Source organism: Columba livia, chromosome 6, assembly GCF_036013475.1.
Source record: "Columba livia isolate bColLiv1 breed racing homer chromosome 6, bColLiv1.pat.W.v2, whole genome shotgun sequence".
NCBI lineage: Eukaryota > Metazoa > Chordata > Aves > Columbiformes > Columbidae > Columba > Columba livia.
In genome coordinates this window covers 6,062,696-6,639,411 of record NC_088607.1, presented here as the reverse complement: position 1 = coordinate 6,639,411, position 576,716 = coordinate 6,062,696, and the positions used below count along the sequence as shown (strand labels likewise).

Sequence of the window (576,716 nt, the reverse complement as noted above, 5' to 3'; positions counted from 1 at the left end):
ATAGCTGCAAAACCAGGAAAAATTCCATCTGCACCTTTTTAAGCCTTGAATAAGTCCCACAAAAGGCACAGACCTGCAGGAAATTCAGTCACAGTCGTGATGCACACAAACAACTTCTAATCCAACACCTCTATCTCGAGATGCTCTGTCAGCTGAAGCAGCAAACTTCCAGCAAGAATTTTGCTTTCCAAAGCAAATGTGCCAGCCAAAATGGACTGAGGCATAGAGGAAATTAAGACATTTGTATTTGTTTGTTTCTATACAAGCCAGCAATCAAGAAAAAGGCGCTAGTCAAGGTTTTCCTGCCTCATCTTTCCTACCTCGGTCGTGACAGTTCACTGCTGCTCGGTGGGAGCAGGCAAACTGCATCCTCGCCAAGGTCACTGCTGCATCCTGGCAGCCCAAGAGGAGCTCCTGCACCCCAAAAACCTGTCAAAGGGAAAGAGAAAAATCTAAAAAAAATTAAAAAAAATAAAGGAAAAGGAAAGGTATTTTCTGGTGTTCAGCAATGAAGCCTGGAAGAAAACATTTCAAATATGCAAACACACACCATAGCCAGGCAGAGGTAAGACACCAAGCACCTTGATAGATGCCATTCTCCCTATACCACTGTGTCAAGTTCCTCTTATTCTTCCCCCTCAAAAAAACAACACACTGCCTACCCTACAAGCAAATGTCATGATGCACATTGGGAAGAAAGTATTAAATAAATGTGAATGGTTTCTAAGCACCCAGCTTCACACGGGATTAACCTATACAAGATACATTTTGGAGAATGGTTCTTTATATTTATCCACATCCAATCTGAATTGCAGTGGGGAAAAGTATCCTGACCACAAAAGAGCTAGATGGTTTTACAGCTAGGACACACAACACAATAACCATTTAGCCAGATTAAAGCATACTGAGAACTGCATCAAATATTGTTTAGAGCACATAAAAACTGCTTTAATATTTAAATGTATCCCATGGCTGGGCTCTTTAGATTTGCTAGATTCACTGGGGCTGCACAGCTATTAGCTTCTACATTTCATCTTCAATTCCTCTTCACAGTAGGAGAAACATAAAAATGAGGGTCACTGCTTGGTCATTTTATTACCCCTGGCAGAGAAATGTGCTTTGCACAAATGAGGAAATATTTTAGGTGTAGATTGTTGTAATGCTGTTGTGACAAAATAAAACCAGAGTTAAAAATAATAACTATATTATAATGGTTATTTTGTAGAATAACATTAAAATAATATGCACTGTAGCAACCGCTCTCTTATCAAAGGGCATTGTGTATTTCATTGTCATCATTTAAAAGGTCCATTAGCAAGAGCCCTGGAAATGTGTGGCTCAAGGTCACAACCAAACTAAATGAGATTGAGCAGTAATTCAGAAACATTAAACTGTTTATGGTTAGAAGTCCAATAAATAAATCCTGAATGCACACACACACACACAAATCTTAGCAGCAAACTCCCCTACGAGTCTCTCCGAAAACAGAAACTCTGTGAAAGAAATTGATAATGTGCTTAAACCCAGGAATGGATTGGAGGGAATGTCACTTTGGGAGATGTGTGACTTCCTGCCACAGACATGGATTAGGCTGCACAAACTGTTTGGCGACGGATGCACTTGTGAGCCAAACACAAATGGCGTGCTCGCCCAGGTCCAGCAGCTGCTCAAAATGATGGGCAAGAGCCAGGTAGGACACAGGGGCTGTCACAGGCACGGGGCCCACACTGCCACATCACTGGGACAACTTCTGTTGGGCAAGGGGAAAAGATCACTGCTGGTCTCAAGGAGGAGTTCGAGCGCAGAAGAAGCAGGAACACTACTTCTTAATCGTGACTTGTAGGACAAAACCCATCGAAGAATCATAAAAGCGTTTTGGTTGGAAAAGACTTTTAAGAGTCCAACCATAACCTCACACTGCCAAGTCCACCCATGTCCCTAAGAACCTCATCTCCATGTCTGTTAAACCCCTCCAGGGATGGTGACTCCACCACTGCCCTGGGCAGCCTGCTCCAATGCCCGACAACATTTTCCAGGAAGAAATTTTCCCTAATATCCAATCTAAACCTCCCTGGTGCAACTTGAAGCCATTTCCTCTTGTCCTATCACTTGGTACTTGTGAGAAGAGACCAACCCCCTCCATGCTCCAACATCCTTTCAGGTAGTTGTAGACAGCGAGTAGTTCTCCCCTCAGCCTCCTATTCTCCAAGCTAAACAGCCCCAGTTCCCTCAGCCAGCCCTCACTAACGTAGCCCTGAGCTCTGTTTGCACTGCCTACATCATAGCATTTAACCCCTTTTCTAAGTATCTGTATAAAAGGGACTTGCTCTTCAGTTGTACTCTTCTCCCCCCAAAAAAGCACGTGCCTCTGCTTTACCAACTTTAAAAGAAGATGAGAATATGTTACTAGTTTGCAATGACAGCATCCAAGAGAATCACTTCTGGCAATGAATGAGGAATTTTGTCATAAAGAGACACCTCGTATTGCTCCCTGCGAGGCTGTTCCTCGGTCCCTGCTCTGGCCCTGAGCTCTGCCTTAGATCCTCACGCTGGTTGTTTCACCGGTGTCAGGGCATCAGGACGTATTTCTTATTGGGATCATACCCAGAATATCTACATATAAGAATCACTGAAGTTGGACATATTCAGCACAACTAAAGTCACAAAAGTGTGGGGAAAATAATTTAGGTGGTTTTGATGAGAAATACTTTGGTATATTTAGACACATATACCAAAAGGCTCTTCTGTGAGAAACAAGCTCCAGAGTAGCCTCCAGTACAGAGTGTTAGGACCTAAGGATCCAAGCACAGCTGAATATTAACAAAAACAGACAATCTCTTCCAGTTTTATTGTATCTGCCTGAAAAGCATTCTCCTAAACCTCCCCATTTACTATTTCTCACTTTCATAAGCCTTATAAAAATGCCAGAAATGGAAACGAGATTCACATAACACAAATGCAATCAATCACAGAAACTGATTCCTGGGGAAAAAAAATGTGTAAAGTATATTCCGTTGCCACCTGTAAATGGAATTCAGCCTCCAGGTGACTTGCGTGTCTTGCTGACAGCATGTTTTATTGATGTCACAGTGATCTTGTATTTCATTTCCTAAGTGTGGATGAAAGAGAAAAGGCTTTTGCAAGCAATTGTGCTAATGCTTTGCATCTGGCTGTGCTCAACAGTCATTTGAAGTCTGTAAGTGCCTGGAGAGCAGCGGCACACCTCTCTGGAAGTTTAATCCATGGCAGGAGCTGAATGCACATCCAACAAATTATAAGTTACATGCGAGGAAAAACATTATTCTGTTAGCAGTTAAGTCACAGCCCTGCAATAAGTAAATTGCAAAGCAATACAGCTTTGTCTAATGACTATCAGTTGGCCAAAAAGAGCTCAGGGGTATGTAACACAGGCAGAAATAAAACCTCATACATCTTGATTTAGATACGTTGAAAGCATTTCCTCTAATATGGCTCTGTAGTTTCCCACTAAAATATTTCATCACAGCAGCCCTCAGCTCCCCTACATACAAGAGTGGAGCTACTATGGACAAACGCCCTGCCTGCTGGGTCACTTAATTGGGGTTCACATCTTCCTCACACACAGGATGTGATTCAAAAGTGACATAATGCACATTCATCCCAATTTCCCAACAATCCCCTTTCACCACTTGTGGAAATGTTTGGTCAATAAAACATAATGACATTACTGTGGTAAAGTCATTTTCAAGTTAAGTGCCTGGCTCTCTGTCGCCGGGACCCCAGCAACAGTTAGGCTGCATCATGGCAAATAAACAAAGGCTTCAATTTTGATTAAAAGGGGGATAAAAGCTGGGTTTAATGATCTCATTTACTAAAGGCAAATCCAGATTCAATTTAAATCAATGTCAGCCTATTGCCTTTAAAGGCAGTTGGACCAAACCCCACAAATGCGGGACCTTTCCTTTCACACACACTTCTTACACCCTTCTTTCCAGGATTTGTCAAGTCCCTCATGGTGGCAATTCATCCTCGTGTCACAGATTCAGCAGGCAGTCGGGATGAGCTGTGGCAGCCTGCAAGGTTGGTCTGTAGGCAAACTGAGCCATCGGGACACGGGCTGTCCACCAGCTGGCTGTTCTCATGGTGCCTGCTTGGTCCAGCCCCAAACTGTGGACACCATCAGACACAATCTGACACCTCCAGTGCAAAAGCTGTAGCTGCAAGGCTGCAGGCTGTGTTGTCCAGTTAGATCCAGCTCTCTAACCCATCTATTACACTCCTGTCTAACGTCCTTCTTCTCTCCCACGCAACAAGGCAGAGCTCCACGTCATGGGGCAGGGAAGGAACGTGTGACAGACCCCAACTCTGGAGCCCATCATTGCAGCACCAGGCACCGCAGAGTGGTCAGACCCAGGACCTGCAGCCAGCACAGCACTGGGGACACACAAGGCTGGATGCAAGCTCAAGGCCAAAGCGATAAAATAACATCTCATGTGAGATGCGCACATCTCGGCAGACCAGCTTCGTGATGGCTGCCACCAGCTCACTGCTGCATGTTCAGTGAGGAAAAGTAAGGTAGTAACTAAATAACAAGCTTTTGAAGGAAAATATGTCCAGGTTGGGACCTGACAGGGCTTCCTGAAATAGCAGAAGGAATCACTGCTATTTATAAGATGGACATCAATGTTAATGTCAAAAGCACTAAGGGTCTTTTCATGCCTTAGAAAGCTTCTGTCACCAAGGACTACAAGACATCCCTGTTGAATTACCTGCCCTGTAAAGAAAGAAATAATGCTGAAAATAACAACTAACAGGGTAGCTGGGGAGGGAAAGGGGACTTCTCCAAGAAGGGAGAGGAGCAGCAGAAAGTGGTTGCAGGGGAATGAAATCTGTTTGCACTGGGAATGGGAAACAAGCCCCTATGCTCTCATATGAAGCACCCACAACCTCTTGTGATTAACTTCCCGGAAACTCTAACTAACCCTATATGCAGCACCAGCCTTTACATTTCATCCACCCAAATCCACAACCCCTCCAGCACCCTCAGCAAGACACCTGAAAGGAAAAAAAGGTAACTGGAGACTGCCATCCATGTTCTGCATACATCTGCAGGTTCCTGTACATCTGCAGGTTCCAGCTAAAATAAGAAGTTCAGTGGACACCAGCATTCACTGCCCTGTGCCACCACGGGTAGAGAGACACAGCACAAGGCTCACGGTACCTTGAGAGCAACCCATGGACCAGGGCTCCACTTTGACAGAATATTACATATATAATATATATATAGTATATGTAAAATCCATGGATATTGCTGGTATTTCTAATACCTCCTGTTCTGTTGGACCAGGTCCCCACCACCCAGGCAGAGCCAGCTAGCACCATCAACGTTCCCCTTCACCTTCTGCAATTTAGGAAGAGTGCCCAAAGGAGCTCCCAGAGCTAAGTCTGAGGCTGGAACAGAGACACGGCCTAAACCCCAGAGCAAGGATGCGGTGACTTAATGACAGTTCAGCTCATGAATCCAGAATAGTGACGTGTTTATTGTCTGAAGCTGGAATCCACTGTGTGTGATGACAGATAGCTTAGGAGAAGCAGACCTTGCTTGCCAAGAGAACTTCAAAAAGGACAGGGGGCAAGCAAAAATCTGGCTAGAAACCAAATGCTTTGCTAAACCGAGATAACACACTGTTTACCAACAGCAAACTAGATTAGGAAAAAAAATTATTTATGCAAATGTTCTTAATTTAATAACTGTGATCAGATATAGCTTTGTTTCTTCCATGTAATTTGTGTAATACAAATAAAGTACAAGGGTTCTTTTCCACTATAGGAAATGAGAATTATTAAACATTGCACTGAAAAGCAAAGGAATGTGTTTATTGACATGAAAAATGATCCTGCGGATACAAAAGCTTTTGTATGTTAATTGCTAAATGTCAATGCAATTTAGAAAGTGGTTGCAGAAGGAAAGAATTCCTTTCCAAAACAGAAGTGGCTTTTCCTCATCTACCAGCCTGATTCAAGACTGCATCTTGAAAGTATTTATGGCTGTGTTTTGATCGGTGACACTGGGTCAGTACCCAACAACATCCTCACTTCATATTGATGTGGTTACTTGCTAGGAGGCATAAAGGAAGTGAAGGATTTCCTCCCAGTTTTATTACTGAATGCTCAAAATGTTTCCTGGGGTAAACAACACTAAAACCATCTGTTTTTTCCTTTTGTTTTTTCTTTAACAAAAGGAGAACAAAGGTAGCAACCAATGAATGGAAAAATACAGGTCTAGAGCTATGCAATGAAAAAGACTTTTATCTGAAAGAGGGAGGAGGAACAACCACACACATCCTTGGGTGATATTTAAATTCAGCAGCATTGGAAGTCTTTGAACATGGTGTCTCTGGTCTTCTGTCCCACCCTAGAAAGGAGAAGGGAAATACAAAATGTGCAATTCAGCTGCCAGCTAGTTAGAGATGCTTCAGTAAATTAAATTTTGGACTGGCAAATGAAGGAGCTTCTTAAATTCTTTAATCACAGCCTGTTGATTTACTGCTCCAGAGGAAAAAATAAAACAAGCCTTTGCAGCCCTGATGGAGAGAGTTGAGGAAAACTTATGCAAACATGAGTGTATTTGCAGAAGGAAGTGAATACATTCTATCCAAAACCTCTTCTGTGGGGCATGCAAACCCTGCGAGGTACAGAGCAGCCACCAGCAGAGCTGGGTGTGCTAAATGCAAAAAGAGGACATGTTTCGCCAAGTTCCTTCCTCATCCAGCACCACCTGGAGAACCTCTAGTTGTAAATTCTCAAGACAGTTTAACTAATACAGTAGACAGGTCAATGTGTCACAGGATAACTGCCAAGTTTGTCACACACCTTTCTCTGCCAAACCATCTCCAGCCATGCTCATGGAGATCTCACCCTTCCTAAAGTCGCTCCCCAAAGGGGTTGTTTCCACAGCTCTGCAGAAGTGGTCCTCATCGCCATGGGCAACCCATGGCTCTCCCAGGAGTAGGGTCAGAAGCAGCTCATCTTCACCAGCCCTTGTCTAGAAAATCTAAACACAGGATTGGCTCTGGGGGACACAAACGTAAGGAAACCTGACAGGAAAAAGAATCCAAAAACCAGAAATGAAATGTAATGGCTGAGCAGAACTGTTTGCTGCCCCACTCCTGCCTGGAGAAACACAGGAAATCATACAGTTAAATGACTCATCTGGTCAACTGGGCTCATTAATAAAAAGACTTCTATTACAGTTATACAGCAAAAAACAAGGAATGCAGACGATTTCTACAGCCTTACAAGCCTACGTGGGAACAAAGCGCTTCTCCCAGCACCTCTGCAGCTGCAGTCACGCAGCTCAGCAGTTGTGTTTCTATGAAAACTATGGTGGGATTAATGCAGAAAGACTATGCACAACTCTGGGATCTCCACAAGAAACTGAGAAATTTAAGAGCATGAAGAAAACTGCCACCAAAAATGCTGGGGAGGAAGAACTGCTTTCAGTGAGAAATTGGACAGGCAGGATTTGTTTAATCAAAGAGAAGACCAAGGGTGACTTGATTACAGGGTATTAAGCACCTCCATGGAGAGAAAATACCAGTCGTAAAGGCCTCTTTAATCTAGCAGAGAAAGGCTTAACAAGAGCCCATGGCTCAAAGCTAAAGCCAAACAACTTCAAATAGAAAACACAGCTCAGATTTTAAACACTAAGAGCAGGCTGGCAAAGGATTCCTCAATCCATCTTGAGCAACGCTGTGCAGCTGCCTCCATCCATGGCAGGGGCCAGCCCTGCCAGGAGCTGACACCCGTCCCCTCCAAACCCCAGAGCCCCAGCCCCAGGAGATGCTGATGAAGAGGGAGAGACTCCATGTCCCACAGCTGCCCAGCAATAGAGCCCCCGGCTGCGGGTCCCTTCAGCGCAGGGTACGAGATGGGATCTATGGAGCAGGGAATTTAAAGCAAGGAGAAAAATTGATTGCAACTACTTAATAGATAAATTCAAAGTCCACATTCATTAAAGAGAATACGGATTTATTGCAACTGATTTCGACTTTCCACCTGCAGAGCAAGACTCAAAGAATATTCAAAGAAGATTTAAAGAGAGGCTTTTGGGGTATTGTTTTGTAAAGCATTTGGTATCCTAGTAATGTTTGGGATTCTTCCTTCTGTCTGACTAATTACTTCTATTTCCTGTTTTCTTTGGAATTGCTGCTATGTTCTGCATTGCTGGAATCTGAAATATTGTTTCATGGAACATTATTGTATTTATGCATACCACAAACTCCGGAGATGCTGAATTCCTTTTTGCTCTACTGCTCCAGCTTTTGAAAATATATTTCTCATTTGCAACAAATATTAACACCCCCCCAAAAAAAAGCATGACAGCTTCAAACCTGTATAAAAATGTATAAGTACTAACTGTTTTCATTTAAAGCTAGAAGAGAAACAACAACAAAAAAAGAGCGGCTTCAGTTTTCAAATACAAAATAACATGTTGTTGGCAGTATTGAAAAGACCCATTTTGTCATAAAACCTGTTTCTGTTCAATAAACAGTGATGAAAAATTATATTTCTCTGCTTGCACTAGCTGCCTCCCTAATTTTGTGCTCCAGCAATTCGGTGAAAAAGCACTTGGATGGCCAGTTCATGTGCTCATTTCCTTCAGCTGAAAGAAAAGCCTTGGTATATAGCAAAGAACTGGGAAATTGCAAGTTTTTTCCTAACTGTGCCACAGATCAAGTGACAGGTCCATGATCACACACGCAATTTCTCTTTTACTGAGAAAAAAAATAAAGGGGGATATAATATTCAGTTTCAGGAAATACTGTTTTTTGGTGTAGTGCTTTCACATCTGTAAAGGGATGCAGGCTCAGCCAAATGTATTTCAGCTCTTCGTTATGTTCTCTCACACAGCAGCTTGAAGACACACAGGTTTTGTGTATAAAAATCTGGGATTCTGAAAGTAAACATATACAGAACGACACTTTTTAGGTACCTCCCTCTCCCCAGACAGTGCCATACTGTGACCTGTGCATATGTTTTATAGTCTTTGTATCCGGCTCATATTCAGGAAGGTTCTCTGCTGCCTTGCGTCCTTTTCCCCACACACCACTCCTATTCTCATCATTAATGTTTGATAAATAGCTAATGAGTGGATTGGACGTTAGGACCTCCCTTTCCATCTGGGCTGCATGCTATTTTACAGGCCCCGCTAGATCTTTATTAGATTTGGGTGCAGATTATTGATTTAGGTAGATGAGGTCGTTGTAACCTCATCTCAAAGAGAAAGGAAGCAGGAGAGGCCAAATGTAATTCAGCTGTTATGTTCTGTAGCGGTGCGAGTAGACAGGAGGGAAAAAGTCAAAACAAAACCAAAAAGTGTCCATTAAAAAGGGCATAACTGGACCTTATACCAAATGCAGTGTTCTTTCAGGCACTTGAAAGCAAAAGAGCTGAGACAGGATATAAAAGTCATGAGCTTTCCCCAGTTCAGCACTACAGAATAGGTGGTAGGTGCTAGTAAAGAGACAATGTTAATAAAACGCCAGGCTGTTCCTAGGACAAAGTGACATCTATTTATAGAACACAAACACTTTACCTAGGATGTAATGATGGCTTAATAAAAGGACATGTTTTGCTTAAGTTATTTTTATTCCTGTTTAATGGCCATATCAGCACCTGCAGATCTAATAAAAGCAGAGCTCAGACTTTGTACTAAGCACTTTTGGGCACCCTGTCAGAGGTAAATTAAGCACAGAATCTCCCACAAAGTCTGGTACTGAAGGCTAGTCCCTCTAAAAGACTTCAACACAGGCACTATTTACAATCCCATGGATGTGAACACTAAGAGTGTATATGAAGTCAAAAAGAGACCATGTAAACCCATGGAAAAGAGACTAGGGAAGACATCCTGGCATAGATGGGTACAACAGCTGCATATTCATGTTTACCTGAAGCCCAGTCCGTGCGTGGGGAAGCGTGAGCCCATGTGGAGGACAGCACTAATACGGCTGCCATGGTCCTGGCGACTCAATACCAGCTCATGACTCTTTCTCCTCTTCTCCTGATGTTCTCAGGCCAGTCCTGCCATTCCCAGATGGAAGCTCCAAACAGATGTGATCCCAAACTAAACACCTGCCTCTGGGATAGAGGTGCCTGCCTCAGCTCAGCACCCCTTTGGCCATCCCCGCCTGGCGTGTTTATCCCCACAAGCACTTTTCTTATCATTCTGTGTTTTAGGGAATGTAACCCAAGGGTGGCAAATTCCACCAGCAGCACAGCGCTTAAGTCAAGCTCACAAAGGACTTGTGTGTTGTGTGCCTAATCCATGGGCATTTGGGAATTCCCATCCTAAAACCACATACCAAATCACACAAAAGCCGTTTTCACCTGGACACAGGGTTGTTGTTTGCTCCTAATGCACCGTGACAGGCTGCTGGCTGTTTCCAAATCACAGCTCTTTGATCTCCTCATTCTAAAGCAATATGAAATTCAAGACTACCGGTCATATCCAGGGGCTGTCAGGTTGCACTAAGCTCCCTCCCTTTCACATGACACCCAGCTGGTGTTTACCTCTGCAGCCACATTTTGGTGTGGAATTCCAACATCACCGAGCACTGTGGGGAGGAGCCTTGGATTGCTCGCACAGGCTAAACTCCAGTAAGAGTTTGTCCAGCTTAAGAATGGGTCTGCTCAAACCACTCATCCTCTCCAGCAGATGGATTTGGTCACCTGGAAGAACGCCAGGCTGGCAGCACCGCCCAGCAATGGCCAGCAAGGAGACTTGGCAACTCAGCAGTGCCAGATCCAAACTATTTATTCATTCCTGTGTTTTAGCTGATATCACCAATGGTGTTATGAGCACTTGTTTATCTCTTGTCCACAAATTACAACATTAAATGCTCAGCTCATCAGTATGTGATAATAGTCACAGAGGAGTCTCTCTCTGTTTTCTAGTATAAAAAACCATTACAGAGCAACATATTCTGTTTTACTGCACCTGTGACCAGCATACACTGCAGCCTCACAGCCCACCAAGCACAGGCACATCTCTGACCTATCCTGTTTTAAACCAGCCCCGGAGTCAACACACTGGGGACTGATGTGATTTCTAAAACACTGGAGAAGAACTGGGACAGTTCTCAAATTGTACACATGTCCAGGCACTTTTGCAGCCTATCCTGGCTGCACCCAGACTGTTTCGAAGCTCACACCAAAAGATCCAAGCTATGCTGCAATCTGCAGCAGAGCAGTAGATATAACCCTCACTCCCTGGGGCTGTGGGCCCAAAGCTTGGCTACGCTATGGTGCATGTCCTGCCACAGGGAAACATTCTCCAACAGTGATGTCTGGGCCCTTCAAAGGAAAATTTGACCATATCTGTCCAAAATGTAGCTAAGAAATTACTGCCACAGGGGCAGAGCATCTCAACCTTCATTTACCACTTTGTGATTTCACAATTACACTAAAAAGGTCAAGACATCCCTTCACAAAGCTGGTTTGAGTGAGAAATTATGTATGTCTGTCTAGTGAGTGAGATGACTAGCCTGCCTCCAGCTATTACGAGATGTGCAATAAAAGTCTGCCTTGTCTTCTAAAGACTAGAAAGATCCTTGGATCAAAACCACACCAAATTACAGAAGTCACCTTCACCAGAGCTGAATGTGCCTGCCATCCATGCTGGGGGGAGGTGTGAGTTGTATGCCCGTGTGAATGTTTATTTCGTAGATAAGAAGACAGGGAGAAACTGCAAAGTGCAAGATTTTATACGTTTGACCCAGTAAGGGTCTTTCTCCCAGCTCAGCTCCCTCACTCAAGCTTAATCCCAATTCTCTCTCATTGGACTTCACTGCTGCTACAGCCAGAATTGCCTTTTTGCCTCATTAGCCAGAGCAGGAGCTTGCTGTTTTCAGGCTTTGCTAACACTTCCTTCCTTCTCCCCATCCATAATGCTCCATCAGGCATCATCACGCTTCAGTGAGAAAATAATGAAGAAAAATGTACATTCAACAGAGTTTGCTGAGATCACTTGCTTTGCCAGTCTCCATTTTGCTCTTTCCCAAAACATTTCTGCCAGGCAATACCTACTGGACAGCATGAAGTAACAATTCAATACACCCTACCTGGATTCCCCACGGAAATACACCAGTCTCCACCTCACCCTGGGGTGAAAAATCTCCTTCAACCAACTGATTAGAGATTACCCACGTTTTCCTGGGCAAAAGAAACACTGAAATTTTCCTCATTCCTTTTGAGTCTTGCAAATTCTTTGAGAAATCCTTGCTGGAGATGTTTGCAGAGAAAATAAGGACCCATGAGGAGCAGTACAGGGAGCAGGACACTGTAAGGGCCATGAGAGCACCCTCGCCTCTCCTGGAGGTTTGGCTGCTGGATCTTAGTGTCAAACAGGTCTGATTCTGACCCTGACCCATGGGCTGACATCCCAGCCTGTCCCCATGACGTGCCTGGTGCTCTGGTTTGGGGGCTGCCCCTGGCTGCTTTGTCCCCCCCAGCCTGCCCTGCTCCCTCGCTGGGGGAGGCGGGATGAATCTTTGTGGACCTCAGCACCTCAATCCCACCCATTAAAATCTGCTTTTACATCTGGGTGTGAGTTCTGTTCCCCAGTTCTTCCCCAGGACAACAACAGCACTTTCCTGTCTCACAGCACTGGGGTGTTAAGGCAGCACTAAGAGGGGGCCCTGCCTCAGACTGCGGTCCTGGCTGTGACACCAGGACCCTTGTACAGCATGAATGGCCTCGTTTTCTGCACCTATCGCCATTCCCATGAGTGGTCTCCGTTCAGCTGCTCCCATGCTGGTAGCACAGCAAACCCACACCAGAACTGTGCTACTGATAAATTCCAGTGTGAGCTACAAAGCAGGGCTGCACACAGTGATTTAATCAGCCCTTAAAGCAGCAGCTAAGAATGCAAAGCACAAACACCACCAAATACCAAGTGACACAGATCTGAAAAACCAGTCAGCAGGCAAGTCAGCCAAAGCCTGAGTCAGGAGACCAGGCTCCCACAAACACCAGCTGTGGTGACACCCTGCAGTGCTCCTCAGCGAGCTCCTGCAAAGGTGACACTCCTCTACACATCTGGGCTGATGAATGGTTTTGGTGGCTCCTCACATCAACCCCAAGAAATCCTTCAGGAAGTCTGGGCTCTCTGTAGGCTTCTGTGCCTACTTACCACCATAGCTTATTTCTCAGGAATTCACTGAAAATAGCTTTAGCATCACTACCTCACCCTAGATAGCACAAATAAACAATTAAGAAAGCATAGAAACAGTTACTTCATACCACACAAATGGTTCAGTAATACTAAGGGTTGCCCAAACCTTCAGTATCATAATCACAAAAAGAGAACAGGCTCTCCTTTCATGTTCCTTATTTTTTTTCTCTTCATTCTGCCATGATTTCCGTGTCCTAAAAGGGCGAACTACAGTGCTCTTTGCAAGTCCTGTCCAGCACAAATATATTATAGCACAAAAAAAACACAAACTATTTATAAGAAAATAAGAAAATCCAATGTCTGTGTCTGCACAGCAGCAAAGGGAGATGCTGTTTTGGACCTGGCCATCCTGATCCTCAGTGTTCAACCTGGCCACATCTCTGCTCCATATGGATACATATGTGCATGAACATGGAGCTAAGGGCTCCTCAGGCACTTACCAGCAGCTGTGGCAGGGAGCAGCAAGCTATGGAAAGAGACAGTAATTGGTACATCCTATGCGCTCGGGCTGAGCTACACCATGCAGTTAACCATCAATGTTCACAGCATATTTCCTCCCCACCACCATTTATCCAGAGAAATCTTTCGAGTCACTGCTGCCAAGAAAGCAGTGACATTTTAAAGTAGCCACACAGATTAACCAGCATTTATGTTGGCTGCAAAAGAGTCAACACCAGCTGATCTTAGAGCCCCAGACACACCAGGCCTCCTGCTGCCATTTATTTGGCAACAAACAGAGATCAGAGTCTCATGTGCTCATTCCTCACCATTAGGTACTGCAGGTTGGCTCAGTGCTTGGCCCAGGCTCAAAACCAATGTCATCTGCAGCAAAATTGTACTTGTGGCCACCTGGTCTGTGCATCCATTATTGGCTCTCGCTCAGAACACAGTGTTTCCTAAAGAGTTACAAACTGAAGTAAATGAGGGATTACCACATAGCAAACACCAGTAGGTCCTCCTTAATTCAGAAACTGTGCTCTATATTCCTAACCATCATCATCAGACACCTTACCCTTCGATGTATAGATAGCTTTCTCCTGTGGCCCAGGGACACCTGGGAATCCTAGGATGATTCTGCAAAGGGTAATTAAGAAAAGCAAGTCTATTGTTAATGGTCTTAAATTAGCTCTATGGGGATCCACACACTCACTGAAAAGTTTTTTAATAAGAAAAAAAAGAGGCTTATACAGACCTTAACTGCACAAAAGAGTTCCTTCTCCAAGATGGACAGAAGTCAGCTAGAGACACGTTCTTAGCCCTCAGCCCCTCTCCCCCCATGCCCCGTGCCCATGGCCATGCACACTGACCACTTCAGTATCTAATGACCTCCCGCTGTGCTGACCTGAGAAATTTTCAGCCTGTTACTGCTGGATCACAGAATCTCAGACTGGTTGGGGTTGAAGGGACCTCTGGAGATCATCCAGTCCAACCCACCTGCTCACGCAGGGTCACCAGAGCAGATCACACAGGGTCGTGTCCAGGCGGGTTTGAATGTCTCCAGAGAAGGAGACTCCACAGCCTCTCTGGGCAGCCTGGGCCAGGCTCTGGCACCTCACAGGAAAGAAGTTTCTCCTCACATTCAGATGGAACCTCCTGTGCTTCAGTCTGTGCCCGTTGCTGCTCATCCTGTCATTGGGCACCACTGAACAGTCTGGTCCATCCTCTTGACACCCACCCTGGAGATATTTACAAACACTGATGAGATCCCTCTCAGCTTCTCTTCTCCAGGCTGAACAGACGCAGCTCCCTCTTGTCCTTTGCCAAAAACCAGAGTGTTGAGTCTGACATTTAACCCCCATAGCTACGCAGAGAGCATGCCAACAGAGATGGAAAAGACTATCGCAGCTGCAGAAATGCCTTTTATGCACCAAGCAGTTGAGCTCTGATGCAACTAGACTGACGTGATGCAGAGGGGAGGTCTCCAGGTGGTGTCACCCAGAGGCTGCAGAAGGCCGGCACAATGTTCCTTCAGGTCCTCAACTCTGTCCTTGTTTCTTCCTTTACCACATCCAGCTTGTATTCAATATTTCAGGAGACCAAATCCCAGCTCCTTGAACAAGCTGAGGGACATACTTCCAAGCTTGTTTGTACCCAAACACCTACACAGTCACCCAGTCACCTAGATCCCTCCTGTGGCAGTCCTATTGTCTTTATTACTCACAGAACAAACCAAAATATCTATAACGTACAATTCTCTTGCACTTTCGACAGCACTGGATGTAAGCAGTCCACATGGATCTGCAGCTGTGATGAAGCAGGTGATGACAAGTCTACAACTAACATTTGCTACTGTATTTGTCTGAACAGGAGAGCCCTGGGAGTCTGCTCTGCAATCTGAACTCCTATCTGAGGCAAGACCTGACCCTGACAAGTGCCCTTTTCCCCCCTGAGCTCCTGGAGTGACTCATTTTCCACTGTTTCACCAGTTAACTCTTCATTCTGCTGGATCCTGGAAAGCAGATTCTATCTCCTGATTTACAGGAAGAATCCCTGGGTTAAAGTTGCTTTATGTTTAAAAACAACAAGCATAATATTGTACAAAGATGAATAGTTTTTAATGAGCAACACCAACACCTGTAAACCATGAAAAGCCTTCCTGTATAAACTCAACCCAAAAGAACCAAAACCAAACAGCAAAAAGTCACCGGACTGAGAAGTAAACAAGAGTAAACTTATTTCCTAAAAACAATGTTCACAACATTGAAAACAAACTAACATGGTGACTGTAATACAGTATCACTAATCAAATGCTACAACACGTTCACTCTGAAGAGAAGGCACAGGTCTTGCCACATGCATCCAGTCCCTTCTAAACTTCATTAAAGTCTAGCAAAAAATAAATAAGACAGATATCATTTGCATTTATTATACGAATTAGAAAAGCTTGCCAGATGGGGAGCTCTCCTCCAGCAGGGCTGTTGTTTTGGAAGACAGAGAAGCACTAGCACTACCCAGCTGTTTGGGGCCTGTGATGTTCCCACTCTTAGCAAACCATCGCCCCTGGCTTCTCCCTGTAATTAGTCCATGCTAATACCCTTGGTTAGTCTGCGGAAAAGTCACATTCTGAAAGATCACCCTTGCAAACAGCTGTACTCCTGAGACAAAACGTCACCACTCCAAGCTGTCAGCCAATTCATCTCCAGTGAAAGTCAACCAGGCCATAAATTGGGAGTTCTTTATCTCAGGACAGCAGACCGAGCGGGGTTTAATTGCTGAGCTATGCTAATGAGCCTTGTTTGCGACACAAGGTGCTTCATGGTGGCTCTGTTTGAAAACACGGTATTGTCACCCCCCCGCCGAGGGCACATATAATCAGCTTAAAAACACAGCCGTCTGGATACAGAAAAGAAATCGTGTAACAGTCCCTGCAGCATGGCACATTATCAAAGGCATCATTAACAGCTGCTTCGCGGAGTGGCAGGAGCCTCTCCTGGGTCAGCTTAGTTCAGTTCACTCCTATTCTTTCCTCCCTTCTCGTTGTTTTTAAATCACGAGTTCTGTAAACATTGCTGTCAAATCATATGCAGAGGAACAGGGAGATATCAAGAATTAAGTCTTTCCTAGCGGATAAGGGCCGTGTCTGTTTTTGTAAGGAACTTTTAAAAAACGCAAACCAAAGCAAAACATACCCAGGGAAAAGCAAACACACAAAAGAATAGCAGCAAAAGAGTTTCTTGCTGACTTGTTGAGACAAAACCTACTGCAGCCTGGATTTCACTTTGTTCCTTTTAGATTAGGGCCTGCAATGGTGAAGACAGAATTATAACATTCACATTTAGTTAAAGAACAGCCCAGGTGGACACAAGGCTACAGGTTTCCTTGTCCACATATCACATGCTGTTTCTTCTGCACCATTAACGATGAGACTTGCTCGACACAGAAAGCCCAAGTCACATTTCTATGGGGAAGGCCAGCACTCAGCATCTTTAAAAGTCAGTAGTACTTAAATATGCCATTATTATTCTTACTGTACTACCCAGGGACGCGTGACAGGCATCACAGATCCCATGTGCTAGGCACTCTACAAATATCTATTTCCCCAGTCTCTGCGATCTTTTAACCTGGGGGCCCGACCTTGCATACGCTTACACACTCGAGTAACTACCAGCATCGCATGGCCTGACTTGAAATAACAAAACCGATGAATGGAATGAAATTGGTAATTACCCATGTGCTTAATTATTTGCAGAACTGGGGGCTAAGTGCTTCATTTTTAGCTTTTCACTTGAAAATATTAGTTCTAATCTAGCGTTCCTTACTTTGTGCTCAATCCCACAAGGAACAGCATGGTCTGGCCTAATTAAGCAAAAGCACTTAACAAAGTGTTTAACTTTGAGCATGTGAACAAACCCATTGACTGAATGCTACGTCGCATGGGTTAGCAAGCACTCTTGCAGGATGGGACCCTTCGGGCGAAGTCTCAGGGTAACGTAGTTGTGGGTGGGGTCCAGGACTTGACTCCCAGAGGCTGCGTGTGCTGGGTGCTGAGCACCCCGGCGCTCCCCGGGTGCTGCCCAGTGGTGCAGAGCTGAGCCAGGAGCCCTGGCAGAGATGCAGATCCACCGATGGGTCTCCCGTTCCCCCCTGGATGGCATCCGAGTTTCCCTGTGGAAGTGGGTGCAGAAAGGCAGCGCTGGGATTCAAAGAGAAGCTCCGAATGTTCTCTGTAATTAACTGACTGAAAGTCTTCACGCTCAAAAGCACATCACTCATTAACATCGGCCACAACTCCCACTCTGCAGCCACAGCCTGGTTCAGGGAAAGCGAAGAAGCAGCCGGGACTGGAGGGGACTGAGGCTCCCTCGTTGCCACACTGGGAGAAGCATGGGACAGGGCTGGGGGCTGCAGATGGGGACTTGCAGCCAGTACCTCTCTGCACCTCTGTTTCTGTCTCCTTTTTTGCCAGGCTGAGGAGTTCTTGGGACATGGCATGTGCATGAGACCCATCCCTCCCCAGCCTGAGCTGCCTGGGATGAAGCCCCCAATAGAGGCTTGTTTCCATCAAGCACTAATTTTAGGCCTTTAGGACACAAAATAATGATAACACCCTCCCTGGCAAAAAAAAAAAATAATCCCCCTGATCTTGCGTAAAATTAGCAGTGTGCAGACTGTCCCACTTTTGCTCCTGCTATGTGGGGCAGCCTGGCTTATTAATACAGTGGGCTCATTTTGAGATCCTTTGCTTTCCCCCTTGCAAGAGGGGCAGCCAGTTTGATTCTCCTGGCGTTGCTGGGGATGTCCCTGCCCACCCGGATGGCCAAAGCATCCCGCTTGCCGCCCTTGGACGGCGCTGGGAAAGGACAGAGCAGTCCAGGCAGAGGTGGAGCAGCTGCAGCCTGGCTGTTGGAGGGAAGGAAGAGGAGGGACAAGCCCTTCGTTGGCACAAGAGACCCCCCCATCAAAGAGGGATGTGAGGCAGAGGACAAATTGGATTCTCCCAGCGGAAGAAGATAAACTGGAGGTGTCGTCCCCGCTTCGGAGCCCCTGGAAAGGCAGGAGGGACTTCAGTGCCATTCGCTGGTGCTCAGGAAGGGGCTGTCCCTCTGTCTTACACAGGCCTGGAAACAAAGCACAGCTTAACAGGAAAACTCCTCGAAAGTGGCATCATTACCATAATCCAATATTGGTATAAAATGCAGCCTCTACCCGGGAGCTCAGAGGAGATCGGTCCCTTGAGACCTAGTAGCTGCCTAGGTGAAAACCTCCTGTAATGACTCCCCAGGGTGAGGAAACTTCAGAGATGCTGTGAGGTTTCTTCCAGTCTGGAAGAAAAATCCTGGCAAACCTGCAAAAGAGTGATGGGAGGAGAAAAGAAAAGGAGAGGTGACCCCCAAACACATCTACAAGTGATGTCACAGCACATTACAGAACCGTTCGAGAGGAAACCACACCTAAAAGACCGAAGATCTCAGAAATAAGCTTTTTCATAAAGTCACATACCAAACTCCACTCTGCTCCAACATTATTTTATCTCCCACTGTTCATGATGTATGTTGTGAGACTCTTGATCCTGACCCAGATTCCCTGTTAAATACTGATTTAACCTCAACTCAAACAAAACCTCTGAAAATTAGTACTAGACTTGACTCAGATATGAAACATAACAATGCATGAAGGGAGGGATAAAAGGAAAGATATGAGCAAAAGAAATGTCAAGTACCTTAAACAAGAGGAGCAGTGAAACTGCCCTTGCCCCACACAGCAAAGCCCCAAGAGCTAAGCCTAAGCAACAAATTCATTTCAGTAAACAAAAATCTACTGGCATGGCACTGGTTTTCTTTGTGCAGCTTTTTTCCCCCATAGGGACATGAAGTTGTGTTGCCTTTTTTTTTTTTTTCCACGAGGCACATTATTCCATTTAAGTGCTTGTGCATGTTTATTAATAGAGCAAAAAATGAGTGAACAATGAGCTAAGCCGGGGAGGCTGAAAGCCCGCACTGGAGCAGTGAATCAGAGGAGCAAATCCATTTAGCAAAATGCTCATTTTAAGATATGTTCCTTTCACACTTGAGTTATTTGCCTCTACACCCAAAATGTAATTAGACTCCTAGTGACATGCCGGTCCTGCACCAATGGCACCGTGTACATCTGAGCTACCCCAGCCTGCCCTCCCCAGGCACCCCAACAACCAGGCAGGACCCCTGAGCTACATTTGCTCATGTTGCTGATGTTGTGCTGCAAGACAAGCAAAAAGCAATGAATGTCAACTCCAACATGTTGGGAATGGTCACTAGAAGCCTCTAGGACAGGGGTGTCAAACTCATTTTCACCAGGGGCTGCATCAGCCTTGCAGTTGCCCTCAAAGGGCTGAAGGTAATTTTCAGGCAGTATAAATGTAGGAGTAGTTACATTTACTGAGTCCTAAAGTTACATTTGGCCCTTTGAAGGTAACCGTGAGGCTGATGCATCCCCCATCGAAACTGAGTTTGACACCCCTGATCTAGGAAGAGCATCCCTCATTGCAGAGGCCCAAGCCGGACTGTAAATGAACCAACGTAAAACGAGCACCATTCGGAATTATTGCTGCCATGTAGGAGATGGAAGACACGAGAAGCTGAGATGATTCTGTCCCTCTGTCATGTACCCTGTAACTGCATGTGAAACCAAGGGCTGCTAAAAACTCACGGGCTGAGGGGAGACCCTTTACACCTCCTTGCAACCACCACCCTACAAAGGCACAGGTTGCTATCACCAGTTATCACTCTGCTCCAGAGCAGGGAGGAGGCTCCATTGTGCTCAGTGTTGCTGATAAACCCAGCAGAAAGACAGTTGCTGGCATGAAGAAACACACACACAAATATAGACACGAATGTGGGCACAATTCCCAAAGCAGTGGAAAACCAGGTCCCCACAGCTGGGCTTGAAAAAGGAGACAAAAGAAAGTGAGGCACACCGTGAAGATGTGACAGCTCAGGGCACCAGAGAGGGAACAAACCCCACACATTGCTCACTTGCTCTTGAAAGGAATTTAGTAATGTGAGAAGAAATATTTCAAGACTAGCCCATCACTTATCATACCCCCCCTGCTTCGGCAGTGGCACCTGAACTCCTGCTACCTGGGGACCACAAAACTCCCTGAAGATACCAAAGGTCAAATGTATTGTATTCATTTACTGTTTCCAAATGGGATTGTTATTTACCAGCTGTCAGTAGCTGTGTGCTTGGCAGTTTCAGCTCTCTCTTGGCTTTGCTTAAATAGTTTCCCAGCCAGTGGGAAGCCGCTGCTGGCTTCAGCAGAGCCAGGACAGTCCCTCATGTGGCCATGTCCCCAGGCGTACCCCAAGCACCAAACCCCTCTGTTTACAGTATCACAGTTTCTATGTTCGCTCAAACGAGATTAGCTGATTTCAGACAGTGCCTAATGAAAACTGAGGCTTTTCATACCAGCGTTTGCCTTTCCAGCTTGCAAACACAAGGCTGGAAGGCCGGGCTGGCATTCAGTCTGCAGCATGTGACCGTTTAATGAGGGAGGTCTATGAACTGCAGGACTAATGCACACAGGCACAAAAGCAGCTGCCCAACGTGACTTGCTTCACTCGACTGGAAGGATTTTTTTGGTGATTAAGGCCCACAATTGGGGAAGAAACATATTCCTGGCTCTTTCACAGCCTTAGTAGGTGATGATGGGCAAATTCTATAGCCACGTTCTACCTTAGGGGTCCCCCACCATAAAAAGGAGATTAAAATGACCTTTCTCACAGGAGGATGCAGCAGGTTCAGGTATTAGTGGGATGAATGTCAGCGTAACGCTTGCAAAACGTAAAGACAAAAATGAAGAAAGCCCTGCTGTGCTGGCTTTAAAAGCAACGCATGGAATAGCTGGATCACCGTGGTCTTTTGGGTCTCTGAGTAGCACCTGCAGCAAATGCAGTTTCACTGCTTCCCTCAGCCCTGCCATCCTACCCAAGAGCAGTCTGCCTGGAAAACATAGGAAGGAGAAGCCAGCAAGCACAGCAGCTGTTAGCAGCACGGCATGGATGGGTGGAGATATACATGTTGAGCCCACGCAGGGCACAAAGGGACAGGCGTTCCTGCGCTCCCATCTTTCATTTCCACACTGCCAACTGGACCACAGCTTCTCGTGGAGAAGAGCAAAGGGCACCTTGCTCCTGAGCACCCTGCCATGTCCAGAGGTCCCTTCCAAGTGCCTGGTGGCTGGTGTTGGCTCCTGAACCTCATCAAGTCACAGCTTACTCCGCGAGTCTCCAGCGAGGCTGTTCTCTTGGACAACCACAATGAGAATGAAATTACAGCCTTGGACATCCTGGTGCTCCATGACTCAGTCCTGGCTGAGCAGATCAGACCTGGGTTTAATTCTCCCCTCCAGCCTCCAGCTGGACCTCTTGCAAGTGCACATCCATCTTTGTCCTCTCTCCCCACCTTTAGCAGTAAGAAGGGAATAAATACAAGAGGCTGAGATGCTCGGACACTGAGTGTCTTTTTCCCATTTTTCCTCAGTGTTTGCACACTTATGCAGCGGACAGTGCAGGAGCACCTAAAGGTGCTGCTTTCCTCACAGACCGACGGCAGCCCCAGCAACAACGGGGGTTTCCTCGGACTCGGGCAGCATGGAGGCAGCTGCCGAACCCGTCAGCCCCACCGCTGAGCAGCGCCAGGCACAACGCAACCCTCTGGATATTCCTGACAGTGTGTGTCACCTTTATCTATTTTGCCTCTGAAGAAACGGTGAAATAACACTTTCTCTCTGCTGTTGACAGGAGAAAGGCACAAATAAACAAGTAGGGAAACCAAGTAACTAATTAGAAGTTAGTAGAACCAAGACAGTGATCAGGCTGAGGAGATGGCGGCTGGAGTTTGGGTTTTCTCCTCTCATTCCCTCCCAGTGGTCACAGCCTCGCCTCCAGCTGCTGGTACAACACTGCTAGGTGCCTTTTTTTCCCCTCTAAATGATTTGTCAGCCTTCACATCCTGCCTTTAGCCAACATAGCTTAAAAAAACCCACATTTTGGCAATGTCAGTATAAAATGAAATGGCACAGGCCAGGGCTGCATCACCTGGTCCCCATGCTGCCTCATGTTACCATGGCAACAGCAAGTGTGGATGGCCCTGGCAGCCTCTGGTCCTGCCGCCAGACACCCCGCCTGTCCCACAGACACCTCTGGTTGTCACAAGGACACCCCCAGTTGACTCATGGACACCCCTGGTTGTCCCATGGACACCCCTGGCCACCACAGTACCACCAGGGCCTCCCCACACCACCCCTCAAGGCTGTGGGCCCTGAGGAGATGTCCCGCTGCAGGGCTGGACTGCGCTACGTCAGGGAAATCACTATAAAATCAACATCGTCCTGTCCACACAGCTCCACAATTAATGGCGCAGTGTACCCGGTGTATCCTTCAAACACCTCTTGTGCAAGTGTTTTTGCTGTCCTCCCATCATCCTGACTCAGAAAGATTATTCTATCTCCTTTAAATTGCTTCAAATATTTTTTTCTAGCTTCTTATCTCTCTCCCCTCCCTTTTTACACATTATTCCCTGGTTTTCCAGAGAGCGAGTAAATGTCAACCCAGATTTTCATATTTCACCATTAACAATAGACTTGCTTTTCTTAATTACCCTTTGCAGAATCATCCTAGGATTCCCAGGTGTCCCTGGGCCACAGGAGAAAGCTATCTATACATCGAAGGGTAAGGTGTCTGATGATGATGGTTAGGAATATAGAGCACAGTTTCTGAATTAAGGAGGACCTACTGGTGTTTGCTATGTGGTAATCCCTCATTTACTCCAGTTTGTAACTCTTTAGGAAACACTGTGTTCTGAGCGAGAGCCAATAATGGATGCACAGACCAGGTGGCCACAAGTACAATTTTGCTGCAGATGACATCGGTTTTGAGCCTGGGCCAAGCACTGAGCCAACCTGCAGTACCTAATGGTGAGGAATGAGCACATGAGACTCTGATCTCTGTTTGTTGCCAAATAAATGGCAGCAGGAGGCCTGGTGTGTCTGGGGCTGTAAGATCAGCTGGTGTTGACTCTTTTGCAGCCCTTTTTTGGCTTTTTTTTAGAAACCACTTCAGGACTCCCACTGTCCTGGGATTAGCCCTGCTGGATAACTTACACTATTTTTTGCAGCCACAGAACAAAAATGCTATGTTTACATACAAAACCAGGGCTTTCCACGGGCTAGCAGCCCCGGGATGGGAGGAGGGCAGAGTCCAGCCACAGCCAGAGCCGCCGACGTGCTTCAAACCACACTCGACCCGCTGCCAACGTGGGCAGCCCCTGCATTCACTGCCTAAAGCTACAAGAACTTAATGATGAAGTTACAGTTGCAGAAAAATGTATTAAATAATGGCAGTTTGTTATGGGATGGCCGGGAAGAGCAGCGGGGCAGCTGACTCAGACCAACACGGGCAGCATGGCCGGACGGACAGCCGGACCCCCCAACTCTGCTGCCAGGCTCGCTTGCAAGGCTCACCGTCCCTTGTCTCTAAATGCAGGTTGATTTCTGACCTTCAGCTGCTTGACAGGCTTCCCTGGAGTATCCACCGTGGTTTCCATGGAAGTCTCCTTTATACAACGAGATAAAAATGCGTCTGATCTCTTCCTAACATGTTAACAAACAGTGAAGGAAAACAACAGGAGCCTACAGGAGAAAATATTTTAGCTGTTTGGCAAAGACATAAAAACGGGTGATACAAAAAATTCCATAGTAAACATCTTAAAGATCCAAACCACGATCTCTCTTCTCATTATGAAGAATGCTTTACCAAGCAAATGGCATCCTTCAAGTAGGTGCAGCTATCTGCACCTAGTGAGCAAGGGGTGTAAAGCCTGCCCTCAGACAGCACTTCAGGCAGCATTTAATAAAATTCCAAAGATATGGTGTCATTTGCCACACCGTACACTGTTTACAGGAGCAGATCTCTCTAAATAGCAGATTAAAAATGGGCTGGATTTTGTAAACAACTCTGTCCTGTCTAAAAAGCTTGAAACGCTGAAAGTGTGGTTACATTTTATCTGGTGCGAGTCCGAGAGGAATTGGGAAGAGAGGCAGGGATGGAGTGAGACAGTAACATAGAGAAAACCAATCGCTACCACCTATACAGTCCAGCACAGACTATACAGCTCAATTCTGAATTTATACAGATCCTGTATACATTAAAATACGTGTGCTGTCACCAGAAAAGTTGGTTCAAGGTAAGTCAAAGACGACATAACTGCATTCACAGGAGTCCCAGAATTTATGAACAATTAATTCAATTTCTATAGTTCATTTCATAGTAACTTTGACCCTCATACATTATAATATTCCAAAGCACGTCTAACGTCTTTGAATTCCAGTGCTGTGATGTTTTGTAACATTGCTGAACAAAAATGCAGTGGCTCTGTCTGCTGTCTTACTTGGGAATGGTTAAAGAGAAGAGCTCCTGGCACCTGCTAAAACCCCATTAATAATAAGCAACCCTATTGTAGGAAGGATTTCTCATCTCCATTTGCAGATGAATGAAAACCTCTGTCATTCCTGTTCCCTCTTTTGCAGGCGCTGTCATTTCACCAGCGTCCTCCACCCCACAGCCACGGCCATGATAGAAATAACTATCATATCTACTTGAAACCATCTGAATTCTGCATGGGTGAATATATGTTGTGGGGTTTTCATGAGCAACAGCACAACATATCTAGAGCTGAGTGGAACTTGGCATGTGTCAGAATGAAATAGTGACATTTTAAAAATTTCTCACAATTTCTAGAAAAAAAATCAGAACTGTCAGAATGAGTGTTTTTAAATGTTTTGTTTCAACAAGGCCAAGACACTCCAGCTTTAAAGTTTTGACAGCTATAGTTGCTGAAACAATGCTAAGAAGCATTTTGAACTAACCATAAGGTTTTAAAACTGTTGTTCAAATACTGATAAATTCCACGTGTGTGAATTCAGTAAAAGCTTACAAGTATACTCTTTTCAAAGGGATACCCTTAGGTTCCAGTACACATGTAATAAATATCCCAGCTCTCATAAATTTAAAGAAAAATCCAACCAAATCTTAGCACTGTTCATTTTTTATTATCGTGGCTACTTTATAACCTTGCATAAAATCAGTTCCATAATATTGGCTTTCAATAGCATGAGCTTTCAATTTTTATAATATTTGGGTGTTAAACTTAGAGGAAAGTTGTTTATTAGTTTAGGAAAAAATGGTGTTAATTCACATTCTCTTTTTTCAAATGGTAAGAGCATTTGTATTCATCTGGAAAGCTGTAATAATTTGATAACCAGGACAAAGCTGCTGAGAAAGTTAAGACAATCCAGAAATTTGGATGGTAGAAGAATCTCCTTACAACTACACATACATATGAACAAATCGTTTTGATTTCCCCCAACACTGGCTCTATCTTTGAAAATCTTGCTTTTTCCATGGAGGTTTCATGAACAAAATTCTGTGGCACTGAATTATACCTTATTTTAGGTATTTCATACTGGAATGGTCAAAATACCCACCCTTTCATGCTTCCAGCAGCCTGACAGCTGTAGCAAGACAACAACGCATAAAAACACAGGGCGTGTGTTTGCAGCAAGTACATCCTACAGAACCAGCTTGGTGTCTTTTAACTGGAGGATGGTGAAGTCTCTTGATGTATGTACTAACACCGATGCCACAAAATGCTGCGTGACACCCAATCTAATACACTTCTCCGACTGAGACACTAGAACAGTGCAGAACTAACTTGGCACACAGCGAGTAACCTGAAAACCAGCTGACAAATCTCCAAACCAGCAAACAAAGCAGCAAACAAAGAATCATCACCCGATAGTTTCCAAGAAGCTCCACGGTGAGCTATTCTCAGCTATGTAACATCTCCACTGGAAGAAAACATGGAATTATGCTCTAATAAAGTTGCAGATGACACAACACAGCAGAGTGATAACTGAGGGAAAGGATTTATCATAGAATCATTTTGGTTGGAAGAGACCCTGAAGATTATTGAGTTGAAGCATTAACCCAACACTGGCACTGAACCACGTCCCTAAGAACCTCATCTACGTGTCTTTTAAAACCCTCCAGGGATGGTGACTCCACCACTGCCCTGGGCAGCCTGTTCCAACGCCTGACAACACTTTCCATAAAGAATTTTTTCCTAATGTCCAATCTAATCCTCCCCTGGTACAACGTGAAGCCATTTCCTCTCATTCTATCACTTGGTACTTGGGAGAGGAGACCAACCCCCTCCATGCTCCAACCTCCTTTCAGGTAGTTGTAGGGAATGAGAAGGTCTCCCCTCAGCCTCCTCCAGGCTGTTGCTGGGGGCACTGGCCGGGTCGCACAGCAGCGAGGAGGGACAGAAGCCCTGTGTGCTTTGGTGGGTCCAAGTCAAGTGCCCCAGCCCCACACACAGAGGAGACAGGGCTTTGTCTGGGGGGTCATGGCCATCACAGCAGATTTGGGGTTGTTGTATTAACTCCTTCCTTGGCACCCAGGCAGCAGTGGTCAGAGCTCCAGAAGTGCCTGGCAGAGACCCACATCTGCTCCTGCTGCCTTTTCGGGGTGTCAGCCCCCGGCAGGCCCATCAGACACGCGAGCAGTGGGATGAGACGGTCTGCTGATGGGCACCATCCCCAGGGAGCAGTAATGCGCTGTCCCTCCGCCTGCACCGCGGCTCTCGCGCTGCCTCCTCAGGGCCCTGCTGTGATTTAAATAGATCCTTTCCCAGACTCTCAGCAAAAAGACACAGATCCTCTGATTTACAGCTTAACTCCTTGGACAGCACATGATACCAATGCTGGAAACCGACAGGCATTAAGAGACCATTTAGAAACCAAAAACATTAAAATACCAGAGGCTTTGCATGGAATTTCAGATTGTGTCTTTATTTTAAAAAGATAAGGGGAAGCTTATGCATGGAAATGTCACTCTTCAGTATCCACCCACGACAAGCTACTGTCAGAAACAAAATATTGAGCTAGGTGAACCTTTAGCTTGAACCTATTTTTGCGTTCCTGTTCAGATGTACACAATATTTGCGTTGTAGTACTGTAACAAAGAATGAAAAACTTCCCGTGCTCCTGGCATTTCTGGTGTAATTCCCACTGGAGGGCCATGTTAAATTTAGAGCCCAAATTCCGTAAAGGATGTTGACAAGTTGCAGAGAGTTCAGAGAGGAATAGGAAGGATGGAAAAACAGCCTTTACAGTTACAGATCCAGGAGCTCAATCTATTTAGCTTATAAAGGGAGGTTAAGGGATGACTTGGTTAAAGGCCATCAGTGCTTACAGGGTCAAAAATTATCCTAGGAAAAGCTTGACACTGAAAGCAGACAAGTTGTCACAGGAAAGATGGGGCACATGTTTAATGGTGCAAATAATGAATTTATTACTGGAGCCAGAGCAGGATGATTCTTCATTACAGGTTTATTTGGATTTTTTTTCCTAAAAAGCCATGCTAAAATTCAAACAAGTGCCACCAGAAGCAGCCTTGTGACCTGTATCATCCAAGGAAACAAACGGTAATGCTCCCTTTTGCTTTCATAACACCAATAGTCTTCTCTCCCTTCTATCAGCAGTCCTGACAGTATTTCCAAGTGTATAACAGGTGCGCACACCATCCTGATCATAGATCCTCCTGTGTTTGTGCAAGTACCAAGTAGCTCTCTAGCACCTCTGCTAATAGTCTCTCACCTGCATGCACCTTGAACCATAAAATAACGTCGCAGTGGTGCCACCAGCTCCCCATTGCCTAAGCCAGGAGCAATCACACCCATGTCACCTCCACCAGCGCCTCCCTCACCTCCTCCTGGTGCCCATCAACTGCAGACGCACCCTGGTCCAAGCAACATCAACCAGTCCTTAATATCCGTTCTCTGTGTCCCTAATACCCAATGTCCACCGCCCTCGCTGTGCTTTAAGCCCATTCCTCTGTGTCCTGTCCAACAGGATCATGGAGAACAGATTATTCCCTTCTTTGAAGGCATTTAAGAGCATTTTCATGCCTCATTGCAGTCTCCTCCTGACTCGACAGCACCAATTCTTTCTACCTTTCCTGAGAGGTCACAGCTCTCATTAGTTTTGCCGCTGGACTCACTCCAAGTGCACCTCCTCTTGCTCAAAATGTCACCCCCCCCAAACTCGATGCTGGGCTGCAGGCGTTCCACAACACACACCAAAATCCCAAGATCCGTCACGTGTGTCTGAGAGCAGAACTTCGCCCTCATTTAATCCCATCTCATTTATCAGCCATATAACGTTTTGCACATTATCACCCCAATTATAAAGGCTTGTAGGTGATAATGAGATTCCACTGGATATATTCCAGCAAAGCACATTCTAGGTTTTACTAACTTCATTAACCAAGAAAAGCTGGTTAATGGCTGAAAAGTGCAATGATGCACATAATCATACCAGTTGCTTTGCTACTACAATTATATTATTAAGATGGATCTTTGAGGTACAATTTCCATCTATAATTAGTGGTCTATCCCTTCAGGAAAAAGAAAAAATCTAAAGCACCCAAAGGTTTGAACAAAATAGTTCTTACTGAAAGCACAAATGAAGTCATGATCCCAGGGTCAGACTCAAACGGGAATTTGTGAGAAAATATGACCACAGGAATTTGGAAAATTAACACAGGCTCCCAGGGGACGTGAAATGTCAAAATGCAAATTGTGATGCCCTCACACACAGAGATGTGCACACGGGAGCACCCAGTCCCATGTGTCACCCGTGGGCAGGGGGAAGGAGCCACCTACACCCCAACCTCTGTGCAGGAGGGACCGCACAGCCCAGGGAGCGAGGGAGAGCCCTGGGGGAGATGGGGTTTGTGTCCCAGCCTCAGCCGTGAGCATGGCCCTGAGATGAGCTGGGAGAAGGGTGCAGGCGAGGAACGAGGGAGAAGCCCTTTGGAGACACACAGCATGGTGGAGAGCACGGACAGGTGGACGATACCTTCTGCGCACGGGGCCCTGGCCAGGCACTGGGGTGGCTGCACGGGCATCATCTCACATGAATGATAGAATCATAGGATCATTTTGGTTGGAAGAGACCCTTAAGATCATCAAGTCCAGCCATAACCTAAATCTAGCACTAACCCATGTCCCTAAGAGCCTCATCTATGCATCTTTTAAACCCCTTCAGGGATGGTGACTCCATCACTGCCCTGGGCAGCCTGTTCCAATGCCCAACAATGCTTTCTGGGAAGATTTTTTCCCAATATCCAATCTAAACCTCCCGCAGTGCAATTTGAGGCCAGTTCCTCTTATCCTGTCACTTGTTACTTGGGAGAAGAGACCAACCCCCTCCATGCTCCAAGCTCCTTTCAGGCAGTTCAGAGATCAGAAGGTCTCCCCTCAGCTCCTGTTCTCCAGCTGAACCCCCCAGGTCCCTCAGCTGCTCCCATCACACTTGTGCTCCAGCCCCTCACCAGCTCCGTTCCCTTCTCTCAACTTGCTCCAGCACCTCAATATCTTTCTTGCAGTAATGGGTCCAAAACCAAACACAGTATTCAATGTGGGGCCTCACCAGTGCTGAGTACAATGGGTGAAACACCATCCTCTCCACCGCATCAGGGCCTCCCCGGGGAGAGGGCTGTGCACTGGGACCCCCTTTCCCACCCAACACAAGCACCAAGCCTGAGAGCAGCAGGACCCAGGAGCTGCACAGCAGCCCAAGCCCTGACCCTCAGAGCTCTCCAGGAACCCTCCCCAAAGCAAGATGCGTTTGGGCCGACATGTCTACATGAACAGTGTGAGAGGCATTCACCTCCTTCTGCAGCACAAAGCACTCCGAGAGACAAGAGTTTGTGCCTGTTTTCCTGTGAGATCAGAGGAGGTGACACTCCAAACCCCAATCGCCCCTGTTCAGCTGGAGGACACACCCAATGTTCCCAAACGTGTTTGCTGGACATCTCAGGGTGGATGTGTTAAAGCTTCAATGAAGGCCTCCTTCCCCCAAAACCTTAAGTCTCTAAGTTAACTATGACTTCTGATAAGACAAAAGATCCCAGAATATATCCGAAGTGTAGAACTTTTAGACCGATTAAAAATTATTCCCTGTTGTTTTCTTGACTTCAGTGTTCTTCTGTTGTTTCACTATTTTCTCAGACATCACTTTTCTTCCCAACAGAGACAATTTCAATTTCAGATTAAGAAAACCAGCACCACCAAGCAAGCAGAACAATGAAGAACCCACTGTTTAGTCCTTTCACCAAACAACAAAATGGAAAACAAGAGCACTAGTTTTCAAGTGCAAGCCTCATTTTTTCACTTGCTTTACCCTCACATTTATCAGTTTGACAAAAACATGCAACGGCTGTTTTTCACTAAGAATTGTCTTACAAATTTAATCAGGTTGTCAGAAGAAATACTATTATCCTCACCACGTGAAATTAATATATCGGGAACTTATCTGCTGTCTTGCATGTGTGTATGACATTTATATGGATCAGCTAATATATATGTCTTCTGCTTGCTAAAATTTCACACAATAAAAAAATGTTCAGAACTGAATTTGAAGCTGTCTTAAAGTCCTTGACATGGCTGGTGCTGCTTAGGAGCTTAGCAGGAGCCTCTGCTGGATTTAATCAGCCAGGCAGACCCCAGAAATTCTGCTGGAATTCTTGTCACTATTAGAAATATGCAGAAGCATTTGCTAATGCAGGTTCAGAACCGATTCAGAAACTAAAAGCAATAAATCCTCATGCAAGTATCAAGCCCTCTCAAGTATATCCTAGGGCAGTAGTTTTTTGGAGAGGTGGAATACATAAAGGAATGTAGAGTGTCTAGCCAAAATTTTATTTGAAATATTCATTTCAATGAATCCAAAGGCTTGTCCAAAACACAAAGCCTCTGTTTTTTCCCAAATTGGCCTTCCGCTTCCATGACCTTGCACAGGAGACAACTAAGTGTGGGCAGCATGCAATGCGATGGGTACATAAACCCCTGGCCATTCCCCTTTAGGTTAGCAGGAGTTTCATCACCAATATGAACTGAAGAGGATTCTACCCTGCACTGGAAGTCACTGTAACATCCCTCTGTGCTTTAAAATCTCTGCAGTCTCCTGAAACCTGACAGAAACTGCCAACTTTGAGGAAAATGGCAAGTACTGTAGCAAGGCCTCTAATAGTAAACACATACTTAAGCGTTTGCTGAACTGGGTTCTCATTTATTATTACCCTGCAGTTAAAAGAAAGCGTGAAACAGCGTTACACACAGGCAAAGCCGACTGATACTTCCAATTTAGATGTGTGAAACCTCCGAAATACCAGACCCAACGAGGGGCACCAGAGACATGAACCACACAGATGCGGGGGCAGCCTCCGACAGAGGCACACGGTAACAACACCAGCCACAACAGCCTCCAAAGATGAAGCCCCGGCTCCATTGGAGACCAAGGAGCCAGGATTTCAACCTCAGCATTTCAAAACCGACAGGCCAGGTCCTGGGCTGGTGACAGAGGGTGCAGTCACATCAGATCAGAGAGCGGTCGGCCCCCAAACACCATCCTGCCTCGGTCGCTTTACCCAAGTTGGAGATATCCAATAATAATAAAGCCCACTAAAACAGATTTCATTCATTATAAAATTATAAAATGAACATTTTCTGTGTTATTTCAAGTTCAGCGGATATTTACTGAAGAATCTGTTTTCCAGTTTCAATGTGAGTCTGATTTGCTATAAGAAGGAAACCTCATTCGACATTTAGAAAGAGAAATGCTGATAGCATTTATGACACTTCCCTGACATATTTATAAAGTGTATAAACACAAATCGTTCTTAAACAACAAACCCTTTCAGTTTTCATAAAAACTGATTGATTTTCTCATAAACAGTATATATGAATTTCTATGCTACTTTGTCATTCTTTTCCATTAGTTATTAATGTGAGTTACTATATCCTCAGGAAAAATATGCTTCTGCTGATAAACATTTGATTCCTGGCTTGTATTTGTGTTCTGCAGTAGTTTGGATGGGCAAGTCAAATCCCTGGCTGGTCATCTACAACCTTTACATCCTCCTTTAAATTCTATGTATTTGCAAGAGATGATGGAAGAGCCCATAGTGTCTACTGTTCATCCACCATGATCATTAGAGTGGATACATTTCTGATTGTAAAAACAGTCTTGTAATGGATTTTTTTTCCCCGAACAGCTACCATTTCCAAAGGTCTGTGTCCAGAAAAGACTTTGCCTCCTGGAAACTAGTTCAGCTTCAGCTGACAAACTTTTCTGGGGGAGAAGAACATCAGTTTCTCTCCTCTCTGCACTGTCCATCCCTAAAACATGTAGTCTGTTCTCCTCCTGTTTGCTGTCAGCCCCAGGAGCGCTCAGCTGTCCCTCGGCACCCGACGTGTGTCCCCATGAACCCCCATTGCTATTGCCACAGAATCACAGAATGTCAGGGATTGGAAGGGACATCGAAAGCTCATCCAGTGCAATCCCCCCATGGAGCAGGAACACCCAGATGAGGTTACACAGGAAGGTGTCCAGGCAGGTCTTGAATGCCTCCAGAGCAGTAGACTCCACAACCCCCATGGGCAGCCTGTTCCAGGCTCTGTCACCCTCACTGAGAAGTTTCTTCTCAAATTTAAGTGGAATCTCTTGTGTTCCAGTTTGTACCCATTACCCCTTGTCCTACCATTGGTTGTCACAGAGAAGAGCCTGGCTCCATCCTCCTGACACTCACCCTTTATATATCCGTCAGAGTGACACTGCCAGGCTGAAGCCCAAGCTCTGCTGAATGCTCAGGTTCAAACCAGACAGGCTGCAGAAGTCACCATTGCTAGAGATAAGAAGATCTGCTTAAAACAGGGAAAAGGATATAATTTTGCTAGAAAGTCAAGCCTTCAGCAGCCAAGCAGAGTCATATTTAGGTTGCCATATGACTATGATGTGCACATTACCTATGTGATCACGACTTGGATTCTCCTTGGCATCCAAAGCCCAGCTTGTCCAGAGCCCAGGTTATGAGCTAGCTCATCAATATTTTACCCCACATCTTTCAACTTTGTCAAAGTCTGTAGTTAAATAGGATTATCTGATTCTGCGTGGTTCTTTAGGAGCTGGTCTGCACTCACAGCCCTGGTTCTTGCAGCACAATTCCCCACTTGAACCTTGGACAGACATTAATGCCACTGCAGTCACACAGAGCTGGGAGGTCTCCCCAGGTGCCACAGGGGCCACACATCTAGTTCTGCTTCACTGGGACCTACAACCACCTCCTCTGGTTTTGCATCCATGAAATGGAGACTAACATCACGCTATCTCTTCACTGGGCAACAATGTACTCTTGGAAGCACCTTTATTTTTTCCTCTCAACTCTTTCCAGTTGTCTACATGCAAAGAGGTGGAGCAGCAGTTCTTAGAGAGCTGGTGTGCTGCTCTGCATTTTCCATGGTTGAAACAAATTAAAAGACAGCTACAAATACAGGATGCCCCCCAGCAGCTCTGTTTGCCTGGGTAAACATTTTCTGCAGGTGCCTGAGGACCGTCACGTAACTCCAAATCGGCTGAAGATGACGGATCCGGACAGTCACTCCTGGCTTCAGCACGGTGCGTGGAAGTTGTGGTCTGCACCATGGAGATGTTTGATACAGAAACACCTGATGCACTTGGTTCTGCAGGAACAGCCCACTGGGTTCAGGATGGGTTGGGGGAAGCGAGGCCAGCACTGCCTCCTTCGCCATCAAACAGATTTCCATCACCTTGAATCACAAAATTAATTCAGTGGGAAGAGACGCTCTGACTCCAACCGTAACCTAACTCTAGCACTAAACCATGTCCCTAAGAACCTCATCTAAATGCCTTCTAAACCCCTCCAGGGATGGTGACTCCACCACTGCCCTGGGCAGCCTGTTCCAATGCCTGACAACCCTTTCCAGGAAGAATTTTTTCCTAATATCCAATCTAAACCTCCCTGGTGCAACTTGGGGCCATTTCCTCTTGTCCTATCACTTGTTACCTGGGAGAAGAGACCAACCCCCTCCATGCTCCAACCTCCTTTCAGGTAGTTGTAGACAGCAAGAAGTTCTCCCCTCAGCTCCTGTTCTCCAGCTGAACCCCCCAGGTCCCTCAACTGCTCCTCATCACATTTGTGCTCCAGCCCCTCACCATCTCCATTCCCTGCTCTGCAGTCCCTCTAGGACCTCAATGTGTGGGGCCCAAAATTGACCCCAGGATTCAAGGTGCAGTCTCACCAGTGCCGAATACAGTGGCACAATCACTTCTCTAGTCCTGCTGGCCAAGGATCAGCTGCTTCCACAGAACAGAACTTGGGAAAGTGCTGAGCCTGTGGGCACATCTAACATAGCAGACTCCAAGATGAAGCTCTGCCTTCATGACTTGTGTTCATATCCTCTGCTGAAACCAAACTCGCCCTTGTTAGTCCCACCAGCTGCTTCCAATCTCCTGAGCAGAAGGCTCGCTCTGTGCTATAAACTCCAGTTTTCCAAACACAAGCATTATCTGTTAAGCCAAAAGCTTTAGATTGGATCCCCGAACACCAGGCTGGGAGTCCAACCAGCACAGGGCATATCTTTCCCGCATCAGCAGACACCTAATGTATTCTTAGTGCTGTCAGAAACAAACCACTCCTTGATATTCCAGAGGGGGAAAAATATCATCTAAAAGTGGCGGTGAAGCTCATATTTTAAAAGACCCTTTCGAGAACTCGCCAGCCTCCTGGGGGAGCTTGTCAACATCTCCCACGTTAAATGAAAGTCACTTTAACATCCACGGGGGTTTAGAAGAGAAGCTGGAACATATCAAAGCTGCCGGGATGGCAAGCTTCACAACGTGCACAATGCATCAGCACTCACAGACACTAAATCAGCCTCGAGGGAGGTAACAGCCCCCCGGAGTAAGCTCTTCTTCCTAATGTATCTCTCAAATGAACTGCTAATCTCCTCTCTAAACTTGACAGCTGTCCTGTACGCACTCAAACTCCCTGTGCTTAAATCCTTCTATCCTTCTTGTTCAATGACTTGTTAGATCATTTTTCCTTTAACGTGAAGACAGAAATGTTTCCTCCAACCCCATACAAAGACCCCACTGACCTGCTGTTGGCATACACGAGGGCGGCACCACGTTGCTTTGGCCCGTGGCTTTTAGAGGCTTCCTGGGGAGGCAGCGATGTCCAGGGCAAGCAGGGGACACTGGCGTCCACTCCACAGCTACATACTTATATATATGTGTATATATTGTCAGGAGCAACCCTGGGCTCAGTAAACTCCTTGGGTGCTCCCATACCACCCCCAACAAGCAGATTACTCACTCCCAGCAGATCCGATGGCTTCCTGCGCTCAGATGGGCTTAAATCCGTGACATGGCTTCTGGCCGCTCTGAGGGACAGCAGAAAACTTTCCCCTTCACTGGGCAGAGTTCGGCCCGTGGTGCTGAATGCACGGTGCCAACAGTTATTTGTCACGTCTGCTCCAGCCGATAGTTTTCCAGGGCTGCTGTGCAGCCTTGCCACAAAAACCCACACAAGATACCACCGAGACAGCTGTGGCCTCACACTGTCCAAGTCCTTACAACAGTTGCCAAAAGGGTAGTTTGGGATAGAGTCAGAAATAGTCCCAACCTCCAGCTGAGGACAAAGCAGTAGTTTTTCCTGCAGTTCTCAACATTTCAAATGAAAAACATTTTCAAAGATGCCAATGCTGTACCCAGCCTAGAGGCAGCTACTTCTTCAACAGCTCTTCATGACCATATTTTTCTTTACTGTTTGAAAATGTCTGAATAAAAAGTCTCCCTGGGACATGGATCTGTCCCAATGTCAACAGCAGCGTTCCCTGCCCTTGCACCAGCACTGTGACATGTCACCCAACGAGCGAGGTCGGTTGAAGCTGGATGATCCCCAGCAGCTCTGCAGAGACCTACAGCCCGAGTCGAGCTGTCGAGTCTTTGCTCAACACCTGGAACGTGAGGGGCCGTTTGCAAAAGTCTGGACAGGGAAAACTTTCGCAACATACCCTGTACATTTGTATTGCTGGCGCACATGAGCTCTGTCAGAGCTGTTGGTCAAATAGAGGATGGTGTTCCTGCAGTGTTGGTGAAGGGATCTATCTTTCACAGTATTTTTCTAGTGCAGATATTTGTTATGCTGGTCCATGTTCTTCATCACTCCCTACATTAGCAGAGAGAAGAATGGGACCATTTTCCTCTCCGCCTGTGCGACTTAACTGCTGCAGCATGCACTGATTGGAAATTATTTGCTCTCCAAGATTTCCTCTGAAAATGCCTAGAGAAGAAGATGAGCAATTGCCCCAGGATGTGATGCTCGGCCACTGTGACTGATTGCCCTGTGCCATTTCATCTGTCACCTCTGCCATTCCACGCTTGCTCCAGTGCAACCTGCACGTGCTCACCCCTCATGAAAATGGGACCATCCACTTGTGTTCAGAGAGGCAACAGCCCGGTGCCTCACCAGACAAGCCACAAAACAGTCCACTGAGGAGACAAAAGGCCTGTAAAGTACCTGTGTCTCAAGGAAGGGCTTTAGGATGAGCCTGACACTGCACAGCTGAGACATCCCTGTGGTCACCATGAGCAAACCCACATCCCACCACAAGCATGACTCTGGAGCATGATGCCTTTTGCAAATGTTTTCGGTATAGAAAGGAGCCCCGTTTTCCAACCAGAGCATTCACACTCTGAAATGCTGCTTCTAGTTGGTTCTGCCCCCCGCAGCCATCTGCATGGGTCCTTCACACACCCACTTCCAGCCACCTCACGTGCTGGAGATGCGTCTCAAGGCCTTGAGGTGCAGGACGCCAGCCCCTCGGGAGCTATTTCTGACGTTTGAGCTTCAGAATGCTGCCAATTTCAGCTGCAAACAAACCACGTTGTAAAGCTGCTTTACCTGCCAGGGGAGCGTCTGTCAGACCTACAAATCAAGGCCGTGCACATGGGAGACAGATTTACTACTGACAAAACCCCACCCACCGAGCTCAGCCCAGCAGCTCTTACCAGGGGCTGGAAATTAATAGGATTTTTAATTGCGGCTGCATTTTTAACTCCTCTTGCCCAAATGGAAAAGCATGCACATGATGCTTCCGGCAGGAGGATCTGGCTTCTGGGAGAGTTGTTGGGGCAGGAAAGGGAACGTGCATCTCCCCACCATGTCACTGCATCCAGCAGCAGGGTGGCTGCTCTGCAAGCACTGGCCAGAGATCTGAGCCACTGAAACCTGGGCTCACCAGACTCACCGGGCAGGTGCTGTGGGACACCCGTGGGACATCCTGCAGTGCGGGGTCCCTGGCACAGTACCCTCCATGTGCACCCACCGCACACCATGTGCTCACAGATACAGTAGATCAGCCCCCTCCATTTTCAGGGTTGAATCTCCCAGACCAGTTCCACACCCCTGTGCAGCTCCAGTGACCCGTGTACCTCATGAGAGACCCGATCCAAAACTTTATTAGAATCATAGAACAGTTTGGGTTGGAAGGGACCTTCAAAGCTCATCCAGTGCCCCCCCTGCCATGAGCAGGGACATCTTCACCAGCTCAGGCTGCTCAGAGCCCCGTCCAGCCTGGCCTGGGATGTCTCCAGGGATGGTTCATCCACCACCTCTCCGAGCAACCTGGGACAGTGTTTCACCACCTTCAGTGCAAAAACTTCCTTCCTCATGTCCAGCCTGAGTCTCCCTCCTTTAGTTTAAAACCATCACCCCCTTGTCCTGTTGTAACAGGCCCTGCTAAAAAGTCTGTCAGATAATAATAATTAAACCCACTTATTAAGAGGGGTCCAATGAAGAAATCACCTCTACCCCATGCAACTTACTAACACCTATGGGAAGGCATCTGTTGTCCTTAATGATCACAGAATCACAGAATGTCAGGGATTGGAAGGCACCTCAAAAGCTCATCCAGTGCAATCCCCCCATGGAGCAGGAACACCCAGATGAGGTTACACAGGAAGGTGTCCAGGTGGGTTTGAATGTCTGCAGAGCAGGAGACTCCACAACCCCCCTGGGCAGCCTGGGCCAGGCTCTGCCACCCTCACTGAGAAGTTTCTTCTCAAATTTAAATGGAACCTCCTGTTTGAACCCATTGCCCCTTGTCCTATCATTGGTTGTCACCGAGAAAAGCCTGGCTTCATCCTCCTGACACTCACCCTTTACATATTTATAAATATTAAAGAGGCCACCCCTCAGTCTCCTGCAAGCTAAGGAGCCCCAGCTCCCTCAGCCTTTCCTCATACAGGAGATACTCTTACCAGGTACCAATTGCTTTCCGTTTGGGTAGCATATCACCAAACTCGCTCTCTCCTTGCACAGCTCTGCTATAGATGAAGACCCGTCCCGGGGCGGCACTTCGCCCGCTCTGAGCGGCACCGGCGGGCCTGGGCTGTGCCGGGTCCGACCCACATGGGTCCCGTTGGGCCTGTGCTGTGCCGGGTCGGGTGCACACGGGTCCCGCCGGTGCGGAGGCTCCGGAGTCGCTCCGAGTTCGCTCCGCGATCGCTTCGGGACCCTCCGCCCCGCGCCCACGTGCCGCCACACCTGCGCACCCCGCGCGCGCCCCCCTGCCGCGCCCCGCCCCTCAACCAATGAGCGGGAGGGGGCGCTGCCCAGCGGCCAATGGCAGCGCGGCGGCCGCCTCGCCCCGCCCCTCCCGCCACCGCCCCCTATTTGAGGCGCGTCGCGCGGCCGCGCGCTCGCAGAGGCGGCGGGAGCGGCCGCGCTCCGGCAGGTTCGGGCGCGCAGCGCAGCCCCGCGGGCAGCCCCGCCGCGCTCGGCGGAACGGGCGCTCCCCATGGAGGCTTTTCCCGGCGGCAAGCTGGAGCAGCACCGGCACCTCCCGCCCGTGGAGTGCCTGCCGGGTGCCCGCTACGGCGGCCGGAGCCACAGCGCCTGCGGGAACGTCTTCAACTCCTGGAACGACTACCTGGGGCTGGCCACGCTCATCACCAAGGCCGTGCGCCCCGGAAAGGGCTTCGGCTCCGAGCCCCCCTCGGTGGTGGTGGCGGCAGCCGTGCCGCCGGCCGAGGAGGAGGAGGAGGAGGAAGAAGAGGAGGAGGAGGCGGCGGGGCCGTACTTTGAGGGCGCGCTGGACTTGCACGACCTGGACCTGTGCGGGCATCACCACCACCACCACCACGGCGAGGGGCTGCTGGAGGAGCGCTTCGCCGACTTCAGCCCGTTCCCCGGGCGCGGCGGCCCCGCCGCTGTGGTGTTGGACTGCTCGGGGGAGCACCCGGGCCGGGAGGGCTCGGCCCACGCGTGGGGCGGGCTGGTGGTGGCAGGGCGGCTGCCGACCCACCCGCGGGCCTCGTCCCGGCTGCTCAAACCCGAGCTGCAGGTCTGCGTCTTCTGCCGGAACAACAAGGAGGCTGTGGCCCTCTACACCACCCACATCCTCAAGGGACCCGACGGCCGCGTCCTCTGCCCGGTGCTGCGGCGCTACACCTGCCCCCTCTGCGGTGCCAGCGGCGACAATGCCCACACCATCAAGTACTGTCCCCTCTCCAAAATGCAGGCGGCCAGACAGCTCAAACACGCCCGGACCGCCCTGGGGAAGAAGGGCCGTTAAGCGCCAGGGGCGGCCCCGGCCCCCTCCCGTCTGGTTCCTTTGGGGTTTTTGTCTTTTAGAGCGGATGGCGGTTTTGTTCTTTCCCACATTAATATATTAAAGGCGGAGACTGGCGAGCGGGAGCGCCGGGCCGGTGTTGGTGCCGCCGATGGTGCGCGGAGCCCGGCGCCGAGCCGCGGGAATTGCGCAGCTTAGATGCACTGTATTTGTTTATTGTAAGAAATATATATATATATATATATGTGATTTTTACGGAAACGGATTTACGGCGAGATTTAACTGGGACGGGGGGGTTAAAGCAAGCACGGGGGGCGGAGGTCCCCGGGCCCTCGCAGCCAGGCAGCACCGTCCCCTGTCGCCCCCCGGACCCGGCTCTGCCTCCCCCCGGGCGGTGAAGCGGCGGCCGCAGCCGCTCGGTGCCGTCGGGGGGTCCGGCGGGGCTGTTGAGCCCGGGGCTGCACCGCGGGGGCCGGGCGGGAGAGCGATCGTTTCACCTGTTCCTAGCAGGGTGTTTAATTAGCGTGCGACACGCCGCGTTTCGGGTTTCAAAGTAAACATCCGAGCAATTTCCTTCGCCGGTCTTAAAACCGGGAAGTAAATCGTGATCAACCCTGCACTCGCTGGGTAATTAACACCTGTTCCCTGAAAGCGCTGCATCCTTCCAGGCACAGAGAGCAGTGCCCACGGTCACCCTCGAACCGTTCCATACTGAGCGTGGGTGCTCTCGCAGGTCCCCGTGTCTGATCCGTGGCTTTAGGGAAGGTCTGAGAGGAGAAACTGTCAAAAGTACTTGCTTGAAAACATAATGTTTCTTGCTGAAGGAAAGGCAGTAAGTATGGCAGAGAATAAGCTTTGGTGCAGCTTGTGTTTGTGCTGGAGAACGGGGAGGTGACGGGAACCTTTGGAGAGCAAAAAAGAAAGCCGTGACCATAGCAGAACGCTGGAAGGGGCGGTTATGTGTTTTCAAGAGCTCAGAGAATGTGGCTTTAACTCATTGCAAGGTGGGGGCGATCTACCCATGTGGTTAACAAACACTACATAGACTATACAAAACATAAGATTAATGCTGGAGACCTGGAGCCCTGGTGATGGCAGTTCCTTGATACAGAGTATCAGACAGAGCTATACTGCTTCTGGTCCTCGAGAGATCAGAAATGGCTTTTATTGTGACTTGGAGGCAGGACAAGGAGCAGCAGCAGGTCTGGAGTTGGTTTAGGACCCCTCTGGAGCCAAAGGCAGGTGCTCAGGTTCTCACGCTTTAGATGGCTTCACCATCACTTGGGACATGGAGGGGTCCTTGGGCTGCCAAGAGCAGGGAGGTGGGGACAGCCTTGTGCAGGAGATGGGTCCTGACAGAAACAAGGAGGGGTGATGTGCATTTGTGTGGAATCCTTTTGATAATCTGCTCAGGAGGGGTGGGAGAGCAGGACAGTCAGGAGCCAAAACATGCAGGGTGGGCTGGGGAGGAGCGCTCAGGGTTCGCTATCGGTCGCTGCTGTTGTGTCAGGGCTGCAGTAATTAGGAGGGAGAAACTGTTTTTGTGTGGAAGTGTAAAGTCTTCATCAAATGACTACAAAGATGATGTCAGGTGTATTTACCAAATGTCACGCGGCTTGAATTAAATAACACTTGATGGTGGCGGCAGCTGCCCTCCTCCCGCTCAGTGTCAGCTGAATATTCTCAGTCTGTGGGACACCTACAGCTGTTAGATGTGTTGGGTTTTGTGATATCTGCTCCACATAGGTTCGATCTGTATCCACCCCACATTAGAAGCAAGCTGAAGTGTGATGCTATGGGAAGAGTTTTCTTCTGTGCTTTTGTTACCTCCTGGTGGGAAGTTTGAAGATTGGTATGCACATTTCAATGCAGTTGACTGTTACTGGACACAAAAGCAAGAAAGCTCTAAGAAAAACCTTTCTGGGGTGTTCTCTGAGGGGCAGTTCTGGCTGGGCTGGATCTGAGGTGCTTCTCGCAGCATGTGTGATGTGCCCACCCTGCTTGTCAGGTCTGTGCATTAAGCTGCTGTGCAGCAACAGCCCTACAGCAATGTCTGGAAATTCAGCAGGACCCCAGAAGATCCCCAGCCAGCACCTGTTCCTTCCCTCTCTGCCTGTTTGGGAGGAAAACTGTGGGATGGGGGTGTCTGCTGCTGCCTGTCGCTCCGGTTCTGCTCCCATCCTGCGCTCGTACTTGCTGTGGAAAAGCAGAGAGCTGCCCGGCACAGCCACAACACGAAATTAGGCATCTGGTGGGAGTCTTAACAGGTAATAACAGGTAAGGTGGTGGAGTCACAGCTTCAAAAGAGCAGTTATGGGGGGGAACCCCCAAACTATTCCAGAGAGATGAGAAGAGGCAGAACCGAGAGCAAGGCTATTCTGTTACTCTACATGATCATTCAAAGCACAACTTGCCCTTTGAAGCTTTGCATGTCAGTCTCTTATAAAGAATTGAACATCTTAGGACTTTTAAGTAAATGGCTATTTCCTGTGCAGCAGCACACTCCTTGTGGACTGAGTAAGCAGAAACATGCTTGTTCTTCGTCACTCTGAAAAGCCTATAGATAGTGCTTATAGTTTTGATTCCTTAAGTACTGGAAACTATTTACATTAGTAACTTAAATCCTGAGAACAGCAGAAGGTTAATCTGAAAGCAGCCCAGGTTGGAAGCTGTTCCGTGTTCCACAGCAGATGTGCAAGAAAAGGCTGGTACTATTTCATTTATTCTACAGGCACCTGCAAATCAAAAGATTTATGGCCACTGGTTTAAACCAAATATTTTATCTTCAGAGAATCAACTTATTACAGTGAGATGTTCTTAAACGTGTAAGTGATGGGATCTTTTCCATAGTGCTATTTTGGTAAGAGGAATGAACGCAGTGTTGAATACCCTGTGATCATCCTCCGTTACTCTGAGTTACTTCTTATCTAAAACCGTTTTCAGATGCACAGATAACTCGACCCAGCTGAAGTCAGGTAAGTCTGCACACATCTTCAGTGGAAGTCCTCTCTGCACAGTTTGCTCTCAGTCTCAGTGCTGACCAGAGTAGGACTAAACCGTGGTGGCTGTAAAATGTCTGTCCTTCCCATAGACGTGCCAGTTTGACCCACCCAACATATAGGTTAATATATACTGAAGATAGTCTGCTAACACTCACACAGGGAGGAAGATGATTACTTCTCAAATGCCCAGTCTGGGCAAAGAGCGATATGTGAAATCTTCCAATGTGGAACAAGATGTAGCAAAGCCAGTAAATTGTTCTCCTGCTTAAGAGGGGAAGGACTAACAAAGCTTGAATTGCAGTAAGGGAGATTTTGATTAGCAAAAAAACCAATGGAATCACTTGCAGAATATCCATGCTACCATAACTAAATGCATTAATAGTTCTTTTGAAGAGCAGGACCAAACGAAGCGTAGAGCATTTCAGTTCTAGATGCTCCTGCTGTGGCCAGAAAGGAAGGACTGTGTGCTCCCGTTACACCACTCACATACCTGCTGCTTGCACGTCTGCAGGAAACTCCACAGGATGGGACTAGTGCCCGAATAACAGGTGCAGCTTGAATCTTGCATTTCACTGACCTAATACCTTTACTTCGTAGGCTTTCACACAGTTTAACAGCACCTTCTGAAGGAAAACTTATGTGTAGCAGCTCTGTCAATGACAGCAGCCCATGGGTATTATAAAACAAAGATATATTGCAGTGACAGCAAGACCAGGGCTGGTCCTGGAGTGGGAAAGAAACTGAACTGTTCATACCTGACCATCCTTGCAAGATTTGTTTTAACTGAGCAGCATTTGCATCTGTTTAACCAGCAGCAGCCTGAAGTCCTGCCTTCTAAATACAGCATGTGACAGTTTGGATTCTGAGGTTCACTGAACATTTCAGATGTTTAATTGGATATTAATCAATGAATCACAGCCAAAGCTTGGCAGAGAATTCATTTGACTTCAGTGTTTTACAGGTAACCGAACTTTGTGCTCATGTGTAATTACGGCAGTAGATGGAGGTGTCAGCTGGCGGGTTTGGTCAGCAGTGAGTGGTTTTTTCACTGCTGTAGTCAGTATTCTGTCTAAAATGACAAAGCAGTAAAATAAAACCACTGCCATGTCTGTAAAGCTCCCATCTTGCAGATCTTTTCTTGAGCTGCCCAGTCCCGAGAATTTTACACGTGTTGGCAACATCATCACTGTCTCAACTGGAGTTAAGAACACAGATTTGGGAACAGAGATTACGCTGGTGCAATGATCACTAACATTTATCCTTGTGTAGAAATGGCTTTGTTTGGATAAAATAAAAACAGAGAACAGGACTAGAGCCTGCAGGTGAGGGAAGAGATCATCCCCCTCTGCTCTGCGCTCAGTGAACCTCGTCTTGACCACTGCACGCAGTTCTGCTCCCTGTACATGGACATTGCCAAACTGGAGCTAGTTCAGCAGAAGGGCAACAAGACAGGCAGGAGCTGGAGCACCTGCCTGGAGGAAAGACGCTGGGGAGACCAACAGCACCCAGACAAGTACCTACTGGAAAATAAAGTCAGACTGATTTTAAGTCATGGCAGAGCACAGGCAGGAGGATGAGACACAGGGGGTAGAAGCTAAAGGGAGAGTTAAGCTTCTTCAGCTTGGGAGCAGGCAAGTGTTGGCACAGGCTGCTCGGAAAGGTTGTGCAGTCTCCATCCTTGGAGGTTTTCAAGAACCACGCTGGAGAAATGTGGTTCCAGGTAAGACAGCCTGACAGCAGGAAGCTGGACTGGTGAGCTCCAGGGCTCTGATTTCACAGGAAAGATCCTGTGATCCTACAACAGACCAACAGACAGCAAGATGCAGCCTACAGGAGCAGCACCCACCACCCCAAATCCTGAAGCGCTGTGACCGATACGTGCTGTGCTCTGGTTCCATCCTTGATAGGACTGCGTTAGGCACAAAGAAACGTTTCTGTTCGTTTAAAAAACCACTACTGTTCTGAAGGAATTCTGTGACTTAACAAGCAATGAAGTGACAGGCTCCAAAGGCACAAAAATCCAGCCCTCAGAGCATGACGACAACAGCAAGTTTGCCCTGAGAAGTGAACAGGACCCGGAAAGCTCAGAAGAGGCCAGGAAAAGGACAAGAGGAATATTCCAACCTCTGTTCACACACATTAAAATTAAACCAGGTTTCCCAGGAAGAAACCAGCCCAGGTGTTCTCACATCCTCCTTCAGCTGGAACAGAAGCAGGTACCCACACAGGAATTCATTATGCATCTGCTCTGCATTAATGTGCATTGCAGGAATTCACTAAAAAGTCAAGATGCTGAAGCAGCTAATTCCATAAGTTGTTTATTTATCATTGAGGAAACACACAGCAGCAAGTTCTGTGTTGGCTTCAGTAGGACCAGATAGTCAATCGTTGTTACCGCACCCCAAAATTGAAGTCAACGCAGCCATTACTACAAATCACTTTGTTTGGTTGTTTGGTTTTTCTTTTTGAAAAGGGAAAGAATTGACCCTGAAGACAAAGAACTGGAGGAAAATTCAACCATTTCTCCAAAGCCACACATTTTAAATATGACAATATTTATAAATCCTTGAAAGGCATGAATTATCCAATAATGGAAAAAGCAGTTGTGCTATTGGCAACAGAAAATCCATAGGCAGATGCTTACCAGAACACTGAAACTGTAAGAGCTTGAAGGTTTGTGGTTGTACACTGCAGCAGTAGACGTTACTGAACGACTGCAGAACGGCCTCAAAGGCGCCATGTATCCAAGTAAATCTACAGAAAATATCCCAGTGTAGCTAATGCTCATAATGTTTATTGTATTCAATTCAAATTTAAACAACTTAGTGAATTTAGATGGTGATAAAATGTCTCTCGGAAACCGTCTGCCCTCAGAGATACCTATGTAAAGGAGGGCTTTTGTACTTAGAAATTTCTATTTTTCTGGCTAATTATGGAAACTGATGTCGCTCTGCTTTTTCAGTAATTCCACTGTGTGAACAGAGGGGTTTTGAAATGCACATTCTGTGACAATAACACCCCATTCCAAATTAAGAAAGACTAAAAAGGTCAGCCTGTTCTGGTGCAAGATCGAAGCATTACTCAAGACAGCTGTTGGGCTTGCTTCTTTTTACTTTAACAACAAATGGCCCATGAAATAAGCGTCATTTGAAATTTCAAAAACTGGCATTCAATTTCCAACCTTCTGCTGTGAGTTTTGTGCATGATCAATCTATATGAGTAAGTAATTCAAGCTCATGCTTTCATGTTACCTCAAAACATTTGTTAAAGAATTCCAATTCAGAATGTTTATAAGCACAAATACAATCCGTGAATTCGATCAAATCAAAGCTAAAACATTGGTTAAACTCGGTGATTTTCACTTAACGTCGTACAGTGGTCCACCCTTCTTCATCTGTCTCGTTTTTAGTGCGACGAAGGGGCTCCCGCTCCTTTTCAGTTTTCCAGGAACCCTTCTCCTTCTCCCCATCTCTTTCTCGATCTTTTGCTGCTGGTGGGGGAGCAGACGCTGGAGAAGCAGCAGGAGCAGGAGCTGATCGCCGAACTGTTTCACGTTCTTCTCCCCGTTCTTCCCTCCTATCGTCAGCACGCCGCCAGGAGCTTGCTACAAACACAGAAAGACAATAAAACAATGTTTGCCATGCTCCACCAGCAGCCTGCCAGAGTTTAAACAAAGATGTCCAGCACCAACAGCTCATTTACTGATTCGTGGTCCTGCCAAGAGGTAATACGACGATGACAGCCAAATGTACAGTTTAATTTTATAGTGAAGTAATGGACAGGAACTGCTCAAGCCTCTTATAAGATTCAGGATTGTTGTGAGCAACCCAAGTATCATCTTTAAAGCATAATAACTGTAATAAGAATGTTCTGTTGATAGACAGGGTTTATGATGTAAAAAATATTCTTGTATTATCAGAATTAAAAGCACGGAAGTGTCGTCTTAGAAATGACAGAACCCTGAAAACAGAGAAATCCTAGCCTAAGAGCAGTTGTGGAAAATGTTCATGTGCTCGGTATCTCAGAAGACAGCAAATTACTGCTCAGCCTACTGAAATCAGAGGCAGAAGCGGCACCGGAATACACGACTCCAGGGGTAACAGCATTCACAGTGCTCCACTACATGAATTGTTCATTTCCACCAAAAGGGTGTTAAGAATTCAACCCAGGTACGTGAGAACAAAGCTGTGTCAAGTACCAAACCAGACAAATACCAAAAGTTCTCCATATATTAAAAAAACCCACCAATAAATGTCCTCATTGAGAACTCTCAGCCTTCCCACCAGCCTAAGGGCTGACGTGCCTGTTGAGTCCGAGCTCCCACAGCCGGGAGCACCCAAACCCGCACCAGAGACCCAGCGACTTCTGAACTGCACAAATGGAAGACAGGCTATCTCGGGCTATGCATATTTGCTGTTACCGTAGTATTAGAACACAGCAAAAGATGAATAAACATACATAATTAAAACAGGTTAAAGTATGTGGTCAATGTATGTAATTAAAATAGGTTATTAATGAAAATCCATACCATTAATGGTATGAAACCCACAAGGCCTGGTGTGAAAATATTTCCCTTGCATTTTATTTAAGAACTGAGCTAGAAATTACCTTCTGGGATGTCTACCTTGCTAATTTAAGTACAAGAATTTCATTCACCCTTAACATAATGCTACAACAAAAACTGCATACTTCAAATGTTATCCTTCTACTGCAGATGCAAAATGCTGCTATGATAAGAAAGAGTAAAAAAGTTAAGATTAAAGGAAAAATTCTCAGTTGCACTAAAGCTTCTTTCTATTGTTTTCCTTATGCAAAGACAATATTAGTGGCTGAAAATATGACTTATTCCCCTTTTACCAGACCCTAGCGCTGTCGGAATACCGTGCAGGCCCTAGAATGGATGTTTTTAGGAGCACTGTAACAAACGTACGCTCTTCCCGGTCAGATCTGAGCGGTGGTCTTCTGAGGGGTGGCTCTCTGTCATCAGCGCGTCGATCTCTCATGTCACGACCACCTCTGTCCCACTCTTCACGACGACTTGAATCTCTCCAGCTAGAAGTTTCCTCAGCTGGGCCTCTTCTCCAACCAGCGTCATCCCTTCAGCCATTCAAAACAAAAACTAAATGTTAAGATTTCACCTTTGCTATGGAAAGAAGCAGTAATAAATCACACTATGGATATTTTCAGGCCCAGTGGGTCTCAATTTAACATACTGACAGACTTCCAAAAACAGTTTCTGTTCTTCTGGAGCCTAACATGAAGTTCTCTCGATAATGGGTAGAAATAAAAATAAATAAAAGCAGCTGAAGTATTTTGGGATTCCTCTGTAAACAGTTAACATCTTAAAAGTAACAAGCCAGAAAGGCCCCAAAATGCCACTATCCATTTACTGCCTTAAAGTGTTCAATTTAATCCAAACCAACCACTGTTCCTTTCACTGGCGATGTCACATTATTTCTTTAACCGCAGGGTGCTTTTTTCTTGGCTTGTAACAGAAATATTCTAAAGTATTTAAACAGAGAAGTCAAACCTGGGACGCCGGAAACGATCATCTCGATCGAAATCTCTCTCTCTGTCAAATTCACGCTCTTTCTCGTTTTCATCCCGATCTTTGTCTCGATCCCACTCCCGGTCCCCGGGAGCTCTGGACTCGCGGGGAGGTCCCCAGCTGTCCTCACGGGCCTTTTCTCGCTCTCTCCATCCCCCTGCGAGCAAGAAACACGGTCAAAGCAATTTGTGACTGACCTCAGATCTCTCTGTAGACAAAGAATCCTTTAGTTCCCTCACAGAAACTGGTTCTACAAGTTTCGCTCTCCGAGGATCCAACTCAAGATGCTTGTAAGCAGCATGCACGTCTGAGCAGGAGGTGTAGGCAAAACACTGCAGAAACTGCTTAATGTAAAGAGCAATATATACCTCATATATGGGGACTGCCTGTAACAGTTTAGCAGAGCCAATTATACCCTGCAGTTTTCAGTCAGAAACCACAAACTCCTCCAAGTCTCGTGCAAAACAAGTGCCGGAAGAACTAAAGGGGCAGCTCAGACAGCAGATTACTTTGTGAAAATCTACACGTGGAGATTTTAGACAAACAAATTTTCATGAACGTACTCTTTTTTAAATCACTGCTTTAAAATATGGCTGTTTTTTTACGGTGCATCCTGCAATATCATCCAGTTATTTACGAACAGGAGTTCCTTCTCATGCAGCCTAATATAAAAAAATGAACACTTATGAAGTTCAAGTATCAAGATGTATGATAACTCTGCTACAGGCTTGGATTACAGAATTAGTGCCTACTTTATAAAGTTGATGTGCCACATAAATCTGAATAAAAAGAACCAGGAAAACAAAGTCATATCTAACATTTAAATGTCACCAACAGTTCTGAAAAGAACAGTCATAGTAGTCACCATCAACAAGACTTAAAATTAGAAACAAACTATAAAAGAATAAGATGATTTGTATTACAAGGGACCTCACTCAGGTCATCTAGTCCAAGCTCCTGCTCAAAGCAGGATATTCAAGAAGGCAGACACAAAAGCAAAGACGGAATGATAAAAACAGGAGTATCTTTGTGCACATAAAATCAGCCCCACTTGAATGACGTATCAAAATCCTCCTTAGGAGGAGGTTAATTTCAGCACTACAGAGGGGGTAGGGAAGGAGACCAAGGTGTGTGGACCTGGTGAGAATGTTTCTCTCCCATCAGAGCATTCAACTTGTTTATTTTGGTTTTGCACACAGGTAAATTACCAGCATTACTACCTGAGCTTTAGGTGTCTTTCATGCAAGCAACAGACACTGCTGCATTTTATTTTTTTTTTTTTAAATTCAACCAAATTAAAAGGTTTAATTATAGTAAGGAACGTCCACATTAGCCAAATTAATCCAGACATTTTCAGAGCTGATTCTCTCATGTCTGGCACCAAGTGCACTACATCCATTATCTATCAGGTTAACACACACTTTGGAGGGAAGATTATCATATTATATTTTACCTGGTTTACCAAATGGTCTCCAAGGACCTGGCCTTGAATCATCACCACCACGCCATGGACCTCTGTCATCATCTCGTCTGGAGAGCCTGTCATCATCTGCACTGCGCCATGGTCCCCTGTCATCATCACGCCTTGACATCCTGTCATCATCCATCCCGCGCCTGGGACCTCTGTCGTCATCCATCCCGCGCCTGGGACCTCTGTCGTCATCTGCAGCACGCCAGCTGCCCCGGTCATCATCCAGCCCACGCCTGGGTGGCCTGTCGTCATCCAAAGCCCGTCTGGGCGGCCTGTCATCATCCATTCCACGCCTGGGTCCTCTGTCGTCATCTGCCACACGCCAACTGCCCCTGTCGTCATCCAAGCTGCGCCTGGGTGGCCTGTCATCATCCAAAGCACGTCTAGGTGGCCTATCATCATCCAAAGCACGTCTGGGTGGCCTGTCATCATCCATTCCACGCCTGGGTCCTCTGTCGTCATCCATTCCACGCCTGGGTCCTCTGTCGTCATCCATTCCACGCCTGGGACCCCGGTCGTCATCTGCAGCACGCCAGCTGCCTCTGTCATCATCCAAACCACGCCTGGGTGGCCTGTCCTCATCCAAACCACGTCTGGGCGGTCTGTCCTCATCCCCTTCACGTCTAGGTGGCCTGTCCTCATCCCCTTCACGTCTGGGCGGCCTGTCCTCCGTTGATTCCGTAGAAGGACGTTCCTTTTCTTCTGCAGCACCACGTCGTGGCAGATCATCCCCTCGCCGGGGCAGATCATCTCCTCGCCGGGGCAGATCATCCCCTCGGCGGAAAGATCTGTCGTCATCTCTTGGTTCTCCTCGACGCCAATCTCTACAAAACCATAGGAAATGAGCAAAAGGAGAAGCTGTTAGATTGACAGTATCAAACACCTCAAGGCCATTTTGGAATTTAACCACTTGATGTGTGGTTGCAAACACATTTACAGAGCTTGTTGTTTCCAAACGCACATATTGTAATTGCTTTCATTGCTACAGGAAAGTGGCAGGTCACAGACTGACCAGTTCACAACCTCCTTCAAAACTAGTTTGAAGGGGATAACTACAATCCCCTCTTAGTTATCTGCTACAACACAACAGAGAAGAGGTTTGGCTTCTACACCAAGCCTAATTTGACAATCTTGGGCTAAGTCTCAAAGAACCAGTATTAAAAAACCCACAACCATCAAGTAAGTATCCCCCTTTTCAGGGGGATTTTGAGGAAATTTATCTTCCTAAACTACAAAAATCCCAAGCAATAGTACATCACAGAGATGTACTGGTACCTGCTACTTGGCAAGAGAAGAGAAAGCACACTGGAGGTGAAACTCATGGATTAGAAGAAAACAAGCCAAGCAAAAAACACCCCACAGGTTTAAAAATCCACTATGTTACTAAAATGTAAACAAAAGAACAGCAATGACTTGCTACAATACTACAGATGTAGGAACCCTGCATTTGTTTGTCATCCTTCCCCATTCTGTACTTACACAACGGACACCCATGTTTGAGCAGTACAGAGATTTTTAATTTCAAAAAGGAACCAAGTAAGCAACCGGTTTATCAGCTGCGGAAGGCACCTGCCAGCTTTCACATACCTAAGCTAAATAAAATGGGAATGTTATCTGAATGCACCTCTCTAATTCTGAGATCCTTACAAAGCAATTTTTTAATAGAAAGTAACTTTCAGAGGTGTAAAGGCACGAGGTATTACTCAATTAAGTGCAGCTTTATCAGTAACAATAAAGAGGGAGCCTACACATGTTGAGCCCAATACAACCGGTGCTTGGTAACCCAACGATTACCTTTCCAATGGTGCTCGTCGCCACTCAGATTCTGGCTCTCCGCCTCTTCTCCAAGAGCTTTCAGACTCCCTGTCACCCCAACGAGATTCCTGTATGGCAAAAGAAATCCAGAGAGAATGTCTCCAATACTTTAAAATTAAGATTTTCAACAGATTATTTATTCCTTTCAGAACATACTATACCATTAAAAACCTCACTTTTACACTGTAGAGAATACTGAACAATCAGGAGTTTAAATAACTGAAGTGTAGTCTTAACTGACTATTGTTTCTGGCAGAGTTTAAAACCAATATGGTTCCCTTTGGGGCACAAACTTTACTAACAGGTTAGGATACATGCTAACACACTAAAAAGTTTTCGAACAACTGTACAAACAACAGCCACAGTGAACCACAGCTACCACCTCTTAACACAAAAAAGATGTTGCACAGTTTCACTTTCCTGCTGCTTCATAACAGCAGGAATGAATGCAAAATATTACTGGGGTTTGTGCTTTCTAATCAGATCAGAAAATGAAACTAAATAAACTGAAAGCTGTCTATAGCAGGTACCATTTTGTTCCAGGTTTATACAGCACTAACATGGTACCTCAACGCACAGAACAAATTAAGTACTTGTGACTACACAGGTTGCTAAGATGCAGGGCAGAGAAATAATTGATATTTCTTTAAATAAAGGTAAAATGTCTCTCCCCATTGCTAGACAAACCATTTAAACTATTCCTCACACAGTTGTTTATTCCACAATCCCACCACAAGAAGCACATTAGGTAAACCATATCAACTATATGATTTCACATACTCACAAACCCTCTGGTTTTAAACTGCTCTTTGAAAAGTGTTTTTATTTGTCAAAGTCTACACTTCAACCTGGGGAGTACACAGGTTGTGCAGGATCTCGCATATCCACTACTCCATGAGTATCTGTTCAAATGTTTTCAACAACCTGACTGTAGAAACAACCCCAACAAACAAGGGTGGGCAAAGAAACAATCCCAAAACTGCAAATGGCATTTTTCAAGCGGAGCAGGTATCTTTCTCAGAAACTGAGTCAGCTTTTCCCTATATCCAAGTTCCCATGGCTACCAATTCCTCTTATGTGAAAAAGAGTGGTGGGTGATCAAAGCCTACCAGGTAAATAATCAAAACAATTTACTGCAGCTCTTATCACTTCACAGCATTACTCAAAGAAGTTTGCATTAAACAAATACAATGGTTATGGTGGATGAAATTAAAAATAGTTCTCTTATTGATAAGGTTGGAAAAAGTGGGAGCATAGAATGTTTGTGGTACTCAGTTACATTTTTACATCACTAAGCATTTATTTGCAAATAACCTTCACTGTTGGATTGGAATAATGATTTTCCCCAATACTTATATTTGTAAATGGAAAGCTGCACGTACCTCTTGTTTTTATGTTTTATGTTATGGCATATTTCTTATAAAATCTAAATCTATGCTTTTACACTTAGTCTGGGATTTCTTTCAGTGTCTACTCTAATTCCTACCTTTGTGATGAGTCACTATACTTGCTTCCAACATAGCTTTCCTCTTTTGCATGAAAGAAAATTGTATTCAATATTTATTTCAGTCTTTCTTTGGTTTGGTTCTTTTACAGCTTGGAGATCTGAGTAGTTTCTTCATTGTAGTTTATTCCTAAACTACAGACTCCAGATCCTGACAGTGAGCTGAAACTAAGTGACAATCACTGAACTATTAAATTAGCCACTTCCGCTACGACTTAAAAAAAAATAGACTATGATTTTACAATGGTACCATCCTCTTCCAAATAATCTACAGAAGAAGCAGTAGTCAAAAAGAAAGCAAACCTGCAAGTATTTACCCACCTTTCTTGAAAATGGGTCATCCAGACCTCTCCTTTCTTCTTCTCGACGACGCTCCCTTTCTTCTATCTCCATTTCTCTTTGACGTTTTTTCTTCTCCAGTTCTTCCAGCTTTTTGACACGTTCCTGGTATTCACGCTGTTCCTGCTCACGTTTCTCACGCTCAATGCGTTCCTTTTCCTCACGCTCTGCAGTCAGAAAAATAAATAGAATGTATTGCCAAAATAAATTGTGCTGCTGTATCTACAGAAGGGTTACAAAATACAATCTCTCCCCTTTGACTCTTTAGAAAAAAAAAGTCAGTCAGCATTTCGCAGGATGTGTTTAACCACAGAAACTGTTTTCTGGAAGAATCGTAACTCCAAGGCAATAGGAAAAGAAACCTTGATACATTCAGTAACCTGACATCCTGAACAGCTGCTGGTGAGGAAGGAAAGAATCCAATACCTCTGTTTTTATTCAATGTACAGACCACAAATGTGCCAGCTAAAATATCAATAACTACCTCAAGCATGGTACAGGATCCCTTCCTTAGAAAAGGTCAAACAAAACCAAACAAAAATCAGCTAGCAGTATCAGAAACTTGATATTCAGGACCTAGGGCTTTGCTGGTTTGATTTTTAAATATTGCTCGATAATGAACTCTGATACATAAAATCTTCAGCTGACAAGTAGGAAAGAAATTTACCTTACAGGACAGCTACCAGCTCTTCTGTTCTAAAGCCTGGAAACAGGCTACCAGACAAAGCAATTCACAAGCACAGCTGTGTGAGTTGCTAACAATCCTTGTGTTCTTGATCTGACACCATTGTTCCCTTTCCATTCCCTTTAAGATGTGCACAAACAAGTGGAACTCTAACAGACTAAAATCAAAACTCAGTTTTTCATTGGCCTCCCTTCCTCCATCTCCTCTCTTCATGTCCAGGAGAAGGGGAGGGCAGGAAGCACTCGTTTGCTTTCCTGTTCCCTTCCTCCTAAAAAGCTTTACCATCACCTCTGTGCTGCACACATAAGCATTCAGAAGGTGCGTGAGGTAAAACACAAAGGTATGGTATCTTAATACAAATGACCACAGTCTTCACCACTGATGGAAAATGAAGAGACTTCTGCCAATACAGCAAAAACAAGGAAACCAGAAGTCAGCTGAGTACACATCTGGAATGGGTCAGGCAAGCAAAAGACAAAACAATCACGTTCTCAGTTATACCTTTCAGCAGCTGTTCCTCTCGCAATCTTTGCTCTTCTTCCTCCTTTTCTCTGTAGTAAGTAATGCGCCTCTCTTCTTTGCGTTGTTTCTTGCGTTCCTCCAAACGATTCCGCCTCTCTTCTGCCAACCGCTCCTGGAACTGCTTGAGTTTATCCTGAAACACAAATAACAGACATGAAACCACTGCAACTGTAACGTTCAAGAGCTAGACAGTTGCACAAATCACTAAATAAAGCTGCACAGAAACACAAACCAATGGCAACATATCACCTTTGCTCCACTGAAAAACAACTACCTGTTTGCATTTCAACCTTTTCTGAAATAAACTGCACAAAAGGGAATATATTCCTCCTTAGAAGAAAGACAATCAGCATGCACAATTGTAGTCCTTTATCTGCTTTTTCAGGAAAGTAATGACCTGAATAATAATTTACCTGTACCTAAAATACATTAACTAAAATTACCTGTATTTTTGCAAAAAATTATATGCAATTACTTAAATTATTTTATCATAATACCTCTTTTGCCCTTTTTTCCAAACCAGTTCTTCCTGCAACATAGCCAAATAATCAAAGCTACAAACAGCCTCAGCAAATGTGGAATTTTTAAAATGCAGAGCAAGAAACAAAGGCATAGTTCTTTCCCTGCCCTCCTGGCCTAATTTGTTATTGAATTTTGCAAACACAAAACATAACTTGAAGTACTAAATACGTGAACTGTCAAAATAATTTCCAAATTCAAACAAAAATATTAAAAAAATATAGACAAGTATTTCTAGCTATTTCTCGGCTTCAATATCATTGTCTGTTATTCCATCCCCACAGTAAGTGCAGGTTATTGTACAGATACAACTGTTTGCTCACATGCTGCCCATGATCTCTTATTAACAGCTGTATTGAAACAAATAATTTACCTATGTTTTATTTTCTGTATCAGCTATTCCAGATGTTGCCAAAAATTGTAAGCGATAATATAGGAGTGGGTGCAAGATATTTTTTTTAATTGGTCAAAGCAGAAAATAAACAATTCCATAATTCCGAGCCATTCTAGATACTAATTTCTTTCTAATTTTCATGAAGAGTCACTGGGTTACATGTTTAATTCCTCACTTGATGGGAGTATCTTACTACAATCCCAAATCTCATGTACCTCATAAACTGTTCGTCGTGACGCTTTGAGCCTGGCTTCAAATAAGTCTCTGTCCTCCAACATCCTTGAGAGTCTGTTCTTATGCTCAAGGGCTTTCTCACGCTCCAACTGCAAAGTGGTGATCTAAAAGCAGATAATATAAAACATATTACAAAGGAAAATCTTACTATATATTAGCATTCGATCTACCTCAGCCACGGAAAAGAGAAATTATCTTTTCCTCTTTCAGATCCTAGACAGAAGATACTGTTGTGCACAAAGAAATTGCAAACCTAATACTTCATATCAACTTTTTCCCTTCCCCCTTTGGATTCAGCTAGAGAAAAAAGACTAAACCCACTACTTTACATTCACTGCTAATGGTTTTTATCACCTGAGCAGAAGTGTCTTACCCTTTCTTCTTCCTGTTGCTCCCACAGCTCCATATCATGCACTCTTTGCTCTTCATAAGCAGTCTTTATCAAAGGAATTTCTTCTAAGCGCTTCGCTCTTTCAAAATAGTCAATCTGAATAAAGATAACACACCTTTAGCACATCATAATGCAAAGACCAAATCTGGAAGTCTCAAACTTCAGCATTTTCCAAAGAAAACTCTGATACCTGGAGACTTCTCCAATATATCAGACACATTTTGTTTAGTAAGAGCAACCACACTGGACCAGATCAAAGGTCCGCTTAACCAAGAACCTGCCTCTACCACTGGCAAGTAAGTGCCCTTCTAGGCAAGGATGCAAGAACAGAGGCAGGCAGATATACAATACTTGCTCAGCACCATCGATCTATCAGTATTTCCTATGTTTAAGTTTTTTTATGTATTTAGTAGGTACTGGTGGATTTCTCCTCTTGTCCTTTGGAACTCAAAGAAGCTTTTCACATCCATCAGCATACTTGGGAAAGAACTCCTGGGTGTCTGTGGCTCACAGCATGAAGGACCTTCTATCTACAAACAGTTCTGAACATGGCTCCTACCAGCTTCCATCTGATGCTTCGCAGTTCACTATCACTTAAATGCAAGAACAACTACTCCACGTTGTCAGCTGTTACACCAGGTACACTCTCATACTGCTACCACATCCTCTCTTCAGAAGTTTTTTGGACATACGGGTGCTAGTTTACATAGACATTTCCACATCACTGATAATTCTTGTTGCCCTCAAACTTCCAGTCCAACCACATCCTTTTTGAGATAAAGACACCAGAACTGCACACAGTGCTTGAGAAGCAGAACCACCAAGTTCTCAAGTAACACTGTGAAGTTTGAAGCCCATAATTTAATATGTAAAACTAAAGATCGGGGGATTTTTTTTTCCCCTGACTTTCCCTAAATATTTTATATCTATCTAAAGTGAACATCATTCAAAGACCCTTCCTTTTACCCTACAGCTGCTAGTTTTTCTTTGGTGAAGAACCTTGTAAAAAGCTTTTTGGAAAATCCAACTTAGTTAGAACAACCAGATCACCCTTACTCACAGGTTTGTCTTGACAGCTTCAGAGAGCTCTAAGAGGAAGCCCCAGCTTACAATTCATTCACAGAAGCTATGCGGACCTTTCCGGGTAGCCCATATCTACCCAGGTGTGACTTGTAAATAGTGAACCATGAGGCAGTGGTGGCTTGCAAGAGGCTGTACGTCTCAAACAGTGATAAGGTGGAACGGCTGTGGCAGCAGGGGAACTCTGTGGAGGCTAAGCAGCCAGTGACCCCTCTCTCCCTCCTCTGTCTCTAGACAGAAGCCCCCCCAATGCAGTAAGCATTTTTGCACATCTTGACTTAAACAGATATTGTGTATTTGGGGACCTTGGGTGCTGACTCACCTTAATTCCAACCAAGGGAAATCGGTGAATCTGAGTCACCCTTTCCCGCCTGTGCTGGTGGGACATGACACCAGGTGACTACTAATTCTACTGTTTTAATTCTCTGCTACTTTGCTCAGCATAAGCATCACATTTGCAGGCCTGCAGCATGAGAGATCTTCATTGCAATCTTTTTAAGTAACTTGCCACTTTCTAGTATCAAGCCAGTTTTAAGTGTTACCAACAGTTACCAACTGTATCATATAATCTCTGTTTCATTCTTGAATATAGTTGGAAGTCCCGAGTGAGTTTCACCTTGCCCATGTTATGTATTTCCATTTAACTACGACAACATGTTCCTCATGCTTTTATAGCCAACCAAGTTTCAGGGAGATCCTATTTACCATCTAGAAGGACTAACAGAGTTAATTAATTTAGCTTCTCTGTAATAGCCTCACCTTTTTTGAACATTTAATCTTCTCTGAACGTTTTCCAATTACAAGCGTTCCCAACTAAGACTCAGTTCACAGCTTAAGGGCCCTTTTTCAAATCAAGTTCATTAATTAGAACAGATTTGTATACTGTTACTAGAAACTCAGATGGTTTATAACACATTTACCCTTTTTTTTTAGTTTCATACAGTAACATTTTCAACACCAGTATCTTTTCTCTCTCAAAAAAAAGAAGTTCACAATCACTAACTAAACTCTTGTATTAACATAGTTTTTTACGCTTCCTCCTTGGTACCTTTTTCTCCTGATTCTTCAGACGTTCCTGAAGTTCCTTCTTTTCTTTTTCCAGCTGTTCAACTTGTTTAGCCATAATGAAGTCAGGATCCAGTTCTTCAAGATCCTACAACAAAGTACAGCTTTCAATACAAAATTAAGCAAACACTTTTCTGTTAAAAATATGGTTGGTTTATTTAAACTTCTCTGCAGTTTTCCCTCTAACTTTTAAACTACTTTGCTTCAGAAACACTCTCTCCTCTGGGTAGCTTGTATTTTATTTTTCAAGATCTCTAAAGCATTTGTATCTCAATTTTTACTTGAGACACAGTCCAGGTACTACAAATGGAAACTGGGGGTTTATTCTGTATTTCAGGTATAATTTAACAACAAAGGGAAAAACCCAGCTGGACTTAATTCCTCCAGGTAAAAACAGTCCTATCCAAACACAATATTAAGGTTTACTTACACTGGTAAGCAAATTAAATATTTAAGTGACATACTGTCTCACTTTTAAGAGACTGTTCAAGACTAGTTACTGTATAAAAATAAGAAAAACCATGACATTCAGGCAGCCTAACAATGTAACAGCAAAAGCATTAAAAAAGTAACTCAAAACTGCAAATAAGAAGTTGTCTACCTCAATATCAATATCTTTAAACGCTTTGGCTCCCAGTTCAGTCTTCTTAATCTGCTCCAAGCGCTCACGAACTGTCTTCTTTTTGATCTGCTCATGCTCTTGCAGAATCCGCTCCTTCTCTCTTTCCTTCGCCTCCTGGCGCAGTCTCTCTTCCTCAGCTTTCCGGACTTTTTGTAATTCTGCTTCACGCTGTTCCAGTTCTTCTTTTTCACGCTGAATGTTCAAACTTTCAAGGCGCTCTTTTCTTTCCTCTATAGTTTGACGACGTGCAAGAATACGCTGATGCTCCTTCCTTGAATTTTTTAAGAAGGCAGTGACTGCCTGTTGGTGCTGTTCTTCCTTCTCTTGCTGAATTTAAATTAAGGATAAGACAACGATGGTTACAGGGTCTCTTTAAAAAGGCTTTCAGAAAGCACAGCAAACACTTTTCAAAGAAAACTCTAAGTTAGTTTTACTCTCAAAACTTTCCAACTGTGTGGAACTACAACTGGAACGGCAAATCTAATCACTCATGCAAGTGAGATAACATGGTAGTATCAACTGACTAGAACTGCGTGCACGTGGAGAACGTTGTCGGTATCAGACGCACCTTAGGTATGATATTTTCACACTTCTTCTGTCAAAAAATATTGCATACCTGCATGTTAGTGATATTTAAGACTCTAACTGAAAGAGGGGTAGAGTGTCAATCTTGTTTGTCTCTGCAAGTGTTAGCAAAAGTAGCACCACACGTACTGTGTTTCACCAAAGCTCCCTTGCTTTTAAAGTTCTCCGTTTTTCCAAACACACTAACATAAGAGAAAAACATCCTAAGTGACACAAAACACTATCTGTGAGATGATAAAAAACCTGATGATTGTCTCTCAACAATTTAGGTATAAACTCTCTATATAAAACGATTTTAATTAAACAATAAAAAGCACTAGACGTCTAAACACTAGCATATAGAGTATTTAAGCAGCCTTCTCACTCCCCCACCATTCTCCTCCAGAGCACCTACACAGTTCTTTGTAGAGATTCACGCTGCACACATTAAGAGGTGTAATTGTGCCCGTTTTAATCACTTCAGCAAGCAGCAAAACACTCCAGCCCAATCAGCTCCCTACGCTCCCTCAGTCACGCTGCTCTCGAAATGTGAGCTGGCTCGGAGGTATTTTTAGTCATCTGTCACTTCTAGGGCACTCAACAAAAACAGTGAAACATCCATTCTTTGCTGCGGATCTGCAAGCACTTAAAGATAAGTGGAGGTGCCAGAAACACAAAAATGAAAAGCTTCAGATAAATTTAACAAATTTGTGAATTATGACAAATTAACAGAAATTAAGCTTTTAAGCACACGAAAAAAGTGAGAAGTTTTGATCTGAATAATGAAAGAAAAATTATATCAACTTGCTTTATAGCTCCTCTAACCACACAGATTGGTATTAAGCTTCCTACTGTATTCTAATTTTATAAGTGTAATTACTACCATTTATGTCTTATTCACCTAATTGTACTGACACCTCAAATATAAAACTATTTGTCATTTCCATCTACGATGACAGTTTTTTCTTTCAAAACAATCAATCAATAATAAAAGCTTTTTAGAGTAAAATCTACATGCAACTATTTTGACCTTAAACACTATAAAACAGCTAATGTACGTTCAAGCTAACATAAGTAAGCTACCATTAGGTGTCACGACAGTCCCACTTTGTGTGTTTATATTTTAAGCATATTACTTAATATTTCAACCCAGATAAAGAGTCTACATGGTATCTTGCTATCAGCTTTTTTTCCATAAGCACAGATTATTTGATATGTTCAGTATGAAATCCTTCTTTCAGAAACATACAGTAAAAGAAAAAATTACCACTCTCTTTTGAGAGAAGTGAAGGTTTAACTTGCCACAACCAAAGCACGCTGGGAATGCGAGAGTGATTTACACCTTGTTCCAAAGGCTCTGGAGAACCTGAAATGTGAGCTCATCAGGGAGTCCGACCTTGAAGCCAACAGCCCCAGCAAGGAGGACGGGAGGGACAAGGACAGGTCAGGTCTTGAGCTGTGGGATCTTTTGTTCATGTCTTTAGATTCCACTACGAAGTTACATTTCAGGTTCCTCACCACAGCAGTTTCTCCAGGAAAAATAAAGCAAGCAGGCTCCTGGATTTTCAAAAATGCATGCATAATTTGAAACAAATCCTAGCTCTCTAGGCCCACCTATGGGTAAGCTATTACTAGGTATATCCTAAACCTGATACATGCCAGACCCAGCAATTTAAACTCAGGCCTCTGGTGTACATTTTTACATCACTTTAGTCAAGACATAACACTAATTAGTTGAGTGCGTTAAGAACAGCACAAAGAGCTGACTACCACCAATTTAATCCGCAAGTATATAAATGCAGCCCACCATTACTGTCAAATTATATCAGAGATCTGAAAAACAGAGCAACACATTTCTGAAAATAAATATATGTTCAAAAGCACTCATCTGTACCTAACTCAAATCCTTGCAATGTCATGTTAATCATTAGACAGCTCAATACCTCTCCTATGTCAAGGAAAGGTAAACCAAGTAACTCCGTGGTGTATATGACCTCACAACTTCAAAAAAATCTCGTCCTGCTAAACCAGAAAATATAGATCTATTAGAACAGGTGAGCATGTAACAGATGCAGAAGGACACTTTGTCATTAATAAATACATTAATGCTACACTACATTTGCATGTATTAACACCTCAAGGATCAATTATCTGTTCTGCAATAACACTATTGACTACCACTGCACCGAAAACAGATTACTGGAAGGTCAAACAAGTAAAAAGTAACAAAAGGCTGCATAAGGTCAACAAATAATCATCCCATAACGCACATGTCAGAATTTGTCAACATTCTCAGAAGACTTAAAATGACTTACCAGTAAGTGAGGAGGCTTAATGACTGCAAGAGCCTTAGCCAGGGCTGAGGACATAGCAGTCAATTGATTTCTAATTTGCTCAGAAGGCATGCTTTGGAGTTGAGGGCCCAGCGGAGCATCTTCTCTAGTACAGTAATTCAAATCTGAGCCAAAACTCAGTGTCCGGGTAGTATGATCAAGGCGAACCTTTGGGAAAAAAATGAGAAAAAGGATTGTATTATTTACTAAGCAACTTCTCTGTTGCTCTGCCTATGACCAATATGAGCCAACAGAAGCTCTAAGCAGAAATTACTCTTTAAAAAAAAAACAAACTATGAGAAATGCCAAATCAGGAGAAGAAAAATAGAACCATGAATAAAAGCTTGTTTAATTTTCATGGTTTATTTAAATAAATAAATAAATAAATAATCAGTAGAAGAGGCTGAACTTTCAACGACTCCATGAAATGAGCACTGCTAGAGAAATCATTCTTTCCTCTTCCTCCACGTTAGGAATATGCGAAACGAGAATCCTGACTTTGATATAATTGCAACACATCTAATCCCTAAGCTAAAGTTGTGTGTTAACCTAAATTAATTAACTCAGCTTTTTCTAAAAACCTAAATGGATGATTACTGAGCAACCTCAACCGAGAACTACTTATATCTCATCAACAGCTTAAACATTTAACTACAGGTTGTGATTAATTCTATACAGACATCTTTACCAACGATGGAGAAACAGCCCAGCCACTGATGCACCTCTCAGACCTTGGTGTTTTACTTCAGTCACTCAGTTAGACAAAACCCAACAGCAGCGACTGCTGGCTCTTCAGTCTTGCACAACTAATTCAGCACACTCAGAAATTTGCATCCCTGTTTGTTAGACTTGCTTCAGAATATTCTGGACTAAATGACTGGGCTCACAGAGCTAGTTTCATCAAATTTCTTTTCAACTTCTACTGCACTTATATTAATGCTTGTTGACCTAAATCAGAAATACACAACAGAATGTCAATAATTGTCAGTTCTTAATATATTATCACTCACATCTTTTACTCTAGTTTATCTCCACCCATCAGAATCAATTGTCTTTCTTGCCTTCAATGTCAAAGCGTTAGTTTTCATCTAACATAATCCATGAATCCACACATCACGAAGTCTTTTTACAGCACTTACTTGTAAGTCACAATGTCTGGCTGCATCAACGATACAACGTTCCAGCTGGAAAGCATCAACAAAAGGAACCAGGGTACACAGACGAGAAAATTCAATGCTTTGATAAATCTGGGCCACCTGTATGTGAGAGCAGAAACATTAGGTATTTTTCCTCATTAAAAAGAGATCAGAAATAAAAGTTGTTGTATGGGCGATAAAGCTAACTTACTAAATTGTCAAGAAATGAGTGTATGCATATTAATATAACTGCAAATACTCTTTCAGGATTTTCTTTGTGAATTGTGTTCAAACTTGAACTAAGATAAAATGCCATTCCTGAATGGCTTCTTTGTATGAAGGAGACTGGCAGCAGTAACTACATACAGCTATGCTGCTAATTAGCCTTCAGCAATTTTTTAGCACATCAGAAATAACACTGCTCGTCACTTGTAATGAAAGCAGGTCAATGAAATGTGCATTTTATAAAACACCTAAACACACAAACACAAAAAACCACACACACAAAACATCCCACCCAAACCTTACTCCAAAAAGCTTTAAGAAACAACGAATTACCTTATGTAAGACAACACAGATCCGTAATGAAGAAAATCTAGGTAAGACATTATGCCACTGTGTGCAGCCACTATTAACTATAGATACTACGGTTGTACTTAAAATCATATACAAACCTGAAGATACAGGTTATATACTGAAAAGAATGATTTCAAAATCATAGTGGTCTTCTATCTGACAGATAATAATTACTGCAACATAAAAGTTTCCGATTTAACATTCTTCCAAAGCATTTTCTAATTTATGTATACCTAGGAACATACATTTTCTTTATTCATACCTGCTGCAGAAGGCGAAGAATGGTATTGTTTTGCAGGTGTGGAACATACAGCTGCAGTTCAGGTTCCTTTTCAGCTTGGTCCTTGACCCAGTTCAGAACCTATCAAAATTCTGGAAAGTTACTCCGTCTGCATCAACCCTTAAAAACTTCAACATTAAAGTACAAAGTGCAGTTCTTAAATACTTCTGGTTTACAGCTCAGGAAACAACAGCACTTCTGCCCAGATACTACACTGTTTTCCTGAAGTGTACCTTTTGATCAAAACACTTACAATGAATAACTAACATTTTTGTATGAAGGCGACTGACAGTGCTGGCAACATTTACCACACTGCTAATTTACCTTCAAGTTCTTTTTAGCACCTCAAATATCTTTATTCCCACTATCAAAGAAAAAGAACATGATGTGCTTTGTCAGTTGCAGAATTTACATACTCTGCACCTTTATAGAGGCTCCCTGAATAGCACCCAAGAGACCTGAATTAATTTTTGTTCTGTTCCAATAATCGGGTGTGCTATGTGTATCAGATTATATGTACGTGTCATCATAATGGAATTTGACCAAATAAAGCCAACTACCGGAAATCCTGGCAACAGAAAAAGCTAGCTGGTATTTACCACAAACCAATATTCAAATAATAGACTATAAATCAATTACTATATACACAGAGCTATGAAACTTACCTTACTGACACGGCTACATAACTTGAGTGGGTGAAAGTCTACTTCAAGCCAATTGTAAAGTTCTTTCACCTCTGGAACAACATATTGCACTACGTTGAACCTCACCTACAGTCAACAAAAAAACCCCAAAGATTTCAAGATAAATACAATATTAACAAATAGTTATGCTCTAAGAATTTTATATTGAAGAAGTTAAATAGGCACCACATGTACCTTTTCATATGGAAGACTAGTTATTTTTTATTACAGCATTCTTAATTGCAGTGACAATAACTCTATCTACACCACCTAACTGTTTGCATTTCTAAAAACGGGAAAGTAGACAAAAACATAGAAAAAAGATAAACACTAAGATTAGAGTACCACCTTCAACTTGAGTATTAGCCATTTCTAAGACACAAGTCCTGCTACACAGATGTATGCCCACATCCAAACTAAAACCACACATCTCAGTTCGTGAGTAACCTTCTGAAGTTTTAAATTGTGGGTTTAAGGCAAACTGGAAAGATATCAGAAGAATTAATGCAAATTGTAAAATGGACCTTGAATGTAAGTTTTAGGCATACAAGCAAATGACTGTAAGAAATACAGATGTCCTCAGAAAATACCTAACTATGATTGAATGCCTAATTTTTTTATGAGTATCTGGGAAGGTCTGAAGATAAATAAATCTAGCCTCTCTTCAAATTAAACACATGGAAGTTTTCATAATCACTTAGGTCCTCACAGTCTGCTATTTGATATTTGAAATACATTTAAAATAGAAAAATGAATACTTGGTTCAGTTAATTATATTGCACCTTGGAGCAGGGAAAAAAGCAAGTTCTTGTTTGCAACCCCTTTTAAACATTTGTTGCTTGGTTGACATAAAGGACAATATTGAATCTCACTCTTTAGTGCACACAGACATTCACGTCTCCCATTACTGCTGCCATTTCCAAACAGTCCTTCTTGTGAATCTGAAATTTTAACGCTATGCTGTAAAGTCATAAAATTAACCATAAAGCTGTTTTAATTTTTAAATTGCTGTCCCATAACTAAGCACAGTGCTCTAGAAGGAAAACAGTCCAAAAAGAGGGCTCAGTGTTTGAAAGCTGCTCCACTGAATACCACTACCTACCATATCATTAATGAGACTGGCACGGGTCGGTGGAGCCTGCAGACCCAGCAGCGTTGCCAGACGTCGCTGTTTCTCAACAATGATGCCATCCATGTCCAGAAGACGAGCAATATCGGTTCTCTCAGGAGTTATAGGAATTGACAGAGTGGCCAGAAGGACTCGAGTAGACATCCTGTTGACAAAGGATAACCCCAAAAGATAAACTGCAAGAGAACACTAGTTAATTCCTTTTCATGTATGTGCCAATTCAAGAGTAGGAATGAGTAGCATTCATGGTGCAAAACTGTGTAAAAATGCCAGCAATAACAGAAAAGACACCGAATGCACAAGAAAAGAACCAAATGCAGCATTCTTCTGTAACCAGGGGAAAGAATTTTGAACATCTTGTCATTACTTACATATGCGTGCATATATGTATGTATATATACACAGAAATTACAAAGAAAATTAAGCCACCTCTGTAAATATCAAAATACTATAAAATGAAAACACCAGAGAGCAGCACCTTTAAGAAACTTATTTTAGCTGCAAATCCACACCAGTCATTTTGACTGCACTGATTTTTAAAATTTACTGTTTGAGCCAGATGTCTCTTTTGATGAAACAGTATGAATGCCACTAATTATTTACATACTGACCATAGAACCCAGATGAAAAGGAATATATATAAGAATTTCCATAGAGTATTTCTTTCCACCAGATTCTGATTCTATAAAGGCCTGGCCAAGAACTTTTTGGGTTAATGCACTCAATGACTCTGTGTGCCTCAAAAGCCTCGCCAATATCAAACTTATTATCAAAAAAATAAAGGCAATTTGGATACACAGACTTTTATATATTAAGGAAAATTTTATACTGGTTATAACAAAATCTTGTGAAGTAAATACCACCACTCAGACAAGAAAATGTAAGGAAAACACAGATACTTATTAACTTGTTTAGCTTCTCAGTCACTAACATAGGAGGAAGCTTAATTAAGGTGATCCCGATGTTTACATCATTTACACCGTACCTATGTAAAATACCCTTTCTGCTCTAGGTTTCCTTTGAGGTAGTTAGTACTGGCCACCTGAAGCAGAGCTGCTCATAGCCATACATATCATCTGCTTCTTTTGGGGTACAATTCAGTGTATTTTTGTAGCTACAGGTTTAGAAAAAGAATCTAAGATCACATTAAATATCATTCCCCACCTCTGCATCTCCTCTTGTGTGAGATTCTTCCGCATTTCTCTTGATAAGTGATAAAGTCGGTGAAGTGTGGATGCATGAAAAAGAGCATTTCCTGATTTCCAGAAGACGGTTGAGACTTTGTGATAGTAATTTGCCATCAGTTGTGGTTTGGGTGGTTTCTTAGACAGTGCAAATAGCCCATGAATATCCTCCACTGCTTTGAAAGCTTCCTGAAAAAACCCCAAATACACTACTTTTAGAAAGTTTTTTGCAACCCCTAAGAAAGAGAAAAATATACATTCACTAAAGGTTATAAAGACTATAACATAATTAATACCACAGAATGCTGTGATCTTCAGTTTCACCAGCTACACAAAACAAAATACTTCTTTCCTAGTAATGGACTTATTATTTGGATATACCGCAAATCCATTAACTATCTGCTTAGCATTTCATAGTTAATGATTAGTTAGTGTAATTTTTTGAAAACTGGTTTCTCTCAGATTTAAGCTACAAACCAAGCGGGGAAGAGTAAGCCAAATCAGAGTAACAAAAATTCCACTATTTTACCATTATACCAATTCTCCTATTCACTGATTTTGTCATTCTTCATTATTTTTGTGATCAAAAATGGATACAGTTTCCCTAAAAATATGTATAACCTTACATAACCAAAAAGGAAACAACAGAGAACATTCTCCAAATTCACAAAACCAAAAAATGTCAACATTGGCTTTTTTAAGGAAAACTGGACATGAGAAAGGCTGGAAAAGCAAGGCACTCCTTTGAAAAATTTGCTTTGACAGTGCCCTCACTGGCTGGACAACCAGCAGTGCTGTGGCCCAGGGCTTTAACGTTGACCAACCACTGCCCAGTGGTCTTGTCCCCGAGAATACGAGAAGGCAGGGGGGAAGGTGTCATCCCCAACTTCTCATTTTCACAACTCAGAACAACTTCAGCCACTTCAGCACTAACTTCTACCAGCAGAAGCTTGATTTGAAATGCTACATGAAACAGCAATCCCAAGAACAACAGCCTAAGTATTCAATATCCGTATTATCCGTAGATATTAAAACTTTCTTCTTTTGCTATTATTCTGTCTTTACCTTGGAGAATATACCACAAAACACAATTTGCATGGAACAGATTCCAGAAAGGTTGAAAACTACAGTGAATCCAGGCGCCTGCTGCCTACCTGCCAGAGCTCCATGCTGATAGCGCTGTCGAGCTGCACCAGCCTGGTCTCCAGGTGCATCGACTGACTTTCGGGATTGTTGAGGTTGATCGCTGTGCTTTGGTTGTGATGGCGCTGGATCTGCCCCAAATGCATGCGCAGGTTATCGCAGAGTTTGCGGAACTCAGCTTTTCGCGTGTACTGCAGGCAGAACTTAAAAGCTGCAAAAATTAACGATATAGATGAAGAATGCTCACCAATGTTGACTTCATGGTAGTTCTAAATGGGATTCAAAGATGTAAATCAGGACGTTTAAAGAATCTTCATTTACAGTCCAAAGACATACCAATAAGATGCAATCTAACTGCCATGCACAATGAATAAGTGACAACACAGAGCACCTTCATCTTGACCTCAAAAACTGAAGAAGCTTAAGAGAGTACTTTGAATCTCTTAAAAATGTTGTAATATAAGCAGTGATTCTAGCTTTGATGTTGAACTAAGTGCAAACAAAAGTCTGTGAGTGGCATTAATTCAGGTTTGGGCTTTATAAAATGTGGGAAAAAATTCTCAAGTCATCTAAATATGGTAAAGTTAAATGAAGCTTTTAAGTGACTAGAAATGACACAGAAAAAAATTGCCTTTGATCCCATAGTTCCTTTCAAAAATCACTGTTGCTCTGAAAATTCTAAAGCATCTCTACCAGAAACAGGCAAAAAAGGAAGTCTCGACACTGTAGCGCAAAGACTCAAACACACTGAAACACCTAGAACCCATCTGCCAGCCTTCTTTCCTAAGGTACTCACAATTTAAATACAGAGTTAAAAATCTAATGGACTCATTTTTCAAAAATACAGAGCCTTAAGTTATACATACAAAGGAAAACATTCCTCTGTCTCTCACCTTTCAGCTTAACATGTAAATATTCATTCTTATATATTCAATTTGTGCAGAATAACACCAGAAAGAATCAGATTAGACTTTTTCCTATTACCTTCTGCATAATATTTTGCTAAGTTATGTCTGTGTCAAAATCGATAGCACATCAGAATTTTACAGTATCATGTGATGTACACTAGTTTTTGAAGTTAGCTGACATACAATACTGTAATGGAACACACATTTGCCATTCTGGGTAATTTTGATCAGTAAGTTAGAAAAAATAAAAACACAGCACCAGTAATTCTCATCGTTACTCTCAGTATGTCCAGGAAAATACAACATTTTCCTTACAGGTTCTGTTACAAGAAAAGATCAGTGTCCAGAAACCTCAGTAATTTTAAGGAATCTCTGTAATTATAAGAACAGTATGTGTGTACCTACATATGTTAAAGAGATTATCGTATTTCCAACTCTAAACCAATTTCCAAATAGAAATAACCTAGTGAGTCCTAGATCTCACTGTTTCCATCTTTTCAACTTACCTTGCTGTGCGATATCATGGTACAGGCGTTCCACTCGAGAATTATTTCGTAGAAGATCCAAACACTGTCTATAGGATTCCCACAAAAATTTAACCCAGGGTGTCAAAAGCAGTCGGTCAGTACGATCCTGAGTGTCTTCTCCACTCACAGCACTCAAGAGAACACTATAGTCGGGGCAGGGGGTGAGGAAAATGAAAGAGTGGTTTATTCTCCACAATGCTCACCAATTTTTCTTATCAAGATCTAAAATGAGACTGGACAAAACTGAACAGCTAATTGCTGCTCAACAGTCTACTGCTTATTTTCAACTTCTTTCCCCTCAGACTTCTCTCTTTCCTTTCACAGATATAGATAAATTTTCCTGCTGTTAAGTTTCAAACTTTGGCCCCTGCATACATGACTGACACGCACAAGCTCCAGAGATAAGAGACATTGGGAGTTTTTCTATCCTTCACATGAGTAATCCAAAGGAAACTAATTCCAGGATTTTCACCTTCCCTCTTCTAGCAGGGAGCTGTGCGCTGTACTTCTGCTAGAATGAAATATCACTGTCTACTCAGATAGTTTCCAAGTTGCTGAAACTTCCTTTTTAGCCACCATCCATGTGCCAGAGAGCTCACTTCATGTTGACACAGAAGCAAAATGTGCCTTACAACCTGCAGACATCAAAAACTAGAATTCTCACATTAAAGTATCAAATCCTTTAAAAATTCTAACATGAAAAAGATGCTTAACAATGCAGAAGATACAATAACCTTGCATTTAGTGGCTGTAACTGCATTCCCTCATTCACAAAAATACAAAACTGGACAGGATTCTCAAGACACTGAGACAATGCTATGGCCTACACAATCTGCTCTGCCAAACAGTCTGCACAGCATGACAAACTTACAAAGAATCACCTTCCCCAAGTCTTCATTTTAAAAATCCTTTTTGAATTGTGCTTCTAATATAAAGTCTGAACTCTTGTAATCCTCTCGTACTGCACTGCTTCCAGTTCTAATTTCCTTGAGTGCTAGTACTACATTCAATATTAAAGGTGACAACTCGCCAGTGTCTTCTCCAACAGATCAGGCAGTGAATCCAGCAAAAAAGTACAGGAATTCTAGAAAACAGGACCTAAAAACACTAAAAAAACTGTGGTTGTTCAGATAAAGAAGTGTGACTGAAAGGACACATTTTCTAGCCCTCAGTTATACAAAAGAGAGCAAAGAAAAGAGCAGTCAGTCAATCTTCCATGTCTATTAGTGGGATTCCTCTGTAACAAAGTATTTCAGGCAGTGGAAGTCACAGGAATAGCACTGCCATCCTGGAACAACCACTGCAGACAGGTCTATAACCTTCTTGTTTTTTGCAAACAACAACCTCCAAAGTTCTACCAGAAAGCCTTGCTGTTGATGTGCAAATCCACAGCCTTCTACTCCACATCTTTGTGAGCTTTCTTTGACCACTATAATGCCATTCCTCAGTCGCCTACACAAGACAAACTGTCCTCTACCTTGAGAATTTCTTCCATTTTTTTGTCTTCACTAAATATGGTTTCAACTTATTTAGTTTCTGTGCCAAAATTTTAATTGAAACAATTCCCATGATCTCCTTTTGTCATTACAAGTAATCAGTTTCTCACTGGGCGATGTCTTAGTCGCCTTCCAATTTGACTGCAAACATCCCTTCTGCATCAACAGCTTTACTTTCCCCCAGGTTATATCTCTGGCATTTCCTGAATCTAAAAAATTAAATTACCAAATAAAATTCTAACATAATCAGGTGTCACCTACCCTTTGGCATGCCCATACTGAGTGTTACCATATTTTTAACTGTTTTTTCCCTACTTCAGAACACTACTAGTACTCCATTTCTAATCCACCATTTCTATATCTCAGTTCTCTGAATTGCCATTATCCTTCATGAAAATAAGGATACTTTACTGTGCATTGGTATATTTTTAAGACAGGCCACCTACCTTTCTGGAGTTTGAATGTTATCTAAGTCTTCTATGTCCAGTACCATCTGCTGGGATTCTTCCTTAGCTGCTTCTGTTTTTTCTTCAGCTAATTTTAAATAAGCCCGAACAACATCCTCTAAAGATTTGATGTTCACCTACATCAAAGGCAGAAAATGGGAAGATGTTTCCACCCACAACTGGCAGCAAATATTTAAAATGTAAATGCTACAGAACCAGGAACACCTAAAACACAGATGAATTCTAACTCAAGACCAATCAGTTACTTTTAGATCAGATCAGCTGATATATACCATGCTTGCCACAAATAAAAAAAAAATCAAAAGCCACACCTGCTGGCAAATATTCTTGTACTGGTACAGTCCTTCTTTCGCCAGATGACTCTTGCGGAGATCCACACAGAGTTCCAGGTACTTCAGCATAATCGGCTCGTGGATCTTCTGCCATGTTCGGTGTTTTTTACTTTTCATAACATCGTAGAGAACATCTAGGGCAGGCTGCTTTTTGCCGACCTCAAGGAATTCTGAAAGTAAAATCCAATTAGCAAAAGACTTGCAAACCAGAAGATGCAGTGTTTTTATGCTTAACGCTGTAAGCTTTTAGAATTTAATCCACTCTAACCACAGCTCATCGATGGTTTGATTTAGCTGGCCATACCATAACTGCTGGCAGATGCAACTGCAGTGGCAGCCTTTCCATAACATAACCGGCAAATGAACGCAGATGTCTCCATTAACATGAAACTTTCAGGATGGCAGAGATGTCTCTCCATCCATCAAGGCACAACTGAGCGCTTCATACATATTAATAAAACATATACATCCAGTTTTAAAGCTAGTTTCATCAAGGACAACGAATACACACCACGAGGCTTGTGGTACAACCCCTACCAGTCCCATTAAACAAGATGCAAACCATCCAGTGAATGTGACTCAAACAAAAGTCCTGCCCTCAAGCCCAGAAAGAAAGAAACTTCACTCAGAAAAGCTGTTTGGATTTTTTTTTTCAACTTAGAGGAGCCTAGAGATGCGGTTTATAGAACAGTCACACTAAAAGCTGCTACAGCACAACTGAAGGGTCAGACATTTTTAAAACAGCTTTGCTGCTGAAACCAGTGTTGCGTTTATTCCTTTCCTAAGCTGTTACTAACAGCATCTCTCAGCATCACAGCAACTCCCATCTATGACATACTGCATGCTCTGCTCAGTACAAAACACAGTAAATCACCCACAAACAAACACCGAAGCAGCACTGCCAGCCACCAGCACACACACAGGCCCTACACTTAACATACCCTTAACTGCAGAAAAGCAAGACAAAAGAATGCTGAGAATGGGGAGTAAACAGGCCTCTTAAAGGCTGAGGGGTGACATCAGTACTTCTCATGAAGCACTTTGGAAAACCCTATATTCCTAAAGAAATAAAGGCAGAAAAGATTAGTATGGGCCTGCTCCAGGTGCTCAGACATCACACAGACCTCTTAAGTTTTTTAATCTTAGAATCAAAGCTAAACACGGCTAAAAGATGTATTTTCAAAGTAGCAGTGCTGTTTTAATTTAAGGACTTGGGGCTTAGTTTCTGTAAATAACAACCTCGCATAAGATGAGCAAGTTACTTTTTATCAAAAATGTACTGTTACATTTAAAGATAGTTAATGTTACAATGTGACAACATTCAGCAGTATTTTTTAACTCATGAAGGTACTTCTAATTAAGCTATGCTCCATCCAATAATTTACACTGTTATTCTATCTCAGCACTGCTTTTGAGGCAATTACTGCTCAGCTTTACAATTTTTATTTATGAAAATAAACTTGAAAGGCAAGTTTAATCCTGCAATAATGCCAGGCCACTCCAACCAGAGCTCTCAGTGGTCGATAACCAACTGGACAAAGCACAAAATTAATTAATATTGTTTTGAAACTTTTAATTAACTCTGGTCAAGCAAGTTTGTACCAGTAAGCCAAATAATTAAAGCTCATTTAATAGACACTGCAGTAAAAGCACATGCAAAGTGAACATGAAGCATTAAATCCAGCACACATCACCATGCCTTGCAGCAGAAACTCTGTTACAGAAACAAAGGCTTGTAACAGACAAAACCAAAGCCTTAGCCCCTGAATAAGCTGTAAGAATCACATTTCTTCCATTTTCCTCTGTTATACCACTTAAAATGTTAAAAGGTATCCAAAACAGCAACTGATGCTCTGAGAGGACACGAACTAGCTGACACACATTGACAACTCATCTACTGCTAACCCAAAATCCCAAATTAAACTAAATTTTCATCTGAGGAAATGCACATCATTAGAGAAGGTGACAAAGATGTCAAGCATTAGTCAACATCTCTCACAGAGAACAAACTCAATATCTGCAACAATAAAATGCTTCCAGAAGTTGCATTAGACCCTTGCCTACAAAGTGATGCCAGATACTAACAATAGCTATGGGTTGGCTTTGACCTACATTTATTGTTTATAAGGAAAAAATAGCCTTTCTTACATATCTGCACATTTATAATAATTCAAGCTCTTCTTATTTCCAAACATTTTCTATGTATGCTGAGGTCACTGAGAACCTGAAGTATAGAGTGGTCTTAAATGCTCACTTAAGCCTCACATATAAAATGCAAACACTGAAACTCTGGAAACTGCACCAAATGTTCCAATTTGAAACGTCAGTTTAAAATCAAACTGCTTCCTGCAACATACAACCTGCCTTAGATACAACTTCTCACCCTTTATTACACTTGACCACAGAGGAACTGAGCCCCTGCAGTTTGCAAGACTTGACACTGTTTGTCACGTTTCCCATTCAGTCTCCTGAGCCTTAGGACTGTGTTTGTCTAGAGAACGCTCCCTTCAGTTCCAGTCCCTCAGCTCCACTCTACTCCTTCAGTTCATCAGAATTCAGTAGACTCGCAGCAATGCAAGAGATGTGAATTTGAAGCTGCTCTTCAATACCAGGAGAGCAACAAGAAAATGTCCAATTTAAACAGTTTAAGATCAATATTCCAGGAAAGTGACTTGCTCAACAAGCAATCACCCAAAAATTCAAAAGTTTAATTAAAGTTTATATAGTATGGTATGTGCACCTTTCCCAATAAAAGAACTGGAAAATACAACTTCCATCTTTGGAAGCTGACTGAAGTTGATTGTATCTTTCATCTTTTTATCTTTCTGGGACTGATTTTTCAGGTTGGACTAGATGATCTCCAGAGGTCCCTTCCAACCCCAACCGTTCTGTCATTCTGTGATTTTATAATGAATTTCAGGTTACAAATCTCGAGGATGTGCAGTACTTCATTTCACATTTTCTTTTTAAAATACCAAGTACTTGAATTATGTATAGTCCCCAGACAACACAGCCTCTTCAGCTGTCATTTCAAGACCCGTACATCATCTGTAATTTTTCGATGTCTTTAAGTGTCATCCTGCAATCAGCCCTGTGACAATGAAGGGTCTAAATGGTCTTGCTAAGTGCTTAAAATAGGATGCTATAAAAAAAAAGAAGTGTCCAAGCCATATATTTAGCCTGAAAGGAGAAAGCTGATAATCAGTCCACCTTTGTACGTGTTTGTCACTGATAAACAGCTACAGTGCACTCCTCCTTGGTTTCCATTCCAGGGGTGAACTTATAGAAATGTATACATTGCCTGTGCAACATTGAAAGAGTTTAATCATTTGCATTCTCACCAGAGTCACGTGAAGGATGGGACTAAATACGAAGCCCACATGAAAAAACAGGTTTGGAAATCACCCCGGAGCGGGTGCGAGATGTAGGCCAGACACTCCACGCCAAGCTCCGGGCCGGCCGAGAGCCCCTTCCCGCGGGCGGGCACGGCGGCTGTTCCGGGCGCTGGGCCGCATGCTGAGCCGCCGCGGAGCCCGGGCCGCGCTGCGCAACAGGCGCCCGCCGCCGCGACCCCCAGCACAAGCCCAGCGCCTCCGCCCGCGGGCGGCCGGGGGCCCCCGCCGGGGCCGGGAAGGCGGAGCCGGGCAGGGCGCTCTCCCCGCGACCGCCCGGGCCTCGCGTCCGCCATGCGGCGCGGCGCACGCCGCCAGGCCCCGGCATTTCCCTCCGACGAGGCGGCGCCGCGCCGCTCCCGGGCGGCCTCTCCTCAGCGCCAGGGAGGCGCCGGCTGAGGCCCCGCGCACCGAGAGGCCGGCAGAGGGGCTGTGGGGGAGAGCACGGCACAGCGTGGCCGGGGGAGAAGAGCGGCGCACGCTGCTCGCCAGGGCGGGGGGGGCAAAAGGCGAACCGGCGGTGAGGGGGAGGCGGGCGGCCCGCACTGACCGTTCGCCCGCTTCAGGGCGTTCTCGGGCCGCTGGAAGTACACCGGCATGATGGCGGCGGCCTCTCCTCACAGGGCGGCGGCGGCTCCGTGCTCCAGCCAGGCAGCCTGCGAGGCCGGAAAGAGAGGGCGGCCCGTCACCCGCGCGCGCTGACGTCGCCGGAAGCGGAAACCCCTCCCGGCGCGCGGGCGGGGAGGGTGGTGGCGGCGGGGACGGGGCAGCCAGCGGGAGGCGGACCTGGGGGCCGAGCCGAGCCGAACAGAACCGGACCGAACCGAGCCGAACAGAACCGAGCCGAACAGAACCGGACCGCGCAGCTTCGCCGTCCGTCTTAGCCCGGAGCCTGTCCGAGCGGGAGGCGCGAAGACCCGAGCCCCGGGATGCTCCGTGAGCCGGGTTGTGGTGGAGTCACCATCCCTGAAGATGTTTAAAAGGCGTTTAGACGAGGTTCCTAGGGAGGCCACGAAGACGGTTAAGGGAGTGGGGCATCTCCTTTATGAGGAAAGGCTGAGGGGGCTGGGTCTCTTTAGTTTGGAGGAGACTGAGGGGTGACCTCATTAATGTTTGTAAATATGTAAAGGGTGAGTGTCAGGAGGATGGAGCCAGGCTCTTCTCTGTGATAACCAATGATAGGACAAGGGGCAATGGGTACAAACTGGAACACAAGAGGTTCCACTTAAATATGAGAAGAAACTTCTTCTCAGTGAGGGTGGCAGAGCCTGGCCCAGGCTGCCCAGGGGGTTGTGGAGTCTCCTTCTCTGCAGACATTCCAACCCGCCTGGACACCTTCCTGTGTAACCTCATCTGGGTGTTCCTGCTCCATGGGGGGATTGCACTGGATGAGCTTTCCAGGTCTCTTCCAACCCCTGACATTCTGTGATTCTGTGATGTGGGTTAGTGCTAGAGTTAGGTCATGTTTGGACTCGATGATCCTGAGGGTTTCTTCCAACCAAAACGATCCTGGGAAGCTGTTTGGATAACTCAGCCTTAAGATTTTGAATCAGCTAAATTAAATGCAGAAGAACTCATGGCCAAGGAAGTCATTGTGAATGCTGAGACTTTGCTCTTCACAACTTGTTCAGCTGGTTTGGAAATTGTGCTTTGAGGCAGTTAAGACCTTGAGAGCAAGGCCATTCTGTGTGCACATAGTCATCAGCTGCAGATTTCATTCTTAATCTTAAAATTTGGGCAAGTATTTCAGAGGAACTCAGCTCTTAAGTGCAGTAGTAATAGCAATATTCATATGAGTGTACATGTGATAACTACTAGTGCCAGCGTGTATTTTTCAAAACCAATTATAGGAAAATTTCTGTTGGCGTACAGGGAGACAATGGATGATCTATAGAAGTGCGTGAATTACTCCCAAAAGTCTGTAACAGCAGCAACAAAAGCAGTAAAACAGCAGCAAGTGCATGTGTGACTAATGGGATATTTTAGGTGAGTAAACAGCAGGACAGTACATCTGTCTCAGCTGAACATCATCTGATTTTCAGACTTTCAGCAGGAACACGAACCTCTGCATGCCATGATCTAGTAAACGGACTAGAGTTGGACCAAGGGTTGGACTCTGAGGTCTTTTCCAACCCAGGCGATTCTGTGATTCTGTGATTATTGATCTCATCACGCCTAGCGATGATCCTCTGTAGAGCCAGCTGTCTTGCACTGGATTCTTAAGTATATCTAAGTATGATTTTTCAAAAAATATGTAGGTAGGTGGAGAGGAAGTTTGTTTGGGATGACTAAAGACAGCCTGTTCTTGTCTTTTGATTTTCTGTTTTAGCACATTTTGTTCTGTATATGTGGTATTTCGTTTCTTTTTGCGTGCTGTTCACATTAACCATCTTGCATGGCGACCAGAAGGTTATAAAACACATTTATTTATTATAAAACACATTTAAAAACTAACTTTTAAAGTTGGTTTGCAATCATAGATTATTGCTAAACAGAAAAATAGTTTAAAAACAAGACACAATCACTGTATGGAAGCTTTAGCACCAACAGTGTATCCATGTAACACTGATCCACTTTGATTCTATTGCATGAACTTCCATTCTAGAGTGAAAAACAAAAAGGCAAATGTTTTCTTCCCAACTGTCTTCACATTGGAGTTTCTCTGTGCCCGTGTGTCCTTGGTACCTCTCTGAGATCCGGTGACTGATATTGTACACAGTGTTTTCCATCTACTATTGATTTACGCAACAGTATTTTAGTACGGCCTGCACTCTGAACTGTCTCTGGCAGCCTGGCTGTTTCTGTTTCAAACTGTGGTTATACATTCAGTAGAGTCCTCATTAAGCTATTTGTAGTGCTGAACAAGCCCTTTTCTTGTCTTCGTAAAATTAAAGTCTGTCAGATGAGTCACAGAGGTGCACCAGGTGTGGTGGCAGCTCTGTAGCATCCACCACCCGCCTGTGCCCGTGTCTCAAGCCAGGATTTGTAGCTGTCTCTGGAGACATCTGTGCCCTGGCTGGGGACCACGGGTGTGCTGCTGCAGGACATTGCGGGTTTATAGCAGCATTTGCTGTTCCGGAGCCTATTCCACCTCTTTGAATCTCTCAGAAGTTTCTAAAGCCCTCGAGGCTTGAATCGGACAATTTTGTGTCAGGAGCAGGTTTTATGATCTGACTCCTCATGTCTCTTTCTACACAGTGGCTAAGTATATTAAATGTGTGTGCTTTAATTTTATACCTTTGTGAAAATAACATGCTAGACCGCCCCTAGTGTATTTCCCACCCATCCTTGTCAGGCCTGGCCTCTCTCCCAGGACTGTACATTGTCTTTAGCAGCTTCCAGTGCTCCTGCAGATATCGCATTTATTCTGGAAATTTCTTCTTCCTAATCTGTTTCTTCCTAATTAGCGCCTGCTCTGTGCTATTAGGCGAGTTTGTGCACTATGGCTCCCATATGTGGTATTCAGGTACCATTGTTCATCCAAACTTGAAAATGAGATCTTTTAATTTTCAAATAAACACATTGATATGTGGAGTTATTAATGAATAGCTGTTGTGTTTTATGAATATCTTCTTCCTGCTGGCCAGTGTGGCTGCTCTGGGGGGGCTGTGTTTGTTGGGGGGTTCATCTGGCCATGAGTTTGGCAGCAATTGCCAGCAGGGCCACCTGCTCTCAGGTAACATTCCATATAAATCGTGCCCTGTGACTTACAAAGTGAGATAATGCAGGCAATGAAAAAACCTGCATTTTTTCCAAAAGTAAGTTTGTTTGTTTTTTATTTCCCCAGTTGGAAAACAGGCTGGTGGGTAACATTTAGAAGGACAAGGAATTACTGGAGGGAGTCCAGCCGAGAGTTATGAAGATGATGAGGGGTCTGGAGCATCTTATGTGGAGAGACTGGGAGAGCTGGGGCTGTTCAGCCTGGAGAAGAGAAGCTGGGAGGGATCTCATCAGTGCTTATAAATATCTCAGGGTGGGTGCCAAGAGGATGGACCAGACTCTGTTCAGTGGTGCCCAGTGACAGGATGAGGGGCAACGGGCACAGACTGAAGCACAGGAGGTTCCATCTGAATTTGAGGAGAAACTTCTTTCCTGTGAGGTGCCAGAGCCTGGCCCAGGCTGCCCAGAGAGGCTGTGGAGTCTCCTTCTCTGAGACATTCAAACCCGCCTGGACACGACCCTGTGTGATCTGCTCTGGTGACCCTGCGTGAGCAGGTGGGTTGGACTGGGGGATCTCCAGAGGCCCCTTCAACCCCAACCAGTCTGGGATTCTGTGATTTTGGGTAACATTTCACATGAATTGCGCCCTGTGACTTACAAAGCCACATGATACTGACAATGAAAAATCGATATTTTTTTCAACAGTTTGTTGAGTTTTTTTTTCCCCAAGTTGGAAAACAGACCGGCGAGTACAAGGGAAGCGGCACCACCAGCACGGCGGCTACAGATAGAGGAGGGAGGGCTGAAAAATGGCGGCGGGGGCTGAGGGGACACAGCCCGGGGGGCGGGGCTTTGCTGCGGGGGCGGGGCTTGATGCGGGGGCGGGGCTGGCGGGGGCGGCGGGCTGGGGTAGGAAGATGGCGGAGCCGGAGGCGCAGCTGCTGCTGGCCCTGGGGCTGATCGGTAAGGGCCCTGCCGCCCCGGGGGAAGGGCGGGCCGCGGGGGGTTGCAGGGAGGGCCGGTCCGGGGCTCGGGGCCAGCGGGAGGTGCTGGTTAGCGCTGCTCCGCCGTGATGCGGCCGCAGGGCCTGTCCCGGCCTGAGGCGGTGCCGGGCGGTGCCTGAGGCCGGTGGCTCTGTCCGCCTGGTCCAGAGCGAAACCGTGCACAGCTCGGCCCAAGTGTCTTAAATTCACGGCTTCTGAGGTTTCTGTTATGAAATCAGAAATAAGGACAAGCAGGGGAGGTCGGAAATCAGCTGGTGTGGGGGCTCGTTGGTCGATGCCTTGATCATATGGGTGTGTGTGGAGGGGGTCGGTCTCCCAAGTGACAGGATGAGAGGAAACGGCCTCAAGTTGCACCAGGGGAGGTTTAATTGGATATTAGGGAAAATTTATTCAGGGAAAGGGTTGTCGGGCATTGGAACAGGCTGCCCAGGGAAGTGATGGGGTCACCATCCCTGGGGGGGTTTAAAAGGTGTTTAGACGAGGTTCTTAGGGACATGGTTTAGTGCTAGAGTTTGGTTATGGTTGGACTCGATGATCTTGAGGGTCTCTTCCAACCAAAATGATTCTATGATTCTCTTCAAATTCCTGGTGCTTTTTTGACGTGTCAAAGCAGGTCAAGAGCGTGTATTTGTTACCATTTAAAAAATAAAATCTGTAGCACAAGTGCTGCCCAACGACTTAAACCATAGTGGTGGAACTGGTTGTCTAGGGGTCAGGGTGAGGTGGAATTTTAATCTGATTCCAGGAAACAAACCTGATTAACCCATCGATTTACTTCCTTGCTGCTGTTTGGCATTCTCACAGTGAACATCTTTCCACCATAGAAAAAGACACCAACGGAGATGCTTTGTGGGTTTGGTGTTATCCCTCCGTAACAGCTGAACTGAGGAGTCTGTTGCTGCGGAAATGCTGCCTTACAGATGAAAATAAACTGCTTCATACGTTTGTATTTGGCCAGTATAAGAGGTCATGGTTCTACATCACGACTGCGGAAGTTCAGGATTCTCCAGCCTTGAAAAAGGTAGGAAAATTTCTGCAGAGCTTCCTCTGGCAGTTGAAGCAGTGTTTTCCCATTGTGTGCTATGAGGAGGGGATTTGAGGTTTTGTGTGCACAGATGCAGCTCTTACCCAGCTGTCTAACCAGTCCACACATTTTGTTTTTCACCAAGACGTATATTGGATGGAATTGCAGAGGGATTGAGATACTTATTAACTAATTTAGATTATCTGTATTAAAATGGAAATGCTATTTCATGCCATTATTTCTAGTTACTTTGCACTTCAAGTTCCACAATTTCTTTCCTCTTTTTGTTGCCAAGGAAGCTCTACAGAGGATCTTTCATAGTGTCCAAAATCTTGTTCATGTAGAACTTGATGTTTTTTTTTTTCCGAAGGGTTGACTTATATAGGTACGTTTTTTTTCTGCTGCATTGATAACTGGAAGGCTGCCAATATGCTTGAATCTTCTATACTTTTCCTGTTGTGAAGATCATTCAACTCTCTGTTGAGTTTATTCAATGTTCATATTTCATGCTATATGATGAAGTAGAAAGGTAATGTGGTAATTTTGCACGCCCACAGCAAAATGTTGTTTGCTTTTCCTCTCTGCAAGCTTGTATCTCTTCTGAGCCTTAAAGGTGTAAAGAAAAAGAAAGTAAAATAAAATAACATGTCCCCGTGCTGTCTCTGCCAGTGGCACTGGGAGATGCTATTTAAGGAGGACAAGTGAGCTTCATTACTGTCTGCAGACTTTCAGCCTTATACTGTCCCAGCCCACAGTCATTTGATTCAGGAAGTTAAAGAGTATTTCTATTGTGGGACAGCTAGTCATGATCTTTTTTCTAGTCTTTCTAAATATGTTGATGCTGGTTTCCAACCTGCTGTGGGGAATTAAAACGCCTTTCTCTCTTTTAAACTGATCTCATGGTATTAAAGGAAAACAACTCTTATAGATTAGATTTGATTAAGCAAAAGATGGTACATACTAGATCTGACTCAGTGGAAATGAGTCACATCAGAAACCTGTTGACCAGACCTCTTCTGCAGTTAGAAATGTGGATCTGCTGCTATTGGCTCACTTGAAACACCTTGTCAGAGTACTGCGGTAAGTTCAATAATGTGGAAAAGACTGTTCATACAAGGTCATTAAATAAACTGTGTGGTTTTGTGTTTGTGTGTCTTTTCCAGGTGACCCACTTCTCCATCGTCCTGACGGCCAAAGACTTCAACCCAGAGAAATACGCCGCCTTCACGAGGATACTGTGTAGGTCTGTACAAAAGCTGGTCTGAGGTGCCACTGGGTGCGTGTTTGCGTCTTGCCAAGGCAAAGGATTAAATTTCATTGTGTTATGTTTGCATTGGGTCTAACAATCCACTGGAAACTCCATTCTGCAAACTGAATCAGATTATATAAATCCTTGATTTGAGCTTTTTGTCTTCATGCAGTAAGTGCTGGGTGAATGTCAGGTCCCCCCAGTAGGTTTTAACGTGTCCTCTCCAGACACACCCCACCACCCCACACACACTCATTTTTTTTCTCTCGTATTTTTAAAAAGTATAAAATTTGTGAAGAGGTCAGTGCTGTGTAGTCAAAGGTCACTGTGTGTATGGGGGACAACTTGCGTCCCTCCACACCGCCGCTCCTACAGACGTTTCCTGCAGCTCTGGAGCAGGCACAGCACCCAGCGCCTTTTTGCTTTTCCTCTCAGAAAACGAGAGCTCTCTGTCTTCTCCCTCCTTTGAACCAGACTGCCATCTTCTCTTTCCTTCATCCCATTTACTCACCTTCCTCCACCTCCCCATTCTCATCATCCCCCTCAGCATCTTCCTTTGCTTTTCTTTCACATCCCAAATTGGTTGGGTCCAAGTTCTCGATACCAAGAGTATTCCCTGATATTTTGCTGCTAATGGGATGCAGCTGTGATGTTGTTATATCACAGCCTTAGGGATGTCATCAGGCAGTTCTGCAGGGTGTTGAAAACCTGAAGCTGTTCTTTTTCACGGATATATGAAATATCTAGATTGGCTTTGGATCACATAAACGCTGATTTATAAAGTAAAACGTCTTTTCAATCCAGGGTGGATTCCTCTAGACGTGATAATTGAGTTTCAAATGTGACACAGCCTTGTACCGTAGCTACTATGGCACACGGGTAGTTGAGCTTCAGCACTAGTCCTGAAGTACCTTAACCTGTAAAATAGGTTATGATGTCTCTCTGCTGTCTAGAAGACAGCTAAAAGTGTGTGGTTTTAATAGTAATAGTAGGAGTTACCGTAATAGTTGCTTTTTCATATAGCAGGCACCTTCAAAGTCTGCAAAGAATCCTTAGTCTGGACATGTGCTTACACCTCGTGCTCTGTTTCTATGTTGGTAAATGTTGCTTCTTTCATAAAATAGGAAACTAAAAAATACAAAGTAGGGGTTTCTTATCCTAAAAGACAAACCTGTTTTTGTGAGCATGTTGAAAGACTTCTGGTTTAGTATTTATTAATAAAACCTCAACCAGGTGTCCAAAGTAAGAATTCTTGCCGATAATATTGCTATTTGTGATGTTGTGAGGTTTTTTTTCCATGTCTGCTGTTGCTGATTGCGGTCAAAATATCAGACTCGCTTCTTCTCACGCAGAATCTACTTGAAGCACGGAAGTCCAGTTAAAATGATGGAGAGTTACATTGCAGTCCTGACCAAGGGGATCTGCCAAAGTGAAGAAAATGGGTCTTTCCTCAGCAAAGATTTTGATGCTCGGAAGGCTTATCTTGCCGGTTCCATCAAAGGTTAATTAATACCAGAAGTCTCTATTCTGATTTATTTTGTGCAGTATAAAATACAATCTGGTTTTCATGCGTACTTCAATTAAATAGTGTTAACAGCATAATCTGTGCTGTTATTATTAAGCTTCTTCAAAAAATAAATTGTAATATCAGCATGTTTATCTTCTATGAAGTAATTTTCCTCTCTTTTCTAGATATAGTATCTCAGTTTGGAATGGAAACAGTTATCTTATATACAGCACTGATGTTGAAAAAGAGAATTGTAGTGTACCATCCGAGAATAGAAGCTGTCCAGGAGTTTACCAGGTACTTTGCTAACCCCTGTATCCCCAAAAGTCCAACAAATTTTGAACCTTCATTGAGAGAAACAATCAGATTTTAGGGAAAAAATATTTCTTAAACCTGTTTATTGAAATCCTGCTGAATCCCTCTTAGGTTTTAGCCATATGTTTGTCACCTCTAGAATTTAGCCGTAGAATGAGTGATAAACTCTGCTTGAGCTGATAGTAGAAATCCCTGTGGTTTGTGTATATACATGCCAAATCTTGTCCTACTAGTTCTTCATGACATTTTGTACTGTTAAATTTTAATTAGTTCAAGTGAAATTCTGTGTGTCAAATACCCATCTAATTTCCCTAGGACTTTGCCTGCTTTAGTGTGGCATCGACAAGACTGGTCAATTCTTCATTCATACGTACATCTAAATGAGGAGGAACTGGAAGCCTTAAAAGCCTGCACAGGTAGTGATAATTTATTAATTAAAAATATAAAGAAAATTTGATTCCAGTTTCTGTTGCTGCAAGGTCTTGCACCAGTGCTCTTTGGGGAGAAAAATAAGTGCTATGTTGTTATTTATACTATTGTTCAAAGTTAAAGAGCATCATTTTCTTTAGAAAAGTCAAATAGGCAAATCAACTAAACAAGTATGTTACAAGAGAACTAGTTGTTCTGGTGTTTCTGGGTGGATCTGCATCACTCTGCCCCTAATCACAGATGCAAAGCAGCCTTGGGATTGTTTTGATGTTCTGATCGGAGGGACTGAAAGTCTTAGTGTTGTGCAGAAGCAACTCACTTTACAGAAGCTACTTTTTTTTCCTCAACTTCTACACATAGTTAGTAACTCAATTTTTAGGATTTTCCTTTTCTTTTTTTTTTTTTTCAGTCCCTAACTGAGGTTCCAAATTTTTATTGTGAGTGCTGCTCGTGAAATCTTTGGCCTCTAATCACAGGTAGACTTTACCACCTATGTAGGAGTTCGATCTGTGTGACACATTCCTGTGTGCACATCGGACTTAACGCATAATCGAGGAAGAGGCCCTTGGTTTGTGCAGAGGTTGGCGTGACACGTAACGTGGCAGTTCAGAGGCTTCTCTGTACAGAATCATGAGCAAGAAGACTACTCATCTTTCAGTATTTCTCCTGCATTACCAGCGGTGCTCGTTGCGGCTCCCTAGACGTCTTCCACGGAGAAAAGCTGCTCTAAGCTTGCTCACCTGGCACACTATAAATAAGAAAATCTGCTGGTTTTCTTCCTCTGTTCCAATCTGATAGTGACTCAGACAAGGGGCTCCAGGGTGGAGATTCTATTAAAGAGGAACTTCAGTGGCTTTTTCATTAGCAAATGAGAGATTTTAGTAGCAAGGTAGGAAGAGAATTTAAAAGTTCACATTGATAACCTTTTTATATTGCATTTAGTGTTAGTGGTTCATCCATGTTCAAGGCAGTTATAGAGGTTGATTTTTAAGCTCCTTGAAGTGCAGCATTCTGCTGGATCTGCTTCTTAAGTGCCTGATAATATCAAGAGAGCAGCCTCCTGGCTCCAAGAAGTATTGTGTCAAATACTCTTAGAACAGACTTTAGGACTGCAGTTTTCCACAATATCTTGGTTTTGTTCTGGTTTTGTTTATGAAGAGCCTAATCTTGCCCAAATTCTGCTTTCTAGGTTACATTGCTGGATTTACAGATTCTGAAGTGAACAGTAGACCGGACCTCTACGATGTGCACGTGAATTTGGCAGAGAGTGAGATCACTATTTCCCCTGTAGTAAAAGGTTGGCTGCTTTTTATATTTTGGATTTAGAGGCCACTTATTCCAGAGTTGACAGAAATTGCTGAGCCTTGCTGTAGCTCAAGCAATCTTGATCCTTCTTCCATCCAGATTCTCAAAAGTCAATGTTGAAGCTTCTGCCTTTCCATTTTATTGAGACTCTGGAAGACTGATGGAAGTTGGAATTTGGAAAGTTGTGCTTTTCTTCCAAAAAATGTACAGCTGAGATTTCAAAACATCCATGTTAGACAAGTACATGGAAGAGAAATTCTGCTGAATGCAGAGATATCACATGAGTTGTTATAAGAACGTTACACTAAATACTTGGAGGTTGGGGACTGTTTGAAAGGAAAATTTGCGTGTCATCTCTGTTGGGCCAGTTTAGAGGCAGACAGTTGGCTTGACTGATAGATTTCAAGTGACTGTCATGAAGAGAACTCCTTGCTTTTGCTTGTTATTCATATGCATTTCTAGATACCACAGAAATGGTCATTTTATGTGAATGTGTGCTTTTTATTTTCTCACTCAGAGGCAATGACAATGGGAAAACTTCACAAAGAAATTGGCCAACTGATCGTTCAATCTGCAGAAGATCCAGATAAATCAGACAGCCAAGTCATTAAGGTTAATATTTTATTTTTAAATCTAGTCAATTGACTTCTATTGTGAAATCTTGGCAGAAAGGCAGGGGTGAGGTAGGTAGGAGATTGTCCCTGAGAATCAGTCAATCTCTTCTACCCTCTGTCTTTTTACAAATGAGCGTTTTTATTCTTCATAGAGGTTTTTGAAGATGACACACTTGGTTTATGTAACCACATTGCTGAATAAGCTTCAGAAATTGTATTGATTATAAGACTTCCAGTAAAATTAATTTCCCAGTTTTATTCTACAAAGCATGTATTTTGCTCAATGCCTTGTCAATAGTATTATCAATACCTTTGAAATAGTCCTGGTGAGAAATGGCTTCTCAGCTGTAGAGCCTGATTTTTGTGATGATGGTTTTTTTCACTTCCTCCTCTATCTAATGATGAGCCATTTCACAACTGAGCAACTGTTCAGTTCTGGGCCCCTCAGTTCAGGAAAGAGATTGAAGTGCTGGAGCGGGTCCAGAGAAGAGCAACACGACTGGTGAAGGGACTTGAACACAAGCCCTATGGGGAGAGGCTGAGGGAGCTGGGCTTGTTTAGTCTGGAGAAGAGGAGGCTTAGAGGTGAGCTCAGCACTCTCTAGAACTACCTGAAGGGCAGTTCTAGCCAGGTGGGGATTGGTCTCTTCTCCCAGGCAGTCAGCAATAGGACAAGGGGGCATGGGCTTCAACTCTGCCAGGGGAAATTTAGGCTGGATATTAGAAGGAAATTCTTCACAGAGAGAGTGGTCAGGCATTGGAATGGCTGCCCAGGGAGGTGCTGGACTCACCGGCCCTGGAGGTTTTTAAGCTGAGATTGGACATGGCACTTAGTCCATTTACTAGATCATGGCACTGGAGTTGGACCAAGGGTTGGACTTGATGATCTCTGAGGTCTTTTCCAACCCAGTCGATTCTGTGACTTGGTCAGATGAGCTCAGTTAGGCCAGCGAGAGGAGGCTGTGAAGGAGCTGTGTGCATTTATCCAACATTGCACAATAGCAGGCTGAAGAGCTGTTGCAAGTTTGCCTTAAAATAAATAGGATCTTTTTTTTGAAATTAATTATCATTATTTTATTTTTTTTCTTTAATAAGTGTATGTTAAAACATTATAATATCGAACACTATATTCATGGTTACTTGTTTTTCTCTTCTCCCAGGATATTTCTCTGAAGACAAAAGAAATCTTGGCTACTTTGGCCTCCCTTGCCGAAGTTTCCGATGGCAATGAAAAACCAACCCTTAACTCTGAGGCCCTGAAACAGAAACGATTTCCACCAGCTACAGAAAACTTTCTTTTTCATTTAGCAGCTGCTGAACAAATGCTCAGAATCTGATTTTGATGCACTGCAACAAGATGGACCAATTCAAAAACACTGTCTTTGCCATACAGATAGGTATAACTGATATTTTATATGGAAAAATTAAAGATAGAAGAGTGAATGTTATACTTACCGTGAAATAATGCAGAATATCGGAGCTTGACCGGGAATATAAGGACGCATATTTGGGAACATTCCTGGTGTCATTATCTTTCCCCAAGTATAATTTTGTGTATATGGCTCCTGTGTTTCATATCACAACATGGGTGTACAGACAAACAGCATGAGCCCGTGTGTCCAGGCTGTGCCAGACATTATTAGAGTGGCTGTTTGTCCTATGGGTTCCAGATGTCGGGCAGCTCTGCTCTTGCTCCGATTTGTCTTCCTGGGGTTCGGGGCAGGGGCTGCAGCACATGTGCTGTCAAACCAGCACAGGAACACACCGAGCGCGCAGTTGCTCGTTCTGGGCTTCCAGGTACATCAGCCCCTCTGATATCACTCTTGCTCTGGGCTGCGTGATACCAGGAAATCCCAAATAAACGGACAAGTTCTCTTCTTTCTACTTGAAAGTGTTGCGGTGTGAAAAAGATGTCTGGCAAAATCGGATGTGTGTAAAGAAGGAGGTATTTTGAAGCTCGTGTGGGAGCTGAGTCTTGTGGACTCTTGCCTTAGGTTTTCCCGCATTTCACTCCATCCTGTGCCTCTGACGGAGGGAAAAGAGGACAGGACACTGTTTAACATGAGGCTTGCTGGGGGTCACAGACAAGTGCTGCTTTACAGCTGGAGTCAGTGAAGAAGCTGTTGCGCTTCTCTGCTGAGAGGACACCTGCCCATTCATTCCTGATCCATTTGGTAGAAAACCGGATAAGTTAAAGCCTTAAAGGACTAGAAATGTTGCAATGGCCAGTCACCGCAGGTCGAGCATCAACCGCTTGCACTGCTCGAGCTGTAACACGGGTACTGTCTGGTGGTGCTCTGTGTAGACTAAATGGAGATGAAAACTTCTTAAATAATAGCAAAACCTGGGAAATAGAGAAAATTGAGATTTGCCTACTTGTTTGGTTGCACAGCCATAACTCGAGATTTTCTTATTTGTTTTTTTCATTGATCCGCCTGAAACTAACTGCTTTATAATCTTCTGAGAAGAGCTTGGATTCTTTGTAGGGAAATACTGTGAGCCAAACGGTCTGTATTTCTTCAGAAATGCGCGCAGCAAATCAGTCACATCTGCAGTAGCACTTTGTTATAAGAAAAAATACCTTTTTTCCTGGCCTTTGTACAGATAGGCTGTAGCATGTGGTTTTACATAGAGGTTTTATACTTACGATTAAAACTTTAGTAATCAATATTTATATTGTTAAATAATTGGATGTTTCCTATACTGAAACTGGTAGAGCTCATCAATAACCGTGTGCAAGCAATATTGGTTTGAAGAAGGGTTGTTCTTTTCCTTCACATCACACGTTAAGGAAATCTATTTTAGAATGTGGGTAAGGAATGCAGCATCCATGTATAAAACATCTCGTTATTACAGTCAGTCTGAAAGTGCTTCAGAATAATCCCCTATTTTCAGGGGTGTAAAATTCCACTTTAAACACTCAACTCTGCAGTTTCAATTCTGAACACTGAAGTGTGTTGTGTTTTTTTAACTCCTGCGAAAAATACTACATTGGCCTTCATTTACCTGTAAGTGTTCTGCATTTTTTGCCCCGTTTACTCATTAATGTTTTTTCTCAACGGTTCCTTAGTATTGCTGCTTCTGTTTGGGACTTTTACAACAGTCAGAATAGCAGAACTGCAAAATGATGCCGAAAATTCCACTTTAAAGTCCATTGAAACAGAAGTCTTTCTCAAAGTAAAACATGAACATGCTTTCCATCAGCTGTCTTAACACCACATTAGAACTGTGAAGAAATTCACGCAGTTTCTTACTAACAAAAAGCCTTAAGGTTTATCATCAAGGTAGTTATGGGTGTTAGAGGTGACCACAAGAAGCAGAGCAGCTCGGTTACAAACTAAATATCGAATGCTGGCTTTGCTTTCTGGTTTGGAAATGTTCAAGTTGAAAATGTTGGTGTTGTGTTAGATCTCGTATTCTGACATTGGTGTGAAACAAATGAAATATAATTTTGCACTTAAGGAACTGGACTCATAGCATGCTTATGTCTATTAAAAAAATCCTGAGCAGTCTACCCTTTAATTTCCGTTAATGTGTTCCTGAACGGTTGTGATCACTGAGTCACAGGCCTTGGCTCTTAGTTTCGCAGTACGGGGACTGAGCTGCAACTCGATGTTTCGGTCAGAAACGTAGCACTACAAATTCCAACAGTTCCGTCACCTGTGGGGATTCTTTAATCAGCACTGAGAAAAATGCATTAACCTCCCTCAGCTTCAGGGCTTTCAGAAGATTGTCCTGGTGTTCTTGCATTGTCTTGGTGACTTTGACACAGTTTCCTCTCCAAAAGGTTTAGAATGAAACAGAAAAATCTGGAAGGTCAGGAAAGGGAAAGATTTCTGCTTATTTCTCACTTCCCTTTCCCCAGGATGTGTACACGCACTTGCTGATTTTGCAAAGTCTGGTGAGCTCCTTTTCTTCTTCCTCTTAGAAGCAAAGACCGTGTAAAATTAATGTTTCATTCAGACCTCCTCATCTTACTGCCTGGGTATATATAAAATGGTGAATGATGGTTCCTGTTGACTTGCTGAGAGACACAGGTGGCGTGTAGAGTAATGGAAAGCCTTCAATTCAGATGAAACTCACTGGAGGCGGGAGGTGCTCCCCGCGCACTCGGCCTCTCACTGCCCACATGGACTATTAAGGCGATGGCAGCTGTAGCGTGACATCCTGGAGGGCAGGTGGGGAGCAGAGCGAAGGGGAGCGGGATGAACACTCCTTTCAGTTGTGATTTTGCTGAGTGAATGAGCCTGGCTCCTTAAGGTTAATGCTGTGTTTTCTCTAACGCTGACATCCCTGGGGTTTTAGTCCCAGCTCTGAGCTGGCCTGCTCTGTTTCTTTTGCAGGCAAGTGTGGGGGGGAATGTTCTGGTTGAGAGCAATATAGTGGTGTGACCTGGAAACAAATAATGCAGGACAGCTGACAGCATCCATCTTAAGGCTGCTTCTAAATTCAACCTTGCACTGCTCCAGTTCCCAAAAGGGCTCGTGAGGATTTGTGAACAGCATGTTGTGAGATATCACTTGAAGTAGCTGAATTTCTAAATAAAAACAAGCCGTAAAGCTCCATGTGGGAAGCTCAGAGCTGCTCTGCACCGCTCACCCTCAGGATTTCCTAACATGGAGAGGGGCTAATTTAATTTTATATATTTTTTAAGCTACATCAAAGGGACACAGATGCCTCAGTGTCTATTCCTAAATTTCAAGATGAGAAGCAAGACAAACTGCTACCGTATTGTGCTGTGCTGACGCTTGGGTTTTCCTCGAAGCCAAAGCTTCCGTGTGTTGTAGCTCACCACACCTTCAACTGGTTCCACCACTAACGCGCTGTCACCAGGCGTCACACCTGCCTTGGGCCGGGTGTTGTTCATCTGTTCCATGTTATAATACAAAGGGAAAGGTTCTCCTGTAGGTGCTGACTCTCAGGTCCTTCAAATATGGTGCTTTTCTGCTTGTCCCAGTCTTGTTCCCCTCGTGTAGACCTCTGGACTTGCAGGTGCCTGGTCCCGGCCGCTCTACTGTCACTATGACTTTATTTCAAGACCAGGGATGTCAGGGCCTCTTTAGCAACACCTTTTCCCTGCCCTCATTTGGGAAGAGAATTTCTGAGAAGGGGGGAAAGGAAAGAAGTCTTGAATAACCCTGAGGGGGCTGTGTTTAATGTGTCAAATTTCAACTCCAGTATTAAGAAGCTGGTAGAGTTTGAAACTGGGCAGCTGTAATAACAGACCCCATGACCAGACCTATTCCATAAGCCTTACTCAGACTTGTAATGACATCAATTTGCTTAAAACATCCAACTGTGGTGCCAGAGAATTTATAGCTTGTCTAGTTACCATGACAATGCGAAGTTCATGAATGTGTTGCTTCCATTTGTTTGCTTTGCTCTACTGTTGTTTTGGTTTGTTTTTTCCAAGCTCCCACTGTGGTTCTTGTAACCAGCATTTATTATACTTCAGCCATTCTTAAATTACGTTAGAACAAGGAGTGGAGGATGCTGTGGGTCTTCATTGGAGTGCCAATTAATGTTTATTGAGCGGAATTAGACTCCATCTGAGTTTGCCTTTGGTATGTTATTGAAATGGGATTAATGGAGAAGCAGGGGTTTAGAGGATTTAGCTGCAGGATGTTAGCTGAGCCACCATTACCAAAGATTTGGAAGGAGACAAACACTTAAGGGAAAGAGTCTACAAGCCTCTTCTACCTCCCTGCAGTCAGTTGTTGGGGATTGGACTGGATGATCTTTCGAGATCCCTTCCAATCCCCAACATTCTGTGATTCTCTGAAGGCTCAGAGAACTTACACAAGAAACTAAGCTCGACCCCCTGCTTCCTGTTTTGTTCAGTACCAAAAGCACCGCAGGAGCTGTTTTCCTGCAAGAGCCCAGCCTGCTGGTTTTCCGGGCTTTGCTCTACACTGCTGTGTTCCAGCGGGAACGCAGCAGAACTGGGAAACCACTGGCTCCCTCCCACCGTGAAAAGAAATCTCGTCCTCCAGCAACAGGAGAGCAGCGACCTGTGTGTTGTGCTCTAGGGAGGTTAAATTATGGCAGCCTTTGGAGGCTGAACTTGTAGAATTTTTTCTGTGGAAGTGATGATTACATTATTTAGTGTGTATTTATTCTTGTCCTATGCAGCCTTAGCAGCACCTCACAGAACACCTTTGATGATCTTTGAGCCATCTCTCCTATGACCCCACCTATATTTAACACAACCTCGGGGGCTCCTACAGCATTTGTGGAGCTTCTGTCTGCCCTGTTCTGCCAGAAGATCTGACCTTGATTTTGTGGCAGGGCAGCAAACCATATGAAAGCAGCTGTGCTGGGCCAGACCAAAGGTCCCTTCAGCCAAATGTCATCTCCCAGTGGCCACCAAGTCTCCAGAGAAGGAGACTCCACGGCCTCTCTGGGCAGCCTGGGCCAGGCTCTGGCACCTCACAGGAAAGAAGTTTCTCCTCATGTTCAGATGGAACCTCCTGTGCTTCAGTCTGTGCCCATTGCCCCTCATCCTGTCGTTGGGCACCACTGAACAGAGTCTGGTCCATCCTCTTGACACCCACCCTGGAGATATTTACAAACACTGATGAGATCCCTCTCAGCATCTCTTCTCCAGGCTGAACAGCCCCAGCTCTCTCCATCCACTTACCCTCTTGTTACTTCACTTGTTTTTACATCCAGTGTTATAAGCTCTTTCTGCAGCTCTTCACAGACAGCCCTGGTCCCCTGAATAACTTCATATGATCCGCTCAACTTGCCACCGCATTGATCAACAGATGCTGCATCTCAAAATGACATTGTTTGGATAAAACACCAACCTGCAAAAGTGGGGATTCCTCATTGTCCACCACAAGGTCTGAAAGCCACAGCATTTCCCAGGGCCTGTGGGCTTTAAAAAAAATGGTTTCTAAAGCTCAAGAGGCATCAGGCCTCACAGCTCCTTCAGGATGGAGAAAAAGTCAGAAATCACTTTGTAGCCAAGTTTGACACCCACTGCCTGAAAATTGCTTAAACAACTAAATTTAACCAATATTGCATTGCCATCAGGGTCGCTTTGTCTCATGTCACTGCAATGGCCACCTCACTCGGGTCTCACCCTTGAAATGAGTGGTGTTAAGTACAATGAAACACAACAAGTAAGGATTCCGAGAAGAACTGCTTTACCTTGGGCTTTACCCACAGGACTAGTGCTGCCCCTACCTGTCGTGTTCCTGGAAAGCATCACGTCAAAAGCTGCAGCAACAGTAGAACAACCTTTTGTATCTGGTCGTCTTTTAATTAAAAAATCAGTCACTTGAGGAAGCATACAGAACAGAGTCTGCGACAAACGCTGAGTTACGGTGCTTTCTGATAGAAATATGTACAGCATTGAGTCATGTGTACATCTCTGCCTGTGCTGGCAAAGCCATTTTGCAAAGTCTGCCTCTTCATAAACACACGATTCGATCAGTCATATATGCCAATTGAGTTTGTTGATAAATTAAATCAGAGCACACATTTACATTTTAAAGCCAATCTCTAAATTCCCCTATTGTAGAATAACTCTGTTTCTTCTGTAGCCGACTGAATTTCCGGTTCAAGGTCTGCTCGTTTGATCTGAAACGTATAGAAAAAGGGAATCACCACCACCATATACCGTAAAGTATACATTAAGTCCTCTTTACTGCACTGAACTTTGCACAAATTGAAATACTGTATTCAGAAGCAAGACTCTATGGTCGGTTGTTCGTGGGATTGTTTTGTTTTGGGGCTTTGGTTTTTTTTGCTTCTAGGTGTGGACACATAAGGGAATAAATATGTTTTATTTTAAATGAGACATACTCCCAAGAACCAAACAGAGCACTAGTGATGTTGTCTCCATTCGCTATATTTGGGTGATTCACCCTGGAGAACTTCAAAGGGAACCAACCAGCCACCCGCTCCGTACATAATTTCTCCCAGCTCCCATCGTCTATGTTTAATTAATCTCTAATGGCAATAAGGGCCAAGAAATGTAAAAAAAAAAAGAAATTCCAATGCCAAAAAGCTCAAGCAAATAAAATAAACCACTGAAAATTGCAACAGATTTTTCTGAGAATATTCACAGAGTGTTGATAAGGGAGACGAAATAAATGCAGAAAGGAGCCCCAGGCTCCTCTCTCACTTGTCCTTCTCCAAAGCTCAAGGTCCGAGGGCTCCATCCTGTGTCTGAAACCTGCCAGGAAGGTGTGTGTCCCCAGGGACAGGTGACAGCTCACGGGTCAGTCAGGCAGCGAGAACAGACGTCGCATGGGAGCTGGTTGATCTGTCCCATGAGCTCACACTGACTTTGCACGAGGGAGAAAAATTCTCATCTACATCCTTCCTCTCTCCAGCAGGACTGAAAACAGCGCTGGAAGAGCCTTGCTTTTAATCTTTAAGACAATTCCCCCGGCCTTGCTTCAGACTGTTGTGAAAATTCGACAAATTTACATTGAAAAGTGTAAATATAAATAACACACAATGCAACCTAGACCTAGAAAGCCCTGTAAGCCTCTGCCTAGCACACCGGCCTTCACGAGCAGCCTCTTCGCTGCCCCGTTTCAGATGCACAACCACGTCAATCCTATTGATGTGTTTCTCTGTGCCCTTAAGACTGCTGGCCGTAGTTCTGGACTATTTGATATAACAATAATCCTAAATTAACTCCTATGACACGACTCACCTCCCCACACTGCGGGAACATGCTCAGCGAGACCGGCAGCATCCCTGCTAGTACCGACGTAATCATGAACATCCTCACTGACGCCAAAGCACGTGGAGTTTTTGCAAATTTTGCTCTGTCCAAGACATTGAAAAGGCAATTATATCAGCTGGGGCTTGAAAAATAATCTGACAGTGAGACAAAGAGGATTAGCTGCTATTTCAGTGGTTGAAATTGCATTGAAGTTAGTAATAACCGAGGCTTACGAATCCTGAAGACACTATTTTATTTCCTATGTTCTTCCTCCTAACTCCCTAGTCTTTCCCTTTGTTTTGTATTTAACTGCAACATTTTCCAGGCCCGGACTGTCAATACAAGATTAAGAAAATAAGCAGCAAGATCAAACTGACAAGAGAAGGGGCATTAGTGCTTTAAAGTGCCTCAGACCTTTGACAGGGGTTTTTCTTGTGTTACCCTCTTTCCTTTCAGATTGACTTCCTCTTGGCAGCCCTGCTTTGCCTTGTGCAAAATTTATTACTTGATATATTTTCAAAATTTCATCTTACATGTGCATTTATGTCTTCTGATAACAGGAGTCCCTTAAGCTAAGGGATGGATTTAGGCAGTACCAAATTATCTGTGTTATTTACATGACACAGAAGATGCCTACCAAAAGCTCAGGGCAGGCTAAGAATTCCCTGATGAAGCAAACAATTAATTCTTCTTATGATACAGGGTGAAAGCAATAAAATGTTTTACAATCTATGGAAAGCTATTTGGAAGCTGGGATTCAGTTTTAGCTGCAAATTCAAGTAGGGTATTATCTCTTCAGGAATAACAAATGTAAGCTGGGTGCTGTGAACAACCTCAACACCAGACACAGGGGCTGAAATCACAGCTGGAAAACAGCCTGTCAGGAGAGTAAAAGCACATTTCCCGCGTGGGAGAAGAGAGGAAATCCTCGTGGTTTTACACAACCTCCTGCATGGATGTGGACACAACCAGATTCATTTCCTTACCTAAATGAATCACAGCAGCTGAACAGAAACTTCCCAGGTTATCACTTCTACAAAGGCAAGTAATACCGCAAACCCAAGATAAAATTGGCAGGTGGTAACAGGCAGGCTGAGAACCTGAACAGACGGGGCCCTGCTGCAGCAGCTCCTACCTTTCCACAAAGTGCATCAGCACAGCGGGCAGGAAGAACGTTGTCCCGAACAAGGCTGCTCTGGACAAGGCTGTTTCTTTAACAGCCTCCAGGGAGAGAGAAAAATAAATGTTAGAGTGGCGCTCTGCGCAGCTTCAAATACCGCACGCTTCTGTGGGCAATTTTTGTCTAATACTCCGCAGTTTTAACGAACAGGTTAATGAGAGATAAGAACATTTGTTAGAGGAATTCTTTCTTAGATGGAAACTTATCTCCTACAAGTGGCAAATACTCAACTTGTGACTAAGAAATTCCTTAAAAGGGATTGTAATACTACCAATGACATATCGAGTTTTCCTACCGTGATAATAATTTTGCCAAGACTTGCTTTTTTTTTAAGTTATGCTGAACTCCTCCCAAATGCTTGTACCTGCTGGGTACCCAAACTATCCTGTATAAAATCTGAAGTTCTCTCTCCAGCTGTCTATAAATCTTCACGCTCCTCGAGGTGTTTGCTCCCCTCTGGACAGCAGCATAGAAAAGGAGCGTCACCAACAGCGCATAAAGCACAACTCCTTGCTCTGGTTGCTGTGCCAGGCTCTGCAGTGGATGTCTGAGCAAGGAAAGGAGTAAACACAGAGTCGGCATCTGGAGCCCAAGGATAAAATGCACCAGCACAGCGTAGGCCAGGGCATTACCCTTGGGGAGGCACAGCCTTTAAATAATACTCCTACAACAGATGGTGCCTGTGATATGTACAATAAATGGCTTTTCTCTGAGGTTTCCCATCAGAAGAAGGTCCAGGAGTCTTGTCTCCTGAGGTGGCCAGGCAAAGCAGAAATACCCGTGTTGGTGTCTCTGTGGCTCAACTCGGGCACTCGGTGTGTTGTTCTGGGGAGTCTGCCAAGCCTTGAAGACACAAGGGTGGTGGAACCCCGTTCCAGAGACCTAGTCCAAGCCTGCCCAAAGGTTCAGCACCTGATCTGGGATTCCTCATTTCAATGCATCCAACTCTTAGCGTCACATTCAGCTCTTAGCAGGGAATGAAAGGCAAACCAAGAGAGGCCTCCACCTCCTCACCCACCTTCTCACCAGCTTTCTGTGACACTCCCACGACCTTGCCGTTCCTGTCCATCACTTCAATTCCATTCTCGAATTCTGGGCTTCTCACCACTGCCACAGTAAATGCACTCATCAAGCCTGCAGAGTTAAGGAGAATTTTGCTGTAAAAGATCCAAAAGGACTATCTTAACAGTACCATTCATAATTATGTGCATTTTACATTTCCAGTTCAACAGTTCACAACTGCATAACCTGACAGCTTTAGAAGACACAGCCCCATAAAAACCTACTTGGGATCTTCATTTTTGTTTCAGAAGCTTCAGCAATATTTTAAGGCCTCAATTCTAAAAAGTGCTTTATCATTATATACTCAGAGCTTTCAATCATTGCCATCTAGATTGAACCACGAGCACTTTGTTCTAAAGAAAGTGGGGTGAGATTCGTGTTGCGGGTCTGTTTTCTACCAGTCAGCGCAAAATCCAGCACAGAAGAAAAGACCCTGAAGGGAACACACTTAAGTAGAAGCTGCATCTCTGATTTGAAAGGAAGGGCCAAGCGAGCATGGGCTCTCCCATGTTCTCTGACAGCAGTTGTCCCCCAGCTGTGTGTCTGTCACAAGCAGATCCTGGATGAGAATGTTTCGGTCTCCTCCAGACCCAGCTTTACAAGGTACCTGAAAACATCCATCCCACAGCCTGTCACTGTAAAGACGAGCCTAAACCACTGGCGCTTATAAAAGCCATATCAAATTAAGCTAGTAACCTAGCTGGTGTTCTCCTTTCTCTTGAGCATAGTCTGGCAAATAGACCGTGCTTGAAATAGTAGATTTCTCTTTTTGTTACTTTTTGGCAGGGTTGTTCAATAAAGACATCAGGGTAACAGGTGACACTTGTCAGTTAATCAGTTACCCTCAGGCTTTTTCTACCTTTAAGAAAATGGAAAGCACATTTTAACACCTGCTGCGAAAGAAACAAGTCAGAAAGATCTAATGCATATCCTCAGAAAGATCTGGGTAGCCATCTCACATAACTTGGGACAGAGGAGATCATGTTTGGTTTAATTTTACCCGTTTCCCCCTACGAAAGGCCAAAAATTTCTTTAAAGGCATAAGAAAATCAATTAAAGACATGAAATAGTGAAACATGTCCTCGTGCAACTTCACCCTGTCAGCAGAGTGAACTGAGTCCCACTGCCTTGCAAGGTTAATGACATTCTGCTGTAACATATCTCATTTTCTACACTGTCAGCGGTTGCTGTAGGGAGCAGGAGCCCCAGCCTGAGCAAGGAACGATGTCAGTGCACACGCAGAGCTGTGTCGCGCTCTGGTGTCACGTATGTGACTGTCCTGATGGTGTCAGGTAAAACACGCAAGCCAAAGAAAAACGCCGACGGTATCTTTGGAGAACCAGTTGCACATGGTGCGTGCAAAGGGCAGAAGAGTGGTCTGCAGCTCTAAAACTAAAAACCAGCAGGAATCAAACAGAGGTCAGCCACGCTCGGCTTTAACTCTGGCGTGGGAAGGACAGGACCCAGCACAGGCAGCCAGAGACGCCTGGAAACAGCAAGACCACGTCTGTGCAAGGGCAGGGAAATTCTACAGTCAGATGGGGGCAGCAAGTGGCCTCTCAGAGCAGCTGCACGATTCACAGTTTCTTTTTACTCACCAAGAATAGGAGCGGGTAGAAGTTTTTTGATGACTAGTTCCATTACCGGACTCTTCAACGTGTAACGATTCATGAAGACAAGAGGAAGAGCCTAAGGCATTGGGAGGAAACAGGCACCTTTTAGTAAAAAAAATGTGCAGCATTTCGGTATGTGCAACAGGTTAGGAAAATAAAGCTGTGATTTAGTACATAGTTCCACCTATAAACAAATGTCTCGGTTTAACATTCCAACAAAATACAGGTGTTCTCTAGTTACTGAAGGTATTTGTAATCACTCTTTTAGACAGGAGTACAAAATATTATGATAAAAAGCACTAAACATTATTATGTAGAGGACAGCAGCAGTATGAATACGAAGACAGAAAGACAATTACCTCTGACCAATATTCCTTGGACATCCGTCCAACTGCCTCTTGTCACACACCACTCTCTTCCCCAAACAGGAAACCTGCTTTACTTGTGTATTTTTTTTTTCCTGATTCTCTGCAGTTTCAGCCCAATTCTATATTCCCATAATACACCTGCAGGAAGTTTCATTTAGGAATAAATGGCTGGAACAGCAGGCAGTGCTCAGAGTCTTTCTCAGAGGACAAAGGGTAAGAACTGCCCCCATTCACCCACAGGCACAGCTGCCTCCCCAGAGCTCTGTAAGTCCCGACTGCCACCAGCCAAACTGCTTTGCCGAGCGGACAGGGGTGAAAGTCCCTTTAACAAAAGCAGGAACAGTTGTATTTTCCTGTCAGAAGGCTTATAAATATCACTGTTCAGTGTGGAGAGTGAGGAAACGCACTACAGGGGCATCTACACTTGCAATGAGCATCATGAGGACAACCAGAGCTCATTCTGACGTAGCAAATTCCAAGAACCACAAATTCCCATTCCAGCCCTCCTGGAAGGTGAATTTACCTGCACTCAGTGCAGTATTTTCACGGCTCTGCTCTTTCTGGGATCTGAGCTAACTCCAGCCAGTACAGACACCTGCAGATTTCACCACTTGTTTAGAGCAAGACAGATGTCCTTCCACAGCACCACACCAAAAGTCAACTATGACAAGCCAGTGCCTGACTCCATGTTTGTAAACCCTGGCCATTTCTTCTCGCTACTTGTCTTCTAAGCTTGTAGAATAATAAAGAAAAGGACAGAGGAGGAAGCACCAGAGGAAGCCAAGCAAGGTGTTGGCTGAGAGACACTCAGGAGAATTCTTATTCTGGATAATTCTGGGGCAAAAGGTCAGAGCAGAGCAACAGAGCACAATCCTGACAGTGTGAGTATCTCAGCGCTTGTTCCTTGTCAGGAGACCTTATCAGGAAACAATCACTGAGCAAATACATACACCAATACATGCTGCATAGGAAATGGCTCCCAAGCCATAGAAGATTTGCTTTTGCTCCAGCGAGTACTCCTAAGGAGGACAGAAGAAACACACTATGTAAGTACAGTTGTAAACGGCTTGTAAATCATGTTCAAAACGGTCTTGTACAATTGAGTTCAAAAATAAAAACTGACACATACTTCAGACTTGGCGGTGCCATTTCCATTTATGAGGGTGAATGCTGTGGTATACGTGTGAAACACAAACTGCAGAAACAAAGAGATTATCAGCAAAAAATGAATTGGGGATTGAGACCTGAAGACTTGTGAATGCAGAAAGAAAGAGGCAATTACCTGAAAAAAAAAAGTGTGCTTGGCCTGGTGCTGAGCAGATGAAACAATAACCTAGGAGGGAAAACCCCACAAGAAAATTAGGTTTGATGAGTCTAGAAGTTTCTGGCTGGCCAGAGCGTGAACAGAACTGCGGTGTCACTGTTGCCGGCAGCGCCAAAGGCTCCGCTCAGCACCCGGAGCCATTTCCTTGATTCCAGACTAACACATTTCCTTGCTATGGGTGTGACACACTCACTTCTTCTGCCCAATATCAAAACACAGAGACACAGTCATTAAAAGAGCACACAAGAATATTTGAGACAATTAAATTAAAAATCAAGACAATTAAATTAAACAGTATTCCCTGCAAAGAAAACAAACAGTTTCAGAACAAATATGATGCCTTGGTACTTATTTTAAAAATATTCTTTAAGCTCCAATGATTGTTTGCTGCTACATTTATCTATAGTCAGGCTGAATAAAGCTATAGCTAAATGGAAAGTTAAATGTATTCACGAGGTGTTAATGTCTACATCTTATTATTTGCAGTCTCTCAGAGAAAGCAAAAGTAACTACAAATAGAGCTATGCCAGTAACTGGTTTCTTGACCAACAGTGTTGCTTCAGCATGCAATGAACTGGTTCATTCTAAAGTGGTCACAGCTGTTGACAAGAGGCTTTGTGTTTGAATATGGCACGTCTTTTGGTCCATGTGAAAACAAGTTTGAATATTAAATATTTTCTGACACTTTGGAGTTAGTGTTGCTCTCCCTATTTTCTTTAGGGATTTGAGATGCTTTCTTAGCCAAAATTAAAAAAAAAATGCATTTTGCACCTGTGAAGTTTAAATAGATGCAAATAAAATAACTACAGTAATAAAAATGTAATTAAATAAGTGAATGAGAGAGGGTCAGATTGTTTTGACTAGTGGGGATATAAATACTAGATCTAACTGATCTACAATCAAAGGTCTTAGGAGTTACTTCCCAACTCCTTCTCAAATTGAAGCAGTGAATAAGAACCCCAGTTTTAACAAACCACAGCCTGTGTGGAGGTCTGACCCGCTGAATTCAAGGTGTGGAGCACTCTCCAAGAATGGAGTCAATCGAGATAAGGCAAATATTGAATGAGAGGAGGGCAGGGATTGTCTAAAGCCTCAGAGGAGGAGCAGTAATTAATTTATATTAGTGGATCAACTACCTTTATTAAGAATGCCAGTGCTGAATCTAACCACATCTATGAAAGAGCACTAAGCTGTAAGTATAAAAAAAGGAATATTTCTGGTAATTCTGTTACTGCTCTTAACGAATTTCACAGCCATCAAGACTTCCATTATACTTTCTAGTAGCGCAGTATAAGGCTGTAATCTCTACATGGAATGACATACATATCTCAGTACGTATACTCATAGGCCAAAACCAAAGGCAAAAACATCTAAAGGAATAAACATGCCTATAATTACAGCTGCAAATTTTATGAAACAAAACGGTGCAATTTTTTAGCGCTATTACAAGAGTTTATTTCTATATCTTTTGTAATTTCTTGACACCATCATTTCTTACTGGCAAGTGCACAATCTACGTAAGAAAAAAAATCACATTCTGGGTCTGAAACACACAACACAGGGTCTGACTCCTTCCTGCTGCAGTTCCATTGTTTTGAGGTTAAACAGACCCAAACCAGGCCTTGCTCTCAGTGCTGAGTGCATTTCACCTTGCATCAGAAAGCTGAGCTCTGAATAGTGCTGAAGGATGGCAGCAAACAGGTTTGGGCTTCCAGTGGGATTCCTCAAGGGCTCAATTTCCAGGGTACTGAGCACTTCCTACAATGCAGATGTCTTTAAGAAAGCTTGTGCTAAGCCTAAAACCTTCTATTCCCCCCCACCAACCCGTTGCTTTGGAAAAACATAAGCCATGCGGTACACAAGCATCTTTCATGATCACTCACCAATGGAAGAGATAAGGGCAGGAAGGCTAAAAAGAAAGAAAACTCTTTCAGTAAAAATAACTGCTGTGAGTCTAGATGGATGGTTTTGAGCAGAAAATTCCCCTAACTTCCCCCCTCTAGTTTCAGCTCTAAGTAGAACCCTGCCCACTCTCTAACTGAGTTTTGAACAGAAATTCAACTCTCTATTCCAAAAGAGAGAGGTAGCAACAAAGGCTGCCACAGCTGTGGGTGGTTATATGAGATAAGGAGTTAATAGCCTAAAGTAGTTATATCTGATTAACAATCTTTGCTGTCCCGGCTTCTTAAACATCAGCCCAAGCAGACTTTATCTGTCCCCACAGCAAGTAAATTCATACAGTATTTGTGTGTAAATTCATACATCCTTCAAGTGCGATCTTAGCCTATAGTTAACTGTTGTACATCTGGAGGGATCTGGGAACTCATTCTGCAGTGACAAGAAGCACAGACTGCTCAGGCTGTTTCCATCTACATGAGCAGATAAACTGTGGGAAAAATTCCCTAAGAGGACTGTAGGAATAAATAAATCTGCAACAGATACGACATTGCAACTAACAAGAAGTGAAAGTCTACGTGCTTTTCTATATGGAAAACAGTACCACTGTAGTATCACGGTGGCTCTTTACTATGAGCTATTGCCCTTCGATGTTTCAGCCACACACACAAAACGTCTCTTAAGGGAACTTACCTGGAGCTCTAAACAAAACAGGAATTATCTTGTCTGAATCAGGATGTACACTGGACTTAAAAGAAAAAAGGCATATGAGACCACCTTTGCCATGCTTGAATAAGAAAGAAAAAATTAAAAAATAAAGATTTTGTAAACTTACCAGGCTTAGCAGGAAGGCTTTTTTTGTCTGAACAATTTGAAAATCAGGTTAGTAATCAAGTTTCAGATTAGAGTGTGTAAAATTTTCTTTCTAAATGTATTTTTTCCCCAATAACTTTCGTATGGAGTGCTATACACGTACACAACTCTTCACTTATTTTTCCCTTAAAATGTCTCTCCTCATCCTCCTTGTTGAACGTACATCTCGTGTGCTGTGTAACAGCACCAAAGCACACGCTACCACAGAACGGAAAGTTAGTTTTAAAAAATTAAGCTAGTAGGCATTTTAAAACAAAACCCCAACAACTTAAATATGGCTAAAAGCCTAAACACTTATGCTAAGGCTTTAGGGTAGTAGGTTTCCCACCCAATACTGCTACTGCTCATATTATGGGATGTGAAACCCAACCAACCTGCCTTCTGTGTGGTGATGCAACATCTAAGATTCATAATGAGCTCACTAAACATTTTGCGTATTTATATATCTATCTATATCATCCCAGCTGAGGACAGACAAGCGTGGAGCAATGGTTCCCAAAGTGATCTGAGAGCATTGTCTAAACTCAGCTATATGACACATAAACCAGCATTCTTCAGGATAATACTGCAATTTAGTATTAAAGTCAGTAGCGATTCAAATAAATTCATGCAAAATTTATGTATTAGAAAAATCTCTGTAGCAACAAGTTTTTCTTGTGTTATCTCTGTATCTTAACCTCAGTATTCTGTCTGTGAGATCCTATACTAATATCAGCTATTTCAGCCATGAACAAAGACACCCAACCGCTCTCCAAAATACCTCATCATTCTGTATGGGCTCACTTGGGGTCTTCCCACTGTTTTGTATTAATAACCTGGTTCTTCTTATTTCATCCTATATTAGACAAACAAACAAACAGAAAAAAAATTCTCATGTTTCAATATTCTGAAGTGCAATGTATCAGTTATAAGACAATACTAGAATATCGGGCTAATAATGCACCTGTCTCACACCGGAGCACTGAGAGCAAAAACACAACTAGACACACAACCAATTCCCAATCATAGAAACTTTTCAATTATTCAGGCTCCCTTGGTCCCTTAAAGTATCAATTCCTCAACCCATCATACAAATACACTGGAAGTTCAAGCATATAAAATACCTCACTAAAATCAGAGTGTTAATCTTGTACTTAAAGTTTCCCATGAGTGCTGGCAAAGCAACCACCCGATATCCTCACAGGCATCCAGATGACTATTTTGAAATGAAATTCCAAACCAGACTTTTAGCACTACCAGAAACTAGTCATAACAACACTAGATGTTCCTGCATCTTCACAAATGTGTGTTCAAGTTCTGCATCTTACACTCTGCCTTCAAACTTGTCTTGAAATGTTAATTACGCAAAACAGATACATGTAAAGAGAATAAAACTGTAACTTCATGTAGTTATTCATGGTTTGCAAAAAAACACACTTCTCTTAGGAGAATTTATGAGATGATTTGACTTTTCTTCAACAGGGACATCTCTATTTGCAACAGTGTATCCTGTTTCAAGAAGGTGTGAACTAATCCCTGCACATACTATAAAATTTTCTTGTTGGCATTTACACGTATATAAGGTATATTTACTATTTTTTTATTTACTAAATTATTATTTGTACATGTAAATATATGTAGAGATATATATTCATACAATATTTACAGATAGATAGATAGATACACACATACACTAACGCTGCAAGTGACAAGGAAATACGCAACGTACGCACGTTTTGAAAGTGTTCTTTTTCTTTAATGGAGATTTCTCTTAAAAACAAAATAATTAAACCCAAATTCCCCTGACATACCAGTCAACCAGGTGACTCTCATACAACGTGCTGCGTTTTTTCCTCCATCATCCCTGACAAAACTATACAGAATTGGAACTACAGAAGTTTGCTGTCATGACTTCCCAAAATTTAGATGCTGGACATCATGGCCAACAATGTGTTTAGTGTCACATGTTTAATAAGTAATGTTAAAATAGTAATAATCATTCTCTGGTATAAAAAGGCCCTAAAACTCAAGTGTGCTGCCTCTCAGGGGAGGATTCCTTCTATATAGACACTTGAAGGAGAACCAAAGAGCTTCATGAGCTTCAGATGAAGCTGCACCCCAAGGATGGGTATGTGGATTAGCCTGCAGGGATCTGGGGTGCCAGGGGTGCAGTCCTGCAAACCCGTGTTCCCCGAATCTGCGTCAGCTCTGTGTGTCCATCCTCCAGCAGCAGACACAGCTCGGAACAGCATGGCCGGCTGCTCGCCGCCTCGCTTGTATTTGGGACCCTCCTGGTTCTTAACGGGGCTCATTAAACCCTCGGCAGAGCAGCCACAGCCTGAACAGGATTGCTGAAATGGTAGTGCCTAGAAAAGCCTTTTGTTTTATGTAGTTGCATATAGAAATACATGTGCATATATATCTGTTTCTTATATATCATAGAATCATTTCAGTTGGAAAAGACCCTCAGGATCATCAAGTCCAACCATGACCTAACTCTAGCACTAACCCATGTCCCTAAGAGCCTCTTCTATACATCTTTTAAACCCCTCCGGGGATGGTGACTCCACCACTGCCCTGGGCAGCCTGTTCCAATGCCCAACAACTCTTTCCGGGAAGAATTTTTCCCTGATATCCAATGTAAACCTCCCTGGTGCAACTTGAGGCCAGTTCCTCTCATCCCGTCACTTGTTACCTGGGAGAACAGACCAACCCCCTCCATGCCACCTCTTTCCAGGCAGTTGCAGACAGCGATAAGCTCTCCCCCCAGCTCCCTCATAAATGTGTTTTAATTTTCCTCAGGAGCCTCACAACGATATTATTTTACACTTCAGCAAAGTCCCCCAAGCCCATCGCTAATTTTGGTGTCCCCGGGCAGGTTTGGGAGCAGGAGCGGGGTGGCCGCGAATCGCTGGATCTGAGGCGACCGACGCCGCCCCGGGCCAGGGGGTGAGTCCGCTCCCGGTCCCCGAGCCCCGCACGGCCCGTCCCTCCTGTCACCAGCCCCCGCGGCACTCACGGAGGATTTCAGCAGCAGCAGCGGGTCCAGGACGTCTGCCCAGAGAAGAAACCTCTGGAAAAAAGACTGCGGGAGACAGGTTTCAGGCGTTATTTTGGAAGCAGCCCGCCCGAGCCGCTCTGTCCCCCCTCAGCCCCTCCGGCTCGCCGACCTGCCCCTCCGTCCTCCAGAACCGCAGGTTGGCGTCCATGGGGCCGCGGCGGCGGGAAGGAGCCGCCGGGGAGCGGTCCGGCAGCTGCACGTTCCGCCCGGGCACGGCGCCGCCGCTACGGGATCCGCCCGCCCGGGCCGTGAGGCTTCATGCCCCCGCCCCGGAGAAGCGGGGAGGCAGCCGGCGGGGGTCGCAGCCCCCGGAGCGGATCGTGGTTGGGAACGGCCCGATCGCCCTTTCCCCTTCCCGCAGGTTCCCCCTGCGGCACCCGGGGAGCGGGACCGCAGAGAAACCCCCCGCGCCCGCCACATTGACCCGAAGCGACCGAGGTGAGAGAAAGGCGCGGTCAAGTGAAAGATGTGACACCGCCCGGGGTTTCACACGCACAAACAGCTGCCCCAAGCTGTTACTTTGCATCACTGAGGGGGACTGGACCAGATGATCTTTCAAGGTCTCTTCCAGTTCCTAACATTCTGTCATTCTGTGAGCTGGTCAGGGGTTTCACTTCACACATCATAGGTCCAGGAGATCAGGTTTATTGGAAAAAAAATGCACGTGTACTAGTTGATTTAACCCAAACAGAACTAAACTGCTGGAAGTGAAAAGAGATTTGCAAGTACTGAAGCCTGCAGCAGCACATTAGGCTCACTTTTTCATCCTTTCCTTACATTACAGCTGTTGATAGCAGCTACAAAGCCACCTTAGGACAGAACAGCCACTTTGTCAAGGTGGTTCCCTCGTGCTGCTGTTCACCTGAAGCCCTTTCCCCTGCTCAGAAGGGCAGAGATGAAAAATACAAACCCATTCAGTATTGTATGGACACATCCACCCCTTCGGCAGCACCAGCTGTTATCTGCTGGCTGTGAACAAAGCTACAGAAGGTCCTTTCTAAGGCAACGCAACACACCTAACTCCTTCAAAATACAGGAATCTTGGGGGAAAAAGTGAAAGAAAAGCAAAGCAACACACCCACTGCTAGCCAATGTTAAGATTTATTATTTTAACTAGAGACATACTACATTGTTTTCAAGCAGTACAACAGATTCAAGCAAATAAGCAAGGCTTTCAGTGATAGAATTCTCATAAAGCTCCAGTAAGTACAGCTATAGGGGTTCAAGTTTTTGCCATCTCCCAAGCAGAAATTTCTCCATGCTTGTCAATGCTCTGGTGTACCTGTGGCTATACGCAGGATTAAAAGGGCACATATTTACATTCATTGCAAGTTATAGTGCATTTACCCACAAAAAGAGGGATTTTTATTTTTTGTTACATTCATCTTTTTCTGTGCAAAATTAATCAAAGCCAAACCCTGTGTCAAAATTCTATTTTCCGTATTGCCCCCATTGTTACAGAATTTCGCTCTTCATGTGAGGAAAAAAAGAGACACTTTCTGGCCCAAAGCGAGCCAAAGAAAGGAGAAAACCCAGTGAAGACAACTGTATTTTGTGTACCTGTCGTATTGGGGAAGAAGACAAGGGGTCACGGAAATTCATGACATCGAAGTTGCAAAAGGGGCAGGGAGGAAAGCCTTCATTTTTACCCTTCTTTTTAAAACAAGACAAGGGACTCGGTAAATATTTCAGCATTTAATTTCTTCTTAAACATGAGAAAATAAGAACTTTGATTATTTTTTTTTTTTAATAATCACAGCTGCTTTCCTAATATCTTCATTTTATGGTAACTAGGAGTCTTGTCCACATATTTCAGTGTTTATTTATTCACTTTCTCAAAATATTCTTTAGAGCCTTCTGGGCTTGGTTTGATCTGTCAAGAAAAGAAAGCTTAGTTATTATATGCTATAACAAAGGTTACAAAAATGCAGATTTGACACTAGGAAAAAAACATGCATACTTGATAAAAACCAACAGGTTGTTTCTGCATTTGGTTGAAAGACGAAAGCTCCTAAAAGATAAGCTCCTAAAGTATTCAATGCATTTTTCCTGCTACACATCAAGCAGGTCATTATATAAGTAAAGTATCTGAAGACAATTGGTAGAGAGCAGAAGTCAAATTTAGAGTTTTAAATACAATTTGTGTCTTCTAAAAGAAAATTGCTGACTTTCTTCACAGAAATCACACATTTAGTATCATACAAATCGACTGAATTGGTCCAACCGATAAAAGCCTCAGATTTAGACAACAGGCACAGGTTCAGTCAAGCACCTCACGTTGAACTGGTTCTCAGCCCTTCAGACGTGCAAAAATAAGCCAGTGTCTATATTTAGAAGAGTGTTATTTAGCAGACACTCACCGTAGGGGAGTCTGGAGTCCAGTTTGCCGGACAAACCTCTCCGTGCGTCTCCACGAACTGGAATGCTTTCACCAACCGGAGCGTCTCCTCCACACTGCGACCGACGGGGAGGTCATTGATACTCAGGTGCTTGACGATCCCGTTTGGATCGATGATGAAGAGACCTCTGTAATGCAGCAAGAGTTCAGGGAATGCAAATGATGTTCCAAGAGCAAACACAAGAAAGTGGATCATCTGTTTCAGCAAGGTCATTATTCTTAGATGCAGATATCAGAGTTAGGAGTAGCAATGCAGCATTTCATATATTGTTTGTTAGCACAGTGATCAAATCGACACAGATTTATAACAAATGTAGAACTATTTCCACCTATATTTCCAAGTTGATAGCTGACATCCTTCCCATGTCTTTTTGATACGAAAAGCCAAAGGTACCGAGTGAAGAGGTGCTTACGCATTAAGCTACCAAATTAAATCCTGTTGCATATGAACAATATGTCAATTTGTGAAAACCAAAGTCCCAGCCTTACCATACTAATAAACTTAATTTGTCAACAAATGTCAGAAGTTCCTGATCCAAAGAGATCAGGAACCAAAGGTCTCCAGAAGACTCCTACCCAGTCCAATAGATCTCAGGGACTGCTATTTGCTTTTAATAAGTATTCCTACGGTGGAAAAGTGTCATTTTTAAAAAATCCTAGATAATTATGGGATTGACTGTAGTGGCTACCACTTTAGAAACTTCTCACATGGAAGTTAAGGCAGTCTCTTCTCCCTTCAGAAGGAAGGAAAATTAAAGACAGACCCAAATTTTGAAAAATAAATTGTAAAATGCTCTTCTATGCTACTCTTGTCTTCCTTAGTGACACGGAGTTCTCCCAGTCACTTGGATCAGAACAGCTGGCTTTGCTCTGCGTGCATTCTCAGAGAGGCCCAGAACCATTCTCAATGGCCATAACGGCCACACGCCCTTTTCCTAGGGTGGGATCCAGAAGTTCTGCAGAAAAAATGACACCTCACAGTTGTCATTAGATCCCTGTGCAGTTTCCTCTGCAGGGGGAGACAGTATGGCTCACACTGGTTTAGACTGGGTTGTGTCATAACCGAGCTATCAGCAATCATGCCTCACCTCAGCGCTATGCCGGGTCCTTCTAGCAGCACACCGTAATCACGGGAGATTTGTTTTGTGAGGTCTGACAGAATTGGAATATTCATTTTGCCCAAACCGCCGCTCTAGAGAAAAGAATAAGATTCCATTTTGTTACAAAACACATTTTAGGATTATCCTTCATCCTTGGATTCAGTTCTCTTTAAGCTATACTGACAACAAAACACACTCATGACGTTTGCTCCATGAAAGGAACCACTTACGTGTCTGGCGTTGTTTGGTTTGGCTTGTTTTGTTTGTTTCTTTTTTTACAGTAGTCAGGAACATTTGGTTTCTTTGGAACATGAAACCTGCTTTTGCACCGAGCATTTTAGAATTGCTTATTTTGGTGGTGAAAGGCTACCTCTGACAACGGTTATAAATCTTCAGAAAGATTCCCCTTGTACCCTACGCAGGAGCTTTGAATACAAAAATTTCTACTCCCTGTTTAAGTGTTCAAAATGAAAGACGATTAACATGGTAGGGAGGGAAGGGAAAATAAACCTGCATACTATGAACAGACAACACAAGGTTTCTGACAGCCACACTAGGTACATCAAAGTTCTGCTGCTCTATTTAGTCCATATATGAATTTTTTTTCCCCTCCCCAAATCAATTTAACTATTATTTGGAGAGTCAATGAAGATTTATTTCAGTTTTGCAACATATTGGAACTGCAAGAGAGATAAGCTCTCTAGCCTTGAAACAAGCCCAGAGTTTGTTAGGTTTTCTATTCCTGGTATCATCAGTGGTTCATTGTGCAATCTCAGTCACTCAGACCCTGACCTGCAAGTGCTCATCTGCAATGGAGTTCTTGCACGTGGAGCTTTGAGTGCAGATGTCAGAGAAACCAAGGCTTTTGCTTCTCCGGGTGTCAAGGTCCTGTCCGCACAACCCTGGAATTCTTTCTGCCCTTTCCAGGGCGTTTTGCTACATGTGCACAGAGCAGTGCCAAAGCAGCTTCCGCATAAAGCGCGGAAGTCAGCCCATAATCACATTTTAGTGCTCTGAACAAAGCATGCAGAAAATGAAACTCTCTCAATAGGTTCAGCCAAGCTGTATTAAATCTAAGAAACTCTCTTCCCTCCCCTGTGTAACGGCAACAAAGCCACACACCTGGAAGCAGCCCACTCTGTGAGCACCACTGCTCGATGGCACAGGAGCTTCTGCACCTTCCTACCACGCTCCTCATTCTCTGCAACTAACCACAGTATCGAGGTGCTGCCTCTGATCAAAAATGGGCATTTTTATAGACATCTGAACAAAGATCCTCTCCAGTAAAAGGCCACCTTCATCGCTTTCTTTCCCTGAAGAAAGCTGAGGAGCACCGCTTGTATTGCAGAAGAGGAACCATTTCAGCAAGTGAAAGTCAATAACACAAGTGCTCCGATAAACTGGCTGTTCTGCTTCCATTGCAAAGCCACCACCGTTAGATACTGATTAACAGTAAGGACTACACAGCATCTCTTCATTTTCTGTGATGATTCACAGAAACCATCAGTTTAGGACAGTAACACGGATATTGAGTATTTGCCTTTCAAGAAAAATGTATAAGGTTATGATGCAACCTATAGGACTAGCACGAGTGCAAATCAAAGATGAAAAAAGCCCCGAATCTTTAAGGAAAAGATAAAGAAAACAAAGACCGAGGTCAGAATTATGTCATCCAATGTAGAAGTTAATCCCATAGCATATCACGACAGGCAGTCTACTTCTTGAAATCAGTGTTCACACAATTGTTTATGCAGTTTTTCTGCTCAGGAGCTCCTGTGAAAAGAAAACAACCAACAGAGAAAGCCCCAAACAACCGCTCAATTCATACCTTTCGTGGTGTATTTATCCAGGCCAGATGACAAAAATGAGAATCCACAGAAACTGCCAGAACTTCACAGTTCACATCACGAAATTCCTTTGCTTTGTTGCTGAAAGCCACAATTTCTGTTGGGCAGACAAAGGTGCTGGGTGGGAAGAGAGAACAGGCTGCAATGATTCTGCAATCTTTTCAGAGAGTTGTTTAGAAAATACTCTTATGCCTGTTTCTGGGCACTAAAGCAGTAGCACCATTTCTTTAACCTGATAATTTTAACCATGTTTCCTGCTCAAGATTAGTTTCAGCCAGTTCAAAGCAATGGCTGTAGCCACCTTGCTGGCACACGAGTTTTCAACTCCCAGTTCTAAACAGATTTTTTTTGCAGACATGGAGAAACTGTCCCTGCTAGACACTCTCTAGACAGAGAGTTTTTGGAATCTATAACAGAAGGAACCACAGGTTAAATTCTCCTCCACGTGCCCACATACACTAAACTTCATCAGAACTGCCCAGGATGCTCCTGATGATTGAAGCCTCCTGGGCAGGCCCAGCCTATCCACAGTTCGCTCTGGAGCTGTCTTGCTGCAGTTCTGCTGCTTAAAAGCAAAGAGTCTCCAAGGTGAACCCCAACTGCAAGGCAATGCCTGCGCCCCGGGGTCTGACTGTGAGAAGAACCACCCTTGCAAGGCCACCTCTGCCTCCTGAAGCAGTCCTGGCAGCTGCAAGATGCTCTCCAGACCCATTGCTTTAGCATAAAATGGCCATTTCCCCCCAAGTCCTGTCACTACATTGAAACACTAGAGAGAGTGCAGAGGAGGTGACGAAGCTGGTGAGCGGCCTGGAGCACAAGAGTGATGAGGAGCGGCTGAGGGACCTGGGGCTGTTCAGCCTGGAGAACAGGAGCTGAGGGGATAATTTATCACTGTCTGCAACTGCCTGAAAGGAGGTTGGAACACAGAGGGTGTTGGTCTCTTCTCCCAAGTAGCAAGTGACAGGATGAGAGCAAAAGGCCTCAAGTTGTTCCAGCGGAGGTTTAGACTGGGTATTAGGGAAAAATTCTTCCTGGAAAGGGTTGTCAGGCATTGGAACAGGCTGCCCAGGGCAGTGGTGGAGTCGCCATCCCTGGAGGGGTTTAAAAGGCATTTAGATGAGGTTCTCAGGGACATGGTTTAGTGCTAGAGCTTGGTTATGGTTGGACTCGATGATCCTGAGGGTCTCTTCCAACCAAAATGATTCTATAATTCTATAAACATACATCTGCTGGACGGGACCAGCCCAGAGAAGGTAAAACCATCTCCTTTAGGCAGCAAAGATCTGCAGCAGCTCTGATGACCTTCAGCGAGGCAGGAGGCTCGTATGAAAGGGGAAAACCCGCACTCACAAGTCCAGGGGGTAGAAGAAGAGCACCAGGTATTTCCCCTTGAAGTCATCCAGGCTCAGCTCCTTGAACTCTCCGTTAACAACGGCCGTTCCCTTGAAGAACGGGGCGTGTTGCGTGACCGCCGGGGCCAACCGCGAGCAGCCTGCGGGCAGAACACACGAGCTGCGGGCCGGGCCGGGCCGGGCCCCGGGGCCGCCGCCGCCTCCTCCCCGGCGCAGCCGCACGGGCAGCCGGGGCCGAGAGGCCGCAGGGGCCGCTCCCGCCGCCTCCCCCCGTGGGGCTGCATGTGTCTGCGTTCCCGCCGCCCTCCCCGCACTTACCCAGGCTGAGCTGTCGGCGGGCGCAGGGCAGGGGCTGCGCCGTCAGCCTCCTCCCGACAGCGGGCACCTGCGGGGGGACACGGACAGTCAGAGCCGCCATGGCGGGGGCCGCGGCGCGGCCGGGGAAGTCGGGCGCTCACTCACCACGCTCCGCAGGAGCCTTCCCAGCGCGGCAGCCATCTTGACCGGGGCGGGCCTGCGGGGCGGGGGGACGGGCCGGCCCGGGCCCGCCCAGCGGGGAGCGCAGCCGGGCGGGACGTGTCCCAGGGCCGGCCGTGCCCCCCGGCCCTGCCCGCCGGTTGCTGTGTGTGCTGCGGGTTCCCGCTGGCGGGTTAGGCGGTGGGACCCGGTTTTGGTGTGTGGTGACACAGGCTGAAATGGAGCGAACAGGGTGGCTTGTGCTCGGAAACCTTCCAGATACAAATTTTTCTAATGCCCTTGGCTCTGGCGTTATGGAACTCGCTCAGATTATAGTTTTTTTAATAATAATTGAGACTGAGAGAGCTGGGGCTGTTCAGCCTGGAGAAGAGATGCTGAGAGGGATCTCATCAGTGCTTATAAATACCTCAGGGTGGGTGTCAAGAGGATGGACCAGACTCTGTTCAGTGGTGCCCAGGGACAGGATGAGGGGCAACGGGCACAGACTGAAGCACAGGAGGTTCCATCTGAACATGAGGAGAAACTTCTTTCCTGTGAGGTGCCAGAGCCTGGCCCAGGCTGCCCAGAGAGGCTGTGGAGTCTCCTCTGGAGACATTCAAACCCGCCTGGACACGATCCTGTGTGATCTGCTCTGGTGACCCTGCGTGAGCAGGTGGGTTGGACTGGGTGATCTCCAGAGGCCCCTTCAACCCCAACCAGTCTGGGATTCTGTGATTTAACATCATCACCAGTTTCACTCTCTGGTACCTTTCTGTGGAACTCCTGAATTTATTAGTCCAAATGTAGCCAATGAGAGATGGAAATGTGGCTCTGATAATCTCAAAAACTGTAGTGCCCAGCAGAACTGCCAGAATAACATTATGTGTGCACAGAGGTAGTGGATTGCTGGCTGGGCTGTGTGATGATGATGGTGATGGAGATCCCCAAAAGGAGATGATGAAGAAAGAGGAGTCCTGTACAAGGGTGCAAACTGTATAGTCAAGGTGGGACGAGGGGGAAGAAAATGCGGACACTAAAGGATAGAGATACCGCAGTATGGGGTCCAACAGCGGGGTCTGACTGCTTCCTGCACCCGCTGATTTCCTTGACTTCAAACAGACATCACTACTGCTTTTGAAGCTGTTCACTTCAGGCGTAACACCCTCTAACAAGCTCTGCATGTGCACTGGAGCATGTGTGCATAAGCACATGCAAGTGCCGTGCTGGGTCGCTGATCTGGCAGATTTGGAGTTAAGGCACCTTATGTACCCTTTGCTCCTCATAGCGCTTCGTGAAGGGAAACCTGAAGCTGTGTGAGAGAGAAAAGTTCAGTTTTGACTCCTGATGATGAACCAGTGCTGCTTGAAAGTGCTGGCCGGATGGAGACTCTGCTGGGAAGGCCACAGGCTGGGTGAGGAGAGCTGGCTGGCTGAGCTACTCGCCTTATTTGCATGTCTGTTACCTAAAAGTTAGGGGCATTCTTGCTTAAAAAACCCCTCGGAGCCTAAAAGTGGAAGCGAGTAAACTCTTTTTGTGTTAGAGAAGACGTTGGACACAGTGTGGGTGAGCTGTACTGTAGCCTGCAGCCGTGGGAGATGGAGAGGGAAGGTTGTTGAGAGATGTGTCTGCAGTGGAGGTCGGCAGGTCCTGGTGCCGCTGCTGAGGGTGCCAGGCGAGCGGCGAGAGCTGAGCGGAGCCCAGGACACCCGCAGAGCAGTGACTGTCAGTGAAGAGCAGCAAAGGCACGTCAGCCGTTCCCTGGGCCGATTCTGAAGGACAGAGCAGACCAGCAGGTCTACACTTGCACCTGCCAGCCCAGCACATCCCCTCGAACAGAGTCCCCACAGCAGCAAACGTGCCCCAGGTGCCAGCTGGGCCACAGCGGCTCCTTCCCCTCAGCTGTGGGAGCTGCATTGTGGCAGCAAGGAAAGGGCTGTCATTGGGATTTCCTCAGGATGGTTGTCTCACCCACAGGTGATTATTTACAACTTCTAAGTTGATGTATTCTAAACCGACGTCCTTCCCCCCTCCCTGGAAAGTTGTATTTGTTTAAACACTTGGCTTGCAGGTGGGGAAATATTGCTCATGCTTTGTTATGAAGGCGGCTTAATTCAGCTTCTCGGACTTCTGGCAAGAGCTTGAACTACTGCCATTTGACAGGGGCTTTGTTTTCCATTTTGCTTTTTACTGAACATCCCTACAATTTGAAGATGGATAATGTACCTGCCAGAATACACCTGGCAAAGGAGTTGTTCCTTTTTTGCTCAGCTCTGGCTCTCGCACAGGCTGGAACAGCTGCTAAACTAGGTTCTTCTTGCCATCCAAAGTTCAAAACAGATCTACTAAGTGGTAGCATATACACATCTTTCTCCTAGTCTTGTTGGTTGTCTACTTTGCTGTCTCCCACGGGCCTTTAGAGTCTTTAAGCCTGATTCATATTGGGAAATCTGAAGTTGGTGAAGGACTCTCCAGGGACTTCACCAGGATTTAGGGAGACATTTGTGTTGTTACAAGGTGCAGTGGATAAGGTACTTGAGCGGATGATGGGAGATGCAAATTGGTTTTTTGTTTAGGATACTTACCTGCCTGTTCTCACTTCGTGCCTCTTTTTTTCCTATTAGGAATAATTAAATATGCCTTTCTGGTGAAAAACTTCGAGCTCTGTTGATACAAACTGGTAGGTAACGCTTGTGTGTTGTTATCATTGTTTTGTGAGAGTTAGTTTTCAAAGAGCTCTTTGAAAAATTAGCATTAGCACAACAAAGTATTAGCGAAAAAGTAGCTGCTTCTCCCTAAACTTGATGAAAGGGGAAAGCAAATCCCAAATCAGATCTCTGGCTGCTGTGGGTCGTCAAATGGCAGACTCTGTGCACAATGTGGTATGCGTACATCTGGTTGTTTAAAAAACAAAATCTGCTTATCTTCTAGAAGGTTATTTTATTCCATGTGCTCAAATGCTGTAACAATAATTTGTCCTCTACCTTGAGGAAATAGATAACTGAAGAAAAGGTTTAGAAATGGAAAGAAACAACAGAAGCATAACCATTTTTATCTAAACCAAAGCAAATAGCTCCGTTTAGACAACACGGTGCATCACCCCACGGCTGTTGGTAGATGGCAGCCTCTGTCCTTATGCAGGGCGCTCTGTAAAAGGTTACAGCTGCCTGCAAAAGCTTTTCAGAGGCCTGTGTGCTCCCACCTGCTGATCCTGAACCTCAGCAGGAGGCAAAAGAATGTGCCGGTTTTGTAGGAATAAGTTTCAGAAGCCATTCTGAACGCAATCCAGCTTAAAGCTATAATGAACAGGTTTTACTGCATTAATTGCATATTGTAACATGGATCAAGGAGATAGCCGCCGTTAAGGTGTGTTTCCAATTGATAAGTATAGGCAAAAGAAAAGCGCCTTTTTGACATCTGATTCACTGGGGGGTCTTATCATGACGTTTCAAGCAGGTTGTGCAGAGGCCAAGTGGTTTTTCTGTGGTGGCAGCATCAAACTGGGTGTGTTGCTGCTGTGCTTCTGGCTGGAGCTGCCTGCGCCCACCCTGCCGATGACTCATCCCTGCGAGCGGCTCAGAATATCACACTCTGCCCTGCTGCTTTCCTATTCTTATTGCGCTGATGTGTTTGGGTCTCGCACGGCGTTGGCGTTTCATTTACAAACCGCCCTTTCCCCACCAAGGAAAGATGGCTGCCAGCCCTGCTTTGTCCTGGTGTTCAGCACTCTAAAAGGTGTCTTTTTTTTCTAGATCTTTCCTGAATGCCTTTGGATGAAGATGTTTTGCTTGAAAGCAAAACAACCAAACACATCAAGCACCTTAGAAAGCACATTTTTCAGAGTTTAACTGGTTGGGGGTTTTTTATGTAACCTCTCATTTTTTGTTTATTTCCTTCCAAAATTGGCTATTTCTGCATATGATTCAGACTAAATTTTCCCTTTTCTCCCAGCAAGCACTGGATCAGAATCTTTAGGACAGCAAAAAAGACCTATGTTCTTTCCCTGCCACCCTGTCTTTGCTTGAGTATTTCAGCACCAGAGTTTACAAGAGTGAATAGAATAAGTAGGGAAACAGACTTACAGGTCTCCTCTTTCTCCCTTACTCACAGAAAACCTGACTGCTCCATTTAATCAGGGGTGGATATACCTTGAAATCAAAAGGACTTTGTCATCACAAGAGAAAAATGGGTATAAAAAAATCTACCTGTTCCTAATATATTTATTTTTTGTTGTTTTTGTGAACCAGGTCTTCCAGGTGACACAAACCTGAAGATCCTGACAGCTGGGAAGAAGTCATGAGGTAAGACTCCAGACGCTGCAGTGGGTTTTGCAAAGACCAGCTGATGGGCTTTAGGACAAGTCAGTCTGTGCAGTGGCACTTGCTCTGGCAGTCCCTGGGGAGCCATGTCCATGGAAGGGACCATCCATCTGAGGCCTGTGCTGAAGCAGACCCTTGTCACGTGACAGTGGTATATTCAGGCTTAAAAGACTGTAGTAGAAAAGAGAGATGCAGTGAGGACTAATTATCTTGGTTTTGTTTTTCAAAATAGACATTGTGCTAGTGAACACACCTCCTAGGGCACCACACTGACTCAGATTTATTGGAAACAAGTTTGATTTTGTTAAATGATGTAAGAATCGTTAAGAAAACGCACTCCGTTATTACTGGTAAACATGAAGAATGTTGCAGAATCTCAGCGGTCTGATGGCAGAGCTCAGCTTTCCAGTCCCTGCACTCAGCCGTGTTTACATTATGCGACTGCTCCTTGTCCCCTTCAATGCAAAGTCAAACAGCTTAGTTGAAATAACCACTCTGGCAGCAGCACAACGCTCTGTTTGATTGCTGTTTCCGAAGGGACTGTGTAACTCTGCCTTTGGCTGCCGAGAACGTGAAGTGCTTCAGAGATGCACCGTTCACGAACACTAGGTAGCTCCATGGGATTTACAAACACCATATAGATCTGTTCTGTTTCGATAAATCTGCTTACCCTTTCAAGAACTACATAAGCATTCACAGAGTATACAGAACAACATCAGCCTGCTGGAGTCATGCTTCTGTCCCAGGGGGACACTGCAGATGACCGTCTGTGCCTATGACTCGCGTATGTAGATGTACATATACATATAAATATTCAATAAAAGAGGAGCAGTAGAGCCATCTGGTGCACGTGGTGATTTCCAAGTGCATCTCAAGATCTTAAAGATCTTTATTCAGGCACCTGTATAAAAGTTACACACCAAACACGGTCAATACTCAGTGTGGAGTGTCCCAGGAAAGTAAATCCCTCCCCACTGGACAGCTTGGTATGGGATGCAGCAAACCTACTGACACCCACTGGTGCCAGCAGACGTTGAGCTTGCAGCTACACAAAACGGGGACTAAGGCACCCATGTTCCTATTTCCGTTGGAGAGAAGCGTTGCTTGTAGCATTAAAAACATATGTAAAAGGTGTAACTCTGTCTTCCAACATCATCCCTGTATGTTGTGGTGCTGGTGTTGCCCTTGTGATGACCATTAGTGGGAGGCTGGACAGGGACGTGAAATGCACTTATAACCTGAGCATAATTTGCTCTGTTCAGAAGTGAGTCCTTGCACTGAAGTGGTCAAACAACAAGTAGGGCAGACACTCCTGAGAAGCCTCATCTCTGTGCTAAGGCTCTGGTTTCCAGGAAGCAATTTTTCCCTTAAGAATTATTTAATCAGAGAAAAATCTTCCGGTACTTACAGACACAACTGCTGCTATATGGAACTTGCCATTACAAAGAAAGTAACAGCAACATGGCACGTCTTCTGGACGCTGAACATTTTCTCAGGCAATAGGAAAAAGGACATGGAAGATTGTACATAGCAGTGCCACCTGCTATGCACAATAATGTTCAAAATTAGTGGTTTAAAAGGCATTTAAATGAGGTTCTTAGTGACATGGTTTAGTGCTAGAGTTAGGTTATGGTTGGACTTGATGATCCTGAGGGTCTCTTCCAATTGAAATGATTCTATGAAAATTCTAACCTTTGACACTTAATTTGGTATAAAAGGCCTTTATTATAGGTATTTTATCCTAATGCCCAAGGTATTATTAATTAAATGCGTTTCTCATTTATTTCTTATGTTCAGAAAAAGTGTTCTAAGCAGTCTGCAAGTCCTGGTATTGCAAGTAATTTCTGCCTGGCTGTAGAACTAAATATGATCGGTACAATTAAAAGAAGAAGGAAAAAGTAGTGTCTATACTCCACTGACAAGAAGGTGCATGCTAATTTGATTTGCTTCACCTGGATTTAATCAATGCAAACACAGATGGGGGAAGAGTGTTAGTGAGAGTAACGGCTCGGTTTTATTCCTCTTTCTTTGCTTGACCTCCTGAATCTATCTCCTCTGTTGCTAGGAAAATCAGAATCATGCTGACATGAGCATCTGTCCTATACAGACAGAAGAGAATTTATGTTGTACCATAGCCCTTAAAATTCACAAATTTTCCACAAGTGGCTGCTGTCTCATACAACAGTGTAAAAACAACAACAACAAAAAAAGTGTGACAGAGAAGACGGGATTCCCTAGGGTGCTTCTTTGGGGGACTTCTAAGATCTCCACAAAGTCGAGAAGCCCGTAACTCGACCCCGGGGTGTGCATCGCATAGCAGAGGATGGAGCAGTCGGTTGTCGGGGCCTCTTTCGCTCGGGTGTGAGCACCTGGGAGGCGTGGGCGAGCACCGAGACCCTCCGTGCCCTGGGCAGGGGAGTTCTGGGGAGCCCCGGGCAGGGGAGTTCTGGGGAGCCCCGGGCAGGGGAGCCCCTGCCCTGGCTGGGGCCGCCGACGCGGGGTGGCGCCCGGCACCAGGGCTGCGCCGCCGCTGGGAACCCCGCGCCCCGCTCCGCGCATCGCCCCGCGGCCTCCCCCGCGCTCCCCGCCCCGCCGCCCGGGACGCTCCGTCCGGCCCGTGTCCGCGGGCTTCCTCCGCAGGGACACTGCGTGGCCGCGGGGTCAGCGCCAGGTGCGGCGGGACCGCCCCAGAACTACACGTCCCGGCGTGCCCGGCCCCGCGGAGCCGGCGGCGGGGATGGCGCCTGCGCGGGGCTGCGGGGCCGCTCCGCGGTGCCACACCCCCGGGGGAGGGAGACAGGAGCGCCCGAGCCCTCAAACCAGCGGGGAGCCCGCGGGGCGGAGGATGGAGTAGCGGGGCGAGGCGCCGCGGGAGCAGATAGCGCGGGGAGCGCCGCCTCCGCCCGGGGGAGAAGGGAGGAAGGCGGAGATCATGCACGGGGGGACACCGCGCTAGGGGCAGGAGGCGGGTGGTCGCCCGGAGGCTCCGCACCTCGGGAGTGACGTCCTGCTGCAGTGCCGCTGCTGCCGACGCTGCCCGAGCTCGTCAATGGAGCTGGAAAACATCGTTGCCAACACCGTCTTGTTGAAAGCCAGGGAAGGTGAGAGAGCGGCGGGAGGGGAGGGGAGGAGAGCGGGGGGCTGGAGCATCCTTGTCGCAGTCGCCCCTCCGCGGAGCGATGCCCAGCGGGGCTGCGCGCCGGTCCCGCCGGCGGCGGCTTTTGGGGTGCCATGTGGCCGACCTGGCATTGGAAACGGCTTGAGATAGAGCCCTGGTTATAGGGAAAATATCGCTTTTTCCCTGTGCGCGGAGGTTTGGGAAAGGAAGTGAATGAGATTGCAGAGATTACGATATTCACCCATTTCTTCCTTCCCTCTTCCCGTCTCCCCCCGCCCCCCCCCCTCAAACCTGGTCCCACAGATTGTGCTATTTCAGCGTCTATTGTTAAAGGTCAGCTGCAGATGCATTCATTCAAAAGGGCTTAGCAAATCTGCAAATAGCTTTCCGCGCCGTGTGGTGAGAGCGGCAGGGTCGTATCGCTTCAGCGTACAGTCATTGCCTTATTCGGCGTTATTAGGTGATATCATGTTGCTGCAAACATGCCCATTGTTGAGAGGATGTTTGTCCCCAGCCGGAGCCGGGCAGAGGGGCCGGGGGCTCAGCCCGGGGATGCCCTGGCGAGCCCCGCTCGGGCGGCCGTGCAGCTGGATGCTCTGGGAGATGCCGGTGGCGCCCGCACGAAGCAGCCGCCGCTCGGTGCGCCTTAAAAGCCCGCTCTGGACCATCTTCTCTCCCGCCCCCAAGGACCCGCAAAGCCGAACCCCGGCACCGCCAGCAGATCGGGCCCCCAGAGCTTTTTTTCCCCCTCCATTCGGTAGCGGACGTGGTTCCCTCTCTGTGCCCGAGGGAGGAGAGCGTTCCGCGGGCGCGGAGCTTGCCCTGGCTCCCCGCGGAGGTCCCGGAGCATCCCCCGGCTGGAGGACGAGCAACACGTCTCCCGGTTTGCAGCATCCCTGTCAAGACGTGATCTTTTTCTGCTGGTTGCAACCCGGTTTTATATATGTATTTATTTACTCGCTTCCTGCTTAAAAGAAGAACATTTTCCAAGCCTTTATTCGAACTTGTGTTCCGTGAAAATACTTGCTAGACGTTTTTAGGTGCAGTACAACCTGCAGCCTTTTTTCTTCTGTTCTCTGAAGTGCTGGAGCTGCCAGCTGGCGAGGCCGGGTCTGCTCGGGTGGACTTCAGCTTTGGTCACTCTGAAGCTACATGACTACGAGTAAAGCAATATTAGTTTTGCAAAAGAAGTCATTCAAATAGTCCTCCCCTGGAATGACCTTTTTGCTGGGAAAATAGTTCAGATAGTAAAATGATGTTTATATAACTCATGGGCTATTGAACTTGTGAGGCTGAGCTAAAGAGTAAAGTCCTGAGATCCTCCCAAAAAAGCTCTATAAATAATAAGGGCAAAGGTGTTATTCCATTCAGCAGATCAGTGGATTATAGATTTCTTACTTCTGATGGGGAATTTTTCTTTTCTGTTGTCATTTTTAACATTGTTTAGGATGCAACCAGCAACACAGTACTGGTTTAAGATTGCAGTAGACTTGAGGAGTACTTTAAAGGGCTGGTATTAATTACAGTTATTGTGTGATGTTTTCAGAGAGCCAATATTTTGCAAGTAATTTTAGATGTGGCACTCAGTTTTACAGTCTTTTTCTACCATCTTCAGTAAGATAGTAACAGTACTGTTCTTTTATTGTGTCAAAGTTGTGTTAAAGAAGCTGTTAGCTATAATCCAAATGGCAGAACTTAATGAAGATTTACTCCAAACTATATTCCAACTTTTCTTTTAACCATATATGAAGCTCCAACAACTTTTTTTTTTTTGAGGCCTGATGTTTTTTATTCTTAAAGCTTTTTTTGGAGGGGATGTAAAATATCTTGACATTAAGAATAAAGGGCAAGTTATGTACCTGACATCATAGCCACAAGTGTTACATCTGTATTGTGCACCCTTCAGTGCTTTCAGTTACCATCGCAAGCTGCTGTGAGAAGTGTTTTTAAGATTTGCAGGGAGTAATGCAGGTGAATGTCATTGCAGGTGAAGAGGACAAACAGTGTATGGAAGACCAAGAGTAAAAACAAATTAATATATTGAGGATTATGGTATCTAACAATAAGTTTGTTCCAGGTCCTGAAGGCCCCATGAATAGATTTAGTTGGGTGAACGTGTAGGCAAAGCCAAGTACGTGCATGTGTGTTTCCACTTGTTAAGTCAAAAGTAAAGCTACTTTAGCTCAGTTACATGGTGGTTGGTGCTTGCAATGTGGTACTTAATGGCAGAAGAAAGCAAACGATGGGATCCACTTTGTAGACATTAGTAAAACCAGAGGATGCAAACCCAGTATCAGCCGCAAAAGGGAAATTTCAGATGTGTTTCAAAGGGAGGTTTAGGCAGACCTGCAACTTTAAGTCCAAGGGTGAGGACTTTTGTCAGGGACTCTGAAGTAGGGCTGAGTGACCACCACAAACATTTTCTAGCAAATATTGGTTTAAATTTTGCAACTCATTTGCGTTGGCCTTGCTAGTGGTTTTTCTGTGGTCCCTTGTGTGAGTTCGTTTGTGACTAAGTTGTACTAAAGCAACCCCCGGTGCAAAGTGAATTTTTTAGTGGAAATACCAGGAAACAAGTTTTATAACTGTTATACAAATACTTGCACTTGAATAGTGATGATCACAATGAGAAGCACACCCTGATGCCACGTGATTAATGAGTAATCTCATTAGAGCAACAAAAAGAGTAAAGGCAGTTCACATACATAAATATATTTCACTGAATGATTTTGAATGGAGAAGAAATTTCAGGAAGTCTTTTTTTCCAGACTATGAAGCTTTTGATACAAAATTACACGTAAGTTACTTGTTACACTCAGAAATCTACCAGTGCAAACATGTAAAAAATGGAGTTTTATTGCATTTGAAAGTTTGTTTGTAATGTATTAGGAACAAATTTATGCTGTTTCTTCAATTATCATTTCTCATTTCTCACATGCAAAATCCCATTTCACAAATCACTAGTCCCTTTTAGGACTGAATAGAAAATACATCTGGTTTCATTATAGAAACCAAATTAGGTATTTGAGACCATCTTGTATTGCCTGGGGAAAAGAATAAGCAGAGCAGGGAAGACAAGAAAGATAAGAATCATAAAGAGAAAAGCCAAATAATAACAGTTGCAATCATTTCAGGTTGAGTAAAAGTCCCAGATTACGAGGTGGTGAAACATTTATCTGGATCTCTTCATTATTCTTCTTGTTTTCTGGGTCTCAGCAGTCATGTCTGAACCCCAGAACCATCAGGGATGGAGATCCACCAGCAGCGAATCTGGCTGGTGAGGGAATCCTGGTTCATTTTCCCAGTTTCAGGTTGTTTGGCAGAACCAAAGGGTCCAGGAGAGACCAAGGACTGAGTCTCCCAGCATTTCAGAGGAACTTTTAACAGCCCCAACCCAGCGAGGCTCTAAAACATCCACAGAGTCATGAATCTACCCCTGCCCGGCAGAAGCAGCAGCCTGATAAAAGCCAAGTTTTGAGAGAGGCTGATGATTAAACATCATGTTTATTTTTCATACTAACATCATGGTCAGATAGGCATGGCCGGGATACGGTGGATACCTGGATACTCTTCACCATGATCCCTTCCCAGCCATAACATCAGCCTTCCCTCGTGTTACCTGCAGCTTCTGCTCAGGAGCTTCCTGAAACACACTAAAAACCTAAATACAATTTGACTCTGAAATTGCAAAATCCTTTACAAATTTGTACAGGCAGACAGACAATTCCCACCAGTTTAAAGTTTTAGCAATAACTAAATTAATCATCGCAGTTACTAGTTTTAAAGCAGCCAGTTTGGAAGATAAACTATTGTTATTCTCAGATCTGGAGTTTCTAAAGTGCGAAGTTTACCATGTAAACCTGGTAAAATGGAAAAGAAACCCTTCAACCGCTAAAACAAAATATAAATGCTTTTTTTTTTTTTTTTTCCTTTTTAGGTAGACTCTCATTCTAAAATAAACTTATTTATGGGCTGCAAGCACAGCCTTTGATCAGCCCAGCCAAAAAGGATGAGCTTCTTTTATATATCTCAGAGTTTTCTCAGTGCACACTGATGCTATATAACATGCAAAATGTGCCCGTTCACAAATTGTTGTATTTTTAGCTTGCTTTTGCAGGATGATCACAGGAGAGATTTGTGCATGTCCTTGTTGGCAAAAGACTAGTCATAAATCCTAAAGAAGAAGCGTGATTGCTTTCCAAGAACTTGGCTGCAGAGCAATTGGAAAAAGGGCAGTAGAACAATGAAAAGCATATTTTGAAGGAAAGAAGGTGACTATAGTGACAGCCAAAACCCCATGGAGAATATGATTATTGCAACTGAACTTTAGCAACTTCATTAACTGGTGCTTTTGAATACAGAATCTAAGGTCTTGTCCTCTATCCCATGATATAAAAACAAAGTACTTTGTGAGGAAAATGTTGTCTTTATAAGCAGAGAAAGCTTGCATGCAGTGACTCAGTCTAGTTTTCTTTTTGAAGAGGAGCTCTCACCACTGCAACAGCTTGAAAAAATATTCCAAGAATGGAATCAGCCTTTAGTTCAGATGCAACAGAGTGCTTTTGAGCAGTACTTTAAGAAAATAAAATCCCTTTTCAAGCCTGTAACCACTTTTTTTTTTTGGAAAAAGAGAGATCCCAAAGAGTCCACAATATTTCATTATATTCTAATGGAGGAAAATTGGAAATTGGAATTCTTCAGGCCTTTTTGAAAAGAATGTGGAAGTCTGAATGACTTCAAGATCTCCTTTTACAGAAGGACCTTATTTCTGTAGCCATGCCTGGCTTAGAGCAAGTGTGGCTGTGTGTGTAGAATTGGCCTGAAGTTCCTTTCTGTGTGTTGTGTTTTGATTTTTTTTGATATAGCAGAGCCGATGCACAGCAAGTTAGGGCCACTGTAGCTGTGCCATTGGTGGGCATTCTGTTCTTCTGGCCTTCTCTCTGTGGTCCTCATCACCAGTTTCTAATCATGGCCATCAAGTCTTGGGAGGTGGCAACACTGGAGAAACCAAGAGCTCTTCCACCCAAACCTCTGTACCGAAGAGACAGGGCTATGCTCTTCCATATGTGGTGTTGCTGTGGAACTCTGATTTTTATACCCTAGTTGCTCTCTAGCTTGTTGGGTTTGTAGGCACTTAACAAAAATTTAGTACTGAGCTGTGATGGTCTCTCAGGTTATTAAAATGTAGAGGCTATTAGCTGGTAAAACTTCTAGATCAAATGTTAACTGTGGAGGTTTGAATAGAGCTACTTACCTCTGCTCCATTAATCTCATGTGCTTGCTTTCCTCCAGTGCAAAATCATAAATCTGGGAAGAGATTGCCTGTGTTTAATACCAATATATAATTTTTGTGAGAAGGTTTTAACTTAGTGGTGCTGAAATTGTCCACTCAGAAAAGGATTTTCAGCATTTATACAAGACATAAGAATAATTTTGTGACTGTATCTAGCTTTTTGTGTTCATTAAGAATATTGAGATAACTCAGGCAAAAATGCCTGAAAGAGGTGGTTCTAGGGATGCTCTACGGAGAGTGTTACCAGGCCAGCAGCGCTGGGACCAAACTAACGCACGTCTTTGTGGTAAATAGCTCCAGAATGAAAACTTCAACCACAGTCTTGCCCTGAGATGGGTCCTACCATGAGTGTCCCACCTTTGTCACCAGCAAGCTGGTGGATGGGTGTGCGCTGCCCCATTTTGAAGGCAATGGAGAAGCAGCAGCTCAAGAGGAATGGGACAGCTCTGACTTTGCTGTTTCTAGGCCCTGGGGGTATGTTATACCAGTTGGGTGGCTGATCTTGCTGCTTCTTTTCCTTTACACCTGTGGTGAGTACCATGAGTTACTACTGGGGTGGGGTGGAAAGCACCCCTGCATCATTTCAGTCTTACTTCTTAACAGATGAGCTCCCTTTGATCTGCTGACAATCTCTCTTTCCCAACTCAAGAGATGGACATCCCACTGAGGACTTTGCTTGCAGTGAAGGGTCTGAAGCCCCGATCGCATATTTGGATTTATGAATCCAGACGTGCTCTGATTCTCATAAAGCCCCACGCTGGCCGCTGGGGTGTAGCAGGGTCCCTGCTGCATGTGCAGAGACAGAAGTTATATTTCTGTTGCTTGGCTGACTTTGTGTTTAGGCACGTAGCTGATTCTTCTCCTATGCTATTTTTACGCTGGTGTTACTCTGAGTGACTTCTGGTTTGTATTGATCCAAAGAGAGCTACTGAAGCTTTAATTTAAGTGCAAGTAGTGGTGCTAACCTCAATGGGATTTTTTCCATGGCTAAAATATGCACGAAATCACATCAGGACCCATATCAGTGCATTAAAAAAGTTTAAAAGCAAATTATTTTATCCAAACAGTTACTATCTTTAAAATGTTAGTCAAAACCAACAAGATAAACAAGGGTTCCTCTTCCTTTACAGCTGGATAGGAAATACTACCCTTCCATGCTTTTTTTTGTCAATGAAATAAGGATCTAACTTGTGCTCATCTATGAGATCTTTCCCTGGATCTCTATTTAAAAAATATTCTATGTGCTATTATATATGAGTTTTCTGTGTGGCAGTAAGAAGAGAATCTGTTGCTCCTTATTTTTACAGGCCCATAACCTAAACAATATCAAGATGCTATAATCCTAATATTTCTCCAAGACCACAGGATGTGAAATTAAATTAAAAGGCCAGGAAAATAAAGAACCCTGCAGTTTGATTACACTCAGCTGGATTATCTTTGTAATTATTTTGCTTGGAGGATTTAGAAACGCATACTGCTTTGTGAGAAAGATTAGGCAGGGAAACCAAAATTAAAGTAAACATTCTAAGGAAAATATTGCGAAGCTGAGTATTTTATTTCATTAAAAAAAAAAAAAATCCATAGACTTGCCTGTTAAAATGAAAGGATGGAACAAAACACAGGTGAGGGGAAGATGGATGAGGCTGTGAAGTCTGTAGAACTGGCTCAGCTGCTCCTCGTTCATATTATGTCTTTCTAGATATACCCTATTTCCCCCAAAATGAGACAGGGTCTTATACAATTTTTGCTCCCAAAGCTGCTTACTTTTTTACGTGTGTAGCTGCCTGGACACTACTTAAATTTACTTTTTTTTATGGACTGTAACTAGGGCTTATTTTTGGACTAGGGCTTGTATTTCGAGCATCCTCAAAAATCCTGACTAATCATGCTAGGGCTTATTTTCAGGATAGGTCTTAATTTTGAGGAAACAAGGTAGCTGAGAGAGCTCTCACAAGCATTTACTTGGAGAAAAAAGGCAGGTTGAAAGGAGTAGAAATACACACAAGGACTCAAGACTCAATTTGGACCTGGGAGTGAATAATGCAAATAATATTAATGAAGGAAGGGCGGCTATCCGCGCTGTAGGATGAAAATAGCTATTCACAGCAAAGGCTGAAAAATTTGTATATCCATCATTTCCCTTTTTTCATTCTCCAGGTACTTTCTGTTTCTCAGCAGTTGTCGTCTTGCCACGTTGAACAGCTTTTGTCCTTTCCTCCTTCCAGCCTGTCCGCTTGGACGGTTGACCTCACATTTCGTGCAGTGAGCACTCAGGCCGCGTTCTCTCCCTGCGGTGGGTTCCTGGGGACGGAGCTGGTCCTGACCCCACTCCCCATCCTGGCCCGCCTCAGCATCAGCTGAAAGAGCTGGTCAGATGGGGAGGGACCGTGGGGCAGAGACAGCACCAAAAAGGGAGTACATCAGGGTATTTAGGTGACTTCCAGCGGTGAGGTTGCTTATGGAGTTCCCTGTTGCCCTGGGGATGCCGGACAGGCAGTTCATGAGCAGTAGCAGCTATTTTTGCATAGGTTGACTATTTTTAGGGTCCCATTAAGTGCGTGATTTCACTATGAGCCTGGCTTTTCCTGGTAGGCTGAAGCTGTATTACAATTTCTAGAAGTTATCTTATTTTTGGTACAGTACCTCTTTGGCTTAACTATTGGAAGAGTCAATCTCTACCTTGCATGGACATGCAGCGCAGTGACTTCTGGGGTGCTGTTCGCTAGGCTGCAGTGCTCTGGACCATTCCCATTTTCACAGAATCTCAGACTGGTTGGGGTTGAAGGGACCTCTGGAGATCACCCAGTCCAACCCACCTGCTCACGCAGGGTCACCAGAGCAGATCACACAGGATCGTGTCCAGGCGGGTTTGAATGTCTCCAGAGAAGGAGACTCCACGGCCTCTCTGGGCAGCCTGGGCCAGGCTCTGGCACCTCACAGGAAAGAAGTTTCTCCTCAAATTCAGATGGAGCCTCCTGTGCTTCAGTCTGTGCCCGTTGCCCCTCATCCTGTCACTGGGCACCACTGAACAGAGTCTGGTCCATCCTCTTGACACCCACCCTTGAGATATTTATAAACACTGATGAGATCCCTCTCAGCTTCTCTTCTCCAGGCTGAACAAACCTAGCTCTCTGAGTCTCTCCTTACACAAAAGGTGCTCTAACATAGTTTTCCCAGTGAATAAATTTGGATGGTTTTGTTTCTTCTCTCTGCTGCAGAGTCTAAATTTTTCTAAACCAAAGTTCCCATATTTATTCCTCCCATTTTTCTCATCTTTTTAGTTTATTTCCCCTGTCCTCTGTTTCTGAGACCACCTTTGAATTTGAGAAGTCTTTGATGTACTGTTTAAAACATAATTAGATTGGATTAAATGTCAGCTTACTGGACACATCTAAGGCTTTATGTATTTTCTCTTGTATTAGCCTCGGTTGTTCTTTGCTCAGTGTTTAGTCTGTGTGACAAAGCTCCTATCTAAAATGACTGCAACTGTCTATTTTGTTCCCCCGTAGATGTGTTACGGGAGATGTTCACAATTCTATAGGAAGTCTTTATTTACAGTGGAAGCTTTGGACTCTGCCTGGCTGAGCGTGCTCCATCATTTCTATCTGGTTATCTGCTGTGTCCCAGGAAAGGGACGACCTGCCAGGAGAATGGAGAAACTGAGATGTTACAGTTGCGTTCACTTGGCAGCATCTGCAGAAGGTGTGGATGGAGATCTCATCTTGTGGGGGGAAAAAAGTAAGAAAGAGAGAAACACAGCTGGAAGGAGAATCAGAAATAAAGGGAGTATGTCAGTGATGCCAAGTGAAAACACCACCAGAGTCCTTGGTGACATTTCTGTCTAAATACCCCCATAGGCAGTGCAAGAGAACTGATGTCTGTTGCAGGCAGATGAGTTGGGAAGAGTTCTGGATCTTTTTTTGAAATGGGTGACCAAAAGTGCACGGCGCGTGTGTGCACGGTGGGCAGTGGCACAGTGATGCTGACCGCTTCGGCCTTTGTCCTTGTCACAGTCTTAACTTGCTATTTGTTTGCTTTTTTCCCCGCTGCCATAAGCATTCATTACTGGGCCTACTGTTAGTGACCTCAGAAATTTGTCTCCTGAGCTGCAGTCTTTAATTTAGAGCCCATCGTTTAGTGTATATAGCAAGAGTTGTTTTCCTTCACATGCAATGCTGTGCTGCCTGACACAGAATTTAATCTTTTTTTTGTTTCCTTTTCCTATCTCTAAGTGATCTGATACTGCAACATACTCCTGCAACTCTTCACAGGCTGTTTTTGTTACAACTCTCCTGAAGAAATTCATCTTGGCAGCAAATATCATCTTACTATTTATCTCTTTTTTATACCATTTATGAATACACTGGATAGTCCTGAGTCCTATCACAGATCTTGCTCCCCTGTAAAATTCTTATCTCTGATTTCCTGTCTTGTCAACTGCTGCTCACTCACAGTAAGGTCTCCTCTCCTGAAACACTTTAAGAATTGTTGGCGAAGATCGCTGGTAAAAAATCACTGTTCTAAAAACATCCAAAGCCAGCTGCCCAAGGAGCTTTGGCTATAGACAACTTGTTCCAGAGGTGGAGGAGAAAACTGAAACGCTGTGAATAAGAAATGTTGGAGTTTGCCAGCTGATGGCAGTATTTGAAGGAGCCATCCCTGTGACATCTGGCGATTGGCAATACAACCAGGGTTGCCCCAAGGGCTGGAAGATGAGGCCCCAGGTGAACACTATTAGAATGGGCTCTGGTGGAATCTGCCCATCGCATCTCTGAGCAGCTGAGGCTGTTGTAAGGTCAGGGATTGCTTTTGATGCCTTGGAGGAGCACGGTACATGCCAGTAGGCCACTGGGCACAACATGCTTAAAAACTAAACCCAGCCCAAATCTCCCATCCTGCTGCCAAACCCTGGGGAAAAAAAGGAAAAGGTGGTTTCAGGTAATTTTGCTTCAGGACCTGTATGCTAAATACTTGCCTCTGCCCACGAATACGTGCCCAGGATCAAGCTCTTCTACCAGGCAGCCTGATCTGAAATCTCTAGCAGGTCTTGGGATGTTTGTTATTCTGGCTCATGCAGACCTCCAGCTGGAAAATGTTTATTTGGATGTGAAAGGTCTATGAAGTAACAAGCTTTGATGGATTCAGCATATTGTTTTCTCTTCCTTTTTTGGGATGCTGTTTGCCTCCTGATCTCATGGGGAACACATCTTTTTTTTCCTTTGTCTGTATATCTGAAATATCAGACACCTCGAGTGAGTGTGTAGCCCAGGTATGAGCCAGGCTGTGCTTGCACTGCAAGCAGATTGCCTAAAAATAATGATACAATATGACTGTACAACACTTCAATGTTTAACCTTGCTATGATTTCAAGTTGCTAATAGTTTAATCTTGCTCATTAGCAGCTTATAGGTTGAATAATACCCTGACGCTGGGTTTATTCGTGGAGTCAAGTGAAGGAACTAAACTTTGGCTTCGTGAGCATAGCTGGGAAAGGAGATAGAGGAAATATATTATTTCTTAAGTGACCTCTCTAAGACCTCCCTGTGGTGGTTGTACAAACAAACTGGTGATTGGAAAATTTAGAATAAATAGAAGGCAGCCTTTTAAAACTTAGGGATGTAAATGACCCTTCCACAATGAAGCTCAGTTCTATATGTTACAAATCCTTTGCAAGGGGATTGTTTGAGTGTATTTTTAAGCAAAGGTCTCCCAGCTGTGTGAAGGCATGATGCTTGTTTAGAAGCCCAGAAATATTTTACAAGGTGAGGACAGCACATGCTTTTTATTGTTTTCCAGACTCTCTGGCCTAAATTTTCAAAGATACCTTTTGTACTTTGATTTTTAGCTACAATGAGTTGAGAAGGAATTAAAATTGGGAATGAAATACTGGATATGAAACTCTGCTAAAATGTATATTTTGTGCGGGGAACAGCCAAATGTGGGAGGTCTGGCACGTTTCTAGGGGCAGGCAGCAAACTTTGATCTCTGCTCTTTGTGAATCGAGGTTATCTCTCAGATATTGGGATGCAGCATCACATTTCGAAATCGAGTGCAACAGGCTGCGATGCTGCTGGTGTGAATGTGCTAGTGCAGGTGCAAGCTGAAGGTGCCATCCCATAAATGCTAAAGCAGGTAGACATGTTTCACATGTGAACATTCCCATAAGGTGAATGATTTGTTGACAGAGGCAATTTGGGCAATTGCTGATCAGTGAAGGTAAATGCTTCACATCCCAGGTTACTGCCCGCTTGTGTTTGTATTTAAAAAAATAATTACATTTGTATAAGCACTTGGAGGGTCTGGCGCCTAATTCTGGCAAATAATTGTGAGATGGCTGGTTTTTAAGGAGCTTTTGCTTGTTTCATTAAAAGTGCACTGAGATTTGCAGACACTTCTCTTTGCTAATGCAGATCTTTTAATCTGGATTGATTGCAAATCACGATGCGTGTGTGTTTTACAACACACAACAGGTGATGTGGTAACTTCTCTAAATATCTCCTTGCAGATGAAGTTTCATTTGATCTCAGCAGATGAAGTTCAGCTGGAGGATAAAGCTAAATTTTTAGGGTTGCATAATTTTGCGCAGGAGTGAATTAAGCTCTTTATAAGTTGTACTGTTTTCCTCTGGGGAGGGAGAAAAGGAGAGGAACAGCTTGACAGGGGTCGGTTGTTTTGATTTAAGAGAATGTGGGGAAATGACATCTTCCAATAAATACAGATTTTATTAAAGTTGAATACTGTGACAAATAGTTCAGACTTAGAACTTCAGATTTGGTATGTAAGCAAGGCAACTCCGCTGAGACTTGTGTGCATTGCTAAGATTAATGAAATATAATTTGTAAAGAAGGGCAATGATTCATTGAGTAAAAATAGGCAGCATCTTAAAGAGCTTGTAAACACAGCTATTAATTTTAAGACTAGAATCTCATACTCTTTGTCTTAGTCTGAGAATAATGTCACTGCACTCCATGACACTATTCAGTGGGTACAAATTCAGCTCTTGAATAGATTTTAAAAGTGGCCACAGTTGCATTTTTGTTTGCATCTTTTGTCCATCCTTTGAAATATTTGTGATACTTTTCCTGTATAAAATATTTATCTCTTCCATTTTAAGCCATCCTCTACACCACAAACCCTGCTGGATACATTTGCTGCAGTTGGTCAGTGATAATTATAAAAGGAGCCAGAGCTGATGTGCTCCTCCTTTTCTACCTACTTACCTCAGGGTTTTACAGCCTAGAAATTACTCCTTGGTGTGAGTCACTAAAAAGATCTTGTGATTATTTTTTCCACCCCAGTGTTGATTGTGCTTAAGGCTTAGTCTGATGCTGCACTTCACTCTTGATTGGAAGGATGGGGAATGACTTTCTTTTTCTCTTTCATAACCTCAGGTCTTGTAATTTTTATTCATTCTTTTTGGTACCAGAGAGCAGCTTTCTCTGGCTTGATGCAACTTTGTGGTGATCTTCCCAACAGCTTCTGTCTTATTCCACTGTCTTTATCTTCTGTGTGAGGCATGTATTTGTTTTCTTTCAAAAGAAGGAAGCCTCAAAATTTGGGCAGGAGCTGACAGCTGAATTCAAGCTCAGTAGTATTAAACTTTATTTAACGCAACACAGCAAAATCGCCATAATTTTCTATTGGACCCACTGCCCATGGGTGTCTTTAAGCTGAAAACACCAGAAAACATATTTGTGTGCCAGCTCCTTTCACTTTTGACAAATAAGCCATTTTATGACTTATACAGGAATATTGGTGATGGCATTGTGTCCACGGGGTGAGCACAGAGATCAAACACGCGGTTTGCTGTGGTCTGTCGGCATTGGAGCCCTTTCCGTGCCGGAGCAAGCAGGTGGAGCGGCAGCCTGGGCGCAGAGTCTCGCCTGCAAGGAGGTTGTCAAGAGCTGGGAGTCATGAACAACATGAAGGTCATCGCAATTCTTCTGTCCTGGGCTGGACCTGGTGATGTGCACTGGCACAGATTTGAGCCTCGGCCACTCGCAGCCTCTGGGCTCTCATGAAGCCCTGGCTTTTTGGCCTTGTGTACCTGATGTTCTTCAAACTGCTAAATACACCCTTTTTTTTTCCTTAGGAAAAAGGAAGGTCTGTGAAGTCTGTAGGTTTTTTGAATTTTCTCGTCAATTTTTCCATTTACTGTTTTTGCCATTCTTGCAGGGTTCTGAACAGCTATTTTTAGACTAAAGACAAGAATCCATTAACTCATCTCTATACAGTAACCTGCGTATAGCAAGAATCAGTCCAGTTAACCAGGCTGGTATCTGGATATTTAAAACATAACCAAATGCCTAGACTTCTGTGACAAAATCTGTAACAACTGGCATAGACCTGATGGTAATTTGTGCTCTGACCCTACCTTATTTCTAAAACAAAGCACTGTTATTTGACAAGCAGCTCTTTCTGGCCAAGGATGTTCCACACACCAACCTTTACAAGATAGCGAGGACTGACAGGAATTTCCATCAGAAGGTGATTTGTGATTATGAACGTGCTACAATGTATAAATGTTCCTGTCTGTAGCTACCTACATCTGCCTGAGGTGTTATTCTACATGTTTTTCATTAAGAGATAATAATATTGGATGTCTTCTGGTATTGCAGAGGCTTATTCCTTTGCCTAGCTGTGCTCTGTTTAGAAATTGTTTGGAAATGGTCTTCTCCCTCATAACTATTTAATGAGAATTGAAAGATGAATCACGCAGCCGTGCAGCCATGCAGGGGCTGTAAGGTGTTCTGAGTGCTGTGTACCCATAACCTTTGCAGTCCCTTGCAGAGAAGGAAGATGAATGTGGATTCCTGTGTAACCTCATCTGGGCGTTCCTGCTCCAGCAGGGGAGATTGGACTGGATGAGCTTTGGAGGTCCCTTCCAACCCCTGACATTCTGGGATTCTGTAACTCACTGCCTGGCAAAGAAAATAGAGTTTCAGGTGAGCCCCTGTTGCTGCTGTCAGGCTTAGTAAAGACCAGGCCATGCTGCAGGGCTTGTCTTCCTGCTGTTCAGCTTTTTTTCTTTGTTCTTGTCCTGGCCATGTCTGCAAGGCACACGGAGCTTCCTGGGGATTCTCTGGTGCCTTGACTTGTGTGAGTGTTTGCAGCCCTCTACAATTTTGAGTCAAGCCACCCCAAAGGATGCTGTAGTGCTGTGCTGCAGCACCAGGTACCCGCTGGCACAGGCTCTGCACCCTTTGCTGCCAGGGTGAGGGGCAACGGGCACAGACTGAAGCACAGGAGGTTCCATCTGAATGTGAGGAGAAACTTCTTTCCTGTGAGGTGCCAGAGCCTGGCCCAGGCTGCCCAGAGAGGCTGTGGAGTCTCCTCTGGAGACATTCAAACCCGCCTGGACACGACCCTGTGTGATCTGCTCTGGTGACCCTGCGTGAGCAGGTGGGTTGGACTGGGTGATCTCCAGAGGTCCCTCCAACCCCAGCCAGCCTGTGAAGGTGAGAGGGCTCAGGGGTATGGCCCCAGAGCACAAAACTTCCAGGTCTGGGATACACAGCAAGGGCTGGTTCAGAGGGGCTGGAGTCAATAAGAAGTGAGGAAATTTCTCACCGGGAGCAAATCCTGCACCTAGAAGGAGGAAAGGACTTAGGAGACTGAAAAACAGAGTGGGAGCAGACTGCCAACTTCCATTTTGAGTTGTGTATCCCAACACTGCCATTATAAGACTTTATTTTTTCATCTTGTAAGTCATGATAGATGAGGCTAGAGAACAGGAGAATGGTCTCCACCACCAGTTAGCTTTGTGCATCTGAGTCAACTGTTCAGTCTTTCATGATCAAAATCTCTCTGCAACATACCCGGATTCTGTAAAGCTGCTGAAATCAAGGATCTAATAAAGGGGGTATTAATGCAGGTGTTGCTGTTGCGTGGAAAGCATAGGACATGCAGTCAAGTTCCCTTTTGATGGAGAGCTGCGTGTGGTTTTTTATTTTCTGTATATAAATCAGCATATTTTATTTGTTTTGGAGTAACTTGTAATACAGTGGATCAGTGCATTCTGCAGTAACTTACCCTAATTATTCAGGAATCATCCCCTATTTAATTGTTCTGACTAATTTTTCAGGCTGTTTTTTCTATTACCTGTGTCATGTATGAAAGTAAAAAAAATGCATGTCAACATTAATTATCTTATTAAGCAATCATGATTAATGCCATACTAATGTCCCAGCAGATGAAGGGACATTCCTATAGCTGGCACTCAGGTAAACTTCCCTTCCCACCTTCTCAAAATTAGGTGATCCAGGTGAATTCTTTTGCTTCTCCATGGTATTTTTTTGAGATGGCTGCTTGCTTTGTTGTAGCATATCGGGTTTATTCCAAGGCACTGAAAGCAAGGACGCCTCACATTTTGATGATCAAATAAAGAAACTGAAGAAAACTTGTACTTTTTTTTATAGGAATGGCTTAAATATTGCAAATTTTCCTGAAGTGTTTGAAAATCCTATTTTTTTCTGTGTTTCTGGCTGATCTGTGCTTACCAGTGAAAGGGAATGTGCACACACCTTAAAGTGGATATTATCTTCCTGCGAAGTTTATAACCTTACCATAAACTCATATATTTTGCTTTCAGCAGTAGTTAAAAGCCACCTAGGTATGAAAATCCTTATGTAGGCACTTAACCTTCTCCTGCAGAGGCAGCCGCCAGCAGCTGTGCCGCCAGCTCAGTCATTTCACAGAAGCAGCCATTAGTGTTTCCTGTCCTCCTTATGAACTTCACAAATATTCATTGTTTACTCGCGGTGACAGCAGCGCTGCGGATGCAGAGCCCTTCAGCGCCGCTCGGGACTGGCGAGCGCAGCAAGAGGTGGTGCAGTCCCTTCTCTGAGCAACGTAAAGCTTAACGGACATAAAGCTTAACGAACCTACACCCTGGGGTGAGGAGAGAACCTTGCGTGTGGTCGCACGGGGGGTCTGGAGAAGAGATGGCAGCAGAACTCGGGTCCCTTGAGACCTGCCAAGTGTCATCCTCGCTGCCCTCAGCTCCCTCTAGCAGCAGGTGCTTGCAGCCCATGAGGTTAATTCATTATGTCACCTCATCTCTTGGCTATAGCTTGCAGAGAAAGTTGTTCTCCGGTGCAGCAAGCTTCTGCTTGTTGAATTCTTGCAAATATTTCTGCAACTGCAAAAGCGTTTTACCATAGTTGCCATGACATGTTGTAGGAAAAAAGGAGTGTGCTTGCTGTAGAGAGCTGCTTGTTTCCTGCAGACAATTTACTGAACAGATTAAGGTCTCAGATTTTTCTGAAATACAAATATGATAAACTGCAGTGGAAAACAAGAGCTCCTGCTACTGTAGCTACGTATTGAGCTCACACCTAAATTGAGATGGAATGTGCTGGCCTCTCCATATTAAAGCAGTGGGATTCAAATGCTTGTTGATGAAAAACAGTCATTTACATGAAAAACAAAATAACTTATATGGCAAGCACTGAAGAAGTCACTGTGATGTGGGAACCCACAGCTTCGTAGGACCCTTTTAAAAATGTCTCTTATCCATATTTAAAAATTCATCCAAGTATATTATTCATCAGTGATATTATGCTCCAAACAATTAAGCTGCTTCCTTCCCATCAAACTAAGATTAAATATTTGGGCTCTGTAGGCGATGTACAAGTAAAATGTTATCTTGACTTTTTAGAGTAGCAGAATTAGTAGTCTTGAGACACTGGTGCTAGATGGGAGGCTGAGGGAAATATCTCTGATATACACCTTGTTTAAAACAAATTATTTCAAAGCTGAACTTATTAATTGGATGTGCATGCGTTCCAGCAACACAAGTCACACACTGAACTAGTAATGTAGGCTTTTGCTATTGTCTGGTTTAAAACTTTAGATGTATAAGCTGGCTTCATGCTTATAAATATCTCAAGGTTTGGTGTCAAGATGGACCAGACTCTGTTCAGTGGTGCCCAGTGACAGGATGAGCGGCAACGGGCACAGACTGAAGCACAGGAGGTTCCATCTGAACATGAGGAGAAACTTCTTTCCTGTGAGGTGCCAGAGCCTGGCCCAGGCTGCCCAGAGAGGCTGTGGAGTCTCCTCTGGAGACATTCAAACCCGCCTGGACACGACCCTGTGTGATCTGCTCTGGTGACCCTGTGTGAGCAGGTGGGTTGGACTGGGTGATCTCCAGAGGCCCCTTCAACCCCAACCAGTCTGGGATTCATGCTGCATAAATTGGCATTTATAAATTGTAAGCAAAATATTTGGTGGCAAGGTTAATATGCTGAAGATTAATAAAGCAGAAGCCAATCACACTTGTGACATGGCATATTTTTTTTGCTCCTGGTCACAGCACATGAGCAATTGCTCAAAATGCTTGGATTGAATTCAGTGATGACCCTTTGGTCAGGCACGGAAGGTACAGGAGGAAACAGAGAACAGTTTGGGATCATTGACAGCATCTTCTCTCATGAGGGGCTTTGGGGGGCACTAGAAAAAGCCAGGACTCCACAAGTCCTGAGGGAAAGCTTTTGCACAAACAACATAACCTCTGCCACAGCTGGCTCAAGCCGTTGTGACAAGTTCTTCACTTTCGTCAGGCATTATGCTATTTCCCAGAGTCCATGGAGCAATCACTGTATGGCTGGTCACACACTTAGAGGGCATCAAAAGCCTAGAGATGGGCAATATAGTCCTGACACTGTATGGCTCCAACTAAATATGCCCAGTGTGGCCAGGCTGGGCCTTTGCCTTCCCTTGCAGTAGGATCGTAGAATGGTTTGGGTTGGAAGGGACCTTCAAAGGTCACCCTGCCATGAGCAGTAACATCTTCACCCATCTCAGGTTGCTCGGAGCTCACAGGTGTGGAACAAGGTGTTTGCACTGAGCTTACAGGTCACAGCTCCCCAGAGAGCTGGATTTGCCACCTCAAGGGGAGGGTGTAGAAAGAAGACAGAAAGAAAGTTTGGGTCCCTTTGTTCCCAAAAGAGAAAACTCAAGACTCTGCTTGTTCCCAGTCTGGGAGGTTTAATGGTGTCCCAGTATTTGGTGGGTTGTGCCTGTGCTCTGAGCAGCCAGTGGGGTTCCCCCTCTTTAAGTACAGCTACAACTCATTACTAGTTACAGCTCGTTACCACATGGGCTGTGGTGAGGCCGTATCAAATGCTGGCACGTAATCACACAAAGAAGTGCTGATACTAAGTTTTATTTGCAACCTGCTCTTTTAAATGGATTGGATGTTTTCAGGCAGAGTTTAGTAATGTCAGGGTTAGCTAAGCTTTAAATCCACACAGGTGCCTCCCTGTGATCTCTACAGATTGTGAATGTATGGTTCCCAGCAATAATTACTGCTAGTGAAATATGGGACTAATAAATGTCTCCAGTTAGCGGCAAGTTGAAGAACATAGTTTAAACAGTATGAATATTGTTTGAACTCCCATAAGAGTAACAGCATGTATGTGTGGACTTGGTTGATAAATAATTACGGTGTAAAATTAAACATATGGAAAATATTTCCTTTTCTGCTTTCTGATTTATAACTTAATTTAAACTTTTAGGGACAGTGCTCTTTACTACAAAGGAAAATAACTTGTGTGTGGGCAGGTTATTAGAGATATTTGGTTTTCATATATGAATTTGTTCCCCAAACCCTCATGCGTGGGGAAACTCAGACATAGCGATGGTTCATCTGGCTGCAAAGTAGAACGCCTGAGATTTCAAACTTCAACCTCTGAAAGGTGACTTGCAAAGAAAATTTTGAAGAGTTTCAAGAATTCATCTTACATCATTGTTCCATGAGCAAATCAGTCTGCTTTAAGGACTAGTCTGGGACCTGGTTCCAAAGTATATGAACACCAGTAGGTTTTGCCAGTTGGCAGCCTGGGACCCAAAATGTCTGTTATTTCTTAGTATGAGTACACCACACTACTGTCTGATTTACAAGTTAGTGTTTGCAAATCATTTATGAAAACTTGCTTTTGTTTCATCTTGTAAAACTTTGTAATTCAGCTGCTGCCCAGAGTGTTGTGAAGCTCGAGGGTATTAAGTGCTGCAATGCTTTTGTTTTAAAAGCACTGTTTTAATGTGTTTTAGGTGTTTTGAACTATAAAAGCATTTTCAGAATATTGAAAATTTATCATTTTCAAAACTGAGGCTGAAATAAACTGTGAGGGTAGTTTTTTTTAAAGTAAGTATCACAGCTCAGGCTATGGATGGCTATAAAATACTTGAAGTTGAGGGGATGTAACTGGCTTCCATATTTAGGACAAAATGTTTTGATGCTGAAGAGGGAATTCTTTCTTAAATACTTTAACATCTGTTTAACTGGCATTCTGGCATCGTTTCCGTACATTGCTCCACATCAAGTCAGGGTATTATTTTATTTGATCTGTTATATGTCTTTGTGCAGGTCATTGCACCTCCTGTTTATGAATGGTGCCATAGACTGGGTTTCTGAGCCAAAGCATGGTGAAGACAAATACCAGTGGAGTTGGATGGAAAATGTACAGCCTTAATAGATGTGCTGTTATGCCCTGTTGAATTTTGTTGTTGTATTTATTTTGCTCAGAAAGAGAAAACAAGTAATTAGCCAAGAAAGCTCACAGCTGCATAGCGTACTCCCCTCTCTCCTGTATACATACAGTCTATTGCTATATACAAAACGAGCACTAATGAAACATAAATAGATCCTTTTCCTGTATGGAGATGATTTTTAGCACTGAATGGGAAAGAAAGCAATAGGATTCCTTGAAAATCCCAGTTATTAGGGTACCCAGTTTGGATTTTGAGCTCTGAAGCTGTTTCCAGTTCCGTACATGGTGTTATGTTTCCATGGTTTCCTGGGGTTTTTTTGTTTTATGTGTTTGTTTAAACCTGTTGGGAGATGGGATCCTGTTTCTGGATGTTATTCGCCGCAAAAATCTAAGCTTGCGTGGAAGTTCGTGTTTCTAGGCAGCTACGCTCATAAAACCCAAACCTGAGTCTTCTCAAACCTCGCTCAGAGGCATGCGATCCAGCGCTTGCCTGATGTTATTATGGAAATCCTGAAATCATCGTTCTGGGATGAATCAGTTGCCTCTGGGTTGTTCCAGGAGGTCCTTTGTTCCTGTGCCCAGGAATGGTGGTTCAAAGAGCCCTTGGTGCCACCACTGGGCTGGCTGGAGATGGCACCACCGTTCCCTGGGTGGGATGGGACCCTTGGACCAGCCCTTTGGCCGGGCCCTGGGGAAGCTGGCTGAGCTCTGAGCAACGCAGAATCACACAGGATCACAGAATGTCAGGGATTGGAAGGAACCTTGAAAGATCTTCTAGTCCAATCCCCCCGATGGAGCAGGAACACCTAGATGAGGTTACAACAGTCTGGCTTGTGACACGGGCTGGAGAAGTGCTGTGACTCAGCCAGCTGCTAAATATGAAAGGAATTTTATCTTCTTTCTGAAAGCACTCTACCCAAAAAACTCCAGGAGAAACCTTTATTTGCGCAGATGCTTGAAGAGGCAGCTGCAGCCCCTCCACGAGCCAAACCTCCTTCTCCTCCCATGCATTTCAGGCCACATCTCCAGTGTCCTCTCCTCCCAGCAACCACCCCGTGTTCTAGAGTCAAAGCTCCTCTTGCCCCAGCAGCCACAGGAGCCTCTGTCTGCAAATCGTGACTTTCCACCTCTGAGATCAAAGCCATCTCCCAGCTTCTTTTGCTGTTATCTCCCGCATTTTAACTTCTCGCCTCGGTTCCTAACCCCAGTGTTGCAGGAGAGGCTCGGCAGGCTCCGACTGGTGCCTTTCAACACCGGGCTGTCACCCGTGTGCCGCTCCATAGCACCCACAGCTCTCTCTTTCTAACACTACAACAGCCCCAACTTGCAGACCTGGCCGTACACCAGCTCTCAGCTGCTGTCACTCAGGTCTATTCTTGTTCTCTCCTGCTTTGCTGTGAAAAATGCCATCACACGCTGGGTCCTTTCTTCACCTACGGTCACTCTCAAGTTTATCATTTTGATATTAGTGAGCAATGTGGTGAAGCCATGGCATTTGTGTCTCTGCCTCCATAGCATTTCTGGGCAGAGATGCTTCATGTTCCAGGCACAGCAGGATCACATCTTCCCCGCGGCACCCTGTGCTCTTCAAGACCTTGTATAACATTCAAGTAAACTTTCTGCATTTTATTTTAAACGAGGAAAAGATGATTTGGCTTCAGATAAGACAGGATGCATTGGCTTACAGAGGTGGCAGAATCCTGCCCTTCAGTACGTTCCCAGTAGGAACAAGCCAATGACTTCCCTGTTCCTGTTCTCGCAGAGCAACTCAGAAAATAGTTTTCTTGTTTAGTGAAACGTTTCCTTTCTAATTCTTCTGTGTTATTTTAACAATTGCCTTTCTGTTCAGGCGGTCCCTTGGAAACCTATTGGAACACCTTTGAGACGTTCACACAAGTGCTTAGGGAAGCACCAGCCCCAGCTCAGCCACATCTCTCCTGTTATCTAGCAGAAACCCCTCCTCCAGACTTTCTGTACGCTGCCTGGAATTTCCTTTTCTGTCTGGCTGGGTTTTTTGGAGAGCCTTAAACACTGGCAGTGGCCCTGCAAAATTTTTCTGGGGAACTTGGTAGAAGTTGAGCTGAAATGGTGAGTTATAATGAAAGTAAAGAACGTAGCATCGCGTCATTCCCCGTGAGACTCGGTTTCTGCTGTCACTTTGCCAGCTTTGTGGCTCTGTGTTTGTACCTGGGGCTGCTGGACCCCCAGCTCCACAGAGCTGCTCTCTGCAAGTCCCTAAAGAATTGGGCTCTAGAAGCTTAAACAAAATGCCCTTGTTTAGGAAAGCTTTGCTTTTGCAGGATGTATACTAGTAGACTGCAGCAGGGGGGTGAAGGGTGGCTTATAAACAATGATAAATCTTCAAGAGATCTCTTCTTCCTATAGGCAGGGCTATCATATACAGGAATCATTAAACTGGCCCCCAGACTGCTTGCATGTAGTTGTGACAAGCCTGAAAGGTACCGGTGACTAAGTTAGATAAACTTTGAAATGCCTAATTGTTCTGTTTTTCAAATGCGCCCTCACAGTAATGTTCAGTGCTTTAATAACAGTTTCCTTAGAAAGTTCAAAATGTTTTGCATGTCACAATGCCAGAAAAAATAACTTGTAGGGAAACAAAACAAATATGCAATTCTTAATGGGAAAGGTCACTTTTCTATCCCTTCCTCCTACCTGCTGGAAACAGTTATTTAACTGTGTATGTTTGGCCATCTGAAGTGGTTCCCCCCTCAAGCTTTTCTGTCTGCATCTCCCTTCTGGCGTGGAGAATTTTGGTCTCTTATCATAGCCCTTGGTTCCTTTGTGGATGTGGAAACAGCTGTTGCCACATATTTATCGTGGAGTCCTGAGCAGCCGCGACGTGCAGCCAGCAGCAGCACGGAAAACCTCGCTGGCCACCGCAGATAGTGGAACCGCCAGGGCGACGGTGGGTGCATCGGGTGCACCCAAAGTGCGGCAGGCGGGCACGTAAGAAAAAACATCAAGGAAACGTCGGATGGGGGATAAGATGAGGACATAGGCTGGTGTTGAGATCTTAATTGTGCGTGCTTGGCGAGCTGATAAGGTAGCTGGAGCCTAATCAGAGGGTGGCCAGTCGGCTGTTCTGGGGGACAATCGATGTCCCTGGGACACAATGGGAGGGGAATGACGTTCTCGCCTGCACACAGAGAGAGGAAGTGTCCACTCAACAAAGTGGATGTTTTTCGCATGGAGCTATTTTCTTCCAGTTTCACTGTTGGGTATTGACGGAGAGACTGCAGATCTCTTTAAAAGTAGTCGTGGGAAGTGAAGGTTCGGAAAGGATTCAAAATGGCTTGTGGCTGAATAACTCTTAATTCCATACTGTCTCTGTATGACACATACGTGTTATACACACACAGAGGAATATGCAGTCACCTGTCTAACAGATCAGTGCAGAGAATTGATCCCCTTGCACTAATGGCTGAAACCACTTGAAATTCCTGGGGGATGCACCAATAGTTTGTTTCTAGCTGTGATTTCTCTGCTGCAGCCTTTCCTGGGGCTCTGGGCTGGCCTTACTGCAGTAAACTCCAGTTCTTTCTTCTTTGTCTCAAGGTCTACGAGCTCTTCTCCTGGTGCCATCACCTCTCATTTGCCTCACGGTACAGTCTGACATGTGCATAACCTTCTTCTTTGCTTTGTGCCTTTTCTAACGCTTGATTCCTGTACAAAACCCCTTTCCTTATTTTCCTCACAGGCCTCTCTTCAAGGAGGGTGACCTATTTTATCTCCTGCAACTTTGTATGTTCACAACTTAAAAAAAAAAGTGATGTTTTGCAGAATGCTACGAAAGACCACAAAGCTTTAGGACCTCTTGTAAATGTTTTATGATAAACACTGCTCAGGAATCTTTAGAGCACACCTGCACTACATCTGGCTCTCCAGTGAAGGCTTAACTTGTTTTCCTGGAGTGTTTTAATTTTTAATTATATGTATAATGTAGACTCTGTATTGTATTAGGCACATGAGAATTATTGGCAGTTGTGCCTAAAAAGAAGTTGCGTCTTGGACTGTACTAATGACCTCTATAATCTGGATTTTTTCCTGTTTTTTTTGGTGACGATAACCAGAGGCAGATGGCACAGAGAAAGGTGCAATGCTTTGGCTGTCCCATGATTTGGGAAAGTGTTTTTTTGTTGTTTGTTTTTTGTTGCACTACCCAGGGATCACTGGACAGATGAAGTCTGATGCTTCACACTGATTTTTGACCCCAACACCCACGCACGCTTCCCCATGCTTGCTAATAATTTGCCAGAGATACAGCCCAGCCCTGCGTTGTCCCTCTGAGAAGCTGAGCGGCCACACCAAGTGACCTTCTGCAGGCACCTGGACAAAGCAGCTAGACAAGCAGCTCATCCTATTCTTAGCTCGGCACGCCAGTTATCTGTGAGAGGAGAGCCTGCCAGAAATGTCTGGTGACATATTTGTCCAAGGGAGGGAGGTTTCTGCCAAGATGCTGTGGGTACTGCTGGATGGAGTTGAGTTTAAAAGGAGAAAAATCTGTGAAATGTGGATTCAAAAACACAGCTGTTGTTAAAGAAATAAGGAGCTGTTCCCAGTAACACAGATATATTCAAGATACAGATATTTTTAAAAAATTATTTTTTAAGTATCAGGAAATTAAACAGTAAATGCTGCGGTGTCAGCCAAAGTTAACTCTACCTAATACTTTTGGCTTGGCCACCAGAGGTGGTAGCGACCTGTATGTGCAGTTAAATGCTGGTTTTATTTCGTTTCATTTTAAACTTAAAGCCCTTTATGCAGATTTAACATTCTGGGACTTGTGCTTGCCTGTCACCCAGCAGTTTCGGCTGTGTATGCATAACCCGGCGGTGAGTACGTGTTACAGTTGTCCCTCTGTGCCTGGTCTGGAGCAGTTATAAATTCGCTCCCACCTTCAGGATGGCAGCTGCTTGCAGATGCCCATCAGGTGTTTGTGAGACACTAAGGAAAAAAACCAAAACCAGCCAAAACCAAGAAAGCAGCAATTTAAGAGTAGTTGCAATACCTGGCAAACAGCTACTCTGTGTTATCTGGAATCAGGAGTATTTGGTGCCCAGGCTCTGCCAGGCACCCCCCGAGGTCCTCTGGAGCACCCAGCCCACCCCGCTGGGGACTCGTACCAGAAACTCCCCAACGGGACATCCAGCTTGTTCTCTCAGCATGTTTCCAAACTGAGAAGCTTAAATCAGGTGGGGTGAAGCCTCCTGAGCCCATTTCTGCCCACCTGCCCTCGGCTGGGTGTTTGTTTGGTTTTTTTCTCTCCTATATATTTTAACAGTGGATGCCAGTCAGAATTTAGGCTGAGCCTGTAGTGGTCAGGATGACCCCAGTGGGCACAGGACGGGGTTTGGGTGTGGAAGTCCCTCAGTGGCAGCACTGTCTGGGCTGGGGCTGGGGCTGGTGCTGGGAGGATCCATCGTGCTGGAGCTCCTGGAGGTCCTCAGCCCCTAGTGCTTGAGCTTCAAATCTTCAGGTGCTCCTGCTGCAAACCAGGTGCGGTTCTGGTGCCAAAGGTAACAGGTATTTGCATGTGGTGCCATCTGAAAGAACACGAGGTGACTGTGGCTTCTTTTTAGCAAGGCCTATTACAACAGGACAAGGGGTGATGGTTTTAAACTAAAAGAGAGAAGATTCAGGCTGGACGTGAGAAAGAAATTTTGGGCACTGAGGGTGGTGAGAGCCTGGCCCAGGTTGGCCAGAGAGGTGGTAGATGAACCATCCCTGGAGACATCCCAGGCCAGGCTGGACGGGGCTCTGAGCAACCTGAGCTGGTGAAGATGTCCCTGCTCATGGCAGGGGGGGCACTGGGGGAGCTTTGGAGGTCCCTTTAACCCAAACCATTCTTCACTGCTTGCTCTAACCATAAGCAACAGTGGAAGCTGATCCCTGTGGACAGGTTTTCACTGTGCTCCTCTGTGCCCTGAAGAATGAATGCAGGCTATTATTGCTTTGGATTCTTAAAGCCATGGATTTAATGTGTGGATAAAATATAAAAAGTCACTTTAGTTCAGCAGAAAAATATTTGGACCCACCAGACAAGGAATTGTGTTTTGTTATCTGCATCTTGGGTAACAAATCCGTTCTGATAAATGCAGACAATATCAAGTCCATTGTTGTTGGCACCCAAAAATAATAGATAAGTTGTCTTGGGCAGTTCTAGTGGATAATGTCCAAAGATGACAGGCTTTTGCTGCTGATAAGTTCAAAGTAAATGTAGTTTTTTAGGTATATAGGAGAATTGTTGTTAGTGCTAAGTACAGAGTGTTCCTAGTCTAGTTACGTAAGAACAAACAGTGACGAAGTTGGCTTGGAGCCTTCTTCAAGGTTTATTTGGATCACAAAGAGAGTTCCCTGCTCTGCAAAGAGAGAAAACTGGGTTGATTTCACACTTGAAGCCATTCACTATGAATGTCTGTAGCAACACCTGGCAGAGGTCCCACTATCACTGAATGAAGGCACCAAACTGTGTATCAGAAATACAGGGAGAGCGAAGCAGCAGGGCAGGACATCGCTGTCCGGGAAAGCGATGCCCATTCATCCAGCCCTGCAGCGTGTTCTCCTTAGACATCCTGTGCCTCCTTCAGGGCTTTAAAATGAACCAAAACAACTTGTTCCCACAGGCAAAGCCTGGTGCTCGTTTGTACTTGCCAGGTCGAATCTTCATTTCCGTGCAGGCAGAGACCCTCTGCTGAATCAGCTTATTGCATGGGGAGATTCTCAAATTAAAGCAAGATTAAAAAATTGCACTCCTGCTCGTGCATAAATATGAAGTTAAAAGCAGAGTGATTAGGCTTTAGAAGTCATGGTTTGGGCTTATAGATGAGATAAGCTTTCAGGCAACTGACGTTTTTGCGGTTATGTACCTTAGAGCTGGGTCTCACCCAGGGAGGTGTTATGGGATGTAGTGGAGCGGCTGGGGAGATTCTAGTTCTGCTTCATGTCCAGAGTGCATCAGTGCCCTGCTGAGCCTGCAGCAAGGCTTTTGTCACCTTTGCCTTTTCCCTGTTGATAAAATTATCATTAACCCAGTTTCCCGCCAGGATGGATGCATCATAAGACATTTTAGAAGTGCTTTAAGATCTTTGTAGGAAAACTAAGAATAATAAAAGATGTTTACTTCTCTGTGTGGTTGTTGCTGTGATACATTCTTCAGCTTTGTGTACCTCTCTCATGTTTTTTACAGCCGTCCCTGCTCGTAGCTTTTCTCCTGCTCCCGTCCTTGCAGGGAACAGGGCTGTTGTACATTTGACAGTCATTGCTTCACCCTAGAGTTGAAATGCAGTTTAATTCAAATTCAGTTGTGCGTGATCTTCACTTCCACTCCGCACTGGTAAGGTGGAGGGGGATAATTGGAAGGTGTCTTTGCATAGACATATGGATGGAGGGTTCCGAAAGTGATGGGGTCAGGAGTAGGTTTGAATACAACAGGAGCTCGAAGGCTGTTTTTGACAACTCAGTACCACTAGTTAAAAGGTATTTTTGCTTCAGCCTTTCAATTTGCTTAACTAATACGACTTCACTGATCTGCTGCGTGAGTGCTACAGTATTTGTGGCCAGTTCTGGTATCCACAGCATCATCCCTCGTTCCGCTGCTGTGAACGTTTTCTGTGATTAACTGGCAGAGGGAGCCCTGGCCAGTCTGAGAGCTTTCTCTTGCTGTTTACTATCTTTATAATAAGATATTTGACCCATACAATAACAGCATTAACACTGGGTCCAAACCAACATCTTTGAATTCAAAATGCCCTGAACTTTGGGAAATGGTCTGACCTAAATTTTGTGGCTTGGCTCAAGCTCTAAATGAAGCAAACCCAAACATGCCTAGGATTAAAACTCCTTTGGAGTCAGAAGCTTTGCTTTCTTTTGAAAGAGTTTAATTTTTTTAATCTCTATTGTTCGCGATGCTTCTTAAGACTTTGCAAATGCAAGTCAGGTTTCTCTACAGATTTTTTTTCCCCAGATCCTTTCATGTATGTGGATTAGTTTCATAGACTTCTAATACAGAGGAAAACAATGTTTTCGCCTTTAATTTTTGGTTATAGTTTCACTTCTGTAGTGAGAAGAAGAACTAACATGGTTGTAGACTTGAAGTTTATGGGCTTCAAGCCTTTTTTGTTGTGCTGCATAGACTAATGCACAATTTTATATGCCGTTCTTGGAAAAAATACTGGTGGTATGGTTTTAATTTTAAATTGGTCTGACATCTGAAGCTAAATATCTCAAGTGTCCATCTAATGCTTTCCCTTTGGAGATTTGTGTGCTATTAAATCTTTGATACACAAGGTCCACTGCATGCCAGACTCTGTATTTTATAGAGAAATCCCTGGCGTATGTGCGTTGTTTAGGGAAAGCATTAAATGCTACCAAATAACTAAGAAGGACTTGAGGGTCCTGGGTTGAACTTTTTTCGTAGAATCGTAGAACGTCCTGAGCTGGGGGTGAACCACAAGGATCATCGAGTTCAACTCCTTTCCCCGCACAGGACAACCCCACAATATTGAACTTTAGTTTTGATACTAGTTTGTTTTTCTTGAACTAGTTTGTTTTGACACTAGTTTGTTTCTTGACAGATGACAGCCTAATTTTCCTGATTGTTTATTTTTGAGAAGACTGTGAGTGGTTTCAGCACTCCTCCGCAGCAACTAACTTCTGCCCTTCCAAAAAGTCAGATCACAGGCATTTCTCTTAACCTTTCTGTTTACCCCCTTTATAAACAAAGATTAAAGGGACCTCCCCGGGACATTGATGTTTAAGTCCTTCAAGGACCTCAGCGGCTGGATGTGTGCGAGGGGGAGGTGGGACATGCTGACACATCTCTGGGACACACGAGGCGGGCTCAGGCAAAGAAATGTGGGGTTCACTTTCCTTTCTCCTGCCTGCTGCTGCAGCCCTGCTCATGGCTGCCACTTAGAACCACAGAGTCATAGAACAGTTTGGGCTGAAGGGACCTTCAGAGCTCATCCAGTGCCACCCCTGCCATGAGCAGGGACATCTTCACCAGCTCAGGTTGCTCAGAGCCCCGTCCAGCCTGGCCTGGGATGTCTCCAGGGATGGTTCATCCACCACCTCTCTGGCCAACCTGGGCCAGGTTCTCACCACCCTCAGTGTCAAAAATTTCTACCTGATGTCCAGCCTGAATCTTCTCTCTTTTAGTTTAAAACCATCACTCCTTGTCCTATTTGCAACAAGCCCATCTTTCTTATTGGCCCCTTTTAAGTACGGAAAGGCCGCAATAAGGGGTCCCCGGAGCTTCTCTTCTCCAGCTGAACACCCCAGCTCTCTCAGCCGGTCCTCCAAGAGCTGTTCCAGCCTCGGGTCATCTTGGTGGCTCTTGTGACCCCTCTCCAACAGGTCCGTGTCTGTCCTGTCCTGAGGGCTACATCTCCCTGCCCAGAGCCTCCCGCTCAGCCTGTCTGTCCACAAAGCCACTCACAACCACCGCGTACCCTGAGCTTCAGCGCTGCCCCTTTGCTGCACCTTCCAGAGCCGTGGTGGCCACGGGGCTGGTGCAGCCTGGCCCCGTGCTGGGCTCTGCTCTGCGGGCAGCCCGGCTGCCTCCCCGCTGGGACGGCAAGAAGCTCGGCAGAGAGTCTGGCGAATGCTCCGCGGTCGGGAGAGACCTCAGAGCTGCAGCTGGCGGCTTGTGGGCTGGAGCTGCCCCGCGGTGGGGCCTGGCTCGCCGCCTTTTGCTTGGAGAGGACGGGGAACAGGAGCTTGGGCATGGCAACCCTACTGCTGCTTATTTGCAGCAGCTGAAAACCTGGCCTCGGTAACTGGAAGGAGCACAAAACATTCCTGAGCTTGGAGGGGATCCGTAGCTCAATTTTGGGCTTAGAATCCTTTCCATATTCTTTATTTCACTGTTTGTGAGGTTCATATTTGTATTAACTTTAAAGGGCTGTCAGGAAGAAGCCAGATCAACTCAGAGAGATCATGGTTAGAGCTTCTTGTAATGCTGAGCCCAAGTGCGCCAATTCCTTGATGTTATCACCACGGGGGCTGGGGGGGGCAAAGTAAAAAGAAGGAAAAAGCAGAGTTTGGTACATTGTCTTGGTAATGTGAGAGTGGTAGACATCCATAGCTATATATTCCAGACATACCTTTACATGTCGTGCCTGAGGAAAAATTATTTCAAAAATGTCCTTGATGCGTCATCCAGACCTTACGCTCCGAACAAAACAGCAAAGGCTTAGTCAACTAATCTTCTCCTAAAGATAATACCATGATATTTCACATGGTTTTGGGGTGGTTTTTTTAGTAAGCTCTGTATGCATTGCTTAACATCAAAAGGCTAAGCTAACTTATTTTCTTCTAGAAATGCCAGCTGCATTTTCCACTGGCATTCAAGGGGGTGTCTTAACACTTAGAGCTACTCTGGCACCCCAACTAGAATCTGCCACGTTAAATTTCTCTCTGTGATTATCTGTAGCCCCTCACAAACCTCCTTCCAGCTGAAGGGCGCACGTTTTAGGTGCGGGATGTGCCGTTCCTTGTGGGTGCACTGGCGTTTGTGCACCTTGTGGTGTGTGCTGATGGAGCTCAGCACAGCTGCTCTCCCGTACTGCTTTATAACGGTGGATTCATTTGCTTGTGCACAATATCAAATCCTAGTTGTTGTGTTTATTCTATGGCCGCTGTTGCTGGTGGGATTCAGGCTGTACCCACAGGGGGCTTTTATGTATTTGTACGTTTTAAAAACTGAGTGCGCCTCACTGTTTGTCCCCATTCCTAGGTCTCTGTACTCGTAGTTCCCTTACACCCTGCTGCCTTGCAGTCCAGGATCATATTTTTTTCTCCAGATTGGAAACAAAACACCCTTTCTGTGAGCTACTCGCCCGGCTTCCCTCGCTGCACTGGGTGAGGGCTCGGTAGTTCTTCACGAACTCGCCCTCTCAGCTCTGGCTGGTAGGGATGTTCAGTATTATTTACAAAAAAATTATTAAAAAAAAGAGTGGAAGACACTCAAGTTGTGTGGAGTGATGCTGAACCGGCAGTATTAAACACAAATAAGTGCTTTCTTCTGTGTCACCGATACTGTGAGGCTGGAGGGTGCGAGGGGGAGCAGCCTCGAGCTGCAGCTGCAGGCACCGGTGACGCTGGAGGTGCCGGTGGCTTGGCCACCACCAGCCACACGTCCCATCAGGGGCAGCTGGCCCTGGGTTAATTCTATTGCCACCAGACTTCGGTGAAAGTAAATACGCAAAGCGTTATATAGCCTGAGGGGGAGAAGGAGGATGAAAATTATGGTGCCCACAGACTGAGTGGGGAGGGTTACGCGTGTCAGTAATGAGTAATTTAGAACATCTGCAGGCTTTTTATGATTTTTTTTTTTCTTTAGTATTTTCCATTTCCCTGCTTTGTGGTAGAGCCTTTTTTAAAAGACATGAAGGCAATGTTGTATCCAGCAATAGGTGAATTTAAAGGCTTGGATGCCTTTCCTTTAGGTCAGCACTGAGATCCAGCATTTAAAATCAGAATCCAAATTTTCCTTGGATGATCTCAGTTTGCCAAGTCTATATACATAAGGAAACTCACTCTGCCTCCTTCCACCACCGCCACAAAAACTGGAGAGAGTATATATAGGGAGAGACCCACCGTTTCTTGTGTTAGCGTTACCTTGTGTGGCGTTACCTGTTGCTCCATGGAGGAACCACGGTGCAGTCCCCAGGGTGAAAACACCTTCTACAGGCTGGTGTATTGGCTCTGCCTTTCCGTTTGGACACGCAGAACCCCCAATTTCACTCTCTGCTGACACTTCTCTCTTCCATCCCCACAAGCACAGTAACACCTGTAGCACTTACAGTGTCCTCCCCATCCAGGAATGTTTTAGGATTTTAGGAAAGCTTTTAAAAAAAAATCCTCTGATTGCACAAATAGATCTTCAGGCCATTCTGGAGCGTAGCAGATCCCCTGCTTGGGACAGGGCCAGCTGGACCTGTTTAGTGTTCAGCTTTCCTGTTTCTTTTTGAAGAACTGATCCATATTAGATATCTGAGCATTTCATTCCTTGGTTGTAATTTTTCAAGAGAGGAGACACTTCTTCTTCAACATCCTCCATTTAATCAAAAGGTATTTGGGGATTCCGGTGTTATTTATTTTTCCCTATTAGATAATGAGTCATGAGTAAGTGACAACACTGTCTCCAATCAGAGGGAGTGAAAGCTTGTGGATGCCAAGCGCTTGTCTGCTAATTATGGCTTTTAACTGTGCAGTCTTACAGCCATTCTCTGAACCTCACCCACTTTCAGGGCTTGCTTTCACCATTTTTTATATTACTTCCGAGCAAGCTGAAAAGAGCATTTCATCCTTGTCAGTGAGGACACATCCTGAGAGGTCCTGAGCGCTCTCCCATCCCAGGAAGGCGAGGGGGTGTTGCAGGTGGCCGGCATCGCTCAGCGCTCCCTCCAGCCGACACCTCGTAGGAGCGTCTCTTAGCAGAAGCACTCATACAATTACCCATCAATAAGTCTGCGTTTCAGCTGCCACATGCTCATCGTGCTGATAAAAAGTCACGTGCGTGGGCCAGGCTGGGATGGCTTTACTGGAAATACGGCTGAAAAGTCATTTATCTCCCCTGGGAGACAGGGAGTGCTCGGGGTTCTGTTTCATGCAGTGCCACTTACAGCCAGGCCGTTAATCCTGTTAAGTTTAGCATACTTACACAAGACTGAGTAGTGCCTTAAGGTGCTAAATATTAAAGTGAAATATAAAAATCAACTCTGATATTTTATGTGTTGCTCAGGACCTTTGCCTCAGCACTGTAGTCCTTTTTTGTTATGTTACCGCCCTGATAAGAAGTTGTTTGTTCTCCCTTCAGTGCTGAAAATTAATTATTTTTAAGAGCAGAATGAACTTCATGTTAAAAAAACATTTGCTTTCTGCATTCCCCAGTTCTTGGGGAAAGTTATGTTGGTTTTAAGGGAAAAGAAAAGTAATTACTAATAACTGTGTGTGAAGCCAGATGAGATTGGCTGGACCTTGAGGAAAATGCATCTTAATCCCTTGATCTGACAGTCGCCTGGCAGTCAGAGCAGGAAAAGAAAGTCACTGGGGGGTTTTTCCATCTCTGGGAGGTAGGAAATGCACATCCTACTTCAGAGGTGGAAAATGAACAAATAAGTCTACTGGGCAGTGTGACAATCACACACACATTCTTTTCTTGAGAAACTGCACATAGTCAGGATATTCTCGTTTTCCGGTGATATGAGTATCACAGGCTCTGCCTGACTCCCCTCTGGATCTCACATTTGTGTTTACATAAGTGCTGTGTTACTAAACGATGGAGGTTTTTGTTTGGTGTAGTGTGTTCATCAGAGCTGTCACTCCAAGACCCAAACAAAGCTGGAGCGCTGCCCTCCTGCTGCTCTGCAAAAACAGAGGAACAAACCGGTTATGACCAAATAGTTTGCAGTCTGAGGCAATGAAAAGAAAAAAAGGTAGAGGAGAGGGATAAGATCTGTCCAAGCATCCATATGTCTGTGCTTTATGTGCGTATGTGCGTGCTTTGTTTGTGTAGAGGAGGAACGGATGTGTCGTAAATATCATATTTTCCCATTTTAAAAAATTTTCTAACATTCTCATCATCCAAGGGTTTGCAACCATAGCAGGGAAAGGTGAGACATTGTCATCTCTTCTTTTTAAATCCCAAAGCATTCCTTACCATTCTTGTTTTAGACCAGAGTTCCTTCCTTTCCCTCCCTACCCCCAAATGGGGGCTGGAACTGCATCCCCCCGTACAGGCTCACAGTATCACAGTATGTTTGGGATTGGAAGGGACCTCAAAAGCTCATCCAGTCCAATCCCCCTGCTGGAGCAGGAATGCCCAGGTGAGGTCACACAGGAACATGTCCAGGCGGGTTTTGAATGTCTCCAGAGAAGGAGACTCCACAACCCCCCTGGGCAGCCTGGGCCAGTGTCTGTCACCCTCACTGAGAAGAAGTTTCTTCTCAAATTTAAGCGGAACCTCTTGTGTTCCAGCTTGATCCCATTACCCCTTGTCCTATCATTGTTTGCCACCGAGAAGAGCCTGGCTCCATCCTCATGGCACTCACCCTTTATGTATTTATAAACATTGATAAGGTCCCCCCTTAGTCTCCTCTTCTCCAAACTAAAGAGACCCAGCTCCCTCAGCCTTTCTTCTTAAGGGAGGTGCTCCACTCCCTTAATCATCTTCATTGCCCTACGCTGGACCCTCTCCAGCAGTTCCCTGTCCTGCTGGAACTGAGGGGCCCAGAACTGGACACAATATTCCAGATGTGGTCTCACCAGGGAGGAGTAGAGGGGAAGGAGTATCTCTCTCGATCTACTAGCCACCCCACTTCTAATACACCCCAGGATGCCATTGGCCTTCCTGGCCACAAGGGCCCAGTGCTGGCTCATGGTCATCCTGTTGTCCACCAGGACCCCCAGGTCCCTTTCCCCTACACTGCTCTCTAAAATGTAATTTCCCAACCTATACTGGAACCTGGGGTTGTTCCTGCCCAGATGCAGGACTCTACACTTTCCCTTGTTAAATTTCATTAGGTTATTCCCCACCCAACTCTCCAGCCTGTCCAGGTCTCTGGATGGCAGCACAGCCTCTGGTGTGTCAGCCATACCTCCCAGCTTAGTGTCATCAGCAAACTTGCTGATAGTGCACTCTATTCCCTCGTCTAAATCGTTAATGAATATATTGAATAATATTGGCCCCAGTACTGACCCCTGAGGCACTCCACTAGATACTGGCTCCTGGCATTTCCAGATCATGGAGAGCTGCCACAAAAATACCGCGTGTCTTGGGGCTACAGAGCTAATTGCCACCTTCTGAAGCTTTGCTTCCTCTTGTAAAGAGCTGTCAAATCCAACAGCAGCTTGAACGAACAAGTTTGAAGCTTCTGTTGCTCCCAGTAGTTGCGTGTAGAAATACACCTAAGGAAGACACAGGTTTCTAAAAATCAGGGTAACTTATCTGGAGCCCTTTCCTGTGTACCTCAGCTGCACAACAGCCTGACAAAGGAGCACTTTGACAAAGCTGCAGGTTTATGTGGGTTGTTGGTGTTGTTTTCTTGCTGCACTGCTGCTTTCACTAATGGATTTTGAGGTAGACTCTGTGAAAAGGAATGCTGGTGCAAAATCTCCATGCAAAAATATGGTTTATGAAATAAAATACGTTAGAACTGTGGGTAGTACCAGGTACCTGCTTGCAGAGGAGCAGTCCTGAGGTGGAGGGATTTCAATTGTATTTTTAAGTGCTTGGGTTTTGCCCCATTTCTATGTTATAATAGCTCCTGTGGCTCCTCATATTATGCAGAATATATAAAGCTCCAAACAGTACATGAAAAATCATCCAGGTTAGGGGGTTAAATCGTTACTTCCACTCTGTAGATGTTTTGTGAAAACTGGTCTTTGGTTCCCCATCTCTCCTGAATCAGTAAGCCTGGAGGAGCCTTCCCCCCAGCACCGTGTCCAGTCCATGCCATGGACACGTAATGTCCAGACGCTCCCTTTCCAGCCTGCCGGCAATCCATCTTAAAACTATTTTTTGCCTTCACTGCTCTTACATTTCCAGATCCTAAGTGCTTTTCTTCTTTTTCTAACCTGAATTCATCCACGGCCACTTCACATCCGTGTGTTCCTGTGTCAGAACTGTCTTCTGACAGACCATCCTCTGACTGTTTTCAGTGGTGCCCAGTGACAGGATGAGGGGTAACGGGCACAGACTGAAGCACAGGAGGTTCCATCTGAACATGAGGAGAAACTTCTTTCCTGTGAGGTGCCAGAGCCTGGCCCAGGCTGCCCAGAGAGGCTGTGGAGTCTCCTCTGGAGACATTCAAACCCGCCTGGACACGACCCTGTGTGATCTGCTCTGGTGACCCTGCGTGAGCAGGTGGGTTGGACTGGGTGATCTCCAGAGGTCCCTTCAGCCTCAACCAGCCTGTGATTCTGTGATCCTCCTCTCCCCTCTTGCTGGCCCCACTGGTACACCAGGGCAGGACTCATGTTCCCAAATGCTTCACTACCTGGGCTGGCCTAATAAATGCACGTCCTCTGCACTGAGTTTGCAGGGCCTCAGGACAGAGGCTTGTCAGGCTTGCTCTGTCTGAACTTTCCTTGACCTGCCCACAGCTTTCTTCTTCTTGCTTTAGTCGTAACAGCGATTTTTCGTATGGGCCACATGTCTATGGCTAATTTGTTTTGCTTTTGTTTATCTTCGTGTGATACCACTGTGGTTTTATGACTCTAGCATAAGGATGTAGTGTAGAGAAATACAGTTCTGGTGTGATAATGGGGTCTTGGGAAGCGGAGACGGAGGATGTGGTGCAGGGGAGTGCAGGCGGGGTGATAAGTGGCAGGGCATGGGACTGGCACCGGTGGCCCCACAGACATTAAAAACTCACCCATGGTCAGTCAAAGAAAAGCAGACCTAGGGCTGGATAAAGCTGGGTTTAGGGGTAACAAAGGAATGGTATCTAGCACACAGAAAAACCATCATATTTAGTGAATGCAGATGTAACACAGAAATACACTCAAAGCAGCAAGAGTGAAGTGTAGTAACATGTTAGCAACACATACAAATGACCCCAAGTGGATCCTAGTGTGAGAAAGAAGAAAACGTGGAAGTGAACATTGTATTCCTGCTGCAGGAGGACTCCAGGTGATGGAGATTCACTGAAACACCCCTGCACCCCCAAATGCCAGAATGAAACCTCTGGTTTTGGGACCCAGAGAGACTGGAAAAGGGAGAAGAGAGCACTAAGAAACAGAGTAGAAATTCATTGTTCTCACCATGCTAATATTCATTCATTTCTGTAAGTAAAACAGAAAAATAGATCTGCGTGAATACTGATTAAAGTCTTAAAACTTCAGTTATTCTAACAATACATCTTCGGCCTTTTGTATATATATGAATATACATATACCCATTTGTGTATGTGGTGTGCTTCCTCTTTACTGACAAAACAAGATTTTGAATGTAACAAAACAATCGATCAGTCATGTGGCATCACCTTTCAAAGTAGGACTTGGTCTGTAGGCTTACAGCCTGGAGACTATAAAGGTCCATGGTCCAGTGTCACACACATCCCACCTAAATAATTCACACGCCCTTCAGCCTGGCCTTGGCTGGCCCTGGGGCCCTGGGCTGTGAATACATGTGCTGGGTCTTGGGCTGGGATTACGTATGTGACGGCTGTTTGGGGTGCAGTGGAGGAAGCGTAAAAACAAAAGACCCTTGAGTGGCTTCCAAGGAGGCCCTGGGACCACGCTGGGGAAGCCTCAGTGCTCAGGGAAAACAACCAGGGAGAAGGAGCTGTAGAAGAATTAAAGTTGCCCTGCTTGTAGCGATCAGAATAAAAACCAATGTAAGACGTCTGGTAGGTGAGAGCTAGGCAATCTGCTTGTGCTTTTGTAGCAGATGGATTCAATATTCCCTGCATAGCAAAGCCCAGCCTAAGGGCTAGTCTGTCAAAAGGGCAGGTGGCACACGGGAGGGTGGAGATCTGCTCGGTAGCTCTTAAATGAAAGTGAGCAATTGCAAAGCAAGCTCTCTTTGGAACACACATGAATTGGTCACATTTTTCTCATTCCTCCTCTGAAGAACCTTGTGTCAATAGTGGGGATGATTACAGTGAGAGGGAGGAGAGGCATTGATCTGGGTAGACTATCTGCATCATCTTAGGTAGCAGAACAGAACACATGGTGCTTGGCCAAGGTGCTGGGGCCCTCCAGGCGAGCAGGTCAGATAGGAACTAGTCTCCTTTCAAAGTGATTGAAGGGTCTCCATTAACTTCACGGTCATCTCACATCTTCAGAACATGCCTCCTTGTTGAGAGCAGCTCAACCCTCATCTTCAGGGGCAACCTGAAGTGCCTCAGCAAAGCATCTGTGCAGACCTGGGACACCGGAGAGTCCCCGTCTTCAGCTTCTCCCGCTCTTGCAGTTGAGCAGAAAGGTGAAGCTCCTGCTGTAGTCTGTGGGGCAACATCAGTGCAGCTTCTTGAGATTCTCTGAGGTCTTCACTTGGCCAAGTTTTGTCCTAAATGGCCATAAAATGTCCATGTTTGATTTTGTGTTTGGTTTTATGACTTTTGCTGTACCGTGGACTGCCAGACAACATGGCCTGAGGTGATTTGTCTTCACTTGCTGTGTTGAACGTTAAAAGGAAATAAAAATTCATGTATTTCAGGCTTCAAAATGTCCTTTAATGCAGGAGGAGAACCTTGGGTACATTTAATGCATTTCATCTGCAAGAAGTGCTTTTAAATAATGGCTGCATTAAAAATATTTCCTAAAAATGCCAGAGAGAGCACTGGATATTTATCAACAAATAAAAGTGCAAATGAAAGAGGCATCTTGTTCGAGGTTTATATCTGAAAATTACTGAAGCGTTTACAGAAAGGTTTTGTCAGGTAATTTGTGTATTCATGAGCTGTAATTTCTCCAGTTGCTGTATTTAGTTGATAATGCCTTTTTTAATACTGTAATTAAAAAAAAAATCTAGGTTACACTTGGATTGTTTGCTCAGATGCACCGAAACAATTGGTGTTTTGTTTACTTGGTTTAAATACAGCTATTACATGTTAAAACATCAGTTGTAAGAAAAACGTTCTTACCTGACAAATTTCTTGATGGACACCCCAGGCAATTAGACTCTTGACCTTAAGAGAAGCCCACAGCTCCAGAGATGTTCAGCTTTCATCTGCCCAGACTGGCGCTTGCACGCCCAAGACACCGTGAAGAAAACAGAGGCACTAAAGGTTAATGGAGCAGGACGTGGGTGCCTATAAATCTCTTTTAGATGAAAATTCTTAGAAGCTGTTAGAGAGACTGTAAATATCCTCTGGAGGGTCAGAGAGTGCCCTCTGAAGATGTAGAGAATTTGCAAAATGGATGTAGAGAGGTGAAATTAGAAGTGAAAGCCGATGAAGGAGGAGTGCAGTTAAATGCCTGGCACTCACTGAGCCAAGCGTGTGACTGTGCGAGTGTCCGCTCTTCACTTGCCTGGGATAAGACAAACACGGCACAACCGCAAACCCCATTGCAAGACCCCCGGCACGCTTCTCAACTGGAAAAGGGCAAAGTGATCCAGTACAGAATTGTGGCTTCTAGGATAGAAAAGGGAAGGGTAGAATTATAGAAATGTTTTGGTTGGATGAGACACTCGAGGTCATAGAGTCAAACCATTAACCCAACACTGTCACTAAACTATGTCCCCAAGAACCTCATCTACACACCTTTTAAACCCCTCCAGGGATGGTGACTCCAGCACTGCCCTGGGCAGCCTGTTCCAATGCCTGACAGCCCTTTCCAGGAAGAAATTTTTTCTAATATCTAATCTAAAGGATGGTGAGGGAGATGGATGAGGAGACAAAAGGATGAGAGCAGCAGGGCACCAGGCAAGGTGGCTGCACCGTTAGAGTCCATCCATTCTTCTTTTGCCTTGCAGCAATGAAGAGTCACATCTATGCGTGAGGGCAACAGGAGAGAAGTTTGTTCAGCAATCCGTTCTGCAAGTATCCCTGTCCAGTAATCCCATGCTCAGGACTTCTGTGATCCAGCTGGGACATGGAAATTCTATTCCATGGGCAGTATTGAAGCAAATGAAATTCCAGTGAGAACAAATACTGAAAACTGTGAAATTCCCCGTGGACACAAATTGTGTTCTTTTTCTCAAAGGTTTCTCCTCTCTCACATTTTGTCATTGGTTAGTGTTTCAGTGAAATATTTTGATGAGACCCAGATATTAGCTGATGTTCAGTTATATGACTTTACAATTACGTAGAAATCTAAATGATGAAGCTAGGATGATGCATTTTGACCTTATCGAATTGCGGTATTCCAGACCAGTCAAGTCTGAATTGTTTTGATCATTTTTAGTGAAAACATTGACAAAATGTGCACTTTCTTATGGAACACTTGGGTTTAGTGGAAACACTATTTCCCAGTGGGAAAATGTGCCATTAAACAAAATGTCAGCAGCTGCTGGGCTGGAGAACATGCTAGTGGACAATGGAAGGGCTGGAAGAAAAGACACGTGTCATTGACACACACACACACACAGTTGATGAAACCAATTCCCATTTACTCAAGTTGTTCTAGCATCACTTTCAATTACATGTGCCAAGTAGAAAACTACAGCATCCAGCTGTGAGAATCGACGAGACAATTGCGCAGCGGTCGTGAAAAGAACAGTCAGCAGAGAGAAATGATTCGCGTTTGCTTTTCTTGACAGCTGATATTTTCCTGATAAATTGCTGCCCTTTGTTGTTCTGGTTGCTTTGAAGAATCAACCCACTTAAGGGGGTGGTAGCATTGCCCACGTTCCTGGCTTTCCAGCGCTGGCACAGGTTGGGGATGAAAACAGGAGGCTGAGGCAGGAGGAGGAGGTAAAAGAGGTTGGCACGGTGATTGAAGGTGCGATGTAGAATTGGTGCTGCTCTGATGATGGAGTCCTCTAGAGCCGTGAGTGCTTAGGGTCGCAGTTTGTCACCCAGAATCAGCAGATTAAGGGGCAGATTGATGGTAGGAAAGAGACTTCGTGGCTTGACGTATGATGATGACCATCCAAATAGGCCTGTGAGGCTGCAGGCTGCCGTGAGACACAGAGGAGCTATGAAGTTAGATATCTTCTTCCTATGGAGTGTGGGTTTGTGCCAGTGAGAGAAGAGGACAAGAGGCTGTCAAGGCATTTCCCATTTAAACTCTAAACCATGGGATTTCCTTCCTTAGTGAACCCCAGGAAGGAGAATGTAGAGGGAAACATCAGCAGCAGGATATGCAAAAGGTGCCTGTATCAAATATGCAAAATTGTTCCCCCAGGATTTCCATTCAGTGGGGTCATATTGTTGTTAAATGGCTTGTTAAATAGGATTTAAATGGCTCATTAAACGGGTCCCCAGCTGGGTGGCTTTTAGTGGGCAGACTGGTCCAATTATTCTGGATTTACCCTCTTCCTGCAGCAGCCCTGTCCTGTCTAATACCAATATTTCAGCAAAATTCACTTTTACAAGAATGTTATTCTAGCCTAGGATCTGGGCCAGACCTTTATTTCTGTTAATTACAGATCAGTCATTCTTTTTCTTTTCTAAATGTTGAAAAAAAGGGTTTTATGTGCAAGAATGGCTGATAAGTGATACACCTACAGGAACATTATATTTTTCTAACATCCGCCTCTGTGTTCTTTCTCTAATTTGCCTGCCACTGTCTTTGTAGAGGATCTGTCTCCTTCCCCTAGTGCTGTTCCCTGCCTTTTAGATGTTTTCTTCCTCTTCAGCCACCCTTAGTTCCTTCCACTGGCACATCACGGTTTATTGCTTTTTTGTGCTTTACCCAGTTGGTGAGTGTGAATTTTGTATTTATTTCAGTCATTCTGTGAAAATCATCACTAGAGGTTTAACTGTAAAACCTCCCTCCCCTTTCTGCTGCCCGAGTGGGCTCATGAAGGGCACTGGTGGTCCTGGTGGGACCAGAGCGGGGCCAAGAGTGACACACCAGGAGCACCACAAGTGCCATCGGCCCCGTTTCAACAGGTAATCCTATTCTTAAAGCCTGTTTAGGGTGTTTTCTATATAGCATCTTCATGATATTTCCTGTTCATTTCAAAATAATATCTTCGGGTATTGAATAAGAGTCTTGTGAGTGCTGAAGTTATTGCCTGGGTTTTCTAAATTACAATGAGACAACAGCAGGAACCTCTCTGCTTTAAAATGATGGTCGGCCAGTCCAAACGGGGTTTATACTGGTGTAGATGTTGTGTGTTAGCACTGGTGGCCCTGATTCATTCAGTCCTCTTAAGAATAAGCTTTGAGGCTTTGGGCACAACCTTTCCAAAGTGCCTCTGTAGGCAGAGAGCCTGTATCCCCTCCTCGTCACCGAGATTTGAACTTCAAAGTGCTGAGGTCACCCCACACAATGACTGTGCTACACAAGTCACAGCATATGAAGTACTTGTTGCCCTTTCCCCGTGATTGTGTATTTGCTGTGGTGCGTGGGCTCTCCTAAAACATGTGCCTTTGGTTCAGGAATGCGATGCTGGAAGCTCAGCAGGTGTCGAAGGCAGCAGGACAGGAGAAAAGCGTTTCCTTTGTCTGGTACCTCTTCCTGCTGCCATAGAGCTGAATGGGGGACCAGCAGCCAAACGCTCCCCTTGAAGTGCTGAGTCTGTCAGCAGAGGTTGAGCTGGTTCAGCACAACACAAAGGACCCATTTTCCCCTCAGACCCAGGGATGAAAACAGACCTGGAGGGATCTGGGGCATTCAGTGCTGCTTGGCACACGTGAACTTTTCAGGTGGGAGCACCGTTTCATTCCTTAGGCTCACCAAATGGGCAGAAGCGGTGTTCCCTCCCTGAGACAGCTGCTGAGGAAGAGCCTAATAGCCTGTGTTCTTCAGTCTCGTGTCTGGTATCCTTTGTACACCAACAGCATTTCCCTTCAAAATAACCCCTGTAATCTCTGTGGTGTAATCATTGTCCTCCCTGAAGAGACAAATCCCTGGACAGTTTTAGCAGGTTGAGCTGGTCCTTGTTTGCTCCACTTCATAACCAGTCTGAAACCTCCTCAGAGAAGTGAGGTCCACCTGCATTCATCCTGCCTGCCATTTCAGCCCTGAGACATTTGAAAACCCCATTGCCAGCTGTCCTGGGAGATCTGAAGACACGTCTTTGCCTGGGATGATGTACATTTGCTGCATGTGTGTGGTGGGAAGAAGGGCCGTTGCCGTGCTGTGGATGAGGAGCTGTCTGAGATGAGCAGTCACATCCGACTTGGCACGTCTGGCTGGGGACAGGCCTGGAGCCAGCTCCTGACCAGGCACCTTGCCCTTCTCGCCAACAGACCTCAGCACAGGCTGCCAAAAACCCACTGAACAGCATAAAATCTGTTTTCTGGGGAAAGAGCTCACACCTGGGGTAGAAATGCATCTCTCCTTCTTGGTCCATCATGTGTCTGTTGGAACTTGCTGCCATCCAGCAATGGCTTTGCAAGTTACTTCTTCTCCCCTGGTTTATCTGGGCTGCGATGGGGAGCTCTCATAAATTCTTCACTGGGCTCCTGGAGCTTGCTGTGGGAAGTCTCCCTTGGATCTTGAGTTGTGCTGCTGTGGCCTGGCTGAGTGTGGTGTGAAGGGATCAGCAGGGTGTGGAAAACTCCTGAGAGCTCCTGGGGGGGGGTGGGACACCACTGCTTAACATAATGTGTGAACAGAGCCCCAAAGAGCTTCCAGCTTCTCTGTTGTCTGTGTGTGGTACCCAGGTCTCAGGTGAGGACATGCTGGGGATGAATCCACCCTGACCATCACCTGGACGAGGTGAGAGTGGCACCAGAGATGAATACGACATATAGTGTCATCTCCACATTCAATAACGGTCAATACCACACAGGTTTTTGAAATAGCCCTCCTTGGCTTTGTGTCAGGGCATTCGGGAGAGTCTCAGCCAGGGGTGGATTAAGGCAGCCTGGGAGATTCCTCACTTCACTGACCAACATCCTGCCTACGGGGTATGAAGAGCTCTCTGCGGGACACAAGATGCTAATGAGTGATGAACAGGAAATTAACGGGAGTGCAATTATGTTGCCCTGCAGGGTTTCACATAAACATGCTATGAGAAGCCTACTTGTGTGACTGGGGAAAGGTATTGCAGATGAGAGGTTTCAGAGGTACACCTCTGTGCTGGACCTTCAGGTGTTGTCCCCTGAACCAAGCCCAAAGGGTGTGGAAGGGGCACCACCACCTGGAAATCAAGCCCCGGGACAGGGAGCAACTGATGGACTGTCTTTTGCTTTGAGCTTTCCAGCAAAGTCACCACCTCAAATATACTTTCTCCTTTTGCCTTTCTGGCCATCACACTTACAGACATGCTGCTCTGGGGTCCATCCCAATGGCTGCATCCCACCTTCTTGGTGGTATTTGAAGGGTTGTGCTTCTCAGGGTGTCCTGGACAAAGTGAATTAAGAGAATGCTTGGGAATACCCAATACATGCAGATTTGATTCTCTAGACAGGTACATCTTGAAGTGCTATAACTCCCAATATGTGAAAGAGTTGTTTCTTGGCTGCACAGTGCTACACTTCACTCTCTGATTTATGGCAACAGGGGACAATGAGTCTTAATTTAAGCATCTGGCTTTTGAAGGCCTCAGAAGTTCATGTGGTTCACAGAAAGGATTTTCATGGTCAGTACCTGCTAGCCCCTGACCAGGGTGGGGTGGCCAGCTCTGCCGTTTGAAACTTTATCTTCTGCATAGCAGGTATTTGAATGTGGTCCTCACTCTGCAGCAGGCACATAGAATCATAGAACAGTTTGGGTTGAAGGGACCTCCAAAGCTCCCCCAGTGCCACCCCTGCCATGAGCAGGGACATCTTCACCAGCTCAGGCTGCTCAGAGCCCCGTCCAGCCTGGTCTGGGATGTCTCCAGGGATGGTTCATCCACCACCTCTCTGGCCAACCTGGGCCAGGATTTTACCACCTTAATTATAGAAAATATCTTCCTCATGTCTGGCCTGAATCTCCCCTCTTCTCATTTAAAACCATCACCCCTTGTCCTGTTGTAACAGGCCCTTCTAAAAAGTCTGTCCTACTCTTTCTTATCGGCTCCTTTTAAGTACTGAAAGGCTTCAATAAGGTCTCATGGCGTGGACCAGTGTGTCAGGAGAGAAGCTGGGGAAGCCCGATGGGGAATGTCTGACCCTGCTAAGAGTTGCAGTGCTTGGAATGCAAAGAGAAGAGAACTGGAATAGAAAAAGTGTAACCTGGTGAATCATGTTACTTATGGGATTTCCTTAAATCAAGGAGGAACCCGTTTGACACCCTGTCCCTTCAGCTGTCACTGTCTGCTTGGGAAACATGGTCTTACCTATGGCTGAGGTGCTTTTAAAGCAGAAGAAAAATGCGGAGATGGGTACAACATGGATTCAAAGCTTTGCATCCCTGGATCTGTGCTGTGTTGGTCCAGTCCCAAGGAACAAATCAGAGAAGCCGCAGGGCTGCTCTGCTGCAGTGTGCCGGGAGCAGAGGTTTCTAATGGCTGAGGTGCAAGAAGATCAAGTGTGGAAGAGATGATGCTGTGCTGCTGTGGAGGCTCCGTGCCCTCCTAAGATCTCCGTATGTGAGGGAGATTTTTCCGTGGGGAGGCAAGCCAGGTTTTGGGCAGCTCCTTCCCATGCAGCGGGGCTGGCCCTGGATTTCAAAATATTAAAAACATTCGTCTTTTATTTCTGTCGCTGTTCAATATTATGGGAAAAGATGTTATCACAGCTAATCCGTGCGGTGTCTGTGGAATTTCTTGGCCTGTGAGGGTTTATATTGCATTCATGTATTCCATGAATTGGGCACAGGTTTTGCTTCCGAAAGCAGCAGTTTTTTTCAAGGGCATCCCAATGAGATGAAAGTGTGGTCGCTGACAGAAACCGCAGCGTCAGACTACGGTCTTGAGGATGTTTTGGATGGCTCTATATTTTAATTCTTGATTTCCCCTGGCATCTAGACAACCAGCAATTTATGTGAGATCCTAAGGGGAGGGAAAAAAAGGAGAACTTGAGGAAATGCCTTAATTTAATTGATCGGAATATTTTGGAAATTCATATGCGCTCTTTTTTTAAAAAAAAGAGGTAACTAGAGAGTAGAAAAAATACTGCATAAAATCATACTGAAGCTTTAACATCACATTTTTCCTTCTTGTTTCAGCCTTTTAAACATATTCCAATATGCTGAAAAGGAAAAAGCAATACTTAATGGTTGAAAAAAATGAATACATAAGAGCAGTCAACTGGGGAAACTCACTGCTGCAGCTTTTTGTCAGGAAGTCATATTTCCTTAGGAAGATTTTGAAAAACCTTGGTGCTATCACGACTTATAAAGTTTGTGCTTTTGCGTAGGAAGAGTAAGAAAATGAAAATGAGATCTTGTACTTCAGGTTATGATCTATCATTTATCTCTTCCCCAGCTTCATATTAAACACTTCAGTAGGAATTTTCAGACTGTTTTCTGAAGTATCAAACAGAAACACTGAACGAATGTTGTGATTGAGGCTGAGAAACCTTAACCAATAACTTGCAGCTGGGTACATGAGTCATCTGAAAACCACACTGGCATTGTCTTACACATATCAGAGCTGATCATTTACTATCTTTTTCTAACATACCTGCCCCACTCTGTTTGGGCTGGAGGAAAACAGGAACAGGGAGACTCTCAGTGGTCAATGAGTATCTTGTTCCTTCCTTTGCAATGCCAAAACATTTATGAAGGAGCTTTGACCCTGAAGTAGGCTGAGCTGCGAAGGACCTCATTGATGTTTATCAATATATAAAGGGTGAGTGTCAGGAGGATGGAGCCAGGCTCTTCTCGGTGACAAACAATGGTAGGACAAGAGGCAATGGGTACAAACTGGAACACAAGAGGTTCCACTTAAATTTGAGAAGAAACTTCTTCTCAGTGAGGGTGGCAGAGCCTGGCCCAGGCTGCCCAGGGGGTTGTGGAGTCTCCTTCTGTGCAGACATTCCAACCCGCCTGGACACCTTCCTGTGTAACCTCATCTGGGTGTTCCTGCTCCATGGGGGGATTGCACTGGATGAGCTTTCCAGGTCCCTTCCAATCCCTGACATTCTGTGATTCTGTGACCTTTATAAGTTTCTGTCTATTCATATTTCATTCATAGTGTTCACCTTATCTAAGGTGTGGGGTTTTTTTTCGCTTTGTGGAATATAGTTAATCCATGAGCCCATAAACCAGCCGTATGCCCTGGTCCCTACAGATTCTGACAACACGTGGCAGGTTCACTGTGCTGGTTGTAACATCAGAAAGTCCAGGAGGTCAGACTGAACATTCACCTTTTGTCTGGGCCTCCTCACTCAAGCTTTAAGTGTACAGTCACTAATATTCCTTAAATTCTGTAATGTGATATGCCATGTATGCAGACGAGCATCACTTTCTTCAGGGTTCCTACCTGGGCCTCATGTACAGAAGTTTCTAGTACAATGTTGCACCAGCTATAGCAGTCCAGCCATGAAAATCACTGACTGTACCTACTGGCTTACTGACAGCATTCCTTCCCTGCAGATTTTGCTACAGGAACTGGCATTTAGCTATTATACATCCATCTTTTCAAAGCTATGTTGTCTCTTGTTTGCAATCAAAACTCTCTAGTGATGTGCAGCCATTAATACTTTACAACACCTGTAAGGGTAGAATGTACTAAAGTGAAGATAAAACATACCTGACTGATGCTACAAAGCAGCACGAAAGTAAATGTGACACAGCATTGTGTGTGAGAGTACGGGGAAGCTTACACACAAACTTAACTTCAGATGATCCTGGTTAAATGCACACCATGGTGCAATCAGATCGTGCCACTGGTTGATGTGATGAAGTTTGTAATAACCAGCTTTTCTCCAAAAAAACTGGTGTTTGTGCAGAGTGCTGTATTCCCTGCATTTCTGAGGGTGCTGGGGAATGTCTAACCTGGGCGACTCAGCGTTGCCTCCCAGTTCTTGGGTCCCAGAAGAACCAGGAGCAGACGAAGCGAGGCGGAGAAGCTCGGCTGCAGAGGGGAACATGCTGGCAGGAGAGGCCGTTCTCCCTTCACTGTCTCTGGGCACGTCTGCACATGGAGCAGAGCATCATGCAAAGATCCCTGGCCCTGCACAGGCCATGTTTGCTGCAGACACATCCACAGCAGAGCCTCATCAGGGTGGCGTCGTGCCAGGCTAATTAGCGGGGCTCTTATCTGGTGCAGCTCCGCTCCCGGGGAGCCCCCGCGCTGTGCCTGCCCTGTGCTGCGCTCTGTCCTTAGGTTATGGCTCACATCGGGCTCATCTGCAGCACTATGCTGAGCCCCATACACATGCCCATTTTTTTTCTCAGTAAAGCAATGGTTAAGACTTGATATAACCCACCCTAATTTAACCCACCAGTCCATATTGCTTAAAATCTGCATCACAATCAGGATGCAGGTTCTTTAAGAGCTCCTCGGAGCTCACAGGTGTGACACTCCATCCAGAGAGCTGGCAGCGACCCCCTTCCGACACGACCCTTTTTACGGCTGACCCGCTTTTTTCAGATGACGGTGGTTTTTGTCTTGCCCAAACAATCAGGATGGGCTAGCAGCAGAGAGCCTGGCGTGAGGCAGCTTTCCAATAGCCAGAACTCAGCAGCCAAATTTGTGTAATAATCCCAGCGGCTTTAATCAAGAGAGGAGACTGCAAGAGGCTTGTAAATTCCTACAGCAGAATTCTCCATTCTCACTCACAGAGCAGATCTTGCCTCCAATATGCTTATCTCCCTCCCTCCGTGTGCAGAGCCCTTGACGTCAATGGAAGATACGCTCTTTCAGGAGAGCAGAAGACTGAGGTCACACTCCGCCCTGCAAACGGGAGAATTATATCCCTGGCATTGAGGCGAGAAGGCTTTTGCACAAAAGCAAAAAAGACCTGGAACAATGGCATGCATAGAAAAATAAAAAGGTAGGCTGCTTGCAGGAGAGATATTTGGAGCCGTATCAGCAGGCTGTAGAAGGATGCAACTCTCAGTTGCATTTAAAAACGTGCTGCTTGGCAGCCATGAATGGTGTGGAGGCTTTTCATTTGTTCCCCCTGTAGAGACGTGGAAGGGACGTGTGTCAGCGCTGTGCCCGAGCAGCGCTCGCTGGCTGCAGCTCCCTGTGCTCCTCACCCAGGGCGCTGAATTCACAAACCCACAGGTCAAACTCCGCAGCTCAGCCCTCGGTGGCTTCAGTGGTATTTATAGATTGCATTACATTTACTGCAGCTTTTACGAGTAAAAGGTCCTGCACATGGTTATGTTGTCAGAGGTTAAGTGTGACCAATTGTATTTAACCTAATGATGGATGTTGCTATTTTTTTTTGCTTGTATTTGAGAGGACCGTGTATATAGGCTTAAGAATCTCCGAAGAAAATATTAGATTTATTGTTATTATCAAATTCCATTTACAAAGCTGCTTTTGTTAAGGAAGCACTTTGCAGAAATTAACATTTTCCCGAGCATAAACTTTGGAACAGCATCCAGCTCATCTAAATGAAATATCACCATTTACCTCAAAGAACTGTTTATTCCTCCTTCGCAGTAAAGGAAGTGAGTTCCTAACTCTGTGGGAAACTTATCACTCTGGAGATGAGGTTTGTAGTTGTACGGACATATACCATGGTTTGCCAAGGCCAAAAGCCACATGAGGTGACCCAAGGCAAAGGGGTGTCCCTGGGTGCTCCCTGCAAGGGACCATTTCTTCTGCCGGACACTTATCTCCTGGGGCTGGAAGTCAATCGGTGTGTGGCTTACACCACGAAGCCTAGAGTGTAAAATGGGTAGTTTGTATCGCTTTCATCCTGTCTCACGTTGCTGTTAATATTCACCATTTACCTTCTCAAAATATTGAGCCAATTAGAAAACACAAATCTCTCTTTTGGTGAATGCCCGGGGGTGAAGTTGTAAGGATGTGAGTTCCCCGCGAGCCCTCATGACCGGTGTTGCAGTTGTGCTTGGGACTCTGGGATAAGCAAAACCAAATTCCTCTCTGCTATATTTTACAGCTCAACCGAGCCACACCGAGTGGCTGCTTTTGTCCAGCATCACAAACTGGGCAACTGAGACTGGGCAGCACTGGGGCGGGAAAAGCAGCACCCGGGAAGGAAGGGATGTTGGAGAATGTCCCCCCGGCAGATGGCGAATAAAGGTCCTGGCTGTTGCATCAGCCTCCGTTGCTTACAAACCGCTAGTTCATTTATTGGAATGGTGGCTGTAATTCTGAGTGCGAGATACAAACAGATGTTTCTGGGCTTTTTTCCTTGTTAATTGTCAGACAGGTGAGTCATGGGAATTATTAAGAATAACTGAGACAGGACTGCTCCTGGGTGCTGCCAGTTAAATTAAGTATTAATCTAAGGTCCTTCTGTTGAAATTCTACATTTTTATTGTTTGTGTTTTCTGCTCTGTGGTAAATTAAGTGACATACTCTAAAAGTTTGCATGCATGAGGGTGTATATGTTGGGTGAGGTATATGAAGCATGTGGAGGTTTTCATATCAAAAGTCAAATAATCTGCTATAATTTCATTTCTATGCCATGATTTTCAATCCCATGAGTAATGAGAGTGCATCACTAACTTCAGTGAAGCCCTTTATTAAACTCATCTGATGCCTCAGTCCACCTGCTATTAGTACCGTTTCATACATGATAAGTGGTCTTGCTAAGCCTTCTAAAATAAGTATAACAATCTAACTGGTGCCGATGGGAAATCCATCTTGTGTCTGACTATGAGGAATAAATTATGCTCTTATACTGATAATTGCTCATGCCTGGATTTGAGGATTACCGTCCCACGATGGTGATTAGAACCCGTCTCCATCTTTGTGCACAGATGCTCCCTGTGATCCGCTCCAGCGTCTGCCTCAGCTTTGCCAAATTGATTCTTTTTGCCAAAGAAGGTAGACACAGTCTCCAGTTCTGCAGAAGCATTGCAAATGGCTAAGACCTGATTTTAATTCTGTACAAGACAGAGGACTGGAGAATGTATCTTCTGATGTCCTCTAAGTAGTTTAAAGAAGTATTCTTGAGCATTCTTGGTCGTTCTGAAAATTAAGTGCGTCTTAGAAAAGCAGTACGCAGAAAGAAATAGTTTCAGAAAATTCAGAATTATTAAAAAATGTATTAAAAAATCCATAAAAATTAAAAATAAGTATTGTGTGCTGAAGAAACAGAGATAGCTACACTTTTTTAGTTCCCCTGTGCTTCTTAACAAGAATGGTGACAAAGCAACGTAAGAAGTTGTGCTCTACGCCTCACTGCCTATTTTCTCACCCTCAGCTTAAAAATAACAGCTCTGTAGCACCTTCTGTTTTCTAGTGACGTCTACACGTACTTTATGAATAATCTTTAGGGGGAACACTGTGCTTGGTCTCTGATTGGGATTTTCCCGTCTTACCCAGTGTTGACTTAACCCCGCTCGCGCAGAAGTCAAGAGTAAAACGCCCGTTGATTTCAGCGTGAGCAGATTTTGACTTTTCAGAAATGCTCAGCCATATGTGTTCTCGTTTTGGAAGTGTCATGTGGTTGCATTTGGCCCATGTCGTGTTTTAGTCACTCAGAAAGAACACGCGGAGTTCCAGCCTGTCCTCACCTGCCCTCGCGATTGCGAGAGCCGGGGGCCTTAGGGAGGTTTTGAGGGCCAAAAGTTTTGCTGTTGTCCTGTTTTGGGGGTTTGTTTGTTTGTTTTTCTTCTCATGTTTCAAGAAAACATATTTCTATTCTAAGACAAAGGGAATGCAAACATTTCCAATTGGCTGTGAAAAATAAATCAGCCTATATGTTTCATTCGGTGTGGTATAATGCAGTATTTTTAAAGGGATGAAAAATAGTTTGGAATCAAAAGTTAAACCAGTCTATTTTAACTTTATCGGAAACCTTTTTATTTTTCTTTAAAAAATAGTCATCAGAATTGACACATCTATGAAACATTTACTTATGGCTGAGTGGTATTTTCTGAGGGAAAAATGTTGCACTGAAAATTTCCTTTTGCTTTTAGGGCTTCCTTGTCTTTAATGTGCTTAGACCCATCAATACCAAAAGGCAGCTTAGGAAATACTCTTGGTTCGTGTCCTGTGCTTGCTTGAGGGCAAGATGAAGGGCTCTCACTTGAGATCGTAGGTAGCTTTAACTGGGATATGTATATGCAGTGACAGTTCATAGCCTCATATGATAATGTGAATTTCAGCAGCTATGAATTAGGAGCACAGCCCATTAAATATTGTGCTCCTCAAGGGTAACGACACCTGGCAGAGGGGCTGGGAGAACAGACCCGTATCTGCTTCATCCATCTCACCTGAGCCCATCTGTGATCACGAGCCGGAGCCTTTAGTTGCGCAAAGTATTTATACAGCCTAACGCTTTGCCTAAAATCACATGAGAAATCAGTGCTAGAAGAAGGATTTAAAACTAATCCTCTCTGGATCTGAGCTTAATGTCCTTTCCTCTGGATTATCTTTCCTAGTAGCATCCCTGTCCTCCCATCTGCTTAGTCATCTGTAAGGTAAGCCGAGCCTGCTAGGCAGAGCTTTTCTAGCAAAGTCTATAAGCAAATTAAGGAGACAAATGCAGTTAATCTGCGCTTTCTCCCACATTCCTTGTGTCCTGCCGTCACCACGTGTTCTCCACTGTAGTCAATGGGGGCTTCGCTCTGGATGTGCTACAGCCCTTAAGCATGTGTCCTCATCTAGATATGCCGGTTAAAGGATTTGCTGTCCCCCTAATGTGACTGCACATTAAGATTTTCTGTGACTTTGTGAAAAATGAATTGCTGTCTTCGTGTCACATGGTTGTCCTGGTTTAAACACAGTGGTTTGAGCAATGTGAGTTGGAAGGAGAGTCAGCTTGTGACTTTGAAAATGTGCAAATCACCCAAAAGAAATTTTTCTCAGACATGTTTATGGTGTTTCAGCTGAGGTTCCATGAAAAGTGCAAAAAATAACACTCCTGTGCCTAAAAACAAAGTCCCAAAACAAACAAACCCATAATAAAGAAATGCTTGCCAGGAGTCATAAAAATCTTAAACTGTGATTTAATATCCTGTCTCCCTTTTGTTTTAGTGGAAAAGGTCATATAGATGAAAGACATCTGCTGTTGTATCTCTCTTGGATTTCAGGACAAGACTAACTCCTATTCTTGGCTATTTTTTGTGTCAGCAAATTGCCATGCATTCCTTCTATTCAGTTGTCTTAATGTGTCAGCTCTTGAAGAGACTGAACAGCCCTGTGGACAGTGATTTCAAATGCCGGGCTGCATCCCTTATGTTTTATTCTTCAGGGATGGATGCACGCGTGGGTCAGCGGTGGGTGAAAGACGTGTCTGGGTTGATCGGATTGAGCTGGTTGGCCAGAGCCAGGTCCTGGTGGCATCTTGTGGTGAAACTTTGGCCATGATCAAGTCAACCAACGAAGGTTTTCTTCTGTGTATCACAGAGGACATCATCCTAGTGAACTAAGCATAGCCATAGCAGGAGGGTTGAGAACTGACACGCAGTTGTCCACACCATATATTGTTAGGATATTTTTTGGCGCAGTTTTAGCCTACACCAACTCCATACAGATCTTAGTCACAACTTGGTACATGGACGGTTTAATACAGGCTAGGAACTGTTTCCAAAACCCCCATACTTACGTATCCTAGTTGTTGGAGACCCGATGAGAGGCCTGGATGTCCTAGACACCACACAGCTGAGTAGGCTGGTGGTGCTGGTTGTGAGGGTTTCCTGCTTGTTGGAGGTGGGCAAGTACGCAGGAGAGGGTTTAGTGTTCACAGACCAGAGAAAGAGAGAAGTGAGGGGGAACAGGACATTGCAGTCCACTGCTAGAGGCATTGCGCTGAAATGAAGGAAGAGAAGAGCAACAGCTCCAGGCCCTTATTCATAGGATTGCTTTCAGGAGTCAGAAGGATGTGGAGGGGTAGCAGTTCAGCTTGCAACAGGTCAGAGACAGAAGGTGGCATCAAAGGCTGGTGGATGTTGATAGTCAACAAGCGTTTTAAGGTGGAAAGAGGATAAACCTGGAAAATAGAAGCAAGTAGTTAATGCTTGATATGCTAGAGGTGGACAGAACTGGGGAAGACAGAAAGAGGTGGCAGGGCAAAAGTAAAGGAAAACAACTGCCCTGACTCGTCCTTACTCTTCAATGTTCTTACCATCTTTGTGTTTTTTATTAAATCTATTTGAAATGTAGCCAGCTCTGGACAACAGTGCATTAACAGTCTTTGATTTTTCCTGGCAACTTCTGTTTTTTTTCAGTAGTACCACCCCATTTTGAAAAATGGGTCTTTCTCAGAAAGCAGTTGCGTTGACGAGCAGGAAAATTGTGAGCAGGGGATGAAACTCTATCCCTTGCTGAAAGCCATGGCAGCATCCCCAGTGAGAGCGGTGGGCTCGGGGTGTCACAGGGAGAGCTGTTGGCTGCTGTACTGTGAGCTGGAAGCTCCCTGGGGATGGGATCTGTGTTCTTGAATTGCCTTGTACAAAGAAGTCTTGACTTTGTTGGCCTTCAGGCATTGCGAAAAACACAAATGTTACACAAGTTGTCCTGTGAGCACTGGAAGTAATGAAACATTGGCGCCATTGGATTCTCTGGTGTCTGGTAAAAGGTGTCAGCCTTTTTTCTCACCAGGTCTCTTTGCTCTCTCCAGCTGCTTGTTCTCCTCCCGGTGGCAGGCAGGGTCTTGGCAAACCCATGACAAGTCACCGACTGTTCGGTTGGTGGTGGGGTCCACACCACAACTTCTTGTCCATGGTGCACACGGCAGCAACCTGCGCTTTTTGTCTGCAGAGCCGGCCTGATTAAATCAAACTGAGTAAATGGAAAATAAAACATACTTTTCCCTCTAGCGTCTAGAAGTCCTAGTTATCTTAGGTCCTCTGACAATATCAACTAGGAAATTTTTCAAGAAGAATAGGTCTGATTTTACTTATTTATTTATTTATTTATTCTAATTAAAGCTGTGCATTTAAACCGTCTGTGATAATTTCTTTTCCCAGTTGTACGTGCGGAGTGTCTCAACAGGACCGTAAAAGCCATGCTAATTTATGTGAGGGCAAAATTCATCTTTAAGATGGAAAAGCTTTTGCTATTTTTTGGTTTGCAAAATGCTTTTGGGTCTCTAAGTAGAAGGCACTGCTGAAAAGCCAAGGGATGCGTTGGTTTTATTGTTTTTATTAATGCACTTTCAAAGCAACTCAGAGATATTTTACTTGATACCTGAATCCGAGGGAGTGAAGTGCAAACCACTTTGTCATTTACTAACACAGAAAATGTGAAACAGAGTGGATGCACCTTCTACTTTTTTCCCCTGTCGTTGCTTCTCTGCTTCTGGGAGATAAAGATTTATTTTTTTAATAGTTCAGAACACTGCCTTTTTAAGCACAAAATACAAAGAATTTATATTTATTTTTGCTGTGACTGTAAGCGCTCTTCCAAATCTCGCACATTATACTCCCATGAAAAACTTCCATACCAGGAAGCTCTGGAAACCAGCACTAACTCCAGAAACAATCTGCGCTTATATTTTTGTGCAGAAGGGACTTCTAAATTGTGATCCTTATCTCTGCCTCTCTCAAGGGGCCGGTTCGAGGGCTTGCTGGCATGTGTGGCTCCCGACGGAATCAGCTGGAGCTGTAGGTGCTTGACATAGCAGGACTTGAAGCTGTTGCGGCTGAGAACCAGTTCTGCTCTTGAGACACTAGTCAGGCTGCAGGGCAATCACCGCCTGCATTTCAAGAGGGTTAAATATACAAAAACATGGAAAATAACTGGAATTCCTGGTGTGGGAAGGCTGAAAGTCTAGCCCTTAGCTTGAAAAATAAATACCGTGTCTTCATGCTCATGAGCCACTTGTGTGTTTACTGGAGATGGAGGGAGGCTGTTAAGTCCTGTCATTGCATCAAAGACAGAAAAGACAACCAGGGTGACCCTGTTTCTCCTTCCACCCCGACACCCGCTGTCCCCGGTTGCTGTGGCGCAGGCCAAGTGCCGAGCCGTGCTGGTGCCCCATGTCACAGAGTCACAGAATCATTTCAGTTGGAAGAGACCCTCATTGAGCGCAACCATAACCTAACCTAGCACTGAACCATGTCCCTGAGAACCTCGTCTAAACACCTTTTAAACCTCTCCAGGGATGGTGACTCCACCACTGCCCTGGGCAGCCTGTTCCAATGCCTGACAGCCCTTTATGTGAAGAATTTTTCCTTTTGTCCAATCTGAACATCCCCTGGCACAACTTGGGGCCATTTCCTCTCATCCCATCACTTGCTACCTGGGAGAAGAGACCAACCCCCTCCATGCTCCAAGCTCCTTTCAGGCAGTTCAGAGATCAGAAGGTCTCCCCTCAGCTCCTGGTCTCCAGCTGAACCCCCAGGTCCCTCAGCCGCTCCATCACACTTGTGCTCCATGTCGGCAGGAGCCCCGAGCAAAGGGCAGCCTGGACTTGAGGCTTCCTGCCGCCTGTTGTTTCTGTGACTCTTTCCCATAAGGACTGTTTTCGGACGGGGTCCTGTTTTTGTTGTAATTTTTAAACGTAATTTGGGACGTTAACTTCAGCCAGCTGAAATTATTTCCTTTTTGCCCCCCTTACTGAGAAGGTTTATAAATATCGAGTTACGCAGGAAGCAAATTCTCTCGTTATCAGATTGTCCTGTAGTCACTTTTCTTTTCCTCAAAAGCATAATGGCGAGCTTTATCAGTGCTCAGTCATTTGTTTCCTATTAAACACAAGTGATTAAGATACTGTTTGGCTCACTGGGAAGAGTTACTGACCTGTTTTGTCTGTAAACCTAGCTTTAAATTAGGAGACACCTGAAACTGGTAGGAAGCGAATATGAACTGGGTTCAAGTTCCATAAGTAGACATCGCAGTTTCCCAGTGGGATGTGGTAAATAGCTGTCACCAAAATAATATTAATTACATTATCATCTCCCAGAGCAGTCGCAAGAGATGCTAAAATAGCACATGTGCCGCTTGGGATTAAATGCTCAGACACCAAGATCAGCGTTTGCTGCTGCCTTGCTTTGCCCTGTGCGGAGCACACTGTGTTACTGGGGGAGCTGCGTGAGATAAGGAGGCTTCGATTTTCTGTGTAATTGCTTGGGGGTTTGCTCTCGTGAGTTTAAGAATCAGAATACCATCTAAAGCAATAGCTAAATTTTGTTTTTCTGCCCCGACACCCTGAAAGGAATGATAATAACAACTCAAAATATGGGTTTTGTAAAACACCTGAACAGAAAATGTTTCTTGCAGCAGAGGTTGTGTCTTCCCTCAAGGTTTGTTCAGTCCAGAGTGACTCTCAGTGCCACACAAGCAGTGTGTAGACCTCATTTATCAAAATCACACCCTGTGCAACTGAATTTATACCTAGTGGTGCCCCTGGCGTTGAGGTGCTGCACTGCTCTGCGCTACCGGCACTGTCACAGGTGCCACGGGCTGCACCACAACTGCTGCCCCTTCTGAAGCAGCACCTTATCAACTTCTGCTGCAAGAAACTCTCTGTTAATTTTGGTCGGCTGGCAGGAGATGGGCTCTGGGTGCCCGGGTGGGCAGGGACGTCCAGGCAGGTCAGACCACTCTCACCCCAGGACTTGCTCTGCAGCAGATCAGGCAAGCTGGAACTAAACTGGAACTGCTGAGCCAGAGCCTCTCTTAGTCCTTTCAGACCATGTTAAGTCTTCAGGGAGACTGTTTGGCCCCATAGACCCAGCAGCCTTCCTCCCTTGGGTATTATTGATGAGCAGCAGAAGCAAGAAGCAAGCAAATGCACAGTTCAATCACAGCTCATCATTAACTTCTCCACTGTTAACTGAAGCTCAGCAAGCCGGATACACGTGGCATTAAAATACACCAGCCTTGGAGCTAGAATTGAATCTGACCTGATAATCAGACTTTTCTGTCTGGGCTAGAAAGACGTGAACCTGGTGGTTTGTTAGGGACATGCTGGCAGACATTTAAAGACAGCAATACTGCAGACACCGTTATAATTAGCTCAGTCAGAGACTGAGCACATAGATTTACTTGAAAACCAGTGTGTCTGTTCCTTGGTTGACGTGACCTCTGTGGAAATACTCTGCTGAAAGAATATTTAGACTTTAGTCAACTGTTTCGATGTTACACATCCTCGTTGACAGTGTTATGTATTACCGCTATTAATTAAAGATATCAGCGTGTACCATAATGAGGGGAATGACTTATGACATATGAAGTCACTTTACCAGTCTCAGAAACTGACTGGTAGGTTGTTACTGTGTTTTAAAAATCAGAAAGTGCTCGTTCTTGTTTAGGTAGCTTAAATTAGACACCAGAGGGGTTCACATCCATTCGGATGAACAGGAAAGATGTGCCATTCACTGCTTCAAAACAGCTCAAAACTAATATAACTGCCTTAAAACAAAGGGCAGCTTTCTTCCTCGATCCTACAACTCCGCACAAAAATCTGAATTGAAATGGGATTGCGCAACAAGAAGAAAAGAAGTAAGTAGACCTCATTCTTAACCGTGGAAGAAGTTGTTTCAATAGAAAAGTGTTAGCCAGCTTCACAAAATGTCACTAGCTGGATGAAACTGGTCCCCTAGTATTTCCTGGTTTTGTTACTGCTGAACAGGGGTGATACAGACAATGAAAGAGAAACATTTTCTGGAGAGGGAAACATAAAGAAAATGTTTGCTTTTTATAATATATTTTGGGTTTGTTTTGTTTGTTTGTTTGTTGGGTTTTTTATTTGTGTTTGTTTGTTTTTGTGTTGCTCTCGATTTTTCTTCAAAACAAGAAGAAACAAGCTCAGACTGGTTTTTATGGTGCAACTCACGCTACTCCAATTTAACGTTGTTTGGGTTTTTTTACACTTGTTACATCCAAAGATCTGGATCTGATTTTTTCATTTTTTTAATACAGCAGACAATCTTTGTTTCCAAAGCGAGCAGGATAATCCATGGCTGCTCGACTGGGCCCAAAAGGTTCTGTTTAGTGCTGGAGTCAGCAGTGGTTTCCTACAATGACTGGGTTTGACCCGCGCTGCTCTGACGGGCTGGGGCTGGCAACAGTCTCAGCTTCTGCCATCAAAACATCCCTTTGTGGCCAAGTGCCCTCCTGCTTTCTCTGAAATATCTGGTGTCAGTTTTAACAAGAGGGGAAACAGACGTTCGTCACCATTAATTCGTCGGACAATTAAACTGGTGATCTCTGACCTCCTGCCATTATTGGCTTTCAGACCCAGGGTAAGGACCCCACAGATATCTGTTCTCTGTCACTCCCTGTGAGCTGCCCTAGTGTTTTATTTACTCAGAGGCTTAGCTTTTGCCCACCACCAGCCAAATGTATATGCTTTGTAATAAAAATTGCTAATAAGCTGTCCCAAACAGTGACATTAATCTCAGAGCGAGGATAACAGAAAGCAAAGGGAACAGCTGGCTGTCAGGAAAGCATGTGAGTGGGAATTATACATTTATTTAGATTTATGTACATATTAGAAGTGTCTGTCCCTGCCTGCCGCTGCTTTGGGTGCTTTGGACTAACTTGGGCATCCGGCATCTCTCTGAACCGTGGTCAGGGTCTTCACACTGGGTGGTGTGGGATCGCTGCATGGTGATGCTGTTGTCTTCTTGCTTCATCTGCCAGGCTGTGACAGCACCCAGGTTTTGCCCTCTCCTGGAGCGTGGTAGGGTCATTGTTCCTGTTCGCCTGTTTCCACGCTGCACTGGCTGAAATCAACACCTTGTTTGAATTCTGGCCCAAAGGGTTGCAGGGAGAGCAAGTGGAAGTGCAGGACTTTGTGAGCAATGAGGAAATAGTTAATCCGTCCCTGGCACAAAGCTGCTGTTTAGTGTTTGCTGAGGTGCTGCTCACCACCACCAGCTCTCGGGGTGGGAGGGAGAGGCGAGATGGGAACGGGCCAGCTCCTTGCATCATCTGACGCTTACGCCATGCAGCCTTCAAGCCTCATTTTTCAGTCGCTGCTTTTGAAGCACTTCATCAGCTAATCAGAGGAACCTTCTGCCTTTGCTTTATGATGAGTTTCCTCTTTTTTGTCTTCTACCTTCTAATTTTCTCTTATTTCTGCTTTTCTTGTTGAGTCCTTCCACTGGTAGCTATAGTAACATCCATGGATGAGTGACTGTAGTACACTGCTCCGACCCACTCCCCTCAATAAAGCTCTGCCGGGCTTTCAGACGCCTGCAGTGGTTTGGCATCCTCTGTTACAGGGGTTTCTCCAAACAGCAGGGACAGGCTTCCTTAGCTTGGGAGCCGGCTCCATCCTGCTCACTATTCGCAGCTGCAACCCGCGATATATTGTGGCAGAAGGAATGAGTCACTGCCAGAGCAATCTGTTACATCAGATAATCACAGATTACCTCCATTAACCTGAATCCCTTCTGTAACCTTTTACAATAATGATCCTAGATGCTGACGCATACAGTTGTGTTACCATCATGTCTTGGGCTGTCAGTGATTTTTGAGGATATTGTTTTCATGGGTTCCAGGGGTGATTTAGCAGGGTGCGACAGTGAGATCCGCAGAAAAGAACTGTTGGTACATTGATGGTGGGCAAGATGATGGAGGCAAAGCCAGGCTTTATAGCTAAGTAAGGGGGAGAATTTGTGTGAAATGCAGAGTCAAGCCTCTTTGCTTGTTTTTGCCCCCACTTTTTCCTTCCCCCCGTGGTCTTAACCCTTTCATCCTCCTGGCACTGGTCACACCACAAACTCCCACAATGCTGCAACCTCAGTCTCCCACAAATCTGTCCATGGCTATTCGCATCAGCCCTGTGCACCCTCTTCCACCCCTGCTGTACTATTTACTAGCTACTTTTTTCTTCCAAAGCTGAAACATGTGCCAGCACCTTTTCCTCTCTGCCAGCCAGTCACTGCAGCTGTAACCAGGCATTTCAAGGTGCTTTCACCCTCCTCTCCACATTTCCTCCATGGCGTGTGTCATATAGCTGGGATTAATCTTTGCTTTACGCACACATCTGCAGGTGAGAATCTGGCATGGCGATCAGCCAAGGAGAGCCAAAACAATGGGTAGGGTCTTTATCTGTTTTTGTGTTGAAGAAAGACGTGGCAGATCTCAAACAGAAAGTAACCCAATCTAAGACACTTTACAGTGATGGGGCTTTTTCCTGGCTGGCTCTGGAAGCAAAAGGGCTGAAGTGTCACAGAAGCGATGTTCCTCTAAAACTGTTCTGCAAGCATAGCCCATACACTCATTCGCAGGAGGTTCCTAGCATAATTTACACAATTTTTAGCTTCTTTACATCAACTGTCTGAAAAGTGTTGAGAGAAAAGCATTGATCCAGCCAGGCATCACTGAAGGACATGTTTTATGGCTGTTGATCTATCATCATGCACTGTGAGACCGAGGTAATAATCCTCTAGACCACTGCAAACATACAGAAGTGCCACAAGATAAAAATGTACTGGACACCTGAAAACACTTCTGCAGTGCCCTCCTACTCCAGCATTTGCATCAACACCTTTGCTGGGCTGGGATCTCTGGTGGGATTAAATGTGGGAGGAGATACTGTGGTGGTGCAGCGATTTGGTAGAGAATTTGCATTAACAGGCGGCACAAAGGGCTGTAGAGTCACTTCACATCAGGCTCTGTGCAGCTGAGACCCATGTGTTGCATCTCTAAACATTTGGAGTCTGCCTGCCAGACGGCAGGACTGAGTTCCCAGGTGGACTCTCTAGATGCTTGAGGGACTTGACTTGCTCTTCTGCTTCCTCTGTGGGGACTCTATGCTGTTTCTGTCTTGCTTTTCCAGTGGCTCTTTTCCTGACTCAGACGTAAACCATCTCAACGGAAAGAGTGTGCTGTTATTTATGCACGGAAAACAAAACACATCTGGATTTCTGGGTTCTTATCAGAGCATCTCAAAGCTTTACCGGTTCTACCAGTTAGGTGGAACTAATAAATCAGTCAGGCCTAATAAAACAGCCTGTCTCAAATCATTAATTTTTCATGACGTTTACTAAAATTCTTTTCTTTAGCCCTGTTGGCAAGTTTATTTAGGTGAGGGCACAAAAACAGCAAAGAACATAACTCTCAGAGCTTGGCTACAGACTGCTGATAGGAACACACTTGAATTTTCACCTCCCATCCAGCTGGATCTCCTCCCCATAGTTCAGAAATACCCCGTATAAAACTCAAATGTCAGGAGCACAGAGGCTAAGTTCTTTTTTTAGAGACTGCAGAACTATTTGCGGGAGAAAAAGCCCACACAGCTCTTTGATGAGGAAAGAGCGAACCCACATCATTCCCCGATCAGGGCTGGGTTTTTTTGTGTGTTCTCCCTGTAGAACTGGCACCGGAGTTTTCGGAACAGCCGAGCCTCATGAATTTGCCTGTACCAGGGCCAGGTTTCCTTGTGTGTTCCTTCTGCCTCTTGTGCCGTTGTGTCGCCAAACATCGGAATTGCACCATGTGGCACAGCAAATCGACAGAGCCTTCTGAGACTTCTGATTGTTTCTTTCAGTGTCTAACTAGGACCCACAAGTCACTTGAAGGTATTTTGGCCTTAGATGTCAGCCCTGAGAACATTTGGGTTGCTTGAGGAATGCCACGGAATCCAGGAGCACTACTCGTGCTACATGGGCAATGGGTGATACATGGACTGTATGTGGGTGTTGAGTTGCATTTGCAAGTCTGGGCTTGGAGGTGTTGGTTAGCAGCTTGCAAATGTCTTACTAAACCAGGTAATAAATATATAAGTTTAAAAAGCCATTGCTTAAAGAAGAGTTAATATCTGGAAAGATGTTATCAAGTCCTATTTGAGCAGGATTTCTGGAGCAGGGATTTGCGTTCTTTCTCTGGAAGAATGGGAAGCAGATCTCCTACGGTCAATGTAAATTGCAGCTGTGCAAATTAACTTAAGGGAACCGGTAAGGAATGTGGGAATTTAGATTCACTTGAACATTCAGCTGTGGGGAGGCCACGTTCCTTGTTTAATTCTTGTGTGCGTCAAAGCATGTGATGGTTGAGAACATTTCTGACAAAAGAATCTTCCTTTCTGAGAATGAACTTTTGTCAAAAATGAAAGGGTTTGCAGCAAAGTGTCTACTTAAAAGAAAAAAGGATTTGGTTTTTCTAGCTTCTTTTTGACAATATAGAAGCATCATTTTAACCGAGTAAAGAATGTCAATTTACTGTACCCATTTTGTTCCAATGATATAATATATCTTAATACCCTATTTGATATGTTCTATGATAATGTTTTGACATTAGATAACTGAGATGACTCAAATGTTATCAAAATGAAATGGTTTAATGTCTTTAAATCAGAATTTTCTAGAACTTTGAAATACTGACTCTCAGCTCCAGTTTGGAGGAAAACTCCACAGAGATATTTAGCATTCCTAGCAGGGTTGGTAATCATCCATACTGAAGTGTTACAGACAAATGTTGTCTGTTATCTACATCACTGATGGACAGAATCTCTTCATACTCTCCAGGTTCATACATCATCGTCTCTCTGTGTTCCTCCAAGAGACCTTAGAGGTCCAGAAACAGCTTCTAAAGGAGCGTAGTGGCTCCAGGTTAATTTGTTGCCTTATCTCTTCTGCTCTTGTTGCCAACTACAATGTCAAACACTATCCAGACACCCTTCAATTGAAGCCATCAACACAGTTCATCTCAACAGCGTGTTGGACCATTGAATACTTGGTAGCGCATTCCAAACACAACTGAACTGCCTGGATTGGTGCCAGTGGCCTAGTTTATTTTGAGATCAAGAATAAGAAGTTAAAATTTTGGCCTGTGCCTAGTTTTACTATTTTAGATGATAGCTGGTTTTATTTTTATAAGATTTACTGTTTGTTTTTCTAATAGATTGTAAATCTTCAGTATACTTTGCATCTTCTGCATTATTTTTGTTTGTGGTATAATAGCCAATAATCTGTTGTGGTTTTTTTTCCTCACTCATCAGCTGCAGATAAGCACAATGCAGTTAAAATACAAGGCATAAATGTGAGAGATGCCATAACAGACAAATTAAAGGTGATTACACAAGGGAAAATTAAACTGCATCCAGGGAAATCACATCACCAAACAACTCCTCTTAACACGCGTAGCAGCGAAACGTACACCCAGCATATGTGAACTGGTCCCCAAAACCCAAAGGCAACTTGTTGAAATAATCTATAAAGTGCATTAAAAATACCCAATGGAGGATGTAGGCAGACTTGCGTAGAGAATGCCACAATTTGATGCTCACTGGAGACCAACAGCAAAGATGAAAGGCTTGTTTTGGCAGTTTAGTTAAGATCCTTTCAGTGTGCCCTGACTAGACATAAAGGTAGCTTATGTAAAGGCTTCTTTATATTCCTAGACTAGTACCAAAGTGGCCTTGACATATGATAGCTGAGCCCTCAGGATCAGTCTTCAAAGACTAATCACAACTTCTTCTGTCCCTTTGGGGCGGTAGATGTTATTAAAGCATATTATTAACATATACATTATTATTAACGTATAAAATGTGTTATTGAAGTTGTGTTTCAGTCACTCATCAGTATTTACAGTACTACTTGACCTCTTTTTTAAATAATAGGTAGATATTCCTGCAATAAATATTTGTTTATGAACGGTGACTTCTGTAAGACAACATTAAGATGACTTTAGATGCCAGTTGTATATCAAATGTTTTGCCCTCTGGTGCTCTGGTAACCAGATTGCAAGGCCAGGCTGACTTTATTGGGGAAAAGCTTGAATTTTGCTTATATTGGGGAAGAGCTTGAATTTTGCTTATGAAATTCTCATCTCTGTGGTTCTGGAGGCTTAAATGTGAAATAAATCTGCTGTTCATTTTCAAAAAGCAATGAGATGGTTTACACAGCGGTTGTTTGGCTTATGTATTTGCAGCAACATGCAGATGATTTATGTGCAAACGTGCCGCCACAGCAGGGAAGACGGGCACAAAACCCTTATCATGGTGTCACATTCTGAGTGTCACATTCATCAAAAAAGGCTGCAGGAGATAAAGACAGATTAGCATCGATACGAGGAGCTATGTAACGTGATTCTCTTTTGAGGGCATGTTGTGGACTTTTTGTTGTATCTTTGAAACCAGAGCCTCTAGGGACTGCTTTGTGGAAGCATTGCATCCAGGTGGAGGGTTGACACCTACCTGCTTTTGAAAATCCAGCCCTCATTCCCTGTTCCTTGAGGTGATGCTCCATAAAAGGGGTTCTTAATGGTCTCGTAAGTGCTTGTTTTAAGCACAGGTTAGTCAAGAGTATCATCTAAAGTCTCATAAGGGTAAAACAGGGGTTTTTTTCTGCTTTCCCAGATGAGAAGGGCAGAGACTGAGCAGTGTCTTTCATTCTTTGAAAACACTTTTTATTTGCTAGTACAGCTGAGTGTAGGTGGGACTGATATGAAACAAGAATGGTGAACCTGGGTGAATTTCCATGTGAAGCCGGTCTAAGGAGGGTGGAACTCTTTGCCTTAAAGGGTGGATGAGTTAGATATTAAAATGTCTTAAGGAAAAATGGTGGGCTGATAAGTTTCATTCATGCTGTCTCATTAGGAAGAGACGCTCCAGGAAAATAAGCAGTTCCGTGTTTAAAATTTATATTCTTTTCCTTCACAAATACGTGGTTAATCTCTGGAACTCACACCCACATGAAGGAAAAGGGCATTCAACAGTCCAGGCATTTACCAGGAGCGTAAGAACAGCATGAATTTAAATAGCATAGATTCTAAAAAAGAAGACATTTTTGGAAGCAATACACCTTCATGTCTTGTTAGCCATATCTAATTAATAGGATATGGAAAAAGCTCCTGATTTCCAGATACTGTAGAATTAGTTTTCTGAGATGTTCCTCTGAAGCTGCCTACGGTCTGTCCTGTACTAGACGGACCATTTGTTTAATCTAAAGTGGCAATTCTATATGTACCATGTAGCTGCATGCTACATTCTCTCCCATTTCATGGGAGAGAGTAAAGGAAGGCTGGCAAGAGGAAGAGGAGAAAAAATGTAAACTTAATTTGAGTGGAAATAGGGCGCTAACCATGACTTTTGGACTTTTTATATGTTTTGGAGTTTGTTTCACTGCTTTCCCGTGCCGTGTAATCAAGGCCTCGCAATCAGAGCGTGCAGAGCTCTGTTTTCTGTTGGGAAGGTCTTGGATGAGCGCCGAGCTACTCTTGCGAAATGGAAAGACACAAACTCTAGTCGTCCTTCAGTGGTCTGTGTATAGTTTACCTAAACTGTGGGTTAACTCAATTGCAGACAGTACAGTTGAAGGCAATGAAATGTTTGGCCATCTCGTGTTAGCCAGGCCTGGCAGCGTGTGGTATGATGGAGGCTTATCAGCTCAGGCAAGGACGGAGCAGAAGTCTGAAGCCAGCTTAGCTGGGATGAAAAGCCACTTTGCATGGTGGCAGGAGACACGAAGGGAATACACTGCAGGCGAGATGCTGGGATGAATTCACCCATCATTACGTTTTACTCTGTGTTATGAAATATCTTGAATCAGCAGAGCAGGAGCATGGCTTGATCCTGTTGTTAGCAGGATTAACACGCTTCTTGGCTTCAGCTCATTCCACTATCTTTGATTTCTTGTGTCATTTTGGACAAGTCAATTAATATCTCACTGGCTTAACAACATACAGGTGCTTTCCTACCTCATTTAGATGTTAAGAGAGTAAGTATATCCCGAATAACGAAGGCAAAAAAGTAGGCATCTTAGGTTAAGAGTGACTCCTGCTCACAAAGGTTTAATGTGTGTGCCTCTGGTTATGTCTCTCTCCTTGCACACAGGGATCAGAGCTGGATTTTCCATCTGGCGTTACAAGATGATATGGAAAATGACATGTATTTTTCAGTAGGTAGGATGTCAAGCAAATACCTTTGTTTCCTGTAGGACTGGTTGACAGCTTAGAGAATTGGCTTCAATCCCCAGTTTGCAATTGCTGAGTAGTTAAGTGGATGCAGGGGAGTGAAGCTGAGATTTCCCACTGTTGCTGGGAGCTCACCTTTTGTCATCATCAGCAAACCAAGATTTTAAAGCAGTCAGACCCTCCAAGACCACATGATGGAACTCACATCTAAAACACGGCACGTCTGCCTGAGAAGCTGCCTTGAAGATTGCAAATCCTCCTGTCCTGAACAAATGGTGCAAGGGCAGCAATCAAGGCAAAGTGTGAAAAGCTTCCCTCTGCAACCTGCACAATTACTGACCTATTCAGAGAAACGTCCCCTTTTAGCTTTTAGCTCCGCTAGACAATTTACCCTGTCTCAGCTGTCTCAGTGCATTAAGTCCTTCAAAACCCCTGGAATTAACATTTGGAGCCAGCAAACACTGCTGGCTCCACAAGAAAAGCTGAGAGCGGAAAGGTCAGGTCGATTAAAGCAGTTGATCAGAATCTTTAACATAAAGACGTCACAGGCAAAACGGTAACGCTACTTCACGCTCAGCTAAGAGCAAATGATTCATCAGGCAAGGCTGCTTATTTTTGGAGAATGGCCACAAAAAAGGAGGAGAGGAGAGGAGAGGAGAGGAGAGGAGAGGAGAGGAGAGGAGAGGAGAGGAGAGGAGAGGAGAGGAGAGGAGAGGAGAGGAGAGGAGAGGAGAGGAGAGGAGAGGAGAGGAGAGGAGAGGAGAGGAGAGGAGAGGAGAGGAGAGGAGAGGAGAGGAGAGGAGAGGAGAGGAGAGGAGAGGAGAGGAGAGGAGAGGAGAGGAGAGGAGAGGAGAGGAGAGGAGAGGAGAGGAGAGGAGAGGAGAGGAGAGGAGAGGAGAGGAGAGGAGAGGAGAGGAGAGGAGAGGAGAGGAGAGGAGAGGAGAGGAGAGGAGAGGAGATGCTGGCCGTAGCAATCATGGTTGTAACAGGGGACCACTGAGCCCTTCTCCAGTTTTGATGAAAATTTAGTATCAGAAATACATCATCCAGTGTAAATATATCCATATATATTTTACATTGAATGGATTTTTAAAACATTCTGGCCCAGCTTAGCAGGATCATTTCATCTCTGCTCAAATCTTAGAGCTGTCATTCAGAGCAAAGGGCTATTTTACAACGCTCCACACTGCTTGATACTGCTAAAGATGTGACCATTTTGTGAGGTGGCTGGAGAAGCTGCTGTGCTCCGAAATCTCCAGTGCCTTGGCCTGGAGGATAGACCTTCAATGGGTGAAGATGCACTGGTGCTGAGCAGATGCAACCTAAAGGATGCTTTCAGCTGGCTTACTCCTGCTGCCTCCTGTGTCCAGAAATGACTGGAAATTGTGTTCCAGCAGCTGCCCAAGCAGCTCCATACTCCTTGTGGTGCCTGCAGTGCCCACTCGTACCTTAAAGGATCCAGAAATCCAGATGCAAACCCTGTGGCTGTCGAAGGGGGATCATTCTGCTTTGACACCAGCCCAGCTGCTTCCCTCCCTCCCTGCCCTCCCTTTCCTTCCCATCTCTTTCCCAGTGCTAATCAATCTATACTTAATTAATTTAATTCCCATAGATGTTTGGCATCAGGGCATAGAACTCAAAGTTTACAAGATAAATGAGTGTGAGGAAAAACATGAAGCAGTAGTTCAGGAAAGAAAATGCAGCCAAGGAGAATGAGTGGTGAAGAAAAAGAAGCTGGAATTCCTGGGGAAAGGATCATGCACCAGAGGAGGGTGTGAAGGGAGGGGACAGAGAAGTGTAAGTACGGTGTGATGGGGCGGAAGGGCAGGAGCACCAAGGAGTGTGCAGAGGGCTCCTGGAAGAGGAGAAGAGTGGGGAGTGGAGATGTCAGCCTGGCGAGAGGGAGTAGCTGTGCAGGATTGCAGGAGGGGGCTTCATGGAGGAAAAAGCCAATGGAGGACCCTTGGAGTTGCTGAATCCAACCCCTGCAGCCGCTGGTGAGCAGAGCAGAGCTTTGTGCTCCAGGAGTTGGTGAACAGATGGTCTCAGTGTCCACTCCAACTTGCAAAATGCTTCTCAGCACCTTGTAACATACCTGGGACCTTCAGCATGCAAGAGCAAATGTTATATGCTGTGAGAGGGGACTAGACTGCTTTCAGTGGTGCCCAGTGACAGGGTGAGGGGCAACGGGCACAGACTGAAGCACAGGAGGTTCCATCTGAACATGAGGAGAAACTTCTTTCCTGTGAGGTGCCAGAGCCTGGCCCAGGCTGCCCAGAGAGGCTGTGGAGTCTCCTCTGGAGACATTCAAACCCGCCTGGACACGACCCTGTGTGATCTGCTCTGGTGACCCTGCGTGAGCAGGTGGGTTGGGCTGGATGATCTCCAGAGGTCCCTTCAACCCCATCCAGCCTGTGATTCTGTGAAGAGAGCAAGACAGTATCTCTGATGCTGTGGCTAGAGGGATGGGAGAAGAAATGATTTCAGCAATGATGTTTGGGATGCGCTCTGCTTAGAGTTCTTTATAGAGTTCATGTATAGGGTGCATCTGCGTTGCATAATACTGCCTAGTGTGGAGGCGGTCACAGCGCTCCGTGCTTTGCTGGAGACTAATTCCTGGAAAGGGTAACATAGCTGTGCTCCCAGTAGTCTAAACAAGCTAGTTCCTCTGCAGGTCCTGCAGATATCTCTGCTCTACATTGCATAATGTAGACATACAATAAATTCCTGTCAATAAGGAGTTTAAAATAATTCAAGGCGAGCTCTGCAATGATGAAACCACTGGCCACCAAAAGCGAAAGAATAAAAGGTGAGATGCAGAAGGAGCACTCCTGCGTCAAAGGTTTTACCGTGTGATCAGAAGCTCCCCAGAGAGTGCAATGCTTCCCAATTTTTTCCAAGACTCAAGTTTTCTCTGTAACATCTGCTACCTTTTAAGTCAACGCTCTCCTTATTTAGCCTGCAATACCATGTAGTACCCAGCACACCTTCAATCTGCAGTTGTGACTCTACCAGCCCCTCTACAGAATTATCTCAGCTCTGAATTAGTCATTCGACGTGCCAGCGCATGTAAAGTAGACTCAAGTGAATCAGATTTTGTGTGCAGAGGCTGAATTATAGTAACTACAGTGACTGGGAGAATCTCAGTCTGAATCTGGGCTTTCACATGCAGAGGGATGCTCTTTCTCCCTTGGCTGTGCAGCATCTCCGAGTGGGACAGGCAGACACAGGAGCCAGGGATGAACCCCCCCTAAATCTAAAACTATCCTCTTAGGCTGAACTGCTTCGGATGTGAGTGCCCATCTATTACATGTGCAAGCTCAGATGTGGCGCCTAGAGATGCCAGCGGTGCCTGGAGCAGGGTGTTCATGAAGCAACATTGATGAGGGACATTCATCAGCATGGGAAGGCTGAGGGGCTCCGATGTTGTTGTTCAGCCGGAGCTGGAGGAAGCCAGCCAGGCTGTTCACCCTGAGGACAGCCCCATTCAAGAAACCTCAGGGAAGAGTGAGAAGGGGCAAAAAGAACCAAAACGAGATTTTCTCTTCATGAGGGTATTATGTTAAATTTCTCCCATTGTTCTCCTCCTGTGCAAGCGGCAGTGACCAGCATCTATATCATTGGTGGTAACGCTGTGTTGGCAGAATATGTGATGTGAGGGACGGATGGTGATAACTGAATTTTGGCCTTCAGTTTCTGGCACTTGTTTTGAGGTGGAATCAAGGTTCATCCCAAAAACAGAAAGGGGAGATCCATGTTGAAAAGATGTGAGCTGTAATTTTACAAGGTTATTTGACTCGTGTGAAATGGCTGTTGGTCAGGGCAGAGGTGATGTTGGAGATGCTCGTGAGTTTAGCACTGTCACCTGAACTGGACCTGGTGGACCCATCTGAGCTCCCAACCTTTACCAACCTGGTCTTCTGTGAGATGCCGCCTCCTTGGTCTGTGTCAGCCCAGACAAGCTCAGACTTGATCTGTACATCTACCCACAATGTCTTGGCTTTAATTATAAATTATATCCATAAGAACTGTGAGCGGGATGCTAAACTCTGGATGGTACTAAGTCCCCAAAGCAATCTAATCCTGATATTTCTTTCTCTGCAGGGGGTGGAGGGAAACGCAAAGGCAAAAGCAAGAAGTGGAAGGAAATCTTGAAATTCCCTCACATTAGCCAGTGTGAAGATCTCCGGAAAACAATAGGTAAGAGCTTTTTCCTTTCTTTGGAAGTATTGCCTAAATAAAATGCTCTATCAAAACTGGTTCAGCAGAACGGCATTAAAGGTACTCATCATTGAGTGAAATCAGTTCAGAGGTGGGCATGCAATGCAAAACATCTCCCAGGCCCTTTGCTTGGTGTTCCTGGGCTCTGGGGGACAGGGACTTCACTGTTAATACCTGGCATGTGTGGTGGATGCTTTGACTTGGTACCTACCAACGTGGCTGTAAAAGGACATTCAGAAGTGAATCCCCTCATCACATCCTGCTTTCCCTGGTAATAACGAGCTCTTTATCAGGGAGGAAATGAGACCTGATGAAAGTAGAGAGATTACTGATGTAGTGGAAGGTTAATATTAATTATACTCTGGATACGATGTTCGAAGCAGCAGCCGCTGTCCTCAGCCTGCCAGGTTTGCTCAGCATTATCATCCTCTGTTCACAACACCACTTCATGTAGTTTTTTTCATAGGATGTGTACATTTTTTTAAAAAAAATAGCTTTGTTTTACTGATGTGGGCCAAACACAGATTAGGAAGGGAGCTTGCAGCTGCCATTTCCGTAACACATAATTTCTCTTGCTCGTACCTGCCAAAACGCAGCATTCTTTTGACCACTGCCTTGGCAGACAAGTCTAGCAGCTATCTCCTTGTCAATTCTCCACTGGAAAGGCAGTATTATTGGTCTCACCACAAAAGGTTAACTCCAGCAGCTGAGGCTCCTTTTCTCCCCTACACTGACATAAAATCCAGCCACTGGCAATGGATGAATGAAAGGCAAGAAACTGCAGCAACTGAGATAACGAGCAGCATAATTTGTCTAACTCGAGTGAACTCCTGGGGTCTGAGTGACAGTGCCCTGGCACTGCCTATGTTCAAAATTCACAGTGTGTTTTCACAGAGAAAATATGTGGAATATTTTGAAAATCTTTTAATGGTCTCCTCATCTGCTGTAGAGCTACAAGGAGGTAAAGAAAGGAGGGGGAGGCGGGAGAAAAGAGTGTGGGTTCTCCCAGTTTATGGCCACTCGACAGACACACAAACCTTGGAACAATTTCAGAAGGTAGGGAACCTGCTGGAGGCAGATCTGACTTAATATAATGTAATTTGCATAGGGAATTCTCTCTGTTGTTCCATCAGCCTTGAGGGGGAAACAGCACCAGATAAAATGCTTGCTCTTTGCAAATATGTAATATCCTAAAAGGAGTAGTCTTAAAAAAAAATAAGTCTGGCAGTGATTTCTCTTTCTGAAATGCTGTTTCTGGCTTTTATTTTTGTGTCAGCTTTGTCCTAAGTGTAATTTGGTTTGCATTTTTTTGTGAATGACTTGGTCAAGTAACAGGGCAAGAGCCCTTGTGATGCTCTTGGTGGATTTGGCTTCACTGCAAAGACTCCCTGTTGACCGGGAACTGTAGCGACTGACTTTTAGACCATGGGAAATTAGGCCAAATCCTTCTTCTGTGACTCTCATTTTTATTGAGTAGCCTTCCCGCTGAGCTGGATGTAATTACACAAGGCATGAGGAACTGCTCAGCCTGAGGAAGGTCATCCGTCCTTGCTGGCTCTTCCATTTTTCAGTTAATCTAGCTGAGGTTGAGACATCTCAGACAAACAGTCGCTGTTTATAAACTTCTCCTTGCTCATACACGGGATCTGACGCCTCTTGGATGAGCCAGACTCTCTGGTTCTTTGGCATTAAGTCATTTGCACGTGTGTGGTTGATCCGAGGCACTTGGGATGGACCTGTTGCACGTACAGATCCATTGCACTGGGCCCAGTGTGGCTCATGGACATCCAGGGACAAGTCACCACAGGTCATCGATGACAAAGGCCATAGCAGCCTGGCCTTTAACTGCTTCTTTTATTGTCTCTGCTGAGGAAAAACAACCCCCATGGCTTTAACCCATCTTCATTTGTTATTACCTGCAAGTCCTTTAAAAGGATCTCAGGATTTTGGTTGACGAGGTGTCTCCGCAGGTGATTTTGTGAGGGAATGTACTGAAACATCTTTCTCGAACCATCAGCTGAACTGCTCTATGATTTTCAGGGGATCCAACTGCTCGGTGTGTCTCCCCATCAGCCCCTCCCCCAACAACTTCTTAGCCCACTGGTCAGGGCCAATTAAATTTGAGAACGAAGCAGAGACCCCAGAGAGGCTTTTTCCTCCAGTCTCTATGGGAACAGGCAACCAGTGGAGAAAAAACACTTTACACAAAGGCTACAGCTTCAGTTCAAGGTGTTCAGAGATCCAGACAAATTTTGGTAGGTTCTGCTCATCACAGACCTCTTTACCGTGTGTCAGCCTCCCAGCACTTTTGGTCAGACACAGTCTTGCCGCTTTATGTTAAAAAACCCCAAAACATCTTGCAGAGACTTAGAGGGTTGTGGGAACTGGAGGACTGGGCTGCTGAGGTTTCGTTGTGCTCCTCTTCTCTGGATGCTTCCCAAGAGCCTCCATGGAAAAGCTGGAGGCAGGGATGGGGTGGACCTGATTTAGAGCGGGCATGGGCTGCTGTGAAGCAAGGCTCGGCTTAGTTCAGTGCAGCCATAAGCCACGGGTGGAAAATGCTGCTGTTGTAATTGTGGCAATACAGCCTACGTGTGTGCGTGTAAACACCTGCCTTTTGGTGTAAAAACGTGTGTGCTTTTGCACCCCGCTAAGGTGTACTGAAAAGAGGCTGTGTCTCAAAAAAAAATAGCGTAGTGTGAAAAGTAATCTGTGAAAAACAGGAAGGCTGAAGTAAACCAAGGGTCTGCGACCTGTGTTGACACAATTATGAGTCAGTTCATACCTTTTGGTTCCCTCTGTGTTTACAGGAGGCTCTGTGTTTGACTATCCATCATCTGGTGTCTTACTGAAAGCCTTGCTTAGTAAAGCCCTTCTTCCCCCTTTTTCTTGTGCTCAGAAACAAAAATCAAAACACCCGAGAGAAACACTGTTTTTGGGTAAATAAACAAACACTGGAAACATCTTTATTAAAAGTACCGTTTCGCCAAGGAGCTATTTTTTTGGATTACACTTAAAAGCAACTTTTCTCCTCTGTTTTTTGTCCAAAGTACGCAACACCTTTTGCAGGGAAATTCTGTTGTGTGCTAATTAAATGGGAAAGTGGAACAGCAGGAGTGTTCAGAGGGATGCTACACTAAAGCCTTTGCTGGGCTCTGAGAGAGGCTTGTATATGTGCTACAAATGGCTAATATATGTCTCTATTTGCACCCCTCTTCTCAGCTGTATTAAACTTTATTAAAAGAGATGACCCTTTCCAGGTTCATATTGGCATTGGCAGCCCTTTCAATCGATGAAAACTGCTGTTTGAGACACCGGTGACAATGACTCATATGATGGATGCTGCTAGTAGATGGTGTTCTGCTATCTACAATTCAGAGATGATAGCTTAGCAAAAGAGAGATGTTTCAAGGGAAGGGAAAAAATAACAAGCACAGCTTTAAGAATTCCTACATTTGACACCACAGCATGAAGAGATGCCACAGGTTAGGGATACCTACTAGTTTAAAGGCCATCAATAAACAAAAATATAAGAAAAAGTTGTAATTTTAGAGGCCAGAGTGTCCTTTTGATGATAAAGGATTCTGCATGTCTGTAAATATTCCTGAATGACGCAAAAGGTTCTGTTGGTTAAAAGTGTGGAATTTTTATTTCTTTTGCTCAGCCCCATTCTGTGCTTTTTTCTCCCATAAAAAAGCTGCTTGGGTGAAAGAGTTGATTATTCAGATCTTTGGCAAATTTTCTTTCGCAACTGTCCAAATGCTATATAATAAATCAAGATTTTTTTTCCCCCTAGATTGAAGTTTGTGGGGAAACAGCCACAGAATGTGTCTGCTGTTTGTTGCATAGAGTGATTTGTTGCATTATTGCAGAAAACTTTAACTCCTTCAGTAAAGCAGTTTCTGGTTGTGCATTGTACTCGGGTAGATGGAGAACTCTAGTGATTTTTCTTCTTAAATATTTCTATTCAGTGAGATTTCACAGTCAGAACGATCAGCCCCATTAATGCTAATTTTTCCGTGCTTGGTTTAAAAGAGAAACAAAAAATCCTCCTTGTGCCATTTAACCTCTTACGTGACATTTGCAGCCCATTTATCCAGAGTAAAAGTAGCTTGAGCTTCCAGTTCTGGCAGGTTCTTTTCAGTATTGTTAAAAATACTCTTCTGTGTGCGAAACGCTTTGTAGAGACGCTGAACAGAATAAGTGGGACAAAATCAAAACCACAGAGTTCACATGCTCACTTTGTAGAAAAGCTGGCTCTTTTCCCCCCCGCTTTTTTGTATTGTACTTTTTCAAATGCACTCAAGACCTTCACCTACTTTTTGTGTTGGTGCAGGCTCTCTAATGGCTTTCAGACCCACCTAAATGAGGTTTCTTGAGCTGCCAGCCTGGATGCTGATAACAATCAAGCAGCAGCAGTGTGAACATCAGTGTAGGAGAGATGCTTGAGTATGTATCCAGCTTCCAGCTTCCAGTGCAGCCAGCACTGAGCTCCATCCTGTGGTAGAAAAACTGCTGCTATACCCTGGTTATCTCATTTAAAGGTAGCGTGGGCACCTCTGATCTGCTCCACAGTGCTGGGACATCTTTTCTGAATTCCCACCAGCGGTTCTGAGGTTCCTTGTCTTCAGAGGTTTGCCAGATAAACGCTTGGGGAAGGGGTCTCAGGAAACAAAAATGTGAGTTTCCAGGCTTACTCCTGGGGGAAACTGCCTTGGAGATACCAAGTGACATGGCATATCGATGTCCATGATGGGATAACGTGCCTTTGTGGCACCTGAGGGGGGTATCTGCTCAGGGAACAGAGATGAGAGGTCGCATCTGGAGTGCGGCATCAAGTTTTGGGCTTCTCAGTTTAGGAAGGACAAGCAGCGGACTGTGAAGATGATACAAGGCCTAGGGCAACTTTCTTATGAGGAGAGACTGAGAGAGCTGTGTCTGTTCAGCCTGGAGAAGAGAAGCTGAGAGGGATCTCATCAGTGTTTGTAAATATCTCCAGGGTGGGTGTCAAGAGGACGGACCAGACTCTGTTCAGTGGTGCCCAGTGACAGGGTGAGGGGCAATGGGCACAGACTGAAGCACAGGAGGTTCCATCTGAACATGAGGAGAAACTTCTTTCCTGTGAGGTGCCAGAGCCTGGCCCAGGCTGCCCAGAGAGGCCGTGGAGTCTCCTCTGGAGACATTCAAACCCGCCTGGACACGATCCTGTGTGATCTGCTCTGGTGACCCTGCGTGAGCAGGTGGGTTGGACTGGGTGATCTCCAGAGGTCCCTTCAACCCCAACCAGTCTGGGATTCCATGATTCAGTGAAATGCAGCGCATGTCCCCATCCCCAAGCGTGAGACTGTGGTGGTGTCGCTCGTAAAGCTCAGGCACTGGAACTGGGAAAGAAAAGGCATCAAAAGCCCCGTCTGATCAAAACCACAAAGAAGTAGCCAATTTTCTCTCCACCAAATTCTTCAGCTGTAATGTTTACAGTGATTAAAACCCCAAGATTTAGAAATGTAATTCCGAAGCCAACAAGTAGATCAAAGGAAGGAATCGCAGCTTGCTTTTCACTGTAAATAACCAAGCACAACTGGCTATAACTCCTGCGATTGGCTTATACTGTTGGTCTGAATACTACAGCTAAGGCTGGTCTCATGTTTCTGACTAAAACTAGAGTTTGAGTCTTTGAGATTTTTTTTTTAGAAAGCATCAGCTTTCCTTGCTAAAAAGCTTGCATTTTAATAAAAATAGTGTTTCAACAAGTCATCGGGGTTCCATGGCATGAAATAACAGTGAGGGGGATTGTGTCCTGTTATCTTTCTAAATGTGTAGGCATAGGGGTTGCTCTGGATACAGCCAGAGCTGAGTACCCAGCACGGAGCTCTGCAGCACCTCTGGAAGGCTCTGGGCTGTCTGCAAACCGGGGGGAATGGAATCAATGGAGTAAAAAACCCCAAAACCACCAACACCCCCCCTCCTCTCCAAAAAAAGGTAAAAAAATAAAGAAAATTTTTTAAAAAGGAAAAAAAAGACCAACAGGCAACATACCGTATCATTGTTATACTGTTCACTGAAATATGTTTCCAGACAAATTCAGATCACTTAAGGCCCAAGCTGATAAACACGTAGGGTCACAAATAACTTTTTATTCACACAGGGAGTCCCTTTAAATTGAGTTGACACCAGATGGGGTTATTTTTTCAGCCATCGGAATTGTGCTCTGTGTGAAAATAAATGTTCCCACATCGGTGCGCTTAGGTGGCTGCAGCATAAGATACATTCCAGTCGCTGTCAGCAATAGCAAAGCGATTTCTTGCAGGTGTTCTTGCAGCAGCCAGTTCCTGAGCCAGGTGTGCCAGGGCAGGGACGCTGCAGTGGGGATGGTCCCTGTGATGCTGGAGTGGGTTTAATAACGCTAATAGAGAAAAAAGCCCTCAAACTGATTTATTTCTAAAGAAGAAATGAAGCCCTTCACTCTCGTTTTCTTTTTCCCTGTGTTCTACAGTAGACACAACTTTCCTCTCTCTTCCTTGAGCCAAAAGGTCCCTGTTGCTCCTTCAAAGTACGACTTACACAAACTTCCCAGCACAGACCTTGCCCTCAGCAGTACCTTGTAGTTTCTTGGATGTGACGTGCTGTCCCATATCATGAATACATCTAAATTAAATTAGATATTCTTCAGGGGCAGAAACTGGCTGCATGATAGAAGCTGTTCCAGCGCACAAAGTGATATGGCTGACGTCAAAACCATATTGTTTGTTTACAAACCCACAATTGGTTCATCTCCTTTCTTTAAAATCCTCAGCTTCAACTATAATTCTATCATAAACATAGGTTTGTAGTGCTCTAATGATGGACAAACACAGCGGTGTTTGGTGCGCTTGCAAGATTAGCTGTATCCAGTTTATAGCGATGGGTGGAATTGAAAAGGTTGGTTTTTTCTCGCACTTTTATTTTTCTTTATAATGCCATCACAGAAAGTATGTGAAAAACAAGCTGTTTTATGCATCTAGTGAGACTCAAGACTAACACTGGGAAAACAGGCTGCTTACAGGCTGCTTGTGCTTGACAGCTTCCAGGACGGGAAGGGGACGCGGGGGAAATGAGTTGAAATGATCTCAGCCCACATTCTATTTACAGAATTTATTTCACAAGACTTAATCCATTAAGCATTACCTTGGCAGGGGCAACCCGGAAAGAAAGAAAGGCGCTGCTATTCTCCATAAAGAACAGGCAGCAAATCCACATCTCCTTACCCAAAGTGAGTCCACATCAGTCATCATTCAATAGAAAACCTCCTAAGGAAGAAACGTTATCACTGAACCTCTGTATTTTGTGGCAAAAGACCATATTTGGTGCAATAAACTAGCCTTTGCAAATTAAGAGGAAAAAAATAAATGCCACAACACACTTTGAGTTGTTTTCAGAAGTTATTACAGGGATGTGCAGAAAAAGAATTAGAAGAAAATATATCCTTTTAAAAGATCCATTTCATCTCTCACTGAAAACAGAAGTAGATAGTGTGAGCTGCAGGGTTTTTCATTATCTTATTAGGTAATATGAGTCATTAAGGCTAATTAATACTTAGGCAGTGATTTGGAATTGTAAAATGCTATAGAAGTGCTCACGGGTCCTGTTAAATAGTAGTACTTGGTTGTTAAGGAAATTTATTTTAAAACCAATTTAGCATTTCCTGGCTATGGAGAATGAGAGGTAGGGCTACAGTTCTGCTAAAAACTCACTCTTCTCCCTGCTGAACTCACTGGTAACTTTGCTACTGATAGCGCTGAGAAAGTGGCAAAGTAAGGCAAACCTTAGGTTTGGTGGCCGTTCAGCTCTGCTGGAGCCAGAGAGGAAGTTTCCCTTAAATTAGGTTGTACGGGAAATAATGAAAGGAGAGAACTGTGGGGAGGGAAAGGAGAGAAAAGGTCCACCAGATCCACACCATCCATGGGGATGCTGTGAAGTGTGGTCACGGGATGAGCAGCCCGGACCCCTCGCGTTTGGGGATGTGTTCAGGAGGGATGGGATTAACCTAAATTAATGCTTGTCGAGGAAAATAATTCATTGGGGCAGTTGGGAGAGGAAACAGTATTTCAATTTGACTTCTGCTGGTTATAGTCCTCTAGGCTTGTGGTTGGGCTTTGTTTTAGGCTTTGCTAGGAGTGTGGGACACTGAAATGCTGCAGGTCAGTGTAGATGAACGTGAGAGGCTGAGCCCTTGGTTGGAACACTTTGTAACAAAAGTGGCTTTTTGAATAAAATGTGTGCAGTAGAAAAGTGGAGTAGTTATTCTGGTAAATACCTGAAACCCAACATCTTTTGCTCTATTATTTCCTCCTACCATAGCCATTCTTTACTTAAAACCAGAAAATAAGTGTTAGTCTTTATTTATATGAAAGTCCCCCAGAGTAAATGAATGCAAATACAATATTTCAGTTTTAAATATAAGGCACTGCAAATTGTTTTATGGGTTAACAGGGTTGGGATTCCTACTCCTTGTAAATCTGTGTCTGAGGTGAGACCCCAGATAAAGTGTCTTCGTGCAAATCTGGCCCATTATTGTGCTGGTGCTCCTGATTTCTGTCTTTCCAGGAAAAGAGAGGTTGAGAGTTTTTAGGATAATCCCACACATAACTTTTAATTCTGGTTTTAAGTAATAGTGAGGGGGAATTCACGTGGGGAATGTTAAAAACCTGACTTTTTTTTGTGATATGGCTGAATCCCTGAAGTCATTGAGAGATTCCATTTGTTTTTCAAGTAATCACTATACGCTGCTTTGAAAACACTTTGGAGGTGATAATTGGAAATATTTCTCTGTGCTCTGTAGATCAGAAATTTTGGCATGGCCACGAATTCTGCTAAATATTGATATTGATATTCTGCTAAATATTGATATTGAAATAGAATCTCCACTTGGCAGGGTCAAAGCAGCAGTTGTGACATGATTTCTGAATAAAGTTCCTGGTTATGCCAGTACTTTAATTTACTTATTAATCATATTTTACCATACTAAACCAATGCCAGGGAATTCTAAGACAAGGAAAATAAAAATACTCTCTACCCTAAACTGTTGTCTCTTAGCTGAAGTAATGGAAAGGATGAGTGAAAGTCCAGTGTAGGGAAGGGAAGGGAAGGGAAACAAAATTGCAGAGCAACATGGTGTAATGTGAACTGGGAAAAATCTCCTGAGTTTGGGCAAGAAGGTAGGTTGGTATTTGATTTTGTTGAAGAACAAAAGGGATGAGGTTCAACAAGGCCAAGTGCCGGGTCCTGCCCTTTGATCACAACAACCCCCTGCAGCGCTCCAGGCTGGGCACAGAGTGGCTGGAGAGCAGTCAGACAGAAAGGGACCTGGGGGTACTAATGGACAGGAAGCTCAACATGAGCCAACAGTGTGCCCAGGTGGCCAAGAAGGCCAACGGTATCCTGTCCTGTATCCAAAATAGCGTGGTCAGCAGGACAAGGGCAGTGATCCTTCCCCTGTACTCTGCATTGGTGAGGCCACACCTGGAGTATTGTGTTCAGTTCTGGGCCCCTCAGTTCAGGAAAGACATTGAAGTGCTGGAGCGGGTCCAGAGAAGAGCAACGAGACTGGTGAAGGGACTTGAACACAAGCCCTATGGGGAGAGGCTGAGGGAGCTGGGCTTGTTTAGTCTGGAGAAGAGGAGGCTTAGAGGTGAGCTCATCACTCTCTAGAACTACCTGAAGGGCAGTTCTAGCCAGGTGGGGATTGGTCTCTTCTCCCAGGCAGTCAGCAATAGGACAAGGGGGCATGGGCTTCAACTCTGCCAGGGGAAATTTAGGCTGGATATTAGAAAGCAATTCTTTGCAGAGAGAGTGGTCAGGCATTGGAATGGCTGCCCAGGGAGGTGCTGGACTCACCGCCCCTGGAGGTTTTTAAACTGAGATTGGACATGGCACTTAGTGCCATGATCTAGTAAATGGACTGGAGTTGGACCAAGGGTTGGACTTGATGATCTCTGAGGTCTTTTCCAACCCAGTCGATTCTGTGATTCTGTGAACTCCCTGTTGTCCTGAAACTGGTAAAGTTCAGTGTAAAAATGGCTCAACAAAAAATCTGAACTCATAATCCTTAAAAAATATGTTATGGACCAGGACATTTAAGTCACAATTAAATTTAGTGTATTAAGAAAAAATGTGAAGCTTTTTACCTTTCCAGAAGAGTAATTGATTCATCCCAAAATACAGGAAGTCTCTATGATATTAAATGACCTATAAAAAATATAATCTGTGCAGAGTTCTGAACTTCTTTGTACCTCCAGATTAACCACCTGCCTGCCCCGCACCAGCATTATATTTACACAGTGGCACCTTGAGGGTCTCTTCACATCACACTGATTTTCTGAGCTCTCGCTTGGACACGTTAGGACAGGGCAGTGTTGACAGATTGGTGAAGGCTGTTCTCATGAGCAACAGGACCTGGCTCAACTACATATAAGTATTTGCAATGTTGAAACAGCCTCTATAAGTAAGTGCTTTCAGGCTTTCATAACTCCTGGTTCAAAATATTTTTGGCATTTGTAAACATGGCTTATGGAGAAAAATGGTTTTGAGCGCAGGAAGAATTTGGCGTAAGTCACTTCAGAAATATTCTGATCAGTCCAAACAAACAGTATTCGGCGCTTGAGTATCATGTTTATCGCATTTGACCTTTCAGCATAGGTATAGTTTGTCTTACGAGCCGTGACTTCAACACACTGAGCCTCAAGTGAGGCCTAAGAAGTAAGGACGGACACCCTGCAGAGGTACAACAGTGACTCTAAAACACCAATGAGAGAAACCTATGGTGAGGAACTTACTGAATAGCGTGTAATGTTTGATTTAATGTAGGAAAGTATGACATATTCCTGCTGATCAGCTCTCCAATAGCCAAAGCCAAGTGGCACTTCAAGCAAGATCCTTGTCAGATCTCTTTGGTGGAATCTGCTCACACTGAGCATGAGGAACTAGGTGGGATGTTTTTGCAAAAGAACTCTGTGCTGGCGACAGGTTGGGTGCCATGTGGGGTGGGAATGGCTCCCTGGGGTGGGAATGGGCCGGCACTGTTGGCTTCTGAAAGCCTCTGTGTGCCCAAGGAGGATGGAGAATGGAAGATAGGAGAGCAGGTGGGCTGGGGGTGGACAACTCTGTAAGTAAATAAGGGTACATCACTTTTGCATAGTCAGTGGATGTTCCTGGGGCTTGTACTGCTTGGGAGAGGAGAAAAAAGCCAGCATGAAAAGCTGCTACTAAGCAGCCATTGTGTTGGGGTGGACCTCATGATTACCCTTAGCTCCATGGAGGCTTCGTCCTCCAAGGTGGAGACTCTTCCCTTCTGAGACTGCTTTCATCCCTGCCCAGGAGACCTCCTTATCTTTTATGGAAAACAAAACAAAACAAAAAACCAACCAACCAATCAACCAAAACCAAACAAAACAAACAAAAAAACCCACCAAAAAAACCCAACCAGCACCACCAAATACAAACAAACAAAACAAAAAAACCCCAACCAAACCCAGAACAACAATGACAAATCCCAAACTTCTAAAAATATTGTGTATGCCAGTATTGTCTGTGCCAGTGTGACTATGAATCAGTGGTCAGAGCTGCGAGGGACAGTTAGAGCCTGTTCTTTGCCATGGACAACCCCTAGTCCTGTGACTAGGACTAATGTCTTTTTCAGAATCTACTTCAAAGCCTCCTCGAGGGCCAGAGCCTTTCTTTTGAGTTAAAAATCGACTTGTTTAGGTAAGATCTGAAGGAGTGGAAGGTGGCAACGCCACGTTTCAAACTCTGCGGAGGAGCTGCCAACGCAAAGGTCACACCAGGCTGTGGTCCCTCCCAGTGTGTGCTGCAATGGGCTTTGTGCTTCAGCAAGGCTGGGATTACAGCAGGGCCAGCCCGGAGAGAGGGAGGACGTGGATCCACCCTGCAGCCTGTGGTTTTCACAAGTGTTTTGGCACTCTGTTCCTCTGTTCCCAATCCTAAAGGAGCTCTGATGGAGACCTGCCATCCTGGTTCAAAACCAGGGACAGGATTTTATTCTCAATAGCACATGGAAAGTTACCATCACCCACAGTCACTTACTAGTGAATGCCTATAGACCGCTTGAAATCTATGAGGAGCTCTTTAAGTGCTCACTGTAACTCATAGTGTAGGTAGGATATTCCTTTATTTTCTCTTTTCTCATGTGATATGAGACCAGTCAAAAACCTGTCCTTGTCCATCCCCAAGGGGAGATTATGGGTTTTTTCCTAAGTCCCAGTGATTTTCGCCTTCTGTCTCACTGGTTGCTGGGAGGTGATGATGCTAAATCACATCTCCCAAAAAGCCTTTATCCTTTGTGTAAATTAGCTGATAGCTTTCTTCTAGTGATGCAAGTCAAAACAATGTTTTAGCTGGCAGAATTATGTGGAATTCTGCCTCATCTGTTTTTTCCCTCCCATCAGCAAACTAGTATTTCCCTAACGAGTCCCCAGATCTGGCAGTTTTCCAGGGTTTCCCTTTCTGGTAGGCAGAAGTAAGGAAGGGAATCTCATCTTGCTGCCAACACACCCACTTACAACATGCATCGGGGAGGGATCAGAAACCCTTCCCTTCGACTGCCTTGGAGCAGGAGGCTCTGCCTGTGAGATATGGGTCATCAAGGCTTGAATTAGAGAGCAAATACATCCCTTGGCTTTTCCTCCTCCCTTTTTTCCCCTTCATTTAGGTGAATTTAAGTCCTGATGACAGGTAGTGCACAGACAGCCCTTGAAAGGGAGATGTACTTATCTCCCAGACAGGTGCAGTCTGATTTCCCTCTCTCAGCTCCAGTCTCTTCCAGGGTGGAGGTGCAAGACCAAGAGAAGAATTCAGCGCCCATGATCGCTCGCTCTTGGCTGGCTCTGCCCATTGTGGTGCTGGGGTTTGCATAGCTGTGGATCTGATACCAGTTTCGCTTGCCAGCTGCCAGCGTAAGCTGTGCAACTGGCAACTCCACAAACGCCGTGCCAGCATCTGTTTCTCATCCTACAGCATTTAAAATAATGCACTTTTCCAGCTGCCTTCCCCTTCCTTCCCCATTTCAAAGCGCAGTTTGTTGGCTCCGAGATGCATTTCCAGGCCGCGCGGTCTGTGTGCGAGCAAAGCTGGTCCAGGGGCTGCAGGATTTGACACGAACTGTCTGTGCCCTCGTCCTCCAGCACGATCGTGCGTCAAAGCAGAAGAAACCCTCAGCTGCGAGGAGCCCTGCAGCGTGTGGAATGCGTTAATTAAACAAGCGTCTCTGGAAGAGGTAAAATGGTAGAGGACCTCTGCAGATAACTTGGCAGCTCCCTAAAACAGTATTCACAGCTTCAGGTCTCTCAGGAAAAAAAACTCAACAGCCCTTACAGAGGGTTTTTCAAAGCCCTGCTTTCCAGTAGGAATGTAATTGAAGAACGCTGTGAAGGCCATGGAAGCACGCTGCCCGCAAGCAGAGGAGAGATTAAATTCCAGTGCTTTGTTTGGGGTAAATTGCTGACCTTTGTCTTCAGCGCTAAAGCCATCTGAAGAAAACCATTCCTAGCACACAGCAAGATGAGTTGCTTTTACCGGCTTCTTTCCTACATACAGTGTAACAGTTTAATATGAATATAACAGGAAACAAAGCAAATTGAAAGCATAATGAATTTTGAATGGTGTGATGTAAGAGGTGATTTCTTTTAAGGAACTAGAATGCAATAGGATCAGTATTAAATATTTTAAGTGAGCTCTTGGAACAATCCCTTAATGGAATTTTTTCTCCGCTTCTTCATTTTACGACTCTGAGATCTGTGTTCCCTGGTAGCTTTTTTAATTTATAGACTTTAAAACCTTAAGCAGAATAATTTTAATTATCAGGTTGTAAAAATCCTCTATCTTCTGTTCCACAATGTCAATAAGTGTTTCTTCGGCACAGTGACAGTTTCCCATTCTGCTCTGGCAGATTTACTCGATATCAGGACAATTCCTACCCCCTGAGTCAATGTCTCAAGGCACAACATCTTCCTGCTGTGCTACAACTAAGCATTTCCTATAGGAGCCTTATAATTTCCCAAATTTCTCCTCCCCCTTCGGAGCCTGGGAAAGCAGATGGACCCTACAGGGTGACCTGCAGGTCACGAAATCCAGGCAGTTAGCGCTGAAGTGGGGAAGTGCATTCCAGAGGAGACAACCCTTGCACCAGGAGTGTCTGCAGCCCGGGCTGCTCTCCAGCCCCCGGCGCGGAGCTGATACGGAGCTCTTCAAGTGATTGTGAGTGACACGGCCTGGGGCACGGAGACAGCAGATGTCTGGTATTTAGGTTGTTATGGCTCAGTGTTTTCCACTCAAGCTGGAACTCAACTGCTAGCTAATGACAGTCACGGGGACCCTGTGCAGCACACGTCTCAAACAGGGCACCGGGGAAGAAAAATCCATTGAAAAGATGTCGTGCTGCTCTCAGTCATTTGAAAGGGGAGATGGCGCGTGGGGAAGCGGCAGAGGTATGAATCACCGGAGAGAGGTCCACATTCAAATGTCAAGCCCACAGTTTTCTCATCAGTCGTAAGAAGAAAACCACTTGGCAAATCCAACTGAGCCTTGTGCCTCAGTGGCAAAACAGCCCCCTTCAATCTGGCCTCTCATAAGTACTGGCTTTTTCATTATGTTTAAGTAAATCAGTTTTATTTCTCACTCCAGGCTTATAAACTTCAGTTATGTCCCTGAATCATACTGGATTGACCTGTCATTCAGCCGCCCTAGAGCATATCCAGTGCTGTCTAGATCATAGAATCATAGAATTGTTTAGGTTGGAAAAGACCTTTAAGATCATTAAGTCCAACCATTAGTCCAGCACTGCCAAGTCCACCACTAAACCACGTCCCCAAGAACCTCATCTACACGTCTTTTAAACTCCTCCAGGGATGGTGACTCCACCAACCTCCATGGGCAGCCTGTTCCAATGCCTGACAACCCTTTCCATTCAGACATTTTTCCTAATATCCAATCTAAACCTCCCCTGACGCAACTTGAGGCTGTTTTCTCCTGTCCTGTCGTTACTTGGGAGAAGAAACCAACCCCCTCCATGCTCCAAGCTCCTTTCAGGCAGTTCAGAGATCAGAAGGTCTCCCCTCAGCTCCTGTTCTCCAGGCTGAACCCCCACTTCCAATAAGACTTGCTCTCCAGGCCCTTCACAAGCTTCGTTGCCATTCTTTGGACACACTCCAGCTCCTCAGTGTCCCTGTAGTGCACATGTGATGAACCTTCTGTCCCATCAAGGCTTTACATGTTCAAGAGATCTAAGAATGACATGGATCTCCCATAGAAGTCCCTGGGGCCGGAGAATCTGAACTTGGCATTGCTCTGTTGTTGATGAAGGGGAAGGCTATGAGGTCAATGTGCTGTAATAAATAAAACTGACCTATCTGAAAGGATTGCTGTGGACAAATAGTTATCTGTGGCCTAGAGGAGGTTATCAGTCAACACAAGGAATGTGTCCTCTGGGTCGTATTCAGACCTGGAAACAAACAGATCAGGGCTAAAGAGTCTGAGGGCAACAGAACTATGTCCATGGTAACAGATCATGCTCTAATTCAAGGCAATGGAAAGTGCGTACAAAAGCTGTAATCTCTCAATGGTTAAAAATTAGTGCCACCGTGGAAACACATCATCAAAAGGCAAAACCAAATCAAGAACAAAACCAGCACCACAACAGGCACTCTGGTTTTGTACCGGTGGGAGCTCTCATGATCTCTTGGCTGGGTAAACAGAAGCCATTTGTCCAAAGCACTCCCCAAGCAGTCCATGAATTGCAGGTGGCTTAATGCCCTGTGCATGGGATTAGCCAGAAAAGAGTGGCAGCACAGGCTCGTTAAGAAGCAACAGGAGCAATTAAGGTTTCTGAAGGGTTTCACCCAAACTGAAGACATGCCCTGGTGTTTCATGCTGTTGCCCATTGCAGCTGTGGTAGCCTGGTAGCCATTTACTATCTCAAAGTGTATTTGCACAGTCGTTTCATGGTGCTGATTTACTTACAGTGCTACCAAGTAGATATTACTTGGACCTCTTGATCTTTAATTTGCAGCATGTGACTTATGCCCCTACTAATTTTAGACAAAGGATATTTTAAGGCTTCATTTCGGGCATTTCTTGTTATTAATGACCTCTTTGAAACTGTTACTCTTACCCAGAACTCAGCTGCTAACTACTCACAGATGTTGAGAATGGTGGGATCCAAAACTGAAGTCAATGCCCTCGGTGTAGCTGGGCTGGTGCAGAGCTGTACAGCTGTGATGTGCTACCGGACACAAGAAACAGAAAGTGGTCTCTGTCTTAGCTGTGGGAAGTAACAAACTCAGAGCTTGTTAATCAGTGATTTCTTACCGTTTTCCTTGATTTGAGGAACACAGATATATTCCAACTGAAATGTGGATACCCCCATGGGATATTTAAAGCTCAGTAAGCAAGGCCCTGTGCTTTTAGGAGTCTTTGGGCCCCTCTGAGTACAGACTGAAAGACATGGTGTGTTTCAGGTGATTTCAGTTCTTTAATCAGAAAATTATGTGAAGGCTGGAGCGAAGAATACGAGAAAAATGATAATAAACTGAGATCACAAGTTAAAATGCCACACAGGAATGCCGAATTATGAAAAATTGAAGCAAGCCATTTAAATTAGATAAATTGTCTGATCTGGAGAACTGCACAGTAAAGAAATCAATGAACTTTGTATGAATTCCTGGAATATGTGTAAAACTTTTCACAATGATGGATGGAGAAGGGAATTATCTGAATACAGAAATGTGGGTATTTTAATACCTTCAGTGAGGCTGTGCCAAGGGTAGGACCAGGCGACAGAATGGATGAAATCAGACTATGTCAACACAGCACCTAAGGCAAAGCGAATGGGTCTGTTCAGTGGAAATACCGTTTGTGAGAGACACATGCAGATTATTCCATATTAGAGCCAGGTCTTGCCACCCTTACTGGTCTTGATTGATCAGAGTAACCAACACCAGTTTTCTTGATCGTGCTGGAAATTTTACATCTTTGTTCTGTCACATCTTTGCTAATTTGCTGCCTGGACTTGGACAAGCTGTTTTTGTTGAACACTGTAACTTGATGCTGGGAAAATAAGTAAAAGAAATAGCCTATGATATAGTTTAACCTCACTCCTGCATCCTGAATGAGGTTACTGTTGGGCAATTGGCACTTGGAGAAGCTATCCTCATGACCGTTAGTCCTTATCATACAGTTATGGAAAGAATTGTCCCATCCTATCCTGTTGAATCGCAGAGTCCATGCTTCCTCCAAAGACCTCACAGGATCCAGCAGTTTGCTAGAAGCAGAGCCATATTCACGGCTGCGTGGATCTCAGCAATGTTGCTTTAAAGCAAGGATGTGATAAATGTATAAATGTAGGAGTAGTTTCATTTATAAAGTCCTAAAATTACACATGGCCCTTTGAAGGCAACCGTGAGGCTGATGGCAGCCCCAGTGAAAATGAGTTTGACACCGCTGAATGGAGCCACACTGGTGATTTTTTCTTCTTGAACATGTATCAGCAAACCCAAGAGTTTACTACTTAAAACTCTTCTGTTCCTCACTTTAAATGAATTAAAATGTAAAGGCATATTTAAATGTTTTACTTATATTTGACTTTTGAGGCTGGCTCTCCATGATCTCTTTGGTCAGCTAGCAGCAGATAGGAAGACTCTCGAAGCGTGTTCTGGAAATACATCCACCACCTTTTTTCACATTGTCTTTTGTACTGATTGAAGCTCATGGTTTGAACCTTAGTTTTCCCTAAGGGGTAAACCTACTTACCTATGCTCAAAAGAGCAAAATATATTGATAACTAAATGTAAATGGTGTAGAATGCATCTACATGCATCCTCAATGAATGTAGGATGCTGACCAGCATCTAACCTTGTCCATTGTTGCTTTCTGTTTTCACTCTACTGACAGCCTTTTCAAACACATTTTGTTTGCTAATTCAGTACATGACAGAAAGCAGTTGGAGTGTTGATAACACTTCTGCTGTTTTTTGCTTCCTAACACCGCACTGTGAACCCGATGCATCATGCAGGCATGTTCACTATAAAATAAGTAACATCAGGACATGACAACTTGTCTTCCTTTCTCCACGGACCAGTCCTTTGACATTAAGAGTGGTGGATACAGCGGTATGATGCCTTCAATTCTTACTCCACAATTCAGATATTTTTATTTTCCAAGGCATTGATCATAGTTCTGTTGGTATTTAAGGCTTGTAAGTAGTGTACCTGTTGAAAGTGCTGCTTGATGCCATCGTGTCAAATAGAGAAGCATAACAAGAGTATGTGGCTTCATTTGTAATTCTCCTGCTAAGGTGTCTTCTGCTAATAGTGGTCTGAAATAACTGGGGACTGGATTTTTGGAGGGCCCTGGCAAGACAATTATGGGTAGTAACAGTCTAAATCGTGTGTTACTTGCAACAGTAACAAATTAATTATATAGCTTAAACATTTTTAATAGTAGTTTTAAATGTAGATTGTTAATATTTACAACAAAATGATGTATTTCTTATGAGTTTCTCCATTAGATATAATTCCACAGTCTATCCTCAGCAGATGTGGAATAGTGTCTCCAGATGCTCTTAATATTTTCCATTCCAACTTCGCTGATAAATTGAACATTCCCTTGTACAATATAGTGCTACATCTGTTTGGCTACCAGTGTTGATATGGGCTATGAGAGACAGAAGTTAAAGGACTCTTTCTTACTAAATGCTTCGCTACGATTACAATGATTAATATTTTTATATTCTTCTGAGAATTAAAAGTATTAAATAAGTCAATGATATGGCAGAGTCACTGACCTTGCCTGCAGAGTGTCTTGCAGTCATTTCTGCGAGGTTTTTCAAGTCTACTTAGTCTCTCTTTAACTTGTATCTGTGGATGGGCTATTTAAGGAAGATTGTTGTCTAGATACCAAACTTCAAGATCAGTGAACTTCCTTGAGCTTAAGCAGCACAAGAGATTTACAGCTAATTTCAGATAGTGACGTTCAGAATAGCAATAGGATTCTTGTTAGAGACCTTCAACAGTTATCAATGGAAAATAAACAGTTTGGCTGCTCCCTGTGGGTTCACAGATAGAACAGGATGGGGTTATCATGGTATGAATAAAAACAGGCACACACAAGGCATGTCTACACTAGTTTGAAAATGCCTGTGGGGTTCTGTCTGGAATAGTGGAGGTCACACAGAAAAAAATGAAAGCCCCAGGGTATGTTCAGTTTTCGCATCTTTCTGGTCGTTGCACCTCTGCTGAATTCAATGGAGTTAGACTATCAAAATTGAAGTAAATGCCATGATGAGCCCAGCATTCAAATTTGTCTTTTTAAATATAATCTCTGTGTTGGTTGGTGAATTGTTGTAAGGCACAGAAGTATCATAACATTAAGGTTCGAAGCAGCCAACCTGCATTCCTATTTGCACAGGAAATATGAAAAGGAAATATGAGCAAAGGAAGAAAGAGGAGAGATTAGACTGGATTGGATTGGATTGGATTGGATTGGATTGGAGTAGATTGGAGTAGATTAGAGGAGGAGAGAGTGGCATGCAAGAAAAGTAAAGATAGAGGCAGATAGATAGACAAGATCAGAAACAGTATGGCCTGAGCATGTAAAGCAATAGCACAGGAAGGCAGCAGAAAAAAAGGATGGGTAGAAAAAGGAAAACGAATAGACAATTATGAAATTCAGTAAATGTGCAGCAAATGTGTTTAGTTTTGTTTTAAGGCCAGTCAGCCATACTCACCATGTTGACTATGTGATTCAGAAGTGGTTTGGCCACTCCTGAAAAAAAAAAGGAAAGAAAATTCTCTTTGGCAGGGGATAAGGTGACAACCTTCCAACCACCCTAATTTCCTTTCATTTAAAGTCTGGCATCCAAAAAATGGAGAGGTTGTCGTCACATTATGAGTGAGTTCATCTGAGAGCACGGCGGTGCACACGAGGGCAGCCGGCCAGCGGGACGGGGAGAACAGACGCCTGCTGCAGACACACGTTTTTCCTATGGGACATACCTGGGACCCTCCAAGGCAAAATACTCTTGTGTTCGTCCACAACAAATGTTCTCCAAGTGCCATACCACATCTGGCCATCACAGCCAGGGTCAGCTCAACACTTTGTGTTGCCCAGGGCTGTAAATTCGGGTTGATGTAGTTTGCCCTGCATGGGACTATCAGATGAGAACTTTTAATTAAGCTCATGTCTGCTCCGCTTAGGTATTGCAGCCTATATGACATTTCTTATTAGGAGTAGGATGTTAAATGTCGTATCCTGGCCAAATTCCAGCCTGGGTGTTTATATTCTGCTCACTTAAATGCTGCTGTTGGATCATTATATGAGAGCAACTGTGGAGCTTGTCCTTTGCTAGTAATGAATATGGCCCTAAGACCTGCTTTATTGGGAGGGACATCAGCTCTCCTTGGAGGCCCATGAATTCATGATTCACATTTATAACGATAGCATGCACCAGACCTTGTGGATTTCTCAAGGTTTATTTGCTTACTCTTGCAGTATCGTTGATTTTTCTACAGTGTTAGTGTCCCTGAATTATCACATGATGTATCTCCAGCATGCTGCTGTGCCATGGGTCCACATAATGGGTGAAGGATAAAAAACATATCTTTTAAATCAGGACAGTTTCTCAAATGCGTATTTCTTCAAGAGGCTTGTTTAGTCTGTTTCTGTTTTTCTAGAACCTGTATTTTTAGGGACTCTCCTCCTTTACGCAAATAAATCATGAATCTCTTTTGCTACATCAATAGTAGTGGTTGAACCTAAGACTTGGAAAGTATCTCCTACAGGCATCCAAAAGCAATGAATGGTTATTCTCTAAATCTTTCCACTCACTGGGGCAGGACTGCCTTGTTTTTCTGTGTTTATTCAGTGCCTAGCACCATACTCCCCCTGATGCGATCTTGGTCCTCTGCCATGATTAGGCATTAACACAGTAAAATAATCTTTATTAGTAATAATGTTACAAATTAATAACAGGAAGAGTGAATGAGGAGGCAGGACTTTGCTTTCCCTGCTGTGCTCCTCTGGGAGATTTGTCAGGCAGATCCCTGTTCCAGCAAGGCCATTCTGCAAGGATGGAGCAGAGGTCTACTCCTCTCTTAAGTCTTGTACCAGTGAAGTAGCTACTGATTTCACGCCATGAAGAGGCTGAGCGGGGTACCCAGTTTGCTATACCCACTGCTCACACTGCTTTCAATGCTAAAATACATATGTAGGAGCACTGGAGTGTTCTCACTGCAGTTCCCCACTTAAAGCTGATAGATAACCCAAACCACACCTTGATGAGTTACGGAGTTCTTCCTCCATAGAGTCTGCTTTGCTAACACTTCCCTCTTTGCAGGACAAACCCAGGTATTTATTTAATTTTTAAAACTGTTGATTGAATTCTCTGATTTTCTAAGTGCAAAGAATAGCAGAAATTACTGAGCTGTATAATGGTGGCCTGAATGGGCCACGTGAAGCATACTGACCTATTGAAAGGCTGCAGCATTCTGGGTTTCACATAAAAGAGATGTGTGCCATGGGGTGGAGAAGCAGTTATAGGTCTCATTAAGGCCAAGCACATGGGCATGCCATTTTATATTTTAGGTTTATTTTAACCAGAACATAATTCAATAAGCTAGTTCCACAGGTATGTTTTTAGATAGTCCTGAGCCCAGCTGAGAAAAGGAAAACTCATAATTTCCTCAATAGTTGGGTTGCAGCGGACAGAACAAGAACAATAGTTTCTAAGGGGAGAACTGAAGACTCCAGTATAACTGGATGCTGGAGTTCGTACATGAAGAACACGTCTTTATATTATGTATTCTGAAATAATATGTATTCTGAAAATAACACAACAGAAATATTGTGTTGTAACTTGCCTACCATGGAACTCTGTTTCCCCCGTGAGTTTAGTGCACCCTATTACCAGCAGAATGCAACACCAGAGCTTTAGTACTGAATCAATTCTGTGAATTAAACACACCTAACAAAGCTTAAGTTGCCTCCCTATCCCATGACCGACAAACAGTAGAGCTGAACGTCTGTTTTTCACAAGGGAATGATCCCATTGAGAGGGTCAATGTTGAGGCTGATGTTGTTCCTGCAACAGGCAGTAAAATGATCTTATCCTGCAAGTGCTGCTTCCCTCTTCAAGGCCAGGCTGGACGGGGCTCGGAGCAACCTGAGCTGGTGAAGATGTCCCTGCTCATGGCAGGGGTTGGACTAGATGACCTTTGAAGGTCCCTTCCAACCCAAACTGTTCTATGATGCTATGATTCTACATTTTCTTCTTGACTTCATCTCCACAGATGAGATCAGTGGAAAGGGAGATGGGGAGGGAACAGCATGGAGATTGCAAAACATGCTGGGAGAAATGTACTTTTCCATGCATGTCTTGCTTGCTGGACTGCACATTCCTCTTTCCCTGATGACAGTATTATGTGCTGGGTTTTGCTGGTAGCTAGGCAGCTTCCCAGAGCAACAAATCCAGGTGCCAATGAAACTTTCCATTGACTGAAGTGGGTTCAAGGGCAGCAGCAACAACTCTCAATTCAGTCTCTTCTGAGGCCACAACACAAGGTCCCATACAATATTTTTAACTGCAAATTATTCCAAAATCTCTCTCAAAACATAATCTGTACTTCATGCTGCATATCTGTACCAAGGATTTAGAAGGAAAATGGGTTATGAGTACCTAATTTACATTTTATGCCTTATCCTTCCTGGCAAGTTAAAGCTGTGGTCAATGGTTCGGCCCCAAATGGCCTTTCATTACTCAGGCTGTCCAGACATTCATAACCTTATGAGTCCTTACCAAAGAGGCTCATATTTGTGCCAGAAATGAGAGGAGAGCTCATGTGGAATATGCATAATGTAAGAACTAAATGCAGTTCAAGGAAAGTAAGGTAATATTAATCCCTGATAAGCAGACAGAGATGCTTTATTATTACAAATCATAAAATTGTACAAAACATTGCAAAAATCTAACAAAGTCTCCCTTTTTTTTTTTTTTTTCCTCATATTCTGGTGTTTCATGTTTATCTATTTAGGCTGAAAAAATATCTGCAAAAAAGAAGCTGCTGATGTTTTGATTCCTGTATCCCCTCAAAGATAGCATCCCCTTTGAATTTTCCAGTTAAACCTTCTGAATTCAGTGAGACTGCTTGCAGGTCAAGGTCCCAAAACATCAGCAGGCAGGACAGAACTGGCTCTGTAATACATCTTAAACAATTAAGATGCTCCCCCCAAAGCCAAACCTTCTGAGTAAGTGTTGCTGTTACCAGTGGACCGGGTAGCACCATCCATTATTAAGGTTGCCTAATACTGGCACATTTTAAGATTAAGCTTTTGCCAGAGCTACATAGACTGAAGTTTTCTATGCTGGACATTTTCCGCACTTTATTTATTCATTCATATATTTATTTATTTATTTAGATTAAAAGCAACAGACTGAAAGTAGGAGCCAGGATTGATCAGAAAGAGAAAGCAGTAGCATCAGCCCACCGAGAGAACGAGCTCTGGCGATTTAACATCACCATAGCTATCCCCTTAAATATTCAGGCTAAGTGCGAGACAGTTTATTCCACTTTCAGATGAGGTTGGTCACATTGCATATCACAGAGGGAGTTCACAAAGGTTAACTGTATTTTGCTGCAACTCATCTACGCAGTCAAAAAGGAAAGGGGCCATCTAGAGTGCATTTCAGGGAAGGATCCCATCTTGAGAATCTCTGAAGGCTTTTGCCTCCAGTGAAAGAAACTACCCACTTCAGACTGAGGTGCGAAGCCTTAGCAGATGTCTCCCAAAGGATGTCCACTTGGAGAGCTCCTGCAGAGCTGCTGGGACGCAGCAAGTTCATATCGCACTTGTACTGCTGCGGATTATCTGGCTGGTGTAGGACAATCCTGGGATCAGATGGGGTGAGGATTTGGGATCATTATTTAGAAAGACTGGGATAAAATATAAGGAGTGGAGGGAAGCAGTGCTGCTGGGAAAGATGGTGAGAAGTTAGGGAGGGAAGGTGAAAGAAGAAAAATGAGGAATCATGGTTCAGAGAGACCCTAGAACTGAGGATGATCAGCTAGCACTATTTACAGCTCCTTTCCCAGCTCCCAGCAGCACAAGTGGATACAGCAACATCCCTGGTTCAGCTCTGCTGGTATGGGTATTGGAATGGGTGTCAACATGATGGAGTTTCTGTTTTGAAGAAAACTTAGGAAAGAGCTCAGGAAAATCTGTAATAAAAGAACATTCTTCAAGTTGCCAAGTTGAAAGTTCCCGGCCTTTTGTGTGAGCTCTTCTTAACAATCAACGGCTTCTCTGTTGGTCTACAACATATTTTTTTCTCCAGTTTTCCAGTTCCTTAAAAGCTTAGGATATTAAACATGCAAAAATGTGTGTTAAAACAATGAGCACCTAAAATGGATATTGAATTAACGCTGCCTATGCAGTTTAAATTAATCTCTCGGTGTGTATCACATGCTTGGTTTTCTTCCCAGGAGCCCTAATGCAGTCAGTTGAAAAGACTGAGTTAGTCTGGGGATGAAACTGGGTTGTCTAATAAAGGAGGATGGAATGACTGACTCATTTATTGCTTGAGGCAAAAGGTGTGTGATAAATTTAAATAGGGATTTGCAGCATCAAAGGAAATGGCCAAAGCAGTTGAATAACACGCTAGGGAACTGGACAGGATACTGGTCAAACCAGGTCTTACGTGATGACAGGCAGGTCACTTAAAACAGATTTTGCACAGTTGGCCTCTAATTGTGCATTTTTCATTTTCTGAGTAGCTGCCTTGAGACTTTTGGGTCTCAGTAGCAACATCTGAAACTAAAGCAAATGGGAGAGTAGTTGTGAACAGAGAGAACGACATATAAGGTTAAATACACGAAAATCAAGTTGGTGGATACTTTTTCTCTGAATCTTCATGTGTTTAAGTTTCTCGTCTGTAAAACTGGACTAATGACATCCTCGTTGTCTCCCAGAGGTGGTGTGAAACTAGATCCATGAGGACGTGTGAAGTATTCAAAGGCTACAGTGGAGAATGCCGCAGAAAGGTCCGTGGGGAGATGAATCACTGTGTCTTCAGAGCAGGCCTGACTGCTGTGCAGTAAATAAAGTCTAGGGCCACACACTGAACCAGGGGAGAAAACAAAATGCTGAATAGCTGCTCATTAAGTAAGCACTGTCCGTTCTGTGTGTTGAATGAGGCAAAGGTCTTGTGGGAAAAACAGTTCGCAGTGATGTAATTACAAGTCTTTAATTACAAGACTGTACCAGAACACACGCACAGTCAGGAATGGCATTCGGGCTACATGAGCAACAGCAATTTAGGTTTTTCCTAGGTTTTGAGGCTTAGCTTTGCAACCTCAATCACGTTCCTTTAATAATTTGGAGTGTGTCAATGTAAGACTACAGCTGAATATGTGGAATATTATGTCTTATTAAAAAAAAAATCTCTAATCAAAAGTGAATGTGTTGCATTACTTCCTGTTTGCTCCCCATGCTGCTACGGTTAATTGCTGCTTTCCTGCGGGTGGAATGAAGACTGTTGAAGTCCAATGGCCTCAACCATGGGCTGCTTATTCAATGTGGCATGTAAGCAGCAGGGATTTCCTGGTCCCTGGCTAGAGACCTGCATACTTTACCTCTTCCATGCAAGTAGGATGGAATTAATCAGTGTTGGTTTTCTCAGCAAGCAATGAAATTTCAACCGCCGCAGTGTCGGAGGAGGAAGACTCATCAAAGGGGACCAGGAGAAAGTGCATGAATGAGAAGTTCCTGCCAAGACATGAACACTACACTTGAGTGTGTCTGAAATGTTGGGCGCAGAGAGTAAATAAGCCCCGTGACAGGTCTAGCCTAAATACCCAGCACTTCCATGGCAGATAGCCCATACTTTCACCGACCTTGGCATTGCGACGAGGATAATATTTTTGCAAGGATGAACTGCACTTGAACAATGTCTCTAATGTTTCAGTGTCGTTGCAAACATGCTTTCCTTTCAGATCGGACATGTGGCTCTTCTTTTCCATCCCTTTTTTTCCCTTTTCCTTTCATAGAAGTACATTTTATGTGTCTGCCGAAGAGGAAATCCCTGTCTTCTGTGCAATTCCTGGGCTAACCTGGGGACTCAGAAGACAGTGCACCTCAGTCCTGGCCATGGAGGTGTTAGCCCTTAGCTGATGGTTCTCTTCCAGCCGAGCTCACTGTACTTGGTGTTCCCATATCTGCATATCTCTAAGGGTATAATTTCACAGGGCAATCTTGACTTCTGTATTTGGTGAACTCCTTCCACTCCTTGCACTCATTCCTGAAGTAACAGGAGCAGTCTAGCTATGCAGACAGGCCACAGAATATTGCTGGTGAGGTGACAGCTTGCTCTAAACATCCAAGCACCAAAAAACACATACAGCTTCTGCCCTACACATTCTGGAGGTCAGCAGGAAGGTACAAGCACAAGAGGCTACTGGTTTTGGAGGGCAACCAGAATCTAAGAGGCAGCCACGTAAGTGATCCTTTCCCTCAGGAAAAGGGTCCTATGAGCACTTTATCTCAGAGCATCACTTCATATTTATGGACACAGAGCTGATGCTTCACACAGAGAGAAGGTGGTGTCACCCAACCAGTAAAAGTCAGCGTGAGCTGTTGCAGAGTTTCCTCAGGTGGAGATAATCCCATGATCATTTCTTGCCTGATCCACTCGTCTCCCTCTATTTTCTTGGCCGGAATAACTCGGGAACAGGTTTCTCAAAGGACTAATGACATCTAGTTGTGATGCTGCTCTTACCACACCAGTGCTGTTCCTCGCCATGTGATGGTCTGGTATAGAAGTTTAGATTAGGTTTCAGTGCGCTTTTTTAATACTATTTGCCTGGAAAGCCACTGGAGAACACTTGAGGCATGCATGGGGACCTCAGTTATTAATCTGGTTCTTCAGATCAAACACATAGTACTAAGGCAGGTTGAAGTGTCGTCTTCCAAGTGAGAAGCAAACCATCTAAATATGTTTTCAGCACCTAAATACCAGAGCACTATTTATAAGGCAGGCAACACTAGTTGCAGTTCTTGTTAATTTTATCTTCTGTCTGCTGAAATTCTTTCTGTAATTTTGGAGGCGATGGTCTGGGCTTCTTGTTTTGCAGATCTGAACACCATTATTTTGTGTTGCTGAACATTTGTGGTTGTATGTTGAAATTTAGGAAACCAAATATTATGGGTAAAAGAACACTTTATAAGGGTAAGACATTATTCATATTACAGCGTGAAACTAAACCAAGAAATGACAGGAAAAAATGAAGAGATAAACTGAAAAAATACAACTGGAATAACTTTTAAGATGGTTAAAGTTCTCACTTATTTTCCCTATGACAACCCCATTTTCATAAGAATGAAGACAAAGTTCTCTCTAAAACTGCATTTTTTTAGTTCATGGTTCTTGTGTCTGGACACTCTCTACATCCATCTCAATAATTTGATTTGAAGAGATCCTTACCACTGCAGACTTCAGTCAAGAAGGACAAAAACCATACTTTCCGTTGGCAGTCCCCTCTCGCACAAGTTCCTTTTAGTGTATTTGGGGTTTCTAAATGACTTTAAAATCTCTTTTCCATTTTCAGATCGATTTTACTCAGCAGCTCAGCTCCTTCACGCCCGCTCGGGGGGCTGTCACTCCTCAGGCAGCAAACCAGCCTGTGACTATAAACCGAGCTAAAGGCGGTGTTGGCATCATTTCACTTGTAGTTGGACAAAAGCTTCAGTTAAGTGGTAATTTAGCAGCATTGTCAAAGGTCAGTGATACCCCTTAAAATTATTGAAGATAGATTCTTTTTTTCCCAGTGTATTATTGTCTCTGATTATTTAGGTTGATGGTTGAGCTTATTTTGCAATTTTTTAAAGGCTGGGATTGACAAACACTTAGAAAAATAACTTACTAGCCTAAGATTGTGGAGTTTTGTTATACTTGAAGTTTGGGGTTTCAAAACATCAGGAGAAAAACTGAAAGGAAAAGAAAAATTTAGGGATGAAGCACCAACTAATAGCATCTAGTATTTCATTAAAGGAATCACTAATAAAATGGGCGAGATGTTTAGAACTTGCAGTGACTATCAAACATCATGCAGAGTCAGTAATCCCCATGAATAGTTTTATTATGTGCCCGCCGCAACGTGTGCTACTTAAATATGTGTTTGCAGAATGACAGTGCTGGTGTCCCTGTGCATCCTGCTATTTTATTGAGCTGCTGAAGGTTTAGTCTTGATGGCCGCTTTGGTTTCTACCCAGCCTGGTTTTGAAGTCACAGAGTAGTTTTGCAGAAGTCTTTTGGTGTTAAGGACGCGATTCACAAGATGTCTCCTTTAGTTTCCTGGAATCGAGGTGTTTATTTTGTGCTATGTACAACAGCAACAGTTCTGTAGATTTCAAAACCTTAAACATTCAAATTACAACTTTTACTGAAATTTTCTTTCAGCACATATTACTCAGAATATTAGCAGGCAAGAGTGTCTAAATAACAGCACTGGATAGAAAATAAGTTTGGTATTTGTGTTAAAATCTTTAAGATTGGACATAAAAGTTGTCTCCTCCCCTTCCAAAAAAAAATCACAGTAGCTACCTTCTTTGAGGACAAATTATCCAGTTCTGTCATCCCAATCCAATGCAGAACAAAATGAGAACAACCAAGTGTTTGTTCTCCAAATTTCCCAGGGCGCTTCTGAGGTGAGCTTTCGTATTTATTTGGGGGATTTTTTCCATTCCTCTGGCCTTGCCGCAGAGACATTGTTGAAAGTTGTTGAAGAAGATTAAAAAACTCCTTTTCCAGGCAGAGCGGTGGTCACGGTTATGGTGTGGGCAACCCTTCCCCTGGGGCTGTAAACCAACCACCACAGTCAAGTCTTGGGGAATCTTGGTGATGGTGTGTCATGTGTGATCAGTGTGGAGCAGTTCGAGCACACCATGCCCTGAATGGCTTTGGGACCAGCCGTGAAGACAGCAGTTCAGACACTGTGCTCAGGAAAGCTCATCAAAGCCATTGACTCAGTGCCAGCTTACTACTAGTCATCTGAATTTTTTAACTAGCAGAATTGTCCTGTCCATCTGTCTATCAGTCAGTCCGTCTCCCTGCTCTTACTTACTTTCTGTTCCCTTTCTGTGCACTGTTATTCTAACTGGTAGCCAAGTGCAAAAGAAAGCATGTGTTTAAGAACCTGGTACCTAATAATTTCAGTTCGAAAAAGGTTGTAAAGGATTCCTGTTGCACATTCACAATCCAGATTTCCTGATGCTCTCGTTGACTGTGGAGTGAAGAGACAGACTGAGTTTTGTTCACATAAGTTGTGCATGACAGAGTTGGGAAACCGAGGCTTGATCAAAGACCCGCTGTAACTGATGGGAATCTTTCCATCCATTTCATCGGGCTTAAAGATCACCTTCATTATTTGTATGAGTTATTTGTCGCCTTTCCCTGCACTCCCTATTTCAAGCAACAGTATACATTTTTGCTTCTATAAATTAAAGGGGCTCAGACTTTAATGGCAAGCTCCATCTTCTCAAGGTAAACCGCTTGACCCTGCGGTATCTGCCATCTGCTTTTGAACTCAGGGCTTGACCAGTGACCCACGTGCAAAGGATGCAGTTGCCTGGGCAAGTAGCTTTGAGAAGAAATCAGAAGCTTTGAAGGAGGGCTGGAATAACTCAGCAGAGAAACGTGGATTTTGTTAGAATGAGAGTTTGTCCTCCACCGGTGAACAGTCTCGTTTCTGGGCAGAGCATTCGCTCCTCGGCATTTCCCTGTGCTCTTGGCACAAGGCTGGGTGACCAAATGTCTCCCCTGAGACACCCGAGGGTCCCTCTCCTGGCTCTGGACCCCACTCCTGTTTTTCTGTGTGGTGACCGTATTGAGCTCACAGGGTCTCGTTTGATCCTCCCGCTGCTGCTACAAAAAGGGTGAGTGGGTTGTTATCCCTCCTGCCAAAATCTTTGTCCAAAATCAACAAAGCTACATACGTGTTCTGGTTCAAATACCCGTGCAAATGTATTTATGCAACTGTTTGTGGGATCTGACTTTCAAAGAAAATTCTAGGAGCAAAGCTTCAGCACAGCTGCTTTCAAAAAAAAAAGGACAAGATCCATATATATCACTGAAGTGTATCTAACTGTGAATTTATTACAATATTCTCCAAACATTTTTTCCGTATTGGTCCAGCTTTAAGGTTTGGACAGTTTCCATCTTCAGTGTAATGCTGCTGTGATGTGTGGAGTTTATCCCTGTAGCCTAATGCCATGAAAAGAGTGGAAATAAGGGAAGTTATACAAAGTAAACACTGTCTGCATCTGAATATCTGAATAATTACATTAGATGTTTGGAGATCAGGAGATTAAATTTTGTTTGTTTTTAAGAGACAGCTGACAAGCAGAGAAAATTAAGTTGGCAGGACTTGAAACCGGTTAGGGGTGATTCCGTTGTCTCAAGTAAGCTTGATTGCATTTGTAAGTTTAATTCATTAAACTTGGGTAGCCGGTGCCAAAGCAGCACTCACTGTAACAGCATAGATGGGGATCTCCCGAGTTTTTTTGTAGTAAATCCTAAATTCAAGAGGAAAAAATCAACCAAGACTGAAAAATGTGTTCTTCCCCAGGGCTTCATACGCACGGCCTAGAGCTTTCCCCAGCCATGAAGTGCTGGTTTTAACAGACCAAGACGAGCTGCTGTTTAAAATCAGGAATCTGTCAAGCCATTATCCTGTCATAGATCGTAACAATTCCCGTATTTTATTAAAAATAAAGAAAACAGATGAAATATTTATTGTTCGAGGGAGTGTGCTTTTGCCACGAGCAACACAACTTCATCGCAGCCCTTGGCTTCGGCGGTTCTATCCTGCACCTGCACAGCTCCGGCCCTGCCAAGAGAAACACTCTCCAAGACAGGGGCTGCGGCGTCATTTTTAACCTCTGTGAAGTGCCAGGTGGAGTTATGGAGCAGTATAGCGGTTAATGTATAAAAAGACTCTGTTGTGCTCCCTTGAACTAAATTTCCATTCCGGGCGTTTGCGTCGCAAGCAAATAGCGAGGAGCCGCAGGGCTATCCAGGAGCACTTTGGGCTCGCATGCTTTAATATACTTATTCTGGCCATGCTGCTTTGAGGTCGGGCGGTGCTGTTAGCCCCGTGGTATAAATCCAGCGTGCCGCTGGGGTCTGCAGGATGCACAGCATTAGTTATACTGGTAACTGCATTCCCACGGGAGCCGAGCTGCTTTCCTTAGGCTTTTGTAATGTGACTTACTGCCACGGTTCCTGGGAATTTTTGCATGAACTGCAATGAGGCATTTTTGTTCCTATCTCATATCTCTAACCAGCTGGCTTGCCTCATTTTGTAAATGCGTTGCTGGAGACGGGGCAAATGGAAAGTCCTCAGCATCTCAACAATACGTTTCCGTATCGAAGAAAAAAAATAAAAATAAATTAAATAAAATTAAAAACAACAAACCAAACCAAACAAACCCCCAAACAGAGAAAAAACAGACAAAAAGAACGAGAAACTTCCCATCTGTTGCTTTCTCCCATTCCTGCAGCATTCTCGAGTAGTCACCATGAAAAGGAGATCCCTCACCATCTTATGGTACATATACTTGGCCAGGTTCTACAGTTTAAACACCAATATCCATGTTTCTCCATCAGAAGGGTGCCTGTATTTTCAGATTCTCAAAGAGAGAAACCTGCTGTGTTTTTAACTGCAAGTACATGGGTTTCCAGCAAAGTTTATGAAGTTCTGACTGGCTTTGCCATCTCCAGTACTGAAGGCCATCAAAAAATCAGAGGGTAATAAGTGGGTCTGCAGAAGTGTTAAAATAGCCAATCTTGGGATCTTGCTTTTGGACACAGGGATTATCTTTTGTATTAAAGCATATTTATTAGAGATGGAAAATGGCCTTTTGTGGAGTGCAAGAGCTAATGTTCCAGCTTTTCAGATTATTTTGAAATAAAAGAGCAACACAGACACTGTTAATAATGCAATCAAAGCAATTTAAATCCTTTTAAAGCATCCACAAAGGAGCCTTTGATAAGAAGCAACTTTCATCAGGCTCAAAGACTGGGCGGTTTAGTATGTACTGTTTATTAAGTTTGTATGTAGACAGTGGTAAATCTACTTTTGGCTGGAGAAGAGCAGCAGTGAATTACAAGACATATTTATAAGCAACAGTGTTAGACTTGCTGGTTTTAAATGAAAAATGTATTTATATGAATATAGCTCTAAAGGGGGTTATTCAGTGTTTAAAGATGCAATTTGTTTTCCATTAGTATCCTGGCTGGACACAAAACAACTCCATAAACTTTAAAGGCTTTGGTCTTCTTTTTTTGACAAAAAGAAGGAAATTGCTACAAGTGCACACTGTATGGTGGGTTGTGAGAGTCTATTTAGTTCAATCAGGCTGCATAATTTTTATCTTGCTTTTAGTTCCTGCTTTTGTCCTCCTTTTTACTGTGTGCCTTTTCAAGAAAGCTTATATGTAGAAAGCAAAGATGAGCCAAAAAACCCCAGAAGTGGTGTTAGATTTGGGCTGGGCTGGTTAGAATCTCTTTTAGCAGCATTGTCCCCAAGTTTGGGTGAGGAGGGAGGCGTGCAGTTTTGGGACATCTCTAGCTGAAGTTTCCATCCATCCCAGGGCTGGTGGGAACCACTTTGACAGGCCTCAGCCCCTTGGAAGAATCATGTTTTACTTCTTGTGTGCCAACATTCTTACAAACATCTGGCTCTGATGCTGCTCCCAATTGTCCAGCTTGAGAGAATGGACTGAGCGTTCCCTTGTATTCAAATTCTTTCTTCCATGGGTTTGGTGTGTTTTCTGTTGTTCTGAACTAGAGAAGGCTAGAGGAAGAGAGCAGCAGATAAATAATATATGTCAAAAACCATCTGTTTGAAAGATTTTGCTTCACCTTAAAGAAAAAAACAAAGGAAAGGGAAGGTGAGTTCTCATCTTGGGTCATTGAGCATGAGCAGGAAAAGAACAACTGATTCTTCCTACATCCACTTTGGGGTTTCCAGGCATCAAGGAGGGCTTATTTGGTGTGTTTGGGGTTCTTTGATGGTGATGGTGGTTGGCTGTTGGTTTGCTTTGTTTTGTTTTTCCAGGCAGCAAAATTACATTGCATTTGGATCTAACTCAGTTTTAATCTAGGCTGATTTAATGCCAAGGAGAGCAGAGATCCAGAGGCCAAGTCCAGATTTTCCTGTGCAGCAGCGTGGTACATGTCTTGGTGATTCTGCATGCATTTATTTGAAATGTCTTCTCTTGGTATTCCAGCATTTTAAAAAGGAAAATAAAATGCTACTTAATAGATAGTCCATACGTGCAGTTGTTGACCATACCAGCAATGACCAAAAAGCTGAAAAGGTGTTCCTGGCTTTTGTAGACTTGAAAAGTCTAAACTGAGCTCATCCCTCCCCACAGACACGTACAGGAGGAAACCTCTCCAGCTGATCACAGGTGGTGGATTAGTAGCCCTTCAAAACAACAACAAAAGCCCAGAAATAGAATTAGAACTTTCCATAGCAGTCTTTCTTAGACACCTGCAGTTTACACTGCATGAAGCAGTATCAGAAAAGACTGGTTTCTGAGCCAAAAGTCCTCACCCAGTTCTGTAGCTCAACACTAACCCGTCAAAACCCACAAGGATATTGCAAATGTGAAAGAGGCGGGGAACCTCATCTCTCAGCCTCAATTTCTCTCCAAAATTGCTAAGGTGATATTTTGCAAAAAAAATACCAAGTATTTAAACGCGAAATTAAGATGAAAAAGTCTTCACAAGGCACAGTGAGGCTTTTATCTAATTGAAATATTAATTTTTTCCCTTTTACTTGAAGATTGGAGATATAAATGGCAGCAGTTCTCTTTCTTATCTTGTTTTGTGTTTTCACTTCATCGATAGCATATTTGGATCAGTATGAAATTTTACTAATAGAACTGTTTTTCCTAGGCCTGTCCTTAGACATTTTTCAGAACCTTACTAGAATATCTGTGGGGGAACAAATTTGGCCATAGACTTTGAGTGGTGATGGCATTTGCTGTTTGCAGGCGTAACTATTTTGGTATGTTCTGTGTGCTGGGTGCTCTTTAAAGGAGTATTTTAATACGTAAGGTATGAAGTAAATGGGAAAACTATTAAGTAGAATTTCGAATAGATGTCATTTATCTTAAGAATGTTTATGATGGGCTTTTATATAATACCTTTTCATTTTAATCTGTAAGTCGTTACTCTGTTAGAAAGATAATTCGTTTGCAGTATTGACATTTTGTAAATTAGGATTCTGGTGTCAGGGAGGAGTGACTGCTTTCCTGGGGCTTTGACCCACCCAGCTTTTCACCCCTGTTTTGAGTGACTTTGCAGGTGTTAAACACGATTGCACTGAAGCAGGAGGGTCTGACTACCAAAGATATCACTCTCAGAGCTGTTTTAGTTACACTTCATCATCACCAGCATATGGTTTCACTTCCAAGTGTTTAACATTTCCATTTCCTCAGGAAATCGTTCTTTCTGTTTTTTAAACTTTTGAAACTGGATGGATATTTTTACTGGCAGGCGAAGCGAGAGTGACACGAGGAGCAGGCCCAGGAGCCCCGGGCTGTGGTACCCGCCTGGTCCCCATCCCCTCCCCTCAGCTCGGGGTGCCGCAGCCAGGCCTCCAGGGTGCCACATGCTGTTAAAACACTTCTCCTTTCCTTGCTGTAATAAAACACTTCACTCCTTTTCTTGGTCCTTTCTGTGTTTTTCTTTCTTAGTCCTCTCCATGGCCCGTGCACCCCGAGTTGAGAGCAGGCTCCTTTAGCTGACTAAGTGAGGCCAATGGCAACATCAGGGCCTAAGAAAATATTTTGTGTCACCTACAAGGAATGAAAGCAGTTGCATCATGTGTTTATCGTCCACATTGGTATACCGAGCACTTAAACGAACATGACCGAGGAGTGGATGGCTCCAGGGAACAGCTCTGGCTCTTGTGTTTGCTGAGATTATTTCTGGTATTTCCTTTTTCCTCATTATGAACAGGTCGCCCTTCTCACATGTTGACCAAGTTATGTACCATAGGAGGAAGTCTGTGCTCGTGTCTTCTTTATGTTTCATTTATCCACATATGCAATAGTGTTCAGCTGCTTGTTTTCTTTTCATGCTATACTACAACGTAGTTATGGGACGTGTCATTTGAATGCTTATTTAGCTGATATCACTAGCCCTTTTGTTAGAAGAGCATCCTCTGCTATGACAAGTGTCACCCTACCATAACAACTTTGATAAAATAACTGCATTTTGTACAACAAGGGTTGTCACTGTGCAACAAATAGTGCTGTACGAGAGAAAATATAGGGCAAGGCAGCAGATTAATGCATTTGTTCCTGTGTGTTTTATTTTGTTACAAGTTCATACAGCCACATTTTTTGCACTGCTTATTTAACGTGAGGAATCTTGCTGTGGGTTTGGGCTGTTGGAGGGGTTGAGTTCTGCCATCAAGCAGGTTGTGTGCTACCAGTATTCACGGTGTATGTTTTATTCATACCCTCAGAAGAGTGGGTTAGTCAAGGTAGCAGAAAGCAGCATCAGGCAGATGTAGTTCAACCTGCAGACCTCCCAGGAGAGCTCGCCTGAGCTACACAGCCCTCGTGCCGCCTCTGGGACAATGAGAGTTGCCGGTTAGATCCACTCAGGCACTACAAAACCCCTTTCCTTACCTTAGCACTCTGCATGTCTGCACATCAGTTACCTTCCCACTTAAAAAGCGACTTGGTGAAGCAGCACAAGCTTGTACCACTCTCACAGACACCCCCAAGGTTGCTCAGCATCCAAGCGAGCCCCATGGCTTTCTCACCAAATGTCTGTGTCGTGATGTTCCATGCTGGAGGCTCCAGCTCATGCAAACAGACCGGTGCCACGGGCTTGCTGCTGATAGACTGGAGGTTGAGTTAGGATTTACACAGTGATTTCAATCCAGATTTATTTGCAGGGCACGGTCCCCAGGCCATGACCTGGGAAGAACGAGCCTTTTGGCTGGGAGCCTTCGCTGCAAAGACGAGCTCCATTGCAGCCGTGTGCCTGCCTGGTGTTCCCCTTGGGGTGGATGAAGCTGAGGGATGCAGGGGGACAAAGCAAAGGAGGAATAAAAGACATTGCAGGAGAGAGAGAAGAAACCAAGGCACTGACAACTTGTGTGGGTTTCGGATGTCTGTTTGCAGTGCTGTGTTATGTGTTTAGAATCTGGTTGTTTCCATAATAACAGCAAGTGCCATATGGCAGCGAGGAGGGTGGTGAGAGGAACGCTCAAGGAAACACAGTATGTTGTTTGACATGTGTGTACTTCTAGAGGAATAACGTGTCTCGAGCGAGTACTGCTGCTCCAAACAGGCGGGGGGATTTGCTGCTCTCACCAGAAAAACATATCCAAAGCCCTCAGCATTTGTACTGGTGCAATTCCAGTTGGCAATGCCTGCCCTTCTCCCATGTTTTCCTGCAGGTAGTCCCTGTGATGGGTAAAGGACCTTTTGCTTTACTAGGAATGATGGTTCTGGATGCATTAAATGCATTAAATATGGCATTTAAGGGGAAATACAGTTCTGTAAAGGAGTGCTGTGTGAAGGAGAAACCAGCTAGATGCCTTATGCTCCATCCATTCATTAATGCTCAAGGAGTAAATAGCAGAAATTTTGAAAACTTTGGAAACACAGTATCTGTAATATTTGTTTAGCAGTGAGTGAGCTGAGCATTTCCAGAGATGAGGGGCACTGTAGTGCATATCCAGGGGGCATCCAGGAAGGTCTCCACAGATTCCAGCTTTCCCTACCCTTTAATGTCTGACTCCCATCTCAAGGACTTGTACTTTTCTCCCCGCATACCAACAACCACCACCCGTCTGAGCAGTACGTTTGCAGAGTGCACTTATTTCCACCGCAGAAAAATGTGACATTATTTTTTCAAAATAGCTAGATGGGTTTTGCGGAACATTTTTGTTATCAAATTGAGCCTATATTTACTGAGCCTTAAAACCATTAATTACATTTGTATTTGGATACCTGGAACATGGTGGTGGGGAGAAGACGGCAGTTCTGATCTAAACTCCTAATCAACCCAAAAGGCAAAGCTCTTCTCATTTTCATGCTTCTCTTCCTCTCTTTATTGCCTCTAGACAGAGATTACTGCAGCATATGCGAAAAGCAACCGATCGGAAGGCTTCTCTTTCGGCAGTTCTGTGAAACTCGACCCGAGCTTGAGTGCTGCATTAGGTTCCTTGACTCGGTGGTAAGTCAATTCTTGTGATATTTTGAGGTGTTTTGCAGTGCTCTCCTGGCAGAGGAGACTCCCCTGAGTGCAAGAAATCTCTATTTCATGGGATGTGTTTTTGTGTCCAGCACACCTGAGCAAGCAGCAGATGGAGCTGACCCCATCAGCATCCCAGCATCATTGCTGGTAGAGGGTGAGCGCTGCGTGAGGGGTCAGTACCAGCCTTGGGGAGTGTGGCCCACCAGAGCAGGAGAAGGACAGGCACCCCAGCATGGTGCTGGTGTAACCTCCGCTCATGTCAACACCGAAACATCTGAGCTGCAGTGAGTGATGTCTTTAGATGCGGGTGAAGCCTGCAGTGCTGGAAGGAAAGGGAAGATGATGAATCAACTGACAAGGATGAGGAGTATGACAATACTAATATCTGTCTCTTAACCAAGCCTTTTCATTGGTAGACTTCAGGGTGATTTACAAAAGACATCCTCGTTGTTACCTTGGTTTTTCAAATAGGAAAACAGAGGCACAAGGCATAGAACTGACTTGGCTGAGGTCACCAAGAAACAAATCTGCTCTATTTTCCACCCCAGTGAGCCATCAGTTAACCTGGCCACTGAGCAAAAACCCCCAGCCCCGGGGAACCTGATGCTCTTTCCCATTCTGGCAGCACTTGTTCGTGTGTAGTGCCAGCAGAAGCTGTTCACAGAGGAAAAGTCTCTCACAGAATCACAGGCTGGCTGGGGTTGGGAGGAACCTCTGGAGATCATCCAGTCCAACCCACCTGCTCACGCAGGGTCACCAGAGCAGATCACACAGGATCGTGTCCAGGCGGGTTTGAATGTCTCCAGAGAAGGAGACTCCACAGCCTTTCTGGGCAGCCTGTTTCAGGACTCACAAGAAAGAAGTTTCTTCTCATGTTCAGATGGAACCTCCTGTGCTTCAGTCTGTGCCCATTGCCCCTCACCCTGTCACTGGGCACCACTGAAAGGAGTCTGGTCCATCCTCTAGACACCCACCCTCTCAGTGGCTTCCTTGGTGAGAGCCTGTGGAAGGGCCAGGTGTTGATGAGCCAAAAGGCTGATTTGTACCGGAGATAAGATGAACTTGTCACTGCTGACTGTGAGTGTCCAGGGGGATTTGCTCTCCGGCTGGCACTAACTGCCAAATGCAAAACGATGCATACCAACAGTAATAAAGGGGTTTTGTTTGTACCATGGTGGAGATATTCTGAAGTATAGGGAGATGTGAGGATTGCACTGAAGTTGTAAAGGTAAGGGACTGGGAGAGGACATATGGCCTCTTAAAGTTTGTGCTAGTACTGCAGTATCTAGGGCATCAGAGAAAGTGTTGGATAAAGTCCTCTTCAAATCAGTTGTAGCTGGTTACAACTTCCACCTGATGTTTCTAGGCCTGGTCCTGATTTTCCCCAGTGGAAGGTTTAGCCATCAAGGTACATGAAACCACTACAACTGACAAACATTCTGTGCATCTGTGTTCAAGGCCAGCAAACAGGAGGCCATTTTGGGTACCCTGGATGTGTTTGTCCTGCACTGAACTGGCATCTCCTAGTGAGGTATTTGCCACTGACAAAATGCCATGTGCTCGTCCGCGGGGAGACACCGCCACAGAAATGCCACATCAGGTGTGATGCCCATGGCCCCGAGGAGATGGGCGATGGCCATCCCTCTTGGCAGCCGCAGAAATCCTTTGGGAGACAGCCACGAAAGTTTGCTTCTGTGTGGTTTTTAACTTCAGACAGAAGAGACAGAGCCGTCCTCAGTTTGGAGCAAGTTAGTGAGGCTCCGTTCTTTTCTCACGCCCCGGTTCAGCAGCAGACACCACATTTTGGCTTGAGCAGCACCCAGGGGCTGCGGAGAACAAGCTCGCATTGTGCGGCCCTGCACACGCCCAGTGGTGGGTGCTCAGGGTGGACGGCTTGAGCTGACACTGGTGACAACATCTGGGCAAAAGAAAACACGTGTCACAGCCCCAGAGCACCGTGAGATAACCTTGACAGCACTGCCCACCAGCCTCTCCCAGTCTCTCCCAGTAGGGCCAGGCTGCCCAGGCAACCTCCGGCTGCTGGAGTTGATGGCACTGTGTCATTTCGTTCTCCTGATGCCCTGGAGAGCAGTACCCAGCGCTGAGACTGTCTCCTCCCAGCACCCACGCAGCGCAGAAAACACCTGTCCTGTAGAAGCTGGTGGTGGGACTGGCTTTGTTTTAAAATTGCCGAGAGCCATCCCACACTGATATCCCTAAATCCCTTTACGAGGGTGTGATTAGCACCCACGTCCGCATTGCTTTTGCAGACTGGAGCTGCCCTGTGCACATTCACCAGGGCAGTGATCCATTCCCAGTCAAGCTCAGACTGGTGGTACAAGGATTTAATGAACAAAATGCCTGGCTGTGTGGAGGTCTGAATTTTCACTCCTCCTCTCTTCTTTTTAACGCTAATTAACAGCAGTCTGCTTTGTTTATTGATTTCAAATTCTGTACAAGTTTGCTCCCAGCCCATGAAAATCCCTGTATTAGGCAACAGTAAGGTCTCGCAACACAGCCCATAGCCATTAAATTGGATGATTGCTACTGAAATTCGCCCAGCAGGGTCACACTGTGTTGAGTGAGCAGTGGGACTCAGGCCAAGTCCTACGTTAGGCAAAAAAAAGTCCTATAATGAGACCAGAAGTTTGACTTTACAGCCCTATTCTTGAGACCACCAGGAATGTGAAACCTTTTGGAGACCACCTGCTGTAACAAGCCCCGAGCAGAAAAAGCCAAGACTCTGCATTTTCTTTTGACTTAATTATTCTTCTACCATGAGATGCAAAACCTGGCTTTTGTGTAATAGCAAATAAAAAGGGAAGAAATAATAGAGGAAAATATTTAGCTGCTCATGAGAGGCTCACAGAGCTTTTTGCACATCGAGAGGTAGGACCACCTCTCTTTTACAGAGCACGGCTAAGTGGCTTTACCAGGTCACACAGTAAGTTATTGGCTGAAGCCAGTAATTGATGCCTCCCAATTTGTAATCCATTTTTTTTTTAACCAGTGCACTCAACTGTCTGCAAAGAAAGCAGCAATTGGGGCTCCTTGGAGGAAACCAGAACTTGAGTCAGACACTCAACAACCTACCAACAGCCTCCATTCCCATACTTATGTGAGAATAAGTTTTGCAAGCTCTCTCTCACACCTTTCCTTCCAAAGACTGGTAAAAGCAACTAGACCTTGCAGATCGGAATAGGTAAAGAGAAAAAAAATCCCCTTTTTGCTGGACATTTATTTCAGCTTGTCGTGGTTTAACCCCAGCTGATAACTAAGGCCAAAAGAGCCGCTTGCTCACCCTCTCCAGTGGGATGGGGGAGACAATGAGAAGGGTAAAAGTGAGAAAACTTGTGGGTGGAGATAAAGGCAGTTTAACAGGTAAAGCAAAAGATGTGCATGCAAGCAAAGCAAACATCCCTGGGTTATCAACACTGTTCTCAGCACAAATCCAAACCAGACCCTCATACTAGCTACTACGGAAAAAATTCACCCTATCCCAGTCAAAACCAGCACACAGCTGTTGAGTAAAATAACTAACCTGGTCTGGTGTAGCTTCCTGCCAATCTAATTATAGCAGCATCTGGGGGGGGGGGGTTGGGTTGTCTGTGCAGTTAAACAGTTGTTAGACTGCTTTCTGAAGAAAAAAGGATTTGTATCATTAAATTCTGCATGCGTGTAGATATGTGTCTGTCATACCCCTCTGAAACCTGAGAATACCTTGGTCAGTTTCAACCAATAATCAAGGTTAAAGTGCTCAGAAACATAAGGGTTCTACATGTTTTCTGAGACCAGTGTTTGAGTAGTTACTCACAATCCATCAGTTGTAAAACAGAATGCAAAGATATGTGGTTTGTAAGCAGTAGACCCTAAAATTAAATCATAAAAGTGATAAAAATGAAGAGATGCAGAGCGTTGCAATGCAGCACTGGTGGAGCTGTGGGCCATTGGTTCCTATCACTGCTGTGGGACCAGCAAGTGGCCATCAGTGCAGCTGTCTGTCTGTCTGTCTGGGAAACGGGGCAGCAGCCACCCCTTCTAGCTGATATGGTAAGGCTGTAAGGACAGAGAGACATCTCTTATTGCAGATATTGTGCGAACAATTTACATGACAAGAGTCCTGACTTGACTAGATAAAATATCTGGTAAGAAGCACCAATAGCTGGAACTTGTGCCTGTGAATGCCTTGCATGCTTATCTGTGTGCACATAAATACAAAGATCTCTTATGAACAGTTCACCAGACCCTTATGTAGTCATTCAGATGAAGGAACTATGCAAACATAAACTATTATCATTAAATGGAGATGGTTTATGATTAAATCAGCTCTCCTATAAGCCCTTAACAAAGAATTCATACACAGCCCTCAAGCATGCTTTGCTATGCTCACAAATATTTTAGCAACATCATACAACTTTGGAGCTGTTGAAAGACAACAATTCAAATAAGCATATGGGGATACGTTTCCTGTGGTGAAAGGCAGATTGATGGACAGGGAATCTGCTAGCAAGCCTTTCCCTCCCCCAGCCTGTGTCTCCAGCACAACGAAGACATTTTTGACACTGAGGGTGGTGAGAGCCTGGCCCAGGTTGCCCAGAGAGGTGGTGGATGAACCATCCCTGGAGACATCCCAGGCCAGGCTGGATGGAGCTCTGAGCAACCTGAGCTGGTGAAGATGTCCCTGCTCATGGCAGGGGTGGCACTGGCTGAGCATTGAATGTCCCTTCAACCCAAACCTTTCTATGGTTCTGTGATTCTAAGACGGTGGCAATTCGGTGGGGACCTCTTGCCTGTGTCCCCTTGTAAACAGCACATCCCCAAGGTGCCGGCTCCTGATTATTTCCCTCTTCTCTCCTCTCCTCTGATATTTGTGTGCCATTATAATGAAGACTGTAGCTTCTGGACTCCCTTTCCTGCTTTGTCTACTCACATTCTTGTTTGGTTTTTTTTCTTCAAAATTTTAATGTGGACCAGATTTTGACTGACTGGAGGCAAACATGGCTAACTCTGGTCAAGGGGAAAATAACCTGACATTATTTTCTCTCTGCCCTGTATGATGTTACTTCTTTGCACTGGAGTCACACAGAAATACATCTTCTGGAGGAAAATAGCCCCACTGCCTCTCCAGGTTGCTTCTGCTTGTGCTATCTGGGCACAGGGGCTGGGGGGGAGACGTACGATCTCCTGGGATGGACTTTTCAGGTGAACGCTTCACTAGACATTACACTTACCTGGGGTAAAAGGATGAGTGAGCATCCGTTTAATGCCACTTGTAAAAAGCCTGTCTTGCTGTTAGGGAGATTTCATTTGGTTAAGTCCCCTACATGGTATATAAACCATCTGTGTATGTGTGTCTTAAAGCTGTTCAAGGCTTTTTCCATCAGAAATGCCAGTTTGTTGATATCAACAAACTCATTAACTCAAAACGTGTTTTTAAACAGTCAAAAGGGCTCCTTTTGCCCTGTGCTTAAATACGAAAAATGTGGTTTCAAGTTCGCTTTTCATTTAGAAATGTGAGTTATTATGAATCCCAGCTGTTTGGGTTTTGCCTTCCAGTTTTCGGTCACAGATTTTAAATCTCAAGCAGAGGCAAGTGCAGGGGCTGGTGTGGAGCACAGAGCAACAACGGGGCAGAGCCTGGAGCTGGAGCAGGGAGCGAGCAGGAGCTGGAGCGCAGAGGGATGCTGGGAATGACACAGAGGGGAGCTGAGAAAGCAGAGGTGTAAAATTGGGACTGGAACTCCAGTAACCTCCTGCAGATGCTCAGAAGGTGACTCCACTGCTCCTGACTTCTACTGAGATGCCAAAACGGCTCTAGTGGGAGCGCATGTTCCCATCTCCATCTCCTGGTGGGTACGAGGCACCGGCTCCAGTGGCCATGCCATGCTCCCGCAGGCAACCAGCAGCTACCTGCCATGGGAGAGAGTCCTCCCTTGGGCTCTTTCCTTCAATTTTTTAAGCCATACAGTTTCAGAAGCTCAAAGAATATTAAGAGGAAAATCAGACATTAGATAAAACGATGTGTGAATTAAGGTGGCTGAGGCGAGCCCCAGCTGGGTCACTGTGCTGTTGCCCGGGTGATGCTCCTCACCAGTCACAGGCACCTTCCAAGCCCTGAACCTCTTGCTCAGCCATCCCTGAGCCTACGGCCCCATCCCATAGCCTGCCACAAGCTGGACATTGCTCCCTTTCCCAGTGGAAATGTGATTTCCCGTCCAGTCTTGCTCAGCCCATCCCAAGAGCTGCTCCAAAGGGAAGGACACTTCAGAGCCCTGTGCCCTCATTCAGCCAGGGTTGCTTCTAGGGAAGCAGGAGCCACTGAAGTAACTACTACCTCCGAAACAGCAGCCAAAAGAAAAGCTAGCAACCAACGGCGGCCAGCCCACATCCTCTCACCATTTGGACTGAAGGATCCAGAAGGAGCCTTCCCTGCAGCTCGTCCCATGCAGTCAGGGTGATCGTAAATCCTCCCCTCATTTATGAGTTATGAATAGGGCCCTGTCTGACCTAAGTAGGGCATGGAGAAGCTATTAGACTTCAGAGCAGGAGCCTTGAAACACATGCCTGGATTCATCAAAGCAATAATGGAAAATATTCTGTTCCACATGGATTTTAAGTAATGATGTTATTTCTAGCAATTAGGGATTTGCAAACTGTAGCGGTGCTTTTGAGTGTTGTGAAAGAAGGGATGTATCTTGTGATTTAAACACAAGATTGAGAGTTGAGGACCTTGGGACACTTCCCAGGCATGCAGCAGCGTGAGCATGGGGAAGTCATTCTGTCTGTCTCCATGGGCAGTTCTTCCTGTGGTAACAGCCCATGGCTGAAAAAGTACCAGTATCTGTCGCTGAATAGGTTGCAAGTGTCACTGAAGGAAGAAATAATAGTGAACTTAGAAACAGAATGAAACAGGATTCTAGTACTTGAGCTGCAGTGAAATCAACACTGTTCACAGTTGGAGCTTATGGTTCCTTCTCACATCTTCACTTGTCTGTCACTTCCTACCTTCACCGCCAGTGTTGTGTTTTCCGAGAATGTCAAATGTAAGTATAATTAAACTTTCCTTTTATTCCTTCCCAACTATCTTGCGATAGAATTAGATGCTCTGTATACGTGTGTGTGTTCATTTAGCTCTGCATGTGTTGGATCCCATCAGGAACCACATTTTGAAACTGTGATCCAATTCCTGCTAAACTTCTGTCTTCTTCTGGTCTGTCCCGATTTGCTGCTTCTTGTAGCAGCATATCAAATGGGATATAAATGTAATAGGATAGCTGTGGCAAAAGAACACTGAATTTTTTGACCAGCCCTGGTGCACTTCAGATGGCAGATGATGACTTTGAATCAGGTTTTATTTACTAGGGAGCTAATATGCTACCAGGATCCAGAATCTAAAAGCAAAGCAAAGAGAGACAAATGGTCATTCTTGGATAAATTGTAAATAAGATTGAATGGAGGACTCAGAAGATCTAGCTGTTTCCATGCTGAGGCAATGCCAAGAAGTTCTCCTTTCTTTGTAGCATTCTACACAGACATTTACATCTAAGTACAATTATTTTCTTTTATTAACATACATGGTTTCTGTTTTCTTTTATGTGAAAAACAACTAGTTTGCCTGTGAACCTGACCATAAACGGTAAGGTCCAAATAAGATGCAACTTTGACCTTTTAAAAAATTGATCCTTCTGTTGCTCTTGCCGTTGCTTTATCTCCTAGCAAGGACTCATGGAGAAAAATGCTGTTAAGATGCTGTAAACATTCGAGAGTGTCTGTGCATTAAGAGCTGAAATGACCCATACCCAGATACCATCTAAAAGGATAGGAAATTGGATGAAAGATTTTTTTAAAACCTTGTGTTAAGTTTTATGAGAACATAATCAGTTCATCCCCAAAATGGTCACTAAAAGAGAAGTCCTGCACCTGTGGATTTTAGCTTTCAGTGTATTTTTCATCAGCAATCCAGGTTTCTCTGTTATTTGCAGTCATCGGCATTTCCCAAACCAAACCAGATCGTAATTCTAGATTGTTAAAGCAACTCGCTGGGTATGTGCATATATATGTAGCTTCAGACTTAAGCTGCAATGGCTAAATGAGCACTGACCAGATAGATGGGTAATAACTTCATAACTGCCTTGTGGTTTTCGTGTCATCCCTGGGTCTGTGCAGCGAGGGGATCCATCGCAGCCCGCCTGTGGATTTATTGCATGGGGCTGGGAGCAGTGCATACGGCTTCCAGTGGGCAATAGTTCTGAAATTTGTTCCGTTCACTCTGATCTAACTGGGGTTTTTTTGTAGCTTCCTCCTCCTTTATCATCGCAGACAGCTTGTATTGGACCTGGTTACTTCATTGGTTTGGCAGGATTTTCTGGGATCCTTTTTCTAATATGAGCAGTCATGAAAACCATTAGGCTTTTTGATTATTATTATTATTTCTGGAATCTCTTTTGACCCTAAGACTAAAGCTTCGGATCCTGGGCAGTGCCGAGTGGGAATGTCTCTAAGAACTTGTCGTTGTCATTTAGCCACTGAGGTCGCCCGCGTGTTTCCTTCAAATACCTGCCATGGTTCCAAAGCTCCAACAAAAGTGAGGAATGTCTTCATGGTGCACAAGTAATGCTGCCTTTGTTTCTTATATAAATGTTGTCCTAAAACTCATCCAAAGTCAGTAATGCTGCAATACAAAGAATAGTCAGAATTTTAAAATGTAAGTTTTTCTGGGGGAATGTGGTGAAGTCAAAGAGAATTTTGCCCGCAGTGTCTATTCCTCTAAATGGTCTCTCTTGTTTTATTTTGGTCCTAAGAAATCAGCTCTTAGACCTGCCATCTGGAGGGCCTGGGTCAAGGATCTCTAAAAGTGATGGGCAAATCTCTCCGCTTTGCAGGAGTTTTAGACCAAGGGGAAGATGTAAATAAATAGGAAGGATACATGTGACCAAAAAGTCTGAAGGAGTGTACCTGCTGCTTGAAATACCACTGTAGCAAGAATTAACAAATATTCACTTTCTCTGCTATTCAGAGGAATAATTTTGGCTCCTGTGTCCACCTTCCCTTTGGGCAAAACCAAGTAAAGTTGCCATCTCCAGTCACTGAACGCTTTCTGAAAACTGGCTTGGCAAGGCTATGAAATATAAATGAATTACATTTTATTGGTGTTAATTAAGAGGCATCATCTCAGAAAATGCACCACTACAGTTTAGTCAAAATATAGTGGAAGGTTTCTAATAGGATCGTGTGTGCAGGTTTTACTTCCATCAGAAAATGGTATTTATCCTCCAGATTTTTCAGACAGAGCGTTCCATTAAGGCCACATGCAAAATGAAGTTATAATGGTGAAATATGAGTGCAAATATTGACTTTTTTTTTTTTTTTTAATATCTGTTCCAGGCAGAATATGAAATTGCTCCAGATGAAAAGCTGGGAGAGAAAGGAAAGGAAATCATGATGAAATACCTCACCCCAGAGGTAAGGGGCAGCCAAAGTGGCATTACGGAAGGAACGCTGCAAGGCACACCTTTGCTAAACAAGGTTGTTATAGACTTTGTAAGCCAGACTCCTAAAATTTATGGTGGCAATCTCCAGTGAATAAACCTGCAAGTCTTATACAAACAGTCAGGGAGAAAAAAAAGTTATAATCCAATCCAGAAATTGACTTCTAAGGATGAACTTGAGTTTACTGGGGCTTAATTCATCTGGGGATGAGCAAGGGACTTCTTTGGTCTCGTGCAAAACTCTGCATCTGTGGTGCAAGACAAGAGACCCCAGCTGTTACCAACAGACACCACAATTATTTCCTATCCAGCTCAAAATTTATTTCAGATACTTTTTTTTTGTAGAAAGCACCGGCAAAAATGGTCTTTAGTATGAAAATTGGTATGAAAATTCCCACTGCTCCCCCCTCACCATTTACCCCCCAGAGTATCCAGGGACATGCAAGGCTGATGTGGGACAGGGTGTTCTGGAGCTGGGAGCTGCTGTCACCCGTTCTCGTTTCCACCGCTGTCGGTTCCTGAGTGTTTTCCACAGGGTGGCACTCCAAACAGAACTGCAAAGCTGCTGCTGGAATTTTTGGACAGGCTGCACTGGGACTAACCCTTTTTTTGGGGGGGGGGGGGCGGTTTCAATCATTTACTGACTCCATTTAACCTTTGCAACAAAAGTCACTGCCAGTAAGCAATAAACATGCGACTTCAAACAGAAGAACAATCCTAGGATCTTTCCTAAGTTGCTTGCATAAGAGTAATCAAGATGCACAATTGCTGCTTTAACTGTTTTATGGGAGAAATACGTTTGACCTTTGGGAGAATTAATTGCATTTTTGGCAGATGTCTTTTTAAAGCCTTTAAATGGTACAATATGTTTTGGAGGTGCAGGGGCAGAGCAGACCATTTTTTTTTTCCTAGTCTGTCATTTTCCTACAATAAATTTCAATGCATACTTTGGGTTATCTCAGGCTGCATTTTGGGATCTGGTTTCACTTACTGAGCCTGGCTAGTGTCATGTGCAGCCATTGAGCAGCGCCAGTCCGAGTTCCCGCTGCCCGTTCATTAGGGGCATGAAGTTCCACCCACCAAAATGACCATTTGTCTTAAATTTTCTGTCAACAGAGGAACAAGGGACAAATACTAAGGGAAAAGATTTCCCACTGCCCTAGTTCTTATCTGGAGATGGTGATAGGCATTTTGCTGATAGTGAGGCTAGTGAAGTGAGAGAGGGATAGTGCTGCTTTGTTTCAGATGGTCTTGGTGCAGGTTTCCAGACACCAAATCCCTTCCCTGGTGTCCCTTGGCACTCCTGCCATCCTTGTCCATTTGTCATCAGCCCCATAGTGCAGCAGAAACACGTGGCATAATTCAGTGGGGTAAGTGAATGTGCCGTGAAGACCAATCTGGGAGCAGTCGCTTCTTCATCAAGAAAAAATGGTGGTGTTAGAGAAAGGGAAATTATTTGGTCTCCAGAGCTGGAGTCTATGCTCCCCACTTCATATTTGATGTGTGTACCTGGTTTCTCAGTAGGTAAAATGGGCACAGGATATTTACAGTCTGTTCTGAAACTTTTCTGCTATTTGCAAGTTCCCTTAACATCTTTGGGCAGAAGGAAACACAAAGTTGTGCTCCTCCACTTGTCATTTAAAACTGCCTCCCTGGTGGTGATGCTTTAACGTCTGCATTGGCCTTGCCACACTTTGTTATTTTTTAATGGGAAACTTCTGCCTCTTGCCAGCGGGATGTTGAAGCCCTGGGTAGCAGAAAATACTTCCTAGAGGTGAGGTTGACTGTGCCATAGCAATGGGCTGAATGCTCGATTCTCCAACAGGTCTCCCACAAAAAAAGACTTGAAAAACTAGAGCAAGGCCTAGGTTAATTTTCATTTCTTTTTAGATACTAAGGTACTCAGGTCAGGAGTTCAGATGGCCTACTGGCCTTTCTTGTGAAGAAAGAGAAATGAGAACCTACAAAGGACAGATCTGAAGCTGTTAGAAGTCAGTGATTCAAAGCCAGGTTAGATGCTTGCAGTCAAGAGGAATGAATCTGGACCCAAATGCCCTAATGGAATATCGTCCTGGCCAGCAAAGAAGCCTTCTTTTTATTAGAAGCAACATTTCTCCATTTAGTTATCAGTCCCTTGAAAGTCAGAAATTGCCACTGATTCCAAAGGCTTCTGCTTTCATAGGAACATTCCTTTTAAGTAGGCGTGTGTCTGTTCTTCAAAGAACCTGATTGTCTTGATATAAAAATAGTGTGACATACAGCTTGACTGATAGAATAAAATTACAGGTTTAGTTCTTGGACAGATAATTCAGTCTTATAATGTATTTTTACCAGAGCACATGATCAGAAGCAAAATGAAAACAAAAAGTAGACCTCACGCTCTTTAATATTTATAAATGATTTTTTGTTTCTTGCTTAGATTTTTAAATTTCATACATATTTAGCATACAATGTGTCAGTATATCATCCCTCCAAAGTGCACTCATTTGCATAGGGAACGTGCACTTTATTTAATAAAACATATACTACTTGCTCAGCAGAAAGGAAGAGACTTTCCCAGATGAACAGACATCACACCAGTACAGACGCAGGCGGCCGCTGTCTGCAGGATGGTGCCGCACCGCACGGTTATTATCGCAAACTCAAACGTGTGGGAGCAGCGAATTCGCGTGTGGAGAACATTCAGCATCAGTCCCGAGGCTGCTAAACAAACTCAGCGTTTGCCAGGATTGCCGAGTGGGGAGGCACTTTTTCAAGTAATCCCAGTCCAGGCTCCTCACAACCTTAACATTTTGAACAGCCCCTTCGTGCTCACAGGGGAAGTTGAGGTCTAACAGCCTTTTGTCGTGGTTGACACCAGGGGTGGCATGAGCAGGTCAGGATTCCACCATCTCCCTGGCCTACAGGCAACAGCGATGACACATTCTAAATGTGTACTTGGAAGGGAAAACAGGTGGTTTGGGCCTCTCAAAGAAGTGTCACGTAGGAACATCCCTAGGGGTGTGGTAGAGTCCTCATCACTGGTGGTTTTCAAGATGCTGTTGAACAGGGTGCTAGAGAATCTCATCTAACTCCCTTTCCCATGAAAGGTTGGACCAGATGGTCTTGAAAGGTCCCTTCTGACCTGAGCTTTTCTATGATTCTATGTGCTCGGGTCCTCACCTAGGAAGACATTAGTATTTCCTCTCTCTTGCCTAAAGTTTGTTGAAACGTTTGTATCCATCAGGCCATTCTGAACTATTTGATGCGAGTGACATGTAAGGCGTACCTGTGATCCTCACGCCGAGGATGCCGAAATACAGATGTTTTCCTGGCTTCCTCAGCAGCTTCACTTGAGCGGTGAGCAGGAGAGTGAAAGCCCACGGGAGAGGTGTCCTGTAGCTGAAGACATCTCCCATCCTCAAAACATGCTCTGAAGAATTGTTACCCTGCTCCTCCAAGGAGGTCCAGCTGTGAGCTGGCTACTCCTCAGGGGCTAAGTGAGGGTGAGCACTGGTGGGAGAGACTTGTTCATTAAGAGGAAGGGACCTAACGAGGCATGTGCCACCTCGACCGTTAAGAGGAAGAGACCCAACAAGACGTGTACCACGTCAGAACTGTAAACTGAAGGGAGCTCCACCTGCAGTTGCCTTTGCTTAACAGGAGCAGCGCAATAGTTCTTGACTAGACTCTTGCTTCTTCAAGAGGGGCTTTAAAAGTTTCCGTGAAAAAGGCACTTAAAGCTGCCTTCTTGACTTAATAAGCCTGTAGGGCAAAAGTCCAACCCACAGGAAGTCTGAAATTTCTGAGGTTGTGAAATATGATGGTAAAACTGCTAAAATGAATTGGTCACAAATATTTCTTTCCTGGCGTTTCCTAATCTCAACAGTTGAGTGGGAATGTTTCAGCTTTGTGTTCCAGTTCTGTCTGTAAATGGAAAAGGCCTCAGTGCTCTGTGGAACAGTTGAGTTAAGCTGAACCCAGCCTGGCTTCTTTACCTGGCTTCTTCTTTTACTGGAAGAGCAGAGAGATGTGTTTACCTTTTTACAGCTTTGAAATTGGAGTTTTGCACATCCATGCAGCATTTTTGCCTTCCTGCCTGCCAGCTGCCATGCCATACTCTACTAAATCACTAGCCCATTATTTTCTTTTTCACTGTAAATCACCTTGAGATACTTTGAGAGACGATATATAAAACTAAATTGATTTGAAATGGCTCTTAAGACAGACTCCATATGCCATTATAGTTTATATTTGGACTCAGCTGGGTACTAAAAATGTTACTGAATAGGATGTCTAATGTGTATTGTTGTCCCCATTAATATACTTCACAGAATATGAAGAACCGCAACAGCATTAGTTTTGTTATCTGAATTCCTGCTCGGTTTCCTTTCCTCCAGGAAACGCACAGAATAAAGGCCGTGGTTGCAATTTCTTTCTTTGCTGCAAGAGGTTTGCCGGACACAGGAATAACCTCCTCACTCCAGTCTAGGGCTAGCAATGGGTATTTTGCCAAATGAAAATATGTCTTTGTTTTTATGAACAATTATAGGATAAGGAAGGGAGGGAAAAGCCCCATGAAAGGGAAACTGGCTGATCAGCAGTGCCTGGCCTTCCACTTGTCTACCAGCTAAAGCATACTCTTCTGTCAAATATCTATGTAATACGGGTGAGATGAAATTAAAATGATATATGAGCCCTTCTGCTGGACAAAGCTGTGCAGCTGAGTCCCAGCTCCTGCTCACAAACACCCTCACTCAGCTCTGGGCATTGGCAAAGAGTAGTTTTCTTTTTGCACACCATTGCTTTCATCTTGATGCCAAGGATCTTTGCCTTCTTCCTATTTTCACCACCAAAATAAATGCAAACTTCAGCACTTGCGCTTCTGAGTGAGTCATCTGCGCTGATCACTAAAGCCTTCCATCTCCCGTAAGGAAAGTTTCATGTATAACTTTTTAGTGATTCTGGCTGAACCCTGGAAGGGCAGGTCGCACCGTACTGCGAATTGGATTCAAGTACTGAGCCCTCGTCCTTTAACTGTTTAGTTTCACTTAATGGCTTCTAAGGAACGCGTTATAATTAGGTTTTGGAATGGCCAAAACAAAAGCTGAATGTCACTATAAGGGAAGCTCTGAAAGAACGAACCATTAAGCTTCTGTAAAGCAATCTGCAGAGTTTAATGCAAGACAGAGGCTTTCTGTTGTGAAAGGTGAGCCTTCAGGGACTGCTTTCTACATTGTTACCTTCCTCGTACAATTCAGCTTATATCACTTACATCCAGAGAGTCATCTCCGTCTCCCTGTAAGCTTATTATCTTGCTGACAAAAGGCCAACACAATATTGCTTTTCACCAGCTACAGCGGATGGGCCCTTAAGGCTTGGTCCAAGAGTTATCTCCACAGCTAGTTTTCAAATTTTTCTAAAGCGTACACATTTAATTAATGACCCAATTGAAGTGAGCAATGAATGAAGTGCCTGTCTGAACAGAGTGTGTTACATGGATTCAGGATGGGTGAGAATTATTTACTTGCTCAAAGCGTTATTCACTGTGTCCTTTGGGTTCCTACTAGGAGACTTCTTCAGGATGCTAAATACTTAAGTAGAAATCCTGGCCTTACTTGAGCCAAGGGGAGTTTTGCCATTTAATTAATTGCCCTGGGACTTTACCCTTTGACTCAATGGATTTCTCATCTCCCCTTTCTATTGACTTCGCTACTCTACGGGCACCATTTTAAGCAGAGATGATAGCATTACTTAGGCCTGTGCTTTGCAGCTAGCATAATCGATACATAATCCAGTCTCTAGAGAAATCAATATATAATTCTTGTTGTTCCAGAGACAGCCGATCAATATCTCTGCTGATCACTATGTCTTAGTCCAGGAAAGTACCTTCTCAGCGTACTTTCTGCATCGGCTCATCTTTCCCAAGTTCAATTCTGGGAAAATATCTGAGCAGCAGAACAGCAACCTTGTTACTCAAATGAATGCTTTCTAATCGGAATATATTTTAGTAAGCATTCTTCCGTCAGGGGCCAGGCTATCATATAGTGTGGCAGAAGAATCTGAAAAATCACAGTGTTGCCTTGATTAGGAGTCACTTTGCTGTGGTCTCAGACTAAAAGGCATTTTCTCACGGTTGGGTCAAGTCCTATTTCCTCATCCTTTACACACTGTTTATAATATAAACGTTAGTTAACTAAACACTGAGGGGTTTTGTCTTTTGCAGTGGTGCCAAATGGCATGAGAGCCTATGGAATCAGCATGAAGTCTGCTCTTTCCTCGTGATGCAGGTCCTGGGGCAGTCCTGTGTCCCATGCTTTAGACTTAAGGAGGGCTACGTTTGCAATGCTATTGCCCAGACTTCTTGAAATTTTGGGCTGGACTCATTAACTACACTGGTTTTATGTTATGTGCTATTAGTTGAAGCCCTGCTTTTCCTTCCTTCTTGTTTTGGAGAGGTTACACTCCCAAGTTCACATGCTTGTTAGCTGTTTGTCATTTGTGGTCAGAAAACCATTTGGATGATCTGGTCAGTGGGCAAAAGCCTTCTAGCTTCCCTGAGTTTGCCAGAATGACTCTGACTTGACCCTTTGGAACATGGAAACTTGCTTCAGCTAATTGAAGTCAACCACACATGTAAAGCTGGCTGACATCTGCCTGCTGGGGCAGGGCAGCCCCCCCAGGCTGCTCTGACTCTTCTCGGACACCAGCCAGGCCACCAGAAAAGGCTGAGGACACTGTGAAAATACAGAGACATCTGCTCAGGGTTATCTGACAACAGGAAGGATGCACTTGCCTGCCCTTGTCTAATGAATATGCTCATTATGGTTTCCTCCTCTTGTTTTCAGGGGGGGGTCATGTTTTTATCCCCTCTGCATACCCCTCATTACTTATCTTCAGTTCATATGGATTGTCCAATGGCCAGGGAAGTTAATTCTGAGCTTTTAAGGTTCATTCAGCTTCCCCAGAAATAGCCTCTTCTGCCTGAAAATTTTGCCCACATGGGAAACGAAGGAATCAGCCTTTTCCGACTGGCTTGCATGGTATCCAGAAATCTGCGAGAGATGGGTTTTGTGCATTTGTGCAGAATGACATTAAAATAGACATTAAAATTGAGTCCAGGCTCTTACACTCCCAACACACACACTGTAGCCTTGGTTGTCCAGACACAGGGAGATCAGCACATAGGAGATGAGATAGATGAGGAGACTCCTTCTGTACACTGACTATACAGGGAGACCAGGGAGACTTTACATGTCTCTGTTTTGGGGTGATTATAGTGCAATGAGGTGAATTCCATGCTAGGTGTAATGCAGAACATGTGAAATTACATTGCCTGGCATATCCGCACAGGTTTCTGTGCATGTTTTCTCAATATGCTTTGAACACCCGACCTCCATGGCCCTTCTACCCACCCACTGCGACTTGCAGCAGCTTTCCTGCTTGGTTCGGCTCTGGATTTCTGAAGCTAAAAGAGTAAAGGGTCAACAAATGTCTCTCTGAGCTCAGAGTGCATTGTGCTAAACTTGGGAACCGTATGCTTGATCGTAACAAAGGAGAGAATGAAGAGGCTCATGATGAACATGGAAGTTAAAAATTCCTTATTTCTCTTATTTCTCCCACTTAATAGGAAATTAGGACTCTAGAAAAACATTTAGAGACCTCAGCAGCTGAGTAGCCTCACAAGGACTGGCCAGGCAAATTCAGATGAGGTGCCTGGGTCTGGCACCTTTGGCTGGGATGATGTAACTATTAATAATAGAAGAATATAACAGAAGAATCACGAAATAAATAGTGTTAGAATGTGTTATTTTAGATTGGAACCGGGAATCACAGCATTACAATAAGAAATGTTTTAAATTTAACAGAAAACACATTTATTTGGATTCATTAAAATATCACTAGATAAGTGTAAAAAATAAGAAAGTAAGAATTATTTTAAAATAACCAACATGTGTAAGTTGTGGAAATGTGGCACTTCAAACTATTAAAGTTTTTTGGGTTTTTTTCTCAGTAATGCAACTACACTTAGAAAACTCACTTAACCAGCAAGCCAAGCCTCAGCTTGTATGTTAATTTATTATTTTTTGATCAAGCCAGACTCTGACCTGAGCCAAAGATCAAGTGTATAGCAAGTTTATTATCCTGGCACAGATGCTGTTTGTCCAAAAGCAAAGCTGAGGAAGAGAGGAATAGGCCACTGCAAACACTGTGTCATCTCCTGCAGTAAATATCTCCCCTCTCGTTTTTTTGCTGATGGCTATTACCGCACGATCGTTAATGGATCGTGTGACAGAGGTGATTAGGGAATGCCCCGTTTCAGCCGTGCCAGGTAGTGATTTTGTTTGCTCTTGTGGGTGTTTCCAGTCTTTCTGTGAGTGGGCTGCTGCTTCCTGCCTAATGTTTATTTAATTCACTTCCTAATCCTTTTCAAGGCTTTTCCAAACTATCTTTTGGTTTTGCATTTCTTCATTCAAGTGTTTCCTCAGGATTTTGACCTGATAGTGGCCAGAGATGAAGGCAAATTCTGCACAATCCCCACTCCACGACAGCCATTGACTGGAGAGCAGCCTGGATCAGGTCTTCACACATGAGCTCCCTTTGCACAAAGCAAACAGCTCGTGGACCTCAGTGTGAGGATGGCTTGCAAGGGAAGGGTTACTCGTGTGTACAGGTTTATGTCTCAGAGGAGAGAATTCAAGGAGGGATCTGTTTGTTTTCCTGCAAGAAAGCCATTTGATAACGTTGAGGTTGTAAATGAGTGTTTATAGATTTAGGGATTCTTTTTTTTTATTTTAATGGAACAAATGACGTTTGCTTTACCAGAGGAAGCCAAGCTATGACTATTGCAACATAAGGTTGCTTGCTAATGTTTTGGTTATCCATCAGTGCGGGAGGACATTAAAAGGTAGAAAGGTTCTGATAAGAGGCTGGACACTGGATGCTATCCAAACCTATTAAGTACATGTGATGACAGAAAAAAAGTCCTTCTGAGAACAGAAGCTTTCAAAATTATCCTGTCATCTTTGTTGCCACTAATGGTGAGAACACTGTTCTTGTCCTCAAATGCTTTATCAAACATCTGGCTGCTGTAGTAATGTACTACAGCAATGACTCCGTTGACTTGCTAACAAAAGAGGTTACCTTTTCAACTAGTGATGCTCCAACGATTGTGTGAGTTCCCTAACTTTTGAGTAGCTAAAAAAATCCTGGTTATTATTAATTAGTCTTCTTTTCTATTCTGTTTCATAAGCTGCCTCTGTCATCCTGCTGACAGCTACTGATACTGGTTATTTCATCTGTGCTTTCATTCTTTAACCTGTGTACAAATTGCTTTTAAAGCAGAAAAAAGGCAACAAGTAAAACATAATTTCCCTTCCACTACTTTAGAGCAATTTTAGGTCGCTAGTTTATGAGCACCCCTACACCAATTGACCTGTGTGTCTATAGAAAGGAGGAAAAATTTGTTTCTTCGGTAAAGAGGTCTCTATAAGCAGGTTTCTAAAGAATTATTTAAACAGTACGAGTGGGGAAGGACTAGTGTTTAAAGATAGTGCAAAATGTCTTGTCAAGGACTTTTCATGAGGCCCAGTTTCTCACTAATTGAAGTCAAAAGCATAGCTTCCATACTGACCAGTTTAGGTTCTTAATCTAAACTGTACCAAAAACCCCACAGCTGGTTGGGATTGCAGGGAGTGTTTTGACTTAACTGAAGAGTATAAATTCTGCAGCTGATTCACTGCACTTGCAAAAGAAGCTGATGAAACAACTCAATTTTGTCTGATGGGACATTTTATTATTTCAAAATTGCTTTCTGCGGGGCTTTGAGTGTTTAAGATTTATTCTGGTCACCTGTAGGAGCCAGGAAGAAATATCTCCTTCTTGATCTAGCCAATCTTTTCCTTTGTTGCTCCGAAACTCATGTTGTGATTACATGCCCAGATTTTTCTGAATCAAATAATAAAACATTCCAGGGAAACCACACTTGGATCGAAGATATTTATGGAGGAAATGTTTTGACTCACAGCATTTGCCTGGCAGTTGCTTGTTTGCCACCATCAGGAACAGAAATGCAGTTTCTAGAAAGGAGCATTTTCCTTTCAGTGGTAGCAGCTACAAAAACGTCTACTGAGAACAGGAAAAACAAGGCATAGCTGGGTAGCAGATCCTATTGCTGATCAACAGGAGAGCCATGAAAAATGCTTCATATTCTTTCTGTGCTCTTGTCAGAAAGGAAACCTCAGATTTTGCTGCGTTTCTCCAAGGAAGGGCATAGTTCAGGACTACAACCAGTACCCCAGCACCAAAAAGGAAGGGTGATGGAAACCAGAGGAACTTCTCCTTTTCCTACCAGTGAGCTTGCCAAGGCCCAAGATGCAGCCCAGCAAGTCTGGAGCAAGCAAGTCAGCCTGAAGCGACATCAGATCTACTGCAGTAAATGAGTTCATGAACGAAGGTCGTTAGCATCGCCTGTTATGATGGATTAGTACAACCTCTCCAGGCAGAAGAACATGTTCAGCTGTTTGCTGAGGGCTCTGTTGTCTTCAGTCATTGTATTTTTCTGTGTCAACATGTTTTGATGGTTTAGTGGAATATGAAGGAAAACAGATTCATTGTGACTCCAGATCAGCTTGCAGCTACAAAACAAGCCCCACAGTTGATAGGCCCTGCTGATTTTCTTCATTTAGCTACCAGCAAGTGATCCTGCCCTCAGTACTGTAAATACCATTTGATCAGAGAACAGGATGGGGTTCAATTTTTTTCCCCTGTCACTAACCCACTCTGTAATCCTGGGTGAGGCATTTCATGTCTTTGGCCCCTATTCCCACTCCCAGGGCTGGTGTGATCAGTTTTCTTTGGAAGCTTTAGCTCTCATGACATGTGCATGTAGTGCCTGGCATTACACTCTCAGGTACAATGTCTACATGCTGTCGTAACAGATAAATTGCTACTAATAACCCAGCTGCTCTCCATGCTCCCCGTCCACCTCACTGCCAGTTCCTACATCTGTCATCTCAAAGCAAATATCCTGGAATTATGAAGCCTTGTGCTTTACTGGTTTGCCTCATACAGACCCAGATGACTTTGTGGTAGGAAAAAAAAAATAAAAAGAAAATGCAGAAGTTGATTGCTTAAAATGTTGCAGCTGCTCCTGATGTAGAATTGGCTGTTTACTACGTATACAGCTAAAACTGAGCAGACAAGATCAGACACGGGGCAAGCAAAAAGAACGCTCCAACATTTTTGTGCATAACAACAAAAGCGTCAGGAGGCTGCGTGTGCTGTGGCAGTGCTGGGGACCATTCCCTCACCAGCTTGAAAAACACACCTAGCCTGGGCTTCCCAAAATCGGAGTGCCACTGAGACATTTCTCCTCCATTGCTGTCCTCTGCGTTTCTCACCATCAGCGCCTTCTCCCTTCCCCTCCATCAGTCACCAGCTGCCTGGTCAGTACTTTCCAGTCCCAGTGCCATTGGCCTGCCCAAAGTGCGAGGAGGGGGGACAGCAGAGTCACCTGAAGTGGCTCCAGATGTCTCCCTGCGGTGGGGCAAGCAGAGCCTGAGCTGACGTGTTCCTGCTCTGAGGGCAGCGGAGACACCACAGGCCAGGTCTTAGCGTGAATCTCTAGCCACAAGCATCAGATCAGCCTTGGGGGCACAAAGAGGCAGCATTTCATGGTCTGTCTTTTGCATTCCATTACCTTTCCCCTTTGAAAATGTGTTACCTGAGCACATAAGCTTGACTTTCCCTGGTTTTGCATCTACAAGCAAGACTTGCACTGCACATCTACCTGCTCTTCCTTTTCCTAGTAGCTGCTCAGATTACAGTCCTTATGAGTGCTGACCTCACAGGACTGAGGACAGTCACCACTGGGTGTCATGCCATTGCTACCTGTCCTGGTAACGGCTGCGCTGCTGGCTGAGCCTTCCTCAAACATCTGGAGAAGGATGTGACTCTGCAAAAGCACCAGCAGTGCTGGCACTGCATGTGGCAGGTTTCCCACCCCGCCACAAGCCGTTGCTCTCCTTGCTGGCCTTGGGTCGCGGCCGTGTGAGAGCAAAGCAAATGCAGCAACTTAACAACTGGATGAAGCCAATATTTCCAGGGTTTTGTGTATGAGCTCTTCTCATCCCATCATGCACCGTCTCACACCGAAGTTCATTTTAGCCTGTTCCTTGCATAGTTTTGAGGTCTCTACTAGTAGCAAGTCTGTGGAGATTTGCAAATAGATTATATGTGGAAAGTTACTGTCAACATCTGAAAATACACATAAGACAGAAGTGCTTGGAACCGCAGGCAGCTCAAGAAAAGTTATGGCTTGAACTTTTGTCCATTGACTGAAACATTTTTAATTGTTTTAAGCTAGTTTGTTGTGGAATGTTTTCATAACCTGAGACATAACATATGCTGCACATTATTTGTTTTATGCAAGTGACTTTTAAAATAACTCATCGCGTTTCAATATGATGGCTGCAAGTCTGAAACTTGCCAGGAAAGCAGTTGTGTTTATGACAAAAGTTTGCATGAAATCTATTCATTCTAAAAAATGTGGTATCTTTCCGGTTCATATAATTTTTGTAGTGATGAACAGTCTTGCTTTAAGACACCGTGATGACTCACATCCACTGGCAAGAGTTGGTATAAACCGAAAGCCTATATTTCTAGGTTTCTGTTCTTTATTCACTAATTGCAAGCTACAAATGGACTGATTTGAGAAACCTGAGCATCTCCAGCTTTCATTTATCTCAGTGAGACTTCTTTGATTTCAGGCACAGCCGATGATCAACTCTTGTACCTCCCTGTTGACTGTTCTGTAAAATATTGTGAGATTACCACCTAGCTCATGAAGACTTAAGCATGCAGTGAAGCTTTAATATTTCAAGTTTCTTAGATGAAAGGTGCTGTGTAAGGATAAAGAACTGCCTCCAGACTAAGGACCTGCCCCGTTTCTTGCAAAGTCAACCTGACCAAAGTCAATGCTATCACTTTTTCTGATCTGAAACTCAGGGTTCTACAAGCTATTTCATTTTTTTGTAGGAGACAATGGTGATTGAGACAAGTGTCTTTCAAGTGGGAGTGTTAATTTGCAAAGACGATACTAACTCCTTTGCTCACAGCTCCAGGTTTCCTTTGGTGAGCAGTCAGCACACAAACTCCCTTCCTCATCTGTTCTTGGGCCACGCTGTGTGCCTGTGTTTTACAGAGTCCAGGCTTTTGCAAAATCATTGGTACAAAGCACTGGGAGAGTGCTCAAGAGCCTCTTGCATTGAGGAGAGATCAAATACACTTAGATCATCAGCAGATGTCTGTCTGCCCTCGGAGGACTTTCAAACCTCCGAGAACAGATTCCACAACGTTCATGTGCCTGTTCTTGTGCTTCCCTGTGTGGAAAATTAGAAAAAAAGGCTTCATATCTAATTAAGTGGATTCCTTCTCATCATTCCCCCAGTGTAGAGCAGAATATGCAGAATAATTGATCCTTGCCCTCTTTATTAAAAACATCTCTACATTTAAAGACCTTTATCATGTTTCACTCTTACTTTTCCAGACTAAACAAATCTAGTTCCTCAACGTTTCCCTTTGGCATTTTTTCCCAGGCATGTTTCTCAACCCTCCAGCCCTCATCAGCTCTCCATAGCTTTCTCAAACAGCGATGACCACAACGGGATACATGTGTCTAGCTGGAGTCTCAGCACATCCCTCTCAGTTCCCATTCTTCTTTGGGCACGTTTCCCACAGAAACAGCAATGCTGCACACGATAAACCAACCCTGCACACACAGGCTCGTCTTGTGTGTGCATCTGCTCTGGGCTGCATCCAGCTATTGGAAATAATCGTTATACAGTTACACAGAGACACCTGCTACTCACCCCACCCCGGTTTCAGAAGTTCTAACCCAAACTGCCAGGTTCTCAGGAAAATGCTTTTACTTGTTGAAGTTGCGAATCTCTGCTATCTGTCTGCCTGCTTTCACTGCCGCAGGCTTCAGGGCAACACCTATAGCGCATCACACCTTGACTGAAGTCGGCCATTCTGAAGTTCTGTCTGCAGGAAAACTAAAACAAATAACATGTTTTAAAGAACAACTAAGATTATCAGGGGTCTTCCAAATGCTTCCCTTGGTACTGCGGGCATTTCAGCTTGTTTTACAAAGAATTTGATTAGCTGATAGATGGACAAAAGGTCGGGTGTCCTCCACACAGTCACAGGGGAAACACCATCAGAGACATATTGGACGTGCCACGGCAAATGAATAAAGATAATTTTATGAGAAGGTTTATTTGTTCGCTGTCCTGTTCAGTGAAGGTCGACAAATACTGTGTCTTGAAGGGCTGAGTGAAGTAGCCTGTAGCAAAACTTACAGAGCTGTCAAAAAAGGAGAGTTTACATCTTAAAGTATAGTGATGCAACACGACATTCAAAACAGCAGATAATGGGGATTTACACAGCCTGGAAGCGTTCAAGTGATCTGAATCCAATTTCACCTGTTTTTGGTACTTTGGGAGAGGAAGGGGGAGAAGCTGCATTCAGCTTCTCAGCAAAATATAAAAAGTATCTTGCAGGCCCAGAGACTTAACTGGGAAGGACCAATGATCTTCCAATTTTTGCGAACACGAACACAACTAACCTTGAACAAGCCTCTGACATCTCAGCTGTTTTCCTGCCATTTATTGAAGTGGAAGAGCAGCTGGGAGGATCTCTCTTGTCTTTTAATTTATAAACAAACAAACAGAATTTGCAAGTGGAGACATTTTTCTCTAACATGTTAAAGACACTCAGAAATAACTGAATATCCATTTCTTGCTTCTCAGATAATCACTAATGCGATTCCTCATTGTGTTCTTTTCTTAAAAATTAAACAAGAGGGCATCATAAAACTGAGATGCTGCTTTGCCAGCAAAATATTTATAAGAAGGTTTTCAGTTTGTGGCCATACATGAGAAGATACAGAAGACAGGAGATTTGGCTTAAAACTTGGTGAAAGTAGTTTGAACTTTTGGACTCTTATTAAGCTGTCTGGTCAAAACGGATAACGTGATTTTGTTGATGGATCAATTTAAGCACCTTTTGCATTGCCACAGTCTGGGGCCATGAATCTGGTTTCAGTAGCATCAGCTTTACCTTAGCGTTACTCTGTTGACTTGTCTGGCATAATTTCTGATTTACATTATTGTGAGATCAAGGATCACTTTCTTTGCCTTCAGGAAACAGGAGATCCATGAGGGAAAATACAAGACTGTACTTGTTAAAACTACCCAGAGTTTTGCTTTGAATACAGGAAAATGTAACAGGTTTCTGCAGGTGTTTACAAAGAGTTAGAAGAGTGTTCTTTGTCACACACTCAGATGCCATGATCCTGATCACGATGTGTAACTCTTCCAGCTGCCACAGGAGATGTAATATGTCCAAAAAGGTGTCTCTGTTCCCCTGTAAAACCCGAATTTGCTTTTACAGCCACTACCCATAATGCAGTGGAAGAACAGTGTTAATGACCATTTCATCAGGGCAGCAGAAATCTCTTGCACCTCTCCAGGGAAAAAGCAACTTTTTGTTCCATAAGTGGCCAAAGCGTCACCTTTGGAAGATTTCGCTCTTGGGATCCAAATGCTTTCTTGCACTCGTAACCTGTGCTACCTAATTGTTCACTGGGGGAGCAAAAGTAGGTTGGTGGGTTGGGTTTTGGCTTGTAATTGTTTCTGGCTTTGTTTGGACATTGGGAGGCTGTAGGTATGCGCAGTACTCAGACAGAGGAAATGGCAGTCATGGGTATTTAATAGGAGCGGTGGGAGCTATGAAGTCTTGAGGAAAACCTCGAGAAAGATCACACAATAGCTCCCTAGACTGGTCTGCAGGGCTGGAAAGTGTTGGGTATGTTCCTCCTGTACACGTGGTGCAGCTGCTCTGCCCTGAACTCTATCAAGGGCTGCATAATGACACAACGTGTTTCACTGGTCCTACAAAACCTTTAATCAGCCTGTGAAAACAAGTGGCATTTTTGTTACAGAAGGTGAAGTCTAGTAAAATATTTGCAATACACTCTAAAGCTTTAGTCCATGTACAGATGTCAGTGTATTTATGTCTTTACCTACCTTGATATTGTTAGCTTGCTCGCAATTTGTCCAGAAGAAGAAAGATTCAAAGGTCAGCAATGAGTGGTTTGGAAAACCCAAGTGGTGACTGTATCTCCCGCAAACTTAAAGAGAGGAATCGCAGTTCATGCCATTTCTAAATACTTCTCACATTGTCTTACAGTTTCTTTTGCTCACTCTTCTCCTCTTTCTCTATAAGAATTTTGTTTCTTCTTTATTAAAAAGTTTTAGCTGATGCTTACAATTTATTTTTCAGATGTACTTTGATCCCAGACAAAATGTAATGGAATTATTACTATAATAATGCATCACGTGCATGATCTGAATTCAACACTAATGTCAAGGCATCTTACCTCTCATTGGTGGTGCTTGGTGTGAGCAAGAATCAGGTCACTTGGTCTAAATGCCTAATTATGGGGTTTAGAACTTAGCTTTTGGATCCCAATTTTGGCCTATAAATGTTGAACAAATCCTAGATTTATTTAGTAGTAACTTCAGTTAGAAGCCCTAGTATGAATTTTACATACATGCAGTTCCATTCACATCAGAATAGACTCTCCTGATTCACAGCAGTACAGAGACCGTGGAGTTCAGTGGTGTTTCTGTACCCTGTAAATCAGAGATGTTTGAGACAAGCAGTGGGCTCTCGCAGCCACATACAAGCTTAGGTTGCCAATGGGCTCATGTAGCACACCCCACTGAGTATGCAACATATAAACATGCAGGCAATAATTCATATGGTTCAACCAAAATACTGCTGATCATTAGGCTTTGGTTCTTACCTGAATATTCCTTTAAAAGTTTTGTTGTTAATTTTGGTTTGGTTTTGCCTTTTTTTTCCTCTTCCCCACTTTTTTTTTCCCTCTGTAGAATCAATGCAGCAGGTGTAAGACTGGAAAACGGGACTTTTTGGGTTTTTCCCTACTTCTTTCACTGCTTCTCTCTTGCCTCTACTTACTGTCTTGAACTAAAACTGGGACATGACATCTAGAGTTAGGAAATTCTGTTAGTTGTCCTATTTACTAAGACTTGTTCTACAGTTCTTGGTTCCTTTCAAAATCAGTGGCCAATCAAGTTGAGAAAATCTGGCTTTGCCTCACTTTCTTTTAGATGGTAATATGGAGGTTCATCTAGCTCCCAAGAAACCGATACTTCTTAATTATTAGCAGTATATTCTGTCTGTAATTAAACGTGGGTGTTCCCTAGATATCTTTTGCTGAGGATATGGAGGAATATACGGAGGAACTGAGGGAATATTTCAGTGAGGTCAAAGATATCCAGCACATCGTCTGTCAAGGCTGAATTGTGAGACTGTGTTACGCGGTGTGCACAGACAGTTCAGTAAACCGTGTTCCTTTTTAAAAACATTCAAGTAGAACGAACTTACTTTTTCACGTCACAACCAGGATCACATTCACATTTCAGCAGTTGGAAGGAAAAGATAAAAGACTTAATTTCAGCTTTCACCATGCTGGAGATTTTCTCTGGCTCCACCTCTGCCCCCTCCTCTGTCCTCATTCCCAGGGGTTTTGTCCTCTGCCCGCAATGTGTGTCCATGCTTGCCAAGACATCCCCAGCAAAGGGGGAGTTAATGAGAACATCTGGCCAGGAATGAGTGATGCTGCTCTGTGACCCACCCACCCAGCACATCTGGCGGTCATGGCCATGGATGGGGAACCTCACCGAGTGTTAAGGATTCTGCAAGGAAAGAGGATTTTGTCATCTATGGCCGGATTTATTGAAAATACCCAAATCCGATTGGTTATATAAAGAGGCTTTCATGTCCATGGGAGAAAACTCTAGAAATAGGTGCACATACACACACACACATACACACTTTTTAATGTAATTGCATTATACTGCCTATGAGTAAGAATGTGGACAGCCTAAAAACTGTCTTTATAGATAATTAGTCCCAAAGGTCCTAAACTGGTTAACCATCAGGGCATATTGCAAAAGACCTCTCTTTGGTAAGGGCGCTTTGAAGGGGCTGAATGTACATTCTCTCCAAAGGGTGAAAAGAGTCTATGTGCTTGGTTGGCAGAGTTCCTTTTCAAAATTATTATTTTAAAACTGCTGGATTATTTTTGTCCTTCTAATGATGAACTAAAGTGTCCAGACACATCTTCTTATATTATTTGTATATACATCAAGAAATACCAATGCTCTGCTTTTGTTTTCCTTTGCTGGTAAAAAAAATATAATAAAAGGACTTTTCAGCCGGCACAATGAATCATCAATGAAGTGAAAACACTGGGCAAATTCTCTTTTGTTTAAGAGAATGGCCTGCACACAGTTCAGGCCGGCACATTTTTCATGGGATGCAAGGGAGCGGTTCAAAGCACTGGCACGGAGCGGGTCCTGCATATTCATGAGGCTGGGCAAGGAGGTGAAGGTACAGGAGAAGGCAAAAACGCGATGTGAGGAGAGAGTGGAATGTGGAGCAAGTTACCACAGTATCCTATTTTACTGCTGTTTGACGTAAAGCTCCTTTGCTTTTACACAACCACTGGAATTGAATGGAAGCAGCTCAGGGCATAAATAATGAATGTGTCTTTGACACGTTGAGAGAGGAGAATCTGCACCTCGTCACAGAGATAACGTGCCCTTCTCTTCTCTCCCCAGTCTCCAGCCTTCGTTCCTGAAGTCAGTCAAGATCTTATCCAACAGACAGAGGAGAAACTCAAAAACAGCCCCTGCAAAGAGCTGTTTTCTCTCTGTACAAAGTAAGTATAACTCAATACCCAAAGATCGCAGGGTTGCAGTCAGCAGCTTGCAAGGAATGTGTCAGGTAAAGAGAGACATTTCCATTTGAACCTGAAGCATGTATCTTCGGTTTCTGTTCGTAGTCCTGGGGGCCTTGCTGACAAGCAGTGAAGTCACTTCATCTGAACAAAATATAATAAATATTTCCATGCCATTATATACACTACACACAGGCACTTAGTGTTTCAGGTATTTGACAGAGTGTTCTAGCCAAGTAAACCAGCCATGGATTTCATGCTGTGTGAAAAGAGCTACAATGATAATGTATCCAAAGAAAACATCTCTGTTTCAAAGTGAATAAAAATTAAGTGGCTATACAGTCCATTTAGACAGAGGAATGTGCAAACTTGCTCTGCGTGGCGTTTCCAGAAAATCTTCACCAGGAGAATGAGGCTTTTTTAAACGCTTTCTGTCTGGCTGTGGCGATCAAACAAACGTGCATTATTTCATCCTTTGTCTGGGAAAAGGCTTATCAGTTTTTGCAGCAGCGAGGCGATTTGTACTGTTATGCGCTAAAGCTCCAGGTATGCAATCTGCATTCGCAAACACTGACCCGAGTACGTTCATGCCAGTAGATCATAAACCAATAAAAATATGAAAAGAAGGGATCATCACAAGCTGCCCCATGTGGTTTCTGGCTGAACATTGTTTGTTTTCCCTGGATGATGTAATGGGGATTTGTAAAATTCACTCTGCTGTCATTCATTGTTTTGACTCATTTCATTGACCTTTTCTGTTTTCAGTTATTCTTTGCTTTGGTTGGAGATGTGGGTTATTTCTGGCCTTCTCTTATAACATAACCAGTTTCCTTGCATTGGCCGGGTGTCATGTAGAGATGCTCGTATAACTCACACCAGTTGTGTGCCAGTCCCAGGGACAAAGGCAGAGCTGTGCTCAACACAAACCCCCCTGATGCCCGTTTCCAGTTCTCAAATCGGTTTGAAAGCTGACAGTTCCCTCTAAAATGTACTTTGTTGTTGCCAAAGAGAGGAACTAAAAAGCAAACAAGTGGTGAAAGGCAGCTATTTTTCTTTAAAAGACGTGCAGCTTTTAATTAATTGAATGGAATAGGCGAGCGTTGGACACCACTTAATTCAGGCTGGTATTCACCGACAGCCATTCCTTCATCTCAGCTGAAGCAGATAAATGAGCCAGGTTTGAGACCTTGTTAATAAATATGCTGATCATTTCACATGGACTGAAATGGGGTCAAAAGGAAGTTTTAAGAACCCGCTGTTGGTATTTACTAAAGGTACTGAATAATGTTAATTTTGGAAGAGTTCACAGTCAGACCAAGAAAGGGAGGCATACATACAAATATGAAGCTTGCTATCCTGTAGGAGCAGGAACGGGGATGAGTTTCAGACAGGTCCTCATAGATAAGATCAGTCTGCGGGAGAAATGCATGTATAACTCTGACTTTTGCTTTGACTTTTAATATTTTGTCTGTCGTCTTCTGCCTCCCTCCAATTTCCCCTATAATTTTGGCTTTGAATTTGGACATGTGTTAAAGCTCATTAAGACTTACTTTTTATTTTATTTTGTGAGCTTGAATCCACTTAGGGGAAACTGTATGATCTGTGTCCAATCAAAGCTAACGAAGACAACAACAATTTGACTTCTGAATACTGAATATGTGCAATTATCTGCCTGTTCCAAAGTGATGGTGCAAGAATTATAAAAAAAAATAAAAATCAAACAGCTGAGAAATGCCAAAAACTTATTGAGTAGTAGCTCATGGACAGGGAGGAGCTAAACTGGAGAAACACGTTATTGTGGTGAATTGTTTGCTCAGGACTAGCTAGAACTGCCCCAGGATAAGACCTAGAACCCTTGGTCTTCCTTATGGGATACGTGTTGGTCTCTGGCTGCTTGTTGCCTGTCACAAGCAACATGCTTATTTCTCTCATTTGCAGACTGGCCTTTTTATTTCTTTATTCCTTTGATTATGCAAAAAACTTTGCATCAGCTGTGTGAACCCTAGAACTCTTTTCTTGATCCAGAAAAAAATCCTCATCCCTGTTCAGACTTACTTTCCTCTTTGACTTTGATCACGGTTATTCCTTCTTCTGTATAGCAGGAATTGAAATTGATTTTTTTCTCTCAAAATAACACCTTTGCTGGTCCCTCTTTCGCAGAAATAGGCTTTAGCCAGAAATTTTCAATCCAGATATAAACATCCCTCAAAGTTTAGGCTCTCAGTTCCTGAGGGTGTTGTGTTAAGCCAGTCTTAATTTACTAACAGAAACAAAGATATTTGTTGTCCAGTGACTAACAGCCTTTGTAATAGTCCATTGCAGCCAGTTGGAGACGCCCTGTTAATTTGCAGCAAGCATAACAAGTACATATTACTATTCAGCTTGTATAAGGCCTCCTGTTATGAAATCCATCAAGCATATTACTTTGTTCCTAGACTGAAACTGTGAGTAAAATAAAGTACAAAACAAAGCAGAGGTAAAGTGATCCTACCATAGAAGAAGTCTGGATTTTCTCCTCTGGTTTTGTTTCTCTTTTGCTCCAAGTTCAGGATTATAAAATACTTATATATCCTTTTCATCTGAGATAGATCTGTCCTTGACCACCTCAGTGGGGAACCATTCCAAGAATACCTAAGCAGCATGTACTTCGACAGGTTTCTCCAGTGGAAGTGGTTGGAAAGGTAAGTGTCACTTTGGGGTTTTTTTATTACAAATGAGTACAAAAGGTTTATTTTTACTTTCCATGCAAAGACTTTAGAAGATGGTCAAAATCTGACAGTTGAGATAGTATATTTGCTCTGTGTGCCTTCAAGAGACAGACAGTTTGGCCTTTCTACAGTGTTACTGTACCTCATCCTACTGTTTGCCATTTATGGCCCTCTCTGTGCAGCGATTCTCTCCCTCTTTTCACTGTTCTCCTTCAAGAAGGTCCATTAAGACTCATTCCCCATTTCCCTGAGCCGTACTCAAGGGAAGCTCTCCCAGAGAGCTCCAGGAAAGCTTTCCTAACTTTAGCCTTTGTTTGTGTTTATTGTTAGAAGGTTCAAGAAGAGGTAATGGCTTTAGCCACAGGAAGATGGTGTATAGAAAACTCATGGTTATGTTGGCATTAGACTCAATTTAACCATGAATGGAGTCTCCAGCTGTGACCATCCAACGAGCGTGACTGGGTCTGGGATATGTATAGTTCTCCATCCTCCGTGAATGTGCTCACACCCATAAACACCCTCCAGCCGCTCCCTTCTCTCTTAGGGACACCGCACTCCCGAAGGTGACGTGCTCCAGCGAGTAGCTCGCACACCTGTTTTGTACAGTATGCCCGTGCACGGCAAATGAATAAAGAAAGACCTACTGTCTATTAAAAAAATAGGAATCCAAATCTCCTTTAGTCTGAGAAATGTCTGTGGCAAATTTCATTGTATGGCCTGTCACAACAAGCTTGAACGACACATTGCAATTTTTTATAACCTACCCTTGTGCATCTCGAGTGCTAAGTGTAAGATATAGATGCAGTCTCTGGCTTGTGCATTTGCAAACACTGAGCCCAAGCAAGACTGAAACAGATGCTGCTCGCTAGAGAAGTAAAGAATAAAACAGAAATCCACCCCAAAATACCAGGGAGACAGTTCTGGCTTCTAAAGCTCAAGTGTTAGGCTGTTTAATGGTATGAGGTTCATTAGGCATGATTAAAATACACTCAGCACTTTCAGTCGTCTTTCTGTTTAGTCAAGCTCTGAATATGGTAACTTTTTCATCTGGATCGGTTACTACAATTATTGAATCACTGTAAACAGACAAAAATGTGGCATATAGGTCCTCACACCATATTTATTTGCTATACATTTCTGAGCACATTTAATAACCAGGCAGGCTTAGTGGGTATTAATTTGCAAGGAAAGGGGCCTTTGCCTTCTCTTTGTCGGTGCAGGTTGTAGCAGACGTACACTGCCGGGTAACAGTGACCTTGGGTGGAGAGAAGCCCCGGGTTCCACAAATGGAATTAATTAGGGCAGATGAGTTAGGGCCAGCTCCGTGAGCGGCGTGCATCAGCGGGATGCCTTGAGATCAAAGGAGCCGTGCCAGCTCCTCTCCCTGGAAAGCTGCAGAGAGGGAGGGGAGGCAGTGGGCAGAGCCATTCCATGCCAAGACATGCTCCACATGCCATCTTGACGGAATCCAGCATTTACTCTTCCATGTCAATTAAAAAAAAAAGCCCAAAACATTAGATGATTCATCTTCGGCCAGGCTATTTCCTATCTGTTTTCACATTTGGGATAAGGAATTTTCTGAAATGCTTTGGGGATTTTTTTTCTTCCATTCCCCCAACAAATGCGACAAGCTATTGGACTTGCCTGGCTTAAGAAGCCAGGAGAACTGCTTTTAGGATTAGCAAAGGGACGTTAGTAGCACAGAGTGATCAATAGCTCCTTATGACAGCCTGCTGGGTCCAGCGGGGGAGACATACAGTCCATTTATTCCAGGGAAATTGCTGAGCAAGTCGTTATCACTGCTAATTGTTGCTTTTAACCCCAATAGCCTTTGCAGTGTCCTCACAGAAGCCTGAAAATAGCATCGTTTCCTCTCCTAGTTTTGGCCTTCTGCGTATTTTTTCTCTCCCCACTTTTAAAAACAATAATGAACATAAATGAAACGGTTCAGTTTAACATTTATTCCTTATTGTCATCAACCTCATCATCACTGTTGTGGGAACAGCCACATTCTTGTGCTCCCCCTGCCAGCTGGCTGCCCGCCAGGGGAAAACAAAAGCTGGTAGGAATATTCATATCAGCTGCTAATGTAATCGTAAAACTTTGGGGATGGAGCAGTGGATACAAAATTGGATCTCTCTGAATCTAGAGTTATTCTTCTGTCACGTTACAAAACTTTTGTGGTAAAAAAGGTCTAAGTTATGTGTAGGGCTGGAGACATTTTGGTAGAGCAGAATTTTGTGGGAATCCTTGCGAGATCATGTAGTGATCATGTCTAGTGATCATTAAGGAGCACTCTGCCCTCATAAAGCAAGACTTATTGAACCCTTAAAAGGAAAGAGATGTTTTTCCTCCCTCCTTGCCCATGATGCTCTCACAGGTACCCTCAGCACCCTCGGCAGGGCCTGATGGGCTTGGGGCTCATCCTGCTCTCCCCTCCTGCCAGCAGCACCAAACCTGCCTCTCTGGTACCCAGGATTGCTTCTTTCCTCCTTCCACGTCAGATTCCTGTTTTCTTTAAGGTCAAAACACCAGAAATATTTTCTGGTGAACTGGATTTTGAATCTCTTTTTCTCATCTTGAAGACCAAGCAAAGCAACAAAGTGTTAGCTCAGCACTGCCCTTAACAAATTCCTGTATATCATGACAATAAATATCTTGTGGGAAGCTCTCAGGCCTCCTCTTTGCTTACAAAAGCCAAGGCTATATAATGGAGATTCAGAACCCTCCTTGGCCCTAAGATGCTAGCAGAAATTATACGGATGACTCACTAATGTGTTGTATTTTATTACAGCTTAATATGTTGGAATTGAAAAGTTCAAGCCATACATAGTATTGAAGTAATGTAATTACATAATTATATATTATATAATCTAATATTATTACCTTGAAATAATGTGATTATATAATATTTATCTATTTTGCTTCTCAAAGGTATGCTCTGAAATAAATAAATCATAGAGAGTGCATTAAATGTAGTGTATCTCTTATTTTTTTTTTCCTTTATTTCCTCTTCTTCCAGGCAACCAGTAACGAAAAACACGTTTCGGCAGTACAGGGTACTAGGGAAAGGCGGCTTTGGGGAGGTGAGTAATTGTGAAAGTGTCTGTTAAGAGCGTTTCTGACTTCTTAGGCACTGCAGGTTACAGGAGCCTGATGTGACAGAGGCTGATTTTCATTAATTGCTGACAGTTCTCCTTAAACTCTCATGACACTGTAATCTCGAAAGAACACTTTTGAGAGTTATTTTGTATTTGACTGTTGCGTTCACAGTGGAATTAGGGTCACACCCTTACTTGTATTTTACTGATGGCCGGAGGTCAGAGGAGGTGCAGACAGGCTGTAGCGCAGCAGATTACAATCTGCACAGACAAAAGGAGGTGGGATAGGAAGCGGGCGGAGGAAAGTGAAATAATTAAACCAATATTACACAGCAGATTTGGAAACGGTAGTCGGTTCCCCAGCTCTCCCTGCCTGTGCTGCCGTCTCTAACCTTAAAAGGACTAAATCAGATCAGATCACGAGGAGTAAAGCGCAGCCCAGGCACAGTGTTTGCTTCGACTTAACGCAGCAATTGTTCTCTTTCATTCGCAGGTCTGCGCTTGCCAAGTCCGCGCGACGGGGAAGATGTACGCCTGCAAGAGACTAGAGAAGAAGAGAATAAAAAAGAGGAAAGGCGAATCCATGGCGCTAAATGAAAAGCAGATTTTAGAAAAAGTCAATAGTCAGTTTGTAGTGAGTATTGGACTCCCGAACGCCCAGCTCCCAGCTCACCTGCTGAGCACTGTCTCTTGTTGAATCTGATGTCTCTCCCAACTCCTGCTATGGGAAAGGTGCCAGGAGCTGCCTCCCTTTGCTTTGCACCTATTCCTGCTCCAGGCACCTTTGCTGAGTCTCATTTTAATCTCTGGTCTGTGAGAAATGCACCAACCAAGGTGTCTGTTCCTACCATGGGCACATGATGCTTTTTACGGCTTTGACTTGTAGCAGGGCTGCATCAGGCTGAGCTATTTTTATCCAATGTGATTACCTGAATTCCCAGTATCTAGGAGAGAGGAGCTTGGAGGAGACTGAAGGAGAATCAAACCAAATAGATCAGAAGAGACTGGCTAGTAGAAGCATCTAGCCAGTGACATGGAGCTGGTCTGCCTGATGTAGCATTGTCCTGAGTCGTGTCAGCTCTTGTGTCTCTTACAAAACTTGCCTTAGATCCAGTAAAAAAAAAAAAAAAGGTGTTATCTCAGCATCTGTCATGTTCTTAATACTTAATTTAGGAAACACAGTGAATATAACAGATGCAAGATGTTTATTTACCTCTGGCAGAAGCAGAGCTGATGGCACATATTTAAAAGTGATGGGGAGCTTTTGGCTTGTCTGGTGGTTCCTGGGGCACCCACCAGAGCCTTACGGTGTGATGCTGACCATGTGGTGATGGTCTCTCTGGGCCTTCATGGGGACCTACTGAGATGATAGTTTTTTGACAGCTATCCAGCAAAACAGTGCAGATTTCTCTTACATGGAAAAGTATGCCTGGAATTAGTATGTTTGTCCAGCCTGTGATGCTATCTGAGCATTAACCTTGAGGGTTTCTGATGATGAATAGGCTGGACTCAACAAATTCATCTATACAATCCTAACATTTGATTTTTCTGTACTTTTAAAATGAATGTTTCCTATTGTAGGAAGGCTCATAACAAATTCAGTCAATGTATTTTTTTTCCTTTTCTAGAGAAAATCTATAAAGAAAAGTTAGTGCTTTCTTCTGTCACAACTATGCTACAAATGTTTTTCTAGGTCAATTTAGCCTATGCCTATGAAACAAAGGATGCACTATGCTTAGTTCTGACCATAATGAATGGAGGTGACCTGAAGTTTCATATCTACAACATGGGAAACCCAGGCTTTGAGGAGGAAAGAGCTTTGTTTTACGCAGCAGAGATTCTTTGTGGCTTAGAAGACCTACACAGAGAAAATACCGTGTACAGGTAAGCACTCTGTAGGGTCTTAGGACATGTTTTCTGGGTGGAAAAGAATTGACTGCATCCTTCCTACTCGCTGTGGTGCTGTACAGCTTAGATGCCCAGCGCTTTGGCTGGGATTTCACAGAGCCCTGTACAAATACAGTATGGTTCAGTAATAATGGAAGGAAGCAGTTGCTTCCCTAAATACATCCTGTCTCAATTATACAGAACTAACATAAAGCTCCCCAAACCCCACCTCAGCATGCACTGGGTGACATAAGAAAATTATACAAGTTCCTTCAAGGGGTTTCATTAAGAAATCTTGTTTCTAGTTGGTATGACGTGGAGATCATTCTATTTAAGCCTCTATTTTAATTAGTTAGATTATAATGTGTTAGCGGCTGCGGCATGTTAGATGTAGAGAAAATCATCTCTCCTATCCCAGAAAGAGGACAATTAGTGCAAGAGGGTGTTTGAGACACAGGGCACGGATTTCCACCCTAGGACATGGATTAGTTGGATGAGCTAGGCTGGATCGTGCTGGTGGCCGTAGCATTCCAGCCATGGCAGGAGGCACATCCATGGCCATGGGATGGAGGTGTCCTGCTGGATGTCCCACCTACCGCTGCCCAGCTGGCAGCCAGCTTCGAGAAGGACAGATTTTAAGTTCTCAGCTTCCAGTCTGGCTTACAGCTCTACATGAGCAATTTTGCAGGACGTCATAGGGTTTACTTGCTGGACAAGCAGGGCGATTGCAGACAGAGTTCTTGTGACTCCATGAAGATTTATTTTCTTTAATCAACGACCAACGTAGTTGTAAACAACACTTAATGTTTATCTTCGTCATCCCAGCTTGTGAAATCATTATTGCTGGCATTCACAGCAGAAGTCGTCTTGTAAATTGATGAAAGAACTTCCAAGGACAATGATTAATAGACAATAATGTGTTATTGTTAAAAACTAATCCACGCTTTAAATCATTGGCTATGCCCATGTATAATAAGCATTATGCACATGCTTGTATACGTAGACATGACAATATTGTTGTTCCTTGGAGGAGATCTCTAGCAAGCTGCTGCTTGGTTGCCTCCCTGTGACTCCGATGTTGCTCGCTGGCAGGAGGGCAGACAGATAACATGCGGCTTTCACTGATGCCAACCCAAGAAGGAGATGATTTTTTTTCCCCAAATAACAAAATGGAATTAAGTATTTAATGTCAATTGAAAAATCAAATAATGAATTATGTGTCTGGCTTCCCTTTTCTTTAAAAAACATCCTACCGTACTGAAAAAAAGTTTTAGGAGGTATTATAGGGTTTCTTTAAAAAGTACTAGGTCACAAGTATACTTCATTGATGAAAATGACTGGTACATTCATAACATGGCTGGTAAAATGCCATACTATGCCACTTTCTAATAAACCAGCATATGGCTCTGAGAAAAATGGCATCCTGCTTCCTTAAGCGGTTGTTTCACATGACTCTTAAAAGAGCTGCTAGTTTGCACCTCAAATGGCAAATTCACTTTGGTGATGAATGACATTATATTCTTACAGGTGACATTTTCTAGCAGTATTTTAGGAGCATCTGCAGAGACCCCTAATTTGTAATGATGCAGCGTGTTTTGGGACCCGTGAGAAGTGCTATCTAGGTCGATAAAATATAGCAGCTAAATGCTACCGCTTTCTCAAGGTGAATAATTCATCTCAAAACACTTATTCCTCAGACTTAATTTAATTTTCTATGAACAAAATGCTTCTGAGTAAAACACAGCATCAGAAAACACATCCCCATCTCATGGGCTGGTGACGCACGCTGCGGACGTGCCCCGAGAGAACAACCGGGCCAGGTTTCAGGCTCAGAATCAGTTTTATCTAATTCAGAATTCCCTTGCCAAACATGGTGCTTACATTACATTTCTCAACTGCATCGTGTTAGTAAATGTCAACGGGTCAGTAGTTCGTGGAAAGCAAACATAAAAAGCCGCTGGTTCTCCTTAAGTTCTTTATATATATATATTTGCTTATTTTGTTATATATTATATATATAAACTGTTTATATATATAATTTAGCCATGCCTGGAAGCTCCAGTCAGCATCAAGATCACATTGTCCTAGGTGTTACACAAATATACAGCAAAGCCTCGTCCACCATGGTAAATTTAGTTGTTGATGCTGTCCTGTACAGCCAAATAACGTACCATTACCTTTCTAGTGTGGGCGCAGTGCCAGCAGTTTATGTTTCAATATATTTAGGCAAGACTACATATGGGAAGCTATACTATTGGGAAGTATCATTACATGTAACTGTGACCGCCAGGGAGTTTTATTTCTCCTACACATTTCAGTACAAAAATGATATTCCTCCCTGGCTCTTGGAAGTGTTGGCCATGCAAAGGAATCCAGCCTTGATCCTAAGGAATGAGAAGTCTGAAAACAGAAACGACAAGTGGTGCGTGGGATGAAGGAAAGCGGGCTCTGATTGCCCCAAATCGCAGGGGACTGTAAGGACCAAACTAGTGTTCTCAAGAGTCCTCGTGGACCCTCGCATTTTCTCATTCAAAGACTCTATTTTCCAAGTTGCACACAGGATTCTTGTCATTTAGCCACAGTTACAGCTTTAAGTGAGACTAATAAGTGCTGGAGCGGAAGATGAAGTAATAATGAAGTCTGAGTTCTTCATGGAAATAGTTCTTAACAGATCCGGAATAAATTTTTTAAAATGAAGAGGAAATGCTCCTGACCGTGTTGCTCCAGCATTGGAAACCTTCTGCCAATAGGCAGGGAAAGCCCACGGTGGTATGTTAAACAAAATCACAGCTTCTCCTCAGCATTTGGCTACACTTCACATATTTCAGTATTGTTTATTTGAAAAGTAGTCTTGGTACCACCGGGTACCCGGTGAAGTTTATCTTGAGGGGTCAAGAGGGTCTGAAGCAAGCAAGAAGAGGAGATTGTTCACAGCGCTCTATGTTCTTGCTTGAAATAATAAATAAAAACGAGACTAGTTTTGGCATTTTAATCTCAGCACTGTCAAAAACATAAAATACCCCTCTCCATTCACAGGAAAATTCACGACACTGAAGTGGTACAGCTGAAACGCAGGGTGGGCTCCTGCACGGACTCTCTGCAATGCCCTGGTCTCCTGGTGTGAGGGTTTCTCTCGTTCTCCCCCCTCTCTCTGCTCTTTGAAAAGAACTATCTCTTGCTGGGAAGCTAACACAACCAAGCTGGTTCACAAATGCAAGGAGGCCTTTAACAAAAGACGAGGCCAAGCACTTCTTGGAGTTGCACCAGGCTAAACGTTGTATTTCAGTAGGAGTCGATCAGATAAAATTCAGGGGATGATGTGAGTTGCAGCAATACCTCACCTGGCTGCGGAGCCAGCAGAGCCCACTCCCATTGCACAGCCCTTGTGGGACGCTCCCTGCCCAGCACATCCCCATCGCTCTGCCACCTCCAGGTCCCATCCCATGAAGGCTGGCTTCATTCCCGCTCTGGGGAGGACAGGACAGAGTCCCCCTGGCTCCCACCCCGACACAGCCCACCCACCACATCCAGGAACGGCCGCAGCAAAGTCACGCTCAGCTCCCAGGTTTGGGAATTGGCCTCGGTGGAGTGTGGCTGGTCTAGAAACAGCAGCTGGAGGAGCAGGTTTGGTGCAGAGAAACCTTTCAGAAGAATGACCCACCAAGGCTCTGCTAAATATATGAAAACTGAGATGATTTTTTTCAGAAGTTTCTAACTTGGCCCGATTTGGGATTTTTTTTTCACAGGAGCGCGAAAGGCACATCTTTGACATCAGAGTGGCCACCTTGCCAATTTTCATGGCGTTGCTCCAAACCGCATAGGCACTAGACTGTCAGAAATGTTTGTAAGGAAAATTTCAATCTGGGCACAGCATTCCCTCCTCTACCCCTTGTTTTCCAAACTAGCCAAAACTCTTCCACATGTACACAAGCGCGTTTACACACATTCACATATTTGGCCTGAGTCAGATGCCAGACACAGAAGATTTAAGCCCAGCAGATTGCTATTTCCATTTTCATGTGCAAACAAAATATTTAAAAATTTTGAATATTTTTCTTTTTAACAAAAATTTTATAACAGAAAATGTTGCAGAGATTTAAAAACACACAGGGCTTGCAGGACTAGATGGATGAGTCCATTATAGAGTGGATTAGGAACTAAAAGCTTGGCTTAGTGAAAAAATGTAACTCCAGTTTAGAAGAAGACATATGGTTTCAGTCTATCTGTGAAGTGAGTTGTAGAAAGTTGTATTGGTTTCATCAGTTCCTTGCTGTTTGAGTTGACACTCAACTGGTTTAGTACTAGTAATAAATGCATTCACACACTGTCGTATGGTTATGTTATCAAAACCAGCTTCACACAAATAACTGCTCTCTTTCATTTTCAGAGATTTGAAGCCAGAAAATATCCTGCTAGATGATTATGGTAAGTCTCAGAGGTTTACAGAGATGCTTTCACAGTAAAGTAGATTAAGTTAGTTTTAGGATATGTATTGCACAAAGACAAATAATGCTCGGAAGTGACTAAGAGGCTCAGCAGACACTAATACTCCTGTCTTGGGGTGAGTGAAGTGCTGGAGCTCACCACACGGATGGAACAAAGCAGCTGTGCTGCTCAGCAGGGTCTGCTCTCGAGATATGGCGGTTTCTGCCTTTTTTCATTGTTTTTCCATCCATATTGTTGCAAGGCTGACACAACACAAAGGAAGTTGTGATTTCTGAATCTGTGCTTCCCGCTTCATTTTCAAAAGTACGTTCATCCTTTGCTGAGCCAACTCTTGTTCTGTGCAAACCCAGGTGCCCATTTGTTGCTGAAGGCAGTGATAATCGAATCTCACGCTGACTTACAGACCAGACGTGGCCCCTTCAGCCGTCAGAGAGTTACAGAATTATATCAGCCCATCCATCCCCTGTCATCAGTTCAAGATACTTCCCTGCAGCATGCTTCTCATTGCCTTTTTTAGTTGGTTTTAAAATATCTAACACAATCCACTCTAGTCTGTAGCCTCACTGTTAAAATTAATTTCACTGCATTGTAATGTCCTTAATAATTCCTCTTTTCCTTATCAATGAAACTGCTCTGATTCAGCAGTTCAGTACATTCCTTTCTTAAAACGCCTGAACAATAAATTGCAGGAGAGTTGCAGCAATCACAACAGTTGTGGTTTTAGACTAACTTGGATCATATTATAATATTTGGTTTGTGTTGTTTCTTTTTCCCTTCCAGGCCATATTAGAATATCTGATTTGGGTCTAGCTGTTAAAATCCCTGAGGGTGAATCAATCCGTGGAAGAGTAGGAACAGTAGGATATATGGGTAAGTCTTCAGTAGCTCATCTTTTTTTATAACTTGCTGAGGTTACTTGAGTTTTCAAGATCTTTGTGCCATGTAGGCTTAAGAAAAAGGATTTTAAAAGCTTCACATTCAGCTGGGTCCAGTTCCCCCCAGCAACCCACCAAGAGGTCAAGCCAGTGGAAATCAGAACTGGGCAAAAGGACGGACCACAGCAGCTCTTAATGAGCCTGGTCTATACTCTTAAATCAGCAAAGAAAATTAAAAGGGGAGATAACAACTGAGAATCTACTGATTTTAGCACAGATTTATTTTAGGAGGGTTATGTGCCTAAAATAAAGGTTTATTTCTAGTTGCTACTTTTATAATAGTTAAAATGTCTTTGTATGTTTATGATAAAATGGGTGAGGCCACACCTACAGTCATCTTGAACATGGTCATCTTGAATCCTCCCCTACGTGCAGGAGAGGCTGCACAAAAGAAGAGTTTTGTACATTGGTAAAAAACACACTCCTCGATTTAACTTAATCAGTTTTCTAAACTCAGTTTAAGTATTTTCTTGCATTGTCTGGGTGGGCATATTTCTTGGAATAAAAATTGCGTATGTATATTTGACTAAATAGAAACTAGCTGATACGAGCCACTGTTACACCACGTGGAGAATGTAATGAAAGCAAGCAAATCAGTTTTCATTTCTAAATTTTGTTATCCCAGTGTAAGGTTGTGCAGACACTAAGAGTCTGTGCTTGTAAGTACATGTGTTTGTACCCACGTGTGGAAATGAGGATGAGTGTAAGACAGTGACCAAATGCCCAGAGCACACTGGATGGCTGCAACACAAAATAAATTGATTTGGTTTTCAAAGGGAAGAAAAAATAAGTCATAAATTGACTGAAAAGACAGGATTTGCTTTTGAAGAAATGTCACTGTTGTTTACAGGGTGTTTGTTTGTATGTCATTTCTTCCCTAAATGGAGAAGTCTTCAAGGACTATTAAGACTGGGCCTCTGCTTGATACTTAGTTTCAACTTCATTTTGTTTTTTAATTGGTCTGATTTGATAGACAAGTCAGAACACAGCATGTACATGGCATGTAGCGTGTAGAGAAAAAAACACAGCATGTAGCATGCTGCATTTTCTGTAATGCTGTCAAAATAAATCAGGAGGTATTTTTCTATTTTACCTGCCATTCTCTGTGCATGTGTATTCAGTCACCAACTTTTAGAAATTTAGGGATTTTGCTTATGTAAATATCAAGCATTTCCACATGACACATCTTTCTCCTCCACAGCTCCAGAAGTGCTGAACAACCAGAGATACACGCTCAGCCCTGACTACTGGGGGCTAGGCTGTCTCATTTATGAAATGATTGCTGGGCAATCACCATTTCGTGGAAGGAAAGAGAAGGTGAAGAGGGAAGAAGTGGACAGACGAGTGCTGGAGACAGAAGAGGTGTACTCCCACAAGTTTTCTGAGGAGGCCAAGTCCATCTGTAAAATGGTAAGGGGCTTGAAAGCCCAGTGTGGGAGCTTCGTTAGCAAGCTGTATCTGACACGATTTGAGCAATAACACGGTACCACAGAGGGGCTGCAGAGGAGTAAACAATCTCATCTGTTGATGGGATGACTGCATTCTCTGTTCATTCAAATTGTGTTTATTTGGGCTGGCTTCTCCGTGAGATTCATCACGGTCATCTTGAGTCCTCTCCAAAGTTTTGTGGCCAAGGGAGCGGTGTCTATTCTCGTGAGACTTTGAATGTTAGTTTGCAGTCAAGAATGCATTTCTGTCTTTTATAATCTTGTAGAAAAAAAATAAAAAGGACTTGATGATGCAAGACTCTGATTGTCTCCTGCAAGGAACTGAAAACCCCATGCTTCCATTGTCTTTGGTGAGAGCTGGGGGTAAGCAGGACAAAGATTATGCAATGAAATTATTGTGACACTCAAATGTTGTCCCACCCCATCTCACTAACTTTGTTAGCAGCTCTTCCCCTGGGGTGCCAGGATATCCAGCTTTTTTTAATACTGTTGAACTGTCCTTTAAAATGTTTTCTCACTTGTTCAGCTGGGAGTCATTTTCCTAGCACAATAGCCACGTCTGACAATGGAAATCCTCAACCCCTCTGAGAAATCTCAAAGCTGTGTCTGAATTCATCAGTGGCTTGTCAACATCCATCTTTAGAAGGCTGAATTGTAGTTTGGAAAGGGATGTGGCCTTTTTCTTGATGTTGTTTGCTAAAGAGTGAAGTCTCCTTTGGAGACAATGACATATCTGTGAATACTGGTAGAGAGAGGATGAAGGGAAAGAAAGGTCAACAAATAGGTAGTGAGAGTTTCACCAGTATCTTGTGCAACAGGCAAGCTAACAGCAGATCAACAACATTCTAGTTGGCTGGCTTCATGAATAGACATTGAAGTCTCCTTGCAAAATAATAATGGTAGCATTGCCAAGTATCATGCCTGGAAGTCATTAACTCACAGTGCACCAACTCATTGCTGAATCCCAGGGGTAGTAATTAACTGACATCACTCTTGATAGACACTCTAGGCCACTCAATGCCCTTAACTTGCGATTCAGAGCCCCTAGTGAAGTTGTTGTGGGAGGATCTAGGGCAGCCACAGTCTCTTACAGACCATTTCATGTGCTCAAACAGCCTGCCACCTCTTTAGCAGCATCTCAACTCCCACCAGGTGAGGAGCAGCATCTGCTGGAGGGGCAAAGAGTTTGTGAGTGTCCTGTTGTTACCATGCAATGAAAATGTCATGAGGCCAAAGTTATATTATTGTTTCTTGTTCCGTAGTTAGTCGCAGGCATGATGCATAACAGAATGAAAGTCTACTTCGGAAATAACTAAGCCCGTGAGAACTTAAAGCTGAGAAGTATTAAATGTATCATTGATGGGATAGTGCTGGAGATGACCTACTGCTCCCAGAGGAGAAGACAGTGAAAGTCATTATACTATCATGGTCATTCTCATCTTCAAGGCATTGAGTCTCTGGCTTCAGGGAGCCTGGGACCTCAGGAAGTCATCTAGTTCATTCCCTTGCCTCAGGGAACCACGAGCTATACATAAATAAATCCTGACAAATTCCTCATTACTTCTTCACTGTCCCATCACGTGGCATGTTTATTTAGGTGGTTTGTGCAAACTCTTAATGGATCCAAATATGACCCAGTCATTTTTGAGCATTAATGCATTAAAATTACTGTGCATTAAGGCTGGAAGCGCCTTAGTTTTGATACTGAGCAAGATAGCGTTCATGGTTTTCCATCCAAAAGTCATTTATTTTATCAAGTGATATTTTTAAAAATCCATTACTCAAATAGATTTCCTCAGATACTTTTTGTTTCCTATGTTGAAAACCAGAACTGTGTTGCTTATGTCAGCATCTTAACAAGGAAACAAAAAAGTGATACTTAAGTACCCATCATACCTGCAAAATGAAGCATAAAGTTGCAGTACGTAAATCCAACTTGAGCCTTCAACAAAGATCCAACACAAAAGGCTTTCCTGTAGTGGGCTCTTCAAGACAGGCATGAGGAACAACAGGTTTCCCGCCATGTCTCCTAACCTTCTCTTCAAAGCTTACTCCATGAGCTAATAGCATCTCCATCAGGAAATATATTATCTCTATTAATTTACTCATAGTGTCACCCATGTCAGCTTCCCCTCCTGGATGTTTATGCCCTTTGCATTTTTGCAGGCACATATCATAGCTCCCATTAATCATCATCCATCCCATATTTCCATGTTTCATTTTGTAAGTCATTTCCCATAAATCTGCCCTCATTTTGGACTGAAACAGAGATGAATAATAAATAATTAGGAACAGGGGCAGCTGGCTTTCTGGGAAGCTCCTCAGCCCATAGTTCCCATATAATATAACTGCTTCATGGTGTGTTTTTTCTGTTAAAAAATACGGTCTTTCTAGGAAATGCTCCCTGTTTGTTGTTATGACTTGTGCTCATTGATGTACATGCGTGTTTTCCCTGACAAGTGCCATCTTGCATCCAAAGATGTGACTTGAAGTGCATTCAAGTCAACAGCATTGGACGGGCCCGTACTGCTGTGCTCTCCTGTCACTCTGTCAGTGTTCTGTTGGTCTGTGTTTCTCACAGACTATCTTCCCTGCTGCTTCTTATTCCTGCAGCTCCCATTTGACTCTGCAAAAGGGATCTCTGTTTGGAGGGCACAAAGAAGATGGACCCAAACTTTTGGTTTGGTGCCCGGTGACAGGAAGCAATAGGCACAAAGTGAAACATGGGAGGGTCCCTGCTGCCATCTCCAGAGCTGGCTGCAGCTACACCTTACCAAATGCCATTAATTCGTTATTTTTTTCTCCATTGGGACTCTCCTCAAGAGGCAGGCAGCTGCTCCCCTGCAACAGGGCTTTGCAGGAGAATCTTTGCCTTTCTGTGGTCTCTCAGTCCCAGCCTATTCCCAGTGGTGAGTTCCCTTTTGTGTCTTTCAGCCTGCACTGGCCAGCCACCCACAACCAACTGCATTCAAGCTCCGGAGATTTCCTTATTGCATCTGAGGTTACTGAATACTCCCTTGTTTATTGTGGAGGAGCCCTAGACAGCCTTTCTCTATCCTCAACTACCCTATGCTCTGACCACACACTCCAAATAACTTCTAACATTTACAGCCTGGTGAGGGTAAATTCCCAGATTAGCCTGGTCTTCCCACCTAGTCCAGAGGCAGGAGAATTACTGGCTGCACACACAGGAAAGTAATCCCCTTGCTTCCCTTCACAGTTGACTTGTAGACCAGAAACTGCAGAGGTCTCCTTTATCATCTACAGGCAAATCCAATTCTACTCCTTCTTCCCAAAAATTGCTCCTCAGCAGCACTGTTCCTGAGAGCTTCAAGGTATCATTTCCAAAAGTACATCAGACCCATGGGTAGTAAAAGTGGTGCCTCTGCCTTCAGGTTCTTCTTTCCACCTGTGAGGAAAGTCTGCTCAACATGAGAGTAGAGGATCAAAAGAACTTCAGTCTTCTCTGCCCAGCCACAATAGAGCAAACCAATCAGAACATCTCTTCTTCCTCGTAGCCAGGGAAAGCAAGCTCCAGAGAAGTGCCCTGAGAAAGATCTTTTTCTGTGAGCTCAATCAGCATGGTGCTGTATCACATGAATCTATGTGCTCAGAGGACAGCAAGGCATAGAGGTGTTTCTTCAGGTCTTTATGAACCAGCCAGTTGTGGTTACCAGTCACACCTAGAAAGCCGCGGAGGAAACTGTAAGGAAGGGAGAGACATTGCTATCTAGAAGTTGCTGTTGTGGCCAGAACCACTAGCTTTTCCCCTTCCCTCAGTCTATGCAGTTTCCTCTGGCTGTTGCTGCTGTTGAAGCAGAAAGAGATGAGCAAAAGGCTCATCTTGTCCCACAACCCACATCACCGCCTCTTCTGGCTGCTTGGCCTCTGCCATTGTAGCTTGCTCAGGGCTGGCTGGAGGATGGTCTCTGCGTATGTTATGGGGCACACTGATTGCTGAAGCCGTTTGCTGTCTCTGGCTGGAAATGAGGCTCCTAGAAAAAAAGGGGGGAAAAAAAAAAAAAAAAGGCAGAACTGAGGAGGCTGTGGAGGTCAGATAAGAAAACCACTGATACCCAGCAGGTAGCAGAGCATTCAGAGAAGCCTCAAGAGCTGCAACCCTGTAAACCTGTGATAAGGACAAGAAAACCCAGCTGTAGCCAGACACCAGAGGAAAGATTACCAGCCTCACATTAGCAACAGACAGCTCTTTCAAGGTTCCTCCTCATTGAGATGATGTGGCTGAGACAGCAACACAAGCAAAAGGTACTGGGGCATACCCTGAGCTGGAAAACCTACAAACCTGCCTTAGTGGGAACTGCCTTGCTCACTGCTCACAACCTCCTGCAGGGCTGCACCTGATTGTCTACCTGCTCTCCCAAAACATTTCTTTTCCTCTCCAACCCTCCCAAACCTATTTGCCTTCTGCTTTCCAAAGTGAGCCCCAAGGTACAGCTCAGCTTGCTGACTGCCCTGGCTGTGGGTACAGCCAGTAAGATTCTCGGAGACTGAAATCCAGAGGGGCTCCTAAGAGCTCGGTTTCTTTACGGACTCAGGTGCTCTAAGAACCCAAACCCGTCCTGCGTGGGCGGTCCTAGGGAGTTTTGCTAATCATTTGCTAATTAGCGCGATTGGTCTACACAGCCCACCTGGGGATGATGGGGCAAGGAGAGATCGCTGCTCCTTAGCTCCCACTTCGGAGCAGCAAAGCTGGAGACAAGGTGAGGTGTGAACCTTTTCTCCCTCGGGCACCCAGCACCCGTCCCCTCCTGCCGCGGGGAAAAGCCCCCGACGCAGCTCTAAAGTCGCGTACTGGCCGGGATCCCTTCCCGCGGAGCGCGGAACGACCCACCAAGCCGGGCCCGGCCCCGCCGCCGCTCCGCGCCGCCCCGCAGCCCGCCCGGCCGCGCCGCGCTGCCCGGGTCGCTGCTCTTTCCTCTGCTGCCCCCGGGCGGCCCCGCCGCGCCCGGCAGCCGCGCTCCCCTCCGCTGGGTTCGCGCGGAGATTCCCTCCTGCCTCCTCTCCCTTCCCTTCCCTTCCCCAGCCGGCGCTGCCTTGACTGTTTTTAGTGCGTGTTTAGTTTTCTGTTGTACTAAGGCCTATGTTGTTTAACATGCAGTTGAAATCTCTAGGCAGATTATGGTGAGTTCAGAGTTATATTTTCCCTCCTCTATCTAAGAGAGCATTATGCAGGGTTCCTCAAAGATGCATGGAAGGAAAAAAAAGGAAACAAATTTGTGAGCCTATTGCCTGAAGTCAGTGGTACATTTAGAAAGGTTCCTGTCCCAAGTGATGGTCTTCTTGCACCAGACATTTGCATGCCAAGCTCTGCCTCTCTTCAACTGTTTAGATGTGATCTCTTAAGATGTTGATTTAGCCTGCTTGATACTACACATATAATTAAAAGCAAGATGCATTTTGATGAAGGTTTGGCTACATGTTCAGTCTCCTCATCCACCAACTAGTCTGTGCCAGAATTGCTCTTCCACTGAACTGTTCTCTTCCAGATCAATTAGTCCATCCACACAAGGTCTTCCAGGACCTACAGCCCCTGTGTCTGTATCCATGGACTCGCTTATCTCACAGACCAAGCCTACTGAGCTCAGTTAGTGTCCGTTGCTCTGTGACAGGTACCCAGGAATCAGGCAGGACTTGCTGTAGCAGGTAGATGTGGTGCATTGACCTCCTCTGAAACCTAACAAGGCTGAACCGAGGATGGTTACTGATACTGGCTCCACAGACAAAAGTCGCCCTGAATTCAGGAGACAAACCTGTGAGCACAAAGGGTCGGTTCAATGTGTCACGTGATGTACTGGAATATACTGCAACTGGTGGAAGGAAATACAATCCAATCGTGAAATCATTCAGCCTAAGCAATGTGAGAAAAGTATTCTTCCGAGAGTAACAAGAAAAAGAAATGAGAAAAAGCACATGGGACTTTTGAATATGCATCTACCTATGTTATTAGGGTAGGCCAGACCTCTTCTTGAAAGTGCTCACTGAAAGGAAGCAGAAGCAACCATCCCTATTTTGACTGCAAACACTTCACAGCAGGTAATTTTGAAAGGGTTTCACCAGCCTGTAGAACAGTGCACTCCTAATCCATTTGACTTTGGCCATTAAGTAACAACAATTACAGATCCCCTCTGTACTTCCCTCTGGGCACATTCAGAACCAACAGGAGGTAAAAATATCTTTGTGGAGCTCTTGCTTTTCTGACATGCTTTCTGACATGTGTTTCAGCTCCTCGCCAAAGACGTGAAGCAGCGGCTGGGGTGTCAAGGGGAAGGCACGGCAGAGGTGAAGAGGCACCCCTTTTTCAAGAGCATGAATTTCAAGCGGTTAGAAGCAGGAATGCTGGATCCTCCCTTTGTCCCTGATGTAAGTACGATAGCAAGAACCCCCAGTGGCTTCTTTTGAGAGATTTGTTTCTAAAATAACTTGTCTCTCTTAGAGCTGTCGTCGCTGTCTGCATGGGCAGCTGCCCTAGGAAGATGTGATAAGTGGCAGGGCTGGAGTGGGGAGGCTGGGAGGAAGAGAGCTGCTCTGTGGACGTGTGCATGCTGGCTGGGTGGGCCTCCACGCAGGGTGGTGACCTGGGGCTTGATTCATTCCCACTCAGTTTACCACAGTCTTCCTATGTGACACTGGAGGCACCAGTGCATCTGTACATGCCTCGCTTCCCAAACTTCAGACTGAGAACCTTTGTGTTCACTTATCCATGGTAGTGGTGTGAGAATAAGTACGCTCAGGACCAGGTGGTGCTCGGAACAGTCAGCAATGAAAGCCACATGTATGCATACAGATATAGAGATATATATGCTGAGGTGAAACCAGAACCACAAAGTCCAAAGCTCCGTGGAACTGTGGAATGGGCGGGATCATCAGGAAAACAGTCATTGATTACAGAGTCTGAACCAGGTTCAGATATCAAGTGTCACCTCAAGCAGAGGAGGTGACTTGGACCTGAGAGAGCATTTTGAACTTGTTAGTATTCATGGGGCACAGAACCCAGCATTGAGTCCTTACTCAGGTTTATACACCAGTCCTACACATACTGCAAGTCTTTGTTGCATTGGCAATAACAAAACTTTTTCCACTCTTCTGTGGTATCGGCCTCTACCCCAGCGCACAGAGTTATCTGATTATTTTCCTCCTGCAGGGCTCTCTTTCTGGCTAGACCTTCTATCCTTAAAGTTCCCATATGGTTCTAAGTAAACACTGCCATTTTAACATATTAAGGAAAGTAACATCTTGGCAGCTCTCATTCACATCACTGCAAACTCAACCAAACCAAAGTGGTTTGAACACTACAACAGTTTACTTTAGCTGCTCTGGTTTTGCTTTACATTTTACTATGTGGCCTAGTTATTTTTGCCAATTAGCCCGTGGTGTTACGACCTGCTTTAGTGGGAAGAAATAGGAGACAAGCTACTATTTCTTTCTGATGTAGAAAATTGGAAAATTCTGGGCTGAAATTTGGGATCCACCAGAGTGTTTTAAAAGCTTCACTGTAGCATGTAAGGCCCAGAAGGCACCTCTTATAGACATATTTGCTAAAGCAGAGGCACATAAATTTTTATGGCTATTTATTGGGAACTCAAGAGCTGCCCCTAATTTAATTTATTTGGCACTTCATCCATAGATTTCCAAGTCTTTACTGAAGTCAGCTGAATAGCCCAAAGCTATATAGCCAATGGCAGAGCTTGTAATCCAGCCCATATCTCTTCATCCTCTTCTAGACCAATCTCTCCCCACAAAAATGTCGTGGCTTGCAGCTATCAGGAATGTGGAGGGATGCAGCCTCCAGCAAATAGGACTTCTGTCAGCAACCAGCTTGATTTGTTTGGTCACACTGCTCGGATCTAGAGAAAATACCGCACGGGCTGTGCAGTCGTGATACCACATGTAGACAGTGGGATTCTTGAGTTCAGCAGGTCAGGCTGGTCCCACAAACCACCATTCCAGTGCATCAAAGGGTAATTGTGCTCTTGATGGGAGCTGTCTAGGCGTGCAGATGGCCACACTAACTGTGACAGGTAGCCAGGGATGACTGTTTCTGCTTTCTGCAGCTGACTGCTGGAATACAAGCTAAAAGCAACGTCACTGCAAAGAGTCATGTCTCTGTCATCCCCCAAGATTAAGTAGTTAGAAAAGGCATTTGACTATTTGTTTGAAGAAATGCAGCCGAGTTAATAGAGGTGATTCTGGACAGCTTCCAGCAGCTGAGCTATTAATAAAAACAATGGAAAAATGCCAAACCTCTTCTGTTTTCTTTAGCAATTAGTATACGTTCCTTTAAACTTTTAAGCTGCAAACTCCACGGGTATCTGAGCAGAGGGAGGGACACTTCTATTTGAGGTTCCTTTCCAGAGCTGTCTCCAGTGTGTCACTCACAAACATTCTGGTTTTCTGTTGTTCCCTCTCTAAAAAAAAAAAAGCCTACGGAAGATATTTTTTAATTCTCTCTTTCTGGCCTTTTCCCCTCACCTCTTAACCATATGGAACGTGGATGACTAAAACCCACTGTGGCTGTTCTGATGATTTAAGGACTTCAAAGTGGGAAGCTTAACATGCTCAAAGCAAAGTCAGCCTTTGATGATAAATGTGCCGGTAGAGCAAATCTAGAGAAGCAGGATGCAGATAGTCACTTGTCGTTAGGGATTCTCACTTGACTGAACTTGTGAATGAAAGCACATGGTCAGACTCATAAATATTTTTTCTCTTGTTGTTTTTCCTGCTGAGACAGCCCAGAGCAGTGTACTGCAAGGATGTGTTAGACATCGAGCAGTTCTCCACAGTGAAAGGAGTTAACCTGGACCAAACAGATGATGATTTCTATTCCAAGTTTTCCACAGGATCGGTATCTATTCCATGGCAAAATGAGGTAAGGATGTATCATAGTAAAATTACTCCAAGAAAACCACTAGCACAGATGGTTTAAGAGGACTTGTATATTTCCAGTAATATATAGCTTCTGGCTAACTTGCCAGACTCTAATGCTTTCATAAGTTACAAATGGCCTCTTTCAAGATCCATAATGTACCACAGATGTCAGGTTCAGGTGACTGTATCTGTTGGCTCTGTGTATTTGTGTAAATTGGCAAGGATCCTACTGTACTTCCTTCTCCTGGATTTCTACAGAGGTGTTTGAGCCACAGTTCTGAGGAGCTTCCATGGGAGGCTCCTCCGTGATCCTGATCTCATCCATTGTCCTGTACCTGCAGTGGGTCCCAGCTTCAGCACTTGACTCTGGGCCTTGAACTGCTTCAGGATTTCAACATCTGGGTCTTTGTTACTGTTTGATATCAAAACACATCCAGTAGTGGATTTTGTAATCCAACACTGGATCGAACAGCAGATCCACTTGGGCAGAGGGGTGCTAGTAACTGGGATTTTGTGAGTGTGCCTGTCTTCATCCAATGTTATCCCCAGCGCTAAAGAACAGAGTCGAAAGCTTTAAGGCGCAATTTCTACTGAGACTGATGTGCAACCATGCAGAGAGCACTCAGCCTCTCTTTTTCATACATCTGTTTGCCTTCTATAGCCACCAGCAGGAATTCAGCTGGTAACTCTCCTAAGATAGTGCTCAAGCTGCTGGTCCTGACCCGACTTTGAACAACCAAGCTCTACTGGAATATATTTAATGTAGATGTTTGTTTGTTTGTTTTTTAATTTATTCCACTAGATGATAGAAACAGAGTGTTTCAAAGAGCTGAATGTATTTGGACCAAATGGTACTATTTCACCAGACCTAAACAGAAGTTACCCTCCAGAGCCACCCAAGAAAGGATTGCTACAGAGAATATTTAAGCGACAGGTGAGATGTTTTATGACTAAGACAAGGAACCTCCCATAGATGCCCAGTGTCACAGCCACTTTCTGGTGATATTTTTGTAGGAAAAAGATAGTATGTCTTAGAGAGAGCTTGCTGTCACAGTTTTCTGGTAACTTCCTAACTAATACTGACTATCTCAGGTTTCCCATCTATGTCTTGTGATTTGTTTTTTACCACCAGAAGTTCCAGCATTTTTCATCAGCTTTGTTTCCAGTGGTTGAAAACTTCTTACCCAAACTATCTTTCAGTGATAGGTTGAAATGCCTTTTGAAGTGGTTATATAGTTTTTATAAGTTCCTCGTGAAAAGCTTTAATTCATGTATTTATTAAGAGAAAAAAGTGCAAATGTTGAGTGAGGTGGCCATGGCAGGAAACCAAAACACTAGAGGAGAGAGCAGACCAGAGCATGAGTGATATACAGCTTTCATGAGGCACCATGGCACCTCTTGCAAAGCTAAATAACATTCCCAGACCGATCTGTTTCTGTAGGGTTAAAACCTTGTGTGAGCACTAGCAGGTCTCCTCTGTATTAGTCAGATTTAGCAGATACTGACATTTTGCAGTGAATTGATTTGACTCCTGGAGCTCGAGTGAGACTTCTTTGCTGCATTCCTCAAGAACTGCCACGGTCCTCCTGACCTAGAGAGAATGCAGGTAAGAAAGTGAAGAATAGTTTACATCCAAAGATCTTCAAACAAAATCTTGCAGTCCAGTCAGTACATTATCATCATAAAATGAACAATATTGGCCTAAAAGAAAGCACAGCGTGTTTTGGGGATCTAATTGTCGTTGTCTTCCTCCTTCTACAGCATCAGAACAATTCAAAGAGTTCTCCAAATTCAAAGGCCAGTTTAAATCACCACATAAATTCAAATCATGTAAGTTCAAACTCCACTGGAAGCAGCTAGTTCCAACTCAGTTTTGTGAAACAACATGTTGCATCCTTCCACTATAATCTATGGAGCTTCTATGGATGAGAGCGCCTCCACCGTTGAGTGAAAAAATAGAAATAAAATAAAGAAATCTCCCCCAAATGGAGATTTTTCTATCCATTCCTTCCAGTGGAGCCTCGCATTTTAAGAAGAATTTTCCACTCAGGTCTGTTTTTGGAGGTGGCACTCAAGACTGTGTGAATCCGATTTGTCTATTTAGAACATTGCAATAGAAATTCAATGAACATGACTACTTGCACGTATTTAAATAGCATCATACTAGAACTGAATTTTGTCTTTATTATTTTTAAAGAAAAGTTTTGTAAATTTCTCTATTGTCTCAGTTTACATTTTGTACATTTGTATTTAAATGAAAGTCAGACTTTGGAGGTGTATATTTTCCAAGCAGCAGCTGTAAAGCCATGTGTTTTAAGACATTTTTTTAAAAGAAAAAAAAATGTGACTCAAGACTTCCAGAGCCTCAAAAGAGAAATCATTCTTTTTAGTAAATCTAGAAAAATATTCATAAATCACTTTATCAGACTGGGTTTTATTTACATGCATTTTAATGGAACAGTTTCTTCTTAATTATTTTACATTTGTATATTTGGTTTACAGCAACACTGCATACATTTCTTCATTAGTTCATAATGTCTCGCATAAAATGCTAAAAGACAAGATTTTGACACATTCAAGAATGCTACTTGCTATGCCTAAGGTGTGTGATGTCGTGGGACCAGCACAGCTGAGATTTGCACTTATTTAGATTAGAAAGGGAACTGTATTTCAAGCCCTTTGCTACTTTTTGTGCCATTTCTAATGACAGCAAGAACAGAACTGAGTGAGAGGTGACGAGGAAAGCAAACAACGGTTTGTTTTTCGAGAGCTTGAAACCTGCACCTACTGAAATGAGGGCAAAACTCTGTGTTCTCCCTGCTGCAGTCAAAAGTCCAAGGCCTTTCCACAGTTGCAAGGTAGCAAGAGAGAAAGTCAATAGTCTGGTTTGTGCTGACCATGAGATGCAGAACAGCTTTCTGGAGCTGAGCGGTGGAGGTTTGGAGTAGGATCTGAGCTCCTTTTGAGCAGCAGCAGAACCTGCAGGTTGTGTCTGTGCTTGGAGTCCTTTCATGTGTCACACCAAACACGCCGTGAATCATCTCCACAATTAGGTCTTCAGCTTAATTGTATAAAACTTCAGTTATGAAATAATACGTCCCACCTTTGGTTCCATCATTCTTTGTCCAGGATCCTTTAACCATTAACAGAAAGATTGTTCCCACTGATACTAGGAACACCAAATAAAAAAGTATGGTTACTTCCCTTCAACAGGAATTGGAAAACCTTTGTCCCCCCAAGCGTGGGCAGGACCTCTGTAGCCCAATGTGTTCAGGTTGGTTCTCCAAGCCCTCGCAATGTTGGCTAGCGCAGACTGATGGTTTTACACCTTTTTGTCATCATGGCCAGCTGAAGGTCAGCCTGGTGTGTCTAAAAGCCTGTTGGCTGGTAGTGTGGTTATCCCAGGGTACAAGGAAGTAATGTTGCAGTGGAAGTTTTCATAGCCAAAATTCTTTAGACTATCATCTGTATGTTCTATTTGGCCAATGCAGAAGGGAAGAAGATGCAGGTTATCAGTGAGAAAGCTCTGAGTGAGAAAGTCACAGGAATTGCATACTAAAACAGCTTGAGGCCATGAAGAAGAGAGGCAGAACAGGGCCAGGATTTGCATGAAGCAGCTGACAGAGAAACGTCAAGAAAGGGGGATGGGGCTTGGGCACCTTTGTCAAGAGTAAAGTATGTTAAGATGCAACGCCACATCATTTCAGAAGCCTCCAGTTTTCCCGATTGCTAGTACATGTGCAGTGAATCTGTGTAAGTGTGCCATAATGTCATCAAGAAGTTGTTCTTTTTCTCCTTCAGATCAGTGTGACCCACAAATTCCTTTTCCCTGTCTTGGTGGTGCTCAGGGAGAGCTTTAACCACTCTCCCATCTCAGATGAGGGCATTGCAGATCATATGGAAGATGCAAGATTTTAGAGAGATGGTAATAGATCAGAATTTTGAGTAATTTTCTCTCTGTGTATAAGCTATAAACTAAATCTATGATGGTTTCAGCTCTCTGAAAGGAGGGGAATTAAATATTGTAGAGGTGGAAGTCACTACGCACAGATAGGGCTGTTACCTCCAGTTCTGTTCTCATGGCCTGATGTAAAACTACTTATGGCAACAGGAATCTGATCGGTCACTTGAACACGTTCTGCAGGAAGACATACTTGCTCTGGGAGATTTTTCACTTATGGGATTTCACTTGATTTCGATAAAAGTAGGTGATTTGATCTGTTTCTGTGACTCTAAGACATCCCTTTTCAATGGTATGGTGTACAATAGGCTTGTGCACCCCCAGCTGATTTCACCCCATGCACAGGTGCTGGGGGACAGGATGCTGCATGGGGGCTAGAGGGAAAGACTAAGCTCTTTTTTTTTTTTCCACGACTGCCATTATCTCACTTTGCAACAACAGACAAGTATATTTCCCCATCAGAAAAACATGTCTGATAATATCTACCTGCCACCATGAGGAAGGGAAAAAGATGGTTGGAGGAAGGCTTAGAGATTAATATTTCATTGGGTAATTCTGGTAAAACTGATAAAACTGCAGCTATGAGCCCAAGGGCTTCATCTCCTCCGTGTTACCAGTTTAGCACACAAAGACTGAATTTTCTTTCTTTACCCTCTCCCACTTGGGAAATAAAACCCTAATAACCACAAACCCCTTCCTGAAAGCTGGTGAACAAATTGCAAATATATTGTAGATGGCCTTATACGTCTTAGATGCTATTAGCCTTAACTAGCGGTGGGTGACTTTCTTCTATGACATCAGTGAATGATTGACAGCAGATGTGCCTTCTGCTGCTCTCCTTTCAGCTGGGATGGTTTGTTACTCAGCACCTTTAGGACTTTAGTGGCGGAGACACAGGGATAGAGCAAAGTCCTTGAATGACGAGAGCTGTGTTCAGTGAGTCTGGATACTTGGAGGACGATATGCGGGGGTTAGATATCCCGCATCCTCAGGATGGTGTGGAGGAAGGATGCTTAGATGCACTTCAAGCCTGGGATGAAGTTCCTCTGGATCCCACACCCTTGGGAGCAGTGAGTGAGTAAGGGAAGAGACAGAAACCAAAAACCAGTTGAGGTGTTGCTATCCTGGCTGACAGGCTTTAAACAGTTTTACGATGCTGGGGCAGCAGAATTGTGGCATTCTTTCCGTGTCCAAGCCCTGAGAGACTCAATCTGTATCATACATCAGTAGCGATGATGAGCAGTCCTAGGAATCTTCTAGTCAGGGTTCACCTACAATCTTGGGAGAGCATTTGCAGTGGGATTTTTAGTGCTTTGATTCAAAGTGAATAGTTTTTAGGGTGGGTTTGCACATAACAAAGGAACAGAAAGAAGTAATTAGTTAATGGTTTTCCAGACTGACTAGTTTTCTGTGTCTCCTTTCCAGTTACAATACAAATTCTTTCAAAAAAAAACACAGAAGTTCAGATCTGGTTGCTTGTTTTAAATAGACAGATGAGCAAATTTAGCTCTTTTTAAGAATCAGAAACCTTTTGCAATCTGATCCTGAATTTTGCAAGCATGGTTGTTATTTTTTGAATCTTTACTAAGTAGTCTGATTAACACTAATGAGTTTACAGGTTTTTTTTGATCCAGATGTTTGTTACTCATTTTCTGCAGTGTCTCAAGGTTCATTTAAGTCTTGTAGCATTTTTTCTCCGTCTGGTTGGATGAGAGGCTTTTTTAAACAAAGGTGCGATGAAGGGAAAAATAACAAATAATGTACTCTTGACTTGGATTATCTAAAATGAGATTTTTTTTACAAGGATGGCCATGACTCAGGTGTTTTTTTTCTGAGCAAAAAACCTGCTTGTGAAGCTTGAAAAGGTGTGAAGATAATCAAACCGAACAGGTAATGGAGATCAAACTGAGCATTAGGGAGATACAGAATTCAATACTGCAGTGTTAGTCTGGCCCTACTGATTAGGGATGCTGGTTACTGGCAGTTCAGAGACAATACCAGGTATCTGTAAGAACAGTTTGATACCATCTCAGTTTGCAGTCACCCCCTGCTGCAGAAGCAACGGGTAAGAGTGCCGTCAGCAGTGGGGAATCCAACTGGGCCGACCCAGTAAAGCGGCTGATTCAAAGATGCTGGTTCTTGATGTGGTTCAGCCAGACCTCAGGATCCAGCTGGAATTCCTTGCTTTGTCTGTCGCAGCCTCGCATTTCAATTCTGGTTTCTGTCAATCTTTTAGAGATGCCTCAGCTAAAAAGAAAACCAGGAAACCAATCTGTAATACTGATAAACCCACGGGCAGGACGAGGAAGACAGACAAGCTGTGAGCTCTGGAGGACGGTGTGAAAACTGCCATAATGTGTGTGTCATCTTCAGCAAGTGTCCAATGGCACTTGTTATCACACATTCTTCCTTGGTTCAGCGTATTGCTCACAGCTTTTTGAGTAACCTTGACACAAGGTCATATTAAGCACAGGGTCTGGGCCGTGGCTCAAAGATAATGTCCCTGTGAGGGTTGGGTGTAACAGGTTGACCAGGGAAGTAGGGACCCACTTGGCCTGCACAAAGAGCCATCACACAGGGACTTTTCTAGAAGAGCAATAAATGCACACCCTTATAGCACAGCTGCTTCTCCTTATGGACACCCATGGAACAGGTGGCTGCAGGAACCAGCTTCATTGTGGCCAAGATACGGGTGTTTCAACCTCTGCTTCACAGCTGTGATTTTTTTTTTTTCACTTCAGATCTGTAGTGCTCACTTGTTAAATATCTCAGTGCAGATGAGATCACCCATCAGACATATCTAGCCATTTCCCGTACAAGCTTTGAAAAGACTGGACTTCACTTTGAAAGGCCATCCTTGGGTTATTCTGCCCTTTGGGATGTAGAGCACCTTCATGTGCGTAGCATGAGCACAAAGTAGCCTGCAGGAGCTCTAGCAGCCCAGACTAAAACTGATAATGCTTCAGAAACAGGTGCCAGTTTCATGAAAGCACCACTTGTTTTGTCTGTCCTTGCATCAAAGAAGTCCAGTGATGAATGGAGTGGGACCCAGAGACTTCAAGGCTCTCCTGCCCGAGGGTGCTTCTCGCCTGTCTTGGGATGGTGGGAGGTACATTTGGCAGTGAAGTTTGTGAGAATCTGTCTGTTCAGTGTCTCCAGAGGGTTCCAGAGCTGTCTATGGCAAGCCTTTCACAAATATGACCTGCAATTTAAATACTACCCGTTATTTAGAGTAAGAATAATAATGACTAACACCCTCCTGCTAAAACTGAGAGAACGACTGCGTAAGTTTAAAACAATTCTTCACTTCTGTGTGCTAGGCAGGACACAATCTCTTTTTGTACTAAATTATATTGTTTATGCAGTGCTGGCTGGTAATAACTTCAAAAAGAAAAGAGAAAGAAATTGGTTCAGAGAATTTTGCAAATTATTTCCTTTAGGGACGCGACCAAAGAAGGTGAAAGCCAACAGTATTGTACACTCACCTCCCCAAACGTCCCTGTGACAATACAAATACAAGCTGCTGCAGCTGGATCAGCTAAGCCCCTGTACTGACAAATGGGCTTTGTGAAGAAACAATTTTAAATGGATTGCTGCCTATTCACTGAAATGAATTTTACTGCTGGCGCAGATGTATTCTCCTTGGTTTATGTCCTGGAGCCAGAAGCAGTGGTTTGAATTCCTATTCTGCCCGCGTTTTTCTTCACTGCCCTGGGCAAACCTCTGCGCAATTTTGTTTTCCCATTCTTAAACAAGGAGGGCTGTTCTCTGCCTATCAATAGAAAACACTTTGGAGTCCGTGCATAGAAGAGATCAATATCAGCTCTTTGTATTATTATTTAATTGAAATAGGCTTAATATAGCTGCTCTTATTTACATGACTGGGGAGATGACGCGTGTACATTAGGGTTCTTTTTTACCATTGGTTTGTCTTAGTTCCTTGGAGATATTGAAACAGAACGCACTGCGCTTCTGTTAAGACATCTCCAAAAGAAGGTAAGAGGACAGTGCAAATGCTAAACTATTCATTTCTTAAGAGCTAGCTAGTAATTGCAGTGTTCACACAAACCTTTCCTCTTGTTTTACATTGGAAAGAAATAGTTATGGGGAAGGGAACAAAACAACATTCATTGGTTCCGCTCTTTTGGCCAAGCCTGCAGATGAAATCCTAGGTACCAATTAAGAGAGATGCTGCGTGAAGTCACAGAGATGTGAGTGTGGCAAACGTTGGGTCAACCATGGAGACGTTGGGTCAACCATGGAGACGTTGGCCCAGCTGTGGAAAGAAAAGAGGCGACCACGTACCTGGCACCAATGGGCTCCAAGGGGAGCTCCGGGTTTTCTGGAGAATCAGTGGCCCTGTAGAGAAGATTCGCTCTCAGAGAAGCAGCATTTCAGGTAGTGGCAGGATGACAAATGTGTTTTCCTTTCTCATCGCCCCACACGCAGCTGTTAGATGTGTTTATTAGCGAGCTCGAACACGTTACCTTTCATGCGTATTGAATGCGGTCTCCCTTAATTGCATTCCTTTTAAACACTGGACACTCTTCTAAAAGACTTAACATTTTAGCCTTTTGAAGGTGAAAGTTGTAAAAACTTTATTTTGTGTTTCTAAGCAATGTAGATAGACCTAAAGATTTCATGAACTATCATGTGGTTGCCCTTATCTGACTAATAATTAAATTGTAAAATTGCGGTTTCATATTAGGGTTAGTCTTTTCACCTGCTTTAAAAAACAAAAATCATATTTGGTATATAAACACACACAGAATATCCTTCTGACTGAGTTTCAAGAGCATATCCAAGATTAAATGTTTTTAAGCACTTCTAATACTGTAGTCTATAAGAGGAGCAGACACTTCTAAAGCAATGTTAAAAGTTGTCTTTCATAACTGAGTCAACAGATCATTTTTGTAATAAATCAAAGCAAGTGTTCTCAATTAGAAGAGCTAGTGGCTGTTGGTATTGTACAAAACAAAACTCATTCTAGTATCCAAAGGGTTAGGGGTGGGAGGGTCTATTTGGTTTTGTTTCTCTTTCCAGGGAGATCTTTAACATTGTTTGATGAAGCTAGTTTCATTTTGGGATTGTTACTGAAGATAAAGGCTTCTGTGTTCTATGGCTGCTTGGATTCTTCGTACATAATGTCCTAGTAATGTCACAGTGCTGCTGTATCTAGATCAAACCACTGTTTTGATTGTTTTTTTGGCTTTCTTTTTTAATAAATTCCTTAATTTAAATATACGAAAACTGTATGTTTTGCTTTAATGAGGTGTGTGATCAAACTGGGCATCCTCAAGTCCTTGGGATCTTGAAGGTGATTGCAGTGAGCGTGGGATGCAGCCCGTACCTTGCTAGATGCCTTTGTAGCTTCATGTTTCAATATCACTGCCTTTCCTATTTTCCGTCGCACCACATGTTCACAGGGACTGAGGGAACCGAAAACCAAACTGAGGTTGTGTATCACTTTGTGGAGGTTCAGATTGTCACCCCAGAGCAGGTTGTGTGGGGATTCCCCCGGGAATCCTTCCTCTGCCTTCCACCCTCACACCCCCAGCCCCTCTGCACTGCAAACCCGCAACCAACACAGCTCCTCATGACCTTAAACACAAGTCCAATGGAAGGATGGCGATGTCACTGGCAGAGGTGCAGGCTTCAGAACACACAAGCTATTCTTTTTTAAATTGAGCACTGTCTGATCTATGAGGCCCTACAGAGGACTTTGCCTGAGCTACAAATAGGCAGATGAATGTGGTGCGGTGCTTTTTCTTTAAGAGGAGAAAGAAGAATTTCTCAAAGAGGCAAAAAGAACATTTTTATGAGACTGCTAATAGCAAACAATGTTTGCATCAAGTTTCATGAAAGAACATTGCAAAAACAGATTATCTGCATGAAAGCAGCAGCTACGTCCAACAGCTAAAAACCTAAGGTAACAGACTGCATAAATTCAGGTCATATGTATTATCACTTTCCAAACAAACCCAAGCCATTTTTCACAAGATTTTAACAATGTGAGAAGATGTGAGATGACATTTTATTCCTTCTCTAACAGTTCTTGGTGGTTTTGTTCTCTCTGTAACTTGATGTCCTCTCTGTACAGCAACATCTAGATATATTCCCTCTTGGGAGATGTAATCTTCCTTAGACTTTTCCAGTATCTCCAGCGTGAGACATGCAGCCTCTCAGAGGAGCGTTATTACACTGCTTTGAATGAAATCCAATTAAAAAAAACATGACAACTTTTTAAATCCCTTAGGGTGCTTTACAGCTGAAAAATACCATAAATGGGCCTGACTGTGCAACTTCAGGTCTATGGAGGGCCTTCTGAGGGAGGAGACAATACAAGTTTCTGCCGAGGCAGGGTGCGATCTGTTGGCTTTTGTAATTCCATTTCATATTTTGCATACGGTAGAAGTAAAAAAAACAATATTAAACTAGGGCCTATTAAAAATTGGTGCTTTGACTTGTCCTGAGCGGAGGAAAGTAACTCTGCTGCAGAGGCTGAGCAGTATCAATAGCCCATTTACAGGCGCTTGGGTAAATTTTACCCGATTTTCGTTGGGTTTTTTTTTTAATAATTACAGTTTATCACTGCCAATTCTTTTCTTAATTAAAGGAAGGTTTGTTCCTGTGCTGTCAGCAAACGTCGGTAGCACCCTAACAGTGCGAGGCTCCATGCCCCATGCCCCCCATTGGTCCCATGGCAGAGCTCTGCAGAGAGGCTCAGATGCTCCGACCTGCCGATGTGGGCTCGTTGCAGTGTGATAATGATTAAACACCAGGCACTTTGCCTTTTTCAAAAGCCTGTGGGTAGGAAGTGACTTGCGAAACTAAACTTCAAAAGCACATGTTTAAGGGTGCAAAGCCACACGCTTAAGAAAAGAAAGAATTATGGTTGCCTGTGTTCCATTAATATTGTTCCCTTGTCCTTATGCACTGTTATTATTATGCCCTCCCATAATAGCATGTTATTATTATGCGTTCACTCCTAGAGGAGAAACTAACCTCTGGCAGATTTGCAATGGAAACCAGATGCATCCCCTCTATGACATCTGCTAATACATTATGTGTTTCAGACTTTTATTTAAATCTCAAAAAATATTTTCCTTCAGGGAAAATCTCACCTAATTGGCTGCTCCCCTCCATTTGCAGCAGTAAGGCAGCCCTGAATGCTCAAAAATCCATTTAGCCTAAGTATATAATGCTTTCTCCCACACACAAAGGACTGAGAGCTCTCAGTATTCCATTAGATGCTATGGATCCCAGATTGGGAAAGGAACATGGAATGAGTCTTATCTGTTTTGCTTCCCTTTCTGGGGGAGAAACTCGTAGTTGGTGATGCCTTAAGCTGCCCTTTCCTCTCCGCATTCACTCACACACTCTGAAAGTCAAAATATAATGCCCAAGAGCTGCGTGCAGTACAATAAACATTCCTGTAAATAGGTGAGTGTTGGGGAGAAGGAAAGTATGAACTGCAGAAGGGACAAGACACACCTGGGGCCAGTTTCACCAGGGCTGGAGAAATGGGAGGAGCAGGGAGGTAAAAGTGATGGAGAGAAGCCAGGACTGGGAGGGATGAGGTCTCACCAGGGCTTAGAGAGAAACATCAACTCGAACCAGCGCTCTAATGAGGAGTTTATTGCCAATGATACCACAGGCGGTCACAGCTCTTTCTGGAAGCTTAAAATGATTGCCCTGCTTTGGGTCTGCTATTCAGTTGGTGTGCCGTGGAATTAAACATTGACATTCACATAATAAAAGGGTTCAGCTGCAGCTGACATTGTATACTCAGATAACCACGATAAACACTAAAATACAATAAACAATTTGAAGTTCAGATTACATTGGGAATTTTCTATGTTGTCATATTTACAGTAGGAAAGAGAGAAGGAGCCTTTCAAACTTAATTCCACCATTCTCACTTAAATCTAGCACTTTTGCCTCTTTGCCCTTGTAATCCTTTATAAGTGAAAGATTTTTGAGTTTGCAAATGAAACCATAATGGCTGATCATATTTAAAAGTAAAACTTACGTCTCTGTTTGCTTCCTCAAGCATCAAACACTTAAAGTGATCCACCTGGTGATTATATGTGCCAATGAGTGAAAATCAGTCATTTCTCGTTAACTATTTGCATCTGTGCAAAGCATCACTGTAAATGATCTGGGCCAAAGTGACGTGATAAAAACCAAGAGGCTTAAAACAAGCAGAGTAACTAGGTGGAACACAACAGTCTGTTTCCAGATTAGCTGATACAAGCTGCACATTAGGAAAACAAGGTGCTCCCCTGACAGTAATCACCTTTTTTTTAAGGCAACTTTAGGATTCAAGTCATAGGCGCATATATTTAGAACATCGCTCTCTAACAAGTCGCAACTACATCTCAATTATACTGAAACTTCAAGGAAAATAATTGAAAACAAAGACATGCAATGTTAATCGAGAACACAGAATGAGAGAATATTTTCCCCCACAAACAAGCACGTTTCTGTGTCAGAGCGGACGGACACACATGAACGACCAAAGCCAGAATGGTGCTGAACAGGAACGATTCTTCCTGGCTTTCAGGACTGCACGAAAAGCTGCAACCAGCTCCAGTATCATTTTTTTTGCACAAATGCTTCTAGGGGAGCGGCAATGTGCATTGTCAAAACGTCCAACAAGTCACCCTTGTAGAGGTCCAGCACATCCTGACTTTCCTCTGGATGGTTCTGCTCCGTCATTCTTTGGTTGTCTTGACTGGTGGAGCTGCAGGACTCTTCGCCGTCCTTGCCGTGCCCGACCATCACCACGGCGCCGCAGCTGCTCCTGCGCCGGGATCCTCGGCGGCTGACGAAGGGGTTCTGGTTCTTATCAGCGAATACTTTCGTCTTCCTGTTAGACCTCTTACTTTCGTAGTTCCGGAGCTCCATCAGCCTCTCGTTGAAATACTCCTGCAATGGCTTGTCGTGGAAGCCGCTGCCGGTTGTGGGGTGGCCTTTCAAGTGGCCTCTTGAAGAGCTCCCCAGGCAATGGACTAACGAAGCTCTGTTAGGAAAATTACTCGGCCGTGATGAGGAGCTCTTGCCTCTTTCCAAATCCTGGAAAAGTCGGTTGAAGGCTGGAGTTTCCAAATAATTTCTTGATAGCTATTTAAAAGAGAGCCAGGGAGGGAGAGGCAGGGTTGGGGGCAGAAGGGAGAAGAGAATCTGAATTAAAAGATGCTGGTTTAAGTAGCAAAAGGACCTGAAGTATATGGTTCCATACTGTAAACAGCTGTTAGTGAAAATTTTAGGTTCTTAACCCAAATTCCGTGAAGACCCAGTGGCTTGGTACCAATCTGTCTCTGGAACAGCAGTCCTTTGGGCCGAGGTTAATGCTGAGCGCTTTCACCTCCCACCGACTGATGTTCTGCCACAATGTCGTGTAGCCTCCCTAAAAAATCTAATATTCTGAAAGAACCTCCCACCTGGCTGTATTAACACAACATCAGGTTCATTCTTTTCAAATCTCACTGGCCTGTAGCTGCTGTTCCCCATGGTAAAACCAGATCCCACTTGTAAGACAATTTTTCTTCTTTTCCCCATTCCTTACTCCCAGCTAAATCCGCTCTGCAGCCTATTATTAAAAGAATTGCAATTTTCACATACAATGTATTTCTACATCTTAAAACTACGAAGTTTATTATTATTACCCCACAGCATATTGTAGATGCCCATGGAGTTTCCTCCTCCTTTCCCATCATAAGATGCCCATCTCCTTGCTAACCAGCCAAATTGATACTTGAGTTACTTGAACAGTCAAAGAAAGGCCTGATCCAGCCCCCACTGACATGAGTGGGTGTCTTTAGGTTGATTTCAGAGAAGCATCCATGCTGCAAGCCCTTTTATTGGCTGCAAGAGAAAATGTTGCTAGAAATTCACCATGCAAAATATTGCCTTCCGATGTCCACGGTTAAATGCCCCGTGGGGTTTGGAAGTTACTGCTCGGCCATTTCCACCTTTCTCACCAGTATTTCAAGACACCCCGGCCTGTCCCAGCTCACCAGGAGCAACAGCAGGTTTCTGTGCACTAAGTTACACTGGACTGTGGCTTTTTCTCTGATAAACCTTAGCAGCTCGACTTGAAACAAGAACTGGTTTATATTATATTAATGCTCCAAATCAATAAAAGGATTATACTGTATGCAGACGACAGCCGCAGCAGGATCATGGAACATTTTGCAATCGTTTATTATGCCTGACAATGCCTTTGGTATTAAAAAAAGCCATCGTTCATGCAGTTTTTGACAATTGCTAATTAAGTCTAAGGGTCCAGCCACAAATCTGGTTTCAGAGCCCAGCAATCTCTCAGCAGGGCACTTCATCAGCAGCTCTTGGCATGTTGCCTACCAGTAATGAATGAAAAGCATTGAGCGCAAAGGAGAAATAGCGGGTTGGACATGCCATGTAAACCGAAGAGTAATCAAGATTTTGATCTCTCACTATTCCATCACACTTCATTCTGGAAGAGACCCAGCAAATCTAATGACCCTGCCTAGAGTGCTTGTACTTGTGGAATATGTTAGGTAATTGAAGAACACTAAAACTTGACTAACAAGTAGTCTCTCCTTCCTACCTCAACATTTTAAAAAAATGTTCAAAAATTAATAATCAACTTAAAATGTAATAACTAACTTAATAATGCAGCAGAATAAATGTCTTTCAAGTTGAGCTTTTCTATACCAAAACACAACCCAAAACTTACTATCATATCAAATACCAACTTAGCAGGAAGTGGGGGGATTATTCTAGCAAAATAATAGGTAGTAGTTAGATATTGCAAAGTGAGTTTTTTCATACACACCTTAATGTCCTGGAAGCCTGGATACTCCGGGATGATGGGCAAGGTGCACATGCTGACGCTGTTTGACCGCCGTTGTCTCATTGCCCTGCGGGCGCCGCTGCAGCTCCTGGGGAGGTGGGGATGTCCCAGCTCGGGTGGGTTTTCAGCGAAATTGAGCGGCCCAGCGTCTTTTATGCAGCAAGTTCTCAGGCATATCACTGAGGCAGGTCCCTCCATTTCAGCGCGGTGCAGGAGAATTTGGAAGCGATGTGTATTCTGCAATAATCCTTCTAGTTTTCCTCTAATGCACCATCCCGTGAGTCCCTTGGCGATCTGTGGTGCTGAGTGCCAGCGCACACAACAGTCTAACACCTCTGAGCAGGACGGCTCTCGCTAAACTGGATTCCTGGAGATCACCGGCAGGTGATGCCTTCACTGAGGTCTGAAACCCTCAAGCCCTTAATGCCGCTTTTATCCCCTGAGAGCTCTTCACAGGAGGTCGGTAAATCCGAGCCATGAACGCAAAGGGTTCAGGTGAGGGGGGATTTTGCAGGGATTACCAAATCTCATCACGTCATCTCAGACAGTCTAATGACACTGCTGACGCGGCAGCAATTAGAGGAGATCATCGGGCCTGGTGCTGGAGTTGTCACCGGGCTCACGCCGGAGCCGATCCCTGAACAGGGATCCCGACAGCAAAATGTTGCGGACTAAATGATCTTTCGAGGTCCCTTCCAATCCCTAACATTCTGTGATTCTGTGATTCTGCCCAGCAAGGCAAACGGTGAGTAAGTCAACACAATTAACCGACAAGTCAAGAAAGACAGTGCAGACAGCTGTAATGAAAAATCATTTCCAAGCAAGCCCAAGCCACCAGGCTTCCTCGGTGTGGTTGGGATGGGCTACGGGCCTGGAGAGCAAAGGACACCTCACCTGCTTTGCTGGTTTTATTTGGAGAGGGATGCGCTGCCTTCAAACAGCCCAGCACCAGCACCGGTTTGGGAAGGAACCATGGTAAGAGCAAGATTCCCCTCAGCCAAAGCTGCAAAAATGTTCACAGTAAGAAACAACTGCCCTGAACAGCTTACAATCTAAATACTGTGCATGAAGGGCAGTGAGGGAAACAGCTCCATGGTTTTGATCTAAAGATACGTTAGTGGTATCATCTGCTCACAACAGATAAGTGTATGTAGTTGCAATAGCTGGTATGTCATGAACTTTAGCAGCATGGGCTCCTTGCTGTCCCCAGCACCAGTGGATGTCCTCCAGTGTTGAGATGGCAGCATCTCCACCCTCTGCCCCACCACCACCAGTCTGCATGCAGAGCACTGGTCGTGGGGATGAACCACCACAGTAATTACCCCATCACATGCCATGGGGTAATTACTGTGCTCACTGCTGCTTGTGGAAGGTAGCTAGAGGGGTTTACAATCCCCTCAACCTCCAGGGCTTCTAGCTTGTCCAACAGATCTGTAAATATTTGCATGATCTGAATATGTGTGTGCAAAAATTTATGAACTAGAAATGATGAACTAGAAATCCATATCTATCCAGGGTGTCCATAGGTATTTGCATGCGCGTATCCAAAGGACTGACCGTGAACTGTAAAGAGCTTTGGATTTGATCCACGCGACCATCAGCTGGGTTGGGGTTAGTGCTCTGCACGGTCGGGCACATGGCAGCTGGCGGGCTCAGGGCCGCTGCACAAAAGCAGGTCAGGCAAAAGTAAAGAACTCACGTAAACGGTGACATCCAGTTCTTTGCTACCCAAATGCAATGCCGCTTTTTACCAGCTCTAGCATTTTTTCATTTGAGGGTAATACAATCCTCAGGCGGACGGCAGAGCCCTCGTGACGAGTGACCATCTCAGCTGCACCCACCCTGGGTCAGGGTCTGTGTCCACAGCTCTGTATGAGCCACACACATATTCACATACGAGGCTGATGGCAACAATTTGCATGTAGAGATGTCATGATGCTCACAAAGTAGTAGAACTGTGAGTCATCCCTGATGCAGCCCTGATTAGTTGCATTGTTGTTTTACACGTAATGGTACCTTAATGCAGAAGTACAATGTGACCTTGCTAGTAGTACCTGAGAAAACTTAGCAAAGCATTAGCAAGACTTATTGGCACCCAATATCCCTCTAAAAGACTCTCCTGGTTCAATTTAGCAGGAAAAAACCCCACCCTATATGTATTTATTTATTTACTACTCCTCCTTCCCAAATCTTTCAGATATTGTCTGAGCCAAAGTTGTCTTGGCGATGTGTTCCAGGCAAACCTGGACCAACAAGTAACTGTGGACAGGCAGGACATGGGTCCTGTCTGTAACTCTTTAGGCCAGGTCACTCCATCCAGGTCTGAACTGCTCCAGCCACGCAGAGACAAGCAGGGGTGGCAGAATTTGCCTTATACACTGTCACGAGAAGAGGGAGAAAGAAAACGCAGCAGCAGCAGGAGTCCAGCTAATTTCACTGGCAATGGAGAGCTTTTATTGTGTCACAGACCCAGGTATTCACGGTGCTGCCCACAGTTGTCATCTGGTTCAGTGAAATAAGAGCTGTGCAAAATCACTGCTGTTGACTCTTTAGGGGACGGAACCTATTGTGAGTGCAGGGGCTTTGCAGGGGACCTGCCAACGTACCCTTATCGTCAACACAGTGAAGAGTTCCCTCTTTCCATATAACCTTGCAGCCTGAAAACCTCTCATTAGCAAAATTCATTCCCTCTTCTCCCCTGAAAGCGTTTTCCTGGTTAAAGTGAGACACCAGCAGCTTTCAATCTGTAATTGCTCGCTGTGCTTAATGAATATGCGAGTGCTACATACAATGTGCGACTCGCATGGAGATTTTAAAAGAAAGGTCCCACGTTTCTGTGTTAATGGGAGGTTCTGATTCTACTCCCACAGTCCAAAATTGGGGCTCATGGAGTCTGCTCTTTCATAATCCCATGCTCCTTCTCGTACCATGTCATTAATGCATCCCATGGGGCCAAGGTAACTCTCTCTTCAGTAAAGCTCTCTATCCTGTTTAACATGAAACTTTACATTATCCCAGTGAAAAGAAACATGACTTTCAGCAGTGCGTAGGCTTTGTTAGTTGCCCACCTTATATCCAAACCTTTAGACTCTTTTAAAAAGCACTTTTTTTCATTTTTTTTATTTTTTTTTTAATGGAGAGGCACATTATTATACCATTCCCCATGTCAGAAAAGCCATCATTGTTTATAGTAGTTTGCATGAACAGGTTGTGGCCACAAATTGCAGTTCTTCTGCCCTGGGAGTTAATCATTCAAAAGAAACATCATGCAAGGAATTATTTAGGTTTCTACAACCCTTGCTGTCACCAACCACTGGCATTTTCCCCAAAACCCCTTCAACGAATAAGAACTGGTCTATTTATATATCCAACCTTTAAGTATCATACATAAGGTGAATGATTGATAGCATTCCAAATTAATCACAAATCACAAAACAGAAATGCTTTGTTTTTCAAAGTACCACTGAATGACACATGTTAATAAAAGTCCAAATCCAAAACCGGACCTGGGGTCCAAAATCAGATCCAAACCCAAGTAATAAATAGATCGTGTAACACTTTTTATATAAATTATTAAAAGCCTTGCAGCAAAAAAATAAAGCTATGCTAATTTAATGATAATTTATTTCAAGGTGAGGAATATTTTCCCTAGTTAAAGATACCTCATTTGTGTTAGGAAAGTGTGGATTCCCTTCCATAGTAAAGCTTCCTTCAGGAAGCTGTGATGCTTTGAAGACTAAGTATTTTTATGCAACTATGGAAGCAAAGTCTGTCAGGAAAAGGAGCAACGAGCTGTTCCTTGCCCAGATGTGAGCGGCGGGGGGTGCGGGCAGAAGCAGAATTGTAAAAGGCTGAGCCAAAATGTTGGTGTTCTGAGGTTACTGGGTTCCTCGTTCAGAAAAGGCTTTGGTCTGACCCTCAACACAAGTCTCAGACTTCCCCCAAATCTGGACGGTGTGACTTTGTTCCAAGTATCTCCCCTCCACTTGCAGAACAAAAGCAGAGGCTGTGGGGGTGTGAAGCTCTACACTGTTTTACTTGGCAATCCAACCCCTGATCTCACTCGCACTCTTTTGACCTCAGACCAAGTTTCGTGCATCTCTTTTCCTTTCTTAGATAGCTAATACTCTTAAAAGAAGAAACAGATGGCACCCGTTTGCAGATGTCAAATGCTTGCCTCACGTGGCGTGTTTACTATTGGATTTTCACCAGAGACTCCTGGCCCAGATAGAGAGATTTTTGTCATAATCACCAGCTTTAAACCCGGAGCAAACATTCACTCGCTAGGCTGAGCCACAATTACATTTATATCTCCCAGTGCTTCTGATTCTTTTTAAAATTGACTGTAGATTGGAGTACAGGAAAGGGATTAGGGGTGCTTAGAGTTCAGGAAGTAGAGTATTAGAAGGGAATGTTAAATAAGAGACGGAAAAAAAGAATAAAAAATGTAATTCCTGCTCTCCAAGGGGGCGAAGGGCAATTTAAGAGCAGAGCTACATGAGGAGAAACCTCACGATTCTCAGTACATGTAAAGCTGACTTGGGAGCGATGCTTTGGGCGCTTATGATGAATATTCTGATTTATACTCTGCTGTCCTTCTGCACAAACTTTCCCAAGTGGAGCAGACAGGTGGACCCTTTGTGTCAGGAATAAAGCAGCTGTGGAGCTGTGAACTTTGCCACTGAGTTCCCCAGAACGAGACCCTCGGGACTTTTCATTCTTTGTTTCTTTTCCTGTTTTTGAATACGGGTTTCTGAGCTTCCTGGCTGGGTGTCTGGAAGCAGCTGGTCCCTTGGGGACAGCCCTGTTCAGCGTGCCATGTCCTTGTCCCTGCTTCCAGCTGCTCCGCCTTGAGAATTCATTCACCCGAACCTGTTGACGCCAGTGGTGGTTTTTTAGCGCATTTACAGCGCTGCGCATCTTCAAGAAAAGCGCTCTAAATGGTATTAATATAAAAGCAGCCTCCTCCCTCCACAAGGGATTAGTTCTGGAGACTAAAGGTGGACACTTAATGGCAGCACTGACGCTGCCAGGTGTTGCAGACGCATTAAGCTAATGTGCTTATTCCACAAGCCCAAAGTGCCTCATCTGCCCACCGTCATCCCCTGGCAACTTCAAAGCATAAGGCGGCATTAGCAAAGCTACAGCTGAGTAAAATCCAGGGGAGAGGGGAAAACAGAGCAAAAGTCATATTAAAAGTTATAAACAAGGTGACTGTCGCAGATACAGCTCTGGTGTGATTTGGTCCATCAGATGCATTAATTTTGTCTGTGTTCAGCACCTGAACTGTGTTGAGCTATTATACAACCTGTGCGCAGGTTAACCGGTGTCAGTGAGGGACCTTCCCACACTCCACCGGGCACCTCAACAGGCTCAGGACCACTGTATGCCTGTTCTTCTGCCCTCTTCGGGTGTTACTTCCTGGGGACAAACTGAGCTGCGAAAGCATGAGGGCAAGGAAGAGCTGACAGGTTTGTCAGCAACACAGAGCCCAAGGTGCAGCTCCTGGGGTCCCGGCCCCTTCAACTGGGGTCGTTTCTCCTCTTTTGGACAAGTACATAATAACCCCCTAAACACACGGGATTTCTCATCTCACAGATATCCTGGTTCCCTGTCTGCTTTTTGTCTCGGTGGTATTTACTTGATTTTTCCTGACACTTGCATGCTGCGCTTGGTAACAAGTTCAGATATGAACCAGCTCTGTTCCCCTTGACTTCCCCAACATCTTCCCTCCATGCTCTGCCTCCAATTCCCTCTCTCCTCACACAGAGACAAACAAACTGGCCTCCCCACCTCAGTCTCTGCTGCTTTCACAACCACTCCATCCCATACACCTTTGCTATAGGTGGCCAAGACACCTGTGGAAATGATGGCAAAGAAGTTGACAGTAAAGCTGAGTAAAGCTCAGCTTTAACTCTCCACATCTCTGTCTGCAGAACTTGCTTGTATGGAGAGGAAAGCACAGAGAAGTATTGATGCATAAGTCACGTCAGTGATAACAGGTTGATATTCTAACAGGTGATGCCCTCTGCCGACATGCATTGAGTCCCTGGTATTCTACTCATCCTGCACTTTCTGGAAACAGCTCTGTTTGCAACTCTCCAGATATATTAAAACATATCTCCAGTAGCAGGACAGTATTTGCAAGTGAATGAAAAACCCATCCATGATGTCACGTTTGTCAGTGCTACCAAAAATACCACAGGCAGAGAATGAGAGTGAAGAGCACGATTAGAAAGCCCAGGTTGTTTTCCCTGGGACTGCTCCCTTGGTGGCCAGAGAAAATGTCATTGCTGGGACAATGTTGCTGCAAGTGCATCCTGCCCAAGGAGGAAGGCTTGGGTTCTGCCTGTGTTCTGTGTTGGGGCAGGAGGGCAGTTTCAGAGAAGACCCTCAGGACTGTTCTCTCTTCGTTTCTCAGAGGACCCTAAGACCTCCAGATAGTTTTCCATGGAAAGCAGAAGATCCCCTGTGCTAAATCATCTTGGAAAGAAGGAGTGATAAAAAGGTAGTTTGAAGTTAGCAAGCGAGTGTTAAAAATAAGGTAGCTCCTCAAATCCATGTGGCCTCTGCTCTGTTTGAGACTTTGGAGACTGTATGGATAATACCTGAACACAGTCAAAATCCTCCAGAAACGCCCTGTTTTGGTGCTCTGCTTTCCTTCCAGCCGTCCCCTTGCTGCAGTGTCACCTTGCCTTGTCTCTTGCCACCTCAGCTGGCACTGTGGGATCCTTCCACCAGCTACAAGCCTTGGAGCAGGAGCAGGGGGAAGGTGGTGTTCCCTACTCCAAGCACCAAGCGGAGCCCGGGGATGCCTCAGCTGTGTCCCCTTCCCCTCACAAGTGGGGACCCCCACTGCCCAGCTCAGCCAGAGGTGAAGCTCTGCCTGCAGCCCAAAGGGTGAAAAGCACTTTCAGACATCACCTCCTGCCAGCCAGCACTCAGCAAGCCACCCCCCGGCTGACACACAGTGCTCGGAGCAGCCCTGTGCCGGCAGGGCAGGACGCAGCACCCGCTTGGGGTTTACATGTTGGGGGGAGTCAGTCCGGATCCCACAGGCCAGGGCTGCCACAGCTCCATGCCCTCCGGTTCAACCAGGAGCAAGGCTGAGCAGGTGCTCCCAGCACACACAGAACACACATATACACTGTATGTACACATACGTGCATATAGAAACACACCAAAGTCTGGCCATATAGATCTCCAGACTCCATGGTTTCTCAGACAGGGCTGGGACTCCCCGCCGTGTCCCTCCGGCAGCCACCTTGTCCCATGGGCTCCCCCTTACAGACTCACACACCCCGCGCTCAGAGGCAACTTCACCCACTTTCCGGCTTGATGGGCACTAGAACCCACTCGCCTGCTCGCACTCGCCCCACTGCTGGCACCACCAGCTCCTGTCAGCCCAGTGTCACTCCAGTTGGTGGCACATATGTCCACAAACCCTGTTCTCACCTGTTGCTGCCACCACAGGCACACAGGACCTCCAACCATGCACAGGGCATGGCCAGTGCACCAACAAGGGAACTATTTAGATGAGACCAGCCCTTTTTACCTCCTTTTCCTTCTGCTTCCCCACGATGACCTACAGTCCCTGCAGTTCCCTGCTTTTGGTTCCTCTCCTGCACATCCCATGAAATAACTCCTCTCAGTCCAAAAGGTGCTCTGGCATTGACTCATCCCGATGGATTTCACACCTGGACAACAGGGCTGATGCCTTTTCCGGGACAGACCCAAGAGGGGCCCAGGACACAGTGTCCCTTCTGCTGACCCCTTACTTGCCTTCCCCACCTGCTGTTCTGCCCCTGAGCTCCTCTGGGCTTGTGGGGATGGACCCTGGACATGCTGGTGGCTCCGGGATGAGCCTGGGAGGAGCAGGGGATGAGCTGGATTGTCCCCCCACCGCCATCACTTTGTGTTCCTTTGAGGACATATAACAAAAATCCGACCCCAAACGCCCGTGATTCCACCTCAGACTGTCCGGGAACAACACACAGCAACCGGTAAAGCCAAAATACCCCCTCTCCCCCCAAAAAAGAAAGCAAAAGCCAATCGCCGCCTGCAGGATCCGAACCGGGATCCAAGCACACGGCGCCAGGGCGCCCCCTGCCGGCCCCGCCCAGAGCAGGGGGTGCCACGGGAAGGCAACGGCAGATTATTAAAAATTATAGGGTTTTATTTTCCTTCTTCCTTCCTTTCCCTTTCCCTTTCCCTTTCCCTTTCCCTTTCCCTTTTCCTTTCCCTTTCCCTTTCCCTTTCCCTTTCCCTTTCCCTCTCCCTTTCCCTTTCCCTCTCCCTTTCCCTTTCCTTTCTTTCCCCCCCATTGATTACCAGGCAGTGTCACCCTCCTGCCACGATTCTGTCTGAGATTTGAGCACCGTTCTCTTACGACAGGTTTTCCACGACATTAAATCTAAAAGCTGACTCTACCTTCCCTCCTGCAGCGGGGCAAGGAGAGCATTGAGCAAAATCCCTCTCTGGCTCCAGCTGCAAATTTTAGGTACTTTTTAAGCACATGAAAATCCCAGAATTAATGTAGTGGTGGAGGTTGTATCTCTGGCTCTGTCAATTCTAACAAGCATCTAAGACAGGACTCCAAAATGTAAACCTATTAATGGTGTTAATTTAATGCAACCTGCAGCAGATCAAAAAGCTGTCACCTGATTAAATCACCATTAAATTAGTGCTGTTATCTGTAGAAATAAAGGGGATTGCAGCCTTGGTGGTACCTGCATTTGGAAAGCATATTGAGCAGATACAGCCACGGCAATGCCAACCCGCAGCAGGCATGTCCAGGCCCCCATAAATAACTTGCTGCAAGGTATAGCCAGATGATTTAGGGTGGACATGAGGAAAAGCTTCTTCACCCAGGGGGTGCTGGACACTGAACAGGCTCCCCAGGGAGGTGTCACGGCCCCAACCTGACAGTGTTCAAGAACAAACTGAACAACGTCCACAGACACACGGTGTGAACTGTGGGGTTGTCTGCGCAGGGACAGGAGTTGGACTCAATGGCCCTTGTGGGTCCCTTCCAACCCAGGACATTCTGTGATTCCATGACCCACCCGTCCTGTAACTTCTTATATATCTCTGAAGAACAAGGAGTGCTTTTAAAAGCAACTTTTCTATACGGCTTCTATACATTACCAAATAGAAAAACTGGTCATACCTTGGTCAAGGGTGTTGTAACTTTCTCCTCTGTGCTCCTGTTCCTGCTCCACGTTGCCACGTGCCGGCTCTGCAGGCCAGGGGATGGCCAGCAACACCCCCACTGCTGGCTGCCACGGAGGTACACGAGTGCACCAGAACTGTGCGATACAGCTAAGCGGTAGGGAAAAAAATAATCCTGACACGTTATAGAACAGGTTACACATTGTAACAAGTTAACGTACTTTTGAATGGAAAACAGCGATGCTCACATTACTGTGAGCCGCGATTTTCCTTGTTTTAGAAAAGCTCAGTAACAATTACTTATTTTTCCCATCACTGTCTTTTTTTCCTGTGATGATAAATGGTCATTTTTAAAGGGTATTTAGGAATGCCTGTGATCCATCAGCCCTCCAGAGGTACAAGCACCCACACACACTGTATTTATAAGCTTTGAAAGAGAGCATGAAGGAGAAAAATAAAGCAATAATCCTGGTGTGGGTTATGCCTACGCAAAATTGAAGGGGTGAAGGAGCAGGGCAAAGACCACAGAGAGTGAAGAGAGGGTGGGTGTGAGGAATTCACACCCTCTTGGAAGCGGGTGCTTCGTTCTGCTGCAGTCCAGATGCTCATGCATCTCCCAACCTGCTGGAACAAGATGTGCCTTGAAGCAAGATGCTGCTTAATACGAGATTGCTGCCACACAAGTGAAATTAAAGTGAGCAGGACGTACCCACATTGTTCTTTTGGAGACCTTAGTGTGAAACTCAACTCATCCATAGGCACAAAGAAGAAACGATGGAGAAGCGAATCAGGGTTTTCACAGCACAGCTGCAGCCGCACTGCTCTCAGCCTTGGTCTCACCGCAGTTATCTCACACGGGGCCAAACCCCAAACGGGTCCGAATGCAGACTAACGCCCTTCTTCTTCATTTACATCACTTCAGTTGCTGCTTGGGCTGTCTCAGCTTTATTTAGCAGATCATGAAGGTGTTTTTTGCACATAGACTGATTCCCCCCACTTTTTGCTATCCAGCTGCAGAGCTTTGCTGGGACGCCAGTTACGCACACAAGGACAGCTGAATTTTAACAGCATGACTTTGCACACAAGCCCGGCTGTGCCGTTTCCCTTTCCCTCCGCCCCATCCCGCCCTGCTGGGGGTCTGTCAGGGCGCAGCCACATCCTCAGACATCCCTCTTTGAAAACGCTGAGCCCTGAAAAGCCGCAGCGCTTCAAGTTCTATTTCTCCAGCTTGTAGCCTCTCTTCTGAAGCTGGGGGGGTGGGGAGGGAAATGAAAGAAGAAGCAAAAAAGACTGCATCAGGCTTTGGCAGCTGTCCTCTCGCAGAGGAACATTCCACACTTGCACATGAAAGGGATATTTTAGCAAATCAGAGCAAAGAGTCAAAATAACGAACACAAACAATTACCCAAAAAATCGCCGCACTCGGTGGTTTTTCTGACTGCTGCTTGTGGCTTAGCGAGAGGTCGGTTCATTGCCTAATCTCGAGCTCAGAAACAGACAGTTCAGCTTTAAGTTTACAGAGTTATTGGCCCAACTACAGAGGAGAAGATTTCCATGAAATCTTTGCCCGAGGCCTAATGATGACTCCAAAAATAACAAGTCGCCTTGAGGTTGGAAATTTTGCTTCAGAGAGATTTTGTTCGTGTCCCGTAAACGATACACAAACATTCACCCAAGTGGATGGAAAATGCTTAAGAGCTACATAACATAGTGAATGAGAGCAGTCCCGAGATGGAAATAATTTACTTAATTGTTTGCAGCGCTGCTGTCACTTCCAGCCATCTGTTAGCGGGGACGCCGCTGATAATCTATTAAGCAGCTTGGGAGGTGAAACCTTCCAAAAGCCGAGATCACAAAGAGTTCACTTATTTCTCTGTGGTAGGAAAGGAAGTGGGTGGGGAAAAGGGATGAAAGGATGAAACACACAGCTCGTCCTCTTCTGGCTTCAGGATGAAAGCTTTGCGCTAAAAAAACTTGGTAATTTCATACTTCCTTAACGAGATTGGGAGTCAAAGACGTGGAGCGAGCAGCAGCTGGAGGGGTTGTGTGAGTCCCATTATCTTCATTACACGCTGGTTTGTAGTTTTAATCCCAAGAGGTCTCCTCTAGACCCGCGGATTTGCCAACTGGCCTGGTCAGGATGTTGAAAATCCTGGTTTTTAATAAGTGGCAAATAGAATAGCGCAAGAAAAGCCACAGAAAGGGATTTCCCGTCCATTCTGGGAGCCACTCGCTCCTGCAGGAAACACCAAACTCTGCCCCTGTGATCTGGTCGTGTCCTGAGGTCCCAGTGACGGCCGTAGCAGCGTTGCCATTGTCCTTCAGTTTTTAGGGTTTCACATCATTCAGTATCGCTTTGCAGACTAAAAGAGGGGCATTGAACGTGCCCTTTATACTCTTTGTCGCCTGGTCAATCGCTGTAGCATTTCAGATATGCAAAAAGGACATTTTTGTGTTGTATGTACTGTGGATGGGAAAGAATGTCTAAACCCAGTATGCAAACCATGGAAAAATTACAAAGTCAGTAAATACAGAACAGGAACTGAGGAGAAAAAAAGGTCAGGCTGTTCCTCTGGACTGGAGCTTGAACAAGAACCTGAAAGGTTTTAACTTACCTCTAAATTAGTGCATTTTTTGTAACTTTGGGAGAGCTTTAGTGCTGCAATTGTTAGCATAAAATGTTCAACTATTTCAAGTTCACACCTCTTTTTATTAATGACATGGAAAAACACTTGGAATCTATCTAATCAAAGGCTCCCAAGCAGTCACACCCCGCGGGCGGCTGAAACAGGCCCGATGGAAGCAGAAACCACATGTGTTAATGCTGATAGAGCTGGAGCTCTGGCGCAGCTGCAGGCGGCACCGCGCTCCCAATCCCCAAATCCCCCTGACCCCCACGATTCCTCGGGTCTGGGATTCCTTCGGGAAATTGGTATCACAAAGCAAATAAAAAGCCCCCGCGCATTTATCACCCGGTGTCAGAACGTGCCATCGGTGGCAATTTCAGACATGAAACGGTGGGTAACGCTCCCCATCCCCACCCATGCGGCATCACTTTGCTCAGCAAACTGATTTTCTTTAGGTTTGCACGTTTGTGTGTAAAGTGAAACAAGGTTTACAAAGCCAAAGGGTAGCACAGGATTACAGGTAGACAATGTTTTTGACTTTTAGGTACGGTACCTCTGGAAAAGCTCAAGCAATGGAGAAGTACGGCAGACACCAGCGTGTAACAGCATGCCAGCTTTCTAAGCAATTTAAACAATATTCTTATACACAGGGATCCCCTAATGTTTTCAGTAAGTTCTGATCAGAGTAGCACCAACCACCTTCAATGAAAACCAGAGCCATTTTGTTATTTTAGTGTGGTATTTAACTGCATTTATTGCCTACGAAGAGTTCAGCAAGTCCATCATGTCTGAGGAAACAAACGGCTGCAACTGTTCTGTATTTGCAGGCTTGCTTTCAAGATGAACATCCCTACCTGTTGTTCTACCAAGAACCAGGAGAGGGTGCTGTTAAATTTGGCTGTTATTTTATTTATCCAGAGAGCACCCACATCCTGCAAAATGCCTTTCCCCATTTCTTCCCCCACCACCCCAAGCCCCTCAATATCAGGCGCTTTTTATCTCCTGACTGAAATGGATTTATGTGCCACACTGATCAGCCAAGATTCAGCACTGATGAAAAGCATCTTTCACCTAATTATAGTAAAGCTCCTAGATTGGAGGGATCAGAAGTCACGCAGCAGCACCGCAGTGAAGTTCCACAGATGCTTTGGATACGGGATGCCCCGCAGCTTGGGTTTGACTGTGGCTCTGCCAAAAGAGCCCTTGAAGCCCTTGGACATCAGGATTTCAAACCAGAGGGGCTGCCCTGGGGCAGGGTAACGGGCACTGACACGGAAACAATCCTCCTGCTGTGGCGGGGGGCAGGTACTTGGCAAAACTGCGTGGCTTTGGAAGACTTGCTGCTCTGTTTCAGGATTTTACAAGTTATGAACAACTTATAAATGGAATAGATTCCTTTTCAGCTTTGAACCACAGCCATAGAATCAGAAGAATTTGGGTCCTCTCTTTGCATCACAGACCTAATTAGTTTTTAACCCAAATGCAAATTCTACCACTTGAAATCAACCTGAATCTTCAGTAAAGATATAAATATGTTCTGAACTGTTATCCAACCCTGAATATTCCAACATTTTTCTCTCCCTCCCTATGATTTTTCAAACCCTCCTTCTCCCCACCTCTGTGTTAGTGTGTCTGTTAGTGTGACAGAAGAAATGCAACGGGAACAGAGAAGCGGGAGGAGATGAAGAAGGTACAAGCAGCATCTTCTGCTGTTTAGTGACTTTGTGTGATTTGTTCAGACAACAGCTCACTGCGAAGTGAAACCCACCGTGTCATCCCACCTTCCTGCCCTCCAAGGACAAACAGGCCGTGACAGAGCATCAGCAACTGTGTTAACAGGGACAGAAAGCAGAAAATGGCATGACTATGGGATATGAAATGATCTTGGCCCAAACTGTGTTCGAAACATAAAACAACTGTCAGCACATGGATTGGGTGTATTTGCAGAATATTTTAATTTTCAGCTGAGAAACACACAACAGGACAGAGTTTAAGGCAGGCAATCAGGCATCAAACTTCTCTTGCTTGCCTTTTGTGCTCACACCTTCAGCCTAATTTCTACAAAAAGGAGCAGATCCCATCTTAACGTCTATGCAAAGCAGCTCCACGTACCCACTGAAAGCCTGAGGTTCAATGCAATGTTTGCAGTTGTTCCTGGGATGCAGGATTTACTTACAGGGAAATTCAGTTCTTCTGTCTGTGCACATTTGTTCTATGCCACATAGAAAAATGTCATATATTTCACAAACTAAGTTTGATCAGTGATAACATCAACAGAAGCAAAATAACCCTCTCCACATACATACATGCTGCAATGACAAACCTCTGCTTGCATGGTTTTACTTTGCTCTTTGACTGGAAAATACAGATAATCTAATGGATAGGAAAAAAACCTTTTATTTCTGCACCTTACAAGTCTAGTTGTTGGTTTTCTTCTAAAAAACAAACCAAAACCAAACACCACAAATGAGACAGGGAGTGGGACAACGAGTTCTTTACTGGTAAGGCAAAAGAGCAAGTCAAAGGTTAAGATGTTGTGGATTTAGATATATTATCTTAGAAATATCACAGGTATTGAAATAAACATCACAGGCACTGAGATGCTGATAAGAAACACGTTTCCATTTGAGTATCTTTTGGTTGGCAGTAGCGTAAAAAGCACCTTTGTGTCTACTCCTACGGGGCATTTGCTCTTAACAAGCAAATAGTACAGTGCCTGATGAGGAGCATAATGCCAAGGAAAATGTTGTTTATAAGCAGCTACAAATGAGTATTCTGGTTTTATTTTTTACTAGTATCATTATTTTAAAACATGATAGTCAAAGACTCTGCTCCCTTACTCATGCATTTTTAAAATCAATATGATTAAAAATGAATCTACTGTGCATCCATATGATGAATGTGGTGAGAGCTCATTCTGCATTTCTTTCATGAAGGTTCCCATCCTGGATTTTTCACTATCACTAAGACTTCAGCTGCAATTACTGGGAAGAGACAAATCCCAACTCCTAAATATGTTCAAGCTGCCCACTCCCAAGGACTTCAGAAGTATCACAAGTTCCATCCTCTGCTGCGGCAGGTGTTACGAGTTCGTTATTACAGTGAAGTTTCAAAAGAGGTAATTCTGAGATTACAAACAGTTGCCAAATCCAGAACTGGATGGTCTCATCTCATAGGACCCATCATGACAAAAGGGTTCACACACGTGCTCACTTCGTTCCTATCCAGTAAAACACTGAAATGCAACTTAAGCATGAGGTCAAATACCACTGAAAGGATGACTTCACCATTAGATCTTTAGAGAATGCTCAGTGCCTAAGAATTACTTTTAAAAACACGCATATTGAGGCACTGACCTCCCCTTTGATTTCCTAAAAATGAACAGGCCATTTAGCTCTGTGGGGAGAATCTGAACTCCTGTTCCTGCTCTTACATCTAACTAGGGAAGAGCCCATGGAAACTGTTTTCTTTACACATTACCTGCAAGAGTGGCTCAGAGTTAAAGAAATAATCAAGTCTACCAAGGGAGTTTGCAATGACAACCTAGACCTAGTTTTAAACATCGATAGTGACAGTAATGTATAAAAGATATCTGGCCTTCTCCACAAAAGGAACTATAAAGCAACCAAAAGCTAACTGTGCATTTAGGTTAGCCAGCACATCAACAAAAGTTCAAGAAAAGCCATCTAAAAAATGAAAGAGTAAACAACGAGATAATGTGAAACAGCAGAAGCTGCAAAGCTTGTAAACAGAGCATGTAGCTAATATGCCTTCCCAGTTTAAACTGTAATTTAGTAATGTTGCAGAGAATTCAAAAACATATGAACACAGGAAAAATTGTATGCCAAAATGTGCTTTTCAGCTCTGACGTAGTCCCAGGATGATATGAGAGGCTCATTGGGAGCGTCTTCCTTTATCACCCTGACATTTCATCTTTATTGCTCTGGGCAGAAATAAAACCCCCTTCCTCTCAAGCTTAACATGAGAATGGCTAAAACACAACATCAACCTCCCGTTCCACTGCAGCTATCAAAAGTTACCATTAGGAAACCCTGAAATACTTCTCTTGGGCAAACAAAATTAGGCAGGATGATTTTAGTAGAAAGATTTTAGCAATGCAAAAGACTTTGTTGGTTGGTTCTTCGTCGAAATATTCATGCCACACAGAGCAGGATCCCTCAGGAGACACAGGGAAGACCAGATGCTTCCCAATACCGGTATCTGACCCTGATGTTACCCTGACAGGCAGGACAAGCCCTAGTCAAGCTTTGCCAAAATCAGCGTGCCCAGAGAGAGATATTAACATCAGGTTTCCTAATGGCTGTTCTTCAGAGATTCTCTCATCTTAGAGCTTTTGTTCCCAAGGGAATACAGGTTATTCCATACTCTGAAGAAAGTGATTGTCTACTGCAAAAAAAAATAGGGGAAATTTAAGAGATACAGAAATGAAAATCATGGCTAGAGAAGTGTTTTGACACAATAACAAAGGCAAAGCAAAAAAGAAATTATCTTGAAAGAACAAAGTTCCATAGGAAGGGATTGGATTCTATTGAGTTTAACCCTGAAAAGATGCTGTCCCTTCATGATTCAGTTTGTACCGATGACCCATCCACAAAGTAACATGAAACATACTCCTCAATAGCTTCTCCCAGCAACCCAGGTTGTGGAAGCTGGTCACAAACGAAAATTACAAGGCAAATTAAAATTAAAAAACCCAACACCCTATCTCCCATTTCTCATCATGATGATGCCTCTCAAAAGAAAATACAAAAACTGAAAGCATTTTAACTTGTGAAATATGCAATTCATACCTCAGCCTTCAAGCTAGGAAACAGTCTTTCCACGGGTGCTTTGTTATTAGCTATCATGCAAAAACAATTAGTCATTCAAGCAATTAAGAAGGTAAGTATCTCCTAAAAAAGGTTTTGAGCTTTTCAAGCCCTAAATGCAACTGCTATAAACCTAGACTGTTCCTGAGTGTAATTTAGTTACTGTATTGCCTCTCCTGGAGAGATTGATTGTATCATGTGTTGTAAATTCTTGATGCTCTTTTAGCTGCAGTCTGAGCCTCTGGTGAATTCTCCTCTTGCTCCTCAGACTTCTTATGGTTTAGGAATATGTCTGATTTTAAGAAGCGGCTGTAGCTGTCGTATTTCATGAGATTGAATATCTGGTAGGAGGGAAAAAAAACACAAAACAATGACTTAAGGAAACAAGTAATTAAGAAAAGCCTCTAAATAATTTACACAAATTCTGAAACTAGAAACTGGATCTAGACAGAACTGGTTTTACCAATGTTTCTTAAACTTACGCCAATCCTCCCATCCTTTTTAGACTGCTACACAACCAAATGCCGAGACCAAATCAGAAATGTCACAGGTACCTGCCACAAAGAGCTGATCCGGTACAGATGTAATTTGCCAGGTAAAATGTAGCTTAACATTGGTGATCAAAGCTGTGCCATTAGGCTTTTCACTAGCACAAGCCCTGCCCTTCTTGCCACAGCCAGCACGGTTTTTCTCTCCCAAGGCCTGAGTTCAGGCTCATCCCCCAACTGCTTTCTCTTCTATTTATACTCATTTCAGACAGAAAAAAAAACACAAAAAAAAAAAAAACAAAAAAAAAAAAACAAAACTAGCACTTATTTGGAGTCTTCTGAAAACAAAAGGGCTTGTGTGAGGAGCCTGGAATCTGTTCAGGTGTCAAGGTCAGGAATATATTTTGCTTGGTCTTGAAACAAAGGGGAAGGAAAAAAGGAAACCTCGAAACTGCAATTAAGGCAAAACCAAAGCCTACATCACTCTCTGCCTATTATTTCACTGGCAGAGCCTCTCTGAGTCATGCTTCATGACTGATTACATTTTATGATACTCAGAGTAACTACATTTCCAATAGGAATTTCTGGATTCTGACCTGCATGTGTGGATAATCCATGTGTGGATAAATGGGGCTTTACCTTTACAGGCCTCATTTCTAACTGATAATACAACCAGGTAATACAACTCTTTGTTAGGAGGAAAAAGAAAAGTAATAATTTCAAAATGCTTTTTCATTTCACATCCTCAAGGAACTTGTACAAAGGCAAACACACAAAACTTGACTGTTCTTGTCTGTACATTTGCTGTAATATCCCCCTTGCAAATAAATTACATGAAGCATTTTACTAACCACTGTTTGTTTACATAGTTAAGTTCATGTTTAAAACTGTGGAACTCTTGCTTTATAAACTGCATGTTGGAAGACTAAAAATCCCAAAGCGTCCTCTCAGTGTAGACCCAAATCAATGCAGTTAAGCAAAGTCAAATTACACCTCCTGGCTTTGGTTAACTACAATACAATTAAATATATCCAACTAGCTCGAGGGAAAACAAATTGTAAGGAAGACATCGCCTGTTAAAATGTCCTAAGAACTTAGAAACTTCTTGTTCCTGGTATCATTTAAAGCATCTCCCAGAGAGAAGGAGCACTGTAAGATCCGAGTCTGCTGGAGTCTCTTCAGCCAAATGCGCAGGACCGATTTTATAAACATGTGCAAAAGCAGAATTATGTTTTTCCTTCCCCACCTCTCATCGCCTCGTTGGAGTAGGAACATTTACCCCACGAGTATTTTGAAATCTACAGATTTCTATGAACCACTCTACCACCACTCCATTCAGCACCAACAACTGCCTCCAAGCCATTTGTTTAAGGCCATGAGCACAAAACCACGCTCCACAAGTAGCCCCAGTTAAACCAGTGGGTCTCTGGAGAACTGAAGTGCTAGTAACACCGTAGACCAGACTGCAGCTTCCAAGCTGTGCCTTTTTATACTTCAGACACACGGTGCCAGCAGGAGTTAACACTGTTCTTCTTCATAACTTTATAAGGACTGAAAACTAGAGAAGACCGTAACTCTTCCTGAACTAGCATCTAAAGGCAATAAACTGAAGCTTCAAGCAGTGCAAACCTGCAACAACCCATAAACGCTCTGCATCGAGTTTTAAAAGTTCACAGACCTCCTTCCCACACCAGTAGGACTCCTCTATCACTGGTCCAGCATGTTTTCAGTTCAGGTATTACTAACCCTTGGCTGCTCACATGGATGCTCATTTGTAAAGCTGCCAACCGTTTTTAACTCCAGTAGCCTCTCCAGCTTCGCCCTCATGATCACCCCCCCTGAACCACAACGCTTAGATTCACCAGAACAGTTTTCTTTCCCTTCCCCCAAGTCTGAAGTTCTCCCATGAAAAAAACTGCTTCCTCACATGGAAACTGAGTTTCAGAAATTTCCACCGCTAATAAGTTGGAACATGCTTAAAAGGCAGCAGAGCCTTTGGTCCTCAGATCACTTCAACTAGCCCAGCCAATGCCCAACTAACGTATTCAGCACCTGATGTGAAATGGCTTGAAAACACTATTTAAATCACTGTGCTGTTTCTCCATAAAAGAAAACAACCAAATGGAAAATACAGGTAGTACTGAGGATGGTACAGAAATTAAAAACAGTACAGACTGCTAGTGCTGGAAAGCTGCAGATAAGAATGACTCACTCCATAAGCTATGCTTTAAAATAAGCTAAATATTAAGAAAATTTACCACCAAAGGACATGCCTGCAAAATGTCACCTAATTACTACCAACCCTCCCAAGATCTATAGGCAAGGCAAATACCAACTCCTCTTTTAAGCTTTGTGTGTTACAGAAGAGGAGGCTTTTCAGGAAATTGCATTATATTCATATCAATATAAATAATAAAACAAAGGAAAGTGAAAAATCTTGAGCTCTTGGGGAAACCAGTGGCAACTACAGAAACAAACACCAGCAGTGAGTCAGCACAAGAGAACACACAGGAAAACGTAGGCACAAAGTCTGTCAGCTGGGTGATTCTCAAGCTAGCAGCAGAGGAATCCAGGAGAAAACTTCAACCAATTTTCCAGGAAAGTCCTGAACTGGGATTAGTGCCCACCTATTCAATCCACACCACAGGAAGCAGCAGGCAGATCCCTAATTTTCCTACCCTAGCTTATGCATCAAAAGCAGAGTCAATTTAAAGCACAAAAAACCTACAGAAACTGTGTTCTTGAAGAAAACAGCTTTACCTGATCCTGGAGCTTCTGAAACATGAGGGGGTGAGGTGTCTCCAAAATGGTCTCATTCAACCGGGACTGCCCTTCAACATTGACTTGGGAGGAAGCTTTACTGGACAGGAAAGTCATGTAGATTTCTTTTGCTTTTTCTTGCATCTGCAAAAGGACATATTTTTTCAAATAATTATTTGCTGTGGGAATATTCTTTGTATTTGTTGATGTTTTGTTGAAGAATGCTCTGGATCACTTACTTCTTGAGGTTCACATCTTGAAACCAAAACATAGTCTGAATTAAAAATGAAAACAAGTAACAAAACAAATATAAACAAATACACATAGATTAGCTTATTTGTGTATATTCACTTGTACAGGAGGAAAAACATCTCTGCAGGCCAGCTCCTGCACTGACATTAGTGGAAGCTACTGGTATTAGGCACTTAGGTTACTAACAGAAGGTTGCGATGTTTGAATCTGAGAATCCAGTGTAAAATTGCTCAGCATCATCAACTACGCTGTGTCTTCACTACTTAAAACACTATTTTTCCTAACAGGTAACCAGCATGTGCAAGGAACCCGGGGGGAAAAACACCGTGGAAACCTATTGCAAGATGAAACTAAGGAAAATCAATGTATAATGTGAGCTACTTCCAGATAACCTTGTCATACTACATGCTTTGTCATAACTATGTTTTTACCTCAGAGCGGCTCACATGCAAAACTAATTACATGATTAAAAAGAATGAAAAACCAACAGACATTTTTTTGGCTAACAGTAAAGCTAAGACTCTCAAGAGCCTCTAAAAGCTGAAAAATAAGGGTAGATGTGACTCACATAAAGCAGTTTGTTGGTGTTTGCCCTGATTTCTGCAATCCAGTGCTCTTCTCTTGATAAATCAGTAACAGCGATAACATTTTGACCCTACCTAGCATCTTTGAGCTTCAAAGTAGTAAACGAACGGCCACAATCCTCCAAAATTAAATACTAGCTCCCTCTTGATCAGAAGGTCAGATAAGAGAAAGCCAGGAAGGAAAAGAGAGCCAAGGCCAGGCAGCAGGCAAGCCTCCCTGCTGCAATCTGAATTCTGAACGCTGAAAGCAAAGCCCGTGCAGCAGCGGGCACTGCCCAGTCCCCAGATGTGGGTACTTGTTGGTGTTCCACATCACACATCTCACGAGCAACCATAACCCAAACCACGTTGTTAATAGGAAGTGGGCTTGAACAAGGAAGCATTTAAACCCCTGCCCATGAAGGAGTCACAGAACTTCTTTCATGTTTTACAGCTGAGACTCAACATTTGGGGATAATTAGAAGAAAAGCTACATGTGTCTGACAATTCCCAAAGGCTAAGGAGTTAACTCTCTCACTGCTGAAGGGGACACACGTTTTCCAGGAGTATTCTTTTTTAAAACAGATTATTCATCTGGTGGTTAAAACATCATGTGTCAGGTGCATTAGGTCACACTGAAGTGTTTTTAACAATTTCCTGTCTTTCCAGTTTCACAGATCAGGTGGGACTGCTCCAGCGATGTCTGTTTTCAATGAGCAATTAATCCAATTGATCAGAGAGGTGACTGTTTTAACAGGTAAAGTTAATGCCCTAATGCAGACACAGTAAAGGCACCTTTAGCTATTATCAAATGAGCAGGTATAAGTGATGGTACTGTCTGTTTGTCCTACCTAAATAACTTTTGAAACTGCTGTCCAATTTCAACCACATTTAAAAGAGAGGCAAGGGACTGCGAAATAACTACCCTCCCGCTGACCCAATGGAGAAGAGTGGCAAGGGAGAGGAAAGAGAGAGAAAAAGCAGCACGTTCATCAAGGGGAAAAGCTGCAGTATATGTTCAGAAGTTATCTACTTAAACTGCCAGCATGTAATTAGCTGTTGGCTAATTAATACAGAGCTCTACATCAGCCACAACTCAAGGTGCTGCTTGCCCAAGGAACACGGGACAGAGCTGGGCACTGTGGAAAAGGAGCAGAGGAAGGTTTGCAGGGGAACATGAAACTAGAAGTAATGTGAGGAAGTTTAAAGAACTTCAGAGGAACATGAGGCTTGTGTGGGAGGTTGGCAAAACAGGGAGGATCTCCGGATTTTGTGGGGAAGAATGACAAAGGAAGAGCTGTGGTATGGAGAGGGGGTCGTTGGGGAGATGCAGGGGACCTGACTCTATAGTAATGGGGAAATATGGAAATGCATAGCTAAACGTTACAAGTTCTGCACGTGGAACAACTGTTATGCTACATCTATGCTTCAGTAGTAGAGCATCAGTTTAACTGCAATAATTCAAAAAATAAAAGGAGAGTACAGTTAAAGCCGCCAGTATATTTATACACCGCCAAATGACATCCAGGGAGAGCCAGGTTCAGGCGGAGGAGACAGTGATGTTCCCTGTTCAGTGGGTGGCATTCTCTGTTCTGTGTCAGCCTGAAACTAATGCCTCTGCACAGGGGACTCTACTTTGGAATTTAAACAACACTTAAACTGGGATCTTATTCACAGGTGGTTATTAAAGGACTTCTGGCACTTTCCTCTTATATCCGTGCGCTCACCCCAGCATCCATGCCAAATTCCCACTTGGAGTCCAAAGTTTTGTCTACAGAAAACCCCCTCACTATTTCAAGTGGATAAAATATTCCTTCCCACTTCCTTTCCTAAGGTCAGATTCAGCTCTCAAGCATGTGTGACTCCCAAATGAGGTGAATGGGAGTCCCAGATGCTCATCAGAACAGGCTCCAGCAGTGAGCAGCTGTGCAGCATTACCCAGTCCTGCTTAACCACTGCCACGTTCCACATGGGAAGTCACAGAAGAAACTCTTGACTAGGTATACTTTGTTCTGAAATTGTTCTCTATAAAACTTCCTGACATGGGTATTTTGGCAGGTTTCAGCAATATCTGAAAAGATTCCCTGTTGTTTGAAGCATTTATTATAATCTGTAATTTATTTTTAAAGCTCAGCTGCAAGAGAAGAAACATTTAAACCTTGGGAAGTAGCACAATGGATATGTTGTGTATTTCATTAACAGTCACAAATGCAACAGCATAGGAATAACTCAAATGAAATATTTAAAGTTAAATTTTTTTCACTTATCCCCACCACTCCCATTTCAGTAATTAAATGTGTCCTAAGACGAAGGCCACAAGGGTGGCAGCAGAGCTCACTGCTACAAGTAGACTTAATTCCTTCTTCAAACTTTGCTAAAAATTACATTTCTATGTTAACTTCAATTTTAAAGGAATGATAAAGAAAGAATATCAATTCTTTCAAATGTCTTATGCTAAGGGGCAGAGTAACATAGACTTCTTGCTGCCTGGCTCTGTGGATGCTGAAAATCTCCCCTGCTCCCTGAAACACACACATTTGGTACTAGCTCAAAAAGGAAAACAAATTCATAGAGAAACTCCATTTCTGTCTTCTGATAAGCGTTCCCACCACTTGCCTAGAGCCAACACAAGAGCCAAGAGCCTGGGTTCTCCCCGCCAGCGCTCCCTCTGCTCCTGTGATCTGGGGCTGCACAGTGCTTCATGTTCACGAGGAAGGGACGGAAAAGACGTATCTCCATATCTCCAGAGCATCTGGCAAGATCTGCCTGTGTTGTCTTGATATAAGTCAGCTGCTAGGCAGAGCCCATATGACTGTGGTTAGAGTAACGACTGAACCAAACTTCATAAGCCTTGAGAAAAGGCCCAGAACCTTTCCTTAGAATGGCAATAATGCAGTTAGTTTGCAAACAAAAAAGCAGGAGCAGGGTGAGCCTGCATCTACCTGCGAAGAGCAGAAAGGACAGGAGGGAAGGACACATTCACTGAGCTAACCAGCCTATGGGTTTTCCAGCCTATACAAAACCAAACACAGCTCCAGGCTGATGCAGAAGGGATGACAACAACACAAGGCACAATGGATACTAAATCCACTGACCAGGTGGTAACCACCTCTGTGCAAGTTTAAACTCACCAAGAAAAACCCCATGCTAACACTCCCATGGCAAATAATGAAAAGTTTATCTGATACTTTAAAAATAGGAAAGAAAAAAAAAATAACAAACAAAAAAACCAAACACTCAATCTGGGTTAAATTGAAATCAGCTTCATCTGACCAAAAGTCTAAGTGTCTAAGAGCTAGTTTCTGTGGTAAACCAGTTTTAATGAGGAACAGGTTATAAAATAAGCAAAAAGTTCTTTTTAGAATACTGTGCTCACAGTAGATATAAAGTGATTTCTGCAAGAGTCACTTTCAGAAGACGAATTCATGCTATTATAAACACTAGAAAGATTTCTATTTTTAGTGCTTTTTCTAGCTTTGCAAAATATCTAAACAAAGCCATCCATAAGCAGTAGCTTTACTGTAAGTCTGTGTCATTCTAAAGCACATTTATTTGAGCCAGCTGTAATAGCTCTGGCAGTCCCAGCCTCCAGATTGACCACACTGTGTAATGATTGGTACTAAATAATTAAGCTAAATGGAACCCAGTCAACTCTCTGTCCATTCATTTAGCAATTCATTCAAAAATTCACTAAGTTACTATCTCTATACATCAATTTACCGTTTCCTGTAGTAGCACGCGCAATCCTAAAATAGCTAAAAAGATAGAAATTATTTAGCAAGGGAAAATATTATTATAATCCTATTGCAAAATGTGGGACCTTACAGAAGGATTTTCCACTTTCATTTCCATTTTAAAATGCAGTTCGACACCTCCCAAGGACCATCAGGAAAAGGCTACGTACCCCTTGGTAAGGGCACTGTATGAGGTATGAAGGAAAATATCTGCTCTGTACAAAGCAAAGGGTTCTTCCCATTTGGTCGTGGACTGCGATGCTGGTTTTTGCTTCACCAGCTCAGAAAGCAATTATTTTAACGGAGTAGGGAGAGAGATCAAGAATACCCAGCCCAACATATCACACATTTCTGGCCTCACTCCAGCTACTTCTTGCAAAAATTATTAGTTTTGCATTTTTTATGGATTTATCAATACAAAAAAAAAATTCACAAGTGAAACAAGCAAATTGTTTCAAGGAGAATGCTTTTTCAGTGCAAAATAGAAAGTATTTACAGAAATAGACCGTCCTCTCAAAAATTTGTGTTGCTGAAAATTGAGTGCTCTGCTGGAAACCAGTTGGAGCTGATAATACTTGCCTAACCTTAAGAGAAGAATCCTGCCATCCAGATGCAGAGCTGCCCTCTTACACCTGCAATTTATAACCCCCCAGGAGCTCAGTTCCCCACCTGATTCCTGTTCCCTGATGTTTCTGACACTATTCATAGCACATACAGTCCCATTTGAGGCAGGTTTAAATGGTATTTTCCCAGTCTCACCTCACGTTACTCCATTTTCTTTGGCCAGAAGAGTGCAAAATGGGCTGTACATTGGCACCTGTTGCCTTCTAAAATGCTCCCTTTGGCAACAAGAGCTGCACATGTGAAAAGCATAAAGGTGGGATAGCAAAAAAGGGCTTATGGGATTCAGGAGCCTGACTCACGGACAGTGATGCTCAGCTGGAGTTTTGGTACTACTTCATTTCTTGCTCATAGAATCCTCATCTCAAAAATCAAATAAATTTGGAATGTATCATTTAAAAAAAAAACCCAGAAAGTCACAAAAACTTTTTCAGAAACAAGCAAACAAAACATGGTAGGTATTTTAGGCCTGACTCTATAAGCTTCAAAGCTTAAATGTGAAAGTGGATCCTGTGTTCCTCGTGGATCTAAAGTTCCAGTTGGTGGAAAAAAATTACTGGAGGTGTCTGGCTGAAAAATTTCCAACAGAATATTTTCTACTAGAAAAATACAGCTTTGACGAAAATGAAAACTGCAGGTATATATCCATTTAAAAAAATATTTACACAAAAAGCCCACATGGACCCTCAATTTATTTTGCAACTTGTCATTTGATATGCAAAACTTTTCATTTTGGTGTTATAAAACATACTCCAGGCCACACCTGGAGTATTGTGTTCAGTTCTGGGCCCCTCAGTTCAGGAAAGAGATTGAAGTGCTGGAGCGGGTCCAGAGAAGAGCAACACGACTGGTGAAGGGACTTGAACACAAGCCCTATGGGGAGAGGCTGAGGGAGCTGGGCTTGTTTAGTCTGGAGAAGAGGAGGCTTAGAGGTGAGCTCAGCACTCTCTAGAACTACCTGAAGGGCAGTTCTAGCCAGGTGGGGATTGGTCTCTTCTCCCAGGCAGTCAGCAATAGGACAAGGGGGCATGGGCTTAAGCTCTGCCAGAGGAAATTTAGGCTGAATATTAGAAAGCAATTCTTTGCAGAGAGAGTGGTCAGGCATTGGAATGGCTGCCCAGGGAGGTGCTGGACTCACCGCCCCTGGAGGTTTTTAAACTGAGATTGGACATGGCACTTAGTGCCATGATCTAGTCAATGGACTGGAGTTGGACCAAGGGTTGGACTTGATGATCTCTGAGGTCTTTTCCAACCCAGTCGATTCTGTGATTTTGTTTGCACTGTTTGTTACTTTGATGTTCCACTAAAATATTATAATGGTTTATATTTTCATGGAATAGCCACTATACTTTTAAAAACATTGCTGAAACATCATTATATTTTCAAGCAAGATGATGCAACATTGCTGAATTAAACCTTTTGCTATTCCCAAGCAACAACAAATGTTCAGAGTTTTCAAAATATGGGAAACTTGACGATTTCAGCATTTTGGTTTGATCTTAAGTGGAACCGGCTTTGTTTCCAAACAATTCCACCACCGTGATTCCAGTGCAATTCCTTGAAATATATTTATTTGCACTCACATGAAGCACGTTATGCAACAGAAACATTATAGCTCCAGCTCTGCTATGGAAGTTTTGTTGACAAGTCATATTTATCTAGGAAACATACCTGTTTTGTTCCCTGTGTTTTCTTAAATTCTTCACATGCTAGCCAGAACAAAACGTTTTCTTCACTAAATTCTTTCTTTAAAAATTCCTAGGGAAAAGAAAAACAAACAAACAAACATCAGGATCTCATTTCTCAATTGCTTTTCTCTCTTCCTACTACAACTATTAAAACGAGAAGCTGCCTAGGGCCAGCCTTACCACAAAACACAGCGTAACAGAACCACTGCGTTAGTGCATCCACACACCATCAAGGCACAAATAAACAACCATATATTCAGCACTTAAAAGCACATTCCAGTAGGATGACGAGCTACTTTTAATCTCAGACAATATCAGTAACTAGCGGGAGTTTCTTCTTAAGTCTCCCATAAATAACTTGAGCAATTTCACAATCATTACACAAAGAGAAATGAAAAAATACATGAATTAATTTGCAGGTAAGCATAATGAACTATTTTAGTAAGAGCCACAGATCACTTGAGATTCTTACCATCTAGTATCTTTCTGATTTTTAATGAGTAAAATTTCTACGCATAAAAGTGTTTCTAAACATGCTCATTAGTGGCAATAAATTAACTTAAGTAAACTAAAGCAGAAGATGTATTTGCATTCTCTAGACAGTGTTTAAACTAAGCACATTCCTCCAAAAGTGAGGCATGCTTTAAAATGGCGAAAAATGTACATTAAATTTCTTTATAAAAATAATGACTTAAACATTTATAGCTCTGAGATCATCCATTTTCACTTTGAAGTGCTAGAAAATAGAGATTAAGTAATGCCAAGAATTAAACAGAACCAAGATTACTTTAAAAAAACCCAATAATTTGGAATCACAGTGTTTTGTAATTTCAGTTTACATCACTTTTCCAACCAGTCTGGCAGGAAACTATCTCATTGCATTTTATCAGTGCTTGGTACAGCAAAACCATCCTCAAGTAAGTAATTCCTGTTCCTATAGGAAATGCCACAGCTCCAGCTCTGCCACCTCTGCTCGGGGGACACATCTAGGACACGTGTCTCTGTGCTCACGGCACTGCACCATTTAGGCTGAGACTCATTCAGCTTTAAATCCTAATTTCAGTTTACATAAATAGCCAGAATTGATATCGCAACCCTAAATCGTTTCACTCCTTCTGGATCTTCCAGGAGGTTCTCCAGTGACGTAGCCCATTTTGAGGTTCCTTTCAAGGTCTGGTGGCTGCTGCTTGGGTGACACTCGCCATCATTTATCTCTGGAAAAAATGGGAAAAAAATGACATCTTCATAAGAAATGATTAATGTCTCATGCATTTCTTTTCCATTGCCCTCTGCACCCTTGTACTACAGCTGCTGTCTTTAAAGGAAACACCATAAAACTGAAAATAAACACACACACATTTGAATTCTGTTTTGCCTGTAAGGAGGTAAAAATGCCTTGCAGTTAGATAACTCATGAGCATATAAGCAGGCACTGTCACTGTTTTATAGGAGTTCAGGCACCTTTTGCATGTGGAACACAATGACCTCAGTCTGTGTAGTAAAAGGACCGTTTGCCTTTTGTTCTGGCACTGTCAACTCCATTGGCTTCTATAAAGCAAATCCTGGACAGTCGCACACATGAAATTTATTTTTAAGGAAAGAGTCATCACTGAAGGTTGAGAAAATGCACAGAGTGTAAGAAAAAGAATGCTTTGTCTAGCAGGAGAACAAGCCCAATATGTTAACCCAGGGTAACAGGAGGAAAGGCAGCTGGCAGAAGAGCCTCATTCCAGCCCAGTTGACCTGCTCATTGGGCAAGGGGTATTTGGGTGTTTTTTCTGTTTGCTTGTTTCTTTTCAAGCCCACTGAAATTCTGCTTTCCCAAGGTGTTCTGGATTATGCCCACACCTTACCTGCCACCCGGTCTTCTCACAGATAGGAGACATGGTGTACATTTTTGAATTTTTCTGTCCCAGGGACAAGTACGTTACATCCAAGGCTGGTGATGCCAAAAAAATTGTTTGCTGGCTACCCATCAGAACACCTATTACTTGGGAAGACTCCAGGAATTTTACTGCTCGTCTGAAAAATTCTAAAGCAGGCATGGAGCGCTTGGCCTCTCTTCTTCTCCCACCTGGAACACGTGGGAAAGGCAGCAGGAGTTGGGTGACAAAATCCGCTGCAGGTCACTACACACTGGAAATGTGCACAGAACTCCTGCTCTCATCAACACACCTTCTCTATATTTTATAGTCACTTCATTTCTCCCTACCAGCTCACTGGAAATCTGGACCTCAGTAACTTCTGCTTAAGCTCTGCTAAAAACCCCTTCCTCTACCACAAAGATAAACCTTAGTATCTCCAAAGAGCATCTGTGCAGAGCTATATACCATCAGATGCTCTTTCCAGCTGGTAGCTAGAACGATAAATGCGAAGGTTAAAGCCCTACAAAATACTGGCACGACAGCAAAGCCTACTGAGTTTTGGTTGGTAGGGACCTGCAGAGTCTATCTGTTTTTCTAACAGTGAGATGGACCACTGTTTTAAATGAACCAACACCTCCTCTTCTCCATTAATTGAGGTTTTTTTTGTTTGGTTGAGGGTTTTTTTAATATAACAGGAGGACAGTAACAGGAAAAGAGTTTAACATTCTGGAGCTGTGGATTCCATACCCATTGCCTAATACTGAAAGATCTACATTAATGTCCCAAGTAAATACAGACATAAAAGAAAGGAATGTATCTAAAATGATCAAGCAAATGGTCACTGCAGGCTATATTTTTCATGTGTGAATCCCGTCTCTCCTTTGCCTGTCCTGCTTTCACTCTATGATGCTGTCACAGCACCAACCTGAAATTTCTTACACAACAAACGCACAAAACCTTTCAGGATGTAAGATCATAACCAATTTGGGTAAAGACTGTGACAGACTGGTCTCCAAAGCAGCAAGTGTACCTACAGCTCTGGATAAGAAGCACACATTCTGCTAATTCGAGGTCAGGAGTCAGAACCTGAGGATTGTCCCCAAAACACCACTGCAGACTTCAGACATGACACAAGAGTACAGCAACCCTGCCTCAGTTTCCTCTCCCTTCATGCAAAAAGATGTGGCTCTTGATTATCACTTGCAAAATTTATTTTAGGAATTTGACTCAAAGTATCTGAGCATCTAATCTCAGTAAAATCTGTGAGATTTAAGTGGGAATAGCCAAGTACACTGGAGCAGAACACGATTACATCTGAGGAGCCTGAATGTCTTGTTATGATGACTCTCACCTGCCAGCAGAATGGCAGCTCTGTGTGTACAGCTGCTAATGGCCCGCAGAACCAGGCCACTCCCTTATTTAATATACTATTTAGCAAAGAACACATGGGAGTGAGATTTTATTCCTAGTGTTCCTTTCCAGCCGAATTTTAAGTGGACTTTAATGATTACGTTGAGAAGCATGTATTTCAATGAGCCAATGCAATACAGGGCAGGCCTAGTGCCACAAGAACCTAAAAAAAAGAATTCTGGTGAGCAGACACAGGCTGGAACAAGTGGTTCCACTACCCAGGATACACCAATCTGCTGCCCCTCTAGCTGCTTTGGCTGCTGTCTCGTTTTGTCTCTGTCCTCCCAACCACCATTCACCCCAGTTTCCTCCCACTTCCAGCCTACCCAGCACACCCCAGCTCCATCCTCCATTCATGTTCCCCCCGTTCTTCTTCACCACCCTCCAAACCCTGCGCTCTCCTACGACCCTGCTCCCCTTCTCTCCACCTCCAACAGCCTTAAATCTTGGCTTTGAAGGGAGGACTTACACAGCTCCTTCCAAACACCCATTCTGCTGAGCCTCCTCGTCCAGGCCTCTGTTACTCAGTTATTTTCCTCATTTAACCAGCACACCGCAACCCCCAAAGTACTGTGGCACTGAGATGACACTTGCCTGTCCATCAGAACCCTTTCATACATCCTTTGCCTCTGTTATTCAAGCCAGCAGCTCCCCAGGGCAGAGGCTCTGGAGCGTCGCAGGTGAGCTCTGCGGGTGCCACCAGCAATCCCGGTGCAGCACAGGCTACAGCTCCCAGCATTGGCCCACAATGGGGACACCAGCTGCGGTGTCACGATGGCCCCTTGGACCACTGGTATGTAATAAACACGAGAGGCCAGAGAACACTCGTGGGTCCTGCCGGCAGGTGCTGCAGCACAGCTCTCGTCCTGAGCAGTCCCCAAAAAAACACAGTAATGGCACCCTAAGAGCCTCTGGGGACATAGCCTGGATGGTACCACCCCACCAGCTGTGCTGGGGACAATACAGCTGGCAGGGGCCACGGCCACACCAGGGAATGCGCCACCAGCTCTGGAGGGCCCAGGCCTGCACTGGGCACCGGTGGAGCTTTCTCCCTCCCCATTCCCAGTGTTCCTTTGCAAACACCATAAAACATGAACATTCCCCTTCAGTGCAAATGTAAATAGGCTGCACGTGATAAATGACAATAGGAAACACCCCGAAATTCTGTGAGGATATTAAAACTGCTGGGTATTTTTCTTATACACCATTAAATATGCCATCACAAACACTTTTTCCTAATACAAAAGTGACCCCCGCGATTAGCATCATAACTTCCTACTCCAAATGTTGGTTTAATTTAGCAGATTTGATGTGCGATTTCTAGAATTTTTTAAAGAACTTAAAAGATAAAGAGGTTTTCCCCACAAATGACTCAAGAAGCTAATCCCCAAATCCATATCCCATAACACATTACTAAATTACCTTAGAAACGATACTTCTGCTGAAGTACAATTTAATGAAAGTCTGAAACAATTTATTTCAGAAGGCAATACAGCAATAAGTGTAATTATATGAATGATCCTCCTGAAACCTAATTATCTCTGTTTGCTATTTATAGCAAACTTTCTCCTGTTGACATCATCTAGTGACAAAGTTACATAATATACAGTTGGAAATGAGAAGCTCAATACCAATGTTTAACAACTCAAATGTATACATTAGAATGATCATTTAAATGAGGAAGGCAGACATTTGCTGTTACTGAAAACTGGGAGATAATTTTGTGCATCAAAAGGGGTATTAAAAAATGGCAGTTCTCCCACCAGTATTTCTGTAGAAGTGACACACAGAATGTACAGCAGACAATAAATGCGTTAAATACATTTCCTACTGTCGTAGGAGCGCGTTTGCTATCTTTTGCAGGGGTTGGAAATCACGAGGCAGAGAAAGCCGACAAAACAGGCACAGCGGAGCAGTTACGGAGTCTCTGCTGGAGCAAACTTTCCACTGAGTGTACGACCATAACACAAGCCTTCGCGTCATGTGCACGGCCCAGCTGCTTCTACAAACAGTAAATGATCAAGCACTTTAACAGCACCGTTATTTTGGAGAAGAACCCTATACTAAGCCAACAAAGAGGTGGTTACGTTAGCTAGAGCATTATTTTAGAAAAGAATCTTACAGAAGCTGCCTTCTCCCATCAGACAATAGTGCTGCCGCATTAGCCTGGGGTGAAAGGCTCTTTGTAAGCGATGGAAATAAGGGTAAGTGTAGCACTAATAATGCTGTAATTATCAGCTGAAGTGCGGGATCAAAAATGGCAAACATTTGCGTTCTCCAAACAGGAACTGGGACCGAAACCACAGAATGTGTCAATAACATCAGTGCATAGAACTTTGCACATCAAACCTCATGGTTCTGGCCCTCGCTTTCGACGGGCACAAAAAAACATGGAAACTCAAAACTTGCAGAGATTCAGAAGCAGCTAATTGAGTCAGACATGCTAATCCATCTGCCTTCCAGAAGGGCTACGCGCTGCCAGGGTTTCCCAAGCTGCCGTCAGTCCCAAGCTGTTGACACAGTGGCCTGTGTGGCACCGGGTCAGACACCACAGACTCACACGCTTCGCAGAATCCCGCTGAGCGCAGCCTGTACCTAAATGCCCCTTCTAACCGCCTCTTGCAAACCCCTTAAAAAACGCGGCACACGAACAGCACATATAACAAAACCACCGTATAAATAACTTATACCTTATTCATAGAATCACAGAATCATTTCAGTTGGAAGAGACCCTCAGGATCACCGAGTCCAACCATAACCAAACTCTAGCACCAACCCATGTCCCTAAGAACCTCGTCTAAACGTCTTCTAAACCCCTCCAGGGATGGCGACTCCACCACTGCCCTGGGCAGCCTGTTCCAATGTCTGACAACAAACTTCTTCTATATTTAAACAGTAATATACAACATTAAGAAAGGCCTTTGCAATTTCTTCTTGAAGAACTTCTTATCACACCACCTGCATTTTCCCTGTTTTCACCCAGATCATGAAGCTGCAAGCCACAAACCTTTATTATTAATTTAAAAGCACTCTGAACACCTTATCTTTTCCTATGGTCACCAGAATGCCTATCCAGCAACAATCATCAGTCTGGAATTAATAAGTCCAAGGTTATGAAACACGGGGAAGCTTCATAAGTAGGCAGCTGAAAGGGGAAAATTCCCTTACTTTCCATGTATCCAAGCACCACTGGATGAATCCTCAAATAATATTTTCCTAGTAGCAGCTGAATTTTAGACCTTTTCAGTACAGAAGTGCTGTCCTTCCCACACTTGGGTTGTTCAAAGCATGATCTTCAACATCCTCTTTTGACGGTTTCTGACAACAGATGGCTACTGGATTCCACTTTTAACTATAAGGAAGGAAACTAAAGGGACGTTCCGCTTCTGCAGCATCTCTGGAAGTGTTCACCAGACATATATCCTTTTAACAAACCACCCAAACAGACAAACAAAAATAAACCACCTCTAGACAAACACTGTGTTGGGCTTTTCTTAGAAAGATTGTAACTTCTTACTACACACTGTAAAACATAGTAATGTTTTCTGGGATTCTGAGTTTGTAACTTTCACCCCAATTGTTTCAGCAATGATACGGATTTTCCCCTTCGACTCAGAGCATCACAGATGTCCCTTAACAGCACAACGACGTTACGAGGTCTGTCTGCAGAGGGAACCGCCAAGTCCCACATTTATTATGCCTTAGTAACTTCCACTTCGGTTTAAGACGCTCCCTCCAAAAGCAAACTCTTCAAAGTCAATTTAGAGCTTGAACAATCGCTCTGTGATGTTGCGGGCTATCGCCTCACTACCGATAGCAGCCACAGGCAAGAGTCTGCAATTAAAATGTGGCTGATGAGGCACAAACCCCAGCAGAATCCAGTTCCCTCTTCGGCGCAGCAGCCGGAGCGGGAAGAACGGCGCTTCGTCCCCAGGCGGGGGGTTAATGCCCCTCACCAGGCTGCCGACACAGCGTCCCTGCCCCCCCCGAGCCCCGGCAGGGCCACCCCGCGATGTGAAAACCGAGGGACAGCTCACAGCACCGTGACCCGCCCCGCGGAGGAGCCGGAGCCCGCTCAGCCCGGCTGGGCTCGGGTACCGGGAACCGGGCGGAGGAGCCGGCGCGGCCCAGGTCGAGCAACAAGCGGTGCGGGGTGCGGGCTCCCCGGGCTCCCCGCAGCGGGGTGGGAGCCGCCGAAAAGGCGGGAGCCGCGCTCCGGGCCAGCGCCGCCGGGAGGGGGCTCGGCCACGCTCTCCCTCCCCGGCGCTGGGTCGGAAGAGGAGCGCAGCCCTTCCCCTGCCGCCGCCGCTTCCTCAGCCGGCAGCGGCTGCCGCCGGGTCGCCGCCCCCACTCTCCCCGTTACCTGACGGCGGGCGCTTCCTGCTGAGCCGGCTGACGGCCCGGTTAAACATCGCCGCTGCCCGGAGCCGGCGGGGGCGGCCGCGCCTTCCCCGCTCCCCTCAGGGAGCCGCCCCGCCCCGCCCCGCCCCAGCGCGGCCCCTCAGCCGCGGGGCGCCCCCCAACCGCCGCCTCCTCACAGGCGCCGCGGCCGCGCCCTGCGCGCCAACCGGCCTGAGGGCGCTGTCCGGGCCCGCCGCCTGTGCCCGCCGGGGGCCGCCCCACCGCCCGGCCGGGGTGCTGTCTGTGCCCTCGGCCTGCAGACGGGGCTCGCACGGTCGGCGGGCCGGGCCTGGCTCCCCCGCGGGTGAGGGGAGTGGCAGCGTTTCCATATTACCGCGATGAACACGGACTGTCAAAGGCCTTCCCGACCTGAGCCCCGCGGCTGCGGGCAGCAGGTGGAGGGGGCGATTCTGCCCCTGGGCTCTGGTGAGACCCCACCCGGAGTCCTGGGTCCAGCTCTGGGTCCGCAGCACAGGACAGACACGGACCTGCTGGAGAGGGGCCAGAGGAGCCACCAAGACGATCAGAGGCTGGAACAGCTCTGGGAGGACAGGCTGAGAGAGCTGCGGTGTTCAACGTGGTGACGAGAAGCTCCGGGGAAACATTATTGCAGCCTTTCAGTGCTTAAGAGGGGCCTGTAAGAAAGAGGGGGACAGACTTTTTAGCAGGGCCTGTTGCAAATAGGTCAAGGGGTGATTCAGGCTGGACATGAGGAAGACATTTTTGACACTGAGGGTGGTGAGAGCCTGGCCCAGGTTGGCCAGAGAGGTGGTGGATGAACCATCCCTGGAGACATCCCAGGCCAGGCTGGACGGGGCTCTGAGCAACCTGAGCTGGTGAAGATGTCCCTGCCCATGGCAGGGGTGGCACTGGATGAGCTTGGAAGGTCCCTTCAACCCAAACTATTCTATGGTTCTAATCTATGATTTTGTTCCACTTCCAGCGTTCTCCACTTTCATCCCCCTGCCCCACCTTTCCAAACAGCACTGGTATTTCAATTCACCCCATCCATCTCTTCCTCTTCCCAGGCTCCTACTCCCCAGCCTGCTCCCTTCCTGGCACTCTCAGACATCACCTTTGTGATGTTTGTGTAATTCTGACAAACTTGTAAGCCATTGACAATTCCTTCAGGAAGCACAGGACAACAGCAGCAGGAGGCAATGGGAGTGCTTAAATCCCACTGGAAATAGCACAGGTACATTAAAAGCCACCGAAATCACCACTAGCAGTCAAGTCAACACTTGTTTTATTTCCACCTAAGCCAAATCCCATCCTGAACACACAGTAATGCATTTATAACTAGCTCTGTTCACCAAAATGTATGGATATTTTCCACTTACATCAGGCCAAGATTTAATTCCTGGGAACTGGTGACACCCAAACGCTGAACGCAAGAATATATTGCATCTGCGCTTCCAAAATAAACAGCAGCACAATACCTTCCAGCTGAAGTGATTTGGCCTGCGCACCCCTGGACTCCTGCCTTCGGTACCAGGGCCAAAAGCTGTGTTAGCCGGTAAAGATTCCCTGGCTCTTGGTGTAGATTAAAAAAAAATAAAAACAACAAAAGTAAAGTTTGCTATGCTGCTGAGGGAACGGCTCAACAGCTGCATGTGGCATTTCCAAGCAGATGTGCGACGGGCACGATGATATTTGGAGCACAACTGGCATTTCTCTGTGAGCATGAGGAGTGTGTGGGGTAAAACCACACCGGCAGCACCCAGGGGGCACAGGCAGGAGAGACAGCAGACAGCACAGCGACAGGAACCCGCACCACGCCAGGCTCACGAGAAATCCACCTCCGCACGCGCTCCGAAAGATTCTCGGAGTCATATCCATTAACACCAGGTATTTCGGGGCAGTCCATTTACACTGAAGCAATACATACACCACCTGATTGTTGTTTTAAGAATCAGGTCACGAAACACACAGGTTTTAGTTTTAAAAGTTAAGAGCTAGTGCTCCTAGGACAACTGAATAATCTTCAAGCTAAGGTACCGACAACAGGTTATGGGAGTAGTTTTAAGACTTAATTTCATAGATTTGGAGATGGGGGTACATATGAAATATGAGAATGCTCAAAGATTGTGCCCAGGGCCCATTTGCTGAATCTGACCTTCAAGTTTGCCACATTTGTTGGGCATTTTTTTCTTTTTCCACAAATAATCTGCAATACCTGTACACAGCCACATGAAACCTAACTATGCCTCGATTCATACTGTCCTGTTGTCCACGTGCCAAATCTATACGTTCTTACATTGAATTTTCGACCTTGCATCACAACTCTTGCCAGCTTTTCCTTAGTACCATTAAAACTGTACTGAAATTTAGAGATACAGTCAATGAAATCACAGGATCTGATTATATTTTACATTCAGCTTTTCTGCTTTGAGCCTTACTGCTCAGTAATGTTGAAATAGTAAAGTTCACCTAAAACCGAACATAAAAGCTTCCAGGTGCAGGTTTAACGGTTTGGGTAAAATTCAGCAAGTTTCCCATAGGAACAGGCTGAGGGAGAAAATGAAAATGTGCAAGACACCCAAAAAGGCAGAAATACACTTGATAAATCTGTGATTTGGGGGCAAAGATATTAAAATACTCTATTTTTAAAATTACTTGTATCCTGACGAGTAATCTGTGGACTTACATTTAAATAGCTGGCTTTGAAAATAAATGGAAGCAGTTGTGTGGCCACTGCAAGAATCTATTCTGGAACATAGTGAACTATGAATAACATCACAGAAAATGTGTAAAACATGCAGCTCATTTCAATGTTAAATTGCAGCTGACAGACTCAAGACTGATCAACAGATTATGAGAAACCTGATGTCATGATTTAAGGCCCTCATTTCATTCACATCAACACAACTGATTTCAGTAGAGGTACTTATTTACACAACTGTAAGAACTGGGCCCCAAACTTATAATCTGCAATTATAACAATGAGGAGAAGCCTTCAAAGTAGCAAACTGTGTGCTACACACAAAAAAGAACCCATTTAGAATCTAATTTTAGACTTGCAAAGTTTATTTTCCAGTTCTACCACACTTGTTTCTACGGCACCCCTAGAACACAGCACTGTGTGGGTGTCACTATATACATTAAAGACCAGATTCACAGACCTTGGTGTACATTCCAGCCTGTCGTGGAGGTGACGCTCACAGCAGTAAATCGTGTTGCTTCGCACACAACTTGCAGCACCACCATCCCCAGCACCGTTTGCTTTGCCAGGGCACGTGGTAGAACAGACGTGATGAAAAAACAGAGCTCAGGGGAGAAGTTTGACTAGACCATTGTGATTCAGAGCCCCACACACCGGGATTTCTACTCCCAGTTTCCTGCTTGTGCTACTAAAGCCAGAGCATCCTTGGGAGAATTTTTTAATTATTTTTTTTCCTTCTAACAATATTGGCTTATAATTGGCAATGAGGTTTTACGAGCTGGGAAGAAAGAGGATAAGATGTTTAAGTAAATCTCTAAAGGAAATGAACATACTTTGGACTGCATTGATTTCTAAGAAAATCTGTTTTGAACTTAAACCCAAGGACTAACCACTTCATCCTCACTTCTAGAAGAGATTCAGAAAGCAAAACCAAACATTAACTATAATTTTATGACCTTCAAAGGCTTTTTTGAATATAGCTACCAGTTCAACATTTTGTCCAAGTGTGTGTTCACATGAATTTTAACAGTGATAGGTTCATATACGTTCTGTAGATGGGCAAACGTTGCCACATACAACATGACATTACAGTCAACAGTAGAAATTAAGACTAGATGCCACACTGCAAAGCATATTCCGGCTAGAAAACACAAAGCATTTTAATCCATACATATAAATCATACACTGTTCAGAGTATCATAGGTTCAATTAAAAAAAACAGGTTTCAAACTTCAAGAACATTCATCTTTGTGTCCATGAGAGGCTGGCAAACCTCTCAAGTTTATCTTTGCATTTCAGCATTGGCTGATTTGGATCGAGTATCATGTACCCAGAGGGACTCAGACATCTATATCTAGATATAGATATAAATCTATGTATTTTAGCTCGTGTTTTCACAGTTTAAACACAAAGCAATCAGTGACAAGCTCACTCCTAGAATAGACTAGAGTGTTGTTAAAGCTGCTCCTTTTGGAGAAAGCAACGTGACTTGATATTGTTAAATCTGGTTTTGTTTGGTGCGGGGTTTTTTTGTTGCGGTTTTATTTGTTGTTTGTTTAGTTCAAAGCCAAAAGTCACATTTTAGTTCTATTAGCATTAAACCAGCAAGCCATTTTTGAAAGTCTTAGCTAAATGCAATTACTAATCTGAAGATTCATAAATACCAGGGTAAAAGAACAGATAATAAACCATGTTTTTCATCTTCTAATGAGATACAGAGAAAATATAAACATATCCTTCCTGTAAGGTACACAGCATAAAACAGCTTTGATGAGAATTCTGATAGAGAACTGTATTCTATTTCAGGCTTGCCTAAATATATCAGAGGAATTTGTCCAGCTCCCCTCACTTTGAGCTTAGAGAAAGCTCCAGCTCACTGCTTTGTAATACTTTCTAGTACAAGGAGGTTCACAGGGTCAACTTTATCCTCAGTCTTGTGGAACATTCCTCAATACTCCAATTCCAGCAGCTTTACATGTGCCAAAATAGAGACCACCAAACTCCACTTGAACGTGCAGAAACTGCATTACAGGCTAAGTAATTCCAGTAGTGTTCCTACCTTACATTACAGCTATACCTACTACGAAGCTATACGCTTCATAAATTGCACTAGTTAAAAAAAAAAGGGCAAGTGTTCCAAAACTTGCAATTTAAATAGGTGATTTTTTTAAAAAACAAGTTTATGTTCTTCACATCTGACAGAGAAGCAGCAAAACTGTTTCATTAGTTTAGTATTAAATGCATATTAGCAGTAAGGTTTATATCAAATCTTATTTCTTGCATTTCTTCAACTTCGCTCCATATATAAAGGAGAATGAATTAAGGTAAAGGAAATTCATTTTCCTTTTATATTGCCCTAAATTGCAAAAAAATTTGCAAATTTTGTCAGTATTTTACGCTCACGGTACCTGCAGGACTTCAAACCAGCTTTCAGAAAATAAAGCAGCACCATGAATTAAAATCTGAGGTTAAGAAATATCTTTCCAACAACTAAGATTACAGCAATGCAAAATATTTCCCTCAGTAAAACCATATTCATATATTCAACTAGAAATGAATTATGAAATCATAACCAAAACCTCAGAAGCATTTTAAGCCCCTCTGGACTATATGTAGTCAGGACTCATGGGGGGTGCAGTAAAGAAATCTCAGATTTTATGATTTATGTCCAGTCTGGTACGAACCTAAAAATACAAAAAAAAAAAGGTATTTAACACATGCTTTCAACATAAACCTGTTAATATTGAAACATGCATAAAGAAATTGCAGTACAGGAGAACATTAAAATGATACCTGAGGTCAGTGTGTGTTTCTACTAAGAACCAGGTGGAAATGCAAGAGATTGGCTCCTTGTGCATGAAAACAAAGCACAACTGTTAACTAGGAATATACATAATTAATATGAGAAACACAGCAAAGGCGGGTATGACGGATATATAGCCTTAACAACAAGGGAATCCCAGTCCACAATTTAGGTATTGAATTGTATTTTCTACAATGAAATTAGTTATGAAGCAATGTCTGTTTCTGCAGCTTCAGTAAACGAAGACTTTGACAGACCTGGATACTTGTAATGAGACAGTTTCTTCCCTTCCATTTCTTTAGAAGTCATACAGACAGAAAAAGCTGCAGAAACACCTTCCAGGTAAGATTCAATGCATAAAATCACATACTTTGCCAAATTTCCGTTTATACTTCTTGGTAGACAGGCTGGATACTGTTTCTTAAAAGGCCATAAAGCAAAAGGATGCTGGAAGGAATGCTCTGACAAAGTAAATGTCAACACAGCATCGCCTTGGATGCTGGCCATAAATCTTCAAAATGCAGCATGTACTAGCAATATATGCTGGTCCTCTAACCTCAGGAACCGACCATTTCAAAATACATTAGCAATACATATGGACAGCTGTTACACTTCTAGGATAAAGTCTTGTTATATACATACTGCAAGTTCATAGTAATTTGCTTGTTTCTGAAAACGTCCCTTTTAAGTGATCTGAGAGACATTTCATGGACTTCTGTATCCTTATACCACAGAGTACGTAAATCCAAGTGGGAGGAAGATTAAGTATGCTATAAACGTATTTTATTTTCTTTAAAGTCCACCTGAAATTAGCCATATTTTTAGATAACTAGTCACAAATACGAAAAAAAAACTCTCCTACAACACGACAGCACATACCTGTAAAAGGAAAAAGCTCTAAAAGTCATACTAAGAGAGCAGGAGTTCAGAAAACAATGTTGGACCTCAGCCTTCCCTGGATACTTGCAAACACACAGCACAGATTTATTCTCTAAAGAACACAAGGTTTGCACTTAAATCAAGCAGCAAGGCATCAGTGCTTCCAGCATCTGACTCTACAACAGTGATGCGGTACAGGAGCTGTAACAGCAGCTCCAAGAGGTTGATTCCATCTTTATGGGTTAAGGTGTAGCCGTGTAGCCTCCTTGTGCTTCCAGGTGCAAGTAAAACACAAGTAGAAATGGTTCAACAAAGCTATATTGCAAAATCAAATGGTCTTTTTAATAACTAAGGGGATTATTTTCCCCACAGTCAGTACTCGAGTTGAAAGACTTAAACTAAGCAATTGTATCAACTGGTCTTTCCCATCACGCTTGATAACCCAACATTAAAGGAAAAAAAAGTCCATTTGTGGAATGAAATATTTCTGCTCCATTGAAAGGACCAAAGAAACAAATAAAAGCATTTTTCATTAAACAGCACCCCAACAATTATTCTGTTTATTACAAAGAACTCGCTACTGAAACGGAGGATGGCAGATTTCTATCATCACACGTGATGAAATTTAAACTTCTACAGGGTTGGGTCTAGTAAGTCAATTTCCACCTAGGAAATAGAATTATTCAGCATTTCATGTGGCAGACTTGTGATTCTTATTCAATTCATACCCAGTCCTGCTCCAGAAATTACACATTTAAAGAATGGGCAGACATTCAACAAGCAGCTGTGTTTATCTCAAACTACATCAATTACATAAACACAATGGTCCCTACAGGCAAACAGAATGCCCAGCTAAGGGGTCTAAATTAAGCAAAGGTCTACAAATTTGGACACAATTTACTCCTTTAAGTTTTCTTTACTTGTTTTGTCACCTCAGGTATTCTAATTGGGCTGATTAATGTGCACCTGTTTTCTTAAGAACCAAAAAGAAAATGGCCAGAGGTTATGTGTTTTTCACCTTTGTAACTTTAAAGCAACATTATTTTAAGGAAGGAGATAACCCAAGTTTGTGTCTGAGTGGTCACAATCCTTTGGATGCCGCTGCAGTGTCTGTGTTCGCCTGCCAGGATTTTAAATGTGTTGGACAACATGACTCGGCACTGCTGCTGCTGGCGTGTGCACCAGCCAGGAGCACCAGCACTGCCCCTTCTCCTCCTCATCCGCTCCCTGCAGGCAGCTGGGAAAGACACTGCCCAGTAGCTGGGATCAGTCATCACCCGAGTTTAGGCAAAGAACAGCGACAGATTCCTTATTTTCAAAGCGCAGTATTCAAACGCTGTCACTCATCAGTACAGAGAAGTCGGCTTACACTGAATTCCCTGACAGCTCCATTAAGCGTTTTTCTTCTGAACAAATAAAAGACCATCTGCGCAACTCTGATGTCTTATTGACAGCTTGAATACTAAGATCCAAGGTAGAGCAATGTTTCTTCCACAGCATATCAGGAATACTGTAACAACCAAGAAGAATCACATCAGCTTTAATCAAAGCATGAGTGGCTGTGTATTTAAGCAATAACAACTTGTATTGAAATACTCATTACTGGTGTCAAATTAACTTTCTGAGTCATTACCCTTTAAATGTCAGTGAGCAGAGCATGTCATTCACATCCATCATCTCCATCAGCAGACGTCCCCAGAATGATGACAGAATCAGTGTTCACTCATCAACACAAAGTCCTGTTTCTTTTTGAAGTAAAACATCCAGTAAACACTTCAGCATTCTCTTTGATATAAAGTGATGGTAAAGGTGGGGGAATGATTTTATCCATGTGATACTGAAAAAACAAGTATTTTTTTAATTTATTTCTTTTTCCAAGCAATCAACTGGATTCAGGAAAGTTGGCTGAAATGAAATACAACAAAGACCTTCCCAGCAGCTATTGTCTTGCATTTGCCTTTTTATGAACAGAAACATCATTACATCGTGAAACCCTTACATCTACCAACATTAAGCAGGCACCATGTACCACCAGAACAATTAAATTCTCAGTTTCAAAGGAACTTCCTTTCGCTACTACAATCCAGATCACAAACTCTATCTCTAAAGGAAGATTCAAGTCAGACCAAGGCAGTTCTTTCCAAACCCCACCCATTTTGTCAAGTATACCGAATAAAAGAGTGCCTGTATCTGGCAATGTAAGAACAGTGCAACAAAATCTTTTATTGCTGACCAGGAAACAGTTCCACGTGATTAAAACAAAGACTTATGCCCTTGTTCAAAAACAGTCAGATAATTAAGCAGTATCAGACACTAACCATGTCCATACAGTTTAAGTCTGCTTCCTTGTGTACAAACACAAGAAAAACAAGTCACTAATTTTCTGCAAAACTAAACCTTATCCACTGTGAGACATTTTTGGCGAGTGAAATGAAGGAAATGGTTCAGAGACAGCAAGTAGCTGTCTTGTGACATTATCTTAGTAAGGAAGGTGGTTCTGCAGAAGAGTACGTCTGAGAACTGTTAACAAATATACACAAGGAGGCAGGACTGATGAAAAGCTACATGTAACCTTAGATTCACAGCCTTGCTACTGCAACTCTGCAAAATACAAAATGTTTTTGTATGAAATACTTTAAATAAAACATCTTTTACAGGACTGCAAGTGCATAGTTTACAAGTACAGCCTTGTACGCCTGTTGTCGGTTTTACAGCAAAGAGGGACAATGTTTTGACAGATGACAATACAGGATAAGCCCTTTATCATGTTTCACTTTTATTGAACACTTTCTGCAAATGCAGATTACAACCTTGCTTCAGGTTGCACGCATCAACTTCAGCCACGATAAATCAATTACTTTTTGAAACCCAAATCCTAGAGGTGAGGGGTTAGGTAGTGGTTGGTTTCTGTAGTTAGAGAACTCACAGCAGTGTAACAGTCACTCGTAAAAGCAGAATGGTGCACGAGGCTCTTTGGTGCCAAAAAACTGTCAGTGACACACTTGTGAACGCTACTGAGTAGAAAGCAATCCAAATTACAGCTCTTCCTCGCAGTGCTATAAAACATTAAAGAACACTGGAGACTCCCATACCTTGAGCAGTCTGTGAAGAAATATCACCATTAAAGAAAGCTATATAAAAATCAATGACAAATGAGAAAGTATATCCTATCTTTCATCCTGAAATACAGGTCAAGTATGGCCCAGCTCTACAGCAGGCATATTAAATTATCAGATTTAAGGTGATCTACACATTGAGACCCAAAAGATCACTGCCTTCATCTTACACCCATTTATATGGGCATTTATACAGCATCATCTACTCTCCAGTAGTGCCTATACTGCTTATATACCAGCATGCATCCAGAACAGAGTCATGTGTCAAACACCCAGAATTACGTAGAAACCCCAGATTTCAAGTGAAGTCTAAGAAAAACTAAAGTAACTTGCAATTCATATATCTACTGACTCGTGGTTTGGGTTTTTTTTAAACCAGATAAGTGTAACAAAAACACAGACTTACTTGTGATTTCTTTTTTCCAAACTACAATGTATAGGCCGATCCTCGCGTAGATATACACATATATACAAAATTTATAGAAAACCAGAAGTCCTGTAGACAAGATTCCTAACTTGAGTGGAAAAACACTACGTATATAGCATAAAGGAGAAACAGAGATAAAGGGCCAATTCTGTCATCACAAGCACTTATGGTTCCGCGCTGACTTCAGTCGTTATTGCGTGCACAAGATGCCCAGAGTACGAGTATCTCTGGGCACAGTTGAGCCAACTGACTAAATTGCTCTTCCAGTATATCGCACTCTCAACCTCATCGAAAAGTCAAGGTACTATTTACCACGTCAAGTAGAAGAGGAGGAAAAAAACCTCACGTGATTTGCTACAGCATCAAATGTAGTTACCTGCACAGCCTGGCTGGGTTTAACAAAACTGCAGGTTTCCATTGCAAAACCTATTCTGATTTGCTCCACTTGCACTTTCTGTGAGAAACACAAAAGGTAAAATACGCAGCTTCTTGGACACTCATTTAGAACTATCATCCCTAAAACCAAACGCTCAGTTTCTTTTAAAATGCAAGTTTGTTTCACTGAACTATCACTGCAACTCCTACTTTTCTTTTTCTTTACTTGTGCCTGCCTCGGCGTATTTCAGCGTAGAGCTGAAACATCTGCACCCCCTAGCTGTCACAGGTAAGACACAGTACTTATATCTAACTTACATTCATTTTCAACTTCAAATTTATTGAGGCAGTTTATATCAGTGTATCCATAAAATAATTCAGAAATAACCCAAGTTGACCATTTAAACATCTTCATGATTTATCCATTTACACACTCAGTACACAAATAACCCAGCCTCTGTACAGGTTCATCACATGCAAACCACCCAGAAAGACAAAAACTTGAATTAAAAATAAGTCACAACTCAGTGTACTGTTTCAACTGCATCTCCATTTACCAAATGGCACATTGAATATTCTCTAAAATAAGATGTTTTTAACAATCTTGTTAAAAAATTCTTGGGCAAAATATTTCTAGACTTAAAAAACATCAAGATTTTTCAAAACACTCAAGATACTATACAACTTATAATAACCTTGAAATAGGTTTACAAGGTTGTTAACCAAGGTATTTACATACCAAATAATGTAAAGCAAAAAAATCGTCTTTCTAATGACAAAAAGGTGATGCATTAAAGATTTATGAAATTAAAATTAAGGCTCTTTGTTATAGTTCTTTATGTATCTTTACATAATAGCCAACTTTGGAAATGTCAGTCTTGCACATTCTTGTCAATCTACTGCATTCAAAGCAGTAGAGTATATTAAGTATTACTTTGTATAATTACATTGCTACTTCTATGTTTGAGCATGCTTTTGAAACACTGTATTCATGAAATATTTACAATGTGTAGCCTTCAAACTTTATGTAAAAGCACAAGTATGACTGTCTGATTGGAACACAAACACCATACTTGCAAAAATGTTTTTACTTCTCAAAATTAAATGCAAATTACTACAGTCTTAATAAGCAAACCGGCTCTGAAAAGTTCCTGTGTGCCTGAATGTGGACAGTAGAAGTTATGTGAAATCATTCTGACAGTACTGTTTTTCATTTGAGACTGAACTATTCGTGTCAGACTGTTTTCTTTAAGCATGTAGAAAAATTAAATATATTTTAAAAAATTATTCCAAGACCTACATACACTTTCTGAGCTATGCCCGTAAGTTTCTTGAAAAATCAATACTGTCTAGCAGGTTGTAATGATTGGTCCACAGTTTATTTCAGGATGTGTGTTCAACTAAAAGCAACTTGCTGTTTTTCAACGTCATATCTCTTAAAAAGCACAGTGATATAAAACACTGAAGACAGAACAAAAAAAATGGAATGGTAACCTAAAGATCAAATTCATTAGCCATTTCTCCTACTATATCAAAATTTGTAGTCAGAATTGTCTTTATTGACTTTATTTTTAATTTTTGTACACAAAGAAAAACATGTTCATATCCATCATGAACAAAAACTTAAAAAGGCAGAACTAGAAGACATTTGTGTCCTTCACCAAAGCAAAGCTGTGCTAAAGGTTCCAAACATTTCCATTTTTAAAATAAATATTTTCTTTTTTTTTTTCGTCGTCTACATTCCAGTCTTCAGAATGTCACTGGAAACTGCAGCCTATCATGAAATACACACTTTTAAACAGAGTCCCAGCTCACTGCGTTTGGTAGCTTGCCATACCATATCCAGCTTGGTTAGGTATTACAGGAGCACCTTGTCCCTGGGCAGGTTGAGCACCAAATCCACCCATCCAGGCAGCAGATGGAGATTGGCTTAAAAAGAAACAAGGTGGTTAATAAAAGAAAAAAGGAAAATAATCATCCAAGCTAGTCAAGCTATTTACAAGACAACATACCAAAAAAAGAGCATAAAAATATACTTCCCACACTACTATGCCTACCAAAATAGAACAATTTCTTCTTCTCTTCAACAAGTAATTCAGGTGAAGTGCTACAGCGTGATTCTTGAAAATGAGCTTTTGAAGAACAAAGGGGGAAAAAAAAGCCCTACAAACCTTGGCTACCAGTTGCACAGGACAACCACCTCCAAAGGCACGTACGCACACAGCTGGCTGGAAGCCAACATCAGTGATGCAGAAATGCAAAAATTCCCCAATGCCCAATAGGCATGAATACCAGTGACAGGTTTATCAGGGCTTAATATGTTTAATTGGAGAGAGACAATGAAGAATTACATGAGTGATTTTAAAGAGGTGATTTTAAAAGTACGTTCAAAACAAAAAGTCGTTGTGAAGACTCGCCTTCAAGAGATGAAGTACTACAGGCCCACCCAAATTCTGACACCGCACAAGCTGAGATGTCAGGATGGAGTTTCTTCTCTTCAGGGTTATGAACCCTTCAGGTAAATACCTGGACTCCCTGGTTCAGAGTCTCCAGTACTCACCACCTCAAGTCAGAAGCCAGAAAGTTTCTAGATATCAGACAAGACCACCATAGAAGTCTTTGTGCCTGGAGTCTCAAAGCATCCATATGCATAAAATGAGTGATCGAGTGCAAGTCAGCGTGACTCACCCCATTATTTGGTCCAAAACCATTGAACATAAGATTTAAGCATGCAGGAGTCCACCTAACACTTGAAACTTTGTGCAATCCTTGAATCAAATGAGCCTGAAACTCAGATATAACATTCTAGGAATATTCTAAAAAATTAAATACAATTACTTACTCTACTCCAAAACCCTGTTGATTCCATGCTTGGCCATACATTCCATATGATGGTACTTGCCACCCGTTAGCCATATATTGCCCATACTGTTGTGGATTTCCATATACTTGGCTCCATTGCCCCCACTGACTGTAATCCACCTAAGGAGAGAATAATTCAGAATACTTCTGGTTCCAGAGATGGATTGAGTTCCTTTTGGCAACATTTTTTGCTACACTGATCACGGGGCTAAAACTACTTAGCAATAATGAGATCAGAAAAATAAATAAGACATCACTGCGACTTAATTAGTTCCTTGTACAGAAAAATGTATCTGTGTGTGTTGGAAATACCACAGAGTATCTGGTTGGATAGTCACCTAGCCTACAGTTCGCAAACAAGCAAGTATCAGGATCACCTCAAAGCTTCTCCCTATATTGAATCATATCCAGAAGACAGTAACAGATATTCCATCAAAATCACTAGCCCAGTTTGATGAACAACTGGATCATAACTTGAGACAGAACATGGAATTCCATATGACCTCTACTACAAAATGTAGCTGTTGTAAACAGGAAGGCATTACAGCTATGTACACAATTGCTTCTGCAATACAATGCAAAGGTTCAAGTGCAGTTACCTGTTGGAAGTTTTTAGTCATATCAGGGGATTCTTTACCCCAATAACATTTAACAACATGTCCTTCAATTGTGGTTCCATTAACTGAAACAATAGCGTGTGCTGCACTTTCATGGGTTGAAAATCTAAAAAAAAAAAATGTAAAAACAAACTAATGTTATGGTTTATAGTACTTTCACCGGACTGTTAAAAACCAGTGACTCCATACATACAGGAAATCCAGAGAAAAAGATCTGCTTTCACAGACATTCATCTTCTCAGGTAAAAAGATTGGTGGTCACTTTTAAAAGTTCCAAACTTTTCTATGAACATACAGTGACAACTTTTAATGTACCAGGAGAAGTTCAATCAAATGAAATTACAGAAAGGTGAAACATTACTACATGAAAAGGAAAAAAAAATCACAGTTTCTATTTTTCTATGTCCATACCTGACAAATGAGTAACCTTTTTCCGGAAACACTCTTATTTCCATAATCTGTCCAAATGGTGAAAACGTCTGTCTCATAAGTTGATCTGCAACATATGTTTTTGAATTATTAACCATCTTGGTGTCCAAAATGATTCAATAATAAAAAAGTAATAAAACATATCATACCTGTTAGCCCAGAGGCAATTCCTCCACAGTACACAGTACAATTTTTTGGACTTGATTGATTTACTACATCTTCAAATCTCAATTGTTTTGTATTATCTATAAAGAGAAAAGGCTGGTTTTAAGCAGTAGGCTCACAGAGTCCCAGATACTTACCTTGTACATAAACATTAACAAAAACATTCAATATTATTATGATAGACCAGCAGTGCCACCACTACATTAACAGAATACCTAAAAATATATTATTTAAGATCTGGAAAGTCATGCTAGATATGTAATTAAGTGACATAATTTTGGCAACATTATGTTTTATTCCTCCATCGAACACTGACGCGCAAGAGAGCAAACACAGCACGGCATTACACGAGGGTCTTACTTTCTTGTGTACTTTTGGGGGCTGGTGGTTTCCGTGTTGCCCAGTTAGTTCTGATCTGGCGGCCTCCCAACCACTGGCCTCCCATGTGTACAATAGCATTTTCTGCATCCTAAAAAGATTAAAATAAAGATTATAACACATCCAAACAAGAAGTATGTACAAGTCTACTTCTAAAAAAACATCTGCTTGCCAGTTAATTCTGTTGGCAAAACCAGTAACAGTACCAAAAAGTATGTGAAATTCTGAACAACCCCAGCAAACAGTCAAAAAGTAACATGAAGCCAATTGGTTACAGAGAAGGCCCTCCAGTGACTTGAGAAAACCGCCTTCCCACCCCCATTTTCTACAGTTTCAAAGCCAACTACAATCATACATGTGCCACCTCTACACAACAAGCATCTGCATTAGAATACTTCAAGGCTTCCCAAAAAAGTACAAAGGTCACACAGATGTCAGAAGCAATTACTGAAATAAAACAACTATAACTTCAGTTATTAAAAAAAAATCCAAATTATTTGACCGACTGTATTAAAAGATACTAAAGTATATTTAACAGTAAAAGATGAAAAGTCAAGAAAGACTTTTTAATCATCAAAACCCCTCAATGAAAAATTTCTCAGATGTAACCCAAGTAACATTTACACCATGAATTACACGCTTGCAAAGTCATTGTAAAAGATAATCTGAATGTGTTTTTTCAGAATCTTAATATGCACTCAGCATAACTGGCCAAGTTTAGGTAGAAAAATTTTAAGTTCTGGGAAGGCTGAATGGTAGTTACTAAAACTGTAACGCTGAGCTACAAACAGACTGAGCCTCTAAGTTCCCTTTTATTTATTATTCTCACACACCTCCTGTCCCATCCTCTATTCTGCCCTCTGGAGACATACATTGTATGTCTGAGCACACACTGCTTGCTAAGTTCTCTAAATATTAAAGTCATTGTATGAACACACACAGAAGAGTCCGTGGCCCACGTGGTTTCACTTCTTGTCCCGAGCACGAACTAGAAGACAATCTTCTAAGTTCATTGTAATCAGAAACACCTAGTAGGCAAGGGATAAGTTTGCTAACACTTGTAAGAAGCAATTTTTCCCCAGTTGTTTTGAAAGAAGAGAGGCAGAGTGAACAAACAGTACATGTTTGAAACACTTTCCCAAGGGCACAAAGCTTAAGAAAGAAAACGCCAAGCACAAGGTACAAGGAGAACACAGGGACAAGTGGCAGGTGAGCAGCTGCCACTGTCCTGCCTCACACTGAAGGATTCCAGCTGTAACAGGCTCCCCTCAAACTCAAGTCACTCAGGACCTTGATCCTCCCAAGTTTTAATTACAGAGTGCTCATTTTGAAGACAATACATAAATACAAAAAAAGAAATTATGAGAGATAACCATTAAAAAAAAAACAAACAAACCACAAACTAAAAGACAAAAACGAACCACGATAAACCAAAAAGCAGCTTATTCAAGCACCCTCGCTCCCAAAACATAATGAATAAGTTACAAACCGACTAGGAAAGCTCTAATGAATCTTGCTGCCAGTCTTGAGAATCACAGCTATAACAAAACTGCACCTGAGCCCACGCCAGAACCATTCCAGTTTAATTTTCTTGTAATGCGTGTGCATTAAGACCTCAGGCTGGAGCCCCCCAAGTCTGGGAACATGTCCTGCTTCCCTAGGTCTAGCAGGATAATAGTAAATTCAGGTCTTAAACTACCAGCTCAGGATGGTCTTGTCATAAGCCTATAGGTACAGCTGCTGCTTGAACGAACAGCGATCAGGATAGACATTTTAAAAGTACTTTTTAGTATTACATTTAGAATTCATCCATTGTAGAATGAATACTGATTTTTAAATGGAGATCTTATGGCTCAGTCTTCAAATAACCCAACAACTTGCATTCCATAAGACTGTTACAGCATCTTCCCTACAGTCACAGAAACCAAACCCAACCTTATAATAAGGGAAGAGGGATACAAGAAAATAAGACATCTATTCCTCTTGCCTGTTTCAGCCGCAACACAAAATAAATGGAGTGTAAGTGGAAAAATACACTAAATCAAGGCATTCAATTGTAATATCTTATGGCATTTGCAAATCTGAAGAAATTCCAACTCTTTCTTCTGATTTAGATTCAGCTCCACATAACTGTTAGAGAAGATAGAAAGAGCCTTTACATGTAGGACTTGTGACCACACCAACACGCTTATATGCCCAAAACCTTTAACTGTCTTTTTCCTCTACAAAATACTGAAGGAAAATGGTTTAGAATTTCCCCTTGTTGTCCTAAACATACCTATAGACACACAGAGCTAGATTTTCCAAATAATTTCCACAAATTTCTTACACTGTCAAACATTTAACTTCCAAATTGCCAAGAGATCTTCGTTGAGTCAATTGTATAGCTATAAATAGCAAGTCACTGCACTATTCTTATCAGCACTACACTGATTAAATTCTACAAATAACATCTTTAACGCCTGTATCAGAAAGGGATATGTGTCACTTGTTGGAAGTATGTTTTCCTAAGCATACATAACATAACCCATTATGTAACGACACCCAAAACAAAATCAAGAACAACCTTCAGATTTACAATATTCATAAGAATATACTTTACAAGTCCAGAATCAAGCCTTCGCTGCAAATTAATAACTAAAGAACCCTCTTAGATTTTGAAATATTCTAACAATTCAAGCAAAGAGCTTTCCCAGGACGCAGAGCTCAAGCAAGTCAATCCAGCCACGCCTCAGTGTATGAGACCCTTGATTGCATTAGATCCCAAGAAAGATGGAGGTTGGGCAGGAACCTGAGCCTGGCAAACCCCAAACCGTGCTGCGCTCCTTGGGAGGCAGCTTCACAGGGGCTCCCACCTTATGCTGACCCAAACCAGCCCAGGTTGGACCTGGCACCCACCTCGCTGGAGAAGATGGTTCCACTGACTAAGCTGAACTACCCCAACACACCCCGACCAGCTTTCTGTGTCCTGTAATCTTCTTTCATAATCTTCTCCCATCCTTTTTTGGAATGTTCTCGTAGCATCGCTGTCATCTGAATGGCTTCAACCCTTCACCACAAGTAACAGAAGTTTTTGACCAAAGTAAATTTGTCCCGTGCATGTAAATTAATTCCCTTGGCAAAGTCTGATACACAGTGAATACACAAACAAGGACACAAAACCAGAAGTGGAAACAGGCGATTATTTTCAATCCACATTGTGATTACTCACCAGTTTGTTATAAAAAGATACAAAACCATAGCCTTTTGACTTTCCAGTTGCCATATCTTTAACTACCCGTGCATCCCTGTGAAAAGAAGCACAGCTATATGAGGGTAATATTAATAACCAGCAAAATAAAAACTAAAAGGAACCACACACACTGTATTGTGAGCATAATTTTTTCTTATAAATTCAGTTAGCCCTAAAACTACAGTCATTCCTGAACTCTCCCTATTGCTTCTTTACCTGTTAGAAAAAAGCAGTAGGACAAAAAAAAATAACATGTAATAAACATGCAACCTATCCACATAACCTATACTGGCTAAAACTAGAATGTTCAAATTTGAAGTATAAGAGAAACAAAGTTTCCTTTTCTAATATTCTATTGGCTAGGGTCCTCTAAGGTTTACTGTTCTATAAATTACTGTAACAATTCTATCTAATTTACCATGCATTCTCTAAATAGTTAAATGTCTTCTGCCTAGTGATACAAAATATATGAAATATTAAAAAATCGAAAAAGAGGAAAAAATAGGAATTAAAAGGCATACATGGCCTGTTAACAGATTTCTTTATTTTTCTTGGTCAATTCTCTACCATCATTTTGGAGTTTGGGTAGCTGTAAATTTTGAAAAATTGACATTTTCAGAAATTTAAGAAAGGAGAATAAAACTAACAACAATGCTAAGCACACCAGTACGAAAACAACAAATTTACACAGAAATTTTAGTGAGTAAGTTAAAATGATTGGAAATATAGAACTGCACTGAATATAGAATGTTAAAATGTAAATACTAAAATATGTATATATAAATAATGTATAATAAGAATAAATAGAAATGAGAAAAAATCTACAACTGAGTTCCAGTGTGCACAGTTCCTTGCAGTTAGCCTTCAAGATCCTGTCCATTCTTATGAGCAATTCTGCAAAATAACCAGAATGCTATTACTTTTAATTGTGACTTGGACTTTAGAAAAACTGCAGGTCTCAGGTATAAATATAGATTGAGAAACAGAAACCTGAATCATTCTCTTTAAATTGATTTTTAAAACAGTACTACTTACCACATTAAGAGACAAAAAGCAAAGTAAACAAAATAGCAGAGGTAAGAAATAAGATTTATGATTCATTTAAAAATATGCGTACAGAACAAGAGAAAAGTAAGAATCTTTTTTCTTAGAAATATATTCCTGTAGAGTAGTACAAAAACGTTCATGTGCAACTCTGAATGATAGTTATAAACTGATAGAAGATTAACAGACTTGTTTTTAGCAGTACTCTTAAGGACATAAGGATTCTTGTAATGATAAATATGTTCGATTACAACATCAGGTGATTTAGTATCACCTGAATTATCTATGAGAAGTTTAAAGAAATATTCTCTTAACTGGCAGAAATGTGCACATATTGTAAATCCACCATTCTTTCATTTAAATATCAGAATCTTAATTCACCCCCTGTTATCATCCAAAACCTCATAACAATTAGCTTTTTTCAGAATGTTCCCGAGTTATTCAACTAACCGCTTCATAAAATAATTGCCCAGTTTTCTATACTGCCTATGAAATGCAGTATGAATGCACACAAAATACACTGCGGATGCAACATATACCCCTTGTCAAGTCACTATTCTGTACACATTCTGAACACCAAAAAGTCACACTTAGGAACAGTAATTACATTTTAATAAAAAGTTGAAGGACATTAGCATATAAACGAGGTTAAAAGCACATCGCTTTCAGCAAAACCAGAGCACAATTACATTACTGTATTTACAATCATGACAGATACTGAAACAACAACCCCTCTTTACTGCCCACCCACCACAGGCAAATTAACATCAGAAAAATTATCTAAAAAAGATAAGATACAACATTTCAACTCAAACAAATTTTCTATCATATTTTCTAAGTGATATTGGAAATGTTTATTATGATACTTACGATATTTTACCAAAAGGAGCAAATGCTGACTTGATGTCTTCTGTTGTTATTTCTGGACTTAAATCCCCAACAAACACATGGAAGTGATCTGAAAATAAATAATTTACTAATCAAATATTTAACTGCTATCTAAGATTTCAACTCCTGCGAAAGTGATGCTCTGCACACAGCACTGGGAACCAGGAACGCCCAGGATTCCATCTGATGAGCAGCAGCAATTTAATCTGTCCACTCCAGTTTCCCCAGGTGCAAAGCAGAAACAGAAGAATTAGTTTGCAAAATTCTATTAAACACAAGATGGGAAGGAGAAAAGTTATGTTTAAATGCATTTATGACAAATTATTACCACGCTGTCAAGTATTTGTGCAGAAGTGATACTGCGGCATTACTTTACTTACTGGATGTATCTTTTTTCTGGCTACTTGGTGTTGTTGCCCAGTTTACTTTGACCTCCTGAAAATAAGTATAAGATTTAGTATAGATTCACAAAATCCTTACATTTCACAAGTTCATTCAAGGGTGGGTTACAACTGTCAATGTTTACAAGTCATCATTCAATATAAAACACTGCCACAATCAGAACATCACAAACGATCTCCTTCCTAAGCAAGACTTACTTTTGTAAATCAATATTTTTAAAATATTCTAACAATTTTAGCCTTGGTAAACATCAACAAAATGAATGCCCCAGAGTTTTAATAATGTTTTTACACAAACCTACAATCCTTAAATCTAAGGTTACAATGTAAGTGACTTACCTTTCCCAAAATTTTTCTCCCATTCATAGCAGCTAATGCAGCAGCTGCATCTCTGTGTTCATAAAATTCCACAAAGCAATAAGGGTCATTGCTTGTATGCTGCAAAACAGAAAATCCAACAGAAGAGTTGACCCTTCTGCTATCGGGTTGCTGAGAAGAAAATCCAGGAAAATATATTACTTATAGCTAGAAACTTTAAGAATGATTTGCATTAGATTTATGAAATAGCCTTTGACATTACAGTTAAATGCAAGAATTTTAAAGATGGACTTTCTATTAAAGGTCTAGCAATTCCTGAAGTATAGTTTACTTTCTATGTGGGCTCAGTACTAAACTAAAAATAATTCAAATACCAGAGAAGCAATCTGCACACTGGATGGAAGGGGGAAAAAAGCAAGAATGGAAAGAACAGCAAAAAAAAAAAACATCTTCTGCCTCATATATAGACTCCAAGCTTGAAACTTTTGTTTCCTGGATATATTTTCACCAATTTTCTCTCTCCTCCTACTTAAGAACTCTTCACTTGCCTGGAAATCACTAGCAGACAGCAACCTAGAAGTTGCATATTTTCAGTCTGAAGTGAAAAATATTATGCTCAGCGACTGGGAAATATCTCTTTAAAAGGGCTCAAAATAGCCTCACTGAGGGAAAAAACATATTAATCAACTATTACTCTGTTAAATCTTGGGTATAACCTGTTTCTTTAGGATGGCCTATTAAATCACCTTTGAATATACCGACAAACAACACTCACTGAAGAATTAAATTAGTATTAAGTGCAAAGAACGTAAAAGTTTTCTGAGAAGTTGAGCAAGTGGAAATAGTGATCAGAACGCCAACTTTAACACTGCATTTAATCTGCCTAAAAGATGTAATGAGTGCGAAAACTGGAGCCTTGCACCAAAAGATCAACATTAATTATTCTGCATGTACACAGACCAAACGATGATAAAACACTACTGTTAAACTGATTATTTCTTGCACAGACAGTGAAGGGTCTAGCACAAAAAGGAACTGCTTTGGCATCAGTATTCCTGCCTACCAGCCTTTCTCAGGTCAGGTAGAGCACAGCTCTAACACAAGTTAAGAGTCAGCCTTACTATTTAACTTCTAAAAATTCATACACGCTTACATAGAAAAATTCTAATTCTGCCCTGTAAAACTGGATTGTACCTCTTCAAACATAGTTCTGCCTACACCTGAACAAGGGAAGCTAACTGATGGCAAAGCCAACAGCTTAATTGATGGCAAAGCCCTTATCTACCTAAAAAGACCAAGTAGTCTGTAGTCATCCTTCTGAACACTGCCAGTATGAGGGGTCTAACTGATGCAGAATAAACAGATGAGAGAAAATATACCTAAGAACATAAAAAGAGTTTAAGTCATAAGAGTAATGAAGAGCTTTAAAAGCACATTCACCCCAGATGCCCCAAAACAGGAAGCCTTAATTCACCCCTCTGCCTATACAATGTCCTGATGCAAAGAAAACAAGATTTGGGAAACCCACTTAAGGCCTTAGCAGATGCAGCGCAGTTTATGCTTCAACTGAAGTGCAATTTTAGGTTGAGATTGTGAGAAAGTTGTCTTTAGCGATGAGAACCTGTGTGAACATCGGAAGAGCCTCTTTTGGAGATGCCCAGGTCTTTAGGTGTTCAAGATACTTGTCAATACTAATCACATCACACCCTGAGGTTATATACCTCCCAAACGAACACTTGAAATCTCTCAATACTCGACATGCTCATGTCACATTTTACAAATGAAAAAGAGAGTGAGCTGAAGTAGGGCCGGTGGTGGGGGAGAAATCACAGAAGTTTTGCAAACATTCAGGTATAAACTCAACCGATGATGGGAAGAACAACGGACAGGGAAGAACCACTTTTATGTAACTCAGTGCCTATGTCAAGTTTACAACACCTCGATCAGAAGGACGGATAGTATGGACGGGTACTCAGAGTTAGAAGCGCTGTAGCTGCAGGCCAGTTCCAGACTAGAATCCAACCTGCCCTTGCTGACTGCTCGGTGACAGGTGCTAAGGTCAGCCCAGTGCAGTCACCTCCCTGCGACTCAATATAGCTGCAAGTAGCTTTTTGTTTATCCACTTATTGCATAAAGATGACTCCCTTGTTATTTCTATGGTTATGCAGAATCTTAAAAACACAAAGATTAAACCAAGGTATCAAAATGAATGTAAAGCGATAAAATGAGTGATGGACTTTCTCATGACGGCCTCAAGAAATCAAATAGATGCTAACATCCCTCCATCAGCTGGAGGCTGGAGCAGCACTACCTTATTTCTGAAGAGCATATGACAGTCAAAACTGTTTCTTCAGAGAAAAAATTGACAACTGTGCTCTGTTATCCTTCTGTTTACTTATCTTTCTCCAATAAACTTACAGAAAATGTGGCTGAGATCTTACAGTCACCAAAAGTTTTAAGGAAGTGTCATATGGGAAATTAGTTAAGACAAAAATGAGAGTGATTAAACAAGCATCAGATGGATAATAAGCAGCTAAAAACCACACAAGCAGCGTGTCATATTGAAAAGACTGCAGTGGAATTACTAGTAGTGCTCCTAAAGAAGTTTGGTTGCAAGACTTGGCTTTTAATACTTCCATTACTGACCTTGACAAAAAATAACTTGACTGTACTCAGAAAATCAGTAATTACAAGTCAGTATGAACAATAAGTAGCAGTAAAAAGTAGGAAGAGCATACAGAAAGCCAGAGTTGGAAAACAAAGATTAAACCTAGCAAAAATTCTGATTAGTCCCTGCCTGCTAGAAACTTATCAGTTATAAATGCAGAAGGAAAGAAAAATATTAGGGAGTAAGTAGTTGCCTAGGATTTGTCAGCAAGATCACAGAAATGGCTACCAACCCTAAATACGTCAGAGTATTTGTAAGAGAGAGGAGAATGTATTAATACTTACCAATGGTATGTACAAAATACCTTATCTGGAATGCTATGGAAATTTTGTCACTTTGTTTCAAGAAAAAATGAATTTAAGAACAGAGAGGTGCAGACAAGAGCCGTTTGCACTGGCACAGAAGAGACTCAGGAAGAGCAAAACTTATTTTGAAGGATTTTTTTTACTTTTAATCCATAGTGAAATAGCATTTATTAGAGAGGGAAAGATTTACTGAGGTTCATGTTCAAGTGAAAAACATACAAACCAGCTACAAATAACATTTGAAACAATAAGGTTCCGATCACCAGAACAATGTGGTTCTGGAAAGAGGAGGCAACAACCCTTTAAATAAAGCAGAATCTCATCATCAGCTACAGCAAAAGCACAGGTCTGTACACAACAACAGGTCTCTTAAGCAAAAATTATGCCAAAAACCAACACTAAAAAAAACCCACTACCAGTAATATCAAAAGCAGCCCCAAACTCCATTTGTTTTGCACAACTTTATCTCAAGCTAGGCTACATGTGCTACCCCCCAGATGCGGAAGGCCTTACCTCTGTTATCATTTTACAGCTTTTGCATGGTCCAATCTGGCTGAATAACTGAAGTATAAGAACTTCAGTCACATCTCTGGAGAGGTTTCCTACATAGCTACAGAAGGAAATAAAAAAACAACATTTAAACCAGAAATTTTCATCTTTTCGAATGTCATTATGAATTTTAAATCTTAAATTACTATGAAAAAATCTCCCTTTAAATATCCGTAGTATCTTAAAGACAGTATTTCCAGATTATTTCATTATACAGTTTTAATCCAACATTCATGTAGTTTCTAAATTAAAAAGCTGGCCACACAACTGAGAAGGTGAAGCTTGATTCAGACATGATACTGAGCACTGATACCTAGTGCCAGTCATTTCCTTGGCAGCGAAATGTCAAAAGCATGAAGAATATTGCTCAAGAATATTGGGTAGAACGAGCAACCAGCTGGGCAAAGATGTTTTAAGTTTCACTTCCCACTGAACATCTCATCAAGACTATTTCTGAATTTGGGTATGAACCCACACCTCACTCCTGACAGTTCAGGAGCAGCTCTCAGACATAAATTGTGCTGCCCTGCAAGTGACCCAACTCCACTTTTCCATTTTCCTGAACATTTGGAAACCCAGCCCACTCACCAATAGGCAATTTATGCAGCATTATGCTACAGGGATGCTCCACACTGCATCTATCTCAACAGCCACCACCTCTGTAAAAACCCCCCCAAATTTTGGCAGTTATTTTAATATCCCACATACTTCCTTATTTTTTTAATTTATAAAACCATAGAAATAACTCCAAATTTTGAAATACCTATCAAGTTTAGATAGAGTCTTAGATTTAGCCAAAAATCTGAAAGCAGAGTTTTAGAACTACTTCTAGGTTCTCTGCTACGTTACACTCACAAGAAGTAAAAGCAGGTCAGAGAGATGACTGAGAAAGAGTCATGCACGCAAAACTGAATTCTTTAAAAAAAAGTGACTAATTTGTAATCAAACTGTAAACAAAGTGACCAGTTAAGAGAAAGGCTTGTCACAGCAACAGAACTCAGAAGTCATCAGCACAGGAACATTCATTATCTCTACAAATAAGCCTGTCAAGACAAAGTATTCAAATGCAACCAAAAACACAAGCAGAACTTTTGTGATTTAGCTGTTGAAACAATATCCAGTTTATTTATTTTATTCTGATCTACTATAGAATGTAATAATCCAGTAAACTGAAGTCAGTCTGAGCTGTTAAATACACTTCGGTGAACACAAATGTGAACCAGCATTTCTTAGTCTAAGCATAGGCCAAATTCTCTTGAGCACAGCAATTTAAGTGCACGCTTTTGCTTAATGGGCATCCCTTTAAAAATTGTTAAAAGCGCTATCTGTGTTTGACAACAGCACCCTCATCTAGCTTCAGCAAAATTAAACTGAACACCATCTGAACACCATACAATGACACCAAGAGATTTTTGTTTATGTTGTTATCCTTTCAAGAACTAAGAAACAGTTCTGCACTGTCTCAGTCAGGACTTAAATGTTACAGAGGATCCTGAGTGAGCTACCTATATAGCACATTAACTAAATACAGAAACATCCATTAAAACCTTTCAGGTACTCACTACTTTCTTACTAAATACATATGAATTAAGTTACATTTGCGGCCTGTATTGTATGAAGCATTTCAGTAAATACATTAAAAACTGCAAAATTCTAATACCCATCAGAAGACAAATTGCCCATCCCATTGACTTTTTAATTCTCTAGGCTGTTAAACATTTATCCATAGCGTATTTCCAAAACCTCAACTAAATTTTTGTTAATCATTCACCAAGATTAAATTCTAAGTCACTAATAGTTTTAAATGGAAATATTAACCTTTGCAAGCAGATACTACTAAAATCAAATGGAAAATATAATTACAAGTAGGAATTCCCACATAAAGTGTAAGTGCTGCTGTGAACTTATTACTAGTACTTGCTTCCTTTGTATGTTGTAGCACACTGTTAGGACCATACCTTAACAGCATACTGGTATCAGCACCTGTACGGCAGCAGTAATGTGAAATTAAACGCAGTGATGTCTTATTAATGTTATTTCTACTGCAAAATCAGATACAGTAAGAAGGACAACTAACACTATCTTAAAAAAAAAAAAAAATATCTCAGCCTCTTCTGCATAATATTAATACAGATATTGGAAATGTAAGAACACTGACAAGCAATCTGAAGAATTCCTCTTGGTCTGACCAAAAAAAAAAAAAGGCAAACGCTAGGAAAAGCCATTCCCTGGAAATCTATTCAATTAAGGCAAGATAAATTACACTAACTGCTAGAAGAGATACGAGGTGGTTCTCCAATACCACTATGTCTTCATCAAGATGGTTAAGTGAGAAGGCTGCATCATAAACTTTAACTATGAACCAGGTTGCCTCTTCATAAAAATCAGCAGTGTAATTCTGAACCAACTGATCGCAAGATTCAAATGGGATGAGAAGTCCTAATGGTCCATTAATTCTCTAAATGGAGATGATAAATACAGCCTCCATATTTAGTACTTCCATAGTCAGAAGGCATCAATAACTTCCACAAGTTGCTAACACTCAGAAACTTAAGTAATACACATGCTGAGAATACTTCACAATAAAAGGTTCATGTAACAAGGACAACACCCAGAGACCCAATCTCTTGAACTGTATGTAAAATACAGGAATACAAACCTCTACAAATTTGGAACAACACACTAAAAGAAAGACTTAATGGTTACTTTCATGTCTTTACGTAAAGTAGGTTGTAGTAACATCACCTCCTTCAGTACAGTTAAAGATGACTTAAAAACAAAATCATACAAGTAAATATCTTCAGTGTACAATGTTTGAATACAATATAACTAAGGAAATAAATATATTCAGCACATTAGGAACAGAAACCTTACCTTTCTGGAAACACAAAACTCTCCTCAGCTGATGTTAATCACCCACCACACATCACCAGCCTATTAATGCACCCAGTTCTCCCCTTTCTAGCTCAATTTATACACGATATAACATAACACAGTAATTTCTATTCTACTTTATGAAATCAAAAGAAGCAGAACCACACCAAAGAAAACATTAGGTTTTTAACATGCTATTGCATGGTATTTCGATTTTGTTTGTTACATTCTAGAAGATATACTATTCAAACTTTTAAAAAACTATAAAACCCAATAGAGAAGAAGCACTTACTATACTTTTATAGGCTGTTGTCTTGGTTAATGTGACAGGGCAGCAAAAGTTCTGGCTTTTTGCATACAGGCAATAGTGTTTGTTCCCTTCTGAAAGTCTGAAGCACTTAAATACCAATTAATAAGCACATTAAAAAAAACCCAAACCACATACATATCTATCTATATATATCTCCTGATATAAATGTCAATATATTACACTTTGAATGCTGACAACACAAAGAATAAGAAACCATATCTGAAACTCAGAGACCTTGTAGAATTATCTAAAGAACAGAAGAACGTATCAGCAAGTAACGAGCTTTAGAATAAAACTCTTTGGCTTGAACAGAAAATCTTCTTTATCAAGATAAACAAGTTTCAATCGTTTCCTAGACAAGTGGGGAAGAAATGGACATTTACAGTCACTACTTTTAGATCCACAAGACTCCCCTACATACTACTTGGAGGAAAGCAGTAAACACATTTTGACAATCATGCAGACAACACACAAGAAATGGCAGATTCCATATTTAAATGAAGAAAACACAAGCAATAATGTAACTGATGAAGTGAAAAGCCCATAGAAATTCTAGTGGCATCTCTGCCTAGTGCTACCAAGCTACTGGAAATAAAATACCATGAAAAACCCACTCTGTAGACTCCACTGGCAGCCAATATTCTACAAGTGTCGTGTTGTATCTTCTGCACCCCATCCAAATTCCACAACACTTGGGATATACCACAGCAGGGCCAAGCATACAGCAACTTAGAAAAAAATGTTGATAAAGCTTGTGATAAAAGGAGATCTGACAGCACTCACAGAAAAAGGAACTTTCAAGTGTTTATATATTAAAAAAAAATCAGAAGCCCACAGTTCATTTTATGACCAGCTACCAAAATTAAACGTTGTGCATTTTCTATCTCACATTTGAATTGAGGGGTGTGACAAATCCCACAAAAAGGCTGCCCTTTCTCAAGTTATCTTCAAACTGTTCAGAGCAGTAAGGAAAACTTTTTGGCAGAAAATACTGGACCCTATTCTTCACATTTCCATAAAGGCCTGCTAGTTATGAAACGTGAGAAATAAAAATGCAAATGGTGTTGATTTCCTCTATTAAGCCTCAGAAAATATTTTGAATTCTTAGAGGTTCACAACTGACCTATCATGACTGAAAACAGCATAAAAGCCCTGTAAGTACTGAAAATGGAAATAATTTTTATTCCTGAGATATTTAAGATGGGCATATTAGGTGAACAGTGGTTACGGGGGTTTTCTCTTTTGTAATTAAAAAAATTGCATGCAAGCATTAAAAAAAAGAAAATCCCTTCCTAACCTACAGGTTTAGTTTTTCCTTCCTGAAGGAATATAAACAAAATAGTAAAGACAATCATAAAGTATCACTTGAACTATCAAGCAAATGCTTATGCACATGCTTAAATAGCTACTGAAACAATTTGGTCTTGACTTACTTCCCCCCACCCCCCTCAACAAACAAACAAACAAAAACATGGGGTTCAACTGAAAATATTATTAGTTTTATTTGTGTAATCATAACTGCTCTACATGAAAAGAATTACCCAGGATAATCATCTTGAAAACACAACTTGCAATTCCAAAGTTAAACACAATTCAGATAAAAGTAGGGACAAAAGGGAGATATAAGAAATGCTACAGCAGAACTTTTGTGTTCTATGAAAAAAAGCCCTCAAATATTTACAGGAAAGTAACCCCACATGATTGTGGTTACTAGAAAACTGCCAGGAAATTAATGTATACACTGTTTATTAGTTTGACAAATTAAACAGACAGATGTGTACAACGAAACATCTTGGGCAGCTGTAAAGATGCTATTTCAGACATCTTTGTACAAACGTCAGTGACTATGGGCTATGGCAGGTCATCAATGGATGCATTCCTAAGAACCCACTCCCAATGTGGGACCAAAACTTGTCAGCAGTAAAAGAATATTTTGAGATTTAGTCTACATATTAAAGAACATCTTAAAACTTAGTCTAGATATAGCACTTATTAAAAAAAGAAAAAAAAAAAAAGGAGCCAATCAGCAAGAGAGGAACCTTGAAAACAAAACTGAGCAAAACACCGTGTAACTCTGCCCTTCTCCCTCCTCTTATTTAAAGTAACTCTCTGAAAAAACTGTCCACTATCAGGGCCAAGCAAACTCAGACCATTCGGGCAGCCAACACAAAAAGCATTTCAGATATGCTTATTTGAACTCTGCATCTCAGGGATCGAGGACTAAGTACGCACTTACACTAAACTATAAGCAAGTTAAAAAACTTCTGCGGACATAAAAAGAAGAAAGACCACAAGTTGCCTGGAAAAGCCTTAAATGCCAAGTCATCACTTTGGTAGTGGAAAGAAAACTCAGAGACATATTCTACTCTGTTTCAAGCAGTTTCTTTCAAGCGGACTTCAATCCAGATTATCTCTGGAAGCCTTTCTGTCCCACAAACTACACAAAGATTTCATGTGCGCTGTTCTTGAGCTGCATTTCTGATACGGGCAGCCCAAACATTAGACTTTCGCCTCGGCCTTTCTGATGTGGGCACCCGAACACTGACCTGTCTATACAGCACCTCACAGCCTCTGGCAACTGGAAAACCGAAAAAAAATCTGTGAACCGGTTAAAACAATCTACAACACAATTCTGTGTGGTAAGCATAGGTACTAGTCCCCCTCATGTAAGTCAGCAGGACAAAGAAAACTCATCAAAACCACACCTGCAGAGTTGAACAGAACTCAACAGACCCTAAAAAGGCTCGAATTTCGATTTTCAAAGGGAAAATAGATAACAACCACCAACTGATTAAACAGTGACTAGAGACGCGGCCAAAATACAGTTATTTATTTTGCCCGGGCCCAAGAGACTGTTATTGAACCACACTGTAAAACACTGGGGGGAAAAGCATTTTTTTTCCTTTTTCCCTACCCTGCCCGCTATAAAGAGCCTCGTTTTACGGCGCTCCCCATCCCACCCACCGCAGGCACAGCACAAAGAACTTTCCCCACGCCGGGCCCGGAGGGGACCCGAGCACGGGCCGCCCCGTCCCGCTCCTCCAGCGCCGGCCCGGGGGGGGATGTGCCCGCGGGCCGAGCAGCGGGACTGCCCCCCCACCGCAGCAGACCCGCTTCAAGCCCCAGTCACCACGGCGCCAGCTCCGCTTTCCCCCGTCTTCTCCCCGAATCCGCCCGCCCGGTCCCTCCGCTCCACGGCCGCCCCCCCGGCCCCGCGGCCAGGCCCGGACCCGCTCCCCTCAGCGCCCTCCCGGCCCCGCTCGCTCTCCCCGCGCTCCCCGCCCCCACCGCGGCCCGGCCGCGCACCCCGGGCGCGCAGCGCCCTGCCCGCCTCGCCCGGCCCTCTGCGCTCCCCACCCTCGCGGTTCCCCGCGGTCCCCTCCTCACTCACAGGGTCCTGGGCTGCCCGTCGTCTTCCATAATGGTGGGCGAGCGCCGCTCTCAGCCGCAGCCGCGGGCAGCGCCGGAGAGGGGGGCTCCGCCGCGCAGGGAAGCGAAGGGGAGGTGAGGGTGAGGGCCCCGGCTTCCCCCCGCTCCGTCTCGCCCCCTCGCCAGGTCCCGACACCGCAGCCCCGAACAGGAGAGGGAAGAAGCACCACAAAATGGCCGCCGCCACCAGACACTCAGGAAGCCGCGCTCTGCGCAGCCGCGCCCCGCCGGCCCGCTCCCTCTGCCACCGGATCCTCCTTCCCGGGCCCCGCCGCCGCGCCGCGGAGCGCGCTGGGCATCGTAGGCGCTGACGGGGACAGCGCGGCGGGACGGCGAGCGGGGCCCACCCGCCTTCTGGGTGCTGTAGTTCTCCGGCCGCGCACGGCGCCGCAAACCCGCGGGCAGCCGGGCTGGGGAGAAACTACAACTCCCGGCATGCCCCGCGGGAGGAGGCAGCGGGCGCGTCCGCCTGCACGCCGTAGGGCCGGGCCCGGGCGGCGCGGATTGGCCGCCAGCAGCCCGGGAAGATTCGCTTCTCGGCGCCGCCGGGCCCGGCTCCGGCTCCGGCTCCGGCTCCAGGCCCAGGCCCGGTCCCAGGCCCAGGCTCAGCCTTGGGGCGCTGCCTTGAGACTAGCTGGGGAAAGCCCGTGTTGAGCCACAGGCTCCCGGGGGGCTCTGTCCGGTGCGGGCTGACATTCAAAGGCTGCGCTGAAGCGTGGCGGTGTGTGCGTAAACACAGCGATCGATACACCTCGTCCAGTAAATATTTATTGTATGGCCGTGTGCTTGCCTGAGGGGAGTCCGGTTTATGCTGGAATATGTTCCCGCATGGCAAAGACCATGATTTTATATACTGTGCATATATGCTGCCAACAGCACGGCCCGCCTGCCCTCAGGCAGCACAGTGCCTCAGTCCAGCATCAACAGTAATCGTTATTATCATTATTATGAAATGTGTGATGCTGAGGGGCTCACCAAGAGCAGAGACAATGAAGAAAGGCCTGTCCGTCTTATTTTGTTCCATATACACCATAACGAGGTGTTTTATAGGAATCATGGGACCACGAAACCAACCTCTATCACAGGCACAGAAACAAGCACCATTAATTAGCACTTATAACCCCAAAAACAGTTGGGATCGCAAAGCAGAACTCAGTGCCAGCGAATGAGGCTCAGGACAAACTACAACAACAACAAAGTTTACTAGAAGACTGTTTGCCTTCTGTGGTGTTGGAGCTTGGAGCTTTTATTTTCCTTTAGTTAGTGAGGAGTTGAGTTAGGACTTGTCAACGAGGAAACAGATCAGAATAGCTCTGCATAGGCCGAGCACGAGTATCCTCACGTGCAGCTACTACAGAATAATCACAACGCTCTTACTCTGGAAGAAATTCAATTTGTATGCATATTGAATACGCAAGTACTTTTGATACTCTCCTCCTTCCCAACATCATGGAAAAAAGCTGCCCATATACTTATCAAACTAGATATTTTCATGCCTCCTGTTCACAAAGTAATGTTTTCCTATCTCAAACACACAAGACTCTTGCCAGGCTTATATTTCTGGAAGAAGCTATTCTAGCTCGGAGACACAGATATAGATGGCTTAAGTTACTTTTAAAATGCATTAAAAACACAGAAGGTTGAATATACAAGGAATTATTGGAGTACTCCAATCACCCCGCATGTGCCCGAGTCTGAGACCTGATATAAGACACATATTACTGTAGCACGGACAAAAGCGCTTCCTGCTGCAAACCGTTCAGGAGTGCACGGGGAGCTGCAAATTAACCAGCTGCTCTGCAGGAGTTTGCTCAGTAGGTCCCATAAAATTCGCTGCCGGATCTGTGTGACCCGTACCTGGCAGACTGAGGTCTTGGCGCCTCCTGGTAAAGTCTGTGTGCTAAGAAAGTGAACGAAACTAGAGTGCACATCCACACAAACAACTTTATTCCATATACTGCTCTGAGAAGAGTCCCAAACCAGCCACCTTCTCTTTCAAAGAGACATGTAGTTTTGTAAAGAGCATGTTACCAAAATATTTTAAATATTCTGCCGTATACAAAATGACCATCTATTCCAAAACCCAATCAAAACAGCATGAAATGTCATTCTCCTCTTCCCTTAAAAGAAAAAATAAAGTTACAGTGAAGCTTTAATAAAGTTTCACATGAACCATCCTTATTTCATGCACTTTAATCTTTTTTCTCTGTTGTTTTGTTTGGTTGGTTGGTTGGGTTTTTTTTTCCCCAGGAAACTTTAACAAACTCTTTTAAAAGTAGCAAGTGAGAAAGGTCATGTCTGGAAATAGATAGATAGATAGATAGATAGATAGATAGATAGATAGAGAGATAGATACACACACATATACACATATATATGTATTTATATTTTATATATCTCTCTGAGATTCATAAGTGCAATTATTTCTCTCCAGTATTTACTTATTTGGCCTATAGGCAGTAAATCCCAGGCGTTCCCTGGGTGTTGGGGTACTTTGCAGTGCTTACAGCTGCAAGACATGATGCAGCGTGACAGACAAGATGCTGCAAGACAGAAATGGCATCATAGTGCACATTACGGACCAGCATCAATAATGTGCATCACTGTCATAACTGTAAAGTCCCTGACAGTGCATGTATTTTTGTTTAATGCAGCAATATATGTATAATTTTTTAATGCAGGAAGAAGTATTTCCTGACTTGAAGCTTCCCAGATTGTATTAATCAAAACTTACATCACTGATGATTCTATTTTAATTTGTTAGTGATTTGGGAGTGGAGGAATGGTATGAAGAGATGATAATGGACATAATGTGTGCCAAAGGACTCCAAAATGAATGACTACAAAAATGGCTTAAGAAGTTTCTTAAAGCACATCGTGCTTTTCCATCCATGAAACCAAAGAGGCCTTTGGTAGGAACCCAGTATTGTTTCCTTCCACCAGTCCCGGAAAACCTTCACCAAACTTGAGGACAAGGTCAAGGGAATGGCTGGACAATTTACTAGGAAATGGAACATCAGTTGACACAAAAATTGTCTTCTTGACATGATTTAAAAACCAACTAAGGTTCTTTTCAGCTTTGGAGATACGTAAGGTCCTGCAACTTGTAGGCAAAAAGTATGTGTAGCACTAGACTTAATTACATCAACATCCAGGGAGTGAAACACTTTGTAAAGCAATTACACACTGACTTAGAAACCTTCTCAAAGTATGTACTGAAAGATAAGTTTTTCTACTAGGTTTAAAGCCTGACAAATTTGCAGTATTTAAAGTGTTGGATAGTGCTGATCCCAGGAGAACGTCTCCGGGAACACCGCTATGCAATTACGTTTTTCCATTAATAAGTACCTTTTTGAGATTTGTTAATTAGCATCTGTCCAATAGGTACCTTGATGCCTTTCTATAGCTCTAATTTTGCCAAACAGAATGTCATTTAGTGTTATGGAAAGACAGTAATTAATTAAGTACAATTTATTAAGCCTATTTATTGTCTGCAGATATTTTTATCAATCAAAGCAGCAATTTCCTTCAAAAATGCCATAACAACTATTGACTAGGCTTATGTTCCATGCAACCACTTTTTAGGCACTGAATCCTATGTGGCCTTTTTGGCCTTTTTGTGAATTTATTTAGAGCTGGTTAAAGTTACATTATTATTATTATTATTATTATTATTATTATTATTATTATTATGCCACAATATTTGTGTTTAATCCATTTTCTGGAATTTCCCTACTATTTCAAAATGTATTATGAATACTAGAGGGATGAGAAACCTCAGCCCATCCCTTGAAGATCCTCGTGTAAAAATTGTCCAGGTTGACTGTGTTTAAAATGTTTCTTTCTAATCAATACCCTACTTGTCCAAAAGTTCGCCAACAAATTTGTCAGTTGTTTGTAACCAGAGCTCCCCATTGATTCAAACATATTGTTCTACCTAAGAATTGGTGCCAGAGTATTGACCACAGGCACTAGATCCCACTTGTCGGAGGTAAATGATTATTTTGGCTTAAGCAAAAAGTTTTGAGAGTCCATGTGCACAGAGAACAACGTGAGCTAAATGATACCTCATAGCTGCTTTATTACCTGAGAATGAGGTCAAAATAAATGGAAATGATTTTTGGACAAACCTGGTCAAGACCTTGCGCTGTAGTGAAACGATCAGCTTTTCAGCTCCATTTGGTCAGTTTTCTCTACTGAGACAGAGACACTTGGGGACATTTGTTGATTGTGCAAGAGACTTTTCAAGCAGCTACGTGTAGCATTTAATGAGAGATAACACAACATTCATGGGGTGCTTTGCCTCTTTTAAGCACTGCTTTATTGCTTTTTTGTGAAGCTTTCCTTAATAAGAACCTTCAGCAAATTTGTATTTCATTAAATTTGTGTTATAAATAGAAAACGGAAACTTAAGTCTATGGAGAAATTTAAAGTCTCCCATCTCCTGACAAACCATATTTTCAGTAAGATACAGCAATTCTCATCTGAAACTGCCGGCAAACAGAGTCTCTCAGATGCTCCAAGTCAGCAGCCCCGTTTCAACACATCTATGACTGACAAAGAAGTCAGAAAGCATTAGGAACAAAATGAATACGTTATTGAATGACAAAGGTGTTAAATGAGAAATTAAAACAACATTATAATCTGTGGTGACTCAGTTATCTCTGTTTTCCAGTGCCACTCTACTTACTCCAGTGGGCAGCTGACGGTGCAACAACATTCCCACAAATGGTTTTCACTAACTATAGACTCTAGAAATTAAATTCTTTTCGACTAACCTCTTGATTTATCTCTTTGTCAGAGCAGCTTATCTAATGTCAGCTTGCATACCTTATTAATTACATACGGCGACTCTGGAAGCCGTACTGCGGCAGGGAAATCTTGCAGAGATGGTTTGCCAACTTGTCTTCACCTCAGCTCTAAAATCAAAACACTTTTTTTGGTTGTTGTTTATTCTACAGAACCTGCATTTTATGGATTAATGGAGGATTATCAAGACACAACAAAGGTTCAAGTTCCAAATCATTACCTTAGGCCACTGATATTACCTGGAAGGCAGCGCCAATTGCCCTAGGAGGGCAACATGGAATTAGGAACAGGGACACCCTGGTGAGAAGGAAAGTACAGGGCAGGAGGAGGGAAACTTGGGGTGCAGCACACTTGTGTGAGTTCATCCCGCACAGCACAGAGCGGGGACGATGCTGTGAGATGCAGGAGAGCCGGGTCAGAGCCCGATGAGAAGCAGGGGGAAGGAAACCAGACTGAGTACAATCTTTTCTTGCTCTCTGTCACCCTCACTTCAACAGCAAGGGGGTTATTCTTCATGTCCAGCCTCTTTTAAATCTGATTACTCTAATTTGTCTTCCTTTACAGACCAAATTATCCTTCCAAAGAACAGCAGGTGGAGTGAGACTTAAAATAACTGAAAACTGAAAGCTCTCTGATGTGTCATAGAAACACCTGGGGCAAAATTCAGAGGTTTCCTCATGGCTGTCACCCAGCCCTTGGTCACTCCTGTGACCTAACTGGGATTTAGCACGGAATTATGGAGCACAACCAGGAAAGGAGTCTGAACTTAAACCCTCTTCTGAGAACGTGCTTTTCGTTCCTGAGCTTTTGGTGGTTGGTTGGTTTTTGTGTGTGTTGGTTTGTGTTTTGTGTGTGTTTGTTTTGTTTTGGTTGGTTTGCTCTGTTTTGGTCCTTCGTTTTGGTTTTTTAATTCTTCCCTAAAATCTTCATGCTTTGTCTAAATCAAATATATATATGTTTTATCTGACTAAGCTAAAGGCTGGTATTTGCGAGGATGCAGGGCCTATAGTCTGAGCTCTTTGAATTTTGCAGCTGTCAAATACACACATACAGACATGCTCAGGCCTCACAGCAGACAGGTAGGAGACCAGAGCTGGGTCAGGATGGGAGCCGAGCAATGAAAACTAATTAACAATGGTACACAAGTAAATGGAAAAGGAATAGTAAAATGATTAAAAAAATTAAAAACGAGAAAACCCAAAGAAGGCTCAGTTTGCTGTGTTAAAATGGTCTTTTATTTTAGCTGCGCTGGAATGTTCTTTTTTTATTTTAACATCAGTTACATTCTTCTAAGTGGAATAAATCTTACCTACAGGTCAAAACCGGAAGAGTCAGTTCTGCTTTTTCATGTAGCTCATCAACCCCATTGACTCTTCTAAAACACCTGGTTGTAATGACAGAGCACTAGGAACTGCGACTAAGAAAAAGCAAATTACTTCTCAACTTTGTGTTTCAGGTAAATGTTCGCCCACCCCCCCAGTTATCGTCGAGTTTGAGCAGGAGGCTGTGAGAGAGCCAAGACACCTTCGTCAATTGTTCCCACGTAATTCCTCTGGGCTGAAAGTGTTTCTCACATGGAAGTATAACTTAATCAGGAAGCATCTAGGGCCTTTACACATCAAAAGGTCATTCCACCAAAAATAAACGTAACGACGCTGCCAGCTTAATGAAAGTTTACTTCAAATGCCATCCAGAATTTGTCATCTATTTGTCAACTCTTAGTTTGCAACAAGAAAACACACACACATATCCTAAAATAAAATAAACCCTTCTGTTATGCCACACTGTTCCTATTTGATCATAGTCTAAACTCTGAATAAAAACATTGGATGCGATCCCACAGGGGTAAGAGGAGCAAAATGTGGTCTGACAAAACCAGTGAGCTAAACACACAAAAGGGCCGAGGCGGTTTTGCTTTCCTGAAGCTAACAAAAAGACGCTTCGAAGACCACGTATCTGTCTTAAATGGAGTTGCTTTCAAATGCCAGGGTGCTCACAGTGTCTTCATTTCCATCCTTAAACTGAGCAAAAATAATCTGAGAATATATGATTCCCTGGACACCTTAACAGATGACATCTGCTTGATGTGCAGTGAATGGAAAATGGACCAGGTCCCAATATCCCTTTTGTTCATCTGCAGCTCTGAACCAGCAGAGACAATCCCATACACTTTTTTCCTCAGAATTTAACTGAACATGAGGTTACAGGACTTAACTTCCAGCAAATTCTTGCCAGATGTACTGACAACTGTTATATTATTTTTCCAAACCAAACTGTAAAACATATAGCGGCTGCAACTTCAATATATTGAAAATTTCCCACCACCTGGGCTACGCAATAATTTTCTTAAATCTGCTTATCATAATTATCCCAGTGTTGATTCTTGCATTTTGAGAGATTATTGTACCAATACCAAGATGCAGAACTGTATTATATACACCTTTATTTGCCTCTTCAGAACCAAAGGAGATGTTACTTCAAACTACCGACATAAGGCTTATTTTATTTTAAAAATTATTTCTGTCCATTATGCATATTTCATAATGACTCAACATTTTTGTTAATTATGATAAATGACGATGAACAAGAATATTGTACGAGGTTCCTGTGTCTTCTTTACACTTTGATTGATTGTGCAGTTCAAACGTAATTTCCTGTCACATGAATACACTGCGCTATGAATGTACAACCTTGCATCAAAAACTCTTACGAAGATTTTGTTTCTAAGACCTTAGTCCTGGAACAAGCGAAAAGAGGAACCGTGTGCGTGGCAACTTGGTATTATAGAAACAGGATAGGGATTCTGTGCAAAATTCACCTGGTTATTCTTTGACTAGTGAGCATGTAAACCCGAAACTTGGAATTCTCTTAATGCATTTTCTTTAGGGAAATCTTCTAGGGCTCAGTCATGCAAGAGTGTTTCTTTTAAGCTGTTTATTACTCTGCTGAGCCTTATGTGAGCTTAGTGTGCTCGGTTCCCTCTCTTGCGAGTTCTTCCTGCATGTTCAGACTCGGCATTTCTCCCACTGAAGATGTGGAGCTAAAAAGCGCGGTGAAACCCGCAGAACTTCAGCCTCAGAACTCGGTTCTGCTCCTGTTGATTAAAGCGGCGGAGAGGAAAGGCCTAATACAAAATTTTCAAAGCAAAAACATTTGTGCCTAATCCAGGATGGACTTCAGCAAACGCGGATGTAGCACTAAGCTTTTACATATATTTCCATGTTTTGATGACTTGAAAATAAACTCATCAAACACATATGCATGGAGTGCACTCATCTTATAGGCAGTAACTTTTACAAATGCTATTAGCATAAAAACATGGCTGTGCTTATCCTGAGAAGGATTATTTGGTAGTTTCCAGTCTCATTTCTCTCCGTGCCCGTGTGAGCAGCTGGGGAGCAGCTGGGTTCCTCTGCTCTCTCCTTTGCGGGAGATATTCCTGCACCTTTCTCTCCTCTGCCCAGCTGTTGATTTCCAGGGAGTGTATTGGGACACGACCGCTTTTGAAACGTTCTTCCTGCTCAAATTTACATGCAGGTGGGCACAGGTTCAAAGGAGCGACTGACAGGCAGCAGGGCTGCATAAACACCTTCTCGTTAGGACCAGGCTAAAAATGAAGAAGCCATTCATAAGGGTCCAAGGAAGTTTTCAGATAAATATTTGCTCATCAGGACCTGCTGACTTCCTGAGATTAAACTTTGCTCAGGACTATGAGCTTTGATAGTAAAGTTTTCAGACATGAGAAAAGACAGAAAAAGCACGTGCAAAGGTCTTGTGGTATAGAGCTCAACCAGGCTGTAGGAAATAAAGGTTAAAGTCTCTGATTTGGGTAAGAGCCAAGAGACTTGAACCACAAGCGTGGGATTACTCTGGGGTGATATCCTAATTTTTCTACACAAAGACCAAAAGGAGTGAAGATTTCCTTCCCAGTGAAGATCACCGACAAGCTAAGAAATCTCAAAAGGTTTTGTGGGATGGACAGAGAGACCAGGGACAGAGAGACCAGGAGGACCAGCTGTCTGGTCCTCTGGCTCGCTCACCTTGCCAAGACAAACTATTTTGGCAACTCTGGAGCTGCTGAAGCCTGGGAGGGATCTGCCCCAGCCAACTGCCAGGCCACGTTCTCAGCAACGGGGAACAAAAGGAGCGCTGTGCTGTCCTGAGCTTTCCATGCCAGCATAACCCTCTGGAAATCAGATCCACCAGGGTGGTGTTTTGCACCATCGGTAAATTTGGGGTTTAATAGAGGTGATATATATAAACAAAAGAAGAATACAGAATAGGTGATGTTCAGCCAAAAATAAAATAAAATACGAGAATATAGAAAGATTCTGAGAAAAATAACAAAAATCTTGTTTTTTCAGCACCTTGGACTAGAAATATAAACACTGGGAAAGGAAAACAGCCTTATTCTGGTTAAAATGAGCTAAAGATTGGAAACAATCTTTTTAGCTACTACAAACCAGAATTTCAAGGGCAGAAAGACTGTTACCACCACTTATAACAACAGCAGTTCTGCAAACTAAGATAAGCATCATCTAATCTTCTGTTTCAGAGAATTGATTAGGTTTGGAAATTATTGCCCTGCTGCTGCAATGAACTACAAGTGCATTATCCTGGCTTCAGTCTTCCTCTGAAACCCTGGAGATGCAGTTCTGACTCAGTTAGAGCAGAAGTGGAGTCCAAGATTTCCAACCTCTCTGCAGATCAGGCATTACTGAGCCTGGAGCAGGGGTGGCAGAAGGTGGCATGTGATCGAGAGCTACAGATTACAGCCCTCTGTTCTAATTTAAGAAGGAAATTAGTGACGGTTCAGATTAATCTGCAGTTTGTGGACTGCAGCGTGGTGGGGATGTTTCATTCCGTGTCCCTGTAGCAGGGGTAGGATGCTGCAGGAGACAAAGCTGACAGGTATAAGCAGAAATCACTGAGCTGTCCTACCCAAATTCACACTGAATGTGAGTCAGAGCCACTGCTGGAGATGGGATGTTTACTCAACTCCATTAGCAAGGAAATTAGAGGAAAAATATTATAATGAGTAGGATTCACTCCTCTGATCAGGAGAAGTTTATAAGCGCCTCCTCTGAATGTTTTGGTTTTTTCAGGTGTGTGCAGATCTTCTGTTTGGATTTCCTCACTGCTGAAGTCTCTCTGAAAATTCACCCTGGCAAAACTCACTTTTTCATGAGTACACCTATAAGCATGGGTTTGTACAGAATTCCATCTCCTGAAGGTTATTGTACAAGTGACGATTTGTCCTGACTTCTTGGCTAATTCAAAGCTCAGCACAGACAAGGTTCTCCATCAAAATAACGTGTATGTTCTGTTCCGCCCAGGAGTTTGAGTTTTGCCTCCTCACTTGTTTGCAGCATTGAGTAGATGTGTAAATGATCAGATAGATGATGCAATTAGCAACACTGTCCAGAAACTCTCCACCTCACATGTGCTTATCCTGCTGGTACAAGTGTCAAATGCGTGAATGATGGGTTTGCTATGTAGGTAAATAGTTATAATAGTAGTGCAGCCGTGGTGTGGCTTTGGTGGGGGCCTGGAGGGCTCGGAGGAAGGAGGGGGAGGCACTAACGCTTCTCCCAGCTCTTCTCAACCGCTCTTATCAGTGAGGCAGCCTGGAGCAGCCAGCTCCACTCCTAGAAGTGGAGGGGTTGCATTCCTGGCATAGACCCAGAGAGCTCTTTATATGGCAAGGAAACGCGAGCGCTTCCAAAGCCGAATTCCCAGGCAGAGGCTGCTCCAGGAGGGAGAGCCAGAAGGAGCAGAGACTGAGGGACACGCATGTGTTTCTCTTTCCCTCTTAGTCCGCTGCCTCCTTTGAGACTCCGGTGTGCCAGAGAAAGAGGCAGAGATGCTATCAGCTGCGCATCTGCTGCTTCAATTCAAGTGAATAAAAAATATTTTGAAGGGATGATTAAGGATAGAGCATCGATATAATTAGATCAGTCGCAGTGCCCACAGAAACTGGAGAAATACTTCTGCCTCCACATGTGCCATATTCTGCTACTGCTTATAGAAGGATCAATTTACTCATGAAAGAGGGTTTTCAAGATCCCTTTCCAGTTGTTTTTCACTGTGCCTGCTATTGGGCACGCTCAGCACTGGAAATGGTTCTTTTTGGACTGAGATTGGCTAGTAAACCTTGAAAAAGTAATCCAGATGTCCCCAGGTACACTTGGGTCACTGCAGCCTTGAGCAGTTTACCCACTAGGTGGAGGCCTGTAAATGCTGATGGATGATGAATGACCCCTGCAGTGATTAAAAAAGCTGTCTTGATATTGCCTCTAATTCATTTTCCTGATTTCTAAGGAGTAAAACAAGGTCATCCCGCTCCCTGGGCAGACCCAGGCGCCTCTTGCACCAACGAGCTGTCTCCTTGGGCTCCTGCCAACCAACATCCCTATTTTGTATTTTGTAGATATTCATTTAGCTTACGCGCACCATTCACAACACGTGAGGAAAATGCAGAGTTCTAAAAATCCAAGTTGTCTTCTGCTGCCCGTGTTCTGGATTTAATTTTGCTTTCTCTGCACAGGGGTCACAGAAATGGAAGCTGGTTTTGCTGTGTTTACAGCCAGATTCACTCCTGATTTCAGACAGGTTGTATTCCAGGTGGAAATAAAAAGACAAAAGGAAAAGAAAAATGTACTGGATTTAGCTTCTGGAGTATTTTTTGAGTTCAAAAAATCTGAAATTTGGAAAATCGGTCTGTGTGCTTTGTGGACACTCGGATTTAGCACAATTACACTGTGATTGCAACAGGTGTGTTTAAAAAGCTTTTTTCCATTTTGGCAGTACACATAGCCCTCTATTTTCTCACTAACACTTTGCATTTTCTATTGAAGTTCATAGGAACTATATTTCTCTGTCAAATAATTTGCATGTTACTACTGTAACTCCAACAAGCAGATGATACGATCAAGCTCTATGAACCATACAACGTCTGCACCAGTACAGCAGTCAGCACGAGATGGTACCATTTGTGGATGGACCTTGATCTACTACACTGAAAATCAAGTCAAAGGTGGTCTGTGGCACGTCAGGTTAGTACAAGACTATCAATCACTTTGCATCTTTAATTTTCTGAAATATGGGGCCCAGTTGTATCAGTGGGTCTTTTTTTACACGGTTGATACAAATAACTCCACAATTCTGAACAAACTGTGAAGCCAAACATCTCTGCTTCTCTGGTTATGGTCAGCAGAGAATCTGTAGTTGAGAGGTTTTTTGCTTTTAGCTGAAATGATTTGTACACCTGGAGTAGGATATCCAAAATGCAGCCACTGAAGTTCTGAGCTATTCAGTATTGATACTTTGGATTTGGATGGAACATCAGGCAATGGAAGTCATGCTGGACGATTCATCATGTCTCTCAAACCTGAAGACTGAGAAACTCTGTGTGCTTGCTGCACTTATTAACAGAGCTTTCATATGACTTAATCTGAAATGCATCCAGCAGAGAACTTGGACTGATGCCTGCTTAGACACGTGCCATATGCAACACTTACCCACAGGTTCATCAATAACAGCTTTCTGCAATACCTGATGTAGAACAAACACCTCAACTCACAGTCCTAATTAACAGTGCCCTTTCTGTTCAGGCGATCTGCTAAATTGCCACCGGTACGCAGGAGGTAGAAAGCCAATTCAGAGCTTACTGCAAGACATGTTGTTTCCTGACACACCAGAGATATCTACCTGTTTATACAACAACTATATTAGATTGTTAGAAGGGTGCTGCTTCCAATAACCTGAACTAGAGCCGGGAGGGAGCTCTCTGCAGCAGGACAGGCCACACAAACATGCCCCACTGTCTCAGACACATCTGTCACCACAGTCCTCCTGTGAGCAGTAGATGGAGCAGATGATCTCTGCAGACATTCACTGATCCATCCACCAAGAACTGGTGGCATGCAGTGGCTCCCCAGGGTGGTCCATCTACCTAAGACACTGTCCTGAGGTTTGTCATGGAGGCAACCCAGGAATCAATGTGATAAGCTCCAAACAGATGTTATTCCAACCAGAACTGTTTGGCAGGGAAACCAACTAGAAATGGGGTTTATCCAAAATCATTCAGCACTCAGGCACCATTTATAAACTGCAGGTTCAATGTACCAGTTGAGGATATTATTACTGTATGACCACAAAAGAATGATGCACAACCTGCACACCCTCACTCACCAAAGAAGAGGCCTCTTTCACCCAAGGGTACCCAGAGGAAATAATCACTTGCCCAGAGTGGGCCAGGGCTCACTCGAAGATATATCCAGAAGAAAATCACTCCCCGAGGAGAAGGTGAGGGCTCTGCTCACAGCGGGCACAGAAGGTGCTCAAGAGTCATGAGCTGCACTATTGACAGCTCGGATCTCATGCACCGGATGTGCAACTGCCACAAGGTGTTGGGAAAGCAGCCGAACCCAACGACTCAAGTCACCACAGACCATTGTGTAACTCAGCAGCCGAGGCCCATTCTCTCTGCAGTTCTGAGTAAGGTCAAAATTGAGCAATGATACAATTGATGGCTTGGGGAAGGAATGGCTTTGCTTTGATTTGGGGTCCCGAGTTATTGCTTGGAAATCCGACTGTGCATACAAGCCTAATAATTTTCTAGCTGGTTTACCTAGAATCAGCCCATTATCAAGACAAAGAAACATGTGAAGAGTCTGTAGGGTTTATTAGCTCTGAGTAACTACAATTACACAGTTTCTAGTTGTATTGGAACACCCTGGAGCAAACGCTTAGACTGGTACTCCCGGGTATGCAAAGCACCACACCGATATGGACTTGGAGAACTGGAGAAGTCAGGAGTGCTGTGTTTGCACCTATATGAAGAAAACAAAAAATGGCAAATGCTTCTTGATTTTTTCCCCTTCTGATACCTTGAGCCTGGAGACTCAACTGAGATTAGCCAGACACTACAGAAACATACTTATCTTAGTAACAAATTTTCCTGAACCCAAGATTTTTGCTTGGCAGCATTCATTACATGAACATTTCCATAAATCATTCTGATCTGAACTATGACTAATGACAATATAAATTAGAAGCCATATTGCACCAGCACTGCAGTTATGGCCCAGCGACAGCACAGCACCAGAGAACAAAAAGTGAATCACTGATCACATATAACCTACCGAGCACGGAGTCCCTTCATCTTCACAAGAATCCAGGCTAAAACCTACCTGTCAGGGAGGACAATTGAATTAACAGAAAAAGCATGAGGTCCAGCCATCTACATTCAGTCTCTAAAATGTTTCTCCTTCTGAGCCCACACTGCTCTGTGTCCAGCTGGATGCTTGTCCACCCATGGGCTTCTCTCCTGCAGGAGCTCAAGCAAATCCTGAACCCCTCACCCATGCCAATTTCTGTGAAACACAATCTCCTCCGTTTCTCAGCAGGGCGTGCCCTCACAAAAAATATTTAATTTAAGCCTGTTAGATAACCCTTTGAATTTTCCTTTTATTACTTTTTACCTACTTGCTGACCTTATTCATTACTTCTGCTGAGTATATGGCTAGCTGCCAGCTGCAACAAAAGAAAGAAACACCATTCTTCATGTCTCTGTTTACATTCTATCAGCTACAAACCCCATCTGTATCACTTCCTGGACTTACAAGAGTGATTTTCCTGCAAGACCTTTTAACATCCATGTCTCCTGTGTCTGAATCAGCTGCTTTTGTTGATTTGGCAAACACTCTGGCATATGCTACATAGAACATATGGTCTAAGCATGCCTTTCTGTTACGAGACAGAGAGTGAAATTCCTCTGCAGATGTCTACAGATTGGAAGCAGAATAAATCTCTGATGTTACATGTTTTGAGGCAACTGCTGACATTAGTGAGGCTGAGCAGAGGTTTTATGTCATGGAGGGAGCACAGGAGGGAGGAGATATGACCAGGGACAGGCACCACAAGGCTGATCGTGAGATACACAAGGTATGGGACTTGTTGCTGTAGGAAACAGATTAGTCAGTAGTAGTGATAATACAGACATATGAAAGTAAATGCTCTGTGAAAAAAAGCAAAAAATTTGTTTACAATACTCATGAGTCAAAGGCACACAACAATGAGGACAGAAAACCAGGTCTATGATGGACCACAGCGTGGTTCTGAAGGCAAGGGATGTGCAGGATGTAAATCTGCAGGAATGAAGGAGCAAGTTTGAGCAATTATTAGGTTTGTCAGCCTGACAAAAACCCCTCCCTTTGTCAAAAGATGAATGACTATCAGCGTCAAGCAGCATCGAGGGATCTTTGACCCTGCGCAGAGCAGGAGGAGATCCCGACTGTCCCCAGGGCTGTGAACAGGCAGGTTTTTCTGAAGTTAAAGAGATACTTTGGTAATGAGCATCTATCTCCGAGAAATGCATACTTTTAATTCCGAGAAGCAAACAGCTTTGCAGCAGGTACCGTCTGCACTTGAAGGACACTGTGCGTCCAGAAAGTAACTATCAACCGGCACCTGTGGCTGTTGGTGTGACTGTCAGATGACCACGGGTGGTGTAATTGTGAAGTAGTTACCGCAAACTAAACACATTGAGTGCATAACACGCTGACACAGCACCCGTGGAGAAAGATGATTTTAAAGCTCACATTTTTTGCCTTTAGATGCGTTTCTAAGTGAAACAGACACATATCCACAAACAGCGGAGAAAGTTTAAACCAGTTGAATCTGAAGAACAACCCCTGCCCGCACCCTTCTTTGGGAAGAAACATTATTTTTGCTATTTGTTCATAATAATTACCAGTCACGGAGGAAGGAGCTTTTGGGGAGGAGCTTTGTGCTTTTGCCCAATACACGGGGCAGTAGGAAGGAATTGACAGGTGACCGTGTCCCCGCCAAAGGACACGGTGAGGTGCGGGAGGGCTGTGGATTCTCCACGGACACCCATTGCCCAGCACGCAGGGTACGAGGTGCCAGCCCCGGATCTGCGGCAGGCGCTGGGCACAGCAGCAAAGCAGCTCTGTGCCGCACATGCACTTCCCCACGCGTGTTCCCGCTGAGCGGCCCTGCAGAGCGACTGCGCTGCCGCTGGGGCAAAGGGAACCGGGGCCGCCCGCGTTTGAGGTGGCACGACCCGGCCCCGGGGAGACGCGTCCGGTCACCCGCGGGCCAGCCGAGCCGTGCTGGAGACAACCAGAAGTTTCCAGCCCGGCCAGCTCCTCCGCGTTCCTCCTCCTCCGCGTCCCTCCCCCCGGTCCCTCGTCCCTCCTCCGCCACCGCCCCCAGCGCCGCCGTTTCCAGACACTTCCAGCCCCGCGCCTCCGCCCCCCCGCCCCGCGGCGGATAAAGCCGCCGGCCCGGCGCCCCCGCCCGCCATTGGGAACCCCGCACGGTCCGGTCCCCGTCCCGGTCCCGGCCCCGGCCCGCCATGAGCGCCGCCGCGCACTCCCCGCCGCCGCCGCAGATGGAGGGCAGCGCCGAGCCGCTGCCCCCCGGCTGGGAGATCAAGATCGACCCGCAGACGGGCTGGCCCTTCTTCGTGGATCACAACAGCCGCACCACCACCTGGAGCGACCCGCGGGTGCGGGCAGCGGCGCCGCAGGTACGGCAAGCGGGACCGTCCCGGCTCCGCGTCCCGGCTCCGTGTCCCGGCCCGGAGGGGCGCGGCGGGAGGGGGCGGCCCGGGGTGGGGGGGATCGGGCGCTGCCCCCAGCGGATGGCAATGCAGTGAGGGCAAGAGCTGCCTTTTGTCTCTGACGCACTGCAGTCCCTTTTTTGTGCATTAAATCATTTGATACCTCGGCCCTGTAATGTTTATTTAAAGTTGGTTAAGTCCACCCGGCCTGCCAGGGAAGACGCGAACCTTGATTTATTTTGCAGCTGTGAGCAGCCCAAACAGTGAGTGCCCTTAAAAAACAAGAAACTCAACCTACTTTAAAAGTTTTGCTTTTTTTTTTCCTGGTCACAAACTATCTCAGTAGCTGTCTGGTCTGGTTTTGTTCTCAAGCATGCTCAGAGAAAAGCCCTATCTTAGTCCAAATATGTCCATGGAAGGAGAGGCGCGGAGGGGAGCGCGGTTGTGATTTTGTCGGGGCCCTGAGGCTTTCAGGTTAAACTCTCTCGATTTGGGGGAATTCAGCCCTTTGACCTGCGCTGCTGTTTTCCCAGCGTAGGCAGAAAGTGCTGGAAACTTGAGCTGAACTAGAAGTTGTCTGGTGTGGAAGAGGATTCTCGCGGGGTTTTAATGCGAGCAGCATCGCTCCGTGCCGGCCCGGCTGGGCTTGGCCTGGGGTGCCCGCCGGGGCCGGCGCCGGGAGAGGCGGGGGCGGCTGGCAGGGGGCCCGGAGCCGCCTGTCACGGGAAACGGGGACACGGGCCCGGGAGCCGGCGGGGGGGACGGGACACGGGCCCGGGAGAACGGGACACGGGCTCGGGAGCCGGCGGCTCCCCCTGCCCGGGCAGTGCCCGCCTCAGCGCGCTCGGGGCCTGCAAGGGAAACGCTGCTGGGCGCCGCTTGGAGCAGCACTCCCCAAATTGTGTGCTAAACATATAAAAAATGACACCACTTGGGAGATACGTGCTGTCTTCTTCATGTATCCTCAGCGTACTTTCTGTGTTCTCAATGTATCTGCGGCGTACTCGCTGCAGATTTTCTCCTGTAGCCTTACATAAAACGTAAGGATCAAAGCACTCAGTAAGTGTTATTATTTTAAGAACTGAATGTTGCTTAAAATAGTAATTGCCCGTGAGTGCGGGCCGTGACTGAGGGCTCGGTGTGGGAGCAGCCGGGTGTTGAAAGGGACGTTCTTGTCTATGGCACCGCAACCAAATCCCGGAACCCGCTGGAGCTGCATTCATAAAGTGTTTTAATGAATCGTAATTGACAAAACGTATCCTTTCAGCCCCTTTTCAACTTTTCAAGGGCTGTTTATTTTGATGTAGAAATAAATGACATGATTCTAGTAATAATACAAAGAAGTCGTAGAAAAATGTATAATGTGAATATTGAGACTGGCATAGGAAAAAGTGCTTTCTAACGCCGTTTTGGAGGCACCACCTTCCTGGTATAATGAGGCACCTGTTAACAGTGTTTGTTTTGGCAAAACAATAATAAATAGGATTTTTTTCATAACCATAAAACATACTTGAGAAGGGAAGTGGGCTGTTTACTCAAAGGCTTTTGTTACGGAAATACCACTTGAACCCATTTGACAGAAAAGTCACATTTAAGCCACTTTTGATAATTGTGTGAAAAGAGTCTGAAGTGCTCGGATGGATCCGTCCTCTGCCTGAGTGGGTGCCTGAAACAAAACACATTTTCAGCCCTATCTGATGTGAAATCTGTGGTAATGCAAAGTGCCTCCTCTGCTGCCAACTGGGAAGGGTTATTGCAGATGGAGAAAGTTGCACCTGCTTTTGAGTGGCTTTTGTGGGACGCGCTTTTTTCCAAATGGGAAAATGTGTTGCTGCTTGCTGTCAGCGGGAATGTGGGCTTGCTGTGGGATCCCTCGTTGAGAGACGGGGAAATGCTTTCGGAGCTGAAAATAGAGAATGGGATTTTGGGGAGTTCCAGTCAGATATTGCTCAATGAAAAAACCCTCCAGTTTATGGAGGTAGAAGTGGTCAGTGGTCAGTTGTCAGAGCCTTGCTTTTAGAATATCTGCTGGAGTTCATGGACAGCTTCTGAAATAGTTTGTTAATTGCCAGTGTGTTTCACATGGACAGGTACTATTTAACAAAAGAATCTCAGACCCAAGGAAAGTATTTTTAAAGTAATATTTTCTTGGTTAAACGATGCCAAAGAAGACGGATTGCCTACTGACATTGAATTTCAAATCCAGCAGTGATTTTTGAAGGCATTGGACTTCTTTTCTTTTCAACCTAAACAGGTAGGAAGGACAAAATGACAGATGTAGGCAGAAAGGGAGACTAGATATGAACAGCTTTCTGATTTCCCTCATTCTTGGTCTAGCTCCAATGAGAACTTTGGGGGTTTAGGAGTGATCTGTGAACTGCAAAAGCTGACTGCGTTGTCAGACTTAACGCATCTTTCCAAGGATGATTATACAAAGAGCAAACTTGTCGCTGCCTTGCTGTCATTGAATTCAGCCTGTGAAACTAATGATTGTTTTGATCACTTCTATGATGGTCTTTACCCTTACAATATACCTACCAATATTCTCTTTCAGTATTTGTTCCCCTTTGAAGAGACCTAGACAACAAAATGAGATATTACACAGTCAGTGGACAACAAACAGACTATGCTGACTGCAGCGAGCTGTACCGCATGTACCATCAGGTGAAATAAGAAATGGCTCTTTAAAAATTTTAACCACAACAGAGCCATTTTAAATTGTTGGAACCAGACCTTGATTTTGCATTTAACTATGTATTTTAGATTTTAGATCAACTCAGGTGGCTTTATGTTATTCTCTCATTCAGCCTGGCCTTTTTTCTACCCACATGAAGGATGTGTGTCCTTCCTCTGCATGTTCAGCTCTGTTACTTGTTTGGAATCACTGCAGTATAAGGCTGGACTGGGAAGACCTTTCCGAGAAAGAACAGCAAATCTCTTGCTGTGCTCCAGTGAGAAACAAGCCATGACTTTGCAGATGACTGAAAAACATTAACGAAACCATCAAAACCTCTTGGTAGCCTAATGATTTTTTTCAAGTGTCTAATTTGTTGATAGTAAATCATTCAGAGTTCAAGGTACAATCAATATAATGAAGCGTGTGTATGCATACTTCTATAAAAAAAGCCTTTACTAGCGATGTTTTCATGTGTTGACATATGCTTGGCATACTTTCCGCACGACTGTCTTACAATGTTAAATTATTTACTTGGTATTCCCCAAAGTGTTGATAAAATAGATTACATTTAAAGAAGAAAACAGAAACAAGGCTTGTATAAGTGTATATTGATGCCCCCTCCATATGTTTCCACATGCAGTAAACCCAGTGGGAAATACTGCAACTAAAAATAGACAAAAGGAATTGACTCTGCTGAGCTTCTCTGAACTAATATCACAGTGATCAATAGCTCGCTAATGCCTTGGGTTTGAGATAAAAGCTGTACCAGCCAGCCACAAAGTCTGGGAGCAGTAATAAAAGTGATATAATTGGTCTAAACAAAGGAAGAAGAAGCCGTCTTACCCTGGTACTGATGGCTTTGGCGGTATTTGGGGAACAACTAACAGCACCTCAGCTCCCATCCTCACCCTTCCTGCTAGTTACTCTATGACTGTTGCATCTCTTTTCTCTCTGTGTCCCCAAATAAGTCTTGAGTCACTCAATTCCCATCTCTTTAGCAGTGAACTTATTTTCATGCACTGACTTCTCACGTTCAGGTTAACTAAAAAAAATCTTGGTAAACCAAATTAGAAATTGCATTGAAAGTTTGATCCGATCTCTCTGAAAGTCTGTGTCTTTTGCAGTGGTTCACATCTGTGGAAGGGAATGCAAGACTAGAGAACAACTTAGGTCTCTTTCACCTGCCATGTTTTTTAGATTAATTACCTGCATTCTGCCAGGTGTACAGTTCGATTGTCCCATAACAAGTTAGTTATTGATTTATAAAGGTACTATATATGCTGTAAAATACCAGTAGGGGATTTTTGGAGGGTTGTGTACTGGCTTTGTCCAGATCCCCTGAAGCTGCTTTGTGTAGGTATTTAAAGCCCCCGCCTTGATAGAACATAGGGAGTTAATTTATGGGATATCAATTAATCTGAAAACAAGGGGTGGACCAAATTAGAAATAAGAAAAAGAACACAGAGACGTGATGCTGGTAATAACGTGGTGGTGTCTGGGCAGTCATGCAAGAGGAAAAGCAAGGAAGGTCTTGCATGGTTCTGTGTCTCCTGACACAGCGCATCTCTTATCTAAAGGAGGAAGAATACTTGTGCCAGGTGGCAGTGTTCTTAGCCAGGAATCGCATTTTTAACACCTACAGCTTATACACAGGCAGGACTTTCCCATAACCACATGGCAAAAATAGAATTGTTCCCACTTGAGCTGTGATAAGCTGTGATCCAATACACTTCAGGGTATTTAGACAGTATCACTCTAGGTGAGCTCTGTCTCCACTTTTCCTGTGGAGGCTATGCCCCCTCTTCATGCCAAGTTAGATATAAAATAGAAGAAATCGCTTGTTCTCACAAATTACATTAATTACAGACAAAAATGCTGTATCTTCAAATATGCTGCAGAAGCTGTTGGTTCGATTCTTGTTATTTTTTCCTTCTTGGTTTTTACAGGCAGGCAAATGAGACATGGGGTGGTGAAGTGACTTGTCTAACATCACCCAGTAGGTCAGGTGGCGCAGAAGTACGTTTTTATGGCTGATGGCAAAGCCTTATAATGGATAAAAAGGGTGCAGCGTAGCAAGTGTTTTTATAGTGTTGGAAAATTGCTGCTTAAGGAAGTGAACTCAGAAGACTGCTGTGTGCAACGTGAAGTTTAGATGAAAATGTAGACCCTGGCTATAACTTGCAGGATTCACAGTTGACTCTTGAATTGTTAGCTACCTATTCTCCTTTTTATGGGGGGTGTTGTTTTGCTCATTCCTGAGGTTTGTGCTTTCTTCTGTGTTTCAAATTTCTGGCTCAGTGCTAAGAGCAGGAAAGCAACATGTTGACCACCTGGATATTGGGTAAGCAGGCAGCGAACAGAAATAACTGCATGAGGTTTGTCATTCTCATCACCTTTGACAAGGAGATTCCTGTTAGCATTCTGAAGGGCTTTTCTTTAACCCCATCTGTTAAAGCTGACAGGATACCAGCTCTCTCCTAAGGGCAACTGAACACGTTCAGTTTGGCCCATCGGACGCTCTCTGTGCGTGCACCAACTTCCACTCGCGAGCATAGAGGACAAGTGTCTTCATGCCTGCGCCAAAGCATTTGGGCTTAAGAAAGAATCAGTGATAGAAAGAACAGTTTTAGTTCCTGAAACAAGATTAGTCTGCAAGATAACCAACATGTTTGCTCCAGTAAGGCTCTCCATTCTGGAAAGTCGAGTATTGGATTTCTCCTTCAGTTTCTCAGTGTTTGTTCTAATGATGTCATTGCGCTCCATCAGAGCATACCTTAATGGAATACTTGTATAATACAACGTGGTAATTATAAGAGAGAACAAAAGGCCTATTTGCCTACACATGTGTGTTAGGAAATAAAAACTCAGCATTCAAAATGTAAAACATCAAACACAGCTTGGTGTATAAATGGGTTACATGATGTGACGGACACGAAGTTCCACTGACACAGCTCATGCGACGGAGCTTATTCACGGTTTCCATCGGTCATTAGCTAATGATATCTTGCTCAAATGCCTATGTGCTCAGTCTATATATTTAAGTGCAAATTGTGAGTAAAAGAGTGAGAATGTAGAAACCTTCAGTGGCTGGAGCACAGTGGTAGGAAGCCCTTTCCAACTCACTTTCCACCTTCTCTCCTGTATATGTATGGAACCTACTTTATGATAATGTTGTGTTATGGTTAAACTCAAAGCACTGTTGAGAAATTTTTTAGAAGTACTTGCGTATGCTGATTTCTGTTGGTAGCAAAGCCAGTGTCGTAGTGTTGATTTATCTAGTTTCTGCTATAGAAAAGGGAAAAAAAAAAGTCTGGGCAAAAGTAAAATACAAGTGGATATGGAATCCAGTTCTAATGGTGAACGGTTTTGCCTTTCCATGCCATAAAATGTTGTTTGTATTTTTTTAATTAGAATTTTTACATCATTCTTAAATTTGAATATTAGGTACTACTGCCGTGCCACTTTCTGATGAAAAATAGATTTATGTGCAAAGAAAACTTAGCTGTATTTCAATCACTCCTTTTAGTTATCTTGTATTCTATTGTGACAGAACAGGATCATACTGCTCCCTTCTTCCTAAATATATAGGCTTGAAATATATACAGGCTTAAATACACAGGCTTGAAATAATGGGAAGTGTGCTCTCTAGTCAGCTTTTGTCAGATACTGGCACTTTCTCAGTCACTTGAGCAACCAGAATACTTATATTTGTGTGCTACTTTTTACAGCAGCAGCTTGAAAGTTCAGAACCATACTGAGGTCAGTAGACCTTCTGTTTGTGTACAGAGAGAGATATTTAATCTTTTGGTAATGCTCTAAATAGTTGCATTACTTTGCTATATAATACTTACAAAACAATTATAATTTCAAAATTGACACTGTGAGAGCTGCAGAGGTGCTATATGTGTGTATAATATACATACATGCTTTAGAGAACTCAACTCACTGTACTATAAATAATATCAGTACAGGTCAAGAAAAACGCAAGAATGTGATGGCAGCAAAACTTGCTTTTTACCTTTTTCTGTAGACCAGTATAAGAGGAATGAAAAATGTATTATGCAACCAGTCTCAGAAGGGAGATTCCAAGTTTGATACAACTATTCAAGTAATCTAATGTGCATACAGAATATTTTGACAAATGTAATTCTATTGGTACAGCCATCTGGATGACTTCAGTGGCAATTTGCTGGTATCAGCAGTGACTGGATTTGCAGGTTTCTGTGTTTTGGTGTGGAATAACACTGGGCACGTTACGCTGTTGTCCGCTCCAGACAGATGCCACAGCTGTGAATTTCATTGCAAGGCTGCATTTTGCTGTCACTTTTTAAAGATTATTATTCCATTGGCACTCAGTGTCAGAACTCATTTAAAATCTGAGCAAGTTTGAGGGTTTTAGCATCACTCCTGACAGTGCCCTTCCCAGGGGAAGCCAAAAGTAGGATGTGGGGGGTATGAAGTGTTTTTTTCCAGTTGCACAACGTGTGCTGGCTGCACCTTTATTTATCGTGGTGATGGTCTCACAACAGAAACGCGTGTCCTCGTCCCCAGAGGTGGGAGCGCTGGCACCTACTGAGAGGGTGGATTTGGGCCGAATTTCTGGTGTTGGTTCAGGCCACCTGCAGTGTGTAGGCCGGGACTGTTGTTGAAACTTCTGGGCTGCTCCAGTGGGTTTTTTTTGCATCTTCGTGTTCCTCCTCCTTTTAGGGATTCTGTCCCTTCAATCCAAAATGTGTGATCACAGCCGGGTTTCCTGCAGTGCTGATTGTCAATGCTACTTATGGGAAAATTAATCAATATTCTGTTGTGTATAATTACTCTCAATTTTAGTGTCAAAGAACTTGTTTCCTTGGATGAGGGCAGGAGAAATGGACTTCATTTTTTTTAATATCGAAATCTGAGTTGGGTTACTGTTTCTTATACTTAAACTGGGAAGGGTGATGGACTAAAGCTTGTAATTAATTTATTGGTTTTATCTCGTTGTGCAGATTTGTGTTAAATGTGAACTCTGGGCTTTTTCAGATCAGATGTTTGTTAATATAATGAGCAAGACCTGTATTTGATAGAAGGCAAGTAAAACCAAAAACCAGACATTTTTGGTCTCCTGGTTGGCTGGCTGGTGAAACTTAGGAATGAAAGCGTTCAGAGGGAAACCATGAATCTTCTCCATAGCGTTACGACAGATATTTTTCAGAGCTCGATTCCATTCCTCTCTCCTTGCCCGTGTCCCCAGGCACACCTGCGCTTCTCCTGACGTCTTCCAGAACCTGTTTGTCCAGGCTGGAAACACAGGTCTCCCCTGCACACCTTGTGCATGTCATGGACATAGGACTAGCAAATGTAAGAAACTGTTGATAGAGTTAAATATGAATTAAGTGTTGAAGAGAGCAGTGTGGATTAGGAAGGGCAGTTGTGGGAGCACCTTTCCTAAATCTCATCTCTGCCTCAGAGCTACTAGTGGTGGAAAATAAAAGGGACATTGCATTTGTTCCTCTGCTCCCATATGACTGCACTGGTAAGAGACACACATACACAAGTCCTCTGTGGTTATCCCACCTGAATACAGGGTTAAAAAACCCCTGGTGCAAAGAACCAGATTGAAATGCTAACTTTCTGCAGCTGTCAGAATAAATGACAAATTATGAGAGTGTAGTTTGTGCTGTGGCTCTTAGAGAGGGGGGCTAGTGTTTCCATTAAAAAGAGTATTAAACTTGCCGAAAGTTGCACTTCAGATATAGACTGAGTTGTTTGAAAAAGCAGTTGAACCTGATTTTTCTGGTTTTGGGCTGTTGTTTTTGTATTTCTTACCAGGCGGATTTCTCAGGTTGCTAAGGTGGTTCAAAACAAGGGCAGCCTAAGGGTCTGAAAATGAAGACAAGGGAGGGGAAGCCTGTGGTCAGACTCCTAGGAAGGGGTTCATGGAACGTGGGGCAGTGGGACACTGTGCGTATCGAAGCCTTGGCAAGGATTTATCGCTGTGGATTCCTCCAGAAGGCTGAAGGGCTTTATCCCCAAGTGGAGCAGTTCAAAACATTGCAGAGTCCTAAAATGCCCAGAGAGAGGAGCTGGCAACTAATCCCTTAGGGCATAGAATCATTTCGGTTGGAAGAGACCCTCAGGATCATCAAGTCCAACTATAACGTAACCTAACTCTATCACTAAACCATGCCCCTAAGAGCCTTGTCTAAAGGTCTTCTAAACCCCTCCAGGGATGGTGACTCCACCACTGCCCTGGGCAGCCTGTTCCAATGCCTGACAGCCCTTTCCAGGAAGAATTTGTTCCTAATATCCAATCTAAACCTCCCTGGTGCAACTTGAGGTCATTTCCTGTTGTCCTATAACTTGCTACTTGGGAGAAGAGATCAACCCCCTCCATGCTCCAGCCTCCTTGCAGATGGGTCACATACCCAGGTGGAGTGGAGTGGAGCCCCCGTGGCTGAGGATCCATCTCATGTCAGGGCATCTGTAGGTGCTGCTCGGCCCACCCAGCTCCTAAACCCTTCCCAGCATCAAGCCTTCCTGCAGCAGGTCTGACAGTGCTGGAAGTGAGTGAATCTCCTTTTTATAGCGGTGGGAGCCGTGCCTGAGGTGGGGTGGCTGGCTGTGAGCTCTCGGGTTACACCGCTCCCTTGGCCAGGGAGACTGCGGAGCAGCTGGTGCGCGCCGGGCGCAGAAATGCCCGGAGTCAGCGCCGGGCGGCAAGGTGCTTCTTCCGACTGTCGAATCATCAGTTTCCCTCCCCGCCCGGCAGCCCGCGCGGCTCCGCTTGCCCAGCAGACATTTGGCTCTGACGTGGCCTCGCATTGTTGCTGGCTGAGCGCACCTCCAATTTATTTTCCAGCAGACGCAGTTCGCTGGCGTAACTGTACGTCCCTCCGGGTCCCTGGGGGGTGGCTGCCAGCAGAGCTGCGTTCAGGGCTGTGCTGGTAGAAGGTGAACTGGTCAGCGCTAGTTGGTCCCCGGGCTCCTGGAGCCCCTGGATGTTGAGCAGAGCCGTGTGCTTTCCTGGTAGGGTGAATTTAAAATGACTCTGTTGGCGGTGGATCCGGTGCAGACCTTGGCGTGAGATCATCCTTGTTCTGCAGCTGGAAATGCCAACTTCAAATTACTGCTCTGCGCAGACTTTTTGAGCCTGGCTCGCCTCTCTGCTGCTTTCAGAATTTTTCCTTTGTGGAGGGTTTTTTTTTAAGGAATAAAAGGAAATGGAACATCAGGTCTCTGACTTTGAACTTATTCCTTTCATTACATATTATTTTATTAACTCACCTAAATAATAGCCTTTATTCTCTGCAGTTTCATTGCTTGTAGGAATTCTGAGAAATTACTTTATGAGGGGATACTTTCATATAGGAAGAACACTCAAAATCTGGTTGGTAAAGTAGTCAATTCTTGATAAATTAGAATATTAATGTGTACAGAAGCGACATGAAATATTTTTGCAGCTTAAACACCTCTTTTAAAAATAGGGTTTCCAACACTTGCACCATATGTCCCCTTATTAAATTCTCCTCTTACTGAATAATGACATTACCCTCTGAATGACAGAGGTGCTTGTTATATGATCTGACTTAGAGATACATCTGGAACTTGGCCCTCGCAGGGCCTCAAAATAGAATGACCGATGCAGGAAGAACTTACTAGAGCACTTGCGAGGGCTCTTAGTACAAACTGCTTCCACCTTTGCCAGAGCTTTGACATTGTCCAGTGAGCGTACTCAGACAACACAGAGATTTCTTTTATCTTCCTTTTCAGCCTTTTCCTCTTCGTTGTGCTATGCTGTCTTGTCCTCCCCGCTCTCTCAATATTTACTGAGCCAGATCCTCCCCTAGCTGAAAGTGAATACATTCTTTAGTATACAGCATCAGTCACTCTTTAAAGAGCCAGTGGGATGAACAATATCAACAAACATTGTGCTTCTGATGGGATTAGGCTTCCTTGAAAGCATCTTTTCAGCTGTTATCTGTAGCACGGGGTGGGTGGGTTCTGAGAGGTGCTGAGGAAATGTCTCTGGTCCCAGGGACACTTGTTTGAATTGGAAGAGCCCCATCTGAAGGGGGTGGGCTGGTGGCTAAATATGAGTAACGCATGCTAAATAGGAAATCCTGTTGTCATTAGGTGTTTTAAATCCCAAATTGGCATTTATGAGAATAAGCAGATCATCAAGCTTCCTCTTTTCTCTGGCCTGCAGATCTGGGCTGTTAGCTCCTGCTGTTAGCTGCCCCCCGTGGACCCAAGAGGGTCTGAACTTGTGCATAAGCTGATACTGCTCTTAGGACAGACCTTTAGGGTAGTTTTCTCTTATTAAATGCATTGATCCGAGTTACCAGCAAGTGCTATGTGGTGTTTTTAACTCCTAGGAAGGCCAGTCATCAGCAAACGGTCCATCTCCCAAGCAGCCAGCAGCAAGAGAAGGAAACATGGGATACCCCAAGCTCCGGGCTGGCTACATCCCCATCCCCGTCATCCACGAGGGCATCGACGGCAGGCAGCAGCACCCCTGCTTTGCTGCTCCGCAGCGATACAAGACAGAAGCTGTGCCCCCCACGGTGCAGGCACAGCCACCTCCAAGGGGACCGGCGGAGGCTTCTCAACCAGATAAACAATGTGGACAGACAACGGCAGCTGCAGCAGCCCCAGCGCCGGCCACACACGGACCCGAGGTAACTTGTCAGTGTTGCTGGGGTGTGGTCTTTGCAGCATTTGTGACCCGAATGTCACACGGGTGGTTCATCCCTCAGAAAAGCCACACTTACCACAGGATTACATTTTCCCCAATACCCCCAAAGTATGAAAATGCGAAAGTGCACAGTCATGGCAGCATAAATATGTAATGTTTTTCTAGCATCGCTCGCTTTCATTAGGGAATGATTCTGCAGAAACAAATGCGTGTAAATGGCTTCTGTAAAAAGAGGAGCCTCTGAGCCCCGCAGGTCCTGCAGCAGGGCTGGGTTGTTTTGGGGTTTGTGCTGGTTCCCCCACAAGCAGAGGATACAGACACGTCTCTTGTGTTCTGCACCATGAGTCAGAAGCTGAAGAGAACAAAGTGGGAGAGAAGAAAATAAAAGTGGTCAGTTAGCTAATAACTCAGGCTGGCTTAGAAGTTGTAGTGCTGTGATCTTTGCTTTCCAATTGAATGCTTCGGTTGTTGTAAGTGTATAGATTTACGTATACACAGCTTTAAAATTGAATTGTAAAGTATTTTTATCCCTCAGTGGCATGTTAAAATACTTCCAGACTATGAGCTTTAGAAAAAAAATATAGCCACCCTGCTTGCTTTGTGTTTCAAAATGCAGGAATTTGGTTTGCCTGTTTCTAGACAATTAGCAGAATTGGTATTCTTGTAAATATGGAAATATCAACCTCATTTTTAGTCAAAGATAAGCAGGAAATTCAGCCTTCACCAAGCTGAAAATACATCACCAGGTCTGTAATTCTGCAGTGGTGGCTCTGAAACCTGTTTGGAGTCTGAACAATGTAATTAAAATTCTGTTAGCAGGTTTCTCAGCTGACTGGACTAACAATGCAGTGCCAGGACAAGAGGCTCAGCTTTTCCTTCTCCAGCACTGTACAGTTGGGAACATGCTTTATTTTGTACGCAGAGTGCCTTCAGGAGCATGTTTTCTGTGCCTCTCACTGAAGTCCTCTGGAATAACTACTGAGGACCTCAGAACTTGCTGTTACAAACTCAGGCAGCAACAGTGTGGGCATCAACTGACCAGAGCCTGTGATTGTGCCTTTAAACCCCCTGTTGACAAGGCCACCAGTAGTGGCAGTGGTGGGTACCAGCATTTACTTATTTAAAGTCACTTTTTTTGTGGGCAGCTGAGCCATTCACCAGCACCAAAAGGAGGGGTCTTGTCGCCCTTCCTTGCCTGCACTTCTCTTGCCTCTGTCCTGCTCCAGTCTGACCTGACCTTTCACTGGGCTGTGTAATCATTTCCTCACGGTTTTGCTGGGGTTTTTTCCTCTTTCTTAGTGAAACTGGTGAGAGAATAGCCTGATAACTGCTGGAGCTGGTGCAAAGTTGGTGAGGGGATGGATTGGCATAGCAGGAGGAGGGATGGAGCTATGAGCAGATAATCTACCTGTCCCCAAACTGCAGCCCCACAACCATGTCTAAGCTGGTGCAGCTCTCAGTGCTGGTGACAAGGGGCCGAGGTGCTGGAAGGTCTTAGGAGGGTAAAAGGGGGCATTAGCCATATGTGCATTGTTATAGCCTGCTACCAAATTCCATGCTTTAAAAAAAGCCAATATCTGTTAGTCTGACCTGGATCAGAAGTCTAAATGTTGTGTGCCTCTGTTAGGGGGTTGTTTTTGTCTCCAGCATATAATTTGTTTGCTTAACTTTAGTTTGCCTCAAATTTAACAGGTTTAGACAGGAACAGCCATGCAAAAGCAGCAAACATTCTGACTGGGCATCCACTCCCTGCTCATTTGAGGGCTGGGAATGCTGTAACTCAAGTTTCTACTTGTTATAATGATGCTCTCTCACAACTTCTGTGGTTTGTCTTGTGAGGCCCTTGGCCAAAAAAACAAGGAAGTGGATCCTTTGCTGGAAACATGAGCCCAGTTTCTAGGTCCATCTCCTCTTTTTCTCTTTGGAAATGGAAAAGTACTGTGAGCATCAAACTGTTAACATTTAATAATGGGTTTTGTTTTCATGGCAGCCTCAATCTCCTGGAGCTTCTGATTCTCCAACGGTTTCCCCCCAGCCCTCTGGCAGACCCAACGCAGGAAGCCATCAGCTTCCTCGTGGTTATATTCCAATTCCCGTGATCCACGAAAACATCCAGCGGCAACCAACGCAAGTCTACCATCAGGCACAGAAAACACACTACCCGGCCCAGCAGAGCGAATACCAAGCCCACCAGCCCGTGTTTCACAAAATCCAGCCGGACGAGCGGGAGCCCAAGCCCATGCGAGCGCAGTCCCCGTTCAGAGTGGCTCAGAGGGGCTCGTCGAGCCGCGAAAGTTCACCGGCCAGAGTCACCACCCAGATCCAGCCCCCGGCTCCCATCAGGGTGCAGACAGTTGTGGACAGACCCCAGGTATGTAGAATGGGGAAGGGAATGACCTGCCAGGTATTTCATGTCGTGTGGCTGGAGCTGAAAACTTGGCTCATGCTAACATGAAAGTATGTAGAGCCGTCTCCATTTCTGTATTTAAACAAATTGGGAGATACTGAGGCAATTTACTAGCATCAAGCTGCCTTTCCACCTATCAGGATTGTGGAGTCATTGGATCACTGAAATGTGATTTAACACACAATTTGATTTTCCTCTTGTCAGAGTGTAATTTGGTGTAATTACACTGAGGTCACTGATGTTGCATTATGTTTGTGAGAAGAAAATCAGGTCTGCGGGATTTGTGGCATCTATGTAAATAGACCTCATTGATGTCTCAGAACCATTTAGGATAGCATCAGATGCACAAAGTAATTTTAGTTATGAAGAAAGAGGATCAGCAAAATCTAGTTTTGGAGCTTTTATTCTTCCAGAACTTGCTGATAGAACATAGTGGTCATTGAACATTTCTTCCATTTTAAAATTCTTAACAGTTAAAGGCTACTGGGAACTTGATAACTGTGAGTCTGTAGAAGGGGTTATGTATAGAAACAAGCTTTGATTTGCTCTCTGGAGACATTTCACATAGAAAATGACAGGAGCGGAATTAGATTAATATTTTTGAAAACAAGTGCTAGGACAAAACAATGAAGCCTTCAGATTTGATGGTATATTTTAGGTTATAATGTTAATTTATTTTGACGGGTGAGAATTTGAGGTCCCTAATCAAATTTTAGATGTAATAGGTAAAGCTGCAACAGATTGTCAGTGCAGGCCATTATTTGCTTGAAATACAAATATAGGTATTTTGCTTCAGCCATCTAAATCCATGAGAGCTGGATCCCAGTACCATTCCAAGATGACTGTATATGTGTAGAAATAAGTGAAGGAAATGCAGATCTCATGAATTCCAGTTATCTGGTAAGATTTCAAAACTAATCTTGATATCAAGAGATTACAGATTTGATGACTTAGATCTGTGGTAATCCCAGGGTTTGTCTCTAACTGCTACAGTGTAATAAGATTGACTTAGTAGCCTCTGCATGTAAATGCTCTAAAGGTAAAAACAGGAAAAATAAACACTAGTGAAAAAAGGAATGTCCTGAAAACAGGAAGGGGATGAGAATGGCCCAAAATGTGATTAAAACTCAAAGTAGTGAGCTTTTCCAGAAACAGCAGCTCTCAGTTAGTGACACACTGAGGATGAAATCTTGACCATGCTGCAGTGAGCTGCACCAGATCTTACTGACTTGGATCAGTGAGGGTTTTACTCTGAGTTCCTCCCTTGTAGAACTGCTTGTAGGGCTGGTTTTAGTGAGCATGGGTAGGATTTGGTGGGTTGAAGTTCAATGTCTTTGAGAGTCGATTGATGCTTGTAATCTGCAATAGCTTGAAAACAATAACTGAACTCCTCAGCTCAGTGGTTTTTATTTTAAACCAGTACAATTCAGCAATGCACAAGAAAGAATAATCATCTGGTTTGTGTGAAAAATGCACTTCTAGAAGTACAGAGAACTGGTTGTTCGTTAGGTTACTTGTTCTTTAGAAGGAAATGAGGAGCATTGTTCATTGTATCTCAACACACATTTGCCTTGCTCACCAGGTTTCTCAGCAACAAGTCCCACCTCAAGAGCCACCAAGACCATCCCCACCTCCTGAAATCAAACCTGAAAACAAGGCAGTCCCACCACCTGCAAATGAGGCCCCATCACCGTATATCCCAATTCAGGTCACCCACCAAGAACCAGATACTAAACTGCCACCCCAGAAGCCTCCAGCCACGGCAGAGAAAGCTGATAAAAAGGTTCCCTGCCCAGCTAAGATTGTTCCCCCACAGGAAAAGCCTCCGCCTGAAGAAGCGGCGACACCCAAGACAATGGAGACAGGAGAACCTCAAAAGCATCCTGGTGTTTTGAAAGTGGAGGCAATTCTGGAGAAAGTACAAATGCTCGAGCAGGCAGTCGACTCTTTTGAAGGCAAGAAAACTGACAAAAAATACTTGATGATAGAAGAGTATTTGACCAAAGAGTTGCTAGCCCTAGACTCAGTGGACCCTGAGGGCCGCGCGGATGTGCGCCAGGCCAGGAGAGATGGTGTAAGGAAGGTCCAGAACATTTTGGAAAGACTTGAACAGAAAGCAGAAGATGTCCCAGAACCAGTTCAGGTTGATGGACTTCAGCCAAATTTGCCAGAGCCTAAACCACCACAGGAGATCATGGAGATCGAACCTGTGGTAGTCAAGAGCAAGGGAGATACCACTAATAAAGATGCTAAAGAGGAAACCAAAACGGAAAGACATCAGCCTGAAACTAAGGAAGAAGTGTTTACCAATCTCACCACCACGACAAACACATCTAATAATCCAACTGAACCGTAGCCCCATGCTGAAATTAAAATCTCTCAGACTTTATAACTTAAAGTGTGGTTAAGTGAGTTTTAAGTTGCATGCATTTCCAGAGCTCTTTTCAATTGGTTTTTAATCAACATAGCAGCTTGGGACACAGTAAACACTTTGTGGGGGAAGGAGGGAGCTAGAAAGAAAGTAATGCATTTATCCTTTATTCTTACACTATGTAAAAGACACGTTTCAAAACAAACCCTGTATATTAATCACTTTTAGATCAGCTGAGCGGAAAAAAAAAAAGGCAACTACTTCAGGGTTAATATTGATGCGTGTTGTTTAGGATGTATTCTTTGGCAGGTGATTTTTGTAAAATCAGTAGCCTGCATTGTCAGAATACCAGTCCTTCTATAAGTGTAGCCACTCTTAACAGTAATGTTTTTATTTTTAATGTTCACAGTTGGGCACTTTAAGTAATGATGGATAGAAAATGTGTAAGAAACTGTAAGGATATTTATATGTGTGCAGGACTTCAATGCTATACTTTAAGAGGGAAATAAAATAATATAGAAGCCTAATTTAGTCTTGTGATTTTATGGAAATGTAATGGCAGTAACTGGTTTCAAATACACTCTTCTAACCTGAGATTTCTTTTAGTTACACCACTGTAGTTGAAGTCTGACAGCTGCTTTCTCATCAAAACCAAAATGTGCCTTTCTCCATTCACTTGCTCCCTTTGAATGTCATTGCTGTATCACACTTGTGATTAAGGAAATAATTTGGCTTAGCATTTTTTTTCTTTCTCCTTCTACCCTGGGAGCCACCATTTAACAGAAATGTTTATAAAATTCAGAAATCTGTATCTACTGCTGTTGTCTTACAGAAATTTACAGCATCTTGTTCTGCGAAGTCATTAGCCTTTTATTAGCAAGTGCTGCTGAGTTTCCAGCCAAACACACTTTGAATTCATAGAGCAAATATGATTAAGAGGCAGTTCTCTCGTTTTATGAACAGTTTAAGCAATACTTCATGGTTGTTCTAAGTGAGTTAGCAACTCACGCTTAAACAAGGCACATAAAACACAACTACATCTGTGTAAAATGAAAGCTGCAGAGCCAGACCAGTGCGGAACAAGTGCAAAGGAGGAAGGAGTCTTGACCAAACTCAAGAAGTCACCTTTACCTTGCAGTTGTAAAACAAATCTTTTTTACCTGATAGCATATGGGAAAAACTTTAATATAGCTGTTCAAGGCAATTGATTGCTTATTGAATTAATTATACTCTTGAGTTATGAGATTAGATTGGAAATCGGGTTTAAACCCACCTGAAAACCTGGTTTTAGGAGGCAGGTTGAGAGTGGTCATCTAGAACTGTCACTCTTTATTTAAAAAACCCAATATGGTATGTAATTTTTAATGCAACGAATGTTTTAAAATAACAGTTGGCCTGTGAACTGTCTGCTTAGTTGTAGGTAGAAGGTTGATGCTGCTTTTAGTTTCATTTTGATGGTCAACACCGCCCTGTAAGGATACACAATGTCTTGTAACTATTTGGATACTGCAGCTCTTGGAGCAGCATTGTGGGCATTCCAGCAGCAGAGGTGTGAAAGTTAATCTGCCTGCGTAATTCTTGGATGAACTCACTTCAGTGCCATTTCTTCTGCAGGATTACATTTCAGTTGACACACATGTTATGATGTCACAGAACAAAAATACTTAAAATCGAGGAAAATCAGCTATGGCTTCTTAAAACTGAGCTATAAAGCAAGGTCTGTGGGAGGTGTGAGGCCCTGTCTCTTTCTAGTTTTTCTTAGTAGCCCACTAAAGTAATTTGGATCAAAACCACCTCCTTAGCTGAGATGGCAATGTGGAAATGCAGATTACAGTCATAAAAACATGGTATTTACAGGAAGTTAAACAGGTGCTATCCTTTTAAAACATGTCATCCACTCTTAATGGGGCCTGATTCATGTTCTACTATTCAATATTTGTCAGTAGGTGGAGTAAAATGTAATGACAAGTTGTGGGGTTTTAAGAAGCAGAGCTAGGGATAAACTGATATTCTGCTAAGCAGTACTTGAAAAGTTGATTATTAAAGTCAGTGATACTACTGCAGAATTGGGTACCACTCGAAGCAAGGTTTCATGATCTGGCCTAATAAGGGAAAGTACATTTGGCTGCCCTGGAGCTGCCTGGCTGGAAGACGGTTGCTCTGAGTCATAGTCTCTCTTTGTTTCCTCTCTTGCTCAAGATTAAACTACACCCAGTCCAGCATATATGTCTTCACACATCAGCGTGGCTACATGTTCTTCATATGGGCTGGGAGGAGGGAGTAGCAAGGGAGGAAGCAGATGAAGATTCCTGCTTGTTCCCTATAAGCTTCTGACCTCTTTTGCAGAGCCTGCTTGCTTCCTTGCATTGGTGCCAATGATATGGGCACCTGGCAGCGCAGAGGAAAAAGGTTCTTCATTAAGCTGCATTTCTGCAGTGCGGTATGAGCTGGTCTGTGGCTTGAACCTTAGCTGGGGAAACTGGGCTTTGAAACTCAAGTAGAAAGCGATTAGGGTTTTAATACTAGCGATAAGAATGACATTACGTTGCATTACTGTTCAAATACTGCCATGCCCAACAAATAGCCACTGCACTGTGGGATACAAGGTGTTCAAATACATACATGCTGCATTTGGAGCAGCCATTTAAAATAAGTATCACAAAGGTTTTCAATAAGAAAAAAAAAGCTGCCTGTTACTCATTTTGATTCTATGTCAAAGCGTTTAATTTACTCAAGAAGCAAATAATGCTCAAGACAGTGAAAGACACTGTTTCAACTAATCTAAAAGTAGCAAGAGGGCTATGAAAAGCCTGCACACAGAATCACAGTAAAAGCTTAGGCTATTTTCTGATTGCACTATCTTGTCCAGCTAATGATGTTTTAAATGCCAGTAGTGGTCTCTATATTTAAACTATCACAGCAGTGAGGCATTGTGTTTCCTATAAATATAGCATTTTGACTATTTACACATGGCCAAATGACACCATACCCTGCGGAAGGGGCAGCAGATAGTGACATTGCCCCCAAGAGCACGCTGAGATACAATCAGGCCACTCTCTGGTGTCCCATTCCTCCCGTTCTCTGGTGGGAGGTACAAGCCCTGTATCAGAGATGTGCTTTACTTCCAGCTTTGTTAGCTCAGCTGTGTTTGCAGACAAGTTGGGGAAGGGAAGTGAAACAGTGAAACAGCCCAGAAGGCAGGGAAGCAACACAGCACAGTTTGGAGGGGCGGGTCGTTCCCCTGCACTCCAGTAGCAATATCAGTCAGCCCAGGAAAGCCCTCGTCTCAGTGTCACTATTCTCAGAATATCATGTGGCACTTTTAAAAATTATAGTTGAAATAATAATAAAAAAGCTGCTGGTGGCTGGCGTATAGCTGCCAAAGAGGATAAAGATTAATCACAGTATGCTTATGAGAAGACTTTATTTGCTGGGTTTTTAATCTCCCTCCTTAGATGTGCATGTATTGATCTTTTAAAATACGCAAGTAACCAAATAAAAGACATTACTGCATCATGAACTTCCATAAGACGCACACAAACATGAGGGTAAAATGGGTTTAGACTGAAGGAGCAGTTACGGGCCGTAACTTCAGTGCTTTTGGTCCTGTTGTGTCCAAGTAGTCAAGTGCAGGTGTCTTAAGAAACTGAAATCTAAATCGTGACCTGTAAATGTTTAATATCAGATCAGTCTTTGGTTTTGCTACAAAAGCTAATATTGATCAGTAACAGTTTTTCTGACAGACAAATCCAGGCCTCTTGGGCCACTTGGGTAAAGGAGGCTTTTAGAAAAAGCTAATTGGAGCTCTGTAGTGCTGGATGTAGAATACAGGTTGAAGCCATAAGTTAACCATACAACAAATTATTTCCTGGAGCATTAACATAAATATTAGGACTCAAAATCCAAAATTTGCTGGCTATATATAGTATTGTCATTAATGAAATATTGACACAAACATTTTAGCAATAGATACAACAATCTTATTGGCACTTTCATCTTCTATTGATGTGACTTAAGAGGATCTCATAATAGTACACAGGAGATCCAAATGAACTAGTCTGTTTAAACTCTTTTTCTCCTAAGACACAGCATTTGCTTAAGGATAAATGGATGACACTAGGACACATTAGCCTTGCTGCACAAAGAGCCTTTTGTACTGGATAATTTGGATTTCCCAGCTCTACACAAACAACACACAGTATTGTATATGGTATCAGTCTACACTCCCGTGAACGACACTGCAAATGTGAACAGTCTGTCCGCTCTTTGTAATGCTAGATATTAATACAAATGTAATCGTATGCCAGCCAATGTAATCCACAGCAAGAGTTATTTTAAGATGGGCAAGAAGGTGGTTACAAAGCAGTGGAATGTACCAATTCCCAAGCAAACACCTTTACAGAATTTATAAATGGGCAACTTTAAAATATTAAGAGTGTAAAAATTACAGGCTAGTTCAGTTGTTGCCTACCAGAATTTTCATTGCTGTCTGCAGAAGCTGGGAATCTGCACAGATGGAAGGAAGAGGTCCAGCCTTCGGTATCCATAGGCTCCCGCACCAGCTAACTGCAGGGTAAGCAGAAGTACAGGATCACAGGTTAAACTTCAGTTTATAGAAAGAAAAGTGCATTTGCCACGCATATTTCAGAAAATAATGCTGAAGGGCACCGATCTGTAAAGACACATTTCACATTTCAGAATTAAAGCATTGAATATGGAGTTCTTTATCTATGGTCCTTTACATTTGACATCTATCCAAGGCCTGTGCAGTATTCTGTGACGTGTTCCACACAAAGAAATCACTATCAGAATTTTCACTAATTGATAACATTGTTGGAAGTCTTGATAAAAAGGCTGAAGACTGAACAACCTGAAAATTAGCAACTTCTCTTAATGAGAAAGGCACCTTTTCTAGGAAAGAGGTGAGCAGGTAAGAAAATGTAACGAGCTTCCAAGTGTTGCTACTCCCATTACATCTCCTCAGTGGACAGAGGATCTGCCTGCAGGGCTGTTCAGCTGCCTTCACAAATATAAAATGATTTCTTTTTAAATGGGGGGGTATTTTAGTTTTAAAACAGTAAAAGAATTTAGCAAGAAAGGGGTACTGAACTTTGCTTGGCTTCACTGGCTTCTGCAGCACCTGACAGTGAACAGATTAGATCTGCAAAATCATCTACGTGCATTACTTGAAACCCTGATTTATTGCTTTCCATCATGTGATGAACTCTGAGTTCCCATCCATGTCTTTCTTGTCAGGAAAGCTCAGCTCCTTCCGTTTGCAGAAATAAGCAATATCTGGAATAATTCTCTTGCCTCAGGGTTGGCAGGCAGACGATGTACGTTTTCTGCAGCCCATATAGATCTGTGGCAAAGAATGAGGGGTCAGTAGTCTCGTCTCTCAGGCGCACAGCTCAGAGTGTAAAATCTGTTAATAAGAGCCATAACATTAACCCAGTGGGCATTTTTATATTTTATTTAAATAAAATTGAGATCAAACCATGAAAAACCTAAACAGCATTGTCCAGCTTCCAAAAATAGACAGATTTTTACTTTCAAAGGATTGATGAAATGATAACACATATCCCTAGTGAAGCATTTCAGCAGATGTTGGTGAATACTTAGTCCCCAGGACGCTCATCTCATCTCATCTCATCTCATCTCATCTCATCTCATCTCATCTCATCTCATCTCATCTCATCTCATGTCCATTCCTGCTCTCAAACTGCCTGTCCAACTACCCTGAAACCTCTTTCCTTCTCCTGGCCCATTACCCCTTAGTAAAGAGTGAGACACAGCAGATTTGCATCTGAAGATTCAACAATTTAGAGAGCTTAGTCAAAACAAAGTTAGTAGTTCAACTCTATCTCTCCAATGAAAGGTGATCTCGATCCTCAGCCATTAAATTAAAAAATTTATCAAAATTTCTGCATGCCTGCATACCAGCTAGGAAGCCAATTCACAGCATGGAACGTGCCTGGAAGCGTGAGGCCAACCATTAAGGTAACTGTAATTCTATCCTAACTGGGCTTCTCTCCACCCAAAATACTGAAGTTGTGTGATTTACTTTAAGACTTCTGAATTTTGTACTTTTGAAACATGTAAGCATCTGCAATAGCTGCTGAAAGTGCACGGGAGCACTACCAACTTATAAATGGCCTTTGTTAAGTGTTTTATTACTTTTTTAAGATTGGACAAAGAAAGGAAAAAATGCTGGCAGTGCATCCTGACACAGAATCAATCTTCTACATCAGAGATATTTTCTAATTCACTTCAGTAGTTACTTCAATATGCTACACTGTGAAAAAAAAGTATCAGGACTGAAATTTAACTGTATGGATTATTTGATTACACTGAATAAAGGATATAAGGTAGAAAGGGTTGTATAACAATATCATAAACAAATATTGCTGCCTAGAAACAGCAGGCATAGACACATTAAAATATTTAAGGTACCTTAAATATTAACTACCTAGCAACAAGTCCCTGATTACTCCAAGGAAAATATGCACTACTAGGAAAGGCAGAAATCATAGCAATCATTATTATTATTATTATCTTTTTTTTTTTTACAGTAACAATTAGACACATCACTCCTGTTACAAAACATACAATTAAATGCACAGACAATCCCTGCCTTAAATAGTTTAGGCTTGACTACACTAAGAAGCAATGTATGGCTATGACATTACAGAATCTGTATTTGATAGGATTGGCTCTTTGCATCACTGAGTTCTAGCTCCTCCTCTACCTCTGACCTACAGTGTGACCATACCAACGCATTTACGTCCACACTTTCCTAATTTGGTGCTTGCATTTATAATGTAGTTGTGCCGTAGCATGGGTAAACATAATCTGAAGCATGTTACGTGACATCATTTCACAAGAGAACCAGGGTAAGCTGTGAGTCTTATTTCCTGTGACATTGCTCATGTCACTCAATATTCCCGTACGTTACTTTCACAGTGAGGTGCGGTTGGCAGCATGAGGAGCTCCCCGTGTCACAGCTTGGCAGGGCTGTGTCTTCCTGCACCACCGCTGCGCGTTCCGAACGTATGAGCCCAAAGGCAGAATTTCCTGCTGCACCATTTGCAAAACAGCTGAAAGGGCTGTGATGGAAAATGGTTTCCAGTAATAGTTAAACAAACTTTCTAATCTTGCATGTGTTCATTACAGCAGAGAATAAACATGTTGGCAGGATGCTCATGCGCGGTGGTGGCAGGCTCTAGTGATTTTTTTTAAAGCTTAGAAAAGGTGTCAGGTTAATACAGGTTTGCAGGGTGTTGGAGGCCTTGGGTTCCCGCAGTTCTAGTTATAACAAACAACATTGACATATCTAGCATTTTAAAAGCTGCGATACTTTCAGATTTGGCTTCCAAAGTAGGTTTTGTAGAACCCTACTTGCACATGACATTCTCAAGCTTCTCATAAACCCAATAACCATTTCCAGTCTGGGATCTACATGAAGACAGGAATCCCCTAGCAGAGGGATTAGAGTTTGGTTTATAGTCTATAAACCAAAAATAAAGCCATTGGCTCATTTCTGCTCTTCTTTATTCCATAACCACAACACCTATCCTCATTGCAAAATTTAACTCTACTAACAATCCTCATCCATCGGTCTCTACCTGCCTCAAGAGAAATATGAACCTGAAGACTCTGGTAGAACAAGCCTTGACTGTTTCTAGCAGCACTCCAAGCAAGTTACTCTAGAATGTCTTAATTCTGTTAAAATAAAACGTGTGTCCTCAGATTTTTAAAGGGAGGTATAAAGCATTTATTTCTATAATTGATTCAGATTTTGTATCATCCAAGCTCCTTCATCTAGAGCAGGGGTGTCAAACTCATTTTCATGGGGGGCCACATCAGCCTCGCAGTTGCCTTCAAAGGGCCAACTGTAATTTTAGGACTGTATAACTGTAACCACTACATTTATCGAGCCCTAAAATTACATTCGGCCCTTCGAGGGCAACTGTGAGGCTGATGTGGCCCCCGGTGAAATTGAGTTTGACACCCCTGCTCTAGAGGGTGAAATTCTCCCAGTGTCACATAGTGCTATTTTTGCCTTTTGTCCAGAAGTTTTCCATTGGGAACTCTGCATGAGTCTACAGTAGTTGTTGCCAGAACCTGATCCACCAGTGTAATCCACTCCTGATGCATCCTTTCCTGTGACACTCCTCTCACACAGGGGCAGCAAAGTCAGGGAGCTTTGTGTGCTTTGGATTTTCCCTGTTCTCCCTGGTGACTTTTTTGCCTTCAAGATTGCACAGTCGAAGCTCCCCTTTGTTGCCAGAAGTTGGAACAGAATCTGGGTACATTTATGCAAACGGTTGAGGAAGAGCAATTTTTGCGTTAGTTCATGTGGACATTTCAGGTGTGATTCAAACAGGTCATGTGCAGAAGGCACGTTTTATCAAAGCCAAGCTCTGAGAATCCTTCAGTCTTAAAATCTAAAAAACTGAAGTTATTGGGCTTGAGCCAAGAAACATGTTTCTAAGTAACTTTATTTGCCACGTGGTGCTCTGGTAAAGGCAAAATCCAATCATTGGAAGAAACTAATAATGTCAGTAAATAGTAATTTAGCATTCATCACACAGCCAGCAGTTACATAAAGAAAATTGGCTAATTATAGCATTATTATTAAAACCAGCAAATACCGTGTAATTTTGCACCATGACAAAACTATGAGGTGTACGTGAGGAAGGGCCACCTCATGCAGTCGCATGACTGCAAGTGGAAAATACGGCCCAGTTGTTCATCCCAGCCGAATGTCGCCATCATACACGCTTCTGAGCTCCATGTATGACGTCAACAGCACCGTGACGTCGATGTCGGGATGGACACGGTTCCCAGCGACCAGCAGAGGGCGGCGGAGCCCAAGGATGGAGCCGGACGCGCCTCCTCCGGAGCAGCCGGAGCAAATCCGGAGCGAACCCGGCGCTCCGCCCGGGCCCTTCCTTGGAAATCAGGGGCTTGGGGGGATGTACGGGCTCGGCGTCTCCTAAAGCAGCCACTTTAAAGTGTGCTTGGAATTTAGCACTAGGGTTGAGCGTGGAATGATGAGCAGAGAGAAGATGACGAGCGATTTGTGCCACAGCGGCTCGTGGCTCGTGTTGCAGAAACCCACCAGCAGTCCCTGGACTGACTGTGGGTTCTTTTCCCTTACAATATCTACTGTCATTATTGAAAAAAAATCATATGAAAGAAATGAAGCTTCTTAATTTCCTTGGTCTCTTCTCCCAGGTAGTGATAGGATGAGAGGAAATGGCCTCAAGTTGTGCCAGGGGAGGTTTACATTGGATATTAGGAAAAAATTCTTCTTGGAAAGGGCTGTGGGGCATTGGAACAGGCTGCCCAGGGCAGTGGTGGAGTCACCATCCCTGGAGGGGTTTAAAAGGCGTTTAGACGAGGTTCTTAGGGACATGGATTAGTGCTAGAGTTAGGTCATGGTTGGACTCTGTGATCCTGAGGGTCTCTTCCAACTGAAATGATTCTATGATTCTATGATTCTATTTTATGATTCTATTCCTTGATTTTATCCAGGTAATCTACATTTTGATTTCTGAAAGAGTCATTTTAAAAGAACAAGATACTAAAATCACGATCAATTGCTCAGTAGACATTTGGGTGTTTTGTTGAGGGTGCTATTTCTCGAAGCCAGGCCAGGCCAGAACTCATATAAGCCACTTTTTCCCTGAGACAGAGTGATTGCGTATCCTATTTTAGAGTGACTTAGGTCAGCAACAAAAGCTGCCAAGAAGTCACAATCATCTGACTCTAAGGGCTGGGCTACTCTTTTTGATATGATAGCTGATGCAACCTCCTCTTGAACAGATTGGACTGTAAGAAGAGGACATGTAAAACATAGAGCAAAAACTGCTCTTTGCATAATGGAGTACTGTCCAGAGAAATTAATCCTATTATCACAATAGTTGGGGATTATTTTTTACCCAAGTTCCATCCCAGGGAACTTTGAATGCTCTTATGTGTACTTATCTAATATTTTAATTATATGATTCCAAAGTGCTTTCCAGTCATAAAATACTCCACGGGGAGAGGTCATATGCCTATTATTCCAGCCTACAAGTAGCACAGTAAATTATTTGCAGTATCAGTAGTATAAGCCAGGCGTGTTGATTCCCAGTCCTTCCAGGATCTCTTTCCCATAGGCATTATACTGCTGTGGCGGGACATGATTTTTTATTTTATGTTCCATAAGCTGAACCCAAATACACCAAACAAAACTGAAAGATACATTGCTACTTAACACAACATACTCTAGCTGAGAATTGAATCTCTGACCACATCTGGTTTTGTTAGTGTTAAATTGTATTTGCCTGTGGATGCTGTATTTGATTGAGAGCAGGGTAGTGGCATCTATTTTAAAGACTGTTATAAAATTTAAATAGAGAGATTGTATTTATCTTTTCCACTATAATTAACATTGAGGCTTGAGGCAAATCAAATCAGCCAAAAAGAACAACTGCATGCATAATGCATGAGTTGGTCTCAGAAACCTTGTTTCAAACATTTAGTTGAGCAGGAAAGTTATTTGAGGACTTGAACATGTTTGTTTTCTCTTTTTCTGGGGTTGGGTTTTTTCGGCACATCCAGAGATACCACTTCTGTAAAAGGCAAGCATGGCTGAGTGGGGATAAATGGAACGCCAGCCTTTTTTTCTCTCTTTTTCCCTCTTCTCTATGTGAACCTTTATCTTTACATTGTTTATTCACTGTTTTTTTTGAAAACATTGAAAAATCATCCCTCAGGTTTTAAGGTACATTTGGAGAATGGATGTGTCGAAAGAAAGCATTGGTAAACAGCACAGAAAGCAACAAAACTCTGGTGAAGAAGGTATTTTTCCTTAATTAAAACAATGATTTGGCAGACTACAGCCCAAGCTTTCTGACAAAGTATCTCCAGCCTTAAGGAAGTGCTAGAATCCATTGGCCTGAAATTTGAAAATCCTACCGTTTCTCAAGTTAAGTTCAATTTGCACATTATTTATAATGAGGCAGGTATAAATTAAATAACCTCATAAGACCTGAGCACAGGACATGACACTAAGGGCATCATTCTGAAGACTCAGAACCTAACTGGAAGAAACACAACAAGTGAAAGGGATGAATGTTGCCTTTTCTGGTTAGCTAGCAAGTACTTCCAGTTCTGTGGTGCTGCTATGCTTTGACAGCAGCTTCTGCTACTACTTGATAGATATATATGCACAAAAGAAGAAAGACAGAAAGGAATCGATGAAAAGAAGGTCAAGGAAATGTGGAGAAGGACTAAGATTCAAAAGAATAACATTGCAACAAAGCATCATAGCTTGTGAATAGGAAGAGATCACTTTAGTTAATTCCTGTCTTGCCCAACAGCTCCTTAAAAAACACTAGAGGTGGGTATTGCTCAGCTAATTTCAGTGAGCAGTCTATTCCCTTGCTTATTTATCCAAATTCTTTGTCACTGTCTAATCTAACTAATTCTTCCTGCAGTTATGACCACTACTTTGTTTCTTATCTAGGATAAGACCTGGAATTGTTTAACCTTCAAAACAAAAGGCTCAGGGGGGGATCTTATCGATGTGTATAAATGCCTGATGGAAGAAAAGATGGGGCCAGGCTCTTCTCAGTATTATCCAGTGACAGGACGAGAGGAAATGGGCACAAAATGAAATACAGGAAATTCCACTTAAGAAAGAACTTTAATTGTGAGGGTGGTCAAATGCTGGCACAGGTTGCCCAGAGCAGCTATGGAGTCACCATCTTTGGAGATACTCAAAACCCCACTGGACATGGTCTTGGGCAACCTGCTCTAGCAGACCCCACGATGACCAGGGGCGCTGGGCCACAGGTACCTTTCCACATCAACCATCCTGTGATTCAGTGACAGGGAGCAAAGAAACCAGTTATTCTTGATCTCTTTCCAGCCATTTTGATACGTTTCAAGACTGTTTCCCATGAGAAACTAGTCTAAAGAATCCTAGTTCTGCAAATCGTAGATCACTGCTTCTAAAATTCAGAATATCCCTGATTTCTTTTGGCTCATTTTCAGCTGATAATTCTTGAAGTGGTTGTATCAAACTGAATATAGTATTCCCACTGAGGTCTTACTCATAGTAGAGTAAAAGGATTACTGCATAGGTCTTACGTATACTGCTCCTGTGTATTCATTTTAGTACAACTGGATTTTTTTTACGTTTTTGTTACTGGTTAGTTGATCAATTTATGATCTAGGATTACCCCAAATCTTCCAATTAACCAGCTGTTCCTGAGCTTGTATTTATACAGATGATCATTACTCTTGGAAATACTTCTTTTGCCAGTCATTTCATTCATTTCAGATAATTTATTCAACTTGCCACAATAATCTCATAATGGAATCCTGATACCCAGTGGGCTTTCCGGCCCTCATACCTTGATAATTTACTAAGAACACTGTTATTCTATTGAGACATCGCTAAAGATATGGGATAATCCAGACTCGTGAGTTAACCCTGAGTAACCACTCCACAAGAGAAACTTCCCAACTATCTGGGACTGTGGAGGTGTCCTAACTGGACCACATTTCATTAGATAATTATGGGAATATCACAAGACACAGGATCAAAGTTCAGATAAAGTGCAGATACACACTATTGCCAGGACTGTTAGACTGTCATAAGAATAAAGGGTATTGATTCAATCTTAAATTTATTATGTTAACTGATTCTTAACACTTTGTTGTCTTGCAGGTACTTGAAAGTACATACTTTGACTGTTTTTTTTCTATTTTTTTTTGTTTGTTTAAGAAAAGGGTGTGACTGATGTAAAATTCCCTGAGTCTTCCTTTTTTCCCCCTTTTAAGACTCAGGATGCTGGCACAGATTCATCGATATATATATAAAGCTATAACCTCCCACTGGTTTCACAGACAGCAAAATACAATGGTAAAGTAGAAGCCCAAATACTCCTCTCTGGAGTCTCGCTCATCCTCTGTTAGTTTTCAAACATCAGAACTTCCCTGTCCAAGGTTGTCACATCTCTACCTGGTCCTACCAGACTGATGACATAGTGTAGACTCTTGCAATAACACATGCTTGTAATTTTTCCCTTCAATAATGACTCAGAGATAGATCTACTTCCTCCCACATTCTATAAGGTGCAATGGTGTATATGACAAGCCTACAATGCAATTATAAATGAAATGGTGCTTTGCAATTCTTTGTGTGTCTCTTTCTCCAAACAGGTAATCGACTATTTATGCTTCTAGGATATTTAAAAACTGTTCATGAATGGATTTGACCTTTTCTCAGAAACATCTTCTAGTAAAGCTGAGTTATCTGTGTAGCTACATATCAGTCATAGTGTTATAGCTCTCTGATTTATCACACATAGTCATAGATCTACATACAAAGCTATTATAGATACGCAGTATACATATATTGCTCAAATATATGTATCTATTATATATGTTGTAATATAATTAAAATGTCAAAGTCAAAAGCATGTTCATAATTGCCAAGTGTTACACGTTGCTGTGATTGCACCTTGGCTTCTCACTGGCGTTCCCGTTCACAAATCCAAACCCTGACTGACTCCAATGACAATACAGAACTTCCCTGATTTCTCTGAGGTATAGTCTTATATCATGGGGATTTTTTTCTTATTTCGTAAAATATAGAGCTGGCTTTCATTTATCTGCATATAAATATGATTGTAGAGATTAAGTTACTTAACCAAGGCCAGGCAGACAGGACAAGGATTCAGATTTTTCTCATTTTTAGCCCTCTTTTTCAATCTGCTGTCTGTCTTCTTTCCCTGGGTTTTACAATGACCTACATATCACTGCTGAGAAATGCAAAGCCAGCAATAAACATTTTTAGCCTTTATGTAGCAATGATCATCTATCCTAGTTATTCAAGTATAGAACTTACAATCTCACAGGAAAATAAAGTTATTTTAATCTTCTGGTTCAGCCCTCTGAGAGTCATAAGAATTCTAATTACCAGTACAGCACTGAACTGCACATCCAGAGCTTGAGGACTGCAAATTCTCTACATGACTTTTTTACTCACAAGCCACAGATGAAGGAAAAGCTGGTAGTATTGTTTGACCTAATTTATTGCAAAGCAGCTAGAGATTCTGCTCTCAGGAGAAAAGGATTCAGGGTTAGTCTTAGAACTTTATACATCCTTGCTCTTCTCTTAAATACTGTTGTGTTTATCTGCAGTTTAACTGAAGCTTTACATTGAGGTTCTGTAAACATGAGATCTTTCAGAGAGAAGTGGGTGTGTATGTCAATAAGGTTTTCTTATGGCTCTGTATGCCTATTAGAATAACTACACTAGCAGAGTTAGAAATAATCACCTCTTTAGCCAGCACATCTGTGCTAGTGACTGTGGTTGAGCTACAGCAAGACTTACAGGAGACCTCTCGTACTGTTCCAGCTCATGTCATTTGGGAAGGTGATGCAATGGTCCCTGGAAAAGCTCCTTTGGATGGCACCCTCTGCGTCTCATCACCGGGCTCTGCTGCTCTAGGTACAGATGAGCACATGAACTGGATTCCTTGCTGTCGAAACAAGACCAGAAGATGCACTCCAGGACTGCATCTATTGTGCTCCAGTTCCTAAAGAGTCTGGAGGACAAAACTAGATCTAATCTTAAATGAAGCTCTCGCAACGTGCAGAGTGCAGAAGCTGGATCCTCAGCGCCAGCTGTTTTGTTCTCCAAATCCCTTCCTGTTGTCCCACACTGCTTGCTGATGTCGGCACGGTTGGCATTAGTGCATTTATAATATCGACATGATCTGATTCTGCATTGCTCGGTGACTGAGAATGAATTTACAAGTGAGTGACTGGTAAATCCTGACCCTAAAAAATCAGGCTGCTTCCGTCCAGTAAGGGCTGGCTGGGTTTACTGTGACTCTGTTTTCTGTTATTTGGAGTCCAGTTTCACAAACAATATTTTAGTAGTTTATTCTGCGTCTGCATGAGTTCCCTGAATTCAGCTCACAACATGCTGCACATGCTTGTGGCGATGGTACAGGAATAGAAACACACAGCTGGGGAGGAGGAAATGATTATTTAAGATGGCTTTAGCACTGTTGTTGCTGAATGTCACAGCATGTCAAACCTTACTCTGAAAAGTTCCCTCTGGAACATATTTTGGGGTAAGAAAAGGAGAATTTGACCCTAAGTTAATTTATTGCATAGGTTTTTGCTGCAACTGTACAAGTACACATGCCATTTTAAAAGCATGTTAGTCACAATATAGAAAATGAAGTCAACCAGAGTGATAGAATAGAAATATTTTGTATTAAAATTGCAACAACTGAACTAAGTACTACAGTATCCTTTCCATCACAACTTGGCAATGCTTAAATCTGGAGTGCTGAGACCACTGGTTTCCAGGCTGGTCAATGATGTCACGTTATCTCATGTTCCACCCCTTAAACATCTAATTCTCTTCTTGTTCCTTGTCTTCCGTAATGGTTCTAAACCTCCGGAACCTGAATAGATATTACGCTCTGGCTTTGAACAGTCCCTATTACAGCCGGGGTCCTTAGCCACAACTAGAGTTCTCCGGCATGACAGTACTGTAAACAACGCATAGTAATTCATAAATATCTTATAAAATAATAAGTGCCATGAGAAAGGGGAGCAAGAGGAAAGTGATTAACAAAAAAGCCCAGGGAGGGTTAGGCTTGTCCTGTGGTCATTTCCATGCCATCCAACTGACAGAGATCTTGTCACTGCATAGCTAATGCATCTCTTTTTCATAGGATAGCCAAAAATGGTGAAAAGTGACTAAAAGAAATGTATAACACTTCGGTACTTGGCAACTATTGCTATTATTCAGGTGCTATTTGATGTTCAGCCTCAACAGTATTCATAGAACATAAAATCATGTTATGTCAAGAATGAAACACATTTACTTCGCAGGTTTTGCTATTTTACTGTCAAATCACCACAATACTAAGAAACTGAGTAGTCCTATTCATAAATAGAGACAGAAAGTATGATAAACCCCCAGCAAAAAGCTAGATTCAATGAACCCTAATAACATGACAAATATAACTGGATGTTTTTGTTTCTATAATATTAAAAAAAACCCCAAACAAAACCAAAACCACACCAAAAAACCCCAAAAAACACACAAGGAAAATAAAGAAACTTCCAAGAAAGCTACTTACAAAATTGATTCAAATTGGCTAAATGGTATCAGATAAAAATAGACTTACTTTTTTTTTCTAAAAGACTTAAATTCCAGCGATCCTTTTCATTCTTTCTAAAAGCAAAGTCTGGCTTTTGGTTTGAAATGTGAACCATTTTGCTCTTAAAAAACACCAAACCTAAATTAAAAGGAAAGAACGTGAGGCAAGCTTTTCCAAAGGTTAATAAAACCATTCAACTCGCTCAGACTGTTTTTATATCTTATTTTGCTGAATATATTCTGCTCAACTCCCTGGACACCGAGTTAAATACTGTTTTGTAGTTAAAACCACCAACAAGACGAACTTGTCTTTGAAACATTTCCACTAAAGTCCAAATTATGACCTCATGCCACCTTAATAAAGACATCTATGGTTGTGAGGAAGCCTGTTTTAGAAACACCTCGACCGAAACTTTCTTTGATGAAATGTAGGTCTAGAAAGGAAAGTCTCTTGTGAGGCAAATGTGCCAAAGCCTGCACTTGGGAAAAATGAGTCTCTTGTGTAGATCTCCCTCGATGCCTTCTGGCAAATGGGATTAATGCTCAATCAGCCCTTAATAAAGCAACAGACTGAAATGGGGCAAAATACAAAATGTACTCAGTGAAGGACCTTCTGTGTCTCAGCTGGTCTGCCCTGTACACTCCCAAAGCCACTGGAAAAGCAACATGCCTGGTGATCGGCTTAGGAATAGCAAGTAGAATCTGTTTTAAATTAGCTGTGAATTTTATTACAATGGCCATGAAGAGCAGTCCGTCATTTACCTTGGAGAAATTACAAATTAAATACTATAAATAGTATTTTAACTGATAAAGGCAGACCGACCGCACAGTAAAGAATCTCTTCATGCATGATCACATTAGTCTGCAAAGTGAAATTTGTAATTGTAGAAGAAAAGAATCGCAGGCAGACAAAACATTCTCATTTATTTTTGCAAATGGTCTCATTGATTTGATCTTAACAGTAAGCACAACAGTGGGAAATCAATACATTACCCATAAGCCATGTAGTATATTGCAGATGTTAACCCCATACACATTGCTTTGAAGGGAAAATGTTGTTGTTTTCCTGTGTGCTCAGTGAAACTTGGTGAAGTCAATGGAAATATTCCCATTGTCAAGCAAGAGGTTTTCATGGGGAAGGAGGAAATACCAGAGTCACTCTTGCTTTAGAGATAACAGCTGCAGCTGCCATGTGAAAAAGTGATTTCAGTGGAATGAAAGCTGAAAATAAAGTCAGGCAAAAACTTATGCTGAACTGCTTTCTCTGCTTTTGAGAAAGTTTTCATTTTCTTGCCAAAAACTAATATTCATGCCAGTGGTTTTGTATTTTTATGTTATAAAACACAACATACAAGTATCTTTCAGAGTATTTGATATTAAAATACAGGTTATTGTAAAGTGTTCCGGTGGCAAGTGTTGGCTGTCACAAACAAATCTCTTTTTTATCTGCTCTGTTGCCAATCAGAAGGGCTTGTTGTTTTGCTTTTGTTCTGAGGAGGTACCTTCTCAAAGCAGGCTTTTCAGAGTGTCTGTTTAATGCATAATATATGCAATATATACAATGCATATAACCTCTCCGAAAAGCACACAAAAGCCTTTTAAAAAAATATATTACAGAAGAGGAAAGTAACTCAAGAGCCCCTCTTGCATCATAGTTTATTAACCACCTCACACAGCTGGGGTGCTGTCAGCTTAGTAGATATGTGGTGAAGGATTAAATAAATTAAAGAATCTGATTGGAATATTGTAAACCCCTTATCCATGATGTCAAGACAGTACGGGTATAGCATCATGGATTTATTATTCATATTCCTGTATTAGTAGGAACACATTAGAACCATCTGAGTTACAGAAACAGGCAAACCAGTTTGTCTTGTCTGCAAAAAAGAACAGTTTGCAAGAAAACTAGCAGGCATAACAGGAGGCTGGTGTGGCTGAATGGGGAAAACCTGACCCAGCTCAAATGCAGAAAGGGAGCACATGGAAAGCACAAGTAGGTAGGGACTACCAAGGAGGAAAACAGGTGCATTGCCTGGGCACACAGGGATGCTAACAGGAAAGACAGAGCACAGCTAGGCTAAAAACTGGCAAGGAGTATGAAGGGTAACAAGAAAATCTAAGTGCATTGCTGAGTGCGGTAGGCAACCCTGTGACGAAGGGTGTTTAAAAGGCAAAGGCCATTTTTGCGTCAGACTTTACTGGAGGATCTGCTTTCAGGCCTCCCATTCCTCTGTGCCCAATAGCAAAGTTGGGGTATAGAAGTCCTGCCCGTGGTAGAAGCCCGAGTTAGGCATTACTTAAATAAGCTGACATACAAAATTTCCATAGGACCTGATGGGATGCATCCAGAAACTGGCTGGTGTCACTGCAAGGCTGCTTTTTATCATCTTTATCATAGTACTTGATACTCCTGTAAACAACTAGACTGAATATACCTTGAATAAACCATTAGGCAGCAAAAATTGTTTCTGCTGGTCGTCAGATACCTAAATAAGTGATGGCTCAGCCTGTGAGTCAAAAACAAAGCAGAAAAAGTCCATACTATAAATTTTCCACCAACTGCACCTATGAACTGGTATCTCTAATAGCAAAAGAGGAACGAGCTGGCTAAAATATCATGCAGACAAATAGGAGCGCTTCAAATGTTATAAGTGCATTCACTACCAAAGAGCATTTTTCTGATGTTTGTGTGGAAGCTACCAGGAGCAAAAGACAAAAAACCAGTAAAGTGTTCCACAACTTCTTAACCACAGACATTTAGAAATAAAGATCCTTACACTCTCTACAGCGTCATTTTCAAAACTGGCGTCATTAATCCCAGGAAGAGCTGTGCATTTGTCCAATCTATGCAATCAATCCAGACTATTGCTAAACCACCTCACTTCCCATTAATCAACATTTAAAGTTGAAATCAAGCTCTGGGCAAACAGGTAATCCTGCGAGTGAGCATGGATAACGAATTGTCAGCCTGCGCTATTCACAACAAATTGCAAAAATGCAAAATTCCTTTTCCACTTTTTTCTTTCCTAACTAAAGCTGACAGGCTCAAAAAACACTGCCCAGCTGTGAAACTACAGAAAACACGCGGAATGTACACAGAAAACTACCCAAGGGGAAAAACATCCTGACCAAAGGGTGAACAAGGACAAAACAAAGTCTGTCCTTGAATCCCTGCAAGGAGCTCTGTATTATTTTAATGACAACCTCATGCACTGCACTACAACACTGAACTATTTGGGAAACGCATGCAGAATAGAGATGATACTGCAAGGGGCGATGACAAATATTTAGCAAATGATAGTGCAGATTGCCCAGAAACAGAGGAAAGAGGTGGGAGGAAAAGTAAAGGGTTATGTTTTGATCCATTGAGATGTTCAGCTCTTAGTTTAAAACCAGAAAAGTTCTGAAGCACATGCTCATCTTAAAATATCTTAACGTCCAATCAAGCATATTTAATTTATACAACTAAAGCCATGCATACACTTAAATGCTTTTCTAGGCTGGATGCTCAGTACCTTCCAAAACCAAGCTCGTGCCTGGGTCTTGAATATTAACATTTAATGAGGAGATTTCTCAGTTCTTAATGTCCTATACGTTTTGTAGCATAACTAATTTATATATATTTGAGTACACTAATGGAGAAATGCTGTATGGAAGAGATACCAATCTTTTCAAAAAGTGGTTTTAAAGTAGTGCTGTTCGATCAGTTTAATAATAATCGGTAATTTTTTTTAATTTGTGTGATGGAGAGGCTAACCTCCCCCATAGTCCATCCCGCTCTGTCCGCAGGGACTTCAGTCCTTCCAGGTAGAGTGTGTGTGAAGGAACCCTTGATTCAGCCTGTCAAAGGGAAGCGGAGGCCTCTGGCAGGGGAGGGAAATTCCTAAAATGGATCTGCCACTGACAGAACAGACTCATTCTGGAAACCTCTGCCCTCTGCTGCCAGTTCCCAAGCCCCAGCTGGAGATTCCCACTCTCTTGTTGCGTGACAAATACCACATCAACTGTTCACAGAGCCACTCTGAGTGGGTGGAGTCTGTAGCAGGACATCTTTCTTACCGTCATTTTCATATTGATCATCATTTGTTCTTACGAGACAGTATTAATCATCTCAGTTAAAAGTCTTTATGAGTTTTTCAGATAATTAATTCAATGTGCATGTAAAAGCCAAATGCTTACATTTACACAATGAAATGAACAAATGGTGCCACCGAATACGGTGTTTATTTGCACTGTTCAGAACAAAGTATTTCAAGCAGGCAGGTGTATACAACTGACAGCTAAAACAGATTATTTCACCTACAGAGAGCTGACTTCTCAAAAGTCTGGCTCATCTCATTTTAGCAAATCTCAGCTCCAATTAATTCTCAAATTTTTTTATTCCTTAAGGCTTCACACATTTCCGTGTGAGAAGGGGAACGCTGCAGCTACTGACGCTAAGATGTCTGCTGCCTGTGACTCATCATCTAACTAAACTACTGTCCCGCTGCTCTCCTCATAGAGCAAGGCAGGGAAGAGAGAGAGGAAAGGAGCAAAACTCAAGAATCTCTTCCAGCTGTCAATTGGCAGCTTCCTTGCAGGGTCACAGAGCGACTTCTCTCCAGGAGAAGCTGCAGTGTGGATTTTACTGAGCTGAGCACTTGAGAAACCTGAGGATCTTGCTGCTCCTCACCCTTCCCTTAAGGCAGCTAAAACTGAAAGCCAGACACAGCTTTCGGTTAGAGACACAAAATGCATCCCATTGCAGTCACAGCTCTGCTGACCATTCATCCCACCTGAAATTTCACAAAGCCTTCTCTACTTGAGCTAGACTTCATTTTATGACACTACAAATGCATTTCATTTACACATGGGAAAACAGCACTACGTTCTGCTAGGAAACAAGCCGTGGACCAACCCATCCCTGTTACTTCATTTCTTTGTATGTTTGAAAATATATCACATTGTGCTTATGGGAAAATCAAGAAACTAACTCAAAAGAGATACATTTATTAAAAGGCTGAGAAGTCATTTAAACCCTTCTCTTGCCCAGTATCTGCAGGATTGATCTGAATTACCAGCATTACAAGCATTCTGCCAACAGCATTGACTGCTGCACACAAGAATTAGGCTACTCTGAACGTTGTGGGGCATTCCCAAAGCACAGCATTTCCAAAATTGAGATCTGTAGCCAAGAAAGAACAGTGTGTCATTTTGCATACCTGCCCCAGGGAATATGTTAAGAGATACTAGCATCTATTATCAAGTTCAGTTCCATTCATATCGTTCCTCTATTATTTAAGTGCACTTAAAAGAAAAGAGCGACAACATTAGAGGTCAGACCTTATATTTGAAAGAAAAATCTTAAACTGCATTAGAAATACTATAAATCCCATCTAGAGACTTTTCAAAAAGAAATTGTTCATTGTCTTTATTCTCTTAAGAAAGAAGGGTAGATGGAAATAAATAAAAGAGAAAAATCTTATTTCCAATACTATGTAAAACTACTTACTTAAATGTGCCGTTAATTTCCGAGATACACTGAAGATGTTCTTTCAACAAATGTTCCCAAATGTCTGCATGCATGATGGGACACTTTTTGTTCATGTCCATTCCTACTTCAGTTTTGTAGGGAGTGGGACTTCAGCTTCTGTAAACAAACTGTCCAATAAGGGTCTGTAGCAGTGATGTTTGCTCGTACTTTTTCCAGCATTAATTACCCTTGTATCAGGAGGTGTCCCTTTCAGTATAAATATTTAAAATCATAATAAGTCCCCACCGTGGCGTCTCAGCCCAGTTCCCTTCCCCACTGTCTCTGTGGGGTCCGGGTGCCTCCTTTGCAGGGGGCGGCTGGGGGGCCTGGGCTGAGGGGCTGGAGCACAAGTGTGATGGAGCGGCTGAGGGACCTGGGGGTTCAGCTGGAGAACAGGAGCTGAGGGGAGACCTTCTGATCTCTGAACTGCCTGAAAGGAGCTTGGAGCATGGAGGGGGTTGGGCTCTTCTCCCAGGTAGCAAGTGATGGGATGAGAGGAAACAGCCTCAAGTTGTGCCAGGGGAGGTTTAGATTGGATATTAGCAAACATTTCTTCCCAGAAAGGGTTGTCAGGCATTGAAACAGGCTGCCCAGGGCAGTGGTGGAGTCACCATCCCTGGAGGGGTTTAAAAGGTGTTTAGACGAGGTCCTTAGGAACATGGTTTAGTGCTAGAGTTAGGTTATGGTTGGACTCGGTGATCCTGAGGGTCTCTTCCAACCTAAATGATTCTGTGCCCTAAGGGATTAGTTGCCAGCTCCTCTCTCTGGGCATTTTAGGACTCTGCAATGTTTTGAACTGCTCCACTTGGGGATAAAGCCCTTCAGCCTTCTGGAGGAATCCACAGCGATAAATCCTTGCCAAGGCTTCGATACGGACAGTGTCCCACTGCCCCACGTTCCATGAACCCCTTCCTAGGAGTCTGACCACAGGCTTCCCCTCCCTTCAGAGGAAACGCATTTAGACGAGGTTCTCAGGACATGGTTTAGTGCCAGAGTTCCGTTATGGCTGGACTCGCTGATCCCCACCGCCTGTTCCAATCGACACGGCTCTGTGACTGACTCTGAGGGACCGGCGGCGGGAGCGGCAGCCCCGCCCCTCGCGCTCCCCAAGCCCCGCCCACCGCGGCTGCTGCGCCTTTAAGCGCGAGGCGGGGGCGCTGACGGGTCGCGTCACGTGCGGGCGGCGGGGCCGGAACCCGAACCGGAGCTCGTGCCCGGCTGAGGAAGCGCCGCGAGCCGGCGGGCGGTCTGCGGGAGCGCGCGTCTCGGGAGCGCGCCCGGCCCTCCCTCTTCCGTGCGCGGGAGCGGCGGGAGCGCCGGAGCGCCCCGCTCTGCCGCCCGCCCTCCGTCCCTGCCGGCGGCGTGCGAGCATGGAGCTGTTCCAAGCCAAGGACCACTACATCCTCCAGAGCGGCGAGCGGGCGCTGTGGTGCAGCCGGAGGGACGGCAGCCTGCAGCTGAGAGCCGGTGAGCCCCCCGCCGCCGCGGGGCCGGGGCGCCTCCCTGCCCGCTTCCTGCGCGGGGAAGGGACCCGCCCGCGGTGCCCTCGCCGTGCGGCGACAATGGCCGGGGAGGGGGCGCGGAGGGGAAGGGCGGTGGCGGGGTGTGGGGGGAGCGCCCGGTGGAGCTGCCGAGCCCTGGGCTGGTCGGTCCGGGGGTTCAGCGCTCCGCGGGCTCCGTCGCCCTGGCCCGGGCGGCGGGTCCGGCGTGTGCTGGAGCTGGTGGCCCGAGGAGAAACGTCCCTTCCCGGGGCTGAGGGATGGTTTTGTCTGGCACGGAGCGTTGGCTTCTCTGCAGAAATGAAGTCGCGCTGCCCCCGCCAACTCCCCGGAGTAGTTTAATGTGTTGATATGCATCTGGTCACCTTCACCGGAGCATCGTTGAATGGGAAAGGGCCATCTTGTGTTGGGTGTCAGCCTTATATAATTGATGCTTGCCAGCGCTGGTGACAAATGGTGATCACGTCCTTGAACACATGTACTTCGTGGTCTCTTCTTTTAGGAGGAACTGAGCAGGTGTCTACGCTTGTAAATTGCTCTCAAATTGTTTTAGTGACTATTAGGGACCCTACATGTATTAATATGAGGCCGCAGACAAGGTAGTGGGAACAAACATTGTAGGTACAGTGGAGTTGTGTTAGTGGAAATTTTGAGATAGTGGTGATTGTAACATCCTATCTTAGAGATTAGTAAAGGTGCCTGCAAAATGGAATACTATCCTTAGAAATTAGCTTTCCTTGAGTAATGTGTGTAGCCTAGATGTCAAGGACACTAGTGTGCCTGCTCGTAAGTTAAAAATACTCTTAAATAGCTGGATGTTTCACCAAACATGTGGCAGGCTGCACAGATGTTACCTGCAGCATTCAAAAGAATGGGATCCATGTTATGCTGAAAAAGCCAGTTAAGTGTATGTACGACCAGGTTGGCTATCTGAGTACAGTACACTTCATCAGCTTCTTTAAAAAGCTGGAAAAACTTTATATATGTAAACAGCAAATTCCAGAGTTATCTGTGTTTATACAAGCAACTTTCATACTGGCCTTTCTTGTGTTATATTTTCATACTTGGCTCATGCTAATGCTTTCGTGTTGTCAGTGCAATTGGTTTACATCTCTTAGATAAAATTACAGTTTGTCTCAAGTTAAGGTGACTTATTCTTGTCCAGCCGCTTCACTTATGGTTGAAAGTCCAGTAATACTTTGATTTATAGATCACCTTACAAAATACTTGATGTTAAGCTAGCAAATGAAACTGCTAGTCATTGAAATGCATGTTTTTGCAGGGAAAAAAATTCTTCAGTTTTAGATTGGTGATAGTTGTAATCGTCTGCATAGCTGTAAAGACTCTTAGTTGAACCAGAGTAATAAAAGCACAAACTAGTGAACTGTAGTTTTGGAAACTGGTGTTTGAAAGCTTTCATTTCAAAAGCATCAGTCACTTGTTTTCATGTAGCCAGTGCTGTGATTTGTTTGTTTTTAATTGTTTTTTCCCCTACGCCCCCTTCCTGCAGTTCATTGACTTCACTGAGACTTTGTCACCGCCCAGCAGTTTGTCCTTAGCCTAGCTTTAAATTTTCAGCCAGTATGCATGTGATCCCTATTGTGTGTGACCTACAGATTAGTGAGAGGTAATATGATATTGGAGTCTCTTGGTCTGCTTGAAACTCTGGATTGTTAGTCACTCTTTCCCATTGTGTTTGTAGTTTTGTTTTTCCAATCGTGTCTGTTGATGACCTTACTGAAAGTGGGCTGTGAAATCAAATACCTTAGTATGTTGAAAGAATCAGTTTTCTCACAAGAGGTATTTCTTGCATCAATAGCTCTTGCTTGTATTAAGACCAAGATGGATATCCTTAAGTTTACAATTTTATTACATTTGATCATTTATAATCAAGGCTGCTGACCGGACATGAGTAGATGGATTACTGTGTGATGAGTCACTGCCATATTAAAAAAAAACAGTCATAACTTGTGTTCATTGACATGTTTAATAATCTGTCAAAAGGCTGTAATCTAACTATGTGTCTCTTACTTGTTTTTGGAGGCCTTGGTTTTATTCTGTACCACAGAGGCTGCTTTTAGTTAATCTTTATACGTTCGTGGATTGAAACAGATAATACTGGCAAACCTTGCAAAGTGTTGCGTTATATGATAGGTCTGAATCTGAAGAGCTGATGCTGAGCTTTATAATATTCTCCTCCCTCAATTGTAAAGGCATGTTAAGAAATTTGCTAGTCTTGAAAGCTGTATTTCTGACCTCTTTGAATCATGGAGAGAACAGCTTGAATTAAAGGCAAAAAGCCTCGGTAAATATTTGCTATAAGCAAAGTCTGAGGTTGGCCCTAGTTTGAAGGATGTCAGCCTGTGTTTACAGGATGTTTCTGGTGTGTTTTTTCTCTGAAGTGAAAGCACTGATGAGTCACCTGCTGGAAATCCATGAATCACTGTGGCATCAGAGATTTTGTTTGGAATTTAACTGTGCAGTTTTTTTATTTTCAGCATAGTGAAGAACCCTGTGTTGTTCAGCCAGGCTTTAAATATCTTTCATTAGGTCTTGATCAGGATTTCACTCTTGGTTTACTCTGTTTACACTCTGCTTGGCTGCTCCTGCCTGGTACTTCTACACAGATTGCAAACATTGTTTTATTGATGTTGTTGGTATAAATTATGTATTTATGTAGGCATGTGTATGCATATATAGAAAAAAGCAAAAGTTTTGAAGACACTGAATTCTTCTCAGCATTTTCTTATCAGCAGAAGAAGGGATGAGACTGTTTTATTGGGTGAAACCTTCTGTTATCATTGTGTTGGCCTTGATAATAGTCTGGGCAGTAATGCCAGACTAAACAAGATTGGGAATGTTTGAGTGTAGTAGCGCTTGTTCCCACCACCTTGGAGAGGGAATCTACTAGGTATTTTGAGAGAGACACAGATTGGAATTATTTTAACACGACTTTTGGGGACTTCATGCTCCAGGACTCCATCACCTCTGCCTGTAAGAGTGTCTTACCTCTGGAGCTATAACTAGAGGCAAACGAGCATTTATTTGTTTTGAATGCTTTAGGAAATTAATGTTACAGTACTGATCTTCATCTGTCAAAAATGGTTGTGAATCAGCAACTGAAGCAATGCTTCTTAAATATTTTCCTTTTAATGAGAGACATATTACCAGACATTATTTTCAGAGTATCAGGGGAGAGCTTTCAGGTGAGGTGTCCTCATCTGACAGTGCGAGATTTTTCTCTGAATCACAAATCATAGCATCTAATATTATAGGAATGTGTGCTAGCCTTACTCCTCAAAGATGTTACAGGAGTCATTACTTGTCAGGATTCCTGAACAGTTGTTCATGATTGTAGTTTGGAGGAGACAGTGGTTCCTTTGTTTGAAGTACAGTGGCTGTAAATGCACAAGTGAAGGCCTCGATCTGATGAGTGTTTTAAGGAGCAATGGATGTCTGCCTAAGTGTAAAGCCACAGGATAGTCCAGAGCATGGCTCTGAGCGGTGGTGGCCTGCGTGCCCATTCATGTTGCTGAATTAGATCTTTCATATAAAACAGACTTCCTGAATTTCAGTAGTTTGTATTGGAAACTGCCTGTCTGTTCTGGAAAATGTTCCAGAGGAGGTAGCTGTAGCTTTAGGAAATCTCTCTCCATATTTCAAGTTAACTTCATAAGGGACCTCAAGCTGTTTTTTGACACTTTTCTAGCTGCGGTGGTTATGAACTGTTTCTCACCCTTGCCTGCTCATTCTGGTCCCTCTTCCCCATACCCGTTCTTAGCTGTCAGCACAACATACTTGTGGCGTATGTGACAAACTGGATGTCAGAACTGATCTGTATCAGCTGCAACCCAGCAAGAATAGATGCTTAAAAATCTTGAGCAGTTAGTTCACTGTTGCTGCTTTTTCCTTCTCACCAAAGAGAACGAGAAGGGACTAGGAGAGAGGGCTGGGCTGCTCTACATCCTCCATCTGATCGCGTATTACATACATCTGTCAATTTTGTAGCTTCTGAATGTGAAGTGAGATCTTCAAATATATTTACCAGAGATAATCTTCTGCTTTCATTAAATAAGATCTACTTTGTAATTCTATCCATGATTCTTTTTAGAGCATAGTAAACCTAAACCTGAGGCTTACATAGGTTGATGGTATGCTACATCCTAATCTGGTGAGACTTAAATCTAGAGGTGAGCTGTTTCTTTATTTTCCTGTTGGGTCTCAGTAGCAGAAGACAAGTTGAATATAAGACTGTTACTGTCTCTTTTCTTCTCCTCTTTCCTTATATTAAGAGGTCTGGAAATGCCAAACCTGTCCCAACTCAGATGCATAGGTGTTCTGGAACCTCCTCCCCATGCTGAAATTACTTTAGGTTTTAAAGAAATGCATGAGAAACCTCTCAAGCTTGGTATGCTGTGTGTAATGTGGGGTTCTTATTTTTTTGTGATTTGTGATCTGAAAGTTTCTTGCTTGGTGAAGAAAAAAAAAGCCTTTTTTGTTTTTTTTTTTGGGTGCCAGAATTAAAATGAATCTGTAACTCGGGTGGATTTTTGTGGCTTGTGTTTTGCTGTCAGGGGTTAGACTCATGTTTGATCTCTAATGGGTTAGTATTAACTAAATAGTAGTGAATAGGAAATTATAGACTAACTGCAACTAAAATATTTAGTGCAAAAGGCACTGACAGGTAGCAGCCTTTCAATTAAGAAAGATCTACATCTGTAGCACAGGCTTGTGGTTTTTTCACTCTGTGAATACTGTTCTTATTAGGTTCTTTTGCAGTTTAACAGTGTGGGCTATATTTCAGCTCTATGTGTAAGGAAACATTAAGACTTTAAGTACTTAAGTTTGAAATTGGCTGGATGGTAGTAAAAGGTGACTATTTATTTGATATGCCACTTATGTTCTTTCAAAACAACTATTGTAGATTGGAATGTGATTTTTATGGTTAATTGATGCTATTAAGGAGAGAGACAAGTTATCTCAAGTTATGTCCCCGAAAGAATAGTTAATGCTGTAGCTTCTGAAGCTGAGAGGCTTTTTAAGACACTTAGCTGAAGGGTTTGGGTGACTTCAGGAGGTGATTGGGTGGGCAGTGCAGCTTTTGCTGCTGATGAAATAGTGAGACTCACAACAAGAAAACATTTTCTCTTGCTTTTCCTCTAAAGAGCTTGTGCTGCAACAGGAGCCGTGAGATGTCCAGGGACACTGCAGTGACTTCCACTAAATATTCCCCTCAAACTGTGAGACTTTTCAGATGGTGGTTTAGAATTTTCTGCAGTGCAGTATCAAGCAGGTCTCAAATACAGCTTAATTAAACATTGAATGTGTGTTTCAGAAGTTCATTGTTAGGGTTGTGTATTGAGACTCAGGGCTCAGAATTTGACAGACTGTAATTTTTTTCCCCTCAAATGTCTCAAATATTTGAGACTACTGACAAAAGCTTTTTTTTGGGTCAGTGTTTAGAGGTTTCATGATGAATGTCACAAAGAACATGAATTTTTAATATATCTAGAAGTTTTTGGAGGATAATATACAGATTTAGTTACTCAAAACTTGCTTCTCATTAAACTTGCTAAAAACTTGTGGTTTTTAAAAAAGTGCTTCTGTTCATTGAATGTTCTGGATTTGTTATAAAAATGCATGTGATTGTTCTAATGGAGAAATTCACATGTGCAACTGAATTGTTTTTCTTGAAAACATTGTTCTGGTATGGTAACCTGACTTGATCTAGGATGATTTAACTATTTAAACAAACAACAGCAATAACAACAAAACTTTCCCTAGTTTATTTTCAGTTGTCTTTTGGCCATATCACATACCCTTGCAAGAATCATTAGTGGAAGTTCTAGCCAGGCAGTAACACAAGTTGTGAGATAGAATATGGAAGTTGAGCTCACCAAGGAGGAGTGTGCCTGTGGGTACGTGCAGGTTTCTCTTCTCCCTCCATCCATTTAAACCTTTTGTGAAGTGCTCCGATTGCTGCCTCTGGGGTTAACGCTTCCAGCTGATGGTCTTCAGTTCTATCAGCTGATCTGATTATATCCTTATCTGTTAAAATCATTGCATTTCTCATGTTTTCATAGGAAACAATAGGAATAGAATATTGAGAAGAAGTTGGACAGATTTCTACAGAAGGAATTTGGAAGTAGTGCAAAAGCTTTTTTTTTTAATGAAAGCTCTGGTTTAGTAAATGGGAATATTAATACTCCACGATCAGTTGTATATTCTCACTCTAAATGTCTTTAATTCCTCCCCAGTAAAAACTGGGAGAAGATTTTTTGTTTTCTTGAAAAGCTGAACTGAAATGAATGGAATTCCACTTGATCACTTAGGTTTTCCTTTTAAGGAAGAAATATTACTTGAATAGAAGCCCTGAAACAGTGTTCATTGTGTCTTTGGAAAACTGAAAACAAAGTGTTCGGACTTACTTTGAGCTCAAACTTTATGTTCTATTTTGAGTAACATAGCAAGTCTTTATCTGTGCTAAAATGTTAAAGATAGTAGGCAAGATCATACTGAGATGCTGAAGTAAACCACATAAAAGATGCCAGCATTGTGAGAAGCAGAATACTGAGCCACATCTGCAAGTATATGACCTTGTCTAAGAGGCAGTTGCAAAATATAAATGACGTATGTGCTGGCCTGTCATTAATTGTTAACTTGCAGTTTGTTTTTCTCCTTGTCTGTTTCTCAGGCTGGGAAAAACGGCAACTTTCCCACATAGAGCTGATGCTGGAGTTTTTCCATATACTGGCATGTCTTCCAGCAGTGTTTAAATGATATATTGCTTGCTGTAATTCGATTAAATAGTTGATTTGTGCCCAGTGTTTTAAAAAGAGAGGAGGGGTGGAGGAGAGGGAGAGTGTGTTATGTGGTGTATGTGGCATCAAATCCTTTACTTTCTGTTCCTGAAACACGTGTGTCAAGTTTGAGTGTAACTCCCTTATTTAGTGTTTGCAATGGTTGTTCCCAATCCATAATTGTTTTTCTGTGTCGAGTTTGGTTATTTGGGCAGTCAAGGAGGAAAGTTAATTACGGAGTAAGAAGAAAAGGTGACCGTAAGGGAAAACCTGACCTGACTTAGGCTTGGCTCACCAGAGCTGGACCAGTATTTCTTTCATGGCTCTTAAGCATTAACATAGGTCAGTTCAGTGATGAACTATTTTTCATAATAGTGAAGTCCTTCTGCTCAATGCTTATGTTTAAATCTTTTCAGGATGGGATAACTTCCTTGCATTCTCTTTTGAGCACATCTGTAACTGTTGAGCGAACTTTAAACCAGCTTCTTTAAGTGTCTAAACTGTTTTGTAAGTAGATTTGAATAAAATGTTTCTTCTTCCTTTCTAATAGTTTCCCTCTTACAAAATATATAGGATTAAAAAAATGCAGACAAATGTACTGCTTTCCTAGCTTTAAGGATATACCCACAAACAACTTGAGCTTTGAAATACCAGCTGGAAATGGGAATGTGCGCTAGTCTGTAATAATATTAATTCATACAGTGTTGATAGTTTTGGTAGGATAAAAGATATTTCCTTACTTGTATAATGTCTGAGAAAGTATGTGTTTACTAGCAGAGTTCAGGAGTGTAGAAGAAGAATAAAGGGAAATTCCAAAGTAAAAAAACCCCAACAAAACACAAAGCCAAAACCAAGCAAACCAACCCCAAAACAACAACAAAAAACCCAACCCACGGAGCTTCAGTGGCTTAGTGCCTATTCACATTTTCAGAGAGTCACCGTTGGCCACTTATCTGAATGGTATTTACAGGTTGTGGAAGGGGTGAGGAGATTATTCTTATTTAAAGCAGTTGAAATGCATCTACATAATTTACAAATAAATATACAAACACTTGGGTGCATGCTAAGATATTTTTTTACTGATGTGATATGTGATAAAGTTTGGAGACCGCTGGTCTATAGGTTCAGATTCTGTTTGGAGGGAAGATGTTTTACCTGGTAACAACCAGTATTAATAACAGCAGTTTGTTACCACTTTTAGTACAGGAGTGTCTTGTAATACTGGATACTCTCCAGACAACTGAGCATTTTCCGTATGTTTTCAAGTTACCTGAGCATTGCCTGATGACTTGGGGGTTTTATAACTGCAACAGAATACAAGGAAGTATTCTTCATCAAAATGAGTATAAAAGATTCATTTTTGTTGGGTACTTTCTCTGGGACTTGCATCCTGCTTTGTGGTAGTCAATGGTGCGGAGTCTAGTTGGAGGCCAGTATCTAGTGGAGTGCCTCAGGGGTCAATACTGGGGCCAATATTATTCAATATATTAATTAACGATTTAGATGAGGGAATAGAGTGTACTATCAGCAAGTTTGCTGATGACACTAAGCTGGGAGGGGTGGCTGACACGCCAGAGGCTGTGCTGCCATCCAGAGACCTGGACAGGCTGGAGAGTTGGGCGGGGAATAACCTGATGAAATTTAACAAGGGCAAGTGTAGAGTCCTGCATCTGGGCAGGAACAACCCCAGGTTCCAGTATAGGTTGGGAAATTACATATTAGAGAGCAGTGTAGGGGAAAGGGACCTGGGGGTCCTGGTGGACAACAGGATGACCATGAGCCAGCACTGTGCCCTTGTGGCCAGGAAGGCCAATGGCATCCTGGGGTGTATTAGAAGGGGGTGGTTAGTAGATCGAGAGAGATCCTCCTTCCCCTCTACTCTGCCCTGGTGAGACCACATCTGGAATATTGTGTCCAGTTCTGGGCCCCTCAGTTCCAGCAGGACAGGGAACTGCTGGAGAGGGTCCAGCATAGGGCAACGAAGATGATTAAGGGAGTGGAGCATCTCCCTTATGAAGAAAGGCTGAGGGAGCTGGGTCTCTTTAGTTTGGAGAAGAGGAGACTAAGGGGGGACCTCATTAATGTTTATAAATATATAAAGGGTGAGTGCCATGAGGATGGAGCCAGGCTCTTCTCGGTGGCAAACAATGATAGGACAAGGGGTAATGGGATCAAGCTGGAACGCAAGAGGTTCCGCTTAAATTTGAGAAGAAACTTCTTCTCAGTGAGGGTGACAGACACTGGCCCAGGCTGCCCAGGGAGGTTGTGGAGTCTCCTTCTCTGGAGACATTCAAAACCCGCCTGGACATGTTCCTGTGTGACCTCACCTGGGCGTTCCTGCTCCAGCAGGGGGATTGGACTGGATGAGCTTTTGAGGTCCCTTCCAATCCCAAACATACTGTGATACTGTGATACTGCTTTTGCACCAATAATCCAAGCCTATATTATGTACTCCCATCCCCTCTGCTTTACATCTGTCACTATACGACCCGAGTTGTACTTGGACTGTTCTTCTCATCTCGTCTGAGATACTGAAGTGTCCAAGGAAACTAAATTGCTGTTTGATTTTCCTGGACACGAGCGGGTTGATGTGCACTGTGCTGTGTGCTGTGCTGCAGCTGAGACAGGCGCCCCGTCAAAACATGCACTGAGTTACTGTTTGAAAACATGCTTTTCCTTGTTGGAAACTGGCTTTCTAGCAAGGCTGTAAGGTCTAGGAGAAGACTGAGTTTTCAGAAATCCTCCTTAATATGGGCTTCTGGAGGTGGGGGCCAGAATGGGGTGTAGTGATGATTTAATTCTTTTTCATAAAGCAAAGCATTTCAGTTCTGAGTGACTGGGGCCTCTCAAGACTATAACACAGTGCTATAAATGACAAAGATAATAAAGGCAGGTGAGTAGCTGAAGGGATAACTTGTTTAAAGTTTGGGAGAAAATATGCAAGTAAATACAGTTAATACAAGTACAAGATCTTAATTGTTATAATACTGCATGTCTTAATACTCTTCCATCTTTTTGCAATTATAGTAGCTTAAATATAGGGATCTGTGCTCAAAGAAAAACTTAATTAGCCTGTTTGTTTGCATAAGCAGTGCTTTATTTCATACAAGAGAAAGAAGTTCATACTCTTAAGTCTTCCCAGTTAATTTGTAATCTCTTAATCCTGGCTAATATTTCAGAAATTGATCAAAGATGAACAGGAGCTTGGAAACAGTCTTGGTTTTGAAAAGCCACAAGAGGTCATAAAGGTCAGATAGTGCTAATAATGAGGTCTTGTGGTTGTTTTTGATCTAAACTGGACTCGATTTAAAGAAAATCTCAGATCTATGTAGGAAGGGTATTGAAGTTTGTTTCATAGAGCTAACACATCAGGTGTCAAATGTCATGTTAGCAGAGCTGAAAGACTTACTTTATTTATTATGAGTTACTTGGCTTTTACATTTTGTATATAAATGTCTATTGCTTGTGCTGAATGGTGAGAATGGTTGTGAGAATTGCTACTCTGTCAGGCTACGGAAAGAATTTTTGAGAAATGGTGTGTGTTTATATCTGTGTTTATACACTTATAAACTGAGCTTGAAGTTCAATGGTGTTTTGAATGTTTTTATACTGAGGACACTGACAGCAAACACTTCCTAGCCAAGGTGCATTCCTAAAAAGCAGCCGAGTTTGAGGAAGATAGGAGGAGTGTACTCCCTGGACTACAGCAAGGTTGCAAGATTAGTTATAGGTATATGATGGATTGAATAAGGCAGCAGCTCAGCAGTAAGGGTTGGATTCAAGTGATTACAAATGAAATATTTTTTCTCCCCAAATGAAGCTGACAGGCCACCTCTGTGAACTCTCCAGACTTGCCTGGAGCCATTCAGTGGTGAGCAAGTGGCTTATCTCAAAGCAGCAGTTTGTTTTCTGACCAGAATTTGTGCCTGACCCCGGATCAACCCTGGTGGTAGACTAGAGAAAGAAAGCAGTTTGGGATTTTGATGCTTTTCCAAGTTGCTTTTGTATCACCCGTTTCAGGGTTATGTTTGTATAAACAAAGAATTTAAGAAGCTTTATCTGGCATCGCCTGGCCCCGCGTTGCTACTGGTGAGCTCTGAGGGGTGGTGCTGGAAGCAATCACATCAAAGCTGGTTTTGTTCTGAAATTGTGACCCAAGTTCTGTTGTGCTGGGACTACAATGCTGATCACAGTCACTGTGAATGGTGAATGTATTGTCGGTGATCTCTGACAGGAATCGGCAAAAAGAGGCAATCCTTATTTCAATAGCTTGAATAAAGGAGGGAATGAACAATTTTGTACTTTGGGATCGTAACTTGGTAAGCAAGTACACACCTCAGAGTACTAGGAGTGTGTGTTGTGGCCTGTCAAACCCTGGCAATTCTCAAACTGAAACACACTGAGGACACCAGAGAACTCCCCAAGTTGGGGAAGATCTTCCATGGGGCTCAGCTTGCTGCTCATACTGCTTTCTGTACACAGCTTCCTACTTTCTGCTTTGAAGAACAATGACTTTGACAGTGCTTGTTTTCACCAGCACAATACTGTAAAAAGTCTGAACAACATTGTGTTGCAGTTTCAGGTTGATAGGTCTTGATTTCTGTCTTGAGTTTCAAGAGTTCACCAGGTGACTGGTGTGACATCTATAGGAAGGGAAGTTTGTGCGGGGAAACGAGTAACTGCGTTGATAAACTGTACTTCATATTATATGTCAAAGCATTCAGTCTGGATTGGGTGTACAGTCCAGTGTTTCTTTTGGTAGAGCCCTGTGGTAGTTAATAATTCTATTGCTAAGGCATTTATTTTAAAAATAAAATTCAAACTTGCCATGTGTTTCAACATTCAGAAATGCAGCCACATGTCTCTTATGTATGCGATCCCAAAACTTTTAACTGATTTTTAGTCTTGTTTTCTATGGCTTTAAAAATATGTAAATATATTCTTTAACCTGTATCATTTGTCTACCAATTTGTGTTAACCTCTTGAATTCTGCTGTGTTTTAGAATTAACTGCAAGCCTGTAGGAGATTAGTCTTTAACTTTCTTGGATCTCTGTATGTTTAAAATTGTTACATGTATAAAGATTAGGTTGGTTATCATTTTCAAAGATACAAGGTGGTGGCTGAAGACAGCTGCTGCCAGAAGTGCCAGACAGGCTAAACGGCTGCAAACAATCAGCCTCAAACAATTTTACAGTATTAGACAAACTGGAAAGAGCTCCTTCCAAAAAACAAGTGGATAGGACTGCACTCAATATCAAAGCCTGTGTTCTTTGGGAGTGGGTGGGGGAAGGATAGTTAAACCTTTTAATTTGGTTCATCCATTTCCAGAGTGTACTCCTCAAGACCAAGAGGTTCATATCAATATTTACTGCAGTGATATTTATTCAGCATGACTGGGTGTTGGCTCAGAGTTAAGATACGACTGTCCTGCAGGAAACAGAGCTATAACCAGCAGTGAAATTCTAATCAGGTGGTCAGAAACAGATGTGTTTTGTTTTATTTAAAGCAACTTGCTTCTATGCTGTCATGGATACTTTCCTATAGAAGTTATCTAGAAATAGTGTAATAAACAGCCTTGTGATACTGTCACCAAAGTCAGCGTGATTCCACAACTGGCATTTTTTTTCCACAGCCTACAGGCATTTCTTCTGTAAGATGACTTTGCATCTAGGTTTTTCTTTGACACTGAAAAATGTCAATCTCCTTGAATGTTACTAAAAGTGTCATTTTTCTTGGGGCAGGCAGGACATAGGGAAATTTTAAAACAGCCTTCACTGTTAGTAGCTTGATGATCACACTTATCTCAAGAAGCAGTGCTGCCTGGCTGGGAGATCTGTGTTTGCTGTTGTTCAACTCTTAAAGCAGAGGTGTCACTGGGGCCACGTTGGTTGCCTTCAAAGGGCCGACTGTAATTTTAAGACTGTAGAAATGTAACTACTCCTACATTGATACAGTCCTAAAATTACATTGGGCCCTTTGAAGGCAATCACAAGGCTGATGTGGCCATTGGTGACAATGAGTTTGACACCCCCGTCTGAAAGTATAACAGGCATTTCATTCCAAATGCATTCTGTATTTTTCAAAAGCTCCTCTATAATTTAAGTGAACATAAAGTCAAAGTTTAGAGTCAATCATTGTGTCTCTGTGCTGTTAGGGAGGAGTATCCCTGTAGAGGTCTTGGACATTGTTTATGGTTATGTCTAGGGCTCTGTATGTTAGAGCAACACACAAAACTAATAAAATAGCTACATAAGACCCATGTGTCCTACAGTCCCTGATATCACTTTTCTTATGGCCTTTTGCAGGAAAGTCTAAACTGTTGTTCCCTTATCTGTAACTAAAACAACATCTTTTTGCATTTTTATCTCTTGTAAGGAACAACTTGTAAGGCACTAGAATTAAGGTGCTACTAGTATCTTATAGCAGGAAATCAGTGGTTTAAAAAGGCTTAGATTATATTCTAGACTACTAAGTTTGTAGTAGCTTTGGCAGACCTTCAGTGGTTTGGTTCTTCAGATTCCACCTGTCCCTGGCCTTTTTTGGCTGCTTGGTGTATTGCTGGTTTATAGCTGCCACAGTGGAGTATGAATGTGGAAGTCAATTGCAGAGGTGGCAAAACGTAGGTGAAGTCTGAGACAATACAGGTCCCAAAAATTCCCAGGGGTGAAGACAAGACCCTGGGATTGTGTGGCTGAACTGGGAAAGGTAGAAGATTTGGGAGTGAGGAAGGCTGCCTGTGTTCTTCTTTCCTGTAAGTCTGATAGTGCAGATTTCCCACTTGGCATACAGATGCTCTTGCATGTCACTTGGACTGAAACTCTGAGCTCAGGCTGGCCTAGAACTTGTTTTGAATGAGCGCCAGTCTTTGGCATATGGATGCAGAAAGAGTTCAGGTACTCTAGCAAGGTTTGAGGGTAAATCAGACTGTTTGCACTGTTATAGCCACTGTCGCTCATTTCCTGGTACTCATCTGTGTTAGTTTCCTTGAACTTCATTTAATTAAGGCATGATTCCTACTGGGTTCTGTATAGAGCAAGTAGCAGTCTGTGTTGCTCTTGCAGTGTAAGAGGAAGAACCAGGAGTCTCTCTGCAGTTACTGAACATTAAATGTCACAGCCCAGTGACACACATTAGTTGTAGCTCTGTTCTGCCTCCTGCAAACAGCTTTAAATTCTGCTACTATGTGCTGTTGGTTCATGCTTGTCTGCATACAAGCACATGTGATATATCTCGTTTAAATGAGGTCAGTTTAGCTCTATCCTGACTTAAACCATTTCTTTTGTATCTCATGTAAGTGCTTGTATTTAAAGATGAAGTTAGAGTTCAGTTTGCTATTAAAAGTTATGCTGAAAGCTAGGATTAAATCTGCATTCTTGGAACAGCAAAGTCTCAACTACAGATGTCTCAAGGAGGACACAGTGTTTGAAAACGTGTATGTAAAAAGTATCAGACTTATCAGTTGTCACCTGCAGGCCTCAGACTTCCAGGAAGAAACTAAAGTCTTGTAAATAAAATGTACATAGGTGGATGATGTGTATTATTCTCTATCTTAAGGTATTGTGTGAGTTTGTTCTTTCCAATGTTCATCTGCTTACACTGGCAGCCAAGATATTTAATTTGTCTGGATGTTGAAACTGGAGAAATTCTTCTCTGTTGGAACAAGTGAGTTTTGATAGATAACAAGCTTCTTGTCCTTCTTGGTATAGAAAAACCTTCTCTGCCTTTGAGTTTGTTCTTTCCTACACAGATATTAACTGGTTTTAAGGATTTTTCTTCCCTTAAAAGGTTTGACTTAAGAAACTTGTTATTTCTGAGAGTCTTGACCTCTTGAGCAGGTCCTACACCACTACTAGAAACTCTTACTGAATATTGACAATGCGTGTCGGTGCCCATGGGATATTCTTCATGTTTATACCATCTTACTGGTTGAATGTGTGTGGAGAGGAGTTCATGGGCTGGAAAACCCATAGTGCAGCCTTCCTGCTTTCTCTTCTGCTTCCATGATGTTCACTGGGGTTTCTGAACAGTAGGAGAACCAGAAACCTAAACTTAACTTTGTGTACTTCAGTATTCCATGTAGATTTGTTGAGAGTTTTTAGAAAAGAGGAAAGGGTGTGTGTGTATGTGTATAGAAAGAAGATACGAAACTAATGGTAGTTGGATTGGTGTGGGAGGGAGCTGGGACTGAAAGTTGACATCTGCTAGGTTTTTGAAGCTGTTTTGTTGACTTAATGACGTGTATTCAGTTTCACTACAGCCATGTAATATTTTAGTTAAGTTACAAATTCTAATGGATATTAGAAGAATTATGCCTCCATTAAACTGAATTACTGTAGCCCAAAACTATTATTATTTTTTTCTGAAACATCTGGGGTGACTTTAACTTGAACACACTAATTTGGTCATAGCTGCCTGGTAACAAGCAAAAATTGAACAGCATATGTATCTTATTGTGGGAATCAGGTGCATTTTCTGTGTTCTGGGGTGGGGAAGTAGAGAGAATGCCCATCACTGGATTCATTGTTGTGTTGAGTTTACTTTAAAAAAAACAAACAGCTTTTATTTTTATTTTTTCAGCCACTGATCTTCTCTTGGCTTGGAATCCCATTTGTCTGGGCCTGGTGGAGGGAGTCATCGGTAAAGTTCAGCTTCATACAGGTACGTGGTTGTTGTTTGTTTTGTGTGGTGTGTTTTGGGGGTTGGATTAGGTGACCTTTGAAGGTCCCTTCCAACCTGAATTATTCTGATTTTTTTTCTTTTTTGTTATGGCTAATGCACTTTGTTTTAAGGTCAGTGATACTACAAATAATACTGTGTAGCTCAAAAGGAGTTAGGTAGTGTTCTTTGCAGCTGAGGAGTACTCCCCAACTATGTGAACTTGTCCAAGTGGTTATAATTTAGCTGCAGGTGCAAATTCCCTCTGCTTGCCAGTATATACACTTTGGTCCATCACTGTCTTGTAAAGGTGCAGAACTGCATTCAAAGTTTGGTTTTGATGTTTTAGCTGAGACTTCATGTGAGATGCATCAAATTCTTGCACCTTTTTGAGAAATTACTTCAAGCAGTTTTTCCTTGTTCTCCTGTGGTACAGTGGCACAACTAATGATGGAAGCTTTCACAAAAATATAAGGCTTAAATTTTCAATGCTATATGAAAACCTGAAGAATAATTACTGCCTTAGTTGACTGTTTAACAGTAAAAGGAATGTCTTGTATTTAACTATAAAGAAATTTAAGCATATCTATAAAATGAAAGCAGGTGTAGAATACATTGGGATTTGATGTTAAGCCTGTCTCTTAACTGATTCCAGTAACTTTCCCTGTAAAACAAGGTAAATACTCTTTTAGATTTAGTCAGCTGCAAAATCCTGTAGCCGTAATAAATACTTACGTTGGTATGTACCAGCTTTGTCTAGAAAGATTATTTTGCCAGTAGATCTCTGGATATGTATTTACTGACAGCTAGGAAAGCTGAACAGAAACTCTGCCTCACGTAGGGTGTGCTGTTCTTTTTGTGAATGCTTAGACCCTGCATTTAAATTAGTGCCTGGCAATGTGATCAACACAGGTAAAGTTTCAAGTGTGTTCCGGGACAGCAGGACGGGTTAAATGCTGAAATGGAGCAGGTGTTTGTGGTTCATTGAATAGAAACAGATTAGTCAGGGTGGCACTGGTGTACACGCAATAGGGGAGGAAGGAAAATGGGTTCTGGTGCACCAGTGTATGATGGATCTAGTTCTAGGAAATGCTTGGCTCTGTAGTTACTGCAACCCCAAGGTCTTGTTTCTGAGATTAGCAGTTCAGAGACCATCTCTCCATGAACTTCCTATCGTGTCCTCCTTCCAACTGCATCACTTCATTTTGTATTTCACCCGATGCTTTTTTCTGCTCATTCTGCAGATCTATTCAGCCGTCGTTTTTCAGAGCTGATGATACGAAGTGGCTCAGACTCTGCCATCTCACTTTCTCTTCTCCTCCTCCAGGCTCTCTGTGCTGTTCAGCACGTGCTGTTCATGATGAATGATGGCTGAAATCCAGTAATGGCCTCTTTCTGCTATGGGGACAATACTCAGTTATTGTTTATAGCATGTTATTTTTTAATGTTTTGTTTTTTTAAACCAAGTGCTTAGGTAGACAAAGGCCTTTTCCCTCTCTCTAGGGAGTATAACAGGCTTTGAAGTGGGAGACCTTGTCAGGTGCTTTCTGGAAGGTCTAATATGTTATGGCAACTGAATATCCTTGTGTGTGCTCATTGTGAGGCGCTTCCTCTGCTGGTGAAAGCTGAGTTAAAACTCCCTAGTGTGTGACACTTCAACAGGTGCCAGCTTGCTATTAAGTACATCAGGATGGTTGGGTAATAAGCCTGATACCTGGTCATCTTTCTATGTGTCCTGTAGAGCTCCTGAATCAATGGTGCTGATCCAGGCACTCGGTTCAAATGCAGCTTAGGTCAGTGGAAGAGTTTTGTTTCTTTTCTGCCTTGTTCAGAAAAGACATCAAACTGTCCATAGACTATCCTTGGTGTGGATAGTCAGGTATTTAGTCATGCAACTGTCCCATAAAAAGATGTTTTTCTATCATTAAATGGCTGAAGAAAGATACAACCTCCAGCTATTTATTGTTTTCGGCTGGGGAATTGAATTTGCTGACAGCTGTTGAGTGTCCTCCATGGGGCAGACTGAGATGTCTTGCGTAGGTCTCTTGGAACATGTTATTGTCAATGGACTCACACTTGATCATATTCAAGTGTGGTTTTATGTAATCATCTAGTGCTCTGTAACAGTAACCTGTCTTCATTACTTATTCTTCTATCAATCTTTGTCACCTGGAAACTTTATCAGCAGAAGTCATATAAATATTTAACATTGCTGGACCATGATCTCCAGGCTTGGTAAGAGTCCTCTGCAGCCCCAGCTGGGTGAAATGTTTTTCTATCGGAGCTGATCTGGAACAGGACGACTTGCTGCTCTGATTTCTTCTCCCCTGCCCACAGACTATAAAGATCAGAAAAATTAATCTGAAGATCTTTTGGCCAGCTACTCCTAAATGGGCTTTTCCTGCTCAGAACCTTGTTATTAGCTCTTGTTGGAAAGAAGTACTGGTGTGTTTTGAAAATGCTTAGTGCATACTAATACTGGAAACTATCTTTTTATGCATTGAAGTTCTTACTAGTGCACTATAAAGCTGTCACTAAGCCTATATGCACTTTAATGTCTTGGGCATAGATCCTTATGTGTTCTTGAAAGATTTGGTTAATGCAAGAATGCTGGAGCCGTCCAAGATGACCTTGAAACGTCCCTGTAGTCAGTCTTGGGCTGTCTTTAATTTAGGATTGAAATACCCTTGCCAAATTGCTGTGACTAAGGATGGGATTTAATTAATCTTTCTGGTGCTATTGCTGGCCACATACAGGGGAGTGTGTAGGAAAGCTTTTGTGGAAGGGAAGCAGTCTCATAGAAACCAGCTAGCCAATATTACATGGCTTATTTCCTAATTCTTTAAAGAATTTTTGCTACGAGAGGGTCAGTCGTACATCTAGACATAACTGTACACTGACATTGGAGATGAAAGTCTGCTTAAAGTATCATTTGGTTCGTCTCAAATACTGAATTTTCTTAAACCTAAAGATGCTTTATTTGGGAGGGGAGGAAAAAGCCCAACTGAATCAAGAAAAAACAAAACTTTAATTGAGTATTGGAATGTAAAGATATGGTCTCTTTTTTTTGGCCAATCTCAAGATAACTTGGAAGAAAATGCAGAGTACAAGTAGGAATAGAAGGAAAAGGATTTTAGGATGTGTTGTAGAGATGAGTTACTGAAAGAACATTGCATGCTTTCTTGGTACGGATGCATGATTAAAATTGTCTCTGCATGGTCTTCCAAGGACACATCTTGCATCAAGTGTCTTATAGAATATTAATTTTGTATGGTCCAGTGAGTGTGCATACATACAAAATATAAACATAGCCACTCCATTTTCTTTTGCCAAAATCCTAATACAGAAGTAGGGGGTGGTAGAAAGTAGATACTTAATGGTGGTAACCTGAAAGTGAGTTCTGAGCTGAGGTTTACTGATCAGCTTTAACAACTTTAATTTTACTTTACTTTGTAGAAGACTCTGGCTCCTGATGTATTGAAGTTGTTGCTAGCAGTACAGTTTGCTAGTTGATGTATATTTTTTAATAGTGTAAGTTCTCATTTAGAAGCTTTCAAATCCCTTTTGATCAGTCTATTTAGCAAGTTGATTGAACACAGTATTAATCCTGAGCATATTCATGTATCTAACTATAACCAAAGCTGGATTCCTTAACTAGTTCCAGCAGCTTTCACGTAAGTCCTTCATTGCCACCATGTTTATCTGTTTCTTGGTCAAAGGACACTCTTACGCAGTTCAATGTCTGTACTTCCATCAGTTTGATGTGCTCTCCCATTGCTGGTTAATTAAGACCCAAATTAAATGCTGCTGGCAAGGTTTCACAGACTCACTGAACAGGAGGAGTTCTTCCTTCCCTGTCCCCAGGAAAGGAAAGCTTTTTTGTTGGCATGTTTCTGAATGTTGAGAGAAACAATGAGCGGTTGGTTCAGTATCTGAAATATCTTCAGTGAGATGTAACTGCTGCCATTTCTGGCTTCATCCAGTCAACAACTTAAAACGTTCTTTTTGTGTGTAATTTATTTTAAGTTATTCATGCAAGGAAAATAAAAGGTATTTCTTGGCTAAAATCAAAATACTTGCAAAAACCCTGGTAAACTTATACAGAGTTTAAGAAAAGTTACTTCAAAAGCATTTGGGGAAACAAAATGCTGGATGGTTTGGGAAGTGTTAGGGGAAAATAAACAGCAACAGTGTGCTGATGGTGTTGATGCAAAAGAGCAGCTAAATTCCTGTTGTAGTGAGGAGGTTTACTTCAGATACAGTGCTTAAATTGGCTGTTGCCATCAACTCTGCCATAGTTTGAGACACTTAAAATGAATGTTAGTTCTGATGAGATGGGTGATTTAAAACATGCACTTTTCTGGAATGGCAGGTAGCTGTAGTGGTTTTCTGTGCACACCATAACTCCCACACTGAGTAGACAATTGCTTTGTTTGGGGATTCAGTTATTTAGATTTTGCTGGCAATTATAATATGCTTCATCTGTGGCTATTGTTGAAGCTTTTACTTTAGGGCATTCTTTATCTGCCTAATTACTTCCTGACTCTCTTCTTTTGATCTGCTGGGGAATCCCTGTTTCCTTTCAATGTTTTGTGGATCTGGCTGTAATACAAATAAAGTTTTGAAGTGCACGCTGGGAGAACTTTGCATTTTTAAAAACGCCAAAATGATACGGAACTCACTTGGCTCTATTAAGCTCTTAAGTTCTTATTTACTGCTACTGGGGTTTGTTAATACGAGGTAAACTGAAGAGCAGCCAGAGACTTTCTTTTCCAGTTTTCACTAAGGTGTATCTGCTTAGAAATGCGTTTACATTATACTTTTAAGGTGGAGGCATATTGATTATTTCACCAGAGCTCTAGATGGTATCCTTTCTTAAAAGAGGATCTGTTTGGTGACGTACATTGTGATTTCTTAATCTCTGAATTCTTAAACACTTGGAGGATAAAATACTGTTTAGAATTTACTGAGCAAGGAAAAGACTTTGTATTTGCCATAAAACCTCTAAATAGATTTTATTCAGAGGCTGTATTGTATTCAAAGGCATAATACATGACCCATCTACTGTCACGAGTGTGGAAGCATATTTAAGTCTACCATAGTAGGCTTTTAATGTTTGTGTATGACCTCTTCAGTTAAACTCAGTTGCTTCTCAGCTGTACGTGTGTCTCCAAGGCTTTCTGTGCCTTTTCCATCTCTCTTAGCAGAACATTGACTTTTGACTTGTGAAAGCCCAGCATACTATGGCTTGGTATCGATCTAACCAAGGGATCAAAAACCAGGACACTCATACCCAGGCACTGTTGAGCAGTCAGTGGGAATGTTAGTTTTGTTTCCCTTTCTCTTTAGAGTGCTGAAGCTCTAATTGCAAATATTGTAGGTTGAATGTATGTATGGCATGCACGTTACCAATGTCTTCTTTAATTCTTTGGCTTGTTAATTTCTCTACCACTTAGCATATGCTTCAGGGACGACATTGTGAAGCTTTACATGTAAGATGCTCTACAGTGCAGTCCATGTTTGCTCAACAGAACTCTTACTCCTGGATTTTGCCATCATGTGTTATCCATGTCTGTCTTGTTTGCTGTTTTGTACACAATGTAAGGTACAAAGGGAAAATCTTAGCTTGCTGTGTCATGGGCTCCAGGTGTTCTTTTCACATGGTGCTGCCATTAGTGACACTGGTGGGAATGTGCATCATCCTAGAGATTGCCTGATTGCTATAGATGAAGCAGTGCTAACTTTACCTCTAATGGATAAGCCTATGAAATAGTTAACTGTATTATATTAGAGACTGAATATTGTTTTTTGTTTTTTTAAAATTTTATGATGGCAATGAATAATAACAAACCATAGCAATAGTGATTCATTGTTCACTGGAGTTTTCTAGTCAAATGGTTCCTGGCAGGGGTTTTACACTGGGGAGAAGCTTCTGGCAGACTAATCAGAGTAAATGCCTGACAAATAAATCAAAGCATCTAATCTTTTTCCAGATTTACCGTGGTGGCTGCTTTTAATTCGTCAGAAAGCATTGATTGGCAAACTTCCAGGAGACCATGAGGTTTGCAAAATAACAAAGATTGCAGTGATTCCGCTTTCTGAAACAGAACCTCAGGATCTGGAGTTGGAGGTATGACTGTCTTCAGTGAATTCCAGCTTTCCCCTTTCTGCTTCATTAAAACTTAAATGTGAAATTTGGGTGGGAACTTGAGGTGGGTCTGGTTGCTCAGGTCACATCAAATTGTGGGTGACATTTGCGCAACCACAGGAGAAAATGCTTTCTATAAAAAAAGGAGAGAAATATACCCGCATGTTCGCCCTATATCTTCAGTGTCTCCCCTAGGTTTGTGGACATTGTAGTCTTGCTTTTGTAGATATTAATTAAAATTTCCTTGAACTTGTTTAAGAGTATTTAAGTATTTGCTTTAATTCAATATCATTATTTAGCTTTGTAAAAAGCACCATTTTGGGATAAACAAGCCAGAGAAGATTACACAGTCCCCAGATGACACCAAATTTCTGCTGAAGACTCTTACTCAGATTAAATCAAATGTATCTGCTCCAAATAAAAAGAAGGTAAATCTCTCTACTGTTTCTTTTTTTTCCCAAAATTGTTTAGTTGATGCTTCAAAGGTTGTGGATGATCAATTAGAGAACTGACACCTAAAAAGAGAACTAGGGGAAAACTGCAGAATGTGCAACTATTGTCTTGAAGTTCAATTTAATTCTTGATTATTTACCTTTTATGACTTTCATTTTGTAACTATATAATTTAGTCAGAATTACTTAGAGCACCTTCTTACCAGGATTCGTTTGTAGTGGGATTCTAAACTCCTACAAATTGCTCATACCATATAGAATTGGAGACAAAACTTGGTGCACATTTCCTCAGAGGACACCATACAATCTTATCCAAACACTTATTACGTGGTAATGGCTTGGGTTTGAAAGCCCAACAATATTACAATTAGAACAAGTAGATGCAATGTTTAACAAAAACTCTTGAGACTGGAACTTCTGGATCTCACGTTCAAGCAGAGAGTTTCAGGATCTGGCTGCTCTGAATGCCTGTACTGCTAAAAGTAACAGCGTGGTATTTCTGAAGATGCTGGCCCTTGTTCATCTCTGCCAGGTGTTTTAAGATCATGCTCTTCAATGAGAAAATGTTTGTCCTACAAGGTTAGAAATGGCATTTAGGAAATAATGTTGGAGTCTTCAATCAAAGAATAAGATGTAATAAAGCCATTCCTTTTCTTTCAGATTAAAGAAAGCAAAGAAAAAGAGAAGCTGGAGAAGAGATTATTGGAGGAGTTGTTTAAAATGTTCATGGATTCAGACTCCTTTTACTACAGCCTGACCTATGACCTAACAAATTCTGTGCAGAGGCAGAGTGCGTGTGAGAAAACTAACTTACCACTGTGGCGAAAAGTAAGTGGGGTGTGGTTTTGTGTATTTTTCTTCCCTTTTTGAAGATTGCCTTTCAATAATGTCACCAGTCAAGTTTGGACCACATACATTATTTGCTGGGATAAAGTACAGCAACTGTAGATCTTGCCCTGTAACCAGCTTCAGAGCAAGGAAATGAAACAAGAGTCTATGGCAGCATGTCTTGAGCTGTTATATTCAAAACCAGGGAATGCTAGATTTCTCTGTACAGGTGTAGTGAATAACACTGACGTATTGACCTGAGATATTGCAAAACCTGCCCATTTTGTTTTAAACAGGTTGATGACAGATTCTTTTGGAACAAGCACATGATTGAAGATCTCATCAGCATTGATGTGAGTCTTATTTCTTGCAATAGCATGTGTTTTATGAGAACTGTTCTTTACTTTTGGTTGAAATGTTTACTTAAGGCCTCATCGAAGATTTCTGAAGAACCTGTTTGGCAGACAGGTGAGGATCAGGGCTGTGCCCTTGGCAGCTGAGCAGCTGGTATTACCCTCTTCCCGCAGCCACCCTTCCAGCAGCCTCCTAGTTCACTTGTGGTCATTGCTAATGCTAACTTAAAATTTTATTACAATAAAGCAATGCAGAATGACTTGATGTAGGATGCATTTATGCTGATTTATGACTGTAAACTTAATGTATTTATCTGTGAAACAGACTATCCCTGGACAGAGCTGAGTATTTGGTAAGGAGGGAAGAGCCAGAAAATAAACTTTGATTTCCATAATTTTCATGAGACAAGATTTTTGTCTTCCTGGGTAGAGAATACTGTTTTTCTCCTTTAACAGAGTCACTGATCAATTTAACAATAGTGTAGAACAAGTTATTCTGAATAGCTGTTCAGAGTAGCAGAGAAAGCATTTTCTTAGCTATTGGGCACAGAAATGTAGAACTACTACTGTTTTCTTCAATATATAACCTCCTAAACAAAGCACTGAGTTACTAACTACTGTATGACAGTTTAGGTTAAATCTGAGGTTCTTTTTGAGTTCACAGTGGACATTTTGCCTTTGCCCTGCATCTCTCATTGGTTATTTTATATACTCTAATGCTTATAGAATCAGAGTAGGGTAAACCTAGATGCTCTGTGAAAGATTGTACATGATGTGCATGTTTAACTAGTTGTATTTTTCATTTTATAAGTGGATAACTTTGAATTAGTATGCAACTGAAATCCAAATTCTGTTCAAGAAATTGGGGTTTTAGGGTGGCAAAGCACTAATGTGCAGAGCCTGGAACCAGGTCACTTGGGTACTAAGTCAGGCCATATAAACCTTATGCCAATATGTTTTGCTGGAAACAGGCTAACAACATTATGCTTTGAAATTTTAATCTACCTATACAATGTAATATGCTGTATGTCCACATAAGGGTTGTAAAATTGCCTTAAAGCAGAAACTAAAATTACCAATACTTGATGCTCTGTCTGAACTGACTTTGACAGGATGAGTTACTACTAATGTGTTTAAACATGAGATGTAACATCCTATGAAAATTCCCTTTGGGGAAAGGGGAAAAGAAGCTTTTGACTATTGCAGGGTTCTTTTCCTTCCATAGCTGGGAGTCAAGGAAGGTGCTTGGCCTTGCCTTGCGTCAGCTTGCTTCAACTTCACAGAAAAATCATAAGTTGCTTTGTTTTCCTGATGTAAAAGCCCCACAACTAATGGAAGAAAAACGCTGGTACCCCTTACAGAAATAAGACAAGAATATAGTAAAAATTTCTTAAAATCTGACAAGCATACAAAGCAGCAGTTTATAAACATGAGAAATGGCAGAAATAACTGTTGGTAATGTAGAACCAACAAGAATGTAAATGTTTTTTGTAACCTTCAGAATACTGAAGTGGACTTCTGGATTATACCCATCATACAAGGATTCGTGCAAATTGAAGAGCTTGTAGTAAACTATAGTGAATCTTCTGATGATGATAAGAGCAGTCCTGAAACTCCTCCTCAGGAATCAACTTGTGTAGATGATGTTCATCCAGCCTTTCTGGTGGCGCTTATTTCACGCCGGAGTCGGCACAGAGCTGGTAGGTGAACAAAGTTCAGGGTGTTGGGATTGTTCCTGAGCACTGGAGGGGGTGGAAGATAAAACTCGGGTGTGATGTTGTTCAACAGATGGTCAGCTCTTGTCCAAGTATGTGCTACAGCCTTTGCTGCTCATAGGAAGAAATTAAAGGCTGTAGTGCATACAGCTGTTACTTGGAGCAGTTACTAAGTGAGCTTCCCTAGTCTCCTCTTGGGCACTGAATGTATTTTTGGAGGTCACGGTTCTGAGATAAAAGTTCTGTCTTTGCAAAGAACACCTTGATTAGAACCTTGTGTACAGCTCTGCCCTGGTGTATTTCAGTAAGCCTGGGTGGGAGTTGAATTTTCAAAGGTCTTTGAGGGCTTAGCAGCAGCTGAGTAGAGACTGGAAAAGGTGTGTTTGTGCCTGCGTCCTGAGAGACGTTTGTGTAGGGCCAGGGTGTGAAATAAGAACTGTGCTTTTGTCTTGCCCCTTGTTTGACTTGCTCTGATAATAGCAAAGCGAACTATTATTCCCTGTCCATGGGAGCACAGAAAGATTGAATCGCTTTACTTTAGTAGGTCCTGTACAACTCTGAGCCTTTTAAATCTATCATATCTTTAAGATTCTTCACTGTGTTCAACTCCTTTCCTACAGAGTCAGGTTTTTAACATCACAAAACAAGAAAAATCCTGCTTAGCTTACCCTGATATGGGACTGGCCTTTGGACTGCAGTTCACCTCAATGTATCCAGTTCAGTTCCCAGGAAAATTGTGTGTCAGAACAACTCAGAGTAAATAGTTGAGGGTTTCAGGGTGGTATTTAGTTTGTAGTATGCCTTACTTGTACTGAATCATACAAATAAAAATATCTTACAAATACAGAAACTGAATTCCCTCACACTATTAGTGACATTATGCTCATCTGATTGCTAGTGCAGAGCATGGACTGTGTTGAACTTTCTCCCTAGACACAATAAGATTATTTCAGTAAACTGATGCAATATTTTGAAGAATAAGTGTGGGTTTGCGTTTATTTCATTCTGTAATATGTAATTTTAGCTGTTTTCTGAACTGTTAGCTAAAAAAAATCCAAGCCCTTGAAAAACACTGATATGAAAGCCCAAGACACTTCAATGTTAAATATGTGGATTCTTTATTAGTCAGGCAGCTTGTTTGTGATTTATAAAAAGTTAAATAACCACTGCACTAAATTATAAACCTGCCCAGGACCTTAAGGAGAGGTATCATGAGAAAGGAATACAGCTGTTCTTAAGAGAGTAAGAGCCCAGTGTCTGCAAAAACAGATATCAAAAGCAAGGGAGCTGAAATTTCCTGTGCAATGATTGAGCTTGGGTTTTGATGTAAGAGCCACGATTGGTGCCAGGATGTAAGTAAATGGTGTCTGATACTTTGGTCTACAAGCCCCTCTCTGATGAAAGGATGTGAAATTGCTTTAACACTTTGTCCCTATAGCATAGATCCCTGCAATAGGTATTTTGTTTTGACATAAATCCCTGTGATAGGTATTTTACATTTCTTTCACTTCCTTGTTTCTAACCTTTTCCCTTCTTTCCCACAGTCCTCAGCTAGTGCTGTTGAGGTTCAATTTGAAAGTTTGGTCCAGTGCTCCTTCAGGGCTTGGAACAGAGTTGTTCCAGTTCTGTAGAACTGAATTTCCATGCTATAAACCGTGGCCTTGAATACTTCTCCAACCCTGTTTACTTATTCCTTCCCCATCCTTTGCTACCACCTGCATCTATTCTGAAACAGTAATGTACTGTCCTTTGAGTAAAGGATGTGCAAACACTTATCTATTCTGTTTCATGATCAGATAGAGATGGCTAGGCAAAAAACCCCATGTAGTTGGAATAGCAGTATCTGTTCTTAATGTGCAGAATTAGTTACAGGTGGGGTGGAAGTCAGTCTTCTATTCTGTGAAAATCTTCTTGGGCTGCTTGTGGAATCTCTTATTGCAAAAAGTGAAGCATCTGTCAGTAAAAGTGGCTTTTAGGTTCGTGCAAAATATTGAGCACTGAAGTAAAACTTTCTGCTAAACTTGACAGAAGAGGAGGTAACGTATCCTTTAGGGTGCACTAGGTGTATCTTATACTTCATAGTGCCAATAAATTGCGTTGCCCTGTCAACTTACTTTCTGCTGCCTGTAGTATATCAGTAAATAAACTTTAATCCCCAAGTTATGTTGACTATATGGATAGATTAGGGTAGGAGTGATCATGGCTTTTATCTAGAACTCTCCTTGTGTTACTGTTGTCAAAATGGTAACAAAAATTATTAATATCCAAGTGTTAGTCTTAAACATTGATTCTCATTCCTCCTAGGAATGCGGTATAAGCGAAGAGGTGTTGATAAAAATGGAAATGTGGCAAATTATGTTGAGACGGAACAACTGATTCACGTTCATAACCATACTCTGTCATTTATACAAACAAGAGGCTCCGTGCCAGTTTTCTGGAGCCAAGTTGGATATAGATACAACCCACGGCCCCGGCTGGACAGGAGTGAGTATTTGAGTAGAACACCTGAAGATCAGAGTTCCCTTAAAAGCAGGTTCTTTGGGGTGTTGCCTCACCACTACTGTTTCTGTGTCACTTTTTAAAAGCCAAGAGTGAAAGTAATGACTTGACTCCAGTTAACTTACTCTAATTGCACTTATGCAGATCTCTGACTACTTGTATGTTGTAAATTCTAACAGGTCTTGAATTGTAGTATTTAATGAAGTATCTGTATTATGTCCACTCTTATTTCTTGCAGTGTGTTCTGGCTTGAGAAGGGAGACAATTTGGTTCTCTCTTTTGAGATCCTGTTTAGGCGTTGATGTTGTAGAAATATCTTTGTCCATGAAGTTAACTGCTGTTTCAATGTGATAAAACACAGACATTTCAGATAGCACCAGTTTTGTAGTGTGCTTTTGTCTTCTCTGAAATTAATTACTATCTAGTGGGCTTTGCCAGATCTGAATTGCTTCATTTTCAACTCAAAGATAATGCAAAACATAATAATATTGAGACTGTGGCAAATCTGGATGCCTGTATGAACTAGGTTTTCACAACCTTAACTATTGTAAAAGACAGAGGTCAACAAAATCTTCTCTTGGTTTATTTTTTTAAAGGAGAAAGCTTTATTGGAGGGAAGCTTGTAGGTTGATCATCTTGTGTAATCAGACTCCAACTGCATTGGGCTGACTGGCATCCTAGATCATGAGTATATACTTCTACAAGTCTTAGATTCACCTTCTCCTCCAGCATTAGCAGCTCTCGTCCTCTGCCGTTGAAGAATATTTTTAGGGCTGAAAATAAAAACAAACCAGAAAAAAAAATTGCCACAAAAACCCTGAAACTTATGTTTTCAGTGGGCTCTGTGAAGTTGGAAAGCCAAAGTGCTGCTTTTCCACTGGGTCTTGAGTAAGATCTGGTAAAATGGACCTTCAAGCTTGCGTAGGAAATTGGGCAAAGCACATAATCTTATATTGACAAGCGGTTACCATCATTGCAGACTTAAGATGCATCAACATATTTGGATTTATTGTGATTTTGATACCAAATAACCTGGAGATTACTGGAAAGGGATGACTTGTTGTCACATCGTGGAAATGGAAACTTAAGTAGATAAAGTGAGGAAAATTAAAATAAAACCCCTCTTTATCCCCCTCTAGATATTTGGAAGTAAAACTTGATTAGTTCTAACTGAAAGCTTGTGCTGTGATGTGTGTTTATAGAGCTAAGTGATTTTTTTCCCCCTTTTTTAATAGGATTATTTTAAAAAAATATTTAGAAATTGCATTTAATTTGATAGCTTTACAATCAGGTATTGAGACTTTGAGGAACCACTGGTGCCTTGAATCAACTGGATGGCATTTGTGGTTTTTAGTTACAAGTAATTTTGTCCTCTGGCAGGACTGGGTAACACTTTTGGGATTGTCCCTGTTGTGCATGTCCCCTTTTGCAAATTGCAAACCTCTCTTGTACTCCAGTTTGTTAACAAAGATGCAAAACAAATATAAGCTCTCCCCTTCTGGAAAAGATGTTTATATGGGTGTGTGGTGCATATGTGGAAGGATTAAACAGGCTTATTAAAAGTTAAATTTTTGTCCAATCTGCTCTGCAGAAAGCAAAATTTCAGAATGGTGTTTCCTGTATAATATAGTAGTAGAATAAAAATATTGAAGTCGAGCAAATTGATGAAAGACCTTCAAAAGGAATTCTGTACAATGTGTTATGTTGTGTGTCCAAGTACTTTTAAGCAAAGCTATCTTTGTTTTTTTAGAGTGTATTATAGATTTGGGCATCATTTAATACTTCAACCAGGAACTGTTGCTGAACAGGCTGTTTCTGCCTTGTAGGTGAAAATGAAACAGTGTCCTGTTTTCGTGCACACTTTGAAGAACAGCTGAAACATTACAAAAAGCAGGTGAGTGTTATGTAAGTCATCTTATGAAAATGTAGGACATGAAAGTTAATGTTTTCAGTTTGTTCTTCTTGTTGGGGTGTTTTAGAAGCTCATTGACAATTGCGAGTGTGGTACATAAACAGAGGATACTTGAAAAACTTAGTAAAATTCTAAAAACCAACAGTAACTTATAGCAATATGTAAGCCACACTTTTGTGTATCTGTCTTGTGAATTCATAGGGGTAAGCAGGGTAACTGTTGGAGCTTATTTGATCAATCTAGCAGGGACTCTAACTTCAAGATTACCTGCAAATCACTTTTAACTCTTGAGCTATTTGTTATCCTATGATATATGTCTAAGCAAGTTGCATAGCAGATGACAAGTGTTTAAATTAAACTTTTGAACAGGTTATTATTAATTTGGTGGATCAGACAGGCAGAGAGAAGATTATTGGAGATGCTTACCTTAAACAAGTTCTTCTGTACAACAATGCAAGTCTGACTTACGTTTCATTTGACTTCCATGAGCACTGGTAAGAAACCTTTCAAAAATGTCACTTGACATCTTTTATTAACTTGAAAGGTGAGTCAAAGGGAGGAGAAAAGCCATTATTCTGCTTCTGCATGAAACACGTTCCTTTTAAATAGGAAGAATGTGTTTTGTAAACTAAAGCGCTGTAGAAGTTCATGTTTGGATAACCAAGCACTGTTTGTTGATCTTGTGTCCCTGACCTGTTTAATATGCAGTTATTGGACAAAGCTTTTTTGTTACGCATTTTAGGCAAGTTTCCTTAGACATGCTGTGAATGTAAAGCTGTGGCTGACCTGCTTTTCAAACTGTGTAGCATCAATTCTTTTCTACAAGCCGTTCTTCTGCTTTTCATGCTTGTCTATATACATATGAGTTCTTTCAGAATCTCGCTGGTGCTGTTCCATTATAAAATACACTGGATTTTATTTTAATCTGGTATAAATAGTTGCTGTTTTCATGACTTCACTCTGACATGCCCTAGTACAGTGTTCACATGTCCAAGAATGTGATCTGTCGCACTATGTTTCTATGGAGCCTAAAAACTCTGTTTTAATCTTCATTTCCCAACTTAATCTAGGGATTGCATCTGGCCTGGAAAAGCATTACTGACTGAATAAGTGTGTCATTAGTAGATACTGTCTGAGGTGGTGGAAAAAACCCCCTCAAAATAGTACTGACCTTAAGAGGCTTTTTGGTAGCACTATTGACATCCCAAATTGAGTTGATACTTACTCTTTTGTTTAAATGAACTTTTGTTTACTTGCATTTTACCAAAGAACTGCTGTGGTAAGTGGGACTGTTTGGTTTTGCACTGTGAGCATTAGTGAACAGAGAACAACACTGAAAACCACCTGGTGGGGTGGGGGGAGGAGGGGATGGTGTGTCTATAGGTGTTTTTTCTGTAGAATAATTGGTAAAGCAGGGCAGAGCATCCCAATGTCAAATCTATAGTACTTGCTTTTGTTGAGACTGTGCCTAAAATGAGAACAGAGTGTTGCATGTACCTGAATAGCTGTACAATTCTTCTTTCTTAGGAAAGCGGCGTTCAAGACTGCAAATTCTCGAATTTAAATATCTAAATCTCTTGTCTTGAATTTCGATATTGAACTGTACATTAAAATAGTTTTGAATGTTGGCTGCTATTTAAGGTTTATTGCAGGAGAGGATGTCTGTCTCTCCCACTTAGTCAAAACACCATCTTTGTTAACATTACAAATAATATAAAATAAGTAAAGAAATCACTAGTCTAGTTCAAACTAACTTGTGTGAATTTCTGTGTTTTAGCCGAGGAATGAAGTTTGAAAATGTTCAAACACTGACCGATGCCATTCATGACATTATTCTTGACATGAAGTGGTGCTGGTAGGTACTTAACTGTTTTTTAAACTAATATGAAATATTTGTGGGGGGGAAAAGTACATATTCAGATGCCTTGATTTTTGTCATAACTGGTATGTTTCGTATTCTTCCCTTGATGCCCAGCTTGCATGTCAGAACTGGTGTTCCGAAGTATTAGTGTTCTACATATGTAACTGCAAAAATTCTCTGTGGTCTGCCTGAGGCTTACTGCATTTTACACTTCTAGGGTTTCTTGGATTTAATGTGAAACACTTTGCATTTGACCCACAAACCCTGCAGTGCCAACTTCACTATTGAAAAGAGTAGATATGTTTGACCTTTAGTTTGTACTGGTTAAAGTTCATGTGTTTTGGGAATAAGCATTGCTGCAGTCTTGATCAGTTATTACATAGTGCTTAGTACATGTTGTGTGAAGTGTTGTTGTTACTGCTGGTTTCTAAATTTGAGATGAAGTGCCTGCTCTTGAAAGCTTGTATTATGTCTGTAGGAAGTGAATTCAACATCTGATTACATACAAATTTATGGCCCCAATAGCGTGCGTTGGATATTTAGCCTAGGTGAAAGAGTAATTAATTCTGGGGTGATGAGTGCAACTATAAATAGTATTTCATGTGTAAAGTTTCCTACTGTTTGTAGAAGCTGGTAACTTACTCTGGATTTTAAGTCTCTTTGTGCTTCTGCTCTGTTTTTCTCTTGAAAGGGTTGATCAAGCTGGTGTGATTTGTAAACAGGAAGGAATTTTTCGCGTTAACTGCATGGACTGTCTGGATCGTACCAATGTCGTGCAGGCTGCTATTGCGAGAGTGGTCATGGAACAGCAGGCACGTATGATTAATGTGCTTTTTCAAGTACCGAGGTACCTCAGAACTTACCTGTTATTCACAGGGTCATCTGTGTGTTTGAAAAATGCTAAACTAAGCTGTACTGAAAAGGATCTTTGCAAACTGTCCATATTTGGAGAGCCATGAAGCTGTAGGTAATATGTACAGTTAAAATAACTTGAAATCATTTGAAAACTGATGCCTAATCCCCTCCTTCCAAGCAGAAATGACTGTCTACATTTCAGAGACAATTCTCCTGTTTTGATTTAGTCATTTTAATGTAAGTTGTGCAGTAAAACAAAGTTGAAAACCTCTGCAGTTGTTCTGGTATTTAGTGACCACATTGCAGTTATAAGTGCAGCTTTACCAGTTTAGTGTGTGTAAAATCACTCAGGTTTCTGAGACTTACATTGGAAAAACTTAAGTGGTTCTGAAGAGTAAGATATTTTACTTTCAGTATCAGTGTTAAACAGCAATTGTCCAAAATGTGCAAGCATTAATAATAATCACAGCGTGTGAAGCCGCTTTAAGGTTTTATTTTGGGAGAGGAATAAGTTTGAAGGTCGTGCCACCACGTTTGCTTTAGTACAAAAGATTAAGAACCTGTTACACTGCTACTTGTAATTGGAAAGTGATTCCATTTCTTTATTTTGAAACCTTTGAGGTCATGAATGCCTTTGCAATAGGAGAGATTAACTTGTTTACTCATGTCAAGTTTGTGTTGTCTGTTTCGATAGCTCCCTATAGAAAACAGAAACACTGCCTGTATCTTGAGTAATCACAGTAACTACTTTTCCTTCAGCTAATTTTTTTGAAGATTGATTCCTACATCCATAATTAATATAATCCTTCTGTATCCAGTGATATGTTTATCAATGGATTAGTAATTCATTGCTAACAACCAGTTTAACCTGACGAATTAGCAGAACGACTTCCTTTTTCAGATCGCATGAAACTTCACCATTAAATGCTTGGCAAGTGTTCCCATTTTCTTTATCAAGCTGAGAATTATTTTTATCCTCGAGCCTTGTATTAATGCATATGTCAAATTCTAGCTCAAAAAACTGGGAGTGATGCCACCAGAACAGCCTTTGCCGGTGAAATGCAATAGAATCTACCAGATAATATGGGCCAACAACGGCGATGCCATAAGCCGGCAGTACGCGGGCACAGCGGCCTTGAAGGTAAAGGGTGAGGAATTTTACCTGTTCTGATGTCGTGGCGCAGGTTTTATGTCCAGTGCAGAACTCTTGTATGTGTCACAAAGTTAGCCAAACATTCTACGTGGGTTTTTGTCTTGAGGCCTTTCAAGAGAAGAACGTTTTGTATCACACTTGGTTCAATTTGGAAGAGACTTGAGTGTCTGGGTGTCTGTGGCAGCGCTGGCTGTATTTTAACTTCGTTCTGTTGCTTTCATATCTAGATGCAAAGCTGACCTACGAGTTTAAGATCTATATTAAGCTTTACTTCTATTTAAATAAAAGCACCATTACAGTACTTTTAAGCACAGTACTTAATTACTTTGAAGGACTGAAAATCAGGATATGTAGGTAGTAGGATGATTTTAATTAGTTATTTTTTAAAGACTTAATTAGTTGTAATGCATTTTGTCTACTGAGACCAGAAATCATGTGTGAAACTTCTTACTGTTCACTTCTGCTTTGAAAAGTCAGAATTTGAGCTACTTTGGGTCTAGTCAGTGCTGGAACAATTTTTAGTATTCTTGGTATTTGGCATTGAAAACCCCTTTATAGCAGAAATGCTTAACACTTAAAGATATTTAAGTCTCTACTGAACTTTGTGTCTATTACATTAATCCTTTAAAAAAAAGCCTGACTCACTTGTCTTGATTGTAAATATTTTAAACTTCAGATCTGAAGATAGAACTAGATTTATAGAGCTGCATTTTCATCCATTCTGCTTCAATATTACTCACTGTTTAGATTAATGGATTACATTTATTTTCAGTTTAATTATAATACGTCTTTTAATTTGGAAGTGAATCACACTCGAAGTGGCCCTAGCAGTAGTTGGTGTGGCTTTTAGAACTGTTCCATAGCAGTGTGCAGAGTGTCTGCAAATAGAACCCTCTAATGAAGTGTAACTACCAAAACTGCTTGTTGTTCAAATTCTAAGCCTTCTGTGGCCTAGAAACTTCCTTTTGTTTCTGAGCTTGTGAGAATATGTACTATTTTCCTTCAGTGTGTTATGCTTGTTTTGGTAGCAGAAGCAGAGATGATGAAAACCACTCTTCAGTAAGCTTCAGTCTTCTCTATTGCTCCAGTAGTGCTCCTTTTACATTAAAAGCCAAAACAGAAGTGTTGTGGTTTTTATTTTTTTGAGGTATTAAAGCATCCCAGTGACTGTCTTGAGTTCTGCTTTAATGTTAGCTGGCTTATATGTCCAGATTTATTCTTTTCCAGTAAGATTTTATATAGAATCATAGGTCTATCAAAGCATAATATTCTCTGCAGAGTCAGACATTGCCATGAGAAACAAATGCTCTTTGAAAATCAGCATCTTCAACTTCGATATGGAATAGTCGATTCAACATCATTTCAGAGTTCTCATCCATTCAGTTCTGAGTTTTAGAATGCCAGAGCTGCTGAGCTGAGACTGCTGCTTGCAGGTTGTGTGTGTGCATGATCTGTGTGCTCTGTGTGACAGGGTGACTTCACGAGGACTGGTGAAAGAAAGCTGGCAGGTGTGATGAAGGACGGAGTTAATTCTGCAAACAGATACTACCTGAATCGTTTCAGGGATGCTTATAGGCAAGCAGTCATAGGTAAGAAAACTATTTCATCTGTAAGCTGAACTATGGTATTTAGAAGAGTTTATTGAAGTCATGTTGGCTTTATCTCATTGACTTTTTTTCCTGAAGCTTAAAAGCACCTTGAGTGTACATAATGTTAATGTCTATGTAGTGGATGCCATATGGAACTGTCATGCTCTATTTGGAGATTAAACAACATTCAGTTCAGAGGGATTACATGCAGTGAAACTCACTGTATAATTTGCTCTTAACTCCATTTTAGCATTAACTGTGGTGTAACATCTTTTAGACAGTTAAATTTTTGTAGCAAGTGTTTCTTAAAATGCTGAGTTAACTCCTGTTTCTCACTGGGAGAAAATAGTGCTATACCTACTGACTTTTCAGTTTCAGGCAACATTCTATTCACAAAGAATAATTAACCGTTTTTCCTGAGCATCTTCAAATAGGGAACATTTGGAAGGAATTTACAAAGGAATCAACGGACTGTTGCTGTGTATCACTTATAACTGTTGGCTTCTTGTTTGATATTTTTGTTTTGCTTAGATTTGATGCAGGGTATCCCTGTAACAGAGGATCTTTACTCCATATTTACGAAAGAGAAAGAGCACGAAGCCCTGCACAAGGAGAACCTGAGAAGCCACCAGGAACTGATCAGCCAGCTCTTGCAGAGCTACATGAAGCTGCTTTTACCAGATGATGAAAAATTCCATGGAGGTTGGGCCCTTATTGACTGTGATCCGAGGTTTGTTGAATCAAGTCATAACTGATCAGCTGCTACTACAACACCTTGGATAATTACTCTTGCCCCTGTTAGTACTGACATTAAATGATTTTGGTAGCGGATGTGTTAACAGAATACAAGTAGATAGTTTTGTAGAGTGACTAAAGTCTTTAAAGAGATCAATACATGCCATTGTGAAAGGAAAGATCCTCTAAACATGTGCTTTTGCCAAGGTGCCATTAAAGTGGTGCATGCTGGAGATACCTCTGAGACACCACCTGGAAATGCACACGTTCAGTTAATATTGCCAAAATGTGGTAGGTGCTGTGGGAGAGAACTTCTAACCCCTGTTAGCTCTAGAAGGGACTGTCTGAGCAGCTGGTTTTCCTCATTGCTTTATGGAGAAAGTGTAACTTGACTTCAAAGCCACATCTGATCAGATGAAATTCCTGTCTAGTGAGTCAATAGTAGGAAAGCCTAGATCTCTGTTCATGAAAAGTAGTGAGAATCAACTCTAACTGATGTCTCCTTATCAAGTTCAGAGTTCACTAACTTGTAAAAGAAAAATAGTGGCTTGATCTTCTGCAGGTTAAACTTCAGCATCTAAAAATAACAAAGCAGGATGTTATAACTCCTCAAAGCACAAGATTCATCATCTAAACACAGTCTGAGGTATTTTTCCACTTCTCTGTTTGCATTTTTAATAGCTTGTAGGTTTTCTGTTTATTTTTGGATCTGCTGCTGACCTACTTGAGCTATTAGGTAACTCCAAGTGTTGTGTAGATCTGCTTATGGTATAGTAAGTCTATTGGTTCATAATGTTTTAGCTTGTGAAATGTCTAACTTGTTTTTTGAGGCTGAGAAGAGGTAGCAGCATCACATGAGATAACGTACCATACCTGGAATGTCTTGTAATCTTCCTGCAGTTGTAAAAGTGTCCCTAAAATACCCTGGGGATGGGTTACAGCTGTACCCATAAACCCTTCTCCCCTGTGTTCATTTTTCTTCCCCTTCCTTAGTCTCATTGATGCCACTCATAAGGATGTGGATGTTCTGCTGTTACTTTCTAATTCTGCCTACTACGTGGCCTAGTAAGTTACCACTTTCTCTTACTATATGTAGTTTATTTCTAGTAGCTTTGCTTTAGTAGGAAGCATTGAGTTCTGATTCATTTTTTATTTGTAGTTACGATGATGAGATTGACAAGGTGAATCAATACCAAAGGTTAAGTCTTGAAGCTCTGGAAAAAATAGAAATAGGTAAGAATGTAGTCATCATATCTTTCTCGAATGCTCGTAGCAATAACTTGAGCACTTCTCAAAGCATCTTGCAAATACATTGGAACTGTGAGCCTCAACACATTGTGTATATTATGTGAAATCTACCATAGTTCAAAATGTGCTTTCTTGCTGGTAACGGATGCCAGAGTTGAGTCTGTATTCACTCTGTCCTGTCTTTTGCTATTGCTCGAAATGGAAACTTTGATCACTGGTAGGGTCTAAAATTTTCCATCTTTCAAACTCCTTAACACAGGGATTCATCGAAACAGTTTTTTTTAATCAATTGGCTGTGACAATTTGATCAACTTCTGTAATGGATCACAGGTTTGTGCATTCAGTGCACTCTGATTCAAATACAACAGCTGGTTCTGGATTATACTGTGGATATGTTTTATAGCTTATTTTAAAAACTCTTAAGGTTTGATAAGCAATGTGCTGTCATGAAATCCTGTTCTGCTCATTAACTTATTTTTGACTAAAGAATGTATCGTCTGCAGCCTAAATCCTGCACTTTCAGCTGAAAGTATAAAGATGTGACATCTTTGTTTAATTCTCCGTTACACAACACATGGTGATTTCATCATCTCCTTGGTGTAACTTTCACTGTCAACGTGCAGTTTCTGAGCGGTCAGTGGAAAGGGGTCCCTCAATTCTGTATTGTGGAGGTCTGTAATACACCCTGATGTACAGAACGGAGTTGAAACATCTGGCCCAAATACCTTATAAAACAAAAAAAACACCCCTGTTTAATGAGGTAGATATGATGCAGCACATTGAAGAGTTGAAGCACGTGGTCTAAGTATTGAAATTTATATTGCTTCCACTTGGTAAAAATATATCAGCTTTCCTTTTAATCCTTGCAGGAACTATAGGATGTCAGTGTAGCATTTATTTTTCTGTTTGAAAGGGTGATATGTAATAAGCAATCAGGCTCGATTATAATAGACATACACAGAGAGTCAAAATGCTTTTTGTAAGTGAAAATCTTCAATTTAAATTATGCTACTCTAAAGAAAACATGAGGCTTTTTATGCTGAAGATGACTGTCCACTCTTACATATGTTTAGGTACAGCCCTTGCAATATCTCTTGCAGTGTTTGGGTAAAGATGAGTTCTCATCTGGTTTCTTTCCCAGGGCCTGAGCCCACTCTCTTTGGCAAACCCAAGTTCTCCTGCATGAGGCTGCATTACAAATACAAAGACACGAGTGGGTATTTTCACACTCTCAGAGCTGTGGTGCGCAACCCAGATGAAGATGGAAAAGGTTTGTTTCCCATGTAAAAATTGTATACATAAGCACATTCAGCGTACCAGCATTTCTCTAGGAAGCACTTTTTCCATTGCTCTTGGAATAACTTCTGAAGAAGGATGAGTTTTAGTATAATTTAGTTGTGCAGGGAACCAACAAAATGCTGTATGTGGCTTCCTGTGTAAACACTAGAATGTTACTGATTTAATACAAAGAAAAGTTTCAGATATGGCTTTAAAGCAACATCTCTCTAGAATTGAGACATTTCCATGTTCAGATCTTCACTACTCCAAAACTGATAAAATGAACTTTAAATTAGCTCCTAAAGAGGGGAACAAATTGATTGATTTAGTGAAATCACTGTCTAGAAATGTTCTTGCTTGTTGTTTAACTATATCAAACAGACAATAATAAGGGAAAAAGATTGCTTCTTACATGGAGCACTGAGTTTTGTTAGGAAGGATTAGAATGAATCTAATTGCTTCTCTTCATTCCACAACTGATGCATCATGGCAGTGGTTCAGTTACACCCAGTATTTAGGGTTTAAGGACGGTCTATTCTTTAAGCTTATTTTGTAAACTTTAGATCAGAATTGCAGTTTGTAGGGTGGAACAAAGAAAGAACTCAAGTAACTTAACTATGTTGCAAAAATTTTAGATGTGATTAATTTCAGATTTTTGGAATATGGGATTTGAAGGTGTATTTTAAGGTTCTGATGGGCTGCTGATTGCATTTCAGACACTCTCCAGTGCATTGCAGAAATGCTGAGAATCACGAAGCAAGCGATGGGGTTAGATGTGCCCATTATTGAGAAAAAGCTGGAGAGGTGAGTCCTTAATGTGAACCTTTCGTGTCCCATTTCTGCTCTGTCCTCAGTGGCTGCCAGCACATGGTAACAGCCACATCCACTGTGACACCCAAAAGAAATGTCTGTATCTGGCTACTGTGCTAGGAGTTCAGTAATAAGCCTACAGGTGCTTATCTAAAAGTATAAGCAAGAACACTATTTTATTTGTGTGCTAACAGACAAAATACACTACCTAATGTTAATAACATACTGCAAATCAGATGGTTCTCGGTTAGTTTGAATTTAATTTTTCCTATCTGAATTTTAATGTCTGCTCCTGCAGTAAGAAGACAACCTGTGAAGTGTAAATCTGGCTTGGATTTAACAAATCCAGATAACATTACAGCTCTTGTGTGAAGAAGTGACTGAAATGAAGCCTGAAGTGTTAGTCAGAATGGCACATGAAAGCAGGGTTGATAATTAAAAGTACTTACCAGAGTTTTCTAGATAGTTTTCTCTAAGTCAGTTGTCTATAACTAAGCAGAGGTAACCTTTATCTACAGATACTGGTGAAGTGTTAACTGAGGAAATTTATGAAGGACAATGGAGTAGAAATAAGAGGATGGCTGAGCATGTTTCACCAGTTCAAGTGCCATCTGTTGCATTACTTTGAACCCTTCAGATCCAGACTGTATGAACTAGTAGAAGATGTGTTGTGTAGCACAACTGTAAATTGTCAAGTGAAAACTATTAGGGCAAATATTTCAACAACTTTCTTCTGCATTTGATTATTGGGCTACTATTGCAGCATCTTTTCCCAGATGAGTAGAAAGTAGAGCAAGAAAATCTTCCTTTGTTACAGGCACTGAAGATTGGATATTTGCTAAATCCGGTTGCGAAGTAGAACATACACAAAGAATTACAAATGTAGAGAATTCAAATCCAGTTCTATCTAAAACCAAAGATACCTTTTCCACTGGTTTGGCTACCATTCTATAACAATGCTCCTTTGTTTTTGAGTTGGATTAGCTTATATGGTTACAATTGTGTAAAAAAGATAATGTAGTTGCTAAAAATGTCCATCTGTATCATGGGAATGGACTGGAAGCTGGTAAATACTTGGTGTTTATAAGTAGGATTGCCTTGATTGGCCATCAGAGGTGTGTTTTTTCTTCCAGGAAGAGCAGTAAACCTCATGAGGACATCATTGGCATTCGGTCTCAGAACAGAGGGTCCTTGGCCCAAGGCAAGAATTATTTACTGAGCAAGTTCTCGTCTCTCAATCAAAAAGTGAAGCAAACCAAATCCAACGTCAACATCAGCAACCTTCGCAAGTTAGGCAGCTTTACCAAACCTGAAGTGAAGGTCAATTTTTTAAAACCCAATTTGAAAGTGAATCTTTGGAAATCAGATAGTAGCCTTGAAACTTTAGAGAATCCAGCGCTAGATACTAAAGTCCACGCTGAATCCGATACAGAAGGATCGGATAATGATTCATTCCACTCCGATGACTTCCTGACTAATTCCAAATCGGATGAGGACAACCAGCGGACGGACTCTCTGGAGAACATGGGGCAGGTGGACTACGTGCTGCCCAGCTGCGGGATCATCGCCTCGGCTCCGCGCCTGGGCAGTCGCTCCCAGTCCGTCAGCAGCACCGACATGAACATCAGCATTCACGTCCCTGTCCCTCCGGCCACCCGCTCTGATGGTGAGGACGTGCCCACGCCTTCCGCTGACAGCGCAGAGGTGGAATTCGCTAAACCTGTTGATGTGTACTGCCAGAGGTTTGTGCACGATGCTCAAAATAAGGCGTTGGATGTTTTGGAGGCTGAGGCTGGTTCTCAAGAGCCCTATTGCTTAGTAAATCAAACCAGCAATAATACAGCGAGGGTGGCAGAAACCAAGGCTGACGCTATGGGACATGTTCCTTCCAGGCCATCCAAGCTGGATGTACAGTCTTCTGAGCCAAATCCTCAGCTCTTAGCTGTCGGTGGGACTGACTTCAACAAATCTCATAGAAGCCCAGGGTCTGTATCTGGCAGCCTTGAGCCGGGACTGCACACGGCTCCTTCCCCAGCTGACAGCAGCAGCAGAGCTGTGTCTCCTTTTGCTAAAATTCGCAGTTCCATGGTCCAGGTTGCAAACATCACACAAGCAGGATTGACTCAAGGGATTAACTTTGCTGTGGCAAAGGTCCAGAAGAGCCCCGCGGAAGCAGAAGCTCTAAATGAACTCAAACAAAAAGAACTGAAAGAAATGTTTACGCAATGCCAGACACGGATAATTCAGATCTAGTTGCCGACGTGGGAAGTGTTCTTCTAGTCGTGGCTTTTAATACAATACTAAACCACATCAGGTTTCATTGTGGCATGAACTGCTACTGAATACTGGGATCAATAACAGAGGTAACTTGTTTACAGGAGTGAGAGATGCAAATGAATTTGGTTCTGACCAAGCTTCAGAATTCCCTCAGGCAGCTGAGATGACAGAACGGTGACCCATAGTTAAACAGGTAGCTTAGACACTGGCATTTAATAAGCATGCTGTCTGTCTTCAATGTGTTGCACAGTTATTTTTGGAGACTAATTTTGTAGCTCTTTTGACTTACGTAGAAAGTATTTATACTCAAAAGGTGATACCTGCACTTCTGTGACCTTATTTACCTTGCACTGCACCAGCAAAATAACTTACCGGTAAACTACATGTTATTTATTTTTGGAGTAGTATTTTTACTTGTTTCCACTGAAGTTTTTAGATGCAGCTTTCTATAAATTGTGCCTCTACAATGGGAATTGATGCATTTTTTTTCTTGGATTTAATTATGTTCACCAGAAATCACAACTTCTCCTTGCTTTCCTTTTCTTTCCACACATCTTGAGACACTTTCAGTAAAGCACATGGATCCAATCTGAAATATCCATGATCCTGCAGTGCAAATTGAGTTTGTAGATTGTTTTTCTCACTTGTTTTGCGGTGATGGGGAATGGAGTGAATGTCCTCTGATTGTCTTGCCCATTGAAAAACTATTCCTGTTTCCTTTTTACCAAATTCCTGGCAATTGGCTCTAATATCTTTGTGTAAAGCAAGACAAGCCAGGTACCTGACCTTCAGGCATTGTGTCCTTCTGTGCTATATATTTTTTTAAACTATATTTTATCTGTTCAGATGCCTTCTGATTTAGGAGTTATGAGGACTTTTGCAAGTGTACTGGTTCATAAAATCAGTGTTGCATTAGAGCATAGCTGTCAGCACCTAATCAAAACCAAATTCATGACCAGCTCAAGCGTTGCAAACTTGCAGGATAAAGCGAAGCATCCACTCATGCTGGGAACTGGATTAAAAAACCCCCAAACCACCCTTATCTATGTGTGTCAAAAGATTAAATCTCTCTAAATCACTCTTTCCCAGCAATGCCTTGCCATGCCATCCTAGTGTAGGACATGATCCTAAAGCTACTGTAAAGCTGGACCTTCCTATGCTGTGGTTTATAGCTATATAACCACCCTTATAGACCTGGTGCCTCCGTGTTCTAGTCCATGTACTGTAGATAGGCTGCACGTGGTGTTCTGAGAAAATAGTGTCATGGGGTGGGGTAGTACCGTGTCCTGGGACTTCGTGTGTCTGACATGATCATCACTGAACCCCAGTGGTCTGGAACTTTGATAAACAAATCAGATTTATTTATTTGTTTTATTAAAGTGATGTGGGTTTGGGTTTTTTGAGTGTCTATACTTGTGGCTATATTTAAAATTAAATGACTGCTGTATTTTAATGTGAGCAATATACATGAGGTATTTTAATAAAAAAAAAGTGGAATTGGAAGATTTTTTTGGCATGTGATGTTAAGGGCTGGGGTAGGACAGGGTTCTGGGCTTTTGAGTTCTGAAGATGGGTGGGTTGTCTGGACTTTGTGGTTTAAGAGTCACAGAAGGGTGGGGGTCACAGTGTCCAACTCCCCTGCTCAAGCAGGGCCACCTGGAGATGGTTGCCAGAGACCATGCCCTGGGGCTTTCTGAATGTCTCTGAGGGTGGAGAATCTGCCACCCCTCGGGGCAACCTCTGCCCCTGCTCAATTGTTTCTGTGGTAAGAAAATGTTTCCTGATGTTCAGAGGGAACCTCCTGTGTTCCTGTTTGTGCCGATGGCTGCTTGTCACAGCACTGGGAGTTCCTGGCTCTGTCCTCAGGCAGTGACAGACTGTCCCCCATCAGGGGTCCCAGAAGTGACTTGAGCCCTTTATCCTTCTAGCGCTGCACTGCTATGGGTCACAGGGGAGGGGAAAACAGAAATAAAGACATAGACACATTTGCAAGGACACTCCTTGGTACTTGTACAGCTCCTGGAGGAGGGAGACAATTCCAAATATTTTGCTGTTATTTTGGTCAGAGGAGAAATGGATCTGTACAATCTGCAGTCCAGAACAGTCCGGTAGGGCAAGGGCACCAGCAGCTACAATCTCATTCCTGTATTTTAAAAAAACGTGGCCCAGTCAGCAGTCTATGGGATATATTCCTGTAAACTAACCCCTGATCTGCTGTACTGGGTTACTGCTTGGTGATCCAAAAGTATCACGTCCTTGCAGCTTACACATTGCCCAATACTTGGGGAAATATTTGTCTCAAGCTGTGGCAATATGCATAAAACCATCCTCTAAGCTGCACCAGAAGGCTGCCTTTTGATAAGCAGATACAGGAAGAAAATGAAGACCCTTATTTTCCTATTAATGTTGCACAAATCAGATGAAACAATGAATATTCATTTTAGTGTTCAAAAAAAAAAGCAACCTCTAATGGATTTAAGAAGGTATGAAACTTGGCTTAAGTTGAACAAGTTTTGTGTATGATAATAAATATTCAAATTATCATCAGCATGCAGAAATGAAAAGGACAGCTCCAGCTTGTGCAGCAAATAACAATGTCACATTTAGAATAGGAAAAATGCAGAAAAATTGGGGGTTCCCGTTCCCAGAGTGAAGCTGGTGTTTGCTTTATGAAGTGTGGCAGGAATCTTTGCCTTGTTCAGAAAAGGATCAATTGAAGCAAAATCTAGAACTGACTCTAGTGCTGTGTCCACAAGGACAGCCCTGCTTACTGCTGCACCATCTTTCCAGATTACTCCAACTCCATATGGGTTTAATGTTTCACTACTTCACCCACCCTTGTTAAAACTAGTTCTGCAAGTCCTAGTAAGGACAGCGTGTCCTGCAACCCAGCTCAAACTGTATAGTGTGAATAAGATATGTAGAGACTATTCTTAGTGCTTAATTGATGTTATTGAAACAATTTTAACACACTGCATTACTGGTACTGTAGAAAGATCCTTTTGTATGAATACATGAGTATAACCAATTCTCCAGTCAATGCTTTTTTTAAAGAAAAGTTGTGCCAGAATAAAGCTCATTAGAGAGATGTGAGATGTTCATCTCGCAACCTCATCGTGGATAAGATCAAATCACTTCTTTACACCACAATGTAAATCACTATTATGCTGCTGCCATCAGCACAAGCAGCTTTAGCTCATGGGAGCAACAGTAAAGCTCTGGATACTACAGTTGCTGTTTCCTCCTGGTTACCAAAATCTCTGATCCTCAACATTTAGCCATTCAATAATTATCTCACAAACTTATTCCCAACTGGAGCCCACTGCTGCTGAGCATGAAGGGGCTCTGGCGGGGTTAAAGTTTCTTCTTATTAAAGGAAATAAGTTTACACAATTTCAGTATTAAAGTTTAATATCAAACAATTTGCTCATCGTTACCAATTTTCAGTTACAAAACAGGATCCAAAAAAAGTCATAAAATATGTTGAAGTGGCTGTTCGGTGTTAAGTGTGTTCTGACTGCGTGGGTAAATATCCGTAATTTTTTGGTATAAATTATCTACAAAAACTGGTATAAACAATATTCCAATCGTAGCCTGGGTTCCATCAAGGATTAGACAAATTTTCATAGCGACATCCCTAGAGTATTAAAGTTCATTCCCATTAACGCATTTTTGCTGCTGAAGTCTGGCTTTACGTAACGCCTCCAGTTGTTTGGCTCTCAGCCACCGCTCTCGCGACAGCGTCGTCTGCCCCGCGCTCAGAGACAGGAACCTGGAGGGGCACAAACAGCGATTCAATACATCAGAGCTCCTTCACAGCTCAGGGTTGATAAGCTAATACAGCACAGAACCTGTTTTCTTTTGGTCTCCTATGTACTAGGAAGTACGGGAAGAAATGGGGGAGGAAATACTTTGCCAAACGGAGAATCTGTGCCAAGAGGAACAAGGGAGGAGCAGATTCCATGGTTTAATTGCCAGGGAGACTCACACAACTGCAGTCAAACTGCGCTGACTTCAGTTGTTACCAGCTCAGGGGAGTCTCCAGCGGGACAAACCCACCTCGCCACCAGCAGAGTTCTGTGCAGGTCATCGGCCGTTATGCTCTCGGGGTCATTCTTGCGCATTTCTACGAAGTCTTCTTCTACCGCCTACAAACACAGTGCAATTACATGGCAAGAATCTTTGCTATGAGTCTTTAAGGTGCTAAACACCATAACTACCCTTAGATTACAGGAGAAACGTTTCAACTGGAGAAACATTTCAACTCATTGCTATTGAGAAGCAAGCCCAAGTGAGATCAGGCTAGTTCTCATCTTTGAAAAGAATTCATTTTTAAAATGAGTTTTACAAAGCAGGGTATGTGTAAAGTATGTCCTAAAATCCTCAGGAGTACTAATCCTTAAAGGCACGTTCAGGACAAGAAAATGCTTCTGTTCGCTTTTTAGAAAACTTCAGTGAGAATCATAGACAAGGAGAAAATTAGGAAAGTAAAATAACTTCCTATCCTAAGACGTTCTATCTGAATATACAGTTGAAAACATATTAGTGATGTCTTCCATACCTTGGTCACTTCGTCAGATATACTGTAGTCCAGCAGCCTCAATAAACTTAGGTAAATTCGGAATTTGTTCAGCACCGAAGGCAGCACCGCTTTCAGGAGGCTGTTCATATACTCCTCCATGTTGGGCGGAATGATCTGTGCCTGTAAGTGGACTTGGCAATCTGACTGAAAAATAAAATTACATATCATCTCTTTCCACATTCTGTTGTGGTTTTTTTTTTGTTCCAACACTAATTTTATCTCTAAAGCAACAGAAGTCACTATTTCCCAGAACTAAGGTAAGACAATTCATTCTTTAAATATGTAACTGTTCCCTTGTGGAACACCGGCGTGAAGTCCTTATTCCAGCAGGCACCGGCTGCACTGAGACACAAGAGAGCAAACGCTCAGCTCCCAAAGCTGGAACGCAAGCAAGCGATGGGATATTTGTGCGTTTTGGCAGCGCCGTTTCTCTAGGGTCGATGCCAGATCTGTTGCTCTGCACTCATGTGCCCATCACCTCAGAACCTCCTGTACTAGAATAAAGCGTCGTGATCTCCGTTACTAACTGCGGTCGCTGCCTCGCTCTCGCAATACTGCTCAGCCAGGAGGAGAGAAGGTCAGTGCCCTGGTTCTTCTCCTCAAACAGGTTCTTGGCCTGGCTGCCGCCACGAGCGAGAACTGACGCCAGTAACGCACCCGAGACGGCTCTCCCGCCTCCGCTTGGCTCTGGAACGGCATGACCTAAGGAAGCAGCTACCAGCTGTAATTATTCCCCAAATTCAGGAAGACCCGCTTTACCGGTAGGAGTGATCGGCCCTCTGAAGTGATAAGAACGTTAATATTGCATGGGAATTCCATCTGGTGGTAACTGAAGTCATAATCCACCTTCTGCCAAGTGATCAGGTTACCCAGCGCGGTCACATTGTGTACACCTAGAAAAGCAAGAACAAATTCTCTGACAACTGCACCTAAACAAATGTCAGACCTGATTTGTTTTTTCCCCCCAATCTGTTTTTCATGAGCATCTCAGAGAAAAATTCTTTCAAGCACCTTGTTTCTTCTCGTGTCTGCGGTGTTTTCCATATACAGACAACTGTTTCTTAAGATCACAATGAAGCATTCTTGAAGGATTCCAAGCCTAAATTTTATCTGGCCTAGCATATATGTTAATAGCTAATGTTTTCATCAGTCCTACAAAGCCAGAAAACTATTTACAGATTAAAAATTAACTCTCAAAAACGGACAAAATACCACAAATTATCTGACAGAGTGTAATTTAACAAATTAAGGGGGGGAAAAAGAGCCTTGCTGGGTAAAGAACACATTAGACAGTCTCTAACAAGACCAGAACAGCTGAAAAACATACTCATCATTTTGACTGAATAGAAGCATTTCTGAGCAAAATACCAGAAACTTCCAAAAAGTAAAACGGAGAAAAAAAAACCCAGGAGGTGGAGCTGTAAGGTGCCGGAGCCAACTGCAGAGCAGCAGGAAGCTCGCTCAAGTGGTGAAATGGGATACGGAAACCACAAACAGCTTTGTAATAGAAAATTAGCACCAGGACACAATTAGCATCGCTGTATTAAAATATATCAACTTTTAACCTTCCAAATGTACCTGTTGTGTCGAGCTGTCCTTGCTCAAGCTGAGTCTCGTCCACGACAAGGGAGGTGTTGCTGGCGAGCTGCAACACTCCGCTGACCAAGCGATTGGCTGCGTAGTCTTTGTGTGGGATAAATCGAGACTGGTTCATGTTCTCAATCGTCATTTGTAGGCGATAGGACTGCAACGAGAAAATGAAAACTGATCAGCACGTTTCCTCTCCTGCAGCTTCCCTAGTAAATGCTGCTTCCTTTAGCAAGGGCTGCAACCGCGAACCTCTATAGGAAGTAACATAACACTTGTTACCACAATACGGAATGCACTTTATCCCCAATATCCCAATGCTAAATACTTAAAAAAAAAAAAATGAAAGGAAAATAATGCTGTTAAGAACTCATATCACCTGTACTGCACATCTAGGATGCACAAAAAAGAACAAATGATTTATTGCAGCAGTACAGTTGTTATGACCCCAACTGAATTACTATGAATTATCTACTATGAATTATCCACAAACTTGGAAATAAACAGTAACAATGCCATAATTAAATGACCTAAATGTCTAAACATATCAATCCAGAAAGGCAAAATAAAGTATGCAGCATCTGTCCGTTCAATACCTATGAGGATATGATTTTATTCCATATTCATCCTTGGTAATTAGACTTCAACTGACAGGCAAGCCATACCTCCACTTTTATTTCCCTCTACATGGATGACAGAAGCCTTTGTTTAAGAATCCTGCCTTTAACTATAATATTGTTTATTTAGTCGGAACAATCAGTCCAACAGAAATATTAAAGCGCTATGAAGCCGTTATTCTTACCGCTGGAACAAGCTGCTGGATGATGCGGTATATGTGCTCTGTGAAGATGCTGTTTCTCGGACACCCGCTCAAGTTGACTGTGAATTTTCCCAGAGGAAGCACATCTCGTCTGGCGTACCTGAAGTGGAAATGACACAGGTTAGGCAAGCACCTGATGAGCACGGGGAACACAGGTATCAATCAGTGTGAATGCTGTGCTGCAGCTCTGACAGCCAGCAGGATTTCAGGACTAATACATATATCAATCACAGTCACATTTCCTTCCTTCTCCAGCGTCCAAGGAGCTGCGTTAGGCTGGAGGCTGCTGAGGAAGGCTCTGCAGCATTGCACAAAAGCAGCGCATTGAGAGTGCTTGAGATCCTGCAAATCTGCCTTCTACACATTCTGTTCTCCACATGCGCTGTTGTTACTCAATAAACATACTTCTTCATCCTTTTGCTTTCTCTTTGCCCAATCTCAATTTCCCTGCTTATCACACTTAGTCATTTCCTTTACCTGCCCTCAGCTTTCCTCTCCCTCTTCTCACTGTATATCTTCTCCCCATTCTTGACAAATTTCAACTTTTTTTGTGATATCAGCTAAGAGAGAAAACACATTCTAGTCTAAGTGTTAGAGCATTCACAGGCCAACTAGAAAGAACGAAGTGTGCACAGAATAATCATAAAAAACCCCAACACTAAACATTAGTCATACTGATACTGAAGTACTTCTCATGCTGATATTGAAGTACACAGGGACAAGGGTTCTGGGCAGACTAAACATAAACCCACCGTAAATCAGATCAGCTCACAATTAAGCTGCCATGGCGTTCTGGTGGGATCTATGTCACCTGTCTTGCTCAGACAGAAATCTCTCACAGCTTTTTACACACCAGTTGCGGTAGGAGAAAGGTAAGATGCCGAGTCCAGTTACAGCTCTGTAAATACTACTGTTACATGTGTCCTTTACCTTTCATTTTGTAGTAGAATGCAGTTTTTCAAAACCATTGGAGATATGGTTACTTTTTTCCCTTTTTTAGAAACTTGAACCAATTTTCATTTTGAAGAAAGTTTATTATTAAAATATTAAATTAAATATGAGTGTGACAACTATACTTAACGATCTATTCAAAACACGCTGTCTGAAGTTTCACACTTGAAATTTTAAGGAGCCAAAGGACGCTGCTCCTCCATCCAGCGACAGTTTAAACCAGCATAAGAGATCATTAAGCAAATCCGCATCCATCAGCCACGCAGACAGATCACAACACATGCACGTTCAGCTACAGCATCAGCTCAGGCGGTAACTTTCTATCACATGCTAAACGGGGTTCACTTGAGCTTACCATTAAACATATGTCTGCATTTCATTTAACAAATTCCCAGAATGTATCTTTCAGTGTCTTTTAGTACTTAAACAATAATTACTGCAGTTAGTAAATGCCGTCTCTGAGAAGTCGGCTGCGTGTTCTTTTCAATAAAATAAGCCAGAGATAAAAATGTGTTTTCATATCTCTGTTTAAAAGTGTATCTTAAGAGATTTTGCCCAGCATTCAAAGGAACACTGAAAGGACACACTGCCAGAAAAACGGCCTTTTAACAAAACCTACTGTTATTTCAGACAATCAAATCCATTTACTATGTCTATTATGACAGGACAACTCTAGCTGGACAAGGTACTAATGGAGTAAGTACTACTGAAGCTATTTCTGCCATTTATTTGCAGAGTGGAGATTTATTTAAAAAAGATAAATATATAAATTCTCTGCAAGGATCCAAATACTTACACGGTAGAGATGAGATGCAGTATCAGGTACTCAGCAGCCAAACTGTCTCCCAAGAGCGCGTGGGTGAGGAACCCAAGCAACTCTGCTCTCACTGGTGACAGCTCAGACATGAAATTAGAAACAACTGATGAAAGAGCAAAAGACAACAAATGTCAGAAATTGTGCTGTTCCTCACCCTCTTCCCTCCATATAAACCTTGTTTTTCATTACGGTTTGATGAACAAAAATGGTTACTCCAAAGCAGTCTAATAAAAATAAACATTCATTGGTTTTCCAACTGAGTAATTACTGGCTTTGGGTAAACTTGAATCACTCATCATTTCCTTGGAAATGCCTGCTTTTTTTTTTTTCATTAGACATTTGTAATGCATTTCCTGAAGGTTGTAAAGTTTGGAACTAAATTTTGAAAAATTGATGGTCTATCCATACTATATTAAAGGCAGAAAAAACCCCAACCCACACACATCGCACAGGTCAGGACAACCGATACAAGGCACGCAAGGAAGACCATTATAAATATCATTTAGAGGTTTGCATGTAGAAATTCAATGACAAAAAAAATAACAGTCAAACAAGTCACAAGGAATAACACGGTTGCCTTAAACCAGAATCGCTTTATCTTCTTCACAGCATTATCATTCTTTATGCTGTCATTACATTTCTTATTTTCATTGTTACAGTAAAGTGCAAATCTAATTTTCCAGCAATTCACTAGCCTATGTGAGAACAAATAAGCTCTTACAGTTGAACAACTTGGTAAAATCCTTAGGTGTGTAGCATCTGAAACCAAGTTTCATATAAAACACATATATTTCAGAAAAATAAACACATAAGCATCACATAGACACAAATGCTTGTGTCTTTCCCAGTTCTGCAGTACTGAATGGCTCCTCCATTTAATGAGATTTAAATTCAAACTCTGCCATGGATGCATTTGTCTCTGAGCAAAGTAGTATTTGTTCACATGTACCAGGAAACTGCACCTTTATTATTCATGTTCACAGAGCGAGGTGAATTTTGGATACTCACAGGTTTTACTCTCCTCTTCATTAAGGCAGGCAGGCAGTAACGGGTTAATGTGTTGTAATTTCTGCGCCAAGATCACGTGGATTCTGGGGACTAAGGAGGCGGGAGGACTGTGCACTCTCTGCTCCTCCGTCGTGTCCATGGACTCCACGGGATCGAGGGTTGAGCTGTCCCTGGGGAGGACACAGCACAGCCGGGATTAGAAAGCTCCAGGCAAATTTCTCTCCATCTGAGTAAGGGCTGCTGGAAGCAGGACAGGAGCAGAGCGGGTCGGAACAAACATCATCCCTACACAGCTCCTGCTAACGCTGCCCATACTCAAACTGCTTCCTTTACAAACACCATAAACGCTCATATAGAAATGCCAAAGCATGCTTGACCAAAAAATATTTGGATTCTGTTATTTTCAGAAAATAATCAAATCTTACTTTGCTGAAAAAACAACCAACCAACCAAATAACCCACAAAATCAAACCCCCAAACCTAAAACCAAACACCCCAAACCTGTATTTATTATTTGCTGCACCATTGAATAGGATGTAGCTTCAAATAAAATGTTACACACTGTCCTGCCTGGCATGTACTTAATGAAGTTTAAACAGTAACTTTAAAGAAAATAAAGTCATGATTTATTACATTTGTGTATGCACATGTGGGATTTTCATATCCCACCTGGTTCCGGAGCCTGACAAGATCTTTTAGACAGTCACTTAAGAGCTATATCACTGGCTGAGTCAAAAAAAGACCCAAGTAAATAAATCCTGATATACCTCAGCTCAAACTTGAAGGTATTAACTCTTAAGTTAAGGGTTGAGACATATAAGCTTTGCTTTCCTTGAGGATGCCTTACAAAACTCCTTCCAGGTAGTTTTCATTTGCTATGTAGAAACTAAATCCCTAAAGCGACTCTATCAGGTGACAGTAAAGTTTAGTACAAATTTAATCAACTTGTACTGGTTTTAAAAGCTGAAAGGCTTTACAAGTTCCAAGCCCCTTCAGCAGTCCACCCGCAGACTACCCACTCTTCCCATTACAATAAACGTATTTTCTTTACATTCAAAATGTTGCTAAATGCCACCGTTTTGCCTATTTGTGACAGAATGACGTGCAGAATAAACAAACAAACAACAAACCAACACGCAGCCCATGACGGACCAACTGAGCTGTCAGTCTGGGATCGGCTGTCAGACAGATGACAACCCAAAGCAGCTGAGCAGGCTGAGGTAACTCTGGAGAAGCTGGCACTCTAAAGGATCCACTCTCCATATTGTACCGATCAAAAAGGTAAAGAAAATCACCAACAGAAATAATCTAAAGTGCGATGGTTCAAGACAGCAATAGTATAAAGCTTATGTTAGATGCTCAGCAGCTTTATCTTAAAACTTGACTTCTTGCATCCTTCTTGATTAGTTTGTATTTTGTCAAGCAAGTAACTGCAGAACAGGAGGTGAAATTTGAAGTTTCTATCAGCAGTATTTGATGATACACCTTAATTAATGAAAAACATCAACCCAAATTATACTCATTTTGGTCATTTTCACACTCCATGCAGCCATGGAATATTTTTTTTTTATATTCTACAGACTTGTTTATGGTAACAACTTCCATGGGCTTACAAATTATTTCAAAAGGACATTTTATAATTTTAAAGCTTACCTGAAAACTTTGTTCACTATTTGCCCGTTCACTGCAAGTTTCATAGGCATGAAAGGGTACAGAACATTTAGCTACAGAAGCACTTTCTGCTTTATAGACTGTACAACAACCTAGAAAAAGATGCATCATGTACCCAAGGGTAAGGACACACCAGAGTACAACGCACTTCACTTTACAGGATGGTGGATCTAATGATTTCCACATCAAGCTTTTTTTTAAGCAACAAAATTCACCTCTTAAGCATAACTCTTCTGTATTTACACACTTCCCTGTTTGTTTTAAGGGGACAGCCACACTATTTTGCTCATTGAAATAAAAACTTCCTTTGTTTCTCAAAGCCTTACCTCTCGTCGCTGTTTACTATGCTTAGCACCGGATCCACAGACAAAATCCCATACACCTCCAGAACATCATTGACTTTGAAGCTGTCCCAGCTCTCATAAACCTGCCACAAAGCGAAAACGAGAAAATTCAGATGCAGGACTGCACACCAAGAAAAATCACCTCAGGAGACTCAACTGCAGATTGAGAACAGTCTGTGTAAAGAGGTCCCTTCTCGCCCTCAGTGCTGCTAAGCTTAAAAATGAGTTTCTGGGACTCCATGCTTTTTCCCATCTTTTGCTATGCAAATGTAAACAATTGTATTCTAATCTGATTTACCCGGATTTGCTGAATAAGGGAGCATTCAACATGGGAACAGCACAGAAATTTGCTGTTGGAAGTTTCATAGTCAATGGAGCATACTAGTGAATCAAAGAGCATTTCAAATACAATACAAAAATGTGTAGTGTACCGTTTCGCTTGTTCCATCATGACTTCAGAGGACAAATCCTAACAGCAGAATATCAGGAGTCAGTATCAGCTACACCCTTAAGCATCTATTATAGTAATGGACGTTTTCACTTTGCTAAGTGTAGTGAGAATGCAGAAACTCTAATAAATGCTGTTGAAGGAGTTTGGCAACTCAGGTACAGCACTAGTGACGAGAAACAAAGTAATTACCTGTAGAAACGTAATCTGGGACTTGAAAGACAGTTTCTGTGCCTATAAACTAATGCCAGACTAACTACATACACTAAATTGGGACTCTGCCTGACCCAGGCACGCTCACCAGCTCTCCACGTTTGTTACCTTTACAAGACACGCTGGTCCCTTCTCTCCTGGCAATGGAAAATTTAAGTCAAGTGGAGAGGAGCAGTTGGTGGAAATGAGATGGTGGCCCACAGACGCTTCTGTTTCTAATCTCTTTGGCTCCACGCACCCATGGATGTCACCTCCACTGCCTGAAAAATAAGGGATGGATAGGCTCTTCAAACAGAAATGCAAAAGTGAACAACATTCTTCAGTGAGCAACATGGGATTAAACTAATATAACGAGACAACCGAGACAAAACTATTTAATAAAGCAATATATTTGACAGAGGATACTCTTAAAATAGAAAAGGCTCAACAAATGCCTGTTTTATATCATCAAGCACAAGGTTGAGTACTGGTAAACATCTATATGTCATAGAAACCCAAATACAGCCAACAATCTGATTTTCAAAATGCAACGTTTGAACTGTGTGAATTAATTCTTTCTGAATTCTGTAGGACTGCAAAGGTAATATTTTTCTGCATCTTATGGTCAAAAAAATAGATGGTTCTTAAAATAACAGTATGCAGCAACATAACGGTTTATATAAAAAAATCTCTGTGGATTTTCAGCAATAATAAAGCTATAAAAATGTATTCTACAAGGTACAAAGACAAAATAGTCTAAACTATATAATAACCTATTTGCAAACTGGTAAGAATCCAGAAAGAAAAAACTGAATTCAGCTACTGAACCTGACAGCCATATAACACCAAACAAAAGAAAGCAATAGCTTCTGCGATTTATTTTAACAGGACTCACAATTTTAAACTAACCACATTCTCTTGTTCAAAAAACACGCCAAAATCTCCAAAAAAAACACCCCAATCCATGCAATTTTAAGTGGCATCTCCACAGAAGAGCACCGAGACAAACAGTTCACCAACAGATTACAACATGAGAACTGCACTCTCTCTGAACACGGCTACTGCTTGAAACATCACCCTCTTAAAAGGTTTAATAGCTTTCTTCAGGATGTTTCAAGTGTCTGGTATTAATTTGCTTCCTTTACGAAGCTGGATCAATAAGTCTCATGTTAGAAAAAAGGTGGTTTTTTTAGATATATGCTACTCTTCATAGTAAAGCAGCACCTAATTGAGATGCAGTTTGGCTTAAATTTACACAATAACATCCACAGAGAGAGAGTGACAAGACAAGGTGACTTTTTCCCCAGCTTACCATGAAATCTGCAACAGAGTGGGAAACTAAGCGAGAACAACTAAATTTCAGCCTGTTGCTATAAATTGTGTGCGTGCTGTTACATACAAAAGGCAATACTCAAGCGCTGCTGTACAATATATTAGCTTTTTAGGAATCAACTCTAGAAAGCGGTACCAAAAGTCACACGGTTTACCACGCACCACCACAGAATCTTCCACACTGGAGACTCCAAAGCTGCTAAATTAGTTATAAAGGCTGCAACAACACTACCGATTCAAACAATTGTAAATATTTCAATTTTTGAGAATGAAATTTTGGTACATTCTGGAACGCTAGCACGGTAACTATTCCTCAATAATTACTGTTACCCAGATGTTGCTCTTTCTGTTTAGATGGATGCAGATCCATGTCCTCATCTTCCTCGTAGCTCCTCTTGTGGCGACTTGGTGTGTAGGATGTGGAAGGACTAACTCGAGCTTGGCTTGCACTAATGTATCCGTAAAACTGAGGATTAAGGACAACTAACAATTCAGCTGAGAAAATGCAGGCAAAGTATTTTTTCTTTTTTAAACAAGATCCTATTATCCTATTTTGAGCAAGACATTAAAATAATGATTCAAATTCTTATCTAAACTTCATCTCTGAGTGCTATTCCACTCTCAATCTCTAAAAACAGGGCTTTTTTACTCCCAGAGAACATGCTTGTGGTCAGGTACAACTCAAAGTCTCAATAATTTTTTCCTCTTCCACATCTCAACCCTAAAGAACAGATAATATTTAAATACTTGCTATCTGACACATTTGCTATTACTTAAAAAAAAACACATAGAAAATGTTCACATCCTTTTAAGATACTAGCAATATCACACTTGTAAATGAGTTTTGAAAATGCTAATACACTTTTCCTTTTCTTAGAATAACGGGCAAATATTGAAATAATGCTCAGTGTTTTCATAATAGTCTGGCTCACTTTAAATTCCCATTGCTGCAGTATTTTGCTGTAAGCTTCATTCAAATACTAACTTATCAATCTTTATTTACAAGAATTGTGTTAGCCTGACTTTAAAATTGCGGTGGCATCCTGTGCTCACGAGAAGTAGTTGTTTTCTCAGATTCTGAACTCGAATTATGAAACACCAAGTCATATAAGATTTACCATCAGATTTATCCTTTTTTACAAAATGCAACATATGTTAAGTTTTCTAGACATCTCCCCTACTTCCTTGGATGAGAAGAAAACATAAAACTTGTAAAAGTGTTAAAAGCAGCATCCTGTATCCACTCCACTCAGACAATTCAACTTCCATTTAGTAGAAGAAACTAAAGACAATTTGTTTCTCCCCAAGACCTTTCCTGTACTCACTAAGAAAATGACGTAGTGTGGTCAAACCATTATACACTCAATACTTCAATCTTCCAGGAATGATTCTCTTCACCTTCTCAGCTACAGGTGTTTTTACAGGTTCTTGTAGGAGACTCTTACTATCTGATGGTGTCCTAATTTAATCAGAAAATGGCAACAGAATGCCCATGGCTCAAATGAAGTTTCTCATTTTCTAAACATTTGAAAATAGAAATTAAGAGAAATGTTCAAGACCCTCCCAATCAGACATGAAAATCTGGCTTAAATCCCTACTATAAATCAAAAAGTAATGTTCCTAAATTCATTTGTATCCTCTTTGCTTACATAGCACAACACCAATTTTTCCTTTTTGCTTTTTCTACACCTACCACCTCTCCTCCCTCTCCTCAACTATCCTGATTCACTCTAAAACAACTTAAAATAAACTTGATCTCCTTAAACCTAATGAATTTGTTGGTAGTCACTGTGTAACAGAGCACTAGCTCAGTCAAAAAAGATATTTCTTTCACCCATGCTGATTCACCAGGCACTGGAACACAGTAGAAAGTCTGTCTCTCCGCGGTGACTGTTTGCGAGGAGTTCAAATCGATTTCTTGCTGAGGCTGGAATAGCAACAGAAATTTTGTTTAAAATCTGATTAGAATTTATTTTCTTTTTTTTTTTTCAACTAATCCCACAAATTCTCACGAGAGAATCCAAACAGGCTGTATCTAGAATGCTTTGATTCCAGTACAGCTGTGCTACCAAAAGTAAATTGTTTTCCACAGCAGAACGTTTCAAGATCAAGAGCACTTACTGCCACCCTCCCAAACAAATTTTAAATAGGACAAAAATGGCCTGAAGCCTCCTAAACTTAGAATGCCAAGGGGCAGTTAGGAACACTCTGTTTTCCAGACCTGAGATTAATTTTGTGGTTTAGGAGCAGTATCTCCAGGAGTACACTGGCAAGTACCAAGTAAGCTATAAACTTAGAAAGATACAGTTTATAAGTGCATTTTATATCTAATACGTCATCTCAAAATCCATATAACTTGTATAACTTACCCCACATTCTGCTACGTCTCTATATTTACCAAAATGCAAAACCTGTCAAGAAGGAAAAGGCAATGCGATCATTCTGTTTCTGACAGCATCCTGAATAACACCAAGATTGTTGCAGTCTAAAGTCCTTCAGAGACATACTGCCAAAACTTTCATTATTTTAGTAATTTTTATTTCCCAACAGAAATATGAGAAGTGATGTATTACTGATGCCATACAAACAGTTTTATTAGATAGTGCCCAGACTCCATGGGTTTAATTTAGAAACTAGATGAAATACAAAGACAAGAATGGAGAAAATGCTAAACATTTACTAAAGCAATAGAGCAGTATTTCACTTACACGTGTGTTTGTATTCGGGTCAACTGTTTCATATACTCCCATGTAAAACTCAGGATCAAACATATCTTGAACCATGCAGCGAAATTTCACTAAACTGTTGGGTTTTAGGTAATGTACAGGAACATCATTCAGTGATGGAACCTAGAAAAAAAGAGTTTATTCTAAACAACTGGTACATAAATATTAAGAAATGCCCTGAAGTAAGCTAGAACAAGCACAAAAGCTGTCACCAACTTATTCTCTGCTCATTCGGTGTATCCTACCGCTCACTTACTTGCCTCAAACCCTGTGGTGGTGTTGTTGATAGATTAATCCCCCCCCCGGGACAACTCATTGCCTCATCAGGTAACATACTTAATATTTTCTGAGCACACCTCCTGCCTTGATCCCAGCAGTAACAAAGTGCATATATCTCAACACCAGAAGTTTCTGCAATAGCTGTTAATAGTTACAATTATCTGACACTTCCCAAATTCATCCAGTTCCAGAGCCACTAGTCCCACTCTTTTCTCAATCCCAATACCAAAGAAATGCATTTCGGTTACTGAAACCATATGGAAACTCTACAGCAACATTTGAAACTAACCCCTAAAGTGAGAATTATTGCAGCTGCAGTATTAAACAGAATTTATTACTTATTTTATTCCTATTCAACATTTTTTACTATGCATTATGTACCAGTGGTACTATAGCAATTGTATGTACAATTTCTTATAATAAAAGGCCATGGAAAACCTGTATGTTAACTTCCAAGTCCACACTGGGGGAGTCTTTTTCACATACGTTTACATGACAATGGAAGAACAGAAGGAAAAAGAAAAAATCAATGCCTAGGCATGTAGTATAATATGAAATAATGAGACTCGCAATAAGAACAGAGTTTTCTAATTTTGAAGATGAATTGTTGGGAAAAAACCACATCCAACATTAAAATGCTACAAAATAACATAAGTGGCTTTATAGGAAACATCACTTTAACAAACAAACAAATATATATTCCCTCATGTTTATCTTGACTAAGAAAATGCACTTTCAGTTCCCTCTAATGCTGTCTATTTAGCACAATTTTGCCATCTACACTTTGAGTTAAACTATCATTGAAAAAATAAATACAGGATACTCCCACTGACAGGAGAAATAAACGCAACCAAACAATGATTTTCACTTTTTCTTAATCTTAAGTAGAACAAATTTGACATGAAAGTTTCTAATCCACTTAGCTGTGTCCCATGATTGCCAGTCTAGAAAACCATTGCCTTCTGATCTCAGGTGTACACGCTGTATTTTTAAACCTAAAGCACAGCTGCCTTGCTAAATTGCTGAAACAAGGCACGATCCCGCCCAATAAAGCACATTTTTAGCAGAAATTATTTTTGCCTCAAACCTGAGAGCCCAAGCAGTTACTTCTTCAACCCACGCAAAGTTTGCAGCATCATGATAAAAGACGACGAGAGAAGGGGTTCAAAAACAGCAGCTGGGAAACTTGTGGCGCACAAGCACCTAGTGCAGCCTCACAGTAGCCAGGGTTGGCATTAACACTTCCAAAAATTACTACACTGGGGGTCCTGGTGGACAACAGGATGACCATGAGCCAGCACTGTGCCCTTGTGGCCAGAAAGGCCAATGGCATCCTGGGGTGTATTAGAAGGGGGTGGTTAGTAGATGGAGAGAGATCCTCCTTCCCCTCTACTCTGCCCTGGTGAGACCACATCTGGAATATTGTGTCCAGTTCTGGGCCCCTCAGTTCCAGAAGGACAGGGAACTGCTGGAGAGGGTCCAGCGTAGGGCAACCAAGATGATTAAGGGAGTGGAGCACCTCCCTTATGAAGAAAGGCTGAGGGAGCTGGGTCTCTTTAGTTTGGAGAAGAGGAGACTAAGGGGGGACCTCATTAATGTTTATAAATATATAAAGGGTGAGTGCCATGAGGATGGAGCCAGGCTCTTCTTGGTGGCCAACAATGATAGGACAAGGGGTAATGGGATCAAGCTGGAACACAAGAGGTTCCGCTTAAATTTGAGAAAAAACTTCTTCTCAGTGAGGGTGACAGACACTGGCCCAGGCTGCCCAGGGGGGTTGTGGAGTCTCCTTCTCTGGAGACATTCAAAACCCACCTGGACATGTTCCTGTGCGACCTCACCTGGGCGTTCCTGCTTCAGCAGGGGGACTGGACTGGATGATCTTTTGAGGTCCCTTCCAATCCCAAACATACTGTGATACTGTGATACTGTGAAATGACAGAATTTGTCAGCTCCTGCCATCTACTGGATTGCACTCAAACAGGCAGCATTCAGCAGTTATGGCCCAGGGCAAAACAGTAAACAGAAGTCAAGTGGATTGGCTTCTCCGCTTTCAGTCAGGATTTTAAACCTTTGCTTTAAATGAAGATTAAAGCAAGCAAGATGTAAGTAAAGTATTACAAAGTCTAGGCCTAAAATTCCAAAGTGCACTTATCATGAAGAGAAGGGATTACTCAAAAACATGTAAGAGGCAGAAAGAACAAAACTTAAGAATAGCATATCCCTAAAAGAATAAAACTGTCTTACCCAGTTAGTAGCATTATTTTCTTTTAATTTCTCCTTGAAGTAGTCGGTTACCTTCTTTTCCCAATCAGAGTTTGGAACATTTTGGGCTACAAACAAAACACATTTATGTGCGCATTAGCATCATGTAACAGACTTCTATTTGGCATTCTGGTAACACAGCAAACGATTTAAACAATTTACTGCTATTCTGGGCAAATGACTGAGTTTTAGATCACTTTAAGCCCCTCCCAATTGCACTGACTTCCCATCAAAGTAAATGAACAAAAAGTGAAGAAAAGCCCTGAAACACAACAGATAGAAAGAGGAGGAGATGATGTGTCGCCTTCTGCTTTATGTTCAACGTGGAAACACTTGTTTTAAACACGCTTTTAGAGAAAATCAAGCCTAGCACTGAAACAGTTTCAGCTGACGGCACCAGTAACGTTACCACCGATCGGTAATTCGTGTAGCCCGCACACACTGCTCCTGAAACCCAAAATACGCTTGAGTTTAATTATTTTTCTCCTTCCCCTAACAAGCCTGCCGAGCCTAAGGCACCAGGACAGGACCCGGAGCCGCCGCGACGGCCGCGAAATCCCCTCAGCGGCCTGAGGGACGCGGCTCCCGCCGAGGAGGAAGCGCCCGCCCGCCCGGGCTGTCGTTCTCCGCTCCCGGCCGCCTCCCGGCCCCGCCACCACCCGCGAAGAGAAGCGGTCGGGCGCCCTCCCGCTCGGCCCCTGAGCGGCTCCCGGCCCCGCCCGGCCCGCGCTCACCGAAGATGCCCTGCACGATGCTGAAGGGGTTGTTGAGCCAGTCGGCCACGCACGGCATGGCGGGGGCTGAGCCGCGCCGGGGACACGGGGGCAGGCAGGGGGCTGCCGGCGTCCTGCAGCCGCCAACTCCCGCTCACAAGCCTCGCACGGGGGCTCCGCGCTTCCGCCCTCCCTCTCCTCCTCCTCTTCCTGCGGCAATGGCGGCGCTGCTAGGGCCGGGCCCGCCTTCTCCTCCTCACCCGTACGCGGAGAGGCCGCCAGGGCGCGTCGCCGCCGCCGCCATCTTAGAAGAGGGCAAGGCGGTGCGGGCGGAAAGGGCCGGGCCGCCGTGGGGAAGGGACGTGGCCGCGGCGCAGCCATGGCGGCGGCGAAGCCCGGGGGGACCGGCGGCACCAACCTGCTGTTCTCTTCCTCTGCCACCGAGTTCAACTTCACCGTGCCCTTCATCCCAGTCAGCCAGGCCCCGGCTGCGCCTCCGGGACCCGCTCTCCTGGCCGCCGGTAGGGAGGGAGGGCGGGGGGGGTTGTGAGGGGAGCGGGAGGGCGCGGGGGGTGCGCGGGGCCCGGCGGGGCAGGGCCGCTCCGCGCCGCCGGTTAACGGGCTGAGGAGCCGGGCCGGGAGCTGCCAAGGGGCGCTGGGCCCCTGGCCAGCGGCTGGACCCGCATCTTTTCTCCTCGGGGCTCCCCGATCCGGGGTCGCTGCCCGGCCCCAGCGCCTCAGGAGCCGCAAATTGCTGGAGATGTGTATGTGCTGGGTACCTGGGGCTGGTTCTGTGTCCAGCGAGGCGGGGTGGTTATCATTGCTGGGGACTGGACTAGATGATCTTTCGAGGTCCCTTCCAATCCCTAACATTCTGTGATCACGAACTGAAAAGTTCATTGATTGGTATTTTTGTTTCGGCAATTAGAAGTTGTCAGTACAGGTGTATACGTAGTGTTCTCATTGACCTTATCAGTGTTTATAAATATGTAAAGGGTGAGTGTCAGGAGGATGGACAAGGGGCAGTGGGTACAAACTGGAACACAGGAGGTTCCACTTAAATATGGGAAGGAACTTCTTCTCAGTGAGGGTGGCAGAGCCTGGTCCAGGCTGCCCAGGGGGTTGTGGAGTCTCCTTCTGTGCAGACATTCCAACCCGCCTGGACACCTTCCTGTGTAACCTCATCTGGGTGTTCCTGCTCCATGGGGGGATTGCACTGGATGAGCTTTCCAGGTCCCTTCCAATCCTTAACATTCTGCGATTCTCACTTTTTTTTTTTTTCATGCTTCCCTTCCATGTTTTCACCTGTTTTCCCTGTGTGAAAATATGTTAACCAGGCACCTTAAACTTCCATGTTAGTTTAACCATTTTTTTCTGGAACAGGCTCCCCAGGGAGGTGTCATAGCCCCAAACCTGACAGTGTTCCAGAAGAGACCGGACAACGTCCACAGACACACGGTGTGACCTGTGGGGTTGTCCTGTGCAGGGACAGGAGTTGGACTCGATGATCCTTGTGGGTCCCTTCCAACTCAGGACATTCCAAGATTCTATGAATATCCTTTCCTTCTAGAGCCTTAATGGTGTTCCAGGCACATGTGTGTGCAACTTAAAATCTGGTGCTGAAACAGTTTCAGGTGAAGGAATGGAATTTTCTGGAAATGTGTTCAGTCTGAGATTAAAGCTCTAAACATTGGAAATGCACCCAGAAATCAGGTAGTCTGAATTTTACTGCATTGGTACATGTCGAGTCCAAAGTCCAAGTCTTGATTTCAATGCTGTTGTGTATTAGCTAAAATGAGTATTAATATACCTGGAAATCAATGGGATACATCTCTAGATTATAAAAAAAGGGTTTGTCAAGTGTGGCTTTGAGACATTGTTTTAGATTGACCGCATCCTTTTTGGATGGGACAGGTAAAAGCATTAGAATGATATTCCTTCTTACGTGAGGTATCTAGGTAGCTGATATACTTACTACTTCCATTTTTGCAATCCTTATTGTTTTTATTTCTTGCAAATACACATTGGTTTTAATTTTTTTTTTTTAAAAGGTACTTTTTAATTGCTACTCTGGCCAGTATCTTTGCACAAATGACTCTGATGTGGCAACTTCTTAAAGACTTTGAAGCCAGCCAGTGACAAAATCTGATGGGATTTCATTAACATCATGAATCATATAATTTCCATGTCAATTAAAATTTGATGAGATGAAGATTCACAGTTTTGCAACTGGAGTGAATTTCAGTGTCAGAGGTTGTGCCATATTCTGTGTCTGTCCCAGTAAGGCTCCTGTCTGATTAAATGGGCAATTTCTGTGGTCCGTTGCACTCCTGGTTTGTCCAGCCAGGTGTCATAGGGATCTGGCTGTGGAGGGCATTTTGCATCTTGAATCATAGTTTGAAGCAGGAGGGAACAAGATCTCAAGTTTGAAATTGTGTAAAGTGCAATAAGAATTGATCTCAGAAATTGTTTGACATCTGGCAGCCTGCATTAGGAAGCTGTGTGCAGTCATATATTTGTTGTGTCTCCAAGAGTAAGTAAGAAGCTTTGCAGTTTGACAATAGAAGATACATTTTCTGGCTCAGGTGTGGGTGAAGTAACCAATATACTTAGGGTAGATAGAGAGGAGGAGGTGGACTAATGTCACCTGTGGTTGTCAGGTGACAATAGGGAGGGATATGCAGGAGGTTGTCAGACAGTCACAGTATTGTATATGGGAAGAATACTGCCCTTGTATGTCAGGGCTCATAGAGAATATTTAAATTTGTATGAAGTGCTTCTTTTTCTGCCAGTCTAAGCTTATGTTCCAATGTAATTTTTGCAAAATTAGAAAAAGGCAAAGTAGAAAGTAATGTATTGTGTTAGAAAACTCTGTGTGTGTATATATATATATATATGTATATTTTTTGTTTTGGTAGAACACCTCATTTTGAAAGGAAGGATACAGTTAGACTAAATCTCTGAAACCAAGTTGAAATTGGAGAATAGTAGATGTTTTGTCAATGGACATTTGGTAAAGGCCTTGAAAACTCTTCAGCACATTGCTATGTGTTTATCATGGGGTGGATTGCCAGCTCGGACACCACTTATTTCAGGAAGCAGAGAATTGACAGTGTGGTGCATAGTGTGCTTCTCTCTATTTCGCAATGCTTACGAAATGTGAAAGGAAGAAGAATTTTATTGTTTAGAAGTTGAGACCTTTTATTTAGTATAAATGGCTGTTCTGTTTGTAGTTGGGAGATAATGAATAGGCTTGACTTCATCGTGGTCATTGCCTACAAGTGGTTTTTGTATTCTTCATATGATGGTTCATATACATAGGTTTGAGGTTTTGTTTATTGAAGGGGAATAAAATGCTACAGGTGAAAGTAAGAGAAATTGATAAATGCAGGTGATTCTTGCCTCAAAATGATACCATCTGAAAAGACTACTAAATAAAAGATGGCTAAAATAGTTCTTTTTAGTCATGATAGCTGCTTGGTTTATTATGAATTAATTAGAACAGTAGCTTCCTTGGGAGACTACTCTGTGGATTCCCCCGTGCTCCCTTGATACTCTATATTACAGTTATGCTGGCTGCGGATAAAGACATTTTTTACTGGCTCCTTGTAGCTCCGGAGATACTTGGTCTCTCTCTTTGGCTGGGGACTGAGTAGCAGAGAAGCAATGATACCTCTGTGTTTTCTACCCCATAGCCTGGGGAATATTTGATCGCCAGAGCAGTTGGCAACACACTTTGACTGTAAGACCTATGATAAACTGCTTTTCACCCCGCTTGTTACTAGATCGCTGCAAAGCAGAAAACTGGGATTGACCAGGACCTGGTTTATGTATTTTCTCAATGTGTAAGGGCGGTCATGGCCTTGCACATTTTTAAGCCCTCTCCGGCAATTCTGTGGAATGAGGACTGACTTTTCTGCACCAGAGTTTTAGCCCTTATGCCAGCCTGGAGCAGGATTTTTAGAGAGAACTGGAATAAGTCTTGTTCATCAAGGGACTTGGAGTGATGAGTTGTGGCCACCTCGCACATAAAATGGTAAATCTTGTGAGGACTGAAGGAGCAAGTGACAATAGACTGGTTAACCACTAGGTTTGGTCTCATTGGGAATGTTCTTAAGCTCTACTATTGAATTTTATCTTGGAATTCTAAAAACTAGAGCTTAAAGTCCTATACTTTGTAACTGTTTTCATGGTGAAAGGGAATGAACCAAGGCTGCTATGGCGTTTGGTACACATAGGGGAAATTGGAAGGGAACTTAGTGCCCTGGAAGCAGGGGTCTTTGCCAGCTTGGCTTGGGAATGCTCTGATGTCAGTCATGCTTTGGTTTCATTATTTCAGATTTTTAAGATTTGTTGCTTTATCTGTGCACGCTGGGTGACTTTTATGATTTATTTTAAATGTTCTTGAAGACTTGGTATCTTTTGTTTCATTTCATGGTGTGTTTAATCATCAAGGATGTGCAAGCTTTGTAATGCTTTTAGCTTTATGGGGGCCAACAGAGTTTTGGAAATAACGTTACAGAACATTTTGACTACATACACTAACTAGTTTGAATCTCTCACACTCAAGTGATCTTTTTGTTTTTGCAGATGATTCGGCAGATGTTGGTGAAGAGGACAGCTTCTTGGGTCAGACTTCTGCCAGCCCAAATCCACCGCAGACTTTCAACTATTTCTCTCAAGTCCCCAGCAGCAGTGATCCATTTGGAAGTATCGGGCAGCCACCCTTGACAACGGCTGCCCCACCTGTTGGGCCACCACCCTTCTCCAGGCCTCCCACTTCACTTCCACTTGCGTCTGGGTCGCAGGATGGGCAAAATGCCTTTTCAGCGCATATTCCCAAGTCACAGTCCTCTTACAGCACACCACCTACTTCACAGGTGGGAATCACGGCGTATCAGACTCCTCAGCAGAGCTGTCCCCCGCCTGCAAATGCGGCTGCTCTTCCCCAAGGAACATCTCAGCAGGGGTATAACCCTTACCGACACACCACCCTGAGCAGCAGAGCTAACCCGTACCTTACCCCGCCACAGCTGCAACAGAGTCCCGCGCCTACTCACCCGCCATCCTCCGTGCCGCCCGTCCAGATGTATCAGACACCTCCAGGGTCATTGACACAGGTATAGAAATCATGCCTCATGTCCTGGTACCAGAACAAAAATTAAGTCACTTTTCTCTTTGAATTGCATATTTTATCTTTTGAAGATTGCTTTTTTCTGACATAAAATGTCTTCAACCTTTTCTGAGCGCAAAATCTTTTCACAAGAACTAGTCTGGAACTGTTGCTTTAGGAAAATTTCCTTATCTGTAAAATGAGAGTGCTCTGAGGCTGTAGCTATGTGAGCCTCTGGCGTCAGAAACAAAGCCAGGTTGTGAAGTTGCGTTGCTCTTTTCTGTCTGTTACTGAGTTTGCTGCCATGTCAGCCGACCTGCTGCATCGTTGTTTGTGCCTCTGCTGTAAATCAAGTCATTTACAGGTCATTTACAAGTTACAGCGTTAAAAATCGCTTTTCAAGCTGGTTTTGCTGGTGAAGCCACAAGCTGTATGTAAATTGCACAGATTGTCAGCAAACCTTTGAAAACACACAGGTTCAGGTTTTTGTGTGATGCAAAGCATGAATCTGCATTCTTTTTTACCTTCACAACCTGACAAATTTTCCTTAAAAACAACAAAAATTCTTTTTATTTTGCCCGAGCTATCGCTATGTTGCTGATATTGTGAATAAAGAATAGAAAGATTATATAATGACAAAAACCATAGAAAAGGCAGTAGAATTTGAACAATCAGAACTTCTAATTGGTTAATTTTATATGTTGTACAACATGTTATTTTTCTTTTCTTAAAATGTATCAACTAAACCCGTTGTTACTTCTGACATGACTCACTTTTAGTTGTACTGAGATCTCTGTGCAATTTGTATGAAATCAGCTTTATGTGGGCTACAGGCCCTTTCAAAATCGGTTATTTTTCTTGTGTTGCTGAGGCTACACTTGAGTTTGAAATCTGCCCGTCCTGACCACTTTGCAGGACAAGAGCTATTACTGAGGTGGGCACTTATTAAAATTGACAATCTTTATGCAAAAATGCAATTAGGTATAAATGAATAATGAGAAGAATAGGTTTTTGTTTTCATGTCAGATTTGATGGCTGTAAGAAATAAGCTCAGCCTGAGTTTTGAAAATTTAGGAGGACATTTTAAACCTAGTTTTAGGTAATCAAGGTGCTAGGCCATAACAGTTTTGAACAATATTTGTGGGAACAAAATTCACATCCTTTCTCAATTTGAAAATGTCAGTCTTTTCAAAAACATAATAAAGTGGACATCCTTTCTATAATATTGTTAGACTGAAGGATTACATTCTTAGGGAAAAAAAATATTAGAAATAAAGGCTCAGAGTGTTCTCTGTAGTTTTTACAGAACTGATACTTGGCTGTGTGACATTGAGGTGATGAGCCCATGTGTATTTTCAGTTTCCACAGCCTCAGTCACAGCTCCAAACTCCCAGACCTGTAGGTCCACTGGTCCTGGCACCTCCTGTTTTGCTGCAGAACCAATACGAGCCAGTTCAGCCCCACTGGTTCTACTGTAAGGAGGTGGAGGACAAGCAGCTATGGATGCCATTCAGTAGTCTGGATTCTGCAAAACTGGAGGAAGTCTATAATTCTGGTAAGTCGTATCTTAACTCAGAGGTGAGCAGAAGGACTAGCAGAAAGATATTAGAATAATGCCACTTGTGTTTAACAGAGTGATATGGCAGTAATAAGTAATGTTAGTACATATCTCAAAGATGTATTTCATGCCACTAAATTTATTTACTTACATTGTCAGTGTTAAGATGTACATCCCTGTTTGTTCATAGAACTCCTAGTTATCTGTGTCTTGGTTTGCCTTTTTGTTAATCTCTGTCAGCTGTGGAGTAAGTATTCATATTTGGGAGTTGTTCAAAGCTTTTTCTTGTTGTGTAATAGAAGCATTTTAGGAGCAACACAATGGTTGCGTGATATTATGAAGCTTCTCTTCCATAGTATAACTGTCAGAATGGCTTATCGTTCATCACAGAAGTGATTTGTGCTGGGGTGAGAGAGAAAAAAGATCGTATGTGTTCGTATTGTAACCGTGTATGACTTTTATGTCATAGTCCAGCCTGATCCTGAGAGTGTGGTTCTGAGCACAGACGGAGGACGCTACGATGTGTACCTGTATGACAGAATGAGGAAAGCAGTTTACTGGGATGAAGAACCTTCTGAAGTGAGACGATGCACGTGGTTTTATAAGGGAGACAAGGATAGCCGGTTTATTCCTTATGCTGAGGATTTTAGCGATAAGCTGGAGGTTAGTATTATCTTTACATAAACAAAGAACTTGATAGTTCTTTGCATTTATGGCCTTAGAAATACCTTTTGTGTTTCATTAAAATGATTTCCAGAATGTGCTTTCTGGAACATAAGTAAGCAAATCCTGGAAAGCGGAGTTGCTGGAATGCCCCGTTGCTCATGCATGGGTCCTGCACTGCTGTGACCTAGAATCAACTCGTGGAGTGCTTCATGTGACACTTTTGTATAAAGTTCAGTAAATTATAGCCTTAACATTACAGACTGTGCACAAGCCCAAAATATAGTGGCATACTGATTTCATGTAACTTGTTTACTGTTTCAGGCAGAATATAAAAGGGCTGTAACTACAAATCAATGGCATCGGCGACTTGAATTTCCAAATGGGGAGACAATTGTTATGCATAATCCCAAGGTAATACGTTTTGGTGATTGGTTCTCACAGAATTCACTAGGGGTGAATGAGCAGATGGATGGAAGCATAAATTGAATGCAGTCTTAGTCTTGCTTGAATTGTACTTGTTGATTGCTTTGAATATGTGTGCATTAAAGGTGATAAAGTTTATAGAACACTGAATTCCTCCTTGCTTCAATATGCTGTCTCATGATTAAAAGACAATGCTTTCTGAAACCTAAGAAGAATAAGGGTTTACATAGTAAATATTTTGACTAAGCATAACTGGCAGCAAATGGGATACAATTTGAATTAGTTTAACCTCAGACAGTCTGTACCAAATGGAAGGTAATGTAAACTGAGTGCTTTCACGGGGAGAAGAGCATTAATGTAACTGTAAGGTAATGTGTGTATCTAAGCCATGAGAAATCTTCCACTGTAACTATTTTTAAACCATGAGAAAGTATAGCAAAAAAACCCTGAAAAGTTACTCTAAATATTTCGTTAACAGTCTCTTGTGATTAAAACATGGACTTCAACCTTATCTCCACCTTGTGATAGAGTAATTGTATAATAAATAGGGGTAGTGTTCAGATTGCTCACATAAACAGTAGTCTGTTAAGGAACAGTATGTGTGGGGGTTTAGCAAAGAAGAGTTTGAATAATGCTTGTTGGAGGAGTTAAAATTGTTAAGAGTTACTGAGCAGGCTGCCTTCTTCAACTAGTGATTATTTTTGTTTAAAGCATCTGGTTGCTTTTAAAACTAACGAGATTTATCTGTGTTATTTCGGAATATAGTTTTAGTGAAGCTGTCACTGCCACAGGGAATAGCCCTAGGGTTTTCTAAGTCTTTTTTTTTTGCATTTGTGCTAATTAAAGAAAACAGTTGTCTCAGATGCAAGGTGAAGCAGTCAAATTAGATTGTGTTAAGCTATGCAATGCATTCAGACTAACAATATGAAACATGAGGATTTTGTGTTTAATTGGATGATGTATTTTTTTCAGGTCATAGTTCAGTTCCAACCTTCTGCGATACCAGATGAATGGGGCACCACTCAAGATGGTCAGGCAAGACCCAGGGTAGTAAAACGTGGGACGGATGCTGACCACGATGAAATTCCTGATGGTACGTGCGTACTGCGCGTGGGTCTGCAGCTGGAGCAGTCAGTTCGGCTTTGTGCAAAAGTTGGACAATAGTGGGTAAAACAGCAATGTGCTGCTCATGCCCGGAGTCTAAATTTGTTCCTTAGTCTAAGCTGCCTGAAAGAGATTAGCTAGTTTTGTTTTTTTTTAATTGAAGGAGTCCAATGGGCTATGTTATATCCTGAACCATGTTATGCAGTAGGCATTATAAAGCAAGTATATCTTAAGGTTACTTGACTCTAAACTTCACCGCTGCAGTACATGTCGGTACTCTGAATTTTTTATTTTTTTTTTTTTTTTTTTCTACAGGAGAAATGTCCCAAATTGACCATCTAGTATTTATGGTTCATGGCATAGGTCCTGTATGTGACCTGAGATTTAGAAGCATTGTTGAATGTGGTAAGTTTTTTTGCTTCTTTTAATGAGAAGTCATGTTCTTAACTAAGCAGTTAACGTGGGTCTCTATATCACTCATTCAGATAAGCGTGTACCTAATGTTAAGAAGTTCAGTTTTAAGTAGGATTTTTTTTCCTGATTATTTCCTGAAGTGCATTCTGTGTATTTTTCAGTCTTACAGCTTTAACTGTTATTATTAGTCCTCAATATTAGACTTGGAGAGTGGTTTGGCTTTGGGCTTTGTGGGGTGTGGTATTTTTTGTGGTGTGGGTGTATGTATTTGCTTTGTGTGGTTTGTGTGGGGTGGTTTTTGTTTGCTTTTTGTTTTAAATACATTCCAGCACAGCTGACTAAATTAAGAAGGCCATGTCTGGTCATGGAGTAAAAATGCATTCTTTGTGAGATACATCGAAGCTTGTTAGAAAATCCACTTTTACAAAAGATATATTTTCTCAGGGGAGTAATATTATAGTTACAAAGATTTTTCCACTTTGCAGTTTCCTTCATTTGTATTTTTACCATGTCTGAAAACGAAGAAGGGGGGAAAAAAAGAATATTTGTAATTGTATTATACTTGAGTACTGCTACTAGCAGATTTTCATTCTTCTTCTTTTCTGCAGTTGATGATTTTAGGACTGTTTCTCTGAAGCTGTTGCAGGCTCACTTTAAGAAATCTTTAGAGGAACGTAAAGTGAGCAGGGTGGAGTTCCTGCCGGTTCACTGGCACAGTGCTCTGCATGGAGATGCAACAGGTGTAGACAGGTGAGTAGATTGTTTAGTGTTGTGAACTCTTCATACAAGTGGCATCTTAACAGTTTTCATAAAGTGGATAAAAAGAGAAGTGAATACACTAGATGAATGAAGTTAATAGGCTAGATGAATGAAAGTATGACTGGGTTACAAAAGAGAATTGCTAAATTTTTTAATTAACATTTTGATAAGGAGGATAGGGAAAGCTGGAAAGGCACGTAGAGTATTTTCTCTTGTTTATTTTCGTGACACTGCGTGGCAGGATACGTATACACACGCTTTTCAGTACTGCATGTTTGTGAAAGTGGCTAATATGCTGATAGATGATGGTGAGTGTAGAGGCAGTGATTTTAAGTATGAGATAGTGGGTGTGGAGACGTGTTGTCGTATAGCAGTACATGAATTATGACTAGGCGATTGAGCTAAGTGGTTTTTGGTTTTGGGGTTTTTTTGTTTTAAACAAAGTATCTATATTTAGGTAGGAGTGTTACCACATTTAAAAATCTATTTAAAAATCACATCTTGGTGCCTGTTCCTTTGCTGTTGCTTGACGTTTCAAGCTGTTTTCTCTCGCTCAAAGATGGGAAAGTAGAAATTGGGAGGGTAGCAACCTGAACTGTTTGGAGCACATGCTGGTGTTCTCCAGACTGTTCTAGCTCAGCCAAGTCATACTGCTTTCCTAGAGTTTTAGTCTTTTATTCTTGTTGGAACAGTACATTATCATGAGGAATTAAGGTCTTCATTCTGTGAATCAAAGCAGGCAATGCTAACTGACTAAGGCTCACAGTTCTCTAGCACTTCCACTGCAGCTGTCTTAACTCCAGGCAGGCAGATGGTGATGCTGAACTTTTTCTCCAAAAAGAGTGTTATGTTTCCTGTTAGTTCGATTTAACTTTCAATTTTTTATGCGAGTTCTTTTTCTCTTCCACTCCTACCAGTCTGCTCGCAAAACTTCCATGCTACTGTATGAGGGCAGTGTTGGAACAGAGAAAGGACACTTTCAAGCGTTCTTTCAGCCTGGAGAATAAAAAGGGAACTGTATCTTTCTCAGATATGTACAGTTAGCAGATAGCACTGCCGTATGAATATGCAACAAGGCCAGAAGTCTCTATGTTTTTTTTTAATGTCTGTAGAGACCATATCTAGTATTTACACTGCAGTTCTTCTACCTGTTGTTTCAAAAGCTAACAAAGTTCTTCTCTGCATTTCCTCAAAGGCACTCATGCTTCTAATGATTTTAATGTTACTAGGAACATAAAAAAAATCACTTTGCCGAGCATTGGACGCCTGCGCCACTTCACCAATGAAACACTCCTTGACGTTCTGTTCTACAACAGCCCCACCTACTGCCAGACCATTGTGGAAAAAGTGGGGATGGAGATGAATCGATTGTATGCGCTTTTCATGAGTCGCAACCCAGACTTCAAAGGAGGAGTCTCTGTGGCTGGACACAGTTTAGGTAACTGTCAAAGGAATTGATTGGGGATTAAACCAACATTCGTGCGCTAAGGGAACTTGAACGATTGTTAAGCGTAAGGTTAAAATTAGCTGATAGGGCATGGCTATCTTTCAGAATAGTGCTGACTAAAAGTCAAACACTTCTCAGTAGTTAAGTTTATAAAGCTTTGAGCAAGGGTGCGTGAATTCTCCCCCTGCCTTAGTTCCCTATGCGAAGACTTAGTGTCTAATTCATGTTTAAAAGTTGACAGATTATCTGGTGTCTTGTTAGGTGGGTAACTTCTGTGTCTTAGAACCCCCACTTAGTAAATTAAGATGATTTTTTTAGATCAGCAAATAAGTGTTATAAAGGCAGATGACATACTGTTTTGGGCTGGTACTTCCAGTTTGGTAAACCGTGTAAGATGGTTAAGGAAAGACAGTTTAATCATGGCAATTTCATAAAGTTATTTCACATAAATGGGAAAAAAAAGTTTGCTTTTTGCTGAGAATGATCATGTTCATGTTAATATGTGGGGGTTTCAGTTTTAATTCAACCATCGTTTTTGATCAATGCGTACATTGCTATTACTATTGCATATCAATCTTCCTTAGGATTTATGGACAGGAAAATCTGTCATTTTTCCCAAGGCAACTTTAATTCCTATTTCTAGGTTCCTTAATTCTATTTGACATATTGTCTAACCAGAAGGACTTGGCTTCATCAGTAAGTAGCGGACCATTCTCTGGTGTTAATGGGACTGTAAAGGATATGGCTGTTCATGATAAACAGGTAATTTGCATTCTAATCTTTCCAGGCAAATAGGTCTGGTGTTTTCAGAATTTATTGGCTGAAACACAATTGTGGCTTCTGATATTACATTTTAATATATTAATGGAAATGTGTAACTTAGTAAATATTGTCGATTCTCAGGACAAACTACTTGAATCTCTCTAAAGTTATGAGTTTACTAGTAATGGGATTTGATCATGAACATCAGCTTTGACCTTTGTGGACCCACAACTTGGTCTTAACAGTAGCTGAATGGTGGGGGAGATGTGTAAGAGGAAGAGAATCTGTCTGTGTTCAGGCTGAAACCAGTGATTAGCTTGATGATTGCAAGGAAATATATTCTTTTTGTGTTGGAAATCACAAGAAACCTTTGTCACTTTTAAATTTATGTTTTGCTGGTCAATTACTAGTGGAAAATCTGTATCCTGCTTTATGAAAAATGGGCATGAAGTTACAAAGCTTACCTATAATAAGGTTTTTATTTGCTGCATATTGGCTTTCCACTGTTATATCATGTGATTCTATTTCTGTGCTGTTTTGTGAAGATGACTGAAGATACCAGTTCCTTGGGCTCCTCAATTACTACTTCTGGTGATGACCTTTGTGAGCCTGAAGTAGATGATGATGTTCCTACTTTGCAGAAGACACTGGAAATGCTCAGTTTGTCAGAGTATGCAAGCACGTTTGAAAAGGAGCGGATTGACATGGAGTCTTTGGTAAATAATGTTCACTTAACTTATGAGGGTTTCCTATGATATGGAGGTTTATGTTGTGTGTGTCTGTTTAGGGCACTTTGTGTCATGTTGTCTTAATTTTTTGGTGATTTCTTTAGCTTTGCGAAATGTCTTATCTAATTCATAAGTCATTGCAAATAAGAGATGATATATGCTACTACAACAGTTCTGATGTGTGTGGGGCTTTTTTTAGCTGATGTGTACAGTCGATGACCTGAAGGAAATGGGGATACCTCTTGGACCAAGAAAGAAAATAGCTAACTTTGTAAAAGACAGAGCAGCAAAGCAGGTAAATACATTTTTCAGGAATGAAATAAAAAAATATTAAGCAAATGTAACTGACTTCCTTGCTGTGGAGTAACTTCTATTCTTTAACACACTTGTTAACACTATGGATATATAAAAGGAATTTTGACAACAGTGAAATAAACTTTTTCTCCTTGTTTTGAAACTTGTCTCAAAAGGAACAAAAGAAAGCAGTAGCAGAAAAGAAGGCGGTGCTGGCTGCCACACTCCAAACACAAGAAGATGCCCAGAAAGCAAAGGAGACAGTTAGTGCTGTCTCCCCTTCAGAGGCTGCTCAGCTGCACTCAAAGAGGAAACTTCCAGTTGGTGCATCCGTATCTTCTGTGAACATTGACTATGAGTATTTTGAAGTTGGAACTGGCCAGGTGAAACTGCCTTTTGCTTGCTTTCCATTTATTTAGTTATTTGATTTTAATTTTTATTTTATTGTTGATGACTTTGGGCTACTTTCCCTGATTGTTGTACAAAATTATGTTTACGTAGAACCCTACCCTTTGGCCGGAGGGAGGGCTGGGAGAGCGGGTTGGATTGCTGAAAAGCAAAACTTAGTGTAACAAGGATGCTGCTACAATTCATTTTTATCCTTTCAGCTGTAAACACGGTTCTGTTCCAGAAGCAGAACTGTGTGAATGACATAATATTGAATGGTTCTGTGGCTTTGCACATGGTAGCCTAAATTGGTCCATTTATGCTGTTATATTTAAGTTTTACCTCAAACTTAACTTAAAAACCAAACCTCTAAGACTTCCTGTTTTAAATATATTTTTAAACTTTTTTTGTACTTTTATTACTTTTTTTAAAGAAAGCATTTTGATATTAAAATATATTAAAACGTAATGGTACTATAGTAGTAGTATAGAAGAGGGTGATGCAGCTGTAGCTTCCTGGAAGTTCTGTGAGCATGTGATTGATTTAAGACACAACTTGTTTTTCCTTCCACACTAAGCATTATGTTATCTGGCTGGCGGTTCTGAGAGGTTATATATCCAATTTCTGTCTGGTAGGTTTCTGTGGTTTACAGCGCATTGGACTTTGAGCCAGATATTTTCTTTGCTCTTGGTTCTCCTATTGGTGTGTTCCTCACTGTGAGAGGTGTGGAGAAGATTGATGAGAACTACAGACTTCCCACCTGCAAGGGATTCTTCAATATCTATCACCCAGTGAGTAAGCAGAGCTTTTGGGATTTCATTTTGATTGATGCAGATGACAGCAATGCAGAACATTAAGTTTTAACCTCTGAACATTACACCTCCTGTTCTCCTATGTACATTTCTCAAAACACCCTTTTTAAAAAAAAAATGTCCCAACTGAAATATATATTCCAAATATTTGTGGCCTTTACTGTGAAAGAGATGTAGAGCTGGCTGTAGGTTCCATACATGTCATTGTAGGTATGGATTAGCTTGAAAATATTTGCCCTGTTCATTTTCAGAGCTTAAAGAACTTTTAAAAAATTAATTTTGAGAAATTGTAGATTTTTATGAAGTGGTTGTATTTGAGCTGTTTACACAAGTTTTCTGAGTTTCCAGTTAAGATTCTGGGAAATTTAGAACTCCTTAGAGTTTTTGCAGTGCTTGCAGTACACTTGTCCTCTTCTGTCCCATTTGCTTAAGAATGAAATAGTGACATGTTGGTAGAAATCATCAGAGTGCAAGAAAATTTCACTACTCTTTCACTGTTGTGTTTCCTCTTTAGAATCTTTGTAAGAGAACAAGACCTAATTAGTCAATGAACTTGCCTAATCTTATGATTAAACTAAATGTTCAGGAACTGAGTTTCTGTAAACTGAAATAGAACAGAATTTGAGAATGGTTCTCTGTTAATTATAAATAGCAATATTTTTCACGGAAATGTGATAATTGGAATAATTTCTAAGGTGACAAAATGTCAATGTGTTGTTTCTTAACAGCTTGACCCAGTAGCTTACAGGTTAGAACCAATGATCACTGAAGACCTGGATTTAAAACCAGTTCTCATTCCACATCATAAAGGCAGAAAAAGACTTCACCTGGGTAACAACTTATTTCATATATGGATGTCATTACTAATTTACTTGTTTGATGCGTTAGAATATCATAAAATGTCAAGAGAGTAATGAATATTTCTACATATCTGACTTCATGTTTTTCTTGAACATCCACAGGGATTCCTCCCAGCCCCACAACTTTGGCATTCACAATTGCATTCAGATGTAATAATCGTAATTCCTCCAGATTTGAGCTTCTGATTACCAAAGTTCCATTTCAGAATTGTTCTCCATCACTTGTTCACCTTGATTTTTAAGATGATGTGAAACAGAAACTAAATTTACTGTTTTCTTTTACCTTGTCCCTAATGACCACCGTGAAGTGTTTAACTGGTGTCTATTGAAACATCGAGAAGAGTGGTTCCCTAGCCGTTGGTGGGCAAGGACTGGGTTTTGTTGCTCACAAGTATACATCAGATCGAGGTGCTGCACTTAAACTTTGTGTACCTGATAGGAGAGTCAGCTTTGCTGTGCAGTTGACAATATTACTGTTACATGAGTTCACAGACTCCTCCTGAAAGCCTGTCTGCAGGCGCTTGGATGGAGAAATAATGCAGCATCCATACTTGAGAGTGGTACATTAGAGTGAGTCTGCTTTCCTAGACTAGACAAGGTCCTTGTTAAAGGAATGGTTTAGGTTACAAGTCTTAATAAGTGTGTATAGTGAAAGAAAAAAATATGGTCTGTTACTCTTTAGTGGTTTTGCTTTGACATAGCTGAACGTCCATGGAATAGTCGTGTGGTGGTGGGTGGTGAGGGTCAGGGATTGGCTGGTGTAGCTGTTTTTGTGGACCCTTCTGGACTTGGAGGCTGTTGCACTGTTCCCTGTGCTAGTAGGTGTGAATTCATTGACCATACAGTGAGAAATTAACTGTGCATTAATTACATTTTAACTAATATTTTAAAATGGAATAGAGAAGCATGATACACGTGTTCATGACATAGCAGGCCCGTTTCTCCTAATAATTGGGATGTTTTTTGAACAGAGTTTCATCATTCTGATGTTAGTCTATAATTTTAAATCCTTCTCCTATGATGATTTTCTTTTTCCCTTAGAGTTGAGAGACTCTCTGTCTCGTATGGGTTCTGACCTGAAACAGGGTTTTATCAGCTCTTTGAAGAGTGCATGGCAGACCCTTAATGAATTTGCACGTGCTCATACGTCTTCCACTCAGCTACAAGCAGAACTGGAGAAAGTAGCTAACCAAATTAAGGAGGAAGAAGAGAAGCAGGTGGTAGAAGGTATGTGATCACATTGGTTTCCTTACAACACGGCAATCTCAAATTAGTAGAAACGTGAACATTCTAGTGACCGCTTGCTGTCGGATTTTCCTGACCTTATTAAGGAGACTTCTCTGCTTTTGGAGTATTAACATTAAACGTGAGCTCTATTGCTGCATTTTTTTTGTCTTTTAGGAAAGAGAAGTTAAATTTTTAATGGACAATATTTTAGGCTTGGGTTTGTATAACCTTTCAAATTTAAGTCAGAAGGGCAGGTTTTTAAATCAGTTGTGTTTTCTTTCCCCTCAGGGCAAATCAGTATAAATACATATTTATTTGTGAGATATATTCTCTTCAGTAGTGTTCTGGTGAGTTTTTTGGACCAGTCAAGGAACGTTTTAGTATGTACTGTAACAGAAAAAAATGCTGCTGGGGTAAATAAACTTAAGTCAGATATAAATATTACCCTAATGATACCAAGGGCAGGCTTCCTAGTTGTGAGTTATCTGTTGGTCTTTAGTAATACTGGCTTGGTCTATACTTACAAAGAAAACATTCCTCTTAGTTTAAATTGAGGATAGTGATTGACTCTGTGCAAGGGGATGTAAAAAGATATTATTTCAGGTTATTTGCCTGTCAAATGACTGGATGTGTCTATGTATAAACCACGTGGTTTGTTTTTAAAGTTGCTCACCTGCTGCTTTATGTGAGCTGTTCCTCAAACAGATTCTATTTAATCTATTATGGAAGAAAGAAGCCTGTAGTTCCAGTAACCTTTCTGATTGATGCAGTGGTGCAGTCAGTTAAGACTGTAATTATTGTCTTATTGCAAGCACTTGGAAATTATAGCAGGGAAAATGGGTAATTTATCTTGATTATAGTCAAGCGGGCTGTGCTTGAAAATAGTATAAATCTTAAACTCTTTAATTTTAGCTGAAAAGATCACTGAAAGTCCAGAGCCTCCAAAAGATGAAGACTTTTCAGTGAAGATTGGAATGCTAAATGGAGGACGTCGTATTGATTATGTTCTACAAGAAAAACCAATCGAAAGCTTCAATGAATACCTTTTTGCTTTACAGAGTCATTTGTGCTACTGGTAAGAGGAAATATTTGTGATTCTATAAATACTGCTTTTCTGGTATAACTGTATATCTTTACAGGTTGGTAATGACATGCCTGTCGTTTATCTTAACTCCTGTTGTCTGTTATTTACTTGTGACCAATGTGATAACAGCTAGAAACATGCTTCCTGTCTTGAGTATTTTATAATGAAAACTCAGGAGATCTCCGTTAAAAATCATGCCCTAGTGTTTCACTTCAAGTATGTTTTGACAAAAATGGATACGAGGTCCTCATCACTTAATTCTGAAACGGCCTCTCATTTGGAAAGACGTTGCCTTCCCACACAGGCATACTGTAAAGATAAATTTGTTATACTCTGGATGCTCAAGTGTTATATCATTGAGACAATCTGAGTATTAAGGTAAACAGTATATGTGACCGCCAGGAAAGTCAGTCTCGAGGTGTCGCACCTAGATGTCACTGTTAGCTAATAGAACTTCAAAATAAAATGATGTGTTAGCACAAAGTGAACACATCCATCGTCCTGTTTGCAATGAAGATGTATACTGGTCTCTTGAACTTTGACACTCCGAACTCACACCTTTAGCTACAGTCCTTTTCAGAACAAGGAGAGTTCTATCTGTGAGCATTGTGACAACTGTAGTTCTTCAAATAAAACTATTCATGAAGGAATTAGACTACAATATGTAGTAAAACTTTACTACCTTTTCATGCAGGAATGAAAATGCTGGATATTGATGCTCTGCTATAAAAGATTAACAAGTAAAAAGAAGATAAAAGGCACAGTGGGTCTTCCTGTAAATTTGGATGGTTATAATTTACCACTTGCTCATATACAGAACAATTTCTAGAACAAGAAGCAGAGTTTTGCGTCATCATGTAGTCAGCCACCGTACACCATTGCCTTATCTGCTTTTGTTTTGTTTTGTCTTGTTTTGTTTTTTTAAGTGCTTATGAGTTTCAAATGGAGACGGTGTAATTCCATTTGTAGGAATAGCAGTAACTATTGACCTATTTATTGTATTTGCCTTTATGAGTTGTTCTTTTTTTTTAGTGTGTCATTGTATGCATCTTATTACTGTCATAAAATTAAGCACACATGAAAATAGACAAGAAGTGGGATGTTAGAGCAAAGGATGTGTAAACTCTGTTTGGCAACAGGTCAGCACAGCTTTGTATCATGGCCAAGCTGGGGTGGTAGCTGCTGAGCTCAGCAAAATGCTGGGGGTGGAGGGAAGTGACTGGTTTTGTTATTCCGGAAGGAAAATACCAGTGTCTTGTTCGGAGTTCAGCAGGTTCTGGACAAGCAGCGCTGTCACTGTTTATGGTGGTTTTGATTTTCCATAACTAATAATTTTTAGAAGCAGGCATTTTTTTTTTCCAGGGGTTAAAGTATGGAATAGAAAGCTTTACCTGTCAAGGTACTAGTCAAGTCAGTATCATGTTACTAAAGATGAGTAGAAGGGATTTTTACCAGCGCTGCTGAGCTTGGCGCTCTGGCAGGGCTCCCCAGCAGCTGGTGACCCACGGGTGGCAGTGCCGGTGACCCAGTGGTGACAGTGGCAGTGACCCACAGGTGGCAGTGTGGATTCGCAGGTAGAGCTGAAGAACCAGGAGCTGTTTTCCACAAGGCGGCAGCTGATCATTGCCAGGTTTTTTCTCTTTGTCACTCAAGTAAGGAAGATAGGTGCAATGATTAATGACCTAAATTTGAAAGCGTGGGTGTTTCGGTTTTTTTTTTGAGAGGGGTGGTGGGAAAAGCCTTAAATGAAATGATCTGTCGAGAGAGAATGGAGCTTCTGGGGTGATGCTTCTACTTGTCCGCTTGCTCATTTAATAGCAGACACCATCAAGAAACATGGTTGTTATTTCAATGCTTAATTGGGACCTGTAGTCCCTTAGCTTGCACATTTAACTCTGTCCTGGTGCTCTACAAATGGTGTTCCTCACATTTGGAGGATCACAGTTCTGAATGTCTAAATCTTTACTGCCTCCTTATGTCATTTCTTTGAAAAAGCACAGAAATCTACCCTTATCAAACAAGTGCAGCTTTGGGACTGTGTTAAAATGTGCCTGTTTAACTTTGTTACTTTTTACAGTGATTGTTAATCTTTTATACTGGTATCGTTTGCATGTGACTAAAGAACACTTGATAGACAAGTAAGAAAATTAAGTCTGTCCAATGTTGGATTTAAATTCAGATAGTCTGAAGCTTTGATTTTTGAAAAGGGGAGGAAAAACACCAACTTGGAAACATGGCACTAATATTAATCTTTAAATTAGTTGAGGACTTCCTTACATTTTAGTGGTAAGGAAGAGAGGAAGACTATGGATAGTTAATATAGTCTATTTACAAGGAAGTGCCAGCCAGTTAGGATATAAGAATTAGAATATTGCTGGTGGAACTGGTAAGGCTGAGTTTTGACATTGGGCTAAAGAAACCCTTGACAAGCAGCATGTATTATTGGGATGTATTCAGCAGCCCGTCGCAGACAAAAAATGATAGATTATTTGAGGAGATTTAAGCCAAATGACTAACATCAAAGAAGTGGATGAAGAAGGGGATGATTTCAAGTTGCAAACAGAGTAAGTTAGAGAGGACAGAGTGGGGAGAAAAATGCTTTAAATGCATAAGCTAGTCTGATACAGAAATAACACAAAACTAATGAACAATTGTAGCTCAGAGCAAGTTGGTAGAATTAAAGCCATGTTCCCAAAAGATAAGGGCAATAGGTTGTACAAACTTTTTAGAGAACTGGAATGGGATGGAATGTGGCTTACAAGAGTTAGAACATGGACCATACCAAAATAACTTACCTTTTAATTCTTCATAGGGAATCTGAAGACACTGCCTTGCTGTTTCTCAAAGAAATATACAGGACTATGAATATCAATCCTGAACAGCCACAACATTGATGTATAGATCCATGAATTTGTAAGTTTCTTCTAACGTAACTTATGTATTTATATAAAATTCAGCTGCAACTTAGATGTCTTTACTTTCCCTTTTCCTCTGAATTCTAAATTATGAAGCAGGCAGCTGCAAAGTGAGATTTTGATAGAAAAACCGATTTCTAGACTTAAATGCAGGGGAAGTCTTCAAGTTCTTCCCCCCTTAATTCCTAAAATATATCTGCTGTTAGAGATTTTGGTATAGGGTAATATATGCTGGTACAAATACGTCAAAAGTGTGATCTCTCTTTATGATGTTTCTTCCCCAATTAAATTGTTCAGTGAATGTTCAAGTGTAGGAAAACTTGGCGATATTGGATATGATGAAATTTCCTTTACAGTGCAGTAGATGAAATAACACCAACAGTGTTCCAGTGTTGTGATGTGCAAGTTGCAGTGGTGGTTGACCAATTGTGCACGGTATTCTGGGGAAAAAGTCACTTTTCTCTTAAGATGATGTTAAATGTTGATATTGATAAATTAATAAATGAGACTTTTATAAATGCCAGTATTTTATTATCATTGTGTAGCTGACTGAAAGTAGATGGAAAATGATATTACCTGGAAGTTGGTTCACTTTGAAAAGAAATTAAATATACTATGTAATTGAGTGTCTTAGATATGAAATATACTTGCAGGTATTTTTATTTTAAGATGTGTATATTGTGACTGAAGATCCATATTGTACCAGTTTGCATCACTGGATGTAATAGAAAAAGCTATATTCTCTTTTGAGAGGCAAGGAGGAAGAAATATGCACCTTTTCTGTTTGGAATCATATAACAGGGTAGTTTCTGATGTATTTCTCCCTTTTTCACAAGAACTGATAATGTCAGGGTACACAAATACACAGTACAAAGAGAAATACTTGACATTTCAGAGGAATATTCTAGATATCTCTACCTACCACCATACAGTTCTAGTAGTCTTTCGCAACAGAATGTTTCTGGTGGTCGGTTGATAGCATCTCTTTGTAAAATGAAATGTCATAGCTGATCAAATGCATTTTTTTAAGCACGGATAAAGAGTAGGAAAGAGGCAGCACAGCTCTGACCGTGCTTTATCAGTTATCACAGTGGCTTATGCAGAGTCTCAAGTCATAGTTACAGATATTTTTGTCTCTGCTCAGGGTGAAAACACTTGAAGCTTTTTGATACTCTAAATAGATTGGGGTAACTTACTACCATGAGTTAAAGCATCTAGTAGCTAATTAAAATGTAAAGTGAATGGCATCTTATTGAGCAGTTGTGAGCTCTCTCTGTTTGTAATTGTAATTGCCAATTTGTGTCCGCAAAACATATTTCAGGAGCTTTTTTGCGTTAAAACATGGATTAAAAATGTGTGTGGATTTTTAGATCTTTCTGAGTCCTCTTGAGTGCTGGCACATTTATTAGTACTACTGCAGGAATAGAAAACTTGATGTATTTAATATTACCCGTATGTATATGTTGTGTTTTCTCTGCACAGCCACACCTGTTGCTCCGACAGACCTGGTGAAAAGCGTTTTGAAGAACATCCAGTATTTCCGTAGTTACAGATGACAGCATAAGCATCAGGCTTTTTTCCTGCCAGTCTAGAACTCACTCAGATTCTACCTTCTAGTGTCACTCCAAGCAAACTTACATTTTGAGATTATCATCACCATCATTCAAGAGATGGATGGAGTGACACAATTTTGATCTGAAATCAGTTTAATTGTACAGTTGCCAAGTATAAAGTGATCGCTGTGGAAGGTGTTTTTTTGGCGTGCAAATCATTGCTTCTCTCCTTTAGCTCTCCTGTCAAACACGCTTTGCCTATCAAGGCAACGTGTCCTTCTTAAGAAGGATTTGTTGAGAAATGGCAATAATCTGCTTTTCTTGACGCCTTTTTTTGGTCCACCTTGTAGTGAATTGTAGTTAGAACCATCTTTAATGCAGATTACATGAAGCTGTTCATATTTACTAAAAACTAGAAACCAGAATAATTTTCTTACTATTGTAAGTGTGATGGAGATTATTTTATAGAGACCTTTTTAAGCCTCTGTTAAGAGTTTTATTGTGTTGGGGTTTTTTTTTAAGTAAAAATGAACCTTGGACTTGAAAACGTTAGAAGTTTGTTACAGCTAGTTCAGTGTTCACGTCTCCTGAAATGAAGAACAGTTTAAAACAATGTTTTGGTCTGGTAATGGAGGTAATTTTAGTGAAACTAGGTTGCAGTTGTGAGAACTAAAATACTTTCCTTGACCTTCCAGGTTAATATCTCAGAACAGTTGATGTAAATAGAGGAATCTGCAGTTTATGGGCACTAAATAATAATCTAGGTCCAGACCTACAATCCAGACTCTATTGTCATGTAATGAAGTTGAGATGAGTTGGGTACAATGAAATCCTTTGAGTTTCTGTCTCCGAATGCTGAGCTGCTGTAGCTTTCTTCTGGCTTCAATTTACATGCAAATTGTCGCTTTTCTTAATATTAGTGACTTAACCTTACTACTGACTATTTACCTCTGTTATTGCAGCCGATGAGTTTTGAAATGCAGAATGTTTTTCTTTTCTTGGTATATGTAAAATACACATTATTGTGTATATATTTTGATTATTATAATTAAAAATATGTTATTCCAGTGGGTCTTTACAACAAGGTTTTGTATTTCATCACGGAAAACAGGTTGGAAGGGGCCTCTGGAGAGGTTAGTTGGTCCAACTGTGCGGCTCATAGTAGGAGCAGCTTAGGGCCTTGTCCAGGGATGAAGATCCTTTACATCTCTGTGCCCTATTTAATGTTTCACTGCTATGATGGCAACTTTTTTTTCTAATACACAATTGTAATTTCCCAGGTGGAGCTTGTGTCCATTGCCTCTTGTCCTTTCTCTGCCTGTCTTGAAGAATAACACCTCTGTCTTCTTTTGTACCCTCACGTTACATAGCTGAAGACAACAATAAGATTTTCCTGTTGGGCTTCTCAAGACTGAACATTTCCACTGAGATTTTCCTGCATGGCCTGTGCTGTGGCCCTGTGGTCACCTTGGGGCTTTCCACTGGACTTGCTTTAGTTTATCAAAGTCCATCTTCTTCTGGGAAGCAAGTTTGCCAAAGGGAATTTTGCATCCAAACCAAACTTATTTGTATCTTTCTAAATTAACTTCTGAAGGCCGAGATTTCTAAGCTTAGAATTTGCTTTGTTAGCTAGAATATGTATAAAAAAATACATTAAAAAAGAGAAAAGCAAAACCAAACAAAAGAACCCAACAAACCAAAAGAACCCTAAAACCCACAACCCCTGGCATCATTTTCATCGTAAGTATCATGGAGTGGAATTTTATACACTTATGATACTGAATAATCTGATGAAGTATGATTAAGTAGCTCTGATGGTGCCTTGTTCACTTTCTTCTTTTACTATAAAGCCCCTGGGCTGGAGCCCCTGGGAGGGAACAGCAGTGCCAGAGAACCCTAAATGTGCTGGGGGTGCGAGAAGTGCTGCTCTATGGGGGACCATGGCTGGCAAGGAGCTTACTTAGCAACGGAAGGATGCCCAGGGGAGTATTGCAGGTGACATTGTTTTGGGAATATAGCATTAAAATCAATTCTAGTTACATAAATTAAAATTTGACTGCAGCTACAGTAGCTTGCAGTCCGTCTTAAAAGCAAACAGGAGTTTGAACATTAACAAAGGAAAAATGACAGTGAAACCAATGATTATAGAGAACAAAGATGATTTACAAAGATCTGAAGAATTCTGACAAGATATGACACTTAGTTTAGTGAAGTTGTTGAAAAGCAGATGCCTTTACTCTCCTGTGAGGAAGCTTGTTGAACGGTATTTGCTGCTTCCAGATAAGCACCCGTGTATCATTGTATTGATCTTATATCTACAAATTGGTTAATGTGCACAGATTTTTGAAAACGAGTTAATGGAAGGATCAAACTGACTGACTATTCTTTTCTACAAGCACTTTATCCTTGCAGCATTACAGCAGAGAAGATCCATAGGAACTGAAGGTTGTCATTGAGCTCCCCAAAGCCACAGGACTGAAGGGCACAGATAGGAAAAGTGCATAGTGTGCAGAATAAGTTGAAAAACACAACCAACCCACCAAAAAAACCCCAAACCAAACAAAAACAAAGCCAACAACCAAAAACCAAACAACCAGAAAAGTGAAAAACTAATTGGTTTTCACCAAAGTCTCACCTTTCTGGATGTTTCATGTGCTATTCCAGACTCTGCTACAGTCCAGTTTTCCACGGAAGCCTCATCTGGGAAATGAATTTTCAGGTGGAAATTTTTCATGGATGAGTTCTGAGGAAAATATTGGAGCATCTCTAAGAAATCCAGCACCTTTCGAAAAGATTCCCATCTGGACAAAGTGGAATCTTTCATTGCAAACTGATTTCTATTGAAAAACCCTTTAACCTCTGCTCCTCTCCCACTCTTTCAGCAGCCTCTGCTGGCATTGAGCATTTCTGACCTCTGGGAAGAGCTTGCACACCTCAAACTTAGTTAACTAATTTCTCCTGATGGTAGGAGACATCTTGCATAACACTGAAAATATTCAATAACTGTGCTTCTAGAGTTGTCCTGGTCCTTTCCCAGTGTATGTTACGTCAATATTTACAACTTTATGTCTGCAATATGACAAATGTGTAACAAACTCTATCTAAAATGCAATTTCCATAATAATGTTCTCCCTGATTCCTCCCTGTGTGTTATTTTTTTTCCCTTGTGATAAATAAAAAAACCTTAGCATTTTATTTTTCCTTATTTTTCCAGTGCCAGGGTGCTAGTTGGGGGAGACGAAATGTTCCAGTGTAACAGGAGCGGGCACTGGAGAGCAGCACTTTGCAGGGCTGTGTTTCTCAGACCAAGCTAAATATCCTACTACTTTTCTTTTTTTAAATCATCGCTTTGAGTTAGAATGTGTTCTCTAATATTGAAATAAAATAATCCCGTGCATTCTTGCTTAATAACAGGAAACGTTATTTCAAATGCCTGTTCCCATTTTGATACTCTTGGTGTATCTGTATTTAACGGAAGTGGTGTAAGTCACTGACAGCTTACTTTGATTTAATAGGGGCAGTCTGGTGGTTGTTTTCAGACTCTTGTAGCAGCAACTGTTAAAATAAAACATGAGCTTCGCTCTAGATTTCTATCTGATTTTCATAAGTGTAAATCAGGATTAGCTTCCCAGAGGCTAATGGAACCACTCCAGTGTAAACACAATGACAAACAGACCTGCTGGGACTCGTCATTTCCAGAGAGTCAGTGAGGGGTTTTTAATTTAAATGCCAATTCCTAGCAGTCTCTTCTATAGAATTAGCGTTTTTGCGTGGTGATGGGAAGGAGGTGGAGGAGAGCAGAAGACAGGCTCTGGGTACCACACGCTCCTGGGTGCCCCCAGGCAAAGGTTTGGAGGCTGTGGAGATGAGCATCGCTCTGGTTACCTGGGATCTGCTGCATCAAAACTGGGTCTCAGTTCAAGCATCCTTGATGCTGCATGTGAGGTTTTCACTGAAGAACTTTGAAGTACATGAACATTAGTTTGCCTTGCTGTATGATGCAAACAGTGGTAAAAAAGCAAGAATGTAGATGTTATTTACGCCAGGACTCCAGAACCTTTCCTGCAAAGTTCCTTTCCAGCTGGTCAGCCCCAGCCTGTGCTGGTACTTGGGGTTGTTCATCTCCAGGTGCCTTTGCTGGAGCATCTTATGAGGAGATACTGGGAGAGCTGGGTCTGTTCAGCCTGGAGAAGAGATGCTGAGAGGGATCTCATCAGTGTTTGTAAATATCTCAGGGTGGGTGTCAAGAGGATGGACCAGACTCTGTTCAGTGGTGCCCAGTGACAGGATGAGGGGCAACGGGCACAGACTGAAGCACAGGAGGTTCCATCTGAACATGAGGAGAAACTTCTTTCCTGTGAGGTGCCAGAGCCTGGCCCAGGCTGCCCAGAGAGTCCGTGGAGTCTCCTCTGGAGACATTCAAACCCGCCTGGACACGACCCTGTGTGATCTGCTCTGGTGACCCTGCGTGAGCAGGTGGGTTGGACTGGATGATCTCCAGAGGCTCCTTCAACCCCAGCCAGTCTGGGATTCTGTGAACCTCATGAGATTCCTGTTTGCCCATTTCTCCAGCCTTTCGAGGTCCCTCTGACTGGCAGCACAACCACCAACCAGTACTCACATAATCTGCGCTTCTCTTTGGAGTTTATTCCTAACAAGAAAATCAGCCTATGCGCAGAAAAGCATAAACTTGTGTTTCCTTTCTTGCAAAGCCCAAAGAACTAAGTATTTGTCTTATATCTGCAGTGAAAATTTTCAGTGAGCTGAACAGAGGTGATGATCAGATTTTTCTCCCAGCCCAGTGCAGTGTTGAGCTGAGCTATTGGGAGAGTGTAGGAACCCTGGACAACTCACCTGCTTGCAGTGAGAACGCAGCTCTTCAAGATGCGTGAGGAACAGTGCGTTCAGCTCCATGACTTTCAAAACCCACGACTCCACCGTCTTTCTTCAGATGTGGAGACTGTAAAAGAAGAAACATCTTTTATAAGTCAATAAAATAGCCTCAGATCCATACAAATTCAGGCAATCAAAAGTGAAGTGTGTCTATTTAAGAGATGGCAATAGAGAACAAAGGTCTGAGAGGAGAAGCAAGCAAGCAGTTGACCTTGTATCTCCCTTTCTGCCAAGAAATGTTCAAACAACTTTTAATATAATCATGTTAAAATGGCCTCATGAATGCAACCAAAGCAATAATTATACCTGAGGCTGCTCTGAGTGCATTTGTAGGGAAAAAGGGTTTATTCAGAAGCTGGAAGGAGCTCACTTGGCTGTAGACAGAAATCAGGTTTTCCTGAGTCTTATGTTATGGGTATTGTGAAATATTTAGTTGTTCATCTGTTTGTAACTCAGGGGATTCGTGATCTCTGCATTGAAGGATGTTCAGTTATGATTGTCCTCTCCCTGGCTTTTCCACCGGCGTGGGGGACTATGAAAATACCGCTCTGAAATTCCAAATAATAAGCTGTAGCCCTGGCATCCTCCTGGGGGCTCTTTAAGTGGGGTGGGAGCTGTGCAAGGGAACCGAGGCAGAAACGTCTCAGATTTCTGCCAATATAAAGTAACCAGCCACAGGGAAAAGGGAGCACAGCCCTGTCATGGCAAATACTCTCTCTCTACTCTGTTTTCCCCTTAGCTTCTCGGCGGAAGCTACACGTGGAGAAAATAACGTCAGTGCTGCTGAGTGGAAAACAGGAGTTGCAGCGTAAAGTAGGAAAAAGTAACCTCAAAAACTCCTTCATGAAGGAGTATTTCTGCAAAATATCTTGGCTAAATGACTAGTTAAAAGACCATTTTCTCAGGACTGAGGTGTGTCAATAAACAGGGTTAGGTTTGTTTTTCAGACCATCCTTTGTACAAATAAATGTGCTTTTAGTCACTGGAAGATCCTTCACTAATAGGATTGCAGTACAAGTTTATTGATCCAAATATAATGGATATTATGACATCTCATATTGAATGATTTGTGAAGTCCTCACAGGAGATAGCCCACTTAGAAAACACTGACAATAGGATGGAAAGAGCTATTAACAATCTAGTAAATGAGCTGAGACTGTGACTATATAGCACTAACAGTCCCAGAGAAAGGATGAGGTGGCTTTCAGAACCACACATAAATCACTTACATTATTTTGGCTTTTCAACAGAAAGTAGGGTGGTTTTGGGGTGTGTGTGTTGGAAAATATGTGTCTATTCAGTTCAAATTTCCTTAATAGGAGTTGTAAATAAGAGTTGAAGTCAGTGAGTAGCTGTGGACAAAAATGGAGAACAAAACTGAGGGTGTAACCAGTCAGCGGGAGATGTTCTGAGTCGGTGGCTGATGCTGATGATGTTTGAATACAAGAAAAGAGGGTTGGGGTAGTGAAAAGTTACGCCAAGCTGTAGAAAATAGACATGGAAAATATATGCGATGGTGATGATGAACCAAATGAAACACCGAAAATATTTACAAATGGCAACATTATATTGTTAAACACCCCTAAAGGAGAAGGATGACAGGACACATCTGCTGCAAGGGGGAAAAAGCCCCAAGCACTTCAGAAAATACTCAGAAAAAAAGATTGTGTGCATGTATCTGTGACTACAGGGAAACACCTGAAAAATTGCCTGTATAGTGATTGTGTTCAAATGACATAGCATTTTAGAATAAAACTACATGTCCAGAAGTCCTTCTATTTTACTGTTTATGCTATGAAACCTTCGAGAGACAGAGTGTATGATAACACTTAGGTGATAACTGTGAACATTCTGAGTGGATTGTTATTATTTTCATTATTCTAGGAAAAAACATGTAACAGAATTATTATCTGTAACAACAGCTAGTCAGGTATCATTTGACCAGTATCTTGTGCTGACTGGACTACTTACCAAGTATCTTTTATTTTCTTTAATCCGATTTACTTGTTATAATGTATAAAGGATTTTCGTGGGGAGTGTTAGGCAGGCAGTACCCTGTTGACTACAAGCATATATCCTTAGAAAAATAACAAGTATCATTAGCACGCTAGCAAAACCCCTTTAGACTGCAAGAGTGTGCTGAACCCACACTGTGCCTAATTTACTGATAAATGTATCTTGTTAGGTACTATTTTCTTTAGATGTGCATTGACCTTTCCTTGGTTTTCAGCAGGAGGTTCATAGTTAAAGTGCAAGATAATTAATGGCATAGCTAATCATATCAGATGTTGTACTGGAAACACTGAGGGTAAAGCAATTAAGGCTCAGCTAAGTACAACTTAAAATAATCTGTAGGGTAATGACGTTGTAGGGATTGCGCTTGGCCACCGGTGAAACTTTGAAAGTTGGTAGGGAGGGCAAAAGTGTTTTAAAACAGGTGTGAATTCAGTGAGCCAAACAGCAGTGCTGTGTCAGCCACAGCCCCGAGGAGACGCTTGAAAGATCCCATGCTTTTGCTTGTCATGGTGTCAGGATGATGAAGTTCACCTAATTAAGTTAAAATGGAAGCTGACTGGAAGAAAAAAAACCAAAACAAACCCCAAAATAACAAAAACAAATAAGAAAGTCAACACAACCTTAACCTCTAAAAACTGTTAAGAAAAATAATATGAGAACCCCTTTGCTGGGCTAGCCGGGGTTCTTGCTGCTAGCACTATGTTGTCCCTCCGCCTGGTGCACCCTGGAAGGTGACAGTGGCTCCCGAGGGCTTCCCCATCTCTGCAGCTGCTTCTGCCGTCACTGAATGTCCATGGAGGCCACCAGAAGTGAAGACAGAATCACAGAATCAATGTTAGGGATTAGAAGGGACCTGAAAGCTCATCCAGTCCAATCCCCCCATGGAGCAGGAACACCCAGATGAGGTTACACAGGAAGGTGTCCAGGCGGGTTGGAATGTCTGCAGAGAAGGAGACTTCACAACCCCCCTGGGCAGCCTGGGCCAGGCTCTGCCACCCTCACTGAGAAGAAGTTTCTTCTCAAATTTAAGTGAAACCTCCTGTGTTCCAGTTTGAACCCATTACCCCTTGTCCTACCACTGGTTGTCACCGAGAAGAGCCTGGCCCCATCCATCTGACACTCACCCTTCATATATTTGTAAACATTAATGAGGTCACCCCTCAGTCTCCTCCAAACTAGAGACCCAGACGCCTCAGCCTTTCCTCAGAAGGGAGATGCTCCACTCCCTTCAGCATCTCCATTGCCCTGAGATGATGTTCTTTGGTGTCTTCTCCTCTTACTGCCAAGAATCCCCAACACTTCCCGCATGCTCTGGGCTTCTTACCCCCTGGTCCTGCCAATGCAAAATGCCTTTTTTCAAAAAACCTGCCTTGCCAGGTGCAGAGCTACAGCATCTGAACTAAACTTGTTTCTTCTTGGTCATAGAATCAGGCGTCTCACCGACAGAATGGCCTCAGCTCTGCCCACACACGATGTATCTACAGAGAAATGAAATAATATTTTCCTTTTACTGCTATTCATTCCAAGCGGCCGCATAAGCAACGGAGATTCTCCGGTGCATTCTTGCAGCACTTTGATAATCAAAGCAATATTTTGCAACATTTTGCTTACTCTGCCGACGTTTATTATGATAGAAACTTGACTGGGAGAGAGCAGCCAATGCAGCAGAATTGTGGCTGTAAATGATCGTGGATCTGGGTGAAACAAGCAGGAGTCCAGAATATAATATGCCAAACTAAATTCAAATATTGGGACAGTAAGATGCAAGCTACTAGTGCTATGAAGAAGGAATTCTATCAGCAAACGGTGATGAAAAAAGCCTCACTGCCCGTCATAAACAAGATTTGATCATTACAAATCTGCAATTTACAGACCGAATTAGGCTTCTGAGTTGAAAACATTATTTGTGCCTTAAACATATGGATGTGGAAGGAGAGAAAACACCAGAAGTGGGGACAGATGGCTTCTCATCTTTGAAAGCAGCTCCCTTAGGAGGATACCGGGTTTCAAATGCAATGGGCATGTTCCACTGGCCAAGATTTGTTCAAGAGCTCCACAAGTCCCTGTGCCAGAGCTGTGCAGACAAGGGGTGTGAGGAGCAGAGCTCTGGATGGATGTGATTTGAGGCACCTGAGAGAGTGATTGGAAAATCCCATTGGGATATAGAGGATAAATATTCTGTTCCAGATGCCTGATAAGCCGCAGAAGTCCCACACAGCACTTCATGGGGCAAACAGGAATAGTATGATGTAATTCCTTTGTGAGCCCTGCAACTTTTGATGTTATGTCTGGTCATGTCTGGCTCAGATATATGCGGCCAATGTTTTAACAAGGGTTTTCTACTGATAAAGAGGGTTCCTGTCCAACCTTCCCCATTACCCAGTGGGAAATTTCATGTACCAGTGGCAGCCTGCAATGCAGAGCTAAAAATGTTCTTATTTCTTACTCTCTTGTGTGCACTTTAAAGCAACAGCAAACTCTACAATCTTTTACTTTTCCATGCTGAGCCTCGAGAAAAAGCTCCTTCAGAAAGGAAAGGGTGTAGGAATTTCTTAAAATTCTCTTTAGTTAGGGAGTTTCAGCGCTGATTTTGTAGGATTTCACCTCCAGCACAGCAACGAGTTAAAGACTGCATATTAAGCTTTCTGCTGATATATATTGCAATGGAGCTCTAGCAATGCCTGCCAGCAATAAAAGCAAACGTTGTGTTTATCTTGGCAAGACCCTCACTTACATTCTATCAAAAGCTATAAAATGCTAATATTAGCCCCGAATCCATTGCTTCTGAGCAATGAGTTTCCAGAGTCAATTAACGTGCCATTAATATACACAAAAGACTGATTCTAACTATCATTCTTAGCAAAAGATAATGACAATGCTTCTCACTCAAGCAAGGACTGTATTCATGAGATACCCTGCCCTCCAAAAAAGAGACCTTGATACTACGAATATGTCCGTGGTGCAGACTGCAAAGATACCAGTTAGCTTAAGCGCAGCTTAGATGTGTGTTCAGTGATGTACTCAAACACAGCCGCTGTGCTGCCTTTCGCTGTGTCTCTTGTCAGACAAGTAGCTACTCACTGCCTGCTTACTGGCAGAGCAGAGTGGTGTGCGGTGGGCACCAAACCCAGCTGATGTTGGTTTGGGGAGGTCTGTGCAAGAAATGCCACCCACATATGGAGAAATCCTCAATTAGGAGCACTGGGAGAACACTCAGCAGCTGAGCTGGTGGTGGCTTGATGGATTTCATGCTGAACAGGAAAAAAAAGCTGTGTTTTCTTTGGATATGCTTTTTATAAGCAGCAGCTGCACCATTGGGCTGGAATCACACGTGTGAGCTGGAGTGAGGGATGGATGATGATGACTCTCAGGGAGTTCCTCTGACCTTTGCATAGCAATGACTTGTATAACTAGCGTGAGTGGGCGTGCTTGTAAGAATCATATAAGAGAACCATAGAACAGTTTGGGTTGAAGGGACCTTCAAAGCTCATCTGGTGCCACCTCTGCCATGAGCAGGGACATCTTCACCAGCTCAGGTTGCTCAGAGCCCCGTCCAGCCTGGCCTGGGATGTCTCCAGGGACGGGGCATCTACCACCTCTCTGTTGCAGTATTTTACCACCCTCATTGTAAAAAATTCCTTCCTCATGTCCAGCTTGAATCTCCCTCCTTTAGTTTAAAACCATCACCCCTTGTCCTGTCATAACAGGCCCTGCTAAAAAGGCCCTGTCCCCATCGCTGCTCTGCACGACCTCTCTTAGCTGCTTCTGATGGTTTCACAGGACACATCGCTTGCAAACCTCCAGTTTAAGAGGAAGCTTTTTTCAGAAATGGAAAGACAGTTGAAAGAGGATTATTTTTGCTGACAGACAAGGTGGCTGAAGAGTTCATTAGTGCTGCGTAGATCTGACTTGACGTGCTTTTGGAGAGCCAGTCCTACTGACAACCTCCTGCCCCTCTCCCCATGGCCAGTTTAATCCATTACTTCTTGGAACAGGCAGTCTACAGAAATGTAAAGATAACTGGATGTTCAAAAATCCTGTTTGAAAGTCAAAATAGCTGTAAGTGACAGGTTCTACCTTGTAGGATCCAAGATGTAAAAGTGAACCAATGTGTTTATTGGCATTAAATAATCAGATATGGGAATAAGGGAGGTTGAAGAAAATAATAAAACCTTTATCTTGCTTTGATACTGTCATTTGTTCTGCAGCATAAATCAAATATGCTCACACAGATTTTTCCTGAGAAGATGCGTCACAGAGAACGCATTTCATCTGCATTTTTATTCAGGAATAAGGAAATAGAGTTTTTAGTACCACTGTGGGAATAAATTAGAATTTTTTCTTGGGCTCGGGAAAAGACCAATTGCAAGAAGGTTTTCCAGAGGCAAAAATGAACGGATGTGAAAGATGTGTGGTTGGTGCCAGTCCCTCAGCGGCAGCAGCACCTTCCTGTTCACAGGGATTCTCCCACAGAGGAATTTCACCTGTCAGCATCTGCCCAAAGTTGTTTTCTGGAGAGTAAAGTTTCCCAGTAGGTCTGTTCTGCTTTTCCTCATGCGCGTTTGCGCTGGCAGCAGATCGGGTTTTGTGTTCCCATCAAGAAGCAGAGAAATAAGAGAAACAAAGGAAAGAGCCACGTCAAAATTAAATCCAGTCATCCTTCTCATTCCCATGCAATCAAGCTCTCTCATATTTCTTGAGGAGACATGAGAGCCGTTTAATGCCTTGGAAGGAAGAGGTGATGAGCCAGAAAATGAATGAATTATCAGCAAATGCAGACAATCCATGGGAGAACAATACATGCAATGTTGACCTTGTAGTAAGATAATTTGTGTGTGAGACATGAAACTGAAAGTTGACATTTTCCCCTCCTTTAGTTTTAACTCTAAGGAGTAAAAGAAGAACTACAAGCTGAAAGTTACACTGAAAAAGGATTAAATTAAAAAAGCTTACTTAAAAATAGCTCGATACAGTCGCTCCTCTGAGCCCATGGAGTAACATCACTCATAATTTAGATTTGTACTTACTGCCGTTGCAGTGTTCATGGGGATGGCTGTGAAAACTCTCCCCCTCTTCTGCTCATATCTTGTCTGGTCAGGCTGCAGCCTCCTGGATGTGAGCACTGCCCTGCGCTGGTGCTGTGCCACCAGCATCGCCCAGTGCTTTGTCCAGCCCAGGCCTAAGCCACAGCTGAGATGGGTCCTGCTAAGCTGCCGAGCACACAAAGCTGGCTGCCTCTTACGTATCTCTTGCCTGTAAATCCCCGCTTATGTTTCCAAATAGCGCAATCCATACCTTTCCACTTGCACATGCTTCCTCCTAAATATTACTGATGTACACTTGGATTTTCTACAACTAATCTGGCCGTTTTGGTGCCTGCAGCCCCAGTTTGAAGTTGGCCTTTCCTGGGGTAGATCCTTCAGTTCATGTTGGATCCTTATTCCATAAGCAGAGTCTTAAGCTTGGTACTTGCATTGTGAAGTCCACATGAGTGTCTGCAGACATGTGCATTTCGACACACATGGACAGCTTGGTCTTTTCTTCCACTTGAGCGAAGTGGAAGACTAGAAGGAAGAAAAGGGTAAGGAGGTCTCAGCCCCTTTGCTGTGTCCCATAGACATCCTGCTGTTCAGAGGGTTACTGGGAGTTAACTCACATTTGGACTTAAACAGGTTGAATTTCCATTTCCATTCACATCCTTGTGCTGCGTACTGGAATTATAAGTTTGGGCAGCCTGTGTTAATTATTCTGTCATGTCAGCCTCTAAAAACAAATTTCAGAAGTTTTCTCTGTCAAACACTTCCATTGTCTCAATGTTACCAGATGATTTGTGTTTTGTGAGAAGGCAAAATACATTTTACAGGCTGCAATATTGATTAAAATATTTTATTGTATTTTCATGTTGTTGAAATGAAATGAATGAAATGTTTGCATACAAACCTCGCTCAGAACTTCATGTTACAAAACCCTGTTAAAATATGACATTCCAGAAAGCAAAGTGTTTATTTATTTTTATTACCCAGGGCATCTAATGTGTAAGTGGTAAATTACTGAAGAGAAAATGAGACCTAAAAAACTTATTTCAGATTTAATATCATGGAATATTAACAGCAGCATAGGTAGAGTTTTGTTTTAATGAGATTTTTCACTTGTCAATTTAAAAAATAAAGAAATCCACAGTTTATAGGCAGGAGAGATGCTATAAAATAAGATGCCAAGGAAAACAAAACCTTGTTGAAAATGAGACCAGTTATCCTTTTTCTTCATTTCCATGCTTAGCGGCATTTAATTCCTAGAACTATTTTGGTCCTGATTACAATTTACGTCTAATCATAAAATCATTCTCTTTGGAAATCCTGTCTTTTGGCATGTTATGTAACTAACATTATTCATGGAAATCCTGGCTCAGTTACGTGCCCATCAATCACTGCTGCTTTTTTCTTTTTGTGAGGTATTTTCCTTCTTTCTTCTCTTGCTTTATTGGTTTCTTGTCAGAAATGGAATATTGCACGACAGCTCTGTTTATATCTGATATAGAACATGAAATTCTGACATTTCTATTATCTTACAAGACTTAAGATGTAGTAGTTGCAATGTGTGCCTGCAGAAACTATAAAGTGACATCCAAAACATTTATATGAAATAAGTGGAAGTGGTGTAGTTAACATAGCAAACTCAACAGACATTAAAATTGAACTTCGTTCAAAATACCTCATTAAAATATAACTAAAGAATTAGAATAAAATCCTCAAACTGTTTGGAAAAATATATTACCCAAATACATTTACACTGATGAGTAAAGTAGAGCTTCTACTACTACCAGTCAGCATAGCATCCTATTTTTTCTCCAGTACAGCTGAATCATAAAACTGTAAATTCATCTGTACAAAGTGGCTGTGACAGAACTGACAGTCTGAACTGTTTAAATCCAGCCTTTGTATGTAAGAAAGAATAAGGTAATTTTACACAGCCATCCGGATCCTTTGTAAATGAATCTCTGAAAAGAAGTTCAGCCCAAAATTATGTCTCAGTTGTGATGGTTATAAATGAGCAACAATTCTGCTTTCAAAGAACAAGTTGTCACTTCCAGGTGAGGACAGTGGACAGGATGAATCCAGTTACACTCAGCAATCTGATCCGCTAAGGAAGTTTCCTAAAAATATAACTATATTTATACAGAAGTTGATAGGCTTGTGACAACCACCAGAATCCTCTTTCTGGACGTTATTCTGCTAAAACTGGAATTATACTAATGTGTGGAATAGGATCACTTTTCTCCTACAAACCAAGGAGCCAAACAAAACAGCAAATAAATTTGCAGCAGGTGTTTTTTGCAAAACTATTGACTATCATTTTTCTATCAGCAACCATTTCTTTTCCATCATTTTCTTTCCTATTAACACCATGAAAATCATGGAGGACTGTAGTATATTTCATTATGTTGTGAAACTTTTTGAGCTAACACATTTTCTCAACCATCTTCAGAAGTAAGGAAAGGATTTACATCTTCCTTTTCCCTGCATCTGATCAGAGGGACAGGCAAAACACCTCCCACAGGTCCATGTATTATAACACAGCTGCTCTGCTCCCTCTCATCAGCAGCAAAGCAGATGGCCGTGGTTGCCCAGGGGACCTCTTCTCCAAGCAAATAACAGACACAGCTTGATGGAAGGTACCTGTCAGGGTCCTGAGGGCACTAACAAACCTTAATGGCACCAAACAGCCTCACCTGAGGCCTCCACCCCCAGCCCTGGCTTCAGGGACTGTATTTAAGCTCAGCCTGAGGCTGTTATTCCTTCTATGAGTAATGTAGGTCTGCTTCTGATCTGCTGTGGAGAATGCTTCAGACAAGTTGCTTTTTTTCTTCACCTTGTTTCCCTGTCTTCAAAAGGTGAGATATCTCCTGACAGGTAGGAATTTATTGTAGTTAAGCAGAGTTTAAACATGAGACAGAAGTTGGGTATGGGGGTTGTTTAGGAGATGCCTCTTGGGGACTTTTTGCTTGATGAAATGTTGTTCAAGACATATTGAAAGCATGTGACTATTGACAACTTGGTTTTGTGAGCAGTAATACAGACAAGGAATTTTTAGAATTTACTAAAATGTTTCCCTATTAACAAAAAAGCAAAGAATTGCATTACTGTTCCTTGTACCGCTTTTTTTCTCCTAGTGAGTGAAGTTTAGGAGGTTGCTTGTTGTGTAGGAAGGACCTCTCTAGCCACTTGAAGCTCACCTGACACCACTGCTCCTAAGGAGAATGAAGTGTCTGAGTTTCAAAATACATTTGACAAGTAGTTTGTTTCTGTGTGCTCCCTGCATAGGAAAAACCCTGTAGACTGAACCTGATATTACATCTCAAAACTCAATGGTGAAGGGAGAGTGTGAATGTTGTCACCTGCTACAGAGTAGTTGGCCTGTTGGGGTCAAAGTCAGACAGAAGTAAGTGGTATACTGTTAACAGGCTACTTTTGAAGATGGGATTGACATGCTAATATATGGTGGAGACTTCCCTCAAGGGCAGCCTAAAAGTCAAGATCAGATGTAATCCTCAAAGGCAAGGTTTAGTTAAAACTAGCAGAGGCCTATGGCCTGCACCACAGTGACGGTAATCCTTTTAGCTTTACAGTCCATGAATATATATAAATCCCAAGGATAACCAGAGGTCACATAAGTATAGTGCACCTTCATCATTTATTTGCCATATGCCAGGCTGCTTTTGCTGGTCATGAGATGCTCATTTATTCCATAAACAGCTGCCCTGATTTTAGTGGTCCCCTGAAAGTGGGTCCAGCTGCATGGGGAGAACTTTGCGTTGCCTGACAGCTCCCTGGATGGCAACCACAATCTGCCCCAGGAATGTTTAGATCTCCAAAAATCAGCTGTCTCATCCTCTTCATTGCAAGAAAACATTAAGAAATCCTTGCAGGAAAACACAAAAACCTCAACTCCAATGCCTAATGCTTGTTTGGTTTGGGCACTGTAATGTTTTCTGCTTCTCATGGCTTTTGACATGTTAGTGCTCAAGATCTTAAGTGTGTTACAGAAGGTCCAGGTGTTGTGAGGCTCATATTCTGCAGAATATTTTTTAATGGTCATTTTGTCTTATGTGTCTGCTATGTGGTTGACTCCAAGGTTGTGCACTGACTGGATAACGGTATGCCAGTTGTTTCTTTAGGCTACAACAGCCTGTACCTCCTCCTGGGGAAGTCTGTGGCAAGACTGTCAATGAGGTTATTGTGAACGAAATACAAGAATTCCCCATTCAGAGATAATTTTGGGCAGCTCAGTTATCCCACAAAGGTACTATGACTTTTGGTCAAATTTTCAGTACTAAAGAAAACATTCTATAGTCCCAAAACATCAAGAAGTGGGAAGCTGCCCCAAAGCCCAGATGATATAAGAAGATATTAAAATGAAGCAGTTGTAGCAAAATATCGTGGATAATTATGCTGATGTACCACTGTGTCATTAAAGCTTGCAGGGAGACATTTAGGGAAGTAGTGAATTGCTATAATGAATGTTTGTGACACTCAGAGCAACGCACATGCCACTTGTGATGGCTCATTTTAGTTCCCTGTCTGAATTTCTCTGTAAACTCATCCTATACTACATGTTCTACTGCTGACATTTAAACCAGAGCAGCATACTAATGAATTCGGGAGAAGGGAGAAGTTTTCAGTAGTGGATTTGCAGCTGCAGTGGGCTTAGCAAGAGAAACAACACTGAATTAATAGCCTGCTGCGTCTCCAACCTGGGTTTGTAGGTGACTTTGGCAATGTACATAGTGGCATTGAGGGTCTGGGATTCAGTTGGAGATTCACAGTAATGGCTCATTTCCAAAATAATTTTGAGTTGCTTGCTTCTGCTGCCCGCTTTACAGGAATTGCATGGGTTATTATAGAAAGAACACTCAATTAAAACAGGTAGGGTTGGTGTCTCATCAGGAATTAGTCTTTAACTTATTCTTCTGAAGTCAGTACAGCAAGATGACTACATACCAGCTTCTTAATCTTCAATTAAGTCTGTCTTCACATTGCTGTGGTTTATTTACAGGCAACCATCTCTGTGAATCTATAAGTGGTCCCACCTGTACATGCCAGTCTGAGTTCTGAATTTTCTTCTTGCAGGATCACAAAGGCAGCCTATTTTATTTATAAAAAGTAGCTGCCTAAAGCAGATCTTGTATTCCTTGGTGGCCACAGATTGCACACGGTTTACCTCTTGCTGCAATTTTTAAATGCAGCAAGAGAATGACTTTGTTACAGCAAGGTAATTGCTCTGTATGGGAGCTGCGTTCTGCTGAATGACCCCTGAAATTCTGGGGTTGCTTCCCTGAAGGATGCAGCTTGATCCCCTGTGGTGCTGCTGGAGGGATGGGGAACTGCACTCCATGGTGGAGGAAAGAAGTCTGCATCTTCCCAAAGGACTAGTGGGAACATAGTGCACCTGAGGAGGAGATGATTTCTATTTACTCAAAGAATGTCACTCCCACCCTCCTGTATACCTGGTGAATATTCACCCTGCACTTTGCAAAGGCCCTTGAGGTCCTTTCAATGTCGTTGTTGCTTCTGGGAGTTCCGTGTGGGTAAATATGAGCCTTTGCATTGTCTTCCTTGAATGTGAAGTGTATTTGCTTGTTTGCAAATACTTGGTTTAAAACAGAAGGAAAATAAAGGCAAGATTCTGTCTAATGATTCTTGTATTTCTTAAAGGGTTTTTAAATAAGTGATCTTAATATAATCTAAAGTGTCTCAAATGGTAAAATACAATATTGCTATTTCCTCCAATGGAAGCAGATAATTAGTTTTGTTATAATGCTTATATGCATTACTTTATGTAGATTCCATTATTTTTACAGGTACAGCTGTGTTTTCCCTTTACTGTTTTAGCTGAACATTGATTTACTCAGAATATAAAAATGTGTTCTAGAAGACTGGTTAAATAGGCATTTTTTGGGTCCAGGGCTTGCCTGTGATATAATATTTCTAGTGGGTCCAGTATCTTTTCTTAATATCAATAAAATTCCTGCTTGGCTGATTTCAGCACTGTCTGCATTTAGTTTCAGTCTGATGTAACTCAGTGGGAAACATTGCATTCCTCTTGATTTACTCTGGAATGAATGTAGTAGTGCTCTTTTTGTTCTAGATACCAAATCACTATCATTTTTACAAACTTTGGGCTATATATTCTGTCCTCTGAATATATACAGAGAAAATTTTCTTCAGGTGAAGAATCTGATGAACAGTGACTGTGAAGCTCTGTTTAAGAACTGTGCAAAGTGTGGAGATTAGAGCCCCAACACTTGCTATGTTTTTAATTTCTTTTTTTTTATTTGAACACTATTTTCCTTCTGCTAGCTAATGATAATAAATCGGCTGCCAGTAGCAATCCTACCACCTATTGAGCTTCATTTCTTATACTGTCCCACAAGCAGCAAAACCAGATCTAAACAGCTATAACAAGCCATTGAAAAAAGGAATCAAGGAAGCCTGTGTCCAGCCTTGCTGTGACTAAAACAAGAACAGGATGCTCAGGAGCATCCGGGAGCTCTGAACCCCATTTAAGCAGACCCAGTGTACTCAGGTGAGAAGTGACCTTGGAAAACGACAGCAAAGCTAAACATTTCTAAGCAGAATAGCATGTATACAGCACAATGTACAGCTGTTTGGTGACAGCTGTTCATATCACAGATCAGCATTTGTGTTATAATTAGAAAAGCAGAAAGTACACTTCATTAAAGCATCAGTGTTTGAGGCTACCCAGTCTGACTTAGTGTGTTATCTGTAATAGTGTATTCTCCAAATGGAAAATGCACATCTGGCATATTTAGCTATTTAAAAAGAGTAACTATTAATACCTGAAGGCATTTGGTTTATTTTTAAAGGCAAGGTACATGTTTGTTCACAGAAACTCTTGGTCACTAATGGGACAGGTGATTAAGAGCCAAAGACATAGCTATGTATAGATCTCTTTCCTGTATCCATATATAAAACAGTCTCTAAGATGGTGTAGTCTACATAACTTACAGAAAAGGACAAAATCAGTAAGTGGAACAAACTGGAACATTGATATATATCTCTGTCACTACTATAGCAAAAACAAGCAAGACATCTAAGTCTTAACTGCTGACTTCAATGAGTTTATCTCAAAAAGATATATTCTGTTCTCTTTCCCCTCTTAAGATTAAAAAAACTTGATTTTCTACAGTTATATAAACACATCATTTCAATGCTGAATACTGTTATATTTCCAAACAATTGAGTTTTTTTTTTTTTTCAGGGAAATCAGTCAAAGGTCCAACTTCTCTTGTTGTTTTCAAATCACACATAAATAACTGTCTATAACAGCTTTATTACTGCTTGCTGTCACTGCTATGCTATGATGCTGTTTTAAGGCTATAGTATGAACATATTAGAAAATGCAAGTTACTGTAGACATTGGGAGGCACTACACAATGCTAAGTGTCTAAATTCAATCACAGTGTAGTCTGTTGTTTTTGTAAGTCAACACCTTCATCCAAGACTTGCTCCCATTTTCACTATCAAGACATTGGACCAAAGCTAGCAAACAGTCTGCTTTTATCATTAATATAAAAACTTGGTGCATTTAATAACAATAAAATGAATAAAGCCAAATTAAAGTCTTATTGTTGAAAATAAAAAAAAAAACTTACAAAAATAAAGGCCAGGTACTTGTATACAATTTGGAAATAATGGCATTTAAAACTTCAAAGTTAGACTTGGGACATTGTGGCCGCAACTGAATGGAACATGTGTATGCTCTGCACCCACTTCTTCAAAAGGTAGGCGCACAAACTATATGGTTTTCAGGGCTATATATTGGTCACATGCCAGAAATCTAACATTGGTGAGGAGAAATGTCCTCAGCATTGGCTGCAAGGCTTTTTATTTTTTGACATTGAATCTTTTCAGTGTCAGGACACATCCAGTTCTCATTAGTGTGGGGAAAAGTTATTTGGTACTGAGAACTTCATTAAGGTCTATATGATTTTTGAAGGGAAGAGAGAGGCTGTTATGTGCCACTTAATTTAGAGCCCGATAAAATAAAATCCAGGAGCAAAAAATTTCACTTAAGGGCATGGAAACAGTGATTAAACTTAGCAGAACTTTTCTACTTAGTTATCAGATAATACAGGGATTAAACTCACCAGATCATTAGTATAGTTCGGCAATGCAGTATATACTTAATAAGAAAAAGTAGAATCAAAGTACAACTGCTTATTCTAAAGAAACAAATTGAACCTGGTTGTTTCTTTTGAGATTTCTTTAGTCATACGGATGAGATGCAGAGCCCATTAAAAGATCCTGGCAGTAAGGATTTCTTCTTCAGGTGGATTTTGCCCCAAAGTCCTATGTCTGATATTGTTTTTCAAAACAGCAGTGAAATCTGTCCATCTGATCGATAATGGCTTCTATTAATTTCTGGCTTCCTACCTGTGGAGGGGAGGATACACATGCCCCTGGTATTGAAAAAGTTGAGAGATATGTCCCCAAAAGTAGAACAGAACATGAAGTAGCTACAGAGCTTTGTGAGTGGGTATAAATTTAGAAGATCTGATGAGCCATCTCAAACTTTTCTCCAGCTGCTTTGATGGCATCATTGGTTTTGCTATCTACAGCGGCACCATTGTCACATTAAACAATGACAGCTCTAAAACTATCATCTCTGCTTTCCTGACAGATATTCATATGCTGTAGAAGGAAAAAAAAAATCATCATCTTATCATCAGAATTCTCTTTTTCTTTTTCCTCCCACATAATTCCATTTTGTCCATCAGGTCTTAATTGCAATTCATTATTATTTTTGTGAAGAGAAGCTGCATGAAGGCGAAGAGTTAAAGACATCACTTTAAATGACAAAAGCTGAACACTTTACCCCACTTTCAGTCTCTTGTCTATTTGCCTTAGCTCTTTTCTGAACATTTCTCTTTCCTAGATGACATTCTTACAGAATAAAAACAAATACAGAGATGTGTCCATTGGGGAAAGATGGTCTATCCTTAAACTGTCCTCTTGAGGAAACCAGATTAGAAATAGTTTGCTACTATTTAGTGGTTCCATGCTGTCTATTAACTTTGAAAACCATCTGTTCTTTGATATACTTTAAACAGAGATGTGCCCAAAAGCTCTGAAGCAGAGTGATGCTCACAGAAGCTTTGATTCATTTTAATAGCCTGGGCTTCTGTAATTACCCTCTAACTTTTGTCCAACTAATGGACTAAGAGGAACAAGAAAGGAAAAACTCGCATACTGGCAACAGAAAAATAAATGAGAAACCTGCAGGTGGGTGAGAGCGGCGGCTGAGGGTGGCAAGGCTGTGGAAGAGTAAAACACTCCAGAAGTTTCAGCCTTCTTCAGTCATTGGCCTTTCATGGTTGAGGATGAGCTAGAACCAGGTGCACCCTGTGTAAAAGCGATATGTCTTCTAGATTACAGCTTTTTCAGCTGCCATGGTAATATTTCACTTTTTTTTTTTCCCTCTTAGTGGGAGACTATGAATATTACTTTATGATTTTATGGAGGGATGTTCCCTTTGCAGCAGTAACAGCTCTGAACTCCCTGGTTGGGTAAAACAGAGAAACATCAACACCAATTCTCAGCCTTGTGTGACAGCAATTTCTTTGGATTCAAACAGCTTCTAAAAGCTGATGTTATCTTTTTGAGGGTCCCTAGAGCTTTAAAGGTCACTACTGTTATTAAAAACATTCTCTTCAACTTGTTTTATCTTCTGCTGATCTTCACTTCTGGGCTAGAAATTCCAGGCTAGAACTTGCATTTATTTTGCATTTATTGCATGGAGGAGCTTAAAATATTAAAGCCTATTTCACTGTATAACTTTGAAAGGGCACTTCCATATTCTTATGATACTTTTCTTCATAAATATTCAGAAGTGAGTGTTTTGAGCTCTACGGAAATTTGACACTCCCTGTCAAACTCTACTAACTCTGTCAGGTTCTTACTTAGAAGCCATTTTGGTCTATCGTGCCAGCTTCAAATTCACTTTAGTGACCTGAACATAAAAGGAACTCAGTCTTTTTTTCCCAGCCACTCAAGACTTCAAGGTTTTAATTGCTTCTGCAGTACCTGTCATTAAACTCAGCCAGCAATGGCTCCAGTATGATTCTACCCAAGACTTTTGGGTCTATAAAAGCATGTGAGTAAGAAATCTTTTTGATACCAAAGGAATTAAAGACCACACTGTAAATTTTTTAAAACCTGTGCCTTTCAAGGGATGATTTTTTAGCCCATTAAAATCGATGGCAATCCATCCAACAGCTTTGATGAATGTCAGGCCAGGCTGCTGTCTCCTGGGCAACTTCTAAGCTAGCTAGACATTGTAGACAAAAACTAATGAGCTATAATTAAAAATCACATTGTTTAATATGTATTACTTGGCAGAGATATTTTTTCCTTTCAAGTTAAAGCATGGTTCTGTTCTGGGAAGTCACTCTGAGTGGCACTGGGAAGTGGCATATTTATTTGTCGCTTTACTCTTTCCAGATGAGACTGCTCAGTTCATAAGCAAAATATATTTCTTTTGCCTTACTGCTTGCCATGTAAATGGCATTCTTGAGATGAAATTTGAGCCATGTCCTTCACTGCTTATGATTCATCATCACTGGACATGATAAAGCCCAGAGAGATTATAGCTGAAATCAAAAATGCACATGAAAGATACCTGTTGCAACCATGAATTAAAGACTGATCAGTGATTTGAAACGCAGCTTTCCACAGTGATTTCAATCATATTTCCATCTGTTGTTTGGGAGCTAATTCTCAGTGTTTATACATGTACTTAATCCTCATGCTGAAAATATCACTGTCAACAAGCGGAAGCCCCGTGTAGTCTGATGATGCCAATTCTTTCATTTTCCAATGATTCTGTAAACTTGAGCTGTAGAACTGATTGGGGGAAAGGAAAAAAGAAAGGAAATTGTTCTAATTCTGGTTGCCCAGTTAATATTTGCTAATCACACATGTGTGCCAAAGAACACAGATGTGGCCAAAGGAGATATACAGTGAGGCTGAATTAACTCCCCTGCTGAGCTGGTCCCAAGCATCTTCATGGGCTGTCTGAGCTTAGACCTTAAAGAGTGTGCTAGAATCTGGTGGACAAAGAGGTGACAGAACATAACCAGAAGCAAGGAAATGTCACCAGCGGATGTATTTGTATCATGTCTTGCAGGGACATAATACAAATGTGTTGTGTTCTTTTGTCTTTAATCAATGAAAAATTTGAAACAAATCATCAGTGACTGGTCCAGAGGCTGAATAGGAGTAAGAATTTACACAACACCGCTGCTTGTTGTATTGTAGTGAGGACAGTTACCAAAGGGATGGCAATGATGAAAATAAATTATCAATGCATAATTTCAACGAGCGGGTAGCCAGAAGCCACAGGGAGTTTATGAGTGTGCAATATGTGCTGCGTGTCTGTACTGTGACCTGCACCATTGCTGCTCCCACCTGCATTTTGCTGCAACATGCGGATGCACACCAAAATTGGGAGGGCAGGGAAGAGTAAAAACTGGATTAATTACTGTGAAGTAAGTTTCACAGAAATACACTGTTGCATTTCTTTGGATCAAAGACAGTTCTTTAAAGCAAAAAAATCAGAGTTTTAGGTCAAATTTATGGTTGTTAACGCTGCATTTATATGAGCTCAATGACAGGGAAATGTTGCAATGTACAAAAAGACATAAGTGTTTGAAATTATTTTGATTATCCACCATACATGTGAGTCCTCTAGAGCAGTTTTTTGCTGATATCTGTCTTTGCCGTTCACCTGAGTGAAACTGTTCACATGTCACCACAACAATTTTCAGGATCACTTCAGGACTGCTGAAATTACACTGTAAAAATGTTCATTTAGAAAATTTAGGGACTGAAAGAGAGGGAGAGGCTGCCCCTCCATAAGCCAAGAAAGACAAGGTCAGCTTCCTCAGCCAGAGCAATAACTTTGAGTAGGGAAGAAAGGATTTATTACATTGTCACACTCATGGCAGAGTTATTCAAAGCTTCCAGGGATGGAAGCAGCCAGGAAGGATGGGTTATTTCCTCAGCTCTTCCCCAGGTACCATCACCCAGGGTCTGGGTGGCTCAGGACCTGCCCTGTCCCTCCCTGAGCAGCGCAGAAGCCCCATCCTGCCCAGGATGTCTGTGTCCCCTTGTATCAAGATCAATAGATATTTATCCACCATGGGGGTTAAACCTCCCTTTATCACTCACATCCACAATATTCCTTCCAATTTGTCATTAGAAGCTGTACTGTATTGCTGTTTGCTGCTCAGCTGATGTTTGTTTGCACTTAACAGTGTTTGTGTTTTCTGTGGAGCAAGATTCAAGTTGAAGCAATTGTAATGTTCCTGGAAATACCGCCCTCTTGTGTGTGCTAAAATTAATAAATAACATTTGGAGCACTTTGCAAAAGAGAGACTAAATTATGTTTTATGTATACATCTGTGCAAATAAGGGAAAAAAAACCCAGCCAGATGAAGCAAGTGTCTAAACTCTCAGATGAAAAGACAAGTTAGAAGGCGACAGCATCTCTAGTAACTGTCTGGGAACACAGCCCTAGCAACTGTGACATGATTTGAAATTGATCTCACTTGCTGATGATTAACACATGCTAACTCAAATCAGCTGCTGTTTGCCTTAGGGCAGTCACATCCGTTCTCCATTAACACTGATTAGCTGACCTTGCTGTGGTCTGAGCGGGATGCTGATCAGAAAATGAAGAGCTGAGCAGAGCTACTAGTTGGAGCTTGGAGTGTCACGTCTATTCCCATCCAGCCTGAGGGGTTTCCAAGTGCATGTGCTGCTGTGCTTCAGTGCCCTGCACGGCAATGAGGAGAGGAGGAAGGAACTGGAAATGGGGAAGCAAATGGCTGGTTTATGAGAAATTATCAAAAAACTGGTTACAACTACCTAGACATCCACTTCATGAAGGAATACTATCCAACATAATCAGATAGGATGGAGCCTCCGGTTGGCTGTAGAAGTGCGATACCAGTGGCTCTGGCACATGTCTATTCTTGCACACAGCTGAGTTTTCTTCAAGTTCTGTTATATCCAGATTTTGGTCACGCAGTGCAATATTAGGCTCTCCATCAGATGGCATTTTGCTCGGAGCAGGCATGCTTCTTCATAACTTATTTTCCTTCTCTGGGGAAGGAGAAAGGAGAGCAAAGCAAACCCACTGAATGGCAGCTGAGCACACCGGGGGAGCTGCAGATAACTGCGAGGCATCATCTGTTCACCGGTAAAGCCGCTACAAAAACGTGTGCGGGGAAAATCAACTCTTCAGTCATATTTCCTAATCTGGAGGGACAGGTGGGTGTGGAAAGTAATGACAGCCTGTAATAGCCTTGGCTAGCCATCTGGTAGGGTTTTTATTTGCTCTGTAAAACAGAGCGAGTTTGATACTCAGTTTAGAAAAAAATTGTGCTGTCTGAAAAATCAGTTAGGAAAATAGACTTCCAGGAGGAGAGGGAATTTCTTCTATCCCAAAAACGTTTGTAAGCATGGAGGTACTATGTGTGTGTATGTATATATGTACTTACATGTGCACACAGCTTATATATATATATATAAATTCCTTACAATATCAACAAAGATCTCAAGAGTATATTTATTAGTAGTGTTGGGTTTTAGTGGGTTAGAACCAACCACAGAATAATAGGAAATTTTTGAAATATATCCTTTTTACACACTGAATAAATCAAGACATATGGGGAGGAACTTAAACACACTCTTCAAGCATCAGCTTCAAAAGAATGCTTGAAGAGCTGCAAAATCAAATATGCAAAGTTTTAGAAAGGGGTAGGTAGCACAAATACCTGTGTGGTGTTTCTCATCCGAAGCTCATCCATATGCAACTCGGACCACCAGTTTACTGTGAAGGCTGAGCTGCAGAAGGCCTCATCCTTTCAGCACTGCTTATCCACTGAGGTTTCCATTAACCTGCAGCTATGTCATTTCTAGCTCAAAGCTGGAATTAACTCATTTGAAGAGTCTTCATGGAGTTGCTTTCATTTGGAAATAACATAGCAAGTTATGACCCTATGGTTTGTTGTGCAAAGCAACCACCAAACCTCACCAGCACTCTCATCGTCTTTTGTGATGCAAGCTTCGAGCCAGGATTGAAGAACAGTTTCTGGCATATCAGAGTGAGAATAGATCAGTGAGGAATTGAGTTGCTCTGATTAGCATAGTCTTAATGTGATTTCTGCTCCCAGGGACGTGCTGGGCCAAACACGGTCAGTGGGGTAAGTGGAGTCAGATCACTCTGCTATGGAGCGACTCCTGAGCAACTGGTAGATGCCAGTCAGCAGAAATGGGTGTAAAATGGAGAACTTCAGTGAAATTGGCTCTGCATTAGCTGGGGCTGTGGCCACCATGGTACTCACCTCCTCCAGGTCAGCTCCAGATTAGAAACAGCATCTTTCTGGAGAAGGACAGAGAAAGGACATGGTGTGTGCAAGCAAAATAGATGAATGAAGGTGTTTTGTGTATATATATATATATGTTTTTGACTTTTATATATCAGGTGCCAGCAGAGCTTGGTCCCAGTGCTGGGGCCTTTAATGGATCTTTAGGTTGTAGATTCTTGTAGTGTGTAGTGGGATATGGGTTTCAGTTAAGGCCTGCAAGTAAAGTTCTCCCACTTTAAACATTATTATTTTTGTAACCAGGCATTCCAGTTACAGCCCAATGCTGTATAACTGCTGAATGTGGTCTATGCAATCCCATACTTGAGCCTAATGAAGATGAAAAGGTGGTGTTAAGGGCCAACCATAAGTGATGTCATCCTTAAACTTTTTCCCAGTGCTTAAAAAATGAAACAGGATTGAATACCGTAATGTAATTTCCACTTTTCACGTACTTGCATTTCGGATATTAACACACTGATTTAGAATTGCAGCTTTAAACTACTCAAAACATATACTACATAGAAATATTTTTGAGCCATTGAAATGTAAAATGCATCAATGCAAAAAAGAAAAAAAAAAAAAAAGGAGGGGGTGTCTATGGTAGGTTCCCTACTCTGATTACTTGGATGATTCCTCTGCATAATTGTTCCCCTAAGACTTCAGCAGATGGAGTAACAGGCAAGGTTTGAACACGGATTACAAATTCCCGCATAAGTGTTTTTGTCTGTTTTGTCAATTCAGAGATCTTTCATAACTCTTCCCCAGAAGGCTCTTACACCAGGTTACGCAGCAGACTGACGGACCCAGTGGGTCACCGTGTGTCCCCTGCTTGCAGAGATCACCCCTTATTTCCCCACTGCAATCCACAAGAGCTGCTGCTGATCTGACCCTCAGGGGCAGCTGCTCAGGGATACAAAGATCATTCAGCTGCAGGAAGAACTCGTATTGCTTAATTCAAGGGTTTCATATCTGAATGTAATAATTATGCCAGTATATTTTACTTATGATATATGGAGATTTTAAACCAAATTTTGGCAATAATGGCTAGAACCTTAAGCATCTTTTTCTTTCCAATTGTGATATGTTGAAAGCATCCTATACTGTCTAATAGTTTCTTTTATTGAGACATAATAGAACAGAAAAATAGCTCTTTGATCTCCTTTGATTAAAAGCCAGCAGGTAACCACTCTAAATGCAGAAGAATCACTTATGAATTCAATATATCTATTAAAGCAGTTCTCAATATTTTCAGACCACAATAAGCACCCAAGATGCCTAACAGGAAAAACTGCTTTCAAGACATTTGTTAATCAGTTAAAATATGAATACTGATGCTAATCCTTATTTTTTGTTTTAGTAATAAGGAACTATACTAGAATCCACCTTTTTTCTCATTAACATTCCGAGAACAGAAGAGATTAAATAAAAACATGCGTCAAGTAAGAAATCAGGTTTCTAAGTTGTGATGTTTATGGCACAGGACCTCATAAGCTCTACCTTAAAGTGTCTTGTTGGTGTTAGACGCTATATAAAGAGGTGGCTTTTATACTTTCGTTTAATAATCTATCATTTGCCCATTACATGCTTTTTTTTACTGAATTCTCACCTTGCTTCATTTCTTTTCAAAAACATTTTCTTATATACTTAATTGAAATTCCTTTACATCTGCATGCTGGGAACATCCATATTTCAGCTCTCTTTGATGATCTTCCCTATATTTAATTCGTGTGCTTTTCATATTTGATGCACTAATTGGCTTTTCACAGCCTGACTTTTCAACTCTGTGTGATAGATCTTATTGCATTAAAACAATTTTTACTCCTGTGTCTTCTCTCCTGTTCCAGCTTAATATTCTTCCTTCTTATTAATTTTGTGCTATCCTCTTTCCTGTCAGCAATGTGTATACATGTAGATGACAACTGCTTCAAACTAACATTTTGCCCAACTCTTTTCCTGCTCTACAAAAGTTTATTTAAAGACTAATTGGCCAATACTTTTAGCTTATTCAGGCTGGCTATGTAGGCTCCTCTGCAGCTGTGCAGATTTACAGCACCTCTCAGCCTGGCACTCTCAATGAATCCGTGGGCTAAAATCTGGAATTTGGACAGTAGGTGTGGAGTCATCCATCACTTGGTGATCATCATTAGTGCTGGCTCAGATATATCATCTGTCTCAGGAGAAATGGTTTGCATCTGAAATAAGTCAGGCACTGAACTATGAGTGGGTTACTCAGAGTTTCAGACACAGTTCTCTTTTTCAGAGACAGCTTTTGCCCCTTTTGTTTTGTTCAGTTTGTGGTATGTACATTGAGCTATCAGGATCGTTGAGACTGCCCTACACAAGAGCAGACCCTTTTCTGGATATTCACTAGCAATAACTCATTAAAGACTATCTTCTCACCTCTGTTTTCTAAGCAAATTCTCTTGCAGCTCAAATAAAATGTTTCACGGGAGGTAACCATTTCTAAAAAGAGAAAGGAAGCACTAATTATGTGTGTGTATATAAACAAGGGTCTATCCTCACATAAAATAAATCCCTTCACTTTCTTTTTTTCTTTTTTTAATTTTGCGTTTCGTGCAGTATTTACTTTTCCAAACTGGTCTATTACAATCCTGTTACTCTTAAACCACTTATTTCTTCAAAAATGTTTCCCAAACCCCTTATTATGAAAGGAATACCTTCTTTTTGCAAACTCTTCTCATGTATGTTTCTATGAGCCCCACACAGATGATTTTCACTTGACAAAGGGGCACTTGAGGCACACATCAGATAAAAGGGAGCGTACATGTCAACCAAAATTTCCTAGGATAGCTGGCTGCAATCTTAACTATAAAATTCTTCCTGGTCAATGGTTATTGGTGGCATAAGCTGTGGAGAGCACCTGCCACCAGCTCAGCAGGGACTCTTGCTACTTGTGTGCTCCTGGATACAACCAAAGGGACAGGCTGGCCATGAGGATCCTCATGGAGAAAGGCACCCACACCATGTCCCACCATGGCCCTGTAGGACTATGCTGTGCAGACAGAGTGCCTAAACCTCTAGATGTAGGATATCCAGTTGCCAGATGTTTGTACCAGAAGGTTTTTGGTCTCCAGCAGCCAGGCAGTGCTCAAAGAACCCAATCCACTCTAGTTACTGTTGCTGCTGTTGTGGGGAGAGCTAGACTGGCACAAAGAAAAACACAATTTTATGTGGAAGGTTAACACAGTTTCTGTGTTATTAAATCTTTACCTTTCACCTAAGAAACTGATATATGTACCTTTAAAAACTATTTGTTCTGAATAAAGTGTCTTATGTACATGACATTTACTTCCACAGATTATTTGGACAGAGTATTCCAATGTATCTATTTTGCACTTCACATCGAATGCCTTTTTTCTTTAAAATAAAAGCTTTAAAAAAAGGCAAAGTAACTAAAACCCACAGCCTAAAAAATGCAGTCCATCAGCCATCACGAGAGAGAAGGCAGCCAACGTTAATACTGAAAGCCACCTCCTCATGTAGTTCCTCACTGGGTGGTTCTCATACCAATGCCAAACATTGAAATAACACGATGGGGAAAATAAGCACTGTATGTGTGCTTTGCTGCTTACTAGGCTTATTAGATAGACTAATTAATATTGCCAGATACCATATCTGGATTAGTGACTAAGTGGCAAATACTATTGAAAGCTGATTGGAAAAAAGGTAAGGCAAGTGGAAACTAAATCACCCTGTTGGGATAAGGGATGTGGTGGATTGAATTGGAAAAACTGAAGAGCCCTGCTAACGCAGGGTCGCCAGAGCAGATCACACAGTATCATTCTGGGTGGGTTTGAATGTCTCCAGAGAAGGAGACTCCACAGCCTCTCTGGGCAGCCTGGGCCAGGCTCTGGCACCTCACAGGAAAGAAGTTTCTCCCCATGTTCAGATGGAACCTCCTGTGCTTCAGTCTGTGCCCGTTGCCCCTCATCCTGTCACTGGCCACCACTGGAAGGACTCTGGTCCATCCTCTTGACACCCACCCTGCAGATATTTATAAGCACTGATAAGATCCCTCTCAGCTTCTCTTCTCCAGGCTGAACAGACCCAGCTCTCTCAGTCTCTCCTCATAAGATGCTCCAGAACCCTCATCATCTTTGTAGCCCTTTGCTGGACTCTCTCCAGTAATTCCTTGATAATTAGTGTCCTGAGAACAGGGTTTGCACATGAGGGAGAAGTTGCTTGAAACCACTGACGCTTTCTCTCCCTTGTTTGCTGTGTGTCTGAAGATCAGCATTGCTCAGGTTGTCCACCAGCAGGTCCAAGCGGTCACATAACTCAGCATCACCAGTGGAGCTGCTCATTCAGCTCTGCCCGGCTCCAGCCAGTGCTTTCAGCAGGGCTAATGGGATTGAGAGCAAGAAACTTTCCCCGCTGAAGTAAACAGCAATGACAGGCTGAAAAATACACAGCTTTTAAGGTCACATTTCAGGTGGTTCAGCTGACAGAAATTTTACCCTGTTTGTCTCAAGTTAGAAGCTTTTCTGCTTAAATTAAAATAACTGCTGATTTATGCAATCAAGGCTCAATTTGAAGTGAGTTACACGATCTCATAAGGTAATGACAAAAATATCTGACATAAATATAACTGCTTGCTTAAAACAGGCAAAATATAATCTATTCAGCAAAAAAATATCCTTTTGATGTAACAATCAGTATGCAAGTGCAAAGCAAGCTCTGCTTTCCAGAGCATCTTCCATTCGTTCAAATGCAATATGAGATATGAAACACTTAAGGGAATGCTTTTCCTTTACATTTACTTGGTTTGTCTTGTGTATTCATGACAATGCTGCATGTAATTGTTATTGTAGATTTTTGGAAACTTTTACACCTTGTGTTTCTTGATATTTTATTTGATACTGGAAGAAAAATGGTCTGAATGACAAATCTAAGCATCTAAAACAGGTTGGGAAACTTGTTTTTAATACCAACCAAATTGGAATTTTGTACAGAAAAATTATTTCTCCAGAATCTCTCATGTAGCAGAATTTTAAAATTTTTCTTCTGTTGTTGAACAAACTTGCTAAAAATTATTTCTAAACTGTAAAGCTACTTCAGTGAAAATTTCAGCTTAAAAATGATTTTCTGTTCCAAGAAGCAAAAAATGGGACCCACTTTGATTCTGTGAAACAAAAACCCAAAGCCTGCTGTGAGACTTCAGCTTTTCTTTCTGTTTGGTGTGACTTTAGAAGTGCTTAAAAAGTTATAATGAACCTTGTAACTCAATGTCAACCAAATGTCGTTTGCTTCAGGACAGACTCTGCCCTCTCTACATCTTGGTCACTGTGCTGTGGGCTTTCAGTAAGATTGTTCCTAATTATTTCAGTTCCCAGTGACTGACGCTTGGAAAAGCTCACAGCTGATAGCATAGCAAAAGAAATTGAAACATAAATACCACCTTTGCTATAAGTTTTTATTTGAGAAAGCACTATGCCATTTTATGCCTGCTTCATTTTTAAACAGGCTCATTTGTGTGCATGTCAAAACCAAATTAAAGTAGCAGTGCGTCTGCCAAGCCAAATACATTAATTCATTTGAAACTGCTTTTCCAGGGATGATGCTATTCTTTCTCTTTTTAGGAAATGAGTGCTTTAGAAGGCAATGATGTGTGCTAGCAAGAACTTTGTGAATACTTATTTCTTTAAGCAACAGTTGCTCTTATTTGTTGGTAAAGAACAGCATTAGAATTTCATGAGGTTCTTGCTGCTGCTGCTGCCTCGGTGCAGTGCAGTCACCCTTCAGTTTGTGGCATCAAACTCTAGCAGTTTCCTCCCCGGTCTAAAAGCCAATATTTCTGAAAGAGAGCATAAATGGTACAGTAAATGTAATAAAATTAATTCCAACACATGCATTCAGTAACTAAAAAGGATGAGACATCTGACATAATAAGACCTTTTAATCTAGAAGTCAAAAGCCAAATCACAGTAATACAAGCCATAAACAATCTCTGAGGCAGAAGACAGTCTCCGTGCAAACTTGGCAGCCTGGTGTTTGGCTTGTGTGCCAGACTTGCTGGCAAGTGAAAGCCAGAAATCAGCAATTAGCCCTGATTCCTGGCAGCTGATTGAGAAGTGTTTTAGGAAAGTGGAGAGGTGGCTGCTTGCCTGCAAGGAGCAGGAAGGTCTGCGTGGTTCCCTTTGAAAAAGGTCAGTGTTGTTCTTACCTGCTAATATTTTCAATTTTATGGCAATAAAATAATTTCTGAAGTGTTACCTGGAGGTTGTTGTGGCATTTGCTGCCTTGGATGTGATCAGGCTGCACGCATGCGTATTTGTGTTCCTTGTTGGGTTGATTGTTGCATGTTTTTGGGTGCTGCTGGCCGGGTAGTTTGTGCATGCAGGGACCAGGCTATAGAGCTGTATTTTGGCTTTAGAGTCTGCAAAATATATATTTTTTTGCAAATATTTTACAGTTAAATTTGCTGTTGTGTTAGGAAAGAGGGAACAACTCTACAGTTGTAAGCACTGAGCTCCTACTGGGCTCTTTCTTGAGGACAAGGACAGGTGGGGAAGCATCTGCAGTTGAAGTGCAGATACAGTTTAATCCTCTATGGATTTTGCTTTGCCGTTGTATCTCCTGTCTCTCTGCCTTTCTCTCACCCTGTGAACTGAGCTGTTTTAGAAAGTGTGAGCTCCCCACTAGATTCCCTTTGAGAAGCAATAAATAAACAAAAATCTAAGGTAATAACCTAATTATTTACCAAATTCTCTACTAAACAGTGTGACTGGTACCCAGTCCAGCCTGCTGATTGGTACGGTACTGTGTGCCTCAGGTGTCTGGTATTATGGCAAAGGTGGGAGTTATGGGGGGAATTGTGCTGTAAAGGCAACTTCAAGGGAGGGCTGATGGCTCTGTAAGAAATATGAAATCATTACAGCAGCCCTCTCAGGACTTTCCTTTATTGCCATTTGTTCTGTTAACTGATACTGAGCCATCCTTAGGGCATGGGCCTGGGTTCCTACCTCTGTGTAAAGTGTTTTAAGCACTCACATCTTTCCCTCTGTGCCATGCAGGTAGCCTTGGGTGGGTTCCTGTGACGGGCTGATGGATTCCACCTGTCCTGGTTTCTGTTAAAGGTGTTGGCATTCTGGCTGGTTGTCAGCTGCTGTGCCTTTCCACCTGAGTTACAGGTTGGCAGTTAAATTGTTAGATATTCAGTGAGTAATGCAGTCTATGAGAAATATTACCCGCTTCCCCAGGGTTGATGGGGCTTGAAAGGAAACATTTATCAGAACTGCTCTTCGTTTTCTATGTTTTCCTTAGTCTTTCTTGTGCATTGCATTAAAATTAATAAGTGGCATGAGACAGAAAGGTGACGAATTTCTTTAATTGTGAGGCTCTTTAATAGACTCCCTGGGGGCCTATCACACACCATGGCTGTTGTTCAGGCATCTCCTCCTGGGTTGCAATCACCAGCACTTTTTCTTGCAATGAAACCTTTCATCTTAAGCTCTGCTAGTGCTTTGCAAACATCCATTACGTTTCACAACACTCAAGAGAACGTAATTACTGCCTCTTATCCAATTACATCTTGCACAAAGGGAAAGCAAGGCACAGATAAGCCAGGGCAAGATGCTGTTGTCATGTGGGTGTGTGGGACCAGGGCTGCACAGCCACTGCTGCTGGGTCACCAGGTGGAAACTCTTCTTCTGCAGAGCACCTCATTCCTACCAGCTTATAAGCATATCTGCCACATGGCAGATAAAGAAAACCTCATTCTAGGTCCTTTCCTGGGTCCAGCAAACACCACTCTTTTAAAGTGCTGAGACTGGACTCCTGATTTGGTAGGCTTATGGTTTAAAGCGTATTGCTCAGTCCAATACAGCTTTCCCATAGTACTCAGCAAGCAAAGAGAAAATGCAGATGCTATCTGCACATAATACATAAAAATAAGATAACTTTATAATATATGATGGTAGAGAGAGACAAGAAGGACCTCCTATGCTTGGGCTCCCTTTCATTAAAGCCTTTGAGTAGCTGTTTGCTCTGTGTTTTCCATTTGGTGCAGCTCGATGTGGCTTGTTAAAAAGCACAGAGGTTGTGCCCCAGACGTTCACGTACAAAGAGCAGTTGGATCAATATCAATCTCTGCAGCCTGGCATTGTTACAAAGGCTCGCAAGTGCACCTTGTTCAGCTGCGGCTGTGCCCGTAATGGAGATCGAAGTGAACTGGGTGATGTTGTAGCTCCTGGGATGCTGCAAGAGATACAGAGAGCAGCGAGTCAACAGGCTGGGAAAGATGCAAATGAAAATGAGTGAGCTCTGGTATTTGCCACAATGAGTTAACTTAATTAAGGATGAAAAAAGAATGGAGAAGGAAAAGGATCTCTAATGCTGATCAGTTAGTTTAATATAGTGCAGACAATATTATTGGAGTGTGCATTGTTTATTGCTTAGTGTTGTACTCAGTTTATGGTGCAAGTGTGATTGGTTTGAGGGCTATGATGGGGAAGGATTCTGTGCTCTGTTTAGCATAAACTGGGAGTACGTTTGTACCACAGAGGACCGCAAACCAAAGCTACTTGAAATGATTTTTTTTCATTACACTTTTTCATCTGAAGAATTGTTTCTGTCTCTCATTACCCTTCTTTAGTTTTGTCTAGCCCCCCCCCCCCCACCAAAACAACAAAAAACAACCCAAACCCCCCAAAACAGAACAACAGTTGAGGTTTCTAGAATCTAAACTTCTCCTATGCTCATGGTGATGTGTGATTGCTCTGTAACTACAGTGCTTAAGTGTCTGTGACTATACTGTTGTGTGAATTTTATATCTACAAAGTAAAATACTTTAAGATAACCTGCCTTTCAAGGACTGATCACAAGGAGATGAAATCTCTGCTAGAAACCTCTCTGCTAAAACATGCCAGTATTTTTGTGATCATAAGTATAGCAGTTAAATTCTAAGAAACTTTACTGGGTCACAAAGGTGGTAACAGAGGGAGAAGGAAATTTAGAGCAACAGGTGAGGACAACAGGATTTTTTAGAAGCATTGACAGCAAATAACACAGAAATTTGATAAGCCTGTTGGAGAAGCTGTGGGGGAATGTGCTCTTTGGTAGTGTTTCGGCACCAAAATGAGGATAGCAGACAAAAAAGAAAGAAGTTAGAGCTCAAGTTCTTGTTGTTGTTTCCAGATTGTTAAATCAGTACTCTGAGATTATTTTGGGGAGCTTTATACTGTCTTTTCCTTCCTTATTTTAAAAATATATGTTAGTATCTCATTAGAAGGTATCTAAAAATCACTACCTCCATCCTTTTTCTGGACATTGTTTCTACACAAATATGAAAGTAATGAGTTGAAATACAAAGTCAAAATGTCCTTGTGTGAACCTTTCTATTAACCATGATGTCCTTTCTATCTACAAGTGCCACTGCAGTATTTTACGTGCGTACCTGGAGACAGCTGTGATGGTGAGGCTGGCAGAAGTGATTTTGATTTCAGTGGACAGGAAAGACATGAATATGTTCTATGACAGAAGGGAGTTGTCTGAGGATGGATATGGCCTGGGAAACCTGCAGCTGTGGGTTTGTCTCTTTTATTTTAGGAAAAAGCATTGATGCTACATGAAGGAACAGGGTGTCTGGTGTGTGAGATGTGGGAGGATGAAGAAAAGGAGGGAAAAAGAGGCTGTTCTGGGACTGAAGGGTGATATTGGGTGGGGAAGGCTGAAACTCACTGTGGGGAAGGGCCAGCCCTGCTGCTCCCTTGCATGGCAGAAAGTGGCTGTAACCTCACCATGGATGTGTGATACAGTGCTCTGGCTTCTGCAAACTCATTGCTGGCACATTTGTGCCACAGCTGTTCCACAGCCCCCTTTGCTTCCTCCCTGGAGACCCAGGGTAGGGAGACGAGTGATAGTCATGCTTTGCAGGAGAAAATAAGGCCGTAGCACAGTGTTTCTAAGAGTGTTTAATGCTGGCTCAGCCTTGTAGAAGTCGATGGGAAGCTTTTTGTAGAGCTGAGGTCAGCTGTGAATATCCTTCTTCACTGCAGCTGATAAAACTATGGGATGTTCCCTCAGACTGACTGGCAGGTACTATAAAACAGGGCTTTGTTGATCTGTGCTTGCTCGCTTCATCTGTGTTGTTGAACTGGACTTGCACGAGTGCTTATAAATGAGCAACAGTGGCCTGACGTCCCAAAATATCTTAACAGTAAATGACACCAGGAGCTGACTTTAGACTTGGGTCTGTGGTGGGAGTAGCTTCACTTGGGCAGCAGCTGGGTGTCCAGGCATCGGTGCCTTGGCCAAGCTACGGATGCTTGGGCCAGTCCCAAAACCCATTGGAAATAGCTTTAGTTTGGCAGAGACTAGAAATATCTTTGCAAATGTTGAGATGTGGGGAGCTGTTTTTCCAGAGTGTTGTTGGATAAGCTTGTAGACATTCAGCAGTGAACTACAGTAAGGCCCTGAGGAAAACCTCCAATGTTAAAAATGATTTTAGCCAAAGTTGGCCTGTAACAAAATTTTGAAAAGTTAGAGAATGTATGAAAACAACGATAAGCTTTAACATTTTTTTTTACTTTATTTATATGAATATAAAGATGGCAGTGTTATCATTTGATGGACTGCTTGTATATTTGGTTATAGTGAATCTAAAAGTAAATTTTATTTCCTCAGGGCTGCCTTTGAACACATCTGTGTTGTGCCTTATTTCTGATTCAGAACACAGTAACCCTGCTGCCTAGTAATATCACAGGGCAAAACCAGGTACTGAATGCTTTTTCAAAAAACTCTATACCATTTTTCCCTGTTTAAGGATGTTTTTACTAGGTATAGTTCAGTACTTAAGACCAATAAAAAGGGATGCATCTATAGCTTCTTCCATGTTTTCTTGACCCATAACCTTCACTTTTTGTCAAACTAAACATTTCATACTAAATTATTCAAACTGCTGTTCTTCCATGAAATACTGTCTTGAATACAATAAGCACAGATCTCTATAGGATGTATTCCAGTTCACAGAGCAGATATTTCTGTAACTTTGCCTTTTTTGGCAGCAGGTCTGTTTATATTTCTAGCACTGGTTACTCATGAAGTCTCTAATGGACCATCTGAACTCCAACAGGCAATTGCTCACAGGCTAACAAAGTTAGGGCAGTGGTGTCAACTCTTTAATTTCACACATTTCATATTGTATTTGCCCATTAATTTTAAAAGGATGCATTTTTGCCATTGTTATAAGTTCACCTTCTCTGTTTTAAGTAAATTCTGGTTGTGAAAAGCCAGCTCTGATAGAATGAATTCCCTTGTCTCCTTGGTGTGTGGTATGCTGCTGTTTCAAGCTTTAGCTTTAGAGTTTCTCCTTGGTATGACAGAATTCACACAGAGGTTTAATCTTGTTACTTCTGGAGTTACTGGAAATATTGGCTCTGAGTCAGCCTTCTGTGAGATTGTGGCTTTTAGGGATATTCTTTAGATTATATTTTGGTCATGTAGAAATGCTTAAATAGTGAGCCGTATATATATATATTTTATTACTCACCATCCACCTTCTATCGCATATAGAGTTCACTGAATCAATGTGTATTTAGGCATATTTCATAGTGTTAAACTAAAATAAAACTAGCCTAGCTAGTATTTAGATCTCAATGTGTTACATCAGGCAGCCCCATAAAGGCTTGGGAGAGACTTCTTCAGTTCATTTAATTAAATCTGGAAACAAAAAAGCCTTTAAACATCCGTTTTTTTACCCAAATGGCTGTTCTGCCTTCACAAGGTAACGTGCTTGTGGCTTTAGGCAGAATCCCAGCCTGGAATTCTGCTAGAAGTGTTTCCAGATACTTCACTGCAGTCTCATAGTGAAAATCAGACCTAATTATTTAACTTACAGGGGTTCTTTTTTCCTAAGAGAGGCAGTGCAAGTTAAACTGTAGAATTAGTAGATTGTTTTAATTCTTGCGCCTATCCACTTTTTTATAATACTCTTGAAATCTTTTCAGTGATGTTTTCTCAGTGCTTTTGGTTTCCAGTGAAGGGTAAAAGGCAGCTGACTATGAAGTTCTGTTTTTATCAAGCTGTATTGCTATAAAAATAATCTAATAAAGGACTAGTCTTGGGATGTTTGCTGTAATCATTATATTTGTTTTCATTAAAAGGAAATTAAGATTGAATGGCAAAATAGGTGACCTAAATTCAGCAGAAAGCGTGCTTGGGTGTAGGCAACTAAGTCTTTAATGGACCTATTAATAATACAGGTGATCCTAGATTTTATGGCAACTGATCATTAATTGTCCACAATTAACTGTGCTTTAGGATTGGACAATTATTGGTGTACAGCTCTCTGGAGGTTTGAAAAAAAAAGTCTTAAGAGGAACAACATCCTACATGAGCGCCAAGTATCCAAAATAGATGTACGTGTACCAGTTTTGACACTGGTTCAGGCAAGGTTTGCTAGTTGAAGCTGTAGTTCGAAATGATCACTCTTGTTTACAGATCGATCAATTCTATTACAGAGCATAATGAGTTTAGTGAACTTCGTTTAGTCCCTGGGAAACAGTGATATAGGGAGCTGCTTATACAAATAAGACTACCATCTGTGCTTACCTTGGAAGAAATTATGAAGGCCATTAATGCTTCAAATCACTGACTGGAATTCAAAGAAAGAACTTGCCAATAATGGCACATTCACGCTGTGGTGTAGTTACGTACATCACCTTTTCTCTGATTAAATGTAATTCAAGCTTGTATTAAACAAACAAGCAAACAAAACCCAAACCCAAGTACCACACACAAAGACCCACACATACCCATAAACAAAACCCCAAACCACACAACACAAAAAACAACAACAACAAAAGCAGACCAAACATAAAATACCCCCAAAATGCACAGCAACAAAAACAACCTCCTCAAAACACCCCCCAACTTGTTTTTGGTTTGTGAACTGTTCAAACCACACTCCTGTAGATCTTGGGAGCAATTAGTAGCCCCATGCGATATTATCCCATGCCTTATTTGGGGTAATGGTAGTCACAATGTTAAAATCACAGGTATTAATGAGTTAGATGGACTGTGCGATGCCTTCATGCTGCTGGAAATGCTGTTTCATGCCTCCTTCAGGATACGATATCCTGTGTATCTACAGACCATATGTCATAAAATATGATGGTGTGGTAGTCTTGCTGTTCTCTGGATGACTTTGTGTGCAGAGGTCTGATTTGGAACCCTTCACTAATGAGGGTTGAAAATATATTGCTTCCTTTCTCTATATCAGATATATTGATTAAAAATTTAAGTTGTTGGGATTTTTTGTGGGCTCTTTGTTTTTGATATATGTGGTGTTTTCTGGTGGTTTTGTTTTGTTTTGTATTTGATGGTGTTTTTTTTTTTTTTATAGGTAACAGCCTGGCATTTTTCTGTATTAGTGTACTGGATATAGTTATATATCGCTTTGTCTTTAATCTTTCAAGTTGTCCTTAAATGAGAGGCTTGTCAAGTTGTCACTAAATGACAGGCTTCTGAACATGAGACAAACCTACTTTATCTCTTAAATTAATTACCAGGAGACTGTATAAACAGTGAAAACAAATTTAATAAAAGAGCACTCCAGATGGCTGAAGGTAGGCTTACGCATGCAGAACATTCCTCATTATAATTGCAATACCATGCACAGACATTCATACTGACGCTTTGGGGAATTTAGAGATGAGATGCACTACAATCTGCTAGGAGGCATAATATTCACAGGGTTTTACTGCCACAGAAAAAGCATAATGACTATTGAAGAAGACTAATTGCTGACAGTTTTTGAGCTGGCTTTGGTGCACAATACATTTGTTCTGCCCTGCAGATCCATGTTTCAAAAAAATATTGAAAGTACACGTGCGAATAGCAACATAAGTGCCGTGGAGATTAGTGCACTATGTACAATTTTCCTTAAATGACTCTAAGCTCCCTTTGTCTATACAGGTGCTTAGTTGGCAATGTGATTCTTTCAAAGGTTCAATTTCAATGCAGCTCTGGGGAGATACCCTAGATTGTAGAGCTCCGGTCCCAAATAAAATAAACTGATGAGAAAGGCTTTAGATAATGTGCTTCAGCATATTCTCTGCTTTGGGAAGGCAGCACGAGAACATAACTGGTCCCTTTCTCTGCGGTGGAAGCTCTTGGATGCTGCTCTCATCTGGGAGGAAAGGAAGAGCTGCAGTTCAGGACTCTGACCAGAAGCTCCTGCAAATAGAAGGGATTCCCTCCAACATCTATGTTTCTGATCTCCAGTAGCCAATGCAGCATGGCTTTATTCACAGTATTTTTCTTTCTTTTGTCCTCTTGCTGAGGAAAATCCAGCAGGCAGCATTCCACGGTTTGTTAACACATCAATGTGACTTTCAAAACTTCAAATATGCACTTCTAGCTGACTTAGAACGTAAACAAATTGCAATGTAGTTGCAAAGGGCTCACCTGTGTGTTGAAGATGAAGTGGGTTTGTGTCAGACTAGTTCCCAGCATTAACACTGCTGCATGAGCTTAAGACACCCCCATGCAGGGTGTGCACAATAGCTACTTTTAATAGCTGATAACTCAATATTAGCAAATGTATTTTCCGTAAATCACATACACATGTAGAAAAGTTTAGGTTGGTGTTCAATAACTTCTCTGTGAAGCAAAGGGATTCTGTAGGTTCTTTGAGATGCTTTTCTAAGTGTGTTTCAAGGGCACCTGGTGCACTTTAATTTGTTCACCTTTGCAGTCTTATTATTCATTTCTTGCACAGTGAAATGGTTTTGCACATCAAGCCATCTATCAAACTTTCCGCCACAGTCTTGGAGGAGCACTGTGGTGACTGGTGAAATGTGCTTGGTGAGTGAAGGGCAGCTAATGTATAATAAGAATTGAAAAGTCATCAGTCTTGAAAGAGTCGTGAGTGGGTATTAAAGTTGTACAAGTGAATGAAACAGACAGAGAAAATGTATTTGTAGTAATTAATTACTTCTGCCTGCACTTGTTTATTTGCTGATGAAAGATGAAGACTTCTCTGGTCTTCTGATTTGGTTGCGTTGGCTTGGGTGTTGAAGAAAGTCATGGTTAACGCTTAAATAGCTTCATCAGTGTGGAAAAAGACTGTGAGTACATAATTCATATATGAAATGGAAGCAGTGGTGCATTGAGCGATTGGAATGGAGGCCAGGTTGTGCCTCCTGGGATCTGCAGAGTGCTGCCTGAGCTCAGGGAAGGAAAAATTTTGGTCCAATGGGGTTGGGAAGGGATGAGGACATTCAAAGCTGGGAGACCGCACGGGTGTGATCACCAGTGGTACTAGAAATCTCTCCAGTTTGGTGAATTATAATCACAGAATGGTTTGGGTTGGAAGGGACCTCCAAAGCTCACCCAGCGCCACCCCTGCCATGAGGAGGGACATCTTCACCAGCTCAGGTTGCTCAGAGCCCCGTCCAGCCTGGCCTGGGATGTCTCCAGGGATGGTTCATCCACCACCTCTCTGGCCAACCTGGGCCAGGCTCTCACCCAGTAATCCTGACAGTGTAACTGTATATACCCGCTTCTCTAAGTAAAATAAAGCAAAAATTGTAATAACAAGAAGTTTGGACCTTGGAGAAATTATTTTTTTGCAACATTAGTGTAGAGGCCCTATGATGTACCAGGGGAGCACTTCTAACACAAATTTGTTGAAAGAATAAGTGTGGATTATAGGAATAAAACTATTCAGTTTCTTCTTGGCACCTACTCTAATCCATCAGAGCTCTGGGAGATACAAATGTATAAACAACTCTTGAAACAAAACAACCACTATTCCTTTCAGTCCCTATTTTAAAATGGTATGTGTCTAGTTGCAGGGAAAAAATACAACAGAAGCTCTGAAAACTGTTACAGATTTATCTACTGCCTTATTTAAGCAGCTCACATCTACGCGATAAGAACACTTTAGTGCTGAAAATTGATTTCTGGACAAAACAGGGATCGAAGAGGTAAAAATTGGAACTCAAACCATGTTTTCTTCAGCAGCCAGACTTCAGACGACCATACTGTGGGAAGGTTTAATAGCATGTTGAGCTGTGGTTTGATGATGCGATAAACCTGGCTTTTCAGTCAGTGCTGGAGGATCAGAACTGCTGTGACTGTGCCACACAAAGCTCTGATCAGAGAGAATTCACGATGAAGGCTGAAGTTTTGTTTAAAGAAATGCTTACAGATTAATGCTGGAGCAGGACAGTTTTGTGCCACGACAGTAGCTTTGTTGGTGGGCATAAGTTCAATAGAAAGTAGCACGAAATTCAGGTTGTGCACTCTGACTTGCCAGAAATGCAATTATGTGCCAGTGTTTGGACAGTTGGTGATTTAGTAGTGTCCTGGATATGGTATTAATCACTGTAGAGAAATATCCTAGATTCAAGTGCTTAATGATCAAAGATGAAGATCCTCTGCTTCCTGCACAATGCCAGAAAAACATTGTGCTAAAAATGTTTGCTGGTTTTATGGGGATGCTTATTATTAAAGGTGTTTGGTTTTGTGGTGTATGTGGTAGTGTGGTGTGTTTTTTTTAATAGATATATTGTTTTTGGGGGTAGGGGATTCTTCTGCCTTGACTTGTAGCAAAGCTAAATGTATATATAAAAAACAAATGATTGATTTTCTATTAAATGACACCTAGGATTTCCAGAAAGGTCACACATGTTATGACTTTGTTATGTATTGCATAGACATTGTTACATCATGTATGATTTTTCAAAGAAAGTTTTGGTTTCCTATTATAATAGTGTTCCACAGGAACAGACTGAACCTGTGACTGAAACAACTAACTTACTTTGGAAACAAAGCTTTAATTGACTTTTGGTTTCAGTTTAAATTGTAATATTGCACCATCAATTATTTTAGGCTAGTTATTTTATTAGTTGCTTACAGCACATACCCTTTTTAAACTACCACTATTTTAATGCCTTGAAAGAAGACTTGAAGAACAAACTGAGTGTGCAGTAACTTTAAGAAAAAAAATCAATAAAATAACTTTCTATACAACTCTTACTGTTACACTGTAGATCCTGGAAACACTGGTGTTGAATTATGGAGTTTTAATACTCATAAGAATTTGCTAGTGGAGATAAGAAACTGATGCCCATATAAAACTACAAGCAGGTGATTTATCAGAACTGTCTTACTGGGTCTTGTAGGTTACTTTTATAAAATTATTCACAAGTGTTGCAGAACATCTTTTTGGAAATGTCATAGTTTGCTAAAAATTAAAATATAACAATAGTCTGATAGCCTTCAGTGTGATCATTACATCTGACCTTCAAATGAAGTACAGAAGATATTGCTTTCTTGGGTGATCTCTGGTTTTAGATTATGCCTCTAGAGCAGTGTTGAATTTTATAACGGAAATCACTGCAAAGAAAATGCAAATGAACACACATTATGACTCTGCTCGTATATGTGCTAGTTTTTCAGATCTAGAGACCTGGTGTACTCATAGGTGTGACATTCTTTTGTGATGACAATATATTAATCAAAGTTGCCTTCTGAATGCAATGAGCATAAGACAGTGGCAGCCTGCTTCTTCTGTAGAAAAACATATCGGGTACAGAAGGAAACCAAAGGCTCACAGACAGAAGAAAAGATTCCTAAAGTAGTATCATTTATTAAATACACAAATATTTATACAGCTTGGCCAGCTGAATAACGAAAGAGTAGTGACATTTATCTGGTATTTGACCTTCATCATCCAGATTTATGGTGCTGGTGTAAGGAAAGATGTCAGGAGGAATATTTTATCCCTGTCTTTGTCATTATTTTTTTTAAAGATGAATGAAATCTGCTGGTGGTGAAAAACAATCCGCTACAGAAGGACTAACAAGTCTAATCATACCCATTTGCCTTTGTCTCCTGTAAATGAGGATGTCTATCTCAAATGAATCAGACTCTAGTTAAAGTTCTTCCAAAATGGCAGGACATTTACCCTCTAGCAGCTGAGAACAGGTTTCTCTCATTTTCTTTGCTGAAAAACAAAAAGAAAATAAAAGAACCTCCTTATGCTTAACATCATAAATTATTTTGCTCATTTTGACTTTTATTTTTTCCTGTATCCAGTTATTTTTATTTTGTATTGCTGTATTAAAACACAATGTTAATCAGATAGAGAGTGACCTCTGCAAGCTTGCATGCATTTCATTTCTTCTGCCTCTTCTTACAAGCTCTTTCTTAGAAAATGTCTGGAAAAATAACAAATTATGGAGTCTGGTGAATGCAAATCCTCCAGGGTTGAAAGGATGCCCAGGGAGATTGCGGTTCTGGCAGACCCCCTGGGTTATCAAGTACTTTGCTCTGAGCACCCTGATTGTAATTACAGCAGCATTACACAGATTGAGAGGCCATTTCTGCGAAAAGTCAGCGTTACAAACCATTTAGGGTTTAGTTCAATCCCAACTGCTGTTCTTGGCAATTTTCCGCAGCTTAAGTGTTTATGGATCCACTTCTTAAACCTCATTCTTAAGATAACTGTCAAATGAATATGGCAGAGCATCAGTCCATAGCTACCTTTTCCCAAACCTTGTCTGGATCAAACCAGTAGTACCATGTCAAATTTATGCTGGTATTATAGTGTTTTGTTGTTGTTGTTTTCCCCTTCCTTTTTCTGCTTTTATCCTCCTCAAATCTTCTGTCTTTGAGTCTTGCCCTCCAGACCATATTAATGGCTTGTAAGAGAAAATTGACATCTCCTGAATGAGCAAATACTGAACTGCTACAATGTGTAGTGCTGAAAGATGGAACACTTGGCACAAAATGAAGATTTGCTCAAAATTTTTGTCCTTCACTTTTTATACAATTAAAAGACTGTCAGCTTCAGGAGGGAGAGAAAAAAACAAAATGTTTCTCATGATTACTCAATTAAACTATGAAGGAACCAGCCGTGTTCCACCAGTCAACATTGCGGTGCTGCCTGTGGACTTGCTGAGTCCTTCTGGTGGTTTTGCAGAGTTTTGCAATTAATTCCTTCCGTGACTTTAAAGGAAATCTAGCAGTGTGTGCGTGTGAAATTTGTCTGCTTGTCGAATGCATTGTCTTGCTCAAGACACACAGGATTGTCATGTGAAGCACCAATTGTTATTTATTAATTGAGTGAAGTTAACGGTTTACAGTATGTCTGCTTACAGCATAAAAATGGGAGTGTGTTATTAGGAACTGAAGTCCCACCAGAGTAGAAGACGGCTTGCCAGAACAATGAGCTTTTTTGTTTCATAATGCAATGATTACATACTTTTTAACTTTATGTTGTGTTACTACTTACGCATGTGGTCCAGACTCATGCCCATTTCGTTGGTACATATGGTGTCCTACAGCCTGGCAAGAGCTGGTCTCATAGCACAAGGATTTACAGTCTGAGGACAGTCACTTAAAATTTATTTAAGATCCACTCTGTGGTGCATAACCCCAAATCTTTGAAATGTATGTATAATTTGAAAGATTTACAGGAAGTAAATCCATTTGCACTAATGCTTGGTGGCGTCATAAGCCAGGCCTTTGAGGATGTTGGGCCCTTGCACATGGGAAGTCTGAGTAACAGACCAGTTACTGCCTGTGTTTAGCATTTCTGTTAGCTATCTTGATTAAAATACACTGGAACCACATTTTTCTCAAGTATATTTTAGCCCATACTGTTTCTTCAGTGCTGGAATTCATGTTAGTTATTTGAAAGAAATAACATTTTTGGCATGATGAAGGGAAGAGGGAATACCGGTATTCAGAGTTAGGAAGGTATTTCTGTCTTTACAGAGAGGTCAACTCCTCAGCCATCTCCTTGACTAAATTAGAGCTGGCAAGAATGTGAAGAGGCTCTTGGGGTGTGTGGGAAGGGAACAGTTCCTGCAAGAAATACTGTTTTTTTCTTTCAAAGAAAAGGTGTTCAAAGGATTTAGAACTTGAAAGTAATCTCTCCAACTATGCTAAAAACCGTAAGGACTGAAGACTTGTTATCCTTTTGGGTTTCATCTTGTTTAAATCTTTCCAAGTAAGATGTGTGTGGGTTGTGGTGTTGGTTTCTTTGTATGTTTAAAATTTAATTAATTAATTATTTTTTATTTATTTATTTTTATATCTCAATAAGGCACTAAAAACGCCTTGAAGTGCGACAGCCAGGTGAGGGTTGATAAGTCATTGTTAATGGCTCTTTGCTTTTTCGGTGTATCTGTTTGCTGAAACAACACTAGCAGTAATTTGTTTGTCTTTTGCTATGGATTTGTACAAATAAATGTCAATAACTGAATAACTTGATGGGAAGCATAACTGCCACACTTTGGAACAACGTGCTGAACTATCAGCTAGATGTTTCAGCTCCCACTGGTATTGCTTTGGGAGCTAGGGAGCCTAACGAGATGCACAAACCATGTCAGCTACATGTTTTCCTGGGGAATTTCCAACAAAACAATTGGTTTCTCTCTACCCTCACTAGCTTATCAATTTATTTTTATTTTGATTATTGTTGCTGCAGGCAGATTGTTTCCAGACTTAACACTTGTCTCTTATTATGCATTATTATAGACCCAGCACCTTATGGAGAAAGGGTAAAAACCAGTTTTCTTATCTAGGTGATCCTTATGTTTAAAACAAGTTTACAAAATGGTTTTTGTGTGTGGACCAAGATGTTAATGCAGGTACCTCCGAAACAGTGGGCTAACAGTCTGCTGTGTTCAACTGTCAATAACACACTGCTCTGATAAGATAAATGTGATCAATTTTTTTGGGTGTCCCTGCTCCTTATCAGAAAGACTCACTGTGGAAAACCTGCAGAGTCTGGCATCTCGTGGTGTTAGGTATCAAATTTAAGAGGATTGACAGGGAAAACAATCTGTCTCCTGGGCCTTCCATGTTTGGCTTCTGTTGTAGATGACCCCAAAGCATTGTTGGCATGATCTGATCTGGATTCCTGTCATGTGGGAAAACAAGCAACTCATTTCTGCAAACAAGTGTGTGTGTGTTTTTTTTAATTATTATTTTTAACTAAACCAGAATGCTTACTTACATTCTTGATCAGAGAATTACAAATTAACTTAAAGAGATTGTGTTCAAAGATATAATAGTCTTAGAGTATAGTTGACAATAAAACTTTTTCCAACTACAGTTTAAGGCAGATTTCAGATCTTAGGACTGAAATTTCTTTCCCTTAGGACAACTTTCTCTCAGAGAGGTGCACGTGTCTCCTGATCATTGTGCCTTCACTTTGGGGTTTTCTGGACAATTCACATTATACCTCAAAGCACACGTACATGTTGAAACTCCTTTTTATTTTCTTCTACTTTTGCATGATCAGAGTTGCAGTTTTCTAATTAGAGTGCAAATGTGAATGAGGCACCTGTGACTTTGAGGAGGTCACCCCTCAGCTGTGAAAGGAAGATCTCCAGAATGTCAGTCCTTCCATACCTGCCTCAGGCTTGCTCAAACCTTGCTTTTGAAGTTACCTGGGTGTCTCTAAAGTTGTTCTGTTATCATATGTTTTATAGGGTTTATACTCAAAATAATAATAAAGCCTCCTCCGAACCTAAGAAAAATGTTCCTGAATTAAGCTGCTTCCTGCTGTTCTAAAGACTGATGATCTTGTGTGTCATTGTGCCTTATTTATGGATTGCCAGTAGGTGGAACGCAGAAAGATCATATACCTGGGGTACTTTGTGGGATGTAACATTTTAATCAAAAGAAATATGAGACATTTTGGACCATGTCAAGCTGTTTGGGTGTTGGGAGTGTCGCTTGATTATGTTGTTTTTTCCTCACCTATGCTCTAGTTCTTTATATGATTCATTTTTCTGTTTGGTAACAGCACAAAGCTCGATTTGATACGAAGGTGGCTAAAAACTGAAGTACCAGATTCACCTGTGTATTTGTCTCCTCCTAAACACAAACAACTCAATTTCGCCCTTATCCTTGAGTGCTCTAAAGCTTGAGTGGATAGTCTTAATCCATTGCATTCAGTAAGTGTGTTATATCTTATAGAATCATAGAATCATTTCGGTTGGAAGAAACCCTCAGGATCATTGAGTCCAACCATAACCAAACTCTAGCACTAAGCCATGTCCCTAGGAGCCTCATATAAATGCCTTTTAAACCCCTCCAGGGGTGGTGACTCCCTTATGTGAAGCTTAACAATATTACCCTAAGCCAAGAAGTTACAAAAGAGATATTTATTTAGTTATTGTGAAAGACTACTTGTAATGCTGTTTTGTCACTTGTCAGCCTAGTCCCATTGTCATTCATTCATTTAGCAGTGGCAATTTTTGTTCTGTATTTTGATACACAAAGGTGAACAGAAATATTGTTCCTTGTTATTTCAAAGGTTATACTGGGGGAACAAGCCGCAATTCACCTGATTTCAGCTGAAGATAACTGTATGATGTGTTTTTGTCAAGCCATTAAGAGAACGCTTTGGTAAAACGTTGCCCTTGCATAAGTCTTGTTGTTATAGACCAATGATAATTAGTTTGTACTGTTCAAAGTGTCAGCCAGGAGTCCGTATGCTTCAGGGAAGTAAGACCGGCAAGTTTATTACTTCACAGTTTGGAGTGATGGCAAACTGCAGCATGCTAAATAGCTTCTGATGAGATGAAAACATGAATTTTGTTACTTCTGAAGGTCATACCATATTACATGTGTCACAAATATATATATAAACAGCCATAAAGTGCAAATTCACTTCCTCCATCAAGAAATTTTCGTATAACATAATTCAAATTGTGGGGTTTCTTTTTCATTTGGCTTTTGCTGAAAATAAGTCTGTAAGATTTATTTCTGGAATGACTGAATTACTGTTCATGCTGGAGATACAATCTCAACTAATTGTTTCTTTACACCACTTCTCTTTCCAGTTTGCAAACTGCAGATAAAACATAGTGATCTTTTTTTTTCCTCATAGTGAGGAATAAAAGATTTATGTATAAATATATATATATTTAGTAACAAAATAGAGTCTTTGTCTTTTTACTGAAATGTACTTTGTCACGATGGGTGACTAAATGTTAAATTGTTGCAATAGCATGACATCGGGCACTATTTTCATTATTGGATTGGTGATTCAGATCTGCATGTGGCAAATGGAAAAAATGATCAAATATATTTGTGCTGTATGCTGCATATATTTATGGACAAATGTTCACTGCCATGTAGGACCCAGTCCAGAATATAGTTTTTCATGCTAGTATTTTATTTTTCACATTTGCAGATGGAAAGTTTCTGGAGAGGTCAATTAAGAGGTTTCCTGTTACCTCAGTGGTGTGTTTTGCTGACAAGAAACACTATTTTTCTTTCCCAGAAACCTAGTTCTTTCCCAATATATTTTCATCTTTTTCACAGAAAGAGTCTGAAAATAAGAGTTGTAGAGATCCTTGGAGAGAAAAAAATCATAACGTGTGGCTCTGACTTTTTTTGCCTGAAGATATATGATACGTTTTACAAGCATTTTATCTCTCAATAAAATGATTTTCAGCTGCCTGAATTCACATGACATGACAGTCAAATATTTTTATATTTAATACTTTGATTTTTGAGTAGTTCTGGCCTTCAGGGTTATTCATGAAGGCCACTGGAAGGTTTTCTGAACTGTATGGCTATCTCTTGTTGGGCTTTGCATTCAGAATTGTTCACTTGATTAAATTAGATTTAAATATATTTAGATTTTGCTTTCAAACAATTCTGTGATAGTTGGTTTTTTTTTATATTTTGTGTTGTGATTTGTTTTGGCTTGTTATAAAAATCCCAATTAACATTTATTCTTCTATCTAAAGTTTGAAAGGAACCTAAGAACACGTAACTTGTTGCCTCCAACAAGAACATTTTTATCTGTCTAAACCATGATTTATGAATGTTTTATATAAGTCCAGAACTTGGAGTTTAAATTAATAATCTCTTTTCATTCTCTTCTATGAATGAAAGAAGATTGTCAAGCTTTCATATAGGTTTTTATATTTGAAGAGGATTAGAGACATTTGAGTACTTAAAGCAGTTGTTACACTGCGTATCGCCCAGTTCCTAAACAAAACATGTATGCAATCTTCTGCAAGAGTTAAGAATTTAAATTAAGAAAGTCAGAGTTTCTATTCTACTTCTACTTCTCAGGGAGCAGGGGAGAGGGTACCTCGATTCTCTTGCTTTATAAAATGTATAACATGACATGAAGGTGTATGTGTTAATGTTTGTGTGGGGCTTAGTTAAGTACTATGGAGTGAAGTCTAAAAGTACCTTATATCTGATTAAGACTTTAAAAAAGTTGAAATTGGAAAGAAGCTTCTTTGAAACAGCTATATTAAAGTCAGGCTTCTAATCTAAGTCATCTTTACAGACAATGGAAAACCCTGGAGCAGTCAATTAATCCTCTCCAGAGATAAGGAGGGGTGAATCATCCCCCTGGTTGTGCCTTTCTCCCTGGATTATTTGGGGGGGGGGTGTGGGAGTGGGTGTCAGAGCACATGGATCACTGTCTTCAGACAAAAACTAAGAGCAAGAGCCTTCAAATAAGCAGTTGCAGCTTGATGGCTTCAGTGCAATTTTTTCCTGTACCCATCACTCACAAATTTGATATGCAGGTAAGCTCTAATACTAAGTATGTAGTGACTAGCATCGTAATGTTTCTCCTTGGTTTTATACTGCAGCTGTTATTGAATTACTGAATGTTTCTGCCTCTGTTTCCGACTGCTGTCGGGGGGAGCAGCCTGCCCGCCATGATTGATGGCAGCTTCTCCCATCGCTGACTCCTTCTGATTTCATACTCCAGGCATGTCTACATGAAATTTTATTATGAGAGATTCTTGCTTTGTGATTTCATTATGCAGCTATTGCAAGAAGCAAGGACTAGGAGCATAAACACTTTTGTAATAAAGCTATATGTAGATTTCCAGATTCATGTTCTAAAATGCTCACTGTCTGAGAGAAAAATTCAGTGCTTCAGGCAGAAAGAAGCAGCCAGGGAATTATAAGTTAAGGCCTGGGAGAACCCAGCTGAGGTTTCTGCCAGTACAAATAGGCAGTCAGAAAAATATCTGCCCCAAAGGGTTTTAGTTTTATAGACAAGAGAAGCAAATGACATATTAGGAAGTGGGGGAGAGAGGGGAAAAAACCCACAGAAAAATGTCTGAGGGGACATGACATGCTGGTGACAGAGCCAGACACGAGAAAGTGGTGGCACTTAAACCCCCATGTTGCCTGTCTCTGGGGAGTTGAGATCATCTGCTGTGTTGCCAGGGTGGCCGGTTGTGAGCTGGTCCCAGGTCCAGGTGGGCAGCACTCATGGTGTCCCAAAGCCTCTGCTTCTCAAAGCTGAAGAGCTTTTCTTGTGGGAAATGTACAGCCTGAAACATCAGGATGTGGGCTGAATGTGCTTGTCTCCAGAATGGCCGAGTCCTGCAAGCTCACGTTGAACCGTCTTTAAACTGGTGCTTAAGAAAACGGTGTGTGATGATGAACTGTATTGTTGTGGTGTGGTTTCTTAGGTTTTGGAAAATCTAATTTAAGCAAAAGTCCTTGCTGTCTAATGTATGTTTGGTTCTCCCACCTGCCTCCCTTTATGTAAAAGCATTGTAGACGCTACCCTACATGTGGAGTTGACCAGCTTTGCACACTCACCATCCAGAGCTGAGCTCCATGTAGTTTTTCATAAGCCCCATGCAGCTGGATGAGAAATTCCAGAAAAGGATGGACTCAAGCAACAGAAAACAAAGCAGAGTTGAGGAAACAAAGTAAAATAAAATGCAGCCTGGGGTTTCTAAGGAGATTAAAGGATAAACTTGGCCAAGTTTCTGTGAAATCTGACTGGGATTTAGAGCTGTGGCTTCCCAAAGCTCTTTTGCAAGTTATAACTTAAAACAAAAGAAGAAGAAATTTTAGAAACCAAGTGCTAAGTATCCATTTCACAGATGGCCAAACATAGAGGGTGCAAGTCTGAGCCTGTCAGAGATACCTGGCCTCTTGCCATGGGGCTGGGGCTCAATCAAAGAGATTAAATATCCTGGCCTGCGTTGAATGGCAAACAGAAGCAGGGCCAGCAATGCTGTCTGTGCCGTGCTGTGCCCCATGCCTTCGATTTTGGTCTCGTGCCTGGCTCTGAACTATGAGCCGTGTGAAAACCAACCACTGATACAAATGAAAAGAGGAATATGTTTGGTGTGTGATCTCTGTGGCCTTGGGGACCCAAGAAGGACAATGCAGAGCCATGGTAACCTGGTTGGAGAGAGACAGTCATGAAAAGAGCAGTGGAAGGACCCTGAAAGACTGAGCCATGCACCAAGGCTGTGGTTCAGGTCTTCAACCCAACTGCTGCTGCTGCTGCTCTTTTGACTTTCAGTGACCTCGGGGAAATGTAATTCAATAACAGCTAGTTTTGTTGAAATTATAGAAGTCCAATAATATACTTGTTCCTGTTTTATTTTTTGTTCGTTTTCCTCTCTACCATGGGAAACAGAATATAGATGACTTAGATGTATGCACTACAAACATGTTAGTCCCAGCTCGTTTACTGTCAGTAAACTGCCTCCTCATTAAAGAAGAATGATGACGACTAAAATTTTAGTTGACATTGCACTGCAAATAGCCAAAGCTCTTCTATGCTATTTATTTGTTATGGTTCAGAATGTTCTTTCTCTGAAGTTTCAAGTGTTATCACTTAATGATGGTCATTATAAGAGAATGTGAATAAGTCAGAGGAAATTATATAATGGTACAAAGAAATAAGCTACAAAGCACTGATCTGATTATAATACAGAATGAATGTTTTCTTTTACCCGTGAAACTGCCTCAGATTTGCCGACTACATCAGTTAAGCTGCCATTTGCACAGTGTGTGATAAAGATTTTGCTACCCTGAGCCAGACCAGTAATTTCTGCAGAAATTCAATATATATGTCTTGTGTATGTTTTATTTTTTGTGGTATTTCATATTTGGTTATTGTTGTATGTTATATTTTCTCTTTTTAAATTTATTTTTAAGTTTCTATATTTGTAATTCTTTCCTACCCAACCAGACTTCTACCCTTGATTTCACTTTACACTTTTAAGAGCTTAATGAATTGACTTCACCCAGTCCTTAATGATGTTGGTTGACCATCAACAATAGCTAGAATAGGATCGTTGCCCTTGTCTGTTATGAAGCATCTTGTACAAGGCTGTATGGAGCCGCCTTATGATAATTTATTCTGATTTAGGAAAACTTGTAAAGCCAAATAAATGCATATTTAATCCGTTAATCACATGAGAGGCCCCAGAGTGCTCGCAGCATCGTTACTAGAGCGTTAAACTATTATCCTGGGAGATGATTTGATCCTGTAAAGGAACACAACCTCTCAGATAAAGACATGCAGCACTTGGCCTGTGAATGTGTGTGTTGTTTTACTGAAGATGAGCAAATTTGTGTGAGCACTCTTATGCTCCCAATAAACTGGCAGCCCATAGGAATCAAGTACTTTTTGAGAGCCCGTAGACTGAAGTTTTTCATTCCTTATACAAAATGAAATGAGGATTCTTACACAGTAATCTGGTTTAAATACTTGAGGTTTTTAATAAATAAAAAAAAAAATAGATTCTTAATCTTATGATACAGCTATCGCAGCATTTAGAAGTAGGCCCTTAGCAACGTTTTGTGTCTCAAGACTCCTAAACATTGAATGAGAAGGGAATCAATGCACTGGTCTGACTATTACTCACCTATGAGTGAATTCATTCTCAAACATTCGCAAGGTTTATTTCTGCAGCTGAATTCACAGCTCATTTTCTTATCACTCAAAGAAAGGGGGGGAATAAAATCTAGCTTTTTTTCGTTCGAAGGAATCCTGGCTTGGTGACCAAGATGCATGCAGATTTCTTCCTAAATAACAGTATTTAGGCACTGAGGTGTGACTGCCAGAATAATAGTATTCATCTGAACAAACCACTGGAATTTATTCTATTTTATGGAGATAAAATAACCTTATTCATTTGCTTAGTTTCAATTTGTATGAGTTAGTGTCTCTCTTCCATTGCCAATCAGCAAAGCGTGCAAATAATGATATCAGTGCATGAAATTAGCCCTGACCAAGAAGAACAGTGCACAGTCTGTTGTATAAATAGACTGATTCCTTCCTTCCTATTTTTTTTTAGTTCCCTTTAAAATGAAATTCTGTTAAGTGATAAACACACAGGGCTTATTCACTTGTTTGTGTTGGATAAGTGAATTCAGTGCTTGTGGGAGATGCCAGATGGGCTGCACTGGAGACAGAAGGTCTCTGTCTGTCCACCGAGCAGCTTCCTAAATTGTGTTGCTCAAGTGTCTTAGACCTGACTTACAGGTAAGAGGCTAATTTTTATACCCCTTTAATCCATAACATCTTTGACACTGAGAAAGCTTTAATGGCTTGAATACTCCATTTCTTCCTGGCATGCCACTGCTCAGCATGTATGCTTAGATACTCCTTAGCTTCCACCATTCTTCGAGACAAAAATACTCTGCCCTCAGGAAAATACATGTGACTGATTACACTGCTTGGGCTGCTAAAAAAAAAACAACCAAAAACCCCCAAAAACACAGAAGGAAAAAAATACACATACACACAACCATGTGTGGTTGAAAACAACATACAGAAAACTTCCGAGAGCTTTTTCTATTCGTAGTGATTTTATTGGTAAGTAAATGGATGAATATCAGAAATGTTTTGTGTTGTAAACAAGTGCAGTAGGAAAGCACAAGTCCATATTTGCTTAAAACTGAAATTTCACCTTAGCTTAAGCAAAAGTTTCTAGAAAATAGTATTCTTAATGATAGAATTCTTTGTGGACTCTACAGGGTCATGGTAACAGCTGATTTCACTTTAAGCTGTGTGCTAATATAATTCATTCTCCAATTGTCATCAACGGAGAAAGTTTAATGAATGTTGGTAAGATTGAGAGCTACACTGAACTTTCTTGAAAAATGTGTTTGCAGCGATTCTGTATTGTTGTGTGTTTTATGCCCCCCATCTCACAAATCTTAGCATGACAGATTTGGTAGTTTATACTGAGAGTTGCTAAATCCATTCTGGGAGCAAAACGCCAACGGGAATGTTTCTCAGGTTTTTCTTTGTGGTGATCATAATGCATTTTAAATTTGAAGGAAGATGATAAATTTGGATATTTGGGCAGGAAACAAAAGCTGCAAGGGAAACAGAAGGATTGTGTGGAGGAGACTGAAGAGTGCTTTGTTTTGGACAGAACAAAACTTGTAATTATATATTATTTTATCTATTTCATAGTATAAGACTTTCTGCACTCCCACAATAGGACACTAATAATCGCAGGTATTACGGTTCAAACCAAAGTTAACAGCTTTTCTGGAATTTGCCGTCTTAGTCAGAGAAATCCTTATATAAACCAGCTACAGGATTGTTTACTACTATACTGAAAGGATCGATCTGTCTATGTGTAGAAGTTGGCTGAATTTACAGCAAATTCTTTGTTCATTCATACAAATTTTTTTTAAATTTTATAACTAGTCATAAAATATCAGTATTCTTTGTGGGAGCATGTGAGATAAATAAAAGAAATACTACATTCTCCCTCCCTATTTCCTTCCTTCATGTAAAAGGCTAATACCAAATTCCAAATATACTTTTTCATCCAAAATGTGTTTCAGTGAGTACTATCACCAAAAAATTAAATGAAATGTGAAAGTCTTAAATAAAATTTTAATTGTTGAATGGAAGTTCTTACCAAAACTAATATGTTTCCAGAACATATCAGCCAAATGTAGTTCTTTAGCAGACCTTTAAATAGTAAAAATTGTGTGATTACTGGCTTGTTTTTTCCTCAAGACAACTTTTGTTCAATAAATGCCTATATTTTTTTCCTTGTTTTCAATGGTTTTAACTTCCTGACATGTCACCTGTTTGTAGTTAGACTGGTGGGTAACTCTCCCTTCCTAAATCAGGGCCATGTCTGATGGCTGTATCCCTCACTTGATGAAGGTGGAACTGCTGGTGAGATTCTGATTGCAATGTCCCTTCAGCCAAATTGATCCCTTCACCTGTGTGCTTCAAGTCCACCCCGGGGAAATGATGCTGGCCTCAGGTGGGAGAGTTTAAACATGTTTTTACTGCTTGTTTGTTACTGGTGGTTGAGGAAAGAGGAGGTGAGGAATTAGGGCAACAGTTTGTTCTGTTAAGGTGAAGAATGTTAGTGGAAAGATGAGTTTAAAATGAGGCAATTCTCAGCGCTAAAGGCAGAAGTTTCCCCCCTAATTTAGTGCTCTGGCAGGGGGGAAAAATAGACGTCCACAAGTTTTATCTCTCTCCTTTGAATTTTTTTCCCCACAGCAAAATAAATTCCTTATCACTCTTGAACAGGCAGCTTCAGTGTCACAGATAAGACCTTTCAGTACTGCCAAAATATATAGGACATAGAGATACACACTGAAAAACAGAATAGCATATCACAACTTCAACAAGAGGAGAAGCTTCCTCCACTGATGTGTTATTGAAGATCAGCTTCCATTGTGAACTTGGATTCAGTAAATAAGCAAGGCAGAAAAAAATCTGAGAAGAAAATTGCTAACATGGTTATGTATCAAGTATCTCCCCTGTCACTGTATTCATCACTCAAGTGCGTAGTTTCCTCCAGTTTCAATCGACATATACAGAATTCAGTGATAGTATTTTAAGCATTTTATTTCTTTATTTGTGCTGCTGTAATGCAGTAAAACTCAGACCTTCATACTGGAAGGAATGGATAATCTCCATCTGGCATTTGCATGTCATCATATGCAAATCTGTGCTCGTCTGTTGAGTGTACAAGTCAGACTGGATTCAGAAGGGTTAATCCTTCGCAGCACACTCTGAATATTTTAGGTTAAAGTTTTTTTGTCTTCAGTGCACAAGTCTATGTGAAATTAAAGAAGCGAAGCAACATATTGACTGCCCTCTGAATACAGAGATTTAAAATAAGGTTTTACACACAGTGTCTCAGCCAGCAGAGTTTAAATGATGGTGACATCTTACTTGGACTCCTAGATCAATGTCTCATACTGATTAAGTTACTTCGTTGCAGTTTGAAATGCTGTGGAGGTGAATCCTAAATATCAATCTGTTTGTCTTTAGAGAAGCAGTAAAGAGTGTTAAACATTCATCCTTCCTGCTTCTTAGTTTGGTACTTCAGTACTTTGTGTTAATTTCAGTCCTGTTAATTATTATTTCAGTCTTGCAAGGTCCTGAAATTACTGTTGGTTTGGTTACATGGAGTAAAAGAAGGGAGGGAAAGAATCAGGCCTGAGATGTTCTTCCGTTCCTGTCCCCAGAGCAGAAGATAAAACAAAACAACAACAAAACACAACCAACCAAACAAAAAACCCCCCCAAAAAACAGCCCCCAAAAGCCAAACAAAAAACTCCCAAACCCAAACAAGCAGGGGTGTGGGAGAAAAGGGCAGGAAAGGAGAAATGAGTGAGCACTGCCTGCATCCTGATGGGACCTATTCTGAATTTTTCTGACGAAGTCAAGTTTAATCCCAAAATGCCCGTTTGCAATTGAAATGTATTATTTTGAGACATTGTGCAAAAGGATGCTGGTGAAAATGGGAGCAGGGCTCAAGGCTTTGCTGCATTAAAAGAGGGAGAGGCAGGAACATAAAGCCTGCTGTGAATGTGGAGCTGTGGAGGCTGATGTGACGTGAGCTCTGATCCCAAACTGGGAATGGAATTAGGAATGGGAATGCCCACACTGGTTATGCCTGAAGAACAAAAGAAACCCCCAAACCCACCTTATTTTTGCATGGAGCAGATGTGAGAGACATGTCCAACCTCCTCCCCTGCTGCCACATCCCAGCCAAAAAGTAGCCATAATAAAGTGCTGGCTCGGGGACTTTTCTGAGAGGAGGAGGTGTAACTCTTCTCTCATCTTTACACCAGCACCATTATTTTTGCCAGCGCAGACTTATCAGATGTGCAATGCAATTTTCCTCTAGCATTAGTACCTAAGCTGTAAATGAAGTACCTAGGAAGTAGGTCTTTCCTCTGGTGCGGAGGGCTGGGAAGAGACGGTGCCATGAAGAGTGATGTGAGGGGGAGCTTGTCTACAGGGGACACCACTGCATGGCTTATCTGGGGCTGTAAATGAGATCAGCGTTGAGTCAGTGGGCAGGGCATCCTGGAGGAAAATAACCCCCTTATTCTCTTGGGGCAAAGTGGGTGACTGTAATGACCATGGCTCACAAGAGCCTCCCAAGGATTAACTGCTTTAATGTGCGTGAAGTGCTTTGGAGATGAAAATGACTGTATAAATCCTAAGGTTGCTGATGATGACAGTATTAGTTCAGAAGATGTTTTTAGGCACCTGCTGCCTTTTTCAGAATTGAACAAAAACCTGAGAGAAATCAGAGGCTTCTTTACTTGGGATAATGGACTCATTTTGCTTTGTTGTTCTGTCAGGTGTTACCCTTCAGCATAGCTGCACTGTAACTCTTAACTAGAAGTACACAACATCTAGAGAAATAACTATTATTTACTCAATTCCTACTCGATGCCTCTGTAATAGCTTCTGAGGATAATGTTTCTCCCAAACTGTGGATGCTACCAGTATCCACAATATCAGGTCCTCAACACTGTGGAGCCTTTGGATTCCTTCCATACTGGTTCTTTTGAATGCAGTGAGCTTGAAGATGGGAATTTATTAGCAGAAAACTTCTAGATTTCTCATTTTTATGTGGTATTAATTGACTTAGCTGGGGTAATGCCCAACATATATTAAAAAAAATGCCCTTTTGCCAAACCATTAAACACATCCTTTCCTCGTTTGTATTGTGCAATCCTGCCATCTCTCCAAAATCTTAGACCTCTAAATCAAGTTTTAAGGAAGATGAAGCAGGATGTCAAAAATTACTCTTCACTGCAAAAGAAAAAGGAAGGAAAAGAACAAAATTTTAACGATTTGGAATTGGAGATGACAATGTATGACTATAAACCACCCACCAGTGAGTAGTGGAGCTGATTTGTGGGTGTCCTGGGTGTTCTCAGAGGTTGAGCACCTGGAGGAAGCAAATGTGTGAGCAAGTTCTCCATCTCCTATGAAATTCCTAGGGAAGAAAAGGACAGAATTATCACAAAAGGTCTTTGCATAATTTCAGAGGTCACTGGAAAGACAACAGAGAGTTTTGTTCTGGTCTTTTGAATAGACTGTTAAACGCCATGAGGGCCCTATTGACTTTCACAAATACTGTGACTGGCATGTAAACAGTCCATATTTGGGATATTTTCTGCCGTTGTAGTGTTGGTGGGGTTTTTTTGTTTGTTCAAAATCCCTGCAGTTTTGGGCAGTGTATTTAAACTATCTGAATGTCCCTGCTTTACCTGTATTATAGTTAGGACAGAAGAAGCTTTTTGAGTGCTTGACACTTTGCAAATTAAGTCATAAGCTTATCTGTGCACAGTAGTTAAACTGGGTTTTTTTGGCTCTAAAGATTGAGACTTTAAAAACATGTTGGATAACAATCCTACTAAACACCCCCTTGTTATGCAAAATAGATCTTCGGATTCTTTTCTAATTCACCAAACTTCTTCATGTTTTAATTTACTAAAACAGAACAAATATAGTAGTTCCTTATATTTTGAGAAATCAAATAAATCCTCAGACTTCAGCACTTTCACACACAATTTAATTCAACTTGTAGTGACATCTGTGTACTTCAATATTAGGAAATATGTTTTAAAGGTTTGCAGAGTAGCTTACTAATTTTTTGAGCCATTCAAGAATTGCTATACTTTTATTTTAAGTCCTATGTTAAACAAAATTCCAGGTTTTCAACTAAAGCATGCTTGTTTGACAGGGACTAAGAATGTAACCAAGGTTATTTCCATCTGTTACAGTAATAAAGTATTTGCCAGGATGATTTGTCACTTGCTTTACTCTCTGTTCCCAGGATTCGGTTTTGTCTTTTCATTCACTTGTGTCTCCAGTATATGACCCGTGAGTTGCTTGATGTCTCTGCTGATCACGGATGTGCCGTGCACTTGTGTCCTGGGTCTGAACACTCTGCAGGCTTAGGGAGATGTGAACTTTCAAATCTGCATTTCACAGATCTCAGTGAAAATCAGTCACTCTTGAGAAGCCAGGCTCTGAAACCAGCTCCGCAATAAGGTTGACTCTGCAGCCATGGCCAGGATCAGCTTTGCTCTCCGCTTGCTCTTTGTGACTTTGGAGATAACTCAGACTTAGCATCACTGACTCGCTACTCTTAACAAATTTCCCTTATTTTGTGGCTCCTCTGGGCTTTTCACTTGACATTATCTAACTGCCCAACAGAGAAGGAAGGTGAGAGTATTAGCACTTGGGCTACTTGTTCCAGGCAATTGCCATGCCAAGAGTGTTTATGGAGCTTGAATGTCAAGCATTTTAATAATCTTAGCTTGACTGAACAAGATTCAATTATTAATAAGGAGTAAGATATTCCACAACTACAAGCTGACCATGTATATGAGAGATACTGCTATATTTATTCATTATCAGTTCTGTCTAGCATTCCAGTGTTTAAAGGCCAATGAGGAGACTGATTCCATTATGTCTAGCATAAAAATTTAAGAAAACAGATATTCCCTGTCAGTCTAAAGGAAAGTGCATCATGTGATGTTCTCAGCTGTTATACGTAACCAAAATATGGGTATCTGCAGTACCAAACTTGAATTTGTGAATATGTCTCAGAGGTGTTTATGTCTGGTCTATCAGCATGTTGACTTGATTGTGCAGTTTTCTGCTGGCTCAGGGGTTGTTCCTGTGTGCTGAGAGAACACAGAATAGGGCACTTCTCCCCAGGACATGTAGAAATGGTGATCAGAATCCACGATCCAGTTTAAGTCAATGTATTTCAGCCTTGTCTCGTGACTGTGGCAGGGGCCATTCTAGCAACAGTCCATCAACAAAGCGTGTATTTCCCCAAAGGGAAGTTTTGCCAGGACCAATGGAAGAAAAATATTCCACGGATTCAGTCAAACAGCAGTAATTGCCACAGGACTTGCTATAGCTTATACAGAAGTTCCTCAGTAGTTCCTGGTGGCAGCTCCAAGACAGTATATAAATACATTTCATCACAAGAACATGTTAGTGCAGCTACTAAGAAAGAAGCTCTTATAACTTATTTTTGTACATAATAAATATGAAAATACAGAAAAGAACAAGATGGTTGATGCAAGAACAAGCAACTATGCCACAATATTATGCAAAGTCATTTCTACAGTGTTTGCTTTTGATACATTTATTAGTGTTTTTGAGAGTCAGCCCATAGCTAAAAATCATATATCTAGAAAGGACAAAGCTTTGCACATTGATATTAACAATAGCAACGTATTGCTTCTTGTGGATACAAATAACAGCTGAGTTCCAAAACACATGTTTTTGTTGCAGCCACTGATGTCTCAAACCATGAAGATATAACATGTTTTCGTTAATTACCCACTGCAGTTCATAATTACCCACCATATGTGGAGTGGTGGGAGGCTCCCTGCGGAGCTCAGGAGAGTTTCCAGTAGAGGCAACTCAATCATTAAAAACCAGCAGGAGAGATGGAAAACACACAACCCCTTTTCCATTGGGGTATTGGGCTGTTCTGTGCTGGACTCTGACTTCAACACAGAATTTTGGGATTCCAGGAGTTACGTAGCCACAGTCTCATAATTTCTGAAAAAGAACAAGTGAGTATTTTGTAGTTTGATATAAAATTATTTTTCGCAGTGACTGTGAAGTCAGTTCAAAGCAAAAAATTAAGACAATGTGCTGTCAGTAAGCTGAGTTGGTGGCTGGCTGAACTACTGCCCTTTTTTGCTGGCATTCTTGGGGTATTGTTGTTCATACTTGTTGATGCAAAGCAATTGGATTTCATTGACTGTGTAAAGTCAATGAACATTGTCGGCTATTCTGCATGGGTTGAGGCTTTTACTTTCCATGGCTCTCTTGTCTGTGTTCACTTATCTATCACTTCATGTTGCTGCAATTTTGTGGGCCATAGCCTTTCTTCTGATAGTTTGTAACATGTTAGAGTTCAGCTCCATGGTGAAGGCTTTCAAGCACTATGGACTTGCACATTTTCTCTGTATTAAAGTTAAAGTAGGTATTTTACAAAATGTTAGAAACTGCATCTCTGAAGGGAAACTTGAAAGTTAATGGTAGTGCAGGAGCTGGTATATCAGCTGCTCAGAGCAATGTGTAAAAAGATACGACAAAATAAATTTTCATACAGATCTGTGGCAGTGCTAAACAGGATGTGAATTCTTGTATGAAGAGCGTGACTTATAACAAAATCCCTTTTTAACCAGTTTATCTGGCTAAAGACTGAGCCACCGTGGCTTACACCATGCATGTTTCACTAAAATGTTTTTAAACAGGCTTTCCTTTAGTACTGCATGGGGTGATTTCTCTGTGCCCTCTACAGTTTCAGTCTTCATCATCTACACTTTACAAGCTCAGACAAAAATCTATGTGAATTTTCCAAGGTTTCATGATTTTTCTAAAAGCTTGTAAATGTCTACACTTAGCCTGTTCTGCTATTTATAACCTCTCTTCAAATCTCTTTTGTCCCTCTTTTTTTAAAAATAATTTCTCATGAAATTATATTTGAGACTGATATACAGTGAAATAGATAGAAATATGACCCAATATTATAGCTATTGACTGCTTTTCTAGGCTTTACCCTACTTTTACTTGTAAAAATTCTCAAGTTTCTCTCCCAGTGGCAACATTTCTTAGAGAAGTAACTGTATTCAGAATGCATCTGTTAAAAGCACAATTGCTGCACCAATGATTTGGTTATTGTTTTCTTATAACTTTAAATCTTTAGGTCTTTTCAAATTGATATTCGTGATAACTTTTAATCTAAATTTCTAGCTGTTGAAATCTTACTACATCTCAAATAAGAAGATCTGAAGTCAGCAGCTGGACTCAGAATAAGCAGGTGTATTTCTTTTTATTCCAGCAATGGGTTAGTCATTTGCACGCATCACCACTCCTGATGCTCATCATGTGCAGGGGAACAGCTTTAGGGAACTGTTAATCAGTATTTAGGAAACGTGAACTTCTTAAGCATTTCTTTATCTGGAGGGCGGTTCGCAGGAAGGTATGAATATTATTGTTTGAACTTAAAAATGAGATTCCGTGCATACCCTTTGGCTTAACATCATTTTATCAGTTTTTCCTCTCTCAATAAAATATCGCTATTGTGACAGCAGCTGTAGTACTAGGTAAGAGCACCAGAGCTCTGTGGAGATGCTCATGGCACAAGTGGGAGGATTTTTCTGGACCAAGTCTTCAATGTTTGTGTGAGAAGAGAATCAAGGTTGATAATATTTAGCAGAAACTACTTCTTTTAGTGAGGAAGGACCTCAAATGCTATAAACCAGTGTAGCTTTGATATTGAGCTTAAATGTGAAATATCATTTGCTTTCCTGTTAAATATAGAAGTTAAATAACAAATATAACTCAGAATTATTCCTGTTCTCATTTATTACCTATTTTTATGTCTCTATAAGGAACTATTTTTTAATACAGTCATTAATTTTGTCATTGTGGAACAAGGTGTACAACATGGACAATAAATCACATGCAGTGGAGAGAAGGAATCAATGAATAAACAAAAGGACAAAATCAACTTGTAAAAAACTGTAAAGTCTGAATTTCGTGTGAAAATATTTTTTTCTCCTTTCTGTTATTAGCTACAAAGTTCAAACTTGATTGTACAAAATTACTCACCTTCTTTCACTTAATCCTTCAAACACTGCAGCAAAGCTGTTAGTATTATATATTTTAAGCTCAGTATATCAAAGTAGCACTAAGCATTTCACGTCCTCTTTGGGAAGACAGTATTGCCTGTCCAGACTGGGGAAAGGGACAGTTTATGGGGCCCAGGGCTACGGTGCTATTGCAGCTGGGAAGGTGCATGACAGGGTATGTGGTTTTATGTTATTTTGTGGCTTTAAACTTTTTTTTGTTTAATCTGTAGAGCTGTGGCTCTTTATATCACTTTTCATACCTGTGCAGATCTAGTCTGCCTCAGGGCAGCAATTTTCTGTGCTTCACAGAAATCTTGGATAACTTAAATGAGATGATAAATAAATACATTGGTTAGCCAGCCAAGGTAAAGTGTAGGTCTGCTCTTACAAAATTCAGTCTTCCCATACATATCAAAATAAAGTAGAAACATTTCAAATTGCTTGAGGTTCCCTAGGGGGAGAAGAGGAATTTTTTTGAGAATGGCAAATGCTTCAAGAGAAAATGTCCTTTCCTTACAGTTACCTAGATCATAATTTACAGTGGTGACTACAAGTAATAATTCCAGGTGTTTACTTTTAAGAGTTCTGTACATCAAGTACTCCAATAAAAATGACAGCCATCATTAAGATTATGTTTCTTGTCCAAATTTGGGGAATTCAGGATGCAGTTTTCAAAACTAATCGAGCCTCTAGTCCTGCTGTATTTCAGTGCAAATGTATTAATATAAAAGCTGGATATCCAGCAAAAGACCAGGCAGATGACTAAATGCTTAAAAAGCCCAACTGCCAACAGCTTGCAAGAACCAGGAAAACAGGCTGGATGTGCAGTGGTATTAATCATCTCTACAGGTATCCAGGAGAGAAAATAGAAGTATTCAAGTGGGCTATTAGTCAGGATGGCTGTGCATCTGCCACCCCAGTGTGCCCCTTGGAGATCAGGGTAGGCACAGAACTCCAACTGTCTTCAGGATTTAAACACTTGGCAGCTTGTCCCCATGCTCCCCCCAGCAGATATTTGTCTGCGTGTTCAGCTATATGTCAGGCTGGTTCTCTTTTGTGAACCTGTGCATCTTTTTCTTGAGCCTACGTGCAATTTTTAATGTGAACAAAATCACGCAGCATGGGGGTTGCTAGACCAGCTATGAGTTTTATAATGAACTATCTCTCTTTAATTGTTCTCAACCTGCCAGCTTAGTTTGATGTCCCCAACTCTTATAATGAAGAAACTGAGCACAAACAGCCCCTATAGTCCATCTCTGTGAAATTCCACATTTTGTATCCTTTTGCTATATCTCCCTGAGCATCTCAGCAGTCCCAGCCTTCTTCACTGTTTCTTGTAAAGAAACCTGTCCGTGCCTCAGCTGGTCCTTTCCCCCCTTCTTTTTGACCTTTTACGCTTCTACTAATAATAGGGAGGTACAGAAACCTGCAGACATTTATCTGAGATTAACATCTTATATAATACAGCTTTTTTCCTGGAAAATCTTACTCCTGCTCATGCTCGGAGGCTCGTGCTACATTTAAGGCCGGCAGGTACTTGTCAGTCTTATATATGCAACTCCCTCTTGTGGGTTAATAAGTGATTTCAAGGCAGAATATTAGTTGATCTCCATATTAACTAGCATGGTCATGTTGTCTGAATTCAGGGGCTTTATAGGCACCTTTTAGTAAGCTGTTTTTATGGATGACTGTTCATTAAGATCTGGATAGAAATGTCACTGTAAAGGCACTTTGTAATCCTGTATTTCCAAAAATAGAATGAAACCATTTCAAACAGTGTTGGGACTTGGGGGTATGTGTGAAAATCTTTGGAAAAGCAGAAGGTCTTTTTAAAAATGCGAAGTATTTTCAGCACTAATCTGTTAAGGTGTGGGTAGGAGGTACATGTGTAAGGTGTAGTCTTCTTTGCTCCTAAACCTACTGGCTCTGTGTCAATTTAACTTTTTACATTTTATTTTCATTTTAAAAAGTGAAAAATGGCAAGTAGTTTTCATGGAATTAGTGAAAGAGCTATTTATTTGTAAAGTTTTGGAAAAGGTATGTTGATTTTGTTTTTACTCTTTTTTTCACTACGTTCAGCCCTTTTCCATTTTGCTACTGAAAAAAGTCCCAAAATGAAAAGAGAGCAGGGAAAATCTGATATAACAATTTTTAAATTTTTTTTTTTTTTTAAATTAAGAAATGAATGTAAATTTTTAAAAGCAGCCTGCTTTTCAGTGGGGTGTTCTGGTGAGCTTTTGTCTGTCTTTAGTACAGAACTTAAAATAATTGCAATCAGCCTTTGAACACCCAGGCTGACCAGACATGGTGGTCTTGGGAAGCACAGAGGCCTGAAGGACGTGCCTGAGGACACCTAAGCTGTGTCTAATTCTGCACCTTCTGGCTGGCTGTCCAATGTGAGAAGAAGAAATAGTATATTTTCCTGCACTCCCTTCATGCAGCAACTGTTCCCACTATTTTTCTTGATAGTCCCCTCAGGGAACCTAAGAAATGATGGAGCAGTGAGTTGCCCCAGGGGCAGAGCTGCCGTAGGGGAGATGTTGGATTTTAGCTCTGCCAAAAACCAGTCCCTTTCACAGCCCTGCCGCTTGCTTAATCTGAAAAGTCAGGCAGAGAGCACTTGTGGCTGAATTGTACAGTTTGTCCTCTGCATCTCTATGGCCTTTATGATTTGCTTTTGAACCAAAGGCCAGGTTAATGCAGGATTCTGGCACTGAAAACACTCCTTTTGGGGAGTTTTGCTCAAAATTATTTAATCAGGAGTGCTGGTTCTTCACAGTGAAAACTTTTCACAGAAATATGTTGCTTTTCACTGAACTGTCGTTGGGAAAAGGTACCCCGGTCTAAAATGATCAGATTTTTAAGTACATGCACACCAAGAAATGTTTTCATATACCAGGAGAGTAAAGGAAGGATCTCCTTAATTTCTTGTATCTCCTGCTGAACTTTAATATATGAAATGTGAGAGGAATCAGAGGTATGAGAAGTGGAAACCTGAAGATACTCTGTTAGAAATTCCTGTTTCCTAGACTGCTGTGTTTCGGTTGCTTTAATCACTATATTTCCCTTTAGAGGGTATAGAGTAAAAATACCACAGGCCTTAATCCTGTCACTGGTGTCATTTGGGGATGTGAGAACCAATGGTGCATCTGGACCTTTGTTTACCGGGAATCTCAGTGCAATACCCTTGTAATGCCTACATGTGTGGAATCCAATGTTGGCTTGCAATGACACTCTTCTACGCTGTCCAGCCATTTTTATAAGCTCCATAAACTGAGTATTTAGCAAGGATTTATACCTGAGTGCTCCTCTTATGAGAAAGTTGAGAGGAGACTATTTTTTCTGAAAAGAGCGAATAGTAGAGGTGGTTCAAGAGTAAAACCTGTGTTTTCTTGCTATATCTAGTTAGAGAAAGAATCAGAAGATCATGGTGCAGGCTCGCTGCCAGGTGCCTGTCCTCAGGTTTGTAGCTCAGCATACATTTAACACTTTATTTGCTAAACAATTTAGTGGATTGTAGAGGTAAGCAGGCAGGTGCTGGACCTCTAGAGCACATCTCTTGCCCAACATTCTTCTTCTGTCATTATCTGGGTAACAGCCCGTTCCCACACTTGTTAAATGAGTGACCACTCACCAGGCACAAGAAAAATACTGCCACCCTTTCTTAAGACGTATTACCTTCAGCTTTATGCTATGTCATGTTGACCACTTGCTGCTCACGCTTTCTATCCTGAAAGATATAAAACCTGTTTTCCAGACTGTAAACCCCAGCTGGTTAGTAAACACGAAGGATGAAGTTAGAGAGCCGGAATCACCTTGAATAATGGTATTCCATGGCAATCACAGTCGGTATTGTTCTTATGATAATAGAGTTGCTTGCAGGGGTTGGGCTATAATGAACTCTTGTGCTGTAGACCAGGGAATCTGATGTAATCAGATTGATGGAACAAAATCAGATATGCAAGGGAGAGGCAATTAATCCTTCATTTAAGGGCACTCAAATCAGCAAGACATCTAGTGTTAAGGATATAAATGAGTCTTTAATGTGGGCTTCATGATAGGTAACTCCTGCAGAGGCATCTATCAGCTCTATATAATGGTAATTTGCAGCTCCCCGAGGAGTTAGAGACAACAGCTGAAAATTTCTCAAGCTTTTTCTGCTAGTATTCACAGCAGGGTTAGCCTCTTGCTCAAGGAGTAGGCCCAGCCCTTGAGAAGGCTGCTATCAGGCTAATTCTCTTCTGAAGAAGATAAATGGTTGGTCTGAAAAAGGTTATATCTAAGAAAGGATATATTGGAAAACTGATTGTAGTGGTGTCCAATGTGTAAACCTGTGGGCTATCTTAAGTGCCTGGACTTGGGGCTACCATGTGGTGATCTGGGAACTGTCTGAAGGCAGCTGTTTGTGAAATGGTAACTTTAAGGGGGTGGTTTAAATTCTGCCCTTCATGCAAAGTTCCCTGTCACACTTGGAGCTTCAGGAGAGCACTTCTCTAAGACGGGAAGACCCAGCTCCTTTTCTGAGAGCAGGTATCTAGTAAAACAGAACTAGAAACAAAGCTGGTGTTTATTTTAAACCTTCTTTTCGTAACACAGGTCCAGGAAGCACAGCTCCGAGGGGAACACCCTCACCACTGTGATTCTTGGCTAGTTGGAATACATGGGTGTGTGTCTTCCCAAGTCACACTCCACCAGACTCATTTGTTCTATGGGTTGTTGTTGTGTTTGTGGTGTGGTTTTGTTTGTTTGTTTTTGTTTTGTTCATGGAAAGAATCCAAGATTCAACAGATCAGAGAGAACACATGTGAGAGAAAGGCTGGAAACATTTATGTGAGAGGGTCCTGAAACAAAAGGTCTCTTTCTGGCTTGTGCCTTGTGACTGCTAAATAAAACACCCCTGTGTCAGATGCCAGAATTTAGGTTTGCTGCTCTAGCATGCAGAGTGCCCTAATGTCTTGGATATGATACCTGATCTCAGAGAGATTCCTCCTTAGGATCCATGGAGGTTTGCAGTCTGGATGCCCTTGTTCCAAACAAGTCTTCATTGCCTGGGCTTTGCATATCCCACTTGAAGGTCTAGTGCAGGTTTCTGCCTTCTCTAAGGCCTGGAAGCAGACTGAAGGGCTAGACTGAGATTTTCTGAAAAGAAAATTGGACACATTAACTGGAATCATGCTTATGCATCCCACATTGTGGGACGATGGCACTGCCTGCATCATTAAGGCAAGGTTGTTACTGACAAGTGTGTTGGCCGAGGTTTAACTCAATAGTAGATCCTCATCAGGTGCTTAGTGTCAGCAGGCAGGCAGGAGTGCACAGCTGTTATATGAGCAGCAGAAGATGCATGATCTTGTTTAGGAATGTCTTGCAGTCTCCATCTCCCCTGTCTGCAACAAGAGGGAGCTACGAATGTCCGTTCATGAACACTTATGCCAGTCTTTTTAGAGCACTTGCTTCCAGACAAATTCCATATCTCAGTCCCAAGTGCTGATCCCAGTCCATTTCTGCTTGTTTTCCCACAGCAGTTGCACGAAACATGGAAGTTTCTCTGCAGCATGTGCTTTGGGTAGCAGATATCTGTTTGGTCTGTAATAATCTGCAGACGAGCAAGGTGCCAACTCAGGCTCTTCAGCAGCATTTAAACCTGGGGAAGTGGCAGGGGTTTCTCTCATCCATCCTCATCTCTCCATTAGGAAATTCCTAAAGGAGTTCTGGAAATTGATTGCTAAAAACCTAATTTGGATAGAAAGTATAAGTTACTCTGTGGTTCCGATTAGCCCCAAAAGGTCTTTATTAATGTTTTTCATCCACTGCACATCCAGTGGTAAGTTAAAACTTGAAGGTCATTCGTGATAGTGCTAAGATTCTGAACTAACCTCTTTCCAAGCAAACTGCCAACAGCTGCCTTCCTTCTTCTCTACCTGACTTTTTGGCTCTAACCCAGAGTGATGCTGCATGTTACTGCATCTGCACGTGGCTCCAAGGATGTGGGCATTGACACCTATGAGGGATCCTGCTGGATGTGCAAACCTGAGCACTTGATTGAACATTTCCAGAAATGAGGCTCCCGTGAGATCCTGCGACAGGCTGGTGCAGGTTCTGAAAGTAAGATTAAGATGAATTGCCCTGACTCTGTCTTGCTTTGAAAGGTGTTAAGGAGATGGAGCAATTTATTGCATCCTACTTGGACCAAGCTCCTCCTCAGAAGATTAATATTAAGCAAATTATGGAAACACAGATGTTGTAATACATTTTACTTTTTTTCTCTTCAAGTTAAATGTATTAATTAAACATTGTTACTCCCCCCCCTCCCCATAATGAACAGGGATAAACATCTAAAATTTTTTTGGATGTAGCTGGGAAAATTCCCAACCCCTTCACTCTTTTATTTACCTTGTTTATATCTAGAAAGTTATCCTCTCATTATTTTAAAAGAAATGTCTCTTCTAATGATGTTTCTACTACTAATTAACATTGCAAGAGATAAGTCTCTTATATGAGGACATTTGAACTAATGCTTAAGCCTTGAGATTATCTCTCTCTGATCAAGTTACCTCGTAACTTTAATGATTAAGCAGTAGCCTAACTAGTAAGGATGTGATTTTTCTTATGCCATCTCTCTGTGCAAGCACCATGGAGTGGCTAGTTATTAGTCAAGAAGTAGTAAATCCCCCTATAAGGAGCCTAAATAGTAATATATTAACAAAAAAAAAAAAAAAAAAAAGAGAGAAAGAGAAAAAAGTGAGTTTTAAATAAAGTGTTGAAGTGTGTAGATTCAGGCATACTAATAGATTTGTGCCAGGAATTTCCAAGGAGCCCTGAAGGAGTTTGGGGCACAATGTCATCCAGAGAAGTCAGGGAATGAGTCAGAGCAGTTCCAGGGAACATCCACAGGCAGTCAGACCAGCCTCATGCCATGATTTGACAAGCAGTCACTGCAGGACCTCCATCACCATGATCATTAATGAATGCAAAGCATTAATCTACTATCCTAGAAATTAATGAATAAAGCGTTGAAATAGAAATGTTCACCCTGACCCTTTCTTCACGCTGTAGTGAAATTACAAATAAATAACAATGAGGTCAGGAGAGGAGCTTTGTCTACAGTGCATTGCTAAATCAAGTCCGAGACAAATGGAATTAAATATTTAACATAGCTGCTTTGTTTATAATGATTATATAGACCTTCATAACTATTGTTAGTTAATTTTTATACCTTTGTAGTTTCTTCCTGACTTTTACCCAATTAGATAAAAGTCACATATCTCACAAAAATCAGTTGATGTATTCTAAAAAAAATAAAAAAATAAGCCCACTTCTGGGTAAGGGTGAACATAATATTTCATGCTAAAGAAAATGAAAAGGAAAAAGTCTCAGTCTGGATGAATCTTTTTCTTTCCTTCCAGATTTCACATACAGTCAGACCTCCTCTGGTTTTATTGGTAGATTTCCATATTCATGACTGATAGATATAACCACTGTTTTGGAGAAAGGTATTTACTTCAATGATGGAGCAGGCATGTTCTGTGCAAAGAGCATTCACTTAAAAAAAGTTTTCTGTGTTGTCAACAAAAATGTTGTGCTCTTTCTTGTTCATTATAAATATAGAGAGCAAATTATCCTGGTTTTCTTTACAGTGTGATTTAAAGTACTAAAAAACTTTATGATGTCTTTCTCAGTCTTTTCATCTCTAGATTCAGCAGTCTCAGCTCCTGAATAATTTGTTTTCACTGCAAAGGAGTATGCAAGACTATATCGTATAATGATACTCATGGAATGTTATTCTGAAAGTGTGTCTTAATATGTGTAGAACAGACTATCAGATATGACAGACTGTATGAATAAGAAAGTAAGTATTAAATGGAACAGGAGAGAAATGAAAAGTTATACAGTAGGATTTCAAATAATGTATTTACTGACACTGTTTAGATATAACAGTAAAATAAGAAAAGGAAGAGAGTGTGACTTGGATACAGCCGGAGCAGTTCCTTAGCTTTCAGGAGCCTTATCCCATCCAGCCATAGAGGAAGGGGTTATGACATTCAGGAAGGTCGTGGATAATTCCGAAGATGTCACAGTTGCCGAAAGGTGACCCGTAGATTGATAGGTTGTACATCAGAGAGGCACAGATCCTTTGTCAAGAAGATAAAGATCTAATTCAGCATTGAAGAAATTTTAAAGATGGAGCAAATAAACATTAAAGAAATGGAACTAGGGGAAATCCTGCTTGTAAGGAGAGCAGAGATTGGTAAACAATAAATTTGCCAAAAAACCCCCCCCAAAAAAACAAAAAAAACCCCCCAACAATGAAATGTTAGTGGGCTAATTACAGGAACTGGCATGGGATTTGGAGAAAAGAATACAGAAAAAGTACATAGGAAAAAAATCTTTGCAGAGGAAAGACTGATCAGGGCAGCTCCCTGGGAGGCTGCCTGTGGTTTGTCCTTAATGAATGAGAGCTTCAGTTCAGAACCATGCAGGGCTCTGTTTTTTTGGCCTGGAAGCTTTTCTCTGCCTCCTGTGACAGCTTTTGGACAGAAAGGTGTTCATACCATCTTCATTAGGGTGAAAAGGTATGTGGCAGTACTGAAAACTGAGAATGGGAAGTAATGGTGATTCACTAGTTTTGTCTTAACCCAGCAAAGAATGAAAATGGACAGAGGTGAAAAATGTGTGGGGCTAAAATGAAGGCAGTAGGTGGTCAGCATGAAGTGATAATGGAAATTACAATCAGTGTAGTCCCCTAAAAAAATGAATTAGTTTCACAGTAATTTTGATCACCTTCCTGTAAGCTCCGGTTCCTTTTCAGCAAATTAAAAGTTGATTGTAAGAAAACAAGAAACTACAACTGCTTCTCAATGTTATTAAGAGAAGACTTTGATTTCCTAGAGAACAGATAAAACACATAAAACACACATCGAAGTACAACAGCATGGCATTTCTTTTTATTTTTAATTCTTGTCACATTTTCATTGGACACATCAGGGAAAGCAGCAGACAAGATATTTTGGCCTTAATGGCTCTTTTTTTTTTGGGAAATAGGAGAAATAGATAATTCAACTTCAAGCAGATATAAGATCAACATGAAAGATGCTGTTTTGGGGAGCCAGTAACATTTAACAATAAAGTGTAGAACCCCCACATTTCTGTTTAGCTGCTTTTCTTTGCTAGATATCTTGAGGCTGCCAGCAGCAGTCACTTTGTAAACCAGAAAACAAAATGGTAATGGAAAATTCACTTTCAGAATAAAGCCAGGTACACACATACCAGACAAAGAAGTTATGCAAACCTAAAGGATTATGTTAAAAAGCAAGCTAGCTAGTGGGTGAGATTAATCAGAGTGAAAAGTGCTGAAAGAGTTTCAGTGAATGTTTGAGGAATAAAGGATGTGTATTATTAGCAAAAACCCCCTTCAACCAGCCAAAAAAAAACCCAAGCAAAAAAACCCTTTTTTTTTTTTTTTTTAAAAAAAATCTGCAGAGTAAAACCATAAAAACTTCACCCCATGTAAACCAACCTCAGCCTGTTTCTAGATTTCTGCCACTCAGAAATTAGTCTAAGTGGTTAAAGCTCTTAATATTTTATAGAATCATAGAATGCTCTGAGTCAGAAGGGACCCACAAGGATCATCAAGTCCAGCTCCTGTCTCTGCACAGACAACCCCACAGTTCACACCGTGTGTCTGAGGACATTGTCCAGTCTCTTCTTGAACACTGTCAGATTGGGGCCGTGACATCTCCCTGGGGAGCCTGTTCAGTGTCCAGCACCCTCTGGGTGAAGAACCTTTTCCTCATGTCCAACCTGAACCTCTCCTGGCACATCTTCTGCCATTCCCTTGGGTTCTGTTGTTGGTTGCTAGATCAAAAGTGTGAACTTACAGTAGTCCACAACTGTAGTACTATTATACTATCATAATGAGAAGAAATACTTCCATCAATGGTTCCTTTGCTCAGAGTTATCTTTGAAGACAGAAATTCTCTTGTGAGGTCTCAGAGACTTGTTTTCCCTCATATTTAGCCTTTGAAAAAGACACATCTGATCTACCGAGACACTGGTCTTTTACTACTTATGGCATTATGGCATTCACACTGCAGCTCTATTAGTGAAATAATGTGTAGCATATAAGGAGGAAAGAATGCAAGAATCTGCTTAGAGGAAAGATCATCATGGTGGTACCAGTAATGCACACTTACGTGGTGTGAGTACTTGTCATCCAGGTTTTATTTTTAAAAGGTTTATCTTTCCAGTTTTCTATGCAGGAAAGAGAAGTTTACATACATAACCAAGTGTAGAGGAAGGTATGGTGACTTTGTACTGTTATAAAACAGGTTAATGTTCCAAATTATTAGGAAGCAAGACAATTCTGTTGCTTAAATAATATAATTATTTCTTTTTAAGAGTTAATTCTGAATTTAGACTCCTAATTAATTTTTCTAGGACCTGTAGAAGACTTTAGATAACTGTTACATTAAAGAAAGATGAAAACTGGCTTTCCATGCTGCATTAGAGCAGGAGTTCTTTGCATGTGGTCTGTCTTCCTAGGGTAGAAAAATAGCTCAATTTTCCACTTCAAAGTTTAAAGTGATATTCTAACTTGATTTTTCTTATTCTTTGGCCTCACCCATGTGCCTGCATGAGGAGTTAAGGTCTGCAGGATCAACACTCCAGAGCTGGAACAGTTGATTCCGCAGTTCATAGCTGGATCATTTTGTTTTCCTTCCTTCAGATGTCTTGTTTGATCCAGACATATTCTGTTACAAAGGACCCCCTGGTTGCTGAGAATTCCTAGCAGAATTATATTCTGGTATATGAAAGGATAACCCATCTATTCAGCTATGATGTTGGCAAAGTCCCAGAGAAGTGAATTCCCTTGACACACTCTCAAATTCTGAATGCTAAGTAGCTCATCCATTCTCAGAGTAGATTTTAATTCTGTTAATTAATTTGTAAAGCAATTACATACTCATGTAAAGTCAGCATGCTTTGAAGAAACAACTAAAAAAGACAAACAGATTAAAAATAGCTACAAGGCATAAGTATGTTAAACTTCCAGTTTTTAAAACTAACATGACAAACACAAACATTTTGTTAAATCACACAGATCATAAAACAAAACACATATGTTAAAATTATCATCTTTGTTTCTTTGAAAAGTTTACAAAAAATAAATGTTTCTACAACCCAGAAGTTGCTTTGTTATATCGATTAGGAGACTCGATTCTTTGTTCATGCCACACTTACTACTATAAATCTGCCGATTGCAGCCTAATTACACCTGATTTATATGTGACACTGTGCCCTACTGCATGGAGGCTGAGCTCTGTTATGAGTGGATCAGTAGTATAACAGCTCAATCCTGATTAACTTTCAACATTTCTCTTATGGATCTACTGCCAGCTGAGGTGTAATTCTGACCATGCAGCATGACAGGGTCATGTCACTGGCAGATCAACTGGCCTCTTTACTTTCCTCTCTGGCTTCTATATGAGATCAGAATATATGGGAGCATTTGCTGACATAAGGCTGCAGGCATTTTGGTTCCTTTAAGCTTAACTGTAGCTGCGGCTCATAAATCTCTCTGTGACTGCTATTTAATTGTAATATTTACATTTAATGTTAATAACAATTACGAATGATTAAAACTTCATCTGTGATATATTCATGTGAGCAGTTTCATGGCCTTTGATGGAATTATTGATATGAGTAAAGAAATGGACTATAATTTTGGATTGAGGTCTGCACTGTACAACCTCAAGGGAATGATTATTTGTTTAAATTCTGATTTCATTGGAATTGAAGACAAAGAAAATAGGTTCCAGAAACATCACAAAGGCATTTCTTTAGGCTTAACACTCATAAAAGCTTACGTCTGAAAATGTACCATCAGTAGTTAAGGCACAATTAGAACAAAGCACTCCTCCTTTGTAGATACGGTAGAATTTGCTTTAGCAAGCTGGCATGGCAGAAGGCATTTTGTGCTTCAGTAAGTTAAATTCATTTTTTCATTTAGGAAAATTATCGGATAATTATGTTTAGTGCATTGCAGATGTATAAGATCAACTCATTGCAGGAGAAATCAGGCTGTATTGCAAGCAGCTTTGGCTATCGGGCTGAGCAATTAGCTGTTATCGCTGCATTGGGTCATGAGGGAGCAGATCTGATGGGCATCATTAAATTCAGCTTATAGCATATACTGTGCATTTGCCTCAGTTTTAGGGTATGGATAATATACTAAAATAGATGGAAACAGGCTTTCCTGTACTTGTTTCACCTCTGCCCAAGCTTGCGAAGGGCCATTTGTCTCCAATCTGGAAGCCATATGGCACCAAACGTACACTTGTTTACATCTATCACAATAGATGACAGTCGGTCACCTCAGTCGGTCCCACCAGTATTTGCTTTCCTGCAGGTGAATTGTTACTTTAGCATCTTCTGAGTATTCATCATATTGGGGAAGATGTGACTCAATTGCCAATCACTAGAGACTTGGAAAATCTCAACCCATCACTATAACCCTCAGCCAAGCGCTCTCCTCTCCTGAGAAGGTCAATGTTTAATGCATATGGCCGAACAAGCAAAGTTTTCTTTTTCTATAAACCCGTGGCAAATGGTAAAGGCATCATTCTAGGTGATGCATACCCTTAGGAATTGAGACTGAAGTTTTTCTCATAAGTCTTTGTGAAGGCTTAGTGAAATATTCACCTTGCTCCCTTACCAATAATCCTAGTTCTGGCAGTGTGCTCTACAGGTGATGTAGAAGAGAGTAGCTGTGTCTGTTATCAGAAGAGAAAGAAAAACACATGAAAATACATATTTCTAAATGGAAAATGGAGTGTGTTGTGCTGATATGTAGGTGGCTCAGAGCCTTTTTTATATTTACTTTCTAACTAATGAGGAGACACTAGTGGGGTGAGCACTGTTAACTCAGGCTCAGTCAGTACCCACATCACGGTTTCACTCTAGTTGTTCGTTCCAGACAGCTTTCACAGAGGCCAGAGCATGAAGAAACAGCTATTTTGATTTAGGACAGGTATTCTTTGGTGTAAATTCTATTTGCAATTATATGTAAATTATATATTAGTAATTTGTATTACTGAGAGATTTGATGAAATATCTAGTTTTACACCAAAATATGAGGTGGGAGTTCGTTGTTTTTCTTTTTTCCCCTTTAACTATAATGACCATTACAAAAAAAGAAAAAGGCATTAAGCTGATTTTTTGAAAGTTAAATATCATTAATGTTGATATTATGGACTGTTTCAAAGTAGAAATTGACCTCTTGATCCTCATAGAT

General features: G+C 42.5%; 13 protein-coding genes, 1 long non-coding RNA gene and 1 other non-coding gene across 30 annotated transcripts; 6 read left to right on the top strand and 9 right to left on the bottom strand.

Moving 5' to 3' along the window:
* The first annotated feature begins 39,311 nt into the window (after window positions 1-39,311).
* Window positions 39,312-40,453, top strand: NANOS1 (nanos C2HC-type zinc finger 1). The gene has a single exon (XM_005505149.3). It carries the CDS (start codon window positions 39,419-39,421, stop codon window positions 40,193-40,195), a length of 777 nt encoding a protein of 258 aa, XP_005505206.3. The 5' UTR covers window positions 39,312-39,418; the 3' UTR covers window positions 40,196-40,453.
* A 5,043-nt stretch (window positions 40,454-45,496) lies between these two features.
* On the bottom strand, window positions 45,497-76,261 carry EIF3A (eukaryotic translation initiation factor 3 subunit A). The gene is made up of 22 exons (XM_065066878.1): window positions 76,084-76,261; window positions 72,121-72,311; window positions 71,789-71,925; window positions 69,826-69,989; window positions 68,423-68,622; window positions 67,249-67,457; window positions 66,058-66,229; window positions 64,938-65,042; window positions 64,255-64,353; window positions 63,420-63,536; window positions 62,263-62,448; window positions 59,363-59,710; window positions 58,745-58,849; window positions 56,599-56,712; window positions 56,207-56,329; window positions 55,058-55,211; window positions 53,854-54,038; window positions 52,008-52,096; window positions 50,196-51,037; window positions 48,725-48,899; window positions 48,125-48,291; window positions 45,497-46,798 (listed from the first exon to the last, which is right to left on the bottom strand). The coding sequence occupies exons 1-22, from the start codon at window positions 76,130-76,132 to the stop codon at window positions 46,557-46,559; spliced, it is 4,173 nt and encodes a 1,390-aa protein (XP_064922950.1). The 5' UTR covers window positions 76,133-76,261; the 3' UTR covers window positions 45,497-46,556.
* LOC135579851 (small nucleolar RNA SNORA19) lies at window positions 63,746-63,877 on the bottom strand. The gene has a single exon (XR_010473669.1). It is a non-coding gene; the product is annotated as a small nucleolar RNA SNORA19 (small nucleolar RNA).
* A 16-nt stretch (window positions 76,262-76,277) lies between the features above and the next one.
* DENND10 (DENN domain containing 10) lies at window positions 76,278-90,153 on the top strand. 4 transcript variants are annotated; one of them, XM_065066891.1, is made up of 10 exons: window positions 76,278-77,519; window positions 79,321-79,748; window positions 81,022-81,218; window positions 82,385-82,464; window positions 83,823-83,971; window positions 84,163-84,274; window positions 84,608-84,708; window positions 85,911-86,018; window positions 86,544-86,638; window positions 87,800-90,153. In XM_065066891.1, the coding sequence occupies exons 5-10, from the start codon at window positions 83,854-83,856 to the stop codon at window positions 87,974-87,976; spliced, it is 711 nt and encodes a 236-aa protein (XP_064922963.1). In that variant the 5' UTR covers window positions 76,278-77,519; window positions 79,321-79,748; window positions 81,022-81,218; window positions 82,385-82,464; window positions 83,823-83,853; the 3' UTR covers window positions 87,977-90,153. The 4 variants fall into 4 exon arrangements, with proteins under 4 accessions (XP_064922963.1, XP_064922962.1, XP_064922960.1 ...); XM_065066890.1 differs by lacking the exon at window positions 76,278-77,519 and having other exon boundaries at window positions 79,506-79,748; window positions 81,002-81,218; XM_065066888.1 differs by lacking the exons at window positions 76,278-77,519; window positions 79,321-79,748 and adding an exon at window positions 80,046-80,156.
* A 3,732-nt stretch (window positions 90,154-93,885) lies between these two features.
* On the bottom strand, window positions 93,886-106,913 carry SFXN4 (sideroflexin 4). The gene is made up of 14 exons (XM_065066892.1): window positions 106,791-106,913; window positions 106,640-106,705; window positions 104,402-104,476; window positions 103,604-103,630; window positions 103,462-103,516; window positions 102,756-102,781; window positions 100,831-100,881; window positions 100,678-100,743; window positions 100,499-100,567; window positions 99,166-99,256; window positions 97,524-97,639; window positions 96,461-96,546; window positions 95,314-95,428; window positions 93,886-94,226 (listed from the first exon to the last, which is right to left on the bottom strand). The coding sequence occupies exons 1-14, from the start codon at window positions 106,827-106,829 to the stop codon at window positions 94,149-94,151; spliced, it is 960 nt and encodes a 319-aa protein (XP_064922964.1). The 5' UTR covers window positions 106,830-106,913; the 3' UTR covers window positions 93,886-94,148.
* Window positions 106,914-107,763: 850 nt separating this feature from the next.
* Window positions 107,764-113,969, bottom strand: PRDX3 (peroxiredoxin 3). The gene is made up of 7 exons (XM_065066894.1): window positions 113,841-113,969; window positions 113,697-113,763; window positions 113,377-113,518; window positions 112,008-112,143; window positions 110,168-110,271; window positions 109,042-109,207; window positions 107,764-108,554 (listed from the first exon to the last, which is right to left on the bottom strand). The coding sequence occupies exons 1-7, from the start codon at window positions 113,874-113,876 to the stop codon at window positions 108,501-108,503; spliced, it is 705 nt and encodes a 234-aa protein (XP_064922966.1). The 5' UTR covers window positions 113,877-113,969; the 3' UTR covers window positions 107,764-108,500.
* A 1,723-nt stretch (window positions 113,970-115,692) lies between these two features.
* Window positions 115,693-283,097, top strand: GRK5 (G protein-coupled receptor kinase 5). Of its 5 annotated transcripts, XM_065066881.1 has the most exons (18): window positions 115,693-115,808; window positions 116,456-116,511; window positions 118,079-118,132; window positions 191,527-191,622; window positions 228,834-228,946; window positions 238,352-238,429; window positions 257,151-257,251; window positions 259,858-259,950; window positions 263,000-263,063; window positions 263,572-263,712; window positions 264,772-264,962; window positions 269,353-269,390; window positions 270,192-270,281; window positions 271,548-271,756; window positions 278,038-278,175; window positions 280,544-280,681; window positions 281,483-281,614; window positions 282,442-283,097. In XM_065066881.1, the coding sequence occupies exons 6-18, from the start codon at window positions 238,406-238,408 to the stop codon at window positions 282,538-282,540; spliced, it is 1,458 nt and encodes a 485-aa protein (XP_064922953.1). In that variant the 5' UTR covers window positions 115,693-115,808; window positions 116,456-116,511; window positions 118,079-118,132; window positions 191,527-191,622; window positions 228,834-228,946; window positions 238,352-238,405; the 3' UTR covers window positions 282,541-283,097. The 5 variants fall into 5 exon arrangements, 4 of the variants coding, with proteins under 4 accessions (XP_064922953.1, XP_064922951.1, XP_064922954.1 ...); XR_010473409.1 differs by lacking the exons at window positions 115,693-115,808; window positions 116,456-116,511; window positions 118,079-118,132 and adding exons at window positions 120,975-121,251; window positions 282,196-282,286; XM_065066879.1 differs by lacking the exons at window positions 115,693-115,808; window positions 116,456-116,511; window positions 118,079-118,132 and adding an exon at window positions 120,975-121,251.
* A 9,167-nt stretch (window positions 283,098-292,264) lies between these two features.
* Window positions 292,265-306,892, bottom strand: LOC110356254 (uncharacterized). Its single transcript, XM_021282878.2, has 4 exons — window positions 305,362-306,892; window positions 304,651-304,802; window positions 295,464-296,484; window positions 292,265-293,767 (listed from the first exon to the last, which is right to left on the bottom strand). Exons 3-4 carry the CDS (start codon window positions 295,677-295,679, stop codon window positions 293,240-293,242), a joined length of 744 nt encoding a protein of 247 aa, XP_021138553.1. The 5' UTR covers window positions 295,680-296,484; window positions 304,651-304,802; window positions 305,362-306,892; the 3' UTR covers window positions 292,265-293,239.
* Window positions 306,893-309,210: 2,318 nt separating this feature from the next.
* On the bottom strand, window positions 309,211-330,015 carry RGS10 (regulator of G protein signaling 10). Of its 2 annotated transcripts, none has more exons than XM_065066895.1 (5): window positions 329,853-330,015; window positions 323,310-323,428; window positions 322,198-322,284; window positions 315,357-315,500; window positions 309,211-312,449 (listed from the first exon to the last, which is right to left on the bottom strand). In XM_065066895.1, exons 1-5 carry the CDS (start codon window positions 329,899-329,901, stop codon window positions 312,303-312,305), a joined length of 546 nt encoding a protein of 181 aa, XP_064922967.1. In that variant the 5' UTR covers window positions 329,902-330,015; the 3' UTR covers window positions 309,211-312,302. The 2 variants fall into 2 exon arrangements, with proteins under 2 accessions (XP_064922967.1, XP_013226902.2); XM_013371448.3 differs by lacking the exon at window positions 329,853-330,015 and adding an exon at window positions 328,658-328,769.
* An 8,422-nt stretch (window positions 330,016-338,437) lies between these two features.
* On the bottom strand, window positions 338,438-360,877 carry TIAL1 (TIA1 cytotoxic granule associated RNA binding protein like 1). Of its 5 annotated transcripts, none has more exons than XM_065066886.1 (13): window positions 360,584-360,817; window positions 357,175-357,279; window positions 353,973-354,069; window positions 350,508-350,657; window positions 350,148-350,202; window positions 349,750-349,837; window positions 347,815-347,890; window positions 344,586-344,694; window positions 344,210-344,305; window positions 344,043-344,127; window positions 343,614-343,737; window positions 342,995-343,134; window positions 338,438-342,081 (listed from the first exon to the last, which is right to left on the bottom strand). In XM_065066886.1, exons 3-13 carry the CDS (start codon window positions 353,982-353,984, stop codon window positions 341,964-341,966), a joined length of 1,053 nt encoding a protein of 350 aa, XP_064922958.1. In that variant the 5' UTR covers window positions 353,985-354,069; window positions 357,175-357,279; window positions 360,584-360,817; the 3' UTR covers window positions 338,438-341,963. The 5 variants fall into 5 exon arrangements, with proteins under 5 accessions (XP_064922958.1, XP_064922959.1, XP_064922957.1 ...); XM_065066887.1 differs by having other exon boundaries at window positions 350,508-350,606; window positions 360,584-360,810; XM_065066885.1 differs by lacking the exon at window positions 357,175-357,279 and having other exon boundaries at window positions 350,508-350,606; window positions 360,584-360,877.
* A 15,838-nt stretch (window positions 360,878-376,715) lies between these two features.
* On the top strand, window positions 376,716-393,679 carry BAG3 (BAG cochaperone 3). Its single transcript, XM_065066875.1, has 4 exons — window positions 376,716-376,987; window positions 388,055-388,357; window positions 390,365-390,745; window positions 392,364-393,679. Exons 1-4 carry the CDS (start codon window positions 376,814-376,816, stop codon window positions 393,135-393,137), a joined length of 1,632 nt encoding a protein of 543 aa, XP_064922947.1. The 5' UTR covers window positions 376,716-376,813; the 3' UTR covers window positions 393,138-393,679.
* A 3,019-nt stretch (window positions 393,680-396,698) lies between these two features.
* Window positions 396,699-402,094, bottom strand: LOC110356256 (uncharacterized). The gene is made up of 3 exons (XR_010473408.1): window positions 401,807-402,094; window positions 397,624-397,718; window positions 396,699-396,817 (listed from the first exon to the last, which is right to left on the bottom strand). It is a non-coding gene; the product is annotated as an uncharacterized LOC110356256 (long non-coding RNA).
* A 13,931-nt stretch (window positions 402,095-416,025) lies between these two features.
* Window positions 416,026-459,024, top strand: INPP5F (inositol polyphosphate-5-phosphatase F). 4 transcript variants are annotated; one of them, XM_065066872.1, is made up of 20 exons: window positions 416,026-416,320; window positions 431,731-431,811; window positions 437,802-437,938; window positions 438,256-438,384; window positions 439,069-439,236; window positions 439,533-439,589; window positions 441,091-441,289; window positions 443,609-443,788; window positions 445,630-445,697; window positions 446,085-446,209; window positions 447,493-447,570; window positions 448,268-448,388; window positions 449,444-449,572; window positions 451,056-451,173; window positions 451,705-451,903; window positions 452,902-452,973; window positions 453,068-453,141; window positions 454,298-454,426; window positions 455,151-455,238; window positions 456,378-459,024. In XM_065066872.1, the coding sequence occupies exons 1-20, from the start codon at window positions 416,224-416,226 to the stop codon at window positions 457,495-457,497; spliced, it is 3,369 nt and encodes a 1,122-aa protein (XP_064922944.1). In that variant the 5' UTR covers window positions 416,026-416,223; the 3' UTR covers window positions 457,498-459,024. The 4 variants fall into 4 exon arrangements, with proteins under 4 accessions (XP_064922944.1, XP_064922945.1, XP_064922946.1 ...); XM_065066873.1 differs by having other exon boundaries at window positions 416,051-416,320; window positions 456,358-456,577; XM_065066874.1 differs by lacking the exons at window positions 451,705-451,903; window positions 452,902-452,973; window positions 453,068-453,141; ... (1 more) ...; window positions 455,151-455,238; window positions 456,378-459,024 and having other exon boundaries at window positions 416,052-416,320; window positions 449,444-449,579.
* Window positions 459,025-461,166: 2,142 nt separating this feature from the next.
* MCMBP (minichromosome maintenance complex binding protein) lies at window positions 461,167-474,517 on the bottom strand. The gene is made up of 14 exons (XM_065068629.1): window positions 474,434-474,517; window positions 473,982-474,122; window positions 471,604-471,739; window positions 471,254-471,261; window positions 469,600-469,770; window positions 469,284-469,384; window positions 467,287-467,456; window positions 466,258-466,381; window positions 464,493-464,610; window positions 463,682-463,847; window positions 462,863-462,996; window positions 462,083-462,247; window positions 461,581-461,669; window positions 461,167-461,293 (listed from the first exon to the last, which is right to left on the bottom strand). Exons 1-14 carry the CDS (start codon window positions 474,515-474,517, stop codon window positions 461,167-461,169), a joined length of 1,734 nt encoding a protein of 577 aa, XP_064924701.1.
* A 2,765-nt stretch (window positions 474,518-477,282) lies between these two features.
* SEC23IP (SEC23 interacting protein) lies at window positions 477,283-500,429 on the top strand. Its single transcript, XM_065066871.1, is given in 21 exon segments — window positions 477,283-477,344; window positions 477,346-477,487; window positions 477,489-477,777; window positions 481,847-482,376; window positions 483,729-483,924; window positions 484,397-484,590; window positions 484,915-485,004; window positions 485,989-486,109; window positions 486,436-486,525; window positions 487,143-487,284; window positions 488,523-488,731; window positions 489,384-489,502; window positions 490,048-490,218; window positions 490,430-490,525; window positions 490,701-490,907; window positions 491,547-491,702; window positions 492,452-492,554; window positions 493,625-493,810; window positions 494,723-494,885; window positions 497,707-497,807; window positions 499,292-500,429. Coding segments are annotated over 20 exon segments (3,348 nt in total). The 3' UTR covers window positions 497,789-497,807; window positions 499,292-500,429.
* The last annotated feature ends 76,287 nt before the right edge of the window (window positions 500,430-576,716 follow it).

Coding starts and splice junctions, on each gene's coding strand:
- NANOS1 (XM_005505149.3), top strand. CDS start 39,419: ATGGAGGCTTTTCCCGGCGGCAAGCTGGAGCAGCACCGGCACCTCCCG.
- EIF3A (XM_065066878.1), bottom strand. CDS start 76,132: ATGCCGGTGTACTTCCAGCGGCCCGAGAACGCCCTGAAGCGGGCGAAC. Junction 67,458..68,422: donor TCAGCATGGAGCTCTGGCAG/GTAGGCAGCAGG, acceptor GGGTTTTTTCAG/GAAGCTTTCAAAGCAGTGGA. Junction 52,097..53,853: donor ATGACCCATTTTCAAGAAAG/GTGGGTAAATAC, acceptor TTTGCCATACAG/GAATCTCGTTGGGGTGACAG.
- DENND10 (XM_065066888.1), top strand. CDS start 80,111: ATGGCGGAGCCGGAGGCGCAGCTGCTGCTGGCCCTGGGGCTGATCG. Junction 84,709..85,910: donor AGCCTTAAAAGCCTGCACAG/GTAGTGATAATT, acceptor TCTGCTTTCTAG/GTTACATTGCTGGATTTACA. Junction 86,019..86,543: donor TATTTCCCCTGTAGTAAAAG/GTTGGCTGCTTT, acceptor TTTCTCACTCAG/AGGCAATGACAATGGGAAAA.
- SFXN4 (XM_065066892.1), bottom strand. CDS start 106,829: ATGGACGCCAACCTGCGGTTCTGGAGGACGGAGGGGCAG. Junction 100,744..100,830: donor AGCACACTTTTTTTTTTCAG/GTAATTGCCTCT, acceptor TTGTTTCTGCAG/TTTGTGTTTCACACGTATAC. Junction 100,568..100,677: donor ATGGCACCGCCAAGTCTGAA/GTATGTGTCAGT, acceptor TGTCCTCCTTAG/GAGTACTCGCTGGAGCAAAA.
- PRDX3 (XM_065066894.1), bottom strand. CDS start 113,876: ATGGCTGCCGCGCTGGGAAGGCTCCTGCGGAGCGTG. Junction 112,144..113,376: donor TTCTTCTACCCCCTGGACTT/GTGAGTGCGGGT, acceptor CTTCCCACCCAG/CACCTTTGTCTGCCCAACAG. Junction 110,272..112,007: donor GGATAAATACACCACGAAAG/GTATGAATTGAG, acceptor TCTTTTCTCTAG/AGCGGCGGTTTGGGCAAAAT.
- GRK5 (XM_065066879.1), top strand. CDS start 121,200: ATGGAGCTGGAAAACATCGTTGCCAACACCGTCTTGTTGAAAGCCAGG. Junction 191,623..228,833: donor AGATCTCCGGAAAACAATAG/GTAAGAGCTTTT, acceptor TATTGCCTCTAG/ACAGAGATTACTGCAGCATA. Junction 270,282..271,547: donor AGGAACAGTAGGATATATGG/GTAAGTCTTCAG, acceptor TCTCCTCCACAG/CTCCAGAAGTGCTGAACAAC.
- LOC110356254 (XM_021282878.2), bottom strand. CDS start 295,679: ATGGAGGGACCTGCCTCAGTGATATGCCTGAGAACTTGCTGCATAAAA. Junction 293,768..295,463: donor CAGGCTTCCAGGACATTAAG/GTGTGTATGAAA, acceptor TCTTTTAAATAG/CTATCAAGAAATTATTTGGA.
- RGS10 (XM_065066895.1), bottom strand. CDS start 329,901: ATGTTTAACCGGGCCGTCAGCCGGCTCAGCAGGAAGCGCCCGCCGTCA. Junction 323,429..329,852: donor CAGGAAGCGCCCGCCGTCAG/GTAACGGGGAGA, acceptor CATTTTTTCCAG/AGATAAATGATGGCGAGTGT. Junction 322,285..323,309: donor AAGGAGTGAAACGATTTAGG/GTTGCGATATCA, acceptor TCTTTTCCCTAG/GAATTTTTAAAGAAAGAATT.
- TIAL1 (XM_065066883.1), bottom strand. CDS start 360,612: ATGGAAGACGACGGGCAGCCCAGGACCCT. Junction 347,891..349,749: donor GCTCCTTTTGGTAAAATATC/GTAAGTATCATA, acceptor TTCTTTTCACAG/GGATGCACGGGTAGTTAAAG. Junction 343,135..343,613: donor TGACTAAAAACTTCCAACAG/GTAACTGCACTT, acceptor TTCTCTCCTTAG/GTGGATTACAGTCAGTGGGG.
- BAG3 (XM_065066875.1), top strand. CDS start 376,814: ATGAGCGCCGCCGCGCACTCCCCGCCGCCGCCGCAGATGGAGGGCAGC. Junction 376,988..388,054: donor TGCGGGCAGCGGCGCCGCAG/GTACGGCAAGCG, acceptor TTTAACTCCTAG/GAAGGCCAGTCATCAGCAAA. Junction 390,746..392,363: donor CAGTTGTGGACAGACCCCAG/GTATGTAGAATG, acceptor CTTGCTCACCAG/GTTTCTCAGCAACAAGTCCC.
- INPP5F (XM_065066872.1), top strand. CDS start 416,224: ATGGAGCTGTTCCAAGCCAAGGACCACTACATCCTCCAGAGCGGCGAG. Junction 439,237..439,532: donor ACTTACCACTGTGGCGAAAA/GTAAGTGGGGTG, acceptor TGTTTTAAACAG/GTTGATGACAGATTCTTTTG. Junction 439,590..441,090: donor AAGATCTCATCAGCATTGAT/GTGAGTCTTATT, acceptor TGTAACCTTCAG/AATACTGAAGTGGACTTCTG.
- MCMBP (XM_065068629.1), bottom strand. CDS start 474,517: ATGCATTTCTTTGGTATTGGGATTGAGAAAAGAGTGGGACTAGTGGCT. Junction 461,670..462,082: donor TATCTGACGAAGTGACCAAG/GTATGGAAGACA, acceptor CTGTGTTTGTAG/GCGGTAGAAGAAGACTTCGT. Junction 461,294..461,580: donor AGAACTCTGCTGGTGGCGAG/GTGGGTTTGTCC, acceptor GTGCCCCTCCAG/GTTCCTGTCTCTGAGCGCGG.